Source organism: Pan paniscus, chromosome 3 (assembly GCF_029289425.2).
Source record: "Pan paniscus chromosome 3, NHGRI_mPanPan1-v2.0_pri, whole genome shotgun sequence".
Lineage (NCBI taxonomy): Eukaryota > Metazoa > Chordata > Mammalia > Primates > Hominidae > Pan > Pan paniscus.
Window position 1 is genome coordinate 144,031,937 of NC_073252.2, and position 535,393 is coordinate 144,567,329.

The window sequence follows — 535,393 nt, forward strand, 5'->3', positions numbered from 1 at the left end:
GCTTTCACATAAAATGGGCCAGAGCTCGAGCCATTCTGTGACACTGAACATAGTAAGTCAGACGCTGGGGTTGTTGCTGACTCCTCCAGGCCACATGGGACCATTTAGCACAGAGAGGCAGTGGTGACTTGTCAACCAGAGTGCTAACCTACCCAGAAATGCAGTGTCCTCAGACTCCACTAGTTTGAAATCAATGACAAGCTTTATGAAGCACACAAACAGTAAGAAACCCAACATCCCCACAGCAATGAAGGAGTGACTTAATCACTCCTAGCTGCTTTCCCTTCTGGAGAGCTTTACCTTTTTTTACCTACAGCCAAGAAGTAAATAGGATTGAAACCTCCAGCAGTCACTATTTGCTCCTGCAACACCTTCCTAAATCGGTATTGTTTAGTACATGGAATCACAGCTGAAAGGGGACAGGCCACTCAGTGGGCATCACTGCATGGGGAGGAGGTTAGTTTGCCTTTGCCCTTCTGCTCCAAGCCTTTTATTGCTGGCCTGCTGCCAGAGGCAAACACTTGACCGGATATCAGTGACCCCACAGAGAATCTGCAGTCAGCAATGTCGAATCAATTCATGTATGCAATAAAAAGCAGTTTTGCAATAAGGATAATTTTTTAGAAGTAGAAAAACTGTTGAAATGCTGTGGACAATTAGAAAACTTCAAACACTGGAGCCGGGGTCCTAGGCTCAATTTACATATAGGCTGGTCAGTTTATTTTGTTCCAGAGCCATAAACTGTACCACCATCCTGTAAATATACACTGCCAATGTGCCGTTTTATAAGCATATTCTATCACTCAGAAGAGTGGTGTGATGGTTAATACTGAGTGTCAATTTGATTGGATTTAGGGATACAAAGTATTAACCCTGGGTGTGCCTGTGTGCGTGTTGGCAAAATGGATTAACATTTGTGTCAGTGGGCTGGGGAAGGCAGATCCACCCTTAATCTGGTGGGCACAATCTAATCAGATTCCAGTAAATATAAAGGAGGCAGAAAAACGTGAAAAGGAGAGATGGGCCTAGCCTCCCAACCTACCTCTTTCTCCCGTGCTGGATGCTTCCTGCCTTCAAACTTCAGACTCCCAGTTCTTCAGTTTGGGGACTTGGACTGGCTCTCCTTGCTCCTCAGCTTGCAGACAGCCTATTGTGGGACCTTGTGATTGTGTAAGTTAATACTTAATAAACTCCTCTATGTGTGTGTGTGTGTGTGTGTGTACATATATATCCTGTTAGTTCTGTCCTTCTAAGAGAACCCTGACTAATACAAGCGGGCTGCTGACAAACAAGCAATGAAGATTATCAGTTCTGTGTGACGTACAGCTTTTAAAGCATGTTTTATGGGCTGAACAAATTTTAATTATGTGGCAGATTTTATTTTTCAAAGAGGGCATCAACAAGGTCTTCCAATCCACATGTTATATTACAATGTGACTTTGATGCTTCTCCTATTTAGAGGTGGGGTCAATGGCTTCCTTGAAACTGGAGGTGTTTTGTGACTGTTTTGATTAACAGATTTTGGCAGAAGTGACTTCTATGTGACTTCTGAGGCTGGATTATAAAGGTTTCTGCCTCGTTTGTTTACTTAAAAAGTCTTCAACCACCAGGTAAATGGTCTGACTGCTGAGGTGGCCATGTTGTGAGGAAGCACAACTAGCCCATAAAGAGAGACCATATTGAAGGACCTCACGACCACACAAATAGAAAGAGATGCTCAGCTTGCCCCCATCTACATAAGCCTACTATAGTGCTAGCTCTAGTTACCATCTTCCTGTCCCAAATTCTAACTTGCAGATGCTGAAAGATAGTAAAATGATTATTATTTTACTTAATTGTAAAATCAGTAAGTTGTGTGATAATTTTTTATACATGCAAAGAAGCAGCTAGCTATTTGACCCATGACTGCTGCAATCCACAGATTGGCATCCGTGCAATTTAAAATAAATCAAAGTGGTTAAAAATCATGGATTCTGGAGGTCAGCTGCCTGGGTTCAAATTCCGGATTCACAACATATTAGCCATGTGATCTTGAGCAAATTACTTTTCTGAGCCTCAATCAACTTACACCCTCACTTACAGTTTGAGGATGATAACTATAGTAACTTCATAGGGTTTGTGTGAAGATTAAATTAATTAATACTTATAAAATTCACAGAACAGCACCTGGCTTCTAAGGTTTGAATGTCCCCTTCCAAACTTATGTTGAAATTTAATTGCCATTGTAATAGTGTTGAGAAGTAGAACCTGTAAGAGGTGATCTGGTCATGAGAGTTCTGCTGTAATGAATGGTTTAATGCTGTTATCATGAGAGTGGGTTGGTTATCACAGGAGTGGGCTGCTAATAAAAATATGAAGTTCAACCCCCATCCCTCTCTGTCTCCTGGCTCACTTATCCTTTTGCTTTCTGTCATAGGATGATGCAGCACAAAGGTCCTTGCCAGATGTTAGTGCCATGCTTTTGGACTTCCCAGCCTCCAGAACTGTGAGAAATAAATTTCTTTTCTCTATAAATTACCCAGTCTGTGGTATTCTAGTATAGTAACACAAAACAAACTCAGACTGGCAAATAGGAAGTGCTTACTAAGTGTTAACAGGAGAATTACAGGTTCTGTAGGGTCTGAAGCATATTCAGTTTGGTACCTCTTAACACAAATGCATAAAGTTACAAATATTAGGTATACTCAGGAATAATCATTTGCTCAGTGCTAGGGACATGATAGTGACTTGGTATTCTTCCTGTCCTACAGGAGCTTATACTCCATATGTGAAGAGTGGAGAATAAACATATATTTACAAACTAGACAGATTATTTTTCAAAACAGCTATCTTTTTGCACTATCATTTATTCTGAAAGGATATAACTGGCTTTCCTGGGGAAAAGATGGCACTATCTACAGCAAAGTATCCTTTAAAATATGCAAGTAATTGAAAATAGTTGAAAACAGTGATTCTGCATTGTGGGCATTTATCTAAGGAAATACTCAGATAAGCATTATATATATAAATTATATGATATATATATCCATGTATATATATACATATATATCCATGTGTATATATATATATATATACCTACACATATTTAAATATATGTTGTAATTGATGGCAAAGAATTCAAAATACATGGTTGTTTGACAATGAGATTAAATTTTTGAATGTTATGCTGCTATGAAAATGATTTTATATTCACAGAAATGTAAAGATCTTCACAAAGTATAATTGAATGAGAAAAATTAGATGATAGAACAGTGTGTATCATACTGAGCAGGAGCGAGATATAGATACAAGAGTGGCTTTCAAGCACTACGTTCATGCATTGTTTTCCTCTGAGTGATGAAATAAGAAGCAAGTTTTGAGCTTTATCTGTAACTTCCAATTCATTTACAGAAAATATGCTATACTTGGTTGGGTAGAATCAATATTGTGAAAATGACCATATTGCCAAAAGCAAACTACAGATTTAATGCAATTCCCATCAAAATACCATTATCATTCTTCACAGAACTAGAAAAAACAATCCTAAAATTCACATGAAACCAAAAAAGAGCCTGCATAGCCAAAGCAAGACTAAGCAAAAAGAACAAATTTGGAGGCATCACATTACCCGACTGCAAACTATACTACAAGGCTATAGTTCTCATAAGAACATGGTGCTGGTATAAAAATAGGCATGTAGACCCCAGTGGAACAGAATAGAGAACTCAGAAATAAACCCAAATACTTACAGCCAACTGACTTTCAATAAAGCACACAAAAATATAAAGTGGGAAAAGGACACCCTATTTAACAAATGGTGTCAGGGTAATTGGCAAGCCACATGTAGAGGAATGAAACTGGATCCTCATCTCTCACCTTATACAAAAATCAACTCAAGATGGATCAAAGACTTAAATCTAAGACCTGAAACCATAAAAATTCCAGAAGATATCATCAGAAAAACTCTTTTAGATATTGGCTTAGGCAAGGATTTTATGATCAAGAACCCAAAAGTAAATGCAACAAAAACAAAAATAAATAAATGGGACCTAATTAAACTAAAAAAACTTCTGCACAGCAAAAGAAATAAGCAGCAGAGAAATCAGAGAACCTACAGAGTGGGAGAAAATATTTGCAAATTCTGCATCCGACAAAGGACTAATATCCAGAATCTACAAGGAACTCAAACAAATCAGTAAGAAAAGACAAATAATCCCATCAAAAAGTGGGAATAGGATGTGAATAGACAATTCCCAAAAGAAGATATAAAAATGACTAACAAATATTAGAAAAAATGCTCAACACCACTAATTATCAGGAAATGCAAATTAAAACCACAATGAGATATCATCTTACTCCTACAAGAACAGCAATAATTTAAAAATCAAAAAAAATTATAGATGTTGGCTTGGATGTGATGAAAAGGGAACACTTTTATACTGCTGGTGGGAATGTAACTAGTACAACCACTATGGAAAACAGTGTGGAGATTCCTTAAATAATTAAAAGTAGCTAGGCACAGTGGCTCACACCTGTAATTCCAGCATTTTGGTAGGCCAAGGTGGGCGAATCACTTGAGGTCGAGTTCAAGACCAGCCATACCCACATCATGAAACCCCATCTCTACTAAAAATACAAAAATTAGTGAGGCGTGATGGTGCACACCTGTAATCCCAGCTTCTCGGGAGGCTGAGGCACGAGAATCGCTTGAACTCAGGAGGCAGAGGTTGCAGTGAGCTGAGATCATGCCACTGCACTCCAGCCTGGGTGACAGAGTGAGACTGTGACTCAAAACAAAACAAAACAAAACAAAAACTAAAACTAAAAGTAGAATTACCATTCAATCCAGCAATCCCACTACTAGGAATCTACCCAGAGGAAAAGAAATCATTGTATGAAAAAGACACATGCACATGCATGTTTATAGCGGCACATTTCGCAGTTGCAGAAATATGGAACCAACATAAATGCCCATCAACCACAGAAAACGTGGTATATATACACCATGCGATACTACTCAGCCATAAATCGGTATGAAAAAATGGCCTTTGCAGCAACTTGGATGGAGTTGGAGACCATTATTCTAAGTGAAGTAACTCAGGAAAGGAAAACCAAATATAGTATGTTCTCACTTATAAGTGGGAGCGATGCTATGAGACTGCAAAGGCATAAGAATGATACAGTGAACTTTGGGGACTTGGTGGGGAAGGGTGCAAACGGGGCAAGGAATAAAAGACTACATATTGGGTACAGTGTACACTGCTCAGATGACGGGTGCACCCAAATCTCAGAAATCACCACTTATCCATGCAACCAAAAACCACCTGTTCCCCAAAAACTATTGAAATAAAACAAAATAAAAAAGGAAATATGCCATACTGTGTAATAAAAATAAATTAATTTTATAAAAAGAATGACCACATCTTACTCAGGGTTCATATATGCCCTCAGTTCTTGATCCATCTTCAATAAAAAGGCATATTTAACAAACCATCAGTTTTTCCATACTTGGAATAAGTTTCTGGCTCAGATTTAGATGTGTTAGAATAGTAGTGAAATGCAAGTTTGTAGCCAGAACAGGACATGAGCTAAGAAGACACAGATTCCATCTGGAAGGCCTCTTGCCCTTCCAAGTCCAAGTTCATGGATGGAGCATCACTACATTCTAAAGTTAGACATAAAATGCTAACAGTATTGGTATTAACTAACGTGTCATTTCTGTGGTTTAATTGGATTGATTTTCTTGGAAATAATCATCAATGTATTCATCTCAAAAGTCTTGGATGCCCTGGACTTCATAACAGCTGCCATTATCCTAATTGTCTGGGGTTGAGGGATAAAGGACTTTAGATGGCAGCGAGTGGCTTAAACATTTTGGCTTATAAATATGTTGAGCATTCAAGTTGAATAAAATATAACCACTCCATCCCCATGTCCTTTCTTTCTACCCTTTTTCTTTGAAAACGGCTGCTGTTTTTACAATTATTTATTGCTATATTTAAAAACATGTAACATGAGATCTACCTCCTTTAAAAAATTTTAGGTATACAGTATAGTATTGTTAACTATGCACATTGTTGTACAGTAGATCTCTAGAACCTTTTCATCTTGCATAACTGAAATTTTACACTCATCGGACAGGAATTCCCCATTTCCCAATTCCCCCAGCTCCTGGCAACCACCATTCTACTTTCTGCTTCTATGCGTTTGACTACTTTAGATGCCTCATGTAAGTAGAATCATGCAGTCTTTGTCCTTCAGCAACTGGTGTATTTCACTTAGCATAATGTTCTCAAAGTCCATCCAATTTGTTGTAAATGCCAGAATTTCCCTCTCTCTCTCTTTTTTTTTTTTTTTTTTTTGAGACAGAGTCTCACACTGTCACCTGGACTGGTGTGCAGTGGCACGATCTCGGCTCACTGCAACCTCTGCCTCCCAGGTTCAAGCGATTCTTCTGCCTCAGCCTCCTGAGTAGCTAGGATTACAGGTGCCCGCAACCACCCCTGGCTCGTTTCTTTTTGTTTTTGTTTTGTTTTTGTTTTGTATTTTTAGTAGAGACGAATTTCACTATGTTAGTCAGGCTGGTCTCAAACTCCTGACCTCCTGATCCGCTTGCCTTGGCCTCCCAAAGTGCTGGGATTATACGTATGAGCCACCACGTGCTGCCGAATTTCCCTCTTTTTAAGGCTGAGTAGTATTCCACTGGGTATTGATATGGTTTGGCTCTGTGTTCCCACCCAAATCTCACCCTGAATTGTAATAATCCCCACTTGTCAAGTGGAGATAATTGAATCATGGAGGCAGTTTCCTCTATACCGTTCTCATGATAGTGAGTGAGTTCTCATGACAGCTGATGGTTTTATAAGTGGCTTATGTTCTTCTTTCTCCTGAATATGAAGAAGGATGTGTTTGCTTCCCTTTCCACCATGATTGTAAGTTTCCTGAGGCCTCCCCAGCCATGCAGAACTGTCAGTCAATTAAGCCTCTTTCCTCTATAAATTACCCAGTCTCAGGTATTTCTTCACAGCAGCATGAGAATAGACTAATACATGTATATATACCACAGTTTCTTCGGCCATTCATCCACATCTCAGCTATTGTGAATAGTGCATGAACATGGCAATGGAGATACCTCTTTGAGGTCCTCATTTCAATTCTTTTGACTAAATAGCCAGAAGTGAGATTTCTGGACCTTACGGTAGGTTTATTCTTAATTTCTTGAGAAACATCCATACTATTTTCCATGGCAGCTGCACCGTTTTACATTCCCAGCAACAATGCACAGGGGTTCTGATTTCTTCTCATCCCTCACCAACATTTGTTATTATGATTATTTTTTATAATGGCCATCTTGACAGGTGTGAGGTAATATCTCATTGTGGCTTTGATATTCACTTACTTGATGATTAGTGATGTGGAGTATCTTTTCATAAATCTGCTAGCCATTTCTGTGTTTTTTCTGGAGAAATGTCTATTCAAGTCCTTTGCCCATTTTTCAATAAAGTTATTCGGAAGACAGCTGCTGTTTTAAACCATTATTTTTTTAAATTACAATTCACATTTTTTTCACTGTTATTCTTTGATTTGGGTGAGATAAACCAAGTCTGATGTAGCCCACTCTTAGAAATACACAATAGGAAGGCTAGTCTGCAAGTCTGCTCTGTACCTTTGGGCAAGTGCGCAGGTTTCCTGTTATTCCATATATTTAGGAAGATATAGGCACCTTCTTGTTACATATATCTAAGAGTAGACTACATTAGACTGTGCATATCTCACCCAAATCAAAGACTAATGGTTTAAAAAATAATGTGGCACTTCATCTGGGTAGGCCATTATACCTATAAATGCCTGCATAATCTTCTCACACCTGTCACTGATGCAGATTTCCTAACAAGAGATTTATTACTTTAAGCTATTGAGAAACTCTATCTTATTAAAATGTAAAGGAGAAAATGACCATATTGGATTTACTATTATTCCCTTATGTGAAATGAGTATTTTAGGTATTTGCCATGATGACATTTGGCTGAAAAAATAGGGAAGAAATATAGAACACATAAATTATTTTGGAGGAACATTTAGGGTTTAGAAATCCAAAGCCAAGAGCCAAGGCTTGGTTAGATAGGGATGCTCTTTTGAGAGATGCCATGGTGAGAATTCCAGTATAGTCAGGGATGACCAAAGAGACTGGGGAAGAAGCAGCACCTTGGCAAGGAAACTTTGGGAAGACATCAAAGACAACTACTTTCTTCAAATGGCTCACCCCTGTTGGCCAGCACACACCATCTGCATTGAAGGTGGAAGACACTATGCCTGAGGCTTTCTTTCCTCACACCCTTTCTCTATAGTAACTTTGTTTCTAGAGTGTCTTCTAGTGGATATTCTTCTGTGCTGAATCTGATTTGTCATGTTCCTTTCAGACTGAATGATGAGTGAGCTATGGCAGCCTACCTAATGACTGCCAGACATATTAATGCTTGCAGATCCTCATCAGATGCAGATATGCAGCTTTAGTACTGGCATTGGTCTTGCAAATGGTCAAAGGATGAAAATAATTCCTACCCTAGTTTTGTTCAGCAGCCACATCTAGGCAAAATTTTCACTCTTTCTAATGTGGCACTTTGTGTAGGTCTGTGTGAAAATTCTGGGCCTCACACTTTGTCAATAATACCAAAGTTAGGCCAGCACTTTTGGGCCAGGGGAAAGTCGCCAGTGGTTTAGGAATGAAAGAACTTCAAAGATGGGAAGAAGCCATGCACAGAGCTTAGCCAAGGCTTCCTTTGCTCCAGCTAGTGGAGACTAGTAAAATATTATCTTTTAAAACACCTATACACACCCCAAGAATACAGAAATCATCTTCCTTTCTATTGTGAAAAGGCAGTCAATTTTCTCTATGATAGATTTCCTCCAGAATCTCTTTTTCTCTGGAGTTTGAATTTTTAGAAGCATACTATTTAATTGTTCTCACAATAAATGAGAGCAGAAAAGCCTCTGAGTTCTTTTGGGGGTAGGGTAATATCCTTAAGACTCTAATTTGTAAAATGTGTAATCAGGAGTTAACTTACATGCTGTAGGTGGAACTAGTGTGTCCTTTGTCTAATTAGGAAGGTAAAAACTAAGCTACAACGAATGGTTTGAGATTTTTACTACTCCTAAACAGGAATGGATGCAAAAAGTCAGATTTGGGCTATAATCACCAGTTTCAGACATTTAAGTGATGATGAAACAGTTATGAATTAATTGTGGGATTTGTGTTGGGGGTATATGGCTAAAGAAGTGCTTACATTTTGATTCCTATAGAGTTCTCATCAAGGGACTTCATTTTCTTTCATATTTAATTTAAGATTTATTAAATTTGTGCTACTCAAAGGATCTTATCCTGGGACCAATAGAGAATTCATTTGTTTAGTCATTTATTCATACACTTATATTTAGAATACCTTTTCTTTGCCAAGAATTGAGAAGATATATGAAAGTTAAAAAGGGAACATGCTGCTATTTGGAAATAATGTTAGGTTGGTCCTAATCTAGCAAGTGCCTACATCAATTATTTGGTACTTCACCTACCCAATATGATTGAAGTAAATCCAGCAATTATAAAATCCATCATTGTTCATGACTAAATTAGAAGCTGTGTTTTTCTCTCCATGTTTTGTGTCCTCTGCAACTGGTCTTAGTTCTTTAGCATAAACTAGAAGGCCTAGTTTCTCCTAACAGAAGGCAGCTAGGATTCTTTTCAATTGAGTTTGTACAGAAGACCCTCAATGTTAAGAGGATATTAATTTTTCCTCTAGTTACAATCTATGAATGGGGCTGGGAGTGTCCCAATTTTTGGGGAGACAGATACAAAAAGAGAATAATGTGTTTGTGAGACAGTTGATCACCTTCAATGTATGAGTGATCTTTTAGAAATATATGCATATATTGGTGCAAGTTTCATCTCAATAGAAACAACTATACTCATTGCTCCTAAGAATTTTAGGTGACAAAAGAAGTGCTTTTTTTTTTTTTTTTTTTAGACGATCTCACTCTGTCACCCAGGCTGGAGTGCAGTGCAGTGGCACGACCTGGGCTTATTGCAACCTCCACCTTCCAGGCTCAAGATATCCTCCCACCTCAGCTTCCCAAGAAGCTGGGACCACAGGCGTGCATTACCATGTCTGACTAATTTTTGTATTTTTTGTAGAGACAGGGTTTCCCCATGCTGCCCAGGCTGGTCTTGAAAGCAATCTGCCCGCCTCAGCCTCCCAAAGTGTTGGGATTACAGGCATGCACCACGGCACCCAGCCTAACAGATGTGCTTTCTAGTGCAAGGAATTCAGCAACTGCAGCAGCATTCGTTTATCCTGAAATTAGAGACAGAAGAAAGCCAACTACTTAGGAAAAAGATAATTGATATGAAAGAGCTTATGCTGTGCTATGATCTGAACGCTGGCACACCCCAGAATTCCTATGTTGGAACCTAACACCCAAAGCGATAGTAGTAAGAGGTGGGGCCCTTGGAAAGTGATTGAGTCTTAAGGGCTCCACCCTCATGAATGGGATTAGTGCCCTTATATAAGAAGCCTGAGCAAGCTCCCTTGCCCCTTTCTGTCACGTAAGAATGCAGTTAGAATGAACCATCCATGAAGCAGAGAACATGCCCCCACCAGGCATTGAATCTGCTGCAGCTTTGATCTTGGAATTCCTAGCCTCCAGAATTGTTAGCAGTAAATTTCTGTTGTTACATAAATTACTCAGTCTAAGGTATTTTGTTACAGCAGCCTGAAAAGACCAAGACATGCTACCACGCTGGTAATTTTCAGCTACATCGTGTTCACTAATCTAGAATTGAGAAAAAGAGATCCTAATGTTAAAAGTTACTGGTAACTAAAATTTGCTCTTACATTTTTGCATTCTCCCTGGATGAAGGCCTGAGATTCTGAAGTTGTTCTTGAACTTGACCCTGCTAGTTTACATTATGCTGCATTTTAACTGCACCACTGGGCTAGCAAAAAAATGTACACAAAAAGCACATGGATTTTATAACTCACCCTGAATAATTAAGGACATCTGTTTTTTGCTATAAACATTTTTTGAAAGCCTAAACATGAAGCACTGGTCCAATTCATTAATATTTTGGAATAAATTTAATTACTATATATTATAATAAAATGAGCTGTGTGGTTTTTTTTGTAGTTAAAAAAACCAGCATTTTCACATTATCAGTTAAAACCACATTAGAAAGTACATTTTAAAAATTGAAAGTGAGTTTATTGAAAATAAACTTGTTACTGGGTATTCTAGCAGAGAAAATCCCTTGAATATCTATGAATGCATTTTTAAGAGTTAAAAGAATCACATACCTTGGCAATCATTTGCTAATTTTGAAAGTATTCCCAAGTGTTTATATACTATATTTATTTAAATTGGCCATATGATTTTAATTGGTTTCACTGTGGTAGAATTAGCTTCATTGAAATAGATGTACTCTCCTACAAGCTGAATAGAAGCCCTGTGTAGCACAGATTTCCAACATAAACTATAATTCATAAAGGCCAACACAACTCTTTTCTTTGTGGCTGGGTAACCATTTATGTTTGAGGTGAAGATGTTAATATGGAAATTTTGTGAGCTAGGAAAGAGGATGAACGCTATCACTCTAATTTATGACCTTTCATATAAGGCCAAATGTAAAGGCAACTTCAATTGTTTTATATCTCAGGGCCAGCACATAGCAGATGTATGAAATTTGGAGTGTTAGACATAAACTTTTATTACCAAATTATAAATAATTTCTCCCACTTATAATGTTCACCTTTCAAGTTCATCTTGATTAAAATACAAGGGCAGCTTCACACCGATTTCACTAAATTTTACAGCTGAGAGAGGTTTTCTAGAGTTCACGGTGGAGTATAAAGCATCACAGCATTTGGGAGATTCTCCTTCCAGGAGCTCAGACTCTGATCCTATCTCTTTTAAAATTCAAGTCATGCCAAAATGATGGCTGATGAAGTCCGAACATTATTTAAACATCTCACATGTTACATCTGAAACCAAGCGCCCATGATGTAGAATATATCACTTCTTTGGGTAAGCAAAACGACATACTACTTTTTCTGAGAAATTTGCCCACCAGTCAATGAGCTTGTATCACTTCTTAGAAGGTATTCAACAACCAGAGAGTGTCTGTTTCCTTATTTTCTTTTTTCCCCTCCCTCCCTCTTTCTTTTCCTTCTTTCTTTCTCTTTCTTTCTTTCTTTCTTTCTTCTTTCTTTCTTTCTTTCTTTCTTTTTTCCTTCTTCTTTCTTTCTCTCTTTCTTTCTTCTTTTAAGAAACAGTCTCGCTCTATCATCCAGACTGGAGTGCAGTGGCATGATCTCATCTCACTGCAACCTTAGCCTGTCGGGTTCAAGAGATTCTCATGCCTAGCCTCCCAGGTAGCTGGGATTACAGGCATGTGCCACTACACCCAGCTAATTTTTAAATTTTAAATAGAGACGGGATTCAACATCTTGGCCAGGCTGGTCTTGAGCTCCTGACTTCAAGTGATCCGCCAACCTTGGCCTCCTAAAGTGCTGGGATTACAGGTGTGAGCCACTGCCCCCGGCCTCTCTTCATTTTCTATAACAAATAATTTTCATATCCCATGATTAAAGGCAGATAATGGTGGCCCCAAGAATCCAAAACTAGCACATCACAGCTTATGAGCTCCTATTGTACAGTCTGAAGGTCCAGGAAAGGTTCAGGTCCATGCCAGCACTTCATACCAGTTAATGCATTGCTCCAACAAGACCAGCCAGTATTCTTGGAAGCTTAACATCCATGTTACATATTAAAATCTGCTTTGGAGAGTGTTGGTCAATCCAATTACATGTTTGTATTTATCATCATCATCAACAACCACAACAACATCACAATACATTCATCTACATGTTCACAGGGCTGTTGGGTGTTTAATAAGCTAGACATGAGACCATCTTTTATGAATATGAAACATTGAAGGACATAGTTATTTAAAGGCATATGTACTATAGAACTGTAGAAGGGACAAACAATGAAGTGGCAAGAGTTCTCTTAGCATTTATATATCTGCATTTGTCTATTTTAAGCATAATACCTTCAAGAGAATGAAAAGACAAGCCATAAACTGGGAGAAAATATTTGTAAAACACATATCTGATAAAGAACTATTATTCAAAATATACAAAGGGCTCTTAAAACTCAACAAAAAGAAAGAACAAACTGATTCAAAATTGGGCCAAAGACCTGAACAACCAAAGATATACATATGGCAAATAAGTATATAGAAAGATCCTCCATATCATATGTCACTAGGGAATTACAACTTTAAACAACTATGAGATAGTCACTAAGCAGCTATTAGACTAGTCAAAATCCAAAGGACTGGAAGCACCAAATGCCCGTGAGGATGTGGAACAATGGAAACTCTCATTCACACCTAGTGGGAATGCAAAATGGTACAGCCACATTGTAAGACAGTTTGGCAGTTTCTTACAAAACTAAACATACCCTTGCTATATGATCTAGCAGTCATACTCCTTGATATTTGCCCAAATAAGCTGAAAACTTATTTCTACACAAAAACCTGCATACACATATTTATAGCAGCTTTATTCATAACTTCCCAAACTTGGAAGCAACCAAGATGTCCTTCTGTAGGTAAATGGATAAATAAATTGTGGTACATCCAAATAATGGAATATTATTCAGAACTTAAAAGAAATGAGTTGTCAAGCCATGAAAAGGCGCAGAGGGGTCTTAAATGCATATTTCTAAGTGAAAGAAGCCAGTCTGAACAGACTACACAGTGGGGTGGTGCAGTGTATGCACCACTAACTGTGTACGGTATGATTCCAAATGTATGATATTGTGGAAAAAGGCAAAACTTTGGAGACAGAAAAAAGATCAGCGGTTGCCAGTGGGGAGGAAGGGATAAATAGGTGGAGCACAGAGAATTTTTAGGGCAGTGAAACTATTCTGTATGATACTGTAATTGTGGGTACATTTCATTATGCATTCGTCAAAACCTATAGAATGTGCAACACCAAGAGTGAACCCTAATGTAAACTTTGGCCTTTGGATGATAATGATGTGTCAGTGTAGGTTCATCAGTCCTAACAACTAAATGAAACTAAACTACATAAGTTAAACTAAAGCTTGCCAAAATATTTTTATGACTTTAAGGCTCCTTAATAAATTAATGTTTACATTCAGGGTTTTGAAGACTAGTATTCACCAAAAGTCTTGCAGTGTTTTCTTTGCATCATAAAAGATGCTGAAAGCAAAAACCTGGGAAATACGGAAAATTGCCTTGTGAGTTAGTAAAAGTCATTTATAAGCTGCTGAGGGGCTTTTGGGAACAGCCACACTTTTTATAAGCTTGTTAGCTCATGAATTAATTCAGGATGCCCACCCCCTGTGTCAAACTGGGCCCTTACCCAGCTACTTGCCTTAGAGAAGGTTGCAGCTGCTCGGCAGATGAACTAGGCCCTTAAAACTCCTCATGGCTCCCTTCCCACCACACTAGTGTTAACGGCTCGATTAGGGCTCTGTAGGAAAGGGAAAGAAGTTTGAATCAAAAATTTTCTTTTTTTTTTAAATAATTTAAACAATCAGTAAGGAATGTGCAATTTGATGTCGTTTGCAAAGAAAGTTTTTAGGAACAGGGCTTTTTATCCTATTATGTTTGTTCTTTGCATGTAATTATTTGATTTAAATGGTACTTTTCTTAAAATTTTTATTTACATTGTATTTTATATTGCAAGAACTTCAAATACAGCCCTCACAATAAATCAGTAACTGTTCGGTCTTTATCCAAACTGAGCTTTTATAGAAGGATATAAGGAAGTCTCTATTCTTTAACAAATCATATCCAGTTGTTTTCTGTCCCTAATATCAATCAAAAGTTCATTTCTTCTGCCTTTAACCAAAAGAAGTTTACAAGGGAGGAACTCTTTATCTTCGAAAAAAATTTTGCATCTTAGATTTTATAACACCTAATGGGGTTAAGGATCTGTGTTGAAAGATCTTATCACTCTGTGTATAGTGTTACAAATCATAAATATAATTAAAGTATAAGTTTTCAACTGATGAGAGTATATGTGGAGGGGGAAAAAGGAATCAAGTCCTGGTGTAACAGTTCTCTTCTTTTTCCCCTTCAATTCCATTAATAGAAAGAGTATTGAGAATTCATGCAAAATTCCAAACCAAGTTCCCATAGTAGCACTGAAATAAGTCTGCACACCATTTCCAATAGGAACTAGTAATGTAACACAATTAATGTCATTATAATTTGGAGTTACTTGAGTGATTTTGATTATTTTTGTATCAATTAACATTGCCATGGAAACAGTCTCTTGCTAAAATGGCTTAAGTCTTCACACATTTAATCAATATCCAGAGGTAGATTTAAAGACTTGAGGTGTTTCATTTATTTATTTATTTGCTTTAAACTATTCAAGGACGTTTCTGGGTACACAATGCCGTTACTTAAACAGTAAATTCCAGTTTCCTATGACTTCAAGTTATTTTTTACACTTCTGTAAATAAATCCTGCCCAAAAGATCACTTCTAGTTTCCTGGAATTTTGTTTTTGTTTTGTATTGTATTTGTTTTGTACTCAGATTTCTGTTAGAGGAACTCCACTGCACCAATTTTGCTACTAGACAAACCAGGATTCTTGGATTTGCGCGCTTTGGTGCTGACAGGCTTTTTCGGCCCCAGCGGGCTGCCGTAGCAGAGAAGAGCACTGATTGGCTGAGGCATTAAAGTGCCCCTGCCTCGGCGCTTTCGGTTTTGGCTGGGTTCATCCGCGGCGGCCGGGCTCGTGGGGCGCTTGGAGTGAGGGTTCTGGTTCCCGCCGGCGAGGTGAGCCGCACCGCTGCGCGGGCCGACGACGGGGCCGGGCGCAGCCCCAGGTTCGGTGCCCCAGTGTTCAGTCGCGCTGTGGAGCGGCGGCTGCAGCGGCCCTAGGCCGGGCGAGGCAGCCCCGGAAAGGGCCTGCGGTGAACGGGCTGGGGCTCCGGGAAGGGACCGCTGGGTGGCGGGTCCCCGCGAAATGCCGCGTCCAAGCTCTCCGCGCATGGAATGTCTGGGAGAGGTCTGATGGTGGGCGCCGGGACCGCCCTCAGCGAGGCGCCTAGACTGCGCGGAGAGGAGCGGCACCGTCCCGACTCCTACCGAGTTGGCGTCCGAGACCAATTCAGGTTGTTGAAGTTCCCCAGGGAGCCCCGACGCTAATCCCAAGATTCGGCGGGAAAGCGGATCCCGAACCCAGGCCTAGGCTTCGCCTGTCTTCCAGGAGGGCTTCAGGGAATTGCGAACCCTCCCCTACATCGGGGTGGCTGCGCCTGACCACAGGAATTAAAGGCTGGACTCGCCTGTCTTACCGAGTTGTCAGGTCGAGGAACCCGATTGTATGGTCTTAAGTCCTATCGCCCGAGGTTTTCTGTGCGTATGCGTGTCCGCACACCTGCATAGCAGGCATTTTTCAGGTGTGTAGGATTAAGATGGTGCGGATTACCCTGCCCCACTGCTCTTAGTAATACGTGACTATTATAGAAAATTGCAAACATAGAAGACTTTAGTGAAGAAAATAATATTCACTGAACCCTTTCACCTACGATCATTTTCTCTTGTATGTGCTAGCTTCTACTTGAACTAAGAGTGTACATGTTTAATCACTTAACAGTATAGTTTTCCACTTCCATTTAAAAACTCTTCCTAAATATTATTCTAATTTTGTATCTTCTTTTGATTGTCCCATCATTGTGGGTCCCAGTGTCGGTCCCGTAAATTATTCAGTCATTTCCCGATTGTGGGACATTAGATTGTTTTTGAATTTTTACATCATCTTAGCATCCCAGATAGTGCTTTGATAAACTCTTTTCCCTCTATTTTTTAGATTATTTCCTTGGACTAGATTCTCAGAAGTGAAATTATCAGATTAGATGCTGTCATCTGAAAGGTCTGTTTTAGGCCTTCATACACATTGCTGCAGTGTTTTCCAAAAAAGTTTTAGAGATGTTTGGCAATTTTACTTGCTTGAATATTGTGCAGAAATCTTGAGAGGCTTGTGTTTGTGGTGTGTGTGTGTGTGTGTCACTGGCGTTAATGCGTTAGACTACCTGAATGTTAGGGCAGGAAGAGACTTAAGTGGTCATCTGGCATAACTCCCTTATTTTGCAGATGAGGAACCTGGGGCCATGAGAAGTGAAATTATGAGTTATCCAAGTCACACAGCTAATTAAGTAGCAGAGCTGGGATTAGAACTCAGGTTTCCTGCCTCCCAAGTGAGTACTCTGTGCTGTATCAGGCAGTCTCTCACTGAACTGTGGCATAGTAGATACTAGAATTTAAAAATTTGTTTACATCACCTGGGTTATTCTCTCCTTTTAAAAGTGTACTAACAGATTTTAATCATCGGAGAGACCTGTAACACTGAAAAATTGGAAAGTGATCATTTTCATGGCCAAGACTAGAAATCCATTATTTAGAATGGCAACCCCTTCAAGATTTTGACAGTTGTTTTCAGGTTCCCTATATGTTACAATAAAACACCTCTGATTAATTATAATCTACACTCCATCATTTGGTTAGAATGTAGCTTTTGGTTATCATTTGCTGCACCTTGGAGATTTCTTTAAAACTCCTCACTTTAAAACCAGAGAACAATTTTTTTATTTTTATTTATTTTTTTATTTAGGGCTTATAGCAGAGATTCTCAACTTCCATTGACATTTTGTGCTGGGCAGTCCTTTGTTGTGGAGGGCCGTCCTGTTGTAAAATGTTTAGCAACATCCCTGGTCTCTACCCACTAGGATAGCAGTAGCACCACCTTCCTCAGTCATGACAGTTCAGTGTCCCCAGATATTTCCAAATGTCCCTGAGCAGGGTGGGGCAGGGTTGGGGGTACTGCCCCTAGATGAGAACCGTTTGCTTATAGAAATTATCTGGAGAACTTTATAAAATGTAAAATACAGTGCCTTTACCTGAGTAGACTTCGGGAAAATCTGCATTTTAACAAGCATCTCTAGATTTGGAAACAGCTGGTTCTTGAATGACAGAAACAGTTGTTTTCTCCGTTTTTGGTGGTCATAATAGAGATTACTTGGTTAGTATTTGTTGAAGTACATGCATGATCCTACTGGTCACTGTATCCATAGTTTGGGCTGATGGGGGCTGGACAGGGATTTTGCTTGGCACTGGCCTTGAATGTCTCTTCCACAGACTTGGGTAGTGTGCTTAGGTACCAGGGATACCAAGTGAGTAAGATATTTTCCCTGTCCCCAAGAAGCTTAAAATTCACACGGGAGACCAGTCAGCAAATGGAAAAATTACGAAACAGCCTGATAAGGGCCATGACTGAGAGTGGAAAGAGGTGCTCTGAGTGGACTCACTTCGCCTTTGGGAGAGAGGGGGAGAAGTAGCCCCTGCTGCCGAGGAAGGAGGGATTGGTATGAAGCCTTCAAAAGACAGCGAGGCAGTCCACTGTGTCCGAAGGGAGGATTTAGAGAGCTGTTCTTCTGCCTATCTGATCGCCTCCTCAGACACTGATCTATTAGTCTAGTGCTGCAATTACTTGGATTGTAATGTTTCCTTGCAATTTTTGCTTTTCAAATTCTTTTCACCCTAAACTGTAAATACGCCAGGAGTAGGTAAACATGTTACTTATAGGTAAACATTGCCAAGAAATAAGGATTTTCGTATCTTCTGCTCGGTGGCATAACTCAAATCACATGAGGTAGATTTCTTTGCATTTGTCCATTGTATTTCTCTGAGGCTAATTTACAGCACTGTGTCACATTAGGTATTTTTTTTCCCCAGTGCTGCTACTCTCCAACTGGATTTCTCACCGCCTCTATTGCGATTCCCCAAGATTTAACCAGAGAATCTTAACATATTCAGAAGGGCAGCTGTACCTGTGAAAGGGCTTGGGCTTTGGGGTCAGCCTTGGCTTTGCTTTCCACCTCACAGGGTTTCTCTGTAAATTGCTTATGAATCTAACGCTGGTAGCACATAGTTGGATTAATAAAAGTTCTTTTTTTTCTTCATTCTTTTACCAAAAAGAAAAAAATTCCCTGCAGGGCACTTTGCAGATGTTTTCATACTAGACCTCTCAGTAGCTTCTGACAGAAAATGTACTGCCTTTGACTTAATAGTCATTTATGAAAATAGGTCATTTAAAACAAGCCTGAGTAGGAGTCAGGGGAGGGAGAGGAGGTATAGAGAGTGATTATGACTTTAATTTTGAAAGGAGAAGTTTTACCAGGGTGACCCTGAAGAAAGGTCTTTTTCCTCTTATGTGTTTATGGTTCAAGAGACTCATCTCTTGCTTCAGAAATTGTCAGAACTGTTTCTTCTGCCTTATCCAATTTAAAAGATGAAAACTTAAAATTACTTGAGCCAAGTGATGGGAAAAATTGTGGTGTCAAGACCAATTTACTCATACAAAATGGATTTATGGTCAAGTCATTAAGTAACAGGGAGTAGCAAGGAAGCCTAATGAAGACTAATGTAAAAGATACGGCTTTCCTAAAGTGATGGATAAAATGTGTTTGCGGCAACCCATATACTCTTTTCCAAATAACCTTAGAAGTATTTTTTTCCAAGAGGTTTAGTAGAATGTAGATATTCTAGAGAACAGATGAGAAGCTTGTGAGCCCCTCTTGTCATGTGGCTTACAGTATTTTGAGGGAGAAAAGACCCACATAAAGAATACAAAAGAGGGCATAGTGACAGGTTATAGCAAATAAAATCAAATGCCAAACTGTGTGATGCCAAAAGTAGGTGAGATGGGCATCTGCACTCTGCTATGGAAAGTAGAGAGTGGAACCCAAGCAAGTTCCTGCTTAAAACCCCCGTTTCCTATCATTGACAACAGTATTTCCCCTTGCCAGTTATTTCCTAGGCTTGTTCAAATAGATTGCTGGCTCCTACCCCAGAACTACTGAGTAGAATCTCCGGCTGATCCTAATGATCAAGTTTGGAAAACTGACCCAGAGCCTCAACTCTGTGCTCCCTGTGAATGTGGCACAGCTCCCTGCTGCAGAGGCGTCTCCTCCTTGCCTATGTAGATTTTACGTTCTACCCAGACACTTGTTCCGTGCCTTTTCTGACTTCTCTTCTTTCAGCTAGGGGGTGACGCCTTTTCCTTCAAATTCAGCTCAGGTGTTAACTTCCAGAAATTCTTTGATCTGCCAAGCCTGGGGTAAGAGAGTGTTCTCTGCCCTTTTGTGCATAATTCTATCAGAATACACATCACCTTTGTAAAATTCTGCATTTACATGTTTCTTGCCCTCTCTGGAATGTAAACTCTGAGGGCTTAAGGCCTTGTCTTTGTGTTACATTCCCCAACCCTGTGCGCCTGAACTTGACAGGTGCTCCGTGAAAGTTGGAAGTGTTGATTGCCTTCAGGAAGAGATTGATGTTAATTGGAATACAGATAAAGCATAATGGACAAGGCGTTATCTTTGGTGAGCTTAGAAGAACATATCTGTGTTTATAAAAAGGTGTGGAAAGTTAATATTAATAATACCTTTAAAATAACCTATACTGTCAAGCAACTGATAGTCAAGATTTGCATTCTTTTTTCTGGCAGTTATTAACTCTTTCCAGCTTTTGCTTTTCAAATGTTTTTAATCTGAAATTGTAAATACTCTATGAGCAGGTGAAATTAGTAATAATTAAAGTAGTTAATATCTCTATGAACTAGAATCACATTACAAAGCATTTTAGTGATTTTTAACAAAATAGCTACTTTTATCTCAGTTTTATACATAATGAAACTGTGGCATAATGGGATTTAGCATCTGTGATAGGAAATGCACCTGACTCATCAGTTGAGTATCAGGCCTTCAGAGTTAATATTCTCTCTAGATGTGTTCAGCCTCAAAACAGCATGTGTTCAAAATGTAAATAAGGTGGTTTATAGATGAATGGGAAGATTTGTATATTTTCACTAAACTCATTAAAGGTGCTGAATCTGTTACAGTATTTATTTTGTAATTTTTCACTTTGTACTCAGAACAGTGTAAATAAAATTACTCTGTGATCTGAGTCCTGAATGAAAAGTGGTTGTCCTGAATAGTAGTTGTAATAGTAGTTGTAATTGTAGTTATCTGTTGAGATTGTGGAGCTGAAAAAATAAGCTGGAAATTCAATGGAAAAGTTAAGTTAACATTTGTTGAGCAAAATAATTTATCGCATTTTAAAAACATCTTTCAAACCTTGGGGGCAGTGTAGATTGTCCAAATGATAGCCCAAAATTCAAAAATAATTTCTGAAATTTGTATTTTCTTTTATTTGACTTAGGATGTTGACTTTTCTTGGCTAAAGAAAATTATTTTACTTAAATTATGATTGTGTTTGTTTATTCACACTCTTTAAATGAGTTTAAATTCTTCTAGATTTTAAGTTCTTTAAGGGCAGAGCCTTTGTGTATGACATGTTTTTGAATTTCCTTGCTCAGTGTGTACATGTACATGTAATTTGTTGAACCCAGTAACCTAGAGTTCCAGCTTACTACAACTGCTGATCCCGTGTGAATTCACTATGAGAACGTCTCCAAATAATCCTTCTCCACACAAACTCAGATTATTGAGTGGATGGACTTAGAATGAAATAAGCATAGTGGAAGAATGTTTAATGAAAAAATAATGGAAGAATGTTTAATGAAAAAATAATGGAAGAATGTTTAATGAAAAATTTCATTGAAAACAAAAGAACAGCTTGAGTTCTTGAAGGGGATCCTTAAAATATTGTATCTATACTAATTTTTAAGTCTCAGTGCTATATAGCTGCTGAATAATAGTGATGCTGAATTTGACTGAAACAGAAAAATTAATTTCTGAAATATTTTTACTCAGTTTTTGCTTAACTACAGTTTTATTAACTTGCCAACATATTTTGAAAGAGAGCTCTTTTATAAGAAAAGATGCGTTTTGAAAGGAGTGATGTGCAGCTTTGCATGTCTGATGCTGTTGATTTGGGTGTGTAATGCTATCTCTTTTTCTGTGTTAGACTCCTGTTATACTTGAGTTTTAAGACTTTTTTCTTCATTATTTAGAGCACATATCTGCTATAGTCCTAATAGAGTAATTAAAAATCTTTGGCTGTGTTATTGACTTTCAGAAAGCTGTTTAAGGTTGTGATTAAGAGTATGGGCTGGCTATCCACTTTCTAGCTGTGTGACCTTGAGCAGAGTGTTTAATCTTTCTGTGTCTTTTTCTTCATGTGTAAAATGAGGATAAAAACAATACCTCCCTTTTAGGGTAGAGCAATTTAAATTGATTAATATATATAAAGTTCTTGGAAAAGTGCTGGCATATAGTACACTCAAAATTACCTTTAGATTATAATTCTTTTCAGAGATACCATTTAGGCATCAGTTGTTCATAAATGTGTCTGTTCTATATAATACGGACTTTAAAATAGGGCTGATTTGAACTTGAATGTTCCATCACATTTGGGAACAAATTATTTAATCTTTCTGTGCCTTTACTTTTCATCAGCAAAATGAGGGTATTAAGACCTTCTTCCCATGGTTCTTGTAAAGATGAAATGTGATAGTGTTTATAAAGACCTTAGCAGAATGCTTTGCATAAAATAACCAACCACTCACTGAATGGAAGTGGTAATGGTTGTAATGGGTATACTGACTATGTGTCAGGCAGTAATGATAAGTGATTAAGAGCAGGTGCTTTTGTAAACACAGGACTTTCCCTAATGAGACTATGCCATGGTGGTGTGGGAACTGATAAGATAATGCATGTAGAATGTTTAGCTTAGTATCTGGCTCATAGTAAGTACTGAAAACATGTTAGCTGTCATGTAGTAGCAGTGGAGTAATATGCGTCTTTCTCGCATGGTCCTTTGATACTTCATTTTCTGTAAGTATGTTAAGGGCTTTAAGGGTTTTGTTGAATAATCAGCTTTGGTCTTTACCTTTTATTGTTCCTTTTCATATTTTGATTTAGGATTGTTAAAATGAGTCTTCGGAAGCAAACCCCTAGTGACTTCTTAAAGCAAATCATCGGACGACCAGTTGTGGTAAAATTAAATTCTGGAGTGGATTATCGAGGTAATATTTTCATGTTTCAACCTCACTGGTATAACTGAATAAGTAAATGTGACTTACTGATATTTATTAACCTCTTAAGTATACCCAATAGGCCAAAAAAGTACTGGTCATCAGTAGTTTTTATGCATATATCTTTTTCTATCTCTGAGATCATTCCTTTTAGAAGGACAACTCTGACAGTATAGCATGTGCTTCTGCCTTTCAGTGTGATTTGTGTGACTTCTGTCTCCTGTCTGCTTCGAGATCATATGTGCCTAAATTCCCTGGTAATAGCTAGGTATTCCTAGTGAACTCAGGTATGAACAACACAACTGAAGAACATCTTGGTGCAGCAGCATTTGTTTTTGCAGGAATATTCAAGATTGGCAAGCAGCTGTTGAGTATCATTTTACAACCTGAATGTCCCACTCATATAACGTATAATGTGTGTGGCAACAGGGTGAGACTCTGTCTCAAAAAAAAAAAATGCCTTTCTGTTCTTGGAGAGAATATTATTTTTAAGAGGCTGCAATGCTTTTGAAATTAACTTTATAGGAAGAATGGTTTTAAATTCCATTTTTTAAAGTTACTGAATTTCTTATCTTCCAAGCTAAGGTATGTTAAGTTACCTGAAATATTTGGCAGGTGTAACTATAACTGATTCATTAGCAGAGGGACGTGGTCTCTTGGGTTGCTATAACAGAATACCACAGACTGGGTCATTTTTATTTTCATTTTTTGTGTTTTTTTTATTATTTATTTCAGTAGTTTTTGGGGGTACAGGTGGTTTTTTTTGGTTACATAGATATGTTCTTTAGTGGTGGTTTCTGAGATTTTGGTGCACCTGTCACCTGAGCACTGTACTGGGTAATTTTCTTTTTTTTTTTTTTTTTTTTGAGACGGAGTCTCGCTCTGTCACCCAGGCTGGAGTGCAGTGGCGCGATCTCGGCTCACTGCAAGCTCCGCCTCTAGACTGGGTAATTTTCAAAAACAGAAGTTTATTTTCTCACAGTTCTGGTGGCTAGGAAATCCAAGATCAAGGTGCCAGCAGGTTCAGTTGTCTGGTGAGGGCTACGTCCTCCGGAGAGGAGGAATGCTGAGTCCTCACGTGGCAGAAGGCAGAGGGCAAACCAGCACACTGCGTGAAGACTTTTTTTTAATGCAGGCCTTCATCCCATTAATGGGCAAGTCCCCATGGTCTGCTTGCTTCTTAAAGGCCCCCACCTCTTAATACTCTCCTATTGCCAAACACCTGAATTTTGGAGGGGACACATTCAAACCATAGCACAGGGTTTTGTGGCCTTTTTTTGGTCTCTTTTCTGAATAATTAATAGTCATAGTAATCTCTTGAGCTTTTTCCTTTGGAATCTCTATTGATTATCCCCACCTAGTAGAGGAGGAGCTAGGACTCAAGTTCAGGCTCGGCTCATAAGCCTTGTTAAGAAACCACTCCGGTGATTATGTACTCCTTTAGCTTCTTGACATTAATAACATATCTCCAGTTTAATTTTATTTTTATAGTAAAATTAATGGATTCCTACGGAATACTGAGGTAGTATAATGTCTCCATGTACTGCCTCTCACCTGCGAACTTTTGATGATGGGCCCATAGGAAGTAATAGACTTCTAGGGGTTTTAATCTGTTTGACAGTTGATTAAAGTGAGGACATTGTGTTCAATATCTTCTCAGTACCCACTTTATTGAAGAGATGAACCAGCCTGACCTTTTTTCTCTGTACTCTTTAGGGAAAATTTTTCTATTTATAAAGGCAATACATGTTTTAGTTTTGTTTTAATTTTAGAAATGTAAAAGGAAATAATACAGAAAAGTATATAGAAGAAAGCCAAGGATCCCCAATGCTACTATCCAGAGACAGTTTACCAATTTTGACCTCTATATTAGCATAATTTGACATAAATGAAGTCAACTACATGCAACCTGATTTTTTTTTAAACGTTGAAACAGTACATTTAGTTTTGTAATAATATGGAGGGTTTAATGGCTGCATAGGAATCTCTTGTGTGGCTGTACCATGGTTTTGCTTTTACTGTTAACCAATTTCCTATTAATGGACATTTAGGTGTTGACCAGTTTTTTGCCACTATAAACAACTCTTCTACTTTGACATATATTGTGAAGTTGACCAAACATCTCTTAGAATCAATTCCCTGGGCTAGGATTTACAAGTCAGAGAGTATTCCATGGCCCTGCATCAGGGAACTTGGGTTTATCCTTCATGTTCTCACCAACTCTTGTATTAGCTTTTTTTCATCTTTTCCAATCTAATTGGCAACAAGTAATATCTCATTCTACATATATTTTCTTTGTTTACTAGTGAGATTCAGGAGTCTTTCACATGGATAGTAACCATAATTTTTTTTCCTCTTATGAATGGCCTTTATACTATTAAAGCAAAATGTTTTATACTATTAGATAGCCTTACTAAAGGAACGTGCTTATTTTGTGGTTTACAAAACCCCAAAAAACCCCAAAGCAAAACAACAACATACCAAAAAAAAAAAAAAAAGAAAAACTCCAGCAACTCTCTGTAGCAGTTTCTCTTTGAGAAAATGTCTTGTTTTTGGTTTTGTATAGTAGTTTATCTCATGGAAGGAAACGGTTGTATTTCTAACCCCCTGGGCAGTTTTTTTGTTGTTGTTATTGCTTGTTTGTTTGTTTGTTTGTTTTTGCCTTTGCTGTGAGAATAGATATTTTAATTAGAAGTGAACTCTTTTTTTTTTTTCTTTTTTCTTTTTTGAGACCGAGTCTCACTCTTTCGCCCAGGCTGGAGTGCAGTGGCTCAGTCTTGGCTCACTGCAACCTCCGCCTCCCAAGTTCAGACGATTCTCCTGCCTCAGCCTCCCAAGTAGCTGGGATTACAGGCACCCGCCACCATGCCCGGCTAAATTTTGTATTTTTAGTAGAGACGGGGTTTCGCCATGTTAGCCAGGCTGATCTTGAACTCCTGACCTCAAGTGATCTGCCTGTCTCTGCCTCCCAAAGTACTGGGATTACAGGCATGAGCCACTGTGCCCAGCCTGGACATTTCATTTTGAAATTCTTTTCATTGGTTTTCAAACAGGTTTGCATATTGTGCCTCAGATTTTTCTTGCTCATTTATAATTGCAGTTTGTATGTAAAATAATACAGCAGGAAACGAGCTAAAGTTGTAGCTTAAGCTTTCTTTTGCTAGGAAATAATTTTATTATTCACAATCCATTCTCGTTCTTTGAGAGTTTACCGCTTTTAGCAGAATTCTGGTAGATTAATGTCTTTTGCTGTCATTACACAATTTTGAAAGGAAACTTTTTTGTTTAGAGGATAATGGGGGCAGAGGCAGAGAGTGAGGAGCATATTAATGAAGTTAAGACATCACATGAGAAACTATAGACTCGACTGAATTGAATCTAGTATTTGTTTTTACTTACATTTTTTTTTCTAGGAAATACCACTTTAAATTAGAGACAGAATTAGAGGCTTACAGATTTTCATCTTTTGAAAAAGATCATCAGGTCAAATTTTACAAAATTTATACCATCTTAACACAATTAAAGATTCACTCAAACTGTTTCCTTGAAAGCTCCCTCGAATGTTTTTGGCCATTTTCTCTATTAGTTTTGATTGGAAAATATTATAGCTGTAACAAAACAGAACAAGATGTGTTATAATGCAATATGTTGCCCTATATTCTCAAGCTGCTCTTCACTGTGAGTCACAGCTTTAAGATGTTCTTTCGGGAGCACCTGCTGTCTCCTCTTCTATTATTTTAACAGATTGTGGAGACTTCCTTTTAACCCTGGAGTACATTCATCTGCTGCAATAGATGTTGTAAAAGAATGAAATAAATCTGCCAGACCCGTATTTCACTTAGTGGCTAAAGTAGGAAATGCCACTGGAACCAAGGATCATTTGTTCATGCATAATTGCCCACCTTGTGCTTAGCTTTCAAAGAATGGTATTTTTGCCGGAATAGTCTTATTCTCTTACTTTTTTGAATGCGTTAAAAGTTTCTGTGTGGTCATACGTACCATGAGGGAAGTGACAGTTTGTTGTTTTACCGGGTAGTAGTGGGTGCGTGACTGCCTTCCTAGACTTCATTCAGATTGGCATAGAGTTGTTTTGTGCTTAAGCTGTTGAGTTTCATTTATGGTGTGAATTTTTATATTAAGCATCTAAGAACTAATGAATAAAGAGATTGTCTGCTCTAAGGTATACCCTGTAATTTTCAACTCTTATTTGCCTTGTGTATCTTCTTTTTGACTAAATATGTCTGCAGGGGTCCTGGCTTGCCTGGATGGCTACATGAATATAGCCCTGGAGCAGACAGAAGAATATGTAAATGGACAACTGAAGAATAAGTATGGGGATGCATTTATCCGAGGAAACAATGGTAACATTTCTTCGCCCTACAGTACAGCATTCAAAATAAGCCTTTCTATTTATAATCCAGATCACCAAAGAGGTTTCTAGATAATTTAAAAGTCCAGTTTTAGGCTTGATTATTTTAAAATGCTTATATGTCAGATCTTCAGTTTGACCAGTTATTTTGTAGATGCTTCATGGAATTTTGAAACCAAAATTCTCTCCTTCCCTTCCTTTAGTGATGAGGAACTGAGGGACATTGTTCTCCTTACCTGGAACCCTGCTTTCTCGAATATAGTATAGTATATCTCCCCAACACATATTCCTGCTTCTTGTAGCCTGGAAGTTGGAGCTGTAAGAATGGGCACTGTTTCCCTGCTGTCTTTGATTTGCATAATTTGGCAGTTCGTCCTATTTGTCCCTTCTCTATTAAACATTCAGATGCTTTCTATGCAGATTTGCATCCTTCGGTTTGGCAAAAATGGCAAAATAGAAAAAGTTACTCAGTTTTTAACAACTAATAAATTGCTATGATTTTTATAGTTATTTTTAAGTACCTAGTTTAAAAATGAAAATTATAATAAAGTCATATTTGTATTTTTGGTGGGGAGGGAAAGATATCAGAATTATAAGAATTACCCCACTTTTTGGTTCCATCTCCCAGAAACTCTGGGATTCTTGAGTTCAGAATTTTTGTTGATTTCTTTAATTCTGGATGTCTTCAACCCCCTAAATAGTTGGATCTCTTTGCTATAAACTAAACTTCCTGACTTTTATAATAAGAGTCTGTCCCCTATGCTTACAGGACCTTATTTCTTCATATCATATTTTTACATACATTATTTCCTTGCTTTCTAGTCCTTTCTATTTATAGAATTATTTATCCTATTTTTCATATCCTTATTTGACCTCCTCTTTTTCCTAAGAAATGTTATGATCTTGTCTCACCTCAAGACAGCTAATGGCAGCAGTCACTGGCAGGTTGGGTTCTGTGCGTGTTGATAGGGTAGATCCTTTAACGTGCACACTACCCCTAGGACTTGGGGGGCAGGGTTGGGGGGCGGCTGTACTGGCATTCTGATGCTTCCCTTCATGTCACATTTCCCATGATGTAATCAGTGACACTCATCTTTAGACTCCCAAGTTCACATCATTGGCTCTTAAAGAGGATCTTGACTTATTTGATTGATCTGTGCTATGTTCTTTGATGAAGACACCTTACTGTTCGCTTTGAGCAGACCTCTCAGAAGCCGAGTAGGCATGGAAGGTGGAAGGGAGAACCACCTCTAGTTTGGCCAAAGTGACCCAAGCATTTCATTTTGTTTCATTCCTACGGACCACACATCCTACGAGTTCATGTTGGTAGTCGTGAGACCACTAAGCAGAACATTAGGTAACACCAAAGTATGAGACTTTTAACGGGAACTCAGAATAAGGACTTTGGTATCATTAAAAAATAAAAATAAAAAATAAACTCCTTAGCTCTTGTTTATCCTGTTGCATTTAAGAAGGTAAACAGCAAGTTTAGAGTTTGTATTGGGGAGACAGATGAAAATATGTTGTTTATTCTTAATTTGAGATCTAGCCTGGTTAGATTTACTGATTTACTTTCTGAAAAGCATCTTTTTTTTTTTTTTCCTGAGATGAAGTCTCGCTCTGTGGCCCAGGCTGGAGTGTAGTTGTGCAATCTCAGCTCACTGCAGCCTCTGCCTCCCAAGCTCAAGCAGTCCTCCCACCTCAGCGTTCTAAGTCGCTGGGACTACAAGTGCATATACCACCATGCCTGGTTAATTTTTTGTATTTTTGGTAGAAACGGCGTTTCACCATGTTGCCCAGGCTGGTCTCAAACTTCTGAGCTCAAGTGATCCACCCGCTTCAGCCTCCCAAAGTGCTAAGATTGCAGGCGTGAGCCACCGTGTTCAGCCCTGAAAAGCATAATTCTTATACTTCTAACTATAAAGCATTCTTAGATACCAGGGACTTTCACATATATTTTATTTTATCTTCCTGGTCACACTTTAAAGAGTCAGTGAGACACATGGATGAGATTAGGACAGTTTTGTAAGACATCAAACCTGGGTGTAGATTCATAAAACTAGTCTTACAGTACTTCTAGAGTTAATTGAATGATATGAGAATTCCTTTTAAATGTCAGATGTATCAGACCAAAATCTGTTGGCTTTTAAACTTGCTACTATGTATACTTACAAGCAGGGTTTTTAAAATTTCAGTTTATGTATTTTTTTCTTTTCAGTGTTGTACATCAGTACACAGAAGAGACGGATGTGAAGACACCAAGAGAGCAACGCTTTTCATAGTTGGATATATTTTTTTATGAATTTTTTCTAATTTTTGCTTCTTTTGTGATACAATTTGTCCTCTTTTTATAATAGTTGGTGATTTTTTCACTGACATGTGAGTAAGATAAATGTATACAATTGTGGATTTAATTGTGAAATGTTCTTTCACTTGTAAGTTACAGTCATTTTCTTTTACCTCGTTGTCAGTGTACAGAATGCTAAAATAATTAAAAAAAGACAAAATATACCTCTTCCTACAAGATTATTTAACTTAAGTTTCGAGAAGTGTCATTTCATTTGACTTGCTTTTCTTATCCAGCTAAAATGATGCATATATTTTATATATTGTATGGACATATAATTAAAACATTTTGGAGGAATCCTCCTTTATTGCATCCTTTTCTGTTCATACAGAATCCTTGGGTGAATATGTTCTACAAAGGCATCCAGTTTCAGTCTGAAGCTACAAAAAGGGGCCACAGGATCAGAAGTTCAGCCACTGATTGAGTCACCTAAATAGAAAACAGAATTGGAAAGCCAAGAGTGCCACTTGCACATAAGGAGTGGGAATTCGAACTGAGGTGCTGGAGAAATCCTAAAGATGAACAAGATTTCAGTGAGGAGACAGCCCTCCTGTCAGTAGTCCCCCTGCATCTCCTTATGCAATTAGACTTCTTAGGTTTCCCTGCTCCCTTTCAGGAGCATTGGCATCAACGTTATTCTCTCAGTTTATGAACACAGTAGGGGAGGGGCCATTCCTGTACATCTCTCACAGTCAGATTAAAGCAAAGCCTAGAGTTTATAAACATAATTCAGGTTCTAATTGCCGAGCTGAGATTGGGAAAGAATTTTTCCTAACTCTTGTCTAGCAAGTGGCTGTAGGGAGGCCTTTCTCAAAAATCAGCTGTATTTGCCTTTGACATTGTCCAGGAGCAGAGCACCAGGCTTTATGTTGCTTGGCACAAGGCAGTTCCTCTGGTTATGTGACTCCTGCTGAGAGGATTTTCACAATTTATTAATGAGCTTTCCACAACCCTGCTTTATTCTCCAAACAGTTTTACGCTGTCTCTAGGAACAACAAATATATCTGGGCACTATGGTTGAATGAATACCAGACAATTGTGTGAATGTTGTATTGGACTTCCTCTTCCCTCCCTTCCCAATCTAAATAGCATTCCTATTTCAGGAGCCGATGGTGTGATTTGAAACAACTGCTTGGTTGAAGGATGGGGGGCAGGATCGAGAAGGAGAGAGGGAAGGGGCAGTGCTGATTCTGGAGAGGTGTATGTAGTGTTTTGTCTTGGTTTATTTTAAAGATCAGAGAGTAATTGGAAACAATTATTTTTTAATTAATAACTTGGGAAAGGTGAACAGAAGCATTTCACAGGGTTTTACCGTGTGCACACTGAAAATAAAACACTTTATGCTATGCTTCAATAATTTATCACTTCTTGACAGGGGCTTGGAAAAGGTCCAGTATGTAAGTACAAATCACCAATTTGCTCTTTTATAAATGAGTTCTTTTAAGGAGAAAATGGATGGCTCTCCAAGTGGAGCATACATGTTCTCATTTGTTTTGTAGAATATGTGGGGCTGCAGGTTATTGTGTCCCTTCATTCACTTATATCAGCCACCTCTAAAAGCAATTCCATTGTAGTCTCCCACTAATCTGTAGCATCCTGTTTTTTCTAACTTCTTCCCTGACCTCGCCTTTGATATATAAGTCTTTATTTTCCCCTTGCCATCTCTCTAGTTTAATAGCTCTACAGTGGAGTACTGTTTTCAACCATGGAACTACTTTTAATCAAGATCGACTTTGGGAAGTGCTGCCATTTTTATGGTAATAAAGGACTGTATTATGCACTTGAACCCGCTCAAGTTGTCCCCTGTGTATACCTTCACATAGTAGAACCATGAAACAAAGTGTAAATGCTAAAATTGCTTTGTTCTTAACTGTAGTCTCCTAGAGGTCAGTGAATGATTTCTAGTTGCATTGTAGCGAAGACATTTGTTCCAGGTTGAAGAATTTTTTACTTGAGAACATACATTTTCCCTGTCTGTGTGCCCCCAAGCCCTGTCTGCCACACTCTTTCTCTTGGGCTGTGACAAAACAGAATGTTTAGCGAGAAACAAAATTGTGCTCGATTTTCAGACTATCTGACTTCATTTTCTGTTTTGGTCTTTGAGCTATTCCTTGGCTAATCTTCCAACAAGTCGAATTGATTCTTATTTCAAAACTGTTTATCCCAAAACAGAGCTGTTGACAAGTACAAATACAGATGGCAGACATGTGGTATGATTTTCATGTTCTCATCTCAGCATTCAGGAAGGGAATGTTATTGAAAGATGGTTTACATCTGAAGCTTTCTGCTCAAGGCAATATGGAATGCATGCTAGGAGCGCTTAATTATGCTTAATTAATAATAGTAACAAATGCTTATGGGATTTCCTTAAGGTCTAAAAGTGCAGCAGCATTGGACTTGCTGTGTAAGGCTTACCGCCCTGGAGGCTATAATAATCTGTAACAATAGAAGCAACCTCTAGGGGGTAAAATTTGTCTTTGATAATCACTGACTCTTGGGTGACCTCAGTACAGCATTCCAGGCCAAAGATCCAGAATGTTCCCTTACTGGGGGCAGACACGCCTATGATTGCACTGACCTTTGTCCTCCGAGCAGATGATCCTCCAGAGTACTGGCTAGCTCTTAGATTCAGAGGTAAATCCCAGCCCATGCTGTGGCCTTGCTGTTCCCCACAGCCCAATTGCATTAACTATAATTTTTTTTTCTCCACAAAAAGAAATAGTTGGTGAAAGGAAGACAACCTGCAGTTTTTCTCCCCACCGACCTGGTTTCAGGAGGCCGTGTGCTCAGTGGAGTGTCTCTGCCTGTCTTTGCTAAGCTTGCCCCTGACCATTGTGGAGGTAGATGCCACCTAAGAGTGGCAGGGTTAGTCCTGACCTCTGGGGTCTGAATATCCAGCAACTGTCTTAATTCCAGTCGCTGCTGTCTGTTGTACCACCAGTACACAGCAGTACAGCTGTGTCTCTGTTGTTGACCAACTAACTTAGATTCACTGTTGAAGTCCAATTAGCCAGAGTGGGGGTGAAAATGCAAGAGTGGATGGTGAGAGTGGTATGTGCCATGTACGACAGGACAGTGGAGAGAGCCCTCTCTGATAACCTGTTAGTCCCTCCTTTAAAAGATGCGGGAGGTGGCCAGGGAGTGGGGATTTCAGAATGTGGTGGCAGAAATCAATTTAGCATTTATTGGGGATCACAGCTGTAGGCAGGCACTGTGCTATACCTTAGGGGGGTAGATAAAAAAGGAAATATGACATTGCACCTTCCATACTGAGTTTGTAGGTTTGGGTATTTATGGGGGAAAGTGGTACCCTCCATCCTTTTTTTAAAAAATTGGGCCAAAATTGTAAGAATTCTTTTAAAAACCTGAACATTTTAGATGGATTTGAGCATCTCAGCTGTATGTTCTTATCTTGAAATTCCAAATAAACTCAGGAGTGGATAATTTTGAAATCTGAACGTTAGCTATGCCCTGTTTACCCACAGGCCCAGGTAGTTCAGCCTCCCATCTTTGTTTTTTTCCTTCCCCTAGAAAAGCCAGCTTTTGTGTGGTTTAACTGAACAATCATGTTGGATATTTTTTTATTTGAAGACCCATTTTGACTCATCTGCAGCACTGAAGGATTTTCTTCATAGTAATTTGGGAGTTATAGCAGATAGAAAGGCAGAGGCATATTCCAGGAATTTCATGAAATATAAAACACTGAAACACTTGGGATAGGCTAGTTTTCAATGCCTAGGTTACACAAATGTCCAAATTCACATGGGCTTAATTTATTCCAAGTTTTATAATGGGATGGATGTTGGTGGGTTTGGCAATATACCATTAATTTGGATTAAAGGAGAGGTTAGTTTATGAAAAGTTTACGTAACAATCTTAGGCAATTTTATTACCATCATGTGCATATGGTATTTCAAGTCACTATTCAGTGTTTATATCAAATAGACGTTTTATTGAACTTGGAAAAATGAAAAAATTAAAAATGTGTAATATGTACGGTAGAGTGGATGTTGCTGGGATACAGGGCTCCTTATACCCCGCCCACAGTAGTGTGTTAGTCACAAACCCCAAATCTCAGTGGTTTGAAACAACTAATGATCTTACTCATGCTCCATGTGCACAGGGGCCCATAGGTGGGACTCCACTGATTGCAGTCACCTGGGGGCCCAGGCCGAGGGAGGCAGCACCTTATGTTTCCACCATCTCAACCTGAGGACTCAGCATCTGCTGCGGCAGGGGAAGGGCAGAAAGGATCACTCCCTGGCTCCTAAAACCTTTTGCTTAAAGCTAGTGTCACTTCTACCCCATTATTAGGCAAAGCAAGTTACACGGTCAGGGCTTACTTTAAGTTTTCAGAAAAGTATAATCCTTTCATGGACCCAGGAGAGACAACCAGAAATACTGGTGAACAGTGGTAGTAACCTACCACATTATGTGTACTAGTCATGGTTCCTCCAGAGAAACAGAACCAATAGGATGTATAGAGAGATTTTAAGGACTTGGCTCCCACAATTGTGGAGGCAAGCCCAAAATCTGCAGGGTAGGCTGGCAGCCTGGAGACCCAGGGAAGAATTGCCACTCAAGTCTGAAGGCTGGCTGCTGGAAGAACTCCCTTTTCCTCCAAGGAAGTCAGTGTTTTCCTATTAATGCCTTCAGCTGATTGGATGAGGCCCACCCACATTATGGGGGGTAGTCTGTTTTATTTACTTTAAATAGGTCTACTTATTTAAATGTTAATCTCATCTTTAAAAAATAGCTTCATAGCAACATCTAGAGTAATGTTTGACCAAATATCTGGGTACCATGGCCTAGCCAAGTTGATACATGAAGTTAACTATCATGGTATGTTAACCATATCCTTTGCATTATACATTTTCTTAATCATTAGTAAAGCATTCAGAAGTATAAAGCATCGGTGTGATTTTTACTATATTGAAAAAAGAATTCTTTCTTTGTTAAGACTTGGGTTGAGGGACCTGTGCTCTTGGTGTCTTAATCTATTTTTCATTAGATTCCAAAGAAAATAGTAACTGGTTTCTTCATGGTTTCAGAAGCTGAGTCTGAATAGATTGTTTTGGTTTGGTTTTGTTGCTGCAGTTTAATTTACAATTTTCCAATTAATATATTCCTATATTTAAAAGAAAATGCAGAAGGTGACCATCTTTCATTAGACCAGGTAATTTTATCTCAAGCCAACCAAATGTGTTCCATCCACATAGTGTGAGGAGATGATCATGGAGTCTTTAGTATACCTCAGAACTTGCCTCATGTAAAATGTGTCTCAAAGGCACAGGGCATGTTACAGCTAAAACTTTACCTTATCACTTTTCATACAGTGGGTTTTTATGACTCTCCCTTTTCAGTATATTCAAAACTCTTTACAAGTATCTTCCTCCTGAGAAAGTGCATGTGCTCCTGTCTTGTTCAAAGATGTCCCATCAACAGGACCTGATCTCCAGTTTGCTTTTGTCTTTTTCCTAATTGTGATATTCTTGGCAGAGCCTGCTTCACATCCTGTTCCTTGTTCCCCCTGGCACTGGCATAGATAGATTTCTGAGATGATTTCTCCATGCTGGGAGTGCAGTAGAGGAGACTCATGAGGATCAGACCTCCACCTTGGTTTCATTAGCCAACTAAACTAATCCTTACATTCTCCTCTCGTAGTCACTGAACAAGGTAGTCCCTTTTTCCACATGAGGAAACCTGAAGCAAAGAGGTTAAAGTGACTTGCCCAGGGTCACTTGGTGAGTCGCTGCAACTACAGTAACAGTTCCTTCTGCTATTTGATCAAGTACATAGGTGTGGGCTCCATTGATTTCTTCTTCTAGCATGCATTTAATTAATAAATCAATCTTCTCTTCTGATTCATCCTACCAGTAGTCGAATGAAGAAGGTCCCAAAGTGTGCACACAGACTGCTGTCCTCTACGTTCAAAGATGATGTTGCTGACAGTGATTTGCTATCATCCGGCTTGAGTGTGACAGGAAATATCAATAGTTGGCCAACAGCCCTTTATACACCGGGCCAAGGTAGAAAACTGCTCCTTGGCTTGTGTCTGCAGGCACTGTTTGCAGAGACTAGCAGTTTTTGAGATGACTTTCTCTTAGAATTTGTTTTTTCTTCCCTGGAGTCTCTCTAATCCTAATTACTACTCAACAGGCTGTTTCCCAGCAGCCGTTTGCTGGACCTTTGTGTTAGAAGCTGTGCATCATCAGACCCAGTAGGTCTGTAGGAGAGAAGTGGAGACAGGCTGTGTGTGCATCTGAATCGACTTTCCCTCCCTGGGCAATGCTGACTAAATCTGTGGTTCTTCTGTCAGTGACTCATTTGCTCAGATGCTGAATGAAGACTGAAGTAATTTATTTTTATTTTTTATTTTTGAGACAGAGTCTCATGCTATTGCCTAGGCTTAAGTGCAGTGGCATGATCTCAGCTCACTGCAACCTCCTCCTGGGTTCAAGCAAATTCTCCTGCCTCAGCCTCCCCAGTAGCTGGAGTAACTTTTCGTATTTTTAATAGAGATGGAGTTTCACCATGTTGGCCAGGTTGGTCTCGAACTCCTGACATCAAGTGACCCACCTGCCTTGGCCTCCCAAAGTGCTGGGATTATAGGCATGAGCCACCATGCCTGGCCCCAAGACTGAAGTAATTTAATGTCTTTTCTCACGTGAGATTTGCCATGTCACTTGGCCCCCTTCTCTGTATCCCTCATTCTCATTTTGTGTACTTAGGACTTTCCCAGGCCCCATTCCTTGAGCACAGCCCATACCCCAAAACCACTCTACCCCCAACCTTGGGCACATTGCTTAAAATCACCATGCAATCATTTTAAATTCAACCATGTTAGGTTGTGCATTTTGTGTTAAGTACATTTTTTGTGACATGTTTACTTACAATTTCTCTTTTCTTATTATCATTTTTCAGTGTATTATAAAACATTAACTTTTTTAAAACTTTTCATTGAAACTGATCACTTTAAGTACTGTGAGGGAAAAATGCAGGATGTCAAAGAGATATAGCAAGCCTCGATCAAAATGCCGTATTGTGTTTGCATTTCCAGAAAAAAGGGGAACATCTATTGTAAAAAAATTAAAATAGATGGGTGAGAGGTTGAGAGATAATAGATAATAGATACTATTTCCCATGATTAGAACTGTTTTCCTGAGTGAACCTATATACCCTGTTCAGAGAAATGAATTTATTTTAACTGAAAGGAAAACCAGGTTGAATGATCATCAGGTAGAGAATTTTTTTGGGGGGGTCGGTGGGGAATGGACAGAGTCTTGCTCTGTCACCCAGGCTGGAGTACAGTGGTGTCGTCATAGCTCACTGCAGCCTCAACATCCTGGCCTCAAGTGATCCTCCCATCTCGGCCTCTTGAGTAGCTGAGACTGCAGGAGCACACCACTATGTCCAGCTAGGCAGATAATTTGAAAGCCATTCTTTTTAATTAAAAACCAGTGCAGACTTTTAACATGATCAGTTTTGCTGCTGTCATTCATTTCCCTTTAATGAAGTGAAATTTACCCCAAATTATGATTCTCTTCTTTCTCCCTCTTTCTACTTCTGTTTTATGGGAGAAGCCAGCTTTTAAACTCTGTAGTTGGAATCCCCTACCCCTACCCCGCCTAAATTATCTTGGCATTATTTCTCTCCTATTTGCCCTTATTCTGAATTTCATGTCAACTTATTTATTATTTTAACAAGCTGACCCTTCCTCAAGCTTTCTGTGTGGAGGGGAAGGGGCTGTGCTGGAGTCCCTGTTGTATCTCAGTGGAAGCTGTTCTCCTGACATAGCTGGTGACTTTGTGGGCAGTTGGTGTGTGAATGCCACTGACCTAGGTACTTCAGGAACTTGACAAAACCTGAAGAAAAGAGTTTCCTATCAGGCTTTTACAACAGTGAGACCAGATCAATTTCAGTGCCATTGTATATCGGAAGCTCCTTGAGGGCAGAGCTGTGTTTCTCTTGGCTTTTTATTTCCAGTGCCTGAAGGTGCCTGAGATATTGGTGTTCATTTGCTGTTTTCCTGCTGACAAATAATTACATAGAAACACAATCCTGGTGTCTTTAGATAATTTACCTAGGTCTTTGGTAAGCATTTTGACTTCCAGATAGAAATTCTCTCATCCTCAACATCAGGCTCATTATTATTATTTGAAAATTTGAAAACACTGGCAAAGAGGCAAGTTGCAGTGCAGTAATAAGGTCCTTAATTTTCTACCATCTGCTGGAAGTTCATTCTGCTGCAAGCTGACCATCTGATGCATTTTTGGTTTGTTGGGCTGACGGTTTTACTGCTTAGAAATCAGAAGAAACAACACACTGGACTCATAAGGAGAGAATGCTCATTGAACGGGGAATTGATGGGAATTTGGGAAAAAAGGTGGCTGTCATCTTGGCGAGTATGCCAGGGAGTGAAATAAGTCTTTTGTTGTTGTTGTTGTTGTTTGTTTTGTTTTTGAGACAGAGTCTCACTCTGTCGCCCAGGCTGGAGTGCAGTGGCGTGATCTCGGCTCACTGCAAGCTCTGCCTCTCGGGTTCACACCATTCTCCTGCCTCAGCCTCCCAAGTCGCTGGGACTACAGGCACCCACCACCATGTCCGGCTAATTTTTTGTATTTTAGTAGAGACAGGTTTTCACCATGTTAGTCAGGATGGTCTCGATCTCCCGACCTCGGGATCTGCCTGTCTCGGCCTCCCAAAGTGCTGGGATTACAGGCGTGAGCCACCTCCCCCAGCTGAAATAAATCTTAAGTGTAGTCAGACACATATCCCAGCCTTTGTGAAAGCAGTTATAAAAAGTTCAGTTCAGGAAAAAAAATATATATATATCATCTTGTGGGAAGACACAGAAAGTTTACGAAAATTTGTAAAGTATCTTTTTGAATACAAACTCCAAAGAGAAAGAAAAAGAGAGCCTTCAGAGAGCTAACACATATTCAAGTCTTACTTTGTGCTGGCCATTGTTCTAAGCTCTTTACAACTAATTTCATCTTCAGAACAACCCTATGAAATTGATATTATTATTCCATTTATAAATGAGGAAATTGAAGCACACAGAAAGGAAGAAACTTGCTCAATATCACCCAGTTAGTTACTGGCAGAGGTGAGATTTAAACCCAGCAGTCTGGGTCCAGAGACTTTAAACCACTTGCACCTGAATATGTCAAGAAGCCCAAGCCCATTTTGAGTTAATTTTTATATGTGTTGCAAGATAAGCATCCATTTTCATTCTTTTGCATGTGGATATCCAGTTTCCTAGCACCATTTATTGAAGAAACAGTCCTCTCTCCATTGTGTGTTCTTGGTACCTTTTTCTAAAATCAATTGATCTTAGATATGTGGGCTTATTTCTGGGGTCTCTGTCTTGTTCCATTGGTCAGTATGTCTGTTTTCATGCTAATACCATGCTGCTTCAATTATTATAACTTTGTAATAGATTTTGAAGTCAGGCAGTGTGATGCCTCCAGCTTGTTGTTTTTGTTCAGTATTGCTTAGCTATTTGGGGTCTTTTGTGGTTCCATACACATTTTAGGATTGTTTTTTCTATTTCCTTAAAAAGTGATATTGGAATTTTGAGAAGAATTACATTGAATCTGTAAATTGTTTTGCATAGTATGGACATTTTAACAATATTGATTCTTTCAATTCATGAACATGGGACACCTTTCGATTCGTTTGTGTCCTCTACTATTTCTATCATCAATGTTTTATAGTTTTCAGTATATAAATCTTTCACCTCCCTGGTGAAATTTACTCCTAAGTGGTTTTTTTTTTAATGTTATTGTAAATGAAATTGGTTTCTTCATTTCTTTTTGAGGTAATTCATTTTTAGTGTAAATAAATGTTACTGATTTTTTTTTCTTCTTTTTAGACAGAGTCTCACTCCCATCGCCCAGACTTGAGTGCAGTGATGTGATCGCTGCTCACTGCAGTCTCAGCCTTCCAGGATCAGGTGATTCTCTCACCTCAGCCTCTTGAGTAGCTGGGTAATAGGGAGATGCTGATCAAAAGGTACAAAATTTCAGTTGGGAGGAATAAGCTTTAGTGATCTATTACACAGAATGTATAATAATGTATATTTCAAAATTGCTAAAAGAATATATTTTAAATGTTTTCACCACAAAAAAATGATAAATGTGTTAGGTGTTGGATTTGTTAATTAGCTTGATTTAATCATCCCACAATGTAAACATATATCAAAACATCATATTGTAGCACATAAATATATAATATATACAATTATTATGTTAATTAAAATTTAAAATAATTACTTGAAAAGAAGACCAAACTCCCAGATATGCTGAGACTTTTCAGAATAAAGTGGACAACAAAGGGACAAGGCCACTCATTAATGAGGATAGCCTGGTGTTAACAGATGGCGTGGAGGCCAGGCAACTCGGGTCTTATTTTGTTTCTTTGTCCTTCAAAAAGAATCATCTCCAAGCTGAAAATATTTCTAGGGGAGAAACGGAATCCACCAAAATAAAGAAGACTGGAACTCCTCTAAGTTAACTCTCCAGGGGCACTGATGACATCACACTGCACAAAGCAACTTGCAGGTGACACAGGAAACACTGTTAGGCGCCTGTGAGACATTGAGGAAAATGAGACATGAGCAAATAAATGCCCTGGTTTTAAAAAGGAAGAAAAGGTAGGGAAACAACAGACCAGCAACCTTGATGCAAAAACCGTGAATACTCAAAAGAAGTAGAAAATATGTAGAAAAAAAGTTGTGGTTTAAAAGCCAATATGGGTTCACTTAAAGAAGGCATGTCAAGACCACAGAATATTTTAATAGGTCTAGAAACTACATCTATTAAAATATGTAGAACCTATACCTTCTACACTACTAAACTAGAAGGATATTGTAATTGTAACATCATCGTCATCATTGATGCCACTATCATTATCATCCTGGGTAAAAACTACTGAGCAGTTTCTTTGTTACAGGTGCTATATATCTGCAACACTCAGTATAAACTGCCTCATTTAATCCTCAGAACCAACCACCCTATGTCATAGTATGGTCTCACTTAATCTTAGCAACACATTGAACAAAATTTCTTAACTATGTGGACAAAAATAAAATAGAGTAGTTGTTAGTATGACTGGAGGATTTATAACTGCTTGGAAAAGAAAAGGCAGTGCACATAAATACAGCCATGTGGGCAACTATACTTAAAATGTATCACAACCTCCTGTACTTGGTTCTATAGAGTTTATTATTTTCATCAACTCCCAGGTAAAGGAATCAAAGATTTTTCATATTATGTAGTATAAGGAAGGATGGATAATACTAGGAATAATAGAATCAAGAGTAAAAAAATTCAATAAGCTAGAGTAAGAGAATGAAAGCAATAAGCTGGAGACAAAAGGCATTTCAATTTAGGATTTTTTTTAAAAGCTATATAACACAGTTTGGGGAGACCCAGAATTATTGAGTCTCATTGTTGAAAGAAATGTTTGCTCTTCTAGCCCACCCAAGAAGTCCCACTAAGTAGTTCTCTAGTTCTGTGTTTTTCAGTCTGCATAATATGGCATGGGAAATTAAATCAATTTAGTGGTTAAAGGTCATCAATAAAAAAATGGAAACAAATCAATGTGCACCATTTATAGCATTTAGTATTATTGTGTTAAATGTGTTTCCATTTTATTCTTGGTGTGGGTGCACTTGGGGCTGATAAAAAACATATTTTCTACCATAGGTTGTGGTCAAAAAATTTGAAATCCACTGCTATGGCCAATGCTTAAATACCTTTCTTTCACTGCCTCATTTACAGATACTGTCTACAAGGAAATCTGGGGGGCATCCTTTTAGTTTTTGTACACATCTGGCTCATAGGGAGATATTTTTCTTTTAGTAGTGAATTTAAATTTGTCTCACTGTAGCTTGAGCACCTTGGTTTGTGTCTCAGCCTTGCCACATACTGGTCATAAGATCTTGCTCAAATCATTTTACCTCTTTAATCCAAAATTTTTCTTATCTGTAAAAATGGCAATATTTTAAATAACAGATCGATATTTTCCATACCTATTATGAGGGTAAAATTGATTTTTTTAAAATAGAAGGCATATTTAAAACTCTGAAGATTTTACAAATACTATTCTTTATAACCCTTAAGTTTACCTTAAACAAACCTAATCTTTTGTTGTCAACCCTTCAGATATTTTAGGAAGCTATTATGAATCTTCTTTCCTCAAGATGAAACTCCTTGTTGGCTCAACTGCTCTTCACAGATGCATAATTTTGGAGTCCATACACCACTCTGGTCACTCTCTTTAGAATATACTCCAGTTTTGTACATTTATTCTATTTTCAACTGTATGTTAATTTTAAAGTACAGCATGCAACATGAAAATTAACACGCACACAATGAGAAGAGCTGTGTTAGGCGAAGGAGCTTATTGATGATTACTTTGCTTTTTCAAAAATTGTGTTTAATGTTGGCATATACCCCATCTTCCATAGAAATAAAGTAGGGTGTTCAGGATCTAATTTCAAATGTAGACTAGTAATCTCAAAGTGTAATGGGACAATTATATCCCTTGTTCAGGAGACAAAATTGCTCCCAAAACCTTTTTTTGTTCTGTTTTTTCATGGCATATTTTAAGCTTAAAACCCTAAAGGTTTTGTTTTGTTTTTAAGTGTCTGCTTGTGAGCCCTATCTCCTCCATCCTGGGTTTAAGCCATTGGTTTTTTCTGACCTAAGAAAAGCACTTAACATTTGTCCTTGTTTAATTTCATCTTGTTAGATTCAGCTCATTGCTCTGGGCTGTCAAGATCATTTTTCATCATTATTCTGTCATGCAGTCATCTGCCTGCTCCTCCCAGTGGCTGGTCACCCACAGGCCAGAGGTGCATGCCCGCCACACCTTTCTCACACAGTGCTGGAGGGAAGCCACAGGGAACCCCTGTCCAGGTGACGTGACAGAGCTGACAGTCAGCATCCTTTAGGGGACGTTCTGCAGCCAGTTTAGAATGTATCTAGTTGTCTTTGTGTTATTTTAACCAATTTTTCTTTTTATGGTCCCTAAAGGTAATGAGAAATAGGCAGCTGATTATGTTTACCATTTTTACTTCTCTGCCAGGAAGCTCAGAGTGTGGGTCAACGGTCCATTTTTAATGGGTCTAAGCCACTTTTAAAATCTAGTAAAAATAAAATAATAACACATGATATATTAGGGTTCTCCTGTAAACAAAACCAACAGGAGATAGGTAGATATAGATATAGATGTGCCTATATAGAGAAATGTAGTACTCCCTTCCTATCCGTGGTTTCATTGTGGTTTTAGCTATCTGTATCAGCCATGGTCTGAAAATATTACATGGGAAATTCCAGAGATAAACACTTCATAGGTTTTAAGTGTGCCCTTTTCTGGGCATGGTGAAATCTCGTGCTGTCCCACTCCATCCCACCTGGACATGGGTCATCCGTTTGTCCAGCGTATTCATGCCATAGACACTCTCTACCCATAAGTCACTTGGTGGCCATGTCAATCACCAGATCAACTGTCTCAGTATTGCAGTACTTGTATTCAAAGAAGCCTTTTTTGATTTCATAATGGCCCCAAAGCCCAAGAATAGTGATGCTGGCAATTCGGATATGCCAAAGAGAAGCTGTAAAGTGCTTCCTTTAAGTGAAAAGAAGAACATTCTCAACTTAATAAGGAAAGAAAAAGAATCATATACGGAGGTTCCTAAGATATAAGATAAGAATAAATCTATCTGTAAAATTGTACAGAAGGAAAAAGAAATTCATGCTAATTTTGCTGTCATACCTCAAACTATAAAAGTTATGGCCACAGTACATGTTAAGTGCTTAGTTAAGATGGAAAAGATATTCAATTTTTAGATAGAAGATGTGAACAGAAATATGTTCCGATTGATGACAATCAGGGTTGGTACTATCTGTGGTTTCAGGTATCCACTAAAGGTCATGGAATATATACCCCTTGGATAAGGGGGAACTACTGTATAGATAGAGATGGAGATGGAGATAGAGATGGAGATGGAGATAGAAATAGAGAGAGAGAGAGATAGAAGTATAGGTATACCTCTCTTTGTGCTTTGCAAATGTGTTTTTTACGAATTGATGGTTTGTAGCAACTGTGTGTCGAGCAAGTCTATGAGTGACAGTTTTCCAACAGCATGTGTTCACTTTGTATCTTTGTGTCACATTTTGGTAATTCTCACAATATTTCAAACTTTTTCCTGATTATTGTATCTGTTATGATGATCTCTAATCAGCGACCTTGTTGTGACTATTGTAATTCTCTTGGTGCACCATGAACTGCACTCATGTCAAATGGCAAACTTAATCAATAAATGTATCTGTTCTGACTGCTCCACCAACCAGCCATTCCCCCATCTTTCTCCTTATCTTTGGGCCTCCCTATTCCTTAAGACATGAGACTATTGAGATTAGGCCAATTAATAATCCTACAATGGCATTTAAGTGATCAACTGAAAGGAAGAATCAAAGGACTCTTACTTTAAATCTAGAAATGATTAAGCTTAGTGAGGCAGGCATGTTGAAAATTGAGATAGACTAAGAGCTAGGCCTCATGCACCAGACAGTTAGCCAAACTTTGAATCCAAAGGAAAAGTTCTTAAGGGAATTTAAAAGTGCTACTCCAGTGGACACATGAATGATAAGAAATCAAAACAGCCTTATTGCTCATATAGAGAAAGTTTTAGTGGTCTGGACAGAAGATCAAACCACATCATTCTCCTAAGCTAAAGCCTAATCCAGAGAAAGTCCCCAACACTCTTCAATTCCATGAAGTCTGAAAGAGGTGAGGAAGATGCAGAAGAAAAATTTGAAGCTAGCAGAGGTTGGTTCATGAGGGCTAAGGAAGGAAGAGTCATCTCCATAACACAAAAACACAGGATGAAGCAGAAAGTGCTGATACAGAAGCTGCAACAAGTTATCCAGGAGATCTAGAAGATAACTGATGAAGCTGGTGCCACTGAACAACAGATTTTCAATGTAGACAAAACAGCCTTCTGTTGGAGGAAGATGCCACCTAGGACTTTCATAGCTAGAGAGGAGAAGTCAATACCTGGCTTCAAAGCTTCAAAAGGCAGCTGACTCTCTTGTTTGGGCTAATGTGGCTTATGACTTTAAGTTAAAGTCAATGCTCATTTATTATTTGAAAATCCTAGGGCCCTTAAGAATTATACTAAATCTACCCTGCCTGTGCTCTATAATGGAACAATAAGGCCTTGATGACAGCACTTCTGTTTACAGTATGGTTTACCGAATACCTTAGCTCACTGTTGATACCAAGTGCTCCGAAAAAAAAATATTTCTATTAAAATATTACTGCTCATTGACAATGCACTCAGTCATCCAAGAGCTCTGATGAAGATATACAAGGAGATTAGTGTTTTCATGCCTGTTAACACAACATCCATTCTGTGGCCCGTGGATCAAGGAATAATTTCCACTTTCAAGTCTTATTATTTAAGGAATAGATTTTGTAAAGCTATTGCTGCCATAGATAGTGATTCTTTTGATGAATCTGGGCAAAGTAAATTGAAACCTTCTAGAAAGGATTCACTATTTTAGATACCATTAAGAAAATTAACGATTCATGGGAGGAGGTCAAAATATCAACAGTAACAGGAGTTTGGAAGAATTTGATTCTAACCATTATCGATGATTTTGAGGGGTTCAAGACTTTACTGGAGGAAGTCATTGCAGATGTGGTAGAAATAGCAAAAGAACTAGAATTAGAAGTGGAGTCTAAAGATGTAACTGAATTGCTGCAATCTTGTTATAAAACTAATGGATGAGGAGTTGCTTCTTATGGATGAGCAAAGAAAATGGTTTCGTGAGGTGGAATCTACTTTGAGCATTGTTGAAATGATGCCATGGCTTTAGAATATTACATAAAGTTAATTGATAAAGCAGAGGCAGAGTTTGGGAAGATTGACTCCAATTTTGAAAAGTTCTACTGTGGGTAAAATGCTATCAAACAGCATTGCATGCTATAGAGAAATCTTCTGTGAAAGAAAGAGTCAATCAATGTGGCAAATTTTATTGTTGTCTTATTTTAAGAAATTGCCACAACCACCTCAGCTTTCATCAATCACCACTCTGATCCATCAGCATCGAGGCAAGACCCTCCAACAGCAAAAAGATCATGACTCACTGAAGGCTCAGATGATCATTAGCATTTTTTGGCAATGAAGTATTTTTATATTAAGGTATGTATACCTTTTTTTAGACATAATGTTATTACACACTTTGAAGACTATATAAACATAACTTTTATATGCACTGGGAAGCCAAAAATATTGTGTCACTCTCTTTATTGTGATGTTCGCTTTATTGCGGTGATCTGGACCCAACCAAACCTGCTATATCTCTGAGTTATGCCTGTACAGATATAGAGAAAGAGATTGATTATAAGGTATTGGCTCACATGGTCATGGAAGCTGAGAAGTCCCATGATCTGCTGTCTATAAACCAGAGACCCAGGAAAGCCAGTGGTGTCATTTGAAGGCCTGAGAGTCCAAGAGTCACTGATATAGATTCCAGTTTGAGTGCCAAGGCCTGAGAATCAAACCTCTGAGGGCAGGAGAAGCTCAATGCTCCAGCTCAACGGTCAGAGAGTGAATTCAACTGTTCTTAGCCCTTTTGTTCTAAACAGGTCCTCAGTGGATTGAATGAGGCCCATGCACACTGGGGAGGGAAATCTACTCAGCCCATCAACTCAAATACTAATCCCTTCCAAAAACACCCTCACAGACACACGTAGAGATAACGTTTAGCCAGCTATCTGGTTTCTGTTGACACATAGAATTAACTATCACAAGTGGTAAATGCAGAAAAAATAACTACTGGGTACTGGACTCAATACCTGGGTGATGAAATAATCTGTACAACAAACCCCCATGACATGAGTTTAACAATGTAACAAACCTGTACATGTACCCCCGAACCTAAAGTAAAAATTGAAGAAAAAAGAAAAGCAAAATATACTAAGGACTATCATACCAGAATTTTGTATAAACTTAAACTATTTCAAGTAGTATTTTCTGCTTACCTATAGATTCCTCCATCAGAGACATGTGAATTGGGCTTTGTGGGGGAAAGTGCAGGTGTTTTGGGGAGGAGTAAAACTGATGCTAATCATTGCTGCTCCCCTATCTTGTGAGATAGGGAAAACAGTCAACATAGGGTTTAGTGAAAAGATGGTGTTAAAGAAGTCTCATTGGCTTGGCCTATGGTAGACCTTCTGTTAAACTCTTAAGGGATCTATTGCCATGTGGATTTTGCTCACGTTACTGAAGGGTTTTTATGGGAAGAAATTGTTAAGCACTGAAGGGGAATTGGGAAATCTGGTATTTCTACTTCCAGCTTTTCTAGACTGCTTGCTGGATGGTTGGAAACAAATGATTAAATTTCCTAAGGTGCCTCAAACTCATTAAGCTGGGGCCACTCACATACTGGTGGTGTGCTAAGCGGGCTCCTGGGATTCTGTGTCACCAGGCAGTTTGCTCCCAGGAGAACTGGCTCAGATCCTAGCAGTAAGTGCCAGCGTAACGTTTCACAGCTTTGGGGTGCTGCCTGAGAAGTTGACTCTATTGCTGTTTTGCAGGAGGTGGTGAAAGAGGCCTGTCGGTTTTAGATGTCTGTTTAGTAAAAGAAAGGACTGTGATGGCAGACTTGCAGCCGGTTTGAAGGAAATGTGGATCCAGCTCTGGAGCTGAGTCTTAGAGCAAAAGAAGGAATTGGTCCTGCAGAAATGGCCCATGAACGTGGACCAGAGAAACACTTTTGGAGTTTGGCATTTGCAGGTTCCTTGAAAAAATGTTTTAAAATTAAAAGTTAAAAAATTTGATGAAGGACTTTCTCATTCAAAGATTTTAGTATTTCCCCATTGCCAAGGGAGAGTGGGGGCTAACCAGACAATTAGTTGCTTCTTGCTGCAGAGTGGATAAGAGGTTTGGATTGCCTCTTTAAAGGAGAGTAAACCCTGTTTGTTGTGACTGCTTCTGTGATGGGCGATCAAAGGGCAGTGTGGACGGTGAGAAAATAAAGGATGACATTTAGATACTCAACCATAATGCTGCATTCTTTACTTTTAAAAAGAGAGAGAAAGAAGAAAAGAAAATATATCCTTACAATTTTTAAATGTTCTTTAATTTGAGAAAACCTGCCATGGATGGAAGGAAGGACAAACATTTGACATTGTTCAATATTGAGGGCTCCTGAAGTCTAGTTACCCTGAAATAGCTTTTACCTTCTTGCTTTGAAGTAGTGGGTCCCAAAATCAGTTTGCCCGCTTCTGGTAGGTTTGCAGGGTTAGGATGTGAGGTCTGCAGAGAAAGAAAGTTCCGGCTGGATTTCTTACTTACTCAGAGTGGCCCTCCAAACCCTGGTCCGTGTCAGAGAAGCAGGAAACCAAAGTCTTGTCTCCCACCCTTAATTAGCTTTTTGGAACCATCCGACATCACTTTTTCTGTATGTTTCCGTGTTCATGACTATACAATGGCCATTGTAACAGCTTAGAATTTAGGGGCACAGGCTCCAGAGCTACTCTGCAGGGGTTTGAAACTTAGCGCCTCCATTCATGGGCAATGTGACTTCAAACAAGTTGCTTTAATCTTTCTGTGCCTTAGCTTTCTCATCTGTAAAGTGGAAATGGGATTAGAACATATTTTATAGGATCATTGTGAGGATTAAGTGAGTTCATACATGCTCAGTGTTAGCTGTGTGCCTGGCACATGGTAAGAGTTCAATACATGGGACCTATTATCCTTGGAAAGGTTGGAAAAAGGATGCATTAAAATAAGTGGAACACATAGAGTTCTGAACAGAGAGATCCATGTACCTTTGTCTTCTTTAGCGTAGGTCTATGCTACATTATTTCACAGATAACTTACGATGTTCATAGTGCTGTGCTACGCATCCAAGCTCGGCAATTTTAAGACAATTCCTACCCTACAGGGATTTAGAGCTAGGTCAGTAGGAAAGATGGCACACTTAAAGCTGATCAGTTGCAATCCAGGGCAGTGTATGGGATCAAGTGCCTACACAAGGATAAAGGGTGTACATGGTGTAGGATCCTAAAAAGATACGATAAAACATTCATATACGTATAATAGAAGTCCCCAGAATTATTCAATGCCAATCTTTGAGGTTCATTTTTGCATGCAGTCACAAGATATGAATGTTTAGGCTTTGAAAAGGGAAAAAGAGCCTCTTAATCAACTCCAGGTAATGCTTTTTCTGTCCTGCTATAACAATACATGATCATATTTCTCTAATCATGTATCTCGTCGTTTTGCAATTATCTGCTGATGCATTACTCTGCTTTACCAGCCCTGGAGGAGTGAAGACTATGTGTTATTCATCTTTATATCCCCTGCCCAGAGCCCATGACCTGCACTTAGTAGGCATTTAATAAAGGTTGGCTGAAGGAATGAATAAATGCTCAGAGTACATTTCCAGCGTAACTAAAATTGAATGCCACCAACTCCCCTCTTTTGGACATAGATTATAGTACTTGTCCAGACTCCCTAAATGCCATTTTTTGACCCCCACTTTGCCTCCATACAAAAGGTCTCCAAGTCTTACTTCCATTTACTCTCTCAACATCTCAGTCCCCACTATCCTGCATCAAATGCGCCTCATTTTATGTCTGGATAATTACTACAAACACAGCTAGTGTTCACACCTTTGTTCAAGCTCTCTCTCCTGCTTTGAATATCCTTTTACCCATCTCATCTGTCTAAACTCCACCTAACCTCTAAAATCAACCATATTTTCCTGATTCTACTTGAAATATTCTGGCATCCCAGACTCTGGTAACCTGGCTTTTATCTCTCTTCTGATCATAGCTTGTTTACTGCTCTGCATCACTGCTAGAGAGCATCTAATCCTTACAACACCTTTGTGAGAAATCTAATAGTCTCCCTATTTTGCAGATGGTAAAACTGAGGCTCACCAGCATTAACTTTCCAAGGTCATGTAACTAGTTTGCTGTCTGACTTCAGAGCTCTTTCTTCTTTACCTTGCTACCTCACCCCAAGTAAAATGTCAGTTCCTAGGGAGAAGATCCTGCCGATACTTTATCAGCAGACTCTCTTGCAAGTTGCTTTACAAATAGTAAGAATTCAAATATTAATTAACTTAGAAATCCTGTTTGACTGTACTGTTCTTTAACAGGGATAATGAAGGAGAGGATTATTGGGTAGAATAAAAGCACTAGGCTGGGCACAGTGGCTCACACCTGTAATCCCAAGATTTCGGGAGGCAGAAGCAGGAGGATTGCTTGAGCCCAGCCAGGAGTTTGAGACTAGCCTAAGCAATATGGTGAAACTCTAGCTCTACAAAAAATACAGAAATTAACCAGGAGTGGTGGCACATGCCTATATTCCCAGCTACTCAGGAGGCTGAGGCTGGAGGATCACCTGAGCCTGGGAGTTGAGGCTGCAGTGAGCTGTGATTGCACCATTGCACTCCAGCCTGGATGACAGAGTGAGACCTTGTCTCAAAAGAAAAAAAAAAAGGCACTCAACTTTTTTTTTTTAAATGGCAGAAAGTGCACAGTAGCATGGAGGATGATGCAAAAGTCAGCAGACCTGCTAAACATACATGAATGACCATTGACTTCCCACTTTCATGTAGAGTTTAAAGAGAATTGTATTTTTCTCTTACATAGATTATCCCAGCACTCCAGAAATCTTCAGATAGTTTTAAAAAATCTGTCTAAACATTAAAATGCTAATCACAATGATGATACTGGAATAGCAGATTTCTATGTAAAAACACCAGTCAATCTCAGCAGGAAGTCATTACCAAGGTAGGAAAAACATTTGGATAGGAAAGACTGTTCATGAGTTACAAAAGCCATTATCTTCATCTCCAAGATCTTTGAAAATGAAGAAAATGTCCACTTGTCTGCTGGAGTGAAGGAGCAGGAAACAGGACTAGAATAGTGAGCTCAACAGGTTCCTCCTTCATTTGCAAACTTTTCCAAGGCAGACTCTTAAACCAGGAGTGAGTGTGGGATGGTGTCAACGCAGGTTATAATTACGTGCCAGACTTTAATGCATGCCATCTCAAGCTGTTTTAAGAGTAGCTCATTCTTATGCCTTTATAACTAAAATAAAACCTTAAAAATGTGTATCATTTTCTTGCTGGAAGAAATAGAAGAGATTATTTAATTCAAACCTTTTTATTTTATACTGAGGCAACCCAGAGAAGTTAAGTGATTTACCGAAGGACACAGAGTATCTGATTTATAACCATAAAACCCACCCCAAGACTTTCCCTTGGTATGACATTAATATTAACTGTTCTACTCAGGGCCAGGGGATGTTAAGGTAACAGATTCAGTCATGTTAATATATCAAGTCCAGCCAAATTGCTAGTGTGAAATGACCTCAAGCAGATTCCCAAAATAAAAGCAAAAAACAAACAAAACACAGTATTTTCTTGCTTTCCGGGTGCACACAGCTGGGTCTCCTTCATGTGGGTGGGGATTGGAGGCCAACTCACTGCTGTCTCTCGGGCTTCGGGCTTAGCGCATGGTCTGGCTCACAGCCACACTCTCTCACCGCCTCCTCTCCGTGGTGGGCACCAACCCTCTCTGTGGCTCAGCCAGTTTTCTCTTTCCCCAGACAAAACAGGTACAGAGCCCTTCCTTTGTCTCAAACCCCATACTAAGTACCAACTCCTTATTATTTATTACCTCATTGAAACTTCACCAGCACTTCGGGATGCAGGTACTGGAACTGGTAGTTATCCTCATCTTGTAGATTATGTTACAAAGCTATTCTGTAGCAAAACTGTAGGGAAAAACCTTATCTATCACTTCCTGAATGCTGTGGGAACTTTTGGCAAGTTACAGAAACACTGTGACTCAGTTTCCTTATCCATAAAATGAGATAACAATAGTGCAGACCTCATTGTGTTGCTGTATCGATGAGGTAATTTGCCAACTAGCTGACTAGAATAGTGTGTGGTACTGTGCAGGCATTATATAAATATGCTGTTATGTTTAATTACTATCCTATCCCCTCAGTGCCTCTTACACATCCTGCACGTGGTACAATACGGCCTCAGGTCTGACCCCACACCATGACCTGTGGCTCAACCACCTTCCTTTGTACAGACCTGCGCTGATAAATATGGTAGCAGCTTACCACATGTGGCTTCGGAGCACTTGAGATGTGTCTAGTCTGAATTGAGACGTGCTGTAAGTGTAAAATACCACTGGATATCAAAGACTTACTGTGAAAAAAAGAATGCAAAATATCTCACTAATGATATTTTATATGCTGATTGCATGTGAAATGTTTTCAATATATTGAATTGACTAAATTTATTATTAAAACAAATGTCATTTGTTCCTTTTCACGTTTTTTAAAAATAAGGAGAGTCCAATTTTTTTGTTTGTTTTTGAGACAGGGTCTCACTCTGTCGCCCAGGCTGGAGTGCAATGGCACGATCTCAGCTCACTGCAACCTCCACCTCCCAGGTTCAAGCAATTTTCCTGCCTTAGCCTCCAGAGTAGCTGGAATTACAGGCACGTGCCACCATCCCTGGCTAATTTTTGTATTTTTTGGTAGAGATGGGGTTTCAACATGTTGGCCAGGCTGGTCTTGGACTCCTGACCTCAGGTGATCTGCCTGTCTTGGCCTCCCAAAGTGCTGGGATTACAGGCGTGAGCCCCTGCGTCCGGCCTAGAAAATTTTAAATTACATATGTGGCTTGCATTCTATTTCTATTGGCCAGCACTCGTATAGAGTAGCCTTGTATGTGTTCTTGGTCAGATTCCCAGGGAGAGTTTCTGTCTCAGCCCTGAGTCAGCAGGGCCCTCCCCTGTGATGAATGCCCCCCGGTACAATCAGCTTTGTGGGGAGAGTGGCATAAGATGCGCTGCCGGCTCAGCAGAGGCTGTGGGTGTGGCAGGCAGGATAAGACCATGTCTAAGATATGGTGTCCTCCTGATTTTCAACAAGAAATATTACATGAGCAAATGGCAGGATTATTTATTGAGCCATGCAGGTGCGCTGTCTCTACCTTTGCACTCCTCTCCTCATTCTAATTGGTAGTTGAGCCTTTTGAGAATCCGTATATCCAGGGAGTTTGTGATTCAGGGCCAAAGCTGAGGTGTTGGAGATTACCACTCTACCTGTGGTAGGTGGATTATGCCAGGTGGCCCAGGGTAATGGGGTGAGAGTAAAAAAAAAAGGAGAGGAGGGACACTTTTGTCTCTAAGACTGGGATAGGAGCAGAGTGGAGTGGAGAAGAGGTTAGCCACTCTCCTGCTAGGGGCAGAGATCTATGTCAGGACCCAGTGGAGGGGGGTGGGAAGAACCTCAGCAGGGAAAGGCCACAGGGTGCATCTGGGAGGCTGAGCTCTCAGCACCCAGGCCACAGCCTTGCTGAAGACCTGAGCCCCTTTTTTGCATAGAAGCCTTCCAACTAACAGTCTTCAAGTGACCACATGAGCTCTGAAAACTATCATAACAGCAGCCATGGAAGGAATGTATCCTAATTTTCTAGACCTCCCAGAATTTCTCATGACTCAGTGGGAGATTGAGATTGCCTCCAATCCTAGTGGGATAGAAGCTTAGAGAAACCAAATTGAATTTGTTTGCTTTTGTTCTGTGTGTGGGGAATACTGGAATCCTAGGCCAAGGAAGCCCAACTTCCCTTGGTGTTTATAGGATAGATAGTCTCATCTACACTTGCAACAAAAGGCTTAGCAACCTGGTCCCTAAGCCAGTGCCTTGCCTATTCAGTCACTCATAGCGTTAGTTTTTTCTGAGTGGAGACAAGGCCTAACAGTCAGAACATTGCTCTCTCTGCAGCCCCCTACTCCACATCACCCAGCACTATCAATCCTAGGATTCTCTCTTGGACACCTCGCATTCAAACGGCCACCAAATCCTACCTCCACCTGATCTCCTGATCTCCTGAATCCATTCCTCTTTCTTTTTCTTCATTGTTAATGTTGCAAGCTTCTAGGTGATGCTGGTGTTGCACTCTAGGGACCACACATTGAGGAACACTGATCTATAGGCTCTCTGGTATTATCAGGTGTCTCAGCAGATTCTTAGATGAATGCAAATATGAACTCCAGCTTTAGTGCAATTGATACGGGAGGTGCCTATGCCACGTGTTATTTTTTTGTACCAAACGTTGCTCTTGGGCTAACGTATCAATTCTATTTCACCAAGAGTAACTTCAGTCCACACTGACTCAAGAAGCCAAGAATGCTGAGATGCATTTCATTCGAACATTCTCCCCTTTGCAGGGAGATCAAGATGGAGGCATCCGGCTTCTGCCAAGGATGTCAGTGCCAGTCCTGTGCAAAACCAGTTCCGTTTCTTTCTAGTTCTTCACACAGGCTTGAACAATGATGGGACTGTAAACCGTGTGTGTGTGTGTGTGTGTGTGTGTGTGCGTGCTAATACGATTTAGGCTGGATTTGGACACTGAGGAACAGTTCCTGGAGATGCTGAGGATTAGTGGTAACAGCTGTTATTCTCCCCATTAGAGGAAAAACTGAAAGGAGAAGAAAATACTTATGTTTAAGGGATGTGTTTGCAACTCTGCGGGAGGAAGCCATTCTATCAAGCCTGAAGAAAACTGTGTTCCTAGGTAAGTGGATGTTTTCTTTTTATTTATTTATTTTTGTAGAGACAAGTTCTCCCTGTGATGCGCAGGCTGGTTTTGAACTTCTGGCTTCAAGTGATCTTCCTGCCTCGGCCTCCCAAAGTGCTGGGATTACAGGTGTGAGCCACCATGCTCAGCTCCAAGTGGATAGTTTTCAGGGTTCAGGTAGACAAGATGCTAGTGGGAAAGAAGACACAGTGAAACCTAAGGCAGGAGGGTGGGAGGTGGGGCTGTGGCCGTAGTCTGTGAGTCCAGGCACTCACTCCCCTTCCCTTGTAGGCACCTGTGTCTGATCTGCCTTTGGAAAGACCACTTGCCAACAGCAAGGACTTGAGGAGCATTTTCATTTCATTTCTTTCTTTTCTTTTAAGAGACAGGGTCTTGCTCTGTGCCCAGGCTGGAGTGTAGTGATGTGATCATAGCTCACTGCAGCCTCGACCTCCTGGATTAAAGTGATCCTCCTGTCTCAGCCTCCTGAGCAACTGGAACTATAGATGCGCACCACCATGCCCAGCATTCAAGGGGCATTTTCTATGTGGCCCTTATGAAAGAAAATGAGAAGAACCCTGAGCCCCCTTGACTGAGAATATGCTTTTACACAGTTCATCTTCATTATCTCCTAATGCGTCTGAGAAGCTGTAGCCATGGTTCCTTGTAGTATGGAGATGTGTGACTTTGGTGCTTCATAGAAAACAAACTTAGAAAAGAAAGGCATTGTCTGAAGGACTCTTAAGTCTAAGAAATTTGAGGTATAGATCATATTCCTGTCTTCTTTTAGCTTGTGAATGTAAAAGGTGGTGGTGTGTGAAGAGACAATGGGAGTGGAGGGCACTTGATTATTTGGTTTATGGATTATTTCCTTAGTCTATGGTTTTGATAGCTAGTTTTACTACATTTTCAGGATTTTATTTTCACCTTTTAAAACCAGCTGACTACAGGGGAGGGCATTTTTTTTTTTTTTTTGCCTTGCATTGTTCCTTAGGTCAAAAAATTAGCCAAACTTCTAAAATGCCTGTGTGCAGGACTATTAAAAAAAAAAAAAAACAGAACTTTTTTTTTTTTTTTTTTTTGAGATAGAGTCTCGCTCTTTTGCCCAGGCTGGAGTGCAATGGCATGATCTCAGCTCACTGCAACCTTGGTCACCCAGGTTCAAGCAATTCTCCTGCCTCAGCCTCCCGAGTAGCTGGGACTATAGGCACATGCCACCACACCCAGCTAATTTTTTGTATTTTAGTAAAGACAGGGTTTCACCGTATTGCCCAGGCTGGTCTTGAACTCCTGTGCTCACGCAATCCACCTGCCTCGGCCTCCCAAAGTGCTAGGATTACAGGCGTGAGCCACCACACCTGGCCTAAAACAGAACTGTTAAAAAATGCCTGTGATAATCCTAAATATTTATGTAGGCAGATTTTCATCTGCCTTGTTTGCTATCTCTCGTTTTATTTTTGTCATCTTCTTTTACATTGCCAAATTTTAATTCTTCCTCTTGATGGGAATTAGAGGTAGTAAATAAAAATAAAATTTACTCTATAAATGCTATTTTATTCAATCATTGTATTCTATTCCTGAGCCAAAATTGTTATCAGTGTGTCTAAGAAGGTATAGAATAAATTGAGTATTTCTTTCTCTGCTCATCTTCTTTACTAAAAGTAGTGAAATAGCTAAAAACAGCCAAAGAAAGGGCAAAGAGATATCAAAGCATTGCCAACTTAACAGTCACTTCTAAATAATTGATAGTTGGTAGATGTTTTGTAGCACTTAACTTGGTAATTTTCAATTGCAACAGAGATAAGATGCTCAGCCAAGCCATCCCATGCCATGCTGCCTGACCATGGTGGTGTATTGTCTACTTCAGTGATAATGTATCAGAGGCCACACCGCCTTTGGGTACCAGTCAGCTTGCAAGGAGCTCACACTAGGATACAAACATTTTCTGGTTTTATTTCTTTGACTCAATAATTAAAGCCTCTCTTTTGAACAACAACAAAAAAAGCAGTCTAGTCTTATGAGAAAATTACAAGAACAGAAGTTTTTAAAAAGGTGTTTGGAAATGAAACACTTCCTATAGCCTGGCATTTCCTTTTGATCTTGGCCTTGAGCATTAGCAATCCCGGGAGGCTGCACTAAAAGCATCTCAGGTACAGAGGCAGTGTGGGGTTCAGGTTAGTCACATCCCGAGAAGACTTTATGTCGTTTTCCTAAATAGCGTCTGGACTGAAGCTGCTGTTTGTCATGATACAGGAGAGGGCAGGATGAGGATGCAGGCTGCCCTCGTGGGCTGGGCTTGTACCACCCTCTGCCTGGCTTCCTGCTCGTCTGCCTTTTCCCATGGTGCCAGCACGGTGGCCTGTGAGGACATGCAGCCCAAGCACATCCAAGCCCAGCCTCAGCACCAGGACACCCACCACATCACCATCCACACCCACAGGTCTTCCTATGTACCAGGTGACAAGATTCCAGGTATGTACCGGAGAGGCTTTGAGAGACTCTGAGGAGCCCCAGAGCCCCCATGGACCTTCCAGTTTGTGTTTGTCCCAGTCAGAAGCTTCCTGGACTAAATTTGGCTTTATCCCTTTTTTTGTTTTTTGTAGAGATGGAGTCTCACTGTGTTGCCCTGGCTGGTCTGAAACTCCTGGGCTTAAGTGATCCTCCCACCTCAGGCTCCCAAGAAGCTGGGACTACAGGCACATGCCACTGTGCCCTGCTAATTTTTTGTATTTTTTTAAGAGACAGGGTCTTTGTATGTTGCCCAGTCTGGTCTCGAGCTCCTGGGCTCAAGTGAACCTCCTGATTCAGCCTCCCAAAGTGCTGGGATTACAGGCACAAGCTACCATGCCCAGCCTGGCTTAATCTTAAGAAGCAATTATCAGGTTAAAAATAAGCATAAAATATTTGTGTCATAAAAGCCACATGATAACTAATCTCTGTATTAATTGTGATCTGTATAAGAAGACACAAATATCATTATTATAGATAATTATTTTGCCCTTACCATAAGATATAAATGTATCTTATTACAGACACAAATATAGTTACTCTGAACAACCTTCATGTATCATCTATGTGTGTGAAATACACTTTTTTCTCATTATTTAAAACTAAAATTCATCCATCAACAGACACTTTGGTGAGATGATGGATATTTTAATTTGCTTGACTATAGTAACCATTTCACTATGTGTAAGTATATCGAAACATCATGTGGTATACTTTAAATATATACAATTTGACATTTTTTAAATTAAAATATTGGGGGATGAAAAAATCATTTCCTGTTCTTTTAGTTTAGGTGCCTATAAAAGCAGGGAAAGAACATGAGCGCAGGTGGTTTATGTGAGAGATCATCCCAGGAAACACAGGTGAGGAAGAGGGAAAGGGAGCTGGGCAAGAGGAGATGCCAGTCAAGGGCGTGCAACTGAGCAGGTCTCTGCTGTGGGCAACCGAGGTGCATTCCAGTGGGGACCCTCTGAGAAGCCATGTGAAACACCTCTGAATCATCTCTCAGGAAGATGCAGGGGCAGGGAACTTACCAGTTTCGGGTTGCCCCCACCAGGGGTGTTTCTACCTCCATGCCCCGCCCCCACTCCCCGAACTCACACACACTCTTCAGAGTCCACAGCTTACCTTGGACCAAGCTTGGAAGTGGCAGTGAGGGACAGCAGAGAAGGAAGCTACAGATACTTCAGATGCCACGAAGTGTAGGCAGAGAACTATGCACCCAAGGTGAGCTCCAACACATCAGCAACTTTTGCCCTAAACCCCTCTTGATTTTTGCTGATTCTTTTGATAGGAACTAAAGGTGATAAACAAAAATGAAATTTACTCTATAAATATTGTTTTACCCATTCATTTCGCTCGTTGAGAAGTGTGAAAAAACATGGGTGGATAGTATATGAGTTCAACATCAATATATTCCCCAATATACTGAATTAAGTCTATTCTAACAGAGCTTCCCAAACTTTGTCACATCATGACACAGAAAGTGAGTCTGTGTATTTAGCACACTGGGGCAAATGCAAGAGGCTCCCCAAGGAAGGCCACTTCTTTGGGGGCTCCATCCACCCTAGAGTGCATCCAGCCCCTCCCAGCATGAAGGGATTGGTATGTCAGAATCCTAGTGTTCTGTGGCTAGGGGAATAACAATGGTAAGAATCAAAACACTATGTCAGCCAGGCATGGCGGCTCATGCCTGTAATCCCAGCACTTTGGGAGGCCAAGGTGAGTGGATCACTTGAGCTCAGGAGTTTGAGACCAGACTGGGCAACATGGCAAAACCCTGTCTCTACAAAAAAAATACAGAAATTAGCTGGGCATGGTGGCTTGTACCCTGTGTTCCCAGCTACACTGGAGGCTGAGGTGGGAGGATTGCTTGAGCCTAGGAGGCAGAGGTTGCAGTGAACTGAGATAGCCCCACTGCACTCCAGCCTGGGTGACAGTGACAAAGTGAGACTCTGTCTCAAACAAACAAACAAACCCTGAACCAAAAAACCACTATGTCAGTGAGAAAAATCTGCAGAAATAACTAAAAATATTGTGATACCTAAATTCTGAGGTATCCTGAGGGAAACATAATTGGATTGTAACTGGAACCAAGACAGCATATGTAATAAATGACTTGACAGAGTGCCTCATGGATTCAATGAGAGTCAGTTATTACTGACTTACGTTGCAAGTATACTGTTTTCTTGCCGGGATCTGTGAGCTCCTTGAAGGTAAGGACCATGTTATCCTGCTCATAGATACATACTCAACTCCTAGCATAGTGCTTGGTGTTCAATAGTTCTAAATGTTTGTTCAAATGTTTATTAAGAAAAGTTCAAATGTGTGGAAAATAAAACAATCCTAGACACCAAGCTGCATTTAGCAAACTTATAAAGGTCTGACCCTGATTTTAGCCACTCATTCCCTTGAACATGAGTGGCTTTTTTAAAAAAAATTTTAAATAGCTTAAAGATATTACATGCTTTAAAAATGTTAGAATACTATCAAAAGGTAGAAAATTAAAAGTACTTTTCCTTCTCTGGCTCTGAACACTCAATTTGATTCCCCAGAGGTAACCTTTGTTAAGTTTCTTGCACCTCTTTTCAGAAGTTTTCCATGCATTTAAGCATATGTGAGTGAGATCTCAAATTAATATAATCTTAAGCAGACACAAATTAAATGTCTGTTTAATGTTTATATTTTTTACCTAACAATCAGACTGATATATTTTATTGGATACAGAATTTTGTTTGTTTGTTTGTTTGTTTGTTTGTTTGTTTTTTTAAGACAGAGTCTCACTCTGTCACCCAGGTTGGAGCGCAGTGGCGCAATCTTGGCTCACTGTAAGATCCACCTTCCGGGTCATGCCATTCTCCTGCCTCAGCCTCCCCAGTAGCTGGTACTACAGGCACCCACCACCACACCTGGCTAATTTTTTTGTTTTGTATTTTTAGTAGAGATGGGGTTTCACTGTGTTAGCCAGGGTGGTCTCAATCTTCTGACCTCATGATCCGCCCGCCTCAGCCTCCCAAAGTGCTGGGATTACAGGCGTGAGCCACCGCGCCCGGCCACAGAGCTTGTTTTTAATGATTTCATGACAGTCCATTGTCTAGAGGTCGCATGATTGATTTAACCAGTTTCTTATTTATGGGTATTTACTTTTTAAATTTTTTTCATAAAAGGTTTTGATGGATATCTTTATTCATATGTCTTTGCTCACTGTATGCATCAAGATTGTTTTAGTTCCAAGTATCAGAAAAACTGATTAACAGAAACTTAATGAATAAAGACATTTAATTTTCTCTCTTAAGTCTGGAGGCACAGTTTCTGTATTGGGTGAAGCCATTCAATGACATCATCTAGATCCTAAGATTTTTCCATTTTCCTGCTCCGCCGTCATCAGCAAGTTGGGATTTCATTCCTTTGACATCGCACAGTTTCAGGATGAGTGCCGTGGTTTTAGGCCTCACACTGGGATGACAGCTGGAATAAAGGCCTTACGTGAAAAGATTGATCCTTAGACATTAGCTGTTCTCTCAGCAGATCTGGCCTCATTGGCCAGAATTCTATCTGGTGAAGGGGAACAGAATCACCAACACTGGTTTTAGTCTAATCACAGTTCATCCCCTGGGGAAAAGGAGAGGCCTAACTTCCCCGAAGACAGGTGGTCTCCACTTCCACATGAATGTAACATCTGGGTTCTGTTAGCAGAACCATCTGTTCTGCTAGCAGGGAATAAGCGGACAATCGCTGTTGGGTATTGGACATCAGTGTTTGCCATATTTATTTGTGCAAGTTTGTCAGTGGAGAAAATTCCTAGATGCAAAATTTCTAGATCAATGAGTAATGATTTTTGGAGGGCATTTCTTTTATTGTGTTTATAAGCGTATATCATAAACTTTACCATTATAGCTGTACAGAGCTCAGTGGCATTAAGCGCATTCACAATGTTGTACAACCATCATCACTATCCATTTCCAGAACTTTTCCATCATCCCAGATGGACACTCTGTACTGGCCATCCTTCCCTATGCCCAGACCCAGATAACTTTAAATCTTCTTTCCATCTCTGTCAGTTTGACTGCTCTAGGTACCTCACATAAGTGGAATAATGCAATATTTTTCATCTTGGGTCTGGCTTTATTTTACTTACTATGTTTTCAGGGCTAACTGATAAGGTAGCATGTATCAGAGGGGTAACTGCATTTTAAATGTGGAAGATGTTGTCAGGTTACACCACAAAAAATTGGATGGTTTATAGTTGCAGCACTAGTGAATGAATGCCCTAGTTTTTCCATAGTCTTATCAAGACTGCTTACAACCACACATTTTAACATTTGCCAATATGAAAGGTATAAAATAATATCTCATGTATAATTGCTTTAAAAATTATTACTGAGCAGCCAGGTGCGGTGGCTCACGCCTGTAATACCAGCACTTTGGGAGGCCGAGAAGGGCGGATCCCAAGGTCAAGAGATCGAGACCATCCTGGCCAACATGATGAAACCCTGTCTCTACTGAAAATACAAAAATTAGCCGGGCGTGGTGGTGCGTGCCTGTACTCCCAGCTACTCGAGAGGCTGAGGCAGGAGAATCGCTTGAACCCAGGAGGCAGAGGTTGCAGTGAGCTGAGATCGTGCCACTGCACTGCAGCCTGGTGACGGAGCGAGACTCTGTCTCAAAAAAAAAAAAATTATTACTAAGCTTTTTTTATTTCTGTTTGTATCCTTTCATTATTTTGAGGCAGTCATCTTTTTATGAATTCACCATGACAATGAATATTTGTCTGTTTTATGTCTTACAAATACTTTTTTTTGGAAAATAATTTTTTAAAATCATCTGTCCAGGGTTCACCTAAACTCATATTTTAAAAAAGTATAGCACACTTTACTCATCTTTTCCTTTATGGCAGCTGGGTTTTGCTCAGAGAGGTATTTCTAAATCCAATATTTATAAAAAGAAAAAAAGTTTCTAGTTATTTTTTATTTCATTTTCGCATAACTTTGATCCAAATGGAATTTATTTTGGTGTGAAATAGGACTTCAACTTTACCCCCCTCTAATGAATTGTTCACTTTCTGGGGGCTGAGCTTAAGCTTTTAGTTTTGAAAAAAGCTGCATAAAATCACCACACGGAACTAAGTCACACGTTTTCATGTTGAACGGGTGTTTTGGTTGCAGTGACGGTGAGAAGCAGTCGTGATTTCATGGGATTTCTCCTTCAGGCTCGAAGAGGGTCCGATCATCAAATCGCTGGCACTTTCGTTCTCATTCCTCCTCATTCCAAACTGATGACTTGTTTTCAAGAGGCTGATGCAGTCACCCACTCTGACAAGTCCCTGAAGAGAAACCTGTCATTCGTGTGGAAGGCCCCAGCCCAGCCTGTGGGGGACATTAAGTTCCTGTAAGAGAGTGAAGTGCTGTTTTTTAGAAACTGAGCCTTCTACTTTGAAGAGAGGGGAGCTTCTCTTTGCCCTGACTTCATATTCCCTTTCCCCCTCCTTATGTGGCCACCTTATAGCAAGGACAGGGTCATGGATGCTGCCTAAACTGGAGAGCCTATGCAGAGGGAAACTAAAAAAAATATTGCCCCCAAACTCATCCCTTCATCACTGTCCATGGGCCTAGAGTGTGTTATCTCCCTGCCTCCCCAGGCACAGGTAAATCTTGGCCAACCTCTCTAGGAATTTCTGACTAGAGGACAGAATGGCTGGTGGTGGGGAAGGCAGGAGAGAGCCAAGAAAGAGAGAAACAGGCAGATGGACAAATGGACATGTCCCTGGGCCCAGGAAAAGCTTCTTGAGGCTCTGTGCCTTGGCTTGTTTTCTATAAATGGGCATAACCACAGCACCTCCCTCAGAGGGTTGTATATGGATGAGAGAGCCTACGTTCGCTCAGAACAGTTCCTGGCAACAGTAAGCACTTTAAAAGCATCATTAGTACTCAAAATGAGGTACTTGTTTTGTCATTCTTTTCCGACACTTGCATTTACCAAGAAAGATAATTTTTCTCTTTCAGGAAAGGGTGTGTGTTTCTGTTTCTTTTCCCCACACCCTCCTAAATATGAAGGAGACTGCGCCTGCAGGCAGAGGTAGTCCAGCTCACGTGCTCCCCTCCAGGACTCCCCTCTGCTCTGGGGAGCAGTGGGAGAGGAGGTTGGTGGCCCCAGCTTGTGGTGTCCCTTCTCCCCCACTTCCTGGTGGCACAGGGCAGCAGACAGGACAGCAAGAAGGGAAACACATGCCTTAGGATTTTTCCTCTTTGGAAGGCCCAGGGCCCGCTTACCTGTGGGTGTGCCCAGCTTCTGCCCTTGGCTTTGGTTCTTACGCAGTGCAGAGGGTGTCTGCTTCTTGAAGTCCTTAAACCTGTACAGTCACCTTTCTTTCTCAAAGCACCTCAATTCCTATTTTTGGATGTACCATCATAGTTGCTGCGTGCCACATAGCAAGTAGTGTAGAAGCTATGATCTCCATTTGACAGAAAAAACGAGGTAAGTCACTTGATGAGACACCTGTCCCAAGTCACCCTGTGATCTCCCACCTCCGGGAACGCTTGCGCACGATAATGTCCGCCGAGTCTGGAAACCGCATGTTGGGGGCCTGAACTATGACGCTCACTGCGTCTCGAGCCTCTGGGTGACTTCGGCCAAATTAATCACCTTGTTATGTCTGCCTCCTGAATACTTAAAGTGGGAAAAATGGCACTTGCCAATAATCCCTCCTTTACTGAAATATTTGGAAGAACAAATGGCATAATGTTTGTGAATGTGATTTTTACTGAAGAATTGCTTTTCAAAAAATTATTTAGAATATTAAGGATTTATCTCTAATTTCCAATAGAATCTACAATAAGGGTAGACATGTACAATTATACAACAGAATTATGAGATCTTCAAATCATGACATAATAACAGTATATCAGGAATGGCTAATAGTAACATTGACGATAAAACCTTTTATTGGAGTCTAAACAGTTTGAGGAGATACTTTTTAGTTAAAATGAGATTTTTAGTGACTGTATTTATTCAAGAGGACTATTGAGTTGTTCATATCATCTCCTATTCTAATTATTTGCAACTATGGGGTTTTTGTTTTTAAAAAGAATGAAGTCACTCAAAGAGTAATAATATAATCTCTCTCTCTCATTCTGCTATTTATTTAGTTTTGTTCCTCTTTATCTGTTAGTGTGTTTTCTCTTTTCTGTGAGGCTGGCCTGAGTTATTATTTAAAGGAAACTAAATCCGTGAACTGCTCTGCTCTTTCTCTTTCCCCAGTTTATCAGTAGTCCAGTCATATTTCGTTTACTGGGCAAGGATTGAATCATCTGTTGTGTCTCAACAGACACATAGCAGCGCCCATTCTGACGACCGCATGGAGCCCAGATTGCTGATGCCAACCCTTCACCAGAGGCTGGGCGATGTTGAAGGAGCTGCTCCAGGTACAGCTTGTCATTGTATTTGCCAGGCTGGTTGTCATCATTATTTTTACAGTTATCTATTTTCACTTAAAAGTTACTACTGCCAGTTTCCTGTTCCTGCAAAACAAGCAATAAACACCTGCCGTGGCCAACTGCAGCAGTTCTTGGGGATGTGATAACGCAGCAGTGAGAGGGAGGGAAGGCTTGCAGTTGCTTTGCTTGTTGCAGCAAACACACTTTGTCTGGCTCAACCTAACACATTAAGTCAGGCCCCGGGGTGGACAGTGAGAGCTGTGCTGCAATACCAAAAAACAGCATACAACTCTTCCCCCAACATTTACTAGTCCTCACAATATTTCTGCTGTTTTCCTTAGTCCCCTGAAGCTATGCAGGGAGCACAAAAAAGAAATGAGCTTTTCTTCGTCTTTTCTCATAAAAACGCATCCAGTTTTTATTGTTACTTTTCATAGTAGGTAGGTGGCTCTTTGCAACCTGGGTTGGAGAACAGAATCAGGAATCACTGTTTCAATGGGAAGGGATTTTTTCCTTGCTCACTACATGGCTTTATATTCCATTAGTCCGTGAACTCCTGAAAAAAGAAAAGAAAAGAAACAAAACAAAGGAAAACCACTAGCCAGCTAGAGGCTGTTTGACCTATCTGAAAATCCCTGGTGGTATGGAACTCCTTTTTGTTGCTTATTTCTAGTTAAGTGCTATGAACACAAGCACTCGTAAAAGCATCCAGACACATGCACACAAGACCCTACCTTTAATCCGTTCATTCTCCTCTTCGCTTATTCTTTCCTTTACTCTTTGCTAATATGTTAAGGCCAGAATCCAATCAGAATCCCTGCCTCTTCTCAGTCTAGCAGACCCAGGTACAGAGACAGTGGGGACCACCCTCCATTCTCTGCCTTTGCCCCACAACCTTTGTCTTCTTCCATTACCCAGCACAACTCCTCCAACCTTCCCACCAAGACACTCCTAAAAGCAGAGTAAAGATCTCGGAGCCTGAGACCATGGCCTGGAGAAGACCCTGCACCCCTGACATATGTTTGAAATCTCATATTTTATTTTATGAATGATGCAAATATCATGTTTTAATCCCAAGTATAACCCTGTTTGTTTGAACATGAATATGAATAAAAGTGAAGCTTCAGGAAGAAGTGTCATGTGGAGCCTTGGGCCTTTCTATGCCTGACTCCGCTGGAAACCTTGTCCGCTGGGGGTCGCAGCCTCCAGCCCAAGCAGTTTACAGGGTAACCTCCTCATTACACTGCCCACATTCCTCTCCTTCTGGCCCCAGCCTGTCTTCCCCATTTGTTCCACTACCCAAACCCTAGTGATTCCCAAAGGAAAAAGAAACATGTATGTATGCTTGTGCACGCATGTATGTATTTATGTGCGTGCGTGTGTGCATGTGTGTGTGTATGTATTCTGGGAAGTTTATCTTTGTACAGTTAAGAAATGTATTTCACCTTATTTCATCTAATAAAGTGAAATAGGTTTCTTAACTGTACAAATAATTCGTAGGCAAGTATAAATTATAAATTTTCAAAATTGGGAAATTAGTATATTGTATATCTGAAACTTATCTCCCAATAGACCAAGACACTTTGAGTCCTCCTCCACCCCATTAGGTATGGTCTACTTTTATATTTTAGTGCCTTCCCTTCTGACACTTCCTCAAACTGGACTGTTCCACACAACAGTTCTCTGCGTCTTTCAAGGCACAGTTCAAATATCTCCTTTGTGAAACTTTTCCTCATACTTCTTGGTAGGCAAGTATCTTAGTCTATTCCAGCTGCTATAACAAAACATCCTAGACTGAATAATTTATAAACAATAGAAATGTATTGCCTACATTCTGGAGGTTGGGAAGTCCAAGATGAAGGCACCAACAGAATAAGTGTCTGGTGAGGGAGGGATGATCTGTGCCTCAACAATGGTGCGTTCTTGCTGTCTTCACATAGTGGAAGGGGTGAACAAGCTCCCTCAGTCCCCTTTTATAAGGCTACTAATCCCATTCATAAGGGCTCCACCCTCATGACTTAAGCACCTGCTAAAAACCCCACCTCTTTACACTATTGCATTGGGGATTTGATTTCAACATATGAATTTTGAGGGGGGCACATTAAGACCATAGCGGCAAATATAATTGCTTCCTTAGCTCTGGTATTAATTGATTAATTAATTAATTTTGAGACAGAATCTCTCTCTGTTACCCAGGCTGGAGTGCAGTGATGCAGTCTCGGCTCACTACAACCTCCACCTCCTGGGTTCAAACGATTCTCCTGCCTCAGCCTCCAAGTAGCTTGGAATTACAGGCATGCACCACTGCACCCTGCTAACTTTGGTATTTTTAGTAGACAGACAGGGTTTCCCCACGTTGGCCAGGCTGGTCTCGAACTCCTGACCTTAGGTGATCTACTTGCCTTGGCCTCCCAAAGTGCTGGGATTACAGGCGCAAGCGCCCGGCCTCTTTATTAATTTAGGTAGTTTGACATGTAAGGGTGTCTCTTCCCAGTTTTGAGTTCAGGGACACCAATTACAAGTCTGCATTATGTTTGCATCTCCAACAACTATAACAATGCCCAGCACACAGTGGGTCTGCAGGAAATATCCAAATGCTCTTAGAGTTCAGGCAGGAATTTGAAACTATCAGTTTGCCATGTTCTGTATGTCTGGGCTAGGCTGCTTTATTCTTCACCTCAACGTTTTTGAGTGTTAAAAACATTGGAGCAAAGGGGTACCTCCTCCACCCCCATAAAGAACCTGGAGCCCTGGCCAGAGAAACTTCTCCCAACACTGTTTTGGTCAATGCCATCATGTCATCCTCATCATCATTGTGGTAAACCCTCTGTGCATGTTGCCTGTGTACCTGTGTGCCAGGCACCTGCTTCACGCTTCCACCTCAATGAGTTCATGTCAACCCCTCAGCAATCCTATGCTGGCCTCATTTTGCAAATGAAGAAACTAATGCTCTGGGAGGACTTCCCCAAAGCCAGGAATTAGTGGACGACTGAACCCAGAAAAGAATCTGACTCTAAAACCTGCACTTGCTTGCTTGCTGCTCCATGTGAAGCTCTTTCTCATGCTCTGGGCTGTCAGGTTAGCCAGTCACAAATGGGAAATTAGATGGTGGAGGGCAGTGAAGGGCAGTGATCTCATCTCTTCTCATAGCAGATGTTCAAGTCATTATCACCAGGGAAAGAAACTTTGAGTGTTAATATTAGGGCAAGAAAGATCTAGGGCTTTGAAAAGTCTTGATTTGTGGGATTTCACTCCTTTGTCTAGCTAGAAGCAGTTTTTGGCAGAGGTGAAATAAATATGGTGGTCACAGTGCTTTCTGTGTTCCCTGAATGGTGGCTGTTAAGAAGGTACAAGCCCAGACAGGCCAGGGACTCACTCTCTAAAAAGATATAAGCCCTTGCGTGGTCAGGGGCTTGTATGATCAGGCAGGTCATCTTTATGCTGACACTTTTAAGTGCCTCACACTTAATGGTCTCTCCTTGAGGCATATTAGAGTCACTGCTGTTTACCCCGATCATAGCTGTTTGTAACAATCGATGCGGGGAAAATGCTCTCACTCACTCTGCACTGTCTTTGGACCTCTGCTTAGCTCCCAGGACCCCCATCACTCTTCCACAGCAGCACACATATGTCTTTGCTGTTGCCCTTCCTGGAGCTGCAGAGGAGGACAACCTAGATCCTGTTCCTGCCAGTATTTGGGTGACAAAGTTTCCTGGGGATGCAGAGACTCTGTCCCAACCATCTTCACACACAGCCACTGAAGGCAGCATCAACGAGCAACCCAGCGGGGACAGCAATCCGACCCTAGAGCCGTCCCTGGAGGTCCACAGGCTGGAGAGGCTCGTGGCCCTCAAGAGAGGAGAGTCTCCTCAGAGAGCTTTGCTTCCAGCCTTAGCACCCATCACAGGTAAGGGTGATGGGTGGGCCATTCAGGACAGGTGATGGGACTAGGATGAACACTGGAGTGCATCATGTGGAGTCTGACAAAAAAGATCTCAGCCATATTTTTTCTTAAGTGTGTGAAAAACCCAGGATGTAGCAGGGCTACTTGTCAGAAGGACTGGGTATGTTAATTACCCAGGGAAATTATTTTCTTGGATGGGGTGAGATCTCTGAGATGCTGTTATAAATAAAACAAAACTTTAAAAGTGACTTTTTATATTTTAAATATATTTATAATAACAACATAGAAATGTATATTTTATATAAAATAATAAGCGACAGCATTTGGTGAGTTCTTTGCCACCATTCTCACTCATCTCTCCCCTTCCTCTTCTCTATGGATCCTGACTCCAAAATCAGAAGTTTTTCAAGTGAATCTGATGCCATCTGCATACACAACTGTGGTAGGAAACATTGCTTTTTGGTCCAAAACTTAATGACCTGTTTTCAGCCCTTCCATTCTTCCCTTTAGAACTCAGGATGATCCCAGCTTTGATTCACTGGAAACTTGCCTGTCCTCAGATGGGGGTGAACAGGTAAGAACCTGAACTGTGAAGTGGGCTTGTGACTGGTATTTTGATCCTAGAATGGTCATTTTCAGGCTGGGAAATCAGAGCTATTAGACTAGTAGCCAAAGTTAGAGAGAAGAAGGCAAAGTACAATATACACACAGTGTCTTTCTACTAATCAATACCTTTCCATTATATGCAGTGTCTCTGAAGTGATCGGCAATTGTAGAAATTGATGTTTTAGTGACTTGTCTTCTCACTTAGCCATAGTTAATAACTACTCTCTTCTCTCCTCCTCCATCCCTCCTTCATAACATTGACCTCAAAACGCCATGTATGGTCCCAGAAGTTAGATCAATGGGCAATATAAAATATAAATGCCCACTGATTTACTATTCCTTTGAAGTCTTAGAAGGAACACAAAATAAAACAAGGTGTAATGTTCTTACTTACATTTCTCAGAACCTACAGTGAGGTTAAATGGTCCCTCTTGCATGGGTCCTACCATAAAAAGACATACTCAAAGCTTTCAGCCATAGAAGATGATGCAATCACCCATTGATATTTTGGTTTGGAAGCCACTTAAAGGACCCTAAGCTTATTCTTGTAACTGGTTTCCTTGTTCTCTGTGGGGTTTCCATTAGCTACCCCATCCCCATCAATAACAAGTGCATTTGTATCTAGTTGGGCATTTTACTTTGGGCTCCTTTAGTAGCAAGAAAGAGACTGGGTTTTTAGCTGCCGCCTGGGAGTCTTTAAGGAACCCCAGTTAGTTACAAAGTTCAGTGGCAGCTTAGGAGGAAGACCAGTACCTTTGACTCTTTTTTCCCTTTGTTTTTCTAGGACAAGACGAAGGCCTCTAACAGGACCGTGACACAGCCTCCTCTGTCCACCGTCCAGCTTACCTATCCCCAGTGCCTCTGGTCCTCTGAAACTTTCACAGGGAATGGGGTCAGGGCAAGCAACCCAATCCCTGTCCTCCAGACCTCTGGCACTTCTGGGCTACCTGCTGCTGGTGACCAGTCAGAGGCATCCAGGGCCTCTGCCAGCTTCTTACCTCAGTCAAAGCACAAGGAGCTCAGAGCAGGGAAGGGAGATGGAGAGGGTGGAGTGGGATACCCTCGGCAGACCAACCCACGGCCTGACATTGGGCTAGAGGGAGCCCAGGCCCCTCTGGGTATCCAGCTCAGAACTCCCCAGCTGGGAATTCTGCTTTGCCTGTCAGCCACCCTGGGCATGGCCCTGGCCGCTGGCCTTCGCTACCTGCACACCCAGTATTGCCACCAGCAGACAGAAGTGTCTTTCAGTGAGCCCGTTTCGGATGCTGTTGCCAGGAGCGACAGTGGTGAGACTGTGCATGTCAGGAAGATTGGGGAGAACAGTTTTGTTTTGGTTCAAGCAGAGTACAACTGGATCACTCCTTCTGTGGGTAGCAAGAAAACAGTCCTCTGAGAAGACTGTCACCCCAGACCTCTCAGTGGCCCTCCTTGGGCCCTGGAGAGTGTCCCAGACAGAGCAGAGATAATGAGAATAACTGATGAAGACAGGGACTCATTGTGCCTCTGTCAACGTGCAGTTAGTGGAGGAACCCGGGAGAGGACACTTTCATCAACAGAGGGAGTTATTCCTGAGCTTTGTTGTCTTAACATCTGTAATTGGGCTTCCTTCTTTCTTTTTGCAATTAGACGTTCTGTTTGAAGACTTAAACTCAACACAATGAATATTGTATAACCCGCTCATTAACTAGACCCCTGTGGCCACTAAGCTTCCTCTGTTGCCGTAAGGAAGCCATAGAAATAAAAATACTGTCCCTCCTTAGTGTCTCATCTCTTCTAACTCTTTGGGGAAAAAAAGTAATGTTGGGTTGTGTCTCCTGCAAGAAAAAGAACTGCAGCTCTCACTTTGCCTTCCTAAACCACCCCCAAAGAAGTTTTCTTTTCAAAACTGAATTCAACAACTTGCTAGAGTTCTGATTTGGATGACTAGGTGAATGCAAGGGTATTTGGTCTTCTGGGCAACTCAGCAGCCTGGCAAATCCGCCATGGAAATTGATCCAAAGTCAGGAAAGTTTTTGAGAGCTTGATTGAACACATCTTCAGGAAAACATATACATGCAACACAAGGCCATAAACACCAGAGTGGGGTAAGCAAGCCTTTTCATCAGGTGTAAATGGATCTGAGACCTCCCATCCATTTACACTTGATGGAAAGATTCGTGTATCCCAACAGCTAGCAGACATACTGCCTTTTGCCAAAGGTCAGGCTGAAAAACATTATTATACCAGCATAGTTTGAAGAACAGTCTTTACTTGTCTTTTCAGGGAATATCAGGAAGAAAGCTTCATGGATGAAGGTCATCTACCTGATCTCATAACCTTATGAAGATTGCTTTGATTTAACAGTGGCTCCACAGATACTATCTGAGGTCAAAACAACAGATCTGAATATAACTCTTAAATATGCTCACCTAATATAGCACATTGGAAGTAGCTGCCTTTTCAGAGTGAAACCTATTATAGAGTCATCATTTTAATGCAGAAACAAAAATCACTACAAATTCAGAAAGGATATTTGTTTATTGAACACCTAATTCATACGGGAACTGTGCTAAGAAGTTTGCATATATCTTCACATTTAACTCTCACAAAAATTTAATGAGGAATAAGTTCAGTAGCTTTCCAAGGAGAATGAGGCTTTCCTTATACCTCAATTTAACAATTTTTTAAAATTGAGTGTTCAGGAAAGAGACAGCTCCTGCCTTTTCCACACCTCGCTTTAGCTCATTGGTCATCAATTCCAAGACTCTCTCCTCCTGGATTCTGGGCTAGGTAGCTCTATTCCCTGGCTTCAGTCATTAGATGCATGGAGACCTAGGTAATTTGTGCATTCACAAATGAAAGTGTTCTAGGAATACTGTGGAAAGAAACAAATGTACTGTAGTCTAATAAGGCCACAGATATCCCTTCTGTATGCCTAGCCCTCTAAAAGACGTTCTCCCCAAGAAGCAAACAAAGGACCCCATTAGTGGAGAGCTTTCATCTGGCCACATCACATCAGAGCCAGATGCACCATGTATGCAAACTTTTTTAGATCTTTTCTGTCTAAGAGAGAATTTTCCTATGTAAACAGACTGTTTTGCTTATCTATTGATGTGAACAAATTACCTCTAGGCTTAGTAGTTGAAAATAAGATCACCACCAACACCACCATTTATCATCTTTCATGATTCTGGGGTTGCCTGGGCTCAGCTGGGCAGTTCTTCTGCTCTCAGTGTTAACGAATGGGATGGGGCAGCCTAGTTGACTCCCTCACATGGCTTGCAGTTGGTGTTGGCTGCCAGCTAAGGGCCCAAATGGGTCTGCTGAAGAATGTGGGAAGCAATATGGTTCTGTTCTTTGTGTCTTCTTATGCCATATGGTGGCTGAGTTCCAAGAGGAAGTGTGCCAAGCACACAAAACCAAAGGCTGCATATCTCTTAAGACCTAGCCCTTGGAAGTTGTCATAGTGAGTCACAGGACCAACCCTCATTATTCAAAAGGAAGGGCAACAGATTTCACTTTTTGATGGGAGAAGTGACAGAGGATTTGCAGCCATCTTTAATTCACTTGCCCTTCTGCTTAGACTGCTTATCTGCCATGGGGGGATTGCGTGAGACTTGAAGAGATGCCATTCATCCCTGGGTGATGAGGGAGGTGAGAGGAGTCTCCAGATTTCAGGGTCCGGTATTTTTCTCTTCTGCAGTTGGACTTCCAGCTTATACAAAACAGTAAAGTGATGCAGAAGGGTTAGCCAGGTCTCTGAGCCTCATCTTCCTCATCAGAGAAAAGGACATCACAAAATCATTCAGCTCTTTTGGTTGATGTAAAGATTGAATGCATACACAATATTTAGCTATCCATAACCAAACTGACATACCATTGTCATTAATATTATCTTGAAGCTGCAACACTGTCTTTACGTGTAGCCCATTTAGAGAAATTCCGTGATCATGAAAAAAAGTCACTTTCTTTTTCTTTTTTTTTTTTTTTTTTTGAGACGGAGTCCCGCTCTTTAACCCAGGCCGGATTGCAGTGGCACAATCTCGGCTTACTGCAAGCTCCGCCTCCCAGGTTCATGCCATTCTCCTGCCTCAGCCTCCCGAGTAGCTGGGACTACAGGCGCCCGCCACCGCGCCCGGCTAATTTTTTGTATTTTTAGTAGAGACGGGGTTTCACCGTGTTAGCCAAGATGGTCTCGATCTCCTGACCTTGTGATCCGCCCGCCTCGGCCTCCCAAAGTGCTGGGATTACAGGCGTGAGCCACCGAAGTCACTTTCTTTCTATGACAAATTCTCCTCTTCTTCCTTTTTTTTTTTTTTTTTCTGAGATGGAGTCTTGCTCTGTCACCAGGCTGGAGTGCAGTGGTGCAATCTCAGCTCACTGCAACCTCTGCCTCCTGTGTTCAAGCAATTCTCTTGCCTCAGCCTCCTGAGTAGCTGGGACTACAGGCACGCACCACCATGTCTAGCTAATTTTTGTATTTTTAGTAGAGACGGGTTTTCATCATGTTGGTCAAGATGGTCTCTATCTCTTAACCTTGTGATCCGTCCACCTGGGCCTCCCAAAGTGCTGGGATTACAGGCGTGAGCCACTGCACCCGGCTGACAACTTCTCTTGAAGCAACCTTCCCACCTCACTTCCCTGGCCCAGTCACTTGAAGGCCACACGAGTTGTCATGGTAGTCATTGGCTGCAATTCCTACCACGTATCAGATATTTTTTTGCTGCAGCATTCTGACTAGACTCTTTTTTGGCCAGGGCAGCTGGAGTCCATGGGCCTATACTCAAACTACATAAGTGATCGTGAAGGTCCTCTAAGCTTCACAGAAGCCCCAGAGGGGAATGAGTAGGAAGTGTTAACCTGAAAGCTCTTACTAAAGCATAAAGCCATTAAAAGTAAAAAAAAAAAAAAAAGAAGGGAAAGGACTCAAATACAACATCTTAAAATAGTTTTTGTGTTTTGTTTTGTAGGAACAGCTACAAAATTGCTCAGCCAACCTCTTCTTGGAGGAAAGAAGGTATGGGGCTAAACACATATTTGAGGGAAAATGATGGATAAATAATTGCTGAAAACTCATTATATTTTAAACTAATGCTTTTATATCTATAGTGCTAATTTAATAACTACACACCATGGGTAGTGGTAGCCTTAATCTTTTTATATTCAGAGACTATTTTTGATACTTTCAATTAATTTTTTCCCATAGATAGAATTTTAGTAAAGTACAACTTAACATTTTACTGTAGCTTGGCTTGCTGTCCCACTGTTGAGGCTATCTGCATTAATTTGCTGTTATGCTGTTTGTTTTCCTTAAAAAAAAAATTAATTAGCAAAAAAAAAAAAAGTCAGCAAACCAGTAAATATTTAGATATGGGTCACACTTTATTTGCAAGTTATCTGGGAAGGGCTGGCAATTTATGAATAAATTTCAGATGATGGCCGCGTCCTCTCCCTGTTTCAGACTTCCAGTATTAATCAGTGATCCTAGCCTTTCTGGGACACAGACTGCGTGTTCTGATTTCATTTCACTCCAGCCTATCCCTCTTCTAAAAGTAGCAAGAAACTTCTTTTATTCAAGTGAAATTAATTTGCATTAATTTGTTTTATTAAACTTGAGAACTTCTCCAGGCTTACAGTATTCTGAGCACTCTGCTCCATCTGCCCTGGCATGGTGCAAAACCAGGGGTGGTCATCTCTGGCTCCTGGTTTAGCATATCAGGAAGACATTAGTGATAAAAGGAAGACTAGTGGTTTGGTTGTTTATTCTGCTCTTTAAATTCACAAAGAAAATGGGAGCGTTTTGAGACTCCTGTTCTACCCATGACGATTGAGGCCACCAGGACAACTACAGCCTGTCAGATGTTTTCCGGAGATTTTTTGCTTTCAAAACATAAATCAGTTCATGTTGCTGTCTCTGAATTCCCTAATGGTTTTCCATCTCTCTCAGAATAAAATATGGACATCTGATTGGGCTATGTCCTGCGAGAGCTGGCCCTCTGACATTGCCCTCTTCCTGCGTGTTCACTGTGCTGCTCTGAGCTCTCCGGGAAGCTCTGTGCAGCTTCCTTGCTCTCCTGTTGTCTGGAACCCTGTTCCCCCAGGCATCCAGCCTTCAGAGCTTTCTTCTAGAGCTGCCTCAGCCGAGAGCCTTCTCCTGACCATTGCAACCTCTAATCAACCTAGCCTCCTACACTGTTTAATAATATTGATAGCACTTATAACCACTTGAGTCATATATTTATCTGTGTTTGTTTATTTTCTGCCTTCCCCAGACACAGATGCTTCATAAAGACAAGGACTTTGTTTTGTTCACTGCTATATTCCTAGTACATAGCTTGGAGTCCACTATTCCTAGTACATAGTAAGTAATCAGTAGTTACATTTGTAAATGAAAAGTTCAATACCCATGTTACTATCACCAGCTCTTAGTGTAGATTAAAGTTGAATATGTGGCACCTTGGGTAGCTCCAGAACACTTGGGAATCAGGCAATGTAAGTTTCCCTCCTAGAGGTGAATTAAAAAGAGTTCTATGGGTGACTGTCCTCAGTGCAGGAAATGCTCTTATGTCTCAGATCCAAGGCTCCAGGGAGTTCTCGGCAGGGAGGAACCGAGAATAGACTTCCCTCTCGATCTGCGCTGGGGCAGAAGGAAGGCTGACTGGAGTCTTTCCAACTCAGAAGCTCCGCATGAGCAGCTTTTCTTCAGGTTACATCATGTGGCGCAGGGTTTCTCAACCTCCATGCTATCACCATCTGGGGTTGGATATTGCTTATTTTGGGGGGCTGTCCTGTGCATTGCCGGATGTTTAGCAGCATCCCTGGCCTCACTCAATGCCAGTAGCTCCCTCCTCCCCAGTTGTAAAACCAAAATTGCCTCCAGACATTGACAAATGTCCCCTGGAGGGCAAAATCACCCGTGTTGGGGAGCCACTGGTCTAGGAAACAAGGCATGTGACTATAGGCCCCAGGCTGAAGTGGCATTTCCCACATGATTTCCACACCCAGGGATGGAGTGGGCAGTACTGAGATGGAGAACTACAGGGCTTACAAATTGGAGTGCCTTTAAAGGTCTTCTGACTCAGTGGTTTTTAAAACCAAGTCAGTAAACCAAAAAAAACCTGAATGCTGTAGGGGAGGTTTGGGGATATCTTCCCCTCCTGTTTCCTTCTCCCAGCATCCCTTTTGCCCATTGCCTCAGAAACTCAGGGCTCCAGCAAACAGGGATTGAAAACCATGAACAACACCTTCTTCAGATGAGGAGAACAAGGCCACGGAGAGGTCAGTCCAACAACAAGTAAGTCTAGGGGAGTCCTCAGATTCCTTCGACCCACCCTGACTTCCAAATCCGCTTTTCCTTCTACCATACTTGGCAGCTCATTTATTCTCTTGGATCATGTTAGGTATTGTAAATATTTCAACAGATCCAGAGAGAGCCAGGAATCAAGCAGAAAAATGGCCTGGAGTGATCACTTTACAGCCACCCTGGGAATGAGGAGGATGATAGGACACTGGAGACTGGTCAGTCATAGTGAGTGAGGCCTGGGCATGACCTGCCAGGCTGTGACAGGGCCCCAGCAGTGGGCCAAAGGGAGGAGAGACAGCAAGGGAGGGAGGGACTGTCATTATCCCAGGTAGGAGCTCACCACGGCAAGAAGATGTTTCTCATTGGTTTACAGCCACCATCTTGAACTCACTGCCTTCCTTTCTGTGGGCTCTGCAATTTCCTTCCTTCAAATGGCATCTTGGGAGCATCGTCCCCCCTCACCTGATGATAGATGGCTTCTGCAAAGTGTTTTGTTGCTTTATATAGGAAAGAGGGTGCCTGGAAATACATTCTATTGGATATTAAAGACTGTATTTCCCTGATTTATTGTCAAGCTACGCACGGTTGTCTGAGAGGCAAGGAACCAATGGGATATACATTTTGACTAATGATTAATTATTATATCGAAAGTGATATTTTCCTATCAACTGATAGGCAGGAAAAATAGACTAGAGCTTGCTAGGTTAGCACCATGGGTCACAGATGTTGCCTCTGCATTTTCAGATTATATTATCCATTACAGGCGGCACCTTCTCATTTAAAAATATAATTTGTTGTTCTCCCAGACGAAAAAAGAAGCTGACATTTCACATGCAAGCCAAAGATTAGAATCACTGCACAGGGCCGCATATGGAAGTACATTAGGATGTGGTGTCCCTGAATCAAGGACACCAGGCGGCCAGTGCTGGGAGAGATGTAGAAGGCAGTGACTTCTGATCTTTATTATGCAAATGTGCAGCCCCCGAGCCAGGCTGTTTAACCTCATCAGGGGAAATGTCGCTGATCATTTCAAGCTCCAAATGTAGCACAAGCATTAGTGCTAGTATGTTATTATTGTTATTATTATGATTTGGCGGGCATATGGAAGCCCAAGCCCTCTGATTTAAGCTCAGTCCCTCCTTGCTCAGACCCTCTGGGATTGGACATAAACTCCTCTTGATATTAAACAAACAAATATTTTTTTATTTCTCTTTGTAATGCTTGTTGGTGAAACATTTTGCAGGCCTAGTTGTCTGCCAAACATGGGTGAGGATGGTGAGAGCTTCATGAAATGCAATCTCTACCCCAGAGGCTTAGTGACAGGGTGCCTTCTCTCTCCTCCAGGGCTCTATGCCCCGGTGGCAGACGCGTCTAGAGGAAGCATAAAGAATGGAGTAGGGGCAGGAGAAAGGATGGATCCGGGAGTGGAAATGGTAAGGAGGATTGAAAAGAGAGATGCTGCATGGGCTTAGAAGGGGAAAGTTCCCTTATTCCCACTTGCGGGTCATTGCTCTCTCAGAGCCATAAAGGAAACTGAGGACCTGCTGAACAGGCAACAGAGAAGAAATTAAATGAGAAGGGGGAAAGTCAAAGACAGCTGATTAGTGGCCCAGGGTAGTTGAATGCAAAGGTTGAGCATCTTTGAAATCCAGATCGCTAGACCTCAGTTGACAAGGTCCGACTTTTAGAAGAAATTAAGTAAATAAAAGTGACATATTAAGCTGTAGTAACATTCTAGAGGAAACAAAAAGCAAGCAGTACACATCCCCTTTTCCTCCGCCAGCCTGGAACAAGGAGGGAGATTGGTCATTGCACAACTGGAAAGACTAGAAACTTCTCCAGAGACTCTTAGAGTCCTTCTCATCTAGCCCCAAGTCCTCTTCATATAAACACTGTTGCAGGGATCCCAGTCCAAGTGAATCAGTTTTTGTGAGCGGAATCCACATCCCTATTTTTTAAGGCTTTCCAGGAGATTCTAAAGTGCAGCCAGGGCTGAGGCTGCGGCGCTGGATGCTGATGAACAGAAACTCCTCAAGAGCCGGAATTCTTGAATGTTTATTTTATGCTGTATACCCCAGCATCTAGCACAGACTCTGGCTTGTAGTAGAAATGGAATATAGATTTACTAAATGAAAGGGCAATGGGGGAAACAAGGCATTTCTGTAACAGATAAAAGTATGAGCACTTTGGGAAGCCAAGGTGGGTGGATCACCTGAGGTCAGGAGTTCAAGACCAGCCTGACCAATATGGTGAAACCCCGTCTCTACTAAAAATATAAAAATTAGCCAGGCATGGTGGCATGCGCCTGTAGTCCCAGCTACTCAGGAGGCTGAGGCAGGAGAATTGCTCGAACCTGGGAGGTGGAGGTTGCAGGAGCCAAGATTGTGCCACTGCTCTCCAGCCTGGGTGACAGAGCGAGATTCTGTCTAAAAAAAAAAAAAAAAAAATTGTACATAATTAGGCCATTCAAAGCATCTGTGGAGGGGGTCACCTCCCAGAGCCCTGCTGCCAGTCACTTTTGTCCCTCATTGTTCTGGCAGCAGTAGACACACAGCATGTTCCCAGTTCTTCCTGGGTGTAAAGGGGAAGTTGTATCTGTGGAACTAGCAATTGTCTACAGAGAGCGGCCTCAGGGAGGCAGAATGATTCCCTTTCCATGGGCAGGGCTTCCTGAAGGCCTCCTTTGTGTCCTGGAAGAAACCCCTTTGCCCTATCTCCATCCTTCTCTGGCACTGGTCAACACTGACTTGGAGAGGTTGAACATCAAGAAATGAAACTGTCAAAAGGGAGGGCTTAGGCTGAAAGGACCAAATGAAACACATGCTAAGCTGGAGACTCAACTGGAACCTGAATGAATTGGGATCACTCAGAAATGTTGATTGAGCACTCACCAAGTGACCAGATTTGCACTGGAGGTTGAGGAGACAAAAGGAAGTAAGGTTGGGACCCTGCCTTTAAGGAGTGGGCCAGTGGCAGGGTGGCAAAATCATCCGATGTCAAGGCTGGCCCTAGAGCTGACACTAAGCCAAATGTTAGTCCAGCCTCCCACCTCCACCCATCTCTTTCCTCTCTTCCAAGCATCAGAAGTCCCTTATCCAAAAAAGAATCTGCTCTTAATGGAAGCCCAAGATGTAAATCCAACCAAAGCACAGCTACTCTGCATAGGAGGAAAGTCCTGTTCTCTCACCTGTCCCTCCATTATCCCCCCTCAAAAATGCTTTCCTTAAGACTTTGGAGGCTGAGACCCCAGGCTGCACGCCTTTGCTCTGAATAGCCTAATATTTCTAGATTCAGGTTGTTTAGTTGACACTAAATCAACAACGCTATCACCCAAGGAGTTGATCTAATTTTCCTCCTCTGGCTTCCTGGGATAGACGGTGTGACAATATGGCTTTCAAAGGAGAGGAGGCTTAAGCCACCAGTTTTTACTATCTGCACGGAGCCAGCTGTGGGTTGTTGTCCTTCTCCACCAGTGGCTGAGGAACAGTCAAGGGCCCCTTTTGGTGGCCTTCTCTTCCTCCTTGCTCCTGCTCAGGGTCCGGTCAAAGATAAGTTTTGTGAAAATGAAGGATGTCCTTCTCCCAGAGTCAGGAGCCCTGTCCCTTTAGCTGATGGATGAGAGATGTCTCATGAAAGAAAGCTGAAGAGGAACCCTGGGTGTGGACTTAGGTCTGAGTTAGTTTGATGGAGACCTCAGTATCTCATCACGACATAGGCTGAGAGGGGCTGAAATCAGCTGCCTTTCTTCTGTACCACTTACTGTTGAGAGCTAGTAAAACAATGTATTTGGTTGGAGCTGTAGCCCGTCTGCCACCTCAGTCCCTACTCTGTACTCTAGCAAGAGCCCTTCAGCCAGATGCTGAGAGACCAGTGGAGCAGCGTACCATTAACCCATGTGAGACAGTGCTGTGTGTCTGCATAAAACCCTGAGCTAAGAGAGATGTTGGGATTTCATTGAGTGTGTCTCCCTGTTTCTAGTAAGCACCATGGCATAGGAAAAGAAAATATGTGGGAGTAAGACAGGCCTTAATTCAAATCTTGACAGTGCTCCTGATGAACTCAACAACTTTTTTGTTTTTTTTTTTTTTTGAGATGGAGTCTCGCTCTGTGGCCCAGGCTGGAGTGCAGTGATGTGATCTCAGTTCACTGCAACCTCTGCCTCCTAGGTTCAAACAATTCTCCATTCTCAGCCTTCTGAGTAGCTAGGACTATAGGCACAAGCCACCAACACACAGCTAATTTTTGTATTTTTCGTAGAGACGGAGTTTCACCATGTTGCCCAGGCTGGTCTCGAACTCCTGAGCTCAAAGCGGCCCATCTGCCTTGGCCTCCCAAAGTGCTGGGATTACAGGAGTGAGCCATCCAGCAAATTCAACAACTTTTGGCAAGTACTTTCATATCCTTTACACTCATTTTTCACATCTATAAAATGGGGATGACATTATTTACTTGGCAGATTTGTTGTGAGCAGTAGATCTTAGAAGCTCAGCTGTTTGAAATCTTGTGAAATTATTATTTCTATTGGGCTCTGAAGTCTTTGAAAGGACAGATGGTATTTTCTTTATCTTTGTATACTTAACCTCTAATATAGTAAATATCTGGCACATGGTAGCTGCTTAAATGTAACTTTTCAGAAAGCTCTGCCTCAATACTTTATCTAAACAGGTATCCCCTTGTTATTCATTATATTATTTTCCTTTATAGTCCCTGAAACGATACATTATTTGTATATTGTCTACTTTTTCACTAGACTGTAATTTCCATGAGATTAGGAATCTTGTCTCTCTGGGTGGCCGGAGTCTAGAGCAATGCCTGCTACAGAGCAGGTGCTCAAAATGTATTTGTTGAATGGACACATAAATGAATGGTCGTTACTTAATTACTACTAGTAGTGGCAGTGGTTTACACAGTATCAGAACCAGCATAAACGGACACAACTTAGTCATCTTTGCAAAGCTCACCAGAAAGGATGATAATGATCAGAAGCCTTTCAAGTTTCCTCCTCACAGAATTCTGCCTGGGAACCTTTATTAAGGATGGCCGATTTCACCAGGCCTCCACCAGGAGGCCCTTTATGCCAAACTGAGCAGAGTGAATGTTTTATGATGTGGACAAGGGCTGCCTCAGAGCCTGAACTGGGGCCATCCGGGGGGAGTGGGGTGGGGCCACACCCTCTCCCTGGGCTCTGCACCACTGAAAGGCTCCAGACGGCTCGGGCCCTGGGCCAAGCTGCTTGGTTCCAGTGGGAAAGCTGACCTTGGCCAGGAAGAACCAGGAAGAGGCACAAATGACTCATTGTCCCACATCCTCCAAGGTAAAAACCCAGCAGTGTGTGTGGCCTTTAGGGCTGGATGTTATTGCAGCCTTGGCTCCTTCCTCAGCCAAAATAAAAGCACTTGGCCAGTAACACATGCACAGCCTAGGATACAACCAACGGCTCTCTTCCATTGTTCTATTCGACACACTTCCCTGCACTTATAGTTTTAAAATATCGTACACATAACATTATGATTTCAGTTCTAAATGTAAACCATGATTTCTTTTTAAAGACGTATGGCAGCCTTCATTTCCAGTCAAGGCATGCGACATTTTAGGGTCCTGTGGAAGAAATGCGATATGCTTTCAGATCACGTGTGAAGGAGGTCTCACTGGAAAGTGCTTACTTTATTCAGAAGTTTGGAATCTAAGGCACTGATTTGTAAGATGTGCTGCTGCCTCCAGATTTCCACTAGAGGGCAGTCTTGGAAAATGTTTATAGATACATATTTTATTGCTATGTCTAGGAAATGTTTCTGTTTTTAAAAGGAACAAACAAACAAAACCCCATGTAAAATTTAGGGCAAGCTCTTTGGCTCCACTTGGAACGATTCCTCATTCTTCCAGAAGGAAGCCGGGGAGCATGAAGGCAGCTGCTTCCCTCGTCTCCATCCCTTTGTCCACATGGGATGCAGCGGGCTGCCCAAGCTGTGAAGCTGGCCTGGGCGCCCAGATCCCCGCCTTCCCACACCCGCCTCGGGCCAGCCCTAGTGGGCAAGGAGAGGCACCTTGGAAAGGAATGCGGGGTCCTGATCTAGGGGCCCCTGGTTTAAATTCGGCCTTGGCTGAGATCCTCTCCTTGGAGTCCCATCTTCTGCCCTTCCCTCACAAGCTAGCAGTGGCCGGAAATCCTCAGAAAAGAGCCAGGAAGGGTCAGAGGGGTGGCTGGGGAGTATACAATTAAAAATAGGCCTTCCAGGCAGGCAGCCATGGAGATCTCACTCGATATGTAAATAAGTGTAAATAAGACAGGCCAAGTCTTGGCGCTGGAAGGATACGGCACATTTTGTGCAGCCAGGGTTGTCTGGGGCAGTGGTAAGCACTCCCCCCGCCTTCTTTTTTTTTTTTTTTCCCACACAGCCCAATTGGGGGGGGGGGGGAATATATATATATATATATATTTTTTTTTTTCGGGAGACTGAGGCAGGAGAATGGCGTGAACCCGGGGGGCGGAGCCTGCAGTGACCCGAGATTGCGCCACTGCACTCCAGCCTGGGCGACAGCGAGACTCAGTCTCAAAAATATATATATATATATTTTTTCACCCAAGAAGAAAATAGATATACTGAGTTCCATTGGTGGTGGTGGGAAGGAGAGATAATTCCTACAACTTGGATTTCTTACTTGATGAATAGAAAAATGTCAACAGAGAAATTATAACTACTTTGTAGCCACGACAACCTTATTTCTGGAGCATATTTGATACACAGCACTTAACTTTCCTATCTCTGATATTTGTGTCACCCTTTAGAGTTTATATCACTGAGTCATGTGAGCGACCTCATTACATCCTGGAAACAGCCCTGTGTAGGTGTCATCATCATCAGCCCCATTGTAGAGAAGGACACCAAGCCCAGGAAGGAGGAGGGATTCCAACAGGGTCCCACAGCACTGGCGGTGGGGCTGGGGCTACAATCAGTTCACCTCTCCTACATCACGTTTTACTGAGCATCTGCTGTGCGCTGGACTCGCGGCTCGGTGTGAACAGGATGCTGCGTCTTGCCTTTCTTCGGAAACAGGCTCTGTAAATGTCAAGGCAAGCCCTTTGACTTCCCTTGGAACTACTCGTTCTCGCAGAAGCTCAGCTAGAAGAGGAAGCTGGAGAGCGCGAAGGCAGCTGCCAACTCTTGCACGCGTGGGGGTCTCGGGGTAGCAGGGGCTGCTCTGTGCTGGGCTGGGCCAGTAGGGGGCGCCCTCCCTGGGAGCAGCAGGGCCTTCCAGAAGGCCAGGGCGGTCTCCGGCGCTCAGACCTCAGCCTGCCTCTCCGCCCCGCCCCTCTTGGGGGGCATCCCTTCTGTGCACGCCCACGTGTGAGCAGAGAAGCAACTCTCAGAAGCCTTCTGTGTGTTCAGGAAATGTGCGCGGGCGGCTTGTTCCCTTTTGCTCTGTCTAGGGTGAGCCTAGATGCTGCATCTCAAAGCAGACAGAGGGCTCTTTGGGAGAAGCCAGGTGTGCCCGGAGGAGCCCTGAAGAGCTCCTCTGTGGCCTCAAGGCTAAGGCAGCAGAGAACGTGGGACAGGCAAACAGCAGGGGAGCCACAAGCTGTGCCCTGCAGACCGCTCCTCTTACTGGACTCCGTTCTGGGTTTTTCTCAATGAGCACGGGGCTGCTCCTGCTCGACCTGTCAGCGGAAGTGGCGCCATATGCTGGACCAGTGGCTGCGCATGCGGATGCGGAGCCTCCTCCATGACACTCACTGCTCGGGGAATCTGTATTCAAAACGTCTGGTGGATGTGAACAGCAGCAGATACAATAGGGGTTGTCTCTCTTTAATAATACCAGTGTGTTGGCCAGAGGGTAGGAACAGAAAAGATGCATCCGGGGAATTTGCGGACTTCTTTTGCCAGATTGCTTCAGAAAACCCTGAGGAGGGCAGTAAGAAAGTTGGGGAGGGGAGACAGGCAGGAGCAGAGGCCCTGGCCCTGCTGCCAGTGCTCCTGGGAGCCCTTCTGTGCGGCCCCCGTGCTCGGGTTTCTTCTCCCCAGTTCATCTATACAGGGTGTGGGATGGAGCTCAGGTCAGGGGACCACTGGCTCCCATCCTAACCAGCACAGCGTAGAGGGTAGAGAGAGGAGGAGAAAATGGGTATCTCTGAGACAGAAACATGACAGTGAGCTCCCTGAGCTGACTCTTCACTCCTAGGGATTGCTTAGAAATTTCCACCACACACCTCCGCCAGCTTCCCACAAGCCAGGTTCCCACAAGAGCTGTGGGAACCACCACTACACCCTCAGGGCCTGTCCACTATTCTGCCCACTGCACTCAGCAAAGGGGAAGATGCAGGCGGTCCCGTGCTGATCAAGGGAATCCCTGGACTGCAAACTCCCTGGGGACGGACCCAAACTGATGAGTGGGCTTGGCTGTCTAGACCCAGAGACCCTCGGGAGGACTGAATGTTTCTGGAATGATCCAGGATGGGGCATTCTGCAGCAATTCCCCTTGAAGGGACACCTCTGATGATGAAATTCTCCAAGGGCCAAGAATGAAATTGCAGAGTGCTGTCAGGTGTCACGGCCCCAGGGAAGGGGAGGGAGTTCGGAAATGTGGAGCTGAATAAAACCATGCTCTGGATTTGCTAGAACAAACCAGAGGTGGCTGAGTTCCTCCCATTGGGGGGTTATGGTAAGAAAAAAATGTACCCTGTAAGTGTTTGGAAGATACTTTTCTGAGGATGTGGGTGCACAGGAAGGAAAGAAGTGTCTTTTTAAACTTGCAGTGCCTTCAGATTGGTGGCTTAGATGGTTCTAGGAGGGAAGAAGAGAGAGGTCCCTATGTGTCTCATTTGAAGAGTTTTTTGGTGAAGGTCAGTCTGCCCTGCCCTGCCTACCCTGTTCAGTAGCCCGAGCTTTCTGTGTGGACATAGCCAGCAACACAGCCCAGCCCAGCCCTGCCCAGCTGAGGTTTCTCTGGACTGTAAAGGAGTGAGCTCAGTCAAGGCATCACTGTGGAGTCTGAGATGAGCAGCATGACAGGACACTCCAGGACCAGGCAGGCGACTGTTGGCATCAATAGGCTGGCCCTCCTCACATGAGTGCTCTTGGTCAGAGCACTATGAGATCAGCTGTCCAGAGCCAAGCCGTCCTTATCTTGCCATATCAGCAAATATCAGCAAAGGGCCATATCATTGTGGCCCTTCTGGGAGGGAGGTTGTTTATTGAGGAATCAGATCCATGTGTGAGCTCCCACTCCCTGCAGTCTGCAAGTCCAACCCTGTGCCTTTGGGCATCTCTAGGAAGGACTGAGTTACTGTGGGGTACGGGGTGGAAGGACTGGAGAGGTGAGGTGGACTCTGCCCCGAAGGTTCCTTTGGAAAGTAGTTTCCTTTATTATTACAGTGTTGAAAATTTTGAGGCACTTAAGTGATTGAACCCAATTTAGGGCCAAGGATAAAAATGTTCGCTGTAGATATTTTTCTGTTATGATTTTGGCTGACCTTATTTCAATGCTGCAGAATGAGATATTCTCAGTTGTTCCATTACCTCAAACTGCTTGTTAAACAATGTCTTCAGAAGGGGGAAAAAACCCCAAAACGGGCTGATTAATAAAGTGCTCATGAAAGGGGTGAGATAAGGGAGCTGTCAGACCCACACACAGAGATGCCAAAATGTGGACTCAGCCCGACCTTGGAGACCTGCCTGACACTGTGTGACTTTTGCACGACTTCTCTGTCTCCACAGAGTCGAGATCTGCTTAGTGCCAAGTGTGATGTGGACACTTGCCTGCTGGATGGAGACAGAAACTCATTTCCCATCTGTCAAGCAGCCTGACACAGAGTTGGTAATGATTTTCTGTCAGGCGAGGCCTGGCTGGATTTGAACCCGTGACCCAGAGGTAAAAGGGCCTGATGTAGGGCTCCCTTTACAATAACCGGCTGCCTGTACCTTGTTACTCCCAGCCCAGGACTCTCTCTCACATCTGCCCATGCTTTCTCCTCATGCAGCTGAAGTTTGGTTAGATCCTGACTTAGCACTGGGGCTAAGTGATTGATGTCCCTGGGCAAGCAGAAGATGCATTAGTGTCTTAGGGAATGGAAAATGAAAGGTGGAAGAACGGGACGGTGGGACTGCGGTGTGATTAGCGTGAAGCCAAAAGCCATGTGCTCCTGCGAAGCCAGGGCCTAACCCTCTCAGGGTCTGTGCAGCCTGTCGGCCAGCCAGACGGCTCCCATGCAAAGGCCACCAGGAGTGTGGGTCTGGAGTAATACTGAGTTTAGATTCTCTGGGTGTCAACTATTCTGGTGTTGAAATTGTCATCATTATTCATACTGATAGTTTTCATGAAAAAAGAGTCCCTTTCAGGAGCATCCATAAATGATTAACATGATGACCCCCATTCACTGAATGACAATTAAGAGTCACACACCCCTCTCCAAAAATAGTGCTTCACAGGTGGAAAATATCTGTCCTCCAGAATCAGAAAAGCAAACTGGAGGGCTTTAAGGGTTAACTCATTATTAAACATTTATTGAAGTTCCTCCTAGCAGACAAGTGTTCTATCAGGGTTATAGACATAAGCAAAATGAGGCTCCCATTGAAGAAATTAATCATTTAGAGGGGAAGAGACATGTTGACAAAGAAAACCTGGTACAATCTGATAAGTGACATCAATAGCAAGTGAAGAAATTCAGTTGTCATTTGAAAATGAAGGCCTGTGTCTCACGATGGTGGGAAGCATTGAGGGAGCCTGGGAATTAGAGCAGAGGTAAAGTGAAGGGAAGCACAGGTGGTGACCACATCAGAGACCCAGCTGGAATCTAGGCTTTCCCGCTTATAAGCTGTGGGACTTGGAACCTAGTCTCATGGGCCCTCCACATTCTAAGCTGTAAAATGGGAATAATTACACCAATGTCAAAAATTGCTGTAAGGATTAAATGGGTAAAGCATTTATCAGAGTGCCTGGCACATAGTAGGTGATTGATAACTGTCAGCAAAGGGCTTCATGAATTGGACAGGGGCAACACTGCTGGAAAAAAGAATAGCTGGGAAAGGTACTTTTAAGAAGGTGGTAGTGGGAAGCAGAAGAGGGTAGAGGAAAAAGGGGTTTTGCAGATGGAATCAATAGAATTTGGTGACTAACTGGATGTAAAAAGTGGGATGTGAAGGTTGAGGGGGAGGAGAGCCATGTGGTTGCTATGCCTACAGAGGAAGCTGGTGGAGAGGATGGAACATAGGGAAAGAAAGAAGTTATTGAATTTTCACTCAGGGCATGTGGGGTTAGAGGTGCCTGAAGATGCCCAAGTGGGAACATCCAGAATGCAATTAAAAATATGAGCTCAGGGCAACAGATTTGGGAGGTCTTGCTGGTTTACAGAAAGTGGCTGACATATGCAAATGGCTCAGACGTTCCCATTGGGAGAACACAGGGTATGGGAAGAAGGATCTGAGACCCGATTTTCTGGAAATGGGAACACTAAAAGGGTTGGTAGAAAAGGGGGCCTGGAAGGGTACAGCCAGCCACTCCTGGGTTATGGTGGCAACTGATGGAGTGGAAAGGTGACAATTCATCTTGGACACAATTAGAGGAGGAGGTGCAGCCCTCTGGGAGGGCCGTGACCACCAAGCAACTGCCCTAGGAGCAGCCCCAGAGTTGGAGCTCCTCTCTGACAGGTGTTAGGCAATTGGAGTCAATGAGGGTAGCTCTGTCTGTCAGCCGCATTACCAGATGGTTCTCAGCTGGACTCAGCGCATTTGGAGGAGTTGGTCAAAATCTCTACTTGGTGTTCTTTGCAGTAGGTAGGAAAATGCAAGCAGCAACAGTGGGCCTGGAGGACCTTTCAATATGCACTTGCCCCTTTGTGTTCTTGGGGAGGCCTGCTGGAAGCCAGGGACGCCTGTTGCTACAGCCATCTTAAAATCCAGAATCCAGTGTCTTCATTAACTAATGAAGTAGACACTCACACCTTGGTCACTTCCTGACTTGATTAGTAATGTTTAATGGGCACCATAATAGATCTTTTGCATAGATTAGAAGTCATGCAGAATAGAGCCTGACATCTGCCAACACACTTCTGACTCCACACATCCAATATGGTTTGCCCATCCATTGTTGAATAACAATCATAGCTGGCACTCATTGAGTTCTTGCCAGACACGGTAACAAGCTGTTTGCTGGAATTATCTCATTCGACCCTAATAACAACCCTATGATGTTACATAATTCTCACATTGGCTTCATAAGCAGATAAGTGAACTCTTCAAGTGACAGTTTGCTCCTTCTTCAGCATGCACAAGACTTCTCAGGCGTGGACATAGATTAGCTGCTAAGAGGGAGGGGGATCGTCAGAATGCACCACACATGAGACAACAATAGCAGTGGGGCCCAGAGTTGGAAGTCTTGGTAAACATTTATTTGTGGAAAAGAAACTGAGTAAGTTCTAGCCATGTTGGCAAAACCAGCCCAGGAGACCACACTGACAGCAGTGCTCTCTGTGAGCACACAGAATCAGAGTCCAGACTTCCAGCAATGAGCACAAGTCAACATCATTGCAAAAATTTCAAGTTTAGAATAGCAGATAACAAGGAAATGACCCATTTCTAGGGTGGAGGGCAGGGTCCTTTCCTCATCATGTTGTATTTTACTACCAGTGAACTCTGAGACCTGGTATATATGTCAGAAACCCAAGGCTCTTTCCTTCCAACTGTCTGGAATTTCTGAGTTGTAGGACTTTTGACTCACTCCACATGAAGACAGAACATCCTGTATTAAAACTTTCATTGCGGGCCGGGCGCAGCGGCTTACGCCTGTAATCCCAGCACTTTGGGAGGCCGAGGCGGGCGGATCACGAGGTCAGGAAATCGAGACCATCCTGGCTAACACGGTGAAACCCCGTCTCTACTAAAAATACAAAAAAATTAGCCTGGCGCGGTGGCGGGTGCCTGTAGTCCCAGCTACTCGGGAGGCTGAGGCAGGAGAATGCCGTGAACCCGGGAGGGGCAGCTTGCAGTGAGCAGAGATCGCGCCACTGCACTCCAGCCTTTGCAGAGCTCAAGAAGTTCAGAATCATTGCGACTTTCCAGAATTTTAGCACATGAGAAAATAAGATCTTCCAAGAACTATGAGGTTTTTGGGCTGTCATGGAGTCTACTTAGTGGTTAGACATGTGGGCTCTTGGAGTCAGGAAAAGTTGAATTTGAATCCCAACTCCACCACTAAAAGAGTTGTGAGGCTTGCATTCCCTACTTACTGTTTGGTCTCAGTTTCCTTACCTGTTCAATGCAGATAATAATGGTACGTATCCTACTAGGGTTGTTGAAAGAATTAAATGAAAAATTCGAGTAAAAAATTTAGTACTGGCCTGTCGGGTAGAGGTATGCTGGGGTTGGCTGTACCAGCTTGTGAGAGCCAATGGTGCACATCTCTTCCTAACTCTGCCTTCAGCAGCAGCGCGCTGATAGCTTGAAACCAGCCCAGTCAGGAGCGTTTATACTCCAGCAATTGGCAAGTGCTGCAAATCAGAGCAACTAGTATGAATTGTAGCAACTATCGTTACAATCCCCCATTCCATCTGAATATGTATTAACTTATATTTGGATGTAATGGTTTGAGAATGAATTCCATGTTCTGTGGGAAGTATTCTCTCCCCAAGATTTCCAGGAGCTTCCATTCTTCTGATCATCTCATGCACAGAATTCCTGCCTATGACTTGGTGTCTTTATTACTGGAATGCTTGCTTCCTGTCCTCTATATACACTCTTGGTGGATGCTGAACGTTGTACTTCATTTTCTCCCAAATGAACAAAAAGCTCTGATGTAAGGCAGATTTTCACTAAAGTTTTTTTTTTTTTTTTTTTTGAGTGGGGAGGAAGGGAGGGGACACACGTGTTTTAGAACTGCAAAAAGTGCAAATAACTTAAACTAATAATGCTGCTGCTGATAGCAACCACTGCCATTGCCACCACCGTCACCACTCACACAGGTCACTAAGTATGTGCCAGGCCTGCTCCTAAATGCTCTGCGTGTATTGATGTATTTAGTCGCTGTCTTCAGGAGGCCCTTGCCATTACTGCCATCAGACATTTCTGTGTCTTTCCTCCTCAGTCTTCAGCCATACTGCTAAAAAGTCTACTGCTAAAGGCTTCTATTTCTCTTTTTTCTTCTCTTCTCTCCATTCTTGAACGTCTCAGCCCTTCTTTCCGTGCTGTCTACTCTCACCCCAAGTTCCCCTCACCTCACTTTGTAGAACAACTTGATTCTTGTCTTGCCTTCACCCACCTAGGTTGTGCTTAAGCCTTCCTCTTTCTTTCTCATGATGAAAAAGATGTTTTTCTTGACAAACATCCAATAGCCTAGACATGACTTATGCTGTTCCCTCAAGAAGAAGGACAGGTCGCACCAGTTTGTGTTACATGCTTATTATAAGCCCTCCAAAATGTGATAAAAGTAAAATGTAAAATTATACACCACCTCTGCATTTCTACTTCCTTGAAGTAACCACTGTGAAATATAGTCTAAAAATGGTTAAAATGCTCCTACTTAATAATTTTGTGGCTTTGGGCAAGCTACTTAGTCTGTGATTCAGTCTTCTCATCTATAAAACAGGGTTAATATTACCTACGTCATAAGGTTGGTGAGGGTAAAATGAGATAATGTTCAGTGCCTGGAAAAGTACTAGGGATAAAGGAAGAGCTCAATAAATGGTAGTTATAATTATCCTTCCAAATGTTTTTTAAGCATGTAGTGTCCCTACAGATATGTAACATTTTAGTTAATGAAAATATCGGATCTGTAAAAATAGGATCAAAAATGCATATTTTTTCCTGAAATGTACTTTTTCCTCCCCCTCAACAAAATACTGCTATTCCAAGGCCGTCTACCCTCACTCCTTTAAATTGGTCCAAATGTTCTGAAGAATGCACCATTGATTATTTAAACGCTTCCCTGATTCGGGGAATTTGGGTGTTCTTTGTGGTCTTACCAATACTCTGAACACATCCTTGTCAGTGGACTCTTGTGCACTTATTTCTGCAGGGTAGACTCCCAGAAATGCAAGAGTTGGGTTGAAGGGCACATATATTTAAGCTTTGGATAGTAGTGTTAAATAGCCCACCACAAATTCCATCTCATTTACACTCCCACTACAGGGCAGAAGTGCCCTCCCCCACACTCTGTCAGTATTTGAATATTATGAAACTTTAAACTTTTTGTCAATCTTTTTCATGGGCGAAAAATAGTATCTCATTTAAATGTACATTTCCCTGATCCATGGTAAGTTTGAATATTCTAAAATGTCTATTATTCGTTTTTATTTTGTCTTCTATAAATTAGCCATTTATATCATTTGCTTGTTTTTCTACTGTACTTAAAAGTCAAATACTCCCTTCTCTCTCCCTGACATTTAGGGCAGAGCTTGTCCAGGACATACCTGAATCCTCATATTGCCTCATTCCAAGTTCAGAAATGTGAGCTCGCCTAAATGAGAGGGAAGTGGAAGTGATGATGCTTGTCAGGTTATATAGCCATCTCAGGGAATATGGCTTTTTAAAGCTTCCCATGGCCATTGCAAGTAGATCTTAGGGCACATTTGGAAAGTTAGAGAATGAACAGAGCTAGCTGCATTTCTGTGAATTTTGGGATTGGGGAGAGAAGAGAAAAGAAGGGAGGTGGGCAGGGAGAGCAGGTAACAGGGCAGGTAGATGGAGCCTTTGGGGAGGGAGGGGTGGTCAGTGAGAAATTCCAGATGGCTGGTGGCTGGCAGATGGGCAGGAACAGGATGTACAGTAGTCATTTAAGTTTGCACATCCCCAGGCCGGGCGTGGTGGCTCATGCCTGTAATCCTAGCACTTTGGGAGGCCGAGGTGGGCAGACTGCCTGAGCTCAGAAGTTCGAGACTGGCCTGGGCAACATGATGAAATCCCATCTCTACTAAAAATACAAAAAATTAGCCAGGCTTGGTGGCAAGTGCCTGTAATTCCAGCTACTTGGGAGGCTGAGGCAGGAGATCGCTTGAACCTCGGAGGCAGAGGTTGCAATGAGCTGAGATCACGCCTCTGCACTCCAGCCTGGGCGACAAGAGCGAGACTCCATATCAAGAAAAAAAAAAAAGTTTGTACATCCCCAGACTTTCAGTGTGTTGAGACTTCTGTAGTGATCAAGTAACTGGAGCTGAATTCCATGTCTGGGTGGATGAAGTTCACAGAAGAGAACAGCCATGGAGTTTGAGATGCTGGAGAGTTCAGAAGTGGGTGGAGATCTGGGAGAGCCCATTTCAGGTGATTTGGATGAGGACCCTATGATCCAGCATGGCCCTGTGATTTCAGTGCCTTTGTTTGCACTCGTGTTGACAACCACACCGCACCCTGTTAGAGTGACAGTGTTCAATGTTTAATACAGAGTTTCTCATAATCAGGTTTGAAGAGAAGTTCTCCAGAGTCTACAAAATTTTTTTCCCTTTAAATGGGTTTTGCATTTTACTCACATTTGAGAAAAACTGTCCTATAGTGCAACTAAGATTTGTTAAAGAAAGTCTTATAAGACCTTTCATATATTGCCTGTATACAAACTGATGATGATACTTTTTATCATCTAGTTTTTAAAGTAAGTACATCAGAATTTCTAAAAGGAAATCTTTTATTTTTTATGTATATAAAGCTTTCATCAATTCAGATCGATCTAACTTGATTTAGCTTAAATTACTGAGGGTCTATTGTTCTGTCAAGGCATGCAAGATGAAAGTTGCTTGCATATCATACCTGCAGTCTTGCCTTGGAGAGTTAATATTTACACAGCTATGAAGTAATATATTCCTATGAGGAGCACAAGGCAGTGCTTCACAGTTTATTCACAATAGGAATTGTAGTAAAAGAGTCAGTTTTCTTTATAAATTAATAATGACCCGATATAGAGAAGAGTGCTTGTAATTGTGAAGGTTCATGTCCTACCTATTAAGATCACAATTTGAAAAGTCAATACACATTTTTTGGCTACTACTTTGAGCCAGGCATTGTGCGAGGCACAGTAGAAAAACAGAAATGTTTACTGCACTGGAGGAGACAGCAATATAAACTAATGATTAAACTATGCAGAGGTTTCAGAAGACTTGAGGGACACGTTGTAAGGACATGTCAAAGGATGCAAGTATGGCACTGGCTTGGGAAGTCTTCATGGAGGAGGTGACATTTTTGTCAGGCTTCCAGGGGAAGAGGATTTCTATGCCAAGAAGACAGCAAAGACAAGAACACAAAGGTATGAAATTCTATACAAGGTAGCTTGCTCATCAAAGAAACACTGGTGTTGGGAATGGCATTCTAAGGTTTATCATTCCTATTTCTCAAAACTGAAATTCAGATCACTTACATTTTGTCCCTTCTGCTGCATATGTTTTCCTTTTGGTCCTAAACCTTGATGCAGAGAAAATATCTCTCATAAAAAGGCAAGGGCTACCTCTAGATTTTAACATCATGGTGTGGTGGAGGTACCCATAGAAATACCCAGGAGACTATGAAGTTTACATCTATATAACGACAAATGATATAACGGTGCAGAAATGAATCAAGAGAAATCTAAAGACACTTAGAAGGCATCACAAGGCCATCTGAAATCAGGTTAAAAATAAGCCACAGTTTCTCTTGTGATTTCTGAAACATTCTTTGTTTAATCATATAATTATTTTCATCTTCCAGTCATCATAAATAATCCACTTTATGACTTAACCAATCCTTTTGAAAAAATTTGGTATTTAGCACAAACACTGAACATTAGCTAGAGGTGTGTTAATTTTTAACAGAATAGGGAAAAATTTTTAAAAACCCACAAAAATTTTAATACTAAGAAAAAACATGAAAATACCAACATTATTACCCATTAAAAAATCTAATTTTGTAACAACCATTAAAAAAAATCCAGGTGGAAAAATGAGTAAACATAAATATAATCTAATGTATTTCTTTCATAAATACATTTAGACAAAACAAATGCATAAAACAGATAGCTTTACAGTGTATAAACATAACAAAATATTTTAAGCTCTGAATAATTAAATCCCAATAAGCATGAATTAAAAATAAATTTTGATTTTATTTTTTGTTCTTTATGAAAAAATATGCCAAGGAATTTGTGTAAAAAAAAGAAATAGGCATAAACATATCACTAACGCCACCAAAGTTCACTATGTAAAGATTATTTGAAAACAAAGCACATTTTTAAAGCAAACGATAAAATGTTATCATAGCATTTTCAGTTGAATTTTATCCCATGATCACACCTACTATAGGTGTTAGACAATAGAGGTAGATAAGTTGGGGGCGGGGATCAGTATTTTAATGTTAGGGAGAAAGATTTTTATGATAGGGCAGATAGATGACAGACAGACAGACACTTCCATTTACTCCAAAATTCAAAGAAACTTGTAGGAACAAAACCTAAGAGCCTTCCTGTGCTCCATAGGTAAGCACAATTACCTAAGCAAAATTACTGTAGCTTTAGACACAAGTAAAATTCTTTATAACAGTGTGTACTACAGCCTGGTTAGCATAGATTTTTGCAGGATCTGGCATTAGCCTTAAAATTCACACTGAGAATAACTCTCATGAAATTTATTCAATGACACTGACAAAAGATGAGACCTGGTAGTAACAATAATATAAATTTACACAGTAGATAAACTTGGTGAGTTTCTACGGAATGATTTTTTGTTGTGGGCATAACAACAAAACAACAAAAACAGCTGCTGAGGACATAGCACGGCCTCAGTGAGACCCAGGATGCCAATATTGTCTATCAAATCAAGAGAGGACGTGTAAGAGGATGTGACAGGACGGCATGGAGGAAACACAGAAAAGTGTTCTCGTAGTTCTATACGTGGCTTCATTCTCTACTTGGGTCCAGTTACAGTTCTTGCAGCTATAGCAGAAGCAAATATTGGACACTCATTTGAAAGCTGCTGCCCCGTTGGGAACTAATTTTACTTGATATTTTGGTTATTAAATGGTTTTGCATGTTCTTTTCATCTGGAGAGACAGAATGTGTATATGTAACATTTGTTTGCATCCATGACCTTTATATTTTCATTTATTCATGAAAGCAATATGATTTAACTTTTAAAAAAATATTGCCAACATTTGTCAAATCTGCCAAGGAAATTTTCAATAATAAATTGTCTCAAATACCTTAAGTGTGCTTAATTCCAGGATGTAACAGGCTGCTTTTGGCCAACAGGGGCAATCTGGAAAGTGCTCAGCACATCTGCGTAATAGGAAAAAAATTTGGTCTGGGTTGTGGAATGTGAATAGAATCTACTATTAATTGATGCTGCTTTCAAACTGATTGTAACATTTTTCTGCCTCATATTTGGCTGTTATGAGTGTGTAAGTGCAAGACAGAAATTATTGAATAAAGAGGAAGAAGATATTAAGATATATTTTAAAGACCCTGAAAATCAAATCACAGAGTTTAACTCAAAATTTCACATGATTTCACTCATAATTCAAACATTCAGGCCCTTTCTTTGAAGCAGCTTATAATAAATTTAAGACATATAACCACAATCTCTCATAATGGGAGTGAGGAATTTCTGTGTGGAAACTATTTGAAGGAATGTCTTTAAAAATGATGTCAAGGAATGCATATATCTTACGCTTTTCAGCATCTATTCGATCTATGACCCCTGCTGAGTTGATAAGGAAGAGGCATGTCACAGTCATAGAAAAAAAGAATCACACAGTAAATCAAAGTATGCATGAATAAGACTTTGGAAATTTTCACTGTCATCAGAAGGGCATTTTCCTGATGGTGTGACCTCATTTCAAACATTACAGTAACTACTATAGGGTTGTATTGCACAAAGATGCTGCAGGGAAAGCATGTTTGCTTTTTGTCACTTACCATGACTGATTCCTGCATTAGGAAAACAAAATTAACCCCCAAATATTGTACCACCCCTGGCAGTAATCAACAAAGCATATTTTGGAAATAACGCTCTTGTCAAATACATTTTAAGGCACTTAAACAGGATCTCATATTTTTGTGTAAAAAAATAAAATATGCATTGAGGCAACATTCACAAGTACAAGTCTTCAGAATTGCTAGTATGTACAATCCTGTACATATATACATTGCTACAGAAAGTCCACCTCCTTTGTTATACTGTCGGCCTTGTCAGCTTCACTCCCTACAAGGAAGGAAAACATGTTCAGAGTTGGACAGTATCCATGAGCAAAGTGAAAGCATCAATTAACACCAGATAATTTATGCTATTAGAAGGAAGAAGAGGCCCACCCAGATGGCATCATATAACCAATAATCCAAACCTCTGGATACAAACAGATTTCCCTGCCCACCTCTCTGGCCGGCAGACTTTGTCATTTCCCCCTCCCACACCTGGCCTGGCTACTCATATGGTTCCCCTGTGCACTAGATGGTAGCCTTGGGTCTCAATCAGTACTGTGTGCAAAGCAGAGGAGGCACTCATGGATACCTGGAGGATGGACTCTTGGTATTTATTTTAATGCCCAAATTTGATGGATAGATATTCCAAGCCTTCTGGATTATTCAAGTTAGCCAGTGGCCCCCTGGTTTGGAGTAGTTTCTACACAAAGGAAAAATGAACAACATTGTACAATTTAGTCTCCCTTTTGGAAATGCTTCTGTTATTCTACAGAACAAATTCTAGAGCTTTTAAATGTTTGGAAGAAAAATTCACTCTGATTAATTTGCCGTTCACTATGGCTGTACAATATTGATGAGTATTAGGATTTTCAAATAATTTTCTTCATTCTTTGTCAAAATTTACATGTACAAATTCTGACTGACAATTGCACACATATTGATAAACATAAGCATAAATAGAAATAGAAAATTTCAAAGGGGATAAACAGTAAAAGAAAGAAAAAGTTACTGAACTGTTCCACAACCAACTCCGAGTAGGAGGCTCAGAGCCTGGAGTGGTACCCAGCATAGAAGAGGAATCTTTTTTATGTTAACATTTTGTTAAATAACTGAATTAGTGAACATGTTGGATGGGCTGAACTTCTCAGGTAGGATCCTGGGGGCCTAGGGCAAACCTTCTAAAAGTGATGTTACATTTCTATCTGGAGTGTCATCACGGTGTTGGGTAAAGATTTTGGGGGTCAAATAGCCCAGTGTTCAGGTCCTAACTCCAGCACTGGCTGAACTACCCTATGGTCTCAGGCCAGCTGCTCAACTCCCTGAGCCCATTTCCTAACCGGTAAAATGGAGAGAGCAAAGCCTGCAGTGAACATCATTGTAGATAATGATGAACAATGATGATAATAATTATGGCAGCTAGCATTATCAAACACTCATCACGTAATCCTCTACAACCCTAGGGTGTAGATATTATCATTAGTCAGCAGAAACTGAGCTACAGAGAAGTAAATTATGCCCCAGGTTACAGGATGAGAAGGCCAGCAGCCTGAGCTCTGAGCCCAGGCAGGCTGGCCCAAGATCCATCCTCTGAACCAGGTAGAGGATAGGATGTGCTTAGCACACACAGTGCTCAATAGGTGGTACTGTGGCCATCCTATTTTCAGGATATTAAGAACATGACACAGGGCACTTGTCATTGGATGCCTCTTCTTCCCACACATCTCCTGATAACAGTTACTACTTTGTGAATAGACAAAAATAAGTCCTGGTATGTCCAAATCACTGGGAAGGAGTCAGTTCTATCAATGCTACCACGTGATATGCATCATCTAAACTTCCTGTGAATCACCTGGTTTACTTATTTTGTTGATAATTTAGGAAATGAAATCCACAAATATCTAATGTGTACAAACAAGATTCTAAGTGTGGTGAAATTAACATTGCATGGACTTCTTTGCTACTTAAAGTTTATTTTTTAATGCCCAAATGCAGTTTTGCTGTACAATTAGGTTATTATATATCTGGAAAATTAAAAATAAAGTAGGCAACCTGGATAATGCCAGGTTCTATCTTATTTGGAAAGGCATGTGAAGTAAGACATAGATGAAAGACTGAGGCAAAGATGGTATGCACCAGAGTGGAGCAGGTATCTATTTGGAGTATATTTACTGAACCTTTACCCCATATAATATGCCCTTCAATATGAATGAGTTCAAAAGAGCTTGTAAAAACTGCATGTTAAGTATAATTGTCTTTTATAACAATTTAAAATCTTTAACCTCAACCCTCCTGTTCAAATTGGAATGGATCAGTGCACCATTATTATTGTATTTAAGTAAGAAAATATGTACTTGAAAACAAAGATATGCAAGCAAAATCAAAAGTGTATGAACAGTTCAGATTCAGGAACAGCATTTTAATCTAACTTGGATCCAAATAAGATCTTTCTGGGGACTCACCTTCTGCCTTGATACCATCCAAGACTTGATTGTTGGCACCAACACACTTCCCAGAAGGATCTGAGCTGGGTGGTAGATGAGCAAGGGTACAGATATTAAAGAGAGATGCTCATGGCCTGCAAACACGATCTTCAGCATCGGAATTCCTGTTGAACAAAGAAGACAGAAAACCTAAACCAAATTCAGTCTGTCATCAAATTAAAGGCATACTCCATCAAAATCAGAACTTTGGAATAGGTTATTACCATATTTTCTCATGTTTATTCACAGAACTGAAATGGGAAAGTCTGAAATGGGTCACCAAAACTTTCCATCTTTCTTTCATGACATAAAGTTCTAACTAGGATAAGGTGGAAAGATGGTCAGTATTCGAGGGTACCAATAATTCTCACGGCAAATTAGAAGCTTATCTAACAAGGAGAGGAGAGAAGATTGCGTGTGATGGAGTTGCTTTAAGAAGGCTGAAAAATATTGGTGAGGGAGATGCTAAAAATGGATCTCTTCTTGCTTAGTAGTGAGATAGTCTGTTGGTCTTTAGGGAGGCCTGCTTGGCACCAGTTCAAAGTCCCAAAGCTTGCTTTTGAGAGTAAAAAAATATGGTAAGATCATGTATGTTATACACTGCTATAAGTAGGAGGGCATTTTAGTCAACTGAACCTTAAAGGATTTGTATGTTCCCTTTCGGCCAAGGATCTTAAAGTGCTTTACGATCATTAGGTAAGGCTCATACAGATTGGTCTATGGAAGATGAATACAAAAATTAGCCAGGCATGGTGGTGCATGCCTGTAGTCTCAGCTACTCAGGAGGCTGAGGCAGAAGAATCGTTTGAACCCGGGAGGTGGAGGTTGCAGTGAGCTGAGATTGCATCACTGCGCTCCAGCCTAGGTGACAGAGTGAGACCCTGTCTCGAAAATCAGGGCTGAATGTTTAAACTCCACAGTGAATGTCTTCATGGAACTCAAATGAATACTACTTCATGAGTCTACTATTCTATTATACCAAGAGCTGGGTGTGTATATTTTATAAGCTGCTGCCTATAGAGCATAATTTTTGAGCTTCTATAACTAACACAATTCAGACACTGGCAGTCTAACTATTATTACTAATTGTTTTAATGCAGCCACAGTCTTCAGAAGTGCTATGTATGTATCAGCTTCTTCAACTGGATAGCTTTAATAGCCTAGCTTTCTTGTTTCTCTGATAACAGCCTCTGAAAAGGACCTAAGCTCCTAACCATGTACAATGATGGCACATAAATAACTTTTTATTAGAACACAACAAGGAAGGCTTAGCTTTTTCAATTATTTTTACCTTCTAATAAATTTCAAACCTTTATGCAAAAAATGTGTTTCATGGTTACTTTCTTTTTCACAGCCTCACATATCATTGCCATAAACTGAAAACACTTAACTCTTCCCAAACATAGTCTCTGAGAGCTTCTAAAGTACATGCTTAGATTTTTTGCAGTTTCTGTCTTTATACTAATATAAAAAATGAAGGGCCTTTTTTAAAAAAAAGCTTTAAAAATCTACTGCTGAAAAGCAGCATCTGATACTATAGTTTTGAAAAGCTGTTACAATGAGAAAATAAAATCTGAACACAACTCCTCCTGTTTCCAGGAAACATTATTCATTCCTTGGCCCAAAGAGGTGATGCTAAGACATTGGGGGATGGGAGTGGAGTAAATGTGAGGCTAAAGGGAGCAAGTGATAGAAGTATCATGATATTTTGTCCTTAAAAATGACCACAGCAGGATTTGCTAACCCCAGATTTGAGGATTGAGGCTGCTGGGCTAAACCACCTATGTTGTCCATTCTTAGCTAAGAATCTGGGCTCTGTGTCATTCAGTCTTCAGCAAGCTTAAGTGATCTCAGAAGGGAAGCCATAGAGATAGTCCCAGATGCTGCTGCTACAATAAGTAAACAAAAAGTTCTATTGATGAGGAAACTGAAGCACCTAGTGGTCAGGAAAATTTCTTAGTGGTAGGCTCTAAACTGCGACTCAGGCAACCTGAATTTCCAGTTCTCCATATCAGGTAAGGTCAGTTCCAGATGCCATGGGCACTGCAGCTGCTGTGAAAAGGGAGAGGGCCTGGCATGCAAAACACTTTCAAGTCCAGCTGTCCTTTTGGAACTCATTCTCCTTGAAGACCTCCCAGAAGCACTTCCAGGGGCAGTATGGTGTCAAACTCCCCTGCTCGCCACACCAGGACGTCCCTGTGATTTCAAATATGTCAAAAGCAACTGCTAGGGCTACCCCAATAGTGGCAAGGAAGCCATGGATTCAAAGACATAGCTTTGATCCTCAAGAAGCTTAAGGTGGACAAATGATCTCTCCCTTCTTTGGACCCTAATGTCAAGTTTTAGGAAGTTCTCTTCCGGCCATTGCTAGTTCTTCAGCTCTTATCTCTCTCCTTCAAACACACCCTTCTGTCTGCTGCTCTTGCGAGGAAGCTGGGACTCTGCAAACACCTGTCCTTCTGGTCAGCTGCTCCTTGCAAGGGGCCCCAGAGGAAGGCTGGAGGAGGAGGAGGAATTTCTTTCTAGTCTGGGCTTCCTGCCAGGCCCCTTCACCAGTGCAGGGGTACTTGGCTCCAGCCTATAACTCATCGTGCCCCTGAGGGCCACAGTACCAGCGGGGCAGTGCCCCTTCTCAGATGTCTGAGAACCTGCTCTGCTGCCTCTCTCCAAGCTTCTAGGTTCTGAAAATTCTAACTTCTTCCCTTTGCCCCCCAGCTCCAGCTACTTTCTGCATTTATTTGTCTTGTTCCCTCACTGTTGCCATTTCCCTTTTCAGCTTTCCAACACTATTTAATCAATTCCCTGTATTCAAAGGGTGATTTCTGCTTTCCTGACGGACCCTGGTTGCCCTCTTCTTACTCTGCCTTGTATAACAGTCATTCCCTTTGCTTGAAAAAGAGAAGGGATCCACGATCACTTGCAGCTGCGGCCGAAATTTGTCAAATTAAATAGGAATTTCCCCCTACCACTTTATGTGCTTGCAATATCTTCTTGCTAGTCATTAATCAAATTTCCTATCTCTACCTCTACAAGTGAATAATGTTAAAAATATGTTTGAAAATAATATATCAGAGAAAAAAATAGCTCCCAGAGGTCATGGTCCAAGTCTCTTTCATGTACCCTCTCTATGCCACTCTCACATGGTGGATTCACAAGTCAATCACTCGCCAGGGGGAGGCCCACTCCAGAGACTCGAGTCATATGTTACTTGTTTTAGGAAACTTTATTTTATTTCAGACAATGCATGTCTGAAAGATGTTAGAAGGCCCATATTGTAAATGGATTCTTTTTCCGACTAATTTCCACCAAAAGCATTTCTCCCACTGCTCTATGGACTTAAAATTTTCCTTACTTTTCAATCATTCAATTATCTACTTTCCTTTTCAATTATTAGAGTTTCTTCTAAATCTATTTATCTCAACCTTTTCTTTCCTTGCTTTCTTTCAACCTCTCCCCCACTTCTCCTCCCTGCAATCCCAAGCATCTACTTAGTACATCTTCAGTTTCTCCAAGGTCAGAATAGAAAGAGAAGTTGGGATAAGCAGAGTGAGAGTTAACACTTCCCATGTTCGAGTTTCCATGCTATGGTGGCGATCATTTGGAAGTGGTGAGCTCAATATCTCTTCTCTAAGGCATCTTTGCTGTTAGCAGCACTATCTGGACAACAACTGGAAACTTGGGGGTCATCTCAATTGTTGAGAGAGGTTGAGAACCTGCTAAAAGCCACTGCACTTACCACACTGTGATTTCTGTCAGCTGGCCAAGAATTCGGCAACATTTGCTCTTCACATCAAATCAGAGAAAATCAGCTGCATCTCTTATTCCAGAAGACTATGTAACGCACCACTCTTTTGTCCTCATCACTCACTTGCTTACTAATCCACTTGCTCACTGATTTATTCAATTAGAACTCATGTAACTGATCAAGTACTCTGTAGAAGGGCTAGGAATCCTGGGAAGCATGATTTGACCTAACCCTGCATTTCCATAACTTACTGGGCACATGGGTGACCACTCACACCTCCATCCCCCTCACCTTCGTTTAACAGCACCTCTTCCACAGTCTCGAACCAGTCTCTCTGCCTTCAGAGTTGTCCTGTCCAAGCCATTTTCTACTCTGTGACCAGAGTGAACATTCTAAAGTGCAAATCTGATAGTGTCACATCACGCAGAAGTGTATCACACAGGAGAGATCCCTAAGTGTGGCATAACAGCATAAGAAGACTTCATGACTTGCCCCAAGCTTTTGCTCTTTTTCACTCTAAATCTCACTACTTCTCTGCTCTTTGACCTGGGCACTCCAGCCATGATGGGCACCTTGTGGTCCTCCCACCCATCCTTGGCCACGTGCCATTCTCTGTCTTGCCCCTAGGCTTTGCAGCTGAGCTCCTTCTGCCTAGAATGCTGATCACCCATTCATGACCCACCCAACTCCTCTGTATCCTTTAGCTCTCAGTTCTTAGGTTGCCTCCTCTGGGAAGCCATCCTCAGAGTCCCAAGGTGGCCTTTAGATCCTTTCCACTCCATGCTTACCTACGCCAGGGCATTCCAGCCTCACCTTCGCTACCCTTATTATCATTGCCTGCTTCTCGTGCATTTCCTTTACCAAGCTGTAAGCTTCTTAGGGTCAGCAACAGTTTCTTCTTCATTGTTGAGCATATGGTAGGTGGTCAAAAGGAGTGTGTTGAATGAATGAACTTGTATTTTTCCAGATTCTGTCATAAAGTTATTGTGCAGACTATCACTCCATTTTTACTACATTTGTTAATTAGAAAAAAAAGTAATAATTAAAAAACCCAAACAAACTTACTAGAAAGAGTTTTCCTTTTAAAGTAAAATTTAAATATAGGACTCTTTTCATCTTGCTATCACTGCAGTAATATAAATGAAGCAAATTAATTTTAATGCTCCCAGGTACCGATTCTGTGTCACCATGGTTGACAGGATTCAACTAGACTTTATGAGATGGCATTTGACTTTATGGAAGTGAACACTATGCACGCATTTACAATTTTACAGGGACTTTAAGCTGTCATGCTGAAAAATGTTTATAAAACATTAATCAAAAAATGCCTCTTTAATACAATGCATTGTCTGAAAGATGTTAGAAGGCACATATTGTAAATGGATTCTTTTTCTGACTAAAGTAATTTCCACCAAAAGCATTTCCCCATTGCTCTACAAGTACACTGTGTGGATAGATAAAGAGCACTTTCTCAGCACATTACTACCTGATCCAAACACTTGGGAAATCACTAATGTACAGCATGCCATATTTCCATGTCACACATGACACATTTGTCTAAAATTATCCAACAGAGTTTGACACTGCAGCATATTCCATAAGCAGAGCTTTCAACTGACATCTGCCAAGTAGCAACTTCAAGTAAGAGCTTTCTTCTTCTAACAAGCAAGTAAGGATTTTCTTTTATCCTATACCCAGGATGGAAAGGATAAAACAATATGTACAAGAACAAGTTTTTTTTTCTATTTTAAATATGTTTATTTTATGTTCTCTGAATTAAAAAATTCCCTTTGTATCAGTGTTCAAGCTTCAATAATAACTACTTTCTATTGGATGGACAGTTTTTTATTTTTCCTTGAGAAACAGACATTTTTCTTCTTAGATTAAATACGGACTTTTATTTAACTTCCACTGAAGGCTGCTCTATTGTTCACAACATAAAATGATCTACTTTACATTATTGTTCAGAGCTTACTTACTTGTGTAGGTGTACTATGTTCCTACCATTCATTCATTCATTCATTCATTCATTAACAAAATACTTTTTGGGCCTCTGCTATATGTGAGTTACTGGTCTAGGTGGTAGGGATATCAGGAGAATGACCCAGACAAGGTGCCTACTTTCTTGGGTGCTGCCTTCTCATAGCATTTGTCCTGACCATGTTGGCTTTCTACAATTAGAGGGGTGAGTGCCAGCCCCTCACAACTCCTGCTGCAACTGCAACTCCTACAGCCCCTGCAACTCCTACTGTCACTAGCTTACCTACTTTCTACCACCCAAAGTTTGGGGATCATCTTTGACAAATTCTATTTGTTCTTCCACCTCTAGATTAAGTTACCAAATTCTGTAGATTTTTTTCCTCATTTACCAGTCCCTTTTCCCCTCAGTTTTCACTGCCGTCTTCCTAATTCGGCTCCTCATAAATTTAAGCTAAGATTATACTTACAGCCTTCTGACATAACTCCTTGTCTTCAGACTCTTCCCTCATCAATCCTACAAATCACAGTGAGATTAATATTCCCCAAATCCACATTCATTAAAGCCAATACCCTGCTCAAGAACTCCAATGACTTTCCAGTGTCCATTCATCAAATCCTCTACTTATTCGACTTCAGTAAAAAACAATCATTACTACCACTACTATGTAAGCACTACTGGATGCTAAGTGCTCTGCCTGCATCATCTCCTTTAAGCCTTATGACAGCTCTGGGAAGTAGGTGGCAATTTTCCCATTAAAAGATGAGGAAACTGAGGTTTAGAGCAGTTAAGTACCTTGCCTAATGGCCTACGCTTGTATGCAGTGGAGGCAGAATTGGACCCCAGTGTGTTTACTTTTAATCTCTAAGCTGTGTTAACTCCATTAAACCAAAGTTTCACTTGCCAATTGCTGTCATTGGCTCAGGGCTGGCACTTTTTAATCCTTGTTAAAGCTGAGCCCTGCATTTTTCTCCATATACCTAAATCCTTTGGGGTCACCAAGGCTCAGTTTTATATTTTCCTCCATGATGAAGGTGGCTTTCCTATTGATTTCTTCATTTTTTGGAAGAATGAAGGCACTCGTTCTAGATGCATCACATAATTTAGCCTTTGATGATGTTGCCATTATTTTCTTTTGTGTAGGTTTTGATTTTTCCTGAACATAGGCAAAACACTATATTTTTATTTTAATTTCCTGCAACATTTAAGCACAGGGCTGGTGCTCAATACATAAATAATTGGTTATTTATGAATAGGTGCTAAAGTAATGTTTCCTATGTTGAAAAAGATAGGATTTAGAACAAATACTAGTTGCTTCACTAGACTTTAAAGACAATGCATTCACATACTGCTATGGGAAAGGCTTATATTTCACAGGGCAAAAATAGATTTGATATGGCAGGAAGGAAAGAAACTGGACTGACCAAGGAACACAAAATTCAAAATGAGTACTGAAGTACGGAGTAAGCAAGAAAATGTATTGAAAAACAGATGCTGTGTCTTTTGAAGTCTAATATTACATGTACTTTCCCACTTAGCATGAGATAGTATACTCCAATCACCTGGATCATTTCTTGTCTTTCAAAGATTCATTCGCCTGAATTTACATGACTTGTTTTCCATTTAAATGCTTTCTCTGACTTTTCACTGGGTTTTGGAGAGAGCTGCTGGCAAATCTGGAATCCAGTTGCTTCTCTCTTCAGTTGTCATGGTGATTTCTCACTTTTGTTTAGTTTGTTCTTAGTTAGAAACATCCATAAGTTTACCATCCAAATGTCCTAACACTGTTATTTGAATTCTATTTCTTCCTTCTTAGTGAATCTTTCAGAAAAGCTCATTTTGCCTTTAAAATTCATTGGTATAGATGGTCCCTTTAAGCACAGTGCAATCCAGGAGGGAAGTTGCTATTGAGGAACACAGCCACTCTTCAGACATCACCAAATGCCAATCTTTTTGCCCCTACCCACCACACATGCCCATGCACATGGACACACACACACACACACACACACATGCACACACGCACACACATACACACAGACTTTCTCTACAGAGACAAAATAGTCACAGAAAGTCAAACTCACAGCCACTGATTTATCTCAACTAAACAAAGGGGCAATTATACATTTTTTAGAGTATGAAATGATGGCTTGATAAGGTAAAACAAGGGCTTTGGAATTTGGTTAGAAAAGGCTTTCAGTTAGGACTATGCTAAAGCAAGCTACTTTCTAGTAATAATAGTTGTTTTTCAAGCAGGGATTTATCATTGATCATATCCAGTAATGTGCCTGAGGCTGAACAGTGTAGCAGTTAAGAAGCTTGGCGCAGAAGCTGGAGAGCCCTGGGTTTGGATCTCATGTCCACCACCATTTACCACCTGTGTGACCTTGGTTGGGCAAGTTATTATTTAACCTGTTTTTACATGAATGAAATGCACCTACTTTGTCAGTTTTTGGATTTTTTAAAAATAAAGAATAAAATAATATAAAATGTCTGGTATATAGCAAGTGTTCATCCATTATGTGCCAGGCACTCTTCTAGGTGCAGTGAATACACCAAAATTCCTGGCCCTCATGGGAGCTTACATTCTTACTCATTTAATAGGGAGACAAGACAGACTGTACCATGCCAAAGTTATGCAAAGAGCAATTGCACCCAATACCAAGATCATTACACAGGGCAGTGGAAAAATGCAGCACTGTCGTATGAAAAAAGATGTTAGATAAAATGAATTCAGTGAGCAGTTCAGTCATTTTAATTTTCTCTCCCTTTTAGAGGGTGTCAAAAGAAAGGCCACCTCCTTATAGGGTGGTGGGTATGACTTGCCTGTGAGATCAGTCTGGTGCTGCCCCTACACTAGCCTACAGTGTGGCTTTTTGGATCAGGCAGGTTTAGTCTGCACAGCCCCCAGAATTCCATTCTGTTCATAATCTGGCTATTCTAGGACTTTCCCCAAACCCATTCTGGAACCTTCCAAAGGCTGGCAACTCAACTTTCTGCAGAGTCCCCCAGGAAGGGGTAAAAGATCACAGATCACGTGACCTGCTCTCATTGCACCCATCTAAGTGATTGGTCTTTTGCTCAAATTCTCCATGGTATTTTAACATGCAGATTGTGCTGCCTTACCCTTGCCAGTGATTTATGTTTTACTTGCTTCCCTGTTTTTGTGTGTGTCATTCCATTTTTAACTAAAAACTGCCAAATTATTTGGTAGGACCCCAACACAAGCATCAGAACCTCTACTGTTGCTTTATGAGACACATAAGAGAACATTTTTATCCTTTTTATACAAAGAATCATATCCAAAATGAGGTGTGGCAAAATGATACATGCAAATTGGAGCTCTTTAATGATTTTCTCAGTGTCCTAGGATTGGGTTCACTGAATCTACTTAGATTTAGGATTTCCAAATTGCTAAATAGAAAGCCAACAGCAGCGCCTCTGGGATGTCTGACAAACCCCCTTTGCTAGAGCTCTGGCAGAAAAACAGGACAATCTTGCACCAGTTCATCAGATATGTACCAATGGAATTTTAGTTTCCAACCTCTGAAGCCTGAGAAGTGTCTTAGGGTGATCTCTGTGGGTGGCATATGAGGGAAAGGAACATGTTGAAATCCACACAGGACATGTCAGCCAAACGTGCTGCACAAACTGGACCCAAACCTTCCCTTTGCTACCAACTAGGAAACTGCTTTCCTGTCAAGCCTTCCTATTGCTCTCCTGCCCACCTTCCTGTCTGCAATTAAAAAGACTGGAAGCTCAAACTTGTTTTCTGGTGTAGTCAGGAACTATTCGGCTATGCTAAGTAGATGTTTATGTAAAACTTTCCTAAGAGACTTGGCCTTCCCTCATATTTCAAAACCAGAATTCAAAAATATTCCTCTATCCAAAAAGAGGAATCAGGCCTGGAAAAGGAGGAAAATTAACAAAGATAGGTCATAAACTTGATGTCTAAGGCCATTATTAAAAGAAAGGAACGATCTTTCCAGTAATCTAAGACCTTTAGAAAAAAGAGAGCATTATTCATGTTCTAGTTTTCCAGCAGTCACACCTTACACAGGACTTCGGAAGCCATTATCTGGAGTTCACAGATATTTTGGGTTTTCATTTATTATTGGTAAGGCAGAATATTGATTGTAGCCAATACTTACACAGTGTTTACTATATGCCAGGCACTGTTCTGAGAGTGTACAAGCATCAGCTCATCCACTCCTCACATCCACGATGAGCGAAACTACCATTGTTATCCTCACTTTTCAGAGAAGGAAATTGAGGCAGCAGGTAAATAGAAATTTGCTCAAAGCCACACACAGCATCAGGACATAGCTGGGGTGTGAATACAGACAGACTGGCTCTAGAGTCTGTGCTCCTCTGCATGCTATGTGCCTGAAATACCTGAAAAGAATTTGTCAGGGTACTTAGGAACCCTAAAAAAGGGGTGCAAGGGGTGCTTTTTAATAAGATAGAATAATGGATGGTAAAATGTAAGGAAAATAACAGTTACACAGAAAAGTCTGAAAGCAAGAGAGATACACCTTTCAATAAAGGTGCTTATTACTTGGCAGGCTTTGAATAAAGGTTCGTTGATTACCACTTCTAGGACATTAGGAAAATTAAAAATTGTGTTTTAGTCTTCAACTACCCAGGCTGTAACCCCATCACTTTGCTGAAAGTTTTATGTAAATAAAGATGCAAGAAAAGACCAAAATGAGCAGCTGGTGTTGCTTGTTTTGAAACGGGTATGTTCTGATTGGAAAAGCTGCTTAATGAATGGCCTGAGCCGACTCACCAGGTGCTGACAATGAAAGATTTAACTCTACCAATTGAAGGTTTCTGCCTCAGAAGATCAGGTACACCCTCACCTGTCTGACAGCATTGTAGGAGTAACTAGCAAATGGGGAATTCAAGAATGAATTAAAGAACTGAGCCATGAAGTCTTCGCTCAAATACTGGCTGGGTCTTCCAGGAGGGGTCACCATGTTTATGGAGACAAACTTAGCAGGAAGTAGTGAGATTACTTTTTCCTTTTCTAGGCTGTGAATGAAGAGTTGTTTAGTCTTCTAAAGAGACAATCTGGCTAATGTTCATACTCACAGGATGTGAAAACATCAAAAATAGAATGAGAATTTCATATGACAAAAATAACACAAGGTCAAAAGAATATATTTAACATAGTCACCAACATAGAACTGGCCTCTTCTGACTGGCTCTGGAACTGTTGTCCAATTTTACAGAGTTTTTTAGATGTATTTTTATATAAATGAAGAAAAACACTTGAATCTATTGAGTCTGATGCAAAGCAAAGCCGGATGGTGTGACATGAGCTTTCGTTGACTCTGCCACTGCCCCACAACCTAGATGTAGTTTTCCCTAAAAGGCTGCATTGGTAATTTCATCTTCAGACACTGGAACTTTCAGAAGGCTTCCAAATATTAGTTAAAAAGTAAATGTGAGTAGGCTGTGACCCAAATGCACATTAACGATTTTTAATATACATTTTGTTTTGTTTTGTCAACATGACCTTTAATTACCTTCCAGCGGTAATTTTTCTTTTCATGGTACTGTGTTTATGTTGAACAAAAGCCTCAGAAGAGATTTCTTCTACATAAAAGAATGAGGCAGTTTTGATTTGGGGATTGAAAATCAGACTTATTTGTTCTTAGATCCATGTCTCTCTTAAAAAGTTTGACTCAGGTTTCTGTGATTTATCTAACCTAGATGATGTCCTGATAATCTACTCTTGGCCTTTATTTATTCTCAATAATTATAAACATTTGGCAGTTAGGACCTCATTTAGAAGACTTCTAGGCAGAAGAAGTTTAAAAAACCCTGGAAGTCACTTCTGAAAATAATTATGTTTTTCTATTCTCCTCTGTTTTCTCTTCTGAATATTTAACATACCTAATTATGGCACAACTAATTCTGGTGTTCAGAATTAGTACACAAATGGTCAGTTTTGGTAACCAATGGGTAGGTATAACCCATCTCGCATTCTTTTTGGAACCTAGCAGAACATAAATGCATACAGAGTAAACGAGTCTAAATGCAGTAGTTTCAGCTTCCGCCACACATTGGAATCACCTGGGTGGCTTCTAAAAACTATGCTGCCTGGGCCTATCCTGACAGATTGAGTTAACAGGTGTTGGGGAGGGTCCTGACATCACTAGTACAGCACAGCTCCCAGGTGATTCTAATGTGGGCCAGGTTAAAGAGCCAGGTCTGGTATTGCGGTGGAGTCAGAGGACTCTGGAGGTAGACAATTCAGCCATGGTGCACCAGCTTTGCTATCTATGTGAACTGGGGTGAGTTATTTGACCTCTCTGAGGCTTGGTTTTCTAGTTTGGACAATGAGAGCAAGCATAGCTATTGTGCAGGGCTATTGTAAAGATTACATGCATTAATAAGGCAAATTAAGTGCCTAATGCAGTGCCTAGCACATGGGAGGTACCAAATAACTGCCAGACTCTTCTTCTAATACTTCAAAGTGTCTTCACATCTGCTTTCTGATTTAATGTTCACTTCAACCTTGTGGGATAGGAGAAGAATACGGGCTTGCAAGTTTGGGTGTCTATAGGTCTGGCTGATTTAGACTTTCATATCATTTCATTATTAAAATAATTCCATATCCTCTCTGTCCTCTGGAGAATCTCAGGTTCTCAGTCCGTGGAGCTCTTTTCTCTACACATGCCCTTAGTGATCTCATCCAATCTGATAGTCTAAAATAACATCCATAGCCTGCAAACTTCAGCCTGGATCAGGATTCCAGACTCCACTGGATGTCAAAAAGACATATCAAACTTCACATGTGCAAATCCAAACTCTTGATCTGTTCCCACATGACTTTCAACCACTGACATCTGCTCCTCTGTAGTCTTCCCTAAGCCAGTAAATGGATCCTTACACCCCTCAGGCCAAACATCTTGAATTCCTTTCTTTTACCTACATATCCAATTCACCAGCAATTCCTATTAGTTCTGTGTCCAAAATGGATCTCAAATCCAAAGCTTCTCAACTCTTCCACCCCTATTACCTTTGACCAAACCACCCTAAACTCTTGTCTGGATAAAAGCCTCTCTCTTGAGTCTTCCTTTCTCACTGCCACACCTTCCCACAAAACCCCAGTCTACTTTTAACAGAACAACCATAGGGATCCTTTCAAAGTAGAAGTGAGATCTTGTCCCTCGTCAATTCAAAACCCCCAATGGCTTCCCCTCTCATTCTGAGTAAGAGGCAAGTCCCTACAATGGCCAATAAGGCCTAACACAATATTATTGGCCCCTCTCCCATTACCATTCCCCGGTCTCCTGTCTCTCACTCATTCCGCTCCCAAGGTGAGCTTCCTCCTCCTTCCTCCAACATGCCAAGCGCACTGCTGCCTCAGGTCTTTGCCTTCACTGTTCCTTCTCCTTGGAATCTCCTTCCCCGAAATATCCACAGGCTTGCTCCCTATTTCCTTCAGGTATTTTGACCCAATGTGCCCTTTAAGGCTGAAACCTTCTCATCTCCACCCTGGCATTCCTTATTCTCCTTTCTGGTTTTCTTTTTCTCCATTGCTTACCACCATCTGATGTGCTGTATATTCAAGTGTCTGCTTATTCCCACTAGAAATTTTGGAAGCTAGATGAGGGCAAGAACTTTTTTGGTGTTTTGTTCACTGCTGTCCCCCTGCAGCCTAGAGCAGGGCACATAGTAAGTACCAAATAAACACTTGCTGAATGAATGAATGGATGATGTAGATTATGTTTTAAAAGCATCTTTTCATTGGCACTGTATAGAGCAAACTTGTAGCAAAGGCAGCCCTGGGAAGTGTCACAGCTACAATTTCATTAACATGCTCAGCTTCGGTACAGATGACATTCCAAATCAGCTGGCTTCCTGGGGCCCAGGAATCTTTTGAGTTGTGTCCAATTTTATATCTCCTCCTGCCCCTAGGGTAACTTGTCAAAAACCTACTGGGTACCCCATAGCTTGAAAAAGTGGGTAGCTAACTTTAATTTATGGCTGGAGTTGTTTTGATGGGGCTGTAAATGGGGACATACAAGGGGAAACTGTTACCCTTGCTTTGCAGCTGTAGGCTCATGTATTCTTTACTGTAAAGAAGCATGGAGCGGGCTGTCATTAAAGACACTCAACCTGGTTTATAGTGTCTGGTTCAATTAAGAGAACTTCTGGGAAGAGACATGACCAAATAAATAATTGGAGAGATGCAACTCTGAAAGGACAATTGTTTTTTATCGATCTCTGTTTGCAAGTTGAAATTGAGAGATATAAACTTCAAGTGGATAGGCTCTCCTGGGTGAGAGTCTTCACTTCAAATGCAGTAAATGAGTGTTGTTTTGTGATGCACATTTTAGTACTGCTAGAGGCAAACTTTCTAAATATTAATAATAATAATAAACAAATCCCTCTGCAACTGACAGCGAGTGCACAGATGAACAGGGATTTCCAGGAAACAGGCTGTTCTGGTCTTCTGGATGTGGCAAAGTCTTCATCAGAAGGGATAAGCTCCAGAACAACAGAAAGTGTGCCCCTCATTTCTTTGGAATTCCCCTTTCAGGAGCACTGAGGGCATGTGAGTTGATTTTTAATGGGTAAAATTAATCTCTTTAGAGCTATCTCTATTATAAAGTACTTTTTAGTTTGAAATTAATATGAAACTATGGAATTAAAAGCTTCTAATGCTAAGAGCTGTCATTAGGAAACACAGTGACAAGGATTCAATATACTGTGAGGTGCCACTGTACAATATGTGGGATTTTTCATGTCTCCTTGCCATTGAGCTGTAGGTGACAACTGCAGGTAGAGCTTAGCTAGAATGAAGCTGACACATGCAAGCACTTGGCCCCTCTTGTTCCTGCTCCATCACTCAGGCTGAGCGAGCAGCAGATAGCTAATACGCCACTCATAGGTACTTCTAGAGGGCTGGGTGATGTGATGGAAAGGACGTGGGCTTTGAAATTAGAGACCTGAGTTTAAATCCTCACTGTACCACCCACCAGCTATATAAGCAGATGATCTTACCCTAACCCCCCTCAGTTTCCACATCTGACTCAAATGAGGTTAAAATAACTATCTTGAAGGGTGGTTAGAGGTTTCAAGTGAGACAGTGTATGGGAAGTACCTAGTATAGTACCTGGCATAGAGTGAGCATCCCCAAAATGATAGCTATTAGGATTATTATTGTTGCTGTTGTTGTTATTATTATTATAAGAAGTAGCATTATGAAATAGTATTATGGGGCTCAAATTTAGCAGTCTACCAGGACTGGCCAGGGAGGGGCTTGTCACTGAGATCATTCAGGATGAGGTGTGCAGCACTTCTAAAACACTGCAGATGGTGATGCTGTGTACTGCCCTGGGAACTGAAACTCCCTCCCACTGATGCTGCCCAAACTCCCACTGGCCTCATCTGTTTATAAGCCCTGTATTCTTGGTAAGTGCTCATGATCATATTTGGTCTACTGCCCCTTTCAGAGCACTGACTTCTGGGAAGCAGTGATTCCATCTCCTGTTCTTTGTTTTAAAAAAATCCTTCTACAGTAATAATTGTGTTGTAAGAGTTTTAAAAAAATCTTTCTACAGTAATAATTGTGTTGTAAGAGTTTTAAAAAAATCACATAAGTCCCCTTTCATAAAGGGATTTATATAAGGATAACTTTCAAATGGCATTCTGAATTTATTTTAAATATGCTTCAGTTTTGCCCTCAGCTTGCCAGGAAGACATGATCTTAAAAAAAGAAAGCTGCCTCTGGAGGGAGTGCTAGGTATTTTGGGCACTAAATGGGTGGTTCTCTTTTGTTCAGATTATACTTTTTTTTTTTTTTTTTTTTTTTTTTGAGACGGAGTCTCACTCTGTCACCCAGGCTGGAGTGCAGTGCCATGATCTTGGATCACTGCAACCTCCGCCTCCCGGGTTCAAGCGATTCTCTTGCCTCAGCTCCCCAAGTAGCTGGGATTACAAGTGCCTGCCACCACGCCTGGCTAGTTTTTGTATTTTTAGTAGAGACAGGGTTTCACCATGTTGGCCAGGATGGTCTCAATCTCTTCACCTCAGGTGATCCACCAGCCTCCGCCTCCCAAAGTTCTGGGATTACAGGCATGAGCCATCGTGCCTGGCCTAGATTATACCTTATATTAATAAAATACTGGCATACTTTTACATCCAAATACTGTTGTTTAACCAGATTAATACAAATGAAACTCAAAAGGACATTTGAAGTTAGGCAAAATATGGTTACCCCAGCTACAAATTAGAAAAACTGGAGCCAGGTTTTTATCCTTCCTAGACAGGAAGACAATATCATATATTGAAACCATGGAATGAGGAAGAAGGTGATTCCTGGAAATTAGGGTCCGGGCCTACTGCATTTTTTAAAAATGATTGCTTATTATTATACAATACTTAGTAGTATGTCATAAGTAGTTATGTCATAAGGATATTCTTTTGGCTGATGATGGAATATAAAGTATTTCAAAGTTGGGTATACTGTGGCCTGGCTAAAGTAAGAAAAACAACAACCAACCACCCAGAGTTGACTGAAACTGGTTCCTACTGTCATCAAAATGCACCTACACAAAACCTGACTGAATATTCTGCTAGATCAAAGCTTCCTAAGAATCTGGGTACATGAGCTAGCACATCTGAAACCTGAGAGGTGACTCTAGATGTCAATAATGAGTGGCTTTCAAACTTTAATGTGCATGATACCCTCTTTTGAAATATGTTACATGTGTCGGACATCAGGGTTTTATCCTTAAAATTCAGAATCAGTAGGCTTGAGCAAATCTGTTTTGTTTTTAAATTTTTATTTCTTTTAAGAAACAATGTGCTATAATTTTGAGGATCACTCTTTGAGAAATGCTGGTCTATGGTGTCCATCCAAAGGGCTCAAGATTCTAAAGCTACATACTTAAGCCCTTCAAAATCAGAATTATTGAATAGTAGAGCTAGAAGAGCCCCAGAGATCATCTAGTCTGAACTTTTCATAGCCAGTGGACCACAGGGTTGAGATGTTTCAGAGCACAGGGCTCTTTCTGCAGAACTCTCACTACAGCTTAGCATGGTGGCTAATAGCTAGGCCTGGGCTTGATTTCTGGCTCTGCCACTTGGCATCATGTGACTCGGGCAAGTCATGGATCACTTGGGAACTTCCCTTATCTAGTGTGATTGTGGAAGTCATGTGAGCTGGTGCCCACAAAGTATTTATGGGAAGTGACCTACACCAAGCTGGTCATGTATAAGTTCTGGATTCTTTCCAGCAGATAAGGTATAAGCAGGAGATAAGGTATTCCAGCAGATAAGGCCAAAGGAAGTTTAAGGTAGGTGAAGCTTAGCTGTACTACTATAATTTTGCCAGCAGGTTTTAATGAAAGTAAGTTGTTGCCCCCATAGAAGTTTTTTTTTTTTTTTTTTTTTTGGTCTCAACATACACTAGTAGTTCAACACAAAAATATTTTATGCAACCTACCCTATAAAATGGCAGTCTCAGCTTGGACCTTTTAGGTGCTCTCAGAGCACCTTGCATGAGAGGGTCCCTCAAAGCTACGTAATGACATTCCAGAGCAGAATTTGGTGATCTTCCAGTCAGGTTCAGGAAACCACAGATCCTCCCAACAGTAGCTGGACACAAAATGAGGTAGGGATCACTCCCGACCATCCCTGATGGTTTCATATGCAGACTATGGGATTTGCCAGATTCTTATAGCAAGTGGGAAGTCTCTCTCAAACTTTTAGGCAGTCCAGATATCAATGAGAACCCATTTATTAAATTTATCATGCAAAGTAACAAGTCAGTAATTTCACCAATCAAAATAATGAATTTCTGAATTCATTATGCTAATTAGTAAGGTCTCTGGTTGATAGAGATATAACAAAAGTATTTGTTGTAGCTGCCTCTGGAGTGAGTATTTCCTTTCTGATAAAGTTGTGGCTGAACACTACAGTGAGAATTTTCTGTTAGAGCAATTGGCTATTCCTGGCACTGAAGTCTAAACTAACAAGTACATACATAATTACCACACTGTCCATAGAGAAGTATTTTAAAGTAAACTACTTTATGTAACTAGCACTTTGCACAATGTTTACCTATTAAATGCCCAATTAATGTTTGCTGCTATTATTACTATTGAAAATGTGTTGAATAAATCAAAAAAGGTATAAAAACTGTTACATAAGCTGAATAAAATAATAATCTAAATAAAAGTAATCTTATATTATGCAAATTAAGAATCACTTTAAGTCTTAATTTAGCTCTGCTTCCTACATGGTATCAGAAATTTGGGTTAAAGTTCAGTGAAGGCCTGGTGCAGTGGCTCATACCTGTAATCCCAGTGCTTTGAGAGGCTGAGGTGGGAGGATCGCTTGAGGCCAGGAGTTTAAGATCAGCCTGGGCAACATAACGAAGCCCCCGTCTCTACAAAAAAATTTTTAAAAATTAGCCAGGCATGGTGGCTTAGGCCTGTAGCCCCAGCTACTCAGGAGACTGAGGTAGGAGGATGGTTGGAGCCCAGGAGTTGGAGGCTGCAGTGAGCTATGATCATGCCACTGCACTCCAGCCTGAGTGAGAATGAGACTCCATCTAAAAAAAAAAAAATCCACTGAAAAAGGGACAGCAGAAGCCAAAGCCTACGTGGCGACTATTTGAGGAAGAAGGTAAAACCTTCTCACTAAGCAAGCTATAAAGCAATCTTTTTTAGACCTTGGGTTGTGACCCATTAGTGAGCTGCAAAATCAATTCTGGATCACATTGTAAAATATATTTCTAAATGTAGATTGTGGTTAAAAACATTTGACGTGGAGGAAGAAGAGGAGGAATAGAGCATGAGAGTATCAGGGTGAACATCTGGCATATCATTAAGATGAATGATACTTGAGGGTCAAGCTGGAGATCTTTCAGAGAAGCTTTAATATCTTTAATTTCATACCTGCTGTCTAGAACCCTGAGGACTTTCTAAATTTTGATTGCAAAGTCTAGATATGCTAGCAATGATTTTCAGATACCATATTCTGAATTAAAAATCCAGACCGAAAATAGTTCAAAAATCTCTAAAGAATATTATTGTATCACTTTGTTTGAGAACTTCCATTTCTCTCTTTCTTTATGTGGATCAGAAAATAATAGCACAAAATGACAGACACTCCCTCACTTTTCTTTAGCCTGGTGGTAAAAATCTACTAGGTCCATAATTTTAGCAGCATCTTTAAGAATCTGTCAAATGGCAAAGACTCCCAAACTGCCTTTCCTCACAGAACTGTAACTCTGAAGGAAATTGCATGACAGGAATATATTTATGGCTACACTCCAAAGATAGTCTTCTATTTTCTGTCGTTCCTCTGGATTTCTATTTCAACTTTAATGGGTTACTGTGAAACGGCAATGTGGCTCTTAGTTTGCAAGAATGGAGTGCAGACAGTGTTGCCTCATGAAAGGTAAGGCTGGCTCACTAGATCTACTTTAAATAGAATATAACTTTTTATTAATAATAAAGAAAATGTAAGAAATGAGTATCAGTTTATGACTGGGCCACATGGAGATATATGTTTATGGGAGCAATTACATTTGTTAAGTATTTTAGAACTGTCTTATAACCAGCAGTGTAATCAGAAATAATTTTCTTTTTAAACAATTAATAAAACAATTCAAACCCATGCGAAGATCAAATATTTATAATACTTGGATCTAGTAAAGCAATTTTTGGTCTTCAAAGTGTTTTCATATCCTATAATCCAATGCAGTTCTGGAAGTTAGGAGGCCTGGAATATAGTTTCTGAGATATGATCTGGGATAAGTTTAAAGATTTTTTTTCTATGCTTTCATTTATTTGTATGCACAATAAGGCAACAATTACTGACTTGCTAATATTCAAGATTGTTTAGGTAACATTATACTACAGGGTTAAGAGCTTTAATCTTTTAGACCAATTGTAGAGTAGTTTTATTAAGATAAGATTCTTTATGTACCAAGTAGAATAGGCTTTGTGTGGAAAATAATACCAGAAATGCAAACTTTTGTATTTCAAATCAATTTCCTCTTGACAAAATGACTCAAATGTTATTAAATGAGATTTTTAGCCGAAGTTGTAGGTAATTCTTTAACATTCCTAAGAAACTTCCAATCAAATGGAAAACAAGATCCTTTTAAGATTGTGTTTCTCCTAAGACAGTTTGGAGGGTCTGAAGGTATTTTTTAACCTCTTTAGGAAGAAGCTATAGACATATTTCCTTTTCTGTAATATGTTAACATTATTTATTAACTATTCCTTTCAAGAACTTATTTCCTTTGTGCACATAATAGGGAAACTTGTTATTTCATAGAGCAGAAATATCAGTCACAGACTCACAGAAACTTAATACTGGAAGGAATCTCAAGTGTCGTTTTGTCCATCTTCTCATTGTATGGATGAGGAAATGAGGCCTATGGCAATTAAGTGATTTGTTCCAGCTTTTGGTGAGAGAACTGGAACAGGAATCCAGACTAGAATCAGGGATGTGCTCTTTATCCTATGTCTACCAGAAAGCTATATTCTTTTAGCTTAATGCACAGGTTCTTGTCATAGTTCAGCTGTGTAACTGCAACTAGACCCATAATTAAGTACATATAAACAATGTAAGAAATAGTTGCCTTGATTTGCCTTTGTACACAAATGTCTGTAAATGGCAAGATATACAGTGGACTTTTAATAAGCATTGATGATGATACTCTATTTAATATTTAATTAGCATTCATTCAATTCAGAAGTACTTTTGGAAATAGGAAATTTGGAGTCTTGCCATTGACTGCTAATAGTCAGCTGACATACTCTGAGGTTATCTGCTTTCAGTTTGCTATTTAAAAACATTAAAAACTAACACAAGCATGCTTAACTTAAGGACCTCAAACGTCCTGAAACATTTGCTTGCTAAGTGTTGTGAGAAAGTTTTCTGCATATATTGGAACTCTAGATAAGCAAAGTGATTTGAATACTCAAGAGAAAAGGATAAATAAGATGGAAGTAAAATGCCAATTCCACAGGATATCTTGGATCTAATTTCTTTCTTGATGAGATCTATTGACTGACTGTGCACTAAGCCATTATTAACTAGGATACAAGCTGTTCTTCAATCTCTGCTATGTAAAATATCTTTTCATTATTACATAAAAATTGCCATCAAACTAGAGAATACTTTGGGAGAGTTCATGGCTTTTATGGCAACCCACAGCAAGTGATGCTGTCTTGACAAAATATAAAATTACCTCCAACCCTGAGCTGAAACTATAGGAGAGCAGCAAACAAGCCCTGTAGTATTGTTTTAGATGAAGCACAGTGATAGCTCTGCACTTCCTTCAGGCCTCCTCTTTCTTCCTGAACGAACTCCAGGGAATGGCATCATGTCAGGCTTTCCAGATGGATTATGTGAAGCCATAGCTCAATGTCATTTTCAATAGGAAGCCTCATAATTAAAGGTCAAATAGTCACTTCATCTGCAATCAATCAATAGAAAAAGTACTAATACGAAGAACTAATCGATCAATGGCAAATGCACTAATAAAAGCAATGAATCAAATTCAGCATGTGTGTAGATGCAAGTACAAGGAAGAGATCGAGATAGGGCAAAAGCAAGAACAATAAAATAAATCGAAGGTGTATATAAGAGAATACTCAGAAAGCTTCTCAAGCAAGAGTTTTCATGTTTGGTTTATTAGTTACATGGTTGCCTCTTGGCCTGCAATGATTTATTCTTAAATACAAATACTAGATATAGTAATGAATGGTATTTTATATTTCACTTAATGTATTCTATGTGAGATGTTAAAGATGTGTATACACATATATACACACATATATATAAAATCAGAAGAAATACTATGATAGTGACTGCAAAGGGAAAGATGCATTTTTAAAGTGCCAAATAGTTATATTATAATCTGTTATATTTCATCTTTGTGTCAGCAGTGAGAGAAAATATAACTCTAACTGATATTACCTAAAATTTCCCCTTGCTTTCTGGACTATGAAGTCCTCATACTCCTTGTGATGTTCTTGCATTTCCATGCAGGGATGTTGATATTTTGGAGGCTGTGTGTGTATGGGATCAAGCAGTATGTGAGAAATCTCTATACCTTCCACTCAATTTTGCTGTGAGCCTTAAACTGCTTTAAAAAAATAAAGTTTATTAAAAATAAAAACAAACAAAAAAGAATTTCCATTAGGACTATTATCAGCCTATATCTCAGGTCACTGTCATGGCCTATCCTCTGTACCAGAGATGTCAGGTCACCAGTAGATCCATGCATTGGATCTTGTGAAAATGGATATAGTAAATTTATAGTGCTTAACAAGAACATTCTAGCATTAGCATCTAAACATCCCTTGCTGTATGGGGGAAATAGCGGTGATCTGTCTGAGATAAGGGAAGCAGCAAAGAGGGCATTTTCATAAATACTATCTAAGAGACTATAAGACAGAAGCCAAATATGATCAAGGGATGACAGAATATTGGAGCTGGAAGTAAAATTACCTAATTTTAGAACCAAGGAAACTGAGGCCCAGGAAAGTATCAGTGGAAGAGCCAGGATGAGTATTTAGATCTTATAATTCCAAGACAGCCTATATCTATCATGTTATGAAAGTAGCTAAGGATTACATAGATATTATACTAGTACAGCATCATATTGGAGGATCTATTTCATGGTAGAACACTGCAAAAGCAAACAGAAATCCAATTTAACCCAACCCTTTTTAGCAAAACAACTACTGCATAGCACCTATCTGTTTGCCTGAAAATTAGCTTTTGGAGAGTACAAAGGACAGAAAATATGACTTTAGGATTAAGAAAAATAAAAAGACAAAAAACCCTGAATGGGTAGATATTCTGCTTATAGAAAAGCACACTGTTCACACTGCTGTGTGCTTCTTGAGTATGCGTTTTGCTCTTTGTTCAGCACAACCAGCTCTAGCACAGAACAGAGAAACAGAGAAAACTCTTTCTGGTTTTCCTGACAAAAGCAAGTCCTTAAAAGTATCCCAGAACTTGAAGTAAAATAAAAAAAAAAAAAAAGAAAAAAAGAAAAATAAGAACAATCTTCAAAATAGAAAAAAAAAAAGTGGGTCAGGTTTGCAAGCCTGTTGCAGAAATGTGGGAATGTATTTGGTGCAGCCATGGTTCGGCCTATGCTCTAAGGATACAGGCTCATTCGATCCCTGCACTCTGTGTATCTGAAGAGTCTGGCAGCATCTGCCTCCGGACTCACTAACTTTATAAAAGTCCCTCTGGTTTTAGAAGACCTGAGACACCAGGCAGTACATGACAATAACACACATGGGAAAGAAGTGTAAGATTATTTCCTTGAGGTCAACAACTAAAATACACTTGCTACATGAAAATCTACAAGACAGGGGTTAGGAGACTCGAACCTTGGGAGTGGTAACATAGTTGTAACTAACATAGTTATTAGTAATCAATAAGAATAGCTACAGCTTATAGAGTACTCACCAAGTGCCAGGCAGCACAGCAAGCTATTAGATGGGCTCTCTCATGTAGTCCACATCAATCTACTTACAGTATGATTATTGCACACATCTTGTCATTTATTGACTACCTATTATCTACCAAGTGCTGTGCCAGGTACTTAACAAATTTAAACTTTAATCTTTATAACAACCTTACAAAATGAGTGTTATTCTGCCCCTTCTACAGATGAAAAGGTTAAGGTTCAGGGAAGTTAATTGATTTGTCTAAGGTCACAAAATTAGGATTGGAATATGGTTTCTAAGACTGTTTCAACTTCAATTTAATGATGATTATAGCTACACAGATACAAAAATAGAGCAGTGCATAGACTATATATATATAATTCAAATAAGCTGAAGCTCTCAGTAACAACTGCTCCTAAGGGTTTGTCCAATTTCTAAATCATTTTCCAAACTTGGTAAGACTGACAGTAGACTATCAGACAAATATGTTTGGGATTAATAAAAACATTATGAAATGTCTTCATTTTCTAGTTCACAGACTGAATTTCCTTAACATAAGCAGACTAAGAACATTGTAATGATTCTTCATTCTCTTAAGTGACTCATGTGCCAAAATGTAGAGAAATTGTTAATATGAGTTTTTGCCATAACATGCCCACCACCCCAAGGAGTTTGTGACTGATGTATATTTCAATAAAGCTTCTGATTACTTAATGACTTTTAATGACTAAAAACATAGATTCTGGATGTGTAACAGGTTATTGAGATAATGCCACTAATTGGATAAAGCTAAGTAGAAAATAGCACTTTTCTTCTTAATCCATTTTTGTCCATTAAATAAATACTTATTTCACTTTTAGTGCTAATCTGATTGAGTTAATGATAACTATATTGTTTCTTTATAGAAATAACATTCAGAAATAAGCATCAAACTAATGTCAATATCAAATTAGAGTAATAACATTATTCCCACCTTGCTCTGAGCTGCTGGAAAATAAGTTAATCTTTTCCAGGGACAACTCTAGGGCCTGCCAAAGCAATGTTTTTGCCAATTCCCTATTTAGAAGTAGTTTCCACAGCATCTCCACCCCTGCTCTAATGTTAACATTCTACACTGGTAATCTTGTATGAGAATTGAAAATATGATTATAAATTAAGCTAAGTTTTACAGTGTTAATTTTGGCCCACAGAGATTTGTTCAATCAAATAACAGAATTTCAAAGCAATGACCCACCCTCACTTTGCTACTGTTCCTTATCTAATAGTGTGGACAACACCCCATTCCATTTAATTTGAAGAGTTCTTTGAATTTCAAAATCATAAGATGTAACTATATGAGGGTAATAGGTGGTTTTTAACTCTGTGAATCACTTACCCAATGTAAGGGATTTGTGTGTAGAACAGAAAATGATAGCCACTGTGTCTGCTGGTGTGAAACCCGAATTATTCCTAGGGGCAAAAAAAGATTTTGACAAATACTTTTATAAAAAGCCAATTTAACACATTCAAAATCAAATGTAGTACCTACCTTTATGTTAACATCCCTTTGATCAATCCTGGTGACAGTAGTAATTCTACACCCAAATGTACAGAAGTGTCTGGATTTCTTTTTAGAGAACTACTTCTGAGTCATTTATCCATGAAAAGGAGAACAGTTGTAAAAATGTGTGGTGGAGGTCGCCTAAGATCACGTATATAATCAGCCCCTGGAGCAGGACTGATTATAAAAATAATGCAACAAGGAACTCTAAGTCTCTAGGTTACCACTTGAAATTTACCCAGTGGCTTGAAAGGATAAATATATCTCTAAAAATGCTCTTTTCAAGGAGCAATACATCCTTTTGGTAGCAAACACACACTTAAGAATACAGGGTATGAAAAAAGATTTAACATCATATATTTTAGTAAAAACAAATTATCATTTTTTGAGCAGTATCACGTATAGGCACTTCTCTAATGTCTTTACATGTAAAAGCAACAACCCCAAAAGGCAAGTGATGTAATGTTCCTACTTACAGATGAGAAAACTGAGGCACACAGAAGTGTATAACGTACTCAGGGCCCATGGTAGTAAGTGACAGAGCCAGGATTCAAACAGAGTCTAGTTCCTAGGCCTGTGTTCTTAATTACTATATTCTACTATTGTTATATACTATGTTAAACATTAAAAAAAACTCACTGAGTCAAAACTAATTAAATGTTGTGGGGAGTCAGTACTGGGAATTGGATGTCATAATCAGATTTCCTGTTTTAGATAATAAGGGTTTAGAAAGCCAAAAAAGTTAAAAATGTCATTGTTATGATTGTGCCCTTATATTTTAGAAACTATTATTTCCTGTGGAGTCAGGATATCAGGATTTGACTATATAGAGTCTATTCATTCCCTGCTCTGAACTCTGACAGAAGAGTTAGCAAATGGAAAAATGTTCTGGAAACTGACTCCATGTATACAGTTGCAGATATAACAATGTACCTGATTTTTAAGGCTCCCTAATGAAAGAGACCCAATCATTTCCCTTAGTAATCTCATACCCATGCACGACTTTTGCTGGGAGAAAACTCTTCCGTAAATAGATCCCACATCCTGTTTTTCTTGTTGTATACCCACAGGAGGAGAGAAGAGTCCCCTCAACTCCCCCCCCGGGTTCCCCCATCACCCCACCCTGCTTCCTCATCCCCTGTGCCTGTGTCAAGAGAATATTTAAAATGGCCTTTGGTCTCTCTTCTGAAAAGGCATGCATGTTTCTGCTTCCTAACCAGTCGTACTTCTAAGCTGATTCTTGATAACTTTCAAACTGAATTTTTGGTGTCTCACTTCAGTTGAGGATTCCCCATGGATGCATATCATATACTCTTATTGAGTATAATAAGACTGGCTTAATTGTTTCTACATTTTATTCTCATATTGATATTGTAATACCATTCTTGTTTTTTAAACATTGCACTACATGGCTTTCATATTTCTTCATCCCTTTATTCCTCACAGTAGGCCTAATGGGGAAGGAGTTCCATAAGGTTCCGTAAATGCAAGAGCTGAGAGATGAAAGCACTACAGACATACATGAGAAAGAGGAGAGGAGAGAGAAATAGAGTGCTTTCAGCTGAAAGAGAAGGATCACCTCTAGCTTGGCAGGGAAAGTAGGAGATGATGATAGAGCACAAATAACCTTCTGGGAAAAAATAACAATTGAGCTGAGCCTTAAAGAATAGATTTAGATATGTGCAGATGTGTGTTTTAGATAGGGAACAGTGAGACTGCAGTACGGGAGTGTAGGGGGCAGTTGGCAAAGAACAGATTCTTCAGGCTGACTTGTGTGCAGGGACACTGGCTTATGATCAGGAGTATGGAGTTGATATGATGGGATAAGGGGAACTGCTGAAGGACTTGGGACAGTAGAATGACATAAGTAGATCCATTCTTAAGGAGAAGTGATCACACAGCATGGTGTAAGACTGAAGATGGTGAGGCTGGGCAGGAAGCAGGGAGCTCTAAGGGCCTAAAGAATCAGAGTGAAAACAGGAGATGGTGGAAAGAGACATGGAGATAGGATGAAAATAATTTCTGTTAACTTCTGTGCAATAGTACCTCCCAACAGCTCAAGAGTGCAGGCTTTTGGAGCAAACACACCTGATTTTAATTCCAGGCCATCCTTTTTCTCATACGTAGAATGAGTATAAGACCTTCTGACTCTTAGGATCAATTGTGGGGATAAATGTCAGTGCTTGTTAAGAATGTGGCACAATGTAAATGTCGAACACAAGCTAGGGGATATTGATATTATTATTATTGCTTTGAGAGAGAAGGAAGAATCAAAGAGAAATTAGAAATTTTGAGTATATGGAACCAAGAGGAGCATTAAGGAAACAGAGAATTAAAGAGGAGGCTCAGTGAGCCTTGGGAAGGAGGCCAAGGAGTTGATGCTGATGTATGCTGGATTTGTAGTGGTGAGAAGGACTGAGTTTGTAGTGGTAAAAAGGACTGTGTTTGGAGTGGTGAGAAAGACTGTGTTTGGAGTGGTGAAAAGGACTGAATTTGGAGTGGTGAGAAGGACTGAACTTGGAGAGGTGAGAAAGACTGAACTTGGAGTGGTGAGAAGGACTGAGTTTGGAGTGGTGAGAAGGACTGTGTTTGGAGTGGTGAGAAGGACTGAGTTTGGAGTGGTGAGAAGGACTGAACTTGGAGAGGTGAGAAAGACTGAACTTGGAGTGGTGAGAAGGACTGAGTTTGGAGTGGTGAGAAGGACTGTGTTTGGAGTGGTGAGAAGGACTGAGTTTGGAGTGGTGAGAAGGACTGAACTTGGAGAGGTGAGAAAGACTGAACTTGGAGTGGTGAGAAGGACTGTGTTTCGAGTGGTGAGGACTGTGTTTGGAGTGGTGAGAAGGACTGAGTTTGGAGTGGTGAGAAGCACTGTGTTTGGAGCGGTGAGAAGGACTGTTTGGAGTGGTAAGAAGGACTGTGTTTGGAGTGGTGAGGGCTTGTGTTTGGAGTGGTGAGAAGGACCATGTTTGTAGTGGTGAGAAGGACTGTGTTTGTAGTGGTGAGAAGGAGTGTTTGGAGTGATGAGAAGGACTGTGTTTGGAGTGGTGAGAAGGACTGTGTTTGGAGTGGTGAGAAGGACTGAGTTTAGAGTGGTGAGAGGGACTGAGTTTGGAGTGGTGAGAAGGACTGTGTTTGGAGTGGTGAGAAGGACCGAGTTTGGAGTGGTGAGAAGGACCGTGTCTGGAGTGGTGAGAAGGACCATGTTTGTAGTGGTGAGAAGGACCGTGTCTGTAGTGGTGAGAAGGACCGTGTCTGGAGTGGTGAGAAGGACCGTGTCTGGAGTGGTGAGAAGGACCGTGTCTGGAGTGGTGAGAAGGACCGTGTCTGGAGTGGTGAGAAGGACCGTGTCTGGAGTGGTGAGAAGGACCGTGTCTGGAGTGGTGAGAAGGACCGTGTCTGGAGTGGTGAGAAGGACCGTGTCTGGAGTGGTGAGAAGGACCGTGTCTGGAGTGGTGAGAAGGACTGTGTTTTGAGTGGTGAGAAGGACTGTGTCTAGAGTGGTGAGAAGGACTGTGTTTTGAGTGGTGAGAAGGACTGTGTCTGGAGTGGTGAGAAGGACTGTGTCTAGAGTGGTGAGAAGGACTGTGTCTGGAGTGGTGAGAAGGACTGAGTTTGGAGTGGTGAGAAGGACCGTGTTTGGAGTGGTGAGGACTGTGGTTTCTAGAAATCTGGCAAAGGGAAGAAAAAGGTCACAGGATATTTGACTATGATTATAAAGAGAAAGTGAAGACACGGCAGAGAGAAATACCTGATGAACATAGGTCCCAAAGAGGCCTGAGAAGCCAAGAATAAAGAAGTTATCTGGAGCAGGGCATTTCCTAACATATCTGAGCTGGAAGCAAAAGTGAACAAGGGGAGTGAAAAGTATGGAGATTTTTCAGGTAGAGAACGGGCAAGCAGAGGCAAGTTATGTCAGAGATTTTAACTTTCTTTGTAAAGTGTGAGTCAACTTTGAGTTAATTCCAAGGCCTGGGAATCAAAGACATTAGAAAAGTTTGAAATTGGCAGATTGGAGAATATGAATTACAGTCAATTAACAATGAATAAAAAAACTTCCATGCAGGAGTGAGTGCCCTCCAGTGATTGTAGAACATGTAATGTGATCAGCTGTCCTAGGTAGGGGATGTTGTCCAGCAACGTTTGTGGTGTTAGGAGCACTTCAAAAACTTTGTCTTTTGTGGCCCTTGTTTATATCAGCCATGGCTGCATCTGGGTTTATGCATTTGGTTTTCTTCCTAGAGTCTTACACTACACTTTTCCTTTAGTAAACTGTGTTCGGCTTGATATCTTGTTCTTTTCAAGGTTACAGCACATTTCCAGTGTGTCACAGTCTCTCTGGTCAAGGAGGCTCTGAATTAATCTGGCGCTGGCTGCTGCTCACTAGAGCAGCATTCACAATGTGGCTAAAGAGGATATTTGCAAGATACGCTTACTTGTCCTCTGTCTCAGGTAAGGAGGCTAAAGCTAGGGCCACACTGGGAGATTTCTGGCTCATTGCTCTCAGTAACACTGCTCTACAGTCTTATTGACAAAAAGTCCATGAGTGGCAAGGAGGATTAGAACCTTAAGGCATAAAAAGGGAACATTTAAGGTTAAAAACAATATTCCTCCTCAATAGGGTTGACTTGTACTCTAGCTATGTAGGACTGGAGCGCTGTACATTGGGGAAAGCTGATAGAGCAGATGCTCACTTAACCCTCTCTTCAGGAGGGTGGTAAATTACCACAGCATAAGCATTATTGAGCATTTTTCTAAGCACGTTGCAGCCAGTATTACTTCCTTCTCAGAAAAGCCATACAAACAGATAGTGTTATTGCTCTGCTTTTTCCAAAAACGGAACTGGAAACACAAGTAGGTTAAACAACTCCCCTAAAGTCACACAACTAGTAAGTTGGTTGCCCCAAACCTTGGTCATAAGTTTGCCCTAAACCTTGGTCATAAGTTTGCCCTTTTGAGAAAGACAATATTAAAACCAAAAACACTACAAAATGTAATGGGTGAGAGCAGCTATCTTGGTAAATAATCCACCCTTAGCCATACTCTGTCAAGGGGGACTTCATGGTACAAGATCATGACAAGACCCAGAAAAATCAAGTGTCCTGTACATCATATTTGAGTAGTAATGACTAAAATTATTCTCACTGATTAACATCTCTATTGGGTCTGCTCACATTCTTGAAAGGAATCACATTACTATTTATTTTCTAACTCTACCTTATCTCTTTTTAATATTGATTTTCTTTTTATCCTGTTTTTAATGATTCTTTTGATCACTTTGCCTTCTCTTGAGATGTTTATTTCCTTTTCTTCCCAACTGGTCTTTTTATTCTTTCTTACAAAGCTTTCAATCAGTGTTTTCCACATAATGTTTATTTTGCCTTCCTTTGCAGTACCCACAGAGGAAAACATGTCAGGTTTTACTAGTAGAATCACAGAATGTGGAACAGAAAAGGTCCTTTGAGATACTTCTGTCTAAGCCCACTATTTTCAGAGGAGGAAACTTCCAAGTGAGGCCTCTTCTTTGTTAACCTCTGTACCTGTGTTTTGTCTCTGCTCGTTTTCAGAGAAGACCTCTTCCGTCATTAGCTGGGTGGCACTGAACAAGCTACCCAGGGTGCCAAGGCTTAGTTGCCTCCTCTGAAATGGTAAGAAAACTTACCATTAATGATCATCCCCATCTTCCTTGCCTGCTTCCCTTTCCCATTCTCCCATCCTGCTTCTCCCAGGGCTATGGTGAAAGGCAGATTGAGATATCTCACTGGAAATGTACTGATCAGAATTAAAACACATATACAAATATTTGTTTTCTTCCTTTTCCTTCATTAACAGTTTCTTTTGCCACTCTAATGACAATATAGGTTTCTGTTACTCTAGTTATCAGCCTACCAAACTTTTTAACTTTTTATATATTTTTAAAAGATTTCCAATTACTGCTTTCCTTTTCTAAGCTTTTTCAATGTGTGTGTGTGTTGTTTATTTTTTTTTAAATTTGCAGTTTCCCAAAGTTGCAGAATGGTTAGGTCATTGGATAGCTGACTCTTGGCTTGATGAATCAACTCATTTCCTAGCAACTGGGACAGAGAAAAGTAAAAAATAATGTATTACAAAGTAGCAAAGCTAATGCCCCATCTCTGATTATTAGTTTTTTTTTTTTTTTTTTTTGAGATGGAGTCTTGCTCTGTCACCCAGGCTGGAGTGCAGTGGCGTGATCTCAGCTCACTGCAACCTCCGTCTCCCGGGTTCAAGCGATTCTCCTGCCTCAGCCTCTGGAGTAGCTGGGATTACAGGCACATGCCACCACGCTGGGCTAATTTTTGTATTTTTAGTAGAGATGGGATTTTGCCATGTTGGCCTGGCTGGTTTTGAACTCCTGACCTCGTGATCCACCCACCTTGGCCTCCCAAAGTGCTGGGATTATAGGCGTGAGCAACCGCACCCAGCCAGATTTTTTTAAAACTACAGAAATTCTTGGGCTGGGCGTGGTGGCTCACGCCTGTAATCCCAGCACTTTGGGAGGCCAAGGTGGGTGGATCACGAGGTCAGGAGATCCAGACCATCCTGGCTAACATGGTGAAACCCCATCTCTACTAAAAATACAAAAAATTAGCCAGGCGTGGTGGCGGGAGCCTGGAGTCCCAGCTACTTGGGAGGCTGAGGCAGGAGAATGGCATGAACCCAGGAGGCGGAGCTTGCAGTGAACCGAGATTGTGCCACTGCACTCCACCCTGGGCGATAGAGCAAGACTCCATCTCAAAAAAAAAAAAAAAAAAAAAAAAAAAGGTACAGAAATTCTCCAGGCAAGCCAGGAATTTGAGAACAGAGAATGAGGCTATGTGAGAGTTAATTTAGGCTTCAGACAAATTCGAAATAAATCATTAGTAGATGATTATGGCAGGGGACAGGGCGGGGAAGGGGTGCAGAGAGGGAGAAATGATCAAGCTATATGCTGTCGTTTATCAAAGAATGTGCTGGTTTGACTGTAAGTCAAGGAAGTTAAAAACCTGACAGATGCTAGTTGAGGTGAATCATGCCTATAGTCCCAGCACTTTGGGGAGTCAAGGTGGGAGAATCACTTGAGGCCAGGAGTTTAAGACCAGCCTGGGCAACATAACAAGAGCTTGTCTCTACAAAAAATTACAAGTTAGCCGGGCACGGTGGTATTTGCATGTAGTCTCAGCTAACTCAGGAGGCTGAGGTAAGAGGATCACCTGAGCCCATGAGTTTGAGGCTGTAGCAAGCTATGATGTCATCACTGCATTCCAGCCTGGGTGACAGAGCAAGCCCCTGTCTCTAAACCAAACCAAACCAAACCAAACCAAACCAAACCAAACCAAACCAAACCAAAACAAAAACCCTGACAGAACCTCAGTGAATGCAGAATAAGCAAGAAAAGAAGGATTTCAAAATTACAGATCCTTACGAAAGTCCAGTCTACTCCGTGCCGTAAATCTTAATTTCAGTTCAACTAGGTGTCACACTTCTGCCACCCATGCCTCCTTTAGCAGTCCCAGTAGTGGCTGCTCTATGTTCTATTTTTCAAGAAAATTTTTAGTCACTAACAGGATATCTGCATCCTACCTCATCCAATAGGAGGAGTGGTTCTGATGATCACTTTTGCCACAAGGACAAGCAAACAAACTGCCATTGAAAGGCAAATGTCTTTTCTAAGGTGATATAACAAGCCATTTACAAAAAGAACTTTAAAATAGCTCCTGCTTTCAGACTTACCCAATTAAGTCACATTTTCTCTGTGACTTAATGGCTCCAGGCTTTACTCTTACTTCATAAATCACAATCTCTAGCTTGGGAAAATGCTTCAAATTACATCAATCAATAAGTTTTTATTGACTGTTTACAATCAGCCTAGTGCTATACCAAGTGCTGTGAGAGCCAAGTGCCTAATGTGAGAGCCTGCACCATCCAATGCTCTGACGCTTTCTCAAGCCTTATAAACAGCATAGGCTCTTTCCCTTGTGGTCACTCATTGCTATCGCCTGGTGTTCATGGGCTTTGCAATCTGGCTCAAGCCTACCTTTCCAGTTACTATTACTATTTCTAATCTTCCTCTACTCCTATTGTCTCACCATATCTTGATTTTTGTATGTGTCCACATTTGCGTTATTACTTCTTCTCCCACCAAGAACTCCCTCTTGGCATCTCTAACTGCTGAACAATTAGCCATTCTGTATGGCTCAGGTCAAGACCCATCATTTCCATGAATCCTCGCTCTATACTATCTTGGGAAGTGCTTCCTTCTTCTTTGAACTGAATACAGGTTGGCTTACTGTACCACCCAGAGGACACTTGGGTTATCAGTGCAAGATTGAAATCACCTCTTATTTGCGGCATTCCCATGGTAACTTTCTCTAACCAGAAGTTCAAGTAATATTTGTAACGTATAATAAAGGTGGAAAAATTTGCATTTGAGGTAAGCTTTTAAGAACAGGAAGGATGAACCAGGACATGGAGACTAATTTGGATATGGGGACTGCCTAAGCAAGGGACAGAAATGAGAAAGCATGAGGTCTTTCCAGGGAGCAGCAAAGATTTTACATCAACCTAAAGCTTAGACAGCATGAATACTAGTAGTGGTTCATGAGACTGGAAAATAGACTAGAGGACCTTGTCCCCCAAAATAAACTTCATTCTATAGGCACTGGATAACCATTGAAGATATCTGAACCAGAGAGCTATGATCAGAATTCTAGTCATTGGAAGCACTATGAAATGCATAACAAAAGTTGGGTGTAGAAATGGAATTATCAGTAAGATATCCATTGAAATAGCCTAGAGAGAAAGAGGCAACAAGAGCCTGAATTAAGGAAGTGGCTTTTGGAGCAGAAAAAATATTACAGAAGTAGGATCGGGAAATTAAAAAAAAAAAATGATGTGAAGGATTCCAGCTTGAGTAACTTTGAGGATGGTGGTTCACTAAAAATAAGGAAAGAAATAAGAGAAAGAGGCAGTTTTTGGGAAAAACATGACTCCATTTTGAATATCTTGAGTCTAAGGTCTTGTTAAGACAGTCAAGTAAAGATATCTAAATGGTAAATGAAACATAGGGTTCAAACTCAGTTAAAAACATTGCAATGGATGGTTTGCACCTGAAAATCATCAGTATGAAGCTAACAGCTCAAGCCAGTAGAATGGAAGGGCCTGCCTAAGCACTCAATGTGGATAGACAAGATAAGGCCAAGGAAAGACCCTTTGTAACGTCTACAATTTGAAGGTGGCAGAAGGGAGGCAGAATGGTCAGGGAGACAGGAGAAAAACATATGTAAAAGGAGAAAAAAATATAAAAGTGTATAGTGGCATAGTAGCCAAGTAGACAGCATGATTCCTCATTTAGAAAACTAATAACAAGAGATACCAAATCACTTACCTTGTTGAAAAGATGAAAGTTAAAAGCATAAAACTCAGCTGGATAGAAAATACTGAAGAAAAAAGATTGAATCTAAATTAGCACTCTAAAAGCAGTATTTGTAACATACTTATTGGTATACTTGTTTTATCTAAAACTTGTAGGAACTAAAAAACAAAAACAAACAAATAAACCAAACAAGCATGCCTTGCTAAATTGAAAGAATCATTTAAATTAGTGGGACTCAGTCTGTTCTTATTGATGATATCCCCAGAAACAGTCGTTGTTATTGAGGGAAAACCTAAAGCCTCTTTAAGATTTGGTTATTTAATTTGGTCAATTTAGAAAGAGCTGGTTTATACTATGAATATTTCTACAAATATCACAAATGCAGTAGCATACAATATACTTTAGAATAACAAAAGATTCTTTGATATTACAACATTAGTAACAGTTGTCTTTGGGATAACAGGATAAATAGAACAAAAGGTTGCTTTTTGAGCTTTAGCAGTTTCCTGCATTTTATGGTCTGCTGCTTCTCAAAATGAAATGATATTATTTTGGGTAAATTTTATTAGAAAATATGATGTAAATATTCATATTTTAACCAACGCAGCCAAGTTATTATACTTAGAAATAATAGTATCATATATTATAAATCCTGTTTTTAAATCACAATAAGGGGTAAGATCAGTTTAAAGCTATAATAAACTAAATTGGTGACACAGTGCTTAATCTAACATTTGCATCTGACAGGAATTAAGGCTTCTCTCACCTGACATCAACTACTATAAATCAGAAAATGGGGCAGGAGACACAAAAACAAAGGAAATTACGATATAAGTGTAAAGCCGATGTATTTTAAAAGAACAGAATAAAGTCACTGAGTAAATGTAAAATAAAATTAAGCATTCATTTCTAGTCAAATTAACACTAGACATGAATTTAGAGAACACACAGTGCTACGCGTTGCTATTGAGGACACTGAGGGATAGCCAGGCTATCCCATTTTCCAACTTACTTATGAACAGTATGAGAACAAGGCTGAATTTATCCAGGTCAATATTTGGGTTAGAGAACGTGTCACAGAATGTCGTGTAGATGATCATGAGGAGTACACTGCTGCTGATAGCACCAAAAGGAGGCTTCTTTCTCTCAAGCCAATCCTTGATGTATCTTCGGACAATCTGAAATACAGAGATCAACAGGTTGCCTCTTTTCAGAGATGTAGGGAGTTGAAATGGGCATCACAAAGTGATTCTGACAGGAGAAAGACATAAAGGAAAGAGAATAATTTGGTTGATGGCCACAGTGGATTTCAAAGCTTCCCTGCCACACTACTCTTCTTCTGGGGAATTTAACATTTGTAGTGCAACTTCCACTGGGTGTCCATAATGAGAGTATATTTTCAACTGCATTCAAATCCATCCTTAATCATGCCAAATGCTCTTTGCTAGCTGTCACTGAGACATGCCCATTAAGCCTCCCCAAAGTTTATCTCCTCTGCTGATCCTAATGGATGTGTGTAATTATCACAGTCCCCTTTGCCTCAACAGACAATTCCAAGTGCAACTTTGGGAATCTTAAAAATCTGACATCTTCAAGAATTTCAAGACGGTAGATAATCGAAAGTGATCCATGGAACATATTAATATTTAAAATGCTAGCAATGCACCAGAAGTTTTTAATTAAATTATAACTCATGCTTGAAAAGCAAAAGTGCATGTGTTGTGGGAGTTTAAATAATTCAAACTCTGAATATCTAGAGTTTTTGTGAATCCAAAGACAAATGCCATTTGCATACTTTTAGAATTCCAGAATTAACATTTAAAAATGAATAAACCTGTCCTAACTCTCCTACAAAAGGATCAGTGAAATATAAAGTTATAGAGCAATTCTGTCTTATTTTAAAATCAGGTCATCTGAATATTAGTGATAACTTCTGTTTGGACATAAAAGTGAACCACTCTACTTAAAACATTGTTTCACTTTTGAAAGAAGCTGTACAAGTCCTATCATAAGGACGATAGCTGAGACATATTAAGTTTTGAGTCACTCATTATCTTGCATAATTGAACATGAGAATTCACAACAGGCTGAATTACCATGGATCCATTAGCAATAATGAGGTCAGGGAACTTATCCTGATAAGGCTGATGGGGTTCTGTCATCATGTACTCTGTCACTAAAAAGGCTTAATTCGCAATGGAGCATATCTTTACAGATGCTCAAGAATAAAATAAACTACTCTCAATAGAATCTTTGAACAACTGGCTGTTGGATCAACTTCAACTATTCTCAGGGACTCATGAAGTGAACTGACAGTGTATTAAAGGCAGTCTTGGCAGAAAGCTGACCAGCTGGTACCAGGTACAGGTACAAAATCCTGAAGGTTAGGTGGGGTGGGAATAAATGGAAAGTGTGTTAGATATTTTAAAAAATTGTAATTAATTTTCTTTAAAAAAGTAGATCTTGTAATTAAAGCCGCACCTGGATTTACAAAATATTATGGGGTTTATTTTGGGAAGGTGGGGGGAGTGTAGAAGTGATCCCAAACCATAGTAATTTATCTAGCATGCATTTCTTTCTTTAAATTTAAAACACAGTGATGTACAGAAAAATAAAAGCAGTTCTGTCACACAGCATTATGTACTGACATATTAGAACACAAATTTTGGACAATAGTGCTATAGGTATCATGGGTATCTAGATGTCTCCAAGATCAGGTATGTCACTAGGGTTGGTGGGTAGCTGGTCATTGGAAGGCTACAGAGGGACTTCATTTAAAGGGTCATTTCATAATCTATTGTGTTTTGTGGTACAAAACTGGTAGCTGCCCAAATTTAATATAATTCAACTCCTTTAGGAAATAAAATAAATGGAAATTACATGAAATTATTGAAATTGTTGCTGCCCTTCAATCTTGTTTTAATACACAATGGTTAAAAACACCACAAAAGTTCTCTCTCTGCAATAGGTTATAGAATGTATGATCCCAATTCCAAAAATAAGTGTCTTCTTCTCCTACCAGCATTGCCCTCCAACAAAATAAATAAATATGAATGAGGTGCAACTTGTAAGTGAAAACCATTTTAAAAACCAAGACAAATCTGTAATAATTAATTAACTGTATAAGCAATACAGATGTCCCTTGGTATCCACAGGGGATTGATTCTAGGACCTCTGTGAATACCAAATCCACTGATGCTCAAACCCCTGATAAAAATGTGTAGTGTTTGCATATAACCTACACACACCCTCCTGTATATTTTAAATAATCTCTAGATTACTTATAATACCTAATACAACTATTCACACATGTATTATACTGTAGTAGGTTGTTACACTGTACTTTTAAAATTTTGTATTATTTTTATTGCATTGTTATTTATTGTTTTTTCCCAATTTTTTTAATCTGCAGGTGGTTGAATCCACAGATGCAGAACCCACAAATACAAAGGGCAAACTGTAATTTGATTGAGTTAACATAATAATCTCTTTCTTCATTTCAAAGTACTTAGAGTCTCATAGTAGAATAGGACTCCCTCAGTATGGCAAGAAACAGGGTCTCCCAGGTCCACAATCCTTCTAGCCAAAATGTCTTTCTTCTAAACACTCCAATAAATTGATGGTGGATACCTAATCTCAATAAAGAAAAGAACTGGAAAGTTGGAAATGGACAGATGTACAAGTAAAACAGTAACCCTAGGGGAAAGCAGATTGTCTTTCACCATTTCTAGTCTTATTGTGATATTTGTCTACATTTTCTAAGTAAACCCTTTTATATCTTGCCAGGTTGCATAGAGCTTTTCCATCTTCCTCTAAAATTAAATTCACAAAGCAGCTGCTTTTGCACTATGTAGCTAGAAAGGCGTTAAAATGTTTCATAAACAAAAACTGGGTGAAATAGTGTTGACATGCCTCAAAGATATGCTTTGGATATAAACTCCAGGAAACTTTATCTTCTCTTAGTTTAGCCACTTACACTTTTGATGTAATCATTCTGTATTTGTCAAGAATTCATGTCATTTTAAAATTCTCCAAACTTCTTTGCCTTATAGAAATCTTTAATAACCTTATAGGAAACAACACTTTGCTTGAGCTAGATCAACACAACCTGATATAGATGCCTCAGAATTCTCTCTTGGGAAAAAAGAAAATCCAAGATGAGGTGGGAAAAGGCATTCTGGTGAGGTGGCCAGTTCTATCTTCCTTCAGAATCTATACTAATTAATTTGCCCTCAGACCTCAGAGAAATGTAGGTGTTCAAAATTAAGTGACAAATCCTCATTAACCTGTTTACTTTTCCCTGTGAAGAGAGAAGGAAAAAATCTTCCATAGAAGCTTTTTTATTTTGTTGTCTCACCTTCAAAACTTTGATTTTCTTTATTCTAAATTAAATAGCAGGAAAGGGTAAAGGAAAACTTAAATTTGACTCTCTGTGCTTCTAATAAATGGAGCCACATATCAATTCCTACATGACTTCCAAGTTGGAAACCTGTAAAAATGACATGTCTTAGGTGTAGAATGTCGATTCACTGAGATAGATATAAAGTATAACACCCATCATCTTAGTTTTCTTAATATTTTGTTGAAGTATTTCCTTGCTTTTTATTTCTATTATGTCTTTACCCTATTCATAAATTGATTTTTGAATAAGGATATATGATAGATAATGTTTCATGTTGTCTGAATTTTAAGACTTTTCTCTTCAAGGTGGTTTCAGTTTGTTTCTTCAATTTTTATCCTCTATTGCACTAAATCCATATAGTTTCATAAAGTTTTGTTTCTTCATTAATATCCTGTTTTAATATATAGTCAGAGATATGAAATCAAATCCAATTTCTGTAACACTTTATTTTTATTAAATATTGAGTAGATTCAAAATAAAACACTTGGCAAAAAAACATAAACAATAATAATAAATGGGTACAATGAACACTTATTATCTACTTCACTCTTTGAAAATTCTTCCCCTCTATTAATTCATTTCATTCTCATGAGAAAGGTCACACATTATTATTCTGCTGAGTTTACAGTTGGAAACAGAGGCACAGAGAGTCAAGTCAACTTGCATAGAATGTTGAAAAGCTAGGGAGGTGGCTGAGTAGGACTACGACCCCTATTTCCTAAGGGAACCATGGCACAGGGGCTCAGGGTACAGACTCTGGAGCTACACTGCACCTAACTTTGAGTCCTGGCTCCAATCCTTACTTTGTGATGTTGGGCAAATTCCTTACTTTCCGTGTGCCTCATCTGTGATATAACAGTAGTTGTCTTCAGGATTAAGTAATTAAATAAATATAAAATGCTTCAGAGACCGGGCCTGTCCCTGGTACATGATCACTATTCTTATGTCCAAGTCTCAGTTTGATGATGTTTCTATCACTGTTTATCAGTACACCTCACTGTTACTTTTCTCTCAAAGCATTTTCAGGTGAAGCAATGAAAATTGTTCATATCTAATATAATGCTATAAGTGTAAAACTCTACTAGTATTAATAACACTAACTTCAACTTTAATGGAAGACTAATATGAAAGGCCCATCTCAAACTAAAACAAATCACTAATGGAAAGACCAGAGAATGCATGAATGATAATGTATAGATATGCTTTTTTATTATTAATTTATAGGGTAAAAAGTAGGTTTTAGTGTGCTGCTTTAAAAATATTCAAGGTGATGGAAAATAAAAAGGGTAGAATTTCCGTTTCATTGTTTATTTGTATACCACTCTTAAATATAATGCACAAAATAAGTATTTGTCACAAGCACTTAGATGTATTGAAAAGGTTTGTTGGAAAAGAAGAGAAAATGCTATGACGGCCGGCACAAATTTTCTTTCTTTCTAGATTGACAGAAGGAACAATCTCCTAACCATCTATGGAAAGACTAATCTTATCTCACAGAGTCATAACACCTTCAGGGTAGAAGATACAACACACTTTGTTCTACAAATGACGAAAGTGAGGCCTAGGAGCTGTGTGTGCAGCCAAGCAGTGAGGAAGACCAAACTACACCTCCCATCAAATCAGAGTCAGTCAATAATGATTTAAACCAAAAAGAAGTATTGTCTGGGGAAACAGAAAAATAAAATTCACTCTCAGAAATATAAATCACAAGTTGAATGACAAACTTTTATCACCAATAAAAGATTAAGAAAAATATATTCAGCTCATACTTCCTGGTCTTTTTCTTCTCCCTCTAGTTCCCATTTTCTGTTTAACCAGTAATGATAAAACCTCATTTTAAAAGATGCATATAACAATCCATACAAGCGTTTATTTTCATAATTTGGTACTCCTAGTTACAGTTGTGAAAGTAGCCTGCCATGCAGGACACCTGATTCCTCTGAACTAGCACATATGTGTACTGCTAACAGGGTCCTCAAAGATTACATTACACAGTTGAGGTGAGTCAGTAGATTAAACTAGGTAGACAAAGTCCCTGCTCTCATGATGCTTACATTCTAGTTTAAGAGAGAAATAAAAAGCAAAACAACAAATAAACAAGAGGCAAAATAATGATACATACTAAGCTGAAGTTTAAACTAAATGATATGATAGTGACTGAGTTGCTACTGGGTAGCCACTCAAGGAGAGGGTGGGGAAAGGTCTTTCTGAGGATGTGAAAGGCGGCAAGGTGTTTCATGCAGAAGGAATGGCCAGTGCAAAGGTTCTAAGGCAGGAACAAGACTGGCATGTTTGAGAAACAGAAGCAAAGTCAGTGAGACGTGAGTGCAATGGGCAAGTGGGAGAGTGTTGGGGAGGTAAAAGGAACTTGAAGATAGAGGATAAGGTAACAATCCCTTTGAAGAGTAGAAAAAGAAACACTATAAGGAAGAAGGGTAGGGTTTCTGGGAGGTGTTAGATGACACATTAAATGTGGGGTCATAAATTCAATACCAGATGAGACCAATGTGTATTGCTCTCTGAGAAGCAAAGCTCAGCTGCTCCAGTAGAAGCGGGGTTGGGCCTTTGTGAAGCAGGTAAAATGGAGAGGTGAAGAAGCTGAGAGCTCTGCCAGGGAGTGAGGTGAATGACAGGCCATGGAATCTGAGCAGCTCCATTGCATGCGTGGAGTAGGCAGAGTTGGGTTTAACCAGGGTTGGGGCTTTTTGAGCAAGTACATCAAAGGGAGAAAGAGTGAAGGAGTTGAGAATTGCCAAGGAGGGATTATAATGGTAGACTAAGGAATCAAAGCTGGGTAAGAAGGGAAGTAAAGTCATGAGGATGGTGACTGAAAGGTCAGTTAATCTGGGGTCTTGGTGAGACTGAAGAATTACTGAATAGAGTATGTGAGCTTAGTAGGTGAGGACAGGTATGGTGGCTATGAAGTGGGCTGCCTGAGATTGATCATCAAGGTCCAACAGGCCTGCTATAGCCCCATAGCACTTTTGTGTGTATTAGAAAAATCCCTTCTTTAATATACTTTGTTTCCTCCTGTCAGAACAATTTTAATAATAAATATTCAAACCTATGATGCCTATAAGGTGAGTGCACTTCTTTGAAATGCAGCATTGTTGTGTACCACACACTCTATACCACTGCAGGCAGAGATGACCTTGTGAGGCGGTGATTATAGGAGGAGGTGGTTGAGGTGGCACTGCCTGCCCTGGGCACCCCTGCCTGTGGAATGCTCCCCCTTCTCCAATGTACTGGAGGACCTGAGGATCATGCAGCAGCACTTATATAATAACATCTACTCAGATGTGTGGCTCTATCGTTTATGTTAATGTACCTGTGGGCCAGTTACAGCACAGTTCATCCAAAGACTAAAGTCAAAGGAGGTGTTAGAAATATGGCTTTTCTTTAACATAAAATTTTGAAATATTTATTTTTTCTTGAACTGGTATTCTTAAAAAAGATATACTTTTTTTTCAGGTATGTTTTTCAGGTGATGACTAGGAAAGAAGTAAGTCATTGTTATTGAGTACCTACTATATACAGACCTAAAAACATTATCCTGAACAAATTGCAACCTAGGGAAAATTACTGCTGGGGGCTCCTTGAAGATAAATTCAAAATTCTCTTCAGTGAATCTTTTTATACCTCTTACACCCTACTCTTGAATATGTTATTAAGTATACCTATAAATAGTAACCTATGGAGACCACCACTTAGGATGAAATAACAGATTAAGTACATGCATATGTACTGAGAGTTACTATAAGCAAGGAGGTAGGAAAATTAAGAAGATATAGTCTCTGCTTTTAGGAAGTTCATCAATAAATTATATTATTTCCTGATAAATTTATGAATCAAGTACGATGGGAGACGTGGAATTTAATCGAGGCCAGTCTAGGTCAGAGCAGGCAGGCGTCACATTAGAGGGCACCTCTGTAACAAGTCTTCAACAATGAGTAGGAGTTTGCTGGCAATACAGTCAAAGGCATAGAGCAGTGAAAGGCCATGGTCAGGTGAAGGATGATGAGTATGCAGCATGGGAAAATCAGAGCCCTAAGGAGAGGAGTGGTGGGAGGTGGCACTGGAGAAGCAGGTTGGGCCAGACTGTGAAGGGCTTTGGGGCCATGCAAGGAATTGGCAACAGGGAGGCACGAGCAAGTTTTTAAGGAGAGGAATAATATGAATTGATTTGTGTTTTAGGACTACTCTGGAGGCAGTAAAGACATTAGATGGGAATTGGAAGAGACTCACAGCAGAGAGACAGGTTTAGGAGGTGCAGTAATTTAGACAAGAGATGATGAAGGTGTGTCATCCTCTCCAGCAGTGTGACTGGGGCTGCAGGGGCCAGGTGTGAAAGATTTCTGAGGCAGAAACAGTAGGATGAAGTGACTGCCTGGATGTAAAGGAGTATGGCTGTAAGGAGAAGGAGGAGGCAAGGCTAATTGGTGGTTTCTAGATGTGGAGACAGGGTGGTGACTGTTAATTCCGAAGACCAGAATACAAGAGGAGGGGCAGGTAGATGCAAGCATATAGGTTTCTCCTCGAAAAGAGCCATCAAAGAACTGTGGTATCTAGAACACTTAAGAAAAAAAAAAGCTACCTATACTACCTTTTGACTACCATTATTACTTTATAATTTACTGAATACTTTACTGTTTACTACCGAGTACATGAAGAATGAGCCATCTAACAATTCATTATTCCCTCGGGATAAATGTTTTTAAATTACATACATTATATAACCCTATACATACAAAATTAAGTAACCTACATGCAGATTTTTTGTCTGTATGTTTTAAGCCAAGCATTTATTATTAATAGGGAAATTTCCAAGATCTACTATGAGAAGAATGCATGAGCCTTAAATTATTAGATGGAATTATTTTCAGAACAAAGAAAATAAGTATGAATTTAAACTAATATAATCCACAGCTTAAACTGTGTGGAGATGAGAAGTACAGGCAGATTCAGTTATGCCTCTATACAACAAAGCATATCCCTTACGGATCACAGAACTCTGGCTCATTCATTCTTTCACTCAGTCTTTCAGCACATATTTATTGGGTACCTATGGTCTGGGAATGTAATGATAAACAAAACGAATATGGTTCCAGTACTCAAGAAGCTGACAGTCGAATGGCAGAGACAAATTGTTAACAAGCAAACTAAACATAAGTATATTTTGTGAGAAAGGTCAAGAAAGAAATCAAACAAGGTGTTGCAATGAAGAATAACCAGGGAAATATATAACAGCTATATGGTTCAAAGAAGGCTTCATTAAAGAGTCAAATGAGAAACAAGTTGAGGTGGGAGGGTAGGCAGAAAGACACTCTAAACAGAAAGAATGAGCAGGAAATGAGAAAACCAGGGAGGTTGGAAGTGGGAAATGTGGCAGAGGTCAGAGAGGTAGGTAGGGGTGTAACATTTATTCAGAATCTCTGTTATGTGATCAGCACTGTGGGAGAAGTATTTTTTAAGTATCATTTTATATTTAATTAAATGCTATTTTTAAAGTGCTTTTAAATCCCTCATTTTATGCTAAATTTAGTCCCTTTTCTAAGTACAAAATTAAAAAAAATTAGTACATGTGTTGTAGATGCTGTGGAGCACCACCCAGATCCCTCTCTTCAGGAATGAAGTGCTTATACCCACAGCTGCAGGGAGTGTTGGGTGAGTAAAATATGTCAGCGGAGTTCCTCTTTGGGACTTGCCCTCAGCCTAAGAGAGCAGACTCACCCAAGGTCACAGCCCTCATGGAGGGTAGGAGGGAAGCCAGTATCTAATGACTGGTCAGTTTAAGAGTATAAAGACCAGGTGCTCTTGCCTTAAGGCAGGACAACTCTGAGGGGTCATTCCAGCTCCAGAGTTCCCCATGGGATCTACTGAGACCTTTGCTGGGACTGCATCATCTCCATCCTACTTTATTCACTCTATTGCTCTCAAGGGTACTCCCTAGTAAACTTCCTGCATAAAAACCTCTGTCTTTGAGTCTGTTGCCCAGAGAACCTGACCTAAGACAGCATGTAAATATTACACATCTATGCATACATTTCTTCTTCTTTTTTTTGGGGGGGGGGGACAGTCTTGCTCTGTCACCCAGGCTGGAGTGCAGTGGCAGAATCTTGACTCACTGCAACCTCCGCCTCCCAGGTTCAAGTGATTCTCCTGCATCAACCTCCTGAGTAGCTGGGACCACAGGCACCCACCACCACACCCAGCTAATTTTTTTGTATTTTTAATAGAAACAGGGTTTCATCACATTGCCCAGGCTGGTCACGAACTCCTGACCTCAGGTGATCCGCCCATCTCAGCCTTGCAAAGTGCTGGGATTATAGGCGTGAGCCACCGAGCCCAGCCTATGCATACATTTTTTATATTCAATATTTCAAAGACTTGTTTCCTGTTTAGTATTTGCAGGGAATTTGGTAATAATGATTATGATGATAGAAGCTACAGAGCAGTTACCTGTGTTAGGTTCTATGACAAGAACTTTACAGGCATGCATATTTCAGTTAATCTTTACAACAACCCTTTACGATAGATATTATTGTCATAATATTTAATAAATTATGAACCTAGAGCTAGGGAGATTAAATAACTTGCCCATAGTAACACTGCAAATAAAAGGCAGAAATAAGTCTAGAATCTAGTTGCTCTTAATGTACTGTTTTTCTAAGACTTGTTCACTTTAGTTGTGCATTAAATTCTATACTCCAATACTGTGGCATCCTATGATTTCATAGAAAACAAAAAACAATCCACTTGTTTTAAAATTTGTATGCTTATATGCTTACTACTAACTTGCTATAAGAAGTTAAAATAGAATTCCTATCAGTCCAATTGAATAAGAATGACAAAGTAAACACTAAATATTCTAAGATAAACTTTAAGAGATAATAGGATTAAGTTGTTTATCAATTACATGGTCACAAACATAACTGCTGTTGGAGGAGTCTATAAAGACGCCAACCAAAGACAGATGCTTGTTCCCAACAATGGTCATAAACATGGAGACCTTATCAAAAGTTGCAGAATAAGGTAAAGACTTGCTAGATGTTTTCAAGGTAGCTACACAGCTACAAAGAGGAGATAATAAATTAAACAAAAATCAAGACTCTGTGTAGAAGTCCCTATATATATAGCTACCAGGGGTGCCTATATACAGCTAACTGCAAAGCAGATTAGTATTAATTTAAAAAATAAAAAAGATGAGAATACTGTGATTGATGAAACTTTTGTTTTTAGTCTCATATTTTCATTTATCTCCTCCCTCTGAATATCCTTTCTCTCAACTGCTCTGACATTATGTAAGATTTCACAATTTGATCCATAAAGAAAAGATCAGATAGAATTGGAGGCCTTACCTGTCCAATGATGAGAGGAACCACAACAGTCATAAAAAGCTGAGAAAAAATAGATGTGAAAGGCACAGAAGAAGATGAACCAAGCTGTAAAACAAGAAAATAGGAGTTAGAATTACTTCAAATCAGTTATCAAGCATTAGTGTTTATAAATAATGCAATAAATAGATTTTCTCAGGTGCACCAAAAATTTGGTAGCTATATACAAAGAATAAGTGAAGTTACCTCTAATTTTCTAAATTCAACACAAAAAACTGTTAAGTATTTTAAAATATAATTTTTATTGAGAGACTAAGATTGAGAAAAATATTGATTTGCAATCAACCTAAATTGCTTATTATTTTAGTAAAGTCATTCTGTTTTCATACAGTCTATAATCATATGGCATGATATTTCATCAACAATTATAGTTTATGTGATTTTTATTTCACCTGTCTGTAGATATCTAAAATAAATGTCTCATTCCTTTATCAAGATAACATTTTTATTTATGTAAATGAAATACTTTCTAAATTTCTGACTCCTTCAAAACAAATATAATGAATCTCAGATCCCGTAGAATTTTTTCTTACACAATGTCTAGCAAATGGGAAATCCTGAAACATAACTTATTTTTCAACTTAAAATTTCAATATAGCTCCCCTAAATTTGTATGCTTTAACACTGTTCATAATTCCTATTTTTCTTCTTCCTCATTTTTTGATTCTTTCTTCGCCAACAATTACAATCTCAGTTTCATTAAGATGCTATTCCCTGCAGCACAAGAGTGCTTATCTACACACACAGTAACACACTCATGTTAGCCTCCATCACTAAGAATTGCTAAGTCTTCCTATGAACTTTTTAGTGTTGGTCAAAACCTTCTCCTGTTTTTCAAACTTCTCTGGACAAACAATAGATGTTTTTCTCTTTCACAGGTTCATTTTGCAACCAGATCTACCAAACCATCGATAATTGGCCCTTGGAACTTACTTTTTGCCTTTCCCCTGCAGACCAAACCTCAGTTTTCATATCTACCTAAGTTTAGTTACACTTGGAAATATCTTTTGGAAAATAATTTTTGTGAAAGGACATGGAGGTAATGATGATTGAGGGTATAGAATGTCAAACAAAACAGATCAAACATTTAGCTACATGAAGTCAATAGCTCTGAATGAAGTGGTGCGGGAACAGTGTTTTCACTGATTTCTGCATGAATGGTTTACAAAAATCTCCTCTCCACTCTGACACATTGTATAAAATTCTATCCCCCAGCTCCAGCCCCAATCTGCATACACTCAAATGCCAAGAATATATATCTGGCCCATCATTGGCCCTGTGTTCATTGAAAACCAGCTTCAACACTGACCACTGGCTGTCTATTTAACCCATAAAAATTGGTGGTCTCTAGCCCTTTTTCTCCACAACCAATATAAACTAAAATGAAGAGAGACAAACAGAAAAAGTGAAACTGGAAAAGAACAAACAGGATTCCTGGTGTGTTACATGTCACATGGCTGTTAGATGTTTCTTTTTATGCAAAACCAAAATATTAAAAGCTAATAATTAAGCTCTATTTTAAAGCACCTATGTCTCTGAAGCACAAGGTGCTTAACAAATACATTCTCTCCACAAATATTAACCCTAAGGATATTCCTGGGGCAAGGACTGAAATAAAGAAAAAAATATATTTTACTGAGAAATGAGGCACTGGATGAATAGAAAAATACACTTTAAAGAACAAAGTTTTCAAGTTCAAGAAGGTCTAGCTCAATGCTCTATTCATAAGGTTTACAGAACTTGGAGAGAAGTAGCAAAATTAAGCTATAATCTTCATGTAAAAGGTGACATTTCCTGCCTGAAATCACTTCAGTGATCTCACATATCCCTGGCTCCTCTTTCTATCTCAACTTTATTATTAGGTTTTTAAATTTTTTATATGAATAACCATTTCAAAGGTATATTCTCTCTTTTAGCACCCCAAAATAAAGAAAAATCCATTTCAACTTGGGTTTTAAAAAGTATTATATATTTACAATGTCTCCATCCTTCGCACACCAGACCATTGGCATATTCAATGTTTGGAAACCGCGTGTTCTTAGAAGACAGTAGAACAAGGCTATGTGTTGAGGAGGTTGTCCATGATCTCTATGGTCCCTTTTTCCTCTAAAATGCTGTGATCTCTGATCCACTTGACTGGAAACACAGGTTAGAGCAGCCTTCCTCAGAGGCTCTGTCAGATCAGAGATCAGAGCAAGCTACTCAGGGATGTAATTAACTGGGTACATGAAGACAGACGAGGTATGGCAGGGATGCTGGGGACGAAATCCCCCAGGATGGCTCCCTTAGAAGTGGCTCTGAAAGGAAGGAAACCTCAGTACTGGAGTCTAATTTGGCATAAGTCCTTTCTTTTGAATTGGCCAACAGACCTGTCACTGTGGTCAGTATGAAGATGCAGAGGACCCCTGGGGAAGTTTCTGATGCTATGAAGTATGCCCTGGCATCCAGAAGACAGAACAGCAAGCATCTGGCACAGCGCAGCCTGTGAGGACAGGACTAGAGACACACAAAACCCAATCACTCTGCATGCAGAGGTGATTTTAACTAAAGCAGAAGAAAATAAGCTGCTTGGGATATTTGGTTCTTCATATTTTAATGAGGAACCTGTTGTGGTTTCTATTGTAAAGATCAGTGTGTTTATGAGAAGCAGCAATAATTTGCAGGTGAAGTTTCCAGGTTCAGAAGGTTGTATCAAGCAAGTGCCCTGGACTTCACTGAGCCACCCTGGCAGATTTAGAAGTAATATGTCTCATACTGCCAACCCATGGTTTAAGATATAGCATGTTAAGCAAACAATCCAGTCCCTGGCTAATTTCTTGCAGAAATATGTAGTACTTTAAAGGAGAAAACTCACCATTAGCTTGGTTTCTTTGTTTTACTATCCTATGCTGAGAAGAAATCATTCATGAAAATTCAGTATGTGGAAATTTAGGATCTTTGCATTCAATCATTCAAGTAGTTACTTAGTGCTTCCTGTGAGCTAGGGGCATGTTCTTGACACTGCGGATACAACTGTAGACAAAATACAAAAACCCCTTGTGTCAAGCTGCTGCTTTTTAAAAGCTGAGGTCGGTGTGCACGCCTGTCCATCGCCAAGTATGCCTGCACTCAGTCCTCTAGAATGTTGTTTTCCCCACTTATAACTGGAAAAGTTTGAGTTTTTTTCCAAGACTCAGTTCAAACATTACTTCTTCAGGAATTCTTTCCAACACATCCTCCAAAAAATGCTGAATTGGCCACCCTCTCTTTTGTGAACCATTGTTCTGTGTATCTGAATTGTACCTCTCGGAATCCTTGGTTGTTCTTGTTTACAAATCTATGCTCCTGAAGGTTGGGACACTATGTCATTCACGTTTACAGTCCCATTGCCCAGCAGAGTGACCACTTTCTACATCTAGGGCAGTGGTTCTCAAATGTTAGCACATCAGAAACATCGGGAGGGCTTGTTAAAACACAGACTGATTTTCCCATCCTCACAGTGTCTGATTCAAAAAGCCTGGGGAGAGGGATGGGAGTTGTGGTGAGAATTTGTATTTTTAACAAGGTGCCCAGTGATGCTGCTGCTGCTGACTTGGGGGTTCACACTTTGAGAACCACTAATCTAGTACATAGGGTGTGCTCAATGAATGTGTGTCAATTAGTGAATGACTGTAATACAAAGGCAGAAAAAGCTTGCCAATGCTTTCAACACATTCTTCCAACTTCATTCAGGTAAGCTGCAAAGCTCTACTTAGTTCACAGACCCAAGTAAGGATCATCAGCCAGGTCTCCCAATCAGTTGTCTTCTATAATCTCAATAGTAACATTTATCGTGCACTTTCATGTGACAGACACTGCTTTGTTTCATTTTTTAATAATTTCAACTTTTACTTTAGATTCAGGGGGTACACGTGCAAGTTTGTTACATGGGTATATTGAGTGATGCTGAAGTTTGGGATATGGATTATCCCATCACCAAGATAGTGAGCATAGTACCCAACAGTTAGTTTTTCAACCCTTGCCCCCTTCCTCCCTCCCCACTCTATTAGTCCCCAGTGTCTCTTGTTGCCATCTTTATGTCCCTGAGTACCCAATATCCAAGCTCCCACTTGTAAGTGAGAACATGTAGTATTTTGTTTTCAGTTCCTGTGTTAATTTGCTTAGGATAATGGCTTCTGGCTGTTTCCATGTTGCTGCAAAGGACATGATTTTGTTCTTTTTTTGTGGCAGTGTAGTATTCCATGGGTGTATATGTACCACATTTTCTTTATCTAATCCACTGTTGATGGTCACTTAGGTTGATTCCATGTCTTTGCTATTTTGAATAGTGCAGTGATGAACATGTGAGTGTATGTATCTTTTTGATAGAATGATTTATTTTCTTTTGGATATATATGCAGTAATGGGATTGCTGGGTTGAATGGTAGTTCTAAGTTCTTTGAGAAATCTCCAGAACTGCTTTCCACAGACACTGAAGTAATTTACATTCCCACTAATTGTGCATAAATAAGTGTTCTCTTTTCTCTGTAGCCTCTCCAGTATCTGTTGTTTTTTCACTTTCTAATAGTAGCCATTCTGACTGGTGTAAGATGGTGTCTCATTGTGGTTTTGATTTGCATTTCTCTGATGATTACTGATGTTGAGCTTTTTTCCCTATATTTGTTGGCCACTTGTATGTCTTCTTTTGAGAAGCAGACACTGCTTTGAATGCTTACTGCATGTGGAATAATTTAATTCTCACAGCAACCCCTTGATGTTGGTTTTATTATTACCCTCATTTTCACAAGAGGCAACAGTGGCACAGAACAGTTAAACAACCTGGACAAGGTCACCATAGCTAGAAATTGACAGAGACAGAATCTAAACCCACAAGTGTAGCTCCAAAGCCCTCACACTTAACTCTTTACACTCTACTACACATTAGTTATAGGTGGTACAGTGTGAAACAGGGGAAGGGGGCACTAGTGAAAATCAAAGCTGGGCTCCTCTTTTTGTGCCTATGTGAAAGACAGGGGGAGGATGGGGGGAGGGGGATGAGGGGAAGGAGAAGGGGCAAACCACAGAACACAGCAAATGATTGGAGTGACTGGTTTCTCGACTCTCTCAAGGATGGTACTAACTAGTGCCAGGGTAGATGCATTAGGGAGAAGTTAGTTCAATACACACAATGAATGCCTTAGGACATCAGGGCTTAATTCTCTAACTGGGCAGAGAGAGACTGAGTGGAAGCAAGATTGACTGTTACCAACCCATTCAATCTAGAAACTATTTCATCTGGAAAGAATCTGGGGGTCCACTTGGTAAAATAATATGGGGCAAACTAACCAGGCTTAGAAAGACAAATAGGTAGCAGTTCTTGATGAAGAGATGTTGACTGTCTGTAGAATCACAGTTATCAACCTACAGTTAGAAAACAGATGGTGCATTTTAAATCACTCCTGTAAGTGAGCTGACCTGTAAATTGTCATTAATGCACCAGTTCTTCACTTGCTCTGCTGTGTAATCGGCCTTTTATCTCCTATCAGGGAAATCCATTAGCCACAGGCGTCTCCACTATTTGTGTCTCTTCCCAGCTATTAAAACATTATTGTATTAAATAATTCACCCTTGATGATTGGTCTTCACTTTCATTAGCACCACATTCAGGGAAAAATAAGAATAGATATTTACAGTTGATACTGTAGAATTATGAATGTTAACTCTCTTTTGCTAGGAAATCAGAAAGTAGCAGCTTCAGACATAGAGCAGGATTTGTTGTCTTCCTGCTCTACTTCCACCTCTCCACATCACCCGCAGAGCCCAGCCCTGGGGAAAGGGAAAGGGAAGAAGGCTTGCTTACTATTGTGCCCACACACAGACACACTCCTAATACCCATATCTCCTTCCTGTCACAAAGATAAACATTTAAACAGAAGAAGGAAGAGTCTCCCCAGGCCCCAATCCCCTCCCTATACACGATATAGTTCAGCTTTTCTTTCATTCCTACTGCTCCTTCTCTCACAGGGGTACATGCAAACTAAACTTACATAAAATTGTCAAGTAAATGTATACCAGGTGACAGACTCAAATGTTAAAAAGACTATGATTTTTATCAAAATTAGGAATATGGTTATTAAACAGCCATACTGATTCAGTTGCATGCATCAAGCTAAAATTGGGTTATTGTGTGGAAAGTATATGTTTAGGAGAGGAAAGTATCTTTTTAATATTTATATACACAGTCTTTTTCCCTCTCTGAGAAATAAAGAACAAAAGAGGCTTAGTAGATTTTATCAATATAAAAACATTATATAAAACATGGCTTCACTTTTCTTTTTGTTTATATGCTAGCTACTGTTCTTTTCTTAGTTTTATTGAGGTATAATTGACAAAAATTGTATCTATTCAAAGTGTACAACATGATGTTTTGATATACATATATATTGCAAAATGATTACTACGATAAAGCTATTTAACATACCCATCACCTCACATAGTTACCTTTTTGTGTATGATCTTAATACTTAAGATCTAATCACTTAGCAAATTTTAAATATGCAATACTTTATTATTAACTATAGTAACGATGCTGTAAATTAGGTGTCCAGAACTTACTGGCTTATAACTGCAAGTCTGCATCCTTTGGTCAACATCTCCCCATTTCTCCAACTCCCTGGCCCCTGGTAACCTCCCTTCTACTCTGTTTCTATGAGTTTGACTCTTTTAGATTCCACATATAAGTGAGATTATGCGGTAATTTTCTTTCTGTGTCTGGTTTATTTCACCTAGCATAATGTCCTCCAGTTCATCCATGTTATACGCTAATTTAAAATGTAAGATGAAAAGGTTACTTTCTAATAACTTTGATGGAAACTTAAAGTGTGCAATCACAGGTTCAGGTTACTCAAACCCACACAGTCTGTTTAGTGAAATGTGCCAAAATGAACCGTAAATTGGCTTATTCTAACCTAGAGGAAAGAGGAAAGCTATGAAGAATTGAGCTTCCAGGCCATGAAGGGCTGGAGGCAGAGATACTCAGAGGCCTCTAGGACCAAACTTTGCTCCCTAATTTTTGACCAAAGGATTTGGTCTTGTCAATCCTGAGTGTGGTTTGGGAACCAAAGGACCTGCTATTGCTAAATATTCTCTTAAGTAGAACACATGATTAAGTTCCTTCAGCTTGGTTACCAATAGGCAAGGGAGTAGCAAGGAACCAGTGTCTTTCCAACTCTGGATTGACCCTACCCACTTAAGGAGCACCCCCAGTAGCTGGTGCTGAAGAAGGAACCAAAGGGCAAGGGAAAAGCCTGGCTAGGACAAGACTGCCCCAACTCATCCCATGTCTCCAGCTCACTTCAGTGAAGCCTGAGAAGTCCCACACCAGCAGTGCAACTGGCCTTCTTGGGACAGTAGTCCTTAATGGGGGAAGAAGTTTATCAATGTCACCTCTTTCACCTCTAGAGCATTTGAAAACTGCTTACTAGGTGCTTCCCTTCCCTTAGTCAGAAGCTACTCTTAGCTTCAAGGGGAGATTTGTCTTCATTTGCTTTAGAACAAGGTAGAGAAACTGACTCAATGGGAAGCAACTGAGACAATCAGATGGCTAGTTTTTTTTCAAGTGGTTTTAGGTTTATCATCTTATGCATCTCACACGTGTGTCCATTAATTATGCAACCATAAATGGAAACAAATTATAAAAAATAATTATTGTACATGACACTAATGGCTGTATACATTGTTTCTGTTCATAGTGATGGGATCAAAAGTTGAAGAATTTTCTATCATAGACAGCAAATTACTACGGAAACTAATGACGACTGTAGCCTTGAAAGCTGCCCCTTGATCTCTTTCGCTGACCTAGACCTCTCTCTTCTATGAACTCCTATTAAGCTCAGTTCGAATCACAGTTTAGCAGTCAATTTCTTCTCTAAATTTCTTCCATATTCTTGATTCTTGTTTGCCCAAATACGTTTGAAGTTTCTTCAAGGCAATTATTATGCCCGCTTCTTTTTCCTCTTACCTATGTTACTTAGGATATAATGTTCAAGAAAAAGTAATTGTGTGCTGATAATATGTTTTAAAACAAACTGTGTCTCCCAAGAGGCATGCTTAGGAAGCATAACCTGGAAGGGGCATTCAAGGGGAGGCAGACCCAGGCTGAAAGCGTCTTGTGTTCTCTACCAGTTGTGCAGTCTCAGTCGAGTGACAAAATCTCTCTGAACCTAGCTTTTCTCATATAAAGTGAAGATAATACCTCCAAAGCTAGTCATGCCTGTTACGTGGGATTATGCATCAAGTAACCACAATAGCTACTCAATAAAAATTATCCTACCCCAGAAAAACAAGGTTTCTTATACAAAGATGTGAGAATTCAAACCTATTGAATTTAAGAACTACTGAAATGGAAACTAATTGGAGAGACAGTCAGATCAAGGGAACATATAGTTAGCCTAGAAACAGAGCCTGGTATGTATATATTCTGTGTACATATGTGTTTGTGTATACACATGCATATGTGTATATCAGTCCAATGATCACAGTGCCTTATAAACCTACTTGCTGAGGGGCCAGCTCTCTAAGAAACCAAGTCATATAAAACCAGTTGATAGAATAGAAGAGCTAGCAGTGCCCCCATTTACTCAAGGGGTGCTTACATGATTCCGAGTGGGTGAGCATGTAGGCCAATGTTTGTCAAATACCCCAAGGTAATGATGTGACCATCCCCACATATGAAGATGGTGTCATCTATGGACTCTGAGGATGACTTTCAGCAGTGGTCAAAGCTTGCACTCCACATGTTTCAAGAGGTCTTGATGCTCAATTGACCTTTATGGCTGGAGAGAGGAGAAGTGTGGCTTTGGTCTGTCATTCTAATGGTAAAAACTCAAAGTGTTACTGACCTTTCTCTGCCAATTATGCACCTATTTAAATAAATCGATGGTCTGCAGAATTTGGGGGCTTGAGCTCATGACAACACCATCCAATATATGGTTTCCTTAGACTGCAATTACACAGAATTAGACTGATTTGTTTCTATGGTGTGAACAGCTATCTTTGACCTACTTTGTCTTTCAGAGGGAGTAGGAAAGAAGCCTAGATACACAGGTAGCTTCCTTTCATTCCTCTTCTTAGAGTAAGCAAGATGTAGTTGGGGAGAAAGTATGAGTTAACTACTACGGAGACTGGTAGTCATATGGAGACTGCACAACTTGTAGAGAACAGGGGTCCACAGAAGGAAAGATTTCAAAATGCTTGATCAACTGTCCTAGTACTGTTCACTAGGGTTTAAAACCCAACCACCTGACTTCACAGCCAAAGTGCTTAACTCAGCCCTATCGCCTCTTCATCTTAATTACCATCCTATACTACTTTTCAAGTTTTAGAATCTCTCTCCTTCAATCTTCTCTATTATACGCTGCTGATAAAGACCATAATAATGGCTGCTAAACACAGTATTAGTGATAAACCACATCAAAAGAAAGGAAAGATATGCAAGTTTTTAAGTGAAGTTAGACACAGCAGAGAATCAGAACCATGCAAATGAAAACAAAAAACTGAAGTAAGAAAGAGATCCATTGAGAAACATTGGAAGTTTCTATCTACCTTTACATTCTCCTCAAATTAAAAATTTTCTTTCAGTAGAAAATTTATTGCAAAAAATCTACTTCTATTTAATGAAGTGTTTTCTATGTTAGTAATCTCCTTTGAAATATAACTGTGAAATTATAATTTCTAAGTTGAATTTTAATTATTTGTGCATGTATCCTCTTTTCTCTATTAAACCATAAGATCTTTAATGAAAGGATCAATGTCAGATTAATCTTTGTAGTACTAACAATACACAATAGGTTTCAATAAAAGGATGATTATTTTGCTTAAGATTATTAAAAAACTATAATTTATTTTTCATAGCAAATAAAAGGTAAGATGTTATGAGTCAGGTTGAGTTCCTAACCTCCTAACCATTCATTTATCATTTGAATCATTCTAATCATTCATTACTCATCTACCTTTCTATTGCCCTCCTTCCAATAAATATTTATTGAATACTTGGCATTGAAGATAAGGTAATGAATAAGACATGCACAATTTCAATTCCTGGCCTGTTAGATGTTAAAATCTAGTGGACACTTGCCACTTGTACCACTGTTTCATAAGGAAGATTAATATGAAATTCCAAGTAACGAACTTATAAGTACAGTTTTTAAAGCTGGACAAGGCGTTAATTTATCCTCACAGACAGGAACTCCATGGACTGAGGAAGATACACTGAGAAAATAAAGAAGAACAAGAATTTCTGCCCTTGCCTAAATGATAGATATGTTATCAAGATAATTGAGGTAATGTATTTGAAAGCACTCTCGGTCCATGATAATCTGAATGTTTCTGTGCCCCTAAAATTTGTATATTGAAATCCAAACCCCCTGGGTGCTGGTATTGGGAGACAGGACTTTGGGAGGTGATTAGGTCCTGAGGGTGGAGACCTTATGAATGAATTAGTGCTCTTATAAAAGAGGCCCTAGAGAGCTGCCTTGCCCTTTCCACCTTGTGAGGACACAGCAAAAAAGCAGCCATCTATGACCCAGAAAGCAGGCCTTTACCAGACACTGAATCTGCCTTCGTCTTGGACTTCCCAGCTTCCAGAACTGTCAGAAATAAATTTCTTTTGTTTATAAGCCACCCAGTTTGTGGTATTTTTTTTACAGTAGCCTGGATGAACTAAGACAGGATCTTAGTAGTAAAAGGTGATACTTCAGGGAAAGTTTCACTGCTGGCCATGGTAAACATTGGACTCAATTACACACAAGATTATAAAATTATAGATTATGTATGGTTATAGAATCCTAAAGTTTTAAGTCTTAGGACTCAGCCCATGATTAAGATCTGAAGTAGTTGGCCAGCTGCTGCATTTCAGATGATGCTTTTGTAGAATCTTGATATCCTCCAGGGATTCTATTTTTCTCTATTAAGTGTCAAATGTAACATTTGCTTGGCTCTTTACAGTTTACAATATGCTTCCACAAAAATTAACTCATTTCATCTTATCATAATCTTCATTTTACAGAGGTAAAAACTGAGGCTGAGAAGGGTTAAAGAAAACCTACTTTTACATAACTGGTACTGGCTGCCAATTAAACCAGAATTTTATACCTTTTCATCATACTGTGCTACCTCTCTACAAATAGAGTGTGAGGGAAAGTGTACTCAGTTCCTTCAAAGTGGCTTCATAATAAAGAATATGTCTCTGAAGTTAGAGCATATAACAAGAAAACAGCAGTTTTAAAAATAGCTCCAACCCAACTTTTTGGACAGATGCATCCATTCATTTGTCCAACCATGCATTCACTTTCATTCAAAACATTCAAAAACATTCAAAAAATGTTTTTGAGTGGCTTCAACTGCCAGGCACTATTTTGGGTATTGGGATTATGACGGTGACTAAAACAGATAAAGTCCCTGCTCTCTTGTGATGCTTACATTCTAGTTGGAGAACATAGATAAACAAATTAACAAATGATTAAGATGTCATGAGATAATAAACACTAACAGGAATATATGATGGTTAATTTTAATGTGTCAACTTGACTGAACTATGGGATGTCCAGTTGGTAAAACATTGTTTTTGGGTGTATCTGTTTGGGTATGTCTGGAAGATATTAGCATTTAAATTAGTACACTGAGTAAAGAAGATCCACCCTCACCAATGGGGGCAAGTGTCATCCAATCCACTGAGGGCCTGTATTGAACAAAAAGGCAGAAGTAGGATGAATTTACTCCTGTCTTGAGCTGGGATATCCATCTTCTCCTTGAACACTGGGACTATGGGTTCTTGGGCCTTTTGGCTCCAGGACCTATACCAGCCACCACCCCCAACCCCCAGTTCTTAGGCCTTCAAACTCAGACTGGAGCTAAGAGTTATACTATCGGCTTCTCTGATTCTCAGTCCTTTGGCCTTGGACTGAATTACATCACTGCCTTTGCCATTTTCCCAGCTTCCAGATAGCAGATAGTGGGACTTCTAGGCTCCATAATTGCATGAGTCAATTCCCATAATAAATCTCTCTCTCTAGGAGGCTACTATGCACTAGAGCTCACTCCCTTTCTCCTGCTCAAGGACATGTGTCCACAAGCTCTCCCTTATTTTTTCTGTATCAGTTTTTCTCTCCATAACTGGGTTAATCCTATTGACACAAATATGCCACTAATTTTCCCAATTTAAACAAAATCTTCTCTTCATATTTTATTACTTTGTTAGTACCCCATTTTCTGTACCCTTTACAGAAACATTTCCCTAAGAGAGTTATCAATTATCACTGTCTTTAACTCGTCTTCCATTCTTTCCTCAACCCATCCAATCAGGCTTTGAACTACAAAACTTTGATGAAATAGCTCTTGTTAAGGTCCTCAATGACCTCTGTCTTCTTAAAACCAATGGTCAATTCTGAAACTTCATTTTATTTGAAATATTAGCAGTAACTGAAGTAGTTGATCACTCTCCCCTTTTTGAAACACATTCTCTGCTAAACTTCTAGGACACCAAAATTTCTCAGTGTTCCTCCTAAGTCAACTGGTCATTCCTTGGTCTACTTTGTGAATCTCTTACTATTGCAGTGTCCTAGCACTTGATCCTCTGATATCTTTCATTCTTTATTATCGCTTTCTTCCAGTCTAATTTAAAACCCATCCAGATGCTGACGTCTCCCAAATATATATCTCTAGTTAAGATCTTTTTCCTGAATTCCAGACTCATATAGTCCATTGCTTACCTGATGTCTCTACTTAGATGTCTGAAAGTCAGTGGAATCCAAGTATCTCCCATGCTGAATTATCCTTATGAGTTCCTTCAACCTGCTCAACCCTAAAATCTTCCCTATCTTAGTAAATGGCAACTCTACACTTCCAGCTGCTCAGGCCTGGAGTCATCTTTGACTCTTCTCTTTCCCAAAACACCTTCATTCAATCTCTTAGTTCTACTTTCCAGTTCTACTTACAACTACCTCCTATCAGATTTACTCAACCACTCTGGTCCAAGCTAACAGGATCACTTGCCATAATATCATTAGCTTTCTAACTGGTCTTCCTGCCTCCACCATGGTCCCCTTACAATCTGTTCTCAATCCAGCATCCAGAATCATTCTTTAAAAAAGTACAGCAGAACATGCATTCCTTTTATCAAAACCCATTTAATGGTTTCCTGTCTCTCTCAAATTAAAATTCCAAGTCCTTACAAAGGACTTTAAGGTCCTAAATCATTTGTCCCCTGCTCTGTCTCTGACATCATCTTAATTTACTCTCTCCCTTGTTCACTGTATTCCAGTCACACTGGCCACCTTGGTGTTTCTTAAGGACACTGGGTATACTCTCAGGACCTTTGCACTTAGTGTTCCTTCCACCTGGAACACTCTAGCCCCAGAAGGCTCACTTTCTTATCTCTTCCAGATCTTTGCTCAAATATCATTTTCTCAGTGAATCTGAACTTAACCATCCTATTTAAAATAGCAACTCTCCCATCCTAATCTAGTACTTCCTATTCCTCTACATTATTTATTTTTGTCTTCAGCACTTATCACCCATCTCACACACTACATTTCTACTTATCTGTTGGTTCTTTCCACTAGTATTCTCAAAATGCTGTTTTGAGAGCAAAGACACATCTGTTTTACTTATTGTTATATTCCCACACCTGGGATGGTGTCTGGCATGCAGAAATAACTCAGTATATATTATTGAATGAGTAATGAATAAGTTTAAATAACCTTTTTGAGGAATTCTGCTACAAAAAGGGAGCACAGAAGTGGAGTGCAGGTAGGATAAGGTGAGGTTTAATTTTAAGATGTGTAATATTACAGAATGCTTATATGCTAATATAAATAATCCAGTAGAGAGAGAAAATGTGAAAATATAGGAGAAAAAGGAATATCTGTATGAATCATATCATTAAGTAGGACATAATAAATGACATAACTCAAAAAACTTCCTTTAGAGGGGAGAAAAGACAGTTTATCTATAGAAACAGGAGAAAAGGCGAAGAATATGGCTACAGATGCAGGTGGGTGGGACCACGTAAAATTTCTCTGATTGCTTATTTCCTCATCAGCCAATTTCCTTTTGGCAATACTTGATATGAAAAAAGAGGCACTGGAGATTTGAGAGGCAAGGAGAAGGTGTGAAATGATCCTCTAGAGAGTGGAAGAGTGAATTAATTAAAGGAAAGTAGTAGAATTGCCAGGCTTACTTACATTTAGTTGTCATGAATTTCAAATGAGACCAGTCAGCATGGTAGTATGTTTGCTCCAGCAGGTTCAGGTACATATGCAGGAAGGTGAAGAGTTAAGAGTTCAGCAGGGTTAGTACTTTGCCAGGCAAATATGAAGCAGTAGAGATGAGCAAGATTGTTGATGGTGTATGTAACAAAGGAATTATAATGATGGACCCATGAGGCCTAGGCTGGGTAAGATGGGATGTGAGGGCATGGGGTGAGAATAGGGTGGGTATAGTTAGATGGATCGTAAAGGTGATAAAGTAAATGAATTGGCCATTCCAGTGAAGAACTTTTGATTTTGGGAATAAATCATAAGACAGGAGCTGTTAATCAGAGAGGACATTTGAAAATTGGATTATTGAGGGATGCAGTTATGGGCAATAACAAAGTGAAGGACCTGGAATAGTTGGCTGAAATAAAGTGGAGGGCAAGCTTGCTGGAGAAGAGTTCAAGAATTTAGAGACCAGGGTATTGGAAGGACCAACTATGTGAATACTGAAAATACCAAGAATTTTTAAAGTATACTGTTAAAAAGAAAACAATGGGAAGATGCTAACTTTTTTTTGGACTGATAGTGGCCTGGGGTTCTATTGATAATTACAACAAAGAGGAGTAGCAGGTGGTATAGCTGTGTTGGTACAACCTTCAAAGGAACCAGGGCATTTTATGGAGAACGCATGGGAAATGATCTGGAATTGGCAATGAGGTACAAGGAAGACACTTTTCCCCATTTCAAGACTGTGGCAGAAACATGAATCAGAGGACAGGTTTTGATTGGAGCAAGAAAGTGAAGGAAATATTCTGAGAAAAGGTTAGGAATACAGCTGAGATTCCACCAGCAAAAATGGCCTTCATTAGCTCCTATGCCTGAATACCCAGAAATTTCCATTTTATGATATGATAAAATAAGACAATACTATTTCCAGGAGTTGTATTAGTTTCTTGTACTTCTATAACAAAGCCCCAAAACTGGGCAACTTGAAACAACAGAAATATATTGCCTCATGGTTCTAGAAGCTCTAAATCCGAAATCAAGCAGAGCCATGTTATCTATGAAATCTACAGGAGAGAATACTTCATCTCCTTTATATTCTGATGCTTGCCAGCAATCTTTGGTATTTCTTGGCCTGTGGATGTATCACTTTAATCTCTGCCTCCATCATCACATAGAATTCCACCTGTGTGTCTCTACCTTCTCTTCTTGTTCTTATAAGGACATCAATCTTATTTGATTCAGGGCCCACCCTATTCCAGTATGTCCTCATCTTAACTAATTACTTTTGCAATTACCTGATGTCCAAACAAGACCACATTCTGATATACTTTTGGAGTCAAAACCTCAACATATCCTTTTAGGGGAAACAATTCTACTCACAACAGGGACATTGAGAAAAACAGTACACCTTTTATGGAATGTGTTCATATATAAACATTTTTAAGAGATGGGGTCTCTGTATGTTGCCCAGGAAGGTCTTGAACTCCTGGGCTCAAGTGATCCTCACACCTTTGCCTATCAAAGTGCTGGGATTATAGGTGTGAGCCACCACATCTGGCCTTTGTTCACATTTTAAGTCATTCAGGTTCTTGCTCCGTTACTTGCTCAGTAAATGAGTTCTTGCTCAGTTACTTGCTCATTATTTGCTCAGTAAATGAGGCCTGGTAACCCAAATGCTTAAGACATTTCCATTGTTTATAAAATGCATGACAACCTAAACAGAAAAAAAGTGTTATATGCGATGCATATGATGTAAAGTCAAAATACCATAAGTATCTAATGATGTGTGTGATAATGCCACTGAACCTACTGGGATAGCCCCGTTGACTCAGAAGGGAAGCGTTAAACTTTTACACTGAGGGTCTTGGCAAGTCTTTCATTATAGTAGCTCTATAATTTTAGAATGTTGAACATTACAACTAAAGTTCATGAGCCTATGGGTCTGTGAGTAGGGGAAAGCTTGTAATAAAGTGATGCCATAATTTTTATCAGCATGTTACCGCACAGATATGGAAAGGAGGGGAAGAAAATTACTCTTTGGTTCTTTTTTTAATTATTATTATACTTTAAGTTCTAGGGTACATGTGCGCAACGTGCAGGTTTGTTACATATGTATACATGTGCCATGTTGGTGTGCTACACCCATTAACTCATCATTTACATTAGGTATATCTCCTAATGCTATCTCTCCCCCCTCCCCCACCCCATAACAGGCCCCAGTGTGTGATGTTCCCCTTCCTGTGTCCAAGTGTTCTCATTGTTCAATTCCCACCTATGAGTCAGAACATGCGGTGTTTGGTTTTTTGTCCTTGTGATAGTTTGCTGAGAATGATGGTTTCCAGCTTCATCCATGTCCCCCTACAAAGGACATGAATTCATCATTTTTTATGGCTGCATAGTATTCCATGGTGTATATGTGCCACATTTTCTTAATGCAGTCTATCATTGATAGACATGCGGGTTGGTTCCAAGTCTTTGCTATTGTGAATAGTACCACAATAAACATACGTGTGCATGTGTCTTTATAGCAGCATGATTTATAATCCTTTGGGTATATACCCAGTAATGGGATGGCTGGGTCAAATGGTATTTCTAGTTCTAGACCCTTGAGGAATCACCACACTGTCTTCCACAATGGTTGAACTAGTTTACCATCCCACCAACAGTGTAAAAATGTTCCTATTTCTCCATATCCTCTCCAGCACCTGTTGTTTCCTGACTTTTTAATGATTGCCATTCTAACTGGTATGAGATGGTATCTCATTGTGGTTTTGATTTGCATTTCTCTGATGGCCAGTGATGATGAGCATTTTTTCATGTGTCTGTTGGCTGCATAAATGTTTTCTTTTGAGAAGTGTCTGTTGATATCCTTTGCCCACTTGTTGATGGGGTTGCTTTTTCTTGTAAATTTGTTTGAGTTCTTTGTAGATTCTGGATATTGCCCCTTGTCAGATGAGTAGATTGCAAAAATTTTCTCCCATTCTGTAGGTTGCCTGTTTACTCTGATGGTAGTTTCTTTTGCTGTGCAGAAGCTCCTTAGTTTAATTAGATTCCATTTGTCAACTTTGGCTTTTGTTGCCATTGCTTTTGGTGTTTTAGACATGAAGTCCTTGCCCATGCCTATGTTCTGAATGGTACTGCCTAGGTTTTCTTCTAGGGTTTTTATGGTTTTAGGTCTAACATGTAAGTCTTTAATCCATCTTGAATTAATTATTGTATAAGGTGTAAGGAAGGGATCCAGTTTCAGCTTTCTACATATGGCTAGCCAGTTTTCCCAGCACCATTTATTAAATAGGGAATCCTTTCCCCATTTCTTGTTTTTGTTAGGTTTGTCAAAGATCACATGGTTGCAGATGTGTGGTATTATTTCTGAGGGCTCTGTTCTGTTCCACTGGTCTCTCTGTTTTGGTACCAGTACCATGCTGTTTTGGTTACTGTAGCCTTGTAGTATATTTTGAAGTCAGGTAGCGTGATGCCTCCAGCTTTGTTCTTTTGGCTTAGGATTGACTTGGCAATGTGGGCTCATTTTTGGTTCCATATGGCAAAAACTGGAAGCATTCCCTTTGAAAACTGACACAAGACAGGGATGCCCTCTCTCACCACTCCTATTCAACATAGTGTTGGAAGTTCTGGCCAGGGCAATCAGGCAGGAGAAAGAAATAAAGGGTATTCAATTAGGAAAAGAGGAAGTCAAATTGTCCCTGTTTGCAGATGACATGATTGTATATCTAGAAAACCCCATCGTCTCAGCCCAAAATCTCCTTAAGCTGATAAGCAACTTCAGCAAAGTCTCAGGATACAAAATCATTGTGCAAAATTCAAAAGCATTCTTATACACCAATAACAGACAAACAGAGAGCCAAATCATGAGTGAACTCCCATTCACAATTGCTTCAAAGAGAATAAAATACCTAGGAATCCAACTTACAAGGGATATGAAGGACCTCTTCAAGGAGAACTACAAACCACTGCTCAACGAAATAAAAGAAGATACAAACAAATGGAAGAACATTCCATGCTCATGGATAGGAAGAATCAATATCGTGAAAATGGCCATACTGCCCAAGGTAATTTGTAGATTCAATGCCATCCCCATCAAGCTACCAATGACTTTCTTCACAGAATTGGAAAAAACTACTTTAAATTTCATATGGAACCAAAAAAGAGCCTGCATTGCCAACTCTTTGGTTCTTTAATCACAAGTCAAAAAAGGGTCTCAGAGATTCCAGCCTCTGAGATACTCCAAGATGTTACACCCTAGGCCTCAGCCACCTAATTGTGGCTGTAACATCTCCCCTGCTCTTCTTAAATGAGTTACATGAGTAAGAGATGTCTCTCTTCCATAATGAAGAAAACCCAGGTGATGCAGCCATTCATTGTGCACTTACCAGATGCTGAGCTCTATACTAGTCCCTTGACCTACTGCAAGTGGGGACCTCAGACAGGCCTGCATCCTGTGCCCACCAAGGGTTGCATCTGGGAAACTGTCCTGTGATCCCAGGTCTTGGAAATAAACTAATGGATGATTCCAGTTTCTCACATCTAGTAGCAGGTAGTTACATAATAAGTCTTTTCTTCCAAATTAATGCAAATAGTCTCTTTGGTTTCAATTTAACTAACTGAAAATTCTGCGTTGGTGAAGTCCATGTCAATGAAGTTTGTTATGCTGAGGAAAGTGATCTGATTATTTGACTCTTCTTACCCTGTCAAAATGGAGCCAGCATTTCAAAAGGGAGGGTAAGGATGAGGTTTATTACTTGAAGGTAATGTCTTTCATGAAAGATGTGGAATCCAACTGTTTAGTAGTATATCTATCCCTCCCTATGTCCTACTCAGCGGGTAAGAAATGAAGTCCCTCATTCTATTACTCTAATTGAATTCCAACTTGGGTAATTACACTACAATTAAATAAATTTTCCCCATAGTTTTAATTCACTGATAAATAGTGTTAGTCAAACAGCTACATTACATTCCCAGAAACACATCCCCACTACATTTCAGTGATAAGCAGAGTGATTTATATTTGGAAGATGTGTGTATGAAAAGATGCACAGTTCATAAAATATTTTAGGTATCATTCATGATTACATATGCCTTGCTCAGCATGAGATAACATTAATTTCTATTATAATCTTTCATCTAATTTCTCATATGCTTAGTGCCAAAAGAAATAAGACAGCTAATTAGCATTTCTTGTTTTCAGAACAGTTTTTGTTTAGTTAACTAGAAGTGTGTATTGATTTGTATTTTTAATTTTTAAAGCACCTTTCATTATCTCTGGGCGATAGAATGGAGGAGGTGTTACTTCCCATTCTACAGATGAAAAAAATTGAGGCAGCCTTCCCCAAGGTGAGGAAGCTAGTTATCATCAGTACCAGCCTTGGAACCCAAGCTTCCTCTGATCCCTGGTCCTAGGGCTCCTTCTGTTAAACACTATCAAACACTGGGTCACTATCAATCACTTTAGTTTTACTAATGAGAAAATAAAGAGCAGCGCAGTTTTTGTAACCTGTGTCATGGGGTCATTTATTTGTAATATAATGATTTAGCCAGGAGCTGGAGGCCTAATGACTGGGTCCTGATGCTGTTCTTGGATCATGAAATTATGAAGCTTCTTCGTATCTGAATATTATTATGCGGTACAGCTAAACTGGAACAACAATTCCAAATATGGTGCAAAATAATTCAAATTTCATTTTTGTTCTAATGACCTTTCTTAAAGGGTTGTAGATAGCTTTTAATAAAATATATTAAAGACAACATCAAAATACTCACAAAAAGCAGCAGGAGCAGGGGTGTTATAACGATGCCCTGAAAGAAATAAAAGAGAGGATGATCATTTATCAGCCTGGAAAGCAGGACACTTTCTTTGCCATTTTAAACTCTGAGGCATAGGAGTGCTTATCTTCTCACTGCTGTTTAATAAAATCTAGGAGATAAAGAGGGGAGAGTCCCAATCTTAGCTTTCTCTTCCGTAATAACATCTCTATTACAATTATTTGTATTTGGCAGCCTGAAAGCGCAACCACCAATCTGCCTTAGGTTCATCTTTCCTTTTGTAAACCTAAATTCCCTTCCACATTGCACGTGGATCATACAGATAGAAGCTGGTGGCTGGCAAGCTTCCTCACTCCAAGGCTTTCAACTCTAACTTGGATAAAATGCCCCTTTTTGAGAGAAGACAGGTGGTTTAGTCCCAGTTGGGGTCCTCTCCTGAGCAAAGACCACGTCAGTTGTGATGAATGAGATGTCGTGATTTTGTAATGCGAACTGGTCTCCCCTAGGAAATGAGCTGGGATCTCAAAACTCATTTCACTTGATTAGACTTCATGTCTCCATGGTGGAAGGCAAGTCTTTCATCTAATTCAGCCACATAGGACCACCTCGGTCCCTCTGCCTCCCCTAGGCAGAAATGAGCAAAAGATTTGTTTTCTTCGATGACAGGGAACAGTTTGAGGCTGTTGCCAATGAGGCGGAATACCAGCTTTTAGGTTTCTTGAAGGCAAATCTTTAAAACTAAGTGTTTGAGTTGGGAGTTGTAATGACAGGCTTCAGTTTTGGAGCAGCAGATGATTATTTGCCCGTTTTAGTTTTTCCTTTGTCTCTCAACATTTCATTATGATTTATACCAGAAAAAACATTTCAGATTTTTATTAATGAATTCTACTTGGAATTTTAAAATTTCAGAGAATCTGAGGTTGTGCGTGCCTAAGACAGAAAAGAGAGGGACAGACAGTCACACACACACATACACACACACACACACACACAGAAAAAGAGAGAGAGAGAGAGAGACACAGATAGACAGAGGTACTATATATCCAGACAGTGTCCAAGATCCAGATCTGGGACTACTTCATTACTTTTGGAAGAAAAAAAGTCCTTTTGGTATTTACATGAAAGTCCCTGTGTCGTAACAGTCACTCAGTTGTTTTGCATGTGGCCCAAGAGGGACTGGCTTACCTTAAATGAACAATGCTACCATGACCTTCTGGGGCATATACACATGTGAATATCCACAGACAGACTTGTTTTGTTATTAAATAATAGAATGAACATTTTTTATTGTGCACACTTTTGCAATTGGCCAAAGAGAATACAATATTTTAATCTAAGAATCACTTTAAATCCTACTTATTAAAACAGGTATTGTGGCCTATCAACTCCATTGGTATCTATGAAACAGGTTCTCATTAACACATTTAGGAGAGCCAAATGTGCTAAATGACAAATAACTGATAACTTCGAAGGGCTACTGTCCTTCAATGACTTGTACTAAGTTCAGACTTTAGGAGGAATTCCAAATTTTACAGGGCCACATAAAAATGAAAATATCTAGCTGACTCAGTCTATATGAGAGGCATTCAATTTCAAGCAGATTTGTTTAAACATATAATTAAACATCCACTTATATACTGGGTACTGGGCTCATCCAAGAGATTCAAGAGTAAGTACAACATGGTCTCTATGCTTAAACAGCTTATAATCCAGTAGAGGACACTGATCTATAAACAAGGTTCAATATAGAATGATATAATTGCTGCGACCGGCGCTGCCACAACTACCTGTGCGCATTGTCCAGGGGCCTGAGGATTGATAGCCCCCACCCCTGTGCCACTGCATCTAGCGCCCATGTGCTAGATGGGGCCTGAGAATAGGCCCACTTTGCCTGCACTGGCACATGTGCACATCATCTGAGGGTCTGGAGATCGATATATGCCACTCACTGGCATCTGCAGGCACCGTCTGCAGACCAGAGGTCAGGCCAGCCCCACCTGCCACAAGTGCACTGGCACCTCTGCACATCATATGGGGGCCTAGGGAATGACCCACCCTGCTCCCTGCCACTGGCGCCTGTGCACACCATTGGGAGGCCTCAAGAGAAGCCCACCCTGCCTGTTGCCTCCACTACCAGCACCAACATACACCCTCTAGGGCACTAAGACTAGGCCTGGCTTACCTGCTACTGCCACCTGCACAGGTCATCTGAGAACCAGGGGATTAACCCATCCCTCCCCCCAGCACCCATGTGCACCTTGTGGGGGCCTGAGGACGGGCCTCCCTGTGTGCTACTAATGTTCATGTTGTCTGGGGGCCTCGGGATATACCCACACTTCCTTATCACCACTGGTGCTTGTGTGGACTATTGGGAGGCCTGAGGAGAGACCTCTCTCACCTGCCACTGCAGCCACCAGTGCCTATGGACAACATTCCAGGGCCTGGGAATTAATCTGCCCCACCTACTGCTGCTGACACCTGTTTGCATCATCGGTGGACCTTAGGAGAAGCTGTTCCTCTTCTACCACTGCTGCTGCCAGCACCCATGCACAGTGTTGGGACTCACTCTGCCCACCACTGCCAGAACCTATGCAAACCATCCCAGGCCTGAGGATAGGTCCACTCTGCACTCCACCACCACCTCTAGGGTCCATGGACTGGACTGTCTGGAGTCCCTATCCCCCAAAATGCCTCACCATAGCCTCCACTAACAACCACAACAGACACCACTGAGCTGATTACAGCTGAAGAAATACAGAGACTACAATACTGTGCCCATCCAGAATCAAAGCCAAGGCAACCTACCAAACCAACACTATAGATATATCTATAGGAAAAATTCTTTCCCTACTAAAGCCAATCTATAAAATTGGAAGAAGCAACTGTTATGCTAGATGTGCAGTAAGGACAAAAAATATGAAAAAGCAAGAAAACATGACACCTTCAAAGGAACATAATAATTCTCTGGTAACAGATCCAAAGGAGAAGGAAATTTATGAAATGCCTGAAAAAGAATTCAACATAATGATACTAAAGAAAATCAGTGAGATAGAAAAGTGTTGTTATCCACAGGTTTTTCTCCCTGAATACTTCTAATGGATAGTCAATGACACATGATAGTTTCTTTGCAGCTCTTCCAAGGACTTATAACATTTGTTCCCAAAATAGTAAAAGTTTCCTAGCAAATAGGAAGGATTTGCTAATTCTGGATTTAATATTCCTTCTTATTTTCTCAAGAATAGCTGTTCAGGTTCATTAAGAGTGAATCACTGTATAATGCTGAAACCTACTTTTCAGTTGTATTAGGAAGTGAGTCAGCCAGGAGGCATTCACTTTGAGAAGAGCACCATAATTTTTAGTAAAGTCATCATGATTATTATTAAAATAATAAAAACTAACATTTATGTAGTACTTATGTTGGATATCGTACCCAGGATTTAGCTATGTTATTTTATGTAATCCTCACAACTCTCTAACATAGGTACTATTATTATATTATCCCATCTACTAGGTAAGAATGCTGAGCCTCAGAGAGACTGAGTGAAGTAGGAAGAAGCAATGCCAGGAATTGAACCTCCCCTTGACTCCAGAGCCTGTGCTCTTGAATGGTGTAAATAAAATCTTTGCATTGTTAAGTTATTTCCTCAGGGTTGTATTTTAAGAGTAAATCTGAGAGGAGTTTCAGGCTCAGTATGTCTTTTTGATGACATAAAACAAATTAAGAAGTCATGTCATATGGCAGATACATTTTTTTAGAGTCAAGTTTTTGCAAATATCAGTGGTAAAAAGGGTGAGCTAAACATTTAAACTGCATCAGCAACAATCACTGAAAACTAGAAAATTAAATAAACATGTTATTTTCTTTTGAGTATATGCAGCTCAATTTAATTATTTCTCTTTTCTCTTTCCTAAGTAAATTCTCCTGAAAATGGATAAAACCAAAGCGGTAGGAGATAAGCACTTCTAGCAAAAGATGTTACCTCCTCCTTGCAGATTCAAGGTAAGACATAGTTTTAGCATCCTTGCAATTGGGATGGTGTATAAAGCTTTCTGATTGCAACAACTGAAGAAGTCAAGTCACAAACTGACTGGCTTTTGTTGTCTCCTGAAAAAACTTTCAGAAAATCCACTTACACCTCAGATGTGAATGACTAGGTGAATGTATTTCAATGACTTTAGTGGAAAGAAAGAGTGTTAAATCTTAGATAGATTTAGTTGCATCAAAATACAAACAAAAAGCCCCAAATAACAGCAAGACAACAAAACTGTGAATGTGCTTCTCTCAGCAATAGGACTTGCAAAAAAAAAAGGCAAAACTAAAGTGAAATTATGAAATTTTTGAAATAGAAAATGTTATCAAGAGGTTTTGCTGCAACAACTACAAAGATCACACAGATATTAAAATTGACTTTTTAGATTTGTCTCCAGGATACTGCATTAACTCAGTTTTCACAGAATAAAGAATATCAGTTTTGAAAGGGATCTTAGAGATACCCTGGTCTAGTCCTCATCTAAAGTGTGAACCCCTCTCTCTGTCTCCCTCACGCCCTTATATAACGCTGAAACCTACTTTTCAGTTGCATTAGGAAATGAGTCAGCCATGATGCATTCATTCTGACAAGAGCACCATAATTAAGTTTTGGGGAAGTCATCGCAATTATTATTAAAATAATAAAACCTAACATTTGTGCAGTACTTATGCTGCATACTGTATTAAGGACTTTGTGTTATTTTATGTAATCCTCACAACAATTCTATGAAGTAGGACAGCATTATAAACGGATGGGAACTGTGATGGCTGTGCCTTTGCCAGAGAATCTCCCACAGAGAAGACACCCTTGCTCTTCAGGCAAAACAGTGGCCTGGCTGAAGCTTTCTCATGAAGAGAAAGCTCTTTCTTATATTGCTTCCAAATCACTACCACTGCTGCTCTGTCTTCCCCTTGAAGCAATTTAGGGCAAGTCTCACCCTCCTTCCTGGTGATGGCCTTTTAAATGATGCTCCTGAATGGTGTAAATAAAATCTATGCCTTCTTCAGCTATTTCCTCAGGGTTATATTTTAAGAGTAATGCTGAAGTTAGCATTTTAGCCCCTACAGTAAGTTTTCTCTAGGACAAAAGTCCTCAGTTCCTCCACTGTTCCTCTTAGGGCAGGGTTCTGAGCTTTCTCTTAGACGTACACTCACCCAGATAAATTTAAGGCTCCACATTTATGGGTTAATCTCACTTATTAACAATTGACCAAAACTTGGAAATGAGGCAACAAGAGGACAGCATGTCCCTTTAATGTCATCTTGGAGTATTATCTATCAGCCAATCCAAGGTTTACTTAACCACCTTTGTTTTTTTGTTTTTGTTTTTTTTTTTCGAGACGGAGTCTCGCTCTGTCGCCCAGGGTGGAGTGCGGTGGCGCGATCTCGGCTCACTGCAAGCTCCGCCTCCCGGGTTCACGCCATTCTCCTGCCTCAGCCTCCCGAGTAGCTGGGACTACAGGCGCCCGCTACCACGCCAGGCTAATTTTTTGTATTTTTAGTAGAGACGGGGTTTCACCGTGTTAGCCAGGATGGTCTCGATCTCCTGACCTCGTGATCCGCCCGCCTCGGCCTCCCAAAGTGCTGGGATTACAGGCGTGAGCCACCGCGCCCGGCCTAACCACCTTTGTTTAACTTCTATTTACTATTGGTTAAGACTCAGACTATAAAAATATATGTTAACTTACAGAGTTTTGTTCAGTAGTGATGGAAATGGTTTCTGTCTAGTAGAAAAAATAACCACAATAACTATGGTTTTATTGCCCTGTAGGCATTGGCCATTTTTGTCTCTAATTTAGCATACTTATTTCAGTATGCTTTTCTAATGGCCTGGGTAACCCCCATTTTTATAATCTCCCCAGAACTAGCTTTACCATCCTGATGGTTTCCTCATTATTCAGCTAAATAAATGTTTGACAGGTGTTCATTCTGTATGTATAAGAAAGTCATGTTTTTAACTTTTCGAAAATTATACTTTGACAACTCCCTTCTTCTGAACTTGTATTAATGGAAATATCATTTAAAAAAAAAGATTACTGTCAATCTAAACCTCCAGGCTATCTTCATCTTTTGTCCTGTGGTCAGTATATAGTGATATCTTAAACAGTTAGTGAAAAGTCTATTCTTCAAGAATAAAATGATGTCAAACCAATATTTAATGAGTGAGACTGGTCAACAAATCCTAAGCAACAAATTATAAAGAGGTGGTATAGGGAATTCTGGACACATCTAAATTTCACCAAAATGGTCAGGGTATATAGTCTCCAAAGAATATGACATTTTAAGCATGAATGTCAAGATACATAACTGAGAAAACTTTTAGAAAGAAAGAAAGAGACATTAGGAGCCTAGGGAAGGGTAGTTAGAAAGAAAGTGGTGGTGGATTGGTGAGCAAGGGCCTCTTTCCTCTCCTCTGACTATACTTTCCCCTTTACAACTAGACCTTCATAGACTAAGGATCTTAACATGCCCAAATCAAACATTTAGCAGTTATGGTCTAGCAGCTGACAGGAACATGCTGCTTTGTTTATTAGGCACAGTACACGATTGTGAAGACAGAGGCATCCAACTATTTGAGCTGGATAATACTAGCCACTGAAATTGTCCAGTTAATTCTCTCTAGTCTGAGATCACGTGCTATGATTTGGCTCTGTGTCCCCACCCATATCTCATGTTGAGTTGTAATCTCCAATGTTGGTGGTGGAGCCTGGTGGGAGGTGATTGGATCACGGGGGTGGATCCTTCATGAATTGTTTAGCACCATCCCTTTGGTGTTATTTTCATGATAGTTAGTTCTTGTGAGATCTGGTTGTTTAAAAGTGTGTAGTACCTCCTACCTTGCTCACTGTCTTGCTCTTGCTTTCACCATGTGAAGTGCCTGCTCCTGCTTTGCCTTCCACCATGAGTAAATGCTCCCTGAGGCCTCCCAGAAGCAGAGGCCATTATGCTTCCTGTATAGCCTGCAGAACCGTAAGCCAATTAAGCCTCTTTTCTTTATAAATTACCCAGTCTCAGGTATTTCTTTATAGCAATGCAAGGACAGAATAATACACCATGCTTGTCAAGAAAACTTTTAGTAATAATTTTGTTTTCCAAGTAGCATTTCTCACAGGAAGATAGCACACTGACTAGTTGACATCAGTCTCCTGGAACATAACCACACTAAGGTGTGCTGATGACATTTCTGGATATGTAAAGATATGGACCTATTCCTGGATTGTGGTGATCCCATTAAAGCAATGTCACTCAGTGAGGCCTTACAGGAATGGCAGCTGGCTTGTCCTAATGACATTACATTTAATTAAGCAAACATTTATTGAGTACCATGTATCCTATATTACTGGTGCCGAGGGGAAAAGTGAATATATGGTTTATGTCATAATAGTTTATGCCATAAACAGTTCCCACCAGAGAAAGCATTTCTACCTGGTTCCTCTCTAACTTTAATACTTTGATCAAAAAATACCTCTATCATCTCATTCTCAAAAAAGTGTGATTTTTTTCAGGCCAAAATTAAGGGTCTTCTACACTTACATTAAACATTAGCTTATTAGATTTGGCCTATTATCTTTTCAGATTTTGATTTGTCACTGACACATTCAACATATACCTACTTAGTGACTACCATGCCAGACCCTATTAGATGATGAGACACAGAGGTGAATGACACATACACAATCAATGCCCTCAACGTTTTTTAGAGAAGACAGTTAAGCAATTACAATAAAATGATAATGTTCAAAATGAACATTACAGCGAGCTATGAGAGTGCTTAATAGGGAGGTGAAAGCAATTAAGATGAAAACTGAAAGAAGAAAAGGAGTTAACCAGGCAAAGAAGTCAGAACAGAAGAAGGGAAGGGAGAGGAAACAGGCAGAGGGAAGAGACTATAAAGGCACTGAAGGCAAGAAGAACATATAGAAACTGAAAGCGAAGAGCAGAACGTGAGGAGTGCAGCTGTGAGAGATGAAGTTAAAAGATAGATGCATCAGAAAAGCCTAGTAATCCATGGTAAGGAGTTTGGGCTTCGCTTCAAAGCAAGAGGAAGACACTGGAAGAGTTTATGCAGCCATGGGGGTGGGGAGGGGCAATAGAACTGGCACAGTGCTCTCTGTGGTTAGGTAAGAATCACTCCGTGTGTACTTTAGAGAACACATTAAAGCAGAAGATTAGAGTGAGGCAGGCTAAGCAGGAGGCTATTCAGGACTCCAGGCAGAAGATGATCTGGGCTAAGGCGATGGGATCTTAGTCATCAAGATGGACCAACAGAACAGATTCAAAACGTATTTGAAAACTAGACTAGTAGACTGTTCAATTAAGTTTGTGGGGAGAGTGTCAAAACAGAAGGAAGAACAGTTTCTTAGTTTTCTGAGTTAAGTGATTCTTGACCAAACAGGGGATCATAGAGCCAATTACTGAGCCAGAGTGGAACTGGGGATGTACAGACTCATTTTTCTTGGGAAAGATGATGAGTTTGAGGTATCTGCAAGGCCTCCAACTAGAGATACTGTGATAGCTGGATTTATGGGACTGAAACTCAGAATAGGGTCTGGACAGTGAAAACAGCTGAGTAGTCCTCAGCATATAGCTTGGTGTGGTGATTTACTGCTACAGAAAATAAGTTAAGAAATGTAGACTACAGATTGAAGCTTATTGAAGGCTAGATGAAAACAATTTCAATAGATGACTAGTGTGAAAGTTAAATTGGAGTACATGGAGGGATGAGTAAGGAGGGAAAAGAGGCAATTTGGACAAGTCTTTCCAGAAGTCTAGCTGTAAAGAGGAGGAGAGAAACAACAGCAGCAATGTAAGAAGAATGAAAGTGTGGTAAATGGAGTTTGTTGTTTTTGGTTTTGTTGTTTGCTTTGTTTTGAAAGAATCTTGAGGATTCTTAAAATTCATAGAAAAGAGGCAAAAGGGGGTCACAGGAATAGAGATTTAGTAAAGAGAAGGAATTTTACCTGTTGCAACTAAAGAGGCAGCAGGGAAGGAGCCCTAGCACAGCTAGAGGGTTTAACTTGTAGAACAGCAGAGGGTAGGTATCTCTTTATTGTAAAAGAAGAGCAGAGGTTATAGTAGGTACAGATGAACATAGGCTTGAATGCTTGATGTTGGAAAGTTGAAGACATTTTCATGTAAGACTTTCTCTTTTCTCTGTTTTGTAGAACATGAAGAATTTTACTAAAATGAGGGGAAGATGGGTGCAGAGGAAGGGGAAAGTCAGTGATTGGGAACCTGTGTTACGACTATTGGGAAAGAGTCTAAGTTGGTGAAGGGTCTGAGATTACCATACTTTCAAGATGACAAGTCGGCCTGCCACACATTCAAGTATGCTGGCAGAAGGCTCAAGAGTCCTGGATCAGAGCCAAAGGATTTTACCACTCATAGAACAGCAAGCAGCCTAAGCATGATGTTGGTGTCATTTCCCCTTGTCCCCAAGTCAAGCAGGTGATGCAGATGGGCTGGAATGGATGCCTGCAGAAGCAGTGGACTGCATTCCAGGAAAGGAATACTGAGCTTAGGGAACCTGAATCTTTTATAACAGGCAGAAAGCAAAGCTGCCCTTTGTTCCAGAGTTGAGAACAGTCAGTTCCTCTGCTGACAAAATGTATAGAAATATGAGACACAGAGAGAACTGTCACCCAACAGAGGAACTGTCCTGCAGACCAACCCAGTTGATATTGGTCATCTAAACATATGAGTTATCAAGCCCATTACTGCTCCCATCAAATACCACCACTGAGCTAATATTTCCTTACAAGGAAATGATGATAAGATAATCATTTTGAAATGGCCAGAAAAACTTCTCTCCAAGATGACATTGATTGCCTAACACTTCATGAACACTATCATTTAAACAAGATTCTAACCAACTGAAGTGACTTCTAACTCATAATTTATTTACTCTCTTTGTTGTCTTAAAATGGGTGAATCTGCTAAATATCTTTTTGAAATCTAGATCCTCACTAGATTGTAATGTGATCTAAGCGCCAGCAACATTGATTTCACCTGGAAGCTTATGAGAACTAGCTGAATATCAGACTCCGCCCCAGAACTACTATGTCATAATCTGCATCTTAGCAAGATCCCCAGGTAATTTGTAGGCATATTAAAATTTTAAAAAATGGATTTAGATTCTAGAGCAGAGGTTGGCAAACTTTTTCTGTGTAAGGCCAAGTAATAATTATTTTAGCCTTTGCAGGGACACTTCTGCAATTACTCAACTCTGCTATTATACCTGGAAAGCAGCCAAAGACAATAGGTAAACAAATTGGCATGGTAAGATTTGCCCAAGGGCCACAGTTTGCAGATCCCTGCTCTGAAGTATTGCTTTGAATTAGAAATTATATTTCAAACAGAAATAAGTGTAACAAACTTGTTTTTAATAACTTGGCTTTGAGTGAACCCACGCTGGCTTCTAAACATCACACCATGTTCCTTTGTAACTCCTTATAACCCACTATTTAATGACCCATTCTTTAATTTTTCTTTAGACTGATATCAAAATTACTAGCTAATAGTGTGTAAAATCCACTTTCTTCCTCTTTTTGGTATTTGCAGTGATGTTTGCACATTCCCAGCAGCTGTTGATTCTGCTCCTTCCCTTTATGATTTGTCAAAGATAGTGATTCAGGAATCTCAAATGTCAGTTTTCTCAGGATCCTATGATGTAATTTGTCTGGGCCAGCAGATAGTCCGCCTATCTTGGACCTGCTTTCCTTTGTCAATATTTACTTTACCATTTCTAATCTAAAGTTGGTTCTCCTTTACAAGGATAATGGAAGCAAAGGGATGGGGATCAGTGCAGAGGGGGAAATTAAAGATGCTGAATAGCAGACAGAATGTGTGGGGTTTAGGGCTCTAATATCTAGAGCTATATAAAAGAGGACAGACAAATACAAGAACACAAAAGTGGAATAATATGTACATTGCTGATTAGAACTAATATAGTGATATATGTTAAAGATGAAAAACAGCATTCAAACTCACGACTTCTCTTTTTTGTTTTTAACTGAAAAAGCAAACCTTCAGGCTATGTAAACTCATAGAACTGTATTACATTAACTTGGCTTTTTCTATCCAGGTTAAGAGTGACAAAAACAATTTGAAATTTAATTAGAGCCCAGGGCAACAGAGATGTGGGAACTTTCTATCATTTTCCAAAAGATTTTCATGTAAATATCTTCTAAGTTTTAGATTTAACAGGCAATAAATAATTTTCTAAAGAAGTTTCTTAAAAATGCTTATTTGCAGAGTATATATTAGACCAAGGAGGAAGCAAAAGGAAACTAAATCAAAATTTATTTTTCAAAGACTAGAGTATAAAGACATAAGCTTTCACAGTGAAAGTAAGACCTAACAGAGCTCACTTTGGCCTGCATGCCTCCACCATGGGCACACAGCTACAATCTGAGGTTGCAGTTTTATTTTCCCTGAGAACACACGGAGCAGCCAATTATTAGTAGCACTGCAAACATTACACACAAGATACACAGCTCTCTTAAAATGTCAAGAGGATCATTTCACATTATCCAATGGTCAGCCAAAGTTCCTATGGCCTGAATATTATACATAGGAGCTTGTAGTATTTCTTGCTTTAGAATCATGGTTCAGTTGATATAAAACACCACCATCATAAAAATAGCCAATATTTATTGAGGTATATTATGTACTAGGAACTGTGCTAAGTACATTACAAACATTATCTAATTTAAAATTCTGGTAAGTAAATTGATTATCCTAATTTTATAGGTGAGAATAGAAAAGAGGCTTATAGAGACTAACCTAAGGAAGTGTCAGAAGATAGAACTAAACAAAAGGAATAAAAACAAAGTTGAGAGATCAGGAGATGGTCTGAGTTGTTAAAAAGAAAAAAATGTGCAAAGGAGGAAGCAGAAAATTTAAAAGAAAAAGATATTTAAGAAACAGATTATAGAAAATTAATGTAAAATATATAATATTAATTAAAATTAGAGTCAACGATTATATATATAACTTGCCACTGGTGTTGGAATACATGAAAATAAGGCACTAAGTAACTCTCTTAGGTCACTAGAGTAACATGGATGTTTTTCCCCACTGGTTTAAAAGATTTAATGTGTATCTGCCATTCTGCTTATTGATGTCTGTAACACAACAGTGCCTGGCAAATATTAGGCATGCAATAATTTTTTTTGCTGAATGAAAGAACAAATGAATAGATGAATGTGTGTCCACAAATGTTTCTCTCATGGAGCAGCATATCCATTTGATAAGAAACACACACACTTTCTGAAATGTTTTAAAACCCTTGTGTTTGTAATAATAATGAGACTAGTTGACATTTATTGAATGCCTACTGTGTATATGTCAGCAACTGTTCTATGCTCTATATTTACTAACTCATTTGGTCCTCACAACAAACCTATGAGAAAGGTGCCACTATAATTCTCATTTTACAGAGGAGAAAATTGAGCTACATAGACAAGGAATTGTTCAGAATTCCCAAGCAGCAAGTGGCAGAATGGGAAGCAAGTCATGCAGTCTGGTTCCAGAATCCAAGATCTCTACCATTGTGTTGATATACTGGATAGGAGTTCTTTAAGAATTTAGAGAAACCAAAGAATTCTAGCTGAAAGAGACATTAGGGATAATGTGTGTTACCTCACTTTACAAACTGCAAAGCTGATGCCCAAGGAGGCAATGTCTCTCACTCTTGGGTGCAGAGTTAGTGGAAACACAAGGAGTAGCATTTCAGTGTCTCAAATTCCCTGCCCAGTTCTTTATTTCTGATACCACACTGCCTCCTACAAACCACTTGAGTAGAACAAAGCTCACATATGGAAGATCTGAAAGCAGTTACTCAGCACTATATTATTTACCATACATATAAAGCAACAAAACAAAACAAAACAAAAACAGATAGATGATAAAATTAGAACAGATTAGAGGAAGGTTTTTAAGAGAGTTTAAATCTTGAAACAGGCACTTTCATCCCTACCCTAAAAGGCCCATGAATTACCAACAAGACTATGGGAGAACATTTTTGAAAAAGCAAGGCAGAGATGTGGAAGATGGAGGAGGGGGATAGTATGAAGCTCAATGAGGACAGAGAAAGGAGGCAATGGAAAGTGACTTGAGGGAGATTTGGGGAAGGGGCTTCTTATGTAGGCTCCTGGATGTTAAAATAAACTTCTAAAATAATCAAAAACTGATTCTCTTTTATATAAGACACTCAAAATAATGGTTTAATCAAAATCACTATTCAGATTTATAACAGAACTTTAACATAAACAAACAAAAAACCCAGACCGTGTCTACACATGTGAAATGAATAGGTTTGGCATAGCTCATCTATTCCTTTTGGACGTGTCTAAATGATGGCACACACTGCTGTTAGATCTAGCTGTGATGATCAATACTGAGTATAATATGGACAAAATGAATGGAGACAGCTGCACTACACTTGCCTTGTTTCATATATCAATGGTCTCATTTACTCTCGTTTTTATAATATTCCTTAGCCAGAGCCATTCCTGCAGCTTAGAAAACCAGCTCTGAACTTTGTGACTTAGAGAGGCTTCAGTCAGGAGAAGGAGGTGGATTAACCAATGGTCCTAAGAAAGGTTTGCACCTCACATGAGCATCATTGGTCCACAAATCCTCCTGCCACCCCCAGCACAAAGAGGCAGTAGGATCTGGGTATGCAGTTGCTTCCTTCCCTATCTACCTCTCACCATTGACACCAATTTTAAACAGGTTTCTCCTTAATAACATGTTTATTTATTATTTTTTCTCCAAGCCTAATCTACCAGATAAGGCATTTATTTCTTCTCATATCCTCACTTCTACTGACATGTTTTCCTGCCTTTTTATAGTTTCATTTGTCGTTTTTTTTTTTTTTTAATTTTACTTTAAGTTCTAGGATACATGTGCGGGATGTGCAGGTTTGTTACATAGGTATACATGTGTCATGGGGTCTGCTGCACCTATCAACCCATCATCTAGGTTTTAAGCTCCGCATGCATTAGATATTTGTCCTAATGCTCTCCCTCCCCTTGTCCCCCACCCCGACAGGTCCCGGTGTGTGATAACATGTTTATTTTTATTAAATATCAGTAGTTGCTTCTTTCCCTATCTACCTCTCACCAATGACACCAATTTTAAACAGGTTTCTCCTTAATAATATGTTTATTTTTATTAAATATCAGGGGGTAGGAGAAGAAAAACATATACGTGTGATTGGGGTCTTAACAACCTAGAGATACATCCTAGACTCTGAACCTCTCTAAGGCAGTGCTCTCCAAAGCCTGATGGAACTCTCAAGGGCAGAAGGAAAGGCAATAATAGCAAAAGGAAAAAGACTGTCTTATCAGTTTATAAGAACTGGTCAATGCACTTTTTTTGGTATAAAAAGTTCAACAACGAATAGAACAAGCAAATCACTTCGCCATAATCAAATTTCACCTTATGACCCAGGCTCTAGCAAATGCAGGCTCTAGCAAAAAACAAAGACCCAGGCTCTAGCAAAAATGCAAAGGCTCTAGCACAAAACAAAAAACAAAATATATATATACACATATACATATATATGTGTGTGTGTGTGTATATATATATATATGGAGAGAGAGAGAGAGAGAGAGTGATTAGACTTTTAGACTTTTAACCTGGACATTTCTATGGTGAATTATTAAAAACAGTACTGAGTCATTTTTAGTTACATAGGTATATACAGCTAATTTTCCTTAATGTTTCAGTAGAGACTTACCCCAATAAAATTACTTCTAGACCTTAGCCATTGGGTGTTGTTACTAAGGAATTTTAAATAAGAAATAGCCAAGACTTTATATTAGAAATGGATGTACATATATTCATATCAGACATTTATTTTTAAATATCTTCTGCTAATCATTTCAATATCTTCAGAATTTAAAAGTGCCAGAGAGCAAGAAGCAATCATCTGGTAAATCACATCAATGGATTTACCTAAGAGTCTTTAAGGAAATTGAAAATCTATGTTAACATAATTTTTCTAGTTCCCCAGTAGAGGGCAACTTCTACACACTTTGACAGTTAAAAAAAAAATCTATGCACAGCACATTAGTATGAATCACTGCATGTTTAAAATAAAACAATATAACTTATGCTTATGAATGGATTTTCACTAACAGTAGCTTATAAAATGTCATGGAATTTTAAATTAGTAGTTAGGAATTGAATATATGTAATGAGTAATTAGCATTTTATGATTAATATAAGTATAATTGCAGGAACTTTAAAAGTAGCAACCATTAGGTCACTAAGATAGAATTATCAGGAATTTAAATAAAAGAGGGAAATGATCACAGTATTGTTCTTTAGTAACCATTTGGATTGAATTTCAATATAACTGAGTTCCAAATATAGCTAATATGTTGCATAAAATATTTTATTAAGAATAGGCAAAACCAAACCCCCCCAAAACCAAAAATGGCCATACACAAACATTTGAAAGTATAATTTAGAGTTTTTGATATTCTGTATTTTGAACTAACTTGAATCAGTGTTAGTGTTTTAATGACATCAGACATAAGAATGTAACCATGCACACATATGTTTATACATAAATAGGATAAAATTTCAACATAATACATCTCACTATTACATAGTATTCTATATAGTAGTTGGACACAATATAATATGTCCTCATTCATTCATTCAATGCTAATTTACTGAGCACTTATTATGTGCCAGATACAATTCCAGAAGTCAAGGATACAGTGTGACAAAAGTTATCTGCCTTCTTGGGGCTTACATGTTCTATTAAAAAGTAGTGTATGGTAAAGCCTTCTAAAAAGACAAATCTATGAGATGGATGCTAACCTTATAACACTAGTTTTTTATTTAAAAATTTGGCTTTGTTTTTAATACAGAAAATATTATAAGGAATAATGAAATGGTTCATAACCTTAAAACACAAATAACCCTTGTTGGCCTTAAACAAAGTTATACATGAATCTCATTAGAAAATTTTTAGTTGTATAGAAAAGTACAAAGAAAAATTGAAGATTTCTAGCTCCCTCTCAACTCAGAAACATTAGCAATTTCTTGTAATTCCTTACAGAAAAAAAAACAGTATCCACCCATTCCTCTACCTACCTACTTATCCATCTAGCCTAGTGTTCTTAACTTATTCAAATTTATACAGTTTTCTTAAGATAATCATACTATACACAGTATTCTGTACATAGCTTTATCTTTTCCCACTTCTCTGTATTTCCTGGAGCTCTTTCCATAAAAGAATATATAAGCACACCTCATTCTTTTATTTGACTGATTTTATTTTTTAATGTAGAAGTATTTTATCTATCTCTAAATATCTCACAATTCTAGTTTAAAAAGTGATTATACAGTTTTATCTGAAATTTATAAGAGCTGTTGTAGATAATGTTAAAAGTATAAAGACTTAGAAATCATGACCTCCAAGAGGAAGCCTAAAAAATTACTTTTAATTTATTAGAGAACAGCAAATACAAGAAAAAAATAAGAAGAAATAAATATCTGTTTTGGACAAAAATCTTACCAATAGTTCTATTAGATCACACACAACGTAACAATCTTCTAAGAATGTCTTTATATGTGAATTAGAAATACTAGTGAATTTTTTTACCAGTAAATTTTAATAATAGTACTATTATACAATCATCATTTTTTAGAGTTTCACTTAAATTTTTCAATAAAGCATGCAAGAATTACTTTAGAGCATTCTATTTATAATACTACTTAAACCATATATTTGCTTCAGGGCCATATTTGATATTCAAATGTGGTAAGAATTCTTAAATTTATAAAAATATTATGCAAAATAAAATACAGGGCACTAGGTGGTGCTGTGGGACCTTCCAGATAAACTAACACTGCAAAGGTATGCATTTGACAAATTAGTTGTGTGGTTGATTCTATATATTTAAATATACATTAAATATTTTTTATAGATAAAACAATGCACATAAATAAGAAGAGTAATGTAATGAAAAAGCAAAGTTTTGATGGATGACCTCTTTGAGGAAGATACAACCCCGTTTCATAATCTCATACCCTAACTCCTGTGTTAAGCTATTAAAAAATCTTTATATAATAAATGTCATTTTTGAGGCATGCTTGTCAATCAACTATTATTTTCATTTACCTTTAAAGTTATTTTTTTCATATGACCAAGAATTTAAAAGATGAATAATTATACATCTTTGTCAAACAATTTTCTATTAGGTGATTTCTTACAACACAGTACTGTAATCTTCTTGAGTTCTGTTTTTCTATTTTCCCCAGACATGACTGCTTGCTGTAGAGCTACTAATTCAAATACTGACAGCCACCAGACTGGCAAGGTGAATGTGCAGATTGGGCCACAAGTAAAATAATAGGAAGTGAGGGCAACTTAGGAAACCCAGAATATAGAAAGCACATCTGTGGTCTGCATGTGGCCTGTGGGCCACTCACCTGTGACCTCTTAAGTCCAACGTGTTCCTAACCATTTATCTATGAGTGACACATCTCAAAGATAACTTACAAATTTTGGTTCAAATGAAGGAGTGTAAATGCTTTTCAATTGTCCTTCTACAATGTTTAATCACTTATGTATGTCCTTCCTTAAAGAACAGAAAATATTAATGATGTGGGAGATAAACTAGGGGTCAAGAGCATTACCTGTCCATCATGAGCTACTGATTTAAAGAGAAGTACAGATTTAGCAGTCTTTTTTTATGGGCATGGTCTTCCTCTTCCCTGCAGGCACTTCCATGATTGTGAAGTACAATAATAAAGTACTTAATATTGAATTGATAGAAATATATGTTTAACATCAATAAAAAAAAGGATAGAATTTATTCCCACTAGTAGTGATGGTGGAACTTAATATTACAGGTACAAGGTAAGAATGAAAATGAATTTTTAACAAATTCAACAAAACTCATCTAAAGGAATTTTTTAAACAAATTCAACAAAGCTCATCTAAAGGAATGTTGTTCTTCGAGTCAATAAGAGAAGCAAAACTCATTTTTAAATGATGCGTCATTCCAAATGTTTTTAGCTGCCCTCAGAAAGCGTTTGTGTGCTACATAAGAAAATAAGATAAAATCATGTTATTTCTGACCCGGAAGAGACCACAGAGATTAACAATCTCTCATTACTTTAGCTTCACCTCACAAATCAGGTCTTGAAAGATAAACACAGTTAAGCTGCAGTATCTAAGTGGGTCTTTGTTACAGAAAATGAAGTGACCGGATGCTCACGGGAAGCTATGCAGAAATCACAGTTTACTTTGAATGGAGACTATGCCTTACACCAGTAACCAATGCAAAAATATCATTTTTCAAGAATTTTCAATGTTGTCTAAATACTCACAGGAATCTCTACCAACACTACAAATCATTCGGAATTTTTAGAGGGTTTAATTGGTTCAAACAGATACATGGAAGAAGCGATGAAAAGCAGAACTAGGTTAGAGCCACGCTGCCTGAATTCTTTTCATTTCACTTGTAGACTACCTGAAATGCCATCTTGGATGATAGTCTTTTTGGCTTAATAAGCATCTATTTTAAAATTTCATGTTTTCTTTTGAAATAGTAGTTTTCACGGTGTGGCCTGGGGACCTATGGGTTCCTAAGACCTTTTGGGGGGCTCGGTGAGACAAAAACTACTTTCATTATATTACTAACACATTATTTGCCTTTTTACTCTCATTCTCTTGCAGTTATATAGTGGAGTTTTCCAGAGGCTACATGACATGTGATATCAAAAGAGATTTGATACACCAACAGTTTTATGTTAAGCCAGGCATTAAAGAGATTTGCAAAATGCAAAACAATAGTACTCTTCCCACTGGTTTTTGTTTGGGAAAATATAGTGATATTTCATAAAAATGTGCAAATTTACATATGATGAAGTTATTATTTTTAAATGAATTAATAATTTTCCAGCTTTAATTTCAAATGTGATCAATAGATAAATATCACCCATATAAACAAGTGTTCTCTCTGGTTGTCAGCAAATTTTAAGACTGTAAAGGAGTTCGAAAAGTTGGAGAACACTGTTCCGGAAGAAAGCTACTCACATCTTAGTCAATACGCTTTCCTCTAAATACTGGTATGAATCTGAAACTTCTATCTGAATGAAATTTGCTTAGAAGCAAGAAAGGTCGAGCATTTTGAAGCAAGAGGTACTTTTATGGGCAAGACTAGCTTGATGCAGAGGGATAAACAGTGACGTGGGAACCACAGGCCCAGGTGGAATGACCCAGGTAGAAGGAACAGAGAGGGAGTCAAGCGTGCAATGGCAAATGCTCTTGTTTCTAAATTTAGCCTGAGACCAATGCTACATCTAGGAAGGGGTCATTTTCTCTACCTTCTCTTACCTCTTGTGCTCTGGGAGACTACAACACAGTTTCCACACTGAAATGCAATCCTTCATTAGTTTCCCACTGGTCTTTAAGGACGAATATTATAACTGTGGTCTACAACATTCTGTATTATCTGCTCCTGCCTACATCTCCATCTTTTTCCATTCTCCACCTGGCTCTCTATACGCCAGCCACAGGGCCCTTGGTCTATTCCTTGACTGGGCTATATTCACTTTCAACCTGCAGACATCAGCTTCCTTCAGTTATCAAGGAAGTCTTTCTGCCATTATAGATTCCCCCTAAATATGCACTCTTATGGCACTATAGATCTGCTTTATGGCATGCATCACAGTTGTAATTTTACATTTATTTGTGTGATTATTTCATTAATGCCTGCGTCTCCTTCACTAGGCTATAAGCTTTATGAGGAAAGGGACATTGCTTATTTTTACTCTATCTTGTATTTCGCATACCTAGTGAAATGCTTGGGACATAAGAGGGGCCCATTTAATATTTTTGAATGAATAAATACATGAATAATAGGTATTATTTATTAAGCATTCCTCCTAGACACTGTTCTTGCACTTTGCAAGTGTGACATAATTTTGAAAAGAAGCCAATAGATAAGCACAATTATCATCCCCATTTACAGATTAAGAAACCAATGCACACAGAGGTTAGCTAATTTGCCCAAGGTCAAGCTGTAATTTTTGAGGTCAGTATTTGGACTCCAACAGTTTGATTTTAGCACCCACAACTCTACACTGTAGTTCAGTTGTCTTATGGATGAAAAAGCATTTATGGGCCCAATCTCCATTTATAAGGTTGGAATTCAAAATTATTCCTCATAGAAATCAATGACTGATTTATAAACTAGGAAGCTAAGGTACAAACTGATGACCAACTCTATTGGGGAACTGTGTGGAATAAGTTCTGAAATTAACTAGTATTAAGAAAACAACAACAACAAAAAACAACAAACAGCAGTTTCATGTGGAGCTTTGGTAGCTTTTTATGTTTCATTGGTTATAACAGAAAAATACATATATGTGCAATATGTGTAATGTATTTTCTGAAGGTATGAGGGCAGCCCAAGAAACAATGACAAAAACAATGTCCTCTTCTGGATATCTAGAACTAGATAGTACACGTTAGGATTCAGAAAACCTTTGATCTTCTGAGAAATTCTATTTTTGAAAAAGAAAGTGAATCAAAATAAAGCTATGAGCCTTAAGTTTCAGAATTACATAGATACATGTCTCCCTTTTCAACTGGGTTTAATTTCAATTATAACTTTTCAGCTATATTTATTTTTCAACTAATTTTATTTCTATTAAGTTGGTCATTTGAAATTACAAAACAGTTTCATGAGTATTTAAATGTGTAACATAATTGTAATCTATTTTTTCTATTATCACAGCATGCTTAAGAATATATCACAATATGAAAAACAAAGATCCAGGAAACCTATAAATTCGAACAATTTATCATCTAAAACCTAGCAAGCCATATCATTATTTTTATGTTTCAAGTCAATTTTATATTATTAGGATCTTTGTGATTTCATTCAACAAATAATTTTTGGATACCTACTCTATGATAGGCATACCCAAGAGGAGGGGGGAAACAAAGATAAAGGTGGCCTGGTCTCTATCCTAAAAGATCTTACGGTCTAGTTGCAACAAACTAAAAAGGTAAAGGCCAGATAATGGGGTTAAGGAAAGGCTGCTTACCTCACCCAACTGAGCGAGGGGTTTCAAAAGATGTAACATCTAAACTAAGACCCAAATGATCAGTAAGAATGGCCCAGAGAAGGGTAGAGGTGGAAGAAACCTAAAAATGGTTTAGGGAATGGTGGGGGTCAGAACAGCACGTGTGAAAGGCCTGTAGACAAGGAAGTGTGTTCGTGGTGCTTAGAGGAAAAGAAAGGCAGGGCATAGTGAATGGGACATAATAAACACCATTCCCATGGCACCAATCTCTCACAGAAGCTTCATGAAAAGATAACCAGTTATATCTACCAGCCTTCTCATCTTCCAGGAAATCAAAGACACAGAAAGGGCAATGAGATTATGAAATACCTCAAAAAGTGCTCTTTGGAAATTTAACTTTCCTCAGTGCTAAAACTTTGTTTTTTTTTTAAATTTTACTAGTAACCAAAATGTCAGCAAAACCGAATGTTACCAGTGCTGCTAAGTTGAGACATGGCTGGAGTGGAGGACAGGATTGTAAAGTTAGAATTTTAAGACTGTCCAAATCTTCTATGGCTGGCAAATGCTTTGTTCTCTGAAGAATATGTATTACTATAGTGAACTTATTCCTTCTGAAATTTTTCTTACTTAGCAAGGAGTTATTTCTATGCAAAAATGGAAAATTCAAAGACTAAAAACCCTCACTGTATAGTAATCTATATTGTTTGTGTACTGGTGCTGTCTGCTTAGCCCCAAGTCATCAATTATGTATAGAAATGTACAGCTACAGCAGTAGCCAGTGTCATGGGCCTGTCAGGGATTTCTTAAGAGGAACAAAAACACTTGATTCTATCTACTTTTAGAAAACACAGGATAGGTGAAAAGAGGAAGAAAATGAAAGAAAATATGAGTAATCCTCAATACATACATTGGCTTCTTATAATAAATGAAAAATAAATTTTAAAAAAGCACTTGAAACCAGAAATATAACTAGGAGAAAGCATTGGATATAGACACAAGAAAGGCTGACATCAGCACATCAAAACCACACACTTTAGAATACAAATTCATTTCTTATATATTTCAGGAAAAATAACTAATGGGGGTCACCAAGCTCTAACCTCTCTGAACCAAATTCAATGGATCCAGTGTTTACAACAAGGAGTAGTCACGTTATTTGAAATAAAATGTTCTGTAATTACCAAACCTGGCTGGCTTCTGAGGTGAGAGTTTTCATTCTAAATGAATGAAGTATGTTTACAAACTGACCTGGGAGCACAAGGACTATAAAGATTAACATGAAGAAAATGCAATCTAAGATATCTTATGGAATTTTCCCTATTATACCAAACACAGCAAAAGCTTTCACTGGGATTTCAATAAATTTAGTTTTACACATTGCTGCAGAAATTTAGTTATTCTCCCTTTCTCTAGTGGATAGCTGGGGTAGCAGCTGGTGTGCTGTGTATTTAAAACGTGTAAAAGAACTCCTGTTCTCTCTCAGTACCTACATAAATGTGCTTGAGAAAATTTGAAAAAATGATTTACTTTAAGTAAAATGACTTTATTTCCTTTCCTGTAGGGTATTTGACAAGCTTTTAAACATCTAAGAGTCATGTTTTCAGAAAGCATACAGATTTCTTCTGGAGAAAACTACAGTACATAAAAACATATCATTTAAATTTATGTAAATTTTCCTGAACCACACATTCTTGAATGTATATCTTCATTGTTCAACACTTTCTGGGTAGAATTTTTAATGCCTGATTTTTATAAAATAATTTACTTGACATGTAAATATTGTGAGATAGCCAAAGATATAATAATTTTCTATTACTTTAAAGAGTGTGTAACAGTCGCACTTTGTCATTACTATACAGGTTAGATCCCGTGCCATATTAGTCAGCCAAATTCTATAAAATTGAAAGCATATTTAAAAATCAATGCTGAGACATTAGGAAATGCCTGAAACAGATGAGAACTAAATCAATTCCCTTATTTCTTAGATTTAAAATGGGCATAATTTGCTGATCATTCACTAAGAGTGTAATTTAGCAAAACAGACCCCAATGAATGCTGAAATATGTTTTCTCAGCTCTTATTTTTCAAATGATTTTTGCTGGTTTTAGTGTAAAAAATTCCAGCATATTTAAACACATTACAATTAGACCCACAACCTACCAAATTAACTACTTGTTACTACTATAGTCCATTAAACAGACACTTCTCAAAAGAAGACATATAAGCAGCCAACAAATACATGAAAAAGAAATGCTCAACATCACCAATTATCAAAGAAATGCAAATCAAAACCACAATGAGACACCATCTCACACCAGTCAGAATGGCTATTATTAAAGTAAAAAACAACAGTTGATGGTAAAGCTGCAGGGAAAAGGGAACACTGGTACACTGTTGGTGGGAATGTAAATTATTTCAGCCACTGTGGGAAGCAGTTTGGAGACTTCTCAGAGAACTTAAAGCAGAACTACCATTCAACTCAGCCAATCCCATTACTGGGTATACATCCAAAAGAAAATAAATTGTTCTACTAAGAAGACACATGCACAAGCATGTTCACTGCACCACTATTCACAATAGTAAAGACATGGAATCAATCTAGGTGTTCATCAACAGTGGATTAGATAAAGAAAATGTGGTACTTATATACTATAGAATACTATGCAGCCATAAAAAGAACAAAATCATGTTCTTTGCAGCAACATGGATGCAGCTGGAGGCCATTATCCTAAGCAAATTAATGCACATTCTCACTTACAGGTGGAACCTAGATATTGGGTTCTCATGGACATAAAAATGGCAACAATAGACCCTGGGGACTAATAGAGCAGGGATGAAGGAAGGGAGGCAAGGGTTGAAAACCTATTGGGTACTATGCTCACTATCTGGGTAATGAGATCATTCATATCCCAAACCTCAGCATTATTTCCTATACCCTAGCAACAGTCCAGTACATGTACCCCAACAAATCTAAAATAAAAGTTGAAATTAAAAATATATATATATATAGTCTTTTAAAAAGAAAAAGCTACAATTCGACAACTATTATTATTTGATTTATTGACTTTCATATTTTGGCTCTCATGCATACTTACTTAAAGATTTTGTAAATTCAGGGAGAAACTGAGTTGAGACCATTTAAAAATCTTTTACTATGAGTTTATAACTTTACATTTATTACACACATGAAATGTGAAGAAAAATTTCAGTTTCCTGTTTACTAAGTGAAAGGTGTTTTACATAATCACTTAATCCTTAATCCTATATATTACTAACTATTGCTCCAAAAGGTAAATAACTTGTCCAAGGGTCATATGACTGAGAGATCCTTGTGTAACTTTGTCACTCAATTGCATTTGACAGTTTCCTTCCTGAAACACTTAGTTCATTCGATTCTGGAATATTGCACTCTACTCTTTTACCTTCTTCCCCTAGATCTTCCTCCCTCACTTATTCAAGTCTCTTATAAGGCTTCCACAACTGTCCCATCTACAACAGACAGACACACACACACACACACACACACACACACACACACACACACACTCCCCATCTTCTCTCCTCTACTTCTTCTTGCTGTTATCTTGCTTTATTTTTGTTCACACCACTTGATATTATACTTATTTGCTTATTGTCTATTTACACAAGTGTTCTCTTACCTGTATCCCCCAACTAAGCTCTACAAGGGATTTTTTTTTGTCTTCTTCCCCCTGCATTCTCAATGTCTACAACAGTGCTTGGCACAAAATAAGCCTTCAATAAACTTGTTGAATCAACAAATGGCTAGAAGTTGTGGAGCTGGAGTTTTAATCCAGGTCTTACTAACTCTAGTCCTATGCTTAATTTATAATACTATACCTGGATTAATTTCAAATACAGTATACCTTTATTGAAAGTTTCCAAAGAATAAACTTGCAAGGAAACAACACATCTTTATAATGAATCCTATAGCCCTATTCCTCTCTGCTCTACCCAAAGCCCGTAAGTAAAGAAAGCTGCTTTGCTCAATGAAAGAGGAGGAGAGGTACGTCACCCATGAAGAAAAAAGAAAGAAACTAACACTTGTTAGGCATTTACTTTGTTCTGAGTAGTATATGTAACATACGTATGTATGTGCATGTGTACATTTGCACATGTATATTTCTGTATGTGCATAATTCATTTCTATTTTATTTTCATGGCAATAATGTAAAGCACGTAACATTTATTCCTTATTTTTAAGTGGAAACAAGAGACTTAACAGAGTTACCAGGAAGTTCCAATAATTTTTGCACACGGGAATGTGTGTGTATATATGTGCATGATAAAATCTATATTTCCCAATCTTCATTTTCCAGCTAAAATATTTTTGAGTGGAATACTTAAGGAACAAAAAAAAAACTGCAGCACTTAATACTACAGAAAGCTTCTTTCCATTCAGGAATGCCTCAAGCAACTGGCAAAAAAGGCAAAGCAAATAAAATGATTACTTCCCTTTCTAGGCAGGAACCACTCATCGTCTACCTTAAAACAACAACCATGCTCTACCCTAAGTCCGTTATCTACTTTGAAGCAATACGTGGAAGGTAGAAGTAAGATTGGTAAGAGCAACTTATTTGATGAGAGCTATCATTAAACTATGGAAATTCAATTCCCTCTCCACGGTTGTTTCTACCCAAGGTAAGTGAGGGGAGCTTCAGAGAATCACTTGAAGAATATGTCCCCTGGAATTTGGGGAAAAAGGAAAGAGTACCCGGAAGTGAGGCATGATTCCCTCCAGGAGAGTCTTGAAGCTGAGAGGCTGGAAGGGGAGAAGAGCTGCAAGTTCTTCCTTGGCCAGGCAAAGATGTGGCAGTTTTCCTACAGGTCAAGTAACCCGAAAAAGAGAAAAGGACTTGAGTCATCCTGACCAGAACTCCCATTAGAGAGGAGATCAATAGGAGTCAAGAGCTCTGACTAGAGTTCTTAGAGGATCATTGTTCATGCCTAATATTGTATTAGGATGCTCCTAATGAAGCACGATCACTGAAAAACCCACAGAAGCACCCCCACACACACAAAAAAGAGCTAGCTTTTGAAGATATGCCACACTCAGAGGACATCAAAGATAGATTACAACTCGAGACACATGACACTTTTCTAATTCTTCTCTAATCCCTCTTTCCCCCATGTATCTGATCCTAGATGGGACAAAATAGTGCTACAAGAATGGGGAGGAGGTAGACCAAGGATGAGGGAAGAAACTTATAATTCTCCTTTCCCTGCTGCAGATTATTGATTGTGAGTTGATGTGGGAGGGAAAGAAAGAGGAAAAACTTTTAGCTGGATTAGAAACTGAAGTTTTGGCATTAGACTAGACTAGGCTTTTTTGTTTATTGAAGTATAATATAGTATAAAATTTTACATATATGTCTTATACATACATACAAATACCTGGGTAACCATCACCCAAATCCAAATATAAAACATTTTCTAGTACTGCAGGAAAATCTCTCCAAGTCAATACTCACTTTGCCAAAGGTACCATTATTTGGACTTTTGTCACCACAGGTTAATTTTTCTTATTTGAGTTTCATATACATGAAATCATGCATAAGAACTCTCTTAATGCCTGCCTTCTTTTACTTAGTATTATTAATATATCTGTGATAGTTAATCATATTTTTGTATGGAGCAGTAGCTCAGCTTTTCCATTCATATTTTGTTGTAATGTATGAATATCCCACGATTTATTTATCCATTCTCCTGATGATGGACATTTGAATTTTTTTTTCATTTTGGTTTACACACATAAAAAAGTTGCTAAAAACATTCCTGAAGATGTCTTTTGATGAACATTTGCATTCATTCTGTTGGATACAACACCTGAGAGTAGAACTCCTAAGTGATAGGGTAGGCATATGTTTAACATTAGTAGATGCAGCCAAACAATTTCCCAAAGTACTTGAACCATTTACCATTCACTCCTACCAGCAATGTATTAGAATTCCAGTTACTAGACATCTGCTTTAATACTTGTTAGTGACAATCTTCTAAAAGTTTAGTCACTTTGATACATGTGTGGCAGTCTTATTGTGGCTTTAATTTGCATTTTCCTGGTGACTTATGGTGTTGAGCCCCTTTTAATATGCTTATTGGAAATTTGGATATTATCCATTATGAAGTACCTATTCAAATCCTTGCCCACTTTTTATTGTGTCACCTATTTTTATTGAATTGTAAGAGTTATTTACATAGTTTGGGTAGAAGTGCTTGCTGGATATCTGACAAAGGATGTGTGTATTCTAAATAACTTCTTGGATTGTATGGCTTGCCTTTTATTCTCTTAATGGTGGCTTTCAATAAATAGATGTTTTTAATTTTAATGAAATCCAATTAATCAATCTTTTCATATATAGTTACGTTTTTGTGACTTAAGATGTTCACCTATGTTTTTTTCTAGTGTACTGAATTTTTTATTACCTGAAAATGACTGGAGAAACTATGGGTTTATTCTAATATTTTATCAAAAAAGGAGAAGAAATGGATTCACAGAGGAAGTGTAAAGGGGTGTTAAGGGGTGACAGTAATATTGCTTTCTGCTCATACCCAACAGCATCTAGATCATTTAATAAATCTTATATTTGGCTTGACTATGAAGATTAATTTGAGAAGTATATCATGCCTTTTAAAAAAGTGAACAATCCTCCTAGTGAGTATGTGATGCACTCCTGATTTAACAGCTAAATTGATTATAGATATGACATAATCAGAAGAATTTCCATTATTGAATATATATTGAGTATCCTATGGTAATCCATCCAATGATGTACTTCTATTATAATTTGATTTCCTTAGACATGGTATTTGCTATTAGAGTTTGTGTATCTTGGTGGAAAGATGCTGGTCAGAAAGTTAGAAGTGTTTCCAGTCCCACTCTGCACTGACTACCTAGTAATGACTCATCCATAGCCACAGAGCTGAATTTTCACAACTGTACATTACCATGTTGGATTTGGATTTCTAACCTGTTCTTCTGTACCCACCTAATAGTCCAAAACCAGGAACCTAGGCATCATCCTTAACTCCTCTCCTTCTCACCTGCTACATCTAATCAACTTACCAAAGACTCTCTATCTCTTAAATAACTTTTGAATATATATTTGCTTCTCCTTATTCTCACTGCCATTACCTTACTCTAAGCCACTGTTGTTTTTCCTCTGAATCAGTGTACCAACTTCCTAAATAGTCTCCAAACTCCAGTCTAGCCCTGCTCCAATCCACTTTTCCACCTCCAGCCAGAATGGGCCTTCTAAGTTAATAATAGCTAGGTTTTCAGCAACGCTTACTCTGTGCTTGATTCTTTATAAGCTTGATCACATTTAATATTAAAAATACCCTGAGAAGAAGGCACTATATTCCTCTTTCCTTTCTTCTTCTTTTTTTTAATCTCTGAGACAGGGTCTTGCTTTGTTGCCCAGGCTGGAGTATAGTGGCACAATCATAGCTCACTGCAACCTCAAACTCCTGGGCTCAAAATATCCTACTGCCTCAGCCTTCTGAGTAGCTGGAAACACAGGCAGGCAACACCACACCTGGCTTTTTGTTTGTTTGTTTGTTTGTTTGTTAGTAGAGACAAGGTCTTGCTACATTACCCAGGTTGGTTGCAAACTTCTTAGCTCAAGCAGTCCTCTCTCCTCAGCCTCCCAAAATGCTGGGATTACAGGCATGAGCCACCATGCCCAGCCTCTCTTTCTTTTTAAATCAAGTCACTGAAGCTTAAAGAGGAAGAGTACTTTCCCAAGTTCGTTTAGCAAGAAAGAAGTAAACTAGGATTCAAAGCCTGGTAGTTGGTCTTCAGAGCTCAGGAGTCAACAAATATACAGATCTGATTAGGTCACCCCCCGGCTCACCTATAAGTTCAATGAACTTATTCTCTGGGCTGGGCCTCTGTGCATGCTGTTCCCTCTACTAGGAACATGTATTTTCTGCTCTCTACTCCCTACAAACCCTTTCCTCATCTTTCAGGTATCAGCACTCCTGAGGTCCCTAGAATGGATTAAAGTCTTTAACATATACTCCCATAGTTCCCTATCTTCTCCTATCATAGCATTTATCACATCATATTTTAATAATTGTCTTCTCCACTAGATGAAAACTCTGAGGAAGCAGGGCAATCTATCTTGCTTCTTATTGTTCTGTGGCACTCATATAATGCCTAATTTGTGGTATGCACTCAACAAATATTACTTAAAGTTAAAAGTGTTGGCAAAATATTTTGTGATTTATTGTTCAATGAGAAATATAACAGATAATCAAAATGCAAAATAAACCATCAAATAAAAATTATATTCTTTCACAATATAGCTTCTAAACAGATCATCAAGAAGGTTGTAAAGACATGTAGAAAGTGACTGACTTGCCTGGTAATCCAGGAAATTCTCCCTTATCTTCCACAAGTCTGCCAGGGTCATTTATCTAGAAGGCTGCAAGAGTTGCAGTATTGCTGGGCTTATGGCACCCCCCTAGTGCTGAAATGGCTGCAGTGAGCACAGACACAGGTTGCAAAACTCCTTTGAATTCCTGGAAAGCCCTCTCAAGAAGGATGAGTACAAACAGGTCCAGACTGTGAAGAATGGAATAAATACCTAAATCTTTAATGCTCAGACATGGATAAATGTCCAAAAGCATCAGAAACATCCAGGAAAACATGACATCAACAAACAGACTAAATAAGGCACCAGTGACCAATTCTGGAGTGATGGAGATATGTGACCTCTCAGACATGGAATTTAAAACAGCTGTCTTCAGGAAGCTCAATGAATTCAACATAACACCTGAGAAGAAATTCAGAATTCTGTTAGAGAAATTTAACAAAGAGATTGACATTCTTTTAAAAATCAAGCAAAAATTCTGGAGCTGAAAAATTTGATTGACAAACTGAAAAATGTATCAGTCTCTCAACAGCAGAATTGATCCAGCAGAAGCAAGAATTAGTGAGCTTGAAGACAGGTATATAAAAATACACAGCCAGAAAAGGAAAAATAAAAAAGAATAAAAAAGAATGAAGTATGCCTACAAGACATAGAAAATAGCCTCAAAAGGGCAAATCAAATCTAAGAGTTATCGGCCTTAAGAGGCTGTAGAGAAAGAAATCAGGGTAGAATGTTTATTCAAAGAAATAATAATAAAGAACTTTCCAATTCTAGAGAAAAATATTAATATCCAGGTAGAAGAAGGTCAAAGAACACCAAGCAGATTGACCCTAAATAAGACTACTCCAAGACATATAATAATCCAACTCTCAAAGGTCAAGGAAAAAGAAAGGATGCTAAAAACAGCAAGAGAAAAGAGGCAAATAACATATAAATGATCCCTGATATGCCTGGCAGCAGACTTCTCCATGAAAACGTTACAGGCCAGGAGGGAGTGGGATGACATATTCAAAATGCTGAAGGAAAAAATATTTCAACCTGTAATACTATATACAGCAAAATTATCTTTCAAACATGAAGAACAAATAATGTTGTAAATGTAAGTACACAAATACAGAATACTCTAATAATGTAAACCACTCATATCTTCAGTAGAATGAATAATATACAAATCTATTAAAAATAATAGATTAAATCAATAAAAATAATAACTACAACAATTTGATAATAGACAATATAATAAGATATAGAGACAAGAAAAAGTCAAAATGTGAAATGAATGAATTTAAAGCATGAGATTTTTAGTTTTTTCCTTGCTTGTTTTTTTCTTTGTGATTAAAGTTTTCATCGTTTTAAAATAATTGGTTATAAGATGTTATTTGCAAGCCTCATGCTAAACACAAAGCAAAAATCTATAACACAGACACAAAAAGTAAAAAGCAAGAAATTAAAAGATACTGTGAGAGAAAAATTACTTATAAACAAAAGAAAACAGAAAGAAAATAAAAAAGACAGGACCAACAAAACTACCAGAAAACACATAATAAAAAAAGCAGTAGTAAGTGCTTACCTATAAATAATAACATTGAATGTAAATGGACCAAATTCTCCAATCAAAAGACAAAGTGGCTAAGTAGATTTTTTAAAACAAGACCCAACAATATGCTGCCTACAAAAAACTCAATTCACCTATAAAAACACACATAGACTGAAAATGAAGGGATGGAAAAAGATATTCTATGCAAATATAAGTGAATAAAGAGCAGGAGTAACTATACTTTTATCAGTTAAACAGATTTCAAGATAAAAATGGTAGAAAGAGACAAAGAAGGTCATTATATAAGGATAAAGGAGTCAATTCAGCAAGAGAATATAGCAATTGTCTATGTATATGCACTCAATGCAGCATCCAGATATATTAAGCAAATATTATTAGAGCTAAAGAGAGAGAGAGACCCAATACAATAATAGCTGGTGACTTCAACACCCTACTTTCAGCAGTGAACACATCATCCAGACAGAAAACCAACAAAGAAATATCAATCTGCACTATAGACCAAATGGACCTAATAGACATCTACAGAACATTTCATTCAACAGCCGCAGAACATACCTTCTTCTCCTCAGCACTGGAACATGTTGAAGAATAGACCATGTGGTAGGCCACAAACAAATCTCAAATAATTTAAAAAAATGAAATCATATGAATTATCTTTTCTGACCACAATGGAATAAAACTAGAAATGAATAAAAAGAGGAACTTGGAAACTAGACAAACACATGGAAAGTAAACAATATGCTCCTGAACAACCACTGGGTCAATGAAGAAATTAAGAAGGAAACTGAAAAATTTCTTGAAACAAATGAAAATGAAAACACAACATACCAGTACCTGTGACATACAACAAAAGCACCACTAAGAGGGAAGTTTATAGCAATAAACACCTAAATCAAACAAGGAGAAAAACTTCAAATAAATAACCTAACAATGAATCTTAAAGAACTAAAAAAGCAAGAGCACACCAAACACAAAATTAATAGAGGAAAAGAAAAGATAAAGATCAAAGCAGAAACAAATAAAATAGAGACTAAAAAGTACAAAAGATCAACAAAACAAAAAGTTGGTTCTTTTGAGAAGATAAACAAAATTAACAAAACCTTTAGCTAAACTAAGAAAAAAAGAGAGAAGACCAAAATAAATAAGAGACAAAAAGGTTACATTACCACTGATATCACAGAAATTTGAAGGATTATTAGAGATATTACAAGCAACTCTATGCCAATAAATTGGAAAACCTAGAAGAAATGGATTAATTCCTGGATACATACAACCTACCAAGATTAAACCATGAAGAAATAAAAAAACACAAAGAATGAGATCGAAGCTGTAAGACAATGTCTCCTATCACAGAAAAGCTCAGGACCTGATGACTTCACTGATGAATTTTACCAAACATGAAAAGAACTAAGACCCATCCTACTCAAACTATTCTGAAAAATTGAGGAGGAAGAATAGATTTGCAGAATATGGATGGAAATGGAAGACATTATGATAAGTGAAATAAGCCAAGTGCAGAACAACAAATGTTGCATGTTTTCTGACTCATGTTGGGGCTATAAAAAATTGAATTCATGGAGATAGCAGAGTGATGGTTCCCAGAGGCAGGAAAAGCAGTGAAGAGGAAGGAATAAAGAGGGATTGGTTAACATGTGCAAAAATACAGTTATCTTATTTCTTCTAAGACCTAGTGTTCAGTAGCACAATAGGGCAACTATAGCTAGAAATAATTTATTGTATATTTCAAAATAACTAAAAGAGTAAAATTGGGATGTTCCTAACACAAAGCAATGAAAAATACTTGGAATGATGGGTATCCCAATTACCCTGATTTGATCATTACACATTGTATGCTTGTAAAAAAAAAATCATATGTACCCCATAAATATATACAACCACTACATATCTATAAAAGTTAAAAATAAAAAAATTTACCAATACACAGAAGCCCCTTCCATTTCCTTTTTAATGCTGCTCTCATCAGAGAGTATCTAGTGAGACAGACCACCCAAAAAGCAGACTGCCAATCCTGAACAGCAATTTAAATCATGAGGTCCATGAACTGATCAAAGTATCAAAGAAATCTGAAATTCTACTGCTGATTATTATATGCTATATATTATGACCACATAAGACTCAGTAAGTATAGAAAATACAGAGTTGTACAAAAAAGTTATTGTTTATATTAATTAAATCTTTTGTACTCCTATAAGGCACAAAGCAAAACACCACCTTTTATTTATATAAACACTGAATATAATTAGTAATACTACAAATATTTGCTTTCTTTTTGTCAAGTATCTATATTTGCATTTGCATTTAAAATTTTTACCTGAATACTTAACTTTCTAAGATTCAGTAAAAATCACATAGATACTACATCAGAGTATTATTTTAGTACAGCATGGTTGATAGTAGCTGACTTTATGACTGCACTGTACATTAAAGTTTATCTCTACTTAAAGCACAGTTAACTGCAGTTTTGGCATTAAATAATTAAATTCAGGCTTAGAGGTTTAATTAGTTAGAATTGTCTTACTGTTAATAAACAATGCTTCAATATTACTACACTTAATGGTAAAGAAAGGGATTGATGTTTACCAAGTTAATACTTGAAAGTTCTGCTTAGGCTCTATAAGATAGACAGGTATGTATTTACTGTTCCTCAATATTTAGCAATTTTACTTAAATGAAGCAATGTAGTAGGTACTCAAATACTGGAGACAAACAGGTCTATTTGAGTCTTGGATTATTTTCTACTAGCCAAGAGGACTTGGACAAGTTACTTAATGTCCTTTGTCCTCTTCAGCAGGGGTCCCCAAGCCCTGGGCAGTGGACCAACCGGTCTGTGGCCTGTTAGGAACCCGGCCGCACTGCAGAAGGTGAGTGGTAGGCCAGTGAGCATTACTGCCTGAGCTCCGCCTCCTGTTTTATCAGCTGCAGCATTACATTCTCATAGGAGCACAAACCCTCTTGTGAACTGCACATGTGAGAGATCTAGGTTGTGTGCTCCTTATGAGAATCTAATGCCTGATGATCTGAGGTAAAACAGTTTCATCTCATAACCCATCTGCATTCCCTACCCACCAGCCTCACCCCATGGAAAAATTAGCTTCTATAAAACCTGTCTAACTGGTGCCAAAAAGGTTGGGAACCACTGCTCTTCAGTAAAAGTCAGATAATACAGTTTTACATCTCTTATCCAAAAATCCTGAGGCCAGATGGGTTTCAAATTTTTCTGATTTTTTAAAAGGTATATGTATTATGTAACCATCCCAGTGGGATCTGAGGAAGCACTCCATAATCAAACACCTTACATTCTGTAGCAGGACATATTAATATTCATACTTAATGAGACAAATACATAATAAAAACAGCCTTATGTCATTTCAGGTCAGATATTGCCCTGACCCAAACACTTGCAGTTTTTCTCTAGTATTCCAGATTTTTTCAGTTTTTGAATGTGGAAAGGAGTAGAAGACCTGTCATGTCTACTTCTTGGGGTTGCTGTAAATATCAAATGATAAAATGCATGTGGAGTACACAGCCATACTAAGCCATACTTAGCTGCCAATGTTTTCTTGGTCATCGACATTATTATACTTTTGAAAGACTAGAAAATACATAAAGTTGTTAAAAGTGATGGCTGCTCACTGATGAAATTCTAAGTAAATTTTATCTTGTCTATAATTTCTATATTTTATAAATTTGATGTAATAGACATTTACTATTTTTATAATAAAACAGCTTTATTGAACTTAAAAAAGTATTTATTTTCCCTTTATTTGGAAATATTTACTTTAAGTCACTGCAGCTCCTTACAGATCCTTTTCTTGGTCTTGCCTTTTCCTTTATCACACAAACAAAAATTATTCTGAGTTTTCTGCTTTGAAAATGTTCTTGGGTTATACACTCATTAGGGGCAAAGAAACTTCTATTCCAATTCAGATTTTTTTTTCTTCTGCCCAAGCAATAAGCAAGTTTTTTTGTTTGTTTTTGTTTTTGTTTTTGCCATTCATCATGGTTTGGCTCATCTACAAGGCATTTCTTCAGCTCACAAGTTACTAGAATAATGTATAGATTTGTGAGCTGTTAGATATCATAACAGTAAGATATCAAGATGAATACCAAAATTCTCACATTAGTTCTTCTAACACAGATAGTCTCTGCTTTCAAGTAGTATGTTAAAATTGTAACTAAAACTCAGAGCCCAAAACAACAAAACAAAACAAAAAAATCTCTGTTGAGGCTTTACCTATTATTGTCCAGTGCAGTGCTGTCCAATAGAACTTTCTGTAATGACATGTTCTATTATATTCAGTGTTCCATACAATAGCCACTAGCCACATGTAGCTATTAAGCACTTGAAAGGTGGCTAGTGCAACTAAGGAATGAAATTCTAAATTTTATTTAATTTTTTAATTAATTTAAATTTAAATTTAATTAGCCACATGTGGCTACTTATAAATGTATTAGAGAGTATAGGTTCACAAAACCCCAATTGTTTATGCAGTCCTTTTCAATGGAGACACTGAATGCCAGTTCTATTTTTAAACTATCTGTAATGTTTTCCATGTAGTGAAATTTAAGAGGTCTTTTCTAACAACCTTGCTTGAAAAGAATCATTTAAAATATAAATTGTGAGATCTCCCGAGAATTAAAGTTTCTGCTTCATTTTTCTATGTGTTGGGTATTGACTTAAGAACTCATTGCTTTATCCAACATTTGTGCTTCTGTTTATTCAGTAGTTATTTATACTCTTCTACCAATCCTACCTTACCAGTATGTCTAATAAATAAATATTCACAAAGTGACTTCAGGCAGACAAACATGAAAAACAAAACAAACAACAATAAAACAATGAATAGTTGATAGCAAATGAACCTTCAATCAAATAACAATAGCAAGTGACAAAGGCAATTTTAAAACTATCACAGTCAAAAACACTCCTTTAAATTCCACCTCAGGACACTGACCCTCTTGCCCAGTCCTAAAAACTTTCCTTTAGTTTTGGAACAATCCCGAAAGCTCTGTTTCAGCATTCATTGTAATGCAGCTCAGAATTAACACTGCCAGGCTCCTTTCTAATCAATTATGCATTCAGATGTCCAGCATTTCTTTGGGGCCCCTTACCTTGACACCAGAATTGTTTAAGAGATGACACATGCATGTGTACTTTTTAGAATAAAAAGAGGACTTTAAGCAGGTTTTAACACTAAATGAGAACAAGGGTAAGAGCAGAGAAATCAACCCTTTCAGTCAAGGTTGGGCTTCCGGCAAGCTGCAGGCAGTACACAGCATGAGAGTATCTGGCTGCAGAAAATGCCCATGTGTTGACAGCTGAATAAGAGTTTGAAAGCTTAACAGTACAAATGTTCTCTCCATGGTACTGTTACATAGCTTTTCTTAACCAGACTGCCAAAAATCTCCAAAGCTGTTGACAACTAATCACATGAAACTAATTCATTCTTGGCTTTGACATTAAATTAGCAAGTTATTATTTTTACGTAGGTAGTAACCCTGCACTGATTTGATTAACTGCAGAAAACAAACGAACATTTTGTCCAGCCTAAAACTTTAAATAAGAAAGACTTAAAAACCATAAAAGAATACAACTTGTGCCCCTTCCTTCCTTCCTGAACAAACCCACTAGCTATTAAATTGGCTTTGAGTAACATATTTTTATCAAGTGTATATTCAATTTCTGTCACAAGTGAAAGTTCTCCAAATGGACAGTTTCCCTAGAAATATAAATATTCAAAATAACCTGGGAAAAAAATGATAATTCGTAAAAGACAACTCCTACTAGTTAGTGTCTAGAGTCACATGTAAAAACAAAGACACTATAGTCTATGAAAGTGCTTTCGGTATTAACATTCGGTGTTTAGGAACTTTAAAGTTTTCCTAGGCATCTCAGTTTTAAGTAAATAATGACAAATTATTTTGAGAGCTACCCAGCCTGTATTAATCTTCCTTTTTACTTGATGACCTGCAACATCTATCAGGGGCACTTATTCAGTTACTTACTAGTCTGTCTTCTATCATAACTTCCTATTCATGATTAGTATCACAAAAATGAGAAAGCAAGCCACTGAGGACAGGGGCTACATCTCTTGTATATTCCTCCAGCAGGTATAAGGAGTATGGACCCTGGAGCCAGACACCCTGGGTTCAAATCTTGCTCTACCACTTACCATCTGTGTGACCCTAAACATGTTATCTAACCTCTCTGAGCCTCAGCTTCCTCAGTAAAACGGTGATAACAACAGCTTCTCCACAAGTTAGAGTTATTGTGAGGATTAAATAAATTTATACATATTAATTGCATTCTACAGAATCTGGCATTTAGTAAACACTCAGGAACTATTGGTTAACATTATCATTAGTCTTTTTGGACAAATATATGTAAACATAAAACATCTTCATTTTTAAATATCAGAGGTCAAGGCAAATAGAAGCAAACACGCTGATAAAACAGATGGATTATCTCCCTTTGAATATTTCTTTACTGGTGATATTGACTGGTAGATCCTACTATCATAAATGATGATTCAATGAACTTTCACCTTGTGATTCCTTTAACATGAGGGATCTCCAGCAGACAAATGACGCTTACTCCTAAGGCCTGATTACTGATAGAACATAAAATGAGTAATGTTAGAGGCCTTATCTTTGTTATTACAGCGAATGCTTTATTCCATAACATAGCCCAGGAATCCCAATATTAACATATCTCATAGCAATCAATCATATTCAATTTTGATTTTCACATCTTTGATAAATATCAAATGATACTATAAGCATAAAACTTAATTGTACAGACTGCTGATGTGGACAATAATGCCATTAGTGGGCCCACAAAGCTAAATCAGCAGTATCACATCTGAAAATAAAAAATGTTGGAATTCTGCAGAAAAAGAGTTAACCTACCAATTTAAACAAGATAAAAACACTAAAAATAATTTGCAAAACAATTTTCTTTATGCATTCAATAAATATATGTCAGAATAAACAAAAATCACAGAAGCTGAAAGTAAAAAAAAATCAATTAAAATAAAGTCAGAGGGCATGATAGAGAATTATTTCTGGCAGTTATTTGATATAATATGGTTAATATTTCTAGTCAGTCAAATTAACACAATTTTGCCACTGTAGATTTACAGTCACAAAATGCATGCTCCCAAGAGGCTTGTTGTTCCAAGAATCAGAGTAACAAATTCCTTTCTGGCATAGAACAACTTGACCATTCTCTTCAGAACACAAGTAATAAAAAAAATCCTTCAGAAGAAAAATTAATTGACTATACATTCTCATTTGGCCATCTTTCTCTCCTTGATTTCTCCTTCAAAGTCCTTGGATAGAAACCAGTCCTTTTATCGCTCCATTTGTATCAACAGATATGCTTTTCTTTCTTATCGGTCTGCCTATTCATATCATGTGTACTCTGCCATGTTATTGATTGAAAGAAGCTCAGGCAAGGTGGTGTCAGCTTATATTCCTAAAGGGAGTCCCCTGAGCAGATTGGGGAGGCACTTAAGGTCAAATCAGATTGTCTGTGTTCCTACGCTAAACTTCAGGGCACAAAGAAGAATATAGAGTTCTCAAGCATGCAAAACAAATACCGGCATTCAGCCTTTTTTTATCTTCCCCCACAGCGCTCAGAGGTACTTTTCATAGAAGAAAATTTGGCTCAGTAAAAATAAAAATTATTTTAAACCACTCTTCTTACTTTCTTTGTCTCTCTTATTTATGTTTCCGAAATGTCTACTCCAAAAAGAGAAATCATAAGGCAAATAAAGTCACTAAATCACATCATGACTAGAGAGTGAAGATCTAGTAATTACCCTCAGAGTTTAATTTGGCATTTTCCTGATGACTTGAGATATAATCTGTACACTATGAAGAAGGAGAAAGTAAAGTTAACCCCATTTGCAAAGTGTGTTCTTAGCAGCACCATAAAAATTCCCCAGATCTGGTTTATGGAAGAACCTCAGAATGGAGTCATCAGACACTTTTCAGAGCACGTATTATATGTACAGCACTTTTTCTAGAACTAGGGCTTCAAAGATAGATATGCTTCTTGCCCACAGGGAATTCACAACTCATTATCTTACAATGTGATATGTACTCTGATATGACAGAACCATGTGTCATGGCATAAAAATCTTGGGAGCTAGATAGATTAGGGTTCAAATCTGCTTTCACCAGATATCGGGGGTACCAGCAAAAGGCATCCACCTTCTTGTACTTCATTTTACTTGCATTATAACATAGACATAATGTTATTTACCTTACAGGGCGCCTGCCCTTGTTAGATGGTTAATAATTATTCGTTTGCTTGTTTGCTTTCTTCCTTGTATACAAAGTCAAGAACAATTAATCTCATCTAAAGGCAGTGAAGATGATGAGAGAGGGGGCCAAATAAATGGTAGAGTTGATGCTGGGCCTTGTGGAACAAGTAGGATTTTAGTAGAGAAGAATGAAAACCAAGGGATTCTTAGCAAAGGGTGGCATCATGAGAAAAGGAACGGAGTTCTAAAAAGTACGCGATGTGTTTAGAGAAAGCAGAACAAAGTGGCTAAGGACATAATTTCAGAGTTAGCCTGCCAGAGCTGGGATCATGGTTCTGCTGCCTCCTAGGAGTGACCTGGGGTGAATAAACTGCCTACCTGGTGCTTCTCTTCTTGTGTTTTGTCCACATAATAGTACTTACATCACAGCATGTATTGAGGATTAAATGGAGATTTTTAATATGTATAAAAACAGGGCCTCACCTGTAATAAGTATTATTGCTACTATTGTCAGAGCCATTATTAATAGAGACCTATAGACCTATTATTATTATTAGAGAAGTCCAGATGGTTGGGGATGGCTCAAGCATAAGGAAATGAAGTAAGTATGGGTTATCAGAATGGTATTTCTCATTCTACCATTTGACTCCCAGTCATCTTAGTATCCCGGAAGCAATGTTTTATGTCAAATGGGTGAATGGGTTACTTCTATCTGGATGTTCTCTGTCTCTTCCTATTACTAAATATATGCATCAGAATCCCTTAGGGAATCTGATAAAAATCAGGACTTCCTGGGCCTAAACCTAGAGATTCTTATTCATTTAAGGCAGAGCTGAGAAAACTGTTTTTTAGCACAGTTACAAAGCTGGCTGGGTGCAGTAGCTTTTGTCGATAATTCTAGCACTCTGGGAGGCTGAGGTGGGCAGATTGCTTGAGCTCAGGAGTTCAAGACCAGCCTGGGCAACATGGAGACACCCCATCTCTACAAAAAATACAAAAATCAGCTGGACATGGTGGCATACACCTTTAGTCCAAGGTACTCAGGAGGCTGAGGTGGCAGGAACACTTGAGCCTGGGTAGTCAAGGCTACCGTGAGCTGCAATTGCACCACTGAACTCCAGCCTGAGTGACAGAGGGAAACCCTGTTTCAAAAAAAAAAAAATGCTTCCCAAGTGATTCTGATGAACAGCCCAATTTAAAGACCTTTGTTCTAGCCTTCTCAGAAGTCAGGTCAATATGTTTTACTCATATTGCCCACTAAGTAAAATAATACTTAGCTTATCTAATAATAACAGATTCATAAAATCACTAGCCTCCTTTTTATTTTTAATTTAAACAAAACACTAATTCATTTAAATAAGGCATTAATAAGATTATGTTTTCCTTCTTAATGAGTTACTGAAATATTTTGCAAAGAGAATGGCATAAAGGAGCAGGGAATGGCAGAATGGCAGAGAAGCATGTTAACTTAATGTTTCATCAAATATTTAAAAAGTAACATTTTTTGGATTAAATAAGTTGTTTAGCCATTATTTATTCTCAGTTACATTTAGCAATATAAATTATGAAATAATAAATCCAAGTAAATCATCCAGGTTTCAACATTATTACTACTAGGACAATTTAAATTTTGATTTGCTAGAATCCATTTGTTCCTTCAATAGGTCTGTCTTGAAGAATATCAATCAGCCACATCAGAGAGCCCTATTTGCTTCACAAAATAATGGTTTATTTCATTAAAATCATTTGTAGCTTCTTAGTGCACCTAAGGGTTTGTTGATCATTATTCTACAGAAAGGCCTGAAGAAAGAACATTTTAAAGCAAAAGGCTGATTAGAAATACAAATAAACATCTCTGAAGTTATAATAGAAATAATTTTGGCCAGGCACAGTGGCTCATGCCTATAATCCCAGTACTTTGAGAGGCTGAGGCGAGAGGATTGCTTGAGGTCAGGATTTTAAGATCAGCCTGGGCAACATGGCAAGACCTCATCTCTACTAAAAATCAAAAAAATTAGCCAGGCCTGGTGAAACATACCTGTAGTCCCAGCTACTCAAGTGGCTGAGGTGGGACGATAGCTTGAGCCCAGGAGACGGAGGCTGCAGTGAGCTATAATTGCACCACTACACTCCAACCTAGGCGAGATAGCAAGACCCTGTCTCAAAAAAAAAAAAATGTGATAACAAATAAATACAAGGGCAAGGCAAAATTCAAGGGCTGGCAATGTATGCACAGGGATCAGGTCAAAAAGCACCATAGTAAAAGCTTAGATTTATCCTGAGAGACATGAGACGTGAAAGAGGGTTTTAATGGTGAAATGTACATTATAAAAATGTTTAATACTGTAGTTTTCAACTTTCAGTACACATTAGAATCATGCAAGGAGATTTTTAAAAATACTAATATCCAAACTTTCATCCACCAGAATCTTAATTTAATCAGTCTGGAGTGGGGCCCACATATGAATGATTTTTTTTTTAAACCACCCAAGTTATTTTAATATACAACCAAGGTTGAGAACCACGGCTCAGATTTGGATGCCAGGAGACAGGCAAAGGCTATAAGAGATGATGGCTAAGCTAGGGTTCTGGTGATGGAGATGAGGAAATGTAGATAAATTCGACAGATATTCAGGTGGTTTTAATAAAATAAACAGTATGTGCAGATTGGTTACCTATGGAGCATACAGGAAATACATGAAGCAAAAACTGCCATCAGGTTCCTCCTAGGAAAATGGGCAAACTGGAGTGCTATTCATTGGCCTCAGATTGGAAGAGACCTGGGTTTGGATCTGCTTCTCCATTTTCTATTTTGAGGCTTTGGGTAAATTATTTAATCTCTTTGAACTCTATACAAAATGGAAACAATAATACCTCACAACGTTTTGTCGAGATTACATGAGATGACACATATAAGGGATCTAGCACAGGGCCTATTATATAACAGATGCTCAATGAATGTTTTCCCCTCCCATCTTATAACATAGCTATTTTGGGCCAGGTGCGGTGGCTCATGCCTGTAATCCTAGCACTTTGGGAGGCCGAGGCAGGCAGATCACTTGAGGCCAGGAGTTCAAGACCAGCCTGGGCAACATGGTGAAACTCCCTCGCTACTAAAAATACAGAAACTAGCTGGGCATGGTGGTGCATGCCTGTAATCCCAGCAACTTGGGAGACTGAGGCAGGAGAATCGTTTGAACCTGGGAGGCAGAGGTTGCAGCAAGCTGAGATTACACTACTGCATTCTAGCCTAGGCAACAGAGCGAGACTGTCTCAAAAAATATATATACATATATATATACATACACACACACACACACTCACTCACACACACACACACACACACACACATACATATATTTTCTGGATGTGACCACTATGGAAAGTAAGGGTTATTCGTTTATATTCCTAAAGAAAGTGTGCTAACATTACTTCAATATGTGAAATTACTTTAACATAGTATTTAACAAATGCTATGATTTTCTCAGAAGATGCATGACATTTAAAAAGATACATTGGATGTAAAAAGTACTGTATTATCATTTCTAGAGATGCAGAGTCACTGAGAGAGACCATCTGTTTCTAATATTGTTAAATTATCTCAAAAACCCACTAGGTGTGGTGGCTTAAGCCTGTAATCCTAGCACTTTGGGAGGCTGAGGCAGATGGATCACCTGAGGTCAGGAGTTCAAGACTAGCCTGGCAAACATGGCGAAACCCTGTCTCTACTAAAAAAACAAAAATTAACCAGGCATGGTGGTGCATGCCTGTAATCCTAGCTACTCAGGAGGCTGAGGCAGGAGAGTCACTTGAACCTGGGAGATGGAGGTTGCAGTGAGCCGAGATTGCACCACTGCACTCCGGCCTGGGTGACAGAGGGAGACTCCATCTCAGAAAACAAAAACAAAAACAAAAAGCAAAACAAAACACAACAAAAAACCAAACAGTATGAATAGACAGGAGCTTAATAATGAAAGACTGATTTTAGGAAAAACATTCTAATCTCAATTTGTAGGAACATCACCTTTGAATACCTGGAGGGATGCTCTTACCTTTGCATTCATTGTTTCCTTTGCCTGGAATGTTCTCCAGAAATCCTCATGCTTAACTCCCTCATGGCCCTCAAGTTACTCCTAAATGTTACTCCTACATGAGGCCAACTTGACCACTGTACTTAAATTGCAATTTCCCCAACCCTGCCACAGAACATCTAGCTCCCTTTAACGTATAAGCATTAACCTAACTCTTCTTTTTTGTTTTTGTTTCTCTTTTTCCTTACAAGTTATCTCCTTTTAACAAGCTGTGTGATTTACCTATTTATTTAGTTCATTTTTTTATTGTCTGCCTCCTCCCAACAGAACGCTGTAAAGGCTAAGAAAAACCCTAGTGTTTTTCCTATTCTCACACAACACAACCCTTCTGACATGAGCTGTGTTAGGGTTGTTTCCTCACATACCAAACAATTCTCCAGCAGACACCAGCTGGGTGTCCTCTAATTCAATTCTATTCCGGCACTTGGTGAAGATAGTGTCAGATCCCACAGGTTGAAGGCTCAGTCCCATCAGACTGCCCCCCACTTCACATGCTAATCACAAGTCCTAGCTTGTGACCTATACTGATGACAGACCGGTGATAAGTTAAGGGTGCCCGTGACCCCCTTCTCAGGTTTGATTAATTTGTGAGAGCAGCTTACAGAACCCAGGGAAACACTTTACTTACGTTTACCCATTTACTGTACAGGATATTACAAAGGATAAACAGCCAGATGGAAGAGATGCATAGAGTGGTGTGGTAGAGGAGCGCAGAGCTTTCATGCCCTTTCAGGACACACCACACTCCAGAAACCTCCACATATTCAGCCTCATCCTGAGGCTATCTAGGAGTTCACCAAGAATCTCCTCATTAGAACAAAAGATGTTCCTATCACCCACAAAATTCTAAAGGATTTAGGAGCTCTTTGTCAGATCTTATTGATATGGATGGGAGGCGGGGAAATACTGGGTAGAAGAGGGTGGTTCCCTGGCAAATGCCCCACCCTCAAGCCTGGAAACTGCAACCCTAAATGAGAATAGTTGCCCCTGTTGTCCAGCCCAAATGTTGCTTTTTCCAAAACCACCCTGGCCCACCACACCCCCCATCCTATACCCATTAAAAACCCCAAACCCCACTGGCACAGGAGCAGAGCAGCATGGTAAAGAAGGAGAGAGGAGGCATCTTAACATTGAGAAGAGTTCAGACAGGGATGGTTGGTCCCCAGCCGAACTCCAGGGGAAGACTATCTTTCCCTTCCACCCCCTTTCCAGCTCCCCATCCTGCTGAAAGCCACCCCATCACTTGTTTGAAATGCTTGTTCCCCAATGCCGTAAAGAAATAGCACTTGAACATAAATTCAATTTCTTCAGCAAGGCCATTTTTATACTTTCTGCAGAAAGGGTACACTCACCAGCAGTTTTGCCACGACCGTATATTGAACAAAGGAGACAGGGTCATTTATAACCTGATGTGTCCACTTTACAGCTGTGTCCAGTTTTTATTGGCTGGAACGGGACCTCACAATCTGTATTTGTCTCAATTGGCTAGCAAGTTAGAAATTTTTAAGAGGCAAAGGCAGAGGAGAACAAAGGAAGGAGGAAGTAACTTGAGGAATGCTGAGAAAGGTAAAAACACCTTTAAATAAGGAAGAGGAACAGGCTATAACTTAATGCTTGCTTGGACCAGTATAAGCATGCCACAGCAAATATTTAGGCTAAATTGTGGAAGATAAGAATGTAAAGTACATTTTTTTTTATTATTACAGCTAGCAGATATTTAAGAATGTTAGCACAGGTCTTTGAATAAATTTTGTTTTTAAGAGAAGTTACTGTTTATTTCTAATTAGACGGGGAGGAAAGTCTTTGAAGAGGAACCTTTACTTTACTTTTTACACACTGAATAAAATCTCTGCATCCTTCAAGTCCATGTGACCTGATTCTTTCTGGATGCTGGACAAGAACCCAGGTACCAAGAGGGCAGGATGTAAAAGGCTGTCACCCTGACTCTCCATTGAGCTGGTTAACACTTAGCCATCTGTGGATGGCAGCTACTAAAGGAGCATTAATTGTAACACACCCCTGGATGCTGCTGTGGGGCTGGAGCCCAAAAGCACTCACCCCAGCCCTGGCACACACTCACCTGCATGCTCCTCCTCCCGCAAGGGGTTTAAGCAAGCCATACTCCTGTCTCAAGTCCCATGATAAGGTCAAGGAAATTCTCCCATCTCATTATCACTCTGGAGATTGCAAAGGGTTGTTCAGGGACCCAGAACCAAAGACCATATATTAGAACAAAAGAGTCTCCTATCACCTTTATCTACAAAGGTTTTAGGAGCTCTGTCCCAGGAACAAAGAGGGTGTGCAGAGGACAACTACATATTTCTTATTATATCACAATATCCCAGATGTAAACTCCACAAGGGCAGAGTCTGCTTTATTAATTTGTATATCACAAGTACCTGGAACAGTGCCTGGTACAAAGTGTGAAATGAACATCTTTTGAATAAAAAAAATACTTTAAAATTGCCAACAAAATTCAAACTTCATAGGTTTATATGCCAGTATTGTAAGTAAAGATACTACTAACAGGAAACCAAGTCATCAAAACTAACTTATTTGGGAAAAATAAAAAGAATAGAAGGTGATGCTGAAGCCCAAAATTCTTGTTCACTGGCACTACTCATGTTGTCTCTATTCTTAGAGCATCTATGCCAGGGCTACTGGAACAAAGGAAAGAGTATGTGTTTTAAGGGGAAAAGACTGGTTTTGGATGCAGTTCTTTCAGAGGGAGGCATGAGGTCTAGTGATGACAACAAAGACCAGAATTTAAGAGTCTGCTACTTTGCTTCTAAGTGTGCAGGGATGCTTTCTTGCGCCAAAAAAGGGCATGAATCTGCTTCGTTATCAACAATTCATCTGCCTAGCTATAGAGAAAATTATAATCTCTCTCTCTCTCTTCTTATTTTAGAAAACATGGGAGAATAATGATAATGTTCTGGTCTTAAATAAAAAACATAATCCACAATACAGCCCCAATTTCCTAATCCACAGAAATTGAATCACAAAGATAACCAGTCTTTCTTCTGATCAAACCACAGTTTGAAGGGACACAATCAACCAAGATTACCAGGGTGCCAAGGACAGCCTAGACTGGAATGACTTCATGAATTTCCAGAGAAGAAATTAAATTATGCCATAATGCTCAATCTACATTATAGAGTACATAAAAGAAGGAAAGGTGTTTGTGTCATTCCAACTTGAATAGATTTTACGACATGTCTATTTTCTAGTCTAAAGATTTCTAGAAAATGAGAATAAAATAAATGAGGCTTAGTCAACTCTGGAGAATATAGATTAAGATAGAGAAAAAGGCCAAACCAAATAAAACTAAAGTCATTTAACAAAGCGGTTCTTGAATTATTTATATTTGGTTTTGTAATGGGATTGCACACAGAGTCCACTGTGCCTAACTTCCTGTACTTCACATTTTAGCCCCATCCTTGGCAACTCAAAGCCCAATGGGAAGGCTGATGATAGAAGATCAGATAATCTGCAAAGCAGATAATCTGCTTCTCACAATTGAGTATTAGAACAGTCAAGAGACCACCTGAGCCCCCATAATATACCCTTTCCAGGCCCACAAATAGCCTTTCAGGGTATTGACCCAAGCCCAGAGGCATCATGGAGGCTCACAATTAAAAGGCTTTGACCCAACTTCTGACCTCAATGTCCACTTCCTGTGGAGAGTGTCTGAACTAGCCTAACAGAATTGCAGACTTAGGAATGCTGACCAAATTACTTTCATTCTACCTTCTAGCTCACAAAACCATTAGGATCCTATTCATTTAGACATATGCTGGTCCAATAGCTCAGAATAGTTCATATCAGTCTGTTTCACTGAGGTCTACATTGTTCTCAGCAATTATCCTTACAACTATCCAAAGTGACCATCTTTAACACATATATACATGTATTTGCAGCCTCTCTATGTTTAATTGATGAATACAACAGATTTTATTGATGCAGATTTATCAGAAGCTTCAGTAACATCATCAGGATAAACAGGTCTTTGAGAAATAAGACCTCCAATAAAAAAGTTACTGGTTATCTTAATATTATAATTACTGTTGCTGGTAAAACTAATGTATATTCAAAACTACGATAGCTGATCTAAAATGAAACAAATATTTTGTCTCATGTAATTGGCTATGAAACTGCCAGAATAACTGAAGAGATCAGAAAAGTGAGAAATAGTCTTCTCCAAAGACAAAAATCCCAATCTTGATAACTGTCCACTTGGAAGAAAAACTTAAATCATCAATGTCAATATTAGCAATTAATTACTTTCTTCTAAATCAATGTATTCCTCCTTATGTTTTTATCCTCTCCAAAGAACATCACATTAAGTACTCTTTCACTGAGTATTTCTAGACCATTCCACTATTGAGTATTATATCAGATATATTATTCCTAGCTGAGTGATTTAAAATTCTTGATAGCTTGAAGAATGGCCCCAGGTCTTGTCAAACTATGCAGTTCAGAGTTCATTCAGTGATTCATACTACACAAATATCTGCTTGACAAATAATTCTCTCTCTCTCTCTCTCTCTGTGTGTGTGTGTGTATGCAAGAATATGGGTAAGCAAGCAAGAGAGCTGAGCTTCTGTCTCTTAGAAAGCAGTCTGAGGAAAATCTAATACCCATTGGGAAGAAAACTATCCAAAAGATGTTTCAGATCCAAATATATAACAAGGAGTACTATGGGTCAAATACAATTTTGTTTAAAACCAGGTATATGTTAGTTTTAATCCCTCTGGATCAATCTACAACCCTATCAAAGGCAGAAAAACAATCACAATAATAATAAAGAAAAAAATCCCATAGTTTTGACAGTATGTGAATTTCCAGAAAAGGCACATAGGTTGCCTAAATTAACCATGCATTCACTAATCAGGTAATAATGTGGTAATAGGCTTGTGATATTATATTAATTGTACTTGCAAAACATGGTTATGCAATTTCTGAAAAAGAGAGTTCTGCTCTATAATAACTAATTGCCATCAATGTGCAAACCACTATATTTAGGTTATATGTTTTATTTTTGTCAAATCAGAGAGATCTTGCCAACATACCTTTTTAATTTTAAAAATGATTCAGTTCACTGCATATACTTATTTTATTTTCAATTCAAAAACTACTTTTTGATGACCTACTACATATGGGGCACTAAATTAGGTGTTGCTAAAGGCTACAAAGATGAATTGCATTGCAATTCAAAATGAAGGCAATCCATTGAGACTTTCTGAAATTAATTCATTGATTCCTACTTATAATTGTTGTATCAGTACACAGAAATATACAAACTGGCACATTATATTATTGTAGGAATTTTTTTCTTTTCCTTTTCCTTTTTAACATGACTAACATTATAGAGGGAATAAAGTAATCTCTATACTTACAAAAACATATAATTAGTTGGTACGATGTTTATCTTCATTCCCAGAAGTTAAAAAAATAGATAATTTAGATACAGATATACACCTAAGCATTTATTATAAATTTAAACAGTTCCAAAGTTTCTAGGGAGTGAAGAAATGCCGGCCATCATTTTACAGAATTTTAAAATTTATGCCTGATCCACTCATTTATAATTAGAATTTTATCAGCAGGGATAGATCCAGGTTTTGTGACCCCTAAAGCCCATACAATTTGGGGGCTCTTGTTTAAGAAAGGAGTACAAAACTAGTGCCAGGGCCTCAGAAGGGGCCCATGCAAATGAGGAGCCCTAAAGCTTAAGCATCATTAGCTTCTGAGTAAATCTGACTCTGGTTTTCAGTCATCAATAACAAACTTTCATCAATAGAATGATGTAAAACAGAGCAACAAGTATCTGAAATTTAAGTTGGGGCGGAAATATAGTTCTCTGAAAGTTAATTAGAGGAGCTATGTGAACTTTTGTAAAACTGAACTGTTTAGGAACCCTCCCCTCACCCCCAGAAATCTACTCTAACATTGCCATGCACAGCATCAGGAGGAGGCTCAAGGTTAATCACTCATTTCCCCTTTCAATCCGTCTCAATTACTGTTATGGGATGCTTCAATTAGTCATTCTCATTCTCTCCAGGGATAGGGAGAGATTGCAGATAACTCATCCCAAATAGACTTCACAATTTGAATCCCTCCACCCAGCCAAAGAAAAATCTTCACTGGAGACAAGCAAGATTTGCTCTCATCCACTCTGCACTCTGTCAATGCCACTCTTTCATCAGACAAAGAGAAGCCATCAGTCTTTAGGGAGGCAAGGCCTTCTTTTCCCTTCCCCCAAAGGAGCAAGTTCTGTTTCTACCACACACTCAGCCTAAGACTGCCCTAGGCAATTGTTCTTAAAACTACCCTTGGAAGGCCCTTTCCAGAAGCTAGCCCCTGAGACAGCCAGCCATATTATCAATCACCTAGACAGCATTTATACCTTTTTCTATGACTGCTCTCTACTTGTCATAAGATTGCTTAGCCCTAAAGTCTAAAATCTACAAAAACAGACATTTCAGTGACTTAAAGAAGCATTTGCAGTATCAATAGTTTATAGAAGACTACACAGAAAATAATGATTTCTAAACCTAGAAAGAAAAATGTCTCCCAATCTTAGAGAAAGCATTCAAACTCTCTAAAGGCATGGGATAAGAGAAAGAAAAAAAAAATCTAATCTGACAAAAGGCTTTGTTGCAAAGGTTTTGTATATTTTTACCTCTGTAAATATTCCAAGTACTCTGGGTTCTGTTATCATCATATGGAGATTATACATGCTGTGCAATTATAGCGATGTTACAAAATAACACTTATGAATGGATAAACATTTCTAGTTATGTTGACATTGTTTAATAATTGCTTGTTCTCCTGTAGAAGGACTAAATTTGCTCAAGGACTGCATAAAGTGGCCTATTTCTGATCAGTCATTTCTTCCATTGTGCCATCACTGTATTTACACTGTCACAGCACTAACATCATGTTACAATTACTGTTTCACCCAATAGACTACAGACTCCCAGGGGCTGGGAGAAGGGAGGTTGTACTAGGGCTGTTTTCATTTCTGTATCTTTAATAACGAGTAGTGCTGACACATAGTTGGCACTCAATGAGTGAATTTACTGAAACAGACATGGAATTGATAATATTTAATATGAATGGCAAGACCCAATATTTTAGGGGTTACCAAGGCATGTTGAAAATCAAATATTGAAGTTACTTTATAAAGAGCTGGCACAGAAGATGCTCATGATGGACTGAGCAGTTCTAAGCATGAAGGGATTTTTAATATAAATAATGTCCTCTTCGAGAAATATATTTCAGAATCCAGAGATTAAAAGTACTCCAAATGTGTTTAAAATCACACCATTTTAAATTTCTTATAAAATTGTCACCTTGTGTCCTTTCCTCTTCATAATATCTAGTTTTGTATATGAGAAAAATCCAAAACTCAATCTTGACCCATGAAACTCTTTTCCATGATGGGCCCAGGGTATCTTGAGATAGAATTATATCAGTATTGGGGGTGGGGGGTTCAGAATATCATCAATATTGGTGAAACTTTCCTTGGTACCTCTAACCACCTCTAGGCACTGCCTCCTCATGCATGGCTCCCCCATTTTCTTCTGGAATGTAGGCCTCTGAAACCACTGAAAGCTCGATTTGTCTCCTTATCTATTGTGACCTGCAGCCTCATCACACAATAAAAGTAAGCATTTTTATTGTTACCTTGACTTCTTTAACTAGACAAGATTAGGTTGTTCAACTGATTCTAGGGCTCTGGAGTAATAATAGTAAATATTTACAAAATGATTATTTTGATTCAAGTAGTACTCTGTATATAAGAACTTAGTGAATTCTCTCAACTCCCTATGAGAGAGTGAGGCAGGAGAATAGGGTCTAGGAGCAGGGAACCTAAGGACTTCCTAGAACTAAATCAAAGGGGGAAAACCGCGGCTTTCTAAGGCCAAGTCAGCTATGACAGGAAACATCCTCTTCATTTGTACAGGGTGTACACCGAGTAAATAAATTTGTAATCTCATTTCATCCTCTTAATTTACATAGATCATACACCAAGTAAGCAATGGGAAATCTCTAGACAATATTTAAGCCCCCAGAAAATTCTGTAACCAGGCCATTGAGCCGCTTTCTCAGGCCTGCTCCCACCCTGTGGAGTGTGCTTTTGTTTTCAATATATCTCTGCTTTTGTTGCTTCATTCTTTCCTTGCTTTGTGTGTTTTGTCCAATTCTTTGTTCAAACTTCCAACAACCTGGACACCTTCCACTGCTAACAATAGGTTACCTTATTGTCCCATTTTATAGCTGAGAAAACTGAAGTTCAGAAAGGCTAACAACTGACTATTAAAATCACTGAGATTCAATCTCAGCCTGGCTCCAGAATCTGTGCTCGTTGATGATGAAGACAACAACAAGGTAATAATAGCCAATACTTAGGTAGCTACTAATTAGATGTCAGGTATGTTCTAAGCATGTTAAATGTATTTGTTCATGTATTTAATTAATGACACCAGATCAGAAGTCAAAGAAACCAGGATTCCAATTCAACTGCTGGCACTGATTAACTGTGTAATTTAGGGGAAGTCGTTTCAAACACTCTGGGTCTCAGTTTTCTCAGTTACACATCAAAGGTATTGTATCAAATAATCTCTGAGATCTAACACTATATTTATTGCTTTCCCACGTGAGCAGTGCCAGAATGAAATTATATTCCTGCTCTCAAAAAAACTATACTAATCAAACAATGTCAATTATTAAAGTCCAGCAAACATCTTTTATTTCATGCTCAAAACTGCTATTTGGTGGATTAATACAGAATATAAAATGAAACTTGGTAACTCTTAAAAAATAATAATGCCTAGAAGCCATAAAGAAAAAAACTGATAAATTTAATTACACAACTTCTTTTTAAGCCCCAGATGACAAAAACATCATATGGTCAAAAGATAAATGACTAGAAATAATATATGCAACACATGTAACAGACATAGGTTATTATTTTATGACTAGCTTATAAAATCAATGTAAAAAGACTAATGGGAAATGGGTAAAAATACATATTTCTTTGTATTCTTTGTGCCTAGCCCAGTTCCTTGAAAGAACACATGGTCAAAAAGCCAATGATAAACTAAATACATGAACTATGTGATTTTATTATTAGTCTCTTTATCAGTTTTCATAAAAAAGCACACTATGTATATATAGGGATTTGGACAATATTAGAAGATTAATTTTACAGAATTACTACAGACTTTTATAGAAATATAAAATCAGAATATTATACTTGATATGATTTAGATGTTTTGTCCCCTCCAAATCTTATGTTAAAATATAATCCCCAATGTTGGAGGTGGGCCTACTGGGAGGTGTCTAGGTCATGAAGGAAAACATGACAAACTTAACAATGGCTATCCATAAGGAGAGATAAGAAAGGGATACTTGCATTTCTTTTACATTTATACACTGCTTTTTAATGTGCCCATATTATGTATTTAAGAATATATTTTTTAAAACAGAATAATTATATAAGAATAGTCTTTAAATTATGGGTCTATCTTCAATAATTTCTAAGAATCAACTACCCTTACTGAAAAGACTCCTTCAGAGTATTTAACAATCAATATGGCAAACAATTAAGCCACCTTTCTTCCTTTCTATAGCAATGTCTTCCTCTCCTTAGTATTTTTTCTCTTCCCCTCAAATACAGTTGCCAAGTCTAGTTGATTTTTTTCCATTTCCTCTGCTAATACCCTAGGTTTAGGGTTTCAATAATATCTTTTGTTAGATAATAGTGGTAGTAGAAGGAGATATTGTTACTAAATTCTTCTGTGTGGCAGGTGCTTCACATGTCTGTTCTCTAATCCCTATAGTAATTACAGAAGGTTGATATTATTAGGTTAGTGCAAAAGTAATTGCGGTTTTTGCCATTACTTTAAAAAATGCCTCACTTTTAAAACAGCATAAGCAAATAGGTGAAAAGTAGAATCTCATTTCTTTAACTTAAATTTCTCTAACTCTTAAGAGGTTCAGCATATTTACTCATCTTTTTGATTCTCCTGTGTCATTTCATGTCATATGTTTTGCTTTATTTTTTCCAATTAGGTGACTGTCCTTTGCTTATTGATTACAGATGTTTCTTATACATTTTGATTTTTTCCCTCAACTTAAAAATAAATAAATTTTTTTAACTCGAAATAACTTTTATTTTAGATGCAAGGGTTACACATGCAGGTTTGTTACCTGGGTATACTGCATGATGCTGAAGTTTGGAGTACATTTGATCTCATCAGCCAGATAGTGAGCATATTATCCAATAGTTAGTCAACTCTTGCCCCCTTCCTCCCTCCCGACTTTAGTAGTCCCCAGTGTCTCTTGTTGCCATCTTCATGTCCGTAAGTACCCAGTGTTTAGCTCCCACTTACAAGTGAGAACATGCAGTATTTGGTTTTCTTTTCTTGCATTAACTCACTTAGGATAATGGCCACAAGCTAAATCCATGTTGCTGCAGAAGTCATGATTTCTTTCCTTTTTATGGAGGCATAGTATTCCATAGTGTATATGTACCACATTATCTTTATCTAATCAACTGTTGATGGGGTACCTAAGTTGATTCCATGTTTTTGCTATTGTGAATAATTCAGTGATGAACATATGAGTCCATGTCTTTTTGGAAGACCAATTTATTTTCCTTTGGACATATAGCCAGTAATGGGAGTGTAGGGTCAAATAGTAGTTCTATCTTAAAGTCTATGAGAACTCTCCAAACTGCTTTCCACAGTGGCTAAACTGAATTAGATTCTTACCAACAGTGTTTAAGAATTCCTTTTTCTCTGCAGCATTGCCAGCATCTGTTGTTTTTTGACTGTTTAATAGTAGCCATTTCAACTGGTGTGAGTTGGTATCTCATTGCGGTTTTGATTTGCATTTCTCTCATGATTAGTGATGCCCTCAACTTAAAAAAAAAGTTTTTAAACGTACAGAAAAGTTGCTAAGAATAGTATAATGAACGCTCATATATCCTTTACCTGCACTCACCAATTACCAGTCATTAACATTTTGCTACCTCTCTCTCAACTGTCTGCCTCCCAAACTCTCTGTTACTTGCAAACTGTGTGTGTGACATTGTGGCAATGCTCACCTAATATCTTAGCATGTATTCACATATTCTCTGTTGTTAATGCCTTCTGCTATTCTGGCCCTTCAAAGGTACCTTCTCTAACCTAATGAACTCTCAGCACTTTCTATATCATGCATTTACTCTTTCTTTTTTTTGGAATGTACTGTTATCGGCCATATGTCCAAATCTTATCCATCCTTCAAAGTCCACTCAAATGCCCTTTAACCCATAAAACATACTCTTCTAAATATTCCTTCGGTTATATGTGCCTCTTTTTATACTACATACTGCTTTCTTCTTGGAAGGACAATTATTTGTATATATGTCTCTCTCCCTTAATAGTCCATGGGCACTTGAGGAAAGGAAGCATATCGAATAGCAAGTTCTATTTTTCTTTTTTTCTTTTTTTTTTTTTGAGACGGAGTCTCGCTCTGTCGCCCAGGCTGGAGTGCAGTGGCGCGATCTCGGCTCACTGCAAGCTCCGCCTCCCGGGTTCACGCCATTCTCCTGCCTCAGCCTCCCGAGTAGCTGGGACTACAGGCGCCCGCTACCACGCCCGGCTAATTTTTTGTATTTTTAGTAGAGACGGGGTTTCACCGTGTTAGCCAGGATGGTCTCGATCTCCTGACCTCGTGATCCGCCCGCCTCGGCCTCCCAAAGTGCTGGGATCTATTTTTCATAGAGCTTAGTATAGTCTCTTACATATAGGAGATACTAAATAAACAACTACAAAATCAATCAGCAAAATCACTGAATAAATGTATGTTTGTGAGAGAATTGGAGGGAGAATTAGATTCTACTTCTGACCTTTTAGCAACTTTCTTTGTAATTTAATGCAAATTAAAATCCTAATCCTGATGTGAAAGTATTTGGAGGTGGGACTTTTGGAAGACAATTGGGTCACAAAGGTGGAGCCCTCATAATTTAGACTAGTGTCCTTATAAGAAGAGGCCAGAGAATAACCCTGATTAACATAGATGCAAGAATCCTTAACCAAATACTAGCAAACCAAATTTAGCAGCACATCGAAAAGATAATACACCACAGTCAAGTGGGTCTTATTCTAGAGATACAAGGATGGTTCAACATATGCAAATCAATAAATGTGATTCACCACATAAACAGAATTAAAAACAAAAACCATATGATCATCTCAATAGACATAGAAAAAGCATTTGATAAATTTGGCATCCCTTCATGATAAAAACTCACAACAAATGAGGCATCAAACAAACAAACCCAGAGCCAACATCATATGCATCAGGGAAAAGTTGAAAGCATTCCCCCTAGGACTGGAACAAGACAAGGATGCCCACTTTTACCAGTGCTATTCAACATAGTACTGGAAGTCCTAGCTAGAGCAATCAGGCAAGAGAAAGAAACAAAAGGCATATAAATTGGAAAAAAGGAAGTCAGATTATCTCTGTTCACTGATAATATGATCTTTTACGTAGAAAACCCTAAAGACTCCTACAAAAGACTCCTAGCTTTGATAAATGATTTCAACAAAGTTTCAGGATACAAAATCAAGTACAAAAATCAGTAACATTTCTATATATCAATGGCAATCCAGTTGAAAACCAAATAAATAACTCAGTCTCATTTATAATACATACCAAAAAAATACCTAGGGATACATTTATCTAAGGAGGCAAAAGATCTCTACAAGGACAACTACAAAATACTGATGAAAGAAACCAGAGATGACACCAACAAATGAAAAAACATTCCATGCTCACAGACTGGAAGTATCAATATTGATAAAATGACCATACTGCCCAAAACAATCTACAGATTCAATATAATCCCTATCAAATTACCAACATCATTTTTCACAGAATTAGAAAAACAATTCTAAAATTCACAGGGAACTAAAAAAGAGCCTGAATAGCCAAAGCAATACTAAGCAAAAGAACAAAGCTGGAGGCATCAAATTATCTGATATCAAATTATATTACAAGGCTATATTAACCAAAACAGCATGGTATTGGTATAAAAACAGACAAATAGATCAGTGGAACAGAATAGAGAACTCAGAAATAAGGCCACATACCTACAACCAACTGACCTTTGACAAAGTTGACAAAGATATACACTGGGGAAAGGACACTCCATTCAATAAATGGTGCTGGGAAAACTGGAGAACCATATACAGAAAATGAAACTGGACCCATATCTCTCACCATTTACAAAAATTAACTCAAGATGGATTAAAGACTTAAATGTAAAACCTGAAACGATAAAAATCCTAGAAGAGGCTGCGCATGGTGGATCACGCCTGTAATCCCAGGACTTTGGGAGGCTGAGGTGGGTGGATCATGAGGTCAGGTGATCGAGACCATCCTGGCTAACACAGTGAAACCCCATCTCTAGTAAAAATACAAAAAAATTAGCTGGGCGTGGTGTTGTGCGCCTGTAGTCCCAGCTACTCAGGAGGCTGAGGCAGGAGAATGGCGTGAACCCAGGAGGTGGAGCTTGCAGTGAGCCGAGATGTTGCCACTGCACTCCAGCCTGGTTGACAGCATGAGACTCTGTCGAAAAAAAAAAAAAACCCTAGAAGAAAACCTAGGAAAGAAAAACTCTTCTGGACATTGACATAGGCAAAGAATTCATGACTAAGTCCTCAAAAGAAAATGCAACAGAAACAAAAATAGACTAATGGGACTTAATTAAAAAGCTCCTGTACAGCAAAAGAAATAATTAACAGAGCAAATAGATAATGTACAGAATGGGAGAAAATATTTGCAAGCTATGCAGCCAACAAATGGTTACTATTCAGAATCTACAAGGAGCTCAAACAACTCAACTGGAGGCCATTATCCTAAGTGAAAGAACTCAGAAACAGAAAATCAAAGCTACATGTTCTTACTCACAAGCGGGAGCTAAACAATGGACACAGAGTGGAACAATGAACATGGGAGACTCCAAAAGGTAGAAGAGTGGAAGGAGGGTGAGGGTTGAAAATTTACCCATTGGGTATAATATTCACTATTTGGGCAACAGGTACACTAAAACCCAGACCTCACCACTATGCAATATATCCATGTAACAAAACTCCATTTGTGTCCCCTAAGTCTACAAAAATAAAAAAAAAAAAAAAATTAAAAGAGGCCAGAGAGCTAGCTAGCTTGGTCTCTGCCATGTGGAGACACAGGGAAAAGTCAGTTGTCTGCAACCTGGAAGAAAGCTTTCATCAGAATCCAACCAACTTTATATGCTAACAACCAGATCTTGGATTTCCAGCTCCAGACTGTCAAGAAATAAATGTTTCCGTTAAAGCCATGGAGTCTATGGTAATTTGTTACAGCAGCCTGAACCAACTAAAACAAACATACACTTAATGAGATCTATTAACTCTTTCAAAAGCTATAAGTAGTGCCAAGACAAGTAGTAGACCAACATTCCCAGAGAGAACTTCATTCTCCTTAGCACAACATAGTGTCTTTATGACCAGGGTTGGTTTATCAGCTTCTAATGTAACAGGGCAGGGAGGGGGAATGGCTGTTAGATAGATATGAATCTCAGACTTGGAATTAGAAGAACTTTTGGTTTGGCCTTCTGGCTATGAAACCCTGGGCAAATCACTTAACTAGCCCCTATGATTCTCAGAGTTCTTAGATGCAGATGACCATTCCTCCCTGGGGCTGTTGTTAGAATTTGTGAGATAATGGATGCCAAATCACTTAGCACAGTTGCCTAGCTTAATAGATGCTCAATAAATGTTAGCTGAATGCAACCTATGGAATCTCAAAAAACATATTTTTAGGAGTTATAATGACAATTATAATAGTACATAACATCACTAAGGTGTGATTTTAACCTTTTAATAGTAAAATTTGTTGAAGACATCTAGATTCTGCTATTTGAAAAACTATTTTCACTAATATTTTATATCTTACACAGAATAATCAGACGAGCTCTTTAGTTGTAAGTAAACCTGTTCACAAGAAACTATATTGAAATTGACAGAAGGCCATCATGTTTTATGGTTTCAGTGACAGATTGTAGTACTGTAAAGCTAATAGTTATTAAAGGCTTAACATTAGGCATGGGGCAGTTTTGAAGGAGGATACAGAATATGTAAAAGATAGCTATTTAGGCTGAGTACAGTGGCTCACACCTGTAATCCCAGCACTTTGGGAAGCCAAGGCGGTCAGACTGCTTGAGCTCAGGAGTTCAAGACCAAGCTAAGCAACATGGAGAAACCATATCTCTACAAAAAACACAAAAAATTAGCCGGGTGTGGAGGTGCACACCTGTAGTCCCAGCTACCTGCAGGGCTGAGGCGGAAGGATCACTTGAGCCTTGGGCCAGCAGGTCAAGACTGCAGTGAACCATGTTTAAGCCACTGCACTCCAGTCTGGGTGACAAAGCAAGACCCTGTCTCAAAGAAAATGAAATAAAATAATAATAAAATATGGTTATTTCAATCAGAATCCTAGGACTGGGAAAATTCAGAGCAGGGGGAGCTAGGAAAACACGAACAATTTTCCCCTCCTGCTTTACCAGTTATATTAATTGTAAATTATTTAAGTCTACTGGGTTTAAACTTGCCTGCATTGTAAGTACTTCTTGCTTTTAATTCTAAAATCAGATTTTCCAGACATACAGAAAAGTTAAAACAAAACAAAAAAAATGGTTGTAAAGGTGGGAAATACGGAAGCAAGAGGGGTTTTAGAAGAAACTAACGCTCAGAGCAACTTGAAAGGGAAAAACAAATTAACTTTGATCTGTTTTCATTAAGGAGAGAGCTAGATAGTGAAGCTGGAAAGGACACTATCATCTTGCTAGTTAAATGTGTGTGTTGTGTAATTAAAATGTCTAAATGTTCATAAAAAGATGACATGCACATAAAATGTCATCTTGACTTATTAAAAAAACTGCTTTGCTCAAAAAAGGACATGTAGACCATATAAACTCTTGCCCTTAATAAAACAATCAGCAATTATCTTTAATTTGTTCATCTTTCTTACAGTTCTCATATACATATTATATAAAATATACCAGTTTTTAAATATTGGCCTTCCAAATGTGAACACTGCAAATGTGTTAAGAGGAAAACAATGTCAGGTATCCATTTGTGATGGTGCAAATCAATGTCTCTAAAAAGAGCAGTCTGAACTATGGGTTATTGTTGTTACCAAACAGAAAAACAGTCTGTGTGACCATCACCAAGGAAGAAAAAGCGTAAAGTAAAAACACTGCTAAAAGCAAACAGAATTCTTGAACTGTCTGACCTAATTTGAGTTGAGAAATAAAGTGTACCTCAGCCCCTCAGTTTTAAAATCTGCTCAAATATTTGGTGCAAGTCTGTAGAGCTGGATTTCATTGAGCTGCTGGTCAATTGTTAGGGACAGAGGTGTATAAAAGGCAGATGAAGTCTTGTCTTCTCAAGGTCAATACATCTTCTCTAAAGTCCCCATACATCCCTAACTCTAATCAGTAATTGTCATTAAAAGCTCTCATTATGTGAAGTAGGTGCAATTAGAGCATCTTGCCCTCACAAGGTATACTGCACTGAGAAGGCTGGAGGTTCATAAATTAGTGCCAATTCATTCTCCCTCTATCTTCCATACATTCTGCTGTGAGAGAGAAAAATTATATTCATACACATTAAGGCAAAAGCCCATTGGCCCCTACAAAATTACCCTAAACAGTATCTGTGGTTATTTGAGGAACTCCCTATTTCATTATGTGTCTCAGGAATAAAAGAGATAAAGTTTGCCATCAATAACACTGAACATATCTGCTGAAACCTGCAGATTCCAAGACATTAATAATTCAAAATCTTGTGGGAATTTTGTCATGGTGGAGATACGACTTGTCTGCAAACGGAGCTCAGGGGATGCTCAGTATGATCTATTCTTGGATATACATACAACTGCTGCATTCATCATGACATGCAAAAGAACACAGGACTGTTGTATCTCTATAATTTCTGAAATTTGTGAATCTCTATTATAAAGTCATTATGCATAACGTAATATGTTCCCATTCTCACATGAAGAGTAACCATGATAATATGCCATTATACCGTACAGACTAAAAGGATTGGTAAATATATTCTATCTCCCTTATCTCTTAAACCTATGTGCCATAATTTAAAAAACATTGAGATTGAATGGTCAGAGGCAGAAAAGAGAGAAAAACACCTTGGCTGTCTCTCTAGTGGGAGATATATATGTATATGTATATATGTGTGGGTCTATATATGTGCATGTATATATTTTTATGTTTATATATGTGTGCAAAGATGAATACACACACACACTCACTCATACTCACATACCTATGACCTTCAGATTTACTGAAAAACAAAAAATTGGCAATGCCAATTATGTCACTCATTGTTGTCCCAGGGCTCATCACCTATGAAGATGACAATAGCAAAAATATCCACCAATATTTTTCCCCAAAGGTCCCTTAAGAGATGAGCCAGACCCCTCAATGCCTGGTGAAATATTTTGAACAATTCTTAATACTAAAGCCAGAATAATCTTTCTAAAACTCAAATTGAATAGCATCATTCTCTTGTGAAAATTCTTCCTATTGCCCTTAGAATAAAGCCCTGATACCTCCTTAACAAAACCCACAAGACACTGCATGACCTTGCTACCACTGACTACTTCAGCCTCATCTCAAGCAATTCTCCTCTCCATTTTCTGAGCTCATGGCACAATGGCTTTCTTTTAGTTCCTTAAAAACAACATGGGCAATCCTGCCTCAAGGCCCTTGATCATGGTGTTCTCTCTTAATAAATGTTCTCCACTTAGGAAATTCCATTGTTCAGGTCTCAGCTTAAAAGTCAATTGTGTCCCAGCTATTGCAGGGTGGTGGGTGGCTGAGGTGGGGTGGTCACCTGAGTACAGGAGGTAGAGGTTGCAGTGAGCTGTGATCATGCCACCACACTCCAGCCTGGATGACAGAGCAAGGCCCTGTCTCAAAAAAAAAAAAAAAAAAAAAAAGTCAATTGCTACTAAGTGTTTCTGTGTGTTAGGCATTATGCTCCATTCTTTACATGCATTTTTAAAATTTAGCTTTTATAGCAACCCCATGAGCTTATTAGCATTATCTCCATTTACAGATATGAAAATGAGTCCTAGAAAGATTAAGAAATATGTACAAGATCACAGAGCTTGTAAATGGTGGAGGTGGAATTCACTGAGGTAGTCCTTCTACTACATTATCTCTTTATACTCTACACTCTTTGGTTAACAACTTTCACATAATCAGTAGCTTAATGTTTTCTTTCCACACTAGAATGTAACCTCCATAAAGACAGAAAGTACCCTGTTCACTATGGAATAGACATTGTGCTGGCACTGGGAACAAATAAGTGAACAAATGTTTCTTGTTGAATGAATGAGTGCATGGCATACTGAGTAATTTCTATAAAACACAGAGGAAAGAAAGGCTACCTTAAAAGAGTTCAAGATACACTGCTACCTATCCAACTCAAGCAGTGAATTTGGAAAGTTGAAATTGGCATAAATTATTACCAAACACTGTATGAAGTTCCATTAAAATCCATAGTAAATATAATCTGAATATAAAATGTATGAAACTAGTCTTTAGGGGAAGGGAATATACAGGCACCTACCAATAAGAGCAATTATTCTGGGAACCTTTTGAAAATTCAGTGCTCTATAGCATTCAGAGTAGACCTGATAGCTCCTGACTTCAATTTCAGAGTACAAACACATCTAAAATCTCATTTAAAATTTATGTATAATTAAGGTAAAATTGTTTCAAAGACCCATAGAATATCCACTTCAATGAATACAGCTAAAATATGGGAATCTAAACAGAGTCAGTATTATTCTGTATTATTTCAGGAAATCTAATCGGCACAATTGGAAGTTTTCTTGAACTTGATATGTAAGGCCAATATCACTGACTCTGGGGACTGGTCAAGGTCAGCCCTAGATTTCGAATTCTCATAATCCACGGTTATAACATAAATAAAAACCTGATTTAAGTCTTTATTTCAACATCCTACCTCATTAAATCTTTTATCTACCAGTGCTGTGACTAAATAACAAAATCAATAGGTATTGTTTCTTATTTTTCCTTTCTACAACAAAGAAATGGCCAAGGTATGATGAGCTTGCCATGAAAAGATTTTCAAGGGAGTACAGCTCTGTTGCCCAGGCTGTAGTGCAGTGGCGCAATCTCGGCTCACTGCAACCTCAGCCTCCTGAGTTCAAGCAATTCTCATGCCTCCGCCTCCTGAGGAGCTGGGACTACTACAAGCGCACACCATTACACCCGGCTAATTTTTGTATTTTAGTAGAGATGGGGTTTTGCCATGTTGCCCAGGCTGTTCTCGAACTCCTGAGCTCAGGCAATTCATCCGCCTCGGCCTCCCAAAGTGCTAGGATTACAAACCTGAACCACCGTGCCCAGCCCCACACTTTTATCTTCAAGCAATACTGTATACTGATTTAGGGAGCAAACAGAGCCCAAACATGTACACACACAATAAACATGAACCACATAAACAAATGAAAATATGGAAGACATTGGAAAAGATTCAAATATATCTTTCTTCTGAGTCCTTTTTCTCACCCATGGGATCACATTTCTCCATATTCTTATTCATATGGTATAAAATGAATAATTTCTATTCCTAAAAACTCATGCCTTTTTAGAAATACATGACCTTTGTTCAGCTACAAGAAACATTAAAAGGGAATATTGTTCTCCAAACAACATTTCTACTTCTTCCATAAAGCCTTCCTTGATATTCTCCATTTTCTCCTCTCAACTCTCACTCCATGTTTCCATGTCACCTCTCCTGCTATTACATGCTTCTTTATTAAAATGCAGTTTTGGCTGGGCACAGTGGCTTATGCCTATAATCCCAGCACCTTTGGAGGTGGAGGCTGGAGGACTGCCGGAGAACAGGAGTTTGAGACCAGCCTCAGCAATATAGCAAGACCCCCAACTCTACAAAAAAAAAAAAAAAAAAAAAAAAAAAAATTAACTTAGCCAGGCAATGTGGCTAACATAGTGCCAGAACATAGTCCCAGCTGTTCAAAAAGCTGAGGCAGGAGGATTGCTTTGGGCCCAGAAGTTCGAGGCTGTAGTGTGCCGTGATCATGCCACTGCACTACATTCTAGGTAACAGAGAGAGACACTGTCTCAAAACAAACAAATAAAACGCCCACACAGTTGCTACTATCTTGTATTTCATAGATTTATGTGTACATGGCTTTCTTTTTAAAGCAGAAGTTCATTCAGGCAGATTTTACATCTGAATATTTTTTGTAACCATTCCTTCCCCAGCACTTTTCATAATGGTGCACCTAATAGATAGAACAATTTACTGCACAAATAAATGACATGGCTGCTTGTGAGTGAACTGGAGTCAGGTGCTGACACATATATTTGCTCCCAACATACACTAACATCGGACATGCTTTTTAGTATTAAAATGTAATAATGTCAATGAAAACCAAAATGAGTATATGTATACATTACATAATTACACAGCATGAATGTCTTGCTAGAGGAGTGTTACTACTTTGTTTATTCAATATTTCAATATATTTTCTATCCCCCAAGTCACCTCTGTACATAGTACTTGTATTTAACCATATATGTCATTTGTTTTTCTTTGTTCAATTTGAACTCTATAGAACTTAGCACACATGAAAATCAATGAGATGTCCTCATAAAAGTAAGCCAAGTTAGCCTTTGAATTTGAGACACTGATCATTCTTCTTTCTTTAAATGTATGTATCATGGATTGCTCTCATTATACAACAATCTACAAGGTTTTTCTCCCACATCCTTCCAATATTAATTATTTCTTCTCTCTGGCTCAGACATATTATATAAAAGGTTGCTTAATCATGTCTATCTGAAGAGGATTGATAAGGTAACTAGATTCTGGTATCATTTGACATTTTGTTCCCTAACTGAATCATCCTGCTTGGTTCAATTCTTTGACCACAAAATGGGACCATTATGTTAACTTTCAAATAAAGGAATAACTAATTAAACCAAAGTAATTCAAAGGGCTCGCAACATGGAAAGAAACACAGATACTCATAGAAAAGTCTATTTTAGTGGAAAGAGAATATCTAAATAAAAATTTTCCTTCAAGTGATGGACATTTTACCAAGAGCTTTAAATAAAATAAATTATTTTGTACATTATGGTATGAAAGTCAAAAGCTCATGAAAGTAGAAAAGGTTGATAGTTTTAGATTACATTACCCTAAATAAAGAAGGAATTGTTGCTGACATCACCTTAAATATACTGCATATTGACACGTTTTTGAAGGAATTACAGTTGTGTGGAACAAGTCAAAATCAAATTTAGTTCAATCAGTTGCAGCATATTTTTTAAAAATAAAAACATATTAGGATACAAATACATGAAAAGGCCTTACCAACCTTACTCTTTATGTACCAAATTTTTAAATCCATGCTTATTTGCAAGCAAAAAAATATGTACATTGGTAAAATTGTGGGATTATATATATTCAGAAAAAGAGTAATTGCACATAGACACAAATTCTGGACCACTACTTCCTTTAAAATCACTGAAAAAAAAAAGCAGTGAGGGACCAGCCCCTTTAGAAATTCAGTACAATATGTTTAAACCCATACAAAGAAAAGTCACCAAGATTTAAACACAAATAACAAAAGGAAAAGGAGAAAAAGAAAGAAGAGAATTAAGTCAAACACTCTGTTAACTGAATTCAGACTTTCGGCTTTTACAGGGCATTAATCTAATATATGCCAAATTAGATTTTCAAATTCCATAACATTTGATTTCTTTTCTAAAACCAGTTTACCCTCAATCCCAGAAGTTTTCTTTCAAAGATAAACTACAATTCTAAGTGGAATTTCTATTCAACTAGGAACTCTGTGTTTTTTTTTAAGTATTTACGAATCATATTTATGATATTTACGATTTTACTCTCCCCAAACATTACTTTTGACTTTAATAAAGTTAAGACCGATGTAAGAACTAAAAGATGGTTTACTGTGTATTAAATAACGCTCATTTTAAAGCAGGGCCACTTGCACACTATATGTCAACTAAAATAATGTCAGAAAAGTTTTCAGACATCTGGGGATTTCTTCCAACTTAACAACTCAAACACCACCAAAATTATCCAGGAATTTCAGGATAAAATAGGTCTGCTTTAGAAACACATCCCCAATAATATATGTAATTGATCACTGGTAACCTTTCTCATTTGTGCCGTGGAGACAAAATCCTTGAGCTTGAAGAAACCATAACTATGCTCTGGTCTGCACGAGGGATAGTTTGCATAGGATTTTTAGCAGTTGGAGAGCTTGAAGCTTTCCTTCATATCCTGTTTAATGGGACTTCTAATTAATGTCACTCGTGAACTTTAAATTGCAGAGTGAGATCATCCACACACAATTCCTTCATTATGGCTAGTCCACTCACACTGAAGTGGTGTTGAAACATTAAGTCTGCAAGTTGTTCAAGAGCCAATAAAGAACTGCAACAGGATGCCCAAGTAGTCCTTGTACAGTCAGTAAATTTAACGTGGCTTCAAAACAGGAGAGCAGAGGAAACACCTTTAGGAATTCTCTGGGTATGATTTAACAATACAAAACAAGAGTGGAAACTAAAGCTGAAAGAAAAACTGGATAAAGCAATAACAAACGAAGTTGTTCATTTTGGGCAGAGAGTCTGGGGACCAGAAGTTTAAGACATGAAGTTGTAAAGCAAAGTTCGCTCTTCAGGCAGCCCAGGTGTATATAATGTCACAAGTGTCCAAAGATTTATTGACGTAGCATTGGAATTTTCTGCAACATCATGTAATCAGAACACAGTAACTCTTAGGAGTGTCTTGACATTTCTGAAAATACGCGGATATGCATGTGAATGACTGAATGAATAGGGAAAAATATTCTATTGTGTACTAAAAAATAGATAAATCTTTTTACATAAGTCAGTATCCTACAATTTGACATTTATTTTGGCAATAAAGTATCAACTAGGATATAAGGAAGAGCCATGTAAAAAAGTTAATAATTACATACACTCATATATACACACATTTATACATACACAGAAAATGAATGTGTGGCATCCATTATAGCTTAAATATTTAGTTAACTTTCTGGTTAAAGATATAGTTAGAGAAGTAGTATCAAAAAGATTCTTCATCACAAAAGAAGTCAGAGAAGAAAAATTAAGATCAAGAAAAGCAGAAACACCAAAGGAGAATCTATATTCCATCAACTTCTTACCAAACTGTGGAACATTTGTTATAAGAAAAGTAGACAAGCCTAGGACCAGTGATCAGGAAGTCCTCTAATTTGACATAATAAGAAACAGACTTATGGACCACTGCATGCTGGAATTACTATACTTCAGAAAAGAATCTGTGGGTGATGTCAAAAGACAAGAAGAATGAAATGTGGCTTTGTAAAGGCTTTGAGAGGCAGAAACAAACAACAAGTCCATCCTGAAAAAGGAGAAAAGAATGGAGAGAAAAAATAGCCAAAGTGGGAAAAGAGAAACTCTGCATGTGACTAAGTATCACAGACCAGTGGCTGATAAGACTCCCAAAGTCCCAGGGTTTTTGCTCTAGCTGAATCCTGGAAAAATGGTTCATTCATTCTACAGATATTTAGCACATACTAGGTGCCAGGCACTGTGTAGGCAGCAGGAGAACGGGAGTGAAAAAGGCAGACAAGGACCCTACTCTCTAGTGGAGATTGACAGGCAATGGGGAAATTAACAAGATTAACTTTTGATAGTGGTATCCTAGCTGTTAAGAGAGTAAACAGGGTAATGTGATAGAAAGTACTAGGGCGGTATTCAGGGAAGGCCACTGTAGAGCTGTCATTTGAGCTGACACTGGAGTGACAAGAGGAGCAAATCTAGTGAAGATCTGAGGAAAGAGTGTTCTAGACACAGGGAGTGGCTAGTTCAAAGGTTCTGAGGAGAAAACAGGCTTGAAATGCTTGAGGGGAGAAAGTCTTTGCTGCTGTGGTGAGCTGACTGTGGAGGGTGTAGCATAAGGTGGAACCACAGAGGAAGGGTGAGCTAGATAACAGGGCTTACTAGTTGGGATAAGGAGTGTAGATTTTAACCTAAGGGCAACAGGAAGACAAGAAATGTTTTTAACACCAAGAAAGAGTTGGGAGGGAGTATGGGAATACAATGTAAATGTTTATATTATTAAAAGATTACTAGAGCCAATGTGTGGAGTCAAAATTTTAGGGGGATTAGAGTAGAAGGGGGTGGACCAATTAGGGAATAATTACAGCACAATAGGCATAATTACAGCACAAGAGGCAAAATGAGTTAATGGCATCTTGAATTTGAATAGTCATAGTGAAGATGAAGAGAAGTTGATAAACTCAAGATACAGTTTGAAAATAGATCCAGTAGCATTTTCTGATAAGTCAGATATGGGGAGGGGAAGACAATGGAAAGAGAGAAATCAAGGAACATTTTTAAGACCACGTAATGGGCAGAGGCATTTACTGAATTAAGAAATATAGAGAAAGAAGCAGTTTAAGGATGGTGAGATCAAGACTTCTACTTTGAACACAGTAAGCTTGAAATACCTTTTAGATATCTAGGATGGAACATAACACAGGCATTTTGATGTATGAGTCCGGCATTTAAGAAAAAAATCAGTGTTGAAGATATCAATTGGCACAGAACAAGCATTTTGATGTTACATCAAACCACAGGGTTGGATGATTGGATAAATTTTCCTGGGAAGATATTGTAGACAGAGTAAAGGCCAGGACCCACAGCCAGGCCTGAGACCGTCTAACATTTAGAGGTTACAGAACCTATGTAGGGAATTGAGAAGGGGAGCAGTCAGTGAAGTAGACAAAAACCCCAGGAGAAAGAGGTATCATGGAAATGAAAAGAGAAACATGTTACAAGGAGCAAGTGATCAATATTGTCTACTACTGCCAAGTGTTTTTGTAAGATGAGGACAGAAAAATCACCACTGGATTTGGAAGATGGAGGTCACTGGTGACCTTGACAAGGGCAGAGCCTAAAGGCTGAGTAGAATGCTGGGGAGGCTTGATTAAATTGGGTATGGGGGTGGGACTGGCACTGTTAAAAGTAGAAATTGGAACACTTGTTTCAAATTTTGCTTGAAAGAAGAGCATAAAATAGGGCAGTGGCTAAAGGGGTACTCGGGCGGTGTTATAAGAGCACGATCCAGTAGAGGTTCACAGTCATCCTATTCTGGTTTCTAGGCTTTAGTACAAATACCTAGGATGAAAAGCAGGATCTCGAATTACTTACTGAGTGACTTATCGAAACATTTTCTGAACATCTACTAGATGTGAGGTACTGTGGTAGTAATTAGAATAGAACTAAGGATATGGGCTCTGAATTTCAGCACTTGAGCTCTTGCTAGGGAGCAGAACCTTCATCTGAGACCTGTGGAATTTTTCCACAAGTTTTTTTGGTTCCAAGGAACCAAAAAAGTAGGCTAAGCTCCAGGTCCTTCTGAACATACTCACCATTTGATGACAGACGTGAATGAATAGTGTGTCGATAAGGACTTCTACCTTCCCTACAGATACATTGTTTACTTAAAGAACAAATTTTCTGGTCTTGCAGACATGAAAAGAAGAATACAAAATAAACAGAAGTGAGTCTGCATGCACTAAAAATTGCATAAAATGTATGTTGACATTTAGGGAATATCTACTTACATATAAAAGTGTAAAGAAAATTAGCAACAAGAAAAATACTCCCAAAGTAACAAAGTAAAAAATGAAGATATCAATGAAAGAAAAGAAACTGCAAACACTGGATGACCCCAAGATTCAGAACAGCTAAAATTTGCTAGCTGAGTAAGGAATCAGAGAGGAGCATCAGCTGAAGTCATTCAGCAATGATCAATCAGTATTTTTCTGAGAGATCATAAGCTACTCTGACGGCAGGCGATAAAATCTTCTGGTTGGAAAGACCTTCTCTATTCTAATCTGATTTACACTGGCTGCTGATCCCTTAGTAACCCTTAGTGCTTCACAATCCTCCTATCCCCACTGTCCTCCCCAAATTATGGTTACTATCTGACTTGGTTCATCTTCTGGATGATGATGGATGACTTAATTACAGAAATGAAGGCAAAAATGAAATACAAAAGGAGAGGCCAGATATGAACAAAGGGGCAAACACACAGCCCTCTTACTATGGTTCCTTATTACTAAGCTTTGTATTTCCCAATGCCCAGGAGACCTGCATAACCACACTGGTGAGAGACGGAATAAAGAAAGAACAAAATGAGGGAAAGCAACACTTATTGCATGCCTCTTACATGCCAGTAACTCTGCCTAGGTTTTTCATGTTTTTTTCAGGTTGGTTGCTGAACAATCCTGAGTTGCCTGTGGATGAGGAAACAGTGAACAAAAAGAGATAAGAGTCTTGCCCAAATTCACAGAGCAGCACAGACTGTGTGATTCTAAATACCATTATCTTCCCATTATAAAACACTGTGGATTCCATATGCTTGAAATATATTAAATCGAGAAGAAATAACATGGAAAATAGTAAGTCAAATAATATACAAGTGTAACTTGTACTTTGGGGTACTTTGAATCAGTATTTTTGTTCAGTTTTCATAGGTCATCTAAGCTAATAATTAGATCAAAATAAACTTTATGATATATTTTTAAAACCCAGATTAAAGATGATAATTAGGTATTAAATCTGTTTCAAATGGAATAAAAATTTACATCTATACCACCACTACAAAAAATGTACACATATAGACACTCAATTATTATCTTCATACCTAATTGAGAGTGAGTTGCAGACATGATACCCCATTGGTGGAGAATAGCATCTAGAAACCAAGATCCAGCATGCTAGGTACACTTATTGCTACTGGAGTGAAACTGATTTTAGGCTCTTTCAGTGGACACTGGTAGGAAAGATACATATGTGTATACACACATACCAATATCTGTTATATCTATTTTATATCTATCTATCTACATGTATTTTTAAAACATCAGGCCATACTGATAACTCTAATTTCAGTCAACACCACAGGATGTATGCTAGTCTTCTCCCTTTCCATATTCATAACTCCCTTCTTCAACAGAGAGAAGTCAGGCTCCCATTACCCTTATTTCCTCATACCTCCTGCATGTAACCAATCTACTGGCCCTATCAGCCCCAACTGCCTCCTTACTCTTACCCACCTCCTGAGACTTCATCCCAGTCATCTCTTCAGCCCCGACCGCCTCCTGGGCCCAACACACCCGCTTGGTCCTAACTGCTTCCTCCGCCCTGACCCCACAGGCCACTCCAACCCTGGCTGCCTCAAGGGGAGGGAAGGAAACCAAAAACATGTTTTAAAAAAAGGAAGAGGAAAGGGGAAAAAAGGGGGCAGGGGGACAGGAATAAGTAGCAGAAGAGCTCACCCTCATTCTTGAATGATGGTCTACTTGGGAAGAATCTAGGCTAGCAATTGTTTTCTAACTCCATTTCGCCTTGAAGACATTCCATTTTGGGGGGCCTCTATTACTGCTTTAGAGAAGCCAGCTGTCACACTAATTGTTGTTTATGCTGTTGTTGTTTTTTAGAAAGTTGTCTTTTCTCTCTGTTTCACCTGAAGATTTTCTCTTTGAACAGTGTATGTAGTGGTTAAGAGCACAGCTTCAAGAGCCAGATTGTCTGAGTTCAAATCCCAGCTTGACCACAGATTAGCGGTGTAGTCTTGCAGAAATTTTCTAACTTTTCTGTGCCTTTTCTCTTCAGGAAAATGAGAATAATAATGAGTTAATGTCTATAAATATATGAGTTGGTATGTATAAAGTGCTTAGAAGAGTACCTGCCACAAAGAATCCACTATCTGTTTGTTATTACTGCTAGTAGTAGTTATTGTAGTAGTCTTTGTTATACTGAAGTTTTATTATGATATATACAGGTGCAGATTTAGTTAAACTTACCCTGCTTGGGACCTGCAAAATTCATGTTGTAGTAATTCTGAAAACGTCTCAGCCATTTTCTTTCTGGAACTCTTGTCTGGAACTAGTTTTAACATTAATTTCTGGACTTGAGTTTCTAATCTGATGAAAACAGTATAAATCCATACTCCATAACCACCTATAGCACAGACATGGAGCTTCCATTTGTCCCCCAGGAAACTTATTTTCTCCCACTCAAAGTCCTAGACTAAGAAGACACTTTGCTTATCTTGGCCAATGATTAGAGTTTTTCTAGTAGTGCTTTCTGTGAGAGGGCACCTTTCAGGTTCCCAGGTTTATTGAGTGGTCTCAGTTCCAGCTAACTACCCAAGGCTACATTTCATATACCTGCATGTATACTTCACACCTAACTATGACAGCCTATCACATGCTTATATGTGCAATTTGGGCACTTAATAATTGTCTTTTTGACATAAATTCCTAAAAATGGAACTGATCCAAAAGGAGCAAGCTGAACAGCAAAGCAGTTATCGTTGTGAAATCTGGAGTTATTAAGACGTTAAGTTTAAATCTTGACTTTGCCACTTAATAGCTGTTATTATAGCTATTAAGGGGGAAGAAAATCCAAACTCTTTGAGTCCTAGTTTTCACAATTCTAATATAGGAGTAAGAATAGCTATTGTGAGGAAAGAATACAGTACATGCAAAGTGTGCAGCAGAGCACCAAGTCCATGATGGCTTTGATAGATGTTACTATTATTGCTATTGTTATTCTAAATGTTTTCAATTTTTATCCATATTGTTAAATTACCAAGTAGAAAGACTATCCCTATTTACACACCTACCAACAGTGTGCTTTTGTTTTTGTTTTTGTTTTAAGACATGATCTTGCTATGTCTCCCAGGCTAGAGTGCAGTGGCATGCCTCCACCACCCGGGCTCAAGTGATCCTCCCACCTCAGCCTCCTGACTAACTGGGGTGATGAGAGCACCACTATACCTGGCTAATTTTGTTTTTAACTTTTTTGTAAAGACGGGGTCTCCCTGGGTTTCCTAGGCTGGTCTCAAACTCCTGGACTCCAGCAATCCAATTGCCTCGGCCGCCCAAAGTGCTGAGATTACAGGCATGAGCCACCATGCTTGACCAAAAGTATGAATCTGTATGTCTTTCCATTCTTGCCAACAATAGGTCTTGTGACTCTTGTTGAACTTTGCTAATTTTATAGATGGAAAATATTTTTATTTGCACTGATATGATTACTGGTACAGTTGTACATCTTTTCATAGGTTTGCTGCTCATTTATGTGTGTGTGTGTGTGTGTGTGTGTGACTGGTTTAAGATCTTTGTTCATTTTTCTATGGGTATATATGTTTCTATTTGATCTGTAAAAGTTGTTTATATATTAAAGATAAAAACATCCTCACCTATATATTGCTTCTTTTTAAAAAATTCTTTACTTTTGGTAGAGACAGGCTCTTGCTATGTTACTCCGGCTGGTCTTGAACTCCTGGCCTCAAGCAATCCTCCTGCCTTGGCCTCCCAAAGTGCTGGGGTTACAGGTGTGAGCCACCGCACCTGGCTTATATGTTGTGTCTTTGTTACGTGAACTTTGGATATAAAAGCACTTCCCTGATATTTCACTGTAAAAATAAACTAAAGATGAAGTCTTTACTGATATACATTGCAGTGGATTTGTTATTGACAGTTTTGTTTGTGCATTTCATGTGAAAAGAGCATAGGAATTATCTTTCTAGGTCAGGTCCCATCTCGCCTAACCAGTGCAAAATTCTGTTACTAACAAGTGACCTGGAGAACATGATAAAAAACAGGAAATCATGTTTATCAGAATAATAATTAAAATCAATTAGGATCTGCTCAGTTTACAGGAAGATTTACTATAGTTTAGTCTTTCACCGGTTATGAAATAAATTCACCCAAAGTCTTTTAAAATCAGTTTTTTGCCTCTGTTTAGTGGCTTTACTTATATTTTAAGAAAGTTTCCAGAATGCCCCTTCACCTTTCTATTTTCCAGATCTACCATCTTGGTCCATATTCATCTTATCCATGCCATTCATGATTTGATAGATTTTTACTTTCTAGGCCAAAGAGTCCTAATCTTTCACTTTGTCCTTATATGTCAATTCCTCCTCACTCCCTCCTACTTCTCTGATCATTTTATAATAAATTGGCACCACAATAATGAAATTTACTGAGAAAACCAGATTTTGAGATGCTGCCATAACTAATGAAGTCAGAGAAATGATGAAAAGGGCTTTAATGAGGTTTGAAATACAGTTAGAATATTACAGATAGAAAATCAATTTGGAAAATGCTGTCAGCTTCATCCATGAAGAAAAAATTATTTAAACACACACATCTAAAGGACAGGAGTAACTGTGAAGGCAATGAAGAACTGAGAATTGTTTTATAATTGAGAAAAACTCATTCTTTTTTATCTATCTATCTGCCTGTCTACCATATATAAAATTTTGTTATGATTAAAAGTCTAACTGGGTAGACGTACAAATATCTTGGATATTCAAATTCTGGAAGGTCTAGTAAATAATTAAGCATTTAATTATTTTAACTAATTCTTAATGCTATATAATCTTGGAGGCAGAAGGAAGAGTTTTTTTTTGGCTCCCTTGCAATACCACTTACAAGATGATGCATAATTTTGCTCATCCCATAGAATGTATTTTATATTCTTCAAGAGAAAAACTGAATTTGTGGATCCAAGACTAGCAGGTATTTTGGAGAAAAAAGGATATCTTTTCCATAAAGCCATTTTTGACAAGTACTGTAAAGCATTTGCATAGCAAAGAGAGATTACTGTTTAAACAGATTATATCAGATCATAGAACAATTGGGAGCTGTACTTCTCTTAAAGTAACTTATAAGATCTGGAAAACTACTTCCAGTCTGGGTTAGTTAAGCATTCAGTAGATTCTCAGTTCTTAATCATTGAAAATTAAATAAAAGCTACAGCCTTTCTTTCTAAAACAAAACAAACAAAATTTAAAAACCAAGAAAATCCATATACAATTATAGAATTTTATAGAATTTTCAATGTAAGTTTCTATAAGTTATTGGGATCTCAGGTCCCTAGGCTAAGGAACTCTTGGCTCTAGAGCAATTTTGGTTATATTTCTGTGTTTTTTAAAATTTTGCTTTTAAGCCTATCGCTGAATACCTAATATATAAACCAATCTCCTGCTTTAGCTTAGGCACTCCATCTATTTATTTTGGACCATATTAGACTGAAAGTTCCATGTCCTCATCTATAAGCTCTTCATTGGTACTTTGCATGGGAAAGCCTTGCCATGTCCTGAAAGCTGATCTCCACACTCTGCTATGAACAACTCAAATGGAGCGTGCTGTTTAATTATATTGGAGACCTAAGGATTTGCCAGAACATTCTTGCCAATTTGACATATAAGAAGCCAACCACCAGCCATCTGCTCAATGCCTAGTTCCTAGGATCCTTCCTTAAGAGTTTATTGTGCGTGGCCAGGCGCAGTGGGTCACTTCTGTGATCCCAGCACTAGGAGGCAGAGGCGGGAGGATCACCTAAGGTCAGGAGTTCGAGACCAGGCTGGCCAACATGGTGAAACCCCATCTCTACTAAAAATACAAAAATTAGCTGGGCGTGGTGGTGGGCGCCTGTAATCCCAGCTACTTGGGAGGCTGAGGCAGGAGAATTGCTTGAATCAGGGAGGTGGAGTTTGCAGTGAGCTGAGATCGCACCACTGCACTCCAGCCTGGGCAACAGAGTGAGACTACATCTGAAAAAACAAAACAAACAACAACAACAACAACAAAGTGTTTACTGTGTGATTCTTGTCTCTCATATATAAACCTGACTTATTTTGGTGATGGGATCTTTCCTACCCCTCACTTTATCTTTTCAGAGTCCCAGGATATCTCATTGTACATAGAAGTCAAGCTATGGCAAGTGAGGCTGAAAGTATACCTGAGAAAAGTCAACTTTCCAACTCTAATCCTCTTTCACAATATTTAAGCAGTTTTATTGAGGTATAATTGATATACAAATAACTGCATATATTTAATGTGTACAATTTTATGAGTTTGAACATTGAAAACACCCATGATACCATCACCACAATCAAGTTAACGGACACATGCAATATTTCTCAGTGTTTCCTTGTATCCCATTGTTGCTCTTTGTAATAAGAACATGTAACATGAGATCTACGCTCTTTACAAATTCTGAGGTACACAATACTGTATTATCAAGCATAGGCATTATGTCGTACAAAAGATTTCTAGAACTTTAGCAGATAATTAAAACTTTATATACACTGAACAACCATTTCCCCCACATTCCAGAAGTTTCATTATTAAAGGGGAAAAGGGTGACTTCTGAGAGTAACAAATACTTATTTATTCAAATCCAGATACAGCACATTCTAAAATTGAAGATAATCTTTAAACAAACAGCTACTGTGCCAGACTATTAACTGCCTACTTTATAGCCATTCCCACCCTCTTATATGTTAACAGAACCCTGTTTTCTTTGGGACAACAATATGCCCAATCTAGGACATGACTCACTGTTAGTCTAGTTAGTCTAAACCAGTCACATTTCCAAGTAATATGTGCCTCAAATACATGACAGATAGCCGAGATATTGATTCCCCTTAACTCTCAGGGCAGAAGGACTGGGCCTAGATTAGCAGAAGCATTCTGTTCACCCTCAGGATGTACAACAAATGTTATCATTTCCTACACGTGCCATAAAGGGAAAAACGTCAGTCAGGAAGCAGGTTTCTAAGCCAAATTCTGTTCCCTTGGATAGATACTCAATTTCTCTCCTCTCCTTACAGCTAGCAGTAATCGAGTTCTGGCCAATGCAACATTAGGGAAAGTCGGCTGAGAGCCTCCTGGAAATGCTTGTTCTAACATATAAAAGGACAGAAATAACAGGATAGCATATCAGCGGTGCCTTTTCCCTTTCTTCCTACCTCGAACAAAAATACAATGCCTAAAACCTCAACAGCCATCTCACTACCATGAAGTAACAAAGCATGAGGATAAAAGACCAACAGCTAGCCAGGCACGGTGGCTCACAGCTGTGATCTTAGCATTTTGGGAGGATGAGGCAGGCAGATTGCCTGAGCTCAGGAGTTTGAGACCACCCTGGGGGCAACATGGTGAAACTCTGTCTCTACTAAAATACAAAAAATTAGCTTGGCGTGGTGGTGCACACCTATAGTCCCAGCTACTTGGGAGGGTGAGACACAAGAACTGCTTGAACCCTGGAGTGACAGAGCAAGACTGTGTCTCAAAAAACAAAACAAAACAAAACAAAACAACAAAAAAAACCAACAGCTAAGAATAATGGAGCAGAGAGATGGAAAGAGCTTGAGACTTTATATTGTTCAACATCAGACTCAAGGTCAACAACTGACTACTTCGAAAATGGGAAGTAGACAATTGTTGATCTTGGGCCTGATGTTCAACAATATAAAGTTGACTGGTGGACACTAGTGGAGGGAATATTTTAAGTCAATTTTTTTTTCTCTGAAGCATCCTTTAATTCTCAGCTTTGTAGGAATATCAACCCTCTTGTTCTCAGATTATCTAATGCTTTATTATCTATTAATATCTATACCACTTTAAGCCTTAGTGGGGTGACATCAGCTTTAATGTTAATCATTTCTATTGCATTCTTCATGGCTCAGAATTTCAGCCTCCTAGAAATTTCAACATATTATGGCAGTACTGGTTGTTAATCCAGCAGCTAAGTGGAAATTCCAAGAGGCATAGTAAATTCACACATTCAAGGGTTATAGTTATTAAAAAACAAAAACTCTGAACCGAAAACGGGGGAACAAATATATTTCAGATATTCTGAAAGGTAATTTAACTTTTTTTGCAACATATAGGAAACATAGAAAGAGAAATTTTTTAATGGGTATGTATAGGCAAAGGCTTGGGAATACTTAGGTACTCTCAAGCTATTTATAAATGTAGAAGTCAAAAACATCAACCAGTGTTTCTCAGTAAATAAAAAGCACACTCCAAAAAAAATGCAACTTTGGAAATCTCTTCTAAAAAGTAAGTGCAATAACACTTTTGCTTCCAAATAGAAAAAAAATGCTATTGAATATGGCACATCAAAAAAAAAAAAGCCACACTGTCAAACTCAAAAAAGTACATATTGTATGATTCAATGTATAGGGTGTTCTGGAAAAGGCAAAACTAAAGGGATAAAAAAACAGATCAGTGGTTGCCAAGGGCTGGGAGGGAGGGGGATAGAGGCATTGCCTACAAAAGGGCACAGGGAAACTTTGGGGGTGATGGAATGTTCTACATCTTGATTATAGTGGTCATTATATATTAAACAATTATCAAAACTTACAGAACTGTATACTAAAAAAGGATGAATTTTACTCTATGTAAATTATACCTTAATTTTAAAATTGGGGAATAGCACATCTGTGAACTGATAAGAACCAAGAGTTATTTTATGCTGGGTTAAGCCATGCTGTGGTAACTAATCAAGAACCTGAGAAATAGAGCCATTGTCCTATATATTACGTAAATTTTTAAGCTATAAATGTATATGGTAGAATTAATGCTGTGTTGGATAGTTATGTGTTTACTTTTAATGGGATCAATTTCATAACTGAGTTAGCAAATTATTTGGCTTAATTTACTAGTAAGGGATCACAAAAAGTGATATCCTTTGCTGTGGAAATAAGCAATTAATCTTAACATTTCATAGCATAATTGTACCTTCCAATGGGAAGGAGACACACATGATATATTCAATAATGATAAATTGCAGACGTTAATAGTTTACTTAGCTTTTAAGGACATTTAATAATCACAAAGTATCTCTCACACATTATATCATCTGATTCTCACAGTAATCCCACAAGGTTAGAAAGGTAAGGTATTATTATTTTTCTCCACTATATAGATGAGAAAATAGAGGCCCAATAAGTTAGATGATTTGTCTACAGTTCTAACATTAGTATTAATAGTCAGGAAATAAACTAAGATATTCTAATCCCAAATCTAATAATTTCCTCCCTATATCAGTCTGCCAATTAAAGACAATATATTTCAAAACTCTTCGCCAAATCTCAAACTACAAAGCCAACTAAAACTGACAAAAAGTCTATATCAACACTCAAATGCAGCTCTACAGCTTTTAAAATGGTCCTATTAAATTAAAATGAGAATATAGCACAGGCAGGATTTTAGGCAAGGAAAGCTACTGCTCTAATAAAAAGGAAAGTAGACACACATAGACTTCCTACAATGAGCCAGGCCAACTGTTTTAAATTTAATATCACAAAGATCCCTAAGAATAGGTATTATTATTATCCTCATTTTACATTTAGAGAAATTTGGATCAAGGCTAATAAGTTGTCCAAAGTTACCTAGTTTATCAAGGATGGATAAACTAGCATTCATCCAAGCATGGATTACAATCCAAGCCTGTTGGATTCTGAAGCCCTTTGTCCTAAGAGCCAAAAGAAAAATATTTTAAACCTACACACTTGTACATTGAGTCAAAATTTCAGTAGTTTCATAACCTTGAATCTTAATGAAGATTGTTTTAAAATATCTTTTAAGGCATATCTTGTTCATAGTTTCTTCACCTTTATTTATGTATTTATTTTGAGACAGAGTCTTGCTCTGTCACCCAGGCTGGAGTGCAATGGCATGATCTCAGCTCACTGCAACCTCCGCCTCTCCAGTTCAAGCAATTCTCCTGCCTCAGCCTCCCGAGTAACTGGAATTACATGAGCCACCACGCCTGGCTAATTTTTGTACTGTTTTTTTTAGTAAAGATGGGGTTTCACCATTTTGGCCAGGCTGGTTTCAAACTCCTGACTCAGATGATTCACCTGCTCTGGCCTCCCAAAGTACTGGGATTACAGGTGTAAGCCACCTTGCCCGGCCTTCTTCACCTTTAAAATGAGGATTGCTTCTGTTTTCCTTTTAAATATGTGTCAAACTTTCTTAAGTGTCTTGAAGTCATCTGAGTTTCCCAAAAGCAGGTATTTTTATACTCATGTCAACCTCTATAGACCACCGTGGTGCCCTATAGCAAGGTCAGCCAGACTATGAGATGGAAAAACAAAATGAGCCAAATAAGACAAGAAATAATTCCAGGAATTGTGACATTTCCCTTAAAATAAGACTCTGCTTTAAAATTCCATATTAAATATTTTTAAATATCTGTTTTATCTTTAAATAAAATACTCAGGACTTTTGAATTATAAGACAGAAGGAATGGCTTATTTTTTAAAATCTTCTAACCCATACAATTAATACTAATGTTTGAAGGAGGTGTATGCTAATTAATACTAATGTTTACAATTAGTATTAATGTAGTATTAGTGTTACTAAAGTATACAATTAATACTAATGTTTGAAGGAGAGTAATGTACATATAGGCACTTGAAAAATAATTCATGGTGAGGGTGATAGCAATGATGATTAAATAGCTACTTTCACATTCGTCTTTAGTGGTTTTCATTATATTAAAAGTGAAGAAGAAAAATAATTTTTAGTTTCTCTTGTTTTATACTGTCACTGAAGCCTATAGGTGATCTGTTTCTTGGTGTACTTTTTAAAATATAGAGATGTAAGTCATGCATTTGCTGGAATAAAACTTACATAATGAAGTTCGTTTTGCTTGTCAAGTGCAGATGAAAGGAAGAAGGGAAATAACAGTTTAAATGTAAAAGGCACCTTTTCCCTAACTCCTCAACTATTTCACACAATAAAATGAATAATTTAACTACCTGAAACTTCATATGTGCAGAACACTGCATGCAGACCAGTGGCATTTTCACTTCGAATTTGTATAGTCTTTAGTCAATACACTTCATCTGCATTTCTAACACCTGCTTCAGTCAGCTGTGAAGTACGCTGTTATCTCTACAGTTGTCTTTTATCTTTACTCTGTCCATCTAGCCAAAAAAAAATTACATGATAGAATATAATTACTTGGCCTAAAAGATATGGGGAGTAATTCACATGATTTTCTCAAAGGTATTTTCCTTTATCTTATCAAGAGATAATTTTAAAACAAGTTACTAATTAATGTTGTCATTCTTTATAGCATACACCTCCCTCAAACATTAGTATTGATTGTATATAGCAGAAATAACAACTTCTACTTGCTCTGCAATGAGTGCCTCTTTTGGGTGCAAAGAAAGAAAGCCATTAACTGTAATGACTGATAACATTTATAAAGCACACAAATTTACCTACTAAGCTTGTTATTGTTATAGTTTGTTATTAAAATGATGTTCTTCTAGCTTAGCCTGCCTACCATGACCTAAGTTAAAATTTTATGTATATCAACATAAACATCAGCCAATTTTTGACTTCAGCTAATCTGTCAATGACTCACATTTTTATATGGAGGATTTAAGCAAAGGATTAATACATTTTTAAGGATTTATACATTCTTTATCTGTGTTACACAATTTTATATGGATGATTTAAGCAAAACATTTAAAGGCTGAGTTCTCTGATACAAAAATTATCTTAGAACAGGAGGAGAAATGGGGAGCAGTTGGGGGAGAAGAACTAGAACAAAATTGAACTATCTATTGTTCTTACTCTGCTTATTTCCTGAATAGCACTTAATTATAATGTAATTATTATATCTGTTGTCTGTTTCCCTCTCTATTTGAATGTAAATTTCACCTGGAAAAGGATCATATCTGGCTGTTCACCACTCCATTTCCAATGTCTAGCTTAGTTCCAGGCACACAGTAAATACTCAATAAGTATTTCTTATACAAACAAATTTTTTTAAATTTCAACCAGATTGAATTAGAAGAGATTCCAAAGGACTTCCTAAACTTCTCTATTCCTTTAAAAACTTCATTTATTCTTTAAAAATTGATATTTATGGAAAAAATGTATGTGGGAAAACTTCATTTATCTAGGATCACTGTGGAATAATACATAAGCTGATTTTCTAAATAAGCTGATTTTCTCAGATAGCCAAAGATGATACCTTTAAGATTCTAAGACAGTTTAATTCCAATTATTTTAAGTGTGTCATTCAAACACACATCATTATTTACTTCTTTAGCTTGTTTTTTAAAAATAGGTTTCACGTAATTTATTTATTAGTGTCTTATAACCAAAATTGTGTATTAAAATGCTTTTACATTCTGTCATATAATATTGTAGTACCTTCAGATACTAGTGAGATAAGTAAGGCAATATGTCCCTAAACCAAAGGGACCTATCAACATAGACTCATATTTAATCATTTTGTTGTCTCCTTTCCTGCTTTCTATTTTCAGTATTTTACCTTCTAGCTGCTTCTTCACTACAGGTTCCTATTCCTAATAAGTTTTAATTTACTACTCAGGATGAATTAAAGATTCACTAAATAACTAACCTATAACAGAAATATTATGAAAACATTAAACAGTATCTTTTGCTTTTTTATTCAAATGAAAATACTATCGTTTGCAGACTTTCCATTCAAGCTAAGCCATTAAGCCTATCACCCAGAGTAGGGTAAATAAACATGGTCTACAGCATCAAAGTTGTTATTCAGTTTTGAGAGTCATATAAGGTTTACCTGATGAGTTCCTAGAGGGAAAAGAGTCTTGAAAAAGATTCTCAGTATCCTTAAGAGAGAAAGGGATTTTTCTAAAGTCCTTAAATTCCTATTACAGATTAAGGGTCAAATCCAGTAGAGCTGAATATCAATCCTGACCATGAAGAAAGAGAAAGTTCAGGATATGATCCAAGGGAACTTTTAATGCCCCAGGGAACAAGCTCACTATGCTTCTGAACTGCAGAAAGAGAAATTCAGAAAGACATGAAAGAGGAGGATGGGGAGGTCAGATACTAGGGTCCTTGCTTGAAAGGGATGGTGAAGTAGAAATGTCCAGAACACAGAACACTGGGGCTAGTCAACAGCTTGCTCAGGTATAGCCTTGGGGAAGCTGCAAATTCCCAGAAAGCTCACATAGGGCCCTCCTCAACATGACTAGGAAACAACAGCATTGTGCTGATGAAAGGAGATGTCTAGATAAATAAGCGTTAAATAAAACTCCAATAAAGGTGATCCAAACACACCCATGTGCCCCCACGAAAAGACACCAAGTAGGCACTTGAAAAATATGACAACCCAGAACCAAACATAAGGCTTTTCCACAACCCTTCTAGCCTATTCTAAGATTCCACCAGGGGCTAACATGAAGTTCACTAGTGTTCAGAACTCACTTAGATGCCAGGCACGGTGGCTCACGCCTGTAATCCCGGCACTTTGGGAAGCCGAGGTGAGAGGATCACCTGAGGTCAGAAGTTCGAGACTAGCCTGGCCAACATGGTGAAACCCTGTCTCTACTAAAAATACAAAAATTAGCCAGGTGTGGTGGTCCATGTCTGTAATCCCAGCTACTCAGGAGGCTAAGCCAGAGAACCACTTGAACCCAGGAGACGGAGGTTGCAGTGGGCCGAGGTTGTACCACTGCATACCAGCCTGGGAGAAAAAGCAAGACTCCATCTAAAAAAAAAAAAAAAAACTCACAAAAGAACTCACTGAGAAAACTGCCTAAGAGCTTACACAGACATCTGTTCATGACTTTTATAAAAACCTATGCATTACTGAAAGTAAAATACTCAAGAGTGGAAGCTGGGCAAAACAAAAGCAAAGGTCAGGTGGGGAATCAGAAACCTCCTTAAAAATCTTAATAGTCCCAGAATTAATATTCTCACTCCTAATGAAAATAGGACACAGTGAACTGTTGAGAAAACAACAGAAAAAAATTAAGCAATTTCCAAAGAGAAGGATAGCTTAATAATTCAATGGATATTCAAATTTTTGGACTACTTCCAGGAAATAAAAAGCTAAACTTTACAAAGGATAAACAGAAGATGAAATCTCATTTATGTGGATTAGCATGAGAAAAAAAGAATATGAGTCAGGATTCAGTACTGAAAAGTTCAAATTATGGAATTTTTTAAGAGAAAGAAAAACATTTACTATTTTCTGTAACTTGAACTAACCTCTGGTTTAAAATGGAATTCCTTCAGCTACATGACATAATGGAAAGTAGATTGTCAAGAAATAGTGGGAACTGGATTCTGGCTGTGGTTCTTCTCATTACCAGCTGGATAAGCTTGGACAAACCCCTTGAACTTTCTGAATCTCAAGTTCATCATCTATTAAATGGCAAAAATAATAACTGGTAATATTTATGGAGTATTTACTACCATTTTACATGTTCTGTTAATATTTAATACCACATACTTCATTTAATCCCTACAAACATCCACAGGTTGACATAGTTGCTATTATATTCTCATCCAGGGAATGGAGGCACAATAAAGGGATACAAATACAGGCAGTCTGACTCCAGAACCAGTCTCATTGGAAATTCAGTCTCAGCAATACTGTACCTGCCTCACAGGACAACTGTGGTCCTTATTTGAGAACATATATGTAAAAGTGCTTTGAAAGCTATATGATGCTTTACATATAAGAAATCACTAGTATTTAATGAATAGATTAATTCATTCAAGATTAGCAGAGTTCATCTGTAATTAAATCAATAAAGTATACTTTGAGTTCATTTTTCAAGTATATTAAAAATGTCTACCACAAAATTATTTGCAGTATGAACATTTTTGATCAACTTTAATCCTATTCCAACCAGCTTGAAATATCATAGATTGCGAATTAGTTAGGTACACAGCCACAAAGAGCACTGTACAAATAGTGAGGAAAGCTCCCTAGGCTCTATCTTGCTCAGAAACTATTCCTTTTTCAATCCAATTCCAACAAACTGCTTTCCAAGTCTGGAGAAATTTAAAAAAATTGGCTGCTCTCCCAGATATACTCTATACCTATTCTCAGGTATGTTCAGAACCTAGTCTAGTGTCTGGCATGGAGCAGACACTTGGCTGAAAGACTGAGTGAGAATGATCAGCTTAGAGCAAGGGAGATGCCAGAAATTAAAGCAAAAACAATCTAACTCAAAAAGCACTGTGGCACAGCAGTCACTTAGTGTGGAGGCAAAAACTCCAAACACTTCAGTGTGGTTAGAAGTCAGCATGGTTAGCATGAGAGCCATGCCTAGTATGCTTGTCAATAGAGTAATGACCAAATAGGGTCACCAGCAAAAGGTTAAACAACAGAGAATTTCAAAAGACTGGAGAGTATATGATGTACTTTAAAATATTTGTATTTAATATAATAAAAAAATGTTTAGAGAGTTGTTTAAAAGAATAAATCCTGAGCTAGCTAGAAAGCGTGAACACATTCGTTTCTTCACCTGACTCTATTTGAGAAACTCTGCTAGGATATCAATGAGCCTCAGCCCTTGCTCTCCAAGAACTTATATCCTGGTGATATCCTGGTGATAGAAGACAGGAATCAAAAAAAATTTCACAATAATTATTTAAAGTTCTGATAGGTGCTTTAAAGGAACTGCACTACTTACCAGGAGAGTATTCAGAAAGAGAATCTGGTCTTTCTGAATACTCTACTAGAAAAGAACTCAGAACTTACAAATGTCTTCCCATCTCATTTGGATTTAAAGCCAAAATCTTTTCAATGACCCACAAGGTCCTAACTTTATAATCTGGACCCTTATTACATATCTGAATTCATCTTCATTGCCTTCTCTGTTCTGGCCATTCTCCTATCTCAATACCTTTGTACTTTGAGTTATCTCTATATGAAACAAACACCATTTCCCCAAATGTCCCCATGGCTTGCTCTCTCACCTCCTTCAAGTCTCTGCTCAAATGTTCTTTTATAAATGAGACTGTCACCCACCACCTTTCAATAAAATGCAACCCCTCTAGTTTTATCCCTTTCCTGCTTCATTTCTGTTCTCTCCATAAGATATATATATATATATATATATATATATATATATATAACATAGTAAAAGTGTACATTTTAGTTGTTATATTCCCTCACTAGAATGTAAGCTCCACAAGTGTTATCAGTTTTATACATTTTCATAGCCTCACTATAGAGTAGGGGCTCAGCAAATTTATTTGTTGAATAAACGAACTGGAGAGACTATAAGCATGCCCTTATGGCGGATGCCTTGTTGGTGAAGAAGATGGCACAGGATGAAGCTTGAGAGGGAGGCAAGAAATAGACCATGGAGAATCTTTTAAGCCACATAACAGACTTTGGTTTTTATCTCAAGAAAGTCATTGAAGGATTTTAAGCAGAAAAATGACACGATCAATTTACATCTTTCAAGATAATTTTAACTACTATGTGGAGAATAGAATGAAATGGGCCAAAAAGAGATGAGAAAATCCAGAGCAACTCTCATCTCCAGGGTGAACACAAGTTTTGTTGTCTCTCTGTGTGAAGGTGTATACATTCTTAACACACGCTGATGTAAAAACAACTTATTGCTTGCCTATCACGGTAGTATTTACAAAATTCCCAATCCAAACTCTCAAAATTTAAATGCTTCTTTCCCAAATGTTTTCCTTCTGAATAAGCCCTGAAATAAACATGTACTTTTAGCAAATTCTATTTGCTTCGACAGCAATATATAATATAGTGAAGACTTTAAGCTTGCACAAAACATATCTCTATGAACAAGGTCCATAAAGGTTAAGAGTAGCCTAATTTTCTTTGATTCTTTCAGCTACAGATTTGGCTAAGGGCTTGGATACTACGGGAAAGAAGATAAGTGAGAAAAACATTGGTGATTTAACCTCTAGTGTTCCCTTAAGGACAAACATTTGTCACCTTGACAGCAAGGTGAAAGGTTTGCAGCCAGCATGCTTATAACAGGACTCTCTCCTCTCTCTCCTCCCTGGGGACCTGTGAGTTCTGAACAGACAATATCTGAACAGATGATGATGATGATGATGATGATGATGATGATGATGATAATAATGATCCACAGAAAAGAATAGGGGAGGAAAAGAGATTGAGACCCCACATAACTCAGAGCCTCAAACTGAAACGATGCTCCAGGGAATGTCACAAAGATTTAGCATTTGCGCTCTTCTTCCTAAGCTTCCACTTAAGGCTGAAGTAATCAACCTTATAAATTATCACAAAACATTCAAACATTGTCCAATGTTAACAGCATGGATTCCATTGCTAATAATTATGAGTGTGTTTTAAAGCTGAATTCCTAGGCATATATAGCTCCACTTTTGATACAAAACTCTAGTTTTTAGGGTTTACAATTCTGATGTGAAAGTCAGCTGCAGGCTTAAATCAGGCACTAAAACAAGCCTGATGTTTACTCTTCATGAATACATATAATCCAAATTAGCATTAAAATGATGATACCCATGCATCAAAAAGAATAATAGGATCTCTGTTTTAGCCTAAAAGCTACATTGCTTATAGTATTTTCAAAAGTGAAATAGGAAAAGATATTTTCAAAGCTAAAGAGATTTTTTTAAAAAAAGAATTAAAGTTTTTTATGATCGTTTTTAATTTAATTTACCTGTGGCATGTGAAAAACCAAAGCAAAGTGCATTTCCTACTCTCTCTTACCACTCGATACAACACTTCTGACACCGGATGTGTAGGAGTGTTTCCCCACACACCAAGCAATTCTCCAACTGGATGTGCTCTAATTCAATTCAATTCTAACACTCTCCACCTGCAGAGAGTGTCAGATCCCAAAGCTGGGGGCTCAGTCCCACAAGGCTATCCCCCACTTCAGATGGCAACTTCAAGCTCCAGGCTGTGGCTTGTGCTTCTACCTGACCAGCTATAAATCAGGGTTCCCACAACCCCTCCTCAGGTTTGATTAATTTGCTAAAGCTCACAAAAATCAGGAAAAACACTTGTGTTTGCCAGATTATGATAAAGGATATTACAAAGAACACAGATGAAGAGCCAGATGGAAGATATGCATAAGGCAAGGCATGTGGGAAGGGGCACGGAGCTTCCATGCCCTCTCCAGGGCACAATGGGAACCTCCTTGCATTTGGCTATCAGCAAGCGCTCTGAACCCTGTCCTTTTGGATTTTTATGGAGGCTTCATTATGTAGGTATGATTGATTATGTCATTGGCCATTGGTGATCAACTCAACCTTCAGCCCAGGAGGTTGGGAAATGGGATTGAAAGTCCCTACCCTCTAATCAAGCCTTGGTCTTTCTGGTGACCAGCCCAGATCCTGCAACTATCTAGAGGCCAATAAGCCAAATTAGCACACAAAAGTCACTCTTATCATTCTGGAGATTCCAGGGATTTTAGGAGCTTTATACCAGAAAATACATATTTCACAATATCACATTTAACTTAATTTCACTAATTTAATTTTAGGAATCAGTGACATTGATCTATGTGTTCCTTTGATGAATGAAATTTTACCTAGATACTATTTTACACTTTTATTTTGAAAAATATCTTACATTAAAATCACTATAAAATCACAATTTAAGGCCAGGCACAGTGGCTCATGCCTGTAATCCCAGCACCTTGGGAGGCTGAGGTTGGTGGATCACATAAGGTCAGGAGTTCAAGACCAGCCTGGACAACATGGTGAAATCCCATCTCTACTAACAATACAAAAATTAGCCAGGCATGGTGGCGGGTGCCTGCAATCCCAGCTACTCAGGAGGCTGAGGCACAAGAATCGCTTGAGCCCAGGAGGCAGAGGTTATAGTGAGCAGAGATCATGCCACTGCACTCTAGCCTGGGTGACAGAGCAAGACTCCGTCTAAAAAAAAAAAAAATCACAAAGCTACCATCCATTTCGTTTCAATATCTACCCAATGTCTAATCATTACTGTCTCTAAGTACTGTCAGAGGACTAAAATTATTTTTAATAAGACAATGAGCTTTTTAACATAATGAATACTAACGAACATAATAAAAATGTAATGTTACAAAGTGTACCAAGAAATGTATGAGAATGAAAAGGACTGGCCGTATAGAATTGAAGGCTGGGACACAGGAAGGATGAGATTGGAAGTTAAGAAGAAAACAAAAGAGAGAGGAGAATTAATGGTTGAACTAAAGGACTGTCTATTCACTTAACATCCATGTGTTCTTCATTCATGAAAAAAAAAATAGTTATCTACTATATCTACCTCTGGACCCCATATCACTAATACATATCAAATGAAATGTTTATTTATCTCACAATGGTTTCCTCACCTAAATTTCCTGCTTTTGTTCATGATGCTTCGCAACGATTAATCTTAAGATCTTTGAGTCCCCAGTCTCTTTATGTTTCTTGAATTTCCTGGCCTTTTTACCATATAATATTCCAGAAGCTTTCATGAAAAACTTGGTCAGTATAAGTATCTAAGTAAAAACCACCATTATAGTGATGCTTAAAAAACGTACTTATTAGGGATTCATGTTGAAATTATATGATCACCAGAGTTTGCTTCAAAATAATACCTGAGAGGAAGAAAGTGGATGGAAATGTAGAGGAAAAAAGACTGGGCTGAGTTGACATCTGTAGAAGCTGAGAGATAGGTACACAAGGCTTATTAATATTATTTGGTCTACTCTGCATACATTTCAAAGTTTCTAATTTTAAAAATGTTGCTTTTTTTTTTAGGGGTCAGAGATTTAGGAAAATATCATATTTGGGGGCTACATAAGAAATTTCAACAGCTAGGCACAGTGGTTCATTCCTGTAATCCCAGCACTTTGAGGGGCTGAGGCAGGAGGATTGCTTGAGGCTGAGAGTTGAAGACCAGCCTAGGCAACATGGCAAGATTCTGTCTCTACACAAAAATTTTAAAAATTAGCTGAGTGTGGCATTGCAGACCTGTAGTCCCAGCTACTAGGAAGGCTGAGGTGGGAGGATTGCTTGAGCCCTGGAGGTTGAGGCTGCAGTGAGATATAATTGCACCACTGTACTCCAGCCTGGGGGACAGAGCAAGATCCTGTCTCCAAAAACAAAAAAGGTCTTGAGAAAGGCTTATACAGAGAATTTTGGGGTAAAATACTCTCGATAATAATAGTAGCACCTACCATTTATGAATGCTTGCTAATGGGCCACTCTGCTAAGCATTTGAGAGATTTGATCTTATTTAATCTCTATCAGTACTCCTAGTTAGGTATCCCTAACTCAAAACTTGGTAGAGACTCCTCCTCCAGTATCAGGTCCTTGCATACAGTAGTCACTAGGTTAATATTAACTGTCTAAATAATTGAATAAATGATTAAGAAAGTTTTTCCTTTTTCTTTTGTGTTTGTGGTCCTTTATTTGTAAGACAATTGAAAAGCTCTAGCCAAAGTGTTCATTATTGTTCATCTGGGCTCAGAACACTCTACACAGCATCTTTCACTCACCAACTTACCAACAAACACATTGCTACCAGGCCATTTCTCCCAATATAGCACTTTGTCCATGATATACTCCTTGAAAACTCTTCAGCAATGCCTCACATGGTATCAAGTCCAAGTTGAGCCTCTCACTCAGGCTCTGTATAATACTGTCTCATCTAATTTCCACCAGCCACCAAGAATGGGCTTACTCCAGTAAATGCCCCTCTTTTCGCTTTCTTGCCTGCAACTGACCATTCATTCATTTATTTTTTATGTGTTGATCATCTACTATGTACCAGGTACCGTATTTGCCATTACATTTATATACAGAGAGATATAACAGTGAGCATAACAGGCATGGTCCCTGCCCTTACTGGGCCACATCCTCTCTCAGGTTGACCTTCTCCACTTGGGCTGTTCTCAATTTTCAAGATCTTCACACTTAACATTCACCAGCATCCTTTCCTGATCACTTTAACCTACTGTGTCCTCTCTTTTTTAATTGATGATATCACACATTTGAGCACTTAATTATATTTTGTCTTGTGTTTCTTTCTCTGAGTGTTTTACTTAGGCATGTCTCCTTTCTTCGATTACACTCTCTTAAACAGAAATTGTATCTTATATTCTTCATCACCAAACTGAATGTAACTCAGCTGACTTCAATGATATATGTACAACATGAAGTTAATAAATAGCTTTCAGTATTGAAAAGAGCCAAGCATACAAAGTCAAAATAATAATAGATCAAGATCTAATTTATCTTTGAAAATGGAGAAATAAAATGCTCTAGGAAAGGTACAGGTATATAAATAGGGAGAATAAAGGTACAAAAAAAGAAATTTTTCCCGTATGGTATAACTGTCTCCAATAATGTATATTTTAGGGGATCTATGAAACATCAGTCTTTTCCTTTAATTCTTGCATTTCATAGAACATAATTTAGAGGCCATACCATAGGACAAATTTATTAGGGCTCTGCTATGATGTCAATAATATTGATAGGAGCAAATTAAATCTTTACTTATTTAGAAGAAAAACTCTTTTTCAACAGAAGTAAAGATTAATATTTAGAAAGAGAGAGTATAACATTTACCTAAAAAGAACATTACTATAGTTTAACCGTGTAAAAAACTGTAACTAAAAAGTTTAATAAATGAACTTGCAGACTTCTCATGTCAAACATACCTTTCTTGCAGAAATCCAGCTATGATAAACATTAGACCTGATTTTCTTATATGTATTACTTGTCTCTTTCGGATTATTATTTTGGATTATACTGTATTTTGTCTACAATGTGCTAATATTATAACTCATCATAAGATAAGCCTACTTAGATTGTTTCCTAAAGAATCAATAATAGTAAGGTCCTCTTAGTCTGAAATGAATGTCGTTATTTTCCTAAATTCTACCTGTTCTGCAAAGCTGCTTCTCATGCCATCTATTTTGGGAGGTCTTCCCAACCGCCCATATTTTAGCCAATCTTTACATGTCCTTTCATATATACTAATTAACATAGTGTAAATTCTCTGAGAGTAGGATTTGGACCTGTTGACATATTTTTATTCCTCCCAGCAGCTACATTGAAAGCATTACCTTCAAAGTATTCAATAACAAGTGACCTTTTCTAATGATAAGAACAATTGTGTATAAAAATATAGATGAATAATTATGTATAAAAAGTTCTTTCACAAGTCCATTAAGTACATAGAAAATTTCACAAGCAAAAATTATATACATATTTCTAAATGTCACCCTAAAAAATGCATTTTTCCAAACTATAAATTTTTTTTTGCTAAAATTCTAAGTTCTTATCAAGTGAGCTAAATTAACCTAACCTGAAAATAAATTTCCTTTGCAACTAACTCCTAGGTCTATTTAACAAGTCATTTTCTCTGTATTGCTTTGATTCCTTCTTCCTTCAGTTCTATTTCTTCTTAGTCCCTACAGAGTATAACTTGGGCAAATTTAGAGTATGAATTAGACAAATGAAAATTACAATAATAGTTGGTATGGTTAAAAGTGTTGAATAACTTTTTGATAAATCACCATCACCTGTCAAACTTTGGATTTGTCAAATGTTTCCTAATTATATGATAGGATTTCCTTGCCTAGAGACAGTCTTTGCCTGACTAAAAGCATAAAATCTACATCAAAATTGTAATTTAAAACACCAAAGAGAGGTGGTAAAAAAGATCAATGAAGAAAAAGAAACCCAACTAACAACGGTTGGTAATTTCAACACTGAAGAGCTTAGGTTTAGTGCTACTCAATAGCCCTAAAGGAATAAATGGGAAAAATAAGAAGAACGTAATATGAATATCATACATTTATTCCAGTTATTCTGAAATATAGCCTTGTGAGTTTTATGTTTAAATGCCCATTCCTTCCATGAAATGATGACAATAACAAATGGTAATTCCATTTAGAAAATAAAGAATTGAAAACATTAGGCATCTGCCAAAATTTATTTTGAAGTTTTACTTATCAGGGGAATCTACATGTTAGAAAATCACTGGCCTAGTCAGTCAACCAACCATGTAAGAAAGACCTATCTTACAAAAAACAATCTTTGAACTGTGAAGAAGGTTAAAGCAGATTTTTAAAAAATGTTATAGTCCCATGAGAACAGTTGAGTTTTGTTTGTTTTTGTTTTAAATAGAGACAAGGTCTCCCTCTGTCGTCCAGGTGAAGTGCAGTGGCAGAATCACGGCTCACTGCAGCCTAGAACTCACAGGCTCAAATGGTTCTCCCACCTCAGCCTCCAGAGTAGTTGGGACTACAAGCGGGCAACACCACATCTGGCTAATTTTTTAATTTTTTGTAGAGACAGGGTCTTGCTGTGTTGCCCAAGCTGGTCTCAAACTCCTGGGCTCCAATGATCCACTTGCCTCAACCTCCCAAAATGCTGGGATTACAAATGTGAGCCACCATTCTTGTCTGAGAATCATTGTTAAATACAGAATAAGGGCTGGGCACGGTTGCTCATGCCTGTAATCCCAGCACTTTAGGAAGCCAAGGCAGGTGGACCACCTGAGGTCAGGAGTTAGAGACCAGCCTGGCCAATGTGGTGAGACCTCATCTCTATAAAAATGCAAAAATTAGCTGGGCGTGGTGGCGGCCACCTGTAATCCCAGCTACTCAGGAAGCTGAGGTAGGAGAATGGCTTGAACCCAGGAGACAGAGGTTGCATTGAGCCAAGATCGGGCTACTGCACTGTAGCCTGGGTGACAGAGCGAGACTCCATCTCAGAAAAAAACAAAAACAAAAACAAAAAAACGGAAGAAATCACGAGTTAAATATAAAACCATATTTGAGACTCTGAAAATGAACTGACTTTCAGGCTCAGGCATTTCTAGCTACAACATTATACTATTTTCCAAAAATCATTTCTTATACATATGAAGTTGTATTTATTTTCCTGGCACTGTCAGCATTTCTGAAAGAGTATTATTAATTTGTCAGAATAGTATAGTGTTGAAAAAGAAAAGCAATCTACCATGATGAAATGTCATAATTATGTAAATTGTAATTTAATCATTAAAAAAAGTTCTGGCTGTGCACCAGGGTTTTTTCTAATACCCTAAAGTAAATAGTCCTCTCAGTAAACTAAAGGAAAAATGCAAATAAAAATCATGAGCACTTTTCAATAAGAAAAATGTTTAAGTGCTGGATACTTAACTAACTAGTATCTTAACAACAGATCCCTGACAAGCTGAACATGTGTATGTGATTGCCTTTGAATTCACTAGAGAAGACGGGAATGGGAAGTTGGACTATTACCTGAAAGAAACATACAAAAATAAAGACATATAAGAATAGACATGAAATTATATTAAAGTGTATAAAATTCAATATAGTTTATAATTAAACTAATTAAATATATAATTGCAAAATAGTTTGTTTATTAAATATCTTTCACCAGCGCTCTCCAGTAGAGCAATGATGAAAATGTTCAACACTCTGCACTGTCCAATGCAGGAGTCACCAGTCACATGTGTCTGTTGGATACCTAAAATGTGGCTAGTGTGACTGAGGAATAGAAAAGTTTAACCTCATTTAATTTTCATTAATTGAATTTTAAATAGCCACATGTGGCTTGTGGACACCATATTGGTCAGCGCAACTATAGACAATACAAAATGGAAATACTAAAGTACCTCCCTCTTCCTGAACTTGAAAATAAAAGAAATACCTTTACGGTAAAAACATGCAAAATCACCTTAAAACATGAGAATGCTGTCAATGTCAGCAGGACTTTAAAGTATGGTGGGTCAATAAAAAAGGGGAAACCAGCCAGCAATGGAAATAGAGAAAACAAACCTAAAAGCAATGATTAAGAATACCTATCTAAGAACTACTTAGGAAAGAATATCGCTGGTCCAAATGATGGACATGTCTGTTTCCAAGGGCAGTGTACCCTTGCAGGGGAGCCAGACACATCCATTTCCAATAGCCTGATAGAATCACACTTAAGAATTACCTCCCTACCTCTGCTTCCTCTAATCCCATTCTCACCAAATAAACTCCTTAGTAAAATACTTTCTCTTGTGAATTTAACCATGAAGAGAGAATGCATCAAGCCAAGTGTCTAAAGGTCTCTCAAATTATTTTTTCCATTCACAATTAGTAAATTGGCAATCTGTCTTAAGTATCATTATGTGAGTATGATTAATGTGAGTCTATTCCTGCAAGGTAGAGCCAGAAAATTAGTTTCTAAACAGAACCATCACAAACTTTCAAAGTATATGCCATTTTTTCCTGACAATCAGGTGCTCAGGATCTTAAAAATGTGGGATGATTCCAATAGACAATGAAAAAAATAATATTACTAGAAACGGTTCAGCGAGCGACATCATGCTACCGTCAAAGCCAAAGAAAGAGCTCTCAGATCTGTGAGGTATTGAGTGATTTCCAGTAGACAAAGAAAAACTTCTTTAAGGACTATGTGGCACCCAACCTCTCCTTGTTTATGAAGAAAAACTTAGGCCAGGTGCTGTGGCTCACGTCTGTAATCCCAACACTTTGGGAGGCCAAGGTGAAAGGATCACTTGAGCTTAGGAATTCAAGACCCGTCTAGACAATATAGCAAAACCCCATCTCTACAAAAAATAAATTAAATAAGTAAATAAAAAGAAGAAAAACTTTTCCTTCTAGTTTGTATTTTTAAAAACATATAACAGGCCATTTGTGCAGTGGCTCACACCTGTAATCCCAGCACTTTGGGAGGCTGAGGTGGGCAGATCACGAGGTCAAGAGATGGAGACCATACTGGCTAATAGGGTGAAACCCCGTCTCTATTAAAAAATACAAAAATTAGCTGGGCATGGTGGTATGCGCCTGTAATCCCAGCTACTCAGGAGGCTGAGGCAGGAGAATCGCTTCAACCTGGGAGGCGGAGGTTGCAGTGAGCCAAGATAGCTCCACTGCACTCCAGCCTGGGTGACAGAGTGAGACTCCGTCTCAAAAACCAAACAAACAAAATAAACATATAACAAAACATATGTTTTGGTGACTCACTATTTAGCAGTCTCGTAGAGAAATGAACAGTCAGGGACAATTAGGAAAAGTAAGACAAAGATGCACAATGTTATCTGAGATTTTTATTAGTGTATGCTATTTCTGTCTTTAGAAAATTCTTACTGATTATGGCACTAAGTTGATGGAATCTAAAAGTGGCCAGACATGATGGAAGATTTGTTTCAGAACTAAGGATTGTAGACCAGCTTGGGTAACACGGCAAAACCCTGTCTCTATAAAAAATTAAAACAAAAAATTAGCTGGGCATGGTGTTGCACGCCTGTGGTTCCAGCTACTCAGGAGGCTGAGATGGGAGGATCACTTGAGCCAGAGAGGCAGAAGTTACAGTGGGTTGTGATGCTGCCACTGCACACCACCCTGGGTGACACACATACACAAAAGGAAGAAAAGTATTCTTCTTAATCTGGATGTTTTCTAGTGTTACAAGCTTAAAACTTTTTTTTTTAACATTGGTTTGCACTGGAAGGAGTTTTTATTCAATTTTTTTTAAGCTGGAAATTTAACCTTTTGACTTCAACAGTTGTTTGGCTGGAAACTACACAAGATATAGACCCAAAATTCTACAGAGACATATAGTGATATGGAATCAGGATTCAACCATCTTTGAGGAAAAATATCTGTGAATTAAAGGGCAAAAGGCAGAAGCCTCTATGTTTATATACTGTTTCCATGATCTCTACTCATTGTTTCCTCTTTAGTTTAAAAAGGTAGAAATAAATGAAGAAAAGAGAAAAAGAAACATTTAACCTACTTTCTTTGGTACACTAGAAATAATCTTTCCTATTACTGATTTTAATTATTGAAAAGATTGACAAATCTGTCCTGCTCTTCATTTGCATACCTCGGTAGCTACTGATCAGGTATTCTGAATGGCTTGTTAGGCTGCTCTCAAAAATACAGATGTTAATGTATTTTTTAGGTTATTATTTTAAAAATGGAGCCAAATGCAGTGGCTCATACCTGTAATCCCAGCACTTTAGGAGGTTGAGGCAGGAGAATTGCTTGAGCCCAGGTGATCAAGAACCAGCCTTGGCAACAAAGTGAGACTCAGTCTCCACAAAAAAATTAAAAAAAAAATTAGCTGGGCATGGTGGCGCATGCCTGTAGTCCCAGCTACTTGAGAGGCTGAGGTGAGAGGATAGCTTGAGCCTGGGAGGTTGAGGCTGCAGTGAGCTGTGATCTTACCACACTGCACTCCAGCTTTGGCAATGAAACAAGACCCTAACTCAAAAACAAACAAACAAACAAACAAAAACCACTAACTTTCCCATTAAAAAATCATTTGAGTAACTATCCTTCCTTTAGTTTCTTAAAAGTCTGTCTCTTCTCCATTACATGGAGATAGATAGCACTCTCCAAAGCTTCTCCAGCCCAAGTCACATCTTTATTATTTTCTATATCTCATTTAACAAATTTTAACCGCTGACAAGATGATAAGACCAAAAAGTCAAAGCAATATTCTGAATTATGAACTCATCAAACTCAAGTGCAGAGGGCTGTAACATGATGCTTCTAAACAGCAAACCACATTAGCTTGCATCTGCTGTCATATGATATTGCAAGTTCAAGTTATCTGGTTTGTCATTCTCACCTTGGCTCTTTTTTTTTTTATTATTATTTTCTAAGGACTTCTAGTGCCTCTCAGACATGGATTTGATCTAGTCTTTATACACCATTGAATTGGTTCTTTTTCATACTTATATTTTTACTTCTTCTTTAGGATACTGTACAGTTTCTTTTTATGCACTGTCTAGAAATTTAACTTTCACTTGTCAATTTGATTAAAGTATGTATTTCACAAGTAGATAAAAAATAAACTTTAATTTAAAAAAATACTTTCCTTTAATACCAACAGTGAAATCATTCTCTACAATGCTATATAATAGAAATCACTTATTACATACTTTTATTTACACATCTCTAGCTATTTAAATATTTGTAGTAATCACATTTGTAGCCATTTTCCATGTAAAACTTCCTGATATTTAAAATAATTATTTCAATGAAAATAGCATATGGGTTTGGTAACCTATTATACAGGGATAATCTGCCCTAATCTACTTCACAGGATTTTCTTCTTTAGTAGAAAAAAAATCTTATAAATTACTAAATATCAAACTTAGATGTGGGGATGAATTTCCACTTCCATTCCAAATCAACACTGTGAATATAAGGCAATATAAATTTCTTATGGCTACAGCAAGTTTTATTGAGATTTAAAACCTTGGAATTTAAAATCATTTTAATGTGGTAAAGAAAAATTTGGTAGACAGATGACCAATTATGGTCAAAACAGATGACAAAAAGATGGGATTTTTGTCAAAAGAATTCAACATACAATTATGATAATTAGCGTACATTTTAAGTGCATATGATATACAAGATATTTTACAATCAGATAAATGAAGAAGAGAGATTAAAATAGCATTCATTGGGTGATTTCTGTCTATTCATCTAATATTTTTTAAAAGCTTACTTTGTGCCAAGTACTATAAATATTGAAGATAGATAGAGTAGTGAAACAATCAAAGGAAAACAAACACCTGCCTTCATGGAGCTTTCATTTGAATAGGGAAAGACAGTCAATTAATGTAATAAATGACAAATTATATACTATGTTGGAAGACATTATTTTACAGAAAGAAAAATAGCAGGCTAACAAGAATAGGAAGTGCCAGAGATGGGAGAGAAGATCAGAATTTCAAATTAACTACACTAACCAGTTACAATCTATAGTAACCCATTACAATCTAGATGGAAACTCACTCCAAAAGCTAAATAACCATAAAAGGAAAGCTGGAGAAACTGCTTTTGAGATAGGTTTTGAAGGACAGCTAGGATAATAGAATGGATGAGAACAGTGCAAGCAAAGAGGTGGGAGCAGAAAAAGGTCCAAGTGTTAGAGGATGCTTTATAAGTATAAAGGCAATGAAAAAAAATCCATAAAGGAAAAAATGGACAAACGTGACATACATAAAAACTTTAAAATTCTATAACCATATGCAAAGTAACAAACCCCAACTAATACACTGAACTATACAAAAAATTTCATTCAAAATGGATCACAGGACTAAATGTAAAAACAAAAATTAAAACTTATAGGAGAAAACATAGGGGAAAAATCTTTGTGACAAACAAGGATTTCTTAGATAGGATACAAAATGCCTGAGCCATAAAAGAAAAAAAAAAATAGTTAAACTGGATTTAACAAACAGGAGAGGGTGAAAGGTGGATCAACAGTTAACATGGGAATGAAAGACACTGGATGGGCGGGGGGAGAGAGAGACAATAGGGTCACACTCGGAGGATCCCTGAATGGCCAATTAGGTAGTGGGTAATTAAGAGCCACTATAGACGTTAGGGCATAGGAGTGACACATAAAAGTTATATGTGATAATAGTTTATCTTACAATATTGTGTGGATGACAATGAAGAAGATAGGATTCATTGCCCTGGCTCTTGGAAATTACCAAAAGCACAATAATGTTAATAAACATATCCCTCCAAAATCAATGGATAAAAATATTAACTTAAGCTTTCAAGTGAAAACCTAGGAACACTGCAGAAAATAACTGCTTACAAAAGAACTGGCTGAATAATAAAAAAACCAAACTACAAATCTTGAACTGTACACCAACTACTGTTATAAGGTAAAACTATAAACACGGTGAACATTTTAATTATTCCACTTATTAAAAATATCACCAAAAAAGCTACTCAGGAAAAGTAAACAAGTGTAGGGTTCTAGCAGAAAAGAAAGATATAAGCTCAGAGTATAACCATCCCCGGACACATAGAATATGAATCAATGTTACTCTAGATAACACTAGTTACTCTAGTTACTCATAGTCTAGAAGATTTGTGGTGCTTTGACTTTCTAATTTCCAAAATACCAAGTTTATATTAGTAGAATTTTTTTCCCCTGATCAGTGCAGCTCGTTCAATTACCAAAAGTTAAAATCAAGTTTATCAAGGCTCTTAAGATTATGAATTTTATTTTTATAAAGTCCTCCATTATCTTAAATTACTCTAAGAAAGTTATTCACCTTGGTTCATAATCCTCCAAATAAGAATATTTTACTATTAATTTGTGTGAACATTTGTAAATAAAATTGATATAAAAATGAAGTTTCTATAATTTTCCCTTATTCTTTTATGTCCATCCCCATTTCACATTTTGAATAAACAATTTTATCTTAAGTAATTGCGTTAATGTCATGTGTGATATCCTAAGATAGAAAAGCAATTTTTAACAGTCATGAATACTGATCCAATTATTTTCAGGGACAGGCATATATATCAATATGTAGATGTGAGAATAACACTATGAGGCTGGATTTACAGGGCAAAAAAACACAGTGGCGAAAGCAACAAACAGAAATTGACTTCTTTAACAAGTGATACGATAATCAGGTGAAGCATTTTCAATCTATTATTTCTTTTTATAAACCCCCATATGATGGGCTTTGCTTTTCAACATACACAGTATTAAATATTCATCTTGATTATAAAACTAAAAGAAAATACACATGAATTTTTACCTGACATTGTGATAGGAAAAAGCTTCATACGTATAAAGGCAACGAAAAAATCCATAAAGGAAAAAATGGACAAATGTGACAGACACATAAACCTTACAACTCTAGAACCACACGAAAAGTAATGAACACCAACCAATACACTAAACTATACACAAACATTAATTCAAAATGGGTCACAAGACTAAATGTAAAAACAAAAACTAAAACTTATAGAAGAAAACATAGGAGAAAAATATTTGTGACAAACAAGGATTTCTTATATAGGATATAAAAAGCCTGAGTCATAAAAGAAAAAAAAAGACAAACTAGATTTATCAAAAATTTTGAACTTCTGTTATTTGAAAATTACTGTTAAGAAAATGAAAAGATAAGCTACAGACTGGAAAAAAAATCACTTACAAAATATATGTCTGATAAATGACTGGTGTCCAAAACATACTTAAAAACTTGCACCTAATTATAAGAAAACAACTTAATAAATAAGATGGGCAAGAGGTTTGAACACACAGGCCACCAAAGATATACGGATGGCAAATAAGCACATAAAAAATGTCCAACATCATTAGACGCTAGAGAAATACAAATTAAAGCTTTGATGACATACCGCTACACACCTATTAGAATGGCTAAAATAAAAAATATTGCGAATGTCAAAGGATGGCAAGGTTGTGGAGTAACTGGACTACTTATACAATCCTGCTAGGAATGTAAAATGGTACAATCACTTTGGGAAAGAGTTTGGTGGTTTCTTATAATGTTAAAATATACTCACTATATGACTCAGCATAAATATTTTCCCAAGAGAAATAAAAACATATATCTATACAAGAACCTGTACACAAATATTTATAGCAACTTTATTTATAATTATCATCCAGGAAACAACCAGTTCATCAACTGGTAAATTTATTAAAAATTTATTACTACTTAGCAATAAAAAGAAATTAACTACTGATATATACAACATAGATGAATCACAAAAGTGTATTCTAAGTGATAGACACCGTACTCAAAAAGCATATATCATGTGATTCCATTTAGATGACTTTCTAGAAAAAGGCAAAAGTATAGAGAAAGGAAAAAAAATCAGTGGCTGCCAGAGACTGAGGATAAGGGAGGAAATTGACTCCAAAGGGCAAGAAGAAACTTTCCAGGTGATGGGAATATTATCTTGATTGAGATGGTTGCTATGTGACTGCATACATTTGTCAAAACTGACAGAACTATACCTCTGAAATGCATAGATTTTTCTGTATAGAAATTATACCTCAATAAGCCGGCCGCGGTGGCTCATGCCTGTAATCCCAGAACTTTGGGAGGCCAAGGTGGGCAGATCACGAGGTCAGGAGATCAAGACCATCCTGGCCAACATGGTGAAACCGCATTTCTAGTTAAATACAAAAAATTAGCCGGGCGTGGTGGTACGCGCCTGTAGTCCCAGCTACTCGAGAGGCTGAGGCAGGAGAATAGCGTGAACTCGGGAGGCGGAGCTTGCAGTGAGCCGAGATCACGCCACTGCACTCCAGCGTGGGTGACAGAGCGAGACTCTGTCTCAAAAAAAAATCTGAATTTGTCAATAAAAAATCACCCCCCCTCACCCATATACACACAAAACAAAAATTAGAAGGCTAAAGACAGAGAAAAATTTTTGCAAGATATATAATATTCATATTCTCTAGCTTTTTTTTTTTTTTTTTGAGACGGAGTCTCGCTCTGTCGCCCAGGCTGGAGTGCAGTGGCGTGATCTCAGCTCACTGCAACCTCTGCCTCCTGGGTTCAAGTGATTCTCCTGCCTCAGCCTCCCAAGTAGCTGGGATTACAGGCACATGCTACCATGCCCGGTACATATTCTCTGGCTCTTTGAAACCAAAGTAACCATCTCAATAAGAAACATAAGCAAAAGATATGAACAGATAATTTATAATAGAATAATTTCAAATGATCAATAAACAGATACCAGATCAACTTCTCAATCAAAAAATTATAATTAAGATAAAATATCAGTTTGCTAAAGCTTTTTTAGAAAAAAACAATACCCAGAATTGATGAGGACAGAGGGAAATAAATATTTCTGTATACTCTTGTAAGATGATAAATTGAGGGCTGGTTGTGGAGGTTCATGCCTACAATCCCAGCACTTTTCAAGGCTGAGGTGGGAGGATAGCTTGAGCTCAGGAGTTCAACACCAGCCTGGGCAACATAGCGAGATCCCATCTCTATAAAAATAAAAAAATTAGCCAGGCAAGGTGGTGCATGCCTCTAGTCCCAGTTGAGGTGGGAGGATCTCTTGTGCCCAGGAGTTCAGGCTGCAGTGAGCTATGATCATGCCACTGAACTTCATCCTGGGTGACAGAGCCAAACCCTGTCTCAAAAAAATAAAGATGATAAATTGGTTCAACATTTCCAGGGGATAGTTTAGCAATATCAAGAATATTTTAAAGTATGCAGCATTTTACCCATTTACATTATCCTTAAAAGATAATGAAAAGGGAGAACTGCAAATATTTATGTACAAAAATGTTGTGGCAGTTTTTTAAAAATAATAGCGAAAGAATAAATACTGTATCCAAAAAAAATTGTAGATTATATTATACATTATATAAAACAAAATCAAGTTATCAGAGTAGAAATAAGAATATGAGAAAATACTCACATACATAAAGGGAAAAAGCAGAAAATAAGATTGTCTATACAACGTAATATCAGTTTTTTAACTACATCTACGTAACACACAGGACATAGACCAAAATGCTGATTCGTTATAGCTAGGTGATTCTATCTGTATTTTTCATAAGTTCTATAATAAACATATTAAAATTACAGCAGCTTTTTGAAAGTTATTTTTTAACACATTGTCCCCACAAAGTAAATTATACATGGTAAAGTATCTTTCTAAGTCAGCTTTTGGTATATTTAAAAATTGAATCTGGTATCTGATAAATTGCACTTTCAAAACATCTAAATTGGTAGATACAAACCTTATGATAAAAATCCAGTTTTCTTTGGAGTTGTAACAAAAAGTAGCAGTTTTAAAAAGCAATAATTGAGATGATAACCTACTGCATTACGTGAAGTTGTTTTTATTTTTTGTTTTTGTTTTGAGATGGAGTCTCACTCTGTCACCCAGGCTGGAGTGCAGTGGCACGATCTCTGCTCACTGCAACCTCCACCTCCTGGGTCCAAGGGATTCTCCTGCCTCAGTCTCCTGAGTAGCTGGGATTACAGGCATGCACCACCATGCCTGGCTAATTTTTGTATTTTTAGTAGAGACAGGGTTTCACCATGTTGGTCAGGCTGGTCTCGAACTCCTGACCTCGTGATCCACTAGCCTCGGCCTCCCAAAGTCCTGAGATTATAGGCATGAGCCACCACGCCCACCTACTTGAAGTTTTAAAGTAAAATAAATGTTTCTCAAACTGTATGTTGCAGTTACCTGGAGGCAATTCAGAATTAGGATGTCTGTGGAATCACACTAGGAAAAACAGCATTTAAATCCAGGAATTTTAAGCAAATTGAGGGCAAGAATCATTTTTTTTTTAATTATTTTTTCAGTTCTAGAAGCTGGCCCAGAACTGAGCATACAGTAGGAAGTCCACAAATGTTTCATTTTAAAAGTTAAAATCAAACAGCAACATCCAGTAAATCTAGGCTTAAAAAATGATTTTTTTATTTCAAACTAAATCTGCCATTTCCAAAAATACAGACTATTGTTTTTTAGAAATGCTAAATTGTTTACTTGAAATCCTAAGTCCATGATGAAGTTTGGAGGTCTAATACTGCTTTCATCACAGGGACCAACAATTAAAGGGAAGATTCTCTTTGGCTGATAGAACCAAGTTTATACAGTTTATGCATCCTCTATTTTCCTCCTGCTTCTCTTCACATGGCCAGATTTATTTTGGAATGGTAGTGGGGTCTCAGTCAATGAGGTATATTAATAATGGAACAAAACTTTAAAAAAGTTCTAAGAAAATATTTAACATTATTTACTCCAACAGTCTCTCCCCACCACACACACACACAATTAGGACTTGATATTCTCACTTTAAGAATCTGTAATGTAGATGAAGGCAGGAATCTTAATCGTTTGGCTCACCACACTATTATGCCAGAACCCCAAAATATTAGCTCAACAAATAGATTAACCATACAAAATTTTTAGTTTGAAGGAAAAAGAAACAAAGAAATAAGAACTATTTGCCACATTATCATCAATTAGTAGTTAATAAGCATCTCCTACTAAAGACCATAAACTAAGCAGTTCTGTAGTAGGCTGGATTCAAATTAAGGAAATTTAATTTTTATTTTAAACAACTGCTAGGATCATCTTTCTTAGGAGGTCCTTTACAAACATCCTGAACCAGAATAATTTATATTTATTTATTTTTACTCAAATGAGTATAGAAGCAAATACTTTCCCAGTTTGGGACTGATGATGTTTCAAAAATTAATAAAAATTAAAATGAAAGTACATGGCATTTGTTAAAGGGTAATAAAATAACTCCAGTCAATTGGCTAGTTCTACACCAGTAGATTTCTTTAAATGGTAATGAAATCATTGCTTTAAAAAAAATCCATCATTATTAAAATTAAAAAAAAAAGTTGCTTCAGCCTCCACCAAAATTAGATTTGTAAGTTGCTGGTCATTCCTATAATTAAATCTGTGTCACAAATTTGCAAGAAAAATGATCACTGTGACTAATGCATTTACTTGCTACACAAGTCCTGCCAGACAGCATAGAACATTATGCTGCTAAAATGGAATAGGTACAGATCCTATACATTTTTATTAAGTAACAAAGACCATTTTTTATTTACAATGATTGTACTTCAGATAAGGGTTTGTTTTAAAAACAAACCCACATAGAGCTATCAGTGGGTCTTCTTGACTGGAGCATTATAGCATATTTTTAACTCTGCAAATATGTTTGTCACTTTGGCACACACATCACTGTTTTTCTAGAGAGGTGTCATGTAAAAAATGATCTAGTGAAAGGAACACAAACATGTTCAGGTTGCCAGAGTCCCTGATTCTAGGGGTTTCTTCATTTGACTTCTCCAAATAATTTTAATTCACTTCTTTGATGGCGTGATTGAGAAGCGACCTCAGAGAACAGTGTTTCCCAAAGTATAAATGAAAACAAGATGACTCAAAGGACATGTGCACAGAGAATTAGTAATGCAACTTACTGTCTTTTCAACTCTCTTTCAATCCTTTGGATTGCAGAAGGAGAAAGTGCTTTGTTTGGTGCTGGTGCTAATTTCACCTTTTATTAAAAGAAGGGCAGGCATCAGATTCAGAGCCTTGAATACGCAGCAGAGGTTAGCTACAAATTAATAGTAGCTTTTTTTTCCATTGACTTAATTTCAGTTACCTTCTATTCACGACAAGATAGTTCTTTATTTATAGTGTTGATGTAAAGTTTTGGCTTGAAATAAATTTAAATTGAAAATGTGAGTCTTATTTAACAAACAGTATGCTGACATGGCAAAAGCTATAATGATGTCTGAATGCTGGAAAGCACTGCATTGAAGACAGTCCTCCTTCCTGTCTTCTCTCTTTCTTAAATATTTTATTATTTCTTCCCCATATTTATGCTTTGTGTATTTGCTTCAGTATCTCAAAAAATGCCTTGAATCTAATGGACTCTGAGTATATGTGTGTTGATTTTCTATCCTATTTTCCTATGTTGTGCTACCTGCTAATTGAACCAATGGTATTTTTAAAACAGAAGTAGTCTGTTCTCAGCAATCCAGCTTTTATGATGTTCACTTGCTCAAACAGGTAATGATCAAATGAAATGCACAGCATGATGATGGGTTGCATTGTGCAAAGGTGGAAACCAACTTCCATTCATCTGAACACAGTTATTAATTTTAACACCCAGGATGGGCCATTTAAAATCTTGGTTTTATCCAGTTCTTCCCACTAAAAGATGAACTTGAAACAGCATCTATAAGATGGTACTGAAACTGCTTAAATATTAAGTCATTTGTTTGTTCTGGCATTTAAGTTTAATGAAAATAAAAACTTTTTTATAAACAAGCCATGAACTTTTGAGGTAAAACTAAGATCCCAAGTGAATAATTTCGGTTGATTAAGATTTTAAGAAAATTAAGCACATGCACACACACACAAATTCAGCATAGTCTTCAATACTGTACAAAATAAGAGACCCCATAAACCATAAGCTAAATACATCCTAGACTTGGGTGAAAGCAAACCAAATTAACAACTGAATCTTATCTAGTACCACCTTTAAGCCTCTTTGTTTAACATTTGAGATTCTTGATCTAGTTTTTAAAAAGCATTGTCCCACAGCAATCAATGAGTAACAAAGATAATGGTGTTTCCTCTTTAACCATTCTAAATATTTCAGAAATTCTTACATTTATGTTACCAGGAATTTCTCTAATGTTTTATAGCATAGTTGGAAACTCAATTTGGCATGATCATCTTTGTCATTCACTAGGGTTTCCTTTTAAGATCAGGAGTCACCAAAAACAATAAAACAGGCACGTATCATTGTACAGGAAAGGAAAAATTACAAGAAGGTGATAAACATGTCACAAGTTATTATTATTAAAACATGGCACTTGTGTTTGGGATTTCTTTTCTTTCAGCAGCTATAATAACAATCAGTTAACTATTCAAATTTTTCTACAAAGCAGGGTAGTAACCGAGAACCAGCCAAAGCAGAGAGAAGACAGAACAATTGGGTAAGGGAAGAAAAATATAAACTGGCTAGTTTTTCAGCCCAAGGCAAGGAGTTCCTTTTAATCTTTGATCTGGCATGAAAAGAAAATTGTTAATCTTAGAATAGCTTCTGCTAGTTCCAGCAATGAGTATTTTAAAAGAGAAAAATTATGTGAAAGAAACTCATTTCTTGACACTTTAAATGAAGAGATTTAGAAAGTAATCAGTGACTCGTACAGATCTTTTTTAGACTAGATGTTTTGAATTTACAAGGATGATTTAACTTTCTGACTCTTTGATGCTGTTTCTGAAATTCTTATTAGTACATCTATGTTGCCATGAAGTGTTCTAATGTTTATAACATCATTATTAAAAACCCAGTTTGGCATGATCAGCTTGTCACTCATTAGCATTTCCCTTTAAGATTAGGAGTTACCAAAAATAATAAAATAGGCTGAGGAGTCTAAAAATAGCAAAGTTCTAAATGTTCCTTTTAAACTTTAACCTATAATTCTTAGAGACATGGAAACACTGAATTCAGCCTCCAAATCAAAAATGCTAAGTTCTAACAAATCAAATGATCTAAATTTAGTTTGGCGAATTTGTTTTCAACACAATTGAATCTTTTGAAATTAAAGAAAAGAAATTTCAATTAGAATTTTCCCAAAAGATGTCAGTATCTATTTTTTAAAAACTAAAACCTTTTGATGAGGAGCAACATGTGAGTTGCCTGAATTTGAAGTCGAAATATATACACGTATATACATAAATTTTAATAGCATTTTAGTTATTCAGGGTGCTCGACTATCAAATTTTATTAAAATCTCATTAAGAGAGAAATCTCAAATCACTTACTATGCTCCACAATTATTATAAACTGAACAATTTAAATGAGAGGAGGAGATAATGACATTAACTGCTTAACTTAAAGCAATCCTCCATGGCATGATTTTAAAATATTTTCTTGGTCTCAAATTTATGTAAATTGAATTCACCTATCATTAGTTATTACCAGCCTAGATACATTAAAAACAATAACATCAACAACAACAAAAACAGCTTTCTATAATAATTAGTTCCTAAAAACACTGTTTAAATTAGACCTGGGACATTATTAAAGTAGCTATAAATATGTACAGTGTTTTATTTATACCCAGATGCCTGAAAATCAACAAAAATGCCCTCAGAGTTCTTTCTTCAAAAACTCTTTTAATAAAAGCCTTTCATTCAAAGTTTTAAGGTAATCTGAAATAAATACCCTTTTCAGATTGTATTATATTTATACCACAGGAATGGTCACTCATAATCAGAGAATAATCATTGGATCAGGGTATTTTAGATCTTGCCAAGCTTAGTCAGAGATAACCAATTTCCTTATTTCATGGATATCCATAGTCACACCCACAAACATTCATGACAGAGCTTCAATAAAAACCTAGATCTAAAGTTTAGCTCAAAGTTATTTCTTATCACATCATATACACATTTTATATAGATTATCCCACAAGTCTACAGTTTAGGCGCTATCATTACCTCATTTTATATACAGGGAAGCTTATATAATTAGGCTAGTAGTCAGTCAAGTAAGAATTCAAACCCAGTCTAGCTCCAGAAACCATACTACTACCCATAATCCTAAATTTTAAGAACAGGTGGATATTTTCCATTTATAGAGAAAATTCACAAATAGCTGTAACAAGTACCATCCTTTAAGAATAATAAAATAAAAATATAAAGTTTACAATTTGGAATTTCACTCCTCTAAAATAAATCTTCTTCCTAATCCCAACTCAAGCACCTATTTCTCCCTGAAGCCTTCTCATGTCATTTAACTGAGATGAATCTCTTTCTTCAAACCTTTAATAATTGTTGTATATTGCTCATATGTAGAATGTACTAGCTGTCTCGATATCTATTTTCCTCTTCTTTCTTAGTAACAGAAATCTAATTTTTAGCTCGCAGTAAATTGCCATATTTCCCAACTTCAGTGGCTAGGAGTGATCATGTGACTGAGTTCTGCAATAAGAAGTGCTGGTATTGTGTTAGAATTCCAGGAATGCTGTTCAAAGAAAGAAGACTCAGGTTTTAGGGAGGTCTTTTTTCTTTTCTTTTCTTTTCTTTTTTTTTTTTTTTTTTTTTTTTTTTGAGACAGAGTCTCGCTCTTTCACCCAGGCTGGAGTAGGGAGATCTTTTTTCTATTCCCACTACTTTACCTTGCTATCCAGACGTTCTGGCTGGGGCTCCAGCAACTATCTTGGACCATGAGGCAGCCTTGAGGAAGAAAACTGCATGCTGCAGATGGTGGAGGAGAGAGAAAGAGTCTTGGCCCATGATGAGACCATGAAGCCACTATACCATACTTGGACAGCTCCCTCCAAATGTTATACAATAGAGAAATAAATCTTAATCTTGTATAAATCACTATCAATTTTTTTTCTCTTAAGCCAAACCTAATTCTAACTGATACAGTTTACACATGTTTCATAATCCTAGGTTGTTGTAACTATGGTGAAGAGAGGAAAAAAAGATACAGAATTATTTCTCTTATAACACTGGAGCAAAACATACCTAATCATAATTTTCACTCTCAAACTCTCTCTGGTAATTTTCAACTTTATGAAAGAAAAAGCAGGGAAAGGAAGGGGAATAAAAAAAGTAAAACAACGCTTCTGCCTGTCTGCCATTGCTCATGCCATTTGCTCTCCTCTCTCCTTTACCAGTTAAGTCCTACCCATACCTCAAGGCCCAGCTCAGAGCAATCACTTCTGTCAGACCTTTGAATTTAGAGTGCATATTGTCTGTGCCATTTATTTGACAATCATATATCTCTAGCAACATCTTTCATACGGCTTGTTAACTTTTACATTGCATTTCTTTTTCTACATGTCATCTCCACAACCTAGTGGGACCCACCTTGTATTTCTCTGCATTCTTCACTGACACTAGAAAACTACCTCTGTGTAGCAGGAAATCAATAAATACTTTTGATCAATTAACTGAATTAGGGTAAGAAAAAAAAGTGAAGAAAAGAAAAAGAGGAAGGCTAAGAAGTGAGAATACACAGCTTCTTAGGAGTGAAAGAGCACAATACAAATCCCAAAGAACCACAAGAACAAGTTGTACTTCACTAGACCTTACCAAACAAGCGGGACTGGTAGAAAAAATATGATACGTTCATATAGTCAGTGCATGTCTCAAACTATATTTAGTAAGCTTGTTCTCTAACAAAGGGATCGTATATTTTGTTTTAGTCACTCAGACAATTGTGTCAATTTTATTTTCTCAAAGTCTAGACATCCGAAAGAATAAGAGACCCAACTTAAGAAGATGTTTTGATAGTGGATGTGTATGGTGCCAAATCATGTACAAAAATTGGCTTCCAGAAAGTTCATGTTTTACAGATATTATTCTATTAAACAATTGTGACAACATATAGAATAATACTTGGACTCATGAAATAATGACTTAAAATATTACTGAGTCTAAACTAAGCAATCCGAGAGATTATTTTTGTTAAACAGATTTTATTGTCTAAAACCCAGAAGTAATACAGCATCACAAAAACCATTACTGGCTCTATAAAAATAGGATATAAGCTATGCATATATTTTGCAGATGCTACATCATTATAAACTCTGTAAGGCTATGTGACACTAAAAGCTGTGTAGCACTATGTAGAATTAACACTATGTAACAACATGTTTAAAAGCTTTAACTACATTTAAATACATACAATAATAATTAACAGAGCATTTTAAACAGAGGTAATTGATATTTTACCTAGACTCATGAACTAGTTTATACATCACTGATTTTACTCTCAATTATTTGTAAATCACTGCACTACATATCTGCTAATGAGTTATGCCCCAAAAAATACAATATGATAATTAACTTCAGGAATTTAACAAAGTTTTAAGGCACAAAAAAATTAAATCAACAGAAAATTTAGTTTCTCAATCTTTCATAACACAAATCAAGCCTCTGTTACATCATTTATTTAAAAATAATGATTAAAAATGCTAAAACAACATCCTTATATTGGTTCTACTTATGAAAGCTGAACTACTTTTGAATCTTTATATATATATAGATAGATACAACATTTACTTGCAAATTACTCATTAGTCATATCTTCCTTTCAAATTTTTTTTCACATAGATTTCTCAGAAGCATCCAAGCCAGTAGCTTCTTTGACAGTGAAATGTACAAAATAAATGGCATGTCAACAAGTAAATTAGCATTCCCTTTCTGACCAGCTGGGTCATGTTTCCTTTTCAAAATCCTCAGTCCCATGATACAAAATAATAATAATCTAAAAGACCTCATTAAATGATCAATATATTGACATAACCTCTATAAGGAGACACATAGTGTTTTAATTGATTCCTTGAATTCATTAAATGGAATTTTAAAACCCAAACCTCCAAAATATATTGTAAGAGAACATTTGCTTTATTCATTAACTACTTTTCTTCAGGGTATGGATACTGGCACATGAAAAGATTCAACAACTTTTATATTTAACCAAAGAGTAAAACAAATCCAGCTTTCACTAAATCTTTCATATACACAATATCACAGCAAAAGTTGTAATAGACAAGTTAAACTATGTTTACTTACCAAAAAACTTCCAAAGGCTGAATTAAATATTGCAGCTGCCTATGAAGAAAATAAATAGGGGGAAAAAACTCATTGAAAGTAAATAAGAATAATAAAGGCAAAGATTATTGTTCTCCCCTCCCCCACTATTCAAAACCTTAAAACATTGACTCTATAAAGCAAAGTTAGTCACTGCTTAGAAAAATTGCCAGTGGCCTGTAGTTTACTAAGACAGATGAGCTACAGCTTAGGAATTCATAAATAATGGGTCTCAAAAGCAGGCAGAAAACACTTGTCATGCCTTGGACCTATATGACAGTACCAAAAGAATCATTGCCAATACTAAATTGAGACCATGTTGCTATTGATTTTCCTACTAAATTTAAAACAATCAGGGATTGATTTATTTGTTTAAAAATGTATATTATTGGAAGAAGGAAAAACAGAATTGTAAGACAAACATTAATTGCTCCCTGTCAGTGGCACAAGTCTTATGAGCTACAATCACAAGGTAAGATCTGTTTCTATACAACGCACATTAGAAATATGAACAATGCTGTTAAGACCAGGAAAGTTATTGCTGTACCATTAATTCTAAGGTAAAGAAAAGCAAGAAAAGCTCCAATTTGGTGTTCAAAATTCAAAGAAAAAATATTTGACTCTCTGCTTACCTAAATATCCATGGAATACATAGCAGACGTAATATAGCTCTTAATTTTAATTTAATCACTATATTCAATGAAGCTATACCAGAGTCCTGCAAGCTTCTCACATTACCCAAAAAGGAAAAAACTTGTATAACATCCAATATGATAAAAAGAAAATAAGAAAGAAAAAATAATAAAAGGGGTAGAGAGAACCTATTTACATCTCCTGCATACCCAGAGCAGAATTAAATTAATCATTGTGGACATTAGCAGCCACACTGTAGTAAAAAGAGGATGTCAGTTTAGTAAGTTTGAATAAAGTCCAAAGCCAGGCTAAGAGCTGTAGCTGAAAATGCCTTCTGCTCCAGAAGAGGATGCAATGAGAGTGAATGGGTAATGAGATCCTCGGCTCCAGAGAGCTTAGCTCTCCTATTCCAGTTCATAATTAATTCAAAGCTTTGATAATTTCATTAGATTTCTCCTTTGCTGGCCCTATCAATAAAAGATGGCACTGGACCACAGTTCCTCTGTGGCATAAACATAGGCACAGGCACAGACCAGGGAAACCTTTGCTTCCTGACAGGGACAATGGCATATGCTGTTCTGGGTTGTACGGGGAGCAGTGAAAAAAAGAAAATCAGCTAAATAAAACATTACAGATGACAATTGTAAACTATAGCAATATATTTAACACATCTTCCTGGAATTCCATTATGGATGATTCCAGGAAAAAGTTTTATGTATGGGGAAAAATAAGTAAAAGGGTATAAATAAATTAGTTGTGGTGACACCAACAGGGAACACTGGTCCTCCTTCCTACAAAAAATGTACCTTTCCCACAAGCAATTTTTATATTTAGATCCTATTTTGTGCTTAAAACAGAATTACTTCCTTTTAGTAAAGGAAGGAGGTCTTCCCCTTTGAGCCTGTCTCTTCTGAATTCATTTCTTTCAAGTCCCTTTCACTAACATTTAACTCAATAACTAGCGGTCTTGTCTAGCATTTGAGGAAACAGAATCATTCGAGGAAAAGAGACTCAGAAGTCAAAGTAAAATAACTCTATATGACAAATAATATCATACTCATAAACAACTCATAAATACTCATAAATAACTATATGAGTATACAACTACTACTCATAAGATCAAATCACCATATTCCTACTCCCTTTTGTTCTCTTCTTTAACCCAAACGCAAGAAATACATTTTATATGAATTGGCCTATATTCCTGCCTCTTATAAAATGACAGTGACGGGGTATATTAGGTACCCAAAGACGATGCTGCAGGCCAATTCATTCTTAGTTGTTTGCCAACAGTGGTGATGGATTTGAACTCACTCAGTCAGCTATACTGTCCTCCTGTGCAGTGAGCTCCGTCAATCTTTTGTGAAATGATTGATTAAAGGTTCTGGGTACTCTGAAGACCACGTGAAATCAGACACTGAAACCAAGGATCTTGGGCTCAACAGCAACCGATAATTAAGGTAATAGTTGGCTCAATTCTGTGGTTGCAGTCTATGAAAGAACCATGATTTCCAGAGTTTCAACAAGTAATAATAAATATTTAGAGTATTTTATTGATATATAAAAGACATGCATGTATCTTGACTTAGGGAGGAATTCCCAGCTCCTTGGCATGACGTCCAGGGCCTTCCATGAACATGTTTCTATCCATCTCATTCCCTGCCTCGAATTTTACATTCTGACAACAATGAACTACTTGCAGTTCCCCAAACTCATCATGCCATTTCTTATCTCCTTGCTCCCTGGCCTGAAATACCCTTCCCCCTCTTCTACCTTGGTAATTCTATTTAATTTTAATAACACAGCTTGGTCATCATCCTTCTGAGATGGGAGAGTTCCCTTGATCCCTTATGGGACTTGCGAAGGGGTTGGCTCATTTACTTGGCCGCCGTGCTCCATGCCTTACAGGAGTGAGCACACAAGCAAACGGGTGTGGGAACGCGCACAAAGGAACACTGGAACTGGCCGGTCGCACCTCTCTGGCGGGAGCAGGGTTTGTGCAGCCCCGCGGCAGTGTCCAAGTGTGTTACAATGCTCCTTTAGCTCTGCCATCCAGGAGGGGGTGTCTGTGACCCTCGAAGCCCAAGAAGACGTGTGTTACAATCACTGCTCTTTTAGCATTTGCCGTCCGTGGATGGCTAGGTGTTAACTAGCTCAGCGGAGGGTCAGGGTGACAGCATTTTACACTCTGCCCTCTTGGTACCCGAGTTCTTGTCAGGCGTCCAGGAAAAATCAGGTCACACAAACAAATCAAAGGGTAGTTAATGTGGAGGACTTTGTTGAGCGGTGGAAGTGGCTTTCAGAGGGAAAGGGAGCTGGAAACGGGGTGGAATGGGACGAAAATCTTCTGCGGGAGTCTGGCCATCCCTAATCGAACTCCTCTCTGACCACAGTCTCTGACGTCCAGCCTCTTCTCCTCTGGTTGTTCAAACGCTTCTCTCTTTTCTCTTCTCTCTTCTCTCTTCCGTGTGTGTGTGTGTGTGTGTGTGTGTGTGTGTGTGCGCGCGCGCGCGCGTGCACGGGAGTCCCCTGAGTCTGGGGTTTGCAGTTCTCATGGGCACAGGATAGGGGGTGGGGCAGTCCAAAAGGCAAAGTTTCAGGTGGGAAAACAAGAATAGTTCTCACTTTGGGCCGTGGGTCCAGGCTTGAGGGTGGAGCTCTCGCCAGGAACCCCACCCTCTTCTACCCAGTATTTCTCTGCCTCCTGGCCCTATCACTTCCAAGAAGTTTTCAATGACCTTCCCCCAACACACGCACACACACCTTAGCATACACACATATCTACACTTACAGATGGACTATCTCCACACCTGCTGGCAGAACATCCTGAGCCTATCTCTGCCATGGGACTTGTCCCACTGTATTGAAATGACTGGCTGGGCATGGTGACTCACACCTGTAATCCCAGCACTTTGGGAGGCCGAGGTGGGCAGATCACTTGAGGTCAGGAGTTTGAAACCAGCCTGGCCAACATGGTGAAACCCTGTCTCTCCTAAAAATACAAAAATTAGCCAGGCATGGTGGCAGATGCCTGTAATCCCAGTGACTTGGGAGGCTGAGGCAGGCGAATTGCTTGAACCCAGGAGGTGGAGGTTGCAGTGAGTCGAGATTGTACCACTGCATTCCAGCCCGGGTGATGGAGCAAGACCCTGTCTCAAAAAAAAAAAAAAAAATGAAAATAAATGACCTACTTACATGCCTCTCTCCGCTGGTCATCTAAGATAGGAATCTAATGAAACTCATCCTAAGCACCCACTTGTTTGTTACTCCTACTCACACCCTGACTCTGAAGTGGCCAGAAGTAGAAAGGGTGAGAAGGTTTATCTATCTATCTATCTATCTATCTATCTATCTATCTATCTATCTATCTATCTATGTATCTATAGTGAAACAGATCAGGCCCTTGAATCCACTGGTACTCTTTTAAAATTTTTATCAAGTGTATATATTCATTAATTAAAAAGTATGAATTGCTGACACAAGTACGATTCCCTGAAATGTCCAAAGTCTTCATCTCCTACTGAGTTATTTTATGTGTTTGGCAGAATCCAAGGCACAGAAGACTGGATCTGACATCTGGTACCATAACCAACCTATGACAGTAACAGGAGATCTAGACTTCAGACTCCCATCCATCCCATTCAATACAAGAATTTCCTTCACATCGTTTTCAAAACAGTATCTTGCTTTACTTCTCTTAAAATGCCTGAACCTTCCTATTATAATATAGTTATATAAAATATGTTTAATATAAATAATGTTTTCCGAGATCAGATGAGATTGGGCAAGTTCAGAGCAGTATGACTGTAAACCATAAATGACCAAAAATTAGCCACCATGCCTAGCTAGAATTTTTTAATTTTTTTGTAGACACAGGGTTTCCCTATGTTGCCCAGGCTGGTCTTGAACTCCTGGACTCAAGCGATCCTCCCATCTCAGCCTCCTAAATTGCTGAGATTACAGGTGTGAGTCACCATACCCAGCTTGATTTTAAAATATAGCAGTTCTTTTGTTATTATCTCCTTTGTTAGAAAATATTTCAAAACCCATTCCTCCTCTAGAATGCTCCATTACAACAAAAATTTGTCTAATTCATTGAAAGAAATGAGTGAATGAACAAATACCTCTTGTGCTAACTGAATGTCCTACACAGTAATGTTTTTATTATTAACTCATAAAATCCCATTAGCAAAATGTATACCTTGGAGTAATCACATTTGGTGAATAATTAGATCAACCCTAGCTAAAAAAAAAAAAGTTCATATTGAGATTTTTTTTTTAATATTGACTAGACTGACTTCCTTTATATCACACATTTGTAGATAATATATTGCTTTTGGTATCAACCCAATTTTACCCAATATAAGATATTTTACTAATGTTCCATTATATATTATACAGCATGTCTTTATTAAATTATTTTGGAAAACTGAGCAAGTTCAATAATGAATTAATTTCATCATAAACTACTTGGAATTATTTAAAACAAAGGTAAATTTCTTAAAAAAAAAAAAACCTAATCATTCTCAGCAAACTATCGCAAGGACAAAAAAACCAAACACCGCATGTTCTCACTCATAGGTGGGAATTGAACAATGAGAACACATGGACACAGGAAGGGGAACATCACACATCGGGGACTGTTGTGGGGTGGGGGGAGTGGTGAGGGATAGCATTATGAGATATACCTAATGCTAAATGACGAGTTAATGGGTGCAGCACACTAACATGGCACATGTATACATCTGTAACAAACCTGCACATTGTGCACATGTACCCTAAAACTTAAAGTATAATAATAATAAAATTAAAAAATAAAAAAATTTTTTTAAAAAACTTTAAAAAATGGGGAAAAACAATTCTCTGATAAAAGCAAGCTCTTTCATTGCTGAAAGGCTCTAAACATTATGTTCTACCTTGAGCCTACCGTAAGCCTGAAACCTATAACTTCTCATAACTGCCATGCACTGGACCATGTTCTGTGCTCTGGAGTTACATAAATATGTCTCATCCCTTTTATAAATGCATTTCAAATATATGTACACTGCTGACTCCTACCCAAGTCTTCTCTTATGACATTATATCAAAAATTTTCATAATGCTGGTCCAACACCCCTCTTTTTCCTTCCCTTATGAGGTTACTAAATAAAAAAAAGGTAAAATCCATTATTTACATTGAGTATGAATAATTTATGGCAAGTTAATGTATTAAACTTCTAGCTTGTGCTTTTGAGTACCTGATTCTTAGTCAAAATACATAGAAATGTTTACCAAAATGTAAAAACGGGATATTTATGGTTATCTCAGAATTTCTAATGATGTTTCAAGCCTAGGAGAATACCCTTAGGAGAATACCAAACTTGGGAGAAGAATCCTGCATTCAAAAGTAAGATGCCAGACACATACCTTGGTACTTATAAAAAAGACACCAAAAGTGGGTCAGGGACCACTTCACATGCAGGCTGTATAGGTGAAGACCAGAAATTCCAGAGGAGATTGATAAAATGAAATTGTTTTCCTCCTTCTCTACAGAAGAAAGCTGCTCTGTTCACCACACCTCTCAAGTTGGGGTAGAGGGTGATATCTACAAATGAAGAAACTGTGCTAGAACAAACAGCAAAGAAATTAGAATAGCATCTCTGTTCCATGCTGGATGTTTAGTGAGAGGACAAATTCCACACTGGGCCACCACAGGAGCATCGGATACACCCTGTAAGAGTTCTTAGGAACATTCTCACCCAGTGCATTTCCCACTGGGTGGCAGGGATAGGGAGGGTATATAAGTGAACCAGAAATAAATACTTGCTTCCTGACTAGAAACAGCAAAGGTGAGGGGCTGCCTAGAACAGACCACAATGGTAGGGCAAGGAGAGACAGTAAGCAGTTGGACAAAGTATATCTCAATTCTGTGATGAGGCATGGGTCTGCCAATTCCAAATAAGCCAAGAAGATGCCACTGAACTTAATTCAGTTTGAGAGACCACACCCAAGAAGAGACTCCACCAATAAGAGGCTGAAGGAACAAGAGGAGCAGGGGTTGGAAGTGTATTCTGAACAACCCCCTCCCCTAACCTGTCCAGCAAAAAGAGATAGCGTGTAGACCCCTGCTATGACAGAGGGCATTGAGGGCCACAGTGTGACAGTATCGATAAGCTAAGACCCCATCCTGTTCTCTCTCATTCATTTCTCCTCTGAAGTGGTCGGAAGTAGAAAAGGTGAGAAGCTTTAAAAAAATAAAAACACAAACCACCACCACCACAACAACAACAAAAAAACAGTGAAACAGACCATGCCCTCTTCTCCATGGGCCCTATTTTTAAATTCTTATCATGTTTATATATTCATTAATTAAAAGTACAACTTCCTATGTTTTAAAAACGTAGGTTTGGCCTCACTTGGGAAAGAAGGGAATTTAAAGTTTCAAACTAGAATGCCCTGGGTTATTTAATAGCTAGAAATTAATCCTAATTACCAAAGATATGACTATTTTTGTAATCAAAAGTGACCAGAAAACCATGAGATTGACAGAGATGTCATCAAAGGAGGGGTGGGAATGGGGAACAGAAATATGGGAGAAGGCATTTCAGGTATATAATCCTTACATTCACACCATTCAATAAAAATATTATAATAACAACACTACCTTTTAAATATATAGCTGAGCTAAAACAAACAAACAAACAAACAGAAAACAGGTAGTTAGCCCTCTGTATCTGTGGGTTCTGCATCTGTGGATTCAACCAACCGCAGATCAAAAATACTATATTCAAAAAAGAAGAAAAAAGATGGTTGCATCTGTACTGAATGTGTACATACTTTTTTTCTTGTTATTCCCTAAGCAATCCAGTGTACAACTTCTTACACAGCATTTACATCATATATTAGGTATTTTATGTAATCTAGAGAAGACAAAGTATACAGGAAGATGTGCATTTATATATATAAATGTCATTGTATATCAGGGACTTGAACATCTGTAGATTTTGGTGTTCCTGGAGAGTCCTAGAACCAATACCCCACAGATACCATGGGACAATTGCACTAAACATATAGAAATTAGTCAAAGCCAGAGTAGTAAAGCATATGAGTTGATGCTGCACTCATGCCCATGAAGAAATGAGAAGCACAGGCTTTGGCCTGCAAAGGGTGGAGAACTGGAAATGAGACTCTGCAGAAAGCAGAGTGGAAGGCTAGAAGGACTGCCAGCACTGTGTAAAAGCAACTAGAAAACTCTACTTACAAATTTAAGAAAGTAGTATAAGGTCTGTATCAAAGGTGGGTGTAAGGACTGAATTTACACTACCTACATGACTCATGAATTTCAAACTAACAATTTATTTAAAGAAAGAAAAGACAAAACAGATGAAGGGGCAGTGGAACTTCTAAGTCCTTGAAAGAAGCAAAAGTGAAACTTCTCTTTGGGGTCACTTCAATAACCCAGAACAGAGTGGATTACCAGATAACACAACCTCCACTGAAGAAATGTTAACAATAAAAAATTTTAAACAATGTGAGAAAGCTGTATGACAAGAGTATCATAAAAGCAGTGAGGAAAAGGGAAGCAACTGGATTTTTTACAATATACTAAAGAAAAAAAAATACCAGACAGATTAAAGATCTAGATGTGGAAGGCAAAACTTTAACACTTTTGGAAGAAAATATGAAACTATCTTTATGCCCTCAGAAAGAAAAGCAGTTTTTTTAAGCAAGACAGAAAAAGTACATATAAAAAAGGAGAAGCTAAAATAGAAAACCCGAACAGACCAACAGTGAGTAACAAGGCTGAATCAGTAGAAGTCTCCCACCAAAAAAAAACAAAAAAAAAACAAAAAAAAACAAAAACCAGGACCAGCTGGCTTCACTGCTGAATTCTACCACACTTTTAAAGAACTATTACCAATTCTTCTCAAATTACCCAAAAAAAACTGAAGAGGAAGGAATCCTTCCTAATTCATTCTATGAGGTCAGCATTACCCTGATACCAAACCAGACAAGGACACAACACAAAAAGAAAACTACAGGCTAATATCCCTGATGAACACAGATGCAAAAATTCTCAACAACATCCTAGCAAATGGAATCCAACAGCACATCAAAACAATAGTACACCAGGATCAAGTGGGATTTATCCTAGGGAGGCAAGGATGGTTCAACACATGAAAATCAATACATGTGGCACACCACATCAATAGAATGAGGGACAAAAACCACATGATTACCTCAATAGATGCAGACAATGCATTTGATAAAATTCGACATCTCTTCATGATAAAAATTCTCAACAAATTAGGTATAGAAGTTACACACCTTAGACAGCAGTTACACACCTTAAGATAAGACAAAAGAAAAGCTAGGGCTTTCCATGCAACAAAGTTCTGGCCAATGAGATAAAAAGTGATATATGCTTGATGGTGGGGGCTTAGGGAGGGAGGTTAGTTTCTGGTACTGACACTTCTTCCTGCCGAGAGCAGCAAAAGCTATCTTGCATCCATAAGAGCACTGGAGAGATAGCCACTCTAATGTCACTGAGCCGGAGAATAAACGCCAGCAGCCTCTACCTCCAGGCATCTTGGTATATGAGAAAAATAAGTCCCTCCTTGCTAAAGCCACTTTTAGTCTAATTTTCTGGTACTTGAAGGCTGACACCACCATGTTCCTAAACAAGGAAAAAATAATAAAGGACTACTCCGGCAGGTCAGATAAATAAAAAACTATTTCCTCTAAAATATGAGCTTGAGTAGGCACATTAAATCTTATTTAGTATAATCTCTTGTTCCTATTGCATATGACATCATTGAAAATAAGGAAGAGAAAACTGACTATTGGCCACAATTGTTGGAGGTCAAAGCTAAATTGCCTTACCCTAGAAAAGTTCTTCAACTATGTGAATTTATATCCCATCAGGCTTTGATTCGCAGGAAGGAGAAACAGCCTTAATATTTATTTTCTCCCTAAGCATAGATTCAGTTTTAAAAACACATGAAGACTAAAACATCAAAGACTGAATTCCAATACTTGATCTTCAATTAAATATGAAAACACAAAACATTTTCATTCTATCTGTAAGGCACTTTCTAAAGTGCTATAAAAAGTCAAAACAAAAAGAAATATTTATTGCTTCTTTCAAAGCCAATTATGATTGACTTTCTCTTATGCAACTTAGTTGCTAGTTTTACTATTGACTACTTAATTACCACTATTTTCACTGAAGAGCCCTCATTACAAGAAAAATTTGAATTCTACATTTCTATGTCATATTTAAGTATTACTACAACATACCACAGAAAAGTAAACATATTCAGGATATCAATCAAAATGCGGGTTTATACACTACGCTTAATATTAAGAGGGCACTTTTAATCTGATACCATTTTTATATATATCATTATATTTTTTAAGTACCATTACTTAAATTACTGAATATTACTTAAACCATTACTGAATATTTTCTCTCAACAAAGAAAGCTAAATGAAGACTTAATACTGCTACAAAGCATTCACCAATTTAAAGAAAGATTAATTTTAATTCTTTGTTTTAAAATATTACAGGAATTAACAGAAGTATGTATACTATATACAGATATAGATTTATAGATATATATAATGTGTGTGTGTATATATATATAAATATACAATCTTCAAGTTAAGAGTGAATGTTTGACATGAGGAGCAAGCTACATTTCTTGCCTATTTCTACAGGTCCATTTCTTGACACCAGTGGAAAAAATTATTTAATATTCTAAATCTTGAGGTGAATAGGGGGTTGCTATCCTTGTTTGTAACTATTCATCTCAATTCAGGTAAGGAAAAAAATATATTCAAGTTACTGTTTTCTCGGTGCTAAATTGAATCAGGTGTCCTCTCCTCTTAAGAAAATTAAGTTGCTTTTGTGCAAGAGTGTTTTAATGAGAACAGAGCCGGCCGACAGTGATAAATGGGAATGACACCAGAGAGAGCACATAAGCAGGACAATATGTGCATGTTACAGTCTTACAGCCTATTTTTCACTGACTATTCTGAATGACTTCGCTGTTTCTTAAGGGGCCTATTAATCTCAAATTTAGTTATTGCACAACATTTATTTGAACATATATTCTGTGGATGATGACAGTTAATAAAGGAAATCTTTCACAAGCTGTATTTTTACATATTGTTCCAACTACACCTCTCAGTCATTTGATGGTATTGATGGAATAACCTACATTGTGCTGAGGCTTTTTTTAAAAAGGCACATATATTCAGATTCCTTTCTAAGCACATGGGGACTCTTAAATAACCATTAAAACGCATACAAAAAATTCTAGTACAAAACAGTAAAAGTAAAAGGACATCTTAACTGTTCAACAAAAATCATTTAATATGCAAACTGACCCTTCTAAGACAAAACAGACACCTTTTAACACGTTTAAAGCCCTGGTACACAATATGCAATAGTTCGTGCATACCAATCTACATTTTCACAATATGCATGGGGCAAGAGAGGAAGGGCAAAATCGATTTTCTTGAGGTGCAAAAACAATGAAGTAACATAGCTGCTTTGATTTCTCTTTGGTATGCTTTTTTGATGAAATGTCATGTACTTAAAATAGTGATGATTCTGTATTTCTTATTTCTAGTAGAATACTTTTTAAGAGCTTAAAAGAATTGTTTCAGCATTTTCCTAAAAACATAATTATCAGTTCAAATAAGCTCATCAATTCAGATTGTTGTTCTAGTTCTGGGAAGAAATTTGTTACTTTAAGGGTTACAGGTTCACAATAACAATACCTAATATTAGCAAGAAATATTTAATTCAAGATTTTAAAATCTGCCTTATAATTGAGGTGAAATTAAACTTAATCAAACATTTTGATTGCATCCTCCTGAAATCTCAGTCTTCAAAGGTGTTCAATTTCTATAAAATCAGAATTTTTAAGTGGGAGAGGCCATTAAATACTATGACAATCCCTTTGTTAATCAAGAAACAGAACTCCAGACAGGCAAAGGATCTTTTCCAAGGTCATACTGGACAGCAGTAAAGCCAGAATAGAATTTATCTCCAGACATCTCTTGCACCCTCTCTATTACATCCACACTGTCTGTTTTATATATTATTTTTAACAGACATTTGCAGATATATCATGGAAAAAGGGCACATACTGAAACACTAATGGTTATGTTGGGGTAAATGGAATTATGAATATTTTTTCCTTTGTGCTTCTCCTAGAATTATGTTAAGAATTTTAGAGGCTCTCTCTTTCATCTTTAGGCAAACTTTGAACAATGCTGTGCACATATTAGATGCTCGATGTCTGACTAAAAATTGAATGAATTGAAGATAATACCACAAGGAAACTACTTAAAAGTAGTTAAAAGACTAAACTACTTAGTCTTCTTTGCTATGCTAACACTGAATATTCACAGGAACAAACCATGGGTATAACCCAGAATACCAACACTTAAATTGAAAATACTATTTATTTATACTATTTATCCATTAATAGCTTATTGATAAATATCTAAGATTTTTATTGTAAATCTCTAAGATTAAGCTGAATGAAACTTACTTAAAATGTTATATACTATTTGATATTATATCTTTTAAAAAATCAATTTCTCAATATTCCTCAAGTTTAATTCTTCTTAATCCTTTGGGTTTCCTATCTCTTCCAGAAAAGAATAAAACAAATGCTTCTCTAATTATTCATTCCTTCAACCTAAATTTATTAAGCAAACACAAAAATAAATACCATAGAGTGCCAACTCACAGTCTAGGGCTAGAAGACAGACATCATAATAACTACAATACAAGAAGATCAATGGTATCAAAGAGTTATGGCAGCACAGAAATTAACTTTAAAATGGGCTTTTCCAATATCTCCTAGTGAAATACAACAAGCACTTTTCTGATCAATTAATGGAAGCTCTATTTAATACCAACACATTGAACTAAGCTCTCAGCACACCGAGAGAGGAATTGGCCAAGAATTCCCCTAACACTTTGTTTAGAAGTGCATCCACAAAACCTAAGTGACAGCCTATGTCAAAGCATCTAATGTTTCTTACGAATTTTAGACTCTAGCTTTCTTAACTCTGTTATTTCTGCTCTTTTCCATCCATTAGGTCTGGGAATCTCAAAGCTTCTTAAGAAGGCAATGGACCAATCCCTTAGCAATAACTCTCTCATCAGCTTTTCATTAGCAATAAAATAGCTTTCCTACCATCTTCTGGGAAATAACTTACCATAGATTCACAGAACTGCAATGGACTTCGCAGATCCTCTCATCAAGGCACTTTTCCTCAAAAAGGACTATACTGAAATCACAGATGGTGTCTACCTATCCTGTTCTTTATGTCTTCAGGATCAAACAGTGCACAATCTCCTTTACAGTTTTAGATTTTAAAATCTATACTGTAAATCATATTTTAAACTAATAAGTTCTTTCCTTTTCTGACTTAACTTTTTATTGGAGTTTTTTCTAATGTTAGGTCCCCTAAGAAAATTTTTAAAAGCTGTGTTTTTGCCATTACAAGTAGTGTGCTAGTAGCCGTTTAACGACTGGCTCTTAGGATAAAGAGAGAACACCAATTTGTAATATGTGCTGATTTTCATGGTGTAAATACTCCCACCACGGCCAATTTCAAAGTGCAAATATAATGTCACTCAACACCAAGAAGAGAAAGATGGCATAATTCCAAAGGCACAAGAAATTAGAAAAAGAAGGGCAAATTAAATACAGAACAAGCACAGGAAAGAAATAATAAAGATATGAGCAGAAACTAATGAAATAAAAAACAGAAAAACAGTAAAGAAAAATCACTGAAATCAAAAGCTGGGCCTTTGAAAAAGACAAATAAAATTGATATACCTCTAAAACAGGGATTGGTGAACTTTTAAAGAGTCACAGCTTTGTTTTAACCCAACTGGTCTAACACCAACTGGGTGTACTGGAATACAATTCTGGTGTTAACCACCTAGAATTAGTGTCAAACTCCACAAGTTAAAAACTCAGTCCCCCACAGAATTGCCCTTGCTTTAGACAGCAGTTGCACTTCAAGGGTCCACAGGCTACCCACACTTTTGACCAACTGGCTATAAATTCAGGGGTTCCAATGTCCCCCTTAGGTTCACTAATTCACTAGAATAACTCACAGAACTTACTCAAAGTGCCATACTTAACAATTACAGTTTAATTATAAGGGATACACATTAGGCAAGGTCTGGGAAGGAGTGCAGAGCTTCCATGCCCTCTCAGAGAACATCAAGATGCTTACAAACCAAGAGGCAACACCGAGTTTTAATTGGTGTTTCATTATGTAGGCATAATTGATTAAATCACGGATCACATGATTGAATTCAATCTCCAGCCCCCTCCTCTTCCTAGAGGTCAGGCAGCTGAAAGTTCCAACCTTCTAATCACATGCTTGGTCTTTCTGGTGGCCAGTTCCCATCCCAAAGCTATCCAGGAGTCACCAAGAGTAACCTCATTAGCCTAACAAAGATACTCCCATCACTCAGAAAATTCCAAAGGTTATTGAAGCTCTGTGCCAAGAACTTGGGTCAAAGACTAGATATATTTTTAAATTATACAACAGGCACATTATTTAAGTATTTTAGGCTCTGTGGACCATATGGTCATAAATTCTCAACTCTGCTATTGTGGTGCAAAAGCAGCCATAGGCAATATATAAACTAATGAGTGTGGCTGTGTTCCAATAAAACTTTATCTATGGATACTAAAATTTGATTTTTGTTTAATTTTCACATCTTGAAATTTTATTCTTCTTTTGATTTTTATCCAAACATTAAAAAAATGTAAAAACTATTCTTTCCTTTTATTTTAATTTTTGTGGGTACATAATAGGTGTATATATTTATGGAGTATATGAGATGTTTTGATACAAGCATACAATGTGTAATAATCACATCATATAAAATGGGTATCCATCTCCTCAAGCATCCATCCCTTGTGTTACAAACAACCCAATTATACTCCTTAGTTATTTTTAAATGTACAATTAAATTATTATTGACTATAGTCACCCTGTTGTGCTACCAAATACTAGGTCTTATTCATTCTTTGTTTCTGGACCCATTAACCATCCCCTCATCGCCCCAAAAAACATTCTTAACTCATATACCACACAAAAAACTGTCAGCAAGCCTGATTTGCCCGGCAAACCACAGTTTGTTCATCCCTGCTCTTGGGTAAAAAAAGAAAATACAGACATTTCTAATATCGGGAATGAAAGCAGGGACATCCTAAACTCCTTCAGATATTTAAAAGATGAGAATATTGTAGACAGCATTATGTCCCCAAATATGAAAACTTAGATGAAATGAACAAATTCCTTGAAAGACACAAACTACAAAAACTCTCTTAAGAACAGATGACCTAAATTTTCTATTACATATCAAAGACATTAAATGTGTAGTTAAAAACTTTCCCAAAATGCAATCTCTAGGACCAAATGGCTGCACTGGTGAATTCTACCAAATATTTAAAGAAGAAATATTAATTCTATAAAAACTCACCAAGAGAAATACAACAGGAAAGAAATTTTGCCAAATCATTTTACGAGACCAGCACTAACCTGATACCAAAATCAGATTAAAACATCATAAGGAAACCACAGAAGAATAATCTTCATGCACATAGACATAAAACTCCTTATAAAATTTGAACTAATTTAACCTAGCAATATATAAAAAGGATGATACAGTATGACAAAGTGGAGTTTATTCCAGGAATGCAAAGTTGGCATAAGATTTAAGAATCAATCAAAGCAATTCACCTTATCAATAGATGAAAAAAGAAAAAAACATATAATCATTTCAATAGGTACAGAAAAATCATTTGACAAAATTCAATATATAGATGATAAAAATTTAGAAGATTAGAGCTGATAAAAATTTCCTCTGCCTCATATAAAAAACCAAACAGCTGACATCATACCTAACTGTAAAAGACTGAGTGTTCCTAAAATCAGGAACAAAGTTAGGATGTCTATTCTTATTACTACTTCTATCCAATCTTGGCCTTGTCAAAGTAAAATAAAATGGAGACTAGGCTGAAAATTCCCCAAGCAGACCAAGTCAGTTAGTCAAATAAGGATTTGATTGGTAAATGTAAGCAAAACTTAAGTTGGATTATTCCTTATAAATGTCTCTGATAATCAGAAACTAAAGTAACTCACCTTACAAAAATGGTGAAAGTAATTGTTATTGGCCTATCCTCTGCTATCTGGAAATCCCCACTGCTGTATCCAATCATTGTAAAGGTTAAACAACTTCCTCATTTTTACTATAAAACCCAATCTGCAAGAGTAGGCCTCTGAGCTTCTAACCACTTTTGATTTTGAGGGCTTGTGTGTAATAATCTGTATTTACTATTTTACTCAACAGTAAACTTTAAAACTCTCTTTACTTAACTGATCTGATTTTTGTTTTGAACAGCCTGAAAGTGTTAGCCATGTAATACTGCAAGAAAAAGAAAGAAAATGCAAATAGATTGGAAAGGAATAAACCTGCCTTTATTCACAAATTACATCATCCTAGAAAACCTCCCTTCTGAAAAAAACTACAAAATAGGAAAGTTTATCAAAATTCAAGAATGCAAGGTCTATATTGAAAAATCAATGTATTTCTATATACAAGGAAGGAATGATTTTAAATTGAAATTAATAAAAATATTTCTCACAGTTTAAAGAACATGAAATATAAAATAAAGCTAACAAAATACGTGTAGACTGTGTATGCTAAAGGTTATAAAACACTGATAAGATAAATTCTAAAAGACTTAAATAGATAGATATGGATTAGAATCCTTGATATTAAGGTGTCAAATTTCTCCACATTGATTTATAGACTCAATGTAATCTCAGTCAAAATCCCTACAGGATTTTTAGTAGAAATTGACAAATGACTACAATTTATTTTAAAAATAAACTTTATTTATTTATTTATTCAGGGAATTATTCTTAGAAAAGTTGGAAGACTCACATTTTATATTTCACGATAAAGTTATGCTAATCAAGATAATGTGGTACTGGCTTAAGGACAGATATACGGATCAACACAAGAGAAGAGAAAGTTCAGAAACAGATCTACATAGAGATGGTAAATTGATTTTTGGCAAAGGTGCTAGAGTAATTCAATGTGGAAAGAATAATCTTTTCAATAGGTGGTAACTGGACATTCACACACACACAAAAAAACCCCAAAAACTCTGATGCTCATTCACACTACACACACAAAGCAACTTGGAATGGATCATAGACCTAAACATAAGAACTAAATCTATAAAACTTTCAGAACACTTAAAGAACATCTTTGTGACTCTGGATTAGGACAACATATCTATGTTAGGCTACAAAAATCACAAACTTTTGATATAATAAATTGTAAATCATAAAATTAAAAATGGATAAATTGGACTTCATTGTCCTTCAAAGTCACTGTAAAGAAAATGAAAAAGCAAACAGACTGGGAGAATAATTTCTAAAACACATAGCTGATAAAGGACTTGTATGCAGAATATATTTTTAAAACAAAATAAAACAAAACTCTTACAACTAAATAAGAAGACAACCCCAAGTTTTTAAAAATGGGCAGAAGATTTGAACAGACACTTCACTGAAGAAGAGATGTGGATGACAAATTAACACATGAAAAGATCCTAAACATCTTTAGTTAGTAGAGAACTATTAATTAATTAAAATCACAATGAGATAACACTATTTACCAGCAAGAAGGGCTAAAACTTAAAAAGAAACTGGCAGCTCAGTGTTGGTGAGGATGTGGACCAATGAGGACTCTCATATATTGCTGGTATAGATTGCAAATGATGAAGCCACTGTCGAAAACAAAGTTTCTGTTAAAGTTACACATATATTTACCATATGACCAAACCATCCCACCACTAGGTATTTACCCAAAAGACAGATATTCCTACATTCACACAGACTTGTATTCAAATGTTCGGATTTATTTGTAATAGCTCAAAACTGGAAACTACCCAAATGTCCTTCAAATGGTGAATGAATAAAGAAATTATGGTACATTCATACAATGGAATATGGCTCAGCAATAAAAAGGAATGGACTATGGATAAATGGAACAACATGGATGAATCTCAAAAGCACTCTGCTAAGTAAAGGCAGCCAAACACAAGAGGCTACATGTACTGTATGATTCCACTGATAGGCTATTCTGGAAAAGGTAAAACAGAAATCAGATCACAGGCTGTCAAAGACTGCAGGTAGAGGAAGGGGAAAGAGCCATAAAAGAATTTTTTGTCCTGATGGCAATGTTTTAAATCTTGATTGTAGTAGTGTTTATACAATTTTATACATATTCTAAAACATATAATTTTAAAAGATGAATTTTACTGTCTATAAATTATATACACAAAAATCTCAGGTTTTAAATCATAAAAATTTTAAAAGTCAACAAAAAGTAGAAAAACATAACTACATGACATTATGCTTTAGCTTGTTTATATTTAAATGGTTTTGAGGTTTACACAGAAAATTTCAATTAAAAAAATAAGATTTTGCTTAACAGAATTAGAAATGAACCAAAACCACCAAATTTCTGTTACTACTTCCTAACTAAGAAAGATTAAGCTTCAGGGCTCTGCTTGTGATTTGTAAAAATGTCTTTTCACGTCATTATTTTCAACAGTAACATGATCTGGAGACTTAGACCTTACCTAACATTCAAAAAAGATACCCTTGTTTCACATTTATTTAAAGATGGTAAGGATTTCATATTAAATAAACTGTTTTAATTTAAAATCATCACAGAGGCATTTATAAAATACTAGAACTAGCACTTACAATGGAGTCTGAAGATCTGATTTCAAAACAACTTGTCACATACTTAGCTATGAAAACTCATTACATCTCAGTTTATTCATTTCATTAAGTGGGAAACACAACGCCAACTTCATAAAATTTTGTGAGGATTAAATGAGATGGCAAATATGAAACCAGTGAGTATGCTACAAAATATTATATAAAGTAAGGCCCAGTAAGCCTTCATTATCTAAGTATTCATTCTCCAAGTTCCCTAAGAACTTAGGTTGTACAAGGAAACAAGAGACATCACAGTGGGGAATGGTTCACTAATGAACTGACCATTTCTAAAAGGATCCCCAGGAAAGCCTCTTCCCTTTCTGTACACACACCCCAATGTCTATCTCTGCACTCCAGCTTTGGTTGGCTTACTCTCACTAATTGTACAGTATTTTAAACACCTTGTAAATGTATCACAAATAATACATAACTAGGTTGCTAAATATAACTGCCCATCCTGCAGAATTTAAGTAAGTCAGTGAAAATCAGAACAAACTCAATGAGAAGAAAAAAAAAAAAGATAGGCTAGGTGCTTAAAAGGAGAGTGACCAGGCTATTTTTTAAATGAGAGCACCTGTGAAAACTGACGAAGACAATTATTTTTGCAAAAATAAACAGGAGAGAAAAATAGGATATCAAATCATCATACAATTTTCTCAGGAAAATTACATCAGCCCCCACTCCCTAAAAGCAACACTTGATTCTTTCTCCATTCATGCCAAGAATTAGTGAATAGTTCTCATGTAAATTTTGTGAAGTGAATGATAAAATAAGCTTATTTTCATAATTTAGTTTTATTTTTTTCAAAATAAAGACTAAATAAATATATTTTTCAATAATTGCTATAAAATGTTAATTTTTTAAAGTTAATTGAGTTTAAATGAGCTTTCTCCTGTATCACTTACCACTGAATAATGTGGATCTTCTCTTTTTTTTCATTCTAGTTACTCAAATATTTATATGGGGAAGAATATAGCAATTCTTTTTTGTTAGTAAAATCATAGCTGATGTTTAAAACAAGCTTCAAAGTGCTACATTCAGCAGAATGTGGTTTAAATTTTCTACAAACAATAAATATGGAAATAAATATTAGAAAATCTCTTCCCAATTTCTTAATTTTACATGTAAGGATTAGATAGCAGCCCAGTGTGGGAAGTGACTTGCTCAAGATCACACAATGTCTAACAGTGGCTGAGTCAGGATTACAAGGAAGAGCTCCCAAACACTCTTCCTTTTCCACACCATTAATCTTTATTTGACTCTAATATGCTATGTAGCTAAGACATATATGAATATCAAAAATACACAGCATGGAAATTGTATAGACACACTAAAAAGTAAAACACTAGTCAGCAAGCAGTGAAGCACTAAATCGACTTCAAATTCTTATTAAGGTTATCCTTCTGTTAGTGATTGAAGGTATATTAGCTTAGTGAGCCATGCAATAGCTGTACCACCACAACTAACGGACTGCCAAGAGATGATTTAATAAAGAGGCCCAGCTGAACAACGGTGTGTAAGTAACTCTGACAACCTGAGGCTTTCTCCTGGTCAAACGTTTTATATCTGTAAGTGACTTTCTCTAAAAAAAAATCACCTGTGAAGATACTCTCAGAAAGTTTCACGGTAATAACAGTAGCCCAAACATTCTTATATAAGTTCAGATTCTTCAAGATCTTAAGCTGTGATTAAAAAGAAAAAAAGCTTAAAGGTCTTGTCCCCAGATCCTTCTACAGGCACCATTTATAACATGGTTAGAGATCCAGTTAAATAACACATTCAGCAACTACACCATGTACGTCTTTTGGTTGAAGTAAAATAAAGAAATACAGCAACTTTTAAAATGCTGACCTCTAGATTTTACTCTAAAATGCAAGCGATGAAAATTGGGAAAACGGCATGAAATAAAAATATTTATTAAATACATGTGTCTATAAAATATTATGTGGACTCCTCATCTTTATAATATAGACTAACTTGCATTGGGAGGAGAAAAACAAAAGTTGTAAGGGGAGAAAAACACTAAATGAGCAACGAATATTGCATATGATTAATGAGAGTTCAGGGAAAAGTTAACTTCACACGCTTTATAATATTGCTGAAAGTGTGGTAAATATCAGTATCTTACAAATGTCCATACATGCCCCTTGACCCAGCAATGTCTCTTGTAAAAATTTATCTCAGAAAATAATTCAGTCACATCTGTAATCCCAGCACTTTGGGAGGCCGAGGCAGGAGGATTGTTTGAGGCCAGAAGTTCAAGGCCAGCCTGGGCAACATAGTAATATCCTGTCTCTAGAAAAAATTAAAAACTTAGCCAGGTGTTGTGGCACATGCCTGTATGCCCAGCTACTTGGGAGGCTGAGGCAGGAGGATTGCTTGGGCTCATGAGTTTGAGGCTGCAGTAAGCTAGGATTGTGTAACTGTACTCCACCCTGGGTGACAGAGCAAGACCCTGTCTTAAAAAAAAAAAAAAAAAAAAAAAAAAAAACAGAATTCAGGTCCATAAAAAGATTTAGCTAAAAAGATTTTCATCATATCATTATTTCCTTTTTTTTTTCTTTTTTCTTTTTTGAGACAAAGTCTCCCCCTTTTGCCCAAGCTAGAGTGCAGTGGCACATTCACAGTTCACTGCAGTCTCAATCTCCTGGGCTCAAACCATCTCCCACCTCAGCCTCCCAAGTTGCTGGGACTACAGGTATGCGCCATCATACCTAGCTAATTTTTTTTCATACTTTTGAGAGATGGGGTCCCACTATGTTGCCCAGGCTGGTCTTGAATTCCTGGGCTCAAGCAGTCCTTCCGCCTTGGCCTCCCAGAATGCTGGGATTATAGGCATGAGTCACCATGCCTGGCCCCATTATTTTCTAATAGCAAAAAAAAAGCTGGAACTATCAGGGCTGATATTAATAATTACACATCCATACATGAGAATAATAAACAGTCTATAAGAAGAATGTTGTAGAACACTATCGAGAGATGTTCACACTATATTAAGTGGACAAATAGAGTTACAAAACAGTATGCATTGTATGACTCATTTCATTAAACATATGTGCAGATTAAAAGGTTTGAAAAGATACACATAAAAACATTAATGTAGTTAACTCAACAGTGAGATTATGGTATTTTTTATTTATATTTTCTATATTGCTCACTAGGAATACATAATGCTTCTGTAATAAAAAGTAAGTTATTAAAATATTATAAACCATACAAGAACATAAAATTTTATTATATAGTGATTGCAGAACATTGTATGTGACTAAGAGAAGTCACAATGCAATGTACTTTAGGACAGTAAATGAACAGTAAGCCTTTCCCTTGAAATGCCATTGGCCAAAAATTATGTTCATGTGATAATGTGAGCCTAATCCAAAAGAAAACAAAAAGTCATGCCATTAAGTATAACAGTAATTTTATGATATTAGAAAAAGAATCTATGACAGTCATTATCAAAGTAGTCATTTCTGGAGGAAAAAAATTGCAAATAAAAAAAGACATTTATGTAGAATGATTTTAGGTTGCAAGCAAAATAGATGACGGTTTAAATATTTAAAGCCACAGACGGTATCTTAGACAAAAACAGAATTTTTGTTTCCTTTAAAACAGAGTTTATTATTTACCCACTTTTGAAAAAGTATTCCCTTAACTCACAATAGAAAAGATAAAGTTGAAGAAATTTGTTCCAGATGTAAAGCTCAGATTCATGATTCTTTTTAAAAGATACTCAATTTCTTATGAAACAGAGCATCCCACTAGAATTTTCAGAGGAAATATTTCCACTAAGAACATTTTTTAAAACTACAATTTGTTTATTAAAAAGTTATTTATAGAGTCCAACAAAGTATCAGACAGCCACTGTGCGTAATTAACACATATATTCTCTCTTCCTCTCTCCAGAAATGTGCACATCATACTCATGGTGTGACTAATTCAAAACAAGTTTATGAAATTGATATTTTCCTCTTCTAAACACATACAAAAACAAGAAAATTACTTAACAGTAAGAATATACTTTTGCTTTTAAAATTGTTTAGACCATCTTAAAACTGATCCCTGATTCCTTATCTTAGAAAACTTATTCCTAGGAAAATTTATAAATAAAATGAGGTTTACAGGCACAATGTTATTCTGGCAGCCTTTTGAAAAACTGCTTTTTGATTCAACAACAGATAATTTGCACACTTTATTCTCTCTATCTCTGGGAGATATAACTGCTGAATACTTTTTATAACCTTAAATATAAAGTTTTAATATTCTTTATTTTATTAGAAAAAAGATATCTGTGTTTCTTGCAAAGTTACTGTTTATTTCCATTAAAACAGTGAAGCCTTCATGGAAAAGCACTACTTATATATGATTTGTCCATGCACAAAGTTCCTATTACATCAAATTATCCATAAAATACCCCCTTGGCAAGGAGATTATAAGGAAGCTTGAAGCATCAGGTAACAATTGGACTGAAAGATCTCTGTGGCTGCTTCCAACCCAGTCATTCTCTGCAGTTCTTAAAGATCGCAGTTTAACTGAAGTCTTCATCAGATACCAAGTGAGTTAACATGTACCGAAAGATTCTTCAAGAATACAAATGAGAAGGTTCCTCAAACCAGCCCTCCTGTCTAACCACAATTATTTAACAGCTTAAATCCAAATTGTGAACATAGTTTGAGATTTTTCTAAGATGTTCTTTAACCTGCTTTCTCCTCTTTTCTTCTGTATTTTCTACATAGTTCTAATCTTAAAGTTGAAAGAAGTTTATGTGTTTTAGAAAAAAAAGTGGATGCTTTTAAAAAATGTATTCCCTTAACTACTCCTTACATCTACTTTCTAATCCCCAACTCACTTAATTAAATTCAGTGTGAATTTAAATTGCAATTAACATCTTTTGAGGGATTACATGTTCTAATCACAATTATGCAGTGAATATTTGAAACACATACATTTTGTTATATTATCTGAAATGCAAATTGGAGTCCAGAAGAAGATGTTTAATAAAAATGTATAGTACTGAAGACTTTATTATAGATCCGAAGGGACTAGAAATGAGATTTAAAAGAGTAAAAGCACTGATACAAGTATAAAAACAAATTGCTTCACCTCCAAAACCCCTGGAAATGGCCCCACTTGGCTCCCATTTAACCTAGCTTCTTTGCAGTTTAAAAACTGCCTTCCAAGATGTTTTCTTAACCAAACTGAATTTCATTTTTTCCCCCAAGATCAGGAGCTCACAGAGTCCTAAATGAGAGATGATACATAAAATTCTGTAAGGACAGGGGACAAAATCTGTTTTTCTGACCCAGGAAGTTATAATGGAATTATTACATTCTTTTTCTTAGCTTTCTCTTCAAAATTGCATTTCATAAGCAGAAAAAAAAGCTGACATTTATTGAGCACCTTCTATATGTCAGACAATGTGTTATTTTATTTAATCCTCAAAATAACCCTATGAGGTAAGGATTACTTTATTTTATAGATACAAAAGATAAGGCTCAGAGTAGTTAAGTGGTTGAGAGAAATAAATTAAATGCATCAGTGGTGAAACTGGGATTTGACTCCTAAATCCATGCTCCCATCTGGTAAAAGGATAGTATCATTTCTGCAAAGGTGAGACCTTAGGAGGAAAGCCTAGGATGAAGCACCTATTTTCAATGTTAAGATTAACTACAATCCTGTCTACCAGGCTGTTGGGATTGTCATGGCCCCAAAAAACAACTTCATCTCTGGTAGTAAGCTTGGATAGAATGCTTCAAGAAGTTTCATTCCTGGGGCTCTCAGGACTTTTCTGCAGAGGCTAAGAGCTTGCTAAAAGCCGGAATTACTTGGCATCTTCTTAATCAATGCCAGGATTTACCATAAAGTAAAGATCTGGTGTATTAATCTATGCCGTTTCCTCTTGGTAACTTTTCCATTCCATCTTCAGGGTCTGTTTGTATACTTACCAGATTGTTAGCTCCCAGGCTAGGTTTATGTTTAAGGAAACTAAGGCAAACTCAAGTTCTGCCTTTCACTCCCTTCCACTGTCAGTTTCCTGTTAATTAATCATTTTTCTACACAACTTTTGCTGCTATGCTTTACTAGTAAAACAGGGACTAGTTAAGCTAACTATTACTTTTTCCTTTGAGAAAGATAACACTAAATTGCTAAGCTCCCTACCCAGTCAACTCTGAAAAGCAGGTTTAAACACACACACACACACATACACACACACACACACACACAGGCACACACAAATACTTTTTTACTCCTTAGCATTTTTTTTGCCCTTTTCTTTTTTCTTTCTCTCTTTTTTTTTTTTTTTTTTTTGAGACAGAGCGCTCTGTTTCCCAGGCTGAAGTGCAATGGCACAGTCTCAGCATACTGCAATCTCTGCCTCCCAGGTTCAAGTGATTCTTGTGCCTCAGCCTGCCAAGTAGCTGGGAGTACAGGCATGTACCAACATGCCCAACTAATTTTTGTATTTTTAGTAGAGATGGGGTGTTGCCATGTTGGCCAGACTGGTCTCAAACTCGTGACCTCAGGTGATTCACCCGCCTTGGCCTCCCAAAGTGCTGGGATTACAGGCATGAGCCACCGCACCTGGCCTTGCCCTCTTTTATCTATGATCCAGCCTCCTGGATCTATGTGATGTGATGATGCCTAATGTGACACAGCACCCTGTACAAGGATAGATATGACAACCCAAAGATTAGAGAGAGGTAGGTGGGAGAAGAGAGATATTACAGTGTATAATTTACCACGTGAAACAGCCATGAGATATGCAGGCAACAGAGGACCCCAGACTTAGTTTACCTAGGTCTGAATGCAGCTCCATAGCTAGAGAACCTCTAACGAGTTTAATTAAACTACTTCAAGCCTCTATTCCTTCATCTCAATAATGGGCATAATATCTACTTACAAGAATTTTGTGAGAATTAAATAAGACAATTCATGACAATCAGTAGCACCATAAGCTTAATAAATATTAGCTATTATTAACTATATCATCATCAATATTATCACATTACCAAGTGGTAAGGGCCATTAATCAATGACTTGCCAAATCAGAAATCCAGAAACAGAGATATAAAACTTCTGATAAATTTGAAAACATAGAGACAAATAAACATTTTAATGTGGGAAAAAGGAGGGATGGACATGAGGGCGTGGAGCAATGCATTTATTTATTTATTTATTTATTCTAACTTATATTTTAATTTTTTTTTTTTGAGATGGAGTCTCGCTCTGTTGCCCAGGCTGGAGTGCAATGGCACAATCTCGGCTCACTGCAACCTCTGCCTCCAGGGTTTAAGCAAGTCTCCTGCCTCAGCCCCCTGAGTAGCTAGGACTACAGATGTGCACCACCACACCCGGCTAATTTTTAGTAGCGACAGGGTTTTACCATGTTGGCCAGGCTGGTCTTGAACTCCTGACCTCAGGTGATCTACTCGCCTCAACCTCTCAAAATGCAGGGATTACAGGCGTGAGCCACCGCGCCTGGCCAGCAAGGCTTTTAAAATACAGTGTTTAATTCTTATGACATAATTTACTGTGATTTTAAAATAATAACCTGTTATGTGGGTGGTACTTCTTTGTTAATATTTAGAGATTTGTGAGGCTTCAGAAAATATTCAATAACAAATACATTTTTTTAAACCATTGTTGGGGGTAGGGGGGTACCTTAAAGTCCTCAGGGAAAACCAAACTTGTATGGAGAAGGTCTTCACAGTTCTAATTAGGATTGCAGTTTGGATTAAAAAGAATCATTCAGGGTTCTCCTGAAATTTCCTGAAAAGCAAAGCTGAATGGGGAGCACAACCAGAAGGGGAGCACAACCAGAAGGAGAGCACAGTCACTGGAGAGGCTAATGGCTTCTAGGAGGGTACGAACAAACCCCTCTGTCAAGATCCTGGCATTTTTCCTATGATGCACATCTTCTAACCCAGTCATCATTTCTCCAACTGTGGCCTTTCTTGTGCTCCTAAAATAGTAACATAGGGATGATGTAATGAGGCACAAATGGTTGGTGAAGGTAGGAAAGTGGTCAGGAGAGGTAGAAGCTATTGCTGGTGTCAGAGAGATTGGAAATTTAACTCAGTCAGCAGTTGCATGAAGATGCCAAAGGGCACATGGGAAATGCTTCCTTGAAAGCAGCACCAGGGAAAAGTAAGAGAAAACAAAGGACACTAGGATCCGTGGAGTTAGAATCCTTCTACTTGAATCTGCATACTATCATCAAAATCAACCCAATTATTCAGTAAACAGACATGTGATGAATTCCTACTGTGTATAAAAAAACAGTGAAATAATTTTCTTATTGTAAGATATGATCACCATCCTCAAGAACATTTCAACCTATAAAGGAGTATTAGCATGTATAAAACCCAAAGATTATTTATTTATGTATTTATTGGGTCTTCCTCTGTCACCCAGGCTTGAGCGCAGTGGCATGATCATGGCTTACTGTAGCCTCAACCTCCCAGGCTCAAGCAATCCTCCCACCGCAGCTTCCCGAGTAGTTTGGACCACAGGTGCATGCCACCATACCCGGCTATGTTTTAAATTTTTTTGTAGAGATGAGGTCTCACTATGTTGCCCAGGCTGGTCTTAGGTAACTCCTGGCCCAAGTGACCCTCCCGCCTCGGCCACCTCCCAAATGCTGGGATTACAGACATGAGTCACCACATCCAGCCCAAAACAACTTTAAAAGAAAACAAAGGCATTCCTTTAAAATCAAACTTCCTTTAAAATAGAATTTATTATTTACTCCATGACGGGCTACGTTTGGGGCAGATATATAACTATGCAATGTGGAATGGCTACATTTGAGGTAGATGTATAAATACGTTCTGACAACAGGCAGCATACAGAGCTTGCACTATTATTTGGTGGGAGAAGAAGGATGCAAAAAAGTTATAATTCTTTGACTATTTCTCTCCTATCTCATGGGCTTATTGCTTCCTTTAATGTCTCTTCTTCAAAGTCTTAACAACTATTGTTCAAATTTAAGGCATTATTTTAAGTGCCACTTTTAAAGAATGTTCTCAGTGAAAATTCCTCTTGAAATATCCCTAGGTATACTACTGATTCTGAGATGCAGATGCATATATTATATATACATATAAATGTACATATGTATATATACATATATATGTACATATATAAATATATACACATGCCATACACATACCCCATGTATACATAACTAAATGGGTAATATAAAGACATGCTATAAAATAATTTTGCTATAACTACAAAGAAGGACTGCTCAGATAGAGTTGGTTCCTTCCCTCTTCATTCTTAATATTTAAAGTCAAATGCACAATTACCTTTTCGGAAAGGAGTCTTTTTTCTGATATAACACAAGGTACTTACCTCAAACTTGAACACAGTTTTTCCTAGAGTATTAAAGTGATGTTTACATATTTATATTTTTCATTAAAGAAATCATGTGAATTCTTTTTCACCAGATATATGATAACAATACTACTAGACTATGGAGCCTATAACTAGCCCCAAACTTTCTGCATTTGCTGACTCTGAAATTCCTCTTTGCAAATCTGCAAAGCATGACTAATGCAGGCTAGCATGTTGGTATGGGAAATTCACTAGCACTAATAACAACCACCACTTCTCAATCCCTCTATGTGTGCCAGGCACTGTGCATGTATCATCTTTACATATATCACTTCATGCAATAGGTACAATGCTAAGCAAAAAACATGAGATGTATTTAAAATACAGCCCAACTATATATTGTCATTTTAAATTAGCTTAAATAAACAAATGATTACACATTGAGTATCCCTTAACCAAAATGCTTAGGACCAGAACTGTTTCAGATTTTTAGATTTTTCAGATGTTTGAATATCTGCATTATATATACTTACTGGTTGAGCATCTCTAATCCGAAAATCCAAAATCCAAAATGCACCAGTGAGCATTTTCTATGAGTGTCATGTTGCCATTCAAAATGTTTCAGATTTTCAGAACAGGGATACTGAACTTGTACAAATAGTTACATACATAGGGATAGTCGAAAACTTTCCTAAATTTAGGCATATACTAAAGTAACTATAGAAGCTATCTAGAACACTGGACCAACTGGGTTTTCTTTTCCATTCAGTTTTCTTTCAGCATTTGAAGTACGGCTTATTATAAAACTAACTTTAGAAACACACCCTAGCATTTTGTTTGAGGTACCTTTAGATCTTTAAGTTAGACAATGTCTATCTGAATATTTTTCTGTGTCAAATTCCAGTTGTAGCTAAAGTCACTCCTATTTGGTGAGGCTTGCTGAAAAGAAGGTAGATAAAATCCTCAATCCATTGAAGTATACAGTTATACATATTAAAAGAATGATCTCATAACTGAAAATGATAGTTGTTACAACTGCAATTAAATATCGTCATTATGGCAAGCATTTAATGAGTAGTTACTCTATGTCACACCAAATTATTTATATGCTTTATCTTTCCATTTAAAATTCATATTATACCCATTTTACAGCTGAAGTAAATGAGAAGTAAAATAATTTATCTAAAATCAGATAGTACTTAATTAGTAGAGCCTGCATTTGAACAGGTCTAGAGACACCAAAGGCCACACTCTTTTCACTATGTTAAGGTGTCAACATTAAAAACCTTGACTAAACATAAAATGCTTGAACCATCACTTATATCAAATTCACGAACTCAATAAAATATTCTTCTGACCCACCCAACCATTTCCTGTTCTCCATACCCCCCTACTCCCAAAAGATAGCTCATGCAGTTTTCCAAATATACACTAAAAATAAAGAGAAATAAAAGTGACATCTCAATACAAAATATAAATCCTTCAGCATCTTAAAAATAAACTTTTCTATAAAATATAGTGGAATAACTGAGGGACAAACATTAAAGAATAATGAACGTGCAAAAAAAATGCACTGCTGTCAGCATTATACCTGGGTACAAATGTGTTAGAGCATCTTAGTTTAAAACAAATCAAGTTAAGCGCCTGTTTAGAAAAACACTTCCATGTACGGCATACATACCAATGTTAGGAAGAAAAACAAACCCAGAAATTAATTAAGAAATGGGTGGTTTTACAGAGTGCTATAAGAAGAACTTTCTAATAAACTTTCTGTCTATACTTAGAGTGAAATCTTCCTACAGATTTCCTTCTCTCATTTACATATCTGTGCAGGCATATTCTGTTTTTTTTTTTTTTCCTTTCAAGCCCCTTTGCCCTTTCAATCATGAAGCATATTACTCCACTGTCAGTGCAAAGCAGTTCCTAACAACAGGGAACCCAGCTGGGATAGGAAGAGGGCAGCGGGCTCATGCATTAACATAATAATCCAACTGTGTTCCCATAGGCCCTTAGGGCAGACAGCATATTAGGTAGGCCTCCTGTGCAGACCCTGGTGGAAGCTGCCTTATCACCTGCCTATCAACCTGTGGCAGCTAGAGCTAGCTCAACAGCACCAGCTCCTGCCAAGCAGTGGTGCCCAATTACTTTACTACAAAAGACAGAAATCCATTTTTCTATGTCTGTTTAATGTACCCAATGCATTTCCTTATTTATGATTTGAATCTACGTTTCTGCATCGTTTCCAGGGGATTGACTTATTGCCTTTTAACTTTTTAAAGTCTAGTTGTCTAAAGGCCATTCTGCGGCAGTAGGTAGGAATGAGACTGCAATGTGAATTTCAAATATAAAAGCCCAAGTTGGTAAAAAGCAAACCACTTGGTCACCGGTTGTCTAAAGATTCCTCAATCAATATAGAGGACTAGAAGTGTAAGGAAGATCTGAATGGCAGTTATCACTATTTCCTCATGGGGATAAAAGTGAGGGTACTCCTATACTAATGTCTCTTTTAAATGTAGTTTTTAATTCTAATCCAAGCACATCCTAAGGTTCCCATAAAGCAGAAACCTTTGTGCATGCTGATTCCAATAAGAAAAGTTGTGGACAGATTACTACAACTGGCTGATGGTATAATCAAAAAAGACATGTCAAAATTATTTTGTTTAATCTCAAATGATTATTGAAAACAGTTTTTTTAAAAAAGGCTGACCCACTGACATGCTTTTTACTGTTTGCATGTATGACACATATGTTTTATTTTAAGGCTGCTTAGTTCCTAGAATGTTTTATCTGTGTGTGATTTTCTTTCCAAGCTACAATATATATCACGTAAGGAAAAGCTGAAGGGTATATTCCACTGAAAATTTCTATTTACCACGTTACATAAGATCATCTTTAAAACACCTTAACAGATGTTTGAAATCATAATTCATTTCAGTGAATTAAATATAGTCTCATTCCTTGAAATTTCCCCTTAAAAAGGTTGCAAAGAAGGGGTATAATTTGACATTTAATTTAACAGGAAAAAGTGCTTTTAGAAGTATTCTAAATAATGCTATTTAAAAGAGCATGAGACTACCAATTTGGCTAGGGAAACATTTTCTACTAATCAAGTATTTTTTAAAAAATGAGTTTCTAGAAATCTTACTTTTTTACTGGTATTTTAATTAAAAAAATGGATCCTGCAGTCAAACAAAAGTACATTTCCTAACATTTCTGTGAATTTTAAATGTTAGGGAACCAACACTATTATTTATAGCAACCAACCTGATATACTTTATATACATTCTAATAATTAACCAAAATTAAGTATCAAGGGCTATGGCACTGATTTTCACTGGCACAGTTATCTCTGTTACCTTAACAGTTTTTGCAACACATTAAAGAGGTGAGCTTGACCATTCTGCAACTTCTCAGTTCTTTGGATTACTCCCATACATGCCAGACAGGGTTTTATATAAAGTAAATATCCTCCTCATGTTGAAGAAAGTTGTTCTTTACTAAACAACCTGAGGAAAAGTCAAATAAAAGAGAAAAAAAAAACTAGAAGAATTTTTCCTTCCATAAGTAAATCCTGAGCTATTTAATAGTCGCTAAACAATACACAACAATATATTGTTGATGAAAGTATAAATACAAAATACTAAACTCCATTTTAAATATTAATGCTTACATATGTGTTAAACAACAAAATTATACACATCCCTTCTTGATCTTTTGGGGATTCCAGGGACTCTTTATTCTTCAAGAATTCTTACATTTTGACAAAATGTAATGCATCTTCCAAGTCATTAAGTATAGAAACTTGACTTTTGATGAACAAACAATCAACAGCAGCCATGTGGTGACAGGATAAATAGTGGCCAGACTTTACCACTTTTTAAATGCCTTAAAGAGGTACATTTCCACTCTAGGGTAAACAAAAGAAAAGCATGTATATGAAATAGAAATCTAGTTATGCCATCACTAAGAACTTGATTTTATCTTAAATAGCAACTTATGCAGCTAGAATAATTTGGTCTCTAAAGGGTGGTAAAGAAGGCAATAAGGACAGAATTATAGTATGATTTCCAGCATTAGCAATTCGACTTTGGATAAGCTTAAAATTTATAAAACTTATAAAATTTACAAAAGTAAAGATAAATGAAGAAAATGTTATTTAAAAATTTAAGTGAGAGTAAATACAAATAGAAAATCATGTGAAAGAAACATATTTATGTTTACGTGTGATATACTAATTTTAAAATGTGCCTCCCAACCCCCAACAGCTGTTTCTATAGGCTGCACATTCCTATATTTGAAATAAGCCACATCTTCATTTTGATAGTACCAGAGCATTCCCTTCCCTCCAGAGAATTACCTAGAAAGGACCTTCCTTTTCCAATGAAAACCATTTGATTCCTAAGAACTTTATCTACCCAGTTCAATCTGGTGGTATAGCTATGGCTTCAGAGATGGTTTGCAGCTAGTATTTTTTGACATTTCTGCCAAGGATAAGATTCAGTATGAGATATCGAAATTACACGTTAAAATAGATGCCATTTTACTTTGTTTCTTCCTGAATAGCCCTTCAGCTGTAGAGGCACATACATTTTTCCCCAGGCAAAATCCCCAGGCTAAAATAACTGAGCCTCGTATCTTCAGGAAACTCAGCTTCCCAAACATTATTCTTAGGTATCTTATTATCTATCAGCTGTAGTTTCATTTTGTATTTAATCATGTAAATCTTACTTGAAAAAAAGAAAAATAATCCACTTAAAACGTTTCCTGTCAACCATTCATATTAATCAATGGCAATACTTAATTTTCTATTATAGCTTTTTAAAATGTTGATCTTTATTTTAGCAACAGAGTTAGAAGTCACAAGGATTCATGAACTGATCATTTTTGTTCCCCAAACATCCTTGCCTTCCACGATTGCCCTCTTGAGCAACATGCTATGCACTGGAGAAAGGACACTCCCATTTGCCAAGATCTAATACTATCACTTTGCAACCTCAGCCTCTTGGACAACTTAAGCGTCAAAGACCACCATTCTAAACAGTAACAGATGTTTCAAAGCTATTACTCCAAACCTCAGGTGAAGATAAATATAACTTTAAATGAAAACTACAGAAATTGATCAAACAAGTAAAAAAAAATAAATACCTCAAAAAACCTTTCAATCCATCATGAACTAAAAAGATGTTAAGACTGTATACACAACCTTGAAGCTTTTAAAATTAAGAGAAATTAAACCGCATATTAAATCTTCACATTCTAACAAAGCCAACTGAATTTATATTGCAAGCACATATTTTATCATAAAAAGTTTACAGATGACTACCTCAACACCCATGCAAGTACTAAATCATTATGCATTAAGCTGCTAAAGGTGTTTTTAGAAAGAGATCTGAATTGCCTGCCTTTACAGTTTACCTCTTATTTCACATCAGAACGCTTCCTGAAAAGCTACAGATAGGAGATAGGATGAAGAAACAGAATTAACACCTAAAAGATGAAGAAAATTAAATAAAACATGAGAAGGTAGAGGAGGAGGCAATGTAAAAAGAAATCTATGAATGAGGAAGGTAGAGTAAGTAAAGAGTAGCAACCAGAAAACTAACACTCTTCACCTCCTTAAATTTGATAATACCTATTTTTTAAAGCACAATTAAACACTTCTCTGTAGAGTGTTGTGGAAGATACGCTGCACAAAGAGATGACAGGTGCAGTAATGGCCCATGAGGTAAATAAGGCGGAGGCGAGAGGCAGGGCACCAATGGCCAATGCAAAATAAATACATTAAGAAGTAAGTGGTCAGCAGTATTGACAACTTCTGAAAGACAAAACGAGGCGTTACCTTTCAGTCTTCTCTTTAGCAAATGCCCGTTTAAATTGTGTGTGTGTTGGTGTGTGTGTGCATGTGCATGTGTCTTGGGGTGAATGGTAAAGGGGAGGCACATGTGGAGTTACCTGAAGAGGAGAAACGTAAACAGCACCCTGAGCCACAGTCTAGTGGGATGCTGGATCTCCTTTCTTTTGGACTTTAGTTCTAGAACTATGACTTGCATTGCCTCAGATCAAATCTTACTATTAAAAAACTTCAAGGAATTGATGGAATTATGGTTTTCTCTAATATTACTTGCTTAAAGTAATCCATTACTTAGGGCTCAGGAATATTTATGGTAAAGTGACCATCACTGACTCAACTTACATTCAAAACAGGAAGACAGTTAACTAGACTGGTTTAGTGATAGCAAATGGTGTTGTTCACAGTGGGGGAAGCCAGTAGCAGAAACACAGGTGTAAAGAGTGAAAAACACAGATCACCCTTTGTCACTGAAGTAACAACAAATTCTGCTCTGAAAAAAAAAATATAGTTGTTTCTCCAGTTCTTTGTACAATAAGCCAGTTTTATTCTTGCTTCAATACTTAAATCTAGAAACAAAGATATAAATCAATTAATCCTTATAAACTGCTCCTAGGAGCTTCATTTTCCTCAAGGAATTAAAAGAAGCCTTGACCACTACACAAAGAATATGAAATCTCTGCACTAAATTGCTAACACATATCTCCAATTAGATTTAAAGACATTTTTACAGCTTTTATGCCAAGTTTATATTACTAGATGCTAAAGAATGTGTTGTAGCGCTTAAAAGCTCTAAAGCTGACTAACCATGCTCTTGATAACAATGGTTTATGATTACATCTCAGGAAAAGCAAGAATAAGGCTTTTACACACTTTTGTTGTTACATGATAATGTTAAACAGAAACAAAAACAAGTAGCAAAGTCAACCAAAATCTTTTGTTTTCTTTTCTGATACTCTCATCTAGAGGCTAAAAACTCAAAAGTTATAATTAGATTTTTACTCATCCCTTGCATAAATTCAGCTGAAAGTTTTTAGGGGCTCTAGAATTAAGAATAACCTAAAATAGCAAATGCATTTGTATTTTCCAATTTTGTACATGTCTAAGTAATGCAAGATTATATCATAAAAGCAAACAGGTAAAGGATAACAAGAATTTTTAATTAGCATTTCATTAGTAATACCAATGTGAAAAGAAAGAGGTCAACTATTAATAAGATACAGATTTACCACCACTGGGATTTATTCTGAATTCATTTTAGGAACAGGAAGCTGTGATCTAAAAATCACCACTCTAAAACAGATAAAAGTTGAAATACTTGTGCTTAAAAAAGATTAGGAATTTAAGAATAGCTTTTTGTACATACAAACCATGTAGTTCCTAACTATTGATGTATAATTTTAACTTAGAACCATAATGCCCATTCATTTCATGATAAATGATAACACACTTGATAGCGTATCTATTTGGGAGAAGAATAATGGCTTAGAGATTTCAATCAAGCACGAGAGTACCTTTTCATTTCTCTTTTTTGGTGTGTGCACTTAATACTGCACAAAAGAAAACATATCAAAACAGAAATATACTCACTAAAATTTAAGGTTATTCCAACAAAAGGGTTAATTAGAGAAACAAATTTTCTCAGACTGTTAATAATGGGAATGACACATACTATGTGCCCATAAGTAATTCTCAGGTATCTTTGATCTTCAGCCCCACGCGGTTTCTGTTGCCTACCATAGCCTGGCCTCTGGGACTCTCTCAGAACCAGACATCTGGCTACTTTGTTGTTTTAGACTAATCTCCTCCCAGGAGAGCTCAAGAAATGACACCAGGCAAGGAGGGTCCTGGCAAGGGAAAAAACATTACAGTATTAGCAGATTTCTTTTTGAGTGGACGAGAGTATCAAAATTGTTTTCAAATTTCTACAGGGGTCTTAGGATCTCTTCTGTTGTGTGGTTTTACTGTGGCAAAATTTAAATAGGATGTACATATTATACCTTTAAGGCCCATCAATCATCTTTAAGAATTCACTGAATGTTAATCATAGAATATTACAATATGTAGCAGAAAGTTGTGGGGGAAAATACAAATCAGATTAATTCCTCACCCATCTGTTGGGGTTGGGTGATGACTGATAAAACAAAGATTTTAATTGTCAGCTGAAGGGTTACACCAAAATTGTGGGACAATGTCTAAGATTTGTAAATACAGTTGCATGCTTCCCATTATGCCAAATCCCTATCCTATTTCTTCTAGCTGGGATTTTTGAAAGATTCATAGCTACTAATCTACTAAAAAGGTTTTATTAAAGTGGGCTTCTGTAAAGTGCCTCTGAGGAAACCAAGAAAGAGCAAGAAGAAATGATATGAGCTTTAGAAATAAAAATAAAACACTGATGTCAAGGACAAAGTGTTATATTCATAGTCACAATATCACCAACATTTTTCCCAAGAAAACAAAAATAATCATCAACATCTAAGTATCATTTTAGGCATTAATGTTCAATCTCAAAAATCTACATGGTTTGAATAAGAAAAAAATTGCCATTTGTTATACAAATAGAATATAAGCCAAGTGGAAAACAGCTTAATTTGTGAACTTTGATATTTTATCCTAAAATATCACATTTTACCTGTTTCTAACATATAATTACAGATTTGGATAATGTATAAAATCAAATGTTACCCTGCAATATGATATTTATATTGTTTTACAGGATGATAGAAAACTCACCAGATTGCCAAAATACCCAATGCACTCATCTCTGATCTATTATTAAGAGAAATTGGGCATTTTAGGTTTCAATTATCTTCGTAATAATCAAAGCATATAGCTATATTGTGACTTCAGCTTTGTACTATATTTCGTAGGTTAGCAATTCTAATACCCTACTTTATCATAACACTACCTACTCTGTTCATATCCATTATAATTAAAACAGATGAAAATGTTCAGAAGATAAATATAAAAAAGATAATCTTAGGTAATCATAATTCATTTATGATTAATTTCCCAAGTAAATACAAAAGAATTGTGTTACAATGGAATAAGCCAGTTATAATGGGACAATATTGTATGATTCTATTTATATGAGGTTTCTAGAATAGTCAAATTCATAGAGACAAAAAGTAGACTGGTAGTTGCCAGAGGGTGGGGGAAGGGAGTATGGAGACCAGTTGTTTAATGAATGGGTATACAGTTTCAGCTTAGGAAGATGAAAAAGTTACAGAGATGGATGATGGTGGTTACACAACAATATGAATATACTTGATGCCACTGAACTGTATACTTAAAAATTATTTTACCACAGTTCAAAAAAATTGTTAGAAAAATGATATAAAAACCCAAAGACAATAAAAATTCCAATATCTTTTGTTTAGACTGTTGCCCTTTGACCAAAGATGCATAAAGTTTATGAGAAGCATTATACCACATGTTAATGTATACACCCAACATTCAAAAAACATTCAACATTCAAAAAACAAACAAAAAAAGCAGAATATCTGTCTCAGAATATTTTAACAAAATAGATTCCAGAAAGAATGTTTTCAAAAATTCCCCTAGATGTCTGACTTTTGTACGTAGTATAAGGCATACTGCAGCTAAATAACAAAACTATTCTTAATATTAATGTGTATTTCTAAAAGAATCCAAAGGTTAGAAAATTCAAAACAACTAGATTTTTTTATAATACCACATTGTTGTTATTAATATAACTATTAAGTTATATTAGACTCAAAAAGTAATTCAGCTCTTCAGTAATTCAATACCTACTAGATATCACATTATTTTAAATTATATTCAGTGTAGTTCCAATGTTAAATGTCCTTTATTATATTCTACTATTTGAAAATTATAACCTTATATATTTTATATAAATTGTGCTTCAGTTTGCTGTATTTAAAAAATTACCCCCAAATAACAGTAGATTATACAAAGAGATGCTCATTTCTCTTTCGTGTAAAAGATGTCCCAAGGTAGGCAATCCAGGGCTGGCATGGCAGCTCCATAGCCAAAAGGACCCTACCTTCCCTACGTCCTATTCTTGCTGCTCCATTGTCATTAGCAGGCATCTCATGAGCCAAGAATGCTCCTCAAGCTCTAATCAAATCAACATTCCAGTAAGCAGAAAGATGAAGAAAAAAATGAAGGCTGGTATATAATACCAGCCTTAGTATATAAAATACTTTTATTTACATCTTAAAAGCAATAATTTAGTCACATGGCCAAATAGAACACCAGGAAGTCTAGTAGATAAATATGATATTTCAGCTGGGTGCCAGCTAAAAGTTGGGGTTCCGTTCTAAAGATGAAGTTGAGGTCGATAATTGAAAGCAACCAGAAGAGCGATGTCAGCAAGATGGCTGACAGGAAGCTGCTAGGGATCTTTCTCTCCCACCAAAAAAAAAACCCAAAATAATGAATAAGCAACTGCATATTTACCAAAATAGCTAAAGGAGAGCACCAGAGAACAGCAAATAAACAGGAAAAACCATGGAAAGTACAAAAACCTGAGATGGCTGCACAGAGAAGGGAAGGAAACCTTACGTCTCCTGTACACCAGAGCAGCATTCTCCCAACCCCAGAGGTGACACCGCATCCTGCCCACCAAAGGACTCCAACCCTCCAGCACACCAGAGCAGTTGTACTTCTGAGTACCATACCTGATGTGGCACCCCACCCTCGAGAATACAGAAGCTCCCCGGACTGCTGTAGCCATGCTTTCTGGGGCTAAGCAGATGCAGTAATTCCCATCCCAAGGATTCAGAGCCCTGGCTAAGCCATGCCACCCCACTCCCCAGTCCAAATAGGCACAGTGTCATGCCTACCTGGCACATAATGAGTGCCCCACAGTCCAAGCTGCTGAAGCACCCCATCTCTCCAGAGAGTAAAGTCATTGCTGCACTGTGCCCCACGCCCCACAAGCCAAAGTGGCGTCTTACCATGCCTGGGTCCTTGCTGCTGCTGCTGCTGCTGCACTTTGTGTCACAGAATCTGGGCCATGGCCATGTTCTACCATTTCGGGGTCCAGAGTCACCTCATCCCCCAGAGCCTGAGTTACCACTGTGCCTCGTGGCTCCAGGTCCCAAATTGCAGCTATGCTCTGTTCCCTGGGCCTGAGCCTCTGGAGCACCCCTTCTTCCCAAGAGTTATGCAAGTACTATGCTGTGCCCCCCAGGGGCAGTACCATAACTGCATCCCAGCCCAGGGTTTGGGCTGCTAGGGTATGCTTCAGAGCAACGGACCCCAGCCTAGTGAGAGAACTGCATCCAATCATGCCTTGGAGAGTGAAGTTGTGCCTCAAGTCCCAGGTGCTAATAGTAATCTCAAAAGATCCAGAGCCCAAGAACCTGGATCCACAGCCACCCTGAGCACCTGTGCCATGAATACCAGTGCTGCTGTGGCTGCCTTTGAGCTATGCAGACCCAACACCTAAAGAGATCCTCTCAGCTAAGACTCCAAATTGTATGAAAAACAAAAACAGAAAAATCCCTAAAGTCCCTGCCCTAATAAGCTGTGAAACCACCACCACAGAGGCACCCACAGTCATTACTAATACTGATCACAACTAAAGAAGCTGTGCAAAGATTTCACCATTGCACCAATACAAAACCAGAGCCACTATAATCTGTCCAACTGCCACCCTTAGGCCATCTTCAGGGACAAGTCTTCCCCCAATGAAAGCCACTCTATAAAGTTTGGAAGAGGTGATCATACCATCAGATGCACAGACATCAATGCAAAAACACAAGACACATGAAAAAATAAGGAAGAATGATACCACCAAAGGAACTAAATGATTCTCTAGTAACTGATGCAACAGAAAGAGAAATTTACTAATTATCTGAAGAGGAATTTAAAAATAATGATCTTAAGGAAACTCAGCAAGATATAAAAGAATACAGATAGACAATTTAATGAAATCAGGAAAATAATTCATGATCTGAATAACAAATTCATAAAGAAATAGATATCATAAAAAATAATCAAACAGAAATCTTGAAGCTGAAGACTTCAATCAATAAAATAAAAAATGAAATATAGAGCCTCAATAGCACACTCCATTGAGCAGAAGAAATAACCTGTGAAGTTGAAGAAAGGACTTTAGAAATGACTCAGTCAGAAGAAAAAATAAGAAAAAAAAAAGGCAAAAGAGTGAAGAAAGCCTATGGGACTTATGGGATGCCACTAGGCCAACAGATTTTTGGCATTATGGGAGTTCCAGAGAAGAGACAGAGAATGCTAAAAACTTTCCAAGCCTTGGCAGAGATACAGGCATCCATATCTATGAAGCTCAAAGTTCCCAAATTGATCGAATCCAAAGAAGAATTCTCCCAGGGGCATTATAATCAAACTGTCAAAAGCCAAAGACAAACAGAAAACTTTAAAAGCAACAAAAGAGTCAAGTCACACATAAGGGAGTCTCCATTTGACTACCAGTGGATTTCTCAGGAAAAATCTTATAGGCCAACAGAGAGTGGAATGATATATTCAAAGTACTGAAAGAAAAAAAAAATTGACAACCAAGAATACTATATCCCCAAAGCTGTCTTTTCAGAAAGGAAGGAGAAAATTTTTCATAGACAAGCAAAAGCTGAGGGAATTCATTACCACTAGGCCTGTCTTACAAGAAGTACTAAAAGGAGTTCCTTACGTGGAAATGAAAGGACAATAATTACTATCATGAATACATATGAAAGTATAAAACTTCCCAGTAGAGGTAAATATATAAACAAATTTAGAATACTCCAACACTGTAGTGATGGTGTGTAAATCATACATATTTCTAGTATGAAGGTTAAAAGTCAAAACAGTGAAAATTAAAGCTATAATACATTGTTAAGGAATACACAACATTAGAAGATGTAAATTTTAAGATTAAAAACATAAATAGGGGTAAGGTAAATGGCTAAAGTTCTTGTATGTGACAGAAAAATTGTTATCAGCTTACAACAGTAGTTTATAAGATGTTTTATCTAAACCTCATAGTAACCACACACACACACAAAAAAACCCTACATCATATATACAAACAATAAAGTGAAAGAAATCAAAGTATAGCAATATAGAAAATGATCAAATCACAAAGGAAGACAAGAGAGGAAGAAAGGAATAAAGAACAAAACAACCAGAAAACAAGTAACAAAAGGTAATAGTAAGTCCTTACCTATCTCTAATAACCTTGAATGTAAATGGATTAAATTTTCTAATAAAAAAGACATAGAGAGGATGATTGGATTAAAAAAAAACCCAGATCCAGCTACATGCTGCCTACAAGAGACATACCTAAGCTTTAAGAAGACATATAAGCTGAAAGTAAAATGATAGAAGATATTCCATATAAATGGTAACCAAAAAAGAGCAGGGTAGCTATACTTATATACTTATATCTGATAAAATAGACTTCAAGTCAAAAACTGTCAAAAGAGAAAAAGAAGGTTTTTATTAAATGATAAAGGGGTCAATTCATCAAGAGGACATAACCACGGTAAATATTTATGCACCTAACAATGGAGCCTCTAAATACATAAAGCAAGAATTAATGGATATGAGGGGAGAAATAGATAGCAATGCAATAACAATAATGAACTTCAATACTCACTTTTAATAATGAAAAGATCAGGCCAGGTGCAGTGGCTCACATCTGTAATTCCAACATTTCAGGAGGCCAAGGCAGGAGGATTGCTTGAGGCCAGGAGCTTAAGAGCATCTTGGGCAACATAGTGATACCTTGTCTCTACAAAAATATTTTCTAAGGTAGCCAGGCATGGTAGCATGTGCTTGTAGTTCCAGCTACTCAGGAGGCTGAGGTAGAAGGACTACTTGAGCCCAGGATCTCAAGGCTGCAGTGAACTATGATGCCAACACTGCACTCCAGCCTGAGTGACAGAGAGACACTCTGTCTCTAAAATTTTTTTTAAGTGAATAAATCAACCAGACAGAAAATGAATGAAGAAACACTGGACTCAAATTGCACTTTGACTATATGTCTATCAAACATAGGAAGAACAATATTGCATAATCTCACTTATACATGAAATCTAAATTTTTTTAAAAAGTCAAACATAGAGAGATAGAGAAAAAAACAGTGGTTACTGGGGACTGGACAAAGGAAGAAATGGGGAGATGTAGGTCAGCAGATACAAAGTAGCAGATATTTAGGATAAAAAAGTCTAGAGATCTAATGTACACATGAGGACAATAGGTAATAAAATTGTACCAGATATGGGATTTATGCTATTGTAGGTAGTATTGATTTTTTTAAATAAAAGGGAAAATAAAGTTATTCCTATTACTGGTATCAGATTAGCATAAATCAGATAAAAGAGTGGGAGTTATTGATATATCACCACAATGAAAATAAGAAATTTTAAATTAGATCAATTCAAGAAAATAAAGCCCAATTTAAAAGACAGATACAAGGAATTAATTTCCTTGCAACAAATTAACTTCCTTTATTTCCTTAAATATGACTTCAGTACTTAATAATAATATAGGCAGATCCTTCCAATGAGTTAATATTCTGTGTTGCCTTAGACAGAGTCAAATGTGGGGACCAGAACAAACTGTATAGACCAATGTCAATGATTTTCTACTATCCCACCTCATCCCTTTTACCCACTGGAAAAAAAAAATGTAGGAAAAGAAGCAAAACAGTAAAACTTAGGATAACCAAACCAACTTCCTATTGTGTCTGTCTCCCAGATCAAATGGAGAATTATTTGTACAGAGTCACACAGGCGGGAATTAAAGAAGATTATCTTATTTGACTGTGACTAGAGATTTTTTAGTTAGAGATATAGCTGCTGTCCACTGACCATCTATCTCCTTGGCTTTTACAACATCCAAATAAAGCTGCAGTGATTCATTTTGAGGGGACTTTGGAAGCAGGACTTCAAAGAGTAGGTGGCCACCTAGCAGAGAGTCCTAAAGGGGCATGACAGCAGCAGCAAGCTTTGGAATGGACCTTGTGGTCACAGCAAAACAGGGTCACATAGTTTGGAAGAAGCTTCCTAACACCTTGGTGCTGAGGGCAGAATTCCTCAGGGAGTCCCAGTAGGCCCTGGAAATGCCTGCCACACAAAGAGCTGGTGTTCAAGGTAATCTCCTGTCCTAGAAGACCTTCAGAGTATTTATTACTGCCAGAGCAGACAGTCTAACTACGACGGCTTCTGGAAGAAGACACAGTACCAGGAAAGCACATATAAGTCCAGGTTCAGGATTTGGAAATCCAAGAGAAAGTCCTACTCTGGGCTGAAAAATCAGTTACGACCAGAGAAAGAGACTATGATGATGACAGTCATAAGGATGATGACAACAACACAGGGGCCAGAGGACCATGCAGGGTCCTTCTAAAGAGTCTAGCATGGTGAAGACCTGGTTGGTGAAGGAATTAAAATTCACCAGAAGAGATAAGGAGAGACAATGACGAAAGAAAAGGAGGGAAAAGGCAGGAAGGAGAAGGCAAGAAGCTCAGAAAAGAGAGGTGTGAATTTTAAAAATATAGAGATTAAAAAAATGAAGATTTTAAAAATCAAGTGGACAATTATGGTATTCTCTTTTCCCAGCCTTATGAAGTAAAAAGAAATGTGAATGTGTGAGGCAACTTCAGAAAAAGAGAGAATACTAAATCTTTTTTCAGGTATCATGATAAAACTATGGTTTTCTAAACCAAGGTGAAACATATCACAACTCCTGAAGTAATAACACAACATTCAATAAGACAATTCAATACTCAACTAGAAACTGCAGGTCATTCAAATAAGCTCTTGAGAGCAATGATTAATTTATTACCAATTAACCACATTCAACAGACTTTCCAATTATAATTTTTTAAAGCTAGCCTTTTAATAGCAATAACATAATGTTATTTCAAAAATGTTTTGAAAATAATGTTTTGCGATTTACAAAACATGTTCACACACATTAATTTAATCATTTAACAAGCTATTTTAAGCAACACATATTTATTGCCAGGAAATATTTTATATGACCTAGTCAATAGTGTGAATTCAGAGGAGAAAGTAGGTACATACCAATAAGGTTTCTAATGCTGCAGTTGTTTTCCCTTATATCTAAACAAATAAATTTTTTAAAAACATATGTGCATGGTGTCTTACAGTTCCAGATGCCATTTTTAACATTTCTTAGAATGGGATATATTTGTGGCTGTTTTCCTGGGTGGGATTGGCTTCCTGGTAGTATTTGGGTTCATGGTACCAAAACAAATTCAGGACAGAAGTTCTTTTATGTTTGAGGTGTACAAGAAGACCTCAGCTTTGCTTTCACTTTCTCATCCTACAAGGAATAGGAGTTACTGAGATGAACACGGAGAATCCCCTATAGGGCAGTGGCAGTCTTCTCTTTTAAATCTACAACTGCCAGTGATGCAGGACACACAGGCTTGGCCTGTGCACCTGGCCCACCCATATCACCCAGTATTTGGTTATTCCATTTAGATTCATGTCTATGGGGCACAGCAAAGCAATAATTCTGCCACCAACTCACCATAAGGAAGCAACCTTTCAGTCAAATTGTCAGCCAAACTGCAATTGCTTCCTCAGCCAGCCTGCTCCCCTGCTCCCAATGCAGGTAATCCTGTTCCATTGACCAGGTCCCCAGAATAAAATCTATAAGCAGCACCTTCTCTACTAGACCCATTCTCTTGTATTTTTCAGCCAGTTTGAGTACCTTAACCACACAGGAGAGGCTTTTCAAAAAAATGCCCTAACCACTGGAAAAGAATTTGAAAACCTATTACTTCCAAGAGCCAACTTTCCAACCAGGACCCGTGAGCCTGACTCAAGCTCTAGAGACTTCTCTGCCCTCTCCTTACCTGACTTGCACATTTACACTCACCTGTTGTTTATGTTTCTGCCAATTTCCCCCCAGTTCATTACCAACCTCTGTGAAAACATACAAGGTTTGAGCTTCCTTGTACCCTAGAGCTCCCCACTCCTCAGAATTTTAATTCAGTACTCTATAAAGTACAAGTGCTCAATAATTTGTTTTTAGCAAATAGTACACTGACAGTCATCCCTCAGAAAAATGTCAAGCCATCCAACTTTAATGAGGAGCCAATACAAGATCTAGATCTTACATGGCTGATTTATGGAGTTTTGTTGTTTTTGCCTGAGATAATGCATAATGGGATGAAAGTGTCTTGAAGAAGGATTCCATGACTTCCCACCTGTGGGACTTTGGACAAGTCATCTCACCTCTCAATCCCTATTCTCCCAACTACAAAACCAGAATAATATAAAAGCAGTCCTATGTACTTCATACAATTATATGGAAGTTAAAGATAGAAAAATATAGGCCAGATATGGTAGCTCACATCTGTAATCTCATCTCTTTGGGAGGCCAAGGTAGGAGGATTGCTTGAGCCCAGGATTGTTTGAGCCCAGGAGTTGGAGACCAGCCCTAAGCAACACCCTTTCTCTACAAAAATTAAAAAAAAAAATTAGACAGGCATAGTGGTGCACACCTTGAGTCCCAGCTGCTGGGAGGTAGGAGGATTGCTTGAGCCCAGGAATTCAAGGCCAGCCTGGGAAATATAGTGGAACTCTGTCTCTACGAAAAAAAATTTTTTTAATTAGTCAAGCATGGTAGCACATGCCTGTAATCCCAGCTACTTGTGACACTGAGGCAGGAGGATTGCTTGAATCTGGGAGGTCAAGGCTGCAGTGAGCCATGATCATACCACTGTACTTCTGCCGTGGTGACAGACTGAGACCCTGCCTCAAAAGAAAAAAAAAGAAAATATAGGTAAAAGCATTTCATAAGATATGCACAATAATATTAAATGTATTTACTATAATAGGAGATGACCTGAAAAAGTATATTAAATATATTTTAATTCTATATATACTGAAACTTGCATGGAGAAATCACCACTTATTTTAAATAAGGGAAAGAAATTATACTTCATCATTTGTTCAGAAAAAAATATTTATTGAGCATCTCCTAATGTCTTCTAATGTGCAAATCATTTTTCCCACATGAGATATTTACTTGACTAGATGATTTCAGATCACCCAAAATTAAGGAGGGAAAAAAAATGACTAAAAGTCCCATTCAGCTACTAAGATTTCTGTTTTTGTTTTTCATCAATAGATTTTAAAAATGCACTATTAGCCCTTTAGGAGTATTTTATTTTCTTCCAGACCAGATCAACCCTATAGAAGTCTTTTATTTCCTTCTAAGCATTTGAAGTCTTATTTCCTTCCAGGCATTATGCCAGCTATTTTGGGGGTTGCTACCACAAGACTGTGGCTGTTAAAGCTTAGACAAAGCAGAATAGGCGTGAATAATTGAGAGAAGCAAAAATGCCACAATATATAGCCTATTGTGTATCTTAATTTTTTTATAAAAGTTTAACACAGAACAAAGTTTACCTTAATATGAACTACTGCCTTAATAATACATATTTAAATCAATACACTTATAAGGCTAGACAAATTTCTTCAGAAATATTAATTTATTCAAATACATTTCCTGTGTCCCTCATCTATGCCAAACACTGCACTAGATACAGAGGATACAACTGTGAATAAGAAGCACACATTCCCTGCCATCTAATGAGAGCTTCAATGAGATACACAGCCATTTTCAATAGCCTGTGCTAAATGTGCCTTGATGGGGTAGTACCACAGGGCTGTAGTACAGAAATGGCGAAAGCTTCCTGAAAGGAGGCTTCCAGTCAAACAGAAATATCAACACATCCATAACTTCTTAGGACTCATTACTCTGAACACAGCCTTTATTTTTTCCACCTAGGTAGTTCAGGCACTAAGCCATCTGTGGATTGAGGCAGTATGTTCTACCTCCAGTGTTAACAGAGAAGGGCAGAGAAGGGAGGGTGAGGAGCACAGGTATTGAAGCCAGAGTGCCTGAGTTGACATCTTCACTCTACCTTGTTTGTGCTCTGTAAGCCTAGACAAATTTCTTAGTCTCTTTTTGTGTCAGTTTTCTCATCTGCAAAATGGGGATAGTAATAATGCCTATCTCAAAAGATTAAAGGAATTAATATATGTAAAGCACTGAGAACAAGAACTGACACATAACACGTACTGGCTGATCTTACGATTTTGATGGCAAGAGCTTATTGTGATTGAGGTCATCCCTTATTGTGCAAGGGGTAGCAGCTCACTAAATCCACGTAGGGCAAAGGAACTGCCCACGGGTTAAAAGTGCCTTCTAGAATTGTGCATCAGAACAGTCCTGAGTTATTCCATCCTTCTGCTGTACTCTTTTTTTCCTTCCAGAACAGAAATCAGAAAGTGCTTGCATTTCTTCACATCTCTAAGAGGCTTTGTAAAACCTGAGACAGGGCTTTTCCCACTCAACCGGTAAAAGACTCCTCTATTTAGCAAACAAGCTTCTAACTCAATTAACTGCTTTCCTCCTTCCCTATTGGTCCCTTTATTATCAGTTAAGCCCAAAGTTTATCAACCACAGGCAAACTGTTTCTTAAAGTAGGCTCTTTTTTTTTACCCTTTGATATGTTTTCAATCACAATTTGAAAATAAATTTTTTTCAAGGGAGCTACATAATTCCTCCAACAAAAATTCTATTTTTTTTTTGTTATCTACAAAAAGATGATGACATCAAACCAAGAGAATTCATGTCTCTCTTTATAGACTAACTAGGCATGGTACATTATTTTTAAATTATACTGCCAGTTCTCATTTTTCATACCAAAATGTGACTATATAGCCTATCCTTAAGAGCAAGTATGCAAACACTACAGAAGAGTTGGCAATTAAATAATAATTAGGGAACTAGAAATATCAAACTTCAGAGGAACAAAAAGAATACATACATGCCAACAACTTCATTGCGCAAATGCAATGAGTATTCATGAGGGCTTATTTTGACAAAGACTCACTGTAAACTCACATTAAGAGTTAGGCATATCAGTCTAATGGGTTATTAGAGGGCCACAAAAGTCCAAAGCATTTTTTGTAGAATACTCTATCATGCATTTAAACAAAGATTAGTGTAAATAAATATATAAAATATTTTACCTCATATTGTTAGTTTCCCAGGCTGTTTGTCAGAGTTAAATTGCCATGGTTTGCCTATTTGAGAAGGTGTACCATTTTCAAACCAGTGTGAACTTAAGGCAACTATAGTGAGATTGAACTTCATAATAACATTGTCTCAGGGTCCACATTTGTAGAATCGGTAAATGAGAAACACTATTAAGCATACACTCTGAATAATTCCCACAATAGGCTCTCTTAACTGGAACTAAAATGGACTTGCATGAAGGAAAAAAAAACATATGCCCAATCTAGGATATCATTTAATTCTATGCCCTCTTTATTCTAGTACAGTAAATACATGAAAGAATCCTGGAATGAGAGATGGAGAACATAGAGCTGTGGAAATTACTTCAACCACGATATGACCAGGAGGAAACTGGATCATTCTCCAGCTTCCCCAAGCCCTTTTCCTGCCATTTCTATTACTCCTACACTGCATTAAAAAGATACAAAAGAAAAGTAGTTCCCACAAAGAAAACTCAAAGATTGGTTGGGGAGCCAAATATATGCAAAAATATCTGATTAAAGGTGAGTGTCACAACAGAAGTACAAACACAGTATTGTGGATGGAAGAAAACACTAATTTTGACTGGGCATCTACAGCAGCTTTTTGAGAGGAAAACTGTATTTGAGCTGGGCCTTGACTGATGGGCAAGGCTTCAACTACTAGATACGGGGGATGAGGAGGTCCTTACTGTAGGTGCTGACAGATCAGGTGAGCTGACCACAAGCAGCAGAAGAATTCATCAGAAGACAAAGTCCTCAAAATAGCCTGAAGACCAATAACAAAACAACTGTCTGCAAGTAATAGGTGGCCAGAAATCCTCCAGAGCATACAGACCAAGGCCAAAAAGTTTGTCCAGAGAATCAAAGGAGCTGACTCAAGAGGAAATATGAATGGCAAATATCCATTAGAGTTTAGGATAGTGTTTTTCAAGCTGTGGTCACAAAATCAATTTAGTGAATAATGATTGGCATTATTTTTCCAAGATTGGAGAGAAGGAAAAGGAAGAGAAGAGAAGAAAAGGAAAAAGGTGGAGGGAGGAGGGGAAAAAAGGCGAGGGAAAGAAAGAAGAAAGAGTGAATTACACACAAAGTAATTATATTTTGGAAAACTTTTCAGTTTCTGCCTGTGTGAAGAAAGAAAGGAAGGAGGGAGAGAGGGAGAGAGGAAGGGAAGGAAGGGAAGGAAGGGAAGGAAGGGAAGGAAGGAAGGAAGGAAGGAAGGAAGGAAGGAAGGAAGGAAGGAAGGAAGGAAATAAATTCCTCATTCAGAGGGCCCTGCAAGGCCAATATCTTGGCACTAGATTAAAATGCAGCTCAGCCCACTCAATATATTCAGACCGTTTGTTTGGATCCAGGTGTTCTTGGCCATGAATAATCTGCTTGAAAATCTCATTGCACTAAACAGGATGTTCTCATTAAATACTTAGAAAGACACAGCCAGGGCCGGGTGCGGTGGGTCACGCCTGTAATCCCAGCACTTTGGGAGGCTGAGGCGGGCGGATCACGAGGTTAGGAGATCGAGACCATCCTGGCTAACATGGTGAAACCCCATTTCTACTAAAAATACAAAAAAAATTAGCTGGGCATGGTGGCGGGCACCTGTAGTCCCAGCTACTTGGGAGGCTGAGGCAGGAGAATGGCATGAACCCTGGAGGCGGAGCTTGCAGTGAGCCGAGATCGCGTCACTGCACTCCAGCCTGGGCGACAGATCGAGTCTCTGTCTCAAAAAAAAAAAGAAAGAAAAGAAAGACACACCTGATGACTTTGTAATGCAAGTAAACTTTAACAGAATCACTTCTAAAGTTTGTAGCAATGCAATACAGATTAAACCTGACTCCTTTGGCCTATACAATGTCCATGTTTCTTTGTTTCTTTCTTTCTATTTTTTTTTTTTAAGATAGGGTCTCACTCTTTCCCCCAGGCTGGAGTGTGTTGCCAGGATCTTGGCTCACTACAACCTCCACCTCCCAAGCACAAACGACCCTCCCACTTCAAGCTCCCAAGGAGCTGGGACCACAGGCACACACCACCATGCCCGGCTAAATTTCTTGGTATTTTTTTGGAAAGATGGGGTTTTGCCATGTCACCCAGGCGGGTCTGAAACTCCTAAGCTCGTGATCCGCTGGCCTCGGCCTCCCAAAGTGCTGGGATTACAGGCATGAGCCACCGTGCCAAGCCAGCCATTCTTAATAAATAGTCTGATAGATGCCAAACATCTTAATATAAAAAGAGAATACGTTGGGAAAGCATAAAAATCTACATTTAATGCAATAAAAATAGATCATATTTCACCAAGAAGCAAACAGTTTAAAGTGACAGAATATCTCCTCTCATTTACATGGGTCTTATATGTTTTTTTTCCCAAAATATTTTCATCTAAAACAACCCTGCCTACATACAATTGATTAAAAAGCTGATGAAAAGACTACCCAAGATCACAGAGCTAGTTAGGGATGGGGCCAAAAGAAGCAGCTAAGTCTTCTGAGGTTTAATTTGTTGACATTTTCATAACTCCATGATTTAGTAAATTATTAAGAATAAGTCTTCTATTTTTAAGAAAAACAACTTCATAAATATACACAAATACATGTGTAACTAGCACGTAGTTGGTGCACAGACAAGCTACAGAACTTGAAAAAGGCACATGCCCAGAATTTGGAAATAAAATTAAAAATAATCAAATTCTCTATAATAAGATGCAAAAATATAAACATTAATTAGATTAGATTAGCTAAAAGAAAAGTTAGAAGTGTGTTGTTGTTTAGACTAGTGCCTCTCTAAATAGGAAGCCTGATATTTAAAATATAACTAATCAAAATAAACCAAATTATCAAAAAATGTTTTGCTAGTCATCATACATGCAGATATTCTGATACTGAACAAGGAGTTTTAGGTTGATAACCCATTTTCAATGTTTATGTAGAACTGTTTAAGTGAGCCGAGACTGCGCCATTGCACTCCAGCCTGGGCAACAGTGCGAGACTCTGTCTCGAAAAAAAAAAAAAAAAAGAGAGAGGGAGAGAGAGATATACCTGATTGTTTTTGTGGCTTGTGTTTTTTTGTTGTTATTCATTGGAATGGAGCTGGGATGCTTTTCTAGGCTTTACTGTTTCAGAGAAACATCCTATAAATCTATTCAATCTTCAATCCCCTTTACCTCGTTCTAAACTCTGAAAGCAATCTTTCAATTACTAGTTTGGCTCCCCATGCCCTTTAATTCCCAAAGGGGCTATCTTGGGTATCTGACATGAATATTCCAGGTTATGACAAGAAATACTTATACAAAAAACCTGAAGACCTATAATGCAAATTAATAAACTAAAATTATCCAGTTTATTAAATTTATTTAAATACAAATCATCTTAAGCTGCAATTTACTGCTTGTTTTATATCACTTACTAAACTGAAAATTCTATAAATGTAATATGTATATACAGCAAGCTATTGCAAGCACTCGACATACGTTTTTGAATAAATGAACGAAGTGAATGAATGAGCGAATTTAGAAGATCAAGTTCTTGAGACAGCAATAATATTGACTCAGAAAACCCAGTTATTTCATCAGTGATAAACCTCTGCAATGATAATAATGCTGATGCTTACTTGATGTGTTCCCTCACAGTTTACAAGTACTTCCACATATCAATGCATGAGATCCTTGTAAGCAATCCTATGAAATGAGGATGCAAATATTATTGCTCCTTGTATGGGGAAACCAAAAGCCAGCAAGGTCCAGGGCTTACTGAGACCACTAGGTTAGTAACGGTAAAAGCAGGAATTAAGCACATGCTTTGATTCCAAGGCAGGGTATTCTGTGCTCAAGGTCAGGCGGCCTATCAGCAAAGGTGGTGATATAGTGCCACAGCATGTTAAGCTGGAGTTACGTAAATACTTCTCGCCCAAGATCAGGACTGGCCCTAACGTCTGAGGCACAGTCAAACCCAAAGATGGGGGTCATATGGCTTTAGCTATAAAGAGAAGGATTCAGAAACAGGAATCTAGCAGGGCTAACACTTTGTTTTAGATCAGATCTCTGGAAGACACCATAGGGATGGAAAAGGAACCAGACAAGAAGAAAAGAATTGATGAGAGGCGTGGAAAGAAAATCAGGAGAGATGAGTGTCAGGGAAGCAGAAGGAATTTGGAGATGAGTGGCCATCTCCACTCATCTTTTCTGTGTCATGAATCAGTCATGAATCTCCATCTTTTCTGTGTCTCTCTAAGACCAGATCTTTGGAGAAGAGTGGTATCAGTCATGGAGGATATGAACTGAGGACTGGCCTCTGGGATTGGTGACTAAAAATCACTGCTAACCTATTAAAAGGGCCCTTTTAGTTAGAGAGGTAAAAATGAAGACAATTTGCTGGGCAACAGGGTTAAATGAGAAAATTCTAAGTTACACAAAAATCTAGGGAAATCTAGGTACGTTTCACAAGTTTTATAGCAGCTTAAAACAAACACAGTCAACTCTTTCTACCTCCTAAGAACTCTAGCCCAATCCGGAAAATAAGACTGAAGCTAAAAGGTAGATACAGTAGAAGAGTAGGGGCATAGAATTTCTTGCTGTTGCTGCTGATACTTCTGTTCTTTCATCTGTTAAAGAGGGAAATGTAGCTGTTACTACTTCTCAGAAAGCACATCAGTCTGGAAGCTAAAAAATATACATCTGCCAGCTTGCAAAAAGGCTCAATGCTGACAATGTTTTTCAGACATAAGATTCTTCCAGGATGCCACTAACCTTCCACTACAAGCCAAAGCAGTAACCCCATTTAACAGAAGAGAAAGGCAAAGAACAGAAAGGCCAAGTAATTGCTAAAGCGGAGAAAGTGACTGACAGATAAGATTTCCTTTTCACTCCTAGTCCTCTCTGCTGATTAGATCTACTCTAACTGCCTTTATAAATGTTTCAATGAATCTTATCTTAATGCATTGGATTAGCAAGACCAACTCCCCAATGATAATGCAAAATAACCCTGAAATGTTTCATGCCTCACTCATGAGTCAGAAATTGAACTTACAGTCTCCATTTGGACTGTGATGATCTTGATCTTTCACCTCTAGCAAAAATCTCATAGCTATACTTTGAAAGTTAGTAATGAGTGCTTCATTTGCTTTCCAAGCAGATAGAAAACCTTTTTTAAATACACTCAGACTTCTATGACCTTCATCTATGACTTAAAGACTTCACCACATGTGATAATTTTCTTTGCTCAGGAGACATTCTTAAATTGTCTTTGAAGAGATTTGAGCACCAGCCCCGTTGATGAAAGTAAACACACATACACACACACACACACACACACACACACACACACAGAGGCACATACACATACTTGTTATCTTTCTTCTATACCCCAAATCAAAATGTTTCTTTAAAATGTATTTGGAATTCAGCATGACTATCAAAGTTCTAAAATCCTTCAACCTGCTAAGTAAAATAAAATAAAAATGCCAGGTAAATATGCTTGCATTAAAAGAAGTACACTGTCTTAATACTAGACCAGGCAAGACCACAGCCTAATGCTGCAAGTAGCAAACACAGTCTAGATCTCTAACCTGAAGTTCTGGCTGTCCCACACAGCTGGGTGGAGCTGACCTCACTCGTGGTACATTTTGTTTTTTTCTACACTAAAATGGAAAACAATAATTTAATGATACGGGTCATCTAGGCAAAATTATTCCACTACGTTTCGCCTATTTTTGTGAGGTTTATAACATGAAGTAGAGATTCTGAATACTGTAATATCACATTAAATGTAAGCTCCTCAAAGTCAGGCACCAGATTGTCAGGTCTCAGAACACAATACCCTAAAGCATGGTGTCTTGGCATACTGAGTACTTTTGAGCTGACACAGACAAGGGGGCCTCAAAAGCAAAATGGTCTCCCTAACCTTCTCCTACCCTCCTGTCTCCTGTCCCTCTTTGTCTTGCCCGTGAGTGGATCATAGAAACTAGAATTCCCCTCCCCCTAGGTGGATCATAGAAAGCAGAAAGGTCACTCTGACTTCCTCCCTTCTCCCCTGAAGATCCTCATGTGACAGGTGTCCTTTCTCACACTCAGGGGGAAAGCAGGTCTTACAGAGACACAGAAAAGAATCTGAAAAACCTGGCCTTGTTAAGTGCCCCAGTTTATTACCATTAGAGCATACCCCTTTTTTTCTAACCATTTTTCTCCACAATTATCCATTTATTTCATCAGACAGCATAAAAATATAGTTTTCCCTGCCTCTTTGGGTCTACATTTCTGAAATCACCCATGTCACCAAAAACTTCGGGTAAATAAATTTGTTATGCTTTTCTCTTGTTAATGTGTCATTTGTTACAGGGATGTCAGCTATGACCCTTGCCATGGGTGTGGAAAAGGTTACTTTTTCTCCCCTGTAAGACCTTATTATCCTTATTATTCTCTATGGTAGAAAACAGTATCTTAAAGTTGATGCTTAACAATTGGTTGAATACTGTATTCTATTTCTAAAGCTGAATGGTGGACATAGAAGTGCATATTGTGCTTTAAACTGTGTATATGTGTTTTACACCCTTTTTATAGCTACGATAGGTTTCATAATTTTTAAAAGAAGGAGATTCTTGAGGCCCATCCACTAAACATTCTAATTCAATATGTCTAGGGTGGATATGATATAAAGAATTTAAGTTTACTTTTCTAATCTTTCAGGTAATGCCAGTGCAAGTGATCCATGAAATCCATTTTAAGAAACAAACAATCAAAAATCCACAAATAAACATAAATAACATGCCTATAGTCAGTACACTGCTACTAGTGGTAAAGGTGCCTATTTTCATGGTTCGAATTACCAGGCTTGGTTTTAAACACAGATAACCTAGAGTTTAAATATTACTCCCAGATCTGACTAAAGACTCCTTTCTAACTTGCCCTGACTTTTATCTATTACAACTCTTAATGCTTTTTTCTTTTTCCCTTCAGATATTTGAAGGCAGACACTCCTTAATTATATTTCTCTTCCACTTGTTTAATACCTAGGCTCTCAAAATTTTGCAAAGTTGTATAGCTTTGCAACTTTACTTGGACGTTAAGGCTTCATATTCACTTCACATTTTTCGGCAATGGCTTTTAGCTGAATTCTTCCTTTTCTCAGCATGCAAAAGAAGCAATATTGAGATAAAAGAAGACAATGCCTCTTTCCCAAACCCTACCTTTCTTGCTTTTTCACTAAATACCAGTACAAACCATAGAGAAATGAAATAGTTCTACAACAATACTATGAAAACCACATAACTCCCTCTCCAAACATAGGGGAATAATTTTCTAGTTTCTTTAAATTTTTTTTTCTTTTATAAAGGAATCCCTGTGATAGTTATTGTAAGGCAGAAGTAACTTGAATTCAAATACGAGGATTCTCTTAGCAAGTCTCATCAGGTTTAAAACCTTTGTAAGGCTTTTGGAGGGAAAAAAAAATCAAAAAAATTTTTTATCACTGAATCTTGTATTTAGAACAGAAATTTAAACTAAACAAATATATATAGTTTTAAACAAAGAATAAGTGTTTATCTTTTGCCTCCCATGTCAGAATAAAATATAAAACATTCTGATCTATCTTCTTATTTTTGGAAATAAAATTAGGATTCACCAACTCTTATTACTTTTTTTTTTTTTTTTTATTTTGAGATGGAGTCTCGCTCTGTCGCCCAGGCTGGAGTGCAATGGCACAATCTTGGCTCACTGCAACCTCCGCGCCCCGGGTTCAAGCAATTCTTCTGCCTTAGCCTCCCGAGTAGCTGGGATTACAGGCACATGACACCAAGCCTGGCTAATTTTTGTATTTTTAGTAGAGACGAGGTTTCCCCATGTTGACCAGGCTAGTCTTGAACTCCTGACCTCAGGTGATCCCCCCGCCTCGGCCTCCCAAAGTCCTGGGATTACAGACATGAGCCACCGCCCCCGGCCTTATTACTTTTTCTATTACTTAAAAAGGAACTACAATTACATGCACACACACATACACACAGCCACAATCACCACCAGCTGGACCATGTCAAAGCACACTCTACAATTTTGCAGTTTTGAAAACTTGTGTTTAAAATATTCAAATGAATAAATAACAATCACAAATAAGAAGCTGACCATGTTTCTAATATTTAAATAAAAATAGCTTAAAATGTAAAAGCCACAAAAGAAGATTGTCAGTCAGCTTTACTACTAAACAGTATCATTTGTTTACCTGAGAAATATACTGGCATTTCGGTGTATATACATTGCTATGCACATACATTGAGTTCCTTCTGCTGCTAAAAATTATTATAAATTCTAATTGGCTCACTGAAACAATAATAACCTAAGTTATAACAACATATTTTTTTTAACTAACAAAAAGCAATAAAGTTACCTCTTGCCAAAGTACAACCCATGACAAAATCTTTTGGTAACCAACAATTTTACTGAAAATCATTTAAAATGAAAAGTGTGTAAGTAGCAGAAACAAATTTCCTCCTACGTTCTATAACAACTTTGCAAAATGAAAATAATCATTTCAAATGACACCATTACAACTGCATACATCCCCAAATCATTAAAAACAAATATGCTATACAACCACACACTGTATTTAGTACATGAGAGCACATATTAAACATGTATATATTACATATAAATATATAAATATACATGAGCATCAACTAAATGTGAAAAAGGTGATAACACAAAATCCTGAAGGAAGACGTTTTCATACTTGTCATATACACCATCAAGAACATTTTGCAAGGACAATGCAACACGGAAATATGCCACAGCAATTCTATTGCTATGTTAAAACCCATGTGAGTACAGAGCCACTACATGCAAGGCAGAGCAGAGAATCACAGAAAAGCAGAATCAGGGCCTTCATCAAATGGTAGGTGACAGTGGGCCCAGCTTGTGGACCTTTTCATTACACACACCAACAAATTCACTGTCCATCCTTAGATTACATTCTTTCCAATATATTATACATAAGATTAATCTTCTTTCACATTTACTTCAACAAAAGTCTATATTCACTTATCTAGTAACATTATTTTAGGAAAGTATTAAACTTTTCTACTACCTTTTCTTGCAGATCATTTTCTCCTACAATCTGGTGAAAATATGAAATAGTCTACTCATTTCATATCAGAAGGTAGGACCAAACTGGACTCTGCAAACTTCATTTCTGAAGTTTGATATTCAAGATTTATGAAAAATTATATCTTATACCCCTGGTCTACAAAAATGCTTGATAATCATGAAGCTATACAATATAAACATTTAAAGAAATAGACTAACACTTTTAGAAAACAAAGGAGATATTTCTAAATTCCACATTATTAACGTGGAACATTAATATAAACAATTTATCTATTGAGGGAATAAACACGTAAGTAGACTTTAGAAGAATCTAATGCTATGTCAATGTCAAGGATATGGATGAAATGTGAACTTTGGCCAAAAGTTGAGAACAAAAAGGTTTCTTAGTCTCTTAAATCAATATAGCCTACACACCTCTTGAGGGAATCACCATTAGACAAATCACATTTATCTCTAATCACAATAGAAAGAAAACCACAGTGCATACTAGTCTAAAACTCCTATACCTCCTCTATCTCACTAATTATATGGCAAATAAAAATAACTACCTGACATAATGAAATCTTTGGTTAAATCCAGCTATCTGCTAATTTCATTCCTACACTAAGAAGCTAAATGTGGCTTTGAGAAAACACACAACCACAATGCCTGGCTTCACTTTCAATGCATGTCTACGCATCTCAGCTGGCTCCTCAGTCCAGCCTAGCTGTCCTGCCTTACCCTCAAGTTAACTCACTTTCCTCAACTAGATGGCAATTGCACACTTTCTCCTCCCTTTTGAAACATCAATACTACCTACCTCATCATCACTCTCAGTGGTTGACCTTGCTTCCAACCTCACTAAGAAAATAAAAACCATTAAAAGAGACCAAGTATACCCCTTCTACCCAGCTACACACATCCATATCCACACACTCTGCCTTCCCTTCTGTTATTATAAATAAACAGCCCAAGGTCTACTGACAGTCATACAACTCAATACCATTCTCTCTCATTTGATCAAATATATTACTCCAGCATACACACTCTCTCTTACATCAATAGTTTCCTCTCTAGTGTAGCATTCTCAACACGATGCATACATACATGCTGTTATTTCTCCATTAAAAAAATTTCTGCCCCACATCCCCTCTAAATACAACCTCATTTCCCTTTTCCCTTTCATCACAGAGAACCTCAAAACAGTTGTCTCTACTTCTATCTCTAATTCTGCTCTTCCCACTTTTTTCTTGAGCCCACCCCAAATAAGCTTTTATCCCAATGCTCCACCAAAACCACTCTGGTCAGGCTGCCAATTACTCCATGTAGCATAATTTAGTGGCTAATCTTCAGAATTTACCTTACACAACTTATATCAGCATTATTTTACACAGTGAACCAGACCCTCCTCTTCAAACACTTTTTCACATGGCTTCCAGGACACCTGGCTTCCCTGACACAGTGCTCCCCTCTTTTTCCTGCTCTCATTATTGCTGCTTTCTCTGTTGCCTTTGCTGGTTATTCCTCATTCCCTTGACCTCTTAATGTTGGAGTGATCCAGGGCTCAGTCCTTGAACCTCTTCTCTTTTATATCTATGCTCTCTCCCCAAATAATCTCATCCAATTTTGGCTTTAAATACATTTATCCACTGATGATTCCCTAATTTATATCTCTAGTTTAGACCACTTCCTAAACTACCAATTCTAATAGCTCTAATTCTTCGTTAGTATGTCCACTTGGATATATAATAGGCATCTTAGTACATCAAAAAACCAAATTCTTGATCTTTACCTATATGGCTGACATTACAAGTATTCACTAATGTCAGTTCCTTTCTCCTTCAGGGCACATAAATGACAACACATGGTAAGGCCATATGACTTATTCTGGCCAATTTAATGTGAGCAGAAGTGCCATGTATCACTATCAACCTGGGCAGTGAAAAGCCTATTTGTGGTTCTCCAATCTTTCTCTCTGCTGTGGCAAGTGAAAATGTTGTGTGTTCCATCCAGGGGGTAGACCTACAAGACAGTAGAGCCTCCAATCAATCTGGCATCTTTAGGGATGGCAAAAGACCTTCCCACTGACCCACATGGGACATGTACCATGAACAAGAAATAAATGCATATTTTTAACCACTGAGATTTTGGAGTTCTTAGTGATCCCAGAATAGCCTAGCTTCTGTAGGCTAATACTCCCCAAACCTGTTCTCACATAGCAACAGCAACCTCATCCTTGCAGTTGCTCAACCAAAAACCTTAAAGCCATTCTTGACCCCTCTTTTTCTCTCACACCCCACATCTAATTCATCAGCATATCCTGTACCTTCAAAATACACCCTGAATCCAATCACGTTTACTGTCTCCACTACCATCCTGCTCTTCAAAAGGCACTGGTAAAAAATAATAAGACAAGTCACAGACTAGGAAAAAATATTGACAAAGCAAATATCTGATGAAAGAGATATATCCAGAATATATAGAACTCTTAATGCTCATCAATAAGTAAACAAACCACCCAATTTTTTAAAAAATGAGCAAGAGAGCTAATAGACATTTCACTAAAGAAGACATATGAATAGCAAATCAGCACATGAAAAGATACTCAATATCACTGGGAATACAAATTAAATTAGAACCACAATGAGATATCATTACACCGTATTAGAATGGCAAAAATTAAAAAGACTGAAAATACAGTACCAAATGTTGACTAGGATGTAGAACACTGGAACTCTCATTCGCTACTGGTTGGAATGTAAAACTGTATGACCACTTTAAAAAATAGTTTGGTAATTTATTTAAAAGTTAAACATACACATGTCGTAAAAGAAGAGTGCTTATATATTGAGAGAAATGGTCTACATCAGAAGCTATTTATAGGAGACTTATAACTATTTGTAGATGATTCTTCCTTGATTAAAAGGTACTAAAACTTACACCTACTGGATGATATACCCATTCCACTCCTAGGTATTTCCAAGGAAAAGGGGGTATATTATATATAAACTTAAGATTTCTACAGTAATGCTCATAGCCAAAAATTAGAAAATGCCCAAATTTCCATCAACAAGTGAATGGATAAACAATTTGTAGTGTATCTATACAAAATACTACTCCTCAGCAAAAAAGATACTGAATTATTAATGAACACAACATAGATGAATTTCAAAATATGTATGCTTAGTAAAAGAAGCCAGAAAAGATTTTTAAAAAGAGCACAAACTGTGTAATTCCATTGCATAAAACTCTAAAAAACGCAAACTAATCTATAGTGACAGAGGGCAGATCAGTGGTTGCCTGGGGAAGAGGGGTGTTGAGAAGGGCAGATGGAAGGAATGTCAAAGGGACTCAGGAAACTCTTTGAGGGTGTATATATGGATATGGATATGTTCACTATCTTGACTGTGGTGATGGTTTCACAAATGTACACATATGTCAAAACATTAAACTGTTTAAGTTTATACAGTTGGTTATATGTCAATGATACTTCCATAAACCTGTTTTCAAAAAGAATATAGCAGGTACTCAATATTTTTGGAAAGCATAAAGTGGATGAAAATGAAAATAGATGTTGAAAACAGAATCCTAAGAATGAACTGAAGTGGAAACCCATTATATCTTCCCTCCTTCAATAACATCTTTTTTCTGAATGAGAGAATATAAGTAGAAAAGGAGAAATAAGCTATCACAAATGAATGTCCCTCAGTATAAAGTCATAGCACCTTTCAACCAAGGAAGAACCCCCTATAAGTAGCTTCTGCATTGGACAATTGCTACTCCAATATACAAATACAATTATTGTGCCATAGTCCCCTAGCAGTTGAATAATCTCTTTGAATTCATCTAAGAAACCTAACCTAATTTCTTCTTTTTATATCATCCTCACTTGCCATTAAACATATTTAACTTTTCCCCATCAATTTAGTTTGTTAACAAATTTTTTGGAGATAAGGAATCGCCATACTGGATGTCCTCAGTCTGAGAATCTTGGATGAAAAATGCCTTTCCCAGGTCTTCTCTGTCCTTTGTCTCCCAATTTCCACTGAGGTAGAAGAAAAATCACTATCTCTATTTCACTCATTTCCCTTGCTCTTCTCTTTGAAATCCTAAATTCCATCCATCATAATCAATTTTAGCATCATGCTAGTATGTGAGTACACCTCCTTCTTTCACAAGCTGCTATGGCTAGGAGTTTTCTGCAACATCAACCCTTCATGTCCAAAAATGTGATATATTTTTGAAATAAAAGCACAGCATGCACTTATGTTTAAATAAGGTAGCCCCATGACTCACCTCATTTCCACCAACTGCCTTGGTTAAAATCACTGCAGAAGACACAGGCGGAGGCATGCAACCTACTGTCTGCAAACTGAAAAATAAAAGAAAATCCAACTATAAATAATTTTTTAATCATAGACAGCTTTCACTACATTCATTCTAAAATAGCAAGGCTGAGCAAATGAATATAAGGGCATATTTATTGATGCACATCCCCTGTTGAATTTAGACAAGTCTACACAAGGCAACGTGGCTTACAAGGTGCTGCAAACGTATGGGTTCTAATCTCTTATGCTATTCCATAGGCTTGAGTGAGTCTGTTTTAAGCTATTTAAGCTCTTATTATACAATTCAAAAAGCAGTCAAGGTATAGTGAGTGCAGTCATTGAAAGATAACCAAAATGGGCAGGGCTCGGTGGCTCACGCCTGTAATCCCAGCACTTTGGGAGGCCGAGATGGGCAGATCACAAGGTCAGGAGATCGAGACCATCCTGGCTAACACAGTGAAACCCCATCTCTACTAAAAGTACAAAAAATTAGCCGGGCACAGTGGCGGGTGCCTGTAGTCCCAGCCACTCAGGAGGTTGAGGCAGGAGAATGGTGTGAACCTGGGAGGCAGAGTTTGCAGTGAGCCGAGATAGCGCCACTGCAGTCCAGCCTGGGCGAAAGAGTGAGACTCCGTCTCAAAAAAAAAAAAAAAAAAAAAGAAAGATAACCAAAACGGCTAATCATTTGGTAAGCGTATATAGTCTTAGGTTATTTTTAGGTAAAGTGAAAAATATTTTCCCTACATTTTGTTTGTAGGAAGTCTCTAAATCTTCAAAACCACTTCCTAAGTTCAAAAATACTTGACAAGACACAAGCTTACATCTTTGGATTTCTTTCTATAGAAGAGCAGTTTTCAAATCTTCATCTCATAAAAGACATTTTAACATTGTAATAACATTATAGAAACAGGCATGACACAATCACATACTTCTTGCATTCAGACTCTGTAGTAAATTCTAGTATCTATCCTCAATTTGGTTTTTATTATATTATGTGCACACACCCAAGATGATGACAGGTCTATTTTCTTAGTTTAGGACAGAAAATAAATTGCATAACAAGCAAATGAAACTATGAGTAATAAATTTAAGTACTATACATTTTTTTAATTACTCAAAATTCATATAGAATATATCTTCTGGGGAGAACAGGTAGCTGGCCTAAGTGGAAAGTTCATACAGGGCATAGATGACACAGAGTATCTAACTTAGATTTTGAATGGGTATGATTAAAGGTTACAGTTGGCCATTTAACAACATGGATTTGAAATGTGAGGGCCCCACTTATACAAGAATTTCTTCTGCTTCTGCTATGCCTGAGACAGCAAGACTTCTTCCTCTTCTTTAGCCTACTCAATGTGAAGATGACAAAAATGAAGACCTGTATAATGATCCATTTCCACTTAATGAATAGTAAATATATTTTTTTCTTCCTTATAATTTTCTTAATATGTTTCTTTTCTCTGGCTTGATTGTAAGAATATGTAATACATGTAATATATGAAATATATATTAATCGACTCTTTATATTATAGGTAAGGCCTCCAGTCAATGGTTAGGCTAATAGTAGTTAAGTTTTTGGGGAGTCAAAAGTTATATGTGGATTTTCAACGGCATGGGGGTTGGCACCTCTAAGCCTCACAGTGTTCAAGGTCAATTATATTTTTATTCATTTTTGTAAGAACATATTATCTAAACTTTATGCAATGGATTCAACATTAGCTCTGAAATAGGAAAAAAATGTTTAAACTCATTTTGATTGAAGCATAAGAAAACCCATTTTATGGAATTTCCAACTCAGTTCCATTTAATATGGTCTTCTTTCCAGATCTGTTTTACAAAGAGCTACTAGAGTAGTCTGTCCTATTATAAATTCCCAATCTCTGAGGCTTCCTTAGAGTCTACTATCATCATCACTAATACTGAGCATTTACCATTTGTAGTAGACACTATTCTAAACACTTTACATACTATCTCATTTATTCCTCAAAAGTTATATTTAAGATAAGTGTTATTATTATTCCCATCTTACAGAAAACTGAAGTGAAGAAAGAAGATAAGTAACTTTCCCAAACTCACAAAGCCACCTATCTGGGGTAAAACTTTTATGGGTCAAAGACTTATCTAGGCCTCCCACTTCAGCCTCTCTGCCTTCTGTCTCCCCTACCCCCAATACTAGGACAGATCCTCTCAGGCATTTTCAATCTTTTTAGCTTTTTCATCCCTCCTCTTCCAGCCCCTTCCCTTCTATGTGCAAAAAAGCAGAATTCTCATAGTTTTAAAAAGACAAAAATTTTGCTTGAACTCAGGAGGCAGAGGTTGCAGTGAGCCAAGATTGTGCCACTGCACTCCAGCTGGGCAGCAGAGTGAGATGCCATCTCAAAAAAAAAATTTGCCAACTATATATTGAATACATATATCTTCTATGAGTAAAATCCTACAGGAAATAATTTTTAAAAAGAAGTAAAGACATTATTCCTGCCTTCAAGGAGGCAGAAGAGTCAATGCAGAAATGTAGATAACAGCAAAATGAGTGAAATGAGTGGTGCTGCCTCCTCAAGATACAATCCCACTTTTCTCATTGTGACTCACTTTTGACCTTTAAAGAGTGCCTGCCTCCATGGCCCCAGAGACCATTCTGTTTACTTCTCTGAAATAAGACTTCTGCCCCCTCTACTAGTAATAGTAACCTTAAAGTAACCAGTAATCCCCAAATCACCAAATCTGGTATATTTTTCCTCATATTCATTCTGCTTACCTTCTTACCTCTCAGGCCACTCTAATATTTTCATGGTTACTGTTGTAGTTCATTCAAATTTAGCTTCTGTGTTTTAAACCAGTCATTCTGGTGTTTTTGTTTGTTTGTTTGGTTTTTTTTTGTTTTTGTTTTTGTTTTTGCTGGCTCTCCTGCCATCTTTTCAATCTTATTTTCAATCTTTAGGAATACTTTCAAGTTTATATTTTTTAGCCCTAACTACAATTCCCGAATTTGTAGCTGCCTATGACTGCCACTCTAAACTAAGCATGTCTAATATTGTATTTATATATTTGTTTTCCAAATTTATTGAGGTATAATTGACAAGGAAATATTATAAAAATTTATGGCATACAACATGATGTTTTGACATATGTATACACTGTGAAATCATTACCACAATCAAACTAATTAACATATACATCTACTCTCTTGGCAATTTTCTAGTATACGTTATTAACTATAGTTACCATGCTGTACAATAGATCTTCAGAAAGAATTCATATGTTTTCTGAAAAATAAACTTCCCCTCTGAATTTACATATTTTTTTTGATCAATGGGACCAGTTTTTTCCCTAATGATCCAGTTTGAAACTTTGAAGTTATATGTGACTCCTCTTGCTCCTCAAAAATCAATCTGTGGCTGGGCGCAGTGGCTCACGCCTTTAATCCCAGCACTTTGGGAGGCTGAGGTGGGCAGATCACGAGGTGAAGAGATTGAAACCATCCTGGCCAACATGGTGAAACCCCGTCTCTACTAAAAATACAAAAATTAGCTGGGCATGGTGGCGGGCACCTGTAATCCCAGCTACTCAGGAGGCTTGAGGCAGGAGAATCACTTGAACCCGGGAGGCAGAGGTTGCAGTGAGCTGAGATTACGCCACTGCACTCCAGCCTGGTGACAGAGTGAGACTCTGTCTCAAAAAATAAAAATAAAAATAAAAATAAATCAATCTGTCACCATAACTAACTTTCCAGTTTCCTCCATGACTACTGCCACCATCATCCCTGTCCAGATGCTTCTCAGCCAATCTGGACACTTAAAAAGGCCTATTCAATGTTCCCTCTACCTCACTCTGTCCCTTTACTATGCAAGGTAAGGAGCATGTGCTCAGAACATCTTTATTTCAACAACTTAAACATGATTATGCAACCCCTTCAAGTTAATATACTAAGTATGTACTTTCAAATTATGGAGGGGAAGGGAAAAAACACTAAGCCAGGAAGAGCTTTCTCTAAGTGAATTACGGTAAGTGTACACTCCTTTAAGTTCAACATCTTGAAGTCAGAATTGTTTGTTTTATTTAGCATATTGAGAGTCCAAGCTGTCCAACTAATCTTCCTTAGTAGCCACTTTTAAACATGTTGTTATTCACTTGTTGAGCATTTTTAACAGCTCTCTCTCCATCATCTATAGCTTCAAATGCAAACTCCTCAGCCCAGTAATTCAGGCCTTCTGCAAGCCGACCCTATGGAAATATTTTATCTTTGTATCTCATTAATGCCGCATTTTTGAAATCTCTACGAGTACCCAACCTTTGCTGAACTGCTTATTCTTTAACTGATTACACCACTCATCTGAAAAATCACATGGTGCCCCATTTTGGTGATTACTAGGAGGCATATATATATATGTCCTTTATAACCAACTAGGTTGGAAGTTCCCAGAAGACCACAAAAATGAGTAAATATCTTTGTATTCCTTGAGTGGCCTACACATGGCAGATATTCAGTAACTATTGGTTCTTGATATGCATAATACATTTTTGCTCTAAAATGATGTCATCATATTTATGTGGCATTTTACACTTTTTGGTGAAATTTTATGTTCATTCTCTGAAACTAAATCTGGCCAAAATGGCACTCTTGATTTCCACCATGCCTCCTAACCTAGTTTTCCCCTCTTAAGTAAATGATGCTACCAATTACCCAGTGGTTCATACCTAAAACCCAGAAGTCATGCTTGGTTCCTCTGTACTCCTTCTACATCCTCCTCACCCATCACTGCTGAAAGCTCTACTGTAAAATCTATCTGGCACACATTCATTCCTCTCTATTGAACTGCTACCTCACCACTACTCTCTGAGTTGATTTCTCTCAGGCCCCTCTACTATCTCTTCTACACATAGTTATCAGAAGAATCATTTGCAAACATAAATCAGACCACATCACTCTCTCATTCCAATCCCTCCAGTAGCTTCCTGTAGCACTCAGAATAAAATCTGCATGCTGTACCACGGCCTATAAGGCTCTACATACCTCATTCCTGCCTACTTTTATACCACTAGGACATGGTATTTTTCCTCTACATCACCAGGCTCTGGCCTTCCTGGCTGCTTTACTGACTGGAAAACTCAACAGGCTTGATCCTGCCCTAGAGCCTTTGTACATTATGTTTCCTTTCCCTAGAACATTCTGCCCCCAGAACTCTGAAATCTAAATTAATCAAAAGCCTGCCCACCCAACCCCTTTCACATATCTCACTGTTTTGTTCTTTTTACATCATTTATCTCTATCTTGCTCATCTACTTACTTGTTTATTGATACAACACCCCCTGAGACTCCCCAACATGCAAAACTAACAGGCATTTCACTGTTGTTTCTCCAATATTTATAATAACTCCTGAAACAAAGTAGAAGCTAAATAAATAACTTGAATCAATGAATATGCAATTTCAATTGATATCCCCAACATCATTGGTAAGTAAGCAGTAAAAGTATGATTATCCTCCTTTTCTAGACAGGGAAATTGACATTAAAAACTATTTAAAAACTTTGCTCAAAGTCACATAGTATGTTAGGGATATGGTCAGAATTCAATCTTCAGGCTCTAAGTTCAACTATTATATCAAACATAAAACAATGAAAAGGTAACGTTTGTCCCACATATATGTATGTTTTCTTCCTTAAACATTTCTAAAACACACATTATACTCAGCTATTATCTAATTAATTGACATCCAATTGACTTGCATACAGATCTTACATCTGCTAGTCCTTCTCATTTTTCTTCCAAGACCACTCTTTAAAATTCTCAGAAAAGTGCTCGTCGTAAAACCACAGGATGAAGCATGAGGGTGTATCTTAAGATTCTGTTAATTATTTGATGAACCTCCTTGATGAAATACTATTGTTTTAAAGGAAAACAAAGATGTGTTTTTACTTCCTTTTAAGATAGTACACATAAGCCCTTTTGTATATAGTTGCCATAGAAACAATAATGTCTCTAGAGATGCCCCATTAAAAGTGGACCCACTTTTAAAGATTTAAACATACCCTTTTAAAAGCCATTCGTTGATGGGTGTGATTGATAAAAGCTGAAGAAAAAGCCATATTGTTGCTGGGAAGAATGCAAGAGTAAAGATCTGAATAAAAAGATGCAGTTTTAGATGCACCAAAGCACTGGTCAGCTCCTGGAAAAATTAAGGAAACAAAATAAACAAAGGTAAGAAAACTATTCCTGAAAGGAGATCCCTACTAAAATAACATCACATGAGTTAGTTCTTAATTTTGAGTTTTTTCATAGCTAAAATTTTTATCTATAAGTATATGCATACAAGACAGAATGCAAGATAAAAAAGTTACTCATGAAGGCTATAAAGTATTTTTGTTTAAAATTTCTTAAATTTTTTTTTTTTTTGAGATGGAGTTTTTGCTCGTCGCCCAGGCTGGAGTACAGTGGCGCGATCTTGGCTCACTGCAACCTCCGTCCCCCAGTTTCAAGGGATTCTCCTGCATCAGCCTCCTGAGTAGTTTGGACTACAGGTGCCTGCCACCACCATGCCCTCCTAATTTTTGTATTTTAGTAGGATGGGGTTTCACCATGTTGGGCAGAATGGTCTTGATCTCCTGACCTCATGATCTGCCCCCCTCAGCTTCCCAAAGTGCTGGGATTACAGGCATGAGCCACCACGCCTGGCCTAAAATTTTTTAAATGTTCTTATTCTAATTTCTTTACAATACACAATAAGCCCTAACAAATCAGATGTGTAAAATTCTGGACCAGGACTAAGCTAACTATACTTCATACTAGTATAGATTTGGGGATTGTTGAACAACGTACATGTATGTTTACCTACATAAAATAATAAATCTTTTCAAAAAAACCTTAATAAGACCTATCACATTTCAACCAAATACAGTAATTAACCTCTATTCATTGCACCAAGGCTATAAGTCCTCAATTTGGCAAGATGTTACTGAATCTACAAATTAATACTTTAAAAAATATTTCCCTCAATGATAGTCTCTAATTCCAAATGGCATTTCCTTCCACAGTCTATTCACTAGATTCTTTGTTAACACTAACAGAATACCAGCTTTATGCCATAATCTAAGCTTGTCACTTTACATGTTATCTCACTTAATCCTCACAAGAATCTCAGTAAGTAAATACTATTATCCCTGTTTTACCGATGAAGAAATTGAAGTTGAGGGCTACTATATGGTGAAGATCAGAACTAAATTTTCCGGCATGCTAGCAAACCCATGCCTGCTGCCCACTGCTGCCCCAATAGGGGGAAAAAAATGCACATTAAACATAAGAAACCAGGCACACGTTATGAGTTTGACAACTAAAAAAAGGATAATTAGTTAACCTCTAGGATTCAAATATATATAAACTCACAAATACTTGCATTTGAGTTTATATTGTGTTGAAATAAAAACAAAATGGAAAACTAAAATAAAAGAAAACTGGAAAGTGCTAGAAAAACTATAGTCCTTTAAAACAAGCAAGTGATTATTAAAACATATTCAACTATGCCAGAGAGTTACTGGTTGTAAGTATAGAACTGCAATGGCCCCTTTGTTCAGGTAAGATGTTCAAGAGATCCTCAGCCTCAGGGACATTAGCCAAAGTTTATCAGTTTAATCAACAGTACGTTAATGCAGACTCATTCGCTCATCACCACATTCTGAGATTAGTCTCATCACTTCCCACTGTCTACTTCCCTGTGTGGAGATACACACAGCAGTTCCTTCCTGTTAGGTCACAAGACATCCCTAAATGACATCTAAAGAATTTCTAGCGATCTGAGTATAATTTAGGACCACTAGAAAACACTCAGCCTACCAGAAGTCATATTAGGTCCTGGGATCAGACCTAAGAGAAAGCAAGCCATCCTTACAGTGAATCAGAATTCTTAGAGCTCTACTCCAGAGAAAACTTGAGCACCAGCAGTTCCAGAGAATTCTCAACAGCCTTGAAGCCAAATCTCATTTAAATATACTCAGAGGCATTTGATAAACACTAAACAAATATTAGTATTTTTATTTTTTAAAATACTGTAATGAAATGATTAGCCAGAATACACTAAGGCATTTGCATATACTCTTTTTTTGTTTTTTTTTTTTTTTGAGATGGAGTTTTGCTCTTGTCATCCAGGCTGAAGAGCGATGGTGCGATCTCGGCTCACTGCAACCACTGCCTCCTGAGTTCAAGCGATTCTCCTGCCTCCACCTCCCAAGTAGCTGGGATTACAGGCGCCCACCACCACATCCAGCTAATTTTTGTATTTTGAGTAGAGATGGGGTTTTGACATGTTGGCCAGGCTTGTCTGGAACTCCTGACCTCAGGTGATCCACCCGCCTCGGCCTCCCCAAGTGCTGGGATTACAGGCATGAGCCCCCGTGCCCGGACTGCATATACTTCTGACAGGAATAAAAAATGGCATAACTTTTCTGAAAATTAATTTGGTAATATATATCAACGACTATATAATTCATATTCTTGGACCCCAGAATTTTATGACTAGGAATTTATCCTAAAGATATAAAAATGTGATTGTAAACATTTATACACAAAATTGATCATCACAGTGTTATCTATTCGAGCAAAATCTGGAAACAAATGTCCAAAAATAAGAGAATCATTTAAAAAGTTAAAATCTAATTGGAGTGTTATGAGCTATTAAATACTTTGTTGATGAGAATGCAGGTGTACAGAATCTCTCCCCTACTTTATCAATAGGTGTATAAATTGGCATAACCTATAGAGAGCAACCTGGCAACTCATTCCTTCATTTAAGTAATACTTACTGAGCACCTGGCACCATTCTAGGTACTTGGAATATCTGTTACAACTTAAACTACATATATCATTTGACCTAGCAATTCCACTTCCAGGAATTTATCCTTCACATATGTTTCCAAATATAGGAAATAATATATTTTTATCCTTTGCAACATGTTTGTAATAGCAAAACCTTGTAAATTAACTAAATGTTCATCAATAGAGGACAACAAAAATACATCATGACACATCCGTACAACAGAATACTATTTGATGTACAAAAAAAAGGGCTTATTTATGTGTTGAGATGAAACAATGTACAAGACACATTTTTTAAGTAAAATAAGTTAAGGTGCCAAAGAGTATGAAATACAATCTGTAGGGAAGTAGAATATGCATGTATATGTTTCACATGGAATATCTCTGGAAAGGTACGCAGAAATTGTTAACATTGTTTGTCTCCAGAGAAGAAAACTGGATAGTTGGTGGAAGAGTGAAAAAAAAAAGACTTATACATATCTTTATACCTTTCAATTCTGAACTATGTAAATAAATCACATGTTCATAAAAGTAAGTAACGTATACATTTTTGTTATACTATATAAAGAAAATATAAATAATATTAAATTACATTAAAAGTATACAATGTTACATGAAAAGAATAGGATAAGATTACGTGTGTATGTGTATAGATCCGCAATATGTGTATAAACATACTACATTCACATACAATTTTATTTGTAAAATATTATGCATATAAAACATATTTTTTAAAAAGGGCTAAAAAATGGATGTTAATAGTTAATAGTAGTCATTTTTAATCTTTCTAATCTTTCTATAATAAGTAAATACCACTTTTATTACAACAGAAACAAGTTATAAAAACTAAAATGTGCTTAGAAAATACTGCTGACCTAATAAATGACAATTAGAAATTGCCATTGCATCAGAATGATGGTACAGTAAAGAACCCAGCAAAACAAGTCACAACAACCAACCATGTTGGCTCACAAGGGGCCTCTTAACAATAGGGAAGTGCTTCTAAGAAAGAGTTTCAAGACTTTCACAAAATCCCAGCGTCATATATTTTCCATATCTTCTGCATACAACCATAAAGATAAAACAAGGTAATAAAAGAAAATAACAAGCAAGTAAACCCTGTAAATTCCAAAATAGTTATTATTCCATACATACCCATGTAGAATTTTGAGCCACATAGTCAAATAAATGCCATCATGAATAATCAAAAAGTTGGCTCTGCATCATAGTTTGTTTATTCATATGTAATAAGGTCAAAATCCATTAAAATAAACTTAAGAAGACACTCCACATCATTTACTGATTATACCAGAGTCTCATTGACAGCATCAAGCATTGCTTAAAACCAGAGCTCTAATTGGGACGTAGAAATATTTTCATTAGACACCGATTTCTCTTGTAACCCTTTATCTGACCATCTCATTCATTTGCTGAGAGTCAGGCTCATAGCTCTGGGCTTGAAACAAACAGCACGAGTCCAAAGTTTAGAGTTTGCTATATTTGCTTTTCTGCTAATAGGATAAAAGATAATAATTTTTACAGAAAAATTAAAACCTGCATCTTCTGCCCTACTCAGGACCTTTTCTCAGCCCCTGAGTCTCCTGCTCACCTTTGTTTCTATCCCCAGCACCGTGCCTTGTGGCCATAAGCACTTAATTGATATTTGTTTAAACGAATTCGCCCTGCCACAGTCGGCTAAGTGACAAAGCCTCTGAAACTACAGGTTTGAAGTGAACTAAATATGAATTTTAAATGTAACCATATTTCACTTCAATACAACAAAATTTCAAAAAACTGGAAGTTAATAGTCATAAAACTGAAGACTCAGCATTGCATTAGCACAGTGTCCTTTATAATTTTAACAAATTACTAAAACAAATTTTAGAATACATGTCATTAAATCAACGTATGAGTCATATAAGAAATGTTCAATATAAATCAAACTTGAATGGGACCAACACAAATGCTTCCAAATAAACTCAAGTCAATAATAATTCACTGTCTCTTGTATGCAAAAATGAACTATTTTAGGACCTAATAAGACATAGAAATCGTAATCCCCACTGAAATGAATTTAGGATTACTAACTAGTAAACAAATATGACTGCTACCTCCTAAGTTACAAGTTACCCATGAAATTAGCAGGCTTTAGAAGTGGTTTAATATTACACAGTGATACAATCTAGGACATCTTAAGTTAAATGGCTTTTGAAAATGACTTAATGTTGTATTCTTTTGAAAAGCGCTTTTGATGGAAGAAATGGCTTTGATTGCTGCTTAGATACCACGATAAAGCATGAGATCACGGCATTTCATTAGATCCAAATTAGCTGGATGACTCTGAAGGTTTCTTAGGTGCTTACAAAAGAAGTCAGTCCTTAGAGAAATGCTGACAGCTGTGGCATTCTTCCTTCTTCAACTCCTGCATCCCACAAAGTTGGCTGCTTCACAGAATCGCATTAAGTAAGAAGCTAAGGAGTGAGAGAAATCAAGTTGCTTTCTGGACTTCCCATGGCACAAGTTACAGCTGTAGCCATTAAGCAGCCACCAGGGGACATAGAGCAACGCCCCAAGTAAAGGACTTGGGTTAGAAAGCAGTTCCATAAAGAGCATTAGCCAAGGTCAGCAGGAAGACCTCCAAGCAAGATCAGTCCAACATTATGGTAGTAGCAAATATCTTTCTGTATCACTGTGCCCCACATTTGAGAACAAATATTAGAACTCATATGTTGACAGAAAAAAAGCCTGTGTAAGTAGTAATTATGGTCCTCTCATATCAATATTGTTTACCAAAACTGGAATTTGACATACTAGGAAATCTCATCCCATGTCAGTTATTTTCAGAAAAGCAGGTAATCACAGAAAATATTTACAATTCTTGAGACACAATTTATCAGCTATAGACACTACACAATGATCCTACGTATATCAAAAAATACCCCAATGAGGCCGGGTGTGGTGGCTCATGCCTGTAATCCCAACACTATGGGAGGCTGAAGTGGGTGAATCATTTGAGGTCAGGAGTTCAAGACCAGCCTGGCCAATGTAGTGAAACCCCACCTCTATTAAAAATACAGAAATTAGCCGGGCATGGTGGTGGGTGCCTGTAGTCCCAGCTATTCAGGAGGCTGAGGCAGGAGAATCACTTGAACCCGGGAGGCGGAGGTTGCAGTGAGCCGTGATCACGCTACTGCCCTCCAGCCTGGGCGACAGAGTGAGATTCCATCTCAAAAAACAAAAAACAAACAAACAAAAAAATCCAATGAAAAGATTTATACCAACCAATGGCTACAGAATACATAAATTTAGTAAAGTCATATTTTTTCCATGTTGCTACTAGGATGATCTAAGAAGGAGATAACTAAATTTAGTCTTCATTCCAATCACACTTAAAATAAATAAAGGTAAGACATGATGCTGGACCAGAATCTTAATTTTTAAAGCCATTTCCAAAAACAAAATACCTTCTTATAGTGAGATATTCCCATCTATATAAGAACAGGATGTTAGAATGATATTTTATGTAATTTCTTCAAGACCAAATGGGTATTTTCTCCTCTTTTTTTTTCTTCCATTGTAAGTTAAAAGAGAATCATAAATTCTACTCATTCCTCTATCACACGTAAATGTAAAAATGTCTGGATTTCTTTACTTTCAAGAGAATCTCATGTTCAGTGAAACCTGAATCAGTAAATCAGTAAATAACATTACATATATAGGTGTGGGGTGTGTGTGTGTTTGTGTGTGTGTGTGTGTATACACACACACATTTGACACATATATGCATGTGTATATGTATATGTGTATATATGTATATACACATATACATATATATGTATATGTGTATATATGTATATACACATATACATATATATGTATATGTGTATATACATATATACACATATACATATATATGTATCTGTATATATACACATACATATGTGATTATAAGCTTTTGTTTCTGATATCCTAGAAGAAATGAAATAATATTTGCTAAAGAGAAGGGAACTTCTTCCATTGATTCTCTTCTTTGGGCTCGGGGGTATTTTGATTGTTATATAAGTGCTGATACCATGATAGATATAATTAGGACCTCTATTGAAGGATGTTGCTTACATGCTGTCCTGTGTGTGTACACATATGTCATATGTGTACATATGATATACACATATCACATATGTATGTATACACATATACATATATATACACATATACATATACACATACATATATGTGTCAAATGAAAAACATCAATATTTCTCTTAAGACATCTATTAATATTTAATAGATATGCTAAGGAACAATAAGCTTTTCTAAATAAAAATTAATTAAAAGTTATGACAAATTAAGCATTATTTGAACAGCATGAGTCCTGGGAACCAAAGATGATCCACAAAAGTTATGAAAACCAAACTGAACATCACCAGCTCAAATGTGCCCAGGCATAGCAGGCACCACTGTAGTTACCACCATAAGTTGAGGAAGAACTAAAGTAGATGCTTCAGTTCAGCTGTCATATTAAAAACATACTCATTATAACCACATCCTCAGGGCCCATGCTGCTCAACTGTACAGCTTTTATAATACACATATGTAGGAATGAAACACAAGTCCTTTGCCGACCAAGTTATCTTCTGCTATAGTGAATCCTTCAGATTATAGCTATAAACAGCTTACCAAAGGACTCTTAAATTTAAGGTAAGTACAAATTAAATTTTTCTCCCTGCTTTTCATGTGTCCCATAGATGACAGTACCTCTGTTTTCAATGATAGTCCACTGTTAAAGAATATTGTTGCAACAGCAATGTAGGATACAGTTATTTCTGGCTTCAGTGGTCCTAAAAAGAGAAAAAAGAGTTATTGTTAGAAAAGAATTTCAGTAGATAACTTGGCACAAAAGAAGAATCTATTTGTTCACACCTGTAATCCCAGCACTTTGGGAGGCCAAGGCGAGTAGAGCACTTGAGGCCAGGAGTTCAAGACCAGCCTGACCAACATGGCAAAACCCAGTCTTTACTAAAAATACAAAAATTAGCCAGGCATGGTGGTGCATGCCTGTAGTCCCAGCTCCTTGGGAGGCTGAGTGGGAGGATTACCTGAGCCCAGGAGACAGAGGTTGCAGTGAGCCGAGATCACGCCATTGCACTCCAGCCTGGGCAACAAAGCAAGACTCTGTCTCAAAATAATAATAATAATAACAATAATAATAATAATAATAACAACAACAACAATAATAATAATCTACTGCAGGACAACAAATGGTACTTTAGATATCAGTGTCACCCCTGGTGTCTTACTGTCCCAACAGAGGTAAGCATTTGTGTGATGCAGCCTAACTCCAGAGAGCATTTTCCAGAGGGCAAGGACCGTGGCTGTCTTGCTCAGCACAGTGTCTTCAGACCAGAAGAATAAAGAAGCACACAGGACAGCATGTAAGCAACATCCTTCAATAGAGGTCCTAATTATATCTATCATGGTATCAGCACTTATATAACAATCAAAATACCCCCGAGCCCAAAGAAGAGAATCAATGGAAGAAGTTCCCTTCTCTTTAGCAAATATTATTTCATTTCTTCTAGGATATCAGAAACAAAAGCTTATAATCACACATGCACTCAGTTCTGCCCAAGAGTATTCATTCTACAAATACTTATTGAGCACTTGCTATGTGAATGAGATAATGCATATAAAGTACTTAATAATATATTGCTATGACCGTAATTATTATTAAATTGTGCTAGGCCCTAGAGATATGTGGTGACCCAGCCAGGCCTGGTCCCTGCCTTCCAGGAAATCCTCTCTGGAGTTAGGATGGCAGCATTCAAATGTGTTAACACTGCGAGAACAATACTTAAAAGTATCATTTGTGAGTGGATATAAGTATCATTTGTGACATGTACACAATTGGCTTGAAGACCTAACGTGCTAACAAAAAACAACATTCTTTCAAAAAATGCAGTCCTGAGAAAATGACATTTTATACCTATATAGCAGTGGTTCTCCAGCAGTAGAAATCTTACCCTCCATGGACATTTGAAAATGTTTAGAAATGTTTTTTGGTTGTCATAACTTGGGGGATAGGATGTGCTACTAACATCTAGTGGGTAGAGATCAGGAATTCTATTAAACATCTTGGAAGGCATAGAACAGCCCCTCCAACAACAAAAATTATCATGTTCAAAATGTCAGTGTGCCAAGGCTGAGAAATCTTGGTACATGCCAACATTTAAAAACCTAAGATCATCTCACATTTGGCATCCTATTCAGTCTTCTTGTACTAGATTAAATAGTGTCCCCCGACTCCCAAAATTCATGCCCACCCAGAACCTGTGAATGTCACATTTTTGGAAATAGGGTCTTTGCAGATGTAATCAAGTTAAGATGAGGTCTTATTGGATTAGGAGGGACATTAATCCAATAACCGGTATTCTTAAAAGATGGAAATTTGGACACAGACACATGCACAAGGAAGATAGCCATGTGATGACAGAGGTGGAGACTGGAGTTATATTGCCACAAGCCAAGGAACGGCTGGCAACCACCACAAGCTAGAAGACTCAAAGGATTCTTTCCCAGATGTCCTTTGGAGGACATCTTGACCTCAGACTTCTGGCTTCTAGAACTGTGAGATAATAAATTTCTGTTGTACTGAGCCACCTGGTTCATGGTAATTTGTTGTGGCAGCCCTAAGAAACTAATACACTCACTTAAGCAAAACAACAGGACAACAATCATGGCTCCTCCATAGCCTGAAACCCTCCACTTGTTCGATATATGGACAGAAGACCAAGCTCAGAAAAAATCACCATATATATATATATATATATATAATATAATATATAATTAATTATATATTATGTATATAACATAATATATAATTAATATATATTATGTATATAACATAATATATAATTAATATATATTATGTATATAACATAATATATAATTAATATATATTATGTATATAAACATAATATATAATATAGGATACAATAATGTACATAATATATAATATACATAATATCTCAAGGCCCCTCTGAGAGAGAATATATATTATATATAATAATATATTTTATATAATATATAATACATTATTTAACATAATACATAATATTATCTATATATAGAGAGAGATGACCTACTATGTCTTAGGCATTTGTAGTACAACAATGAATAAAAGAAACAAAGATTTCCTCAAATGCTGTAATAAATTATTTAATATGCCTGGCATTTACACAAATCATTTTGCTGAGACCTAAGAAAAGGGAAAGAAAGGGAGAAGGCAAGTGCAAAAGGCATTACATTTGGGGGCAGTGAAGGCTGTTCAAAAACTTTTATAAGAGGTACATTATCTTTATATTTGTTAGTGAATCTGTCTCAGCAGCTCACACAGGTAATATTTCTTCAGCAGCTAAGCAAGGTGATTCAGGAGCAGATTTTAAAGTCAAGGAATCTGGCTTGCTTGGGAAGTAGAAGTTTCCCAGGAATTTTAAATACCCTGGTCTCCAATAGTTCCTCTTCCCTAAGCTAGCTACCTTAACGTAGAGAGAGTCACCTGGTATCTTCAACTGTAAAAGAAGCATATTGGCTTAAAACACTTTAAATATTCCCCTCCCACTCTTAACATTCTATTATAATTAAACAAAGGAATGAATTATCCTACATTAAAGACAGAAGGACTAGTGAAAATAGGAAATGGCATTTCTATGATACAATAATGTACCAAAATATTAATAAGCAGAGTCTATGGAACACATAAGTTTGCAGAATCTATCTCATACATGCCACTGCAGAAAAGCCCCACGGAAATGATTCAGCATTCAACACCTTTCTTCCCACAGAATATTTAGGAATGCAAGGTAAAAGATATTTTGCCAAACTTAGCCCCTGCAGATTTAAAGTTAAAGATCATACATCCTCTGTAATTTCATCTCAAAACTGAGCAAATAAGAGATCTAACACGAGAAGCGATAGCTAGTGAAGTATGCATTGCAAATCAGGCAAAGGTACTCTAAGTCTTACTATTCATTTAGCTCCGGGGATAGGGGGGTCTTCATTTGACAGACCTGATCTTCACAAGAGTTTCCCAAAAGTTCACAGAGCAGCAGTGTTAAAGAAGAAACTATTACCATCAATCAGAGGGAGAAACCACCAGGAATAACTGCTTTATTCTCATAGTTACATATTCTACACATTTTGTTCTAAGTTGAATACAGAAGAACATAATTTTAAAACAAACAATCCTTCATCTCCACAATTTTGGTTTAAATAATTCCTTTTAAAATGTTCCCGGAAGCTACTTCTAAACAGAGTAATGGGGTGGACGTTAAGGGGAGAAGGGACCACTACTGTTCTCCTAAGAGATCATTTCATTCACTTCCATCATGTTTTAACAAAAAGATAAAAATAACTTCAAATATCCTCCTGAGCGCTTCCTACTATGAAAGATTGTGCCTGTTCACCTCTATCCTTATTTGCTCCGGTTGCATGAGTTAGGTATTAAACCTGTCAATAAGCTTGGAAACTGACAAACAAGGTCAAAAAGACAAGCGAATTGAATAAATTCAATTAATGTTTATGAAAAGTAGTACAAGATTGTCTAAAGGTGTTGGGGGGGGCATAAAAAACTAATATTTCTAATGTTCCCACCAGTGCCCATCATCTCCAGTACAAAGCTCCCACTATTCAGAGATCTAAGTATGCTTTCAGTCCATCTACATTTCCTTGCCAAAACACACACTACACTACACTACACATAGTCTAACAGTCTGTATCTGTTAGACTGCTAGAATAGCAACTGAATCCCGGCAGCACACGGAAGTATGCTGTAATGAAGTGCCCTGTAATGAAAGAGTGCAACGTGTCAGTCGGCTTGGGAGTTTCTGGAGCGCCAGCAACTACAGCAAATCATCACTCTCCAACATGTGGGCCATAAAATCTGAGTTGGGGGCGGAGGTGTCCCTTTTCTTGTTTTTCCTCCACTTTTTTTTTTAATGTGGGGGCGGGGAGGACTCGAAAGTAGACTCGATAATGAGGTCCACTCCAAGATAGATACGGAACTCTTAGCAACCTAGATTCCCTTGGGATAGGATGCTACTTTGAAGGCAAGAGGAGTAAGTTTCATTCTCTGTAACCTCACTTCTTGACACTCAGGATAGTCATTGTTTGTCTACGGAAAAGGCTACCTGCGCTCAAATTCCTTTGCCTCGTTCCTAATTACAAGTTCCCTCTGGGGTTGGTAAATTAGAAAATCAGCAAAAGGGCCAAAGGCTGGTCAGTGCCCCCTAAAATTGGCAAGCGCTTGCAATGAGGGTTGCCCCACCTTTCCAAGACTCACAAATTAGTTCTGAAGTGGGAGCCGCGGTGGAGCCGACAGAGGTGCAGCACTTACCCCCATTCACCCCTATGGACGGCTCCAGTTTAGCTCCAGCGATCGCCAGCACTATTCCGACCATGAACCAGTCTTTCCTCATTCTCTCCAGCAGCCTCATATTTGTTAGGGTGGGTGGGTTTTGTTTATTTGTTTGGCTTTTTTTCTTTTCAAGCTCCGATCACCTAATCCTTGGAGCGTCTCCACACTTTCCTTGGTCCCTCCAGACATGCAGCAGAGCAAGTCAAATTGCCGATTGTAAAGTAAAGACCTGGGGGTTGCTCCGGCGGCTTTGAGGAGGGTTGGGAGTAGTAGTAGCCAGTGACAGGAAAGTCTCACTGAGCGCCGCCATCACTACCACGCGCCTCAGAATACACGCGCACCAACGCCCCCAGCGCCTCTGGCCGCGGGCTCGCAGGTGCAGATGCTTTGAAATGAAGAACTTGGACCAGGCCGACAAACGTGGGCGATCCGGCAAGGGAGGCTGGCCGCCGGATGGGGCTGACAAGCCCACCGCTGTCGAGACCTGCGGAACCTTCTGAATGACGAGGGGTCGGGGAGAGCGTCGTAAGGCGCCACAGCCAGCAAGCCTCACTGACTGTCCTTTTCTAACAAACCTTTAGGCACAGCCACCCACCCTTCTGGAGCATATCTCCATGGAGAGCCTCTCTTTTGCTGTGCCATGACTCCGCGGGCAGGGCTGACGTGTGCTTGGGGCAAGGGATTTCTCCGTTGAAGCTGCGGCAGCGGGGTGCAAGTTTGGAGACGCGCTTCTTCGGGACATTACGGCGCTTCCACGACGCTAGCGCTGACGTGTGCGCGGGGGGGAGGGGAGGCCACTCTGGATCTCCGAGTTCCCAGCCTGAGCTGCCGGAGTTAGAGGTGTCCGCGCGGGAAAGTGGCTCGCTGGTGGGCGGGGAGCCTTAGCCCTGGCGGTGGGTTGAAAATCCGGCGCTGGGCAGATGCCCACGTTCGCTGGACCCCTGCTTGCCGGCGTCCGCTACAACCCAAGGAAGGTGGGCCCGACCTCGCCAGGTCGCTCGCCTGCGGGTGGGCATTTGGTCCGGATCCCCTTCCCTCTGCGGCCCACACCTGTCTCCGGGACTGGGGAGGGCTGCAGGGATCGGGGCAGATCTGCCTTTGCGGGCCGAGAGTGACAGCTGAAGTCTCCCCACCAACTAAGCTACTCGCGGGCGGAGTGGGGTCTGCGCTGGCAAGCCCCTGGGCGCGCGGGTGCCCGCTCTGGCTTGCCCCCAGGGCTGACTTACCCAAGCCACAGGAAAACTCTGGGAAGAGGGTCGCGGATTCCAACGCGGAAGTGGTGGGGGATTGAGTCTGAGAGGTTGGGGAGTCCTACCTTCCATTGCCACGAGTGCTAGTTCTATCTGCCAGTTTCTTCCTTGAAATGTCTTGTGGCAACCAGTGACATTGATGGTTTCATGAATGGACTTCCTACCGGTAGACCCTGCAAGAGCATGAACTCCACAGTATCATTCATCCAAATGAAGAAAGAAAGAAAATAATATGTGATATTTTGAAATAACCTGGCATCTGCCACTTAAATGGTTAAAAAGAACTTAAGGTTTGGAAGAGATTGTTTCGTGATGACAGACTTTAATTCTGAATTTATTCAAAGCTGGAAAGACACTCGTCGTGTCATTTCCTCTATTTAATTTAGCTTTATCTTGATGGCAAGACTTCCAGAAACTAAGCCACTTTAAGAGTTGTGCTCCCAGTTGTAGGTTACACAGTACCAAGTGTCATCTAATTATACATCAGGCAACATGAAAAAAAATTAATTTCAAGATAAAAAGAACTTAACAGGGAGACATAGATGACATTAAGCAGTTTACTCTGAAAAGAGACAGGTACATGAAATATGATAAAATTTGATGTCAGGCAGTCAGAAGATAAGTGAAGATAAATGAAAGATAGTTTACAACATAATTATTTTCTTATAGTAATTTCTTAGTAGGTTAAAGAGTCATACGTCTCAGTCATTGAAGGGATAGTTTTGTATTAAAACATCATTAAACATTAAGTTTACAGAAATTGAGCTGTTTTAACTGTACAGCTGTTCACAAATTATTTACTAATACCTCTTTGATCTGTGTAGAGCAGAATCTAACTCAGAGATTTTTTTGTTCTGCTTTTAATGGTACTTAAAGGAAAAGAATATAATGTACCGTGAATTATATTCTCTTAAGGCCTGTATTTGTTTGCTGTGGATGCTGAAACAAATACTCGAACTTGGATGCCTTCAAACAACAGAAATTTATTATCTCACAGTTCTGGAGGACAGAAGTCCAAAATCAAGATTTTGGCAGAGCCATACTCCCGCTGAAGGCTCTAGGGGAGAGTCCTTCCTTGCCTTTTCTAGTTTCTGGTGGTGCCTTCCTTGGCTTGTAGCTAGAGTGTTCCAATCTCTGCCACTGTTTTCACATCACATTCTCCTCTGTATTTCTTTCTAGTGGCCACATTATTCTAGTTTCTGCATCCATCTTCACGTTGCACCTCCTTTTCTGTGTATCTTTTATAAAGACACTTGTCATTGGATTTAGGGCCTACCCAGATAATCCAAAATGATCTCTCAAGAGCCTTAACTCAATCACAGTAGTCCCCCCTTATCCTGGAAGGATACATTCCAAGAACCTTAGGTAGATGCCTGAAACTGCTGGTTGTACTGAACCCTATCTATATATGCTATGGTATTTTTTCTTATACATACATTCCTATGATGATAATTTTTAGTTTATATTATTAGGCACAATAAGAGATGAACAATAATTAATACAGTCAGGCATTGCTTAACCACCGGGTTACATTCTAAGAAATGCATGGTTAGACGATTTCATCATTAGAGAAACATCATAGAGCGTACTTACACAAACCTAAATAATGTAGTGTACAACACACCTAGACTATATGGTATAGCCTATTGTTCCTAGGCTGCAAACCTATACAGCATGTTACTATACTGAATACTGTAGGCAGTTGCAACACAGTGGTATTTGTGTATCTAAACATATCTAAACATAGAAAAATTACAGTATAAGAGGTTTTTTTTTTAATGGAGTCAGGAGTAGTGGTGTGTGCCTCTAGTCCCAGCTACTTCGAGAGGGTGAGACGGGAGACTCACTTGAATCCAGGAGTTTGAGGCCAGTCTGAGTAACATAACAAGATTCCATTCCTTTAAAAAAAAAAATCGTGGTATACCTGTATAGAGCACTTACTATGAATGGAGCTTGTAGGACTGGAAGTTGTTCTGGGTGGGTCAGTGAGTGAGTGGTGAATGAATGTTAAGGCCTAGGACATTACACTATTGTAGATTTTATAAATACTATACTTGGGCTACATTTAATTTAACAGTTTTTAAATTCAGTAATAACTTACTGTAACTTTTAACTTTATAAACTTTTTAATTTTTTTACTTTTTGACTCTTGTTATAGCACTTAGCTTAAAACACATCGTACAGCTGTCCAAAATATTTTCTTTATATTCTTATTCTATAAGTTTTTTCTATTTACATTTTTGTTTTTACTTTTCTAAACTTTAAAAAAAAAAAAAAACTAAGACACACACGTATTGGCCTAGGCCTGCACATGGTCAGGATCGTTAATATCACTGACTTCTACCTCCACATCTTGTCCCTGTAGAAGATCTTTAGGAGCAGTAACCTATGTAGAGCAGTCATCTTATATGATAACAATGCCTTCTTCCAGAATACCTCCTGAAGGACCTACCTCAGTCTCTTTGGGAGATGTTGCTCTTTTCAGAAATATGCCTATGGTGTTTTGCCTGATTTCTTTCTTTCATCATAGATTTGCATAAATAATTTGTCGCATTATGACATTACAATAACTACATTTTCACTAGATAATAGGAATTTTTCAGCTTCATTATAGTCCTTTTTTTTTTTTTTTTTTAAGAAAGCAGGTCTCTGTTGCACAGGCCTGAGTGCAGTGGTGCGATCATAGCGTACTACAGCCTTGAGCTCCTGGGCTCAAGTGATCCCGCCTCAGCTTCCCGAGTAGCTGGGACCACAGGTACACACTGCCACACCCAGCAGCTTCATTATAGTCTTATGGGATCACTGTCTTGACCAGAACGTCATATGTAGCACATGACTAATAAAATAGAACAATTAAGTTTAAAAAAATAGGGAGATTACTTGAACATAAGCAGTGTGATACCACAACAGTATCTGATAACCAAGATGGCTACTAAGTGACTAAGGACAGGTAGTGTCTACAGTGTGGATATGCTGGACAAAGGAAGGATTTATGTCCTGGACAGTGCAAGATTTTATCACACTACTCAGAACAGCTTACTGAGGAGAGAAGCCATTTCTCTTACTGTCTCCTCTCTCTGAAGAGGAGGAGGAAGTAAAAGTTGAAAAACAACAGGAATGAAGTCAGTGGCAAGACCAGCTGGTGCCACTGATGACCCGGCCTGAGGTTAAAAGATTAACCCCCGCCCCCACCGCCCACTCTAACCACATGTGCTCTCAATCCATCACGACCCTTTCACGTGGAACCCCTTAGAGTTGTAAGCCCTTAAAAGGGCCAGGAACTCTGTCTTTGGGGAGCTCGGCTCTTAAGACGTGAGTCTGCCGACGCTCCCGGCCGAATAAAAACCTCTTGCTTCTTTAATCCGGTGTCTGAGGAGTTTTGTCTGCAGCTTGTCCTGCTACATTTCTTGGTTCCCTGACTGGGAATCAAGGTGATTAACGGAAGGTCAAGGCAGCCCTTTAGGCTGCTTAGGGCTGCCCTGTGGAACATCCCTGCCGGGGATTCTGACCAGCTCCAGCGTTGCAGATCCTGAGAGCGCTCCCAGGGAGGCAATTGCCCTGGTGGAACACCTCGTCAGAGCAGTGCATGACAGGCCCTCATGGAGGATCAACGCCGTGGCTGAACACCAGGAAGGAACTGGCGCTTTAAGTCTGGACATCTGAAACTTGGTAAGACTGGTCTCTGGAACTTGCCCACTCCATTTGAGTGGAAGCGTGGCCTGATCACCCATGGCGTGCCTGTACCAGCACTTTGGTTCTTGTTTTTGACTTGAGTTGAATTGCTTGATACTTTGGTTTTGGTTTTGACCTGGCATGGATTTCTGGATACTCCGATTTTGGTTTTGATTCTGGTCTGGTGTAAACTGAAGTGTGTGTGTGCCCTTTTTACCGGTTCTTTGTTCTGTGGTGTGTGTGTGGTGTGAGCATGGTGTTTTGTCTCGAGGAGACATGGGTCAGACACAAAGTAAGCCCACTCCGCTAGGAACTATGTTGAAAAATGTCAAGGAAGGATTTAGTGGCGACTATGGGGTTACTCTGACACCAGGGAAACTTAGAACTTTGTGTGAACTAGATTGGCCAACATTAGAAGTGGGTCGGCCATCAGAAGGAAGCCTGGACAGGTCCCTTGTTTCTAAGGTGTGGCACAAGGTAACGGGTAAAGGATACCTAGACCAGTTCCCATACATAGACACTTGGTTACGGCTGGTGCTAGACCCCCCACAGTGGCTAAGAGGGCAGGCAGCAGCAATGCTAGTAGCAAAGGGACAGATAGCCAAGGAAGGATCCCACTCCACCCGCCCAGGGAAATCAACTCCTGAAGTTCTGTTCAACCCAACATCAGAAGATCCATTGCAGGAGATGGCACCAGTGATCCCAGTGGTGTCCTCCCCTTACCAGGGGAAGAGGCTCCTCATTCTAGAGCCCACAGTGCTTGTGCCTCCGCAAGACAAACATATCCCTAGGCCACCCAGGGTAGACAAGAGAGGAGGTGAAGACTCGGGAGAAACCCCTCCCTTGGCAGCTCGTCTACGACCCAAAACTGGGATGCAAATGCCCCTGAGAGAGCAGCGGTATACTGGGATAGATGAGGATGGTCACATGGTGGAGAGGCGTGTTTTTGTGTACCAGCCTTTCACCTCTGCCGATCTTCTCAACTAGAAAAACAATACCCCGTCCTATACCGAAAAGCCACAAACTCTAATTGATTTGTTCCAAACTATTATCCAGACCCACAACCCCACCTGGGCTGATTGCCACCAGTTGCTCATGTTCCTCTTTAACACAGATGAAAGGCGGAGAGTGCTCCAAGCAGCAGCTAAGTGGCTAGAGGAACATGCACCAGCTGATTACCAAAACCTGCAAGAGTATGTAAGGACCCAATTACCAGGAACCGACCCCCCAGTAGGACCCAAATGAAAGAGAGGATATGCAAAGGCTAAATCGATACAGGGAAGCTCTCTTGGAAGGATTAAAAAGGGGAGCCCAGAAGGCCACAAACGTTAACAAGGTCTCTGAGGTCATTCAGGGAAAAGAAGAAAGTCCAGCACAATTCTACGAGAGACTGTGTGAGGCCTATCGTATGTATACTCCCTTTGATCCCGATAGCCCTGAAAATCAGCGCACGATTAACATGGCTTTAGTTAGTCAAAGTGCAGAAGACATTAGAAGAAAACTGCAGAAACAGGCTGGGTTTGCAGGGATGAATACATCACAGTTAGAAATAGCTAATCAGGTGTTTGTAAACAGGGACGCAGTAAGCCCTAAGGAAAACCACAAAGAGAATGAACGTCAGGCCCGGCGAAACACCAACCTGTTAGCTGCAGCAATCAGAGGGGTCCCCCCAAAGAGGCAAGGGAAGGGGGGCCCTGGGAAAAAAACTCAGCTTGGCTGTCAGAGTTTACAGCATAACCAGTGTGCTTATTTTCAAGAAATAGGACATTGGAAGAACAAATGCCCTCAGCTAAAAAGAAAGCAAGGTGACTCAGAGCAGGAGGTCCCAGACAAGGAGGAAGGGGCCCTGCTCAACCTGGCAGAAGGGTTATTGGACTGAGGGGGATCAGGCTCAAGTGCTCCCAAAGAGCCTATGGTCAGAATGATAGTCGGGGGTAAAGACATTGATTTTCTTGTAGATACCCTTGCTGAACATTTGGTAGTAACCGCCCTGGTCACCCCTTTATCCAAAAAGACTATTGACATCATTGGAGCCACGGGGGTTTCAGCAAAGCAAGCTTCCTGCTTGCCCCGGACTTGTACTGTAGGAGGACATAAAGTGATTCATCAGTTTTTGTACATGCCTGACTGTCCCTTGCCCTTGTTGGGAAGGGACTTGCTTAGCAAGCTGAGAACCACTATCTCTTTTACAGAGCACAGCTCTTTGCTGCTAAAGTTACCCAGAACAGGAGTCATTATGACCCTTATGGTCCCCCAAGAAGAGGAATGGAGACTTTTCTTAACTGAGCCGGGCCAAGAGATAAGACCAGCTCTGGCTAAGCGGTGGCCAAGAGTATGGGCAGAAGACAACCCTCCAGGGTTGGCAGTCAACCAAGCCCCCTACTTATAGAAGTTAAGCCTGGGGCCCAGCCGGTTAGGCAAAAACAGTACCCGGTCCCCAGAGAAACTCTTAAAGGTATCCAAGTCCATCTCAAGCACTTAAGAACTTTTGGAATTATAGTTCCTTGTCAATCTCCATGGAACATTCCCCTCCTGCCTGTTCCCAAGCCAGGGACCAAGGACTACAGGCTGGTACAGGATTTGCACTTGGTTAATCAAGCTACAGTGACTTTACGTCCAACAGTACCTAACCCATACACATTGTTGGGGTTGCTGCCAGCTAGGACAGCTGGTTCACCTGCTTGGACCTAAAAGACGCTTTCTTTAGTATCAGATTAGCCCCTGAGAGCCAGAAGCTCTTTGCCTTTCAGTGGGAAGATCCAGAGTCAGGTGTCACTACTCAGTACAATTGGAGCCGCTTCCCCAAGGGTTCAAGAACTCCCCTACCATCTTCGGGGAGGCATTGGCTCGAGACCTCCAGAAGTTTCCCACCAGAGACCTAGGCTGTGTATTGCTCCAGTACGCTGATGACCTTTTGCTGGGACACCCCACGGCAGTCGGGTGCACAAAGGGAACTGATGCCCTACTCCAGCACCTGGAGGACTGTGGGTATAAGGTGTCCAAGAAGAAAGCTCAGATCTGCCAACAGCAGGTACGTTACTTGGGATTTACTATCCGACAGGGGGAGTGCAGCCTGGGATCAGAAACAAAGCAGGTTATTTGCAATCTACTGGAGCCTAAGAGCAGAAGTGGGTAAGAGAATTCTTAGGAGCTGTGGGGTTTTGTAGACTGTGGATCCCAAACTTTGCAGTATTAACCAAGCCTTCGTATGAGGTCACAAGGTGGGGGGACTGGGAACCTTTTGAATGGGGATCCCAACAACAGCAAGCCTTTCATGAGTTAAAGGAAAACTTATGTCAGCCCCAGCGCTGGGGCTACCCGATCTGACAAAGCCTTTTACATCGTGTGTGTCAGAGAGAGAAAAGATGGCAGTTGGAGTTTTAACCGAAACTGTGGGGCCCTGGCCGAGGCCGGTAGCCTACCTCTAAACAACTAGACGAGGTTTCTAAAGGATGGCCCCCATGTTTGAGGGCCTTGGCAGCAACTGCCCTGCTAGTACAAGAAGCAAATAAGCTGACTCTTGGGCAAAACCTGAACATAAAGGCCCCCCATGCTGTGGTGACTTTAATGAATACTAAAGGACATCATTGGCTAACAAATGCTAGACTAACCAAGTACCAAAGTTTGCTCTGTGAAAATCCCCGTATAACCATTGAAGTTTGTAACACCCTGAACCCCGCCACCTTGCTCCCGGTATCAGAGAGCTGTGTTGAGCATGATTGTGTAGAAGTGTTAGACTCAGTTTACTCTAGCAGACCTGACCTCTGGGACCAGCCTTGGGTATCAATAGACAGGGAACTATATGTGGATGGGAGCAGTTTCATCAACCCACAAGGAGAGAGATGTTCAGGGTATGCAGTGGTAACCCTGGACACTGTTGTTGAAGCCAGATCATTGCCCCAGGGCACTTCAGCCCAGAAAGCTGAACTTGTTGTTTTAATTGACACACTAACATCACAATTAAAAGAACTAGAGAAGCAAGAGCAAACACATTCAAAAGCTAGCAGAAGGCAAGAAATAACTAAGATCAGAGCAGAACTGAAGGAAATAGAGACACAAAAAACCCTTCAAAAAATCAAGGAATCCAGGAGTCGGTTTTTTGAAAAGATCAACAAAATTGATAGACCACTAGCAAGACTAATAAGAAAAGAGAGAAGAATCAAATAGATGCAATAAAAATGATGAAGGGGATATCACCACTGATCCCACAGAAATACAAACTACCATCAGAGAATACTATAAACACCTCTACACAAATAAACTAGAAAATCGAGAAGAAATGGATAAATTCCTCGACACATACATCCTCCCAAGACTAAACCAGGAAGAAGTTGAATCTCTGAATAGACCAATAACAGGCTCTGAAATTGAGGCAATAATTAATAGCTTACCAACCAAAAAAGTCCAGGACCAGATGGATTCACAGCCAAATTCTACCAGAGGTACAAGGAGGAGCTGGTACCATTCCTTCTGAAACTATTCCAATCAATAGAAAAAGAGGGAATCCTCCTTAACTCATTTTATGAGGCCAGCACCCTCCTGATACCAAAGCCTGACAGAGACACAACAAAAAAAGAATTTTAGACCAATATCCCTGATGAACATTGATGTAAAAATCCTCAATAAAATACTGGCAAACCGAATCCAGCAGCATATCGAAAAGCTTATCCACCATGATCAAGTGGGCTTCATCCCTGGGATGCAAGGCTGGTTTAACATACGCAAATCAATAAATGTAATCCAGCATATAAACAGAACCAATGACAAAAACCACATGATTATCTCAATAGATGCAGAAAAGGCCTTTGACAAAATTCAACAACGCTTCATGCTAAAAACTCTCAATAAATTAGGTATTGATGGGACGTATCTCAAAATAATAAGAGCTATCTATGACAAACCCACAGCCAATATCATACTGAATGGGCAAAACCTGGAAGCATTCCCTTTGAAAACTGGCACAAGACAGGGATGCCCTCTCTCACCACTCCTATTCAACATAGTGTTGGAAGTACTGGCCAGGGCAGTCAGGCGGGAGAAGGAAATAAAAGGTATTCAATTAGGAAAAGAGGAAGTCAAATTGTCCCTGTTTGCAGATGACATGATTGTGTATCCAGAATACTCCATTGTCTCAGCCCAAAATCTCCTTAAGCTGATAGGCAACTTCAGAAAAGTTTCAGGATACAAAATCAATGTGCAAAAATCACAAGCATTCTTGTACACCAATAACAGACAAACAGAGGGCCAAATCATGAGTGAACTCCCATTCACAATTGCTTCAAAGAGAATAAAATACCTAGGAATCCAACTTACAAGGGATGTGAAGGACCTCTTCAAGGAGAACTACAAACCACTGCTCAATGAAATAAAAGGATACAAACAAATGGAAGAACATTCCATGCTCATGGATAGGAAGAATCAATATTGTGAAAATGGCCATACTGCCCAAGGTAATTTGTAGATTCAATGCCATCCCCATCTAGCTACCAATGACTTTCTTCACAGAATTGGAAAAATCTACTTTAAAGTTCATATGGAACCAAAAAAGAGCCCTCATTGCCAAATCAATCCTAAGCCAAAAGAACAAAGCTGGAGGCATCATGCTACCTGACTTCAAACTATACTACAAGTCTACAGTAACCAAAACAGCATGGTACTGGTACCAAAACAGAGCTATAGACCAATGGAACAGAACAGAGCCCTCAGAGATAATGCCACGAATCTACAACTATCTGATCTTTGACAAACCTGAGAAAAACAAGAAATGAGGAAAGGATTCCCTATTTAATAAATGGTGCTGGGAAAACTGCCTAGCCATATGTAGAAAGCTGAAACTGGATCCTTTCCTTACACCTTATACAAAAGTTAATTCAAGATGGATTAAAGACTTAAATGTTAGACCTAAAACTATAAAAACCCTAGAAGAAAACCTAGGCAATACCACTCAGGACATAGGCATAGGCAAGGACCTCATGTCTAAAACACCAAAAGCAATGGCAACAAAAGCCAAAATTGACAAATAGGATCTAATTAAACTAAAGAACTTCTGCACAGCAAAAGAAACTACTATCAGAGTGAACAGGCAACCTACAGAATGAGAGAAAATTTTTGCAATCTACTCATCTGACAAAGGGCTAATATCCAGAATCTACAATGAACTCCAACAAATTTACAAGAAAAAAAAACAACCCCATCAAAAAGTGGGCGAAGGATATGAACAGACACTTCTCAAAAGAAGACATTTATGCAGGGAAAAGACACATAAAAAAATGCTCATCATCACTGGCCATCAGAGAAATGCAAATCAAAACCACAATGAGATACCATCTCACACCAGTTAGAATGGCAATCATTAAAAAGTCAGGAAACAACAGGTGCTGGAGAAGATGTGGAGAAATAGGAACACTTTTACACTGTTGGTGGGACTGTAAACTAGTTCAACCATTGCGGAAGTCAGTGTGGCGATTCCTGAAGGATCTAGAACTAGAAATACCATTTGACCCAGCCATCCCATTACTGGGTATATACCCAAAGGATTATAAATCATGCTGCTATAAAGACACATGCACACGTATGTTGATTGTGGTACTATTCACAATAGCAAAGACTTGGAACCAACCCAAATGTCCATCAGTGAAAGACTGGATTAAGAAAATGTGGCACATATACACCATGGAATACTTTGCAGCCATAAAAAAGGATGAGTTCATGCCCTTTGTAGGGACATGGATGAAGCTAGAAACCATCATTCTCAGCAAATTATCGCAAGGAAAAAAACCAAACGCTGCATGTTCTCACTCATAGATGGGAATTGAACAATGAGAACACATGGACACAGGAAGGGGAAAATCATACACTGGGGCCTGTTGTGGGGTGGGGGAAGGGGGAGGGATAGTATTAGGAGATATACATAGTGTTAAATGACGAGTTACTGGGTGCAGCACACCAACAAGGCACATGTGTACATATGTAACTAACCTGCACGTTGTGCACATGTACCCTAAAACTTAAAGTATAATTAAAAAAAAAACTTTAGAAGGTCATGGAAGGTTTTTAAGCTAACAAGTGTCATGCTCAGTCTTGCTGAAGGGATTATCTTAGAAGCAGTCTCTGGACAAATAGTTCGGGAAGTGACTAAGTCAGTGGAGCTGGAAAAGGCAACCAGTATAAAAAGTATTAAACAGGAAAAATAAACTACCGATCATCTGTAGGGGACTAGAAAGGAAGTCGAAAATGACTCCCAGGAATTTGTTTGGCAGATAGGTGCTGGTGCCCTTGTTTTAGCCGACAAATCTACAAAGTAGATTTGGGGAATAGATCTGAAATTCAGTTTTGTATATCTGGAATTCAGGGATGACTGGAGTGTGTTAATAGAGCTGTCCAGAAGGCAGGCAAAATGAGAGTTCCATCTCATTAGAATAGAGTTGGCTCAAACTGTAGCTCTGGGATTCTTCAGCAACAGATTATGGAAGCCATAGGCATTAATGTAGTAGATATCTATTTTCTAAACATTGTTACTTACACAGACTACTTGATTTCTTGGAATGTGGTTAATTTACTTGTTCATAATATGTATGAATGATTAATTTTGCCAAAAAGGTACAGGTACACCTATGCCTGCTCTCACAGAGTTTATGTTTGATAAAATGGTGATAGGAATTCTATCCCATTGGGCTGATGAAAAGATGAAATGGAATAGGGTTTATCCATTATCTTACATGGAATAAATGTTTACTCATTCACTTACTCAGCAAATATTGAGCTCCTGCTATGTAGTAGGCACTAGTCTAAGTAGTGGGGTTATAAGGAAATAGAAGAGAAAGTTTCAGCTTTCCTTGTGTGTTCTAATAATAACATAAAGAAAATGGTGGCAAGAAGTGACAAGTGCCATGATGAAAATAAAAAAAGGTCATGTGATAGAGTAAGAAGGGAGCTACTTTAATTGAAGTCAGGGAAGGTGTCTTAGTTTTGGCTACTATCACAAGTTACCAAAGACTGAGTAGTTTAAATAAGAAACATTTCTCATAGTTATGGAAGTTGAGAAGTCCAAGATCAAGATGTAGCCAGATCCCTGTCTGGTGAGAATTGACTTCCTGGTTTGCACATGGTTATCTTGCTATGTGCTCACATACCAGAGAGTAGAGACAGACAGCAAGCTCATTGTATCTTCTTAGAAGGTAGCTAATCCCTTCCTAAGGGTTCTACTCTCATGACCTAATCACCTCTTAAGAGCCCTGCCTCCAAATACTATTATGTTCGTGATTAGTATTTCAAGATGTGAATTTGGGGGAAAGGGGCACAAATAATCTTTAACAGAAAACCTCTCTGAAGGGATGTGATTTAAGCAGAGACTCAAATCGTGTGGAAAAGCCCACCATGTTTCTATCTGGGAGATGAGCACTTTAGACACAGGAAACTGTTCATAAACAATCCACATAAATGCCGTAAGGTGGCAACTGTCTTGGTGTGTGTATTAGTTTCCTATTGCTACTGTGACAAATTACTTCAAACTTAGTGGCTTAAAACTACACAACTTTATTATCTTATAATTCAGGAACTCACAAGTCCTAAATGAATGTCACTGGACTAAAATCAACAAGTTGGCAGGGCTTGTAAGCCTTTTTGGAGGTTCTAAGGGAGGACTGCCTTTCCTTTTCCATTTTCTAAGGCTGCCTGCATTCCTTGGCTCCCTGTTCTTCCATCTTCATAGTAGTAGCCTATCAAGTCTTTCTTGGGAAGAATCACTCTGACAGCGACTCTCCTGCCTCTCTCTTTTACTTACAAAGACCCTTCTGATGGCATTGGTATTATGGGCTGAATTATGTTCCTCAAAAAATATATGTTGAAGTCTTAGCCCCTAGTACCTCAAAATGTGACCTTTATTTGGAAATAAGGTCTTGACAGATTATCAAATTAAAATGAGATCATTGGGGTAAGTCCTAATCTGACTGGTATCCTTAAAAAGGAGGAAACTTGGACACAGGAACACACATAATAAGTAGCAAGACGATGAAAATACATGAGGGGAAGATGGCCATGTGACTGGAGTGATGCATCTACAAGCTAAGGAGAGCCACTGATTGGCAGCAAACAGCAGAAGCTAGAAGAGGCAAGAAAAGATTTTCCCTTTAGAGCCATCAGAAACAGCAGCACAGCCCTGCCATTACCTTGACTTTGCACTTCTAGCTTCCAGAACTATGAAACAACAACTTTCTGTTGTTTTAAGCCATCTAGTTTTTGGTATTTTTTTACAGCATCCCTAGGAAGTGAATACACTTCGGTATACACCAATTGTATCCAACTACTCCAGGATAACCTCCCTACCTCAAGAGCCTTAACTTAATCAAATCTACAGAGTCCATTTTGCTATGTAAAGTAGCATATTCATAGGTACTGGGGATTAGAATGTGGAGATCTTTGGGGGTCATTATTCTGCCTATCACAGCATGTTAAAGGCATGTTAAAGGAATAAAAAGACCTCAGCAAGGGATGAGGGTTGGGGGAGGCAGGGGTCATTTCATCCAGATCATGTAGGCCTTTGTAGACCAAGTTACAAAGTTTAAATTTAACTGTGATGAGAAGGTGTAGGGAAAATTCTAAGCAAGGAAAGTATATCGTTTTTAAAAGACTGCTCTGGATGCTGTGTGGAGGAGGAATTTTAGAGAAGAGAAACCAGTTAGGAGGCTTTTTGGGTGGTTCAAGGGAAAGATTCTATTGATCTACACTACAGAGGCAGTGGTACTGAAGAGGAAGAAAAGCAGAAATTTTCCATTCATGTTATAGCACTTGCTGCTGCATTGGACTTAGGTAAATGAGGAAAAGAGTAATCAAGGATGACTCTTAAATTGTATTAGGTTGGTGCAAAAGTAATTGCGGTTTTTGTCATTAAATGGCAAAAACCACAATTACTTTTGCACCAACCTATGGCTAAATCCATAGGTTTGGGTGAATGTTGGTCTATTAGTCAGGGTTCTCTAGAGGGACAGAACTAATAGGATTATATATACGTGTGTGTGTGTGTATATATATGGGACTTTATTAAGGAGTATTAAACTCAAAAGATCACAAGGTCCCACAATAGGCCATCTGCAAGCTGAGGAGCAAGGAAGCCAGTCCAAGTCCCAGAGCCGAAGAACTTGAAGTCCAATGTTCGAGGGCAGGAAGCATCCAGCATGGGAGAAAGATGTAGCCTGGGAGGCTAAGACAGTCTAGTCTTTTAATGTTTTTCTACCTACTTCATACTCTGGCTGTGCCTGCAGCTGGTAAAATGGTGCCCACTCAGATTAAAGTCGGATATGCCTTCCCCAGCCCACTGACTCAAATGTTAATCTCCTTTGGCAACACCCTCACAGACATACCCAAGATCAAGACTTTGCATCCTTCAATCAAGTTGACACTCATTATAAGTCCAACCCTTGTCAATTTGAACCCATACACATCTCCTGATATCATACATAATCTTCAAATAAAGACAATCATAAGGTCATAAGTATGCCTAACATAATACAGCTATCTTTCATACAACTGGAAATGCACCAATCCCCAACCCAAATGCTATTACATAAAGTTAACAATACTTAAATGCTGATATGAAGTCAATAAATCTTATGTCATGATAAAGGAAAAAGGAAATAAAATGAACATATCTTCTTAGTACAAGTGTATACAGGCACAAACATGTTTTTAACAAAAGCAGGAGAAATACGCATGAAAATTACAGTCCCCGTATTTGCAACTGGTCATGTTGTCATAGCTGGAATTGATGACTATCTTCTTCTGCTACCCATTCTGTATTCCCTTTGCCTTCAGCAAGTACCTCAGCAGGTGGTAGTTTTTTTCCTGGTGGAGTGACCCAAACCTTTATTCCTGAAGGGTCTGGGTCATTTGCAGTCCTGCTTGGATTGGGCTGTTGTAGTTTCCCATTGACCTTAATCACAGGGCATGGTAATACTAAGAGATGCCCTAATGGATCTCCTGTATTCCATGCATACTCTACCTTACCTCCACTGTGGAGTAGTAGACTGATTTCATCTTGATAGTCTGGGTCAGTCACCCCAGCCAACACTGTACTCCCTTCTTAGCCTGTTGACTTAAAGGTAGGAGGAGTCCAAAGTGTCCAGGTGGAAATCTTAATTTCCAGTTTAGTGGAATTGTTGTTGTGTCTCCTGGTGGCAGCGTTCCTCCCTCTGGAACTAAGACTTCTAGGCCAGCAGAACATAATGTTGCAGGAACAGGAAGCAAAAATTTTGCTAGTGGATCATGAGGGTTGATGGTCAGTGGTGCCACTTCCATTTCCACCCCTTGATTCCTGGACCCATGAATCCTGTCTAAGGGAGAAATAGTACCATATATTGGATGCTGATTCAGAGCATCAGCCTTCTGGAGAACTTTGACCCAGCCCTGCAAAGTATTGTCACCTAGTTGGCATTGTAATTGTGACTTCAAAAGGCCATTCCACTCTTCTATCAATTCAGCTGCTTCAGGATGATGGGGAACATGGTAAGGTCAGTGAATTGCATGACGGCACTTCTTCTTTTTTTTTTTTTTTAAGATGGAGTCTCGCTCTGTCGCCAGGCTGGAGTGCAGTGGTGCGATCTCGGCTCACTGCAAGCTCCACCTCCTGGGTTCACGCCATTCTCCTGCCTCAGCCTCCCAAGTAGCTGGGACTACAGGCACCCGCCACCACGCCTGGCTAATTTTTTGTATTTTTAGTAGAGACGGGGTTTCACCATGTTGGCCAGGATGGTCTCGATCTCCTGACCTCGTGATCCACCCACCTCAGCCTCCCAAAGTGCTGGGATTACAGGTGTGAGCCACCACGCCCAGCCTGCCATGCTTCTTTAGCCATAAAGTGAGTGCCTTGGTCAGAGGCAATGCTGTGTGGAATACCATGACGATGGATAAAGCATTCCATGAGTCCATGGATGGTAGTCTTGGCAGAAGCATTGTGTGCAGGGTAGGCAAACCCACATTCAGAATGTCTATTCCAGTGAGGACAAACTTCACAGACACACTCAGGATCAATATTTTGCATCCTTCAATCCAATCAAGTTGACACTCGGTATTAACCATCACAGTTAGTATCATTTACAAAGATAGAAGAGATGGGAAAGAAGATTTAGTGAGCAAAATCCAATTCGCTTGAGACAACTTTAAGGTGCCTATTACAAATCCAGGTGGAGGTCAGGCAGTTGACTAAACATTTCACAGAGGGAACTCAGGACCTGAGATAAAAATTTAGGAGTTGGCATAAGTGGTCTTTAATGACATGGGATTGGAGATTACTGAGAAAGACAATATGTACAGAAAAGAATCTTAATGAAGTATCTTAGTCTATTTAGGCTATAACAAAAATAGCATACACTTGGTGACTTAAGCAACACACATTTATTTCTCACAGTTCTTGAGGCTGGGAAGTCCAAAATCAAGGCACTGGCAGATTCAGTGTCTGGCATAGGGCTGCCTCCTCATTCATAGATGGCTATCTTTTCACTGTATTCTCACGTGGGAGAAGGGAGCTAGAAAATTAACTGGGATCTTGTTTAAGGACGCTCATCCCATTCATGAGGGCTCTGCTCTTAACTGAATTACCTCCCCAAGGCCACACCTCCCAACACCATCACAGTGGGGATTAGGGCTTCAACATAATGAACTTTGGGGGGATATGAACATTCAGTCCATAACATAAAGGAGCTCAGGTTAGCTACCACCATCCAGAGATGCCACACTTTTCTAAAAGTATGACCCTTCTCTACTGAAAGATCTTCAGTGACTATGTTTCCTACAACTCCTTATTCTGACAAACTCTGACCCACATATCTCATTTGATTTTCTATTATCCACCTTCTTGCAATCTTAGGTGAGATTTTCTGCTTTTATAACTTTTTGAAATGCTATTTGATTCTCCAGGAATGGTCTTCCTATTTTTGTAAGTCTAAATCCAATCTCACCAAGCCTTTAAGTCTCTGCACAAATGTTTCCTTCACCCCGAAGATTTTTCTGATGGTTTCCAGTTATGAAAGAATTATTCTGTTCCCTAACTCCCTAGCATTTTATCTCTATCCCTCCTAGACGTGTAAACTCATTAAAGGCAGGCTCCGCATCTGATTCATCTTTTGATCCCACCTTGATAATGCTTATAGCCAATGCAAAAAATATGTATATAACTTGAAAAAAATTACTTGAATGTATAATATGGTTTAGCTTTGCTTTAAGTATAGGTCTCATGCATGAAAAAATTTCAATATTCTTCAAATGATTCTGTTGTAAAAAAAATCCTTATCACATAAATTAAGATACCACTGAATAAATCTCTTCACATTCTTACATTTTGTTTTTTAAATATATTTTTCAACTCAATTTCTTGGGACTTTTTTTAACTTTTATTTTAGGTTCAGGGGCATACATGTACAAGTTTGTTACATAGGTAAACTCATGTCATGAGGATTTGATATACAGATTATTTCATCAGCTAGGTACTAAACTTAGTACTTGACAGTTATTTTTTCTGATCCTCTCCCTCCTCCCAGCCTTCACCTTCAAGTAGGCACCACTGTCTGTTGTTCTTTTTGTGGCCATGTGTCCTCATCATTTAACTCCCACTTATAAGTGCAAACATGTGGTATTTGGTTTTCTGTTCCTGCATTAGTTCGCTAAGGATAATAACCTCCAGCTCCATCCATGTTCCTGCAAAGCACATGATCTTGTTCTTTTTTATGGCACCATAGTATTCTATGGTGTGTATGTACCTCATTTTCTTGATCTAATCTGCCACTGATGGGCATTTAAGTTCATACTATGTCTTTGCTATTGTGAATAGTGCTGCAATGACCATATGTGTGCATGTGTCTTTATGGTAGAATGATTGATACTTTTTTGAGTATATATCCAGTAATGGGATTGCTGTGTCAAATTGCAGTTATGTTTTAGCTCTTTGAGAAATTGCCACACTGCTTTCCACAATGGTTGAACTAATTTACTCTCCCACCAACAATGTATAAGCATTCCCTTTTCCCTGCAACCACACCAGCATGTGTTATTTTTTCACTTTTTGGTAGTAGCCATTCTGACTGGTGTGAAATGGTATCTCATTATGGTTTTCACTTGCATTTCTCTAAAGATTAGTGAAGATGAGCTTTTTTTCATAGCTTGTTGGCCACTTGTATGTCTTCTTTTGAAAAGTGTCTGTTCATGTCTTTTGCCCACTTTTTACTGAGGTTGTTTGTTTTTTGCTTGTAAATTTATTTAAGCTTCTTATAGGTGGTAGATAGTAGGCCTTTGTCAGATACATAGTTTGCAAATATTTTCTCTCATTCTGTAGGTTGTCCATTTACTTTGTTGATAGTTTTTTTTCTAAGCAGAAGCTTTTTAGTGTAGTTATATCCCATTTGTCAATTTTTGCTTTTGTTGCAATTACTTTTGGTGTCTTCATCATGAAATCTTTGCCAGTCTCTATGTCCAATATCTTATTTCCTAGGTTATCTTCCAGAGTTTTTATAGTTTTGGGGTTTACATGTAAGTCTTTAATCCTTCTTGATTTTTGTATACGGTGTAAGGAAGGAGTCTAGTTTCAATTTTCTGTGTATTTCTAGCCAGTTATCCCAGTACCATTTATTGAATAGGGAGTCCTTTCCCCAATGCTTGTTTTTGTCAATTTTGTTGAAGATCAGATGGTTGTAGGTATGTGGCCTTATTTCTGAGCTCTCTATTCTGATCCATTGGTGTATGTGTTTGTTTTTGTACCAGTTTCATGCTCTTTTGGTTACTATAGCCCTGTAGTATAGCGTGAAGTCAGGTAACATGATGCCTCCAGCTTTGTTCTTTTTGCTTAGGATTGTCTTGTCTATTCTGCCCCTTTTATTGGTTCCATGTAAATTTTAAAATAGTTTTTTTCTAGTTCTGTGAATAATGTCATTGGTAGTCTGATAGGAATAGTATTGAATCTGTAAATTGCTTTGGGCAGTATGGACATTTTAACAATATTGATTCTTCCTATCCATGAGCATGGAATATTTTTCCATCTGTTTGTGTAATTTCCGATTTCTTTGAGCAGTGTTTTGTAACTCTCCTTGTAGAGATATTTCACCTCCCTGGTTAGCTGTATTCCTAGGTATTTTACTTATTTATTTGTTTATTTATTTATGTATTTTGGAGTTATCCGTGAACGGGATTGCATTCCTGATTTGTCTCCCAGCTTGGCTGTTATTGGTATATAGAAATGCTAGTGATTTTTGTATGTTGATTTTGTATCCTGCAGCTTTGCTGAAGTTATTTATCAGCTGAAGGACCTTTTGGGGTGAGACTATGGGGTTTTCTTGATGTAGAATTATGTCATCTGCAAACAAGAATAGTTTGACTTCCTCTCTTCCTATTTGGATGCGCTTTATTTCTTTTTCTTGCCGGATTGCCCTAGCCAGGACTTCCAATACTATGTTGAATAGAGTTGGTGAGGGAGGACCCTTGTCTTGTGCTGATTTTCAAGGGAAATCCTTCCAGTTCTTGCCCATTCAGTATGATGTTGGCTGTGGGTTTGTTACAGATGGCTCTTATTATTTTGTAGTATATGTTTCTTCAATACATAGTTTATTGAGAGTTTTTAACATGAGAGTATGTTGAATTGTATCAAAAGTCTTTTCTGCATCTATTGAGATAGTCATGTGGATTTTGTCTTTAGGTTTGTTTATGTGATGAATCACATTTATTGATTTGTCTATGTTGAACCAATCAAAGCCTATTTGATTATAATCGATTCTTTTTGATGTGTTGCTGGATTTGATTTGCTAGTATTTTGTTGAGGATTTTTGCACCTGTGTTCATCAAGGATATTGGCCTGAAGTTTTCTCTTTTTGCTGTGTCTCTGCCAGGTTTTGGTATCAGGATGATGTTGGCCTCATAGAATGATTTGGGGAGGAGCCCTCCTCAGCGTTTTGAAATAGTTTTAGTAGGAATGGTACTAGCTCTTCTTTGTACTTATGGTAGAATTTGGCTGTAAATCTATCTGGTCCCAGCCTTTTTTTTTTTTTGGTTGGTAGGTTATTTATTACTGATTAAATTTTGGAGCTAATTATTGGTCTGTTCTGTGAATCAGTTTCTTACTGATTCAGTTTTGAGGGGGTTTATGTGTCCAAGAAATTATCCATTTCTTCTAGATTTTCTAGTTTTTGTGCATAGAGGTGTCCACAGTAGTCTCTGACAGTTATTTGTGTTTCTGTGGGGTCAGTAGTAACATCTCCTTTGTCATGCCTAATTGGATCTTCTCTCTTTTCTCCTTTATTAGTCTAGCTAGCTGTCTATCTTATTAATGTTTTCAAAAAATCAACTTCTGGATTCCTTGATCTTTTGAATGGTTTTTCATATCTCAGTTTCTTTCCATTCAGTTCTGAATTTGGTTATTTCTTATCTTCTGCTAGCTTTGGGGCTGGTTTGCTCTTACTTCTCTAGTTCTTTTAGTTGTGATGTTAGATTGTTAATTTAAGATCATTCTAACTTTTTAATGTGGGTGTTCAGTGCTATAAATTTCCCTCTTAACACTGCCTTAGCTGTGTCCTAGAGATTCTGGTATGTTGATCTTTGTTCTCATTAGTTTCAAAGAACAACTTGAATTCTGCCTTAATTTCATTATTTACCCAAAAGTCATTGTGGAGTATGTTGTTTAATTTCCATGTAATTATATGGTTCTGAGTTATTTTCTTAATCTTGATTTCTATTTCTGTTGTGCTGTGGTATAAGAGTGTGGTTTGTATGATTTGGGTTTTTATTTTTTGCATTTGCTAAGGATTTTAAAAATACCTGATTGTGTGGTCGATTTTAGAGTATGTGCCATGTGGTGTTGAGAAGAATGTATAGTCTATTATTAGTGAGTGGGGAGTTCTATAGATGTCTGTCTGGTCCATTTGGTCCAGTGTGGAGTTCATGTCCTGAATATCTGTTGATTTTCTGCCTTGACGATCTGTTAATAGTGTCAGTGGGGTGTTGAAGTGTCCCACTATTATTGTGTGGGAGTCTAAGTCTCTTTGTAGGTCTCTAAGAACTTGCTTTATAAATCGGGGTGCTCCTGTGTTGGGTAAATATATATTTAGGTTTTCTTGTTGAATTGAACCCTTTACCATTATGTAATGCCCTTCTTTGTCTTTTTTTTTTTTTTTTTTGACATTTGTTGGTTTAAAGACTGTTTTGTATGAAATCAGGATTGCAACCCCTACTTTTTTCTGGTTTCCATTTGCTTGGCAGCTTTTCTTCCATCCCTTTGTTTTGAACCTATGGATGTCATTGCATGTGAGTTGAGTCCCTTGAAGACAGCATACTATTGGGTCTTGCTTCCTTCTCCAGCTTGTCACTCTGCACCTTTTAATTGGGGCATTTAGCCTATCTACATTCAAGGTTGGTATTGATATGTGTGGATATGATCCTGTCATTGTGTTTTTAACTGGTTATTATGCAGGCTTGTTTATGTGGTTGCTTTGTAGTGTCACTGGTCTGTGTACTTAGTTGTGTTTTTGTAGTGGCTGGTAATGATCTTTCCTTTCCATGTTAGCACTCCCTTCAAGAGCTCTTGTAAAGCAGACCTGGTGGTAATGAATTCCCTCAGCATTTGCTTGTCAGAAATGGATCTCATTTCTCCTTTGCTTAGAAAACTTAATTTAGCTGGATATGAAATTTTTGGTATGTTGATCTGTTATCATTAGTTTCAAAGAACAACTTGATATCTGCCTTAATTTCATTATACCCAAAAGTCATGGCTTAGATATTTTTTTCTATAAGAATGTTGAATATAGGCCCTCAATTTCTTCTGGCTTGTAGGGTTTCTGCTTAAAGGTCTATGGTTAGCCCGATGGGGTTCCCTTTGTAGGTGACCTACCCTTTCTCTGTAGCTGCCTTTAACATTCTTTCTTTCAATTTGACCTTGGAAAGTCTGATGATTATGTATCTTGGGGATGATCTTTATGTGTAATATCTTGCTGGGGTCCTCTGCATTTCCTGAATTTGAATGTTGGCCTCTCCAGCAAGGTTTGGGGAAGCTTTCATGGCTGATGTCCTGAAATATGTTTTTCAATTTGTTTGCTTTCTCCCTATCTCTTTTAGGGATACCAATGATTAGTAGATTTTGCTTCTTCATATAATCTTGTATATCTTGGAGGTTGTGTATCTTCCTTTTTATTCTTTTTTCTTTATTTTTGTCTGACTGTCTTATTACAGAGAGCCAGTCTTCAAGCTCTGAGATTCTTTCCTCAGCTTGGTCTATTCTGCTGTTAATATTTGTAATGTCATTGTGAAATTCTTGGAGTGTGTTTTTCAGCTCTATCATGTCAGTTCAGTGTTTTTTGTTTTGTTTTTTGTATTCTGTTTTTATACCAGCTATTTTGTCTGTCGGCTCCTGTATCATTTTATTATATTCTTAATTTCCTTAGATTGCATTTTGGAATTCTGAATCTCAATGATCTTCATTCTTATGCATAGTCTGAATTCTATTTCTGTTATTTCAACCATCTCAGCCTTGTTAAGAAACTTGTTGGAGAACTAGTGTGATCACTTGAAGGACATAAGACACTCTGGCCATTTGAATTGCCAGAGTTCTTGCATTGGTCCTTTCTCATTTCTGCATGTGGGTGTTCCTTTCAGCCTTGTTAAGAACCTTGTTGGAGAACTAGTGTGGTCACTTGGAGGACATAAAACACTCTGGCCATTTGACTTGCCAGAGTTCTTGCATTGATCCTTTCTTATTTCTGCATGTGGGTGTTCCTTTAACTGTGGTGTAGATTCAATAGTCAGTAGACTTCTTTTCTGCATGTTTTCAAAGGGCCAAGGCTTTGTGCAGGGCCTTTATTAGTGGTTGACTTGTCTTTGTTTTCACAGTGAGATATGTTAGTGGGGTATTTTGGTGTTGAAGCTTTGGGATGTGATCCAGTAGATGGTGCTTAAACTTAGTGGTCAGTAGGTAGCCTCTCACTCAGTCACATGGTCCCCTATATTTCCTCTCATCTTTAGCCATGCTCCCTCTCAATTCTCTGAAAGTGTGGGCTCCTCTCCCTCTTGAGTGCTGGCTATAGATGACAGCTTGGCACTCCTAGGCTGCCCACCACAACTTTGGGGCAATCTCAGAGTTTATATTCCTTCTCCCACTTGGAGGCAGCAGAGGAAGGGACCTTAGTAGTGGTTGTGGCCATGGGTCTTTTACTTGCCTCCTGGGGCTCCACTCCAGTGAGATGCAGAGCAGCAATTGCTCAGTGCAATCAGCTCAGGATGGGGGTGCAGGTGTCTGTGCTGTGTGCTCAAGCCAGGGGGGCCTTGCCTAGTGGTGAGCAGTGGGGGTGGGTGGGAACCATGGGAAACAGAGTGGCCTCCTCTCCTTGGGTCTACTTCAACTTGATGGAGGTGTGGATGAGACAGGGTGTTTGCTCCTTTGCCAGTGCAAAGGAAGCAAGGGCAGTACCACTACAGAGGCAGTGTCAGAGGGGCTTTCGGTTGCTCCTGCGGGCTCCACCTCCGGGAAACCTGGAGCCGCTGCTATTAGGAGTGTTCAGCCAGGGAGGTGGGGTGGCTGCACTGCTGGTGTCAGCTGGGGGCTCCACTTGTTGGGAAGCATGGGGTCGAGGGCTTATAGGGAAGAGAGACTGACCTCCTCTCTGTATGATCAATGTGATGTGGTGTAAGCTCAGGTGTAGCCCTTGGGCGCTTTGTTTCTTCCCCAGACTTGGAGCAGCAGGGGCAGAACCACTGCTGTGACAGTGGCAGAGAGGCTATCAGTTGCCTCTGGGAGACTCTCTCCAGGGAAACTCAGAGCCACTACCAGGGGTATGCTTAGCCATGGGTGGGGCAGCTATTCTGTGGTTCTGAGCTGGGACCCTGCCTGGTGAAGAATAGAAGGTGGAGGTTCCCAGGGTAGAGGGACTAGACTCCTCTCCGTATGGTGGTTGCAGTGTGCTGAGAGTGCCAGTATAATGCCTAGACCCTTTGTTGCTTCCCCAGCCCTAGGGCTGTTAGGGTGGTACCATTGCAACTGCAGTGGTGGAGGGGTTGTGGGTCGACTGTGGGACTTCCTCCTTGGAAAGATGCTGAGCTGCCTCTGATTGAAGTGATTGGTGGGGGCAGGGGTGGTTTGGCTGGAGTCCCAGGTGAGGCAGCCCAGGCCAGTGAGAAGAAGTGACAACCGGGACCTGTGTGGAGGAGAGTCTGGCAACTTTTCCATGAGGTGGCTGCTCAGCCCCTGGTCCCCACTGACTCTCCAGAGCCTGGTGACAACAAAGGTGAGCAAAGATGGCAACTCGCCCCTCCTGCTGTGAACCCTGTCCCAGGGAGGTGCAGAGTTGCCACTGGCTTGATAGCCCCAGCAGGTGCTGGCTGGAGACCCAGGCTGGGAGGTCCCACCAAATGAGAAACAAGACCCATATGAAAAACAGTCTGGCCATTTTTCCATAAGGCTGTTGCACTATACTGGAGTCTGCTCCAGTCTCCAGTCAGCTCGGATTTTCCAGTGCCTGAAGGCAACAACACGGAAGGCTGCAAAAGAGCAAAGATGGCGGTCTGCTCCCTCCCTCCCAGGGAGGTGTGGAGCTGCTGCTTGCCCAAAAACACTGGCGGGAGATGGCTGGATACCTTAGTCAGAAGGTCCCGCCCAGTGAGGAGAAATGAGATTGGGGACTCACGTAAAAAAGCAATCTGGCCACTTTTCGATAGGGCAGAAGTGCTATGCTGTGAGTCTGCTCCAAACCCCAAGTGCCTTGGACTCGCCAAAGCCCGAAGGAAACAACAGCCAAGACTTCGAAACAGTAAAGATGCCAGCCTGCCCCTCCCACTGGGAGCTCCATCTCAGGGAGGTGCAGAGCTGCTACTGGAAGCTGGCTGGCATCCCAGGCCTATGGGTCTTATCCTGTGAGATGCCGTGGAAGTGGGGCCTGCAGACCATTACTGCTCAGCCTGCTGGCGTGTACAGGAGTCCCACTTTGCCAGAGCTGCTATTGCCAGGATGCCTGGGGATCCAAGGCTCTTGGGACTCTCTGTGTGCCTGAGAAATGTCTCTGCCCAAAGTCCACATAGGTCTGATGTCAGACTGAAGGCCCTGGTGGAGTGGGTGTATGAGGGGATCTCCTGGCCCCAGGGTTGCAAAGATCCATGGAAAATGCATGGGTACCAGGGGTCTCTCATTCACAATTTCCCTGGGCAGGGGAGGCTCCCTGGCTCCGTGTCACTCCCAGGTGGGCAGTCATCCTGTCTTAGTCCTCTCCATTCTCTATGGGTTGTTGTTTCCTTGATGAATACATGAATCAAATACATGAATCTGGGTGTTTCAGTTGAAGGTGTAGTATTTACTCGCCCCTTTTATTTCTCTCTGTGAAAAGCAGCACACACTAGCGGCTTCTAGTCGGCCATTTTCCATGGTGTTCTTGGGATTTTTTTGTTTGGTTGGTTGATTGGTTGCTTGCTTGCTTTGGTTTTGGTTTTGAGGTTTTTGTTGTTTTATTTTCCTGACATTATAAAACTTGATTTAAAAAAAATCTGAGAAAAGATTTTGAGAAAAACCGTAAGCTCTGTTTTAGTCTTGAGTAGCTAGATATACCTATTATACATCCACATTGTGATGTCAGGAAAGCCGCTGAAGTATGTGACTGTAGAGATCAGGAGAGCAGTTTGGGCTAGAGACAGGCAACAATAACCATAAGCAATTAGATGATACTTAAAGCCATGGGATTGAATGACCTACTCAGTCAGTGTTGATGACAAAGGAAAGAAATTGGATAGAGGAGCAGGATGCTGTTAAGAAAACTAAGAAGGAACAGAAACTTAGAGGAAAATCAGGAGAATGTGGAATCACAGAAGACAAGGGGGATAGAGTTTGATGAAGGAGGGAGCAGCCATCTGGAGTTAATGCTACTGGGAGGATTTCACTACATGCAGGCTGTCTGAGACTTTAACATGAGACATTATAGTTTGAAAGGTGGGCACAGAGGCTGTGGTTGGCAGCTCCTAAAATAGATCCCTACCTCCATGAACTTGTGTATTTCCCTTCCTTTGGATGTGGACAGACTTATTGATTTGCTTCTAATAAATGGAATATGGCAGAAGTGATTAGGTGTCACTTCTATTACGCTACAAAATGACTATGACTTCTGTCTTAAGCTTTTTCTGCAGGCTTGCTCCTTTGCTGAGAGAAGCCAGCTGCCATCATGTAAGCTTGTCTATTCAGAAGCCCATGTGTCAAGAAAGAATCTCCCCTCAACAGCCAGCCACAGTCTGAGGCTTGGAGTGGCTCCTCTCCCAGTGAAAGATGTCTTCTGCCCCAGTTTACAGCTTGATTGTAGCCACAGGCATCCAACTAAGCCAAGCCAATATTGCTGACCCGTAGAAACTATGAGCCCTGACTAAGCTGCCAAATTTTAGGGTAATTCTTTACACAGCAATAGGTAACTAACACCTAAGCTGAATTGCAAAGAGTTGAAAAGTGCCTGCAGTGAGCATAGACAACTCAGTCAAGAAGTTTGCTATGGGAGTGAGTAGAGGAATTATGTGGTGAGTAGAGGAATTACATGGTAAGTGTGGAAAGATGATCAGAGCATTTTCTTCTTTTTTTTTTTTTTTTTTTTTTTCTGAGACAGAGTCTCACTCATTCACCCAGGCTGGAGTGCGGTGGCACGATCTCAGCTCACTGCAACCTCTGCCTCCCAGGTTCAAGCAATTCTCCTGCCTCAGCCTCCTGAGTAGCTAGGATTACAGGTGCACACCACCACACCAGGCTAATTTTTTGTATTTTTAGGAGAGACAGGGTTTCACCATGTTGGCCAGGCTGGTCTGGACCTCCTGACCCACCCGCCTCGACCTCCCAAAGTGCTGAGATTACAGGCATGAGCCACCACACCTGGCCTAATAACACCACTTCTCTGCCCACAGTAATATTTAACATCTTCCCGAAATGGTGCCTGGAACACAGTAAGCTTTGTGTCATGAGAGAGCACCCCAGAGTTTGGTCAGCTCTGGGAAGCTGATGGGTAGGTCTTCCGAGCCTGTAAAACTGTAAAACAGTTGCTGAAAGATAATGAAACTACCACAGTAATTGTGACTTCTTAGTGGCCAGCCGGGTGGTATTCTGGTGCCTTTCCCAACCTTCCCATTCCAAATGACATAAGTCTGATTTTCCTCATTTTAAAGATGTGACGATGAAGAAAGTAAGGTAAAAGTTTTTCCCATGGCTGATAAGTGGCAGAGTCAGGCTTCAAACCAACGTATGCCTGACTTCAGAAACCTGAGCAGTAGACTTCAGTGGTTAAGAGTATGTCTCCAAGCATCCAACTGCCCAGGTTAAAATCCTGACTACACTACTTACTGTAATACCCATGTGACTCTGGGAAAGTCACTTAACCTTCCTTGGTCTCAGTTTGTAAGATAATTACAGTACCTATAATATAAAGTTAGTACCTATAATCTGGATTGTTACAATGATGAGTAAATATATTGACAGCATAACAAGTGTCAAAAAAAATTCTGACATTGCCGCCTGTAAGAGCATGTTCTCGAACTGCTATAAAGAAATACCTGGCCTGTAATCCTAGCACTCTGGGAGGCTGAGGTAGGAGGATCACCTGAGGTCAGGAGTTTGAGAAAGGCCTGGCCAACATGATGAAACTCCCATCTTTACTTAAAAAAAAAAAATTATCTGGGCATGGTGCCGCACAACTATAATCCCAGTTTCTTGGGAGGCTGAGGCAGGAGAATCATTTGAACCCGGGAGGTGGGGGCTACAGTAAGCTGAGATGGCACCACTGCACTCCAGCCTGGGTGACAGAGCAAGAATCCATCAAAAAACAAAAACGACAACAACAACAAAAAAGACAAGACAAGACCTGAGACTGGGTGATTTATAAAGACAAGAGGTTTAATTGGTTCATGGTTCTGCAGTCTGTACAGAAAGCATGGCAGCAACTGCTTGGTTTTCATCATAGTGGAAGGCAAAGGGGAAGCTGGCACTTCACATGACTGGAGCAGGAGGAGGTGGATAGGGGAGGGAAAGTGCTACACACTTTTAAATAACCAATTCTCATGAGAACTCATTCAGTATCATGAGAACAGCACGCAGGGTGATTGTGTTAAACCATTAGAAACCGCCCCTGTGATCCAATCACCTCCAACTAGGCCCCACCTCCAACACTGAGGATTACACTTGAATATGAGATTTGGGTAGGACACAGATCCAAACCATATCACCTCCCTTACATCTTGACCCACATAAAATCTGACATATTTTGTGAAGCTTTTCCACATAAAACTAACATGTTTTATGAAGCTTTTCCTGCTCCCTTGAGCCAGAAAAAAAAAATCTTTCTCTTTTACATGTTTCCTCTACTGTGTTATAGTTACCATAATGTTTTTTGTATACAGACGCATCCTACAACTAGAATATAAGCTTCTTAAGAAGGATCGTTGGGTTTTTTTTCATTTTACTGTCATTCACACTAGCTAACGTAGTACCATGAAATATAGTAAATATTTGATATGTATTTATTGACTTGAATAGTTGGAATAGAATCAGAGGGTACAATGTAGAAGCCAAAAAATAATAATGAGATTTATCTTATGTTTTGGTCAGTGACAAAGAAAATGTATGTTTTGGTTCTTTAACTTCTCCCAAGGTGTAGATGATTAAAACTTATCTTAGATGATGGTGACTGTCGTGAAGTAATGGGCATCACAGGGTGGAAGTGAGATAGTACCGGATGGGAACTGTACTAGATAGATCAGAACATCTGTGTTCCAGCCATGACCCTGCTCGTGCCCCTGATCTCATTAGCTGAGATCTTCAAAGGAGTCACTTAATTTTTTACCAAGTAAAAAGAACTCACAAAATAAATGAACCTAATGTATTTAAATATTTAGGTTTCTCCTTTCCACCTAATCATAGGGAACTGATTGGTAAACTCAGAATTATGGTGTTATGTAAGTAGTTAAGAAATGTGGGCTTTGTACCCATTTATTGATTTATTCAAGAAATTCAGTGCATACAAAACTGCTTTCAAATTTAGGCTGTGGCATTTACTAGCGATTTACTTTTAGCAAGTAACTTAACCTCTCTATGACTCAGTTTCTTCATTGGTAAAAACATGCTTCATGGAGTTGTGCCCAGGAAAATGTATGTAAAATATATAGTCTAGTAAGGAATGCATGCTTAAAAATGGCTGGTGGTAATGGGAATTATTGCTGGTTGTATTTGTGTAGTTGTCTTTTTGTTGTCATTATATCATGTGTCAGAAGTCAAAATTTTCCTAGATCAACTTATTTGTTTCAGTTTTATATCACTTAGTCAATTCACTTGTTTGGTAGCGTATATCCTGAGTATTTAGTGTAGACACAACATAAATGTCTCCCATGATGACTGTCTTAGTCAGTTTGGGCTGCTATAACAAATTACCATACAGTGGTGGCTTACAAACAACAGACATTTATTTCTTACAATTCTAGAGGCTGGGAATTCCATGATCAAAGTTCCAAAACATGTGACATCTGGTGAGAGCTCACTCTTTAGTTCACAGATGCCACCTTCTTGCTGAGTTCTCACTCGGTGGAAGAGGCCAATGAACTCTCTCTGGCCTCTCTGATAGGGTCACTAATTGCATTCATGAGGACTCTGTCTTCATGATCTAACCAAAGGCCCCACCTCTTAATACTATTATTGCACTGGGGGATTAGATTGCAACATAAGAATTTGGGGGGTGGAGGACAAATATTCAGACTACAGCAATGAGATAAGTAAGGGCTCAGTTAACAATGTACATACCCAGCAACTGAATCTCTGAACCTAATAAATATCTAATAACATGAAGTGAGTGATAGATGAAAAGTAAGTGAAAGATTTAAAATGTAGTCCCTATTAATTCTTAAATTCTTAAATTCAAAGGCAAGTTGACCAGTTGCTTCCATAAGCTTCAAGTTAACGCCCTATGTTGTAGTAATTTGCCCAAACTTCACTAGCACTTTCATGTCTTCAGGATGCTTCTAACTCAGCCTACCCTCATCCTCAATCAAGAATTTCTCAAGTCTTACCATGGGCTTATAGAAACATTGAAGCATAGAACTCCATTCAGACAAGTTAAATAAAAAGCCACCTGGGAATGCATAGAAACATAATTTAGGTGGTAATATTTGGCTCAATAATCAACTCCTGTAATTAATTTATCACTGGTAGATAATTTGTGAAAATTACATTTGGCAGGGTAATCTTGTTTTATATTTTTCTTTTGAGAAATTAGATAAGTTATTTATATTCTTTTTAATCATTTAATTACAAATTAAATGAAAAGATTCATAAGGACATATATAATCTTCAAACAAACATATTTAAGAGCTACTATTTTGATCAGGGAATTTTTTTTATACTACTGAATATTGTTAGCTTCAAAATTCTACCATGAAAGGAAATGCTCTTCTTTTCCTGTATTCTAAATACAGCAAAGATAAAGATATGTAGTGGCTGTGCCAATTATAACAGAATACTACAAATACATGCATAATTTGAAAACATATTGGAGCTAGCAAGATAATTTCCAGAATAAGTGTCTGGTAGTCCACTTCTCTGAGCATTGCTAAAATGCTTTATGGAGATAGAGTATTATTTTTTTCTTTGATATTGCCTCTCCCTAGAACAACTCTAATATTAAACAGTTATGAAAATTCCAACTCAAATATAGGAAGTCATGTTTTACATTAGACTAGGAACATAACCACTTCTCTTTTCTCCGTACAGGAATTTAGGCACTTAGCTTCTATTGTATTTGTGTTCATGAGAGTTATGCATGTAAATTTCCTCAATTGAAATAGGATTATGCCCTTTGCACATTGATAGTGACAGAGTTTGTCTGTGTGGAAGATGTAATGCTACTTACTTTCTTTAACCCGTGAGGGGTGAATGTGTCTCTTTGCGGAAGACCTTATGCTCTGGTGGTTTGTGGAACCTCTCCATCTAATAGTTTCTCTGTCCCTTAAGTGGAAACCTGTCTCAGGAAATTAAGGGGAGAGAGGAGAGTAGACAGTCGTGGAAGATAAGCTATTGGGAAGCACAGTAAATAATGGAGTGAAATGTAGCTCGAAAGAGAGGGATCATTTAAGGCTATTAGATGACAAATCCACTTCAATGCAGTTATTATACCTGTAGATATAGAAAAATGATAATGTTGACAATTCTTCATCATACAATCTGTGTCGTTAATAAATGATGAAGGATAGAAAGAGTAAAAGAAATAAAGCCAACATTATGTGCATAACAATAGCACAGAAGCACTTGGAACAACTAGCTAAGCTAAAAACAAAGGCATAACTCGGTACCACTAATAAGGGATGACTGAGATAAAAAGACAAAATTCAAAAACATGTGTGTGTAAAATAGCATGAGTAATATAGGTTTCATTGTTTAAAACAAATATATAATTTTGGCTTACATATCAGAAAATAATATGTAATAATTGCCTGTGTAATTGTGTTTAATATTGGTTTTCAGGGAAAAGATAGCTGTCGGCATTCATGCAGGGCAAATGAAACTATTTATAGAGTGGTTGCCCACTTCGTATTCCTTAAATGCCAAAGATATTAAAAATCTCCAGAGGGTATTTTCATCTCCTCCTGGAAAATTACATACAATTACTGTATCTCTGAGTGTCCTCTAAGGTGGGGCAACAACAAGAGTTATAAGTCCAACTTAATTTAAATAAGAACAAAGATCTAAAAGAAGTTTGGAGAGCATTATGTCCCTGTGATTTGGAGACTTGTACACATTACCCTGGGTTCATGGAGCTCTCAAAGGCTGAACATTTCAAAGAATAGATTGGGTTGACTTTTCCAAGAGCTGTGTAATTATAATGGGTAGTAGAGGTTGCTGGTGGTCGGTCTCCCATTACACATTCTCTCCTCCCTTAGTGTTAGAACTCCTGATTCTAGCTGGGCACAAGGCTGCTAAATAAAGATTACAGATTCTTTTGAATCTTGTAAGCAGGCATGTAACTAAGTTCCAGCAATGTAATGTAACTAGAAGTGGCTGATTTCTAGGAAGTTTCTTAAAGGAAGGGGACATTCACCTGTTTATTCCTTCTTCTTGCCGGCTGAATGCATATGTAAAGGCTGAAATTCCCAAGAGTGGCAGAGTGGCAAGATGGGAAATTCCTGGAGCTACCCTAAGGACTCTAGCTTGAGTATCTCTGGATTGTAGGTATATAAGAGAAACAAACTTCTCTCTAGTTTATCACTGTTATTTTGAGTTTTCTGTTGCTTATAGAAAAGCCTAATTGTATATGCTATGCAGTTCTAAAAAGCAGAAAAGTAAGCCATTATCTCTTGTCATAAAGGTTGCTCCAAAAAGTGAATTGCTAACCCTAACTGATGCCTAATTGAATGCCTTAAAGTCATACAAACTTTTCTTTTTTTTAACTTATTAAATTTTCTTTTTTAAAAATTATTATTATACTTTAAGTTTTAGGGTACATGTGCACAATGTGCAGGTTACTTACATATGTATACATGTGTCACGCTGGTGTGCTGCACCAATTAACTCGTAATTTAGAATTAGGTGTATCTCCTAAAGCTATCCCTCCCGCTTCCCCCAACCCCACAACAGTCCCCAGAGTGTGATGTTCCCCTTCCTGTGTCCCTGTTTTCTCATTGTTCAATTCCCACCTATGAGTGAGAATATGTGGTGTTTGGTTTTTTGTTCTTGCGATAGTTTACTGAAAATGATGATTTCCAATTTCATCCATATCCCTACAAAGGACATGAACTCATCCTTTTTTATGGCTGCATAGTATTCCATGGTGTATATGTGCCACATTTTCTTAATCCAGTCTATCATTGTTGGACATTTGGGTTGGTTCCAAGTCTTTGCTATTGTGAATAGTGCTGCAATAAACATATGTGTGCATGTGTCTTTATAGCAGCATGATTTATAGTCCTTTGGGTATATACCCAGTAATGGGATTGCTGGGTCAAATGGTATTTCTAGTTCTAGATCCCTGAGGAATCACCACACTGACTTCCACAGGGTTGAACTAGTTTACAGTCCCACCAGCAGTGTAAAAGTGTTCCTATTTCTCCACATCCTCTCCAGCACCTGTTGTTTCCTGACTTTTTAATGATTGCCATTCTAACTGGTGTGAGATGGTATCTCATTGTGGTTTTGATTTGCATTTCTCTGATGGCCAGTGATGGTGAGCATTTTTTCATGTGTTTTTTGGCTGCATAAATGTCTTCTTTTGAGAAGTGTCTGTTCATGTCCTTCGACCACTTTTTGATGGGGTTGTTTGGTTTTTTCTTGTAAATTTGTTTGAGTTCATTGTAGATTCTGGATATTAGCCCTTTGTCAGATGAGTCGGTTGCAAAAATTTTCTCCCATTTTGTAGGTTGCCTGTTCACTCTAATGGTAGTTTCTTTTGCTGTGCAGAAGCTCTTTAGTTTAATTAGATCCTATTTGTCAATTTTGGCTTTTGTTGCCATTGCTTTTGGTGTTTCAGACATGAAGTCCTTGCCCATGCCTATGTCCTGAATGGTAATGCCTAGGTTTTCTTCTAGGGTTTTTATGGTTTTAGGTCTAACGTTTAAGTCTTTAATACATCTTGAATTAATTTTTGTATAAGGTGTAAGGAAAGGATCCAGTTTCAGCTTTCTACATATGGCTAGGCAGTTTTCCCAGCACCATTTATTAAATAGGGAATCGTTTCCCCATTGCTTGTTTTTCTCAGGTTTGTCAAAGATCAGATAGTTGTAGATATGCAGTGTTATTTCTGAGGGCTCTGTTCTGTTCCATTGATCTATATCTCTGTTTTGGTACCAGTACCATGCTGTTTTGGTTACTGTAGCCTTGTAGTGTAGTTTGAAGTCAGGTAGTGTGATGCCTCCAGCTTTGTTCTTTTGGCTTAGGATTGACTTGGCAATGTAGGCTCTTTTTTGGTTCCATATGAACTTTAAAGTAGTTTTTTCCAATTCTGTGAAGAAAGGCATTGGTAGCTTGATGGGGATGGCATTGAATCTATAAATTACCTTGGGCAGTATGGCCATTTTCACGATATTGATTCTTCCTACCCATGAGCATGGACTGTTCTCCCATTTGTTTGTATCCTCTTTTATTTCCTTGAGCAGTGGTTTGTAGTTCTCCTTGAAGAGGTCCTTCACATCCCTTGTAAGTTGGATTCCTAGGCATTTTATTCTCTTTGAAGCAATTGTGAATGGGAGTTCACTCATGATTTGGCTCTCTGTTTGTCTGTTATTAGTATATAAGAATGCTTGTGATTTTTGTACATTGATTTTGTATCCTGAGACTTTGCTGAAGTTGCTTATCAGCTTAAGGAGATTTTGGGCTGAGGTAATGGGGTTTTCTAGATATACAATCATGTCATCTGCAAACAGGGACAATTTGACTTCCTGTTTTCCTAATTGAATACCCTTTATTTCCTTCTCCTGCCTAATTGCCCTGGCCAGTACTTCCAACACTATGTTGAATAGGAGTGGTGAGAGAGGGCATCCCTGTCTTGTGCCAGTTTTCAAAGGGAATGCTTCCAGTTTTTGCCCATTCAGTATGATATTGGCTGTGGGTTTGTCACAGATAGCTCTTATTATTTTGAGATATGTCCCATCAATACCTAATTTATTGAGAGTTTTTAGCATGAAGGGTTGTTGAATTTTGTCAAAGGCCTTTTCTGCATCTATTGAGATAATCATGTAGTTTTTGTCTTTGGTTCTGTTTATATGCTGGATTACGTTTATTGATTTGCATATATTGAACCAGCCTTGCATCCCAGGGATGAAGCCCACTTGATCATGGTGGATAAGCTTTGTGATGTGCTGCTGGATTCGTTTTGCCAGTATTTTATTGAGGATTTTTGCATCAATGTTCATCAAGGATATTGGTCTAAAATTCTCTTTTTTTGTTGTCTCTCTGCCGGGCTTTGGTATCAGGAGGATGCTGGCCTCATAAAACGAGTTAGGGAGGATTCCCTCTTTTTCTATTGATTGGAATAGTTTCAGAAGGAATGGTACCAGTTCCTCCTTGTACCTCTGGTAGAATTCGGCTGTGAATCCATCTGGTCCTGGACTCTTTTTTGTTGGTAAGCTATTGATTATTGCCACAATTTCAGATCCTGTTATTGGTCTATTCAGAGATTCAACTTCTTCCTGGTTTAGTCTTGGGAGGGTGTATGTGTCGAGGAATTTATCCATTTCTTCTAGATTTTCTAGTTTATTTGCGTAGAGGTGTTTGTAGTATTCTCTGATGGTAGTTTGTATTTCTGTGGGATCGGTGGTGATATCCCCTTTATCATTTTTTATTGCGTCTATTTGATTCTTCTCTCTTTTTTTCTTTATTAGTCTTGCTAGCGGTCTATCAATTTTGTTGATCCTTTCAAAAAACCAGCTCCTGGATTCATTAATTTTTTGAAGAGTTTTTTGTTTCTCTATTTCCTTCAGTTCTGCTCTGATTTTAGTTATTTCTTGCCTTCTGCTAGCTTTTGAATGTGTTTGCTCTTGCTTTTCTAGTTCTTTTAATTGTGATGTTAGGGTGTCAATTTTGGATCTTTCCTGCTTTCTCTTGTGGGCATTTAGTGCTATAAATTTCCCTCTACACACTGCTTTGAATGTGTCCCAGAGATTCTGGTATGTTGTGTCTTTGTTCTCGTTGGTTTCAAAGATCATCTTTATTTCTGCCTTCATTTCGTTATGTACCCAGTAGTCATTCAGGAGCAGGTTGTTCAGTTTCCATGTAGTTGAGTGGTTTTGAGTGAGTTTCTTAATCCTGAGTTCTAGTTTGATTGCACTGTGGTCTGAGAGACAGTTTGTTATAATTTCTGATCTTTTACATTTGCTGAGGAGACCTTTACTTCCAAGTATGTGGTCAATTTTGGAATAGGTGTGGTGTGGTGCTGAAAAAAAATGTATATTCTGTTGATTTGGGGTGGAGAGTTCTGTAGATGTCTATTAGGTCCACTTGGTGCAGAGCTGAATTCAATTCCTGGGTATCCTTGTTAACTTTCTGTCTCATTGATCTGTCTAATGTTGACAGGGGGGTGTTAAAGTCTCCCATTATTATTGTGTGGGAGTCTAAATCTCTTTGTAGGTCACTCAGGACTTGCTTTATGAATCTGGGTGCTCCTGTATTGGGTGCATATATATTCAGGATAGTTAGCTCTTCTTATTGAATTGATCCCTTGACCATTATGTAATGGCCTTCTTTGTCACTTTTGATCTTTGTTGGTTTAAAGGCTGTCTTATCAGAGACTAGGATTGCAAGCCCTGCCTTTTTTTGTTTTCCATTTGCTTGGTAGATCTTCCTCCATCCTTTTATTTTAGGCCTATGTGTGTCTCTGCACGTGAGATGGGTTTCCTGAATACAGCACACTGATGGGTCTTGACTCTTTATCCAATTTGCCAGTCTATGTCTTTTAATTGGAGCATTTAGTCCATTTACATTTAAAGTTAATATTGTTATGTGTGAATTTGATCCTGTCATTATGATGTTAGCTGGCTATTTTGCTCGTTAGTTGATGCTGTTTCTCCCTAGCCTTGATGGTCTTTACAATTTGGTATGATTTTGCAGTGGCTGGTACTGGTTGTTCCTTTCCATATTTAGTGCTTCCTTCAGGAGCTCTTTTAGGGCAGGCCTGGTGGTGACAAAATCTCTCAGCATTTGCTTGTCTGTAAAGTATTTTATTTCTCCTTCACTTATGAAGCTTAGTTTGGCTGGATATGAAATTCTGGGTTGAAGAATGTTGAATATTAGCCCCCACTCTCTTCTGGCTTGTAGAGTTTCTGCTGAGAGATCAGCTGTTAGTCTGATGGGCTTTCCTTTGTGGGTAACCCGACCTTTCTCTCTGGCTGCCCTTAGCATTTTTTCCTTCATTTCAACTTTGGCGAATCTGACAATTATGTGTCTTGGAGTTGCTCTTCTCGAGGAGTATCTTTGTGGCATTCTCTGTGTTTCCTGAATCTGAATGTTGGCCTCCCTTGCTAGATTGGGGAAGTTTTCCTGGATAATATCCTGCAGAGTGTTTTCCAACTTGGTTCCATTCTCCCCGTCACTTTCAGGTACACCAATCAGATGTAGATTTGGTCTTTTCACATAGTCCCATATTTCTTGGAGGCTTTGTTCGTTTCTTTTTATTCTTTTTTCTCTAAACTTCCCTTCTTGCTTCATTTCATGCATTTCATCTTCCATCACTGATACCCTTTCTTCCAGTTGATCGCTTTGGCTCCTGAGGCTTCTGCATTCTTCATGTAGTTCTCGAGCCTTGGCTTTCGGCTCCATCAGCTCCTTTAAGCACTTCTCTCTATTGGTTATTCTAGTTGTACATTCTTCTAAATTTTTTGCAAACTTTTCAACATCTTTGCCTTTGGTTTGAATTTCCTCCTGTAGCTTGGAGTAGTTTGATCGTCTGAAGCCTTCTGCTCTCAACTCGTCAAAGTCATTCTCTGTCCAGCTTTGTTCCATTCCTGGTGAGGAGCTGCATTCCTTTGGAGGAGGAGAGGCACTCTGCTTTTTAGAGTTTCCAGTTTTTCTGCTCTGTTTTTTCCCCATCTTTGTGGTTTTATCTACTTTTGGTCTTTGATGATGGTGATGTACAGATGGGTTTTTGGTGTGGATGTCCTTTCTGTTTGTTAGTTTTCCTTCTAACAGACAGGACCCTCAGCTGCAGGTCTGTTGGAGTTTGCTAGAGGTCCACTCCAGACCCTGTTTGCCTGGGTACCAGCAGCGGTGGCTGCAGAACAGCAGATTTTCGTGAACCGCGAATGCTGCTGTCTGATCGTTCCTCTGGAAGTTTTGTCTCAGAGGAGTACCTGGCCGTGTGAGGTGTCAGTCTGCCCCTACTGGGGGGTGCCTCCCAATTAGGCTGCTCAGGGGTCAGGGGTCAGGGACCCACTTGAGGAGGCAGTCTGCCTGTTCTCAGATCTCCAGCTGCGTGCTGGGAGAACCACTGCTCTCTTCAAAGCTGTCAGACGGGGACATTTCAGTCTGCAGAGGTTACTGCTGTCTTTTTGTTTGTCTGTGCCCTGCCCCCAGAGGTGGAGCCTACAGAGGCAGGCAGGCCTCCTTGAGCTGTGGTGGGCTCCATCCAGTTCAAGCTTCCTGGCTGCTTTGTTTACCTAAGCAAGCCTGGGCAATGATGGGCGCCCCTCCCCCAGCCTCGCTGCTGCCTTGCAGTTTGATCTCAGACTGCTGTGCTAGCAATCAGTGAGACTCCGTGGGCATAGGACCCTCCGAGCCAGGTGCAGGATATAATCTCCCGGTGCGCCGTTTTTTAAGCCCATCGGAAAACACAGTATTGGGGTGGGAGTGACCCTATTTTCCAGGTGCCGTCTGTCACCCCTTTCTTTGACTAGGAAAGGGAACTCCCTGACCTCTTGCGCTTCCCGAGTGAGGCAATGCCTTGCCCTGCTTCAGCTCGTGCACTGTGTGCTGCACCCACTGTCCTGCGCCCACCGTCTGGCACTCCCTAGTGAGATGGAAATCCGGTACCTCAGATGGAAATGCAGAAATCACCTGTCTTCTGTGTCGCTCACGCTGGGCGCTGTAGACCGGAGCTGTTCCTATTCGGCCATCTTGGCTCCAGTCCCCTACAATCTTTTCAAGTTACACACAGTAGAAATGGAATCATTGGTGATAGATCAACTATCAAATAGAAAACTAAGGGTGGAATTTGCTGTTGTAATAGGGCTACCGATCTTGTTAAATCAAATTTGTGCATAGTTGGAGGAAGAAAATGTCAGAAGCTGTATCTGAAGACACCTTAGAACCCTATCAGGCCAGACACCTATAAATATTATTTTTGAATACATTGGGCCTCCTACTGTCAATTATGAGGCAGGCCCTCTTGGCCTGAAGTGACCCTGGGTACTGAGATTGAAACTCTTCAACAAAGACGGAGAAAACAAGTGCTACTGCCATTTTCCAAGGAAAGTATCACTTTATTCTTTCCCTACTGTTGGAGGACTGCAGCAGTTGTTTCTCTGGAAATAAGAAAGTGGATAACCAGACCAATGGTATTCTCCAATCCATCTTATCAGAGCAGAGCTCTTAAATTCACATCTCCTAATTACTAGCCTGGTATTTTTTGTCCTAAACCAGAGACAGAAAACTAAAGCCCTTGGACCAAATACTGTTTTTGTAAATAAACTTTTACTGAAATGCAGCCACACATGGGGATTTTGGGAACTAGAATTCAAGACGAAATTTGGGTAGGGACACAGTCAAACCATATCAGGCCTTTATATTGTACTTTCAGGAAAGTCTTGCTTGTTTGGGGTTGATGCATAACAACTCACTAATTGGATTTAATAAGAAAGTTCCACTATGCCCTGGTAAAGCATGCACTCTCACCCTAGAGAAGACAGATCTGGGGAGTTATCTTGAAGTAGAAAGGACTTGAAGGTTTAAAATGAAGTTTTAAGAATATTAACATTTCTTACCTAAAATAGTATAGTATAGAGAGGGAGAGAGCAGCAAACATTTTTTATAAAAGCAAACATTTTTTATAAAGGACATGGCTGTGGCTGCATTTCTCTGAATTGTGTGCCATCTTCCTTTTACCATATATTTCCGGTAATTAAATTTTCTTATCATTCCTTTTATTTCTGCATGTCTTTTACATTCTTAAATGCCTGAGCATTTTTTTCCTTAATGTGGTCTCAACAACTGTATTCCCATACTCTCTTATAGAACCACATTTGATAACATGGGATCTATTTGTGATTAGTATTCTAAAAGCTGGAATAAAAAGGTAAGTCACGTGATTAGATATATTCAGAAATATTCATTAGGTCATTACAGTACTTACATTTTAGTGCTTCTTGTGGTTGCAATTGCACATCTTCCTTACAATTTCACTTCTTTGTCTTTACCTGAGTGGCAGATAATGTTTTTTGCATGTCTTCTTCAGTTGGGTACCAGCTGCATTGTCTCAATGGCTTTCAAAAGGAAGACTAATGGACCTAATCCATAAATACTGACTAGAAGCCAGAGTAAAGGCAAGAAGCACTGTTTATTGGCCGTTAGTCATCAATAAATGATGGCAGTGTTAAACAATAAACACAGAGCTCTGAGAATATCATTAACATTACTTACAAAATAAATGTTTCTGTGATATATTGGGTTTTGGTAGTCAAATCCCCAGAGGGCTCTACGACTGGGTTTGTCATCTGCTGCATTTTAAACTGAAATGTCTTTTTCAAAAGTTCTTTCTGGTTCTTTGCTTTGATGGATTTATAAGAAGACTGGTATTTCCTCAAAGAAGATCTTCCCTTCCTCTGGATGTGTGTCATGTGTCATTGGGTTAACTTGAAGAAGAGCTGGGAATATCTGACAAATATTTTGATCTTTTCACAACTTGGGTCTCTATACGTGTAAAAGTATGTGAAAACCCATCAACTATCTGACCCAAGAAAGCAAAGTATAAATCTTGAGACCTTAACAATAATTAACCCTAAAACAAGATCAATCTGTCTTTTCATTGCTTTCTAAAAGAACATAGAGAAAAGCAATTAGAAAGTACTTTATATCTGTTTCCCTCTATTTTTCCTAAAATAATATGCCTCCTCACTTAGTACCATATTGCAAACAGCTGGAGTCTATAACATATCACGTTATTCCCACTTGTTGAATATCCTAAAAGCAATAAAGAGAGAAAGAATAAACATGTTTTAAATGATTCGATTTTCATGCTTTATGACTTTCTCATGATCACTTTAGTCATCTACCTAAAGATTTATTTTGAAGGCTAAGTGGTGATTACAGATGAATGCACTTCTAAAACCAATATGAAATACCTTCCTTAAAACACTTAAGAATGCAAGAGAGAGTGAAAACATGGAGGATTTAAACTCCACATCTACCATTTGAGTACATTACCTAACCACAGTTAAAGGTTCCTTTCTTTGTTGATAGAATAGAATAGCCAAGAGCAGGGGTGGCAAACCTGGAAAATGCAGATTCTCAAAAATCATTGGGAAGACATGATCTTGTTGTTACTTTGAAGAAGTGCATAAAAATCTCATGCTATCTCATTGAGAGGCAAGTGACCCTTCTCCTCGCTGGTAAAACATGTCATGGTTAATAATACCTGCTTCATAAGATGGTTGTGAAGGTTAAATATAGATAAATCACCTAGAGGTAGAGTTAATGGTAATAAATGTTCTTCTTCTGTTCCCCCTGCATTTTGTCCTCCTTCCTGTTCTCAAAGAGAAGAAAAGTCAAGTGATCCTAAACATCACTATTTGTAGAATAGACTTAGGAACAGAATAGGATGAAAGTCCTCCTACATTTTAATGATAAACACAAAATGTGGTGGCAAGATATCTAATGTCTTTCCTGAATCTTTGCACAAAAACATGACACAATTTTTCTCATTCTAAAAACGTAGAAGTAGAAACACCAAAACGTGAACAACCTCTCTGAAGTTACCAAAGAACAAATCCAAAAAGAATATCAAAGTCTCCAAACTTAAAGTTTAAAATTCTAAAAACAAGCATATTATATCTGAGATATTACTTGGTGTTTGTATGTATATCATCATCCAGTAGTGAAATTACTAATTAGTTATTTTTAGGTTGTATTATTTGTCCATGAATGTTTTACTAGATAACCAGTTATATGTTTATATCATTATATGTTTATTAGACATCCCATTATATGTTCATGTGTTAACTCAAACAGAGGGCCTAAGGAGAACTCCACAGTAGAGAACAAAGAATAAGGTTAGAAGTGGGCAAGTACAGATGTAGTGGCCATGGCTGTGATTGTTTGAGAAGCTACTTTGTTTCAGAGGTTTTAGGCATCGCCCTCTGCCTTCTACTGAAATTCATATTTTTCCTTTGCTGAGTCTTTGTGGCTTTATTCTATGCTACTCCAGAGCCAAGTCTCACTTGCACAGTTGTCTGGGAAATCTACCAGGGCTAAACTCCCCAAGACTCGTTTTCTTCCTAGTTCTTCCTATTGCATTTGCTGGCTTGGTCCTCCGTTAACTCATAGAGGCTCCACTGATCATTCCCCTCAGCACCTAGGATGCTAAATTAGTATGTGATCTCTGGTAGACCTAGGTCTTATTTTGCTTGATAGGGTCTAAAACACATCAGTGCTCTGTGACAATTTTAGAACATCTCTCAATATACTGTAAGTGGGTAACATATGGTGTTTGCATACACATAGCTCCAAACATGTTCCAGGAGCATGGCTTTATTCCCAGACCATGGCCACCTGAGGGATAAGGGTTCTGCTCCCGTCTCCAGGTTGAAGGTTTCCCAGAGAATCACTTTGATCTGGTTTCACACTAACCCCATGGGATGGCTCTAATGTGCCACTAAGGGACTACAGTCAATCACAGGAGCAGGCTCGGATCCTGTTGTAGTTCAGGATCCTCCAGATGTCCCTATCTTAGCTTTCTCCAGATAGACTGCAATGCCCTTGGAGGGTCAAAGACTGAACCAGCCTTTCAGATTTCCCTGGATCACAAACAATACAAGCCCTGGCCATTGTCTTTAAATGCTTTTAAATGTCAGAGCAGGTTGGGTGAATGGAACTATGCAGTGATCCACGCAAACATTTAGCCTTATTTGCAATAAGGATCCAGATATGCCATCAGCCTGCTGCTACCTGGCAAAGTGCACTTCAATTTCAAGCTGATGTGTTTACTTTCCAGGGTTGAAATTGTTGTCAGCAATTTTTATTTTAAATAGGAGTTGCAGTCACTGGCCTTTTAGAATACTTCATATTTACAAAGGTTCATTTTACAAGAACATCCTAAAGTGCTATATGAATATCATTTCATTTGTCCTCATCACATCTCTGTGAGAGAAAGTAACCCATATTGCCCTCCCCCATCATCACCAGACCCTGCGTTCAAATGAAAACACACACACAAAGTCCCAACACAGAGGGTTTCTAGAGGACCAGAACAGAACTGATACTGAGCCCAATAATTGTGTGTTGTATATGAAGGTTCAGGCGCTGGCAAAGGACTTGGGGGAAATAGTTATATCATACCAAGAGAACACTTTCTTAAGGGCAGAAGAATGGGGACATGGGAAGAGAAGGCCCCTAAATCAGCCCATTGTATTGAAGACCCTTGTTCTTTGCCTTCTTTCTCCCGTTGTCAGTTATTACCATCACTCAGAAAGGAGGTGGAAGGGAGGCATGGAGCAAACTAATGAGCCCATGAATTGTTGAGCCCGTTACTTGCTTTTGAAATGTTCACCTGTGTTCTAGATCAGAAACCAACTGATTTTTATTCCATAACACTTTCAAATGATTAGGATAATCCATTAAGCATAGCCTAAGAACCTTTATTTCCTAAGATTAAATCAATTTGATTCAACTATTTGCTTAGTAGAAGCTTCAATAATAGTAATGGCAAAAGGAATTGGGGAGGAATGGTGATGAGAGAAATGTATCTTTTTCTCTCATCAAGAGGTAAGGAAATGAGTGTTTACTGAGTAAGTATGGTGTACCAAGAGCTTTTCTAGATGACATTGTCTTTAGATGCTTTTAAGTATCAGAACAGAATGGGCGAATGAACTATGCAGCGATCCATGCTAACATTTAGCCTTATTTGCAATAAGGACCCAGATATGCTGTCAGCCTGTTGCTACCTGGCAAAGTGCACTTCAATTTCAAGCCGATGTGTTTACTTTTAAGGGTTGAAATTGTTGTTAGCAATCTGTGACAATTTATTTAACACTGAATTTTGGGAATTGTGGTTCTTATGTCACAGGCATTTGAAGCACAGTAACTCCATCTTGAATAGTGGATCGGTAAAATGAGGCTGAGGCCTACTGGGCTGCATTCGTAGGAGGTTAGGCATTCTTTGTCACAGGATGAGACAGGAGGTTGGTAGGACTGGTATCATACAGGTCATAAAGACCCTGCTGATAAAACAGGATGTGGTAAAGAAGCTGACCAAAACCTACTAAAACCAACATGGCGACGAAAGTGACCTCTGATCGTTCTCACTGATCATTATATGCTAATTATAATTCATTATTATAATTATACATTTATATATATTATGTACTATATTATATAATTATAATTCATTAGCATGCTAAAAGACACTCCCATTAGCACCATGACAGTTTACAAATGCCATGGCAACATCTAGAAGTTGCCCTGTATGGTCTAAAAAAGGAAGGAATCCTCAGTTCTGGGAATTGCCCACCTCTTTCCCTCATGAATAATCCACCCCTTGTTTAGCATATTATCAAGAAATAACCATAAAATTAGCCAATCAGCAGCCCTCGGGGCTGCTCTCTTTATGGAGTAGTTGTTCTTTTGTTTCTTCTCTAATAAACTTGCTTTCTTTTTACTCTGTGGACTCGCCCTGAATTCTTTCTTGGGTGAGATCTCTTGGGGTCTGGGCAGGGACCCCTTTCTAGTAACACTTATGCTCCTCAAGAAACCAAGACTCAGAAAAAATAAACAACTTAAAAGGTCACACAGTTAGTAAACTCCAGAGTCTGGACTCTACCCAGATCTTTCTCATTCCTAAACTCCAGCTAAGAGTTGCTTTGGGGTTGTTCTCATATGCTAATGTGAAGCTACTCAAGAAAGTACCAAGAGGCAATTGTTACAACTAGATAGGAGAAATAAGTTCTGGTGTTCTGTGCATTGCAGGGCGAATAGGGTTAACTATAATTTATTGTGTATTTTTTAAAAGCTAGAAGAGAGGATTTTTATGTTCACAGCACAAAGAAATGATAAATGTTTGTGGGGATAGTATACTAATTACCCTGATTTGATAATTACACATTGTATACATATACCAAATATCACTCTGTATCTCATAAATATGTACAATTATTACATGTCAACTAAAAATAAAAGGAGAAAAAAAGTCAACTGTCTTTGTTCCCAAACCAATTTGTGTCTTTTGCCCTTGTTATTTGGATAACATTATTTAGTTAAGTGTTGAACAGACTAATGAAATATAAATATAGAAGCCGAGTGCAGTGGCTCATGCCTGTAATCCCAACACTTTGGGAGGCCAAGGCAAGAGGATCACTTGATCTCAGGTGTTTGAGACCAGCCTGGGCAACATGGTGAAACCACGTCTCTACAAAAAATATAAAGATTAGCAAGGCATGGTGGTATGCGCCTGTAGTCCCAGCTACTCAGGGGGCTGAGGTGGGAGGGTAACTTGACCTCAGGAGGTCAGGCTGCTGTGAGTTGCGATCATGCCACTGCACTCCAACCTGGGTGACAGAGCAAGGTCCTGTCTCAAAAAATAAAAAAAGGAAGAAAGAAAGAAATATAAATACAGAAGTTTAGTGTTTCTATGAAGACTAGACTGCTTAAAAATTGTTTTCATATATATGTGGATGATATACCTGCAAAACATTAGATTAAATTTATCAAAATCTAGGATTCTACATTCAGATTGCTTCAACATTCTTCTGGCATCTTAAAGAAATGGAAACTGGAAATTGGTGAGGCATATGGCTCTGATTCTTTAAAAAAGATGATGCAAAAATCAAAGAAAAGGCAAGGTGTGTATATATAGGTGTGTGTATGTATATATATATGTACACACACGCACCCTGATTTGATCATTACTCACTGTATACATATACCAACTGTCACTCTGTATCTCATAAATATGTACACCTATATATACACACATAATATATAGATGTATATATATGTGTACATAAATATGTACATATATAATATATAGGTGTATATACATATGTGTACATATGTATATACATTTACCCAGGGTCAGCATTGGGTTAAAAAACCAAGTTTTCTAATTTATGTACACATATGTATATACACCTATATATTCTAATATTTATGTACACATATGTATATACACCTTTGTATTATATGTATAAAGTGTATACCAACTTATTCTTTTAAACCTTTTAAAAAGGTAGCTTACAAATTTCCCTGCTTTAATTGCCTTTTCCAATTAACTAGCCAGCTGTAGATTTTTAAAGCTTTTGACAAGAAGGTGACATCTCCTATAAAGCTTTTATTCTCTGGTCTGGGAATCCTATCTGCTTATTAATTTTATATGTGTCTACAATCAGAGAGAAATTTACACATAAGCCTAACTCTTCTTTTGAGGAAAGAGAAGAATTGGAGATGATAGGAAGGGAAAATATCCACGGGTGGGTTCTCAAACAGAAGTGAGATGAATATAAAAATTGAGTAACAAATAAATGGTTCAACTACTAGTTAAATTTTCATTAATGTTAAATTAGAAGCCCATTCTATGTAAAATGATCTGTTTCTGTTATTTTTGCCTTCATTTCCCAGTGAAATCTTATTTTTAAAAAGGCCAACTTTCCTCACTAAACATTCTCAGTAATCACGTTGCTTTCCCAGTCACCCAAAGTCACAAGCCAGCGCGTTGTCCAAGGCTCTTCCTCCTTTCAATCTCCAAATCCCTTGAACTCCATCTCGCAACTGTTTTCATATCTGTCCCTTTATCTTACTGCGTAGGAGAGATCAAACACAAGGGCAAGCATTTACCAAGTACATGTATCAAAGCCAATCCCTACTTGCCTGCATCTCTGCTCACTGAACCACAGATTTTATTTTGTGGGATCCTGATGGAGTCAAAAAGATAACCTCCCTCACTTCCTGTCATATTTGCTATATGATGAGATATTCTCAAAATTAGTGTTGCTGAAATTCATTTGCTGTTCTACCTGCTGCTACTGACATCAGTAGCACAACACAACTGTAAACGTAGGCTCTCCACAGGTCTCCTGTATTAACCGTCCACCATTACCACCCTCCCTTCTAGCAGCAAATCTTCAGCTCAGTTCCCTTGTTAATCTAAAATCCAAATCTCAGTTTATAACTGCCGCACTCAAAAGCAGTCAAGATTCTCTTGGCCTATCAGACTGAATCCAAGCTCCTTGGCATAAAATATGAGGTCCTCCTTGGCATAAAATATGAGGTCCTCTGCAATCTGGATCTCTTCTTGTTTTTACAGATGTGACTCATCTTCTCTTTAAACAATAGCTTTGCTCCTCTAGACAATTTCTACTCATTCTTTAGGTCTCATATTTGGCGTCTTCTCCTCTAGGAAGTCCCACCAATACCCCAGGACAGTGGGGGAGGTGCACCTCCTGCTGCGTCTCCAACCCTAGCATCCACCTAGTGAATGCCTTGTATAAAGATGCCAAGAAGAATTTGCCAACATTGCAATAGACAGAGACAATCAAAGCTGCTGTGCCCTTGGGGGTGCAGCTGTGCCAAATCAGTGACTAAGACAACTGTGGATTCTAAGGAGAGCTCTTGGAATGTGAAATAGGAAAAAGCCCTGTTGTGGAATCAGTTCTCCCTGCCTGAGCTATCCTTTACAGGAGGTTATGCCATAAATACCAAGCATCAGTTTTAATCTTATGCTATTGTGTCAAAATCTCCTCTTTACATACGTTGAATAACATCTTATCTCTTCTACTTATATTAATTTAAACAGTTAAAATATCAAGGGAAAATACCAAAAGAATCATACTTTTCCAAATTTGAGCTTGACTTTTGGCTTTCTTTAAGAACTATAAATGTGATGTGGCAATGCACTAAATTCTTGAGTTATTCTTACACCATTTTTAAGATTACCGTAGTCTTAAAATTGGTTATTTTTAGATTGTACATTTCATTAAGGTGAAGCATATTTGGAAATTAGCACTAAATTAAATTTTTCTCATTCTAAAACAACATATCAGATGTTAATAGACTTCATTTGTATATTCTTAAAATTGCATCAAGTAAAAATTATATTTTGTATAGAATATGTGTAGTACTTGACAATTATAAAAAAACCTGCATGAATTTATTTGCTTCTTACAATCCTATAGTACAGACAGATAGGTATTATTATCCCCATTTTAGTGATGAGGAAATGCAGGGTGGTTTGAGGACTCTGGCCACATTTACCCAGGGTTACCATTGGGTTAAAAAACAAACAAACCAATAAACCAAGATTTCTAATTCCTTATAAGGATTTGTGCATACGCAGTTGTAGAGAATTCTTTTTCTCCCGAGAGGAGAATGTATAGGATGTAATATTTTAGCTTGGTAAAACCATTTTTCAAGTGTTAAAATTTATTGATACAACCAAAGAATAGGAAAAAAGTTTCTGAATTAATTCTGCTTTGATTTCTTTATCATGACCTTAAATAAGGACAATGATTTTATTAATCATTTCTGTCATTCATTTATAAGGTCTGTTTTACCTCTGTAGCTAAGACTACTCAAGTAAACAATTACGTATTTACAAATGTGAAATGTAAAGAATTTGCCTGATCTTTATCATTCTGACAGGAGCATACCTACATTTTTAAGTTTCATAGAAGGAAATTTACAGTGTTTACATTTGTTATTACTTTTCTGACAACCAGTGAAAACTATGTGGAAAACAATATTGTAATGACTGAAAAGCAAGCTCCAAGGACACAAGAACTTTGTCTCTTTCTTCACTGGCACATTCGGAAGGCCGACAACAGGCCTGAAATATAGTTGGTACTTAATGAATATTTGTTGAATGAATAAATGAAATAGTAAAAGAAACAGATGAGGAAATTGAGGCTCATGACTCTATTAGTAAGGGTTCTCCAGAGAAACAGAACGAGTTGGAAACATGTAGGTGCATGAGAGGGGATTTATTATGAGAATTTGCTCATGTGATTAGGGAGGCTGAAAAGTCCCACATTTGGCTATCTGCAAGCTGGAAAACCAGGAAAGCTGGTGGTGTAATTTAATCCAGTCTGAGTTTGAAGTCCTGAGAATCAGGAGCTTCCATGTCCGAGGATAGGAGAAGATGGATGTCCTAGCTCAAGAAAAGAGAATGAATTCCCTCTTCCTCTACCTTTTTATTCTATTCAGACCCTCAACTGCTTGGATGATGCTTGCCACCTTGACTCTTCTTCATTCAGTCTATGGATTCAAATGTTAATCTCTTCCAGAAACATCCTAACAGATATATCCAGAAAATCTTGTTTACCAGCGATCTGGGTATCCCTTAACCCAGCCAACTTAACCATCTCAATGACCTTATGTTATTTGAGAAATAAAAATAATTCTTTTATTTAACAAATTATTTACTGAGTGCCTAAGAAGTTCTAGACAGATTCTGAGGCTCTAGTATAGGACGACCAAGCATCTGGTACTGCCCTAGAGTGAGGTATTCCAGTTTAGACTGGGTGACTGGGGAAGGCCTTTTTGAGGTGCCGCCATTTGAAATCTGAATGAAATGAGGGCACCAGCCATGTGAAGATAATATTACCTACCTATTGTCAAAACATTAAATTAGATGATGCATAGAAAGCACTTACCTCATACCTCATACATCCTCAATGATCAGCAAATGGTAGATATTATTGGTATTTCTATAGATGGCAACCAAGATATTAATTTCTCCGTATTCAAAACTGAGGCAAATCTACCGTGTTGTGATACACACAGATGTGTAGATGGCCAAAATGAAGAATTAGTTGTATCCTAATCTATTCTTTATTGGACATGTTGGAAATATTGGGATTGCATGCTTTGAGTCCTTGGAAGAAGCAGGAGATGTCAATTCCTGCCCCAGGAGGAACGGGTTCTGCTGCATTTTCTGACTTTTTATATCAAAGCCCCACATTTAAAAGCCTGAATGTCCAATTGGGAAAGATATTCTAGGTGGGTTTAAGGGCCCTTGAACAGGATTAGGGTTTGCAAATGATCCACTTTTTTGGTACTTGGGCTATTATATATCAGCATGTCAAATGCTTTCTGTAATTTTTTTAATCTGCCAAACTTAAAAAAATTTTCCTAACTTGTCTGGAGTATATATTAAGTCTTTTTTTTATTATTATTATACTTTAAGTTTTAGGGTACATGTGCACAACGTGCAGGTTTGTTACATATGTACACATGTGCTATGTTGCTGTGCTGCACCCATTATCTCGTCATTTAGCATTAGGTATATCTCCTAATGCTATCCCTACCCCCTACCCCCACCCCACAACAGACCCCGGTGTGTGATGTTCCCCTTCCTGTGTCCATGTGTTCTCATTGTTCAATTCCCACCTATGAGTGAGAACATGTGGTGTTTGGTTTTTGGTCCTTGCGATAGTTTGCTGAGAATGATGGTTTCCAGCTTCATCCATGTCCCTACAAAGGACATGAACTCATCATTTTTTATGGCTGCATAGTATTCCATGGTGTATATGTGCCACATTTTCTTAATCCAGTTTATCATTGTTGGACATTTGGGTTGGTTCCACGTCTTTGCTATTGTGAATAGTGCCACAATAAACATACATGTGCATGTGTCTTTATAGCAGCATGATTTATAATCATCTGGGTATATACCCAGTAATGGGATTGCTGGGTCAAATGGTGTTTCTAGTTCTAGATCCCTGAGGAATTGCCACACTGACTTCCACAGTGGTTGAACTAGTTTACAGTCCCACCAACAGTGTAAAAGTGTTCCTATTTCTCCACATCCTCTCCAGCATCTGTTGTTTCCTAACTTTTTAATGATTGCCATTCTAACTTGTGTGAGATGGTATCTCATTGTGGTTTTGATTTGCATTTCTCTGATGGCCAGTGATGATGAGCATTTTTTGTGTGTCTTTTGGCTGCATAAATGTCTTCTTTTGAGAAGTGTCTGTTCATATCCTTGGCCCACTTTTTGATGGGGTTGTTTTTTTCTTGTAAATTTGTTTGAGTTCATTGTAGATTTTGGATATTATCCCTTTGTCAGATGAGTAGGTTGCAAAAATTTTCTCCCATTCTGTAGGTTGCCTGTTCACTCTGATGGTGGTTTCTTTTGCTGTGCAGAAGCCCTTTAGTTTAATTAGATCCCATTTGTCAATTTTGGCTTTTGTTGCCATTGCTTTTGGTGTTTTAGACATGAAGTCCTTGCCCATGCCTATGTCCTGAATGGTATTGTCTAGGTTTTCTTCTAGGGTTTTTATGGTTTTAGGTCTAACATGTAAGTCTTTAATCCATCTTGAATTAATTTTTGTATAAGATGTAAGGAAAGGATCCAGTTTCAGCTTTCTACATATGGCTAGCCAGTTTTCCCAGCACCATTTATTAAATAAGGAATCCTTTCCCCATTTCTTGTTTTTGTCAGGTTTGTCAAAGATCAGATGGTTGTAGATATGTGGCATTATTTCTGAGGGCTCTGTTCTGTTCCGTTGGTCTATATCTCTGTTTTGGTACCAGTACCATGCTGTTTTGGTTACTGTAGCCTTGTAGCATAGTTTGAATTCAGGTAGCATGATGCCTCCAGCTTTGTTCTTTTGGCTTAGGATTGACTTGGCAATGAGGGCTCTTTTTTGGTTCCATATGAACTTTAAAATAGTTTTTTCCAATTCTGTGAAGAAAGTCATTGGTAGCTTGATGGGGATGGCATTGAATGTATAAATTACCTTGGGCAGTATGGCCATTTTCAAGATATTGATTCTTCCTACCCATGAGCATGGAATGTTCTTCCATATGTTTGTATCCTCTTTTATTTCCTTGAGCAGTGGTTTGTAGTTCTCCTTCAAGAGGTCCTTCACATCCCTTGTAAGTTGGATTCCTAGGTATTTTATTCTCTTTGAAGCAATTGTGAATGGGAGTTCACTCATGATTTGGCTCTCTGTTTGTCTGTTATTGGTGTATAAGAATGCTTGTGATTTTTGCACATTGATTTTGTACCATTCCTTCTGAAACTATTCCAATCAATAGAAAAAGAGGGAATCCTCCCTAACTCATTTTATGAGGCCAGCATCATCCTGATACCAAAGTCTGGCAGAGACAAACCAAAAAAAGATAATTTTGGACCAATATCCTTGATGAACATTGATGCAAAAATCCTCAATAAAATACTGGCAAACTGAATCCAGTAACACATCAAAAAGCTTATCCACTGTGATCAAGTGGGCTTCATCCCTGGGATGCAAGGCTGGTTCAACATACAAAAATCAATAAACATAATCCAGCATATAAACAGAACCAAAGACAAAAACCACATGATTATCTCAGTAGATGTAGAAAAGGCCTTTGACAAAATTCAACAACCTTCATGCTAAAAACTCTCAATAAATTAGGTATTGATGGGACATATCTCAAAATAATAAGAGCTATGTGTGACAAACCCACAGCCAATATCTTACTGAATGGGCAAAAACTGGAAGCATTCCCTTTGAAAACTGGCACAAGACAGGGATGCCCTCTCTCACCACTCCTATTCAACATAGTGTTGGAAGTTCTGGCCAGGGCAATTAGGCAGGAGAAGGAAATAAAGGGCATTCAATTAGGAAAAGAGGAAGTCAAATTGTCCCTGCTTGCAGATGACATGATCTTATATCTAGAAAACCCCATTATCTCAGCCCAAAATCTCCTTAAGCTGATAAGCAACTATGTTAAGTCTTATATTTGAAAACATAGCTTTTTTTTGACCTTTCAAAAATTTGTTTATATATTCTGTATTTTACAGATTTGTAAAGTTTTTTCTTAAATGGTTATAACATTAAAACATTGTTTTATTGATTCTCTTTTAAAATCTCATTTTACAAATAAAATATGCTATTGTAAAGTAATCAACCCAAACAAAAAATATATATAAGTAAGAAACTAAAAATCACCCAAGATAACCACTGTTGTTGGTAACTATCCTTTAATACATTTTTCAGACATACATACGAATACTTAGATACACAATTTTGAATAAATGGAATAATATTTTACGTGTATTTCATTAAGAAAGCTTTTTAACCATGTTGTTAAATTGTTTATCCCTTTCTTCTCCCTCTCTTACCCATCCCTCCTCACCACAACTATAAAAAAATTAGAAAACTGTTTTGGTCACTTGAACACCTAGTGTAAAAACCCCTCCAACCAAACGAATAAAGATATAACACATTCTCTTTATTGGATGCATAACATTAGCTGAATCATAGTTTGCTTATCTATATACTGAGTGAGGAGCATTCCTGCTATGTCTCATTTTTGTCACTATGAACAAAGCTATGGCAAACATCCTTGCACACGTACCCTTAAGTGCTGATAATTTTATTTTTATGGGATTGCTAGGGGAACGTCTGCGTGTACTTGTAGTCTTAATTGATATGGCCAGAATTGCATCCTCAAAAGAGATTAATAGTTCACATATCTCTTTTGCATTTTATCCAATACTTATTTTTAGTGTTTATACATTTACATATACACATAATTAGGGCAACTACAATAAACTTATTGCATTATTATTGATGCTAGAAAAAACTCAGTCATTACTCAAGTTTTACCTGGCTCACTGATCTTGTCATCTGCATTTTAAAAGTGAGTGAAACAGGGCTTTAATAACCATGTTTCCAAAGCTATGCCAGGCAGCCAAATAGAACTGCCATCAATAGCTCCTGAGAGCCACAATAAGAAGTTACTCACTTAGTTCCATCAGTTCTTAGAGTTAAGAATGTTCTCTGAATTCTATTTAGCAGAGAAAAATGGCTCCATTTTGCCAGCATTGCTTTCTGATTTTCATCACACTGCTGTGATATTTGCTTCCAGCACCTGAAAGCAGTATAAAAATGCATTTTAAATCATTGAATAGCATTTCTATGTTCTGATTTGCGTTATAAACTTTAAAAAAAAGATTTAAAGCTATGTATCTCAGCTCCTTGGCAGCATTCTTATTTTTTAAATTCTGAAAAAAATCAAGAGCACCCATCAGAGAAATATAATGCCATTAACTCATTGTACTGATACATGATAAATTATTTATAATCTATTTATTATAATTAGAGTTAACATACAAAACCCATTCAGGCTCAGGTTTCACAGCAATGTTCAAATTGATTTTTTTAAGTTCATAATAATTGGCATCTATTTGCACAGGTGGAAATTGGTGCCTCCTTGGTTATCTTCTCAGATCTACACAGTCCCTTACCCTTAGAGTCTCTGCCAAACTTTGAGCTGTGACGAGAATAGAGCAAAACATACTATTCAGTATTATCCACCCTATTTTCAGTCACTTCTTCAAATCAAACAAAAATTAAATTATTCTGTACTGTAACCACAGAAAGATTTTCTAAAAAGGCATTAAATATTTTTAAAAGCTTGCTATTGTGATTATTAGATCCACATCATAAATAGCTATTCATCTCCATGTAAGGTAGAAGAACAATCTTGGGGGTATAAATGAAGCACAAACTTTGAAAACAATCTTCTGTCCAGTAGCTGTGTATATGAGTAGTGAGAGAGCCCCAAGTGAAATGCCCAGCAATAATCACTGCATATACATCAGTCCCTAGTGAGCTGTATATTAATGTCTGCCTGGAAATTTAATGGCACCTCTAGGCATAAACAAAGGTTTATTAAAACAGTAAGTAAAATATTCCTGAACACTGGATTGTTTTTTGAATTTTCCTATTCTGCTTTTGGAAATTAAGAAAGCCTATATTGTAATGCTAAAAGACACTGATTGAATCAATGCTTGGCATCATTTTATTTAGGTTCTATTTTACATAGCCCAAAGCAAATAATCTACTTATATTTGTATTCAAAGATTTTTATTTCTAGGAGAAAAACTGTAATGGTTATGAATAGAGTCCCTTTCATCAGTTTCTTTTTTTCCATCTACCACCCACTTTTATATCCACTCTCTTCCTACATAGCTCCCCACAAGCTTCAGGAGGACAGAATCCATGAAAGATTTGATTTTCATAAAACATAATCAATGGAAGCAAGTTAATGTTACAGAGACTTTCATGAATCCATCTTGAACATGCAGCTTTGAAGTTCTTGTGGTCTCCCTACAACAACTGTATCCGACATGGCATCTGGTGGATAACAGATGAAAGTCATCATTTTTTCAAAGAAAATAATCTGGGGCTGCGGTCTATACCATTGGACATTTCTTTATAACATTTCAGCAGGTAGAATACAATGATGTCTTGAGAAATCTTGACTTGAAAAAATGTGTTATGCTATATCACTACACTCATAGTTTAGGGTCTTCACCTTGAAAAGAAGCAAAACTGTACCTAATGTATTACTTGCTCCATCCCCTCTTAGAAATGACAACACAACTATTTTTGAAGGAACTAGAGCTCATTATTCTTAACTTCCTCCTAAGTATCTCTCTCTCTCTCTCTCTAGATTTAGTCAAAAGTTAAATCAATTTAATAAAGCAAGTAATTTGTGAATAAATATTTGTCACTAACATCTTTTTCTGTGGGTTTTGCCTTAAATTATGAAAGGACTATTTGGCAGTAGTACTTTATCTAGTATATAATGCTCATTATATAACTGGTTGACTTTTCAGTAGCTGAAAGGGTTATTGAATGATGCAACTTGATATACTTTTTTTATAGTAGAAGTTTGTAGTGACTTGTATAACAAGTTTATTTTCCCTGCAGACATATTTACAGGTAACAACTTTAGCAAATCACTTTGAGATGCTTTCATGAAATAGTTGTAGCAGTTGTGACCAATTTAGGTACAGTTTTCTGACATAAGAGAATATATTTAAGGACTATGAGGGAAATCTTCCTTTGCTCCTATGAGTTACTATTTTTTTTATTTTTTTTACTTTTTTTGAGATGGAGTCTCACTCTGTCACCCAGACTGGAGTGCAGTGGTGTGATCTCAGCTCACTGCAGCCTCTGTCTCCCGGGTTCAAGCAGTTCTCCTGCCTCAGCCTCCTGAGTATCTGGGACTACAGGCACGCACCACCATGCCCTGCTAATTTTCGTATTTTTAGTAAAGATGGGTTTCACCATGTTGGCCAGGCTGGTCTCGAACTCCTGACCTCAGGTGATCCCCCCACCTCGGCCTCCCAAACTGCTGGGGTTACAGGCATGAGTCACCGCCCCTGGCTGGTAAGTTACTATTTTAATCTAAAACCTACTTGATATAATGTCTCCAAAAGCAAACACTATTTTCCTACATTTAAAAAAGAGTATTTTCCCAATCTTCACGCAGATAACCTAGTTTAAAGTTATAATGATGGGCACAAGCTACTATGATGAGGAATAGTTGAGAGATTCATTTCTCTTCCAAAAGTGTATATTTATTCTTTATATCTCTCAGTAATGCAGAACGTGGGCAAACAATGTCACTTTATGAGCTCTGTCCACTGGTTTTAGCAAAAATAATTGCTTTACCAATAAAAAGAGTGACAGGAAGTTAAGAAATAAAGGATAGACTGCTCTCAAAAAGAAGAAAATTGCCCAAACGTGAGGATAAAGTTTAATTAGGGAAGCTCTGCAGCGCCCCATCTCATAAAACTCATTTTATTAAATTTATGTCCCATATTTTTGCCACACTATATTGCTTTCTGCACTTAAAATCTGGCCATGAGGATATGAAATTATTTTCCCACTCAGTCACTGGCTTCAGGGGACACAGTTCTGATTTCACCAGGGTCTTTGGTCCTCTTGCCCTTCTGTACCTTATTCAAAAGTTTCAGCAAATTTGACCTCTGAGAAGATACAATTTCCCTTTAGCCTGATGGTTTGACTTTTCTGTTTGCATATTAGAAGTCTGCTCAGATGTAGAAAGTCTTACAGCTGAGCTCAGGAGCCAGAGCCAATATCAAGTGAAGTTTTGTTTCTGATGTATTAATATTTCACAACTGGGCCAATTTCCTTATTCAGAACTTAGCAAATCCTATTTTTCAGGGTCCATTTTGGAGTGACTTGCTTATAAAATTCTCTCTATGACCTAGTCTGAGTATTATCTGGTTAATTCTGTAAAATGTCTTTGTCCCCAACATTAAATCATGCCATTGAAGGAAAAAATCCACATGTTCTGGAAGTCTTGATTATCTTGGAGGGCTGCCAAGGCGGGTAACATCTAAACATGTGCTCAATTCCCCTCCCTTTCATTTATAGTGACTCAGTCTGACCAGAAAAATTCTATTGTTGAATTTGATCTTGTTTGAGAAGAAGTGGTATTTTCATTTATGTTTAAATTATTTTTCAAAAGTACATTCATTAACTAGCAGCTTAAAACTCATCTTCCAGTGAAAACTGTTGAAAATCAGAGGCTGAATGCAAACACAGCTCTTTGGGGTCAGGCAAGTATTATTAAGAGCGAAGAAAGCAGGGTAGAGTATACATGGTTTTTTAAAACTTCAGTGAAACAGAGATTACTGGGCAAGAAGCGCTCTGACCTTTATTCCCTATCAAATGCAATCCTCAAGAGTAAGCAGATATGAGAGTAAGCAGGTAGGAGGGTAAGCAGATAGGACTTACACTGCCTCTTTCTTTGGCTTGATGATGAAAGTCTTCCCTTGTCGGAATGGTCCAGGGCCTTTAGAGTGGCGGTCCCCAACCTTTTTGACACCAGGAACCGGTTTCATGGAAGACAATTTTTCCATGGGCAGGGAGATGGGATAGTTTGGGGATGAAACTGTTCCACCTCAGATCATCGGGTGCTAGATTCTCACAAGAAGCATGCAACCTAGATCCCTCGCATGTGCAGTTCACAATAGAGTTCATGCTCCTATGAGAATCTGATGCCACCACTGATCTGACAGGAGGCGGAGCTCATCTGGCAATGTGCCTCCTGCTGTTGGCCCAGTTCCTAACAGGACATGGATGGGTACTGGTCCATGGCCCTGGGGTTGGGGGCCCCTGCTTTAGAGGACTCAGCCTTTCCTCAGAGAGTGGCTCATGACTCCTTTGCATAACTGGATGATGATTTGGAGGGGAGAACATAAAAAGGTAGGGTCATGGGGTGAGTTCTGATTCACTTTAGTACTTAATGAGGACAGAAATTGTGGCCCTGTGTAAACATCCAACACACCTTACCTGTTGGGGGCCACTGAGGGGCAATTGTTTCTCTATTCTTTTAAGGAAACATAGAAACAAGCACAGTTTTGAAATAAAGGAGCTTTAAGCAGAGGATTTTTAGACATGATTTATTTTTTCCTTGAGGCCTATCTTTTCAAAAGCTGCACGCATATTTTGGTCTGCCTTGTTTAGGAAAAATAGATGCGGATCACAGTTCATTAATCCCATTTACTTCGTTACTAGATGGTTGCAGTGGGGGCCCGAAGCCTTATAAAGGATCTATAAAATACTGCGTACTAAATACTAAGATATAAAACTCACTATGAAAATTAGTAGACAATTTTATATTAGTCATAATGCAAAGAAAAGAGTGAAATATTCAAGAAAACACCTCAAATGCTAGAACTTGAAGAAAATAGGTTTAATTTAATATGGATGAAGCACTGAAGACAAACGTGAGCAAATTGTGAAGCAGGCTACCATCCATTTGTAGTTTGTCAAATTTAATTTTAAAATTTAAGAAAATGTCATCCATATAAGAACTGTATAGCACTACCACCATTCTTGGGCTTCCTGGTTGTGATGAGGACAAGGACAGCCAACTCATGATCTGCAGGCTCAAGCCCGCTGGACAGATGGATTGTTTAACTTTGAAAAATGTAAATAGCTTGGAGTAAGACAACACACTTCACCACCCCCTGTGGCTTTGCAACCTGCTGCTTAACACACGCCTTGCCCACTTGGGCTCTGAAGGTGTTTATTTTCAGCCCTAGATTATATTACTTCCTTTGGGACTCAGAGATGTTAACAGAAGTAATGAAAGAGAGAGAACCAGGAAGAATAGATGGAACCAGAGAGAGAAGAAACAGATTCTTTTGGCTAACGATGCAACAGTTGGAAGAATAGAGAAAGAAAAAAGATTTATTTGGCAAATATTCATTAAGTTCCTATCATACACCAAGCACTATTCAAAACACTGGGGGGGAAAAGAAACAATGAACAAAACAGATGAAGTTCTTACATTCATGGAGCTTACACTCTAGTTGGGGAGAAATATAAAACAACAAATAGCTGGGCACGGTGGCTCCTGCCTGCAATCCCAGCACTTTGGGAGGCCCAGGTGGGAGGACTGCTTGAGCCCCGGAATTTGAGACCAGCCTGGGCAACATGGCAAAAACCCATCTCTACAAAAAACACAAAAATTATCCAGGTGTGGTGGCATACGTCTGTAGTCCTAGCTACTCAGGAGGCTGAGGTGGGAGAATTGCTTGAGCCAGGGAGGCGGAGGTTGCAGTGAGCTGAGATTGTGCCACTGCACTCCAGCCTGGGTGACAGAGTGAGATCCTGTCTCAAAAAACAAGCAAACAAACAAATATTGTTAATGGATATAAGTAACATGACGAAAAAAATTAAAAAATAGGGATATAAGTGACAGGGCAGAAAGGAAGATGCTAATCTGTAAAGTGGTCAGGGAAGGACTTGTTGACAAGGTTATATTTGAGCAGAGATGTGAAGAATGGCATTTCAGGCAGAGGAAACATGAAGTGCAAAGATCCTGAAGCTAGACATGATTAGTGAGTTAGAGCACAAATGAGGCCAGGCTAGGGGAGGAAGGCATGAGAAGGAAGCGGTAAGACATGCAGCAGTGACAAGGCAGTGGAGGGTGCAGCTCTAATAAGAACTTTAGAGTTCCACTCTGAGGGAGGTGAGAAGAGGGCTTTGAGTAGAGCTGTGATATAATCTTGCAAGAAAATTCCAATTGTTCCATTGAAAACACAGAAGCATACTTATCTGGCAGGGGAGATACCATATTCATGAAGTTGGTTTTCCAAGGGCCAGGCTTATCCATTGCACTCTGGATGTGCTGACCCCTGTGATTTGCCCGCACATGGGAAACTTGACTGCATAATTTGTGCAGTGAGGGACTGCGTTCATGCTTTCCCCGGTCTTCACAGCCTAAGAACAGGCTTCCTCTGTGTAAAGAAATAAAAGAAAACACAGAAGCATGGGCAGAAGTCAGTAGAACAATTAGGAGGCTCTTACAGTAGTTCAGATGAGAAACAGTGGTGGCTCTAAGAGAGTCATAATGATAAGTGCTGCTAGGAAGTGGTCTGTATTTTCTTTGAAAGTAGAACAAGTAGGACTTGTTGATGGATCAGATGTGGAGTGTAAGCAAAAAACAAAAGTGCGGTCAAGGTTCACTCTACTTTCGTCTGTGTTTAAAAATGTCCACAACAAAAAGCAAGAAAACAGAGAGAGGGAGTCAAGGATGACTCAAGATTTTGGACTCAAGAAACTGAGAGAAAGGAGTTGTCATTTACTGTTATGAGCAAAAACAGGGAAAGGAACATATGTGAGGGGTGGGACCGTGAGTTCAGTTTTGGGCATGTTAAATTTGAGATGCCTGTCAGTCCTCCATATGGCAATACCAAGTAGGAAGTTGATTATATGCATTTAGAATTCAAAGAAAAGGCCTGGGCTAGAGATAGAAATTTGAAATTATCTGCATGTAGGTGGCATTTAAAGTCTGAAGATTAAGTGAGATCACCTGAAGAGTGATAAAGGAGAGATCTGAGGATTGAACATTTTGGCACTCTCAAGCGTAGAGGTCTGGAATATGAAGAGGAACCAGCAAGGATATGGCAGGATGACCAGAGAACTAGGAAGACAAAAAAAAAAAAAAAAAAAAAAAAAGCCCAGCAAGGAAGGCATTTTAAGAAAGGGGAATGATCAAAAGTGACTCAAATGCCTCTGATAATGAAGGAAGACAAGAACTAAGAAAAAACCATTAGCTTGGCAACATGGATATCGCTATTAATCTTTGAGTGCATACAAGCCCCTTGAGCTTGCTTCAGGAAATATTAGGAGAAGTACAAACAGCAAATGTAGCCCACCATTTTGAAGGTTTTTGCTATGATAGGGAGCAGAGAAATCAGGTAGTACCTAGAGGGTCATGTGCAGTCAAGTTGGGGTTTGGGTTTTTTAATTTCATTTTATTTTAGAGACAGGATCTCACTCTGTTGCCCAGGCTAGAATGCAGTGGCACCATCATGGCTCACTGCAGCCTCCATCTCCCAGGCTCAAGCAATCCCCCCGCTCAGCCTCCTGAGTAGCTGGGACTGCAGGCATATGCCACCATGCCTGGCTAATTTTAAAAAATTTATTATACAGACAGGGTCTCCCGATGTTGCTCAGGCTGGTCTTGAACTCCTAGAATCAAGCGATCCTCCCACCTTGGCCTCCCAAAGTGCTGGGATTACAGGTATGAGCCAATGTGCCTGGCAGGGTTTTATTTTTAAAGACAAAAATGATCCAGTCAGAGAGGAAACTATGATACAGATAAGACACACAACTTCCAGAAAGATGCTCTTAGAAGACAAGATCCATTTTACACGTGGAATTCTCTTTAGATAGGAACAGAGATTATCTATTCAATGTGACAGAAGGGAAGACAGGATGCGGGGCATAGAGGAAAGTGTGTGTGTTTGGTGGTGGAAGCATGAGGAAGTTCTAATTATCTCTATTTTCTTAGTAAAATGAAGAGCAAAGTCGTTATAGTGAGAATAAAGAGAATTAGAGAGAATAAATGGCAAGATGCTGTAGGTTCGAAGAGAAAAGAAGGGTATAAAAGAGTTGTCTCGGAGAATAAGAGATGAAAGTGATTATTCAAAGGCAGTGAAATTCCCTGGCAATAGTGAAGGCCCACTTGAGGGTGACAATCAGGAATCGAAGTAAATCTGTTAGCATAACTTTTTTTTCAGCCATTTCCAACAGATCAGAAGCAGGAAGGAGTAGGTGGAAGTTGGGATTTAACTAAGAAGAAGTAAATTTGATGGTAGAAGAGAAGGACAAGGGAATTGGGATTATATAAGGTAATGGTTATCATGTTGAACTGTTGAATCTTAATTGAGGATAGAGGTAAATGCAGATATGAGGAAGTGAGAAATAGATGCTAAGGTCAATAGATATATGTTTCTTGTGTGGCTTGAAAATGATCAGAATGAGATGGAGACTTGGAAAGTAGTGGTGGGAGTATATGACATCTGAAATTGACATGAAAGGGGGTGCAGTTATTGATAATCGTAAGGTTTAGAGTGCAACCATAAGAACAGGTAGCTGGAGTGATGTGGAGGACAAGATGATGGCAGGAGAGAGCAACAAGAGCCTGAGGGGCTAGATTATTGTAAGGATCTTTTCAATGATATTGAAATCACCAAGAATTAGGAGAAAACTGCTGTTGGGGAGATGACAGAGGGTAAGGCATGAGAATCTTCAAGGAATAATGCAAAGTGACTATGAAGTCTGTAGATGATTGGACATATGGAGCAGTGAGGTGACCCATGGCTGAACTTCAGAGGAAGCAAGGATGTTTAGGGAGAAGGAAAGGAGGATAAGCTGAAATTGGCAGTGACTATTCATAGCTGCAGAAATATCAGGTTTCATTTAGAATAAAGAGACGAAGGTGATGTAGAGACTACTTCAATGATATAGGAAATTTTGCTAATGACCCACAGTGAACTCCAAGGAACACGGTGGAAGAGTGTATTGTGGGAAAGGGTGTGAGATTGGGTCATATAAAGAAATGAACAGAGCTATACAAGAATGTGGTTTACAACGATGAGTGGTGAATTGGGGCTTCTTTTGGTGACTGAGATGGCCTGAGTGTATATAGTTTTCACTTGCTGAAAAATTTCCAAGATAATTTATTGAGTTTTGATTATAGAATAAATAGGAGAGCATGGCTTGTGAATATGCTTAAGCGGTTTTAGTAGTTTATCACCATGACCAGTAGATGGTATTGTTGGCCCAAGATAGTTTGGTTGCTGTTTGCTGTTCAGCACAGAGTGGAAAAGGGAAGGAAAGAAGGTTACAGATGGACTATGAGAGAAGGCAGTGTGTCTTCCACTTGGTAAAATGTAAAGTATACTGGTAGATTTAGGAGATATCCTTATCTGAACTAGTCACTGTTACACAAAATTAATGTTTGATAGAATGGACAAACAAGCACGAATTCTTGGAAAGGACTGGGAGTTTTAACAAATCTTGAGCATAGAGTTATAGAAATATATAAAGTGCAAATAATGGGTTTTAAAAGCACATAGATATATCTAAAAGAAAAAAAATCAGTATGTCAAAGAGATATCTCTACTCCCATGTTAATTGCAGCACTATTCACAATAGCCAAGATATGGAATCGGCCAGGTACAGTGGCTCACGCCTGTAATCCCAGCACTTTGGGAGGCCGAGGTGGGCAGATCACAAGGTCAGGAGATCAAGACCATCCTGGCTAACATGGTGAAACCCCATCTCTACTAAAAATACAAAAAAATTAGCTGGGTGTGGTGGCACGCCCCTGTAGTCCCAGCTACTTGGGAGGCTGAGGCAGGAGGATGGCGTGAACCCGGGAGGCAGAGCTTACAGTGAGCCAAGATCATGCCACTGCACTCCAGCCTGGGCAACAGAGCAAGACTCCGTCTCAGAAAAAAAAAAAAAAAAGATATGGAATCAACCTAACTGTGAATCAACGGATGAATGGATAAAGAAACTGTGATATATATACACAGTAGAATACTATTCAGCCATAAAAAAGAATGAAATCCTGTCATTTGCAGTAACATGGATGAACTTGGAGGACATTGTGTTAAGTGAAATAAGTCAGGCACAGAAAGACAACTATCTCATGTTCTCATTCATTCATAGGAACTTAAAAAACATAGATCTCATGGAGATAGAGAGTAGAATGGCAGTTATCGAGTTGGGGAAGGGTAAGTGGTAGGATGAGGATGGAGAAAGGTTGGTAAATGTGTACAAAAATACAGTTAGATAGAAGAAATATATTCTAGTGTTCAACAGCACAGTAAGGTGACTAGAGTTAATAATACTTTGTATATTTCAAAATAGCTAGACCAGAAGATTTGGAATGTTTCCAATGTAAAGAAATGATAAATGTTTGAGGTGATGGATATCCCAATTACTTGATTTGATCATTACACATCGTATGCATGTATCAAAATGTCACATGTATCCCATAAAGTGTACACTTATTGTGTATCATAAAAAACACACACAGAGAAACAGAAGAAAACTACAAGAACTTGCAACTCACTTGAGACATTTCAGGATGCCGAGCCAATGAGATTTCTCGTTTTGCCTCTGGGACAACCATGTGTACTAATTCTGGGAGGCAAATGCATGAGGAGTCACTGGCTAAATTCTGATATTGATCTGGAAGCACATACTCTGAAAAAGGCAAATTTGGTTTTTGCTATAAAAACAAACAAGCACATAAAAACCTACACCCTCTCTTCTCCTGCTTGCTTTGGGAATTCAGAACACAGAGCTTAGAAAGCCAGAGGCACTGTGACTTCCTTTTCAGAAAAAGGAGAGGCTGAAAGAGGCTGATGCTGGGCAGAGTCTATGAGCTTTGCATATTCATATCCCTCAGTTGTTCAGCATTAGAAAATTCAGGTAATGAGCATGTGAACACTCCAGCAGCCTTTGTGTGGCTTGGGGGTTTTCTAGTCTCATGTTCTCTGTATAGAATTGACTGTGTCAAATCAGGAGGTCCCTACCCACACCCCCAAATTGAATCAGCACTTGTACATTGAAGTTTTTAACATCACCCACAAGATTTTTAAGGCCTTGTCAAAAGAATCTTCATAGTCTCTAGCCATGAATAAAAATGAATTCAGATATCATCCCTATCTCATATTTTATTTCATGGGATTAATTTAATTCATTGAGTTAAATAATATGGGCTGTTAAGTAGTTGCTGGTAATAAGTAGAAATTTTTTAATTTTTTAGGAAAACATACCAACTCTATTCTGGCATACTAGTTTTATATAAATGGTTGAAACTTTTTCTTAATGTTAGCACAGTTACACCTTGATTAAGCAATCCTCTAGGGTAGGGATGTTCAATTTTTGGCTTCCCTGGGCCATGTTGGAAGAAGAAGAATTGTCTTGGGCTACACGCAAAATACACTAACGCTAATGATAGCTGATGAGCTAAAAAAAAAAAAAAGTGGCAAAAAAAATCTCAAAATGTTTTAAGAAAGTTTACGAATTTGTGTTGAACTGCCTTCAAATCTGTCCTGGGCCACAGGTTGGACAAGCTTGATCTAGGGTAAAAAATGAAATCAGACACATTAAGAAAAAAAAAATCTGCAACTATCACTTCAAGTTGATCTGTTTGGTATTTATTTGACGATTAAAAGTACTATATGATTATCTCTGCCCACATCTCCTATCAGGCTAAATACAGTTGAAAGTTAATACTAGCCCCGGAAAAACTTAATGTTTTTAAAGTTTCTTTTGGACATATTGCCCTGGCTAGATATCTGAGTGCCAGGTTATTATTTTAAAATTTGTAAATGATTCAAAGGCTAGAGTTTATAAGCTTAACCTGAGAAATTTTCTGGCAAGAATTGCTATTTCTTATCTTCATTGAGAATCAAAAAAAAAAAAAAAAAGACCAGAAATCTCTACTTCTTCAGCTATTGGGGTAGACAGTAGGCCTTGGAGGGTGATTCACTCTAGAGTAATGAATGACGGAAATCTTTAGCATTCTGTTATAATAAGACTTTTTCTCTCTGAGCAACTTACTGCTTTCAAAGGCTGCTTTTAGGTGACAGTGGTTCCCACTGCCAACCAAAGGCACCCCTAATTCTTAGCAGCTGTTCCTATCAACAGCTTCTGTTTGGAAGCCACTCAGAGCAGTGTTTATCACAGTGTGCAAAATCATCTGTGGTACTTATGAAAAATTCCTGGACCTCACCCCAAACCTAATGAATCAGAATCTCTAGGGTGGGCTGTAAATCTGCGTTTCACAAGTTCAGAGTTGAGTTCTGCTTGCATCTCTTACTGTCTGCTAGTGTGTAGCTGTGTTCCTAAAAGAGCTTTTAAACAGAACTACTTTAAATGTTCATAGAGTTGCACCAGAGCAGGAGAACAGCATGAAATCCCATTATGTCGCAATCCTAGCTATTCGTTTGAGAAATCATGGACAGGCTCAGCAGAGACATTTTTTTGATGACCAAGTGTGTCTTTTACTGCTTCCTCAAAAACCCTATCCACAACCCTCTTTATCCCTCTTATTCTCAGCATGTTACCTTACATCCTACCTCATCAAGAAAATAGAAGTGATCATCAGTAGTGCTTCTCTATGATCACTGAATTTCTGGATTTCCTGAAAATCTTTCCTGGCATCCATTTTTTCAATAATTGCGTGAGCTTCTAACTCCTTGGAATAATTCATTTTTGCTTGAAATTTCTGTATTATTTGACTTATACAGGCTGCTTCCAATTCTTTTATTAAAATGATAAAAAACAGTTTAATCAATCTAGACTTGATGTCCAAAAATGTCTTTTCCAGAAACACATATTTAATTGTTACTTGACACATTAATTGGATACATACGTAACAAGCATCTTAGTCTAAACATAGTCAAAATTGAGCTCCTGATTTTTCCTGCCAAGTCACCTTCTGCAACCTTCACCAGCTCAATTTAAGACATCACCTTTCTACACTTGCTCAGGCCAATCACTTTGGTGGCATCTTTAACTCCCTTACTTTTCTCATAACCCACATTCAGTCTATCTGCAAAACCTGTCAGCTCTACCTTTAAAATATATCTAGAAGGAGACCACTTCTCACCATCTGCTCTACTCCTTCTCTGGCCCAAGCCACTCAGCTATCATCTAGATTAGTGTGCTAGCCTTGCTCTCTTCTGCCCGCAACCTCTGCAGTCTATTCTCAGCACAATAGCCAGAGTCATCCTGAAAAACTTAAGGCAAGTAATGTCATTTATCTTCTCAAAACCTTCCAGTGGCTTCTTCCTCACTAAGGGTAAAAGGAAAGTTGCTAACTCTTGCCTTTAAGATCCTATATGATCTGGCTTCTTTACCTCCCTACCTTTCATCACTTTTCACTCTCTCACTTGTTCTCTCTGCACCAGTCACACTGGCTTCCTTCCTAGTCCTAGAACATGCAATTTATGCTGACAACTTCTTTGCTTCCTCATTTTGCTATCCTCCCTTTCCTTCAAAAAGTGTCTTCTCTTTGAGGCATTGCCTGGCCACATTACTTGAAATTCCAGTTTCTTCAACCCCTGATATCTTATATATGCCTTCTTTACTTTTTCTTTTCAGCACTTGAGACTATCCTCCATTCCATATATTTTAATTATTTGCATATTTATTCAATCTCCCCTTCCAGAAGATCCAGGAACACAAGATATTTTTTTCATTTAATATTATGCCCCCAGCACCTAGGATAATGTCTGGCATATAGTAGGTGCTCCACATGTATTTGGTAGATATTAAGTTATTCTTTTGGAAATGTTAACAGAGATAATTTCTATTGAAGTTGGTGCTGGTTTCTGGGGAAAACATCATGAAAGTAAGAGTATAAAAGTATTTCCTGCATTTACAGCATTTGGATGATTTACTTCAATCAAGAAATATTTAGTGAGGGCTAGGGTTGGTTCCAAGTCTTTGCTATTGTGAATAGTGCCACAATAAACATATGTGTGCATGTGTCTTTATAGCAGCATGATTTATAATCCTTTGGGTATATACCCAGTAATGGGATGGCTGGGTCAAATGGTATTTCTAGTTCTAGATCCTTGAGGAATCGCCCCACTGTCTTCCACAATGGTTGAACTAGTTTACAGTCCCACCAACAGTGTAAAAGTGTTCCTATTTCTCCACATCCTCTCCAGCACCTGTTTCCTGACTTTTTAATGATCACCATTCTAACTGGTATGAGATGGTATCTCATTGTGGTTTTGATTTGCATTTCTCTGATGGCCAGTGCTGATGAACATTTTTTCATGTGTCTGTTGGCTGCATAAATGTCTTCTTTTGAGAAGTGTCTGTTCATATCCTTCACCCACTTGTTGATGGGGTTGTTTTTTTCTTGTAAATTTGTTTGAGTTCTTTGTAGATTCTGGATATTAGTCCTTTGTCAGATGAGTAGATTGCAAACGTTTTTTCCCATTCTGTATGTTGCCTGTTCACTCTGATGGTAGTTTCTTTTGCTGTGCAGAAGCTCTTTAGTTTAATTAGATCCCATTTGTCAATTTTGTCTTTTGTTGCCATTGCCTTTAGTGTTTTAGACATGAAGTCCTTGCCCATGCCTATGTCCTGAATGGTATTGCCTAGGTTTTCTTCTAGGGTTTTTATGGTTTTAGGAACTTAAATTATAATAAAAATAAATAAATAAATAAAAAGAATTGAAAGGGGGGAAAAAGAGAGAATGTCAAAAGACAGAGGAAAGGGGGGATTACAAAGAGCTGCTCCTACTGCATTCTTTTTATATTAATGGTTAGTGAATACCAGTGTTAGAAGTTCACATCACAGTACAAATAAGATGATTTGATTTTAATTTTTAGACAAAAATAGTCTTTCTGCATTCTAGGTCATGCTGATAAAACCTTTTTTGAAAACCAAACTATTCAGATAGTCTGTACCAAGCCTTACCTATACATGCAGCTAGAAAATACCTAGAGGACTTTATTCGTTAACAAATTATCACACATGCATGCTGCTCAGAGAGTATGTTTAAGATAGTGGTTAAAAGCACAGGCTCTGAAGCCATACTGCCTGAGTTTGTTTCCTTTCTGTGCCACTTTTCTATCTCTGTAACTCTTGTCAACTTGCCACTCTCTCTGCACTTCCATTCCTTCACCTGAGAACTGATAAGAGTAGGACTTACTACATAGGATGTTGTGAGGATGTTGTAAAGCATTTATTATTTGGTTCTATATTCAGTCTATTCTGATAACTATGCAGTTAGGAGCAGAAATGAAAGACTTTAATTTCTAGGAGTTTTATCTCTGAAATTCTATCTCCTCTAACCTGGAGGAGCTTCTATTCTCTGCCCCTATGGCACCCTGTGCCACCCCCACCATAGCATATGTTACTGTGCAGTATCTATTGCCTCTCCCACCTACATTAAACTGTAAGCTTCATGAGGACAAAATGCGTGTCTATCTTATAATCATTATTGCTTCAATGCCTAGCATATAGGTTGTACTCGGTAAATATTTATTGGATGAATGTTAAATAAAATGTATTAAAAGAAATATCACAAATAAAAAAAGAAATATTTAGTGAGGCCATGGGTTGCTGGGATATAGAGTGATGAATAGATAAAATCATGCTTTCATAAAGCTAAATGTTAGGGTGAAATTAGAATTTTGGTTCTAGTGGAAGGAGCTAATGATAAATAAATAAAGACAGTATATAATGCATCACATGAGGGTAAGTGCTGTGGGGAAAAAAAGGAAAAAGGGGAAGTTAGTCACGGCGTAGATGTGCAATTTTAAATTGAGGACTGGGGAAGGCCTCTCAGAGGAGGTGACAGTTGAATAGAGACCTAAGTGAAGTGAGGGAGAGAACCAAATGGATATTTGCAGGGGGAAATGTTCCAGACAGAGAAACTGTGAATACAGAGGCCCTGAGGCAAGAGTATGCCTGGGGTATGGGAGGAGCCATAACAGGGCTAGGGAGGCTGGAGCATAGTAAGCCTGGGGTGGAGAGGGAGGGGTCATAGGGAAGGCCAAGGGGTATCTGGGGCTCAGGTCAGTTGAGTTCTTGCAAACCAGGGTAAAGCTTTTGGAAAAAGTGAGCTGGAGAGCCATTGGAGGGTTTCAAGCAGAAGAGAGTGATGATCCGGCTTGCATTCTGGAAAGATCACTCAGGCTTCTAGGTGGACAATAGGCTGGGAAAGCCGAGGACAGCAGAGCAGCAGTCAAGTTAGTTAGGAAGCCAATGGCTGTCATCTTTGATGGAGCTGATGGTATCTGAGGAAGTGGTACAAAGCAGTAAGGTTTTGCAAATATTTTGAAGGTGGAGCCAATGGAATTTAAGATTAGATGTGGAATGTGATGGAAAGCACTTAAGACAACTCCAACATTTTGGGCCTGACTAGCTAGGAGACTGGAGTTACCACTTTGTAAGAAAGGGCAGGTTTTGGTGGGAGGGGCATCGCTCAAATAAATAAATTGTTACTTTTTAGATATTAAGTTTGAGATTCTATTAGACATCCAAGTGAAGAGTTTCAGTGTCCAGTTGGGTATGTAAGTCTGGAGCCTGGGTGAGAGACAGGGACTGAAGATACAAATTTGGGGGGCCTCAGTAGATAGCATTTAAAGCCATAAGGTTGGATGACGTTTTCAGAGAATAAATGGCAAAGATAGCTGAAGAGATTTCAAAATGGTAGTTAAGGCCCTCAAACTCACCTTCCTGGAAGAATTAGCTCAGTGATATTGAGATGACTGGAGAGGTTGACAATGAACCAAGAGCAAAAATCTTTAAGGATTGATGAAGAGTGATCTGGGAGACCTTGGTGACTGCAACAGGGATGTGTGATGGGTAGAATTCACAAAGGCTTGAGATTTGAAGGAGTTGAGAGGTTTGGGGAAGAGGCGAAACCATGGCCTGGAAGTGGCAAGGAAGGGCACAGAGAATAGCTACGACTTCTGGGCCCAGTTTTAGAGACAAAAAGATTCACCACCTGAGGGAACTGTAGGGAAAGTAGTGTCCTCAGGGGAGAGCCAGGTTAGAGTTCCAGCAAGATGAGATTAAGGCTATGGGGGATTTTTGTTGATGACAGATATGAGTTCCAGAGGGAACAGAGACAGGAACCCTGCTGGCAGGAGGAAGAAAGATCAGGTCAGATTATTACGGGGTTAACAGAGCCATATGGGGCTGAGTGTTGGAGTGAAGAGGCCTCATCTAGCCTTCTTGAGGCTGCTGAAGTAAACAGGGATGGAGAATACGAAGGGATTAACTCTGGTAGATTCTTGGGCTGACAAAGGTGAAGAGGCTGTGAATCACTGCAGAGGGAAGTCAGGGCTCATGCCTATAGCAGACAGAGCTTTGTGGGCTCATGGTTCAGTCATTCTGATGATGGTTTGAAGCTAATGCACACACGATGGCACCAGGGACCTGGCCTCTAGTGGCTTTCACATAGTCAATTCATACAATGGGCCCTCAGTTAGTAATGGCAGAGGAAGTTCTTCATGGCCTTCCATCCGCATGGACAAAATAGTTTCTTCCATCTAAAAGGATAAGGTGACAGATGTTTTCCTTGGTGTTCTCTAATCCATCACTCCTGAGACCACACACATCCCTCTACATAAATGGAAGGGAGGATCAGATTGATTTCTCTTTAGTAAGAAAATCAGTGGTTCACAAAGTACCTGACTGAGGCTAACTTTAAGTTTAAAAAATATACTTAAGATTCTTTGTTTTGTTGGCTTGGAATTTGAGTCACAATACTTCTGAGGTGGTTTAATAAGGCTTTCATTAAGAGGGAGATCACTTTTTATGGAAAACATTCACCTGGCTTATTATTATTATTATTATTATTATTATTTAGAGATGGGGTCTCATCACTGTGCCCAGGCTGGAGTGCAGTGGTTGTTCACAGGCGCGATTACAGCTTACTGTAGCTTCGAACTCCTGTCCTCAAGGGATACCCCTGTCTCAGCCTCCTGAGGAGCTGAGACGACAGGCACCTGCCACCATGCCCAGCTTACCTGGCTTATTAAAATAGAGCCTCTCTTAGGGGCCAGCCTTGAAGTGTGTCTCCTAATGCAGGAAGACTGTGTTGCTGAATGTCCTCCCCGCAAGGCATTGATGCTGATAGAATCATCTCTGGTTTTCTTTCCATTGCTTCTGCAATGAAAATGTTAGTGATGAACTGAGGAATTTAAGGCTGTGAACACTTTTTTTTTTTTTTTCAGGGAGAGTGACATTTAGGAGGGGAAAAAAGGAAAGCACTTGAGGGTAAAGGGAGAATGAGTAATACTTCTCTCCCTCTTTCCAAATCAGAAACGGCTTCAATCTTCTTTTTCTCTTATGAGTCAGAAAAATAAAGTGATACAAAATCCAGTCTATTCTTATGCCTTGAGGCATGACTGCAACTAAACCATTAGGGGATGCAAATGGAATCTTCTCTGACAAAAATTCAGTGTCTAGCACACTATTTGGGCCACACACAAAAACCACCCATTCGTAAATGGGCTTTTCCTCTGAACATTGGTGGGCAGGCTCTGCGTAAGCATGGAGGAAAGTTTGACTTCTAGGCCTATTGAAAATAAAATAACACTCTAAAATTTTCCTTAAAGTTAACAGATAATAGACTGAGATTGAAATCAGTTTTAGTCACTGAATTTAAAAAATGAGACATTTCATTAACTTGAGGGCTTTTGAAAAGCAGCACTATTGCTGGGGAGTAGATCATTTGTTTCTAACCTTACTGTTCTGGAGCCTGGGATTCAACTGTGCATGCCTGTCTGCATGCAAATGATAGATAGGATTGAGGCATTCATTTACTATAAGCTCCTATGACTGCTTAAGAAATACTATGGCAGTTCCTCCAAAAAATTAAAAACAGAATTACCATATGACCCAACAATTCCACTCCTGGGTGTATACTCAGGAGAATTGAAATCAGGGTCTCAGAGATATTTGTGAATTTGTATACACATAATCATAGAAGTATCATTTGCAAGAGCCAAAATGTAGAATCAACACCAATGTCCGCTGAGAGCGATTGGATAAATAAAATGTGATACATGCATTAATGAAATATTATTTAGCCTTGAAAAGGAATGAAATTCTGACACATGCTACAACATGGATGAACCTAAATGACATTAGGCTAAGTGAAATAAGCCAGTCACAGAAAGACAAATACTCTGTGATTCCACTTATATGAAGTACCTAGAGTGTCTAATTCATAGAGATAGAAAGTAGAATGGTGGCTTGCCGGAGGAGGGTGGTGGGGTAGGGAAATGAGGACTTAGTGTTTAATGGGTATAGAGTTTCAGTTTAGGATGATGAAAAAGTTGGAGATGGTTAGTGGTGGTGTAAGAGCAATGTGAATGTGCTTAACAACACTGACCTGTACAGTTAAAAATGGTTAAGATATTATAGTAAATTTTGTTAAGCGTATTTTGCCACAATTTTTAAAAAGCTAATGGATTTACCTGTTGTAGGCATTTTATATAAATGAATTCATGCAATATGTGACTGGCTTCTTTTACTTACCATAATGTTTTCAAGATTAAGCCAGGCATGGTGGCTCACACCTGTAATCCCAGCACTTTAGGAGGCTGAGGCAGGTGGATCCCTAGAGGTCAGAAGTTCGAGACCAGCCTGGCCAACATGGTGAAAGCCTGTCTCTACAAAAACAGAAAAGTTAGCTGGGCATGGTGGTGGGTGCCTGTAGTCCCAGCTACTTGGGAGGCTGAGGCAGGAGAATAGCTTGAACCCAGGAGGCAGAGGTTGCAGTGAGCCGAGATCACACCACTGCACTCCAGCCTAGTTGACAGAGTGAGACTCTGTCTCAAAAAAAAAAAAAATTATTCATGTTGTAGTATGTGTTAGAATTTCCTTCCTTTTTAAGGCTAAATAAGGAGAACTACAAACTGCTCAATGAAATAAAACAGGATACAAACAAATGGAAGAACATTCCATGCTCATGGATAGGAAGAATCAATATCATGAAAATGGCCATACTGCCCAAGGTAAATTACAGATTCAATGCCATTCCCATCAAGCTGCCAATGACTTTCTTCACAGAATTGGAAAAAACTACTTTAAAGTTCATATGGAACCAAAAAAGAGCCCTCATTGCCAAGACAATCCTAAGCCAAAAGAACAAAGCTGGAGGCATCATGCTACCTGACTTCAAACTATACTACAAGGCTACAGTAACCAAAACAGCATGGTACTGGTACCAAAACAGAGATATAGACCAATGGAACAGAACAGAGCCCTCAGAAATAATACCACACATCTACAACCATCTGATCTGTGACAAACCTGACAGAAACAAGAGATGGGGAAAGGATTCCCTATTTAATAAATGGTGCTGGGAAAACTGGCTAGCCATATGTAGAAAGCTGAAACTAGATCCCTTCCTTACACCTTATACAAAAATTAATTCAAGATGGATTAAAGACTTAAATGTTAGACCTAAAACCATAAAAACCCTAGAAGAAAACCTAGGCAATACCATTCAGGACATAGGCATGGGCAAGGACTTCATGACTAAAACACCAAAAGCAATGGCAACAAAAGCCAAAATTGACAAATGGGATCTAATTAAACTAAGGAGCTTCTTCACAGCAAAAGAAACTACCATCAAAGTGAACATGCAACCTACAGAATGGGAGAAAATTTTTGCAATCTACTTATCTGACAAAGGGCTAATATCCAGAATCTACAAAGAACCCAAACAAATTTACAAGAAGAAAACAAACAACCCCATCAAAAAGTGGGCAAATGATATGAACAGACATTTCTCAAAAGAAGACATTTATGCAGCCAACAGACACATGAAAAAATGCTCATCATCACTGGCCATCAGAGAAACACAAATCAAAACCACAATGAGACACCATCTCACACCAGTTAGAATGGTGATCATTAAAAAGTCAGGAAAAAACAGATGCTGGAGAAGATGTGGAGAAATAGGAACACTTTTACACTGTTGGTGGGACTGTAAACTAGTTCAACCATTGTGGAAGACAGTGTGGCGATTCCTCAAGGATCTAGAACTAGAATTACCATTTGACCCTGATATCCCATTACTGGGTATATACCCAAAGGATTATAAATCATGCTGCTCTAAAGACACATGCACATGTATGTTTATTGTGGCACTATTCACAATAGCAAAGACTTGGAACCAACCCAAATGTCCATCAATGATAGAATGGATTAAGAAAATGTGGCACATATACACCAGGGAATACTATGCAGCCATAAAAAATGATGAGTTCATGTCCTTTGTAGGGACATGGATGAAGGTGGAAACCATCATTCTCAGCAAACTGTCACAAGGACAAAAAACCAAACACCGCATATTCTCACTCATAGGTGGGAATTGAACAATGAGAACACATGGACACAGGAAGGGGAACATCACAGACCAGGGCCTGTTGTAGGGTGGGGAAAGGGGCCGGGAAAGCATTAGGAGATATACCTAATGTAAAGGATGAGTTAATGGGTGCAGCAAACCAACATGGCACATGTATACATATGTAACAAACCTGCACGTTGTGTACATGTACCCTAGAACTTAAAGCATATTTTAAAAAAAGGCTAAATAATTTTCCATTGTACAGATATATTACATTTTTCCAGGAGCTGGAGAAAGGAGCGAATGGAGGCTGCTAATGAATATGTTTTCTTTCTTCATTTTCTTTTTTTTTTAAATAGAGACAGGGTCTCTCTCTGTCACCCAGTCTGGAGTGCAGTGAACACAGCTCACTGCAGCCTCAACCTCCTGGGTTCAAGCAATTCTCACACCTCAGCCTCCTGGGTAGATGGGACCACAGGCATGCACCACCATGCCTGGCTAATTTTTTAACTTTTTGTAGAAACAGGGTTCTACTACTTTGCCCAGGCTGGTCTTGAACTCCTGAGCTCAATTGACCCTCCCGCCTTGGCCTCCCAAAGTCCTAGGATTATAGACGTGAGCCACTGCACCCCTCCCGGGTTTTCTTTATGGAGTGGTGAAAATGTTCTTGAATTAGACTGTTGTGACAGTTGCATAATTCTGGGTATACAAAAACCCACTGAATTGTACACTTTACAAATGCACATTTTATGGTGTGTAAATTTTCTCAATAAAGCTGTTATTTACAAACTGGAAAAACCCCTACCAACTAGTGACATCTTAGATTAATTAACAAAAGTACAGTGTCCATAACAAATGTCGTGAAAAGGCACCCATTTAGAGCCAGAAGGCCTGCATTCTAGTATTAACTCTGACACTTAATAATGTGACTTTGGTCAAGTATGAATTTCTGTAAACCTCATGTTTATCATTGGGAGATGGCATGGAGAGATTCAGTTCTTTTAGCTCTTTGTCTTACACATCTTGTGCTTTTCCGTGTCACCAGCTGCCTCTAAATAGGTAAGCAACAGCTGCAGGTGAATCTGGAACAGATGTCAAGCTGGAATTTCATTCCAGCAATTGCTATCTTCACAAAGTCTTTTTCTGTTAAGAAGCTTTCTAGCCTACCCCTTTATATTGATATAATGAAAGTTAAGCAGGCCTCAATTGTGCTGCAGCCAATTACTAAAGGGACACAAATGTCCCAGCCTACACTGGAAGGGAAGGACAGGATTTCTGTATATGCATGTCTAAGAAAATGCAAAAGTGCTTGCAAAATGTTGCTGTTTTGCACATATTGACTTTTGCAGAAGTTGTCTCCTTTGCCTCACCCCAGTCATCTATGTTCTGAAATATTTAACTGAAGGGTTCCTGTATTAGTCTGTTCTCATGCTGCTAATAAAGACATATCTGAGACTGAGTAATTTGTAAAAGAAAGAGGTTTAATCGACACAGTTCCACATGGCTGGGGAGGCCTCACAATCATGGTGGAATGTGAATGAGGAGCAAAGTCACATGTTACATGGTGGCAGGCAAGGAGACCATGTGCAGGGGAACTTCTCTTTATAAAACCATCAGATCTTGTGAGACTTATTCACTAATGAGAGCAGCATGAGAAAGACCTGTCCCCATGATTCAATTATCTCCCACCAGGTCCCTTCCATGACATGTGGGAATTATGGGAGCTATGATTTGAGATTTGGGTGGAGACACAGCCAAACCATATCATTCCACCCCAGCCCCTCCCAAATGTCATGTCCTCACATTTCAAAACCAATCATGCCTTCCCAACAGTCCCTCAAAGTTTTAACTTATTTCAGCATTAACCAAAAGTCCACAGTCCAAAGTCTCATCTGAGACAAGGCAAGTCTCTTCTGCCTATGAGCCTGTAAAATCAAAAGCAAGTTGGCTGCCTCCTAGATACAATGGAGGTACAGGCATTAGGTAAATACACCCATTCCAAATGGGGGAAATTGGCCAAAACAAAGGGGCTACCAGACCCAGGCATGTCTGAAATCCAGGGGGACAGTCAAATCTTAAAGCTCCAAAATCATCTTCTTTGACTACATGTCTCACATTCAGGTAATGCTGATGCAAACTGTGGGTTCCTATGGTCTTGGGTAGCTCCGCCCAAGAGGGAGCTTTGCAGGGTACCGCCCCCATCCTGGCTGCTTTCACAGGCTGTCATTGAGTGTCTTGGCTTTTCCAGGTGCACGGTGCAAGCTGTTGGTGGATCTACCATTCTGGGGTCTGGAGGATGGTGTCCCTCTTCTCACAGGGACACCTAGGCAGTGCCCCAGTGGGGACTCTGTGTGGGGACTTCAACCCCACATTTCCCTTCCATACTGCTCTAGCAGAGGTTCTCAAAAAGGGCCCCACTACTGCAGCAAACTCCTGCCTGGGCATCCAGGCATTTCCATACATCTTCTGAAATCTAGGCAGAGGTTCCCCAAACTCTATTCTTGGCTTCTGTGCACTTGCAGGCTCAATACCACATGGAAGCAGCCAAGGCTTGGAACTTGCACCCTCTGAAGCAATGGCCTGAGCTATATGTTGGCCCCTTTTAGCCATGGCTGGGATGCAGAGACAGCACAAAGCAGCAAGGCCCTGGGCCTAGCCCAGGAAACCATTTTTTCCTCCTAGGCCTGCAGGCTTGTGATGGGAGGGACTGTTGTTAAGACCTCTGACATGCCCTGGAGACATTTTCCCCATTGTCTTTGTAATTAACATTCGGCTCCTCATTACTTACACAAATTTTTGCAGTGGCTTGAATTTCTGCTCAGAAAATGGGTTTTTCTTTTCTATCACATTGTCAGACTGCAAATTTTCTGAACTTTTATGCTCTGCTTCCCTTTTAAACATAAGTTCCAATTTTAAACCATATCTTTGTGAATACATAAAACTGAGTGCTTTTAACAGCACCCAAATCACATCTTGAATGCTTTGCTGCTTAGAAATTTCTTCCACAAGATACCCTTATTCATCTCTCTCAAGTTCAAAGTTCCACAGATCTCTAGGGCACAGGCAAAATGCTGCCAGTCACTTTGCTAAGGCAAAACAAGAATTGCCTTTGCTCCAGTTCTGAACAAGTTGCTCATCTCCATCTGAGACCACCTCAGCCAGGACCTTATTGTCCATATCACTGTCAGCATTTTGGTCAAAGCCATTTGACAAGTCTCTAGGAAGCTCCAAGCTTTCCCATGTCTTCCTGTCTTCTTCTGAGCCTTCCAAGTCTCTAGGAAGTTCCAAACTTTCCCACATTTTCCTGTCTTCTTGTGAGCCCCCTAAACTGTTCCAACCTCTGCCTGTTACCCAGTTCCAAAGTTGTTTGTATCTTTACAGCAGCACCCCCCTACCTGCTACCATTCTACCACATTAGTCTGTTCTCACACTGCTAATAAAGACATACCCAAGACTGGGTAATTTGTAAAGGAAAAAGGCTTAATTGATTCAGTTCCACATGGTTGTGGAAGGCTCACAATCCTGGCTGAAGGCAAATGAGGAGCAAAGTCACATCTTACATGTGGCAGGAAGAGAAAGCGTGAGCAGGAGAGCTGCCCTTTATAAAATCATCAGATCTCAGGAGACTTATTTACTATCAGGAGAACAGCACAGGAAAGCCCCACCCCCATGATTCAGTTACCTCCCACTGGGGTCCCTCCCATGACATGCGGGAATTACAGGAGCTACAGTTCGAGATCTGGATGGAGACACAGCAAAACATACCAGTTCCCTATCCATTCCCTTTGATTTTGGAGTTTTTGCAGTTTATTTCTGATGTCACACCATGTTTAGAGGAATGATGTGACCTTTCTTTCTGGCCATCTCTTTCTGATCATCCTCTTGATCCCTATAGACCCAAGGAGACTTAGACTTTAAGTTACTGTCATTTCCTTTCCCCACCTCGAAGCCGCCCTTCAAAGACAGAAAAGTGCCCTCAGTCAATTCTCTAATTTCCTCACCAACATTTTCCATATTATTGTGAGCTATTATTAGAAAAAATGGATCAGTGAAAGAATAAGTGATTATCTACTCTCTGAATTCTTTAGGGGTAGTATAAGTACATTTCTAGTTTGTTCCACTCAGGAGAAACTCAGAGAATGTGTGCAGAGGATAGACCTGCATTAAGCATCTTGACTGAAGAGATGACTTCATACATACAGTCACAAGGTAAGATCAAGCTACTCACCCATGCCAAAGAGCCAGAGATTCACTAACTAATTAAACTGTCAATTGAAGATGAGGGATATTATACTTATGTTTGAAAATATTGAATTGATAAGAAATGTAGTGCTCCCAGGACAGTAGAAGGTAGTTGAGTAAAGGAATAGTTGATGTTCAGTGAGAAAGTTCATCTTTCAGGTTTGAGGAATTTACTGATAGCAGAAAAGGAACACTCTGGAGAGGAAAGATTGGAAGTTTTAGACCTTTTAATGTGAGAAACTTTAAGTATGTTGAGTTGCTGACACCACAGACTTTCTGGGGCCAGAGCCTCAAAATAGTTCTTTATGAAAACTCCTTAAAATACAATTTTGAAAAATCCTGTCCATTCAGTTATATTTGTAGAGGTGAATAATATTTCAATGCATGTATAAAAGCCAAATGCTTGGCCTATGACCTCACTGGAGGTAGATGTTCTCATGTATCATCTGAAGAAAAATATATTGCTTAAAAAAGGCATCTTTCATTTTAAGGCTCTCTGGAAAAGTTTAAAATAGAGAAATATTATTTTCCTTAGAAGGGCTAATAAATAATTCACTCCAGCTATAAATCTCAATAAAAAAAACCTTTCTTCTTTTTCAGCGAGTCTCAGTCCTCTGTCTGTAATGGGATATAGTTCTTCTTTGGCTATCCCACATCTAATCATAATGCATCCTGGAAGTGGCCTCTGATTTTTTCCTTTCTCCTTCATCATTGTGGTTCTGTTGGATTTTTTCCCACTCTTGACTTTAAGGGTGGACCTGTGACCTAAGTCTGGCCAGTCAAAACACCTCTAGGGATGGAGATTGGTTAAGGATGGGCACATGACCCTGTGAGGCAAATTGGAAACAACAAGGTTAACTTCAGGACATTGGCATCAGCAAGTACATTTTTAAAAGTTAGCGTTATAGGTAAGTAGGGCTTAATATTGCTTTGAAATCCTGGGAGTAAATGTGGGACACATGCCTCAGAGTTATCCCACAAAAGTGGGTATTTACACCTGACTCCCATCATTCATTGGGTATAAATACCCAGTTTCCTTGTTCCTAGGGTGGGATAACCTGAGGCATGAGGGCTACTGGTTATAGTGGTGGTGGTGAAGTCATTAATTCCCCTGTATTTTGGGATCAGGTGGTCAGAGAAAGCCCTCAGGCAAAGAAATGCATTTGGAAGTTGGTCTTGCATGTACCAAAATAGTAAGGACAAAGGGGATTTGGGTGGGGTATTGACAGCATCTGCTACAGTAAATAATGATCTTCAGACAATATATGTTTTTCCATTTTATAGTAAACACTTAGTAAATATTAGTTATGATAGTATTTATTCATTTTACAAACATCTATTGTACCATGTGCTAGGATACATTCACTGTGCTAAATGCTGGGAGTAAAACAATAAACAAGACAGAGACAATCCCATCCTTCAAGGAACTGGCAACGTATAGCAGATACAAGCAAGTAGGCAAGAAATTATGTGTTAAGGATATGGAAATAACGGGGTGCAGGGAGAAAACACATGGAAGGATCCGAACCCAGAACACATTTTCAAAGCACCATCTCAAGTGCCGGTAGCTTCCATTGCAATAGCCGGAAAAAAAAGTTGGAGAGAGAGAAAAATAAATGGATGATGGAGGTGGAAGTGAAGCTGAGATTTTATTGTACATCATTTTGTATTGTTGATTTTATGTGTATGTGTATGTGAATATTTTAGTAAACATATTTTTTATGTGTATGTGTATATTTTACTAAACAAAAAATAATTTTTTAAGAAGAAAAGTTATTCAACTTTAAAGGAGTCAGTCTAATAAGTACCAACATGAATAAAATAACCGACTGTCATAGTAACCTAAGCAACTGTCTAATGAAGGGTGGCTAAGGAGATTTGGGAACACAAGTCCAATTTAGGTGATGTGCGTATAAGTCACAAAGAGGCATGGCTGGAATTCAATAGCATCTGGAAAGTTTAAGTCTGACATAATGCATCCTGGCTGGTCTGAGGAAAAGGTGGTGTTACCATCCAGGGTGTGGCAGCAGGAAGTACAGAGCGGAGAGTCAGAGATTAAGTGTCTGTCGTTATGTTTCTAGGACAGTTGGGGAAAGGGCTGCACAAACCAGCCATCACAGGCACTGGGTCCTCCTGGCAGGGATTTGGAGGACAACAGACAATTGTTAAATTCAATACATTTTTTTCTGAAATGAAAACATCAGTCTATCACAAGTCAATAACACTGACCATCCCTGGCTTTACACTCACTAAATAAGCCTTTGACATGATCTGGTTTTCCATGTGGATAATCCTACAGAGGCAGTGTAGTCCCTCCTTGTGAACTTTTTGGCCCCTTTGATAGACATTTCTTAAATGAACACATTGGCTCCTCTCTACTTGGTTAGTACGACTTGGAGACACTATGCCTGATTATTTCCTAGGGGTAAGCTGACGAAAATAATATATCTGAGCCTGCAGAGGCAAGCACAGGACTTGAAGCACACTGGCCTCACCAAGGTAAGTACCCTGTGGGACCCTAAGTCACATTTCTTTTGTATTTCACTGTAACTGCAAATACTTAACCAGAATTTTGAAGGTTTGCATTGTTGCAATGAAGTATAGCATTGAACTCAGGGCCACCCCATTGCTCAAATCAAAGGTCCCTGTTCATATTTGCAAAATCCATATACTCACCTCAGAATTTAACAAATGTTAACATTTTACTATATCTGTTTCAGATATATATTTGTAGGAAATAAAGTGTGCTATAATGATCTTTTTTTGTTTGTACTGACCTTTGTACATTTCCATGATTTCACGCTCCTTCCACCCTCCTTCCCTTCCAAAAGTTACATCATCTGAAGTTAATATGTATTATTTTATCCATGTCTTTATATTTTTACTATATGTTTGAACCTTAAACAATATTATATGGTTTTGTAAATGTTTAAGCTTTAGGTTAATGATATTTTATCTCCATTATTCTATGACTTCTCTGGTTATTTACTCAATATTGTTTCATAGACTTATTTGTGTAGCTATACATGGTCGAGCTTACATTTAAAATTTTAATATGCATACTCTGCTGTAAGGTTTTCCAGTTATCTCAAGCCGTTCACTGTCTCTGTACTTCTCCACAATAAGACAAAGGCCTTAGCCTGCTTTGACCTCACACTGAAAGTTCTTCTGCTTTCTCATTATTGTTGTCTATAATTTAATTCCAAATTATTTTAATACACATAGTTTTTATGATTAATTTCACCCACTGATGTGTTCATATTTGTTACCCCTATATATCTTTCTGGATCTTTTTTCTTCATAGTTGTTGAATTACCTCCTTTCATAGCTGTTTCAAATAAGCCTGAAGTTTCAGTGTCCTCTTGACTGAAAATCCACACCACATTTTTCATAAAATTGGATTATATTATAAATACAGTGTCAAAACTTGCTCTTTTTGCTTAATGATAACTATAGATCCATATATTTATTTCTAACATCCATCTAGTTCCATGATTTAATTCACTGATCCTCTATTGATGAATATTTAAATTGTTTCCAAATATTTTCTGAGAAAAATAATGTTACAGTGAATAGCCTTGAAAACATAGGTCTTTGTCCATTCGACTGGTTCCTGTCTGGTTAAGTTCCTGGTCATGGCATTTCAGAGTCAAATCCACATACGTTTCAAATTTTGATAAACATTGCTAAGCTGTTCTCAGAGAGATTGCTATACCAGCACAAACTTTATGTGTTTTCCTGCTTTCCCAACTTCATTCAATATGGTTTATCAATCTTTTAAACATTTTGACCAACTTTTCTTGATTATTAGTGAGGTTGAGAGGCCACACAGGCCTCCTCTGTGTTCACAGAACACACTTGGATCTGTTTCACTTTGGGTTCTTTGTAACTGCTCTCCATTCTGCCAAGAATATGTCCGCTTTCTACTGGACTTTCCTCTTAAACATCCCTCAGAGAAACGTTGCCTTGTCCCCCAACTAGTTTAAGTCTTCCTGTTCCCACTTCTCAGAGCATTCACCATTTCTTAACATGCAGCCTAATTGTAGGCATAATAATCTGTGTGATCATTTATCTCATGCCTGCTTCTTTTGCATGACAGTGAGGCCCATGTGAGCAGGAACCTTGCCTCTTTCATTCAAAAAGATATTAACGCTGGGACAGGTGCTCCATCAATCCCTTTTGGTGAATGAATGCATAAAGTGTGATGCAGCCATTTGGTGCCACAGAATATTTTACAACATGTTAAGAAAGTATTCAAACTGCTCCAGTTTTTATTACTAAACCTTTGCACATCTAGTCTGCTTCTGAAACAGCAATCACAATAAATAAACAACAGGTTCTTTCAATTCCCAGTGCTGACATAATTTTCTCTTTTTCTCAACATGCTGCTGACATACAATTCAATAATAAACATTTGTTGAAAACCTAGTATATGCTGGGCATTGAGAACACAAGGCTGAACAAGATGTGATCCTTGTTCTTAAGAAGCTCTTCACCTAGTGCAGAGAAAAAGCCTTATAAACAAGTTCAGTAAAACATGCTGTTGAAGATGGTGGAGGGAGGGTACAGAGGGGATACAAAGATTCCAGTCTGGGGGAAATAGCTCTCACCTATCTGGGAAGACAAAAAAGTCTTCTTCCCAGCAGAAAGAATGGCAGGAGTAAAGGCATGGAAGTCCATTGATAGGTTGGAACAGACACCACAGTGAGAAAGAAGACTGAAGAGGTAAGTAGCAGACCCGACCTTGAAGAGCCAAGTGGGCATGATGAGCAGTTTAGACTTTCTTCTATAGGCAGTGGTGACCCACATTCCAGCAGAAAGATGATAAGATAAATTAATGATTTTTTAAAAGAGTTGGAAATGTTTTGCTTAATGTAAAAACCTAGCAGATGTACATGCTAACGTGCCACAACACTAACTACCTTTGTTATCCTGTCTTCTTCAAACATTTTCAATGCAATCTTAGAAAAATTTATTTCTGATTTTATCATACTGGTCGCGAAGAATTCAATTCAATGCCCTTCATTATGTTTATTGAGCACTTATTATGTCTAAATCATTAGAGAAAGGTTTAGAAAAATTCTAGTTTGAGGACTGTTCAAACTTACAGGGAATTGGGTTCTGGACTCTGAAAGACTGAAAGCTCAGTCAACACTCAGGGTTTGGAAGAGTTTAGGGGGGAATAGTTAAACTCTGATGTCTTAAGAAGTGTTATTGATGCTGCATTTATGACTTCAGTAGACTTTTTGTGCTCACCAGGATTTGACCTGGATTAAAATTCCAATTCTGTCATTTAGAAACTGTGTAACCTTCATCAAGTTACTTGAAGCCTCTTTCAGCTTCAGGTTTCTCATCTGTAAAATGAGAACAGTTTACCTACTTCATAGTATTTACTGGGAGCCTAAAAATCATATTTGTAAAGCACTCAGTATATATTAGACACTTTATAAATGCTGACTATAATTATTGTTTTATATGAAATGCAAATTAGATTTCAAACCAAATTTGAGAACATTGCCTATTTATAAATTGAGGACTATTCATAACCAATACCTCACTAAAATTTTTTATCACTGTTAAAACATATTAATTGACAAAAAACTGTTTAATGTGGGGCAGACAGTAAACAGCCCTCAAATCTTTCAGCCTTTTAATACAAAGGGTAGTCTTCAATGACTATGAACTTAGAGGTGATACATTTATACTGTATATAATTGTGTAACAGTGTAATATATTCACAGAGAAATTGAATATTTGTTTCCCTGCTCTAAGACAGCAAAAAAGAAAAGAGCCTTTATTCTTACAATTATTGCAATTCTGTAATGTACTTTGTTGTTTCAAGTTTGGAAAGATAAAGGTATCTAACATTACTTTGAAATATAACACAAATAATAAAACATAGTAAGGTGGTTTTAGATTGCTGGTTCTCACAGGGACGATTTTCTTCCTACACTGAATCACAACTGGCTTCTTACGTTTCTCAGGTGCTAGGGTGGTCACGCACTTAGCCTGCAACCTTAAGTTTCTATCTGGGAAAAGCAAAAAATCTATCTTACAGGATTTTTGTGAGGATTAAAGGAGAAATCCATTTTAAGTACTACTGCAGTGCCTGACCCATAGAGACCCTCACTAAATATTAGCTATTATTTATTGTAACATAGATTAAAAGCAGCTGTGTTGTATGTGCTAGCATTTTGATTCCATCTTATGCTGGGAAGTGACTGCACCTAATTGTCTTACTGCATCCAACCTGTCCATCTAAGCCACCATCATTGCTCGCCTGGACTAGTGCCAGTACCTCCTGACTGGCTTCCTTATCCACTTTTGCTCTTCCTATCCATTCTTTACACAGTAGCCAAAGTTATGCCTTTTGAAAATAAGTCAACATAATTTTGGGAGGGGGCAATTGGAATAAAATTGTTCTAAGGTGTGTCTACTTTTTGGAAGACAGGTTAATATATTCATCAACTGTAAACTTTTTCAAGTTGTTAAATACTCTTTGTAAAATTTCAAGGACTACCTCTAGAAGAATAAAAACAAATAATAAAATGAGAAAACAAAGAAACAGAAAAAAATTAAATCCAATTTTTTAAAAGTCAAAAAATAAACCAAAAGAAAGCCAGTGTCTCTATCCTAATATCAGAAAATAGACTTTATTGTAAAAATCATTATTAAGAATAAGAAAAATCATAATATAATGATAAAAGTTTGCTTCTGAATAAATGAAAGGAAGATGTAACAATTTTTAAGTCACATGCCTCTAATAATAAATTTTCCCCAACATATATACAGAAAAATGTATGGAACTATAGGAGAAACTGATGAATACACAATTAAAATGAAAGATTTCAACACCTCTCTCCTGATGACTGACAGGCGAAATGATGAAAAGTTGGTAAACATAAATAAGATTCGAGGACAACTAACTAACTTTATTTAATAAACACACCCTGAAGTCTGAATTCCAAAATTAGTTTACCCTCTCCAACACAAGATTCCTTCATCATCGGCTGCTCATCAAGTTAAAAGTTATCAGGAGAGGCAAGTGCAATGCCAACATTGGATGACTACAGCAGCTATACACTTCAGGACTTAGAAAGACTATTCAGGGTCTAGAAATACCATTTGACCCAGTGATCCCATTACTAGGTATATACCCAAAGGACTATAAATCATGCTACTATAAAGACACATGTGCATGTATGTTTATTGAGGCACTATTCACAATAGCAAAGACTTGGAACCAAGCCAAATGTCCATCAATGATAGACAGGATTAAGAAAATGTGGCACATACACACCATAGAATACTATGCAGCCACGAAAAAGGATGAGTTCATATCCTTTGCAGGGACATGGATGGAGCTGGAAATCATCATTCTCAGCAAACTATCGCAAGGACAGAAAACCAAACACTGCATGTTCTCACTCATAGGTGGGAATTGAACAATGAGAACACATGGACACAGGGCAGGGAACATCACACACCAGGGCCTGTTGGGGGGTGGGGGACTGCGGGAGGGAGAGCATTGGGAGAAATTCCTAGCGTAAATGACGAGTTGATGGGTGCAGTAAACCAACATGGCACATGTATACCTATGTATCAAACCTGCACGTTGTGTACATGTACCCTAGAACTTAAAGTATAATTTAAAAAGTATAGTATTAAAGTATAATTAAATTAAATTAAATTATAATTTAAAAAAGAAAGAAACACTATTCTGGGTCTGCAGTCAGTGCACCCCATTGACTTAGAAATGCCAGGAGACTTTTCCCATTGTAATCATCTGGGAATTATCTTAGGTGATTTATTGACTTTTCCACTACCTTTTGAAGACGCTCCTGGCATTGTGTGTGTTGCAGTACCTCTTGATTGATAGGTCTTCTCTTTTTACCAGGTATTGCCAGAAATGATGATTAGTAGCCCTTGAAAACAATTTTCATACAGGCCACTTTTTTTGCCATTATGCTAACATATTCATGGTAAGATTTTGGTGGAAAGATACATTTTTAGGATAGTTCTGGTGTTTGGAATGTTTAATGTTTGGGTTTTGTAATTTTAAAGAAAACATGTAAAGAAATTATTTTGAAAAGTTGATGGTTTATTTTCCCCTTTGGAAGAAAATGTAATAAAACATCTTAGAGTCTAAAGACATTTGTTACTTTAGAATGTATTCTCCTTTTTTTTCAATTGCCAGAACCCTTTATATGGAAGTAATGATCAAATGGTGTTAGATATTCTAGACTTTTTGTTCTATACATGTGAACTATATGTCCACATTATTAAAAGTTATTAAATATTAAAAAGGAAGAAGAATAGAGCAGGTGAAGAGAAGAAGGAATAGTTGACCTGAGTGAGTGAAGAACTTTTTATTTGTTTGTGAATGTCAGTTATCTAAAACCCAACCAATTGTAAATCCCAATTATTCAAAAATCAATTTCGAATGCCTTTTATACTACTTTTAGATGATCAAGTCAAATTCTAACAAAAATTACAGATATTAATAACTCTGTTAAAATTTTTGTACAATGTCTGGCACTCAGCCTGTTCTATCAATTATAGAAACATGAATCTAGAAGAGATTGTATGAGCTAATAAAAATTCCCCAGTGTACTGGGTCTAAGAGAGATTGTTGCATAGTTAGTCCAGAAGAGATTCAAACATGGCTAGCCCTCCCTGCCAGGCTGCAAAATCATAACTGGCAACAATGTAATGTAGACAGCAGTCTTCGGCACAAGAAAAAAGAGGCATGTGGAATTACTCTGCCTTCATTACAATAGCCAGAAGTTGGATACCTTCTAAAAGCACCCTTAACAGTAAGAATGACAGGAAATTTTGGCCAGAAAAAAATCAATTAACTACTACATCCCATAAGGGAATATTCTAATTAATCCCACCTGATTACAGATTCAAAAGGACTGTATGCATTCATATAATCCAAACCACTGGTCTCAAGAAAGATTGTTCCAAAGTTTTCTCAGAGACTGTAATAACTTGAATTTGTAACCATTACAAAATAGCCATTCTCAACTCTGGCTACATATTGAATCACACAGGAAGCTTTTTAAAATGCTAGTGACCTGGGTGTTTGCTTATACAGATTTTTTTTATTTATGTTTCATGTTCCTTACTGTGTGAATGTTCTATTTCATAATAAAAATCTTTGTAATAAAAAAATGAAACATACTGCAATATATGCAGATCAATTTCTAATTATTTTTCTCACTTAACTTGTCCAGAATTTAATTTTTTATTTTCTCCTTTAAATTTCTTTTTCTCTCAATGTACTCCCTCTCAATAAATGGGATATTTATACACCCTATTGCTTAGGTCAAAATCTTAGAGTCATCTTTGAGACCTCTCTACTATTAGAAAATCCTATAGCTTCTAGTTTCTAAATATGTCTTGAAAGTGACCATTTCTCAGCCCCTTCACTGATAATATCCTAATCTGAGCTGCCATCATCTCTTGTCTTGATTAGCAGCTATAGACTTTCAACTAGTCCTCCTACTTCCAGCTCGATCTTCTGTAGGCCTTTCTCAACCCAACCAGACTGATCTTTTAGAACCAGAACTTAATCACATTCACTTCCCTGTTCTCAGTCCTCCAGTGGCTCCCTGTCACATTGGGAACAAATCTATTCATTACCAGGGATTTCAAGGTTCTACACGTTCTATCACTTGTCAACCTCTCTGAGGTCATGCTCAATATCTCTTCCACCTCCCAGACCCTTCACTGTATTCTGGCCAGACTAACTCCTGGCTCTTCTGCAAGAATCACACTCTCTCCTGCCCCAGGCCTTCGTGTGACTCTTCCACCCTCCAGAAATGCCCTTCCTCCACAAATCTGTAGGACTGGCTTCCTCACTTTCTGCAGGGTTCACATGTAACCTTCTCTGATAGTCCTTCCATAATCACTTATCTTAAATAGTACATCCTGAAATTGTTTATCTCTTAACCTTCTTTTACTTTTCTTCATTGCTTTTTAAAAACTGATTTTATGCATCTATTTGGCTGCTTGTTAACTATCTGACTACCTTACTAGAATGTAAGTTCTAGAGTTTACCTTTTTCACTGTTGATTCCATAGCACCTAAAATGATATCTGGAACAGAGTAGATATTTGATAAATTCTTGTCAGGTGAATGACTTAAAGTTTTTCATCTTACAAGGCATGTATTGTTGAATGACTGGTATGAAGAATATATAACACTTTAAACTTCCATTATTCAATTTTCCTCCAGTGTGAGTGAAATAAAAATGTTTTAAAACATAAATTTGTTCTCAATATTTCTAAACATACCTACACTTCAAAAACCTCTATATTATACAAAAACCTCTATATTATGCATCTAAAGTTGAACTTTCTTTTTCTTTTCTTTTTCCTTTTTTTTTTTTTTTTTTTTTTTTTGAGATGGAGTTTCACTCTTGTCGCCCAGGCTGGAATGCAATGGTGCGATCTTGGCTCTGCCTCCTGGGTTCAGGTGATTGTCCTGCCTCAGCCTCCCAAGTAGCTGGGATTACAGGTGTGTGCCACCATGCCCAGCAAAGACTTGCATTTTTAGTTGAGACGGGGTTTCACCATGTTGGCCAGGCTGGTCTCAAACTCCTGACCTCAGGTGATCCACCTGCCTCGGCCTCCCAAAGTGCTGGGATTACAGGCGTGAGCCACTGCACCTGGCCTGAACTTTCTAATTATGTAGTCTACCTCTGAAATAAAAGATTCCAAACAATATTAATTTTTTCTTGGTAAAACACATGGATCATGTTACTAATTATTATACCTAAAAATATATAGGTATTTGTACCTATTTTCTTCAGTATTTTCTAACAGTCAGCTCCTCAGCAGCTGACTGTTAGAGTGAATGAAAAGAGACTAAAATTTTGAATAATGGGAAAAGTCTTCCACACAGCTCTAGGTTTAAAAGTTTATTTTTCTTCCTATTGATACCCATAGGAGACTATAAAATACGTCTCAAAGGTTAAGGAAGTATATCAGAGGAGGAAAATGTCAGGTAGAAAGAGTGTCACTCAGGAGAATCTTCCTCTTGCATTCTATACATTTGAGCTATGGAAATCAACCATAAGATCTGAAACAGACAAAATAATAATTAAGCTCTGTTATGAAACAGAAAGCGTATAATCTAAGGAAAGAACTTAGAGCAGTTGCTGACAAAAGGACTCAAGTTATCTGCAATTCTGAATAAATATTAACATTTGAAAGTAGCCTGACAAGTGTGGGTTGGACTGTAGCAAAGAATAAATGGTGAGCCAGATACACAACTAGGACAAGGCGTCAAGGAGATCCCGACCAGAACCGGTTCAAAAATCACCATACTGTAAAGATGAGGCCTTGGAGGTAGACTACAAATAAACACGGCTCATCATTCCTTATTTCTTGTTTAGGTTACCTGAAAACAAACTGCTCCTCCATAGGACTACATTCACTTTGCCCATCTTTTGTCTCCATGAAGATATGAGTAAACACAGTTCCTTTAGGAGGTGAACTGCGAGGTCTGTTCTGACATCTGAATCCTTAACAGAAAGAAAGCCATTCCCCACGAAGATTCTCTGATCTGCTCTCTTGAACTGATACATACAGTAAATTGTGGACCTGAGGTATTTAGATTAACTCTTCCATGAATAGAAAGAGATTGAAAGCATGTGATGAATTTTTCTGAATATTTACCCAAGTGTCCCACTTTCTTCTGTATGTATTTAGGCAGAATTTCATGAAATTTAGGTATATAATACGTTTCTGAAGGCCAAAAGTCACTCCATCAAATATCAGTGTTTTGATCCTAAGAAAAATGTTTAGAAAAATACACTCTTATTTTTCTTTTACTAAGTATTACCTTATGTCGATGGAGATGAATAAGAATTACTTGATTAAAATTAATTCCATAAATAAAAAGTCTGGGGGAAAAAAAGGCTCCATAATCCCAATGGTAATTTTGGCATAAAAGCACTATTACCTAAAACCGAATATGTTCATATTTAGTTTTTGAATATGCAATTAGCTGTCATTTTAGAAAAAAGGAACTGGAAACAAGGTGTCTTCAAATCTTCAAAATGTTAGGTATACTGTCCACAATGACACCTGTAATTTTTCTTACTCCTCTGACAGCAGGAATCTGCAATTTAACCAAAGCATTGAGAATTATGTGTTCACAAGAGGCAAGCTAGGACAAGAGCCCCTTGGCTAGCTTGCCCTCCTTTCCGCAGTTAAATTTGATAAAACACCCTGCAGATATGGAGAATGAAAGAGAAAAAGGAGAAACACCATGTGGTATAAGCTAATAATTATTTATATTCCTAATCAAAGGCTCAGCATTTTACATGCATGGTTCACTACTCTGGCCCACCCAAGCCCTGAAGCTATTTTTCTTTCTTCAAATTAGGAATTTACTGATCAAATCAAATGCTGATTCCATATCTGAAATGATATGTTTTCTCTTTGTGCAAGTGATTAGGTCCTGCTAAGAAACTAATTGCTGCCATTTCAAATTGCACAAGTACAAAAAGAGCTTTCCTTAGAAAGAATTCCAACTATATTTCTCATATTTTTCACCATTTAAAAGTGATATTTTTCTTCATCTCTGTTGTTTGGACCATAAAAATGGCAAAGAGTAATTTAATGAAGTAGTAAGGCCAAATCATGCATAAAATTTTGCATAATTTTATCTTGTTAGCTGTTGTGGCTTTGGCTAAGATTCTAAAAAATCAGCTTGAATTAAATATATATTTCTTTTTGCAAATGCATATCTCCCATCCAATCTTATATGCATGTAGATACTTATATGCCTGTTGAAGTATCGAAGATAATTGTCTTTAGTTTTAAATATTGCTGTTCATATGGTTAAAGTTCAGTTGACAAAGAGCTAAAAACAGAACTACCTTTCAAGCCAGCAATCCCATCACTAGGTATATACCCAAAGGAATATAAATTATTTTACCATAAAGACACTTGCACATGTATGTTCATTGTAGCACTATTTACAATAGCAAAGACATGGAATCAACCTAAATGCCCACCCATGGTGGACTGGATAACGAAAACGTGATACATATACACCATGGAATACTATGCAGCCATAAAAAAGAATTAGATTATGTCCTTTGCAGGAACGTGGGTGGAGCTGGAGGCCATTATCCTTAGCACACTAATGCAAGAACAGAAAACCAAATACTGCATGCTCTCATTTATAAGTGGGAGCTAAATGATGAGAATTCATGGACACGAAGAAGGTACAGGGTGGGAGAAGGGAGAGGATCAGAAAAAATAACTATTGGGTGCTTAGATTAGTTCCTGGGTGATGAAGTAATCTGTACAACAAACTCCCATGACATCAGTTTACCTATATAACAAAACCTGCACATGTACCCCTGAACCTAAGTAACAGTTAAGTTCTGGGCCGGCCGCTCACGCCTGTAATCCTCGCACTTTGGGAGGCCAAGGCAGGCCGATCACGAGGTCAGGAGATCGAGACCATCCTGGCTAACATGGTGGAACCCCGTCTCTACTAAAAATACAAAAAATTAGCCGGGCACGATGGCGATCACCTGTAGTCCCAGCTACTCGGGAGGCTGAGGCAGGAGAATGGCGTGAACCCGGGAGGCGGAGCTTGCAGTGAGCTGAGATAGCGCCATGTCCGGCCTGGGTGAAAGAGCGAGACTCCGTCACAATTTAAAAAAAAAAAAAAAAAAAAAAAACTCTTGACAGTAAGTCAACTCTCCCTTTGTTTCACCAAGTAAATCTAAGCAGCTTAGTCTTTATTTGTCATGTACACCCTAACAAGTAGTAGAATAAACCTCAATTTGTATTATATGATTTCAGGATCACTTATTCTCCACCACTGTCTTCCTTGCTAATGCTGGACACTCTACAACAAGAGATTCACTTTGAGGAACTCTATTAAAATGCAGATTTCCCCAAGGAATATGTATTATTCAGGATTCTCCAGAGAAACAGAATATATATATCTATATGTATATATTATATACATTCATAAATACATATTACAAGTATATATTTATATATAAATTTTATATTTCTATATATTTATATAAATTTTATATTTCTAAATATATTTATATAAATATATACTTACCTATAAATCTATACTTATTTATAAATATTTATGTTTATATACAAATATATACATATTTTATATTATATGAATTGACTCGTGATTAGAGAGGCTGAGAAGTCCCACGATCTGTGGTCTGCAAGCTGGAGAACCAGGAAAGCTAATGCCGTAACTCAGCCCAAGTGCCAATGACAGAGAACCAGGAGCTCCGTTATCTTGCACAGACACACCCAGAAAAAGTGTGTTACCAACTATTAGACATCCATTAGTCCAGTCAAATTGATACATACAATTAACTAGCACAAAAGGTGACTCTGTCCCTGCTTGATACATCAGTAAGTCCATTACACCTTAATGTAGACGAACATGTCAGAGACTTTCCTGGAAGCTGGTTTGCAGGACATTGCAGCAGGAGGGCCCCAGAAGAAAGAGAGATTGAAGCACTCAGGAAGAAGAAAGAGAGAAGGTAGAGAATCTAGGTAATTCTTTTAAGGAGGTATTCAGGATGTCTTCGTACTGAAATGTCTATATAGGGAAATCGTCAGTCAACAAAAGGTGCTGCCTCTGAAACCTTTTGGTAAACACTTGTGAGTGGATAATATAGTTTGGATATTTGTCCCTTCCAAATCTCATGTTAAAATGTGATCCTCAACGTTGGAGGCAGGGCCTAGTGGGAGGTGTTTGGGTCATGGGGGTGGATCAGCCATGAATGGCTCAGTGCCATCTCCGTGGTGATGAAGTTGCTCTCTCTGGTTGTTTAAAAGAGGCTGGCACCTCCTCCTCTCTCTGTTGCTCTCTCTTGTCATGTGATGCCAGCTTCCCTTTGCCTTCTGCCAGAATGAAAGCTTCCTGAGGCCTCACCAAAAACTGGTGTTAGCTAGCATCATGCTTCTTGTACAGCCTGAAGAATCATAAGCCAAATAAACCTCTTTTCTTTATAAATTACTCAGCTTCAGGTATTCATTTACAGCAATGCAAGATGGAGTAATACAGTGGAGAATAATCAAAATCTGCCAATTGCTGCAACCCAATGTTTGATCTCAGAAAGAACATCTCCAGTGATTTCCTCTTTCTTTTTGGGTTGCCAGAAAAACTGGGCCAAATGATAGGGACCGTTATTTGGCAAGAGACTACAGTTGCCAGACAAATGAAGAATGAAAACAAAATTAAAATAAATTTACCACCAGAGATTTTATAACATTTTTACCTGTAAAGAGAAGGAAATTTTAAACTTGCACTAAAACATCTAGCTCCAACTAGAATCAAACCCTTTTTTTCTGTGTTCACTGTGGTAAAACTTTGTTTACTTAATTGGTTCACAACATCTAAGGGATCTTCCTAGAGACTTTACTGGTGTACAAAATAACTGAGATTTAAGGGGAAAAGTATTTCTTTAAATTATTATTCTGATGCTTTAGTACTTTTTCCAGAATTATTTCTATTCAAAATAATGTTTTAAAATTTAGCACTAGTGCCCATTTAAAAACTAAAATAACATTTAGGCAGAAATAAATAAGAGCATGAAAGTATTGTTTAATGTATTTTAATTTGATTGGTAGAATTAGCCCTATGATGCCCCTATCCTAGGCTTTGTATGGTGAAACTTTTACTAGAACGTATTTTTAATGCCTAAATTATAAACCTAAGAAAATATATTTGAGTGTCCAAATGATGGTATATAAAATGCTTAATTTCAACACTTGAACGTCTAATAAAAATTTGCCATATTATGCCATCATTATTGAGTAATTAAAATTTTTTTCATCTGCTTTTTTTGGAAAAGAAAGGGTAACACTAATATTTACACCTACAGTTATTTGTAAGCTATGTCTCCCAGCTGTATCTACTTTTCCTCTATAAATATTTGAAATTATACAATATTAAAAAGCTTTTAAAAACAATCATTTATACAGTGATCTTCGATAAATATCTAAATAATACACATTAATAAGGACATTAACCCTATACTTTGAAGAAGAAACAACACCTTAATTACATACTTGGGTTTTTAAAAAACACACAAAAATGTTACTAGTAGAAATGTTGACTGCACCTTTACAAACCTGCAAATTGTTTTACAGTTGATCTGGACTAATTGCCACAAGACACTTATAGGCTTGACGTGTTGCTATTGATCAATGCCTACCTGTAAGATTGCAGGAGCGGTATTGGCAGTTACTGGATTGTCTTTAAAATGAACTCAGATCAGCATCATACTGAGACAACAGATTTCTTAGAAACAGCCTTTCATGAGGACTGGAAAAATTTAGACTTAATGAAGAAAAACTAATTTGAAGCTACAGTTAGATATGGCATAAATCAATAGCTCTGATTGTTGCAAAGTGAACGAATACAGACAATGATTCTTGCTGGAAGCTGGACCTTGTTGAGGATATTTGAAGTTTCCAACTGGTCCTGATCTCTAGCCTTCAGATGCCAGATTCGCTAACCATACATATTGCTACTGTTTTCAAGTGGACTGCGTATTAGCCAAAAATGTTACTAATCAACTCTGTAAGAAGCTTAGCTCTGGAGCCAGATTGCCTGGTTCTGCCACTTACTGTAAGACTTGATCAAGTTATCTACTTAACTTCTCTGTGCCTCAGGTTCTTCTTCAGTAAAATGGAGATTATATCAGTACCTATTCCACATTATTGATATAAGGCCTAAATGAATTTACAGATATAATGTATTTATAAGTGTGCCCAGTCTATAGTGGGTCCTAAATAAATATTATCATTGTAATTATCACTGTCATTATTGCTTAGAGTGTAGATTGGCAAGCTGTTGCCCTCAAGCAAAATCTAGCTTACCTGATTTGTATGGTATACAAGCTAAGAATTGTTTTTGTGTGTTTAAAATGTTATAAAAACAAAAAAGAAAGAATAGGCAGCAGAGATATATGTAGCCTACAAAGCTTAAAACACTATCTGACCAATTACATAGTTTGCCAACCCCTTTCCTAGAGGATGCTTGTTTAATTGGAATGTTTAGCCCATTCATATTTAGTGTAATTACTGGTATGTTTGGGTTTAAATCAACTGTACAAATACTAGGATGGTGCAAAAGTAATTGCAGTTTTTTCCATTAAAAGTAATGATGTTTTTTGTTTTATGGTGGGTTTATCAGGATGTAACTCCATTGTAAGTCAAAGAGCATCGGTAGCTGTCATTTATTTTATTCTGTATATATTTATATTTACCACATGTTAATCCTTTATAATAGTCTTTTATTCATAAATCTCAATGCCTGTCTCTTAGATCACTTTTCTTCTTTCTGAAGAACTCACTTAGAATTTCTTTAGGTATAGGTCTGTTGGTGAAAAAAATCTTTCAGTGTTTGTCTAAAAAATGTTTATTCCACCTTCATTTCGAAGCACACTTTCTCAGCTGTTGGGTTATAAATGGGAAGCTATTGTCTTTCAGAACTTTAAAGATCTCATTCCATACTTTTCTTGAGAGTCTGCTGTGAGTCTTCCTGTTGCCTCTTTGAAGTTCATATGTGTTTTTCTGTTAGTGATAGTATGACTTTCTCTTTTTCTTTGCTTTTAGCAGTTTTTCTATGATGCACCTGTCTTTTTTTCTTTGTATTTATCCTGCTGGAAATTTCTAGACCTTTTTAAAGCTGTGGTTCTTCTTGCATATATCGCCCTTTTTTCTCTCCATGATTCATTCCAGATCCATATTTTAGGCCAATGCTTCTCTGTTCTGTGTGTCTCATTTGAGGTTAAACACTCTTATTGAATTCTTAATTTCAGTTATTTTATTCATTTCTAGAATGTCCACTTTTTAATGAATTACAACTGTCATCTAGTTTCTTAAGCATATTAATCACAGTTATTTAAAGAGTCCATATCTGATCATTTAAACATTTGGATTATACCTGGGGTTCATTCTATCATCTGGTTTTTTTTGGTCATTTAGTTCTGTTTTCTAGCATGACATAATTTTTTTGTATATGCCATACATTGTTCAAAAAACTATCTTCAAGATGGTCTGTGTTAAGAAATTTAAAAATTTTAAGAAATAAATAATTTTATAAAAAAACAAAGCTGTCCATCACTCAGGCATGGGCCATTTAGGCAGCACTGCTCTTAAACCAGAGTAAATGGCACTGCACCAGGCCCCACAATTCAGGAATCCTGCACTTTGCAGTACCTTCATTGAAATTTTCTAAAGTCTTATCCAATGCATTGGGTTGGCCAGGACCAGCAGTACAATTCAGATAGGGCTTGCTGAGTTCTAGTGTTACATGAGTTCTAGTTACCAGAAGCATTTCCATAAATTTTCCAATTCCTCTTGCCATAATATGACTGGGCCAGCAGGTCTATCTGGGCAGTGCATCCCATGCCTACACTGAGACCTAATTCTCTTTTCAGCTTGTTTTCAGACCCTCTTCTTTACATGTGAATTCAACCAGATACCCCAAAGAGCTTCAGTATTTGAACGTATAACTTCATCCTAGGTTACCGTGGCTAGACTATTATTTCAGGAAGACAGCCTGATCATCAGATCATTGCTGCTGGCCAGTGTCGTATTTCTTTCATAGAATAATGTAAGATTGGGCCACCAGAATGCTGCTGACACTCTGATGTTGGGTGACTCTCATTCACATTGGACACAGAATGAGTTCAGGGTTATGGACTACAAGTGTTCCACTGCCAATCTTTGGGCCTGAACTGGGTGTTTGGGCCTATATATTGACTCTTTTCCTTCTATCTTCTGACCACAATGTCACCTTTGAGCCTGAGCTGGGTGTTTGGGCCTATGTATTGACTCTTTCCCTTCTATCTTCTGACCACAATGTCACCTCTGGTCTGTGGCATCCAAGGCCGGGGATGGGACACCAGTTACCTTTTTACAGTTTTCCCTCCATCTCTGGCACCAAAGATGTTTACTCCACCCTCTCTGCAGACTCTGAATCACATGTCAGGTATCCTGGATGGCCATGCCTTTTTCCTCCAGGAGTTTTTAAGACCACAGCTCCGCAATGCCACTGGGCTTTTCTGATAAATGTCTTCTCTTGCCTCTGTTCCCAGATAGATGTGGTGATGTCATGTTCTCTTGGATCATTTTTATGCCATGTTGAATGAGGGATAGATATACTTGAGTGAATGGGACCATTCTTTCTTCCGCTTATATGGGTCTCACCTCTCCTTCCTGCTGTTGGTGGTATGTAGAAGGCAGGGGTACACTCAGCATTGAAAAAGATCACAATCTAGGAAGGCATTGATCATGGCCTAAAATAGTTCAAGAGAAAACATGGTCAGAAAATATGTTGTTTTATCTTTAGTCTATAAAATTCTGAAAAGTAAATTTAATATTACCAGAAAACAGATTATAATTCACATTTTCCTGTGTACTATGGGTAAAACTTGCATTTGAGGTCATTATCCACAAAACACAATAACCATATTGGAAAGCGTCAATGGGAGCCAGTATTCATGGGCAGCAGGGTGGATGTAACCAGCATGAAATAAATGGTACCAGAGCACTACAGGGGCAAGAAACCCTACATTGTATTAACACGAATCAGTTCAAAAAGCTACTTTTTCTTTATGGTGGGAGATATACAATCAGCCAGGAACAGCATATTTAACAATAAAAAAAAATCAAGAGATGGTTTCTGGACATGAACAGGAGGAGATGGTGCCTGCATACTATGAAGAAAGAATATTCCCATGCACCACTTGGACAATATGCAAGTAGGTACATACCTCTTCTCTATCCATCATTCTAAATCTTGGTCAATAAATCACTCTACCCCATTTGGGCCCATGAATCTTATAATACATCTCAGTATTGTCTATATAGACAAAGCCCTGCCCAAAATATTTGCTAGTGGCCCTGATATCAAAAAGGTGGTTCTGGAGCCAGGGTTCTGATTGAGATCCTACCAGGGTTCTCTGTCCTTAATGCTCAGAATTCTTTCAGAGGTTTTGCACTTAGCCATTTGGCCTGCCACCCGACCTGAGTCAAAAAGTTAGCAGGACTTTGACTCCTAAATTTTACAAGACAGCAGGATATTTCGTTCTGCCTTTCTGATTCAGCTGTTGTGTCTCCCCAGCTGTCTCAGCCTACAGAAAGTATGTCGTGTGGAAAGCAAGCCATAACTTTGGTGCTCTTGTATATTTCAATCTGTCACACCAGCAGAGGCAGCCATGAAAGTTCTTCTTGTCTGTCTATCCTAGTAGAGCCACTCTGCCTATGCCCCTTCCCTGAATCTTCAGATGCCCCTGAGAAAAAGAAAGTCTTTGATCTTAGTTCAACTAGGAAGGGCTCCTTTTTATCTAAAATTTTACTTCTTTCCTTCCAAAATTACTTGTTTCCACAGTTCTCCAATGTCTTCAAAAATTCTATTTTTGTATTTTTTTTTGTTTTAGTTGCTGCAATAGGAGCAATGGACTACTCAACAGGGTATTTTATAGAATTATAAGATATTACATTTGGAAATATCATTCGTATTCTCCCACAAACTGCTTCTGTGGGCTCACCCAGCAGGATTCCCATCTTCTGAAGTCACCAGATAAAAAAACAGTCCTTGGTATTCATGTTTATGTCCTCATACACCTTCAGAAAGTTCTTCCAAAAATTCCCTAACCATGTCTTTCACTTGGGGGCTGAGAATTCTGGAAATTAGCAAGTATCCAGCCAAGGAGTGAGATAACAACTCTTTCTTCTTGTGGGCTCCCTAGGTATTCATAGGTAATTCTTTAGAAGCATGCCTCCCTGACCCCATACACAGTAAACTATCTTCACAATGTCATGATCATATGTTTATTCTCCCTCAGGATAGTCTAGCATAGTGCCTAGTACACAGTAGGCACTCAATAAACAGTTAAACAATTGAGATGAACAAAGAAAACCAGTTCACCTGCATGCCAATTGCATGGTAATTAAATGAAACTTCAACTATGGCTGAATCTTATTTTAGACTTATCTGGACTTCACATACCTGGTTTAATATTGAATCATTTTTTCCCCCAGAATCTATATAAAGCAGATTGGAGGGGAAATTGTATAGAACAAAGAATTTGGAAAATTAGGTTGATAATCTAAGAAAATCATTTGTGTTAATTCATCAAATTCAGTTACAAATAAATTTCGTGATAGAAAGTCTCACTCTGTCACCCAGGCTGGAGTGCAGTGGCATGATCTTGGCTCATTGCAACCTCCAACTCCTGGGTTTGAGCAATTCTCCTGCCTCAGCCTCCTGAGTAGCTGGGATTACAGGCGCCTGACACCATGCCTGGCTAATTGTTGTATTTTTAATAGAGGCGGAGTTTCACCATGTTGGCCAGCCTGGTCTCAAACTCCTGACCTCACACGATCCACCTGCCTGGGCCTCTCTAAGTGTTAAGATTGTAGGTGTAAGCCACCATGCCCAGCCTAGCCCTGCATTTTCCTTTCACTATAGATTCTCTGTGACCATTTGGTCTAAGTAGCATCAGGAAGGAAAAGAATTTTCTAGTTGTTCAGGTCCCTCCGTGATGTTTCATTAAAGAAATATTTGAACTCAAATTGGTAACTGGTTAGTAATTTTTAAAGTAAATAATATTAAGAGATGTTAAAGAGAATAATATGGATAACATTACTCCTGCCTTAGATTAAAACCAACCAACCATATGTGTAAGATTCACTGTCGATGTATTCATTAAGTGATGGAAGAGTTTAAGTCCACATAATGACACCAGTTCACACTTGAAGATTTGTATGTGATATGATATGTGTGTAATTGAATCCAAGTCTCTAATCAAAGAACCAGAAATGGCTCTGTGGACACCTATGGGCATAAAGTCTTGAGTGTTTCATTTTAAAAAGAAAAGAATTCCTGTCTATGCCCTCTCCTTGTCACTGGTACGTCTGAGATGAAGCCATCAGTCTTTCTTTATCATGCCACTATGGGGTTTCCTTTTATTTTTTCTAACTTTGCCACGTGTTTGCAACAAATGGGATGGTCAAATATTGAAATTACTCTACTGTCTTGGGCATAAATGCAATCCTCATGGTGTTTTACTTTTTCAATTAACAACAAAAACAACAACAACAACCAGTTTGTAAAATTCTCCAAGTATGTATCATCCAAGGAATTCAAGGTATAGAAATAGATTTTGCCTCTGAAACTAGAGATGTTTTTTTAAGTCTTTCTTAATAACATGTCTTTTCCCCTTAAACTAACCAAATTTCCATTCTTTTCTGTAATAAAGTATTGAAAAGTGTGATAATAAGGAGTCTGATAATATACCCCTTCTTGTCCTGTCTCTTAGCGACCTGGAAAGTATGTTGGTCCCACGCTAAGCAAAGAAGGGCAATGTGGTTACGGTTGAAATGACTTAGCCCATATATAGAGGGTCATTTTGTTGGATCCCCAGTGTGCAATACTCAAGACTGGCTCCTTTATATAAGACTGTGAGCTTTTCCATATTTCAGAGATGCACTATAAAACTTAGAAGAAAAAATACCTCTCATTTCAATTAAACAGCATTTCCAATCTATAAATACTCACTGCAGCTAGTGATAGTGAATGAGTTCAACTGGTGGTTCAGCTCATGGATCGTTTAGTTATAGCACTTTAAATAAGAGAGGCAATGAATCTTATATGAAAAGTATGCAACCTGTGAAAGCTATATCTGTAACTAACTATATTTATTCTAGACATGCTTATAATTCTGGTAATAGGAAGAATGAAAGCTCATTGTAGACAATTTGGAAAATTTAAATTTCTTAAACTGCAACGTGTAAAATGAAAAACATACTTTTCACTGTTTTCCATGCATTTATATACTTATTTTGAATAAAAAGAATCATTGTTTTGTATCATGCCAGCTTTACTTTAAAGCGCTTTCCTATGTCATTAAATTTTCTCTGAAAACATGATTGTAGTGACTGAATACTATTCAATAGCATGGTTGTACTACAGTTTATTAAGCTATTTATCTATTTTTGGACATTTAGACCGTCTCTAATTTTCACTATTATAAACAACACAGCATTTCTCCTTCGTTTGTATTTTTAATTGTTTTCTTAAAAGAGACTCCTAGGCTGGGCGCGGTGGCTCACGCCTGTAATCCCAGCACTTTGGGAGGCCGAGGCGGGCGGATCACGAGGTCAGGAGATGGAGACCATCCTCGCTAACACAGTGAAACCCCGTCTCTACTAAAAATACAAAAAATTAGCTGGGCGTGGTGGCGGGCGCCTGTAGTCCCAGCTACTCAAGAGGCTGAGGCAGGAGAATGGCCAGAACCCGGGAGGCAGAGCTTGCAGTGAGCCGAGATCGCGCCACTGCACTCCAGCCTGGGCGACAGAGCGAGACTCCATCTCAAAAAAAAAAAAAAAAAAAAAAAAAGAGACTCCTAGAAGTACAATTCAATGGAGGAAATGAACTCTTGTAAGGCCCTAAATATTTTTTAATGAATTTACTTTCAAGTTACATTTCTACCAGCCAATGGTACTTACTTGCTGTGGTCTGAATGATGGTATCCCCTTTAAAATTCAAACATTGAAAGTTAATTGCCAATGTAATAGTATTAAGAGGAGGATCCTTTAAAAGGTGATTAAGTCATGAGGGCTCTGCCCTCATGGATGGAAATAGAGCCCTTATAGAAAGGCTAGAGAGAGTGGGTTGTCTTATTCTGTTCTTCCACTGTGTGAGGACACAGCCTTTCTACCGTTTAAAGGATGCAGCAATAAGGTGCTATCTTGGAAGCAGAGACTGGGCCCCTACCAGCCTCCATTTTGATCTTGAACTCCCAGCCTCCAGAACTGGGAGAAATGAATTTTTGTTCTTTAAAAATTTCCCAGTCTTAGGTATTTTATTATAGCAGCACAAACAGACTAAGACATTATTCTAATAAACAGAATATGTTTCTGGATATAAGTCTCCTTGAAAGATATGCAAATGTTTTTTCTGTATATGTATATTAATGGCATTCTATTATAAACCTCGTTCAGTTTTTCATTCAACATTTTAAGGCCTTTTCATATTGCCATAAGATTCATTGCCTCTATGTGCTGTCTCCACAACTCTGCCATTATAAACAACACTGATAGAAACATGTCACCTTTGGGATCTGTAGAAAAATTTTTTGGAGTATAATCTAGCAGTGGAATTGGTAGGCCACAGGATATTTGCATGATCATTTTTGCTAAGAACTACCAGTTTGCATTTCAAAATGGTTATAACAATAATTATGTATATCAGTCCTATGTTATGGTTTCTAGCGCACATCCTTAATAATTTTTGGTATTGTCTAACCTTCCAATTTTATAAAGATGATAGCTATAAGATGGTACCTCACTGGTTACTTAGCGAGATGTGGCATCTCTTCATCATAGTTAGCATTCCAACTATGCTTTGCTAATCGGTAAATTGCCTGCTTATATCCTTTGTCCACTTTTCTATCAGATCTATCAGATTTTGTTTTATGTTGTTCTTTTTATGTTATTTTTCAAGGTTGCCTTGTATAATCCAGGATTTTTATTGTGCTTTTTATTCAATGCAAATGTTTTCTCTTAGTTTGTCATCTACCTGTTAAACTGGGCCAACTACCAAAAAAGATTTGAAAGACAAAAAGCATTAGTGAGATTTCAATGCACAATATTCAAATCATTTTCTGTCATAACAATCATTCATTAAGTTAGTCAACAAATACATATCGGGCACCTACTTTATACATAATGCAACGATAAGCATGTTGAGGCCACAAAGAGGAGTAAAACAAAGACTCTGTCTTCAGGGATTTCACAGTCTCATTAAGGAGATCAGATAAGGGAAAAACGTATACAAATGTAAAGTAATAGCTTCCATAAGTGAAACTGGTATGGGTCTGTAGGGACTGAGTTTGAAGGTAGAGCAGATTTCCAGATGGAAAAATCTAATAAATTTTTATTATTTGGAATGTGAAACTGTTGGAATGTGAAACTGACTATCAGAGTAATAGAGTTTGGAGAGGCATTTTGGTGAGAGTAGAAGCTATAAAATTGATGGAATTAGTAAGGGAGAAGCAAGAACAGAGCTGATAGATCCTTAGGCAAGCACTACCTTTTGGGAAATGGGAGAGTACCCGAGGAAAATGAGAAAAAAAATCCAATGTCTCAGAGAGTGGATGTGCAGAATACTCTTGACTTGAGAAAAGGAACCATATCAAATATGCTCAGGTTTTGGTGTTGAATATGTTTTTCTCTCAGAATTTTTTTTGAGGCGATAAGCTAGAAATGACATTAAACTGGTAGATGAAGCCTGGCCACAAAAGTGTCAGACTGTCTGAGCAAGATACAGCACCAACCAACAACATTTAACCCCCTTCTTCCCGGAATGGATCTTTGAGTTAATTAACAAATATTACATAAGCCCACATTTTAACACATAATAGCCTTGGGGAGATGGGCCATTGGGTGGCTGGCCTTGTTTGATGGACTGGAAAGGGTGGGAGAAGAACACCAAGAAAGAACAAATCCTGGTTTAAAGACTGACTCTGCTAAGGCTGGCATATCCTGCCGTTACAGATTATATGTTTAAATCCATGGCAATCCATTTGAAGAATGAGAGGATTACCAGCACTCACATTCTGCAGATTGTTGTTGATATTGTTCTATTATTAGCTAACATTTATTAAGTGCTTATTACATCCAAGGAAATATGCTAAGCCTTTTACATGCAATATGCCATTTAATCTACTCAATAACCTGGGGGAAGAATTTGCTATTATTATCCACATTTTTCAGAGGGGCAAAATGAGAATCAAAGTCAACAACTAGCAGAGCCAGCACAAATTTCCAAGTGTGAAGCCCATGCTTTTGGAAAAAGTACCACAGAATTTGTAAACTAAAAGGTCATTGGAACGTAAGGGAGAGCACCATCAGTAGAGAGTCAAGGATTGAAATAATCTTGCCAGATGTTAAGAAACAATTGGGTGGTAAGCAAATGAAAGCAGTAAATGTAACTGCCATTTCCAAATCTGATGATGAAGAAAGAGAGACATCGAAGGGAAAAAAAATTAAGAAAGTGTTTCTTAATTTAAATGTTATGGCTAATACATCTCAAATATATTTGTAGGGTAAGAAGAGAAAGACTGGGGAGGATACATTGAAGATTCAAGACAAAGAATTAACTTGATAGACTGCAGTTCTGAAGGAAGTGAGAGGGTAAAAACTCATGACATATGAAAGAATTAACCTGGAGGAGGAGGTTAAGTTGACACTTATGGGAGAATTAAAGAAGGAGATGTTGGGGGTGGAAACACAGAAAAAATGATTAGGTGACGATAGAGCAGTTAAGCGGTAGAACATGTAACAGTAAACCATTTTCTTGGCAAACCATGAGGTGAGGTTATGCTCAAAGTCATGATGGCAGAAATGGAGAATATTTGCAATATGTTCTGTAGAGAATGAGATGGAGAGCCAATTAAAAGTGAGTGAAAGGGAAACTGAGCAGTAGAGAAAAATAACATTAAGCTGGAGTATCAGTCAGGCTTTAGCTGCAAATAACAGAAACCACTTTAGCTATTTTAAGAAGAGAGAGATTTAATACAGGTGGATGCTTACAAATCTTTGGAAAGGTCTGAAGTAGCAGACTCTAGGCTGGACTTCTGGGAATGATTCCCAGAACCGTGGTGCAGAACTAGCTTGCCAGGAAAGCTGTGAACTCTACCATAATCAGGAAGAAGGGGAATAAGGAAGGAACTGGTGAAACTAAAGACTTCGGAAATACACCATCTTAGAGGTGCACAACTGTTGGCTTTAAAGAAGTACCGCCCCTCTTAGACTCACCACCTGAGAATAAATTACCCACACTTCTGCCTCTTGGTTACATCAGTACCTGAGCTGTAAGGGTGTGAGAAATGTAGCTTTTAGCTTCATGGACACTGCATGGCAGGAAGGCACACTGGAAAGAGGCTGGAGGGGATGTCCAGTGGCAAGCTACCATATCTGTGACAGATGGATAACACAAACATATGGTAAATTACAATTTAAAGAGAAACTAGACTACTCTCCTTACTCTTTCCACTGAAATCAGCAGTCTATGGGCAAAAGTAAAGAAAATGACTAGTTTGATATGTAAAAGGTAAGGGAGAAATGAGATCAGGATGCCTCATAGGGTCACTATAGAAATGACTAACTATGTGGTCCAGACTAGGTAAGTGGTCAATAGAGGCCAGGAGAAATCAATGAAATATGAGGATAGGAATATGCCAAATGAGCATAATGTTGATAATGCCTACTTTGGCCTTGAGAGCCAAAGAAAAGGTGCAGTGGGCACACACCACCACAAACTGTAGTATTTCTGTTTTGAGGAGAGTTATTAATACTTTCAAGTACAGTGTGTTTGTTTTGATGCTAGGGCAAATTGATATCTCATATGCATATCGGAAAAAAGTAGTCAAGGCACAAAGCTATAGCATCTACCAGAGCACTTGCTAGTTGAACTATAATTTGGTGATCTGTATATGCAAATAAAGGAGAGAAAGAAGAGGGAAACAACACATGTTTGGGTACAAATATTATAATTCTATGTTTGATTCACATACTTCTATATATACATGAGATTTACAGACAAATCATAGGCTGTATACAAAATTTCAAGAAAGAATAAATGCTTAAAGGTGAATTTGTTGTCATTGTAAGGTCCTTCTGCTGCAGTTAAAAGAAAATTGAGAGTGGATGCCTACAAGGATTTTGACATGTTTTATGCACTCAATTCATATTTATATAGCTAAGAAGTATTTACAATCTTTGCAGTCAACCTATTAGCATTTCTCCTTAGGTTTTTCTGTTTCCTACAAAAGGCAAGCTGTTTTGTTTCTAATTCATCTGGGGATGGGAGAGGAAGGAAAGAGGCTTCAGATCCTTCAGATGCATACAATTTGACATGGGCTGTAGGTCTCCACTTCCTGGTGGCTTCCCAGCAGATGCTCAGCCATGACTCCGTTGAATTCTAGTTGTATGTCTGCAAATCTCTCCTTTTGTAAGATTTCCCTTTATCTCTGAAAAGAGGCAGTGAAGTTTGCTTTCCACCAGGCTGCTTTGATTTCCTCCCAGTGCCTCGAACAAACGTCAACAGAGCACTCTAGGGGCAGTCCTGTGTGTCTCTCAAACAAAATAAAGGAGAATATGCAGTGAAAATCGGAATAGAGTCACTGCACTTTCTTCCCAACACCTTTTTAAATGTCTAGTGCATGATTAAGAGTTTATTGCATACTTATATGTAGAATACTGCTCTCAAGTCTTTGGACGCTGAAAAATATACACTGGAAATAAACCCTACTTAGGTAACAGAAAGATACATTCACATTTTTTAAAACATAGGGGCACAACTCTTGTGGTAAGGGATACAAGAAAAAGATTGACAATGAATTCTTAAATGATGATTAATCTCTTCTTTTAAGTGATCACAAACAGGGAAAGGGAGCAAACTGCTGCCTTTAGAGGGTCATTGTTTTGTGAAATCCTGTGGGATAGGATTGTCCAACCAAAATCTGTTACAGAGGCATGTATCTCTTAGGGTACTATAAATATTTGTCAATAAGAATGGTTAATAGACATGCCATCTGGTGCCCCTGATCCTCAGAACTTGATAAGGTCTGCATTGTTATTGCTCAAGAGATTTTGGTTGTATAAACTCTGACATTCAGTAGATGTGCTGATGGAAGATGAAGGTCCAAGCTAACTTTGAGAGAATAAAAATATGCAGGTGGGGGAAACAAGGAAACTTGTCTCCTTTGACAAATGCACAGTTCTTGGTTAACTTCTCATTAGCAGTCTGCTCACATCTCATTCCCATTAAGAGTATTCCGTTTTCTTTGTCTAAAGTGTTGAGTGGTTATGAATAGTAAGGATAGACTATCTGTAATTATTTTTTAATTATTAATGGTTTTGTTAGATCCTTTCACTTTTACATTACATTTCTGTTAATGTAAGTTAAATCAAAATGTACTTCAGTTTCCAAGCTGTTCCCCAATGTATTTTTCATTCTTTCATAACATTACTTTAGGTTTCTATGAGGTGTCTATGAAACAGCTTGCCTTTCAGGAGTCACCCTCACCATGCTGATAAATTCAGGTACTGTTCAGTTTTACAGATTCACTGGCCATAGCATTGGTCACCACCAAATTTTAAATTCCCCATGGTACACAGTGCCAGAGCCTTGATAGGTGCAAAAGTAATTTGATCTTAGCCAGCATCTTTAAACCCAATACAGGAGCATCTACTTTATTTAGTGCCTCCAGATGAGAAGTCTTTTAGTGCTTTGTAGATATGAAGATTCTCTGTCAGTTAGGAACTAAAGGAGAGGAGAAAATGAGTGATTTTGGAAGGAACAGATATCAGAGGTAGAAACGAGTATCCAGGGTTTGTGGTCCAGCTAAGTACCTTGAAGAGTAGTTCAGTCAGAATAAATACTTAGTACTTAGTCATTAGGAATATAATGACACTCAAGGAAAAAAGAAAAAAAAAAAGAATTTCCCTGGAGAATAGAAAAAAATTCACCTTTTAATCAATTTTTCCATCACCAGCAAAATGGTACTTTTTGAGGCACACTATTCCCTCAGAGAAATAGTTCTGGTTTGGATTTACTAAGAGGCCTGGTTTCAGATGGAGAATGAAACAACTCACACAAATTCAAATAATAGCCCTAGTTGAGAAAAAGACAAAGAAGAGAGAATGGGTGAGATTTAAAACAATTTTGAAGTATACATAGCCCCAGGAATTCTGGTACCCTTACAGTTGGTGGTGTTTGAAAAAAAAAAAAAAGGTTACTAAATCAGCTCTGAGGAGTGGTAGGAGGTGGGATCCCCTCGCAGGGCAGAATTCCTGGGCTGAGAACCTCAGCGAACCGACTTAGAGGAGCCAGATCTTAGCCAAAAGTGGATAGTTAACATACACTGCACTGAACACAAAAGCTACTAAAAATGACTGGATAAATTATGCAGAGGGATTTCTGGATTTCTTTCAAGTAATTAAGTTTCGATTTCTTGCATTTATTTTAGTTCTAGGAAGCGCAAGGCGCCATGGATTGCAAAAGTCTTCATTGATTGTTACAATGCTTTAAGTTTGATTTCGTGACTGGACTTAACTTTGAAAAGAGGTAAATATGCGAACCAAGGAAGTTCACTGCGACGAAAAATAATAGTTCGTTGGGACAAGTAGACACCAGGGTGCCTGCTTCTGAACAGAACGCAGAGGTCTGCCCCCCTCCCCCAAGTGGTGCGCGGGAAGAAGAGGGGAGAAACATAAACGTGTGCGCCTCTGAATGGGTGTGCGTTAGTGTCAGCACGTGTGTGTCTGCGTGCCTGCTTGTGTGAGCGCGCGCGCGTGTGTGTGCATGTGTGTGTATGTCTGCACAGATGTGTGAATTTGAGCCCCTGCGCTCTGGAAGAGTGCAGAATTAGGTGCTGAGGAGTTGAGTCCTTCCCCAGGGCAGATTTTAGTTTCCTGGAGCCTGTTGTGTTTGCTTCAAAGGTTAGTCGATGCCAGTGGGTCCAATCAGCTGTCCCTGAATGTGAGTTCCTGGCCACAATCAGCCTTAGCAAACCCACCAGACGGAATTGAGAGGGCGTCTAGCAGCCTCTAAGGCATCCGGCCAGCCTGGGCTGGCTGCGTCCTGCGTCCCCCTCCTCCCGGTCCACTTTCCTTGAAACTGAGCTCTGCTTTCTTTCCTCCACCGGGAAAAGGGGAACCATTGCTTTTTCTTCTGCCTTGTCTCCCTTCATTCTCTTGTCTTCTGCCGGGCTGCTTTCCTCTATTCAGAATTACCTAGAGAGAGCCCCACGTGGCTTGCTCTGCGACTACAGGCCACTAGTCTTGGCCAAGTCTCTCCCATCCTCCAGAGTATGCTTTCTGGAGTGCTGATAGCCTTTGCTTTTGCCCCCTCTTCCTCCGTGAATTCTACTTGGTTTTGATGGGAGCGAAAGAGGTTGTGAGTCTGTATTTCTTTCTAGAAGGGCCTGGGAACTACTGGATGCAGAGATTTCTGGTGACACTCGCTGACTACTTGCATTGGAAGGTTAGGAGTGAGAGCCGGAAAGGCACTGAAAGGAGGCGGTTACCCTCGGGCATATGGGGTGCCTGGAATCTTTGGGCGAGAGAGCGACTCATTTAAAGCAGGAGAGGGGAGCTTGGGGCTCAAGGGGAGCCAGTGACAGGGTAGTAGTTGACATACTCAGAAGAGAAAAGATATTTGAACAAAACCCACCCATCATTCCTCAAACATAAACCCCTATCTCAATACTCAAGCCCCCAAGCGCCCTCCTTCACCTGAACTTTGCTCTGCAACTACATCCCTGGGAGCTTCCAGAAGTTTGTTTCAGGGATAATTCCCTCTTGTGTCTTCTTTTTCCTCCCTGTAACAGTAGAGGCCACGGAAGAGTTTAATCTATGCCACCCCGCCACCCCAAACTCTTCTGTCTCAAGCCACGAGTCCAGAGAGAGCTCAGGGTGTTCATCTTCTACTCAGAATCTGAAGCAGATTGGCTGATTTTGAAATCCGTACAAAAACAGATGGGGGAATCCCTCCTTTCCCTCTTTCTTCCACCAATCACTCTCTCCCTGAGATCGAAATGGTGAGCGAATAGGGCCAGATCTGTCTTTTCAGAAATCTTCCTTGTAGTCCAATTCAATTCTGTTTGAAATACAAAGAAATCACCCTGCCCTTAATAGATTAAAATTTAATAAAAGACATTAGGTCCGGTAAAATATGAATGCACTACTTAAAATTTTAATAGTAAATTAGGACCCAGATACAAGGAGGAGACAGAGATTTCTCCCCTTGGGATTGCTTCAGGGGCGGGCTGATTTTCGGGTGGGGGGCGCCTACTGCGGGGACCCTTTGCCCAGAAGCCTGAGGGGAATCTCCAGCTACTCCTCCTCACCCAGGGGTGGGGGGTAGTGAGGGGGGCTGCTCACATCTGTCTGCATCTGCCAGAGGACTGGACAGAAGCTATTGTCAAACAAAGAGGCTTGGCGAGAAGAAAGGAGCGCCTCCTGAAGTCACAGAGTTGATCCATTTTCCATCTTGCTGCTTAAAAAATAAAATGTTTATTTTCCTTTTGCTAGGTAGGTCTGTAGGTGTGTAGATGCACCAGTGTGAATAGCGGCTTGGGCATGGGTATGTTGAGGTCGTAGGAAGCAGGTTTCAAATTTTGGGTCATTTGCCTCCACCCCTTGGGCTTATTGCCAACTTTCTAATTGTTTAGATGGCTCCTGATAACTGCGGGGCTGGAGGTTTTCTTCCTTGGAGAGAGGCTTCCACACTCGCTGGAGCACTTTGCAGCAATGCCTGTGGGCAAAACCGAAATGGGTTTTGTTGATATCACCGCAACGATGTTGGTATTCTGGACACTCCTGAAAGGAGAGACTGCAAGATTTCAAGTCCTGGTTGATGAAGGAACAATTGCTTTTTCCCTCTAATGCAACACAATCACTATTCATTTTTCACTCTGAGTGGGAAATGGAGAAGTCTAACTCTATGACTTGACTTTTTAAAAATGTATGTGTTTTCTAGGAGGAAGGAAATACAGGTAAATAAACTCTTGAATTGCTCTACAACCACATTAATTTACTTCAAATTGATAATTTGAAAACACAGCCTTCCTTTTTTTCTTGTCTGGAATTAGGGATATCACTGAGAAATATCAGAGAGATAAAAAAGTTATGTTAACTTTTTTTTGAGGATATATGAATTTCAGTTATCAGGAAAATATTCTCATGGGAGTTTTCTTGCTTAAAATAGTTTTGGTCAATAAATTCCATATCAAACAAAGTTTGTCCAGTCATTTCAACAGTGTCCCTCTCTATTTCATGAATTTATTATAGTACCGTATTTACCATATGAAGTGGTGACAAGTGTTTAGCATTTTGGAGATCAGTTGTCAGTTACTATTAAAATCAAGATTAATTCATATTAACGATATGCATTTCTCAATACTCCCAGGTGACAACATACATTAAAACAACTATTGCAAGTAATTAAGCTCAATGAAGGGGGAGGGGACAGAGGGAGGTTCAAAACACCCCAAATATTTGATTTTCAATTCAAGTTCAGCAGACTGTTGCCACAATAATGCTCGGGAAACTCCTCAGGGTTACTTTTTACTTTACATCTAATTAGGCACCTAATGAAAGAGAAGAATTTTTTCCCCATGTGGCTTTTCTCCTTGTTATTCTTGTGCCTTTATTTAAACACATAAACACACTATTTAGGAGTGGCAATACCCAAAAGTTTCTCATGTGACTAACTTGCTGTAATAATCTGGGGGAATTAGAAAGAAGAGGACATTTGTCTTCCGGTTATTTTCCATCTTCACTCTCACTTTGGCCCTTTGGCCTTTACCCAGTACCGATAGAAAACACACCCAAAATATTTTTATGGATTTTTTTATTAGGCTTTAAAGATGCTCAACAGTTAATACTAATTAGACCATCCAAAGCCTTTTGAAGATTAAGCAAATTGGACAACGCTTGTTAATTAGAACATAATTTGAAGTTTGAAATTATATCACTGATGAAGTAGTCTAATTAGTATGACGATATGTTAATGGACCAGTGAGACATAGTGCCGATAGAGTTTGGCATGAACCTCTTCAACGGCTTGCAGGAAATCCTCCCTCCTATACCGACATTAATAAGAGATTTCTATAGACTTCAGCCTTTCCACGATGACATACAATTTATAGTACACACAATGCATTAGCTCATAGTACTGCTCAATTTTTTCACTATTATGAAAACTAATAAATTCGTCAAGCTGAATTAAGCATACAAATCAGATGAGGCATAGCAGATTACACAGTGAAGCGCGGTGTCTCCCGAGCCTAAATGAAATTTCAATCTAATAATTCCTTCCTGGCCCAGTCATAATTTGTTTAGAGATGTTGTTCTACTTCTTTCAAAGCGCTATTCGCACTATAATTAAATGATACTCAAGCTTTTAACTTTGATTTATTTCATTTCTTGAAGCTTGAGACAGTGAGAGCTGTACAATGTCATTTTTTTTGTTTCCTTGAAAATTACTCTGGCTGTTGTTGAGGTAGAAATTAAACACCTAAGCACTTACTTGAACCGTCCGGCACAAGCCACATTCATTCACGTGAACACTCCCCTTTCCCTGCCCCATGTCCAGGTTTCGCTGAGCTCATACCCGGCAACACTGCTGCTAGGAGTCCCCTTCGGCTACTATTTATTATTTTCCTCCACACAGGGGAAGAGAAAGGGAAGCCCGAGAGGATCCAGGGAAAGCAGAAGGGGGTTAAGGACCATGGACAGAGCCCGTCGCGCGCTCGTTGCTGCCGCCTTCCCCAGCACTGTGGCGGCTCTTGAGGACAGCGGTCCCATCTTGAAACCGCTATTCCGCCCGGCTGAGGTCAGGGGTGGACAGGCGGTCCCCTACTCTCCACCGCCGCTTCCGGGAGCTGACCACCCGAGGGTTCCCCTTTTCCACTCTCCTTCCCACTCTGTTTTTGTCCCAGCGCGCGCCAGCGCCTCTCAGGCCTGCCGCCTGCTCTCGCACCTGCTCGCCTTCCCCAGGCGCCCAGTGCCTGCACCTGCTCCCGGTCAACCCCCGTCCGGATTGGGCCACCCGCGGGTTCCTGCGTCGGGGTCGCGGGGCCTTCTCACCCTCGCCTGCACCCTGCTCCTTCCTCTCTCTAGAGAGTTGACAGCAGCCCCCAACACCGCGGGAAGTAGAGAGAAAATGGTATCCAGAAGGAGAGGAAGTAGTGTGTGTGTGTGTGTGTGTGTGAGAGAGAGAGAGAGAGAGAGAGAGAGATAGAAAGAGATTATCTCCTTTTGCAACTGGAACCAAGAGTGTGTGTCCATCTCTAGGAAAAGTGGTCTGCACTGGGACTGGGACAGAAGTGGGAGTGAAGTGTCAGCTAAAAATAGGCTCCGCACCGAGAGGCTGTGGAAATGAAGATAAGTGAGGTTTTTGCCAGCCCCCGAGGGTGTGTGTGTGTGTCTGTGTTGTGGGGTGTATTCAGCAGCACATGCGCTGTGTAATTTCTGACCTTCCCTCTCCCTGTCAGTTGCCCCTTCTTCCTTTGATTGTGGCTAATGAAGAATAATAAATCCAGGGGCAGGGTTTGCCAGTGGATCCTTCCAAGACTCAACTCGAACTGTACTGGATACAGGGAGGAGGAGGAAGAGAAAAGGGGGGCAAGAGGAGCGTGTGTGTGTGCCTGTGTGTATGTGTGTGTGTGTTGTGGGGGGGGTGGGGACAGCGGGGAGGGGGAGGAGTCGCATGCGCACAGACGACCCGAGCCTGCTCCGCGGCTGTCCAATCCGCTGAGAGCTGCGAGAAATCGAGTGAGAGAAAGCCCTGCAGCCCCTCCGACCCCATGTCTCTTTGGCACCAGGCACCCGCCGGGCCGTGGGGGGCTCGTAGCCGAACGCCGACCTCCGCTCGTATTGGGCCGGGAGTTCAGAGCCGCGCGCAGAACCCGGGTTGGCCGCAGCGTCTGTGTTCTCAGCGGTGGCCGGGAACCTGGGATCAGGGTCACCTGAGCTGACGGGGTGGGGGCGGGCCGAGTGGGGTTGGAAGCCTGGAACTTAGTGGTAAGCAGGAGGCGTAGGAGGTGGCAGCCAGGTAAGAGGCACTCTTACCTACCCAACGCTGGCTTGGGCCGCAACTTTATTTGGGAGTTTCTTTTTCCGGTGAGACAGAGACCCGGCAGAAGAAGCGGGAGGGGCTGGAGGCTGGTCCTTAGGTAGGCACTGCCTGGCGACTGGAGCGCGGACCTGGCCATTTGGGTGGGGTTGAGTGGGGGCGCGATTGTGAGTAGCAGCCGCGGGACGCTGCGAAGGGGCGGCGGCAACAGAGCACGGGCGGGGGCAGAAAAGGGGCGGCGGAGGGCGCGGTGGGGGAGCGCCAGGCGAGTGCTGAGAGAGCAGAAAGGACTCAAGCCTGAGGGGAGTAGAGAGGAAGAAGGGGCAACGCGAGAAACCGAACAGGAGCCGGCGTTTCCTGGCAAGGGAGGGCGGAGGCGCGCGGGAGAGAGGGAGGGCGGGGGGCGCGGGGGTAGGCGCGGGGAGAGGGGAGTATAACTCGCCGGCCGCGAGGAGCGGGGGCAGTTTCGGGTGCCGAGGTCTGCAGCTAGCGGCAAGCGGAGTCAGGCATCCGTTCAGACTGACTGCAGAGGCGGCGAAGGAGCGCGTAGCCGAGATCAGGCGTACAGAGTCCGGAGGCGGCGGCGGGTGAGCTCAACTTCGCACAGCCCTTCCCAGCTCCAGCCCCGGCCGGCCCGGCACTTCTCGGAGGGTCCCGGCAGCCGGGGCCAGTGAGTGCCTCTACGGATCAGCGCCCCGGCGGGCGGGAAGATGATGATGATGTCCCTGAACAGCAAGCAGGCGTTTAGCATGCCGCACGGCGGCAGCCTGCACGTGGAGCCCAAGTACTCGGCACTGCACAGCACCTCGCCGGGCTCCTCGGCTCCCACCGCGCCCTCGGCCAGCTCCCCCAGCAGCTCGAGCAACGCTGGTGGCGGCGGCGGGGGCGGCGGCGGCGGCGGAGGCCGAAGCAGCAGCTCCAGCAGCAGTGGCAGCAGCGGCGGCGGGGGCTCGGAGGCTATGCGGAGAGCCTGTCTTCCAACCCCACCGGTGCGTATTTCTGCATAATCACCGCTTAAAGGCACATTTTGACAGCCCCCTTTATCTGCTTGATGTTTTTTTCATGTCTGCACAGCAAATCACCCCACACCTCCAACCAATTTTCCCCTCTCTCTCTCTTAAGTATTCAGCAGGTCTTGCCTTTCATATTAATTTTTATGACCTGGGATGTTGCCTGTGCGCGTGTTGTGTTGTGTTTCGTTGTGTCTACAGGCTCACTTTCCTCCTCCTCCTGCACTCTCGGCTCCTTTTTGTGGCTTCCCTCTTTTTCTCTTCACCTCTGTTTTCAGGATTATTATTATTATTATTTTAAGGATCTGGGAATGTTGTAGGCGCGGCGACGGTGTCGAGCCCTGGGCCGGGGCTTCCGGAGAGAGCGCGTACAATTCCCTGCTGAGCGTAATGTGTGCCTTCTACTTACAATTGCAGAGCAATATATTCGGCGGGCTGGATGAGAGTCTGCTGGCCCGCGCCGAGGCTCTGGCAGCCGTGGACATCGTCTCCCAGAGCAAGAGCCACCACCACCATCCACCCCACCACAGCCCCTTCAAACCGGACGCCACCTACCACACTATGAACACCATCCCGTGCACGTCGGCCGCCTCTTCTTCATCGGTGCCCATCTCGCACCCTTCCGCGTTGGCGGGCACGCACCACCACCACCACCATCACCACCACCACCACCACCAACCGCACCAGGCGCTGGAGGGCGAGCTGCTGGAGCACCTGAGTCCCGGGCTGGCCCTGGGCGCTATGGCGGGCCCCGACGGCGCTGTGGTGTCCACGCCGGCTCACGCGCCGCACATGGCCACCATGAACCCCATGCACCAAGCAGCGCTCAGCATGGCCCATGCGCACGGGCTGCCGTCGCACATGGGCTGCATGAGCGACGTGGACGCCGACCCGCGGGACCTGGAGGCATTCGCCGAGCGCTTCAAGCAGCGACGCATCAAGCTGGGGGTGACCCAGGCAGATGTGGGCTCCGCGCTGGCCAACCTCAAGATCCCCGGCGTGGGCTCGCTTAGCCAGAGCACCATCTGCAGGTTCGAGTCCCTCACACTGTCGCACAATAACATGATCGCGCTCAAACCCATCCTGCAGGCATGGCTCGAGGAAGCCGAGAAGTCCCACCGCGAGAAGCTCACCAAGCCTGAGCTCTTCAATGGCGCGGAGAAGAAGCGCAAGCGCACGTCCATCGCTGCGCCAGAGAAGCGCTCGCTCGAAGCCTACTTTGCCATTCAGCCTCGGCCCTCCTCTGAAAAGATCGCCGCCATCGCGGAGAAGCTGGACCTGAAGAAAAACGTGGTGCGCGTCTGGTTCTGCAACCAGAGGCAGAAACAGAAAAGAATGAAATATTCCGCCGGCATTTAGAAGACTCTTGGCCTCTCCAGAGACGCCCCTTTCCTCGTCCCCTCTTTTCTCTCCTCTCTTCTGCCTCTTTTCACTTTTGGCGACCAGAAACAATTCCAGTAAATGTGAATCTCGACAAATCGAGGACTGAAGAGGGAGCGAACGAGCGAACAACTGAGCCCAATCCGGTGAGAATGTGAAACAGTTTCTCAAAGGAAAGAATAACAAAAGATGGTATTTGTCTGTTGTAGCAAAGTTGTCCCTTTGAACCCCACCTCGGCTTCTTCAGAGGAAGTGTGGAGATGGCTGTTTGCAGGAAGGCAGACGAGACAGTGTTTAAAAAGTCCACAAGAATGATCAAGTAAGATTTGTTTTTATTCTTACAGACATCACCCGTGTTCAAGTTTAAAAGTACACTTTGCAACTATTTTTCAGAAATAGAAATTGATTCAGGACTAAAACTTTAAACTAGAGTTGATGCTTAATGTGATAGAGACATCTCTAAAGTATTTTGAATTTTAAAAAAAGATGGCAGATTTTCTGCATTTACACTGTATATTATATATATATTTTTATTGTGGTTCTTACCCCCTTTTCCTTCTCTGAAGTGTTAATGCTTAAGAAAAGAGTTGCGCCTGCTGTGTTCACTGATCTTGAAAGCTATTATTAGATTATTGCAGAACAACCCTCTGTAAATTATTAATTTATCTCTCTAGCAACTTAATTTTGTGCACATTCTAATTAATTAAACTTCTTCCGTCTAAAAAAAGTGGGGGAAATGTATAGCTAGTAACGTTCAAAAAATTTTGTTTGATGAGTTTACCGAATTTTTACAGCTTTCCTCCTATACTGTGTTCCTTTTGACCCATTTGTATATTCTCACTTGAATGAAGATTGTTTTTTTCTTTGTTTTTACTGGTAGTGTTCTGATTTGTGAGTCGACACTCAGTAATGGATGTCTTAATCGTGTAGACCTGATTCACTGTCTGAAGTATTGTTTACTTCGTTACATATTTAATGGGGATTCCCACATTGTCCCCATGACACATGAGCGCTCTCACTTACCCTTACACACACACACACACACATACACACACCTCTAACAGAAGGGAAGAAGCAGTTGGAAGCATGACTGATGCACCATTTTCTAGTTTTAGGTGCATTTGCCACTTGGTGTTTGCCCTTCAGATTTTAGATTTCACCAAGGTATTTCAGTCTTCCAGTTTTCAATTGCTTTGTTGACTACATGTTAATATTTATAGGAATACTTCAGTTTTTCCTTTTGGAGGTTTGTTTGTAGAAAAACTAATTTGAACTATAAGAAAGACAGTGCACTGCTTGTAAATTCACATTGTTTGGAAAAATTCTTTTGGAACAAAAAATTAGGTACATGATAACTGGTACCTTATCTACTGTAAATATTTCATTAAAATGATGCACACATAGATATATTCTTACAAATTTTGCTGTATTGCTGTTCTATTTGAGGTTCTCCAAAGTCTTGAGTTCTGTATATGGCCTGGTTTCTTGTTTTTATTAATAGATGGTTTATTTACTATGGTAATGTATTAATTTATTTTTGGTGTTGTTCGATTGTCTTTCACTGAAGAGATAATTTTAATGTTTTATTGGCAACGTATGCTGCTTTTTCATTAAAATATGCTATTAAAATTAAATGGCTTTTAAAATGTGATGTTGTTTTAATCATTTATGTGGGAAGTGTTTTGGTGGGAGACTTTTTTAAAGGAGGAAGCACATTTTGATGATTTATTAGGGAGTGGTTGTTATCAAAGTATAGCTTGGACTTAGTAAGGGCTGTTTCTATGGTAAAGTATTAAAGAACAAGGTTTATAACAGCCTTTTAATAGTGAGAACTCATCTCACAGGATACTTCGCTTTTCTGCTCAGAAGAAATTATGATATTTGGCTCCAAATATCTCCCTTGGAGTTCTTCCTTCAGACTTGCAATAATCCTGCAAAAAAGAATCTTTATAAGCAGAGATATTTGATGGAAACAATTTCACGCATTCCCTCCCAACTGTCAGGAGTAAAAGTAAGAAAGAAACTCAGCTCACTTTTCAGCAGCTCTAGGAGACTGGGTGTGGCAAGAGCCAAGACCTGGTTGGAGGAGTACAGAGCCCTGGTTGAGGCCCTGAAGTAAGCCCACCATAGCTTTCAGTTTGGTCACCACCACTGGAAAGCAATGAACCCAGACAGAGCAGGAAGCACCTGAGTTGCTGGCTTAGGAAGTAAGGCCTCTCTCTCTCTCTCTCTCTCTCTCTCTCTCTCTCTCTCTCCTCATTTCCCATGACCTTTAAGGAAACTCACATAGCAGAGTAGGGCTGAGGAAGAAATTCTGTGTAGTTAGGAGTAGCAAATTTTTGCCCTCTTCTGTGATTCACCCTGACACCAGAGTTGGTGGGAAGTCTGTCTGACACTGGTTTGGCACTGACACAGGAAAATTCGTCATGTTTGATGCAGTCATTTCTTCTTCTGATCCTAGCTTAAAGACATCTCTCCACTATTTTAATAATATTCAGACTCCCTACAACAGTTGGACAACATACTTAATACCAGGTTTTCAAAGGTATTTTTTTCCCTCAGTAAGTACCTGGTTTAGATATTTATGTTATTAATATCTCACACTATTAATTAATATGAGAATATCACGCTAATCTATAGCTCAAATGAGAGGAAGATCTAGGTCATTCTCCAGGAGTAATTCTATTAACCTGAGCTGTGACTCTTCTGATACAGAATTATCTTGAGATGTTTCTTATTTTGGAGACAAGATTAGGAAATATCCTATGAGTCAATGAAAGTCGTTACAGTGGCTCAAGTTGGGATTAAATGTTGTTGGAAATATCATAATTTCTGGAGGTAACAAAAAGAGTTGTGAAAGTTAGATGGAGAATGGGTGGAGGGACCTCTTTTTATTACTGAAAAAAGAAAGACACCTGAGGAAACAAAATCTAAGTGTCCATTACAAATACTGAGATGTTACATAGGTGCCTAAGAAAACATTAAAACTTGTAGGAATTTAAAAGAAAAAATTGTGAGTTCAAGTATAGTAATATTGATGGTTTCGTTCTATTTCTGTCTTGAAGGCTGAAAGTTTCTTCTTCTGTCTCCCTTCGTATTCTTAGATTCGGTTTTCCTGAAAGTCTTTTCAAACAGCCAGCATATGCTGAGTTAAACTCAGCTCGGTTCTATGCTGAGTACTAATTTCGGTACCATGGATAGTAACCGTAGAACTCAGCCCTACTCCAACTCACCTTTGACCAAAAAGTTTTTAGCTAGCTAGACAACCTTCGGCTTGCTTGCTTTCTCCAGAGTGGAGAAAATGAATAAAATGGCTTGAATGTAAAACAGATTCAGCTTCCTTATCTAGGATAAAAATGATCTTCAATAAATAACACCGTTCCCTTCTCATATGTGGATTTTTAGTGAAAGGGAGTTAGTTGGCAGGAAGTAAAACAGATGTGCTAGTGTCTTATTTCTACAAATATAGCATCTTTAAATGAAGATGAAAACACTGTAAAAGTAGTGGAAATTGAGAAACATATTGAACAGAAATAAAAAGGAGTTTTAAAAGTACTTTTGAAGTACATGACAGCTTACATATGTGCATACATGCCTAAGATTTTTGCGAGAAAAGTGACATAACAACAACTATCCATATACTTCCATAGTTGAGAGTAAAGGCCTATATTTTCTCCTAATTCACCAGGTGTTCTTTGTCTCTCGTGTTCCTGGACTTTCAAAAGTACATCACATTTTGTTAATCTTCTCTGTGTTAGGGTAAGAGAAAACTTTCTTGTCTGCAAGATGGAAGTATTTTCATTCTTAGAGCAAGCTCAAATGTGTGTTGTATGGGAAAAGCTGAAAAGAAATATATTCTGAAGTTTTTACTAATGAGAGTTGCAGAGATACTAGAGATAATACCAAACCAAAGAGATTTGGAGGGAAGAGGGTTGGTCTTAAAGAAAAAATTAAAGGTAAGAATAGGCTGAACCATGTATAAATTGTTGAGAAATATCCATTTGGTGTTGACTTTCAAAATACTTAAATGGATAAGTAGTAGAATGTGTCTGAAAAGTCTTGTCATATCAATCAAATCCACTGGCATTCATGACTTATTTCCTAATTTTCCCCAAGGTCCACAATTGCTATTTTGTTGGAAAGAGATATATTATAAATTGACTTAGTAGCATATTCAGACATCTTGAATTTTATGTTTCAGTATTATGTAGTTTTTTAGACTTCCCTAAAAGCAAATGATCCAATCTTTTTGTTCAATGTGGTCATCTAAATCCAAACTGAAATGGAACAGAAATGATCATGTAAGCCTGGTTGATATCTAAGTACCCTCCATAGCAAAACATTATAATTCAGTTTCTTTCAGATACCTGACATTACATCAGTTGATCAACTCTTTATCAGATTATGTTTCATTGACACATAGCCTGGAGAAAAATAATGTAAGTATGAAAAAGCAAATGAAGTAATTAGGATTTACATACAATGTAATACTCTTCTGTTTTCCATAAAATTGATTTTTAAAAATAAGTGATGATACATAACTACACTTTTCAATATCAAGGAGAGATCCTGTTACTTCTCTTTGTGAAGAGAATTGAAATTTTTTCAAGATAATTGAAATTTTTCAAGATAATTGAAATTTGAGGGATAAAAATGTTTTATCTCAAACTTCAAATATATCAATTTATTTTGACCTATCTATTCGAGAAGCTCTTGAGGAGACAGTGAAAAATGCATAGAAAAATTCCCTTGAGTTTAAAAAGAATATTATTCACAGAATGAAGCTCAAAATTTTTCTAGACAGGCAATGACAGTAAGTTTAGAAATTTGTTTTTGGAATTGTTTCGCAAAAACTATTTATATCTCTAGGTAAATGATTCATATTAGAACTCAAAACTTCACTTTACTTTTCAGTTGGTCTTGGAGGGGGTTGCTGCAACAGAAGGGAAAAAAAAGTTGGATTGGTATCCTGTAGGACAAAATGGAAGACAAAGGTTTTCTGTCAGTTATGGTGTTCCTGAAGTCCACATTTGTCAGGAGACAGATTTATGGCAATGAGAAAAAAAAATCACTAAATTTCCCCTGCTTTACTCCTTTAAAGGAGCCATTCCCAGTACTGAAAGTCTATTATGAGTGAATTAATAAATTACACAGCGAATTATTAAATCTAGATAATTACAAGGAATAAGTAAGTAATCATTAGTTATCTCAGCTAATTACTGTGGGTCAGAGCCAGCCAGAATGTGAAATCCTCCGCGGGAATTGAAATTAACTTTGCACAGTGAGTCTCTCTGCTTGACATCCCCAGTCTGTAGGCACATGGCAGCTCCCCTGTGAGCTAGTCTTTCTATTTAACTTGGAGAGAATAGAAATAAAATTAAGTGGCAATGTGATAATAGGAAGCTGCTCAGAAAGCAAACTGTGGGTTTTATTCTGTACTTTCAACGCTTGGAGATGAAAAGCTTTATTTACACCGTTTCAAAAATTTAAAGCACCCTTGTTGAGATGGGCTCCCCGAACACACATGCACACATATCTACAGTCGACTGGTGTGACAGTCAGATTAGCAGCACATGAAGAAGGCTCAAGAACAAACGTTTTGAGTCCTCTCTCTCTGTCTGTCTCCCTCCCTTCCTCCTTCTCTTCCTCCCTCCTCTCTCTTCCTCTCCCTCTCTCTCTCTCAGATATGGGGAGGGGGGGAGGCAGAAGTCAGAAATAAAAAAAATGAAAATATTGCTCTTTGCTTTCATTCCACGCAGTGGAAAGGCTGTGGAAAAGTGCAGCCTGGCCTAATAATCTGTTTGTTTTGTTTTTGTTTGGGTAACAATATGCTTTCATCTTGCCACAGGAAGAACCAGCTTAGTGCAAACGTTGTCTCTCGTTGATCTTTTGCCAGATGCTTTGAGAACTGGTGTCACTTTTTTTTTTCTCATATAGCATCACTTTCTGAGGCCAGCCTCCCCTATCCTCTCTCCCTCCACTCCCACCAACCCCTGAGGCCTTCTCAAAGGGCAGAGAAGAGGGCAAAGCCTGGTGCCCGTTGGAAAGTGGAAAATACATCTGTGTGATAATGTAATTGTGTGTATCACAGGGCTGGATAAGCCTGGACATATCAAGAAAAAAAAAATCTGCTGTTAATGTATTAAAATGAGGGGGGTGGAATCTAAGAGCTTTTTTTTTTTTTATCAATTGCAATTAGATGGACAGCCTTTCCGCTCATTCCCTGCTCTAGTCTGGGATGATAATAAAAATTTAATGAAGCCTGGGACGAGCAGAGCGCTCTGTCTAGGGACCGTGGAATAGAATATTTTAACTGTACATTTATACCAACTGTCTGGCTTCAAAGACGTGACTGCTTTTAATCTCGAATTAGAAAACCACAGACTTGAAATTAAATATTAGATACCCCCGGATCCCCTTCCTTTCTGAAATATTGTCCCGACTGTTTTCCTCCATTGCCCCGTAACACACATATCTTAGGTCTCCAATTACATTTCCGTGAATAATAGATGGCTTTGATAGGGTGCAGTATTCTGGTACTTTCGTTTGTGTGTGTGTGTGTGTGTGTGTGTGTGTGTGTGTGTGTTTAAATAGAGTTAATGCAATATTAATTGGCTGTAGATGTTATAAGAATGCACAGCCCCATTTTCAGGAACAAATCGATGAGATAGGGATGCGAGAGAGGGAAGATGAAGGCTTTTCCCAATCTAGGTCACTTCTTGGCGGAGAGGCCTTCTCAGAGCTTTGGGTAAGTGAAGAGGCGCCTTAAGTTCGCGGTCCCAGCTGCTCAGGCTACGCAGCCTGGAGGCGGGAAAGGGAACAGTGAGACTGAGAAGCAGGACGCGGGGACAGCGATCTCCCAGAAGCTTTCCTCGTTTTTGGTGGCTAATGCTACGCGCCTGCCTGCGGAGCTCAGGCGGCACCGAGGAATCAAGATCCTCGTCCCCACCCTCCGACTCACCACCTAATGCTTTGCACAAGCTGGCCTTGGGTTCCCTGCTAGTCCCATCTCCCCTCTCCACCGCTCTGGTTCCTGGTGCGCACTGGTGACAGGCGGTTTGGGAGAGGGTGAGGGGTAGAGTCCAAAGGGCTGGGGCTGCGTGGGGTCAGAGCAGAACCTCCCTCCCTCGCTGGAGGAGCTCGCCCGGTCCCCGAGGGGCCCCCAGAGCTGGGGGAGCAGGCGTCTCGCCAGGCGCTCAGCCAGGAACCCGCAAGAAAGAGAGGCCCGGGCGCCTCGCCCCCTTGCATTTTACTAATCACGTCTATTTAAATTCTAGCGCGGTCCGCCGCGCTCTCACCGGGAAAGCTCTGGAGAACTGGACCCATCAATTATTCTGAAAAAATCCCTGACTACGTGAGGCTTCCAGCCAGCGGGAGGGAGGCGGCGGGAGGAGGTGGAGAACCCCGCCCCTACCCCTCTCCCCTCCTCCCCGCCCCTCCCAGCGCGGCCTCTTGATATACACTCAACTTCAGGGTTCTGGGGCCCCAGGGAGACTTGTGCGCATTTTCAGGGTTCGAGCTTTTGTGGACGAGGAAGGAAGGTGGTGGGAGAAAGTTGGGACCTGGCCTGTGCAGGGCATCCGCTTCCGGAGCTGCTATCCCTTGTGTACCACCCCTTTCTCACTTTTTGCCAGACCCCTACAGCGGGCCTAATGGTTGGGGACTGCTGGGCAGGGAGCGGTCTCTACTCGGCCTTCCTTTGCTCCAAGGATAGGGCCTTCGGGGAGAGTCTAGCTCAGAAACTTTTTAGGAACCTCAGCTTAAAGTCCTGTAGCACGAACCCCATCCCCCATTCAGGATCCAGGATGCCCCGAGGCCGAGCAGCAATCCAGGCGCGCAGCTGGACGCGCAAAAAGAACGCGTTCGCCCTAAAGTAGGGAGGCGAGTGAGCATGGCTAGTAATTACTGCTTCCCCCACCCCCGCCCAGCTTCACCCGCCCCCACCCCGCGCTGGGTCTGCAGCCATTACTCCAGCTGTCACTGGGCGGAAAGCAAGCGCCGTCCCCCCAGCCCCAGAATTGGCTGTAGCTAACAGAAGCTAGTGTCCCCCTCACCCTCCCATAGGGTCTGGATCGTGGATCTTAAAAATTTGTCCTAATTTTTCATCAATACTGTACTTCCTCTTTCCTAGCTCCCCTAACGTTTGCATTTTCTGGACCCTGGGAGCATATTCAAAGTCTTATTTGTGTACATGGGTGAGAGTTTTTGTTTTTTATCTCTGGTGGTGGGGGGCTTCCTGAATAATTGGAGGCAGCAAGAAAACGAGAACTGATATTTTTAAGAGAAGCCAACTGGCTTCCAAAATTGTTGTAAGATGCCAAGTCGTCCTGTTAATCTAATGGGGTTTGATTTTTTTTAAAAAAAGTTACTGATGTGTTTGTAAGTGGTTAAAAGGCTTAAACTAACACCCTCTGCATGATTCGTTCAGGACAGTGTTTGTGGTTCTTGGAAGGCCTGAATGACTCTGGGGTTGGTAAGGGACACCTGGAGATGCAGGGTTAATACACATAGGGCTGGACAGTCCTACTCTCCCAGTGGGCTACCTTGGCTTTGCTAAATGGCTGTCTGCATTTCTGTGCCTTTTGGTTAAACTGGGTGAAGACTCACTGACTTCCAGAGACAGAGTAGGTCATGGTTTGGGGAATTATTGGCCTAGTGTGTGATGTGACAGAGGTGGAGAATCTTTTTGCAGTCACCTTATGCTCCAAATTCAACAGCAGTCCCAAGCCCGAAAAATATAAGGAAGGCTTCTGACCCTTGCCAAGAAGGGGCATCTTTTGTGCTCAGTAGTTATAAACCTAGGAGCCCCTATTTCTTGCACTGGGGTGAGGGTGAAGTGTCTCTCCCTAGGTGGCAGCTGGCTCCCTGGTGTACCAAAGCAAGGCCTGGATTGTAAAGGTTCTTTAAGCACTGATCTGAACCAAAGCATTTTCACCAGAGCGAAGGCACCTTTTGCAGCATAGTGGAGGATCAGGGTATACCCTCTATCAGCCATACTCCATGGACATGTATATTCCAAGATTCTCAACTTCAACTCTGGCATTTTCCTCAAAACTTCTCACCTGCATCACACACACAAACACACACACACACACACCACAAAGCAACAAACGGGCACACTCCAAGCCATTCTCCTGCTATATCCCCCTGCCAACATGCTTGGTGAAACTTTTCAAACTCACTCAAAATGCCACTTTCTTAGTCTTACCAAGACACTGCTTCTCCTGGGAAGGTGCCTGAGACTCCCTTTTCTGTGTATCTTTTTTCAAAGCACCTGATGGGGCTTTTACCTTTTGTTTGCTACAGGTGTCTTGCCTGTGGGTCCTCCCTTTACACAGAGCCCAACACGGTGTCTTTTTGGCAGCAGCACCTCTGGCTCTGACGGTGGAAGCAATCTGTGTTTCCCGGGGAAAACAGGGGACCTGGCCTGCAGCTGGGCTCAGCAGGGATGGGCAGGGATGAGGATCCAGAATTAAAGTGAGGATCTCTTTGGAAGCAGTGTTCAGTGCTTCAGTCTTTACCCTCTCCAGGGTTTCATGGTGGCTTTCAGAGAGGAAAGCCTGGCTAACTGGTTTTAAGTCCCATTTTGGTACCAACTCCAAGGTACCAACTAATGATGCCCAAGCGCTAACTTTGCATCTCAGCCTCTGGAGGTGACCATTTTGTCACCTTGAGCCAGAATGAGGGCAGCTCCTTTCTCCTTCACCTCCAGAGTCTTAGGATTTTGTGGGGGAAGAGAACTCGGGCCCCTGGCTTTTTAGCTAAAATGTCTGATTCCATCTGGGAAAAGAGCAGTTTGAGGACCCTGGGGTCCACACCCTTAAATTAAATCTAACTTCCCCTAAATGGTCCTACTGGGTTAGGTAAGAATTGGTTGGCAACTTACACTTTCTTTCATCAACTTTTCACTTTACAGCCCTGAAAGCTTTTAATTACAGTATTGTCAGAGGGGCCCATTCTTCCATTTCCTAAATCATTTCATTGATTTTTTTTCTCACGCTGCTTTCCTTTTCAGGGAGACTTATTTCTTTTTCCCCGGGATTCACTCTGAATTTGAGAGGTGAATAAGAAAAAGAGGGAATATGTGAGGGGGTGATGGGTGGCTAATAGGAGGGAGTTATCTATCTTTCCCCAGGGAGGGGGAAATAATGCAAAGATGACCATATATGTTATCTCTCTATCTTAGGTCCTGCAGTGTAGACATGCAAAGAGAAAGAGGAGCTATAATAAAATAGAAGGGCATCAGTGCGGGGAGCTAGACCAATTTCATTTTTGCCAAGTATTCTCAGTTTGTTCTGAGGAGGGGAGCAGACATATCTGGATAACTGGTAATTAGACTTGGTAATATGCATTCATTCACTGTAAAGAAATCCCAAAAGATGTTATAGTAAGTCAAGTTTTTTGAGCAGAATTAGAACAGCTTCTAATTCTAGAAAGCTCAGTTACATTTCCTTTCAAAACCAGGCAAGACTAGAATTCTTTGGTTCTGTCATTAATTTTGTTATTAAGGTAACTCCAGGTTTATTTTTCAAATAGTAGTCTTTACCAACCAGTTGCGGCATCAGCACAGAAGATAAGGTACCCAGTGTAGAGCAGAAATGAGCAAGAGGTTGCTGTCAGACAAAGAGAAAGCTGAGGCTGCTGTTTCTATTTGCTCCCATTGCTGTAGAATCCTAAACTAGAAGCTAGAAGAAATGTCCGGATGTTTCCTACATGGCCTTTTTGCGCTAGCAGTGTGTACAATTGGGGAGGAAGTTTGGAGGGGAGAATAGACAGATTTAATTTAGGTTAAGAACAATTGAATTTATTGTACCCCAATTTGAAACTACTTCATAACTCAGTAACGATGGTGAGGAGCATCCTTACTTCCCACCATTTAACTCGTGGCCATTAGGTATCAGTTACTGCAAGATAAAATGATTTAATCAGCCTAGGCGAAATAATCTCTTTACTGTTCAATCCTTCCTCCTTCCATTTTCCCCTCCCCCCTCCCTCTTTTCTCTCCTCTCATCTCTCAAATAGCTTGGATGAGGAAATCTTAGAAGCTGGTGTCACTGTTAGAAGCAGCTCACTTATTGGAGCAGGATTTCTGTATCAACTTTAATGCTGCCCATGAGTTGCTTATAAAAATGATTCTCCCCCAAATCTGTACTTATCTTGCATGTGAAAGGCAGAGAAAACTATCTTGAGATGCAATAATGCTTGGCTTTCCTGAAACAGCAAGACTGGGTTTTTATTTATTTGTAATTAATAATAAACAAGCCATTGACAAGCTAGAGTTGGCTGTCTATTTAGGTTTTGCAAACTCACTCATACAAACTCTTTCCCCTTGTGCAGGAAGGGATGCTATCCCTGAAACTGCAGCCAGATGCAGCTCCAAGCAATCCCAGTGTTACATATGATATTTCCCCCCGCTGGCTGATGGCAAGTAGATGTGATAAAGCAGAAACTGGACACAGGTAAGACTATCTTAGGATAACTCTTCTCCCGAGCTTCCCATTAGGCACAATGACAGGAATAGGTTGGAAGGAAATAAATTTTAGGAATCAGTCCCCAAACCCTTTTGTACACTCTGATGACTTGAGATCTAACTCTTTTAATGAGGGAGTGTGGGATGGCACAGCAGTCCAGAAATAAATAAATAAATAAATTGAAAAAACTAAAAAGCTACAGTATCTCCTCCATTTTGAATTGGGTAGGTATTACGGTTCCTCCAACCTTTCTGTTTGCACTCCTTCAAGTTCTCTTTCACCACTCTTCTTCCCACCTCACCACTACTACCCTCATCACCGTTCTCCTCCTCTTCTTTCTTCTCCTACTCCCTTCCCCCCCCAGCACACTCTTGCAGGACGTGAATTGTATGCACAGCTAGGAATGAGATCTCAAGCGATTTCACAGTGAGAGGATTCTAAAAAGTGATACACAAGGCTTAGATCCCTGAAAATTGTCTGGTCTTGGAGGGTGGTGCAGGAATGTGTGGTTAGGGAGCCTGTGAAGCAGATTTGGGTCCTAGTGAAGGATGGAGCTGTGGCTGTTCTGGGTATGTTGGTGGGTGTGAGGTGCAGGTCAAGGGAGATGAGTCTGAATGCTTTTTTTCTTTTTTTTGAACTTCTTTAACCATGTGGGGGAGGTGCCAAGGATATTTTTACTCTTTTGCTTGAAGAAGGCTACATCAACTCTAGAAGTTACCATATTTACTACCTAAACACACTGACTTTTAGATGAAAATGCCCTCAGTTGTCTCTGCCCAGTTCTATTGCAGATCTATTAATCATATCCACAAGGATTGCCAAAATGGCAGGGCTCTCTTCGCTTTTCAGTTTATACAGAACAGAATCATTTACATAAAGTCCTTAAGGCAAATAACTGTTGGGGCTCTAATTTATATCTGATCGAAAATTAGCCGTCATTATGCGCTCCATTAGCAGCGTCTTTAATGTGCTTCTAAGCACCATTTGTCAAGCGGCTTGTTAATATCCTTCAAGTCTTTAAAGTTGAGAGCTCATTAAAGAGTACGCTCTGTTATTGATGTAATTTAGATGAGTTTGGAAGAGCAAGTACACCATGCCTTGAATGGGCAACCTCCAGAAGCCAGGGCAAGGGGGCATTTGGTCACCAAGTTCACTATCAGTGATCTTCTCCCAGAAGCCTTCATGTTTCTTTGAGAGCAGGTCTCTGAGTCCTGTGAGAGTGTTTTTGAAGGCCCTCTCCCTTAGCTGGGTGTAAGTAATTCATTTCTTAGGGAAGATCTATATTTGTCTACAATCTGCCCTTCTTTAACTTCTCAATTCATATTTACTGTGGCTTACTGAACCTTATGAGAAGAGTTTGGGTGGTAAATGGGCCCTAATCGAATGTCCTTTATGAAAGGACTCACCAGTTTCCTTTTTTTCCCCTCTTTTCACCTCCATCCTCTATTGACATGCAGTTGTTTGCTTCCTGAGGTTTCCCCCTTCATTCCACAGGGTAGAGGAAGTAAATATCCATTGAGAAAAACCATAGGCTTAAAGACAGAGATACTGCCTTTGAACCTATTTTCACTGAGGTACAGTAAACCCGCTTAATTATGTACATATTATTACATTATCTATCAACCACCCCATCAGAAGAGCATAAAGGCCAATAAATTACCTCAGTTATTTATCTAAAAATCCATATATTTTGTCATTTTCTTTCTGGAGGAGATTATGTTAGTGTAACACAATAAAGAAAACCATTAGCACAGCCAGAAAATTGCAACTGAGTGCAACAATAATTCCACTAGCAGGAATAAATAACAGTTAGAAAGCTGCATTTCTGTCTGGGATTTTCTGGTAGGTTGAATCAGTCTCCTCTTGAATCCAATCTTGAGTTTATAGAGGAATCCTGCTATCAGGGGATTTATTCCGATTTTGCATGCGCCCCCCATCTCTAAATCTTACCTTAAAAGAAAAATATTCAAGCCACCATGATTTTTGAACCCAACTTCTATTCCTACTCTAAATTCATTTCCCCTCCTGAGACCTTCTGGGGACTCAGAGATTAATGCAAGATAATGAAAGACATTAGACATTTTATTCCCTCCTTTAAATTTCCAAGATTCTTTCAGCCTTAGAAGCTCGGGTGTGAAGAGGGTTCTCCTTTATCACACAGACGTAAAAATGAAACCAAGAGTTTAGGAAATGGACTTGTGCGGGGCTGGTCCAAATGCCTCAAAGTCTTCTCTGTCCTCACTCCCTTATCACCCCCTCAAAGAATAATCTCATTTTCATTATTTGTTGAACAGCTTATTCTTGCGTTCCACACCTTAAAAGAGTTCATTACATACACACGGAGAAAGAGAAGGGAGAAAGAAAGATATAATAAGATCAATTTAAGGACATATTGAGGTCATATAACAGCACAAATATTCTCAAGTGCTCTGTATAATGTGCAGTGGGGATTTTGGGCAGTTTTATTGTGTGGTAGGATCCTCATCTCCGTTGTTTTTTACAGGACTCCTCCAGGCTAAAGTAATAAAGCGAGTAATTAGAATGCTAAAGACAGATGTAAATAACAGGAATGAGACAGCGGTGACAGATGAGCGGCTGGGTCAGGAAGGAGCCCAGTTGGTGGAAATGACACTGCTTCCCCGCTCCGGGTCCCCTCCCCCACCCCATTCGCGTTTTCTCTCTCGGCCTCTCCTCCCTCCTCGCCTTAGCCTCAGGCAGCCGACCGGGGACACACGGGTCAAAATTGCGTTTGGGCGGCGCGGCGATGCTGCGGTCTCTGGCAGCCGCGCAGGGGCGTCCCGAGCCCCGGGAGCCGCAGGCTAGTCCAAGGATCCGCCGCGCGGCGGGCGCCTGGGCCCTCCGGGGGCCCCTCTGGGGCCGCCTGGACTCGCAGGTCTCCCGCGCCACCCCCCACCCCATTCCCCGCCTGCGCCCCCTGCTGCGCTCGGCCCGCGTCCTGCTGCAGCCTGCTGGGGACAGCGCACGCAGTGACCGGGCGCGGCAGCCGCTTCCCTTTCCCATCGACCTCGCTGCCTTCTGGCTTTTCTCAAAGCCTTTACTCCAGAGCCAGACAGCAGACGCCCCGGCGATGCCTTCGCCGCCCATTTGGCCGAGGTAGCCCAGGCCTGCCCTTGCTGCCTCCGCCGGCCGCTCCGCCGCGGCCCAAAGCCGGGGAAGCGTCCCAAGCCCGCGCGGTCTGCCCCGGAGCCCCGGAGGACCCGAATACTCAGCGGAATGTCACCCTGGCCGGGTTCTTTGGATTCCCCTCCGGGGCCATCCTACGGAATCCAGCCGTCCCCACAAGCTACCTCATGTAACTGGAGACCTAAGAAAAAACTCTCCATACCTTTTGACAAAAAGATGTACCAGAAGCAATTTGCCTTTCCAAACCAACCTATCAATCACTAGTCACATAGGAAGGCAAATCCAGTAGGTAATTCCTAAGTGGATGAGTTTCATTTCCCTCTCAACAATTTGAATGGGTTATACGGAAGTTTAAAAATGGTCAATGCTACTAAACCATTATCTTTGACATTAGAGCAAAAGAATAATCAGATCTGATTAAAATCTCATAATGAGCAGGTCCTTTCGTCACTAAACCCCATAGATAATTTGCAGAATTCGGTCGCCAGAGAGACGCTCTTACTCTTGCTTAGAGGAAACTCAATCCTAAAATTGGGGCCTGTTCAGGCTCATTTTAAGGTGAATGTCAATTCTAGCGATATTGCTGCCCTTTGGAGTGACTGTGGTTTAGACAGAAGTGACCGTGCGTCGCCTTTAGCTTTAGAGCATTAAGTGTCCTGAGTAGTCTTCAAATTAACACGTGTGCACACACACCTGAAACAAACAGAAAACTCGAGAGTGAACCAAACTAGCCTAGGAAGCATCTCTACTCTCCACTGGTAATGTTGGGCCTGGGTGTGGGGTGTGTGTGTGTGGGCGTGAAGCTGCTTATGGAACAGTGACAAGCACACAGTGTCACTGAAGGATTCCTCTGCTATTTCCCAGATTATTAAAATTAGTTCTGCCCACCAGTGAAGGAAGAAAACCTCTTTTCCAGATTTTTCAAGGAGGCTTGCAAATGGGTAGGGCCAAATAAGAGAATATGTCTTGAGACACCAAGATATAGGCCAATCAATTTTGGTTTTAATCAAACCAAATCGAGAAATGCATTTTCATCATTTGCATCAATAACTGCAATAGATACAGTTCTTAACCTGTTCCCCACCTAATTCTGACTATTATCTTATTTTGAGTTAAATTTTTTATTTTTAAACAACTGTTTCTTAAAGAGAAAAGAAAACAAACTGGGGAATATCTGTGGCACATTTATGAAGCTGGCGAGGATGGGAACTATTGCTCTCAGGCTCTGAGATCAAGTCTGTGTGTTACGTTTTTTGAGTCTATTGTTAAATCTATATCTTCCAGATAGAGGTGATTAAAGAATGAGCATTCTTTCCTAGATGAAAAGTTTATCAGCATTGGTGGGTATTGATTAAAGATCACCATAATATTCATGAGAAATTGGAAGCCTACCCTGCATTTTATATATATATATATATATGTATATTTATATATATATATGTGTGTGTGTGTGTGTCTTTATGAAACTGGAGATCTGCTCCATTATAAAAGAACTGGCCTTAAAAACTGAATTGGGCCTAATACTAATGCTACTAGAAGTACATAACAGATAAATCCCCTCCGTTTGTGAGTTATTACATTTTATTTTGGAGAAAAAAAAACATTTGACATATTTACAAACTCAGTGTGCAGCCTCAGGACCTGAAATGTAGGTCTGACGAGGAATTCTGATCTAGTCATATGTCTGATAGCAATCTTCACTTACATTTCTATGAGAAAGCTTAATATGTTTTGTCTGAGAATCAGAAGCTGGTGCTGTTGGTCCAGGGGAGGGAAGGGTGGGAGCAATGTCTCAGAAAAGGTTATGATGGAAATATGTGGGGTGGCCCAATGCTGGGTGTGGATTCCTTATAGCTAAGCCACGGGGCTGGAAATGAGGAAAGGTAGGAGGAGAAGGGTGGGGAGGAGTGAAAAGTCCCCGTTGACTTGGACTTCCTCTGTAGGAAGTGAGAATCATCCACTTTCCCTGTACCTCTGTGAAGGATATTTTCTGTGTAAAACTCTTTTCTGTTATGGAAATCTCAGACTTTAGGTTGCCACTCATTAATGGGTAATCAATTTAGTGGGTTGTGACTAGCATCAAGAACATTTAAGAACAAGTTTTTAAAAACAGAGTAGAATACAAACAATCACTGGGGACCACGTGCTGTGAGAATGAGTTTTGTTTGATAAAACTTTAGTTGTATTTATATTTGTATATTTATATTGGGCCATGGCAGAAAATATATTTTTTACTGTGTGTTTTAGTCAAAACCGTTTGAGAACCATCGTGGCTGGGCCTAGCTCACTTCCTACCTTCCCTGAGAATTCTTTCTGAGTCCCACCAGCCCTGAGTGGTTTATCAGTCCTTTTACCCCACTGTCACTTATTGGTGCTACTTACTGAATGCACCTCTAGTGCTTTCCTGTGTTATTAACTTCTCATGTCTATTTCTTTCTAATTGAATTTGAACTGTTTCAAAGGTGTGTATTTTAGACTTTGTTGTATGTTTTATGGTCTCTGAGGTGGTTCTGTACACGATAGTAGTTGATAAATGTAGGTGGCTAATTCTATGCTTGACAAAAGCAAGTCTGATCTAGGGATGCTTTTCTTTTTTTTTTTCCAACTTTTATTTTAAATACAGAAGGTACACATGCAGATTTGTTACATGGGAATATTACGTGATGCCGAGGTTTAGAGTAAGGATCCTGTCACCCAGGTAATGAGCATAATACCCAATAGGTAGTTTTTTAACACCCACTGCCCACCCTCTGGTAGTCCATAGTGTCTGTTGTTCCCATATTCATGTTCATGTGTGCCCAGTGTTTAGTTCCCACTTATAAGTGAGAACATGCAGTACTGGATTTTCTGTTCCTGTGCTAATTTGCTTAGGATTATGGCCTCCAATTTTTCTTAATGTGTTCTCTGCCTCTGCTAGAGGCTCACTCCTGTCCCCTTGTTACTGGCTCTCATAGTGCTTTGTAATGTCTTCACGATACTTAGTGGAGTTTGACTATAAATATTTATGTGCTGGGTGATTTGTTTCCTCCATCAAAGCATAGACTTCATTCGTGTAGACCAGGTCTGTTGAGCTCATTTGTACCTAGCACAATCCTTGGCACATGGTCGAAGCTCAATAAACATTTGTTGGCGAGCTGATTGACTACTTGATGGGCTGAATGACATAAGAATGACCAGTCATTGTTCTGGCAGAGGCAGCAGGCCTTTTCTTCCTTGCTGGCAGGAAGGTATTTTGCTAATGAACTTAGGATGAGAAGGAAAGACTAAGAACTAATAATTTGAGGAAATTAAAACTTTGCGTGTGTGACATTGTCTTGTCCTTTTACTCCTATTATACTAGCAGTATATTATTTCGTTTCACTTGTACCTGGCTATAGGAATGGGCTCCTAAGAAACAGGTAAGTGGATGACATTTTTGCAATTTTTGAAAAACTGTTATGGAGAAAAGGGATTTTATTGTATAAGATTCGGTTTGTAACTTACACTAGAAATCCTTTTTAGAACTTGTAAGTTGTTTCCTTCTTGACAGAATGAGAATCCTTTTTTTATTAGATAAATGAGAGCTGCAACCCTGTGAATTTCCTTTTCTTGGCTGACATATACTGCAGACCTGAGATTTGGGTTAAAATCCAATAGGCCTTTTCAACACACATTTTTTCGGAGTATTTATCTTTAGTTCTTTAGTCTTCTATAACTTGCTTTTTTATTGTTTGTTTTTAATTTTCTTTTGATTAGGGGCTTTCTGGGTTTATTACACCTATGTCAGCATACTACAAAGGAAATAACATGTGTTGGCTTTGGAATTGGATAGGCCTGGATTCAAATTCTGAACAAATCAGCATTTTAATACTTCTTAGCTATGTGATTTCGGAAAAGAAACCTGTCTGTATCTTATTATTGTTGTCTGCAAAATGGTATCAATACTACATTCCACATTGTTTTAATTATTGTCTGAAACATCACAGTATTTAGGACATTTTAGATACTCAGTAAGGGTTAGTTCTCTTTCTGTCCATTTATGATATGAAACTTCCAATTTCTTTTGGAAGGAGGTGGGTAGAACCCATGACAACAAAAGAGTTTGGTATGTTAATCTTATATTTTCTGTTCTTTTGAGAACCTTGGAGGATAATCTTGTTTCTCTCAATTACTCCATCTTCACAATTCAGAAAATAATAATCACTATATATTACTTCAGAAAATTATGTTAATAATATTGATGTATACACTATTTGATGCATTTCATGTATTACCTTAAGGATAATTTCAAAAAGGTACATGTTTATCTCTTAAAAAGGGATAACCTGATATGCTGAGAACATCATTTCTGTTTTGATTATTAGGTTTTTGCATTAATAACTAAAAATGTAGAATTTTATTGGTGCTTTAGTTTTAAGTTTATCATGTAGTTATTGAGGAAATTTAAAAAAATCACATTCTATGCCATCCTAAGCAGTTACAATGTTTATAGAGAAGTATGAAATAGATTACTGCTTCAGCTTTAGATACATAATTCTAAGGACATAAGTAGTGGTTTTAGTAGTATAATGCTAAGATTTCAATACCAGTCAAATAGAACTGGTTAGGGAGGCACACAGGCCTCCAGCAGAACCAGCTATCAGAAATAAGCCAAAGATCTGGGATCTAGGAGGTCGATAATCTGGGAATAAGAAGCTAATTCTTGTTACTTCCAGGCAGGCAGGAGTTCAAAATGCAGAGAATGAAGGTCGTTCAAAATATACCATAAACAGGGACACAGACATGAAATGAACAGAGTATTTTTCTCTAGTTTCCTTTATACTTTTTGAACTCTATATATCTGAAACTGAGTTTGAAGGTGTGTTCTGGAAGTAATTGAAATGTAGGGAATTCTGCTACTGAATTCATGATTCAAGTGACATGTAAGACCTTGTATGACATGTGAGACCATATATAATGCTTTTTTTCTCCCACCATGATTCCTGGAATTATTATGTTAATTAGTAAATTGAACATTTTAATCATTAAGTTAACAAATCTTTAATAAAGTTCAGATATTTTGAAAGATGCTGGTAATAAAAGGTGTCCTACCTTTGAAAAGCTTACAGTCCTTTGGCGAGAAGGACACCGGAAAAAAATTGATGAGCAAATGATGAGTGCTTGTGGGGTTAAGCCCGGAGTGTTATGGCAGTAGAGAAGGTGCTGCGTCAATTTGTATTTCATCAAACGATGATAAACCCACTGTTACCTTCAACCCTGCAACACATACCCTGAGTTAACAGAGGCAGAATGAAGAATTTATTTTCTTCAAAGCCAGTTTTGGCTTAGGTAAAACTATAGTTATTTGTTAAAGTCATGAGATAATTGCAGAGATGGTTCAAGAAAAGATTGTTTTGCCTTTGAAGCTTGCATATTTTTTCTGTTTCAGTTAGCCATTTCAAGTAGGATACTTTTTGATATACTTACTCAAGAATTTCAGCTTTATGCACATTCATTGTAAGCATTCTTAGCCAAATGAAAAAACGCCTCCATTCATCATTCCTTTAATGAAAATAGATAATTTCTTTTGGCTTCTAGAAAGCAGAATATTAGAAGTAGAAGAGAAAAAATTTCCTTTCCTTATTTTACAAAGATGGTATGGTTTTATTTTTAGAATCAATCCATTTTTTGAGGAATTCAGTAGGTTGCAAACTTCGAAAAGTTTCTCCTTTCCTTTTTTGTGGAACTATATGATTGTATTTTCTGTGCTACCACTTTGAAGATGTTTCACTTTTGTTACCTGCAAAATGTGTCAGTTCAATATTTTGGGAAAATATTGTATTCAGAAGAGAAACAGCTACTGCATGCTTTAACAATTGTGGATGTGAACAGTGAACATTTTGCATGATAACCTCAGAGAGCTAGTAAAGTTAAGAAAATGATAGCATGTCAATAAGCTCGAGTTATCTATTTAAAAAACTATCTGTTTCTGATTTGCTTTTAGTATATAAGAATCTGGCTACTGAAGTTGCCCTACATTTCCCAGCACCTGGGGATCTGTCTTTGGCAGTCAGCGGCCCTGCAGGACTTGGCTAGGAGCCAGGCCACAAGAAAAGGCAGTATGGAAGTCAAATGAGGAGAATTAGTTAAGCTTTTAATTAATTCACCCTTTCCTCTTCAGTTGTATTCCAAATACTAAAACTCAGCCACATATCGACAGTAAACAATAAGCATGAAATAGTATGCTAATCTTTAAGGATGACAGTATAGACATATATAGCAAGGCTTCACAGAGATGCTCAGCAGACCCAGGGGCCCAGAAGAATTTGTATAGACATTGAGGGCTCTGAGGCACCTCAAGGCACTGGGAAGTCTACTTCAACTGTTATGCCCACCTTTCTGGGCCTGGAAGGCACAGATGATGTTTATTGAAGTAGTAAGACATTTGAACACATTCAGCTGACACATGTGTACATAACTAACTTGGATACATCTAGACACGTTCAGTTTACACTTGTAGACTATTACCTTTGTGAGTTCCTTAGTCTGGGTATGTACTCTGTACCACTCCTTGCTTAAATTTTCTAATTCTTGTAGATCACAGTTTTGAGTTGTCATACACTCAAACTGTGTATGACCAAAGTGGCCACTGTTACTGAAGTCAACTTTTTTAAAAAAAGAAAACTAAGAATGCATATTGTTATCATATAAAAAGAAGTCCTGAAGGAGAACATATAAAGTTGGTTAATCCAAAATAGAAGCAACATTTTATCCACTGAAGGAAAGGAAGGAAGTAGCCTATTGCCTAGTGCAATATGAAGCATGATCTACAGAGCAGTATGGGTCATTTGAGTCTCAGAACCTTCAATAAGGCAGACCAGTGTAGGTAGTAGAGGCAGAGGAGTCAGGGATGTGGTTGGCAGCTAAGTCAGCTGCTGGTGATGTCTGTATTCTGTGGAGAGGCTGAGGAACATGTGTGTGTAATAAAGATAATTTGATCTTTATTTATTGTCTGGGGGATTTAGTAGATATTAAGCATGATATAAAAAGTGATAAAAGTTGACTTCTCAGGTTATATTCAAATGACAGGATTTTAACAGCTTTGGTGTTTTTAAAAAAGTCTGTCTCCATATTGTCAAAAGTAAACAACCTCCTTCTTTCCTTCCTTCTCTTCTTTCTCCTTTCCTTTCCCTTCTGTACATCCTACTGCTCTACATCCTATTCTGGATGTCCCCCTTAAAACTCTTTTCCTTCTTAACATAGATTTTATCTGAAATCCATTTTACTTTACAGTGGATATTTTAATTTTAGTTATATAGCAAAATTTTAATAGTTAAAATGTTTCTGTGAAAATATAAATTGAAAGTGATTCTTTTTCTTTTTCATGGTAACATTTTGATTTTATATATTACTTAGTATATGTAGTAAGCACATGGGTAAGCTGAAAAGTTTCAAATTCATCCTGTGAGAAAAACCCTAGAAAAAGAGTTGGCGAGCAATAACAAAAGATGTTGGATTTATTGTGTCCTGTATTCTGCAGGACAGTAGCTAAGACTTTGTAAAAAGGCTTCCATAGAACGATCAAATGTTATAGTCAAAAGAAGCTTGAAAGATGAATTTAGTTCAATCTTCTCATGTTACAGGAACAAAAAGGTGATGTGACTTATCTTTGGTCACACAACAAATTAGCAGCATAGTTGGTACTGGATCGACTTCCGGTAGAATGAATCGTTATTAAGTGTCTTTTCTTCAGACAATGACCTCACAAGAAACTAGGATAACATAGGAGGAGGAGCCAAGATGGCCGAATAGGAACAGCTCCGGTCTACAGCTCCCAGCGTGAGTGACGCAGAAGACGGTGATTTCTGCATTTCCATCTGAGGTACCGTGTTCATCTCACTAGGGAGTGCCAGAGAGTGGGCGCAGGTCAGTGGGTGCGCGCACCGTGCGCCAGCCGAAGCAGGGTGAGGCATTGCCTCACTCGGGAAGCGCAAGGGGTCAGGGAGTTCCCTTTCCGAGTCAAAGAAAGGGGTGACAGACGGCACCTGGAAAATCGGGTCACTCCCACCCGAATACTGCGCTTTTCCGATGGGCTTGAAAAACGGGGCACTACCAGATTATATCCCGCACCTGGCTCAGAGGGTCCTACGCCCACGGAGTCTCGCTGATTGCTAGCACAGCAGTCTGAGATCAAACTGCAAGGCAGCAGCGAGGCTGGGGGAGGGGTGCCCGCCATTGCCCAGGCTTGCTTAGGTAAACAAAGCAGCTGGGAAGCTCCAACTGGGTGGAGCCCAGCACAGCTCAAGGAGGCCTGCCTGCCTCTGTAGGCTCCACCTCTGGGGGCAGGGCACAGACAAACAAAAAGACAGCAGTAACCTCTGCAGACTTAAATGTCCCCATCTGACAGCTTTGAAGAGAGCAGTGGTTCTCCCAGCATGCAGCTGGAGATCTGAGAACGGGCAGACTGCCTCCTCAAGTGGGTCCCTGACCCCTGAGCCCCGAGTAGCCTAACTGAGAGGCACCCCCCAGCAGGGGCACACTGACACCTCACACGGCAGGGTTTCCAACAGACCTGCAGCTGAGGGTCTTGTCTGTTAGAAGGAAAACTAACAAACAGAAAGGACATCCACACCAAAAACCCATCTGTACATCACCATCATCAAAGACCAAAAGTAGATAAAACCACAAAGATAGGGAAAAAACAGAACAGAAAAACTGGAAACTCTAAAAAGCAGAGTGCCTCTCCTCCTCCAAAGGAACGCAGTTCCACACCAGCAACCGAACAAAGCTGGATGGAGAATGACTTTGACGAGGTGAGAGAAGAAGGCTTCAGATGATCAAATTACTCTGAGCTATGGGAGGACATTCAAACCAAAGGCAAAGAAGTTGAAAACTTCGAAAAAAATTTAGAAGAATGTATAACTAGAATAACCAATAGAGAGAAGTGCTTAAAGGAGCTGATGGAGCTGAAAACCAAGGCTCGAGAACTACATGAAGAATGCAGAAGCCTCAGGAGCTGATGCGATCAACTGGAAGAAAGGGTATCAGCGATGGAAGATGAAATGAATGAAATGAAGCGAGAAGGGAAGTTTAGAGAAAAAAGAATAAAAAGAAATAAGCAAAGCCTCCAAGAAATATGGGACTATGTGGAAAGACCAAATCTACGTCTGATTGGGGTAACTGAAAGCGATGGGGAGAATGGAACCAAGTTGGAAAACACTCTGCAGGATATTATCCAGGAGAACTTCCCCAATCTAGCAAGGCAGGCCAATGTTCAGATTCAGGAAATACAGAGAACGCCACAAAGATACTCCTCGAGAAGAGCAACTCCAAGACTCATAATTGTCAGATTCACCAAAGTTGAAATGAAGGAAAAAATGTTAAGGGCAGCCAGAGAGAAAGGTCGGGTTACCCTCAAAGGGAAGCCCATCAGACTAACAGCGGATCTCTCGGCAGAAACCCTACAAGCCAGAAGAGAGTGGCGGCCAATATTCAACATTCTTAAAGAAAAGAATTTTCAACCCAGAATTTCATATCCAGCCAAACTAAGCTTCATAAGCAAAGGAGAAATAAAATACTTTACAGACAAGCAAATGCTGAGAGATTTTGTCACCACCAGGCCTGCCCTAAAAGAGCTCCTGAAGGAAGCGCTAAACATGGAAAGGAACAACCGGTACCAGCCACTGCAAAACCATGCCAAAATGTAAAGACCATCCAGACTAGGAAGAAACTGCATCAACTAATGAGCAAAATAACCAGCTAACATCATAATGACAGGATCAAATTCACACATAACAATATTAACTTTAAATGTAAATGGACTAAATACTCCAATTAAAAGACACAGACTGGCAAATTGGATGAAGAGTCAAGACCCATCAGTGTGCTGTATTCAGGAAACCCATCTCACGTGCAGAGACACACGTAGGCTCAAAATAAAAGGATGGAGGAAGATCTACCAAGCAAATGGAAAACAAAAAAAGGCAGGGGTTGCAATCCTAGTCTCTGATAAAACAGACGTTAAACCAACAAAGATCAAAGGAGACAAAGAAGGCCATTACATAATGGTCAAGGGATCAATTCAACAAGAAGAGCTAACTATCCTAAATATATATGCACCCAATACAGGAGCACCAAGATTCATAAAGCAAGTCCTGAGTGACCTACAAAGAGACTTAGACTCCCACACATTAATAATGGGAGACTTTAACACCCCACTGTCAACATTAGACAGATCGACGAGACAGAAAGTCAACAAGGATATCCAGGAATTGAACTCAGCTCTGCACCAAGCGGACCTAATAGACATCTACAGAACTCTCCACCCAAATCAACAGAACATACATTTTTTTCAGCACCACACCACACCTATTCCAAAATTGACCACATACTTGGAAGTAAAGCACTCCTCAGCAAATGTAAAAGAACAGAAATTATAACAAACTATCTCTCAGACCACAGTGCAATCAAACTAGAACTCAGGATTAAGAATCTAACTCAAAACCGCTCAACTACATGGAAACTGAACAACGTGCTCCTGAATGACTACTGGGTACATAACGAAATGAAGGCAGAAATAAAGATGTTCTTTGAAACCAACGAGAACAAAGACACAACATACCAGAATCTCTGAGACGCATTCAAAGCAGTGTGTAGAGGGAAATTTATAGCACTAAATGCCCACAAGAGAAAGCAGGAAAGATCCAAAATTGACACCTTAACATCACAATTAAAAGAACTAGAAAAGCAAGAGCAAACACATTCAAAAGCTAGCAGAAGGCAAGAAATAACTAAAATCAGAGCAGAACTGAAGGAAATAGAGACACAAAAAACCCTTCAAAAAATTAATGAATCCAGGAGCTGGTTTTTTTGAAAGGATCAACAAAATAGACCGCTAGCAAGACTAATAAAGAAAACAAGAGAGAAGAATCAAACAGATGCAATAAAAAATGATAAAGGGGATATCACCACCGATCCCACAGAAATACAAACTACCATCAGAGAATACTACAAACACCTCTATGCAAATAAACTAGAAAATCTAGAAGAAATGGATAAATTCCTCGACACATACACTCTCCCAAGACTAAACCAGGAAGAAGTTGAATCTCTGAATAGACCAATAACAGGATCTGAAATTGTGGCAATAATCAATAGCTTACCAACCAAAAAGAGTCCAGGACCAGATGGACTCATAGCCCAATTCTACCAGAGGTACAAGGAGGAACTGGTACCATTCCTTCTGAAACTATTCTAATCAATAGAAAAAGAGGGAATCCTCCCTAACTCTTTTTATGAGGCTAGCATCATTCTGATACCACAGCCAGGCAGAGACACAACAAAAAAAGAGAATTTTAGACCAATATCCTTGATGAACATTGATGCAAAAATCCTCAATAAAATACTGGCAAACCGAATCCAGCAGCACATCAAAAAGCTTATCCACCATGATCAAGTGGGCTTCATCCCTGGGATGCAAGGCTGGTTCAATATATGCAAATCAATAAATGTAATCCAGCATATAAACAGAGCCAAAGACAAAAACTACATGATTATCTCAATAGATACAGAAAAGGCCTTTGACAAAATTCAACAACCCTTCATGCTAAAAAATCTCAATAAATTAGGTATTGATGGGACATATTTCAAAATAATAAGAGCTATCTATGACAAACCCACAGCCAATATCATACTGAATAGGCAAAAACTGGAAGCATTCCCTTTGAAAACTGGCACAAGACAGGGATGCCCTCTCTCACCACTCCTATTCAACATAGTGTTGGAAGTTCTGGCCAGGGCAATTAGGCAGGAGAAGGAAATAAAGGGTATTCAATTAGGAAAAGAGGAAGGCAAATTGTCCCTGTTTGCAGACAACATCACTGTATATCTAGAAAACCCCATTGTCTCAGCCGAAAATCTCCTTAAGCTGATAAGCAACTTCAGCAAAGTCTCAGGATACAAAATCAATGTACAAAAATCACAAGCATTCTTATACACAAACAACAGACAAACAGAGAGCCAAATCATGAGTGAACTCCCATTCACAATTGCTTCAAAGAGAATAAAATACCTAGGAATCCAACTTACAAGGGATGTGAAGGACCTCTTGAAGGAGAACTACAAACCACTGCTCAAGGAAATAAAAGAGGATACAAACAAATGGAAGAACATTCCATGCTCATGGGTAGGAAGAATCAATATCGTGAAAATGGCCATATTGCCCCAGGTAATTTACAGATTCAATGCCATCCCCATCAAGCTACCAATGACTTTCTTCACAGAATTGGAAAAAACTACTTTAAAGTTCATATGGAACCAAAAAAGAGCCTACATTGCCAAGTCAATCCTAAGCCAAAAGAACAAAGCTGGAGGCATCACGCTACCTGACTTCAAACTATACTACAAGGCTACAGTAACCAAAACAGCATGGTACTGGTACCAAAACAGAGATATAGATCAATGGAACAGAACAGAGACCTCAGAAATAATGCTGCATATCTACAACTATCTGATCTTTGACAAACCTGAGAAAAACAAGCAATGGGGAAACGATTCCCTGTTTAATAAATGGTGCTGGGAAAACTAGCTAGCCATATGTAGAAAGCTGAAACTGGATCCCTTCCTTACACCTTATACAAAAATCAATTCAAGATGGATTAAAGACTTAAACGTTAGACCTAAAACCATAAAAACCCTAGAAGAAAACCTTGGCTTTACCATTCAGGACATAGGCATGGGCAAGGACTTCATGTCTAAAACACCAAAGGCAATGGCAACAAAAGCCAAAATTGAGAAATGGGATCTAATTAAACTAAAGAGCTTCTGCACCGCAAAAGAAACTACCAGCAGAGTGAACAGGCAACCTACAAAATGGGAGAAAATTTTCGCAACCTACTCATCTGACAAAGGGCTAATATCCAGAATCTACAATGAACTCCAACAAATTTGCAAGAAAAAAACAAACAACCCCATCAAAAAGTGGGCGAAGGACATAAACAGACACTTCTCAGAAGAAGACATTTATGCAGCCAAAAAACACATGAAAAAATGCTCACCATCACTGGCCATCAGAGAAATGCAAATCAAAACCACAATGAGATACCATCTCACACCAGTTAGAATGGCAATCATTAAAAAGTCAGGAAACAACAGGTGCTGGAGAGGATGTGGAGAAATAGGAACACTTTTACACTGTTGGTGGGACTGTAAACTAGTTCAACCATTGTGGAAGTCAGTGTGGCGATTCCTCAGGGATCTAGAACTAGAAATACCATTTGACCCAGCCATCCCATTACTGGGTATATACCCAAAGGGCTATAAATCATGCTGCTATAAAGACACATGCACACGTATATTTATTGCAGCATTATTCACAATAGCAATGACTTGGAACCAACCCAAATGTCCAACAATGATAGACTGGATTAAGAAAATGTGGCACATATACACCATGGAATACTATGCAGCCATAAAAAATGATGAGTTCATGTCCTTTGCAGGGACATGGATGAAATTGGAAATCATCATTCTCAGTAAACTATCGCAAGAACAAAAAACCAAACACTGCATATTCTCAGTCGTAGGTGGGAATTGAACAATGAGATCACATGGACACAGGAAGGGGAATATCACACTCTGGGGACTGTTGTGCGGTGGGGGGAGGGGGAGGGATAGCATCGGGAGATATACCTAATGCTAGATGACGAGTTAGTGGGTGTAGCGCACCAGCATGGCACATGTATACATATGTAACTAACCTGCACAATGTGCACATGTACCCTAAAACTTTAATTAAAAATAATAATAATAAAAAAAGAAAAAAAAAAGAAAAAAAAGAAACTAGGATAACATAAAAGCAGAATAGATTGTTACACATATTAAGTGCTATATCTATACCTCTGTCTGACTTAGTTTCAAAGCAGTTTTTCGTTTTGCTGACTGTGAGGCTGAGCTCTAAGGGACTGTGGCAAGGAAATAGTCTATTCTGTCCAGGTAGCATAATGAGGACAGGGCAGCCGTTGAATGTGTCTCTGTCCCTGAAGCTGTCACTGCCCTATTGCCCCATCTTGCCTTATTGACCTCTTGACTAGAAGATAATTCTTAATGACCTTCCTCATCCTCCAGAGTAGAAACCTGGAGAGTGATGTGAATCACAATGCAGAGGGGTTGTGTTGAGGTTGGGAACGAAGAGGGACAAGTGTGGATCGGGAGTGGGGTGGGTGAGGTCTGCATGCATCAGGGCTTGAGGTCAAGAGACTGGAAGGTCCGAAATGTGGGGAGATGGTTTCTAGACCTTGTCTTAGTCATACAAAGGTCTAGTTGCTTCTGTTCCATTCTACATAGTTTAAATGTATCCTGACAGAAATAGCTGTGCCTCATGATGTTTGTCCCTGAATACCACAGGTTTTAGATGAGAGAAGCAAATGCTCCCTTCTCTTATGATTGACTAGCTTGTACCCCATTCTGTATGTTTTTTGTTTGTTTGTTCACTTCTCTAGTGTTGGCAAAGGTCCTTGGATCTATACAATTTACAATAATATTTTGAAATAAATAACTGATTTTGGGAAACATCTGGTAAACTTGGGAAGATGAGAAATTCTAAGAATACTCATCTGATACTTAAGTGCTTGAGGGTTATAGTTTTTAAATCTTGAAGTTAATGTTTTTTTCCATTAAAATTATACATTTGTTATAGAAAATATAGAAATAATAGAAGAATATTTGTAAAAGATAAATGATCACCTAATTGCCTTAGTACCGGAAGTCTCCTAACATTTTCGAGTTGTTTATTTGTTTCTTCTTGTATCTTTTTTCGTTTTTTTTTTTTCTTGAGACCAAGAGACGGGGTCTTGCTCTGTCACCCAGGCTGGAGTACAGTGGCACAATCCTGGCTCACTGCAACCTCCACCTTCTGGGTTCAAGTGATTCTCTTGCCTCAGCTTCCAGAGCAGCTGGGATTACAGGTGTGTGCCATGACACCTGGCTAATTTTTGTAATTTTTATTTTTTTTAAGAGATGGAGTTGTGCCATGTTGGCCAAGCTGGTCTCGAACTCTTGGCTTGATATGATCTGCCCACCTCAGCCTCCCAAAGTGCTGGAATTACAGGAGTGAGCCACCGTGCCTGACCTCTTCTTGTATCTTTTTTATCTACTTATTTTTCCAGGTTAGTGTATATACATACATTTGTAGTTTGCTTTTTTCCCCTTAGGTCAGGATTCCTGGTAATAGACAGACTCCAGGTAGCAGGCAGTTTTCTTTATTATGGCGACATCATATTCTATTGTGAGGTTATACCGTAATTTACCTATTTTTGTTATTGCTTTTTTTTGTGGAGGGGGAGGGGGTCTTGCTATGTTTCCTAGGCTGGCCTTGAACTCTTGGACTGAAATGATCTTCATGCCTCAGCTTTCCTAGTAGCTGGGACAATAGGTGCCTGGCCAGTTGTTTTTCTCTTGTTGGACCCTTAGGTTAATGACAAGGTTTGGTATTAGAAATGTTGTTATAGAATACTTCTTGATAAATATGACTTCTGAGTTTGGATTCTTTTCTTGGCATAGATCATGGTAATGAATTTATAGGGTCTTGTTATATGTTGTCAAATTACCTTCCAAAAATTTAACAGTTTACACTCTGCATAGGACAAGCCTCCCTTTTACTTCCTCTTCTGGTAAGAGTACCTGTCCTGTTTTGATTTATCTCATCCCAGTGATGGGATTTTGGGGCCTCAGCGTGCTGCCAGGCAGTAACATGCCTTCCTAGATCTTAGCAATTGATATAATGGGTACATGTGACCCAAACTAGCCCAACCAGGCTTCTTCCTTTGAGATTTTATGTTCTGAAACTTGAGATGTTCTGTCCTCTGGGGTTCCTGAGCTCTGATAATGTTACTTGGTGGTGTCTGCTGCTAGAATGCCTGACTTAGGGAGGAAACTCTGTGACTGGAGAGAAGGAGGGCAACAAAAAGAGAAGTTGAGACGAGACACTGTGGGTTGGGACTGGGGGACAAAACAAGAGGAAAAGGAGGTGAGAGAATAAGGGGAACAAGAAGAGGGGAGAAGGGAATGGGGGAAAGAAGTAGAACAAAAGAGAGAGCAGAGAGTTGAATTCTTCTATCCAGTTATTGCTGAGGTCAATTGCATCCATATTCTTTCAGTTCCTTGTGCTAAGACATACTTTCATGTAATTATGTTAATTTAAATATAATTTCTAAGGCTTGTCTCTGAAAGAGTCCTAATTTGCATTCCCACTTTTTTTCTATAGTTTCAGTTGAAATTAAAAATCTACAGTATAAATTCCCCACTTGACCTTGCACTGACACCAAGTATTAATCATAATCAGCATCAGTATTAATCACAATGGATAGCCAGGCTGGAACGCAAAATGTTAAGTTGGTTATAGGTCGCTTGAACCAAGATTAGTGACAACGTTAACCAGAAATAAATATATTTTAAATTGATATATGAGGTGTTGAATTAGCATTAAAGGTTTACTGGACATTTATTCTTCACCTTAAATTTAATATGATAGGTTTGTAACTCTTTTTCTGTCTTTTCAATACTCTCTAAACCATTTATTTCTAGGTAGAAGGACTCCAGGAAAAGTTCAATTTTTGCTATTATTGGATGCTTGGTTTGCTCACAAAAAAGAAAATCTTATATTTATATCCTTCTAGAGCATCCTATAAATGTACTAGCTTTTTGTAATGTTTGGATTGTATCCGGGACCATATTGGAGGATATGTTGCGTTTACTCCATGTTTCTTGATATGCACCAAAGTGGTTTTGTTGCTATGTGCCATTGATTTGAGCAATACTATTAATAAAAGTCCTTCTCCATAGAGTAAATGTGAGATGGTCTCTGGGAAAAAAGCAGAGGGAGGGGGTGTCTGGGTTAAAATGGTAGGATTCTCAAAGCTGTTAAAGTACTAATTTGCATTATCAATGCTCCAAATGGGACTGCAAAAGGCAGCATTTCCAAAACAGGTTTTTAAACCATGGTTTAAAGGATGGTTTAAAACAGGTTTTTAAACCACCTTTTTCACTTAACATTTCACCAGTTTTGTGTTCAGTCCAGGAAATAGAGCAGTGAAAAAGATAAAAAGTTGCTTTGCTCTCACAGAATTTGTAGAGCTTACAGTCATTTGCCATGCTGGAACATCAGTACAAATAAGCGCCCATATCATATTAAATATAATCATAAATATCACATAGCAACATAAATATTTAAAAGCTATACATTAAACTAACTGATTGTTAAAATGCGTTCCATGCTCTTCCCTTGAGTGATATATCTGCAAAATGATCTGGAAGGCCAAGCTTTCATTTAGAATTTGGATTATTTGGAGTTTTGTGCCCTGATGACAGAGCGCACTTGCTTCTGGCTCCCTGCTTGTGAGCTCCTTTCTCACTTATCTTCCCACCCCAGGAAAGTTTTGCATGGATATATGGGGATATCACAACCCCTACATCCAGGGTCTACCTCCTGGGCACCCCTCCCCTTACATCCTTTGGGTGTAGGAACTGTGGAGGGGGTGAGATACCTCTTTGGCCCCTCTAAGCTTCTGCTGAAGGGTGAGCCCTGAGGAAGCCAAGGCACCAAGTGTGGTGGGGAGGACTCAGGGTGGGGGCCCCAGCTGTCGGGTTCTAAGGATAGTATTGTTTATTACCTATGATTAGCCTGTGTTCTGTGGAACACACTTTGGAAAATGGTTTATCCTTTGTGAAAACAAGGACAACCTCGAGAAGACTAGATGTAGAATTTCTGTTTAAAAATAGTTAGTGTTGCCTTTTGTGACAAGATGCCAATTAGAATATTGGAAGAGTTACCATAAAAGGCTGGAATTGTATTAAATGAACAAGCCACTTTCCCAGAAGTCAGATTTGAACTGTGATGGTTAATATTGAGTGTCAACTTGATTGGATTGAAGGATGCAAAGTATTGTTCCTGGGTGTGCCTGTGAGGGTGTTGCCAAAGGAGATTAACGTTTGAGTCAGTGGGCTGGGAAAGGCAGGCCCACCCTCAGTCTGGGTGGGCACCATCCGATCAGCTGCCAGTGTGGCTAGAATAAAGCAGGAATGGACAGAGCAGACCTGCTGAGTCTTCTGGCCTCCATCTTTCTCCCGTGCTGGATGCTTCTTGCCCTTGAACATCAGACTCCAAGTTCTTCAACTTTTGTACTCTTGGACCTACACCAGTGGTTTGCCAGGGGCTTTTGGGCCTCAGGCCACAGACCAAAGGCTGCACTTCAGCTTCCCTACTTCTTCCCTACTTGTGAGGTTTTGGAACTCAGACTGGTTCTCCTTGTTCCTCAGCGTGCAGACAGCCTATTGTGGGACTTCACATTGTGTGAATCAATACTCCTTAATAAAATCCCCTTCATATATACATCTATCCTATTAGTCCTGTCCCTGTAGAGAACCCTGACTAATACATGAACTATAACATATTTTGTCTTAAACCTGGAAGTAATTGGCACAGGTTTCTTAGCACCAAAGACCTACCCGAGAGCACTGGCATTTGGCTCTGTTAGTGCAGCCTAGTCCTTGCTCAGTGTTTGAAAAATAGGCAGCACTTATTGGTCAGTTGAAGTAATGGCCAATAGCAGACAAAAGACAGAAAATGCAAACAGAAGGTAGAAAAACTATAAAAGCATAGTCAGCAGTGGTCAGGCGGTACATAGGAATAAACGACCTTACATCCCTAATCCTTGCTACATAGGAGTGCATAGAAGCTCCACAAGTCTCCATAGATTTAAACAGTGAAAGTATTTTTGCAATGCTGTTTATTTTTTTAAATGGGGATGTGATGCAATAGATATTTTTACATGCTTAAAATGAAAAGAAGGAAATTGCTTTGAGATAATAGCTTCTGTTGTAATATTCACTTATATGAAATAACGAACAAGGGTATTGATATATTTGTTTAAGAGTTGCTGAAAGCTTCAAGATTAAAGGCATTCACTAACAGAGAATGATCATTTTACACTTCAAATCCTGTGCAGCATGAGTTGTCTTATTTTTTAAAGGAGGCTGTGCTGTGCTTTTTCAGAATCATTTTACCACCATGTAGAGTCCCAGGAAGACTTTGGGAGACAAGAGCCTATGTCTTTCTTGATGGATGTACTAGGAATAACTAAGATCACTCCCTGATCAGAATTCCTTTGAACACTTGATGGGAGAATCCTTCCTGCCCACTGACTCATGGGCCTTTTGAGGGTGGAGCAGTGTTTGCTGAATCATTGATGAACTGGCTGGATCATTCATTGCTTATTGGACCTGATTAAACCCTCTTTTGTTTTCTCAGAATATGTTGCAGACATTTTCTGAAAGTGTTTTGTTATCTTATTGTGACAAAATATTTTTTTGCCAGTATATTTAGTGGATGAGGAGGGAGAATAATGAGTGTGTTGGTATTATGTATGCGCCATGAATTTCAGTTGCTGACAGACATCGTCTATGACAATATTGTGCCACAGTTTTCTTTATTCTTTGCAGTCGAGGTTCAGAAACATGAATTAAACTTGATTGCACAATATCTCCTCATAGAAATTACAAGGAGAATGGCATGCCCTGACAGTGCTTATTTACACAGAACACCCTAGTTCACTGTTTCCCCTCTGGCTTTTCTAAAACAAGCAATTTATTCACAACAGTTTTAAATTTAAAAATCAATATTTCTAATAAAATAGTTTTACACTTTTCATCTTTATGTATGCACGAGTATTGGAAGGGAATCCAAATGAGTTTAAGCAGTAAAGATGATACTATTAATAAAAACCATTCTAGGAAAGTCTATGAAAACCAGCTATTGTTGTTTCTATTTCAACACTAAAGTATATGTGAATGGAGTATAGTGTAACTTTTCATTCATTAACTAGATATTAAGTAGTAAAATTGGCTTCAGGCAAAAAAGTAAATCGATTGTGGTCAAATTAAAAAATGCATTTGGTAGTTTAAAAATATTTTAAAGAGTTTACTCTTTTAAAATAAGTACTGAGTGCTTGTCATTGATGGTATGCTTCAGTAGAACACATTTAGAGAAAATTTACTTTGGGGTTCAGGGATTTATAAACTTTCTTGAACTTGCTCAAAATGCTTATATGAAACATTACCTAAATTATTCTCCATTAATTTGGGGAAGTGGGATGATATGTTTTTAAAACTTGTGTTAAGTCCTTTTTTAAAGGCATTAATCCCACCCAGAAGGGCAGAGTCTTCACAACTCAATCACCTCCAAAATCTTTATCTCTTAATAGTATCACACTGGTGATTAAGTTTCAACATGAATTTTGGAGGGGACACAAACATTCAAACCATAGCATATACTGTATATGTTATTCTGCACCTTGCCTTTTTAAAGACTATCCTAGTGATATTTCCAAACATGCCTGTAGAAAACACCCTCATCCCTCTCTCCTCTACGTCATTCTCTTCTTTTTGTACCTCCTCCTCCTCTTTCTCCTCCTTTTCCTTCTTCTTCCTCTTCCTCTTCTTTCTTTTCCTCGTCCTCTTCTTTTTACTTCCTTCTCCTTTCTTCTTCTCTTCCTCCCCTTCCCCGCCCTCTCCTCCTTCTCCTCCTCCTCCTCGTCGTCATCTTCTTCTTCTTCTTCTCTTTTTACTGCTGCATAATATTCCACTGTATAATGTAATCTAATATATTTAACAAATTCTCCATCAATGGATAGCTGGATCTTTCCAATTTTTGTCTTCTACTAAAATGTTGTAATGAGAAACTACATGTGTATGTAATTTCATATTACTGCAGGTATATCTATAGCATATGTATTTGTATAAGATTAAAAACAAAAGAATGCAAACTCATAGCCTTTGCTTCAGTAGTTTTTGAAACAGACAGCAAAATATTCTGTTTTATTTTGGAAGGGATTAGGAAGTCATAACAAAAACAACAGTATAATTAAGATTGTCTAGCCTAAATATTTTCAAAATGTGCCCTACAGAACCCTGGGGATCTCCAAGATAATTTCAGGCAATTGAAGAGGTCAAATTATTTCATAATGGTACTAAGACATCATTTTCTTTTTTCACTGTTGACATCTGCATAAATGATGCAAAAATAATAGTGGGTAAAACTTTGTGCAGACTGGTACAAATCAACCAGCGGGAGCAAACTGTACTGGTAGCCATTGACTTCTTCACTGCCATGCAATCACATTTTTAAAAAAATAAATCTCAATTAAGAATATCTAATGAGGCCAGGCACAGTGGCTCACGCCTGTAATCCCAGCACTTTGGGAGGCCGAGGCAGGCGGATCACAGGGTCAGGAGATGGAGACCATCCTGGCTAACACGGTGAAACCCAATCTCTGCTAAAAATACAAAAAATCAGCCAGGCGCGGTGGCAGGTGCCTGTAGTCCCAGCTACTCGGGAGGCTGAGGCAGGAGAATGGCATGAACCCAGGAGGCGGAGCTTGCAGTGAGCCGAGATGGTGCCACTGCACTCCAGCCTGGGCGAGAGTGCGAGACTCCATCAAAAAAAAAAAAAAAAATCTAATGAAACAGCAAAAATATCTTAATTACATTGAACATCAACACCAAATCTACTTTAGAAAATATATTGTGTGATCAACGTACCAGAATCTCTGGGACACATTTAAAGCAGTGTGTAGAGGGAAATTTATAGCACTAAATGCTCACAAGAGAAAGCAGGAAAGATCTAAAATCAACACCCTAACATCACAATTAAAAGAACTAGAGAAGCAAGAGCAAACACATTCAAAAGCTAGCAGACGACAAGAAATAACTAAGATCAGAGCAGAACTGAAGGAGATGGAGACACAAAAAACCCTTCAAAAAATTAGTTATTCCCGAACTGTTTTTTTGAAAAGTTCAACAAAATAGACCACTAGCAAGACTAATAAAGAAGAAAAGAGAGAAGAATCAAATACACGCAATAAAAAATGATAAAGGGTATATCACCACCGATCCCACAGAAACACAAATGACCATCAGAGAATACTATAAACACCTCTACGAAAATAAACTAGAAAATCTAGAAGAAATGGATAAACTCCTGGACACATACACCCTCCCAAGACTAAACCAGGAAGAAGTTGAATCTCTGAATAGACCAATAACAGGTGCTGAAATTGAGGCAATAATTAATAGCCTACCAACCAAAAAAAGTCCAGGATCAGGCAGATGCACAGCTGAATTCTACCAGAGGTACAAAAAGGAGCTGGTACCATTCCTTCTAAAACTATTTAAATGAATAGAAAAAGAAGGAAACCTCCCTAAGTCATTTTATGAGGCTAGCATCATCCTGATACCAAAACCTAGTAGAGACACAACAGAAAAAGAGAATTTTAGTCCAATATCCCTGATGAACATCGATGCGAAAATCCTCAATAAAATACTGGCAAACAAAATCCAGCAGCACATCAAAAAGCTTATCCACCATGATCAAGTCAGCTTCATCCCTGGGATGCAAGGCTAGTTCAACATACCCAAATCAATAAATGTAATCCATCACATAAACAGGACATATGACAAAAACCACATGATTATCTCAATAGATGCACAAAAGGCTTTTGACAAAATTCAACAGCCTTTCATGCTAAAAACTCTCAATAAACTAGGTATTGATGGAATGTATCTCAAAATAAGAAGAGCTATTTATGACAAACCCATATCCAATATCATACTGAATGGGCAAAAACTGGAAGCATTCCCTTTGAAAACCGGCACAAGACAAGGATGCCCTCTCTCACCACTCCTATTCAACATAGTGTTGGAAGTTCTGGCCAGGGCAATCAGGCAAGAGAAAGAAATAAAGTGTAATCAAATAGGAAAAGAGGAAGTCAAATTGTCTCTGTTTGCAGATGACATGATTGCATATTTAGAAAATCCCATCCGTCTCAGCCCAAAATCTCCTTAAGCTGATAAGCAACTTCAGCAAAGTCTCAGGATACAAAATCAATGTGCAAAAATCACAAGCATTCCTATACACCAATGACAGACAAACAGAGAGCCAACTAATGAGTGAACTTCCATTCACAATTACTACAAAGAGAATAAAATATCTAGGAATCCAACTTACAAGGGATGTGAAGGACCTCTTCAAGGAGAACTACAAACCACTGCTCAACGAAATAAAAGAGGACACAAACAAATGGAACATTTTATGCTCATGGATAGGAAGAATCAATATCATGAAAATGGACATTCTGCTCAAGGTAATTTATAGATTCAATGCTATCCCCATCAAGCTACCAATGACTTTCTTCACAGAATTGAAAAAAAACTACTTTAAAATTCATATGGAACCAAAAAAGAGCCCGCATAGCCAAGACAATCCTAAGCCAAAAGAACAAAGCTGGAGGCATCACACTACCTGACTGCAAACTATACTACAAGGCTATAGTAACCAAAACAGCATGGTACTGGTACCAAAGAGATATATAGACCAATGGAACAGAACAGAGGCCTCAGAAATAATACCACACATCTACAACCATCTGATCTTTGACAAACCTGTTAAAAACAAGCAATGGGGAAAAGATTCCCTATTTAATAAATGGTGCTGGGAAAACTGGCTAGCCATATATATAGAATGCTGAAACTGGATCCCTTTCTTACATCTTATGCAAAAATTAACTCAAGATGGATGAAAGACTTAGACATAAGACCTAACACCATAAAAACCCTGGAAGAAAACCTAGGCAATACCATTCAGGACATAGGCATGGGCAAAGACTTCATGACTAAAACATCAAAAGCAATGGCAACAAAAGCCAAAATTGAAAAATGGAATCTAATTTAACTAAAGAGCTTCTGCACAGCAAAAAAAAACTATCATCAGAGTGAACAGGCAACCTACAGAATGGGAGAAAATCTTTGTAATCTACCTGTCTGACAAAGGGCTAATATCCAGAATCTACAAAGAACTTAAACAAATTTACGAGAAAAAACAACCCCATCAAAAAGGGGCAAAGGATATGAATAGACACTTCTCAAAAGAAGACATTTATGCAGCCAACAAACATGAAAAAATGCTCATCATCACTGGTCATCAGAGACATGCAAATCAAAACCACAATGAGATACCATCTCATGCCAGTTAGAATGGCAATCATTAAAAAGTCAGGAAACAACAGGTGCTGGAGAGGATGTGAAGAAATAGGAACACTTTTACACTGTTTGTGGGAGCGTAAATTAGTTCAACCACTGTGGAAGATGGTGTGGCAATTCCTCAAGGATCTAGAACTAGAAATACCATATGACCCAGCCACCCCTTTACTCAGTATATACCCAAAGGATTATAAATCATGCTACTATAAAGACACATGCACACGTATGTTTATTGTGGCACTATTCCGAATAGCAAAGACTTGGAACCAACCCAAATGTCCATCAATGATAGACTGGATTAAGAAAATGTGGCACATATACACCATGGAATACTATCCAGCCATTAAAAAGGATGAGTTTGTGTCCTTTGCAGGGACATAGATGAAGCTGGAAACCATCATTCTCAAGAAACTATCACAAGGACAGAAAACCAAACACCACATGTTCTCACTCATAGATGGGAGTTGAACAACGAGAACACAATGACACAGGGTGGGGAACATCACACACCAGGGCCTGTTGGGGGGTGGGGCCTGGGGGAGGGATACAAATACCTATCCCTAATACCTAATGGAGAAATACCTAATGCTAATGTATATGACGAGTTGATGGCTGCAGCAAACCAACATGGCACATGTATACCTATGTAACAAACCTGCATGTTGTGCACATGTACCCTAGAACTTAAACTATAATAAAAAAAAGAAAATATGTCGTGTGACAAAATGGGAAGTATTCATAAAGTGCTTCTGCATATCAAATTACAATGGTTGACTTGAGGAAAATCACTTGAGAGAATGAACTGTGGGCTGAACTAGCCACTTTTCCCCTGTAGGACACCATTTTTACTTGAAATATGGCTAGTATCTGGCAGACATTTTCTTCAGAATTAACGAAGTGAGACTGACCCTTCAAGAAAATCAATTGACAGCATATGTTGCCAGTGATAAAAATTTAAGGTTTTATGTAACTATTAGAATTTTGGTAAACTTGTGTCTGCTATCAAGAGCTTGATAGCTTCCTAATACTCAAATATTTTCTGATGAAGTTCATAGTAATATTAATACCTGTGATTTAAAAAAGTATTGCATACAGAAATATGTCAACATTTGGGAGACTGACTTAACTTTGTGAACCAATATTTTAATCCACACTTCAAAAATCATTCATGTGTTTATATGCAAGATAAACCAATGATTTTAATGCAACAAAACAGGAAAAATTCAACAGTGTGTTCACATTCAACCAACTTTTAAGAAATTGTCGTTTGTCAAATTTTAGTGTAGTATCACAGAAGAATATTATCAATTATCTGAAAAGCCTGTTAAGTTTTCCTCTTTTCCAACTGCATAACTATGTGAGGCTGGATTTTCTTCAAAACAAGATATTGCAACAGATTGAATGCATAAGCAGATATCAAAATTCAGCTGTCTTCTGTTACACTAGGCATTAGAGATTTGCAAACATGTAAAATAATTCTCACTAAATGTTTTATTTAGGAAATATAGCTATTTTTCATAAAAACATGTCATTTATGTTAACATGTAATGGGCTTATTATATTACTGTAAAACAAGTAAATATTTAAAATTTTCTGTTTCAATATCTAATATGATAGGTATCAGTGTATATATAACTCACACAAACAAAAGCTCTTTAGGGTCATAATGTGGTTTGGCTTTGTGTCCCCACCCAAATCTCACCTCGAATTGTAATCCCCAAGTGTGGAGGAAGAAACCTGATGGGAGGTGATTGTGTTATGGGGGCAGTTTCCCCCATGCTGTTCTCATGATAGTGAGGGAGTTCTCACGAGATCTGATTGTTTAACAATGGCATTTTCCCTGCATTTTTTCTCTTTCCTGCTGCCTTGTGAAGAAGGTACTTGCTTCTCCTTCACCTTCCACCATGATTGTAAGTTTCCTGAGGCCTCCCCAGCCGTATGGAACTGTGAATCGATTAAACCTCTTTCCTTTATAAATTACCCAGTTTCAGGCAGCTCTTCATAGCAGTGTGAAAACGGACTAATACAGGTCATCAGTAATTCTTTTGAGGCTCAAGAGCCATGAAATTAAGAAGTTGAGAACCATTATTCTTGCTATTCTGTGAGGATTGGGCAATTTGAAAATAGGTAAGGTCTGAAGGTTCAAGGCAAATTATTCATTTTTTAAAAAAATATGAATGATGTATTCTCTGAGTCAGTAAAATTATCACAAGTAGAAATTTCTTTGCTTTAGAATAGTGTACACACTGAACTAAAACATTATGAAGAATTTTTGTCTATTCCTGTATCTATTTTTACCATTTTGATTTCAGCCAGATATTCATATAATTTATTCATTTATAGCAATACCTTTTATGCCTGAAATAACCTTGTTTTTATTCTTTAATTCAGAATTCACCATGAAGCTCACTTTGTTCAAATCCATTTTGAAGGACTGCTCTTACAAAGGGGGATAAATAGGGAATGGGGTTTATCCCATTGGTTATGAGTGATGGTTGCCTAAGGGGCTGCTATGAAGTGTTGGAAGTGTCAGTGGGTTATAAGATGAGAATAAATCATCATTATCAACAAGAACAAGAGCATTCATGGCATGATTCATTGAGGGCCGTTATGTTTCATCTCTGTTTTTTGTAGGCATACAAATTAAAAGTTTGAAGATGAAGAATTTGTGTATGTATTTATGTGAATATGGCATAAAGTTCTGTCTAGGAGATAGATACTTGGCCTATACTTCTTTTTAGGGATACACCATAGTTGGTGTTAGCCTCAGTATTTGGCCAAAAGTTTTGTCTTTGTGTCAGGCCACAGCTTTTGGAAAGCTGAGTAGTTCAACGCCTACTTCAAATGTCAGCTCTAAATGTTTGCAGGATCACTGATGTAAGTGTATAGGATAGTAGTGCATTAAATCAGCATTACACTGCCAATAGCATAAACAAGACAAATAATTCAGATTTATTGTTACTAGCTGAATAGTCACTTTCAAATATAGATATGTATTTTATAAGCACTTTTGAATGAAAAATATCTCTATATGCCTTAAATGTTGACAGTCTATAGGTTTGTTGAAACATAAATGTAAATGTTATTGCAAGAGTCAAATGCAGCAAAAATTAATGATGATTGTGAAAACTGTTAACTTTATATCCAAAAATTACCAGGCCATTTCAAATAATAAGTATATAAAGAAATAGATTTAAAGTAAAGGTTAATGTTTAGAGAGAATATATTAGCTAGATAACCTTAATACGAATATTTATCTTATTAGAGCCAGTAAATATTTATAAAATTGAAATAATACAAGAAACAGTAATAGAAATCTTATCATTAAGATTACAATCTTTGGAAATGTTTGTCGTATTAACATTAAATTATCAAAGAAAATAACCTTCAAAATTATACAAGTATTTTGTAGTTATTTAGTTCTATTTAGGCCATGAGTCTTGCAGGAAAAAGTTCTCCATGGGAATGTTTCACATCTTGAAGGATGAATAAAAAACAAAATTAAGTTTGCCTTGTTAAAATTTCACAAGGCAGGAAAACAACCCAAATCATGTACAACAACATCTGTGATAAATCTTCTTTGATCTAGACACAACAAAGAATATAAAGAATAAAGGAGGAAAGTGTTAAAGAAAAATGAGGAATTCCTAAAATATCATGTTTCTCTACCAACCTCAGTTGAAAGAGTGTGTCTATTTAGTATCACAGATAAGCCGTAGCGTGAAAGCAGGAGCAGTCTAGCAGCTGACAGTACTGAGAAATGGTTCTTCCTCTATTATGTCAAATTTTCAAAATTTTACTGCTGGTTTTAATGATAAAATTATAATGAAATAACTTTTTGGGTAACATTCCCAAGTTTCTTACATCTGAGAAGTCCAATCTCTGATGGTGAATATAGGCATAGGTCTTGGTTTTGGCTGAATATTGATTTTAACATTAGTTCCTTCTGCATTATCTCATAATTTGTCCGTGATACACTTCTTCTTTACAACATTCCTCCTCCAATGTTTAATAAATAAAAAAGGAAGAGCTCACAGTCCTACAAATGAGATTGGACATACTTTCCCTCATGTTTTTCTTTGTTGTTTCATTATTTTTTCTTCTATGAAATGCTTTTTTTTGGGGGGGGTATTTATATATTTTTCTTAGAGTTCTTCTGTCTATGCTAGTTTTATAATTCATTTTGTGTCTTGTTTTCTTTACACTCTTGGTATCTTTTGATGAACAGAAGTTCTTTATTTTAATTTGTCAAATTTATTGATATCTTTTGTTTAGTAATTTTGTTTGAAAAGTTTTTTTCAAACCTGATGTCATAAAAATATTCTATAATTATCTGTAAAAGTTTTCAAATTTTGTTCTTCACATACAAGTTTTTGATCCATTTGAAATTATTTTTTATGTATGTGTTAAGGCAAGGATCTAATTTTGTTTCCATTTGAATAATCAGTTTTCCTGGTACAATTTATTCAGTTGTCTGTTTCAGTAATTTTCATTGCTATCTCTGGCATCTCCGTGTGGTCCTGTTTTGGGCCTCTGTTCTATTCCATTGGTCAATTTATCTTTCCCTTTACCAATACTACATTTAAAAATTATAATAGGTTAATAATAAATCCTAATTTTAGTGCAAAAGTGTTTGCCCACATTGCCCTCTACCTCCTCCTTCCTTAACAGTGTCTTGACCATTCATAAGCTTTGCTTTTTCTCATGCATTTAAAATCGGGTTGCCAAATTATTTGAAAATTCTGCCATGATTTTTGTTTACTGAGGTAATCTTTACAAGCAATTGAAGACAGCTTTTAAATGTACAACTCAATGAGTTTTGAAAATTGTGTCACCTTACCTAACCAATATCCAATCAAAATATAGAATATTTCTATCACCCGGAAAGTTCCCTCATGCCCCTTTTTGAGTCAAGCCCCGAAGCAACTACAGTTCTGCCATCTATTCTGATAGATTAGTTTTGTGTTCCTGAATTTTAAGTAAATGAATTCAGTTCTCTTTTGTGTCTGATATTTTTCTCAACATAATGTTTTTGAAATTCATTCATGTTACTGAGCATACAAAATTTATTGATTTGATTCATCGATATATTCATTCATGTTTTGTAGTTTTTTTATTGTTGAGTATTATTTCATTGTGTGGATTTAGCACAAATTGTTAGTCTATTTTCTTGCTGATGATCATTTGGGCTGTTTCATATTTTTGGCTATTATGGATAAAGCTGCTATAGATTGTCACATACAAGTCTTTGTATGGACATACATTTTTATTTCTTTTGATAAGTACCTACAAGTGGAGTTGGAGGGTCATAGGGTAGGCATATGTTTAAATATATAATGAACTGCTAAACAGTTTTCCAAAGTGGTTGTAACATTTTTAATTCCCACAACCAATGCATAGTTGCTCCATATCCCTGCCCAATGTTTGGAGGTGTTCATCTTTTAAATTTTAGCCAATGAGAAAAGTAACATCTTGTTGTGCTTTTAATTTGCATTATGCTTATGACTAGCAACATTGAACACCTTTCCATGTGCTTATTGTCCATTCATAAATGTTTTGTGAGATGTCTGTGCAAGTCTTGCCTATTTATGAAATTGGAATGTGTGCCTTGTTATTAGTGAGTTGTATGACCTCTTTTTATATTCTGGATATAAGACCTTTGTTATATATTTGCATTGTGAATAATTTACCCCGGTCTGTGGTTTTAATTTTTATTATTTTTATTTATTTATATTTTTGAGATGGAGTCTAGCTCTGTTACCCAGGCTGGAGTGCAGTAGTGCGATCTTAGCTCACTGCAACATCTGCCTCCCGGGTTCAAGTGATTCTCCTGCCTCAGCCTCTGGAGTAGCTGGGACTACAGGCACGTGCCACCACGCCCAGCTAATTTTTTAGTAGAGATAGGGTTTCACCGTATTGGCCAGGCTGGTCTTGAATACTTGACCTCAGGTGAGCTGCCTGCCTTGGCCTCCCAAAGTGCTGGGATTACAGGCGTGAGCCACCGTGCCTGGCCAGTTTTTAAATTTATGTAATAGTTAGTGTTCATTAACAGCTGAGGGCTGCTAGTTTTGATTGTCTGTGTTTTTGTTTATCTGCAAATGTCTTCAATCCACTCATTTGGGGTATATTCACTCAACAAAGAGTGAGTGAATATTTCAAACTTTTTTTGAAAGTTTTTTTTCCTTTAGTAGTTTACAAATGTTATTTGTCTCTTGGCTTCCATTATGTCTGATGAGAAGTCTGCCATTATTTGTATTGTCTTTTTCTCTGACCACTTTTAGATTTATTGTTTAACTGGTTGTCAGCAGTTGACTTTGACATACACACATGCTCTCTCCTGTACACTTATTTTGTTTAGGGTTCATGGAGAATGTTGGATCATTAATTTGATGTTTTCCACCACATTTGGCCAACTTTATTTTATTAATTTTTTTGTAATATATGTATATTTTGCCTTATTTTGTCTCTCCTCTCCACCTGAGACTTTAGTTACTATACACACACACACACATGTATGTCTATATGTATGAATGTGTGTGTTTGTGTGTGTGTGTGTGTTATACCATTTTATATTGTCCTACAGGTCACTGAGTCTCTATTAATTTTTTTTTTTTTTGAGATGGAGTCTCACTCTTGTCACCCAGGCTGGAGTGCAATGACGCAATCTCAGCTCACTGCAACCTCTGCCTCCTGGGTTCAAGCGATTCTCCTGCCTCAGCCTCCTGAGTAGCTGGGATTACAGGTGCCTGCCATCATGCCTGGCTAATTTTTGTATTTTTAGTAGAGACAGCGTTTCACCATGTTGGCCAGACTGGTCTCAAACTCCTGACATCAGGTGATCCACCCGCCTCCCAAAATGTTGGGATTACAGGCATGAGCCACCGCACCTGGCCATCTCTGTTAATTTTTTTTAATCATTTTTTTCTCTCTTCTAGTAGACAATTTCTTTGATTTGCCTTCAAATCCACTATCACTTTCTTCTGTAGTCTTCACAATGCTGTTAAAAGAATTTGTGCCTTATATATTTTCCATTCTAGGACTTCAACTCTTTAAAAAATAGTTTCTATTTCTCTGCTGAGATTCCTCATGTGTTTACTAATTATGACCATCTTTTTCTTTAAGCTCATGAATAAATTTATAATATCTGCTTTAAAGTTTGTGTCTGCTAATACCAACATCTGGATCATTTCAGGACTGTGTCTGTTGCTTGCTTTTGTTTTTTAGTTTTGAGTCATATTTTCTTAATTTTTTACATCTAGTAATTTACTATTGTATGCTGGACATTGTCATGGTACATTTTTAGGATACTGGATTTTTTTTTTTCTTTTAAAGGCCGTTGAGAATTGTACTTTAGGACACAATAAATTACAGCAAATACTTTTGGTCCTGACAGGTATGCTGTGATTTTTTTCCCCTTTATTCAGTTGCTTGGGAAATTTACAAAATTTCTCATATGTGTGTTTACACACATCTATTTGCATGAAGTTGAAACATACTACTTAAAGACATTTTACTGATCATTATTTTCTATTATAATTTTTATATAATTAATCTATTATTAATTTCTTTGTTAGTATAGTCCGTTTCCTTAATTACATTGTATGCCTCAGGGACTGACTTTTATGTTATATTTCTTTGTATAATTATGGCATTTGACACACAGCTGGCATTCAATAAAAGTAATAACTTCTAGTGAATATAAAAAATGCTTTACCGTGGTTACTCCAGTATTTCTTTCATAGCTAGTCTTACTCTACTTTTGAGTATTATACATTGAGTTTGTTAATTCATGCGCTCATATATCCATTTATCAATCCATTCAACAAATCTTTATTGAGGACCTACTATATGCCAGTTCCTGTGGTGATACTATGGCTACAACAGTGAATAAGATGAACAGTGTCCACATCGTCATAGAACTTATAACTAAACAGGGGAGACAAATAATAAACAAATAATCATGGAAAATAAAACTAGATCGTAGCTTATGATGAAAAAATAAAGCAGAGGAAAGGGATGAAGAACAAAGAAGTTAGTTATTGTGGCAATGATGAGGCATGTGTGTTTTTAAAAATAGGGTTGTGAGGAAAGCGTCTCTAAGTAGATGACCTCAAACTGCAGCAATTAAATAAGTGTATATAAACAGAATAAGGGGCTAATTATTAGGTGTGATTCCAGGAGCATTACAAAGGCTGCTGTCCCCCACAAATTCTTCTGAAATCCAGCTGTCTATACTTTGCAACTTTATCTTAAGGCTTTGTTGCCTTAAAATGCAAATCCTTAAAATGTAGTTATGACTTAAGTGTTTAAGTGTCAAATACTTTTGTGTGAATGAGCTTCAGATTTTTTTTCTGAAGAAGTGAAAATAGAGCAAAAACATAAGGAGTTAGCATGGTGTAGTAGTTAGGAGCATGTATTGCCAGGGTTTCAAGTTCTGGCTCTGCCATTTACTAGCTGTATGAGCTTGAAGTAGTTGCTTAATATCCTTGTGCCCCAATTTCCTGAACTGTAAAATGGTGATAATAATAGTGCCTACCCTCGTATGGTTGACATGACGATAATACCTTGTATTTTCAAAATCTGTAGGGCCCCTGTCTATGAGAAGATTATCCATCCCTTCTTCATTGTCAGGTTTGGCCAAGTCACTGTTTTGGCCTGTAAAATGTTAGTCTAACTGCTGTATATAACTTATGTGCAGAAATTTCAAGAGCTCACTGCAGCCATTGCATGTTTCTGCCATTCTCTTTTTTCTCTCTACCATGAGAATGGTGATGTCTGAGATAGGGTTCTCCTCAACATGGATCCTGGACTGAAGAGGACAGGAAGCAGAACCACAGTCAAAGCCAACATACAATATAGTGAGGAATAGATCTTTCTTGTTGTGAGCCACTGAAATTCAGGATCATTTCTTACTGCTGCCAGACTTATTGTAATCTTACTGATATAAATTATTATTTCTAACATGCTTACAACAGTACCTGGCACACAGTGCACCCTAAAGAAATAAACACATATCATCTTGAGGGAGGCTAGCTTTTGAGGAGAGAATGTAATAGAACTGCAAGACGGAGGCACCTAAACCAGACTATCTGGCTACTTTCTGATTCTTTAATAATTTTGTGCTATAGAAGTAGGACACAATGATGTACCATTGTTCCTGATATCTGAACCAGATATTAGAAATAAGATGATGGAGTTGAATGATTTGCTTATGGGATGCACTGTCACTGTTTCCAAAGTATTTCTTATGGAGTCTTCACTCTCCAGTTCCTATTTACACTTCTTAAGACTAAGTATTATAGGATCTATTGAAAAATATGTACACAATGCTTATTACAGTGTTCTCACAAAACAATCACTTCTTGATACTTGTTAACTAGGTAACCATAAGAAAAAATTAAATTGTTAATCTTGATGGTTTGAAAAAAAGGAGAGTTTCTGTTTATACTACATGTTGTGAGAGTGACCATGGTTTTCCTAATCCCATTCTGTTTGCTTGGTTAGCTAAATTATTATACTTAATGCTAAAGCTTATATTTCCACTTCGATGTTTTAAAATTGGAAATATGGTTATTTCTAAGCTAGTTTCCCATGAGTTAGCTGGGTAAAAGAAAGATGAAGAATGCTCTTTTTAAAAAATGCTTGTGTCTACTAAACTAACAACAAGTTTAAGAACACAGTTATGCACTGCATAATGATATTTTGATCAATGACAGGTTGCATATATGATGGTAGTCCCATAAATTTATCATACTGTATTTTTACTGTATCTTTTTTATGTTTATGTATGGTTAGATACACAAATACTATCGTGTTACAATTACCTACAGCACTCAGTACAATAACATATATGGTACAAGTTTGTTGCCTAGGAAGATAAAGCCTAGGTGTATAGCAGGCTATACCATCTAGGCTTGTGTAAGTGCACTCTATAATGTTTGCATGATGATGAAATCCCTAATGATACATTTCTCAAAATGTTTCTCCTTTATTAAGCAACTGTATATTAAAAGTTAATCATAGCAATACTCTGTATAAAAGAGTAGATTACTTGAAAATTAAATAAATTGTGATTAAAGAATAATGTTAAACTGGTACACTGTTGGTGGGAATGTAACTTAGGATAGCTATTATAGAAAACAGTATGGATGTTCCTCAAAAATTTTAAAAAGAACTACCATAGGATCCAGCAATCTCACTACTGGATACATATCCAAAAGATATGAAACCAGTACATGGAAGAAATATCTGCATGCTCATGTTCATTGCAGCATTATACACAATAACTAAGATGTGGAATCAACCTTAGCATCCATCAACTGGTGAGTAGACAAAGGGAATGTGAGATATACACACAATGGAGTACTACTCAGCATCAAAAAAAGGAAACCCTGTCACTTCAACAACATGGATTAACTTGGAGGATGTTGTGTTAACTGAAATAAGCCAGGCAGAGAAAGGCAAATACTGCATGTTCTCACATACGTGGAACTGAAAAAAGCAGAACGTAAAGAAATGTAAAGTGGTGATTACCAGAGGCTAGAAGCTAGTGGCATGGGAAAATGTTGATCAAAGAACTCAAAATTTCAGTTAGATAAGAGGCATAATTTCAAGAGATCTATTGTATATTATGATGACTGTATCTGCTAACAATATGTTATATGCTTGAAAATTGCTAGGAGGGTAGTTTTTAAGTGTTTTCACCACAAAAAGTAAATAATATGAAGTAATGCATATGTTAAATAGCTTGATTTAGACATTCCACAAGGTATACATACATCAAAACATCATGTTATACACTGTAAATATATACATTTTTTTAATTGCTCTTTTTTTATTATACTTTAAGTTTTAGGGTACATGTGCACATTGTGCAGGTTAGTTACATATGTATACATGTGCCATGCTGGTGCGCTGCACCCACTAACTCGTCATCTAGCATTAGGTATATCTCCCAATGGGATCCCTCCCCCCTCCCCCCACCCCACCACAGTCCCCAGAGGGTGATATTCCCCTTCCTGTGTCCATGTGATCTCATTGTTCAATTCCCACCTATGAGTGAGAATATGCGGTGTTTGGTTTTTTGTTCTTGCGATAGTTTACTGAGAATGATGATTTCCAATTTCATCCATGTCCCTACAAAGGACATGAACTCATCATTTTTTATGGCTGCATAGTATTCCATGGTGTATATATGCCACATTTTCTTAATCCAGTCTATCATTGTTGGACATTTGGGTTGGTTCCAAGTCTTTGCTATTGTGAATAATGCCGCAATAAACATACGTGTGCATGTGTCTTTATAGCAGCATGATTTATAGTCATTTGGGTATATACCCAGTAATGGGATGGCTGGGTCAAATGGTATTTCTAGTTCTAGATCCCTGAGGAATCGCCACACTGACTTCCACAATGGTTGAACTAGTTTACAGTCCCACCAACAGTGTAAATTTTTATTTGTCAATTAAAAAATCATGTTAAAATTTGCCTGAATAATTTCCCCTTTGAATCACTAAATAACATTAAAAATGTCTAAGCTCTTAGAAAACACCCTACAGATAGTCTGGAAATGGAACAGCTGGAGGAAGTTTACTGCAAACTTGTAATCATTTATTTTGTACATTATCCCTTATTAAATGTTTACAATTATCTTTTAATTAAATGTCATTTAATTATATCCAAAGGTACTTTGTCATCAAGATTAATAAGGAAGAAATTTAACCAAAACCAAATGAAATATCAATAAACAAGTAAGAAAAAGTAGTGTCTTTGTTCTATTTTCTTATATTTTCTGTCTTTTTTGTAAACAGGGTCTCTATGTTGCTCAGGCTGGAGTGCACTGGGTATTCAGTGGCACAACTATAGCAAATGGTAGCCAAGAGCTCCTGGCCTCAAGCGATCCTTCCACTTCAGCTATCCAAGTAGCTGTGACTACAGTCTCATGCCACTGTGGCCAGCAATATTTCTTTTTGACTGGAGACTGGAAGGCATCAATATTTTTTCTTTTACTTCCTAGTAATTACTCATTATATAGGTAAGCTTGGAAAATATAATATTTACCTGTGTGTCCACCATTTACCTTTATTAACTCTTTCTATTAATCTGTATTTACTTCAGTTAGGTATTTTAAAAGAAATGCAGTACAGATATAATTGCCGCCTTATGTATATCCCTCCATAATCCCATTTTTCTCCTTCCCTCTATAGAGGTAATCATTATTCTGAATTTGTTGTTAATTATTCTCAGGCTATTATATATATGTAAAATATATAGCATTGTTTTACATGTTTTGAAATTTTGTTAAAGTCATACAGTGTACACATCTTTCTGAAATTTTTTGTACACAATTATATTTTTGGAGATTTGTTCATGCTGATACATGTACCTTTCGTTCCTTCATGAACTGCTGCATATGATTTCCATTGTATGAATGCTTCCATGTATCCATTCTCATATTAATAGATATTTTCTAGTTTTTACTTACCATAAACTAGGATGTAATATATATTCTTAGTCTGTCTCCTTATGCATTTGTGAGACAGTTTCTTTGAAGCATGTTCTCAGAAATGGAATTGCTGGTTCATAAGAATCTTTACCTCTACTAGATATTGCCAAATTGCTCTCTAAAGTGTTCTATTTCTCCACATTCTCACCAACACTTGGGGATTATTAGAATTTTAAATTTTTTGCCAAATTGGATGAGTATAAAATGTTATCTTTTTAAATTATGCATTTTCCTGATTAGTAACTGTAAGGGTGTTTATATTAATATTTTATATTTTATTTCATTTTAATATATTATAAAATAATATTTTATTTTCGTATTTCATATTAATATATTTCATATTTTATTGGCTATTTGGTGTTCTTTGTCTATGAATTGTCTGTTCTTATACTTTGCCCATTTTTCTATTTTGTTGTCTTTTTCTTATTGATTTGAATGTTTTGTTCAATTCTAGATACTAATATTTTATTAGTTATATGTATTACAAACTGTTTTATATTTACTCTGTTAATGCTATGAGTTAGGAGCAGATGGGCATGTGTACCCAAACAGACTTTTGCCTGTGTGTTTATTACCAACTTGTTTGAGTCCGGTGAGGCAGATTATCTACATACACAACAAGCTACATGAAGCAAATTTATTACTTACACATAGGCAGCAAGGGACAACAGAAACGTAAGATTCAGAGTGAGCTGGTCCTCCAAGGCTCAGGAAATCTTCCAGGGTCACATGGAGTCTCAGCTGTGTGTGCCTTACTTGTACCACAGCTGAAGGACTCCCAAAAGCAGCCCACCCAATGTTATATATCCCAGGGGCAAGTTGACATGCTGGGCTAAAGCACTGAAGGACATCCTGTTTCTAGGGAAGACAGGAACAGAGCCCAGGCTGTGCCAGCCAGTCCCTCCCCTATCTCAGGATGTTGCATTCCTAGAACATTCTACAGTTATTCTTGAAAACTACAGCTAAGAAGAGGGGAGAGAATTGGGTCTATCCAAGGCCACCCAGAGAACTGTCCTGGCACTGTATTTAACCATATTCTTTTTATTATTACTTTAACAAATACCAGCTTTATGGAGGTAAATTCATACACCATGAAATTTACTCTTTAAAAAGTGTACAGTATGGCCAGGTGTGTTGGCATGTGCCCGTAGTCCCAGCTACTTTGGAGGATGTAGTCCCAGCTACTCACAAGGCTGAGGCAGGAGGATTGCTTGAGGCCAGGAGTTTGAGTCCAGCCTGGGCAACATAGCAAGATCCTATATCTAAATAAAAAGCATACAATTGAGGGGTTTTTAGTATATTCACAAGACTGTGCAATCAGCCTCACTATCTAATTTCAGAACATTTTCCTCACCCACAAAAGGAACACTACACCAATTAGCAGTCACTCTCTTATTTCCCTTTAAATCCTCCCTGTCCCAGGCAACCATTAATCTACTTTCTGTTTTTATGAATTGCCTATTCTGGATAGTTTTTGTAAATGAACTCATACAATACATGGCCTTTTGTGTCTGGCTTGTTCTACATAACATATGGTTTTCAAAGTTCATCCATGGTGTATGTACCATGTATACAACATGTATATATATTTTCAATACTGAATAATATTTCATTGTATTGATATGCCAAATTTTATTTACCCATTCATCAGTTGTTGGACATATGTGTTGTTCCACATTTTGGCCATTATGAATAACGCTGCCATGAACATTTATGTACACATTTTTGTTTGAACATATATTTTTAATTCTTTTGGGTAGATACTTAGGATTGTAATTACTGGGTCATAAGTTAACTCTATGTTTAACTTTTTTTTTTTTTTTTTGAGATGGAGTCTGGCTCAGTCACCCAGACTGGAGTGCAGTGGCATGATCTCGGCTCACTGCAAACTCTGCCTCCTGGGTTCATGCCATTCTCCTGCCTCAGCCTCCCAAGTAGCTGGGACTACAGGTGCCTGCCACTACACCTGGCTAATTTTTTTGTATTTTTAGCAAAGATGGGGTTTCACCGTATTAGCCAGGATGGTCTCGATCTCCTGACCTCGTGATCTGCCTTTCTTGTCCTCCCAAAGTACTGGGATTACAGGCGTGATATGTTTAACTTTTTGAGGAGCTGCCAAACCTTCCAAAGCAGCTGTGCCACTTTACAGTACTACTAGCAATGTATGACGTTTTAATTTCTCTACATCTTCTACAACACTTGCTATTATTCACCTTTTTTTCTTATTGCCATCTAAATGGGTGTAATGTGCTATTCCATGATAGTTTTGACTTGCATTTCCCCTGTGCCTAATGATATTGAACATCTCTGTGTGTACTTACTAGCTACTTATGTATCTTCTTTGGAGAAATATATATCAAATTATTGTTTCATTGTAAAATTGGGTTATTTGTCTCTTTAATTGTTGAGTTGTAAGAGTTCTTTATATGTTAATTTTCTTTATTTTAAGCATAAGAAAATTAATGTGCAGGGAGGTTAAGTAACTTGCTTAAAGTCATATAGGCAGTATATAAATGTTTTATACAAAACATGGCAATGCTTTTAGAATTAAGGGCACTATGAATTCACTGTAATTATCTGCTACTTAGAAATTTGTCAGGATTTTTGGCTTGGAGTCCTAGTGGCTACCATATCCCATGACAAAACGTTTGGATGTGCAGTATTGGGCATACAGTGAGTGTTGTGTGTTGTTGGGCTTATAGAGATTCTTCTTGACATGATTTTGCTAGTTCCGTCATGAGTAAGTGATTTTATGGTAAGAAATTAGACATCTAAGATGAATATTTCTCTCTGGGAATGAATTTTTTTCCTTATTGTTACTTAATAAGTAATTTCAGGTTCTAAATTTTAGTTTCAAACATATGCATTTATAAATATGTACTTTTTCATGAATCATGGATCTATAAGTATAATTTCTTCCTTTTGGTACTGGTATGCTTTATGTTAAGATAAATTAACAAAATTTATTTCCTTTTCCTATACTCAGACTTACTGTACTGACATTTTGAATTGTCTATCTCTATTTTGGCTCTTATTCTTTAACTACTATCCATATTCTGTTGACTTACAAATTATTATCTCTAGACTGATCTCTATTCTGAATCCTGAACTTTTATGTCTAATTGTCTCTTTAACCTCTCCTGTAGGAAGTTTAATAAACATCTTTAAACTTGTGTCTAAAATAGAGCTCTTGATTTCACCTGCAAAGTTTGATCTTCTTTTAGTTGTTCTCATCTTAGTAAATAGTACTGCTAATCATACTAATCACTAAGTTACTCAAGACAAATCTTTAGGATCTATCCTGCTGATCTTCCCCTTTGTTTTACCATGATCCCATCAGCAAGCTTATGGATTGTTGCTTAAAGTATCTTTTAAACCATTTGCTTTCGTCCATTTTCACTGATACTCTTATTCTTAGTGACTCATCTACACTCGCTTGGACTTCTACAGTAGCCTTCTAACTGGTCTTCAAGGTTCCACTTTTGCCCTCCTATAATCTCCTCCCTACACAACAGCCGAAGTTATCTTTCAAAAACAGATAAGTTCACATCTCTTCTAGGTTCAAAAGTTTTGAATGTCTTCTCATTGGTATTTAGGATAAAATCTGAATTCTTTACTCTGGTCTAATGACACTTATATGTATCTTAGTCCATTTCTGTTGCTGTAACATAATATCACAGACTGGGTAATTTATAAAGAAAAGAAGTTTATTTAGCTTATGGTTCTGGAGGCTGAAAAGTCCAAGGCATGGCAGCAGCTTCTGGCAAGGACTTTTGTACTGTGTCATATCATGGCAGAAATGTGGAAGGGCAAGTAAGCACATGCAAAAGAGGCCACAAGAGTGAGGTGCGCTCACTCTTACGATAACAGCATTAACCCCCTCTTAAAGGCTCCACTTCTTAATATTGTTACAATGGCAATGTTTCCAACACATGAACTTTTGGGGGTACACATTTAAACTATAGCAATCGGTACCTGCCTGTTTCCTTAATTTCATCTGGTGCTACTCTCTCCCACTCATTTATTGCAAGTACATGATCCTTCTTATATTCCATAGAAAATTGAAACTCTTTCTTGCCTTAGAGAATTCACATTACTGTTCTCTGTGCTAGAATATTTCTTTTGGCTTTTCATACTGCTATCTTCTTCTCATCTTGCAGGTCTCAGTTTAAAGTTACTTCCTCAGAGAGACCTTCCCTTGTGACCTTATGTAAAATTGTCCCTTTTCCATTTTTATCTATCATGTCTCCTTTATTTATTTTAGGGTTTTATAACAATCTGCCTTGTTTATTTACTTATTGTTAAGACATTGTTTGTATCTTGAATTTTGGCTCCAGGGATGTGGGCTCTTTGGTTTTTTTCACTATAATTAACAATATTCTCAGTGCTAGGTGCTGAGGTGCTAGGTGCTATCATTATTCTCATTGAATAACGATAGTTCAGGAGATGTAATTTAAAAGCCAGAATAAACTTATAGCATTTTGACAATTAGGAAAGGTGAATAAATAATTACATTGGGAACCTTGATCTTAAATGAATTATGTCACGTTAAAAAGAAATTATAGCTTTCTACAATGTGTAAAGTGCACAAAATGAAGACTTTATTTTATGTGGCTTTGATGGTTTCCTTCCTTCCTTCATTTTTTAAAAAGCCCAAATTGAGCCTATATATATAGTTGAGTGGCAGATTTAGAATCAGAAACTTTTGGAGCTGGAAAGGATGAAAAATATGATGTAGTTGATTTTATTGGTTAAGAAACAGAGGTTCAGAAATGAGAAACATTTTCCCCCAAGGCCGTAGATGGTCAATGGAGAGAAAAGTCCAGGAATTATTTTGTCTCTATTACATATTATTTTTATTTTGCCAATAATACTTGTTCATTAAAAACACAGAAAAATTTAAAAATAAATTAATATTATTTAAAATTCTATGTTTTAGAAATAATTAATGTTTTGTGATATGTTTTTTAGGAATTGCTTCTATGCATATTCAGTAATATAAATAAGCCAGTAGGAATTCCAGGAATTGCTCCTAGACATATTCACTAATATAAAGAAACCAATTCAAACCTACATGTTTATTTGTCTCTCTCTTGTCATTTTAAATAAACATGTCTTTTTTCCTCATTTAATAGTATTATAATATTCTTTTTTCTGCCATTAAGTATAGTACCAAATCCAGGGATGATATTACAAATATTTAATGATTACTACTTCAAAGCCACCAAACAATCAGAAAGAACAGACTGTGGCCTGGGGGTTTCCTGCTGTAGGAGGCATCAGTCCTTTAATTGCTAGATCAAAAGGTGGGACCGTGGTCTTCCTAGGGGAGGAGCTGGGAGAATATCCAGGACTGGGTAGGAGGTGGAGACCAAGGCAATACCTTGTTGACAAATGCTACAGAAATATTTCAATATTTAATAACTAATTTATATTTTTTTGAAAGGCAACCCAAATATCAACTCTATCATCATTTTTAGTTATTGTATTTTATTCCATGGTGCAATAGAGACTTTTAGCATCCAAATTGTCCCACCTAAATCCCTGGAACTTGTGAATATGAGGAGATATCTATCCCATGAGTGTATTCTGGTATATGGCACAGTTGGCTCTAAGATGGAGAGAATATTGTGTGGGCCTAATCTAATCACATGAGTCCGGAAAAGCAGAGAACTTTTTCTGGCTGGTTGCAGAAGAGGAAGTCAGAGAGCTTTTAAACCTGACCAAGACTCTATTATGTAGCACTGTTGCTTCTAAGATAGAAGGGACTATGTGAAGGAATGTGGTGGCCTCAAGTTGGTGAGGGTGGACCCTGGCTAACAGGCAGCAATGAAACAGCGACCTCAGTAACTGCGAGGAACTGAATTCTTCCAAGAACCTGAATGAACTTGGAAGCTGATTCTTCCCCACACTTGTCAAATAAGAACTCAGCTTGGCAGATACCTTCATTTTTGCCCTGGGAGACCTAAGCAGAAAACCTAGTCAAGCCTCCTTGGTCTTTTGACCTACAGAACTGTGAGATAATAAGTGGGTATTGTATTAAGCCACTAAATTTGTAGTAATTTGTTACAGCAACAATAGAAAACAAATGCACTTGCTAGGAAGGTACTATAGCTGATTTGACCGGTTATTTTATATTGGGTATTTAGGTGGAATCTAAGTTTTATCTCTTTGCTTTATTTGTTCTTATGCTAGCACAAGAAAGAAACTTCAATAAACAGCTTTTTACCTTCAGTATTTCTCATTTGTCTCTTTATTTCCTAAGATAAATTCTTAGAAATGAAATAGCAGAGTTAAAGTGTTTTTAAAGGCTTTTGGTGCATATTGTCAAATTGTTCTCTGATTTTTTTTTTTTTAATTTACATGGCTACCTCTTTTTTTAAACCCACTTTTTTTTTTTTTTTTTGAGACAGAGTCTCGCTCTGTCGCCAGGCTGGGCTGCAGTGGCGCAATCTCAGCTCACTGCAAGCTCCGCCTCCCAGGTTCAAGTGATTCTCCTGCCTCAGATTCCCTAGTAGCTGGTACTACAGGCACCCACCACCACGCCCAGCTAATCTTTGTATTTTTAGTAGAGATGGGGTTTCACTATGTTGGCCAGGATGGTCTCGATCTCTTGACTTCGTGATCCACCCACCTCGGTCTCCCAAAGTGCTGGGATTACAGGCGTGAGCCACCGCGCCTAGCTAAACCCACCATTTTAACACCAGTTATTCTTTGTAACTTTTGATAAAATGATAGGTAAAAGATTAGTGTTACAATGCTGTTTTAATGGGCATTTCTCTGAAGACTAGGGGCTGTACAACATGTTTAAATGTTTAGGGATTGTAGGCAATGATAAACTTTTTGTTCTGTAAGGCGGTATTTACTCAGGCTGGTAAATTATAGATTGTTCAAGCAAATAACTAGTAAAAGGTTTTTTTGTTTTTGTTTTCTTTTTTTTAAAGTATTGAGCCAGGCACAGTGGCTTATGCATGTAATCCCAGTACTTTGGGAGGCTGAGGCAGGAGGATCACTTAAGGCTAGGAGTTCAAGACCAGCCTAGGCAATCTAGTGAAACCCCATCACTACCAAAAAAAAAAAAAAAAAAAAAAAAAAAAAAAAAAAAAAAAAAAGAATTAGCTGAGCATGGTGCTGGTAGTCCCAGTTACTCAGGAGGAGGCTGATGCAGGAGGATCCCTTGAGCCCAGGAGTTCAAGGCTGCAGTGAGCTATGATCATGCCACTGCACTCAGCCTGGAAGACAGAGCAAGATTCTGTCTCAAAAAAAAAAATTGAGATAATTTGTATATACTCAAAATTTTGGAGAGAATTTCTTAAATCAATTGCAATATCATAAAATGTATAGCTATAATTCTACAAAGAAGTGTTATTTGATGTAGGACTTGAGAAGTTATATACCAAAGCAAGATATTTGGAAGTACAAAGCAACTTTTAGTGAAGTACTAATTAAATCTACATTATTTGTGTCTTTTTTTCTTTAATGTTCAGTCAATTCAGATAATTTTTAAAAATCTCATAATCATTACATGGTCACATTACTGTCTAGGGTATACTTATCTATAGGGTGTGTGTATGGGAGGCAGAGAGAAGATAAATATCAATAGTAACAATGGTAATATAATACATTTCATTAAAAAATCTGGGTAAAGTAATATTGGAAAGAAGACATTAAAGCCTTTTGCTTTAATAGAAGCTATGTTCATTACTTTTTCTAAAGACTTCCTATATTTCACCTTTAAATGTGGATCTTGAAAGTTAACCAAATATGTCTTCTGTATTTTGACATATACCATCAACCCTATGTAGAAATGTATATCACTACCCTGGGAGAGGAAAGGAAGGCCCCCTAGAAGGGAAGAACTGGGGCACGGAAGAAAAATACAAGGGCCTTAACAATTAGATCAAAATATATTGTCCAGGATTTTTTTAGTGTTATATAGTGTGGGAGCACAAACATACTTTTTTTTTTTTTTTAAGAGGTGGGAGTATCACTCTGTCACCCAGGTTGGAGTGAGTGGTATGATCACAGCTCACTGCAGCCTCAAACTCCTGGGCTCAAGCGATCCTTCTGTCTCAACCTCCCGAGTAGCTAAGACTATGGGCATGCACAGCTATACATGTGCTAATTTTTATTTTTAGTAGAGGCGAAGTCTCCCTATGTTGCCCAGGCTAGCTTTGAATTCCTGGGCTCAAGCGATCCTCCCTCCTCGGTCTCCCAAAATGTTGGGATTACAGGCATGAGCCACTGCACCTGGCCCATGTTTGTTGCCTATAACCTGAGATGCACCCCCCGCCCCGCCCCCGGCCGCCACCACTACCATCTTCAGGAATCTTATTACATACAGTATGAAAACGAGAAAAGGAATGATGCCTAAGCAATTTTTTCAAAGGAGAAGTTAAAAGCTAAAGTAATTATAGTATATTATAGAATGTTGTATTTTAAGCACTGTCATTTTGATAAAAATGGAATCAGGGACCATTGTAAATGCTTACATGTTCTCAGTGAGTGGTCCTGGCTACATTATTTATGGGAGGATCTTTTACAGATAAGAACTAGCATTTGATGCTATTGTGATTTGCATCTATCATCCAGAAAACCTTGATTTTGTTTTCAGATTTGTTTTCAGTTTCACAAATAAAAATGAATCAAATTGAAATTTAAGGAGAAAGCTCCTAAGAAACCTTTTTGATTAAATCTATCAGAAGGGATAGCACTGTGGCCATTTAGCATTTGATTGTAAATTCCAGTTTCTGTTGACCTTGCTGACAGGTTTATGTTTGATATATCTAATTTTCTGAAGTGTTTTCAAAGATGTGGGCATTTTGATTACAAATATTCTCACAAAACTTTCCAGACATCTTTTTAAGGAATGTGAAAACTAATTTAAGAAGACACTATAGCAAAAAGCAGTTATTATAGAGGAAAAAAGAAGTATTTGTTATTTGAATTTGAACTTCGAAGCTAAAATTGTTCTTATAAAAGGAAATAAAGTTTTCCCGTGGTTAAACTAGTTTTTAGAGTGAGATGAGATGGGGCATTTGTAATGTAATGGTTATGGTTAAAGAAACATTATATAACAAAGTAAGAGCCTAGTGCGGTGGCTCACGGCTGTAATCCCAGCACTTTGGGAGGCCAAAGTGGACAGATCAACTGAGGTGAGGAGTTTGAGATCAGCCTGGCCAATATGGTAAAACCCCATTTCTACTAAAAATACAAAAATTAGCTGGGCTTGGTGCCATATGCCTGTAATCCCTGCAACTCAGGAGCCTGAGGCATGAGAATTGCTTGAACCTAGGTGTTAGAGGTTGCAGTGAGCCGAGATCCCACCATTGCACTCCAGCCTAGGGGACAGAGTGAGACTCAAAAAACAAACAAACTAAACAAAAACAAAAACAAAAACAAAAAATCAAAGTAGGAGAATCTTTAGTATTTAATATTTTTTATTGTTAAAATATACATATATTCATGTATGTGGGAAAAATTTAAACAATACAGATGTATATAAAATAAAAAGTGAAATTGTCCCCAACCCTATTCCCTAGAGATAATCACAGTTCATTTGGGGTTTAGATTACTCAAGATGTCTTTCTATACACATATAAACATATACATAATCACAGGCATGCACAACTACATTATACACATACAATATGATCAAGCTGAATCTACACTATAGCCATTCGCTTTTTGTTTTATGTTTTAGAAGTCAACTTTATTGAGTTATAATTTACATAGTAAAATTCATCCTCTTATATGTACAGTTCAATTAGCTTTGACAAATGTATGAAGATACACAATCATAACCATAATTCAGATATAGAATATTTCCTTATCCCCCAAATTTCCTCATATTGTTTTATAGTCAATCTTTTTTCCTCCAACCCCAGCTCTTTGCAGCCACTAGATCTAATTTCTGTTCCATAGTTTTGCCTTTTTCAGAATGTTATATAAATAGAAATTCTGTGATTGGCTTCTTCTACTTGGCATAATGCTTTTGAGGTTCATCTTGTTACATTTATCAGCAGTTGCTTCTATTACATTGTTTAATTTTATTTCATTCTACAAATGTACCACAATTTGTTTATCCATTCACCAGTTGATGGACATTTGGGCTATTTCTGGTTTTGACTATTATGAATAAAACTACTATAAATATTTATATACAGGTGTTTGTGTGGATGTATGATTTTATTTTTCTTTGGTAAATAATTATGAGTGGGATTCCTCTATCATATTGTGTGTATTTAAGTTTATATGGAACTGCTAAACAGTTTCTAAAGCAGCTGTACAATTTTTCATTCCCATCAGTGATTTTGAGAGTTCCAGTTGCTCCAAGTCCTTATCAGCCCTTGGTACTGTCAGATTTTTAACATTTTAGCCATTCTAGTAGGTGTGTAATAATATCTCTCTCTCTTTTTTTTTTTTAGATGGAATCTCGCTCTGTCACTGGCTGGAGTGCAGTGGTGCAATCTCAGCTCACTGCAACCTCTGCCTCCTGGATTCAAGTGATTCTCCTGCCTCAGCCTCCAGAGTAGCTGGGATTACAGGTATGCACCACCACACTCAGCTAATTTTTGTATTTTTTAGTAGAGACGGGGTTTTACCATGTTGGCCAGGATGGTCTTCATCTCTTGACCTGGTGATCTGTCTGCCTCAGCCTCACAAAGTGCTGGGATCACATTTCTCTAATGTGCTGATCACATCATCTCTAATGATGCTGAGGATCTTTTCATGTGCTTATTTGCCATATGTGGATCTTCTTTGGTGAAATGCCTGTTCAAATATTTTGCCTATTTCTTAATTTGCATTATTTGTCTTATTATTGAGCTGTAAAAGCTCTTCACATATTTTCAATACAAGTACTTTACCAGATAAGTATTTTGCAAATATTTTCTACCAGTCTGGGACTTGTCTTTTTATTTTAACATTTTCAGAAGAGCAGGCATTTTTACTTTTGATGAAGTATACTATATCAATTTTTCTTTTATGGTTTGTGCATTTTTGTCTTCTAAGAAATCTTTGCCTAACTAAAGGTCACAACAATTTTCTTCTATGTTTTCTTTTAGAAGTTTTATAGTTTTAGCTCTTACATTTAGGTCCATGATTATAACTTGATTTTATCTTGACAATATACCATAGGCATCATTTCATGTCAGTAGAGTAAACTTTACTTCACATTTTTAATGATCACATATTATATTGTTGTATGGATGCACCATAATTTATTTAGTCATTCCCAAGTTAATGAATGTTTAAGATGGTTCCAATTTCACAATATTACAGATGATCTGAGATAAGCATCCTTATAAGTGAATATTTATGCACTTGTCTGAATAGTTTTGAAGAAACTATTTCTAGAATAGAAATGTTAGCTGATAGAACATTCTTTTTTTTTTACATTTTCATAAGTACTGCCAAATACTTTGACTTCACAAATTTTTTTTATCAGTTTTTATTCCTATTAATAGCATATGAGAATGTGTCTTAGTTCATTTTGTGTTGCTATAACAGACTACCACAGGCCGGGTAGTTTATAATGAACAAAAATTTATTGGCTCACAGTTC

At 38.5% G+C, this 535,393-nt stretch overlaps 4 protein-coding genes and 1 non-coding gene across 18 annotated transcripts; 4 read left to right on the forward strand and 1 right to left on the reverse strand.

Moving 5' to 3' along the window:
- The first annotated feature begins 15,702 nt into the window (after window positions 1–15,702).
- Window positions 15,703–29,969, forward strand: LSM6 (LSM6 homolog, U6 small nuclear RNA and mRNA degradation associated). 5 transcript variants are annotated; one of them, XM_034959214.3, is made up of 5 exons: window positions 15,728–15,849; window positions 17,170–17,273; window positions 22,959–23,062; window positions 27,319–27,432; window positions 29,659–29,969. In XM_034959214.3, exons 3-5 carry the CDS (start codon window positions 22,969–22,971, stop codon window positions 29,691–29,693), a joined length of 243 nt encoding a protein of 80 aa, XP_034815105.1. In that variant the 5' UTR covers window positions 15,728–15,849; window positions 17,170–17,273; window positions 22,959–22,968; the 3' UTR covers window positions 29,694–29,969. The 5 variants fall into 5 exon arrangements, with proteins under 5 accessions (XP_008967118.1, XP_034815105.1, XP_034815104.1 ...); XM_063603956.1 differs by having other exon boundaries at window positions 15,833–16,475; XM_008968870.5 differs by lacking the exon at window positions 17,170–17,273 and having other exon boundaries at window positions 15,703–15,849.
- A 121-nt stretch (window positions 29,970–30,090) lies between these two features.
- On the forward strand, window positions 30,091–70,634 carry REELD1 (reeler domain containing 1). Its single transcript, XM_063603957.1, is given in 9 exon segments — window positions 30,091–46,006; window positions 54,322–54,425; window positions 56,682–56,900; window positions 62,102–62,324; window positions 64,194–64,357; window positions 67,959–68,224; window positions 68,227–68,276; window positions 68,784–68,847; window positions 69,664–70,634. Coding segments are annotated over 7 exon segments (1,584 nt in total). The 5' UTR covers window positions 30,091–46,006; window positions 54,322–54,425; window positions 56,682–56,692; the 3' UTR covers window positions 70,273–70,634.
- A 23,133-nt stretch (window positions 70,635–93,767) lies between these two features.
- Window positions 93,768–358,680, reverse strand: SLC10A7 (solute carrier family 10 member 7). 10 transcript variants are annotated; one of them, XR_010112047.1, is made up of 14 exons: window positions 354,801–358,680; window positions 350,165–350,247; window positions 342,634–342,770; window positions 336,571–336,646; window positions 275,484–275,522; window positions 164,372–164,407; window positions 144,345–144,428; window positions 133,597–133,762; window positions 132,597–132,648; window positions 123,050–123,123; window positions 98,478–98,623; window positions 95,768–96,301; window positions 95,301–95,376; window positions 93,768–95,141 (listed from the first exon to the last, which is right to left on the reverse strand). XR_010112047.1 is itself a non-coding variant. In XM_003815849.6 (13 exons), exons 1-12 carry the CDS (start codon window positions 354,898–354,900, stop codon window positions 96,635–96,637), a joined length of 1,077 nt encoding a protein of 358 aa, XP_003815897.1. In that variant the 5' UTR covers window positions 354,901–358,680; the 3' UTR covers window positions 93,768–96,301; window positions 96,608–96,634. The 10 variants fall into 10 exon arrangements, 6 of the variants coding, with proteins under 6 accessions (XP_003815897.1, XP_003815895.1, XP_003815896.1 ...); XR_010112045.1 differs by adding an exon at window positions 96,608–96,718 and having other exon boundaries at window positions 93,768–95,376; XR_010112044.1 differs by adding an exon at window positions 96,608–96,718 and having other exon boundaries at window positions 95,301–96,301.
- A 56,570-nt stretch (window positions 358,681–415,250) lies between these two features.
- LOC112439746 (U1 spliceosomal RNA) lies at window positions 415,251–415,413 on the forward strand. The gene has a single exon (XR_003027982.1). It is a non-coding gene; the product is annotated as a U1 spliceosomal RNA (small nuclear RNA).
- A 55,311-nt stretch (window positions 415,414–470,724) lies between these two features.
- On the forward strand, window positions 470,725–473,667 carry POU4F2 (POU class 4 homeobox 2). The gene is made up of 2 exons (XM_003815850.5): window positions 470,725–471,262; window positions 471,701–473,667. The coding sequence occupies exons 1-2, from the start codon at window positions 470,984–470,986 to the stop codon at window positions 472,640–472,642; spliced, it is 1,221 nt and encodes a 406-aa protein (XP_003815898.1). The 5' UTR covers window positions 470,725–470,983; the 3' UTR covers window positions 472,643–473,667.
- The last annotated feature ends 61,726 nt before the right edge of the window (window positions 473,668–535,393 follow it).

Bases quoted from the DNA above. Each gene is read 5' to 3' on its own strand.
- SLC10A7 (XM_003815849.6), bottom strand. From the start codon at position 354,900: ATGAGGCTGCTGGAGAGAATGAGGAAAGACTGGTTCATGGTCGGAATA. The intron at 133,763-144,344 runs GTAAGGCCTCCA...TCTGTATTTCAG, and splicing joins TTCCTCTCATCATTGGACAG to ATTGTCCGAAGATACATCAA. The intron at 123,124-132,596 runs GTAAGTGATTTG...TTTTGCCCCTAG, and splicing joins ACTTTCATCTTTTCAACAAG to GAATAATTCGGGTTTCACAC.
- LSM6 (XM_008968870.5), top strand. From the start codon at position 22,969: ATGAGTCTTCGGAAGCAAACCCCTAGTGACTTCTTAAAGCAAATCATC. The intron at 23,063-27,318 runs GTAATATTTTCA...ATATGTCTGCAG, and splicing joins TTCTGGAGTGGATTATCGAG to GGGTCCTGGCTTGCCTGGAT. The intron at 27,433-29,658 runs GTAACATTTCTT...TTTTCTTTTCAG, and splicing joins ATTTATCCGAGGAAACAATG to TGTTGTACATCAGTACACAG.
- POU4F2 (XM_003815850.5), top strand. From the start codon at position 470,984: ATGATGATGATGTCCCTGAACAGCAAGCAGGCGTTTAGCATGCCGCAC. The intron at 471,263-471,700 runs GTGCGTATTTCT...TTACAATTGCAG, and splicing joins CCTGTCTTCCAACCCCACCG to AGCAATATATTCGGCGGGCT.